Here is a 494,817-nt window from a genome sequence, read left to right on the forward strand (position 1 = left end):
CCACTGTGCCCGGCCTGCATACTTCACCCAGACACAATGCTGCCTCTCTTCTCTCTTCCAGATCTGGTTTACATAGTCTGTCTACTTTTTTCTTTTCCCCTATTTTCTATGAGATTCAGCAAATTCTCCTCTGGAGAAAGCTGCCAGGTCAGTGGGAAACTGGCATTTGTCAACAAACTGAACTCAGTGTGATCTTCCAAGGCAAAACAGCCCAGACTGGTTTCCAAAGCAACTCACCCCAATGTCCACACTCGACAGATGTAGCAGATTCCTGGGGGGCTGGAAGGGCACTGGGGCCCATGGCTGGGCATTCTGGGCCCAGGGGGAGAAGCTGAGGGTGTGAAATCTAATTTCTGCTCACTTGCTGAATATCTTTAACAGCTTCTTCATCTGTAAATAAGAATTACTAATAATTGACCAGAAAGGGTTTTTGTGAGAATTAGAATAGAACATTTATAGTCTAGCCAAATGTCTGATACATGGAGAAATGCTATTTTTAATACCAATATGTGTGTGTGTACATGTGTATATATGTATATATAATTTATATTTTTTTAAAACAACATATGCTTATCAAAGGAATCTTTTAAAAGAAGCAAGTCAAAAGATACACCAAGATTGACTCCCAGAGATAAGCCCTGTTACCACTGAGTGACATTCAGTAATTTTTTTCTCTGTATGTACAAATTACATGTATATTTAGAAACTGCGGTCTTGCTACTTTTATTTATTTACTGTTTACTTGATATTTTAAGCTACACATTTTGTGCCTTCAGTTTCCTGGGAGAGCCTGGGGTGAATTACCTGCATGATATCCCGTGTGTGGACCCATTGTGATTTACGAGAACAATCCCCTGTCATTGGACACGCAGCCGGGCTGTGAACCCAGGTCTGTCTGGGACCAAAGCCCCAGACGATTGTATTACCCACAAGGTCCTCCTATGGGGCTGAGGCTTCAATACCTGCCAGTCTCTCTGAGTTTCTCAAACTCCATCTCTGCCCGACTTGCACTCCCCACTTCTCCGCCCTGGGCCTCCCTCCAGAAATCCAGGAGCCTGGTCTCCACCCACATCTCACTAAGGAGCTACAGATACACCCTTTTTAGGACCTGCACCCACGCCCTCCCCACATGGCCTGCCTGGTGGGAGGGGAGAAGATTAAGGGATTTAGAGAGAAGTGGAGTGAGGGGAGATGCCATGTAAACATGAGTAAAAAGCGTGATATTTGCTGACAATCGTTTTTTTTTTTTTTTTTCTTATCTTTCAGGGCTTGGCCCAGAGCTTCAAAGCACGAGTTCAGAAGTTTCTCTTGTAGAGCTGTTTTTGGCTTCCTAAGTGTGAGAAACCCAGAACCATGTGTTTCTGGTTCTACTTACTCCACATGTAAGAAAACCTTGCTAGGGGCTGGGACAGATACAAGGACTAAATAGTGATAAGCCCCTTCTTCCTGCTGCGTGTGGACGTCTTCCTACAATGAGTCTCAGCATCCGACTTCTCACTTCGCAGCAAATTCTTCTCTGATCTCTCTGCAGCCCCTCTGCTTCCAATTCCTCCTCTCCCGGCTGCTGTAGTGATTGGTCTACAAGAGAAACCTGACTGTTACATTCCCTTTCTTAAAATCTATAAAAGTTTTCCTTTTGCTCTCAAGGTAAGATCAACTCCTAAACCTGGCACCCAAACCCCTCTGGGATACAGTCTCTCCTGACCCGTCGACCCCCAGCATCTTTCAGACTCTTCATTTTCTCTTCCTCTGGACCCTGCTCATTCTGTTCTCTTGGCCAGGAAGACACATCCCTGATTTTAGTTTTTTTGACAAGCCCCTTCACCCGGCCACCTCCTAAGAGTGGGGCTAGACAGGGTGAGCTCTGGGTCACGCAGTCTGGGTTTTAATCTTGGTTCTGTCACTTTAACTCTGTGTGGTATTTGGCAAGTTACTCAACCTCTCTGAGCCTCATTTCTCACAAATTAAAATGGGGCTAATGATCATACCTATCTTGGAGGGATGTGATGAAGATTAAGGGAGCTATTACATATAAAGATGAAGTGCTCAGACCAATGCTTGCCACATAGTAAGTGTTCAATAAATGTTGGATCCTTGAGCTCAGGCATCACCTCCTCTGGAAGATTACAGATGATAGGAAATTCTTTGATAATCTTCTAGCAAAAGGTAGAGTCTATTTCTACTGCCCCTGAATCTGGACTGGTCCCATCGCTATTTTGACCAACGGAATGTGGCAGAAATCACTGGGGTCTTGCCTTTAAAAGGATGGGAAGCCTCTTCGTTGGTTGTGTGTAGCGTACTGCAAAGGCCCCAAGACTATGTGGAAAGGCAGAGGTGCCCAGCCTCCCAGCCATTCCTGCCAAGGTGCCAAGGTGCCAAAGTAAAGCAGCCATCTTGGAAGTGAGGGCTCCAGCCCCAGCCATCCTAACTAATGCCACGTGCATCAAAGATGAACCACCTAGCTGAGCCCTTACCAGTGCATCACACTGTGAGCAAAACAGAATGATTGTTTTAAGACACTGAGCTGGGGGTAGTCTGTCATGCAGCAATAGATAACTGAAATGCCTCCTCCAGGAAGCTGCCTGGATTTTCCAAGTCTTGGATCTGTGGCTCTTCTGTGTGCCGAGTCTGCTTGCTTACACAAGACTCAGTCTATATCTTACAGTAGCACTTATGATAGCGATAACTAACATTTGGATGAGTGGATCTTTCAACCTGATTCTGGGGGTGGAATTATCCATGGAATCCACGTGGAGAACCTGTCCAGGCAAGACTTGGGCTTAGATGAGCAGAGAAGGATGCTTGCTCCCAGAGGGCAGCTCTCTCCCCAGAGGACAGGGCAAGAGCTGCATTAAGCTGCCCAGTTATTCTTTCCTGGGGCCGGGTGTGTGACGGGACAGAGAGCGTGGGGGATGATACACTCACGGAACTCCCTCTGCCTAGGAGAAAAATCTGGGCTTCAGATGGACTGCGGTTCTACCATAGATAGTCACCTCCAGCCATCACCTCCTTCTGCCTCCTCTGCATTTTTGTTCTCACTCTGCAACTTGTCCTGGGCTGGATGCAAACTTGGGGCTCAGCCCTCTACTTCACACACACACACACACACACACAAATGCACACACACAAACACACACACACAGGGCCTCTGTACGTAGCAAAGCTTACCATAAAGCTTTGAGGAGATGGAGGAAAATTTATTCACAGTAATACAAACGACTTAAAAAAGAATTATACCCGTCTCTCATCTTACCGGGTCACCAGCCTCTCTGCCATGTGGCTGGGCCTCTCTCTTCTCTTTTTTTTTTTAAATTTTATTTATTTATTTATTTATTTATTTTTGGCTGTGTTGGGTCTTTGTTTCTGTGCGAGGGCTTTCTCTAGTTGCGGCGAGTGGGGGCCACTCTTCATCGCGGTGCGCGGGCCTCTCACTATCACGGCCTCTCTTGTTGCGGAGCACAGGCTCCAGACGCGCAGGCTCAGTGATTGTGGCTCACGGGCCTAGTTGCTCCGTGGCATGTGGGATCTTCCCAGACCAGGGCTCGAACCCGTGTCCCCTGCATTGGCAGGCAGATTCTCAACCACTGCGCCACCAGGGAAGCCCCTCTCTCTTCTCTTTTCTCCCCATCCCTTGACCCCAAATCTATCTTTATTTCTAACACTCCTTGAGTACTTGTCTCTTACTAATTTATACCCTCAGGTTCCAATACAACCACAAGCTGCTGAACAAAGGTGCTTTCTAAACAATCATCTGTGCGAAAATGTCACCTTCTAAGAGAAGCTTCTCAGATAATCATATAAAAAATGACCACCCCCTTCCCTTTACCCCTTTACCCATCTTCATTTTATGCAAAGCACTGATTCCTACCTCACACAGTCAGCCCACCCTATCAACCACAGAGAGCTGATTGAATCTGCAGATGCAGAACCAGTGGATATAAAGAGCTGATTGTACGACACCATTTTGTACAAAGCAACTGAGACCCTTGGATACTGGTATTTGTCAAGGGTCCTGGAACAAATACCTAGCAGATACCAAGGGACGACTGTACTATACATAGTTTCCATGTTTATTATTGTTTCTCTTCCCATCAGAATGTAAACTTGAGGAGGGCAGGGACTTCGTTATCTTTACTATTAAATCCATAAAGTCCAAACGAATGTAGGCATATCACAGAGCCTCAACACATATTTTTGCAAGGATGAATAAATGAATGAATTGAAGAGACTCTGGTGCCAACTAGTAGTACCTTTAAAAAATTTATTCTGCTACATAATAAATGGTCTGGAGCCTAATTACCATTAGAAATCAGATGTCCACAAGAAAAGGGAACCCTCGTACACTGTTGGTGGGAATGTAAATTGGTACAGCCACTATGGAAACAGTATGGAGGGTCCTCAAAAAACTAAAACTACCATATGACCCAGCAGTTCCACTCCTGGGTATATATCTGAAAAAAAACAAAAACACTAATTTGAAAAGATACATGTACCCCAATGTTCATAGCAGCATTATTTATAATTGCCAAGGTATGGAAGCAACCTAAGTGCCCATCAACAGATGAATGGATAAAGAAGATGTGATATACACACACACACACACACACACACAATGGAATACAACTCAGCCATAAAAAAGAATGAAATTTTGCCATTTGCAGCAACATGGATGGACTTGGAGGGCATTATGCTAAGTGAAATAAGTCAGACAGAGAAAGACAAATACTGCATGATATCATTTATATGTGGAATCTAAAACATATAACAAACTAGTCAGTAAAACAAAACAGAAGCAGACTCACAGATATGGAGAACAAAGTAGTGATTACCAATGGGAGGAGGGAAGGGGGAGGGGCAATATAGGGGTAGGGGATAAAAGGGTTATTGTGGGATTACATGAAATCATGTGCATGAAACTTTAAAAAATTGTAAAGCATTATAGAATTTAAAGGATCTTTCATTCAATAAAAAATAAGTTAAATTAAAAAAAAGAAAAGAAATTGGGTGTCTACAGACCGTGTCTAAAAGAGCAGTTGGAATGAACAAGATCAGGTGTGGATAAGGGTAAGATGTGACAAAGTGAGAGAGTGGCATGGACATATATACACTACGAAACGTAAAATAGATAGCTAGTGGGAAGCAACCGCATAGCGCAGGGAGATCAGCTCTGTGCTTTGTGACCGCCTGGCGGGGGTGGGATGGGGAGGGTGGGAGGGAGAGAGATGCAGGAGGGAGGAGATGTGGGAACATATGTATATGTATGACTGATTCACTTTGTTATAGAGCAGAAACTAACACATCATTGTAAAGCAATTATACTCCAATAAAGATGTTTAAGAAAAAAAAAAAAAAAAGAACTCACGTAAGGAGCAGGGGAGGCTATGCCGCCCCCCGCTCACATCATCCCCTGTCCCATCACTGTTCCACCTCCATGATGAGATCCTTTCTTCCCCTTCTCTCCTGCTGTCTTCCTTGTTCTCGGTCTAACCATGGCCAGAGCTGAGGTTTGGCTAATAATGCTCCAGAGCTAACATTTTCCAGGCGTCTGCAAACGCCTGGTCTCAGGCCATTCCACACATCTGGAAGGGTGTTGTCTCTCATGGCCGGACCATGTGCTGGACCAATCTGAGCCGACCCTGTGGTCCCCCCACTGCTCGCCCACCGTGAGCTCACTCAGGAGCCGGCAAGTCGCCCTCAGCGTTGGGTAAGACAAGCCTGCCCTGGGCTGGGGGCAGATCTGTGGTAGGCGAGGGGCACCCAATGCCAGCATTTGACCTCAGAGTGAAATCCCCTAAACCTCATGGATGTGGGTTTTGTCTCTCTGCCATGAGTAACTCTGGGAGAATAACAAGACACTCCAGGAATGGAGTGAGGGCTGGCCTCAGCCCCATGAGTCCTCACAGCCCGGCTGTGGGTCACAGACGGGAGCTGAGAGGTGGGAGGGTGTGTTATCAGGACCATCTGCTTATTTCACAGACAGGAAGATGGAGGCCAAGAGCGGCTAACAGCAAACTAAGGAGGAGAGCTGGGTCGGCGCCCACAGGCCCAGTGTAAGCTCGAGGTGACGTGAAGGAGGCCTGAGCGCTGCTGTCGGTGTGGACGGCACAGGTCCTGCTCTGCCACTTTGTGTGTGTGACTTCCAGTGAATCCTTTAGCTGCTCTGAGTGTCAGTCTTCTCACCTGTCAAGTGGAACAAAAACATTCATTCCAGATTAGCCGCTGGAAGGATTAAATGGGAGAACAGACAATGTTCAAAAAACAGGTGATCTTTGCAACTCCAGTGACCTTTGCATCTTCACCTCCTTGAAGGAAGGGTTTTTTTTCTTTTTAAAAAAACCACCACAACAAACATTTATTATCTGCCCATTTACTCGGGGAGGTTAAGTAGGCTGGAGAAACCACATAGCTCCTATGAAAAAAAATCTGAAGTTTATTCATGGAACATCTTTCCCAGGAGAAGGTGAGGGGTTATTAAACGTTAGCTCTCAATCAACAAAGATTTATTAAGTGCCATGTGTGTGCTAGACACTCTTCTTCACACGGAGAATATAGAAGTGTCAGAGACAGACAGAGTCCCAACCTTCTGAGAAGAAAGTCAGATAACAAATATCTACCTAAATAAACCAGAAACTGGCAGGTACCAGTAGGTGCTGTGATGGAGACAAAAAATAAGGTAATATTGGTAGATGGAGACTCAGGCAGCCAATTCCTTAGCCAAGTTCAGGGAAGACCAGAGAGCAGGTGGCACTTGAGTTGTGACCTGAATGATTAGAAAGAGGCAGAAACAGGATGATCTGGGGCAAGGGTGGTCCAGGCAGAGGGAACAGAGAATGTGAAGTCCTGGAGCAAGATGAGGGTGATATGGTTGAGGACAAAAGGGAGGGGAGTGTGGAGAAGCACAGTAATAGGAGGAAGCACGGAGGGAGATGCAAACAGAGAATTAGCCAGGAGCTGGACCGCAGTGCTGGCCGTAGAGTTTGGGTTTAGCTCTAGGAATAAGGACCCGCGGCACAGGGGTGGCATAGTCACCTTACTCTTTAGCAAGAAGGCCCTGGCCGTTGTGTGGAGGATGGACTGTGGAAGGGGAGGGATGCTGAAATCTGCAGCCACGCCTGAGAAAGATGCTCACACCCCTTCCTCCCTCTGCGGTGACCTCTACCTGCCCAGACACCAGAGCCCTCCCTTTTATTCTGTGTCTACCGTGCTGGACCTCCCCCAGTAGCTGTTCATTCTGGAACTGAGGCATCTCCAAAACAAAATCCCACAGACTTGGCTTTCTCATTTCCTTTCTGGACATTTGTGACTAATATTAACTGAAGTTGTAGTATATGAAAAAGAAGGCAAAATCTTGTTAAATCTGTAGAACCCTTGCAGAACTCTAAGACCAAAGTCCCTTTATCTCGTGGGGCAGAGGTGCAGTGGAAGGAGGGGGAGTGGGACGAAGTGGGATTACAGGGTCTGGCACGGGGACCACTGGAGGAGACGTGGTTTTTAAGACGGTTTTGCACCGCATGGGGCAGCCAAGGACCGGGGCTGCAACATCACTCCTGCAGCCAAAGATGATTAGTGGAACCAAGCTCCTCAGAGGAGATCCTTCCAAATCCTTTATCTCAAAAATCCTCAAGAATCTGGGTATTTTGTTTGGAAATAACTGAGTTGGTTTTTGAGCCTTTTAAGGGTCTCTTCTCAGCTTCACCTGTGACCTCATACATTCCAGGGCTTTTAAATGACAACAGTATGCCAGCAACTGCCGGATGGACACTTCCGGACAAGTCTTCTCCTGGGAACCTGAGACTCATGTGTCCAATGGATCTGTCGTAGACATCCCAAGGACAACATGTTCAACTCAGCTCTTGGTAGAACTTCCAGAATGGCCCTCCCACAGTCTCTCCATGTTAACAAAGCCACAGCCATCTGCTCACTGGTTAATGCCAGAAAAATGGGGATGTTTCTGCATTTCCTTATCTACCGTCTTAACAAATCCTCTTTTTACCTCTTAAATGCGTCTTGAACCTAGTGATTCCTCTCCTTCCCCATTTTTACCATTCCGATCCCAGCTTCCTCCCTGGATGGTGCCTGCTAATTGATCCATCAGAGAGAGGGCATGGAGTTGAATCAGCACTGGAGATTTTGCTAAGACATGGGATAAGGGATACAAACATTTTCTGAAGTTTCTTTTGACTCAGGATACGCTTACACGTGTGAGATTTCTATGCCTCTTCATTTCAAAAGAGTCTGTAAATATAGACCGTTTGAGTGATGAACTTTGCAGTTCCAGAATATTTGGGAAATGGAATATTCTAGTCATCTGAAGATGCTGGTTAATTAAGAGGTATGACATGTATCATCTCTTAGAAGATCGCTCTCACTCTTCTTAATTTTTAATTACTTCTAATTCACCAGATTTGCATGGGGCCAATTCATTTTCTACTGTTTACGATGAGAACATCAGGACCCTTAAACTCCCTATGTTTTCCTCTCCTTCCTCCACCTTCTCACAACTTCTATTGGCCATTCCACTGCCAACGAAAGGAGGATAACTTCTGTGGTCTTAATTACACTCCTGCTTCCACTTCTCCTGTATCTGTTCTCCCACTACTCTGGGACGTGCCTCTCCAGGCCAGGAGGGCACTCCCCGCTTTTCAGGTCTGAGTGTTTTCACCTGTTCCTCCCTTTGCTGGGACTGTCCTTTCCCTACATCACTGAAAGTTCAAGTCCTACTCATTAGCATTTTCACTATAGTTATTAGTTTCATTTTACCCAACAACGTGCCATGTCCTTCCACTGAGTCATATGTTGTACACCTAATGGAATCTTTTGTTTTTCCTGAATTTTTAAATGGATGTAGACACACGCACCAAAATGAGATTATATTGTACGTGCTTTTGGTCTCGTTGACCTGCTTTTCTCTTCTTTTGCCTTTTTGCTTCCTTCGCCCTCTTCCTTTCACGTCATAAGCCCACCCCACCCCTGGACCCCACCCTGATAATCAGTGTTCCCAACCTGATGTGCACATTCTGCTCTGCTCTCCACGTATGTGTACATCCACGGATAGAGTTTTTTGATCATTGTTTGCTCTACCAAAATGACATAATATAATGTAAACACACCTCTTTGCATCTCACTTTTATCACTCAAAAATACGTTCCATAAATCAAACTGATGTAATGTAAATATAGTTTTTAAATAATCCCATAATGTTCCCTGCTGTAATGTAGCATTACAGCTGACCCTTGAACAATGCAGGGGTTAGGGGCACAGAACCCCCATGGAGTCAAAAATCCATAAATAACTTTTTCCTCCCCCAAAACTTAACTACTAATAAGCTATTGTTGGCTGGAAGCCTTACCAATAACATGAACACTTGTAAAACACATATTTTGTACTTTATATGTATTATATACTGTATTCTTACAATAAAGTAAGCTAAAGAAAAGAAAATGTTAATAAGAAAATCATAAGGAAGAGAAAATACAGTTAGAGTACTGTACTACATTTGTTGATACTGTAAGTTTATGATGTCTGTTTAACAAGATGAATTTTCTATCAGTATCTACATCAATTTTTTCTTATATGACACAAGACACTGTAGGTATTTACTAACACTAGACATCAAAAAAGAAAAGATAATGTGAAAAAGAAATTCACATTTATTTACAAGTATAACAATTCATGCATTGATAACAAAGAAACAACAATGTGATCGCTTTATGGTAGCCTAGGGTAATCAATATGATTGCTTCACTGTAGCTTGGCCTGTACACCAATGAATACATTGTTATAAAATTTTTATGCCATACAGTATTGGAGTCGTAGTCATTATACAGTATTGGAAACGTTGCTTTTTTTCCCAAAAAAACACTTACTTGTGATAATAGGCTGATAGGCAGTTTCTCCAGTTATTAGAGGGGCATACTGTACAGTAATGTAATTCTTTGAAAGCAAAGTTATAAAACAGTAGGAAAACTAACACATTATTAATGTTATATTAAATATCACCCACCTTCTGCCTATGTAAGAATAGACTAGGACCTACATTTAGGCATTCATGACATTCCTAACTTTTTCTTAATTTTTTCAATATTTCTAGGCCACATGGTTTGTTTGTGTTCTTTTCAAATGATCACAGATCTCCAAAGCAATTTCTAAAATATTTATTGGAAAAAAATCTGTGTGTACATGGACCTTATGCAGTTTAAACCCATGTTGTTCAAGGGTCAACTATACTTATTTAAACATTCATTGAACAGTATGTCTGCACATGTGAAAACAGAGTTAGAGAGATTAATTTACTTCTCAAGGTCATAGGAACGGCAGAGTCAAGATTTGAATCTATGTCTGCCTGGTTCTAAAACCTGTTCTTTCAAATGTTCTCCACTGGCTCCTAAGCACAGCCGAAGCTCACAGCCACCCTGAGGACTGCAAGGCAGCCCCCGTCACCCCCTTGCTTAGACTCAGAAAGGTTGAATGACTTAAATTTGTCACAACTCTAGGTGAATTGCAAACCTCTGGTTCCATCATCAAATCTAGAACTGTTTCACCCCTGGCGCCTGCTCACCCCTTTTCTCTCAGGCCGGGACACCAGGGGCGGGATGGCGGTGGGGAGCCATCGCGTGGGTCTGTGTCTCTCTGTGGATTATCTGCTATCCGGATGAGCAGAGGCACCGTCTTCTTTGCCAAGGTTACAAGAACCTGCTCTCTTCAGTAGATCTTCCCTTTGGGGGCTCAGGTGGGTGGGAGAGAGAGGTGAGACATGCATAAAGGGAGGAGCCCTGAAATCCCCAGGACAAAAATACCCTCATTTTCCACCACTTCCACTCCTACCCTCCATCCAAGGGGAAGGGCAGCAAAGTTTCAGAAACTGAAATGACTAGAAAGAAAAGAAAATTATTCAGTTGCCTAATATTTACATAAGAAGCTGCTTACATTTTCCTTTCCTATATTTAGCTTATGAGCTGGCCCATAGACGTGGATACCCACCCACATGCACACGAGGATGCGTGCCCAGATCTACGTGTCTCACACACACAGGCTCGATGTGCATGGCAACCCATCCCTCACCCCTCCCCCGGATTATGGACGCAGCAGGGCCTCTGGGACGTGTCTATTCTCCTCCCCAGGCTCTGTGTCTTTGTTCGTCATACTGTCGATTGAATAAAAATGCACAATCTAAAAGTTGAAAATTATGTTTTACTCAGCAGACTTACTGAGGACTATAGCCCAGGATACAGCCTCTTGGATTGCTCAGAGGGACTGTTCCGAAGAGGTAAGGGAGCAGCCGGGATATATAGGAGTTTTGTCCAAAAACAAAAACAAACACAGATGGTCAAACATCAGAAGATAGTAATCTAATTAAAGAAAAAACAGACATCTCAAGTTAATGAATTTAACACTTTTCTATGTATGAGAAGATGCAAGAGTCTGGGCTAAATGAAATCATTCCTTTGATGTGCACCTTAACTATCTAGGGCGAGCGTCCTGGTTTTCTCCATCTTGAATCCCCTCAAGGTGCACAGCTGAGGGAGGGGGGCGGGGGCAGCTGCAGTGACTGATGGCTTTATGACCGCAACATCCTTTGTTTACTGAAATGACAGGCGACATTCTTTGTCCACAGTGTGAACGAGTCTACATTTGAGTTTCTTCGGAGGAAGGTCCCGAGATGAGAATTCAAGTGCAAGGGAGTTATTGGGAGGTGATTTGGGGAATCCCACTAAGAGAATGGTCAAGGGACACAGGGACTGTAAGGGACATCGTCAACACACAGTGGTGACCAGGGCAACGGCGGCCCAACCCCATGGGCAGCTCTGGGAGGGAGTGCGGAACGTGGCTCAGAATTATCCCATCCATGGAGGGAGGACGCTGGAGTGTGTATAAATCAACTCCCTTTCTGTCTTGGTGGAAGGCTGGTGTAGAAATGCAGACTTTCACATGAGCCTGTCTGACGCGTGGGTGTAGGACACAGCCAGTCCAAGAAAGCTGCCCATCACATCACCCAGAAAAAGGCTTCGAACCCAGTTCCGTTACATCCTTATTTGATACCTTCGATAATTCCCTTCTTGTCTCGGAGCTTCAAGTTCCCTCATCTATAAACTGGGGAGAGGATGAAGGGTGGGGATGTGATAAACTAACGCACATCAGGCATTGACAACTCGCTTCACTCGGCTTGCTTGAGAATCAACTCAGACTCTCAAAAGAGACTCATTTTCCATCTCACAACCTCAACTTTCTTAGTTCCTCTTCAACTTCTGCTTGTTAAATGGCCCTGGGCTCAGTTCTCAGGTGTCTCTCTTCTCTAGAACACACCTCCCAGGTGATCTCATCTAACCTGAAAGCTTCGAGTATCATCTGGAGTAACTCTCAGGGCGCCCACACTCCTGTGTCCTCTCTGCCTCCTTCAAAGTAGATCTGGGATCTGACCACTTCTCACCTTGCCTTCTATCACCCAGGTCCAACCCCTCCCCCTTTATCTTTGGCTTGGATCATTGGATCCTTGCAATAGCTTCTTAATGCTTTAAACAATTTTTTTTTTAATTGAAGTAGAGTTGATTTACAATGTCGTGTTAGTTTCAGGTGTACAGCACAGAGATTCAGTTATACATATATGTATATATATCTATTAAACGTCAGATTCTTTTCCTTTATAGGTTATTACAAAATGCTAAGTATAGTTTTAACTCTGCTCTTTTTAATTCCTGTTCCCTTTACAGCCTTTTCTCCACACGAAAGCCAGAGGGATTCTTCTACAATACAAGCTGGACCATGTCACTCTATTCAGAGTCTTCTAATGCCATCTCATCTCATCTAAAGGAAAAGCCAGAGTCTTGACATTGGTTTACAAGAGTGACTGGACCCTTTGACTCAAATCTCAAGTCTTAGCTTCTCCACCCCTCTCTCCTACTCACGGTCCAAGTACCCTCGGCCTCAGGGACTTTGCATGTGCTGCTCCCTCTGGGGGACATTTTTTCCCCAGATGTCCTCCTTCACCTCCTTCAAGACTTTGCTCAAATATCACTGTCTCCTTGAGGTCTCCCTAAGCATCCTATTTCAGATTGCGATGCTATCCCATCTCACCTCCTCTTCTTTCCCTGTTAATTCTTCATAGCACTCATAACCATTTATTATACTATAAGATGTTTGTATTTATTTTATTCATTGTCTATTTTCAACCCACTGACCCCCAATAGAAAATAACCTCATGAGGGCATTTCTTTTTGCCTGTTCTGATCACTGATGTATTCCAGAGCAATGCCTGGCAATAGAAGTACTCAGTCATTTGTAGAGTGAATGAATAAATGAATGAATGGTATGGTGTGGGATCAATTCAATTTTATTTCCACAACTTACTATCTGTTACCTCGTACGCATTACTTACCCACCTAAATCTTAGTTTCCTGATCTGTAAAATGGGGGGAAAAGTAGTACCTCCCTTCTATGGCTGTTGTGAAGAGAGGTTATATATGGTATATTAAACACTCAGCGACCAGAACATAATATGCTAAAAACATAAAAAAAAAAAGAAAATTTAAGTTTCTCTTTCACCTTGTACTTTGGTGGCTTTACAGCTATCTTAGTGGAAAATTCAAAGAGCTCATGGTATAATAGTAGATATAAGAAAACGAACAAAAACACAGCAAAAAATGATGCAAAGTGTATGTAAAAAATTAGCATAATTATGTAAATCTACACATACTCACACACAGAGACAAAAGGCCGGAAGAAACTTTGTCAAAATATTTATGACAATTATTTCCGGCATTTCTGGGGGGATTATGGGTGACTAAATTTTTTTATTCATATCATTTTTACGAAATTTCCCATAACAAATTTGTGTGACTTTTACAATTAAAAAAGTAATGGACAATCTTAAAAGAAAAAAATAGAGACCTTGTAAGAAATGTGTGTCTCTTTCTGCAGGAAGACTCTTTAAGCCCAAGTCCTCATCCTGGTCCACAATGTTTTCAGAACACATTTTAATTCTTGTGTGTCAGGAGTTCACACTCTTATTACAAACCCACATCTGTCTTCTCCAAAGCCCATATTCCTACTACATACCAAGTAGTAGCTTCTATATATTGAGGCCAAGTCTTCTCCAGCAACTTCCTTTACATCACCTGTAGTACCTTTGGGGATTAAAATGTAGAGCTACTAAAAATAATATGCAGCATGTACTTCTAATCAATGGGTCAAAGATTGACCAACATGATCAATGCATCATTTCTTGAAACAAGAATAGCAGATTGGGGCCAGGGGGCCAGGCTGTGGTCCAGCTTTGCCTCTCCCACCTTGAGCTAAGCCTGCCCCACCGCTGTTTTCCTGAGACCCCAACTTGCAAAGACCAAATCCTGGCAGAGAACATTTACATCCGGTGGGCATCATTAAGGGACGTTTGGGGACATGAACCAGACATCCATTCCCTGTCAACGCCCTGAGATCCAGGATTCAGACGTCTCCTGGTGAGAGAGGAGGCAGGGGAATGTCTGTTCCTGCCTGGTCACCCCAAAGAGTCCCCACATGTACTTGCAGTGACTCAATTTGTCAAGAAATGACTACATCGTGTTTTCTGTTACCTGGCAAAAATGGGCCCTCAAAATAGACTTTAAGTTGAATTTTTGTTATCTGTTTTGGTGACAGTAAAATTCAGAATCTACTGCAATCATAATCAGAAGGTTCCTCAGGTGGTAGGTAACGAGCTTCCTCTCTGAGGGCTTTTCAAGCAACGATAACACAGCCTGTAAGCAGAGCATCTATCTTCCCTGGGCCCAGCTTTGCTTCTGCCAGGCAGTGTCCTCCTGGGCCGTGTGGAAGTCCCGCTGGTGCCCTGGTCGTTCCAGAAAGCATCCTGGAACCCAGCAGCGATTGGGGCTTTATGCAGAAATCAAGGACAGATACAGGAGGGAGGGATTAGGCAGTGAAGCAGCTAGGAGAGGGGATTTGGGAAGACAAGGCTGTGTGAAGTTTCCCTTTGGCTCTGCTCACCGTCTATTGACACCAAGGAAGAGGGGGCTAGAGGCAGAAATAGACGATGTAGTTCACTCAGAAGAAATTGCTAACCTGAGAGGCAAGGGGGCTTTTAGGGTGTCTGAATGGCAGTGAGGTTCCAAATGCATGAGTGAGTGCAGGGGGTCGTGGAAGGGCAGTGGGTGGGAGGGATTCCCTCCCCGAGCCCGAGGGGAGAATATTTAACAACAGGCAGGCAAGTGAATCAGCTTTCCAGCATGCTTGCTGCCTGTCAATCACCAGCGGGGTGGTTCCAATGCACTCCAGCCAAACAGCAGCCCTGCTTCTCTCCGTGGCAGCAGAAGGTACACCCCGTGAAATTACAGAGTGGCCTTAGCTCAGGGCAGCGCCCTGCCTATGGGATACAACCCCCAGCACAGAAGGTGGCACCACCCTGGGGCCCTTTGATGTGGCCATTTGGAAGCTGCCTTTCGATGCATCAAGATGCCCTGGTCTGACTGTATGACGGACCCCCGTCCTGCTGACTGATGTGCTTGCAAATATTCCCCCGTCTTGCCCCATGTGCCATCCCCCCCGACCCCGGGCTCTCACCACAGGGGAGGGGAGGGGATCAGGAGCAGGGGAAGGGTCTCGGACGGGGTGAGGTGTCTGGGGTGCACATTCTGGGGTATGAAAACGTGGACTTTTCTGTGGTTTCTCTGCTGGACACGGTCCCAGTGCCCCGTCTCAGCAGAGCTGATGCTGAGTCACATGTACATGGCTCTGGGGTGACAGGTCCCCACAGGGGGCGTGAGTAGGAGAGAAGGAAAGGGACAGCAGGGCAGACATGGCCACCAGGACCTGTGGGACTTCAGCGACGCTCCAGGACTTCCTGGGGCGAGTTGGGAAGGCTCTGGTTGGGGAGATTTTGAACACCGAGGGCAAAGGTGGAAGACTGAGCTGTGCTCTGGGTAGAAGAACCAGCCAGAGGGAGGGAGTCAGGTGATGGAGGTGGTGAAGGGTTTCCACGGGCCTCCGAGCTGTGGGCAAGGAACACGGGTCCTCAGACTCACCACCTGGAGGCAGAGGGGAGCAGGCCGGAGGCTCTCGGCTGTCTGTCGGCGGCGGGCCTGCGGGCTTTCGGAATGAGTCAGGGACTGGCTGCTGACACGGGTATTTTCCGTCCCCGCCATGTGGGCTGATTCTGAGCTTCAGAGGAAACCACTTGGCGAGAGGCGGCCTGGGAACTCTCAAGTCATATACAAATGTCCTCCTGCTGCACAGCCCCCTGACCTCCAGCTCGGGCGTACGTGAGTGGAGGCTTCCCTTGAGCAAGAAAACTAAAGTGGCTCGCGCCACCCCCAGGACCAGCACGAGGGAGCCCGTGCCCACGCACAATCTCCAGCCTGTCACACGTGCATGCACGTGCCCACACACATACACACACAACACGCACTCACACCACCACCAGCCCCGACCTAGGTATACACTCTCCCTGCCACCCAGAAAGGAGCAGTGTTTACTCACTCATTCCCGCTGTGCTAGTGTGAAGGGAAGAAGCCGCACACCTGTGACCAGTGGGCAACTCCACTGGAACTGGGGCCTTGCCTGGGTGCAGTAGCTGGGGAGGGGCGGGGTGGAACCCATCAAGGGGTGTGCTGAGGGACGCCTGCAAAGCCTCTGAACTGCCCTGATATAGCTAGAGATAGAATGCGATGGAAGGGATGGTGTCATTGATGATCCTGGGTGACTCTTTGGTTTAGAAAAATGCCATAGACGGCCTTCTGGATTCGGACAAGCACACGTCTCTCCGCCACCCTCCTCAGGACATGGACACAGATTGGCCGTAGATGAAGATGACTCACCTGATACCATAATAGGGATTCCAGATCTTTTCTGATGGGCAGGGAGAGAGAGGCCAGAGCCTGGAAAAAAGAGAAGAGGAAAATATAGGAAGAGTTCCATGGGTGAGCAAGTGGGAGGCTGGGCTTGGGGAGAGGATGGAAAAAGACAATTGCCCAGGGTGTGACGGCCAAGAAGTCAAAACGTCTAAGGTCATGTACCGAGTTGTCTCCTGATCTTTTGTGGGTGGTGTTCATGACCCCAGCCTTTAGTACGGGTCTATCCTGTAAGCAGGAGGGTTTGTCACATGAGGAGTGTGGGTAGACACCAAGGATAGCGGGGCATTTCAGGAAGGAGGTGCAGAGGCGGGGGCCGAGTGAGGGGCACGGGGATCGGAGGGTCACATTCGGGAGGGAGAGTGAGCGTGAACACGTGTGTGTGTGTGTGTGTGTGTGTGTGTGTGTGTGTGTGTGGACCTCCGTGTTATACTCGTTTGGCCACTGCTGCAGCGTCATGGGTGGCCAGGCATCGGGGTTGGGGATGAATGCCACACGGTCACGCACATGGGATTGGTTTTCTTGCTAAAGAGAAGCTTCCAAGGCTGGGCTGGCAAGAGGAGAAGCCACAGGAAGCCTGTCCTCCCGTCACCCCACAGACAGGCGGGGGGCAAAGGCGGCAGCGTGGCTCTGCCTTCCGGGGAGGGTGGCCACCGCTCCTGGTGAGAAGGCAGCCTCATCAGCGGGGAACTGCACATGTAAATCCACCTGCCGACGGCCAGGAGGTCTGCTTTTGGGTGCCAGCTGTTTACAGCTATCGTCTAGGCAACTAGCTGCCCAGTGCTTGGAGAGCTCGAGGACCACGGGAAGCTGGTTTCCCAGGCAACAGCTGCCGTGGCTGGAAGACCCAGTCGAGAGGGAAGCTCAGCTTGGGTGCTGCCCCTCTGACCAGGAGGGCGGGGATCCCAGGCCTAGGTGGCTTATCGTCCAGGTAACTCGGAGTGAGTCCGTAGGCCACTTTCAGACGCATCATTGTGCATGGGAGGGCAGTGGGCTTCCTGAGGTCTGAGCGGTGGGAGCCTGAGCCATTTATTCTCATTAAAGGAAAAAGTAACCCCCCAAAAGATTGGAGAGTTTGGGGACATGAGATCACTGACATAGGCTTTCAAGCTACAGAAATCAGTAAGACGCGCTTCCAGCCCTTGAACTACTCACCACCCAGAGATGAAGACGGGCACGTTACTGATTGCACATCAGCATTTTCTGTGGTGACAGGGCAGGAAGTGAAATTCTGTGGAGGGTAAAGAAGAGAGTTCCCTAGGGCCCAGAGGGGCCGAGGCAGGCTTCCCAGGAAGGTAGGCAGGAAGAAGGAAGAAGGGAGAAGTGCTGCCCAGGGAGAAGAGCAGAGAGCATTCTGGGCAGAGGCAACGGCTAAGGGGTGTGATGCTGCCTGACCCCAAGGCTTGGCTTGACCTCTGCAGGGAGCAGTTCTGAAACTCTATTCTTTCTTGACTTCCCCAGAGCTCATTGTCTACAAAGGGAAAGAGTAACATCTCAGGCAGAAACTTCCAGCTTTGGGTGTTCAGCAGCCTGTGTCATGAAGGTAGATCTACCATCTCCTCCCATTTCCCCAGCAGGCTTGAGGAGGGGGTGGCCTGGCTGGAAGAAATTCTGCATCTTTAAAAACTTGAACAAAGAATTGAGGAGGAAAAATATGACTATTACAAATAGATGTCCAGCCAGGGGGATAGAGCTCTGTAGTCAACAGCAGAGAGATTGGTTGGGCAATGCAGACACGCCCTTGTGTCTGACGGAGGAAGTCCCATTCCGCACGGCAGCGTTGGCTTAGTCCCCACCAGTGGACTAAGGGCAGCAGCTGAAATCCACCTCTAGTCTGTCACCAGGCCATGAACCTACAGGGGCCTCCCCGGAGGGGCACACCCTGTTCTGAACAACATAGATGCCAACCACGTAAATATGGAGAGCAGAGCTCCAAGAACACTGGCCTGCAGTTAGGAGCCCTGTGCTCTAATCCCGCTGTGGCTACTCGGAAGGTACTGCCCCAGCTCTGCCTCCAGAGAAGTGGCTCTACTTCCCCACCAGCTTACAAAACACAGCGTGACACAGTGGGTGAGATGAAGTGCACCGTGATGAAAAATGCCCTGGAGTGCGTCAGATGAATGACCCAAGGAGACCCAAGGGAACAGCTCTGTGATGGTGGGCAAGTCACTCACCCCTTCTGAGCCCGAGTTTCCCATCTGTAAAATGCAGATAACTGCTCTCTCTCTGGCCTACTTGCCTGAGTTGGTGTGGCGATCAGACGAGTTATAAACATCCATGCCCTGTGGACACCCCCAAGGTAGTCATGTTTATATAAAAGAGTCCAGGAGTGGGAGTTTGGTGACCCCACCTGGCCAGTCAAGGACCATGTGTCAAGCTACCTGGTGAGGCCAGGTTACATCATCCCCAGTGTCCCCGCCAGCCTCGCCTGGGGGACCTGATAACATGTGGTCCAGCTGCTGTTGACCTGTTGTGGGTCCCTTCCTCTCTCCAAGCTTCAGTTTCCATTTAGAAAATGGCAGAGGGGGACAAGATGATTCCAGATGTCCCTTCAAGCTCTGACCTTCTATGCGACTACAGTGCTATACAATGTGGTCTCTGTTGTGGGACTGTTTGGACCTTCAGATCTCCTCCTTGGTCCTCAGTGAGGAGGTAGAAATGAAGCTGAAGAAGGTCCAATAAAGCAGAACATGGTGAAACTGCATTGTGTTTGCATTACCTTGTGAATAGTCAACTCTATGCACTAAGTAAATAGTAATAATAATGGTATGATGAAAATATGGAAATTTTAAAAATCAAATGTCTATAAATACAAGCTATCTATTGCTCTTTTGTGGTGAACCAAAAAAACAGAGATCTGCTCCAACATCAGAGAAAAAGCTGACGTAGATTTAAAAGGGTGTACTCTATACCACAACTGTACCTATTGGACATTTACAGGAGATTTTCAAGGTTAATTTTGGCTGTATATGATTTTTACTCAAGATATCTGAGCCTAACCTCCCTCCAACACTGCAAGATTCAGAGTAATACTAGTACTAGTACTAAATTCAGTACTAAAGTAATATACTGTGATTAAAATTTATTTAGAAGAATAATTAATGATGCAGTAAGTGCCCACATTTGATTAAAAAAGTTTTTTTTAAAGTAGGGTACAAAATAGTATATAGCATATGTGCCTTTTTTTGTTGTGTAAGTGTGTAAATAATTATATGCTACAGTAGTATGTTCATAAATACTCAAAGAAGTAGAAAGATATAACACTCTGAACGATGTGAGCGTATCTCTCTGGGTCTTGGGGTTTGGGGTGATTTCATTTCTCTCCTTTGTCTGGTCTGCTTTTAGCAATGTTTCTTATGCCTCTGCAATCCAAGTTGTAAGTCGCCAATTGATCTAAGAAGCAGCTGGGGAAGGATCCCCAGAGGGCACCAGAGGAACGGCAGTGGCTGGCCGTAGAGGGCCCCGGTGACCCTGCTCTCTCTCAATTGCTAACATATGTCGGAGCTATTCGGGGCCTGTGATGTCACCCGGCGGGCCGGCCCACGGCTGTGGTTATGATGTCATCTGCTGTCTGCGTGTGTGGCTCTGTGGCCAGTGAAGTCACTGGGGAGGGGCAGTCCCTGGAGGCGGCCCCTTTGTTCCCTGCACGGGAAGCTGTCTCCCCTGGATTTGGTCTATAGGAATCCACCACGACAGCCCAAGAAGCTCCAGGGCTGGAAGGGAGGAGCTGGCTAGGTCTGGCGGGTTTGGCCTTAAGCCTCCGCCCTCGGGGGGTTGGCACGCCCGGGCCCTCCCCCGTCCTCCCAGCCTGCCTGGGCTTCCTGCTGTTCCATCACTGAGAGAGCTCATATCGTAACTGTGTCTACGGTACCTTGCAGGAGGTTTTCAAGGTCAGTTTTGATGATTCTTCAGCATCCCAAGCTGACCCTGAACTTCGCCTCGTGCTAGACCCTCTACCCAGCAGCAGCTCCTGCCCCTGGCCCCTGCATGGTTAACCTCAGCCCATCCTTCAAAGAGCCTGCTTCAAAGTCCCCTCCACTGTGGTCGCACAGAGGCAGCGTGGTGTGGACATTCATGGCTTGAGCCCTCGTGCCAGACTTCTAGGGCCAAATCCCTCTTACAGGGTGTGGTCTTGGGCAGGATTTCTCACTCCTCTGGATTTCGGTGAAATGGATTTTTCACCCCTCACTTCACTTGAGAACGAAACGAGGAATTTCATGTATGATCCTGGCAGAGCTCGGCCTGGGTCAGGGTTACTGTTTGCTGCTGCTCATGGCAAATAATCTTCCTTTGTGTCTCATGGTAGCTTCTCCTGGACATTTCTGGACCCTCTGGCACCTTACATAAACCCACCCAAATTACTTCCTCATCAGTAAAAGGGGGATGGAAATAATTATTAAATCAGGACAGGTGTCTAATATTAAAACTGGAAATGAACTCAGAAAGAGATGGTCAGCTGGTCTCCCTTCTCTCCCAGGCACCCTGGAGATCTTTAAAGGGAAGGTCGCTGAAACACCAGGCGACAGTTTTGGTTCTTTTTGGCCCAGCTGATCGAGTTTGCCATGTCTTGTTCTGAACCATCATGCACCCAAATCCTTGACCCAGTTTCAGCCTCTGCGAGCAAGAAAAGGGGTGAGAAGAGAGGAGAATGGTGACTTTTACCTTAATGCCATGTGAAACCACAACTAAAGGATTTTCACCCCGACGTGATATCAAAGTTCAAGGTGGAAGTGGCAACAAGCTGTCTTCCCAGTAAAGTTTCCTCCACCCCCTCCCTGTTCCCATCTCCTCCACCCCCATGAATCCCCACCTGTCTGCATGACCCATCAAATGGATGTGAGCCGCTACGCAATTGGGAGGGGTGCCATCAATGGGAAGGAATTCAGGACATTAGTTCACCATGGCACTTGTGAAATCTTCGGGGAAACTCTTGACTTTGTTTGGAACATTACTCGAATTCTGTTGTATGGGATATGTTTAGTTCCAATGAAATTCCCCCAAGATTCTCCTAGCCAAAAAGTCTTGGTCTTAATTTACCCTGCCTGATACCCTAGGGGCCCAAAGTCTAATGGTCCATGGGTCTTGGTAAGATATCTTGAAGGATGGTATATGTTTAAGGAAGAGAGGGCTATGGGAGCCACCAGCATGGGGCCTGGCTCTCAGCAGACACCACAAACAGTGGTGACGGTTATACTTCCAGTATGCTTGGTAAAAGTATACAGTAGCCAAGGAGCTTGGAGGTTCTGACTTCTTCATAACCTGGAGGTTCTGTGTATTGGTTTTTATTATTAGCATAGCAAATTGGCTTAAAACAATACAGATTTTTCCTATCACAGTTTCTGTAGGTCAGGAGTCTGCCATGGTCACCCCAGGCTAAAATCAAGGTGTCATCAGGGCTGCGTTTCTCACTGGAGACTCTGAGGAAGAATTTACTTCCAATCTCCTTCAGGTTGTTGGCAGAATCTAGTTCCTTGTGGTTGTAGGACTGAGGTCCTTGCTGGCTATCAGCTGGGGGCCACTCTTAGCTCCAGAGGCCTCTGTCTGGTCCTTGTATGCAGGCCCCTGTATCTCAGAGGCAGCAACAGCAAGTTGAATCCTTCTCATGCTTGGAATCTCCATGCCTTCCCCTTCTGCAGCATCTCTTCTGCCCCCAGCCAGAGAAAGTTCCCTGTTTTTAAGGGATCAGGTGACCAGATTGGCCCCTACCCCAACTAGATACTCCAGATATCTTCCTATATTAAGGCCCCTAAACTTAGTCACGTCTGCAAAGCCCCCTTTGGCATATAACAACCTATTTATGGGTTCTAGGTATCAGGGCATGGCCATGTTTGCAGGGCCATTATTCAGTCTACCACACCCTGCAGTGAATTCTGTCCCACCATGAGAATTCTGTCTGATCTGGGGAACTCTGAGTTTTCCTTCATCCTTCTGAAAAGCACTCACTGAGCATTCCCTGTGCCAGGAAATTTCTAAGTGTTTGGGATACAAAATGGAAATGATAATACCAGTAAGAGGAAAGAGAAGAAGAAACTGGCTCCTGTTGAACACCTATGATGTGGCAGGTGACTTCATGCATTTTCTATAATGGTCAAGAACATTCCATTGTACAGATGAGAACACTGGGGTTCAGGGGTTCAACAACGCACCCAAGATCGTCCAGCTTATATGTTGCACAGTCAGGACTCACCTGCTCGTTCCTCCTGGGCCTTCCAGGTTCTAGACCCTCCGGACATCTCCAGTCCACAGAGGGAAACACCACACCTGCTGGGACCAAGCCCTGGACCCTCCCCACCAGGGGTCATTTCCTTCTTCCCTGGAGCGTGAGGCTGTCTGCATTTGTGGCCTTCCTGAGGGACCCCGGGGGGTTTCCCAAGGAAGCTGGAGGGGGGAGCCAGCTGGCCTGCAGTCCCTGACATGGATGCCCAGAGTTGTTCTGCAGATGCCAGAGGGGAGACTATGGTGCTGGGTGGGCTCTGGGCCCTGAAATCTCCTTTGGCCAAATTTACATGTTCTTGACTGCCCAGGTGTGCTCCTTCCTCTTTCCGATGACCTGATGTATTTATAGCTCATCCTTCAAAGGGTAGTGAGTAGTTGGCTTCAGACTATAGTCTTGCAGACGACTGGGAACAAATTAGGTGTTAATGCGTGCTGTTGAACTAAGTGAGAAGGGCCGTGGCAAAAAGCCAGAAATATCCAAATAAAAAGCACTGCATCATAAGAGCAACTCACCTCCAGTTACTAATATTATTCTTAATTATGACAATCACCTCTTGAACAGTTGCTGCATGTAAGTGCTTTTAGGTGCCATTGATAGATGAGAACTTATTTACTCCTTATGGTTCCTGAGAGGCGTAGATATGGGATTTCATCACTAAGTCTGGAGGTGCTCAGAGATGTTAAGTCACCTGCTCTAGGACACAGAGCTGGCAAGGTGCAGAGTCTGGATTCAAAGGGGCAGGCATGCCCTCTGCCAACTCACAGCCAACCAGGCCACGTGGAGACCAGCAAGGCCTTTGGGTCCCTGATTTATACTGTAGCCCCACAACTCTGTGCTGTTGGTCATTTTCTTCCCCGTTTTTACAGTGAAACAAACCGAGCTTTGGAAAAGCCGGGACCCCGGAGCTAGAAGGGCCACCAGAAGGAAGAAAGAACTGTGGCTTTGGATCTGGAAGCCAAACTTTGGCATTTCTATGCTGCATTGTCCTTCTCTGGGACCGTGTTGGTCCAGACACCTGGGCTGGTGTCTGAGGTCACACTGACTTCTCCACCTAAGGGGACAGGCCCAGAACTCCTGGGTCTTCTCTCTGCTGTTGGGGTGGGGCTTTGTCCTAGTTTGCTATTTTTTCTTCCCAGAACACCCGTCCCCCCGGCTCTTCCACGACTTGTTCTAGCCCTTCAGTGAGATGCACACAAATGCCAAGTCCTCATGAGGGGGATTATGTGCCCCTCCTCTCTCATCACCCCACCGCTGGCCAGGCACACAGCTGGACTCAAGGAGGCTTGGGGACAGCTGGACGAGGGCAAGGGAGGGAGGTGGAGGGTTCATTCAGAGACGGGGAGACCCAGCGAATTCCAGTTTGAATATAAAGAAACAAAGAGGATGAGACGATCCCAGGGGTTACCTTAGAGAAGGATCAGCAAGCAAAGGCCTGGGGCACACTTTGGTCCTACCTCCCCTTTCAAGGCAGCCCACACCCCAGGCCAGGCAGCACCTCGGCAGAGCCCCAGACCTTGGTCACTGCCCCCAGGTTCGTTGGTAAAGTCCCCTCACTTGTCTGTTTGCCCGCTGTGACTCACTTTCCGACCTCGCAAAGGCCCAGAAGGCCGGCTCACACAGGCACCACTGGGACGGGGGTGCCGGCACGGCATTCTAGCAGCCTTGCTCCAGGCACGGGAAGCTGAGCCCCTGCTTGGGTGGAGGGTGGAAGCAGGACCATCGAGGGAGGGGAGGCTGGGCAACCCCAGGAGCCCTGGGAGGATGCGGAGCCGATGGGAAAGAAACTCAGGAGGGACCTGGGGCTCCCCCGGCAAGTGGCGGGTTGGGACCCGGGCTGGAGAGAGGCAGCTCCTGAACGTGTAAGCTTACTAGATGTTGTCATACCTTAGGGGCTCCTGTATGCTTGCTGGGAACCAGCTGTGCTTTTGTTCCTGCAGGGGATGGGGGGTGCCTAGAACACCATCCCCACCTGCCCAAGCTGTCTATGCCAGGCTTATTTTTATTCATCCTTTGTATTCAGCCTGGGGCCACCGAGAACATTCTCCCATGGGACTTAGGTGCCCCCTCTGGCTCCTGAAACCTGTTTTGTCTCTATCAGCACACTCGTTGCCCTGAATTGAGACCCGCTGCTTACTTGTCTGAGCCTCTTTCTAGACCCGGAGCTCCTCAAGCATTGGGACTATTTATCTTTGTATTTTCAGCACCGAGTAGAGGGCTCGGCCCAAAGTGGGGAATGAGCTGAACAGAAACATATATTGGTAATGAAAACATCTTCCAATGATTGTCCGTCAATTTCTAATTATGCAGGACATTGATTTCTCTTGCCTTATAGGAGCCTCACAGCAGGGCCAGGAGAGTGATGACTTGTCCGCATTTTCCAGGTGGAGCTAATGCCCCAATTGGTGGAGGGGTTTGGTGGGTCATTCAGTGGGAGAGCTGCTGAGTCAGAACTCAGACTCCTATCTGAATCTGAAAACCATATATCATCCTTAAGGCAGTGATACCCAAACCTGGCTGAGACTCATTAAGGGGGGATGTAAGAACATACACATTCCTGGAAGATGTGAAAAAAATACAGAGGAAAATGAGGAGGGAAGGAAGGAGGAAGGGAGGGAGGGAGGGAGGGAGGGAGGAAGGAAGGAAGGAAGGAAGGAAGGAAGGAAGGAAGGAAGGAAGGAAGGGAGGGAGGGAGGGAGGGAGGGAGGGAGGGAGGGAGGAAGGAAGGAAGGAAGGAAGGAAGGAAGGAAGGAAGGAAAGAAGGAAGGAAGGAAGGGAAGAGAGAAAGAAGAGGAAAGAAAGCAATTATAAATGTTAGATAAAACAAGAAGCTGTGCTATAATACTATGGTCTAAACAGAAATCGCCCTAAAACATAGCATGATTTTAAGGAACTGATGGTGTCTAGTAAAAGAGAAGCTATTTGATCTAGAGGCTAGGAATAGTCCTCTTGAAATGCCCAGGGGCTGCATCACAGACCAAGAGAACAGGATGTGTAATTCTAGCTCACAGCTTGGCCTGTGAACAATACATATAAAATCTTAACCTGGTAAATGAAGTTAACTGGTTTTTAACCGTAGAAATCACTGAGAGAACAAAGCATGGAAGGCTTAGGGGAGGCTGCAGGACAAAATGATTCTAAGAGCCTGGACAGCAAAAAAGAAGAAAAGAAGAAGAAGAGGTATCAGGATACAAGCACGCTCGTCACTTACCTAGCAAGACAGGGGTTGTTAGAAAATTGGTGGCATGAGAAAAAAATATCTTGTTCGGAATTACAGAAGTATCCAGAAGAAGAAATAAGAATTATACCGTTATTGAGCTTTTGGAGGTTTGTGAGGGGAGGCTGGGTGAGGTGAAGTGAGCTAAACCTTCAGCTTTCTCAGCAGGAAATCAATAGCCCTAGTATGAAGCTGATAAATCACAAATAGAAGCAAATTCACGGTCTAGACTCACAGCAGGGAGACTGAACTAAAATGAAAACTGTGAGAAGTTGGGAAAATGGATTTGGGCAGATGGGGGAACAAGGGAGGAATTCCTTAAGTAGGGGTATTGTTTATTTGAAGATGTAGATTTAGGAGCCCTACCTGAGACCTACGTGTCCTCAAAAGTTTGAGAACAGGAACCTCGGGTGATTTTCATGCGCTCAGACCTTTCTTGGGCCGATTGCCTGCCAGCCCTGGACGGTCCGGAAGGACCTGCCCTTGTCTTCCCAGCTCCACTGGGGACCTGGATTCCCCGAGTTCCCGACACCCTGGGGCCCCTGCGCCGAGGCCTGGAGCTGGGGGACTCGCAGCTGTGTCACAGCTTCCCTTTGAGAAAGTTCCTCACCTCATCCCCTTGTCTGTCTGGCTTCCGGCTCAGGAAGAAGCTGACTCAGACCGACGCTGGACTCACAGTGAATGTCGTCACTTCCTTTCCTGATTCCTGCCTTACTAATCCCCAAGGTCACCATGGGTCTCAGAGGGAGGTGCTGCCCCCTTCACCTCCTGACTCTCTGGTGACCCTCGCCTTGATGCCAGGTGTTCTGGGGTCTTCCTGCCCTTAGCAGAGGCGGGGAAAGTTTTTGACATCTTCATGGTTGCCCTGCCACACGTCAGGCTGGCCCAGACCATCTGGGAACAGACAGGGACTTGCAGAGGCATCTCTGCAGTGGAGAAAGTGCTAGAATGGGAGCTGGGCCCAAGTTCTGAGAGCAGCCCCGGCAGGGCTGGTGGTGGGACCTGGGCGAGCCCCGCTCAGCTCCTTCCTCGGGATGTGGGCTCAGGCCTCCTCCAGCTCAGACAGTCTAACTACTGTATGTGTTTCTTTGGCCAGGCTTTTCTGAGAGCTATTCCAGGGCAGAGCCAAGATGGCCTGGCCCTTGGACCCTCTGATTCCCCATCCCTGCCTTTCTCACGGACTGCCTCGTATGTAGTAGGTAGCCTGAATCGATGGTTAACTGGCCAGGCTTTGTGGACAGTACTTTCTTGTGTTCTGTTCGTGTACACAGCACATCAGCAGGGTGAATCTGCAAAGTAGGCGTGATGATGGTGACAGGATGTTCAAATGGGATGTTTTCTATCTCAGTTTTCAAAGGCTGCAAACGAGTAGCTTGTGGCATCCGGTGCTGGGCCCTACGTGCAGGGTTTACAAAGGGGGTGGCCCAGACGGGCTCTGTGAGCATCAGTCCATCACCCACCCCAACCAGGTTAAAGAATGTGAACGCCCCATTTTCCAGGCTATCGATGGTGAATTTGGGGTTTTGATATTGGACAGGAGTGAACTTTTTATTATCAGGAAAATAATGAGCTATGCCTGAACTTTGGTCCAAGCACAGGATAAAATATACCTCTGAACAAGTACAGCAATGTATTAGTTTTCTATGGCTGCTGTAACAAATTACCACACATTTATGGGCTGAAAATAACTCAAATTTATTATCTTGCAGCTCTGTAGATCAGAAACTGACATGACTCGCAGTGGATTAACATCAAGGTGTCCGCAGGCTGCATTTCTTTCTAGAGGTTCTAGGGAAGAATCCATTTCCTTGCCTTTTCCAGCTTCTTGAGGCCACTCACATTCCTGGACTCATAACCCCTTCCTCCATCTTCAAAATCAGCAATGTGAGGCCAGGTCCTTCTCACGCTGGCATCTCTCTGGTCCTCTCCCTTGCCTCCCTCCTGTTTTTCGGGACCCTTGTGATTACATTGGACCCACCCAGGTAATCCCAGCTATTTTCCCCCTATTTTAGGGTCAGGTGATTGGTAACCTTAACTCCATCTTCGACCTTAATGTCCCCTTGCCCTGTAACCCTACTTATTCACAGGTTATGGGAATTAGGCTGTGTTCATCTTTGGGGAGCCATTATTCTGCCGACCACTAATGGGAAATGGTAGGAGAAAATACAAATACTTCCAGCTTACACCTTGCTGAGTGTTGCTCATCCAGTAAACTCAGTTGAATTCATTCTACAGGTGATGAAACTAAAGATTAGAGAGCTTATGAGTGGGGCTCATTCTTGACTGTGCATTGGAATCCCCTGATGCCCCCCCCCAACCCCTCTGGGATTCTGATCTAATCCATCTGGGGTGTGGCCTGGGCGCTGGGATTTGCTACGAGCACTCAGATGATTCTACCCAACAGCCAAGGCCTGGAGCCACTGGGCTCCAGGAATTACTCCAAGTCACCGCCCTACTGTGAACACCTGAAGAAGCAGGCACTGCACTCAGGCCTATCTTATTTCAAAGTCCCCACTAGGTGCTGGTAGAGGAGAAGCCTTCATTTCTTCCAGAGGGAATTGGTACTTTAACTGGAGACAGACTGTAGTTGAAACCAAGGGAACAAAGTTTCAGGGGTAGAATTTCAAGCACCCATTTCCTGATGGCAACACAAGAACAGGATTTCATTTGGGGGAGGAACATGAGACAGTGCTTATAGGACAAAACTTGGCACAGGGTGTGAGACCTCAGAAAACGGTGATGCTGCTATTGGTTTTGTCAGGGCCGGGCTGTGGGGAGAGCAGTGCCAGCAGGGCCTTCTGGACGCGTGAAGCCTCACCCCAAAGTCCACACTGGCCACTTCCTCTCTCTCCCCCGGCGGGAATCTGAGCTCAAGGCTCTCCCAGAGCAGTCCTGGGTGGGCCACCCGGGCGTCAGCCTCCCTCCCATCCCTCCCTGACACAGTGTCAGGCCCCCCAGGTCTTGAATCCTGCAGTGAGTTGAATTGTGTCCCCCCAAAAGACAGGTCCAAGTCTTCATCCAAGTACCTGTGGATATAAATTTATTTGGAAATACGGTCTTTGCAGTTGTAATTACGGATTTCAAGATGAGATCATTTTGGATGTAGGGTGTCCTTGTAAGAGACAGGAGAGGCAGATTTGACACATACAGAGAAGTCCGTGAGAAGATGGAGGAGAGATTGGTGGGACCCCACGGGTCACCAGCAGCCACCAGAAGCTGAGGGAGGGGCGTGAAAAGGATTCTCCCTCAGAGCCTTAGAGACACGGGCTCTGCCAACATCTTCATGTTGGATTCTGGCTTCCAGAACTGAGACCATTCATTACTGTTGTCTTAAGACCACCCTCCTCACCCTTTAGGGTAACGTGTTATGGCAGCCACAGGAAACAAAGAGAGATCTCATCCACCCCGACCTCTGGATCCCCGAAAAGAGCCAAACAGGCCTGGGAAGGCAGAGCACTGCCTCTCGGCGCTGTGTCCCCTGCCGCCCGTCTGAGTCCCCAGGCCCCGGAGCCTGATCCTGTATGAAAAGTACCAGGAAGCACCAGGGCCATGGCCTCTGACACGGGGGCACTCATGCTCACCTGATTTTACAGCCCACTCTGGACTGAAGAGATAGAGGTGCTGCAGGCCAACTCCAGCTCCAGGCCAAACAAGAATGGCCCCAAGGATGGGTGGGAGGGACCAACTCTCCTGGTCTTGGGAGCAAAGATTGATTATGTGGCAGAATGACAGCTACCTACCCAACAACTGTCTCCATTCATCTCTGCTAACTTCACCCAGCTTTGTTGGGACAGCAATATCTCCTACTCTAGGGAATAAGTCATGCCTGGTCTCATCAGATCATGGTAAGCCCATTCCCCACTGTCAGTGATTGGTCTAAAAGTGGGGACACAATTCCACTCTGGCCAATGAGATGCAAAGGGAAATCGGCTAGAAATTACTGGGAAAGATTTTCCTCCAAGAAAAGAAAGAGGCACTTGAAGGCAAGGCCCTTGGTACCCTGCTCTGCTTGCTTCCAGCATGGGATGCTGTCAGGAGGGGATGTGATCTCTGGAGCTGTGGCAGCTATATTGTGTTAGTGAAGTGAGCCATCATCCATGTGCTGAAGATAGCAAAGAGGAAGGTTACAAAGTGTCTGTGTCCTTGATGGCATCACTGAGCCACTGATCAACCTTGGGACCATTTGCCTCTGGGAGTATTCTTTAGTTAGGGCATTGTAGTTGGGTTTTTGTTTACCTAAATGGAACAAAAAAAAGCCTATAATGTAGGTTAGAGGTTACCTGGGGTTTTCAGTGATATAAATAGGTTTTACAGGACACATCATGTGGCTATAGATTTATGTGAAGTCCAGGAAGAGTGAGGAAACAGAGAAGTCAGGAGACCTGAGTTGAACTCTGATCCTCCACTTCGCCCCTGTGTGAATTTAGGCATAACATAAGGCTTTCTGAGCTCCGCCTTCCATATCTGCAAAATGGGGGTGATAGTCCCAACATATGAATATTCACTGACTTTGGTCTGAGTTCAAATGCAATGACGTGTGAACACATTTTATGACATGCCATGTAAATGACAGACTGTTAAGTGGCTCCACCTGCTTTGACTTTGGGTTAATTGTGTGTATGTATAATGGGGGTAGGGGTGGGGAAGAAAGAAGTTTTAAACAGAAGATTTGCCTTTATAAATGTGTCCCTCAGGAGGTGAATGATAAAATCAGGTGCTTATCTGGGAATGCAAATCAACCAGTAGCTGGGGTGATAATTCTGCATCCTTGCACCTCCGCCCTCTCACACTCAACCAGGTCAATTCTACTTCCTGAAGAGTCCATGGATCTGGACCTCCCCTCCATCTCTGCCCTCACTGCCTCCTTCCAGACCACACGGTTTCTCACTCAGAAAATTTTCCCAGCCCGACTTGGTCTCCTACCTCCATTCTGGAACCTTCACAAGAGAACTCTTTCTAACACACAGGTGAGGCTGTGTCACTCCGGGGCCTGCCCTTGATGGATCCCCATTCCCTGGGTCACTGTTTACCTGCCTCTCTCTCCTTCTAGAGGGCAGGGTCCTTGCCTCCCCAGCACCCAGCAGGACCTGATGCACAGAGGATGCTCCATCAGCATTTATTGGAAGGAAACAGCAGCCTGGGATTCAAACCTCTGGAGGATTATTAAGACATAGTTTGGCGTCTCCCAGGGATTTTCTTGAATTAACAAATCTGAGTCACCGATGCTTCTCTGCATGTAGACACTTTATTGAAAGTTAGTGGCTAAGTTGGAGAATAAGGTGCCCCGGGTGGCAGCTGGGGTGAGGTTGGCAGGGTTGGGGGGTGGATCTCGGGGGCTGGTCACTTGCTGTAGGTCTTGGAGCCAAACTCTGGGAGACCCAGGAGGTCTTCTGTCAGCCCAGAGCCAAACGGCTGGTCCTCCTCTTCACTCCCTGCTGACGGCCCATCCTCAGCTTCATCTGAAACAGGAGAGGCAAGGCTGGTCTAACCTGGCTCAGGACTTATCCTCCCTCGTCTCTTTCCCTTTGGCCCAAAGAGACCCCAGCCTCTGATGGGAGTTCCCTACTAATGCCCTACAGAGGGACATTTCTGGGGTGGGGCACCAGACTTACCTCCTGGCTCTAGGGACATGCTAAGGGTACAATGGACTTGGGTTCATCCACTGAGAAGATAAAAGCAGAGTTGAGAGTCTAAAATGTATGCTGGGCAAGGTTGCTTTCCTGCTGAATGCTCCACTCTTCCCCTCCCCACGTGAAGAGCTCCTGTCACGCTGAAAACCTCAGCCCTGCACCACCTCCCCCAGGAAGCCTTCCGGGGAGATGTGAGTCCTCCCTCCTTTGGGGTCTCACTAGCTTGGGGGTAGACTGCCATCATGGCACCCAAAACGCTGAAGGACATTCGCTGGGTTCTGTCACTCACTCCCCCACTCTTCTGGAAGCTTCTTAGGGCACTGCATTGATCTCTATATTCCCAGTGCCCTCATTATGATTCACTTCCTCTCAGCACTTTTGCAACAGGAAGTTCTCTTCAACAGGAAGCAGTGAAATACCCATTTCTCCCCTGGCTAGGAATCCCTCTCCAAGATGTTTTGTCCAAGTTGCCAAGGGCAGCAGGCATGAGGTTCAAGACCCTGCCTTCTTTCCCCACACCAATGCTGCCATTGGTTCCCTACTGAACCCGCCCAGCCCTCCCCACCCCGGGCCCCCCAATGTCTTCTCCCTGTGCCCCTCCCATCTCCCATCAGAACAGGAGGCCCTTGACAAAGAGGAGCCCCCCCGACCCCCACAGACTGTGAGTTCCTCACAGGAAAGGGCAATGCCAATGGCATCCCAGTAACCCAGTGGCCCTGGATCCCTACCTGCTGAGGCCTTTAGAGACTGGATGTACTTGGACCAGAAGGAACAGTCGGCCTTTTTCAGGCCCTGTCGATTGGGGAGCAGGACACTGAACTCCTTGTAGCTCTCTGCACCATCACGGGGGACAAAGTCAGGCCAGGGGGATGCAAATCCAGGCGCTTTCCTGGAGAACTCATGCGGGTAGTTGGGATTTCTGGGGAAATGAGAAGAAAGAAAGAAAGTTTCCCATGAGGAAAGAAAGTTCCCCATGAGGGAAACTGCTCTCTCCTTTCATCACCTGGGACCACTTCCCACTTGCTCATGGTCTCTGAGGACCATGTCACACATCTTTAGGTGTCAGAGCAGGAGTTGAACCCGCCCTATCTGATTCCAGGGCTGTGCTCTTAACAGCTGCATTACACACAACAAAAGTTGCAGATGCCCTAACTCATCGCTCTTAGGCCATTTCTGGAAGAGGAAAGATGTGAGTTCGTGACCCAGCAGTGTTACTCAGGACCTAGTGCTGCCCTCCTGACTCTCTGAATGCTCAAGAGGTCACCGTGTCTCTCTCAGTCCTGGTGTCCTTTATCTGGACACCACAGCCAGTGTCTGGAATGCCTTTGTTTGCCCAAGGCCTGTGCAGGAAGGTGGGCCAGGAGCTGGGCAAACCTGTTGGCCACCTTCCTTCTGAAGGTCAACTTCCCTTTGAAGTTTCCAGGGGGCTGAACGCCGTGCTAGGTGAGCACTGCTCGTCTGGTGTAAAGGGAGACAGGTAAACCACAGGGTGGAAAGGAGAGCAGGAACCAGTTCTGGAAGTGGGAAGGGTGAGTATGCTAGCTGGGCTAGAATAGAGGTGTGTGGGGAGGCCAGAGGTAGACAAGGAAGGGTCTCGAGTGTCGTAACTTCATTTGATCATCTAAGACAGTGGTTCTCAACTTGGGGTGATTTTGCCTTCCAGGGGCCATTTGGCAATATCTGAAATATTTCTGTTCTCACAACTGGTACAGGGGTGAGGTGCTCCCAGCATCTCATGGGCAGAGGCCAGAGATACTGCTAAACAGCCTACAATGCACAGGACGGTCCCATGCAAAGACTTATCCAGCCCTGGGTCAACAGTGCCGAGGGTGAGAAGTCTGATCTAGGGCCATCAAATGTGGCTGAGCAAGGGAGTGTATGACTGGGATGTTTCTTTGCCGAGACTAATCTATGCAAAGGTCATTTTGGCTAGAAGGGGAGGCTGAGCCGGGGAGACCAGTGGTAGGGAGGAAAGGGTGAGTCCATCAACGCAAAGTGTGGCCTTTGAGTTCAGAATGAGGGGAGGGAATGCACAGGACAGCCTCCAGGCACACGTGGTCCACTCACCCAGATCGGATGAAGTTGGAAAAATACTGCATGATTTTCAGGGAAAGGCTTTTCTCCTCCAGAGTAAACTGCCCCTCGTAGGCAGGATAGAAGGGAAGCCCAAAGGCATATCGAACATCTGCCAGCAATTCCAAGCTGGGAAAACACATGGAAAGAAGAAGGAGCAAAAGTTAAAGGAATAATAAACTGCTGGAAGAACCAAATGAGCCAAAACCCAATATTTTTTGCCCAGTGAAGATTTTTCTCTCTTTATGTTTAGGATTACTGTTTGGTGCTTAGTTTAGTAGAGATTCTGCTTGGCCCTTAGTCCAATGGCCCCACTGGGGCAGATCCATGGCAAATCTATAGGTTAAAGTGTACCCAATGCTGAGCACTTAACTCCCTGGAAACATCTGTAAGTTTGTAAGCAATTTTCCAAGAGAATGTTCTCTTGAACACATTCCAACCATGATACTTAGAGTATCAATTGAACATTTGTTTGTTCAAAACAGGCTGCATTTTCAACCCCTTCTCTGTGCTAGTCCTTGTTCATAGATGGCTTATACTTTCCAGCTCTTCAAGGTTGCTATTCATCCATGGAACCAACTCTAACACAGTGCCTGGCACATAGCTGGTCAATAATATATATGCTGTGCTGAACTGGATATCTAATATGCAGCAGACAGGGGGGAATAAAGATTTGGAAGCCAGATGAGTGGTTTAAATGGACTGAGTTGGCACTGGGGTGACCAGTCCAGTGGTACAGGGGGCTATGGGAGTGAGCACCGGGAGAAAAGCTGGAGGGACTTTACAGCTGTGTAGTAGAGAATCTGGCTTTTCCCAAGGAGAAGTCTGGCCTTTGCCCTCTGGTGTCTGGGAGGTAATCCATGTCATACCTGATACGAGTGTCTTTGTTTAGGGCAGCGGCTGGCCACGCTGGACCTTCTGTATATGTGGCCTCACTCAGCAGTCTCAGCGCAGGGGCCGGCCATGCCAAAGATCAACCACGTGACTTAGGGTGGGGGGCTTTGGGTCACATGGTAACAGTCAACCTGGAGGCTGACACCAACCGCACAGGCAGTCAATCATGCCTATGTAACGGGGTCCCAGTCAAACCTCTGAACACCAAGTCTGGGGGAGCCTCCCTGGCCGGCACCACTGTGTGTGCATCGTCATACGTCAACGCCCAGAGGGTGACCCCTCCTGATTCCATGGGGAGAGGACAGCGGAGCTCGTGAGTGGAAACCCTCCAGGCCCGCCGCTATGTCGCTCTTCCTTTGTCTGATCTTAATCTGCATCCTTTCCCTGTGACGACCTCAACCACGAGTACAGCAGCTTTCCGTGAGGTCTGTGAGTCTTTCTAGTGAATTATCAGACCAGAGGGTGATTTGAGGAACCCCCCCGAATTGCACTTGGCATTAGAAATGAGCATGATCTTGTGTGGCGACTGTGTTCTCTGACCTTGTAATTGGCCTAATTTATCACAAGAGCCAATCTCTAATCTTACAGACGAGGAAGACAAAGTTCAGAGAGGTTTCCTGACTTACGCAGAGACACGCTGTAACTTGAGCAGCGGAGTCGGGTCAGGAACGTTGCTAGGGAGCGTGATGCTAAGCAAAGGCCTGGAGGGGCCCAGGGGCACCGTCCCCCAGTCGTGGCTCCTCCAATTTCAAGCTGTGTGACTTCTCGAAAATTACTTGACCTCCCTGATTCCCTGCTTCATCATCTACGGAATGGGTATAAAATACCTACTGCACGGGGTTGTTGTGAAGCTGGAAATAAGATGGTGTATGCAGTAGGTACTTAAAAGCCTGGCCCACTTCTTTCTCATCCATCATTCTAAATACTTCCAGATGTAATCAACCACCTGTAAGGTATCAGCAGTGTCTCTGGCCAGGCGATCAGTGATTCTCATCCACGCTGGTGTAATGGGCAGATATACCCATTGGACAGATGTCCTGGGAAAGGGCTCAGACCAGGTGGCTCCTAGGTAAAGGCAATCTGTACAGAGGCTAAACGACTCTAAATCAAGATGCAAAGTTGTGTGAATAGACAGTGTGACGCTGGCTCAGGGTGACTCACTGTGATGACCCCAGAGACGGGAAAGGGGGCCCTCAAGATTAGGGATGTGAAGGGGAACATTTCAAGCCAAGAGGGGGCCTTCTCTGCTATCCCTTGCCTGCTCATGTTGGGAACTGAGGTGACCCATCGGCGCGGGGCTGAAGCTGGAAGCCAGGCACCTGGCCCAGCCTGGGGACTTCTGAGGGGCTCAAGAGCTGGAACTCCTCCTTTCATCATAAGAATTATCAGCAGGTGTACATGTGACTAGTATCAGGGCACAGAAGAAACAACACACCACTGAGTCACTCAGCTGAGACCCCGCTCTGTCACTTGTCACCCGTGTAACTTTGGATGAGTCATTGGATGACTTTGGATGACTTCTCTGAGGCTTAGTTTCTACATTGTGAGATACAGACCAGAGCAACCATTGCACGTGGAAGCTATTAAAACAAGTGTTTCACAAATGCCAGGAACTACTGTGATTATGGTTATTATGTGTGAATATCGGGCACCTCCACTGGAAGGCATCATAGAAGGAACACGAGACAGTGTGAGCCGCACAGGACGAACAGCACTCGGTCAGGATGGAGAGAATAACAGCCCCAAAGGGTGATGTCTCTTTGCAACTGTTGTCAGGTACCCCGACCCTCTTAGAGCAGCTGTAAGCTTTATTTCATTCCTGAGCAGGAAGCAGGAAGAGGCAGTGGCATCAGAACTTATAGGTCCTGGGACCCGAAGAGCCAAGTCCTTTGTCCAGCTGTGGTCAAGCTCAGACAAGAGCCCAGAGTCTGCGGCCGCCAAGCTGGCCTGCTCAGCGGCCAGCCCTCCTGAGCGCCTGTTCAGAGCTGCTGTTTCCTGAGCGCCCGAGATGTGCCAGGGACTGTGGCTGGTGTTTTATCAGCAACTTTCAGGACCAGCCAGGAAGTAAAGTGTATCATCTACATCGTTTCCAGGCAATGACCCAAGGCTCAGAAAGGTGAAGTGACACGGGAGAGCCAGGATCGGAAGCTGTTTCCCAGCCCCTAAACCCTGTCTCTGTCTACTCTACCTCTGCGGGTGCAGCGCTGAGGACCAAATACCCATTAATTTGGGTATTAATGCCCCAAATTCTCAGTGGTGTTTTAAGATCCATAAAAGGAAAAGGAACACAGGACAAAAACATGCCAGGAAGATAGACATTGTAAGAAGGGTGATAAAAAATCTCTCACTAATACCCACGCTTGGTAGTTCAAATCACTGTTGCCTTGATTGTCTCAAGGTCCCCGTGAGTAGGTGGTATTGGAATGATTCATGGAGTTTTACACTGGAGGAAACTGAGGCTCCCAGAGGCCATTTTCCTCCCAAGGCCCTGAAACTCAGCGGTGATGCCAGGACCAGGTCTGGATTCCAAGGCCCGCTGTCCTCTTGGCCTTGTTGCATGGGGTCGTCCAGCGGCACCACTACCACCACTGGACTGGCTGAGGTCTGTGCGTCTCAGTGGCTGCGTAGGAACCAGGGGAGCCCGGAGTCGCAGGGGTCAGCCCCTCTCCCCGCTGCCCCGACCCCCGGAACCGCTCCTCCCCTACAGTGTGTGGAAGGGAAACGTCTCGGAAGGCCCTGTAGAGAATGTGACTCTATTCCTTTCCTACTGCTGCCCCCTAAGAAATGCCACAAACTGAGGGGCTTAAAACAACACAGATGTACTATCTCACAGGCTCTGGAGTTCAAAGGTCCAGCATGGGTCTCACTGGGCCAAAATCAAGCGGTCAGCGGGCTTCATTCCTTTGGGAGTGGCTACGGGAGAATCTGTTTCCTGCTCATTGGGGGTGTGACAGAATTCAGATCCCCGAGGGGAGGGACCCAGGTTCCCGTTCTGTCGCGGGCTGTAAACTGAAGGCCATTCCCAGAGGCCACAGTTCATGGTCCTCTTTCTCTATCCTCAAAGCCATCAACAGTCAGTGGAGACCTTCTCTCTTCCCATCTCTCTGACCCACTCCTCTGGCCCCTCTCCTGCTTTGGGGAACTCGTGTCGTTAGATCAGGCCCACCTGGGTAATCCTGAATCATCTCCCACGTCAAGGTCCTTAATCTTAATCCCATCTGCCAAGACCCTTTGCTACGTAAGGGGACATATTCACATGTTGGGTGGGATTCGGATGTGGACATTTGGAGGGGCCATATCCTGCCTTCCACAGTGGCCTTTTCCACTGTTTCTTCCAAAGAAAGCTGCATTCCAAATGGTGCAGTGAACAGAGTTCAAATCCTGACTAGATCACGTAAAGCTGTGAAATCCTGGAGAAGGTGTACAACCTCTCTGAGCCTCACTCTCCTCATCTGTAAAATGGTGACACAATCATGCTTCCAAACATTGAATGAGGTTTAGCAACAAAATTTTTCAAATCTCTTGCTCAGTATCTGGCTCCAATGTTCATTCCTGTTTTCTTTTCCCCATAAGAACCATCAGAAAGCTTAGGAATAAGGGTCTTTAACTTGAGGGTCCATTATAGGGTTTCAGAGGACCACAAGTTCCCTGAAATTAGGTGTAACATGCTGTGACACTGTGTATATGCATCTTTCTTGGGAGAAACTTCATAGTTTTCATCACGTTCTCAAGAAGATCTGTGCCGATGGTGTGATGGTAAACGCTTAATGATTGGCTTTTGCCAGTTTCCACAGTCTCCCACCATAGACAATGCCAAACTACCAAAGTGACGTCATAGAACATGAAGTTGGGGAAAGATGTGCACACCGGCTCCTGTGAGCACACACAAGCTGGCTCCAGCCCACCACCCAAAGTTTACAGAGCACTGCTTTGGGGAAAGGCCTGGCCTTGCAGCCCATCTGATCTGTTTAATTTGAGAGCTTGTTGTGCATGAGGACTGCTGCTTTGTTTTTTCCTTAGCAGGGTTGATCTTTATCAGGATGCTAGAGTTATTTCAAGCTGCTGAAGGCAGACATCTGGAGGAGGGGCAGGCAGTGGGAGCCTTGGAAGAGGGCATATGGGATCGGAGCACCAAGGCCTCAGTGAGTCTGGGCTGAGAGTCCCTGACCCTCTGGAGGAAGAAGAGGGATTTGGATTCAGTGTCAGCAGAGGGAGACACGGAAGGACACTCCAGGGACTGACGAGGTAAAAGGAGAAACTCGCTAGCTGAATGGCTGCAGTGCTGCAGGTTGAGGCAGACAGTTCATGCCTATTGATTTGGCTTCTTGGCTCTGTGCTGGATTTGATCACTGATACGTCATATGCCCAGACTTGTGGCACTCATGTGGGTATATGGTCACACTGCTTTTATTTAGCTTTTCGGTGTCATTTGCTGTCTTTGATAATAATCTTCCCATCATCCTTCCCTAACCTGATAGTCACTCATCCTATCTCAGACCAGCTCTGGATCTTCCCATCGTCCCATGTGGACGTGGGGTCTAGGAAAGCTCCCTGCCCAGGCTGGGTGAGCTTGGCTCAAACCCCACTTCCACCACTGACTCTCGGCTGCTCTACCTGTGAAATGGGTCTGATCATCCCTGTTCAGCCTCCCCCGTGGTATCACCAGATCCTCACAGACTGATGGTGGATGGAAATCTCTCTAAAAACTACAAATTGCCATCCAAACAAGAGCTACTGTTGCTGGTGCTGGTGACGGTACATTTAGCCAGAGTGCGGGAAGAACTGAACAGCCACAGAGCCCGAGGGATAACTGAGCGTGTGCTTCGGTTTCAGGATGTGAATACCGTTCAGTGAGGACAGTGGCAAAACACTGCCTGTCGGGGCAGGACTGTACCTGAGTCATATTTGCCAAATGCCTACTGTGCACTGTGCTCTGAATAGGTGCTGGGGGAAAAGAGGAATAAGTCTGCCCTGCATCAGGGAGCTCACAGTCTAACAGGAAATGCAAAGAAGCCAACATTAAAAAAATAAAATTCTGTGGGTTGCATGATAGATAAGTAGATATCAAATGATAGAATTGCTTACAAACTTCATAAAAAGAGAGAGAAAAGCTATACTACTTGTTTCAAGCAAGGGAATGGAGAGGAGTTTGTAGAAAGTCAGAAAGGAGAAATTATGGTTGATGTGTGCCTTGAAAGGTGAGTGGAGGTCTCTAGGAGTGGGTGAAGTGTGGACGGGTGTCCGGGCAGAGACTCGGGGTGTGTGAATCACAGACGGGGTTCTGCGCTTCGTACGGAGGATGGGGTGGGAGGTGTGGCCTGGCACAGAGGGGCGGAGGCAGAACGGGGAGCTATGGCGGTAGGTGACGGAGTCTCCAGTACTCTGGGCCTCGTGTATTGTGAGAAGTGCATCACGCTGAAAAATGAAATTGGAGTTTTTCCTGATCCAGGAAAATCAAAAGTTTGGGAACCACTCAAGTGCATGCTCGCTAAGGTCTTTAGGCTCCGGTCCTGTGAAAGGCATGAGGACTGAGGCCAGAGGAACTGAGGGCCACATCTTAAGGGATAGAGGACACTGGCGGTTTCTACACAAGCCAGTCACAAGCTGCATCTCTTTTGGAACGATTGCTGGAGTGGGCTGGGAAGGAAGCTTAGAACTGAGAAATCACAGGGTGGCTGCAATTATCCAGGAGAGATGGAAGTTTGGTTCTTTTTACAGATTGTCCCCCGACCTTACCTGTCAGGCATCCCGCTCACCTTAAGTCTGCTGGTGTGAATGCGCAGGGCAGCTCAGTCTGCATTCCAGCAAGTCAAAAGCCAAAGCCACCTTTCAGAGACTATTCACGTACAAGCTCCTGACCTGAGCTCTGCTTCCAGTATAAGAGGCATCACGCATGGACACTGGGGCTCGTTAGGGAGCACGACTGAGATGGTGTCCCCAGAGGAACGCACTTGACCCTGGGCCCTGCTGACACAGTGACCTGAGCTGGGGAGCAGGGTGAGGAGAGGGACTGGGTAGGATCTTTCTTGACAGAAACCGGCCCCATGTTCACCTTCCAGGGGTTGAAGAGGCTGTTGGCTGGGGCCCATTGCTCCACCCCACCTCACTGGATTGATTTGAGAGTCTGCTGTCCCAGAGATTTCCATCCTTGTTGTTCTGTCTGAAAGAGGAAGTTTGTTGACCTCATCCCCATAAAATATACTCCTTTTTTTTAATCTTTAGCCAGCATCTCTAGATAACTTCCTCCAAAAGAAATTAGGGAACACGGAGGAATAAAAGCCCTTCTGCTTCCCAGGATTTTTTCTTTTTTTTTTTTTTTTTTTTGAGGGATTGTTAAATAACTTACAAACAGGAGTTTACCAGCGTACTTCTCTTTGGGCAAATCTAATATTCAAAAGTTCAGATGCTGCCTAGGGATTAATCAAGAAGTAATTATATGCTTTGGCTTGCGTTTTACAAAGAGATTCGCTACGCAATACTTTAAATAATACAATCCCATCCCCGGCCCCAGATGAAATACTTGCAATATTTCCATAACTCCCTAAAGCCCAGCACAGCTGGATGATATATGGTTTGGCAAATCAGGCGAAGCTTTCAGCGGACCTGCTGGATTAACCTGGACATTTTATTCTCTATATGAGACGTAACAACTGTTGCTCAGAAAAGGCTGAACTTTCCTGGTCCAACACATCTACTCTCACCAGGAAGTTAGATGTTTACCAAGAGCCAACTGTGTTCATCACTGAGCTGTCTGTGCCAGTTAGTTCTCCTTGTAAGCACAGAGCTTAACTAAACGCATTACATATCACGTGGATGCCCCACTTTCAAGAAACCAAAAGTGGACATCATAGAGCTTGCATTATGGTTATGGGTTTGCACAAATTTCAAAGGGAGAACTCCAAACCACATTTTCCTACTCAAACTTTTGACCCTGCAAAAGAAGAATGGCAAGTAAATGCACGTTTGTACGCTTAGAGTGAAAATTAAATGTTTAAGGCATATTCATTAGTCATAAGTTCCCACTTTAATTGATTTTTTTGATTAACTAGATGACCATCATATTGGAAAACAGGGTTTCTATTCTACATTCAATTAAAAATCTGGTTTTTAGTGAGTTGTGTTATGAGTGTGAGAGAAAAGACCAAGGTGCATCCTATATAACCTGTCTTAAAAATCTCCAATGACTTTCCATCATACTCAGATAAAATACTATCTCTTTGCTTGCCACAGCTTACAAACTCTTATGTGAACTGCAAGACCCTGTCTTTTTTCCCCATATCTCCAACTACTCTCCTCCTCTTCAATAAACTCCAGCTCTCTGTCCTTCTCTATCCTCAAACATGTCAATCCCTTTCCCTTTCTCCTTCCTAGGGCAGTTATCTGAATTTACTCTACATATTTATTCGCATATTGTCTGTTCTTTGCACCCTAGCCCTAGACCCTCATCAGCCCACCCCCTGACTACAGTGTTAGTCTCAAGATGGTAGCCCTTCTCTGTCTTACCAGCTGCTCCATCTCTAGGATCTCCATCTCAGAGAATCTGGGGCATAGAAGACAGTAATTATTTGTCGAATCAGTGTTGAAGAGGATATATAGCACAAGCCCTTATACATCATGAATTTGGCTTCAGCCTCAGAAAATGATTTACTTCCATCTTTACTGGGAAATAATCTTGTTAATTACACAGGATGTAGCCAGGCCAATGGACCCAGTTCAAGAATTCAACCACTTAATAGTTGCTTTGGTTTGCAAATTCCAACTAATTCACCAAGACAGTCAACTAAAAACACAATATTTTGAATCTGGAATGTTAAAGGCCCCTGGAATGCACAGAAACATCTAGAATGCCAATGCAGTGGTGTGCAAAATATCTTGAGTCTGGAATTGATGCCTTTGTTTTTCCAGGGTTGGGACAACTTGTGAAGGAGGAACATTACTGCCTCTTTAGTCATTCTGATAATTTTTCTTCTCAGAACCTTAGTTGTCCTAAAAGGAAAATAACCCAAATATTGGCCATCTACAACATGCCAAGTATTTAATGTACATTGACTTGAATCTTCACACTGTGAAGTAGATGTAACTACACCTATTTTTCTAGGTGAGGAAACTAAGGTGAAGGAACTTGCTCAAACGCAGATAGCTAACAAATGGAAGAAATGGGATTAACACCCTAGTTGGCTTAACCTCCAAGGATGTGTTCTTTCACTACACTGAACTGCTTTTCCCAAAATTAAAGAATCGTCCAACATCCTACATGGAGCCTGGGTAGGTGTTTAATCCCAAGAGCCCTACCCCACTGCCCATTCAAAGTCAAGTCTCATCTCTCTAAAATGCCTCTGCACCGCTGAGGCATGGGAATGACATCTCAGGACTCTGGGGACGAAGGACTTTGGAATAAGGACCTGAACACAGCACATAATTCAAGCATGATGGCTCACACACAGCCCCGAGGTGAATTTCCATGGGACACGATGAACTGGTGCCACCCCCAGGAATCTTAAGATGATGGGCCCCCATCTCCCCTCTGAAGTGGCCACAGCAACTCTTTCAGGAGCTAGTACACAAAAACCACTTATTCCGTGGTTGCTTTCTTCCTGGATCTTGTTCATTCCAACGTGGGTTCTCCCAGCATAATACATTAAGCAGTATTAGTAGCACCTACTGAGTGCCAACTTTATGCCAGCCAGCTAGCTAGGCCGTTTGCATGTTTTGTCTTATTTGATCCCGACACACTCCTATAAGTGTACTATTATTAGCTCCATCTATGGATGAGGAAACCAAAGCTCAGAGACGTCGTCACTTGCCAGAGGCTCAAAGTGAGAGACAGAGCCAGGATAAGCCCCCGAAGGACCGGCAACATCAGAGAATACATCAGTGCTCGCTTCTACATTTGCGGGGGCCTGGCTCCCGGAGGTGTGCTGGAGGGGGATCCCCCAAACCTGGGCTGGCCACAGGGTCTTGGAGTCCGTGGCTCGTGAGTGGCAGAGTACACAATGGGGGTCCCTCCTAGGAAGACATTTGGGCGAGAGTGTCCTTTGGGAGGAGCTGGTTAGAGAGAAAGACATCAACTGTAATCGACAAGATGGCAATGCCGGGAGGGAGGACAGAGTCCCAGCAGAGCGTGGGAGGTGGCGCCTAGACACAGCTGGGCAGGAGAGAGGACGCCCACGGCCTCAGACCTAGGAGCGGACAGCAGGCCAGGGTCCTGCTTGGTGTGACCACGGGAGACAACCTGCCAGCCTTCCAGGTGAGCTCTGTAACAGAAGAGCCAGATGCCCCGGTTCATGGTGCGCTGTGGTCTGCCCGGGGGTCCGTGGGACCAGGGATGGTATCTGGTGGCGGGGGGATCTCGTGTTGATTCAGGGATAAGATCTGGGAAAGGGGTCACACCTTCTCTCCAGGTGGTGTTAGTGATAACTCCCGTTTTAAGGGATGCCAGCAGTGCTTACCAACAGAGGACCATTTTGGGCCCCAAGGGACAGTGGCCTTGCCTGGAGACATTTTCAGTTGTCACAACTGGGAAGGTGCTTCTGGTATTGAGTGGGTGGAGGCCAGAGATGCCGCTAAACAGCACAGAACGCACAGGACAGCCCTCCACGGCAAAGAGTTATCCAGCCTGAAAGGTCAGCAGTGTCCAAATTGAGAAACCCTGGATTACAGTCATCACTGAAAATCCCTCTTCATGAAACAGCGGGCTATAGATGGGAGCCATGGAGGAAACTGGCTCAAAATCTCCCCAGTGAGCAGAATGGAGCAAAAGAAAGCTGCTAAGCTTTGTCCTCGTGTCAATAGTCTTGGTGAGCAAAGCTGCCAGGCATTGTGCTGTGTACAAACACATACACACACCCACACACACCCCCTAGATGCAGACACTGCACCCCTGAACCCTTCCAGCAGCCCTGTGGGACATGCACTATTACTCTCCCCTTGGATAGATAAAGATGCATGGAGGCTCAGAGAGGTTAAGCAACTTGTCCAAAGTCGCACAGCTAGCAGGTGGACCTAGCCGTGGCAGGCACTCAGAGGCTTTGGGTTGAAGTGGGTGCAATTGAAAGAAAACTGGAGAAAGGGCAGGAGGCAGGCTTTGAGTCCAGACTGCCGCTTACGACTCTGTGACTGGGACATAATTCCAGTCTTCTCTGGGCGTTTGTTTCTTTATCTGTAAAATGAGTTGGATGAAATCATCTTACATAGTCTATGATTCTTTGAATCTGGATCTTAAAATTGCACCTTCTTCTCACACTGTAGATTTTCCTTTTTTTGTCTCCTCCCCCATCCATTACACTTATTCTTTCCTCACAAAAGTTGGCCCTCAATTTCAGAGATGCAAATCTCATCTACATAATCCAGGTGAGCATGCAATGCTGTGATCAATTAACAAGAGTCTGCAAGAAAGTGGTAATTTATTGTGTTTTGTTCACTAGCTATGCCAGGAAAGCTAATATATGCTCACAGACAGATGGCTGAAACCATAAGGCACGCGCATATATTTTAAGTCTGTAGATTTCAGCCAGAAATAAATGAGAGTGTGACAGCTCCAGGGCAGAGTGAGAGAGATGTCTTTTCGAGCAGAAAAGATAAACTTGCCAACAATGGGTTAGTTTCTATGATTCATTCATTGATTCAAGTATCTACTATATAGATGGCACCATATTATGGTTGTGGTGGGGAGAGATGATATATGCCCAGAAAGATATCAAGAACGTGTTCTGATGGACGAGAATAATGACACACTCTTACCACTTTGTTTGCCAGGTCCCGTTCTATACACAAATGATCACAATAACCCTCTGAAGTAGGTACGATTATTATTCTTCCCATTTTCAGTTGAAGAAACTGTCACCAAGGAGGTTAAGTGACTTGCCTTAGGTCCCTGAGCTAATAAGAGTCAAGACGGGCTTCTAACAAGGCAGTTGGCCCAGAGTCGCTGCTCTACCCAGGACACTTTCTGCCTTTGTACAGTTGGCAACATCTCTGCCTGTAAAATGTTTCAGTGGCTCTGAGTGTCTCTTTCCTCCCAAACTGATAAAATGTCAGAGTCAGAAGGTGTCTGAAAGGTGATTGAGCCCAGACATTTTTCACATCTCTGTAAACTGAATGACCTTGAAATTTTACTTGAAGCTCAGTTATGAAGTAGAGAGAAAGGGGCTGGGAAGCTCGGACCCTCCATCTCGCTCTCCTCCTCCCCCGGGTCCACAGAGCCCAGTGAAGAATCAGTACTCCTGACCTGTCCCACCTCCTTACTCCCATTTTGCAGATAGCAAAACCGAGCCCCAAGGAGCCTGTAAACTAGAGTGGAAGAGACCCTTTCCCACCTGTCAACTGAGGTAGTTGGATCAGCTTCTGTCCTTCAGCATGATTTCCTGAGCACTACTATACCTCCTCTGTGCCAGGAGGGTCTCTAGGCCCTGAGGTGACCCGGGAGGCACTTTGTGTGGTTCTGATGCACGGGCGTGGCTTCCTTTCAAGGAAGGTTCTGTGGATCAGCGCAGTGGCGGCCTGTCTGTGGGTCCCCAGAGGGGCGTGAGGATGCTTTTCAGCAACAGAGAAACCCAAACTGGCCACAAGAGACTGAGGATGTGGTTTGGATTCTGTTCAAGGGCTGCTCCTCCGGGAACCACCCCGATCCCAGGTCCAGAACAGCCTGCTTTGCACCCTTGCCCCTCGGGAGCCTCCCCAGCAGGGCTGTCACGTTAGAGAGAAGGGTGGTGCTTTGGGTTGAACTCTGTCCCCCTTAAATATATGCCGGAACCCTGACCTCTAGGACCTCAGAATATGACCTTCTTTGGGAATAGGGTATTTGCAGAGATAAGCAAGTTAAAATGAGGTCATTGCGGTGGGCCTTAATCCAGTCTGACTGGTGTCCTTATAAAAAGGAGAAATTTGCACACAGACACACAGTGGAAAGATGTTGTCTGCAAGCCAAGGAATGCCTGAGGCCTCCAGAAGCTGGGGCATGGGGTGCCTGGAGCAGATCGTCCTCTAGAGCCTCCAGAGGGAGCGCGGCCGTGCCAACACCTTGATTTCAGACTCCCGGCCTCCGTAACGGTGAGACGATACCTGTTGTTCTAAACCCGCCAGGGTATGGTACTCTGTAACAGCAGCCCTAGGAACCAAACACAGGTGGGCTCAAAGCATTACTGATGCTGGTTGGAATCATATGGATCCTTTTGCTACGTTATGTTTTGATTGCTTTTGTCCTCATATAACAGGTGCAGTTCTTATTTTTTTGCCACTTGGAACTTTTGGAGTTCCAAGGTGTATGCACATGTTGAAGGCTTTTGAGGGACTTGCTGCAGGAGTATCGCGGCTTCTGCTACAATCTCTGCCGTAAAAGAGGGGAAGGCAGAGAACCAGCTTGAAGAACTCGTGCTCTGGGCGTGAACTCCTGAGAGCCCTGGCATTTGGGAGCACTCCACGAATGGCTCCCCATGCCTGGCCTCCCTGGATGTGGTCTGGCCTCCTGGACGTGGTGGCCACGGGATTATGAGACTTCCTTTCATCTCTGTCCAAACCCTCGGTTCTTCTCACCATTCCTTCTCTCCCGAATGCCTTCTCACCAGAACCCTAGCCTGGCATTTACTTCCCTTCCCACAACCTGGAGGCAGTTGCTTGAATCTAGGAAGTAAATCAAGTTGGAATTATAAATAGTTCTAAGCAGAGAGACCGCGTGTTTTAGTGGAAAGAGAATTCTGGGGCTCGGAGAAGCTATGAGTAGGTCACTGCTGTATAACCGACTGCTGCTTGTCCTTGGGGAAATCACGTGGAACTCCTTGAACCTCAGACTCTTTATCTATAACACAGAGATGCTCTTTTCAACACCGCTGCCCTCATAAAGATGGATGTTCCATGAAGTGTTATAAATTGAATAACCCGTTGGGGGAAACCAGGTAAAGAGTGCTTGTTTAGGAAAAATGTTTGGGGGTCTGTATTAGTTTCTCATGGCTCCTGTAACAAATTACCACAAACTCTGGTGACTTTATAGCAACAGAAATTTACTGTCTCATAGTTCTGGAGACCCGGAGTCCAAAATCGGTTTCACTGAGCCAAACTCCAGGTGTGGGCAGGGCCAGGCCCTCTCTGGAGGCTCTAGGGAAGAAGCCACTCCTCTTTCCTCCAGCTCTGGTGGGTGCTGGCATTTCTTGCTTGTGGGTGCATCACTCCAATCTCTGCCTCTGTGGTCACGTTGCCTCCTCTTCTATGTGTAGCAAATCTCTCTCTGCTCTCTCTTATAAGGACACTTGTGAATGCATTTAGGACCCACTGGGATAATTCAGGATAGTTTTCCCACGTCAAGATCCCTAACTTAATCACATCTGCAGGCCCCCTTTTCCTTATAAGGTAACATTTACAGGTTTCAGGGGTTAGGACCTGGTATCTTCAGGTGACCATTATTCAACCTACTATAGGGATATTGCCAATTATAATAAGAAATCGTGTATGTTTGTAAGACGTCCCTTGATGCTGTTGCAAAGCAACACAGGTTAAAGTGGGATAATTTATAATCCAGATATTATCAACACCGACTCAGTGAGAGGAAACTATTAGCCTCATTTTGTAGATGAGGAAACTGAAGATCAGAGAGGCAAAGGAGCCTGCCTAAGGTTGCACAGCTGGCAAGTAGTGGAGCTCATCCTTCAGCTCTAAAGTTCACTTTCGGGACTTCCCTGGTGGCGCAGTGGTTAAGAATCCACCTGCCAATGCAGGAGACACGGGTTCGATCCCTGGTCGGGGAAGATCCCACATGCTGCGGAGCAACAAAGCCCGTGCGCCACAGCTACTGAGCCTGCACTCTAGAGCCCGCGTGCCACAACTACTGGGCCCATGTGCCGCAACTATTGAAGCCCGTGAGCTCTAGGGCCTGCATGCTGCAACTACTGAGCCCGCGCGCTGCTATTACTGAACCCCGCAGGCCTAGAGCCCATGCTCCGCAATAAGAGAAGCCACTGCAATGAGAAGCCTGCGCACTGCAACAAAGAGTAGCCCCCGCTCACCGCAACTAGAGAAAGTCCACACGCAGCAACGAAGACCCAACACAGCCCCCCCAAAAAAGTTGACTTTCTTACATCCAGTCTCCCTGCAGCCCAAACAGACCACGGACATGGGCGATGGATGTCCTTGCTTCATACTCTCGTATGAAATGAAGCAACACACTCTGGCATCTTGTGACACCTGACCCCCTGACATTCTGTTACCAAAGGAGCTCCAGTGTGAAGTGGCTAATCTGATGTAATTTGTGGGAATCACATCCGACTATGTGGGAAGTTACTGGCCCAGCACTGGAGGGACCTGGGGTTTTCCAGCACAGGTGAGGAGCTCAGATGAGGAGCTCAGGTGAGGAGCTCAGGTGAAGGACGGTAAGGTCACGAAGAAGTAGAACATGTGGCCTCAGTCCTCCCTCCAATGCCCTGGAAACCTTGTGCCCCAGTGGTGCACGTTGCTTTGCCCTCCCACTGGCCGAGACCAAATATGTCTTATGACACCACTCCTCTCTGTTCCTTTGTTTAGCTGATGGCGCTATGAAAACCGAACGTTTGTTCTTTTCTTCTTTACTTTTAAATCTTTTCTTTGACTTCTGGGAAACTCAGGATCACATTCTGGGCCCATTGGTTGCCCCTTCCTTTATCATTGGTTTTCTTTTACTTGTACCTCTTATTTTTCTTTTCCGTTTTGATAATTTTATTGCACTTGAGACTTTTATTATAAGATACATTGAACTTATTCTGGAAGTGAGAAGGGTATATAAATTAGGGGTAAATAAAACTCCTTTTGTTGCAAAAGAAATCTTTTTATACCTTGGAAAGTCATTTTCTTAAGTTAAGCTAAGTGTTCAGTTTTTAGAGACATAAACAGGTAGGATTAATAAAGATGGCTCCTCCCCCCAAGCCAGGTCAATCAGTGAATATCTAATGTTGCAATTCCAAACTGCTTTCTGTATCTTTTATTTTACTTGCTCTTCCTACAATGCTGTGAGATAAAGTGGTGATTACTATTTTACCCATTTTTCAGATGATAAAACTGAGACTCAGAAAAGTTAAGTGACGCGTCCCATGTCATTAAACCAGGACTTGTATGATGGTCCTGCCCTCTTTTCTCTGCTGCCCTGTGGATCACAGAAGTGACAGGGACCCTCTGCCAGATTCTCTTTGTGTGCCAACACCCGCTGTGGCCACGCAGCCACCTTACCTGCTGTGGCCGTAGCTTTCAGGAGCGTGATACATGAAGACGTTTCCTTGGGCTCTCCTTGCCCAGTGTCTGGCCATGTCGATCACGGGGCAGATGATAAAGTAGTCCCTGGTGAGAGGAGGACAGAGGATGAGGTCCAGCTATGCACAGCTCTATGGACAACAGTGCCGGGTAAAGGCTTCTTCCAGGCAAGGGCCCTGGGCCACCAGCCCCTCTGCGTAGGCCTGCAGAGAACACCCCCCACCCCGTCCTCGCACCCTCCAGCTCTCCTCTCGCCCCTGCTGGCACACGGTCCAGCCTGCTTCATGGACGGCCACGATCACACACTATGTCCATAAGATGCATCGCAGGGTCAAGAGATCCATGGGACAAACATCTTCCCAGGACATCAATTTTACTCAAAGACTTGGGAGCAAAACATTTTATAGTAAAATGAATATAATATACTATGAAGCTGAACATAAAATAATTGTGCTTTCTGAAGGAAGATGGAGACCTCAGGGACGTTTCGGGTGTATGACACCTTTAGACCAGTGGCTCTCAGCTGGGACGCCTCTACGCTCCAGAAGATGTTCGGCAATGTCTGGGGGACACTTTTGGTTGTCACAGCTGGGAGTGGAAGGTTTTTACTGGCACCTAGTGGGAAGGGGCCAGGGACGCTGCTAAACATCCTATAATGCACAGGACAGACCCCACAGCAAAGAATTATCCAGCCCCAAATGTCAACAGTGAGGAGGCTGAGAGCCTTGCTTTAGATTCCCAAAGCTCCACATCCACTCCCTCTTTGGGGGTGATGTGAATAAATCTCAGAAGCACCCGCTTTCAGCAGTGGGGTCCTGCGCGTGGTCCTGCACGAGCTGCGTGCCCAGAGGCAGGCAGGCGTGGCTAGAATCAGGCCGAATTTGGTTGGTCTGGGGCCACCAGGCTTTGAATCCCACTCAGCATCCCTGCGTCTCCTTGATGCTCCACCTCCTCAGCTGAGAAATGGGGCCCAAGGGCCTGACCCTTGGCTTCCCTGGTGGCGCAGTGGTTAAGAATCCGCCTGCCAATGCAGGGGACACAGGTTCGAGCCCTGGTCCGGGAAGATCCCACATGCCGCGGAGCAACTAAGCCCGTGCGCCACAACTACTGAGCCTGTGCTCTAGAGCCCGCGAGCCACAACTACTGAAGCCCTGCACCTACAGCAGAGATTCTGATAACCCCCATAAAAGTCCATCACTGAGGAGGGCTGCCTACCCCTCCTCTGGCGACTGAGACCAGCACCTCCAGGGTTTACAGGAAAGGCTCTCATAGAGGGTGGGGCTGGTGGGAGGGTCTGGAAGGGCAGATGAAGGCAGCCCTCTTTACCTCATGGTCCCCTGAGGAGTGGTGAGCAGGACAGGGGTGGGAGCAGACCTACAGAGAATTCCACCCTGGCAGTGCTATGGACGAGCCTTGCCGAGGAGACTGGAGGCAGGGAGGCCTGTGGAGGCTGCTGCCTCAGTCTGGCCAGGAGAGAATGAGGACCTGGGCTAAGGCAGGAATGGAGTCCACCTCCTCAATGAAGCCTTTTTTGGTTACCTGCCCTCCTTCAGACCCCTGCTCTTGCCCCTGTTCACAGATTGTCCTCAAAGACAGTTACAAGCAAAGTTGGGGCAAGAATGAACATAGGTTTATGAACTCTAGCCCTGAGCTCTTTCTACAACATTGATCTAAGCCAGTCCCGACTTGGCTGTGAGCCTCTCAGGGTCCAGGATTCGGACCTCTGTGAGTTCTTCAGGTCCAGTCTGGGGCTGGGCCCTCAGGAATAGGTGTTGGCTATTTTGTTCAAAGCTGAGCTCTCCACTAGAAGGAAAATTAGAGACTTCCTGGTCCCCAAGGTCCCAGGGGGTGGTACAAAGTTTTATTCTGATCTCGTGACCCTCTGATTGGAAGCCACAGACTCCTGGGAGGAGTGACCAAGCAGGACAGTGGGCCTCAACATCCTTCAGTCCATCTCTTCTCAACAGAGTCAAGTTCAGCAGAGGCCTCTGAGCCATGACAGTGGCTCTGTCCCCGGGGACAAAGAGCAAAGGCCAGCGTGGACCTCCCTCCCCGAGGACAGGAAAGAAGTTACAGGATGCGGAAACCACCTGACTGCACTCTCCCGGCTTGGTGGGGGGCCTGACAGGGAAACAGAACATGTCGAGCGGCCCGTGAGGAGCTCAAAGGTGACACGAGAGCTGGAGTCCCCACTGTGGTCTCATCCCAGGGGGCTCTGCAGGCAGAGAGAACTGGAATCCTGGCTATCTCTTGACGGTGCTGAGAGGGACATTCTGGGGACGGCAGAGCCTGTGATGGGTGGAGGCACCCACTGACCACTCTTGGGTTGGGGGACCTGGGCAGACTTTCCCAGGGAAGGAAGCTTGAAGCAGCGAACTTGAGCAACAGGACCCATAAGCAGTGAGTGCAGAAACAGCACCCCCCAACCCCGGGAAGGGGATGCACGGCTTCAGGAGCCCTGGGCCTTCTGTTCTGGGTGTGACATCAGGCACAAACCTTCCCCTGTCTAGGCCTCCATTTCCTGTGGAAGGTAAACTCTGGCCGCCCAGCAGAGTCACCTGCGGGAGCCTTGAAAAATACCGATGCTTACGAGGCCTGGGCTCCAGCCACCCTTGGAGCGCTCCTCGCGCTGTTCTCAAGGGCAGCAGGGGTCCAGGTACTGGGCTGGAGGCGGGGTCCTCTCTGCTGGACTGCCCCCCGCCCGCTCTCCATCCACACCAGCTGAGCGCCGCTTCTCGGCTCGGGGCATATCCAAGCAGGCACCCTCTGATGGCGCACGCGCACCACGGAGGGGAGGGGTGGGTCACCCCTCGTGTCTCCCGCTGGCGGGCAGGCAGCCTGCGCCGTGGACTGAACGACTGACACAGATGAAGCAGCAGCACCAGGCCCCGGTTCTCCGGGGGATCTGAGCATCCCCACGGCCTCGGGGAGGCGGAGGCGGAGGCAGGACGGCTCACCTCGCGGCCGCCTCCAGGGCGCGGGAGAAGGAGGCGTAGTCGTCCGCGCCGTGCTCCAGGGAGTAGTACCACGTCGCCGCAGCCTGCACGCGGTTGTCCGCTGCCTCGCCGCCCAGAGAATTCTGCAGCGCCTGGTAAAAGGCTGTTTTGCTACTGGTCCGGCCTTGACTTTCCTCAAATTGCTTAAAAAAAAAATATATGGAAATTCCCCAGTCAGATTCTGAAAGGCCCGACTGAGCATAGCTCAAGCCCTTGGTCTAGAATTTTCTCTCTCAGAGGCAGTGGAAGATGGCGAGAAGTGCGTGGGAGCTGGAGCCGGACTGCCTGGTGGGAATCCCAGCTCTGCCTCTTTCTAGCTGTGTGGCCTTAAACAAGCACCTGTACCCCTCTGTGCCTGCCTGAAGGTGGACACAGTGGAGCCCCCCCCCCACCGAGCAGGGTGGCGGTGAGGGTTAAAAGGGTTCATACACGTGAAGCCCTGAAAATGGCGCCTGGTGCCTAATAAGTGCTCACTGAACACAAGCCTTTGTTGCAGGCTGGTCACAGGTCTCACGCGTGCTCGTGCACTTGACTCTCTCAGCCAGCTTGTCACCTGGTTTTGTTAGGAGAGCTAACATCAGTCTCATTCGCTGACTCAAGCACTCAACGTAGGGACACTGTCTGTACCCTTTTCTACTGATAGACACACTCTTGGTCCAGGGCCAGCGGCTTGCTAGGCCTGGGAAACAGCCCTGAACATGCTAATCAAGCTCCCTGCTCTCAAGGGCCTTGCGTTCTAGTGGGCGGAGACGGAAAATAAGCAAAGAGTTGTGCAGTTCATCCGGAACAGGTGCTGTGAAGAGAAACGGAGCAGGGTGAAGGGAAGGGGCAGGGCTCTTTTCTATAGGATGGGCAGGGAAGGCAGGGAGCTCTCTGGGATGTGTGTCAGATGGAAATAACTCTTTCTCCCTCCCTTCCTCCCTCCCTCCCTCCTTTCCTTCCTTCCTTCTTTCCTCCTTTTTCTTTCTTCCTCACTCTCTTTTTTCTCTCTTCTTTTTAAGATTTATTTTTAAATCGAGATAACACTGGCTTATGACATTGTATAAGTTCGATGTGTCCAACATTCCGTTCCTACTCCTGTGTGCCCTACAGCACACTCACCACCAAAGGGTTAGTTTCCGTCTGGTCACGCACACTTGAGCCAGTAAATGAAACTGAAGTTAATCCCTTTTACCCATTTTGCCCTCTCCCCAACCCTCCCGCCCTGGTCACCACTACTCTGTAGCTACGAGTTTATTTTTGCTTGGTTTGGTTTGCTCATTTGTTTGTTTCCCATACGAGCGAAATCATATGGTATTTGTCTTCCTCCTCTTCCTTCCTTCCTTTCTTACCCTGTCCGCCTGGGAGAGCCTGGGGAGGCCATGTCCTCCCCTCTGGACTCAGTTTCCTCATTTCTGAAGACAAGGGGCGGAGCGACTGTCAGTGAGGCAGCTCTGGCACGGGAGATCCAGACCCCTCGGCCCTTGTACGGTCCTAGGACGTGTGTTTACATATTTCTAGGCTCTTACTTCAACACTGACATGAGCTTATCAGGATACCCTGACATGTTTAAATTGTTTTTCTAAACATTACCAAGCAGCCAGGAACTGTGATTAGAATGCAAGGCGTGGGTGTGATCGGTAAGCGACCCCTTCCGTCTGAGACACTCTTTCAGCCCATCCTGGGGTCCTGGGTTGGACTGCCTTCAGCCTGGCTCCCCAAGAGGCTGGACCAGTGGCTGGAATCACTGATCAGAGGCACGTCTGCTGGTGGCCACACACCAGCTTCTGGAGAGATGAGGAAAGGAGACAGGGAGAGGTGTGCAAAAAGGGCTTCGTTTGAACTCTATCTATCTATCTTCATTATCTATCTATAACGGGTTATTTTTTGGAAAAAGACCTGAAGCAAACGTGGCAAAATATTAATATCTGTTAAATCTGAATAGTGATGTGTTTCTTATATCCGTGTTTTTTATATCAACTATTTCTGACCATGATCTATGATAAAAAAGACATTTTATACATGCGGAATTCACACACACACACTCACACTCAATGCCTGTAGTAACGTTCACGAATAACATTCATACTCATTGCTGTTAACATACATGATGTATCTGATAGTTTCCATTCTATTCTATTCTAGTCAAATCTAGTCTATACAAAAATGCCTGCCTGAAATCTATTTAATTGACTTCACAGCCTACTAATAGTTTAGGGGGAAACTTGCATTATGTTATTCTCTGTTCTTTTCTGAGTTTTTGGAATATTTTATCACAAAAACTATGTTAGTCACCATTCGCATAACTCCAATTATTGTCAAACATTTAGCATGTGTATTTCACTGAAGCATCAAAATCACCATATGAGTTGGGCAGTTGCATAGAATCATTGCCAAATTCCAATGAAACCTGCATATAAGGGGCTTAGCACAGCTCTGGGCACACACGGTCAGTAGCTGTGAGCGATTACTATTGCCCTGTCCCAGGCGCAGGCAGGGGCCCCTGGGGTGCTTCAAGATGCTGCGCTGAATCCCCAGGTGCTGTTATTGTCAGTTTAACGTCTAATGTTCCAGAACTACCAAGCAGCGGAGGGGCACGCATGGCTCTAGCGGGTGCCCAGGAAATAAGTGTTGGACAAATGAATGGAAGAGACACTGACCTTCATAGAGATAACACAGGTGAGGCTGCAAGTCCAAAGTCAAACCTCCTAGATTCAAATCCCAGAGCTGGAAAGACCTGGGCTTGGATGCCAGCTTTGCTATGTATTAGCTATGTGACCTTGGGCAACTTACTGAATCCCTCTCTGCCTTTGTTTTCTCCTCTGTACAATGGGCACAATAATATTACCCTCTTCATAAAACTGTCCTGAGGTTAAATGAGATGACACCTACACACTGTTAGCACGATGTCGGCGGCTAGGTGTCTGCAGCTCAGCTGGCCCAGGGGAGCCCATGCTTTAGAGCCAGGCCTGATCCAGGCTGGTCCCGCTGGCTGTGGATCCAGACCCTTGGGAACTCCTCTTCCGGATCACTGCTAGAAAACGACTGACCTCACCCAAAGGACAGAGCCTCCTTCACGGGTGCTGCGGAAACTCTTTCCACAAGAGGGCACCTTTTAAGAGCAGCAGGGCACCAAGCCCTGGGCCTTGCTAGAAGTACCTCCAACAATCTGAACAATTCCATGGCTAGAATGTTAAAGGGAGGGGCCCAGGTTCTGCTTCCACAAGATTGCGATTCGTTTCCCATTCTAAGGGGATCTGAGCCCCTGAGACAAGCTGGGCCGTGGCTGCGTCCACAGTCAGTATTTTGAAGAGATGGCTGGAGTGTGGATCTGAGCCCCCCGGGGGCGCGTGGGGATGCGAAGGGGCCCGTTTTCAGGAAGACCCAGGTCTCTTCCTTCTTGGCGAGGACAGAAGCACAGGTGCTGTTGCTGGTTTAATTAGAGAGGCAGCGGGAGGGGTGTGGCTACCACGTGACTGCCAAGCCAGGGCTGACGCCACAAGCTGTAATGACAGGCAAGACGTGCCTCAGAGGCGGGTTTGCTGGGCCTGGGCTCATTAAGGGCCATCAAGAATTGGCACAGGTGCAGGGCACAGTTTTAAAGGCCCGTCCTTAACACCTCCCATAGAAAAGTTAGAGCCCTGGGAAACATTTAGCGACTGTGGAGGGGTCCACAGTCACCTTGGATGCCTGTGACCTAGGGAACTGAGTGTGGGGTTCGGACCTGGATCCACAGGCGACCTCAGAAGACTCATTGCTGGTCAGTAAGTTCGTTCACTGAATACCCCTCTCTGTGCCTGGGGCTGATGTTAGACTCAAAAGAATATTAATTATTATCAAATGGGTGACAGTAAATATGACTTCTCTCTCCCCTCTGGTTAGTAAATTATTAAAAGTAGGCGTCCTTGTGTTCACCCCAAGTTTGAGAAACAGGATGACAGCCACGTTGCTGCAGGGTCTTTATCTTCAAGTCACTGTTCAGTCAACAAATTTCTGTCAAGCGCCTGCATGTGCCAGGAGCAGCTCCAGGCATCTGGGGTACATCGGGGAACCATACAGCCCAAGTTCTTGGCCCTTCGGGGGCTTTTAGTCGAGTTCGGGGGAGGGATGGCACAGGACAAATCTTTGTAACAGAGGAGGTTCGGTGGCGATCAGCACTATGGCACAAGCAGGGTGGGGGAGGGCACAGGGTGCTGGCTGGCGAGGGCTGAAATCGTAAATGGGCTCATGAGATGGGCCTCGGGCCTCGTGCAGGACAGCGGGCTGAGACTGGAGGGAAGTGGGCGTTGGGTGTGGGCTCCGCAGGGCCCCAGGAGGGAGCCCGGGAGCTGCTGCTTCTTCCTGCCTCTCTTCTGCCATGTGGGTCCCACGAGGCTGCTCGGAACCCCAAGACCGTCCTCAGAGCTCTCCATACACCCGCACCATCCTCTACTCTCAGGGACACGGGCCAGTCCAGATGCTCTTCCCGAATCCTCTCCCTCTTCTTGGACCAAGGGACACTCCTTCCCTCTGAGGCTGGTGCCTCACTGCCCAGCGCTCTAGGGACCCTCCCCTCTGCTTGTTCAGCGACGTCACTGGGTAAATCTCCCCCCTCTTAGAACCTGCGATGTGCAACTCTCCGTGACTCCTACCCCCACCCAGAACGAAACGCCAGCCAAGGTGTCTGTCTGTCTACCTCGGCGTTCCCAGTGCAGGGAACTCACCCCTCACCCCACAGCTCCCTGGCCCCTCCACTCCCCCACCTCCATGCTTGCCAAGGTCACTGACGGTCAGCGCCCACGCCAGCGCTGCTCACCACCCCAGCCTGGGGCTCTTTCTTGCCTGGACTCGGTGACCCTCCCCATCTCCTTTTCCATAAAATTCTCCATCTGGGGCTCATTTCTGAACCTCCCCGCCACCTGGCTGTCTTGCCCACTTTAAATGCTGATGTCCCACCCCACCCAGTTGCCACCCCTGCCCTTTCTCGTCCCCTTCCGTCCACACGTGCTCATGAGGTGGTACCATTTCCTCCCTTTGTTTCGACAATGATCTGTAAGTTGACAATTCCTACATCTCTCTCCAGCCTGTGTGTGCTTCCTCACCTCCAGAACCTTCTTCCCCTCCTATTTTCCTAACCTCAGTGAAGAAGACCAGTACCCAGTGACCCGATTAGAAAAGAGATGTTTCCCGACTCCTCCCACTTCCTCATCTTCCCCAGTGCTCTGCTGTACCCCAATCCTGCTGATTCTCCTCCTGAGGACGACTTAATACACTCCTCCTATCCGCTCCTGCTGCCCCATCTGCGCTCTTTCCCTCCTCCTCTCCTTCCCATCCTGGGGCAGAAGCACTGACAATCTTCTCTGGGGAGTGGGGACTGGAGGAGGAGTGCTTTGTACACAGAAGATATTTGATTAACTTTCGTACATCGATTACTCTTGATGTTATGCAAAATGGTTATGACTTGGTAAGTTTGAGAAGAGGGAGACCTGGGGCAGCATCTCCAAAGGCAATCGGGTGAACTCTGAAAGGATGAATGAATGAACAAATGCCCCCAGGATTCTCTAGAGCTCTGAGGTAGGTGGAGACACAAATACTCTTTCATTTAATGGGCATAAATTAAAGACCTACTGTTGGCCAGCAACTGAGGATTTGAAATGAACATGACACAGATCTTGCCATGGGACAGCCTGGTAAGGTTGCAGAGGTAATGTGGCAATGAATGAAGTGGTCATGAAACCTGGCTGAGGGTTGGTGTCCAGTGGAGATGGAGGTACAGTGGAAAGACGGTGAGTTTGGGAAGCACATGACCCCTTCCTCACTCTCCCCTCAGCCTACTCTGATCAGTCAGGCCTTCTACTAACTCCACTGAAATGGCCCTTACCAAGGGCGCCCAGGACCTACATCCTGTCAGGTCCAGGGGTCAGATCTCTGCGCTCAACTCACACCACTTCCAATGACATTGTACACTTGACCTCGGCTTCCTTTCAGAAAAACTTTCTTTTCTTGGCTTTCTGTGACATCATAGTTTCCTGGTTTTCTTCCAAATCCATATCTATAGCTCTGAACTCTCTCCTGAACTTCCAACTCATCTACCCAGCTGCCGATCTAAGATATATCCCAAATCTGGGCATTTCTCACCATTACCACGTCTGTCTTTAACCTTAATTTAACATACCAGCTTGCTCCCTGGACCTCGCCATGGACCTCAGTCTGGTCTCTACTTCCTTTGTTACCCTTCCATAGTCAATTTTCCATAGAGCTGCCAGAATGCTCTTTAAAAAGATGAATCAGCATAGTTGATTTACAATGTTGTATTTGTATGGTAAAACTATTTTAAAAAATAATAATAAAGTGAATTTTCCTGATTACTAAAAAAAAAAAAACAGAAAAAAAAGATGAATCAGTACGATCATTCTCTAACTTAAAACTTCCTGATAATTGTCCCCTGCAAGTAGAATAAGTCACTTTTCTGATGACCTAAGAGGTCCCTCCAACACTTCTGCCTTCCTCTCCTACTGCTTCCTCCATCATCCACTGGGTTTCCCAGCACCTGGCCTTCTGTGTCCCCCAAACCAGCGCTGCCTCAGCCCTTTGCACTGGCCCCTCACCTCACTCGCCCCACAGCTGGCCCTTCTCATCACTCAGAACCGGAAGCCACCTCCCTGACCTCCCTGCGAAAGCGCTCTCCCCCGTTGCATCACTTCCTCTCCCATTACCGTTACACTTTTCTTCAGAGCACTCTTCAAGATCTGAAAACTCTTACTTTCTCTGCTTACGCATCCCTGTGTCCTCTCCCGAGAACATAAACTCCATGAGCCAGGAGCCTTATCGGTTCGGGTTACAACTTTCCCCCCAGCCTGGGGGAGAGCCCTCAGTGAGTATGTGTTGGCTGCATGCGTGAATCAACTCAGGACCGCTCCTGCCCCGACCACTGCGTGTGGATGTGACGGGACAAGGGGCCAACCTCTCCACCATCCAGCAGGCCCGGTGTCCAGACCCCACCATCATTGCAGGGGCACACGATAAAATGTTCCTTTTAATTTAAAATCAGAAGAAAAAATAAATATGATAATAATGGATATATAATAATGAATCCAGCCTACATTCATCTTTTACCTGCACAGTCAGAAAATACTGTTACTGTTTTGGGGGGACAAGTCAACCCCGCCGATCCCTGGTTTCCTCTGCCCTGAGAATGATAATCCCACGCATCAGGGCCGGGGGACACTTAGACGAGGTGCCGTGCGTGTGTGACGACTCTGAGGGCCGGATGGCTACAGCGCCGGCGTGGAGGGGTCCCAGCGTGGTTCCCAGGGGTTGGGCACTGTCTCCTTCACCTAGAAGTCCTCTCATAACTGCAGGGCTGGTCACCCTGTGCCCATTCAAAGCCGAATGAGAAGGCAGCTCCGACTGGTTAGGCAACCTGCCTGAATTGCACGGCTAAAGCGAGGAATTGTGACCCATTTCTCTGATTCCAGGTCCCGGGCTCTCCAGAGAGCCTCACGATGCCCAGGGCTGGGATCCTCGCACCACCCCACCCCAAAGGGCTGGGGAATTCGGTACAGCAGCCCCTCTCCGCGGGAAATCCATGTACTTCCCTGGGACTCCTGTACCATCCTCTGCTATAATCTGTCACCAGAGGCTTGATTTTCCCAGGCTGGAGCTCGTGCCAGCGCCTGGGGCTGCCAGGTGCCACTTTCCGACTCTCAGGCAGGCTGCCCTCCCCCTCTCTACTCTCTGCAGGGCCCCCATCCCACCTGCTCCTGGATGAGGCCAACTCCTGGCCAAGCTCAGGGGCACCTCAGCGGCGGCGCCGATTCTGATTTTTCTCGCCTTCCTTGGAGATGCTTGTGCTTTGGAGGGGAAGGCAGAGCATTGCCTCTTGGAACAAATCTGCTTTTGATCATGCAAATTAATGCCCGGTTAATGTAGGCAGACTGTCAATTTCACCAGTTAGGGAGAGAGAGAGAGAGAGAGAGAGAGAGAGAAGAGAGGGAAAAATCCCCACCACGGCAACTGATGAAGAATTTCAACAGAAAGCTGCTACTTCAGAAAATAAGATTGTTCTCTGCGAACAGAGCCTTTCCAGGCATCTCAGGCAGCGCTGATGTTCCACGGGTATGTGGTTAACTTTGCTGGTGTCATTAAGACTCTTTGGGTGGGCCATAGCTGGCTGGGGGTGGTAAGTGGGTGAGGGTCTTCACATGGACTCTCTGGAAGCCCTACCCAACCTCTTTGGGCTGCGGAAATTTAGTGGGTCTCCGCTGATGTGATGGACGGGTGAGTCCGGGGGCTCACTTGGGGTGGGAGGGACATCTACCCCTCCCGTGACTTCCCCCGGGGAGCTGGATGGTGTGTGTTTGTGGGTTGGGCTCTGGATGGTACTGATGCAGGGTGGCATGAGGAGAAAGCATGTGTGTGCATCTGCCATGATTTGGAAAATTGGCTCAGGTCAGGCGAGGTGATTTAGTGATTGTACGTCCTTTGTATTCCTGCTTTCTCGGGATTATTCTTCTGGACTGGGGACAATAGCTTGGGATACTGACCATAGTAGTACAGTTAAAGAATTAAGTGAAAAACTAACATTTATCAAGCACATGGTATTTGCCAGACATTGCTGCATGTATGATTTCTTTCAACATCTTTATGAGGATATGTACTAATAATCTCCCGATTTTACAGATAGGGAAACTGAGGCTCAGGCTCTGGAGAACTCAAATACTCCTGATTACAATCCATGGACACCCAGGGCACTCTCCCCGCTCCGTTGACAGACAGCTGGGGGAACAGGGTCCTGGTCAGTTCCTTCGTCACTGGGTCACTCCTGCTGGCAGTGCCACTGTGGGTCCAGTGACCCACCCCCCCTTCCCTAACTGCCCTGAGGTCCTACAGTAGGATGACCATCTCTCCAAATAGTGTGTATCAAACTGCATTTTAGTTACTTACTTTTGCCCATTTTCTATTTTGTTACTTGACTGAGCTCCCCGAGGGCAGGAATTTAATTTGTATTGATGCCCCCAGACACCTAGCACAGCATCTGGCACACAGTAAGTGACCTTGTGAAGTGTCCCCATGACTAAATGAACAGATCTCTGTGTTGGGAAAACCTACTTGAGACCCTGTTCTAGGCAGATGTGGAAATTTTCTACAGTTGGTATGTCCTGCTTCTCAGCACAGACAGGGTGGGAAGGGCTCGGCCCATATGGATGGACAGAGGATTCGGGAAAGGAATCGCTGGGATGGAAGCCCTCAGGAACGTGCCATCCTGGGATTCTCCTCGGCTAATGGCAGCTGGACTCAGGTGCTATGGAGCCTTCCAGGGGGAAGTGGAGAAACCCACAACCCAATGCTGAACGCAGGTCACGAGCAGGCTGAGGAAGGGAGGGCAACCCGGAGGGCACGAGTGAGCAGCATGTTTGGAAATAGAAAAGGAACTTCAATACTGCCTCCAGAGGGCAGCTGGTAGCTCGGTTCCCACTTGGATGTCCACGCTACTCCATGGCATTTCTGTGTTGGGCATGATTCTGAGGATTATTCCTCTGGGCTATGATCTGGCTGTAGGGTGTTGTAGGTGGTGCCAGTGCATTTCCATCACTGTCTTAGAGTTTAGCACACAAAGCACCCCCAATTGGAGCCAGAGGACCTTCAGTGGAGACTTGGCTTTGCAAATGACTAGCGAGTAGACCTTGGGACAATCATTAAACCTCTCGAAACCTATTTCTTCCTCAGTACAATGGTGTTAAATGTTGGTTCGTGGGTATGGAGCTCATAGCATTATGGCTGAGATAAAAGAAGAATGTGGGTGGAACTGCAAAGCCCTTTGCACCGAGTGGCCCTGATTCTAGCTGGGTTTGTGCTCACCTATCATGCTGTCATTGTTGGACGACAAGCTCATGGAGGGAAGGCCTGGCTTTTCCCAGAGGGCTGGGATGGAAAGAGGGTGCCTTTGGAGTTGAATTCTGGCTTCTCTCTGAACTGGTTTCCCATCTGAGCATTACTGATAATAATCCCTGATCCATAGGGTCCTTTGGGGATAAATTAACTCCTTGAAGACTCCTAGGTCAGATCCATAATTTCATTCTTTCCATTGAATAAAGATTCATTGAGCACTTACTGTGTACCAGCCACTTTTGTAGGCACCAGAGATATAGCAGAAAGCAAAATAGATAAAGTCTCAGAGCGCATGGGGCTCACATTCTAGAGGAGGAAGAAATACAGTAGACAAATATATAACACGTCAAGGGGAACAAGCGCTGAGGATGCGGAGCAGGATAAAGGGGAGAGAGGATGCTGGGGGTGTGGATGCCTTTCCCACCAGAGTGGTCCAGGATGTTCTCGCCAAAGAAGCAGACCCTGAAGGAAGTGAGGGAATGAGTTACCTGGGGAAGAACATTCTAGAAGAGGGAACAGAAAGTGCGAAGACCCTAAGGTGGGAGTGTGCTCGGCAGATTTGAGGAACACCATAGGGACCAGTTAGGCTGCAGCACGGTGAGCGGGAGGAGGCGGGCCGCAGGAGATGAGGTCAGAGAGCAAATAGTGGCCACATCAGATAGTGGGCGTTAAGGACTGTGGCTTTTCCTCTGCGTGCGCTGAGGCCACTGGACGGCTTTAAGAAGAGGAGTGACGTGATCTGACTTACACCGTAAAGGGATTACTCCAGCCCCTGTGGTTCTCATAGAGCAAAGGGGGCAAAGCCAGAAGCAGGGAGATGGTTGGGGGCCATTGTAAAACTCCCGGAGAAAGATGATGGCAAGGATCAGGGTGACGGCAGAAGAGGTGGGGAGAGGGGGTTGGAAACATTTTGAAGATAGATGTGCTGACGGAATGCTGGTAGGCAGAGAGAGAGGTCTGGAGTCTGGGTTGCTGTTTGTTGAGATGGTGAAGACAGCGGGAGCATAAGCTGGTTGGGGGTGGGGACATAAGTGGAATCAGCAGTTCATTTTGGCTGTGTTAAGAGTGAGAAGCAATGAGACATCTAAGTGAAGACGTCAAGTAGACCCTGCGCTAACCCAGTCTAGAGTTCAAGGGAAAAGCCCAGGCGGGAGGTATAGAGTGGGGCTGGAGGTACACGTTCAGCAGATGCCGGCATGTAATGGCACTGCAAGTGTGGACTTGGCCTCAAACCCGACTGTTACTGCATCCCTCCTTCTCCCAACTGTCCACAGCAGTCAGCACCTAGGTGGGCTCCCAGCGGGATGCAGGCTCACAAGAACCACCCAACGACTGCACTAGCGCCTGTTCAAAGGAGAATCAATGGAGAAGGGAAGTCAGACAGGAATAACCAGCCGGTTCCCTATTCTGGCGCCTGGACTTGAGGGCACACTCTCCTACCCATCTCCTGGTGCAGGCAGTGAGCTCTGTCAGCAGACACGATCTTTCTTTGCAAGTGGACCAAGGAAACATCTCCTTGAAAGCCTCAGAGGGAAACTCAATGCATTGTTGAGGAGGGTTTCCAGTCCTCTGGATGCAGGTTCCCTGCTGGAGGGGGTTCAGAAATTCAGGGCAGAGTTGGGAAACTCCCAAGATGCTGCTGGGAGAGGACCAGGAAACACCAAGGCAGCCGCAGACGATCCTCTTACGATGGGTTGGCATCACCCGAAAATATAAACTTGAGCTGCCCTAGGGTCAACCCCAGCACCAAGACTGCCAATAAAAGCTCCCCTCCCCCCAGCCCCGATGGATGGCTTTTCCACTGGGGGTGGGAGGAGTCTGGGAACTTGCTGCTGGGGCCTGCTTCTAGGATGATTCTCCAGGCTCCCGGGAATGTAGTTCTTCCTCTCTCTCTAAGGTCGGAGATGGCTGGGATGCGTTTCCAGCGCGTGGTCCAAAGAATCAGAGCTGTGAGGATGTAGTATCTTCTGCACAAAGATTTCCACATCCTCCCCTGATGGGCAGTGTGGAACGAGGTGTCGCATGGAAGAGGATCCAGGGCCGATGGCCATGTCTTTCCATGCTGCCCATGCTGTAGGGCATCGTCTCTCTCGGGCAGCACGCAGAGAGTGCAGCACAAATGTAAGGACATTCGTTTCTTTCTCTTGCTTTATAATTCTTGGCTTTTGTGAATCTTTTATAACACTTAGTATAAGAGTACTCATGTATATAATTTACACTCAAATGACTGTGCTTACTATTTTTTAACTGATGACGGGCTTGATCGAAGTAGTGGGAATTTGAAGACCCACTACTTTAGAGAAGAAAAGCCCAGGGCTAGTGGCGGAGAGTGGCATTGTTTCAGTGTTTCCTGAGCGTCAGTCTGGTTCAATAATCAAGTTGCAGCCCCTTGAAGTAAAGGGCTGAGTCATATATGGGTGCTCGGCAGAAAAATGTAGAGATGGATCAGGGGCAAAAGTTCCTTCTCCATGGCTGTGAGTCAACAGGATGGAAGCTGTTAGTGACCTAAGCTCTGCTCTATGCCACCCCCCAATACACACACACACAACGCAACACAATGCGCTCTATTTATACATATACATATATATGCACACATATATGCCTATGTGATGTATTCATATGTATATTAGTAATGTTAGTAATATTAAATTCATAGTATTCTTTTTCACATTGCCACACCTCCTGGGATAGCCCATGTTAATTGCTTGCTGTGTATCTTTCTACAGCACTATCCTTTCACATAGAAATAAATACAATTATACACATTTACATATTTATAGATATACACAGGTTGGCTGTTTTTTAAATATATGAATGCTACCTTAATTTCACACTCCTCTGCATTCTGATTTTTTTGTTTTCCATTTAACAACATATCACAGGCATCCTCAAGCCAGGAGAGATGTATCTGGTTCATTCTTTTCACCATCTGCATCATATTCAATAGTTCATCATATTCAATAGTGTGTATCTTCAACTAGTCAACCATTTCGCTGTTCATAGACATTTGAGTTGCTTTCAATGTTTTTGCCACAGTAATTAATGCTGTGATTAATACCCTTGTATATATCTCATGTCAAAGTGGTGCTTTTATTGCTGTAAGATAGATTCCCTTAAGTGACGTAGCTTACCCAAGGGGATAGCATAATCCAAAGGATGCAAGACCCCATTTGGTTGCATTAATGATTCTTTTTCTGTTGTTATTAATTCCAACGATACTGCCTTGTATTCAATAGAGCCCTACGCTGAGTGTGTGTGTCCTCACCTTGTGTCATGTGCTGGGACCACCATCCCAGGCTGATGACCTAGAGGGCCCATCAGGAGCAGCTGACAAGGAGGGGTGGGCGGGCCAGGGGAGAGTGTGCTCGACCTCCTCCCGGGTGGCTGCATCCTGGTGAGGAGTGATGGCCTCTCTGGTCTGAGCAGGAAGTGTCTGCTCGGGCAGATAAATGACCTCACAAGTCCCTCGCACTTTGCTGTGTCTCCAGCAAGCCACACAAAGCTGCTCTTGCCCTGTGCCTGGTCCACAATTTCCTGGGACGGCTGGGAAGCTCGGAAGCTTGGAAGGCTAGTGTTTGGGTTTCCCTGCCAGGACTCTCTCATCCCACGCCTCTCCTTCTCCCAGCCTCCGTGGGACAAGCATCTTTCATGCAGCAGCGGTACCCACGGCCAGGAACCCTGAAGCTACAGAGCTCCTGGGTCAGCCCTGCTGGCGGTTTCCCACGGTGATTCATTCACAGCTGTAATTTGTGGATGTGTCTGGGTTGCTCACAACTCGGCAGGTGTCCTATTTCTGAATCCCACCCACCACTACCACCTCCCAAACTTCTTATAGAGCCTTTACACATGTCGTTTTTCAGCGATTGTTTTGAAAATAAGCAAGTAAGTCGATGACTCCTCGACCAAGGTCAGACTAGGTCCAGAGTCACCGGGCTGCACCCCGCAGGGGCCCCTGGGGCCTCCTCCCACTACCTTCACGGCCTTGGCTCTGCTGATAAGCCCGTCATCCTGAGAACTCCGATGAGCAGATCCACCTTCACCGCGGAGCTCTCTGCAGTGCTCTGCTGGAGCTTCTTGGAGGTACTGGCCATTGACCACAGGACCCCAGTAGTGGAAAGGGCCACTCACGGCCAGGAGCTGCATCAGGTGCAAAGGGGTGTCATGATTTATATGGACTTTGTCCTTTAAAAAAATGGTACTGGAATAATGCGTTGCATTGCTTCACTTAATTGGGTCTTAACCATAACGAACACCAGTGCTGGTTATTCACCCAAAGCTCTGCTGGGAAATAAGAGTAACGTGGCCAGACAATAGCCAGGCAGGACACCAGGCGACAGTGCCGGGAAGGTGAGTCTTGCTCTGAGCACTGGTTGGTCCCTAGGGGAGCATCCCAGAGCCTCCCACCGAAGTGACAACAGATCCACAGGGAGGAACGGGTCAGCCTGAGCCTGTGGTTGAGTGAGTGAAGCAAGAGATATTGATCGAGGAGGAGGTGGTGGCCAAAGGCAGGATATGACAGGGAAATTCACCAGCTTTAGCCACCATCCGATTAGCCCACGTTTGGAGGAGCTGAGGAATGAGCCTGCGGGGAGTCTGCAAGTCAGGCTCATTGCCGGAGGGATTCAAGTGTCGGCTCAGATGACAAGCTATTCCTGCTAGAGTCCCCTTTGTTAATATCAGGGCCAGCCAGAGAGACTGGGGGCTGCGAGCAGATGTTTATAGGCTGGAGAAGGAAGCACACCGCTGTCCGACCTAAGGGGGCATGTTGGCCTCACTCACCTGCAGCCGTGGCCAGCAGTGCTCAGTACATGTCGCTTTGGCTTGACGGGTGCCACCAAGTGCCAGCAAGACCCTTTACCTACGTCACTTCATTTTCTTTCCTCCTCTATAAGGTTCCCATCATTATCCCCATCGTACAGATAAATTCTGATGAGCCCAGAGATCTGTCGACCCTCAGGACCTGTGCTTGGCCATTACATCCTGTGGCCTACGCACGGCACAGGGGTCTGGAAATATGCACTCAGTTCCAGCTGGTCACAACCTACTGCGTGGCCTTGGTGGGTCCTGTCTCCTTTCTGGCCTGGTTTCCATTTGGGAAAGATCAGAGGATGTCCCGCCCAACTTGCACACAAGTGCCCACCTTGGTCTGGGCGTCGTTGAGGACGCTGGCAGGCTCCCGGCGGAGGCAGGACACCGTTTCCTGGATGGACGAGGTAGGGCAGCCAACCTCCTTCGCCAAAGCAGCTGCCTGCTGCCGAGCCCTATCCGGCCTGATGACAGCGGCGGGGGAGAGCGCGGAGCCGCCCTGGAAGACACAGCAGACTCAGGGCCCAAAGTCTAGATCACCTCCCATCCTCCGCTCAGCCCAGAGACCTCAGGGCCTCATCAGGGCTCTGCATCCTTCTTCTAGGCATGGGAGCCCCAGGACCCTTCCCGGGAGACCCACAGGCATCTAGGAAGTCAGAGCTGATCAATATTATATCAACATGTTGTGAGCTCTTGAGTGAGTCTCCCTAGGCCTCGGTTTCTGACCTGTGAAGTGAGAGCAGTGGACCGAGTGATCTTCAGTCTTGGCTATGAACTAAAGTTGTATATTGAGGCAAAGAGTTGATGGTGGTTGAACAGGGACAAAGGTCAGAACTGTCCTCTGAGAAGAGGACTCTGCAAAAGCGGATACATCCCCCCAGCACCTCCTGGGGCTCCTTAAATAGCAACGCTTCCTGGCTCAGTTAGCTAGAGTTGGACTTTAAAATAGATGCCCACTTAAAGGTGATGGAAACACAGTCATTGTGAAAGTAAATTGTATCAGCAAAGTCATTGTAAGTCTCCGTACAAATTGCAGGTCTCTGGGAGCATTTCCTCTCTAAGAATGCAGGTGGTGGTTACTGGGTTCTGGGGGATGGCTCTCCGGGCCTGGACTGTTGGTGGAACTGGGTCTTCTGCCAGGGGTGGAAGAGGTGAGCCGAGTGGGGTCTTGACCAGGGTAGGACCCTGGGGCCCATCCTCTGTGGGTCACCCCTTCCCTCCAGCTCAGACGCGGGCTACTGCCCACCATGGAATCAGGGACGGTCTGGGACTTGCTGGCACCGCTACCATTACTCGTGATGCTGCCGCTAATAATAGTAACAGAACAGCCATTGACTGGGGACTTAGACTATCTTGAGAGCTTCCGCCTTTTTATCTCATTGGATCCTCATAAGAGATGTGTACGTTAGTGGCTGTTACTGTCTCCATTTTATAAATACGGAAAGAAAGAAATAGGGAAATGAAGTAGCTTGGCCAAGGCCCAAAATCTTATCAGAGGTGGAACCAGCCTGTGACTTCAGACAGCTGGGCTCCAGAGTCTGCTGTGTTCCAGGACCTTGGGCAGAAAGTGGAAAGCTCTAGATCTATGACCAACCTCTGTAATGAGGGGCAGCTGGGCTGGAGAGTATTGGTCATGGGGCACTTACTGCCACCTGCCAGGTGGTCCCCCTCCCAAGAACTTTTTCTGCTTCATCTCGTGTAATCGTCACAAGAAGAATACAAGGTAGGTACAACCGTCATCCCCGCCCTGTCGACAAGCAAACTAAGGCTCCAAGAGGAAAGGGAGAATCCTCACTTATCAAGTACCTAATATATACCAGGAGCTAGGAGCTTGGCAACCACAGTCTATAAGTACTTCACATGTATTAACTCAATAAATCCTCTCCACAACCCTGGGAGGTAAATATTACTTATGCCCTTATCTTAGAGAGGAGGAAAGCAAAGCACAGAGAGGTTCAGTATCTTGTCCAACGTCGTACAGCTGGTGAGCGGCAGAGCCAGGACCCCAGTCTCAGCAGCCCACCCCTGGGCTGTGCTCTCAACCCCACGTGATGCCATGTGTGTCTTCACATCCAGCACAAGATGGTGTGTCCAGGAGCTGAACTGCCCCCCTTGCTCCAGTGTAAAGAGAACACTGATCTGGCTGACTCCATGGTGTTTGTTTCCATTTTAGGCCCTACCCTGAGCTAAAAATACCAGCAACACAGAGCTCGGTTTCCTCATACGTGAAATGGGTTTACCAGCAGGTACGGCTCTCTCTGGGTCTTTGAGAGGGGCGTTGAGGTAATGCAGAGGAAGCACTCTGGAAACTGTGAAGTGCAGTGCCCACGCTCCCCTGGGTCGTTGGTGCTCGTACCCACTGTGTAAAAGAGACAACAGACAGAGGTCTAGAGGGGAGGGCACTGATCCTCCTGAAAGCCTGCTGGACAAGCTTCCTGGAACAGGGAGTACATTCCAGCGCTGCCCCCCGGAGGTCCCAGGGGTCTTTGTGCTTCAGGTCAGGACTGAGGGGCACGGGCAAAGCACGGGCGCCACAATGAGAACAGGCTGCCCTGAGGGTAGACAGAGAGCTGAGGGCAGCACTGGGCCAAGCAGATGCCCAGAGGGCAGGCAGCCCTCTGCCTGGGGCCTGGGACTGGGCCTGTCCACAAGGAGGGTGGAGGCTCCAAATCCCAGAAGCTCAATGCAGCGAATGTAGAAGCTCTGTGCTCCAGACCCGGCCCCAAGTCTACAGGCTGACTTCACATGTTCCTCAACACCTTTCCTCCTGGGCACCTTGACCCAGAAGTATCGATCCACGTGGCCCCTCTGGGGTGGTTGAGGTGCCCAAGAATAGCAAGAGCCAACCTCGATGGAGTGTCTCTGTGCATCCTCAGTATCTGACAGATATTAATTTACTCAAGCCTCACAACCATCCCACGAGGCAGGGGGAATTATCACCCTAGTTTATAGAGGAGGGGGTTTCAGGCACAGAGAGGCTCTGTGGACCTCCAGCCAAGGGCTCTTGCTCTGAGCTTCAGCGTCTATAAACCAGGGCGAGTCCTAAGCAGTAATAAAAGTAAAATGCCAGCCAATGCCAGCCAACCTGGAGCTCAGCAATGGTGTCAGCAAGTAAAGGTCATGAAGGTTGAACCCTTACGTGGAGTCCCTGTGCCCATGGGTTTATCTTTCCAACACTGAGAATGTCAGCTTTTCTGAGAACCATTGGATGTGCTCAGTCTGAAGGGAAAAGACACACACACAGACACACACACACACACACTAATACACGCTCACGATATTCCAGGTTAAAGCCCCATGTTCTAAACCGCGCTTCGAGCTGACAAAGTGCAGAAGGCTGAGGAGGACCTCTGACCCTCGTCTGCCCACAGATAGGCTGTGAGGAGACGTGGACCTCAGGATGGGCCCTCTAATGTGTTCTACGTTGTCTGCAGATATAAAAAGCCAGAGTCCCTGACACGGTGAGGAAGTGGTTAAAGGCGTGGGTTACACTGACATGGCAAGAGAGAACTCAGAGAACTTTCCTCTCTTCAAGTACTGTGTTTTAATCGATCTTTCTGAAGGAAACCACATTCTTCATGGAAAATCAGTGGTTAAACAAGCCAACGGCCGGCTCAGCCCTCACTTTGAAGCACTTGGTTGAAGACAGAGAACTGGGGGTGGCAGGAGGGTGTGGTGCGCAGAGTCGCGCAAAGAGCGGGGCCTTTGGGGGCAGAGGGACCAGGTTCACACCCCAGCCCTGACGCTCGCTGATGTAGTGACCTTGGCCAGTGAGTGACACCTGGGGCCTCGGTTTCCTCATCTGTGAATGGGGACGACGCACCTACTGCACAGGCCGTGGTGCGGATGCCCAGAGGGGCTGGCTGCGTGTTCCCCGCGGTGGGCGGTGAGGTCCCTACTGCTGTGAGCGCCCGGGGCTCAGGGGGCTGGGGACCGGCAGCAGGGTCTCTCCAGCCGCCTGTCACGCCAGCCGTCCCTCCCCAGCCCTGGGCCCGCGCTTTACCTAAATCTGACCTAGCTATCGAGTGGCAATGAATTTCCGCTTGTTGTTTTTTTTAACTTTAAAAATAGTGCAGGGCAAAACCACCATTGCTGACCACTGTTGTTTCTTTCTGGAGCCTCTGAACATGGGAAGGTGTCTTGACCTCAGCCAGCCACTGTGGTCACCCGAGAGTCAGGGCCTGCCCCTGGCCAAGCATGGGCACAGAGCACGTGGTCACAGACAGAACGGCACACTCACAGTACGGTCATGCACACATACAGTCACGCACAGACACACACACACACAAAGACACACTCACACTCAAAAACACACACTCTCACACAGAGACACACACAGACACACCAGACTTTCTTGAAATGGACACCTCAGTGAACCACTCACAGGTCTTCCCCGGAAAGCACCAAGGAGGGGGTAGTTTCTGTGACAAACACGCCGTCCCAGAAGGGCCTGGTGGCCCTCTCTTAGGGGGACAGGTGAGTCCAAGGAGGTGGCTCTGGGTGGCAGGTGAGCCCTCCAGGAGGTGCCAGCTCCTTCTCATCTCCTTCCTCGAGTCCGTCACCCTCTGCCACCCGTCCCCCCCGCAATGGGTCCCTCACCCGTGAGGGGACGGTGAAGGGAAGGAGGGGGGGGGGGGGAAGGAGGGGGTGGGTGGGAAGCTGGGCGCCCGCCGGGGGCACAGTGTGGAATCAAGGAGTTAATTCACGCCGAGCCCTTGCGCAGGTGCCCTGCACGCAGATGTAACAATGATGGCAATAATTCTCATTTAAATAACACTCAGCATGTGCCACACACTCTAGGAGGCTGTGCACATAGAGGCTGGTTTACACCCAAGAACAACCCTACGAATGGGGACAGGGTTATCTCTGCCTTACGGGGGTGAAACTCAGGGCAGAGATCAGGGTCCTTGCCCCGAGTCTCACAGCTGGGGAGCGAGGGCACCGGCAGTTGAATCCAGGCAGCTGGCTCCTTAGCAACATGTTCTAACCTTGTGAGCCGTCAGTCTTATGACTCTGGTCACCGGTCCCTTTCTGTCCCTGTGTGAATGTGAGGCCAAAGCAAAGCGGAAGGTCATGGCTCCGGGCCCGGGCAGACCAGGGTTTCGACCCCAGCTCCGCCCACTGCCATCTTGCCAACTCCCTTTGTCATTCTGAGCTTCCAGCTCCTGATCTGAGAAATGGGGATATTTTGGTGAACATTCACGGGGCTGGTACGCAGAGTGATCGAGATGATGGATGCAAACTACCTAACATGGAATTATCACTCCATGAAGTTAGTTATAATTATCGTGACGAATACTGTTACCCAGGTATTTCACTCCTACAACTTGACGTACTATCATTTGATATTATCATTATCAAAGTCACTTAATTAAACCTGTTGTTACAAACCTAGTGACAGGGAGCAAGTCCCTTGCAATCTCTGTCTCGGAGTTCTGCTTACATTCACTTCCTACTTTTTGAAAATATGGACTATATCCCTAGGACACACATATTAGTGGCCTCAAGATGAATCTGTCTATCATCAGGGTCAAGAGAGAGCCAGGAGTTCTCATGCTTTCAAAGTTCAGAGCGGGGAGAGATTTCTGAGCATGAGGGTGGTCCAGAGGAAGCTGCACGGAAGTAGGACTTGAGTGGGCTTTGATGGGAGGAAACGATTAGAGAAAAGGAAAGACGGCAGGTGGCCACTCTTGGGGGGAAAAGGCAGGGATGGCAGGTGAATTCAGGGGTCTGATTACCCAAGGGAGCTGTAGGGGGTAGCAGCTGGTTTCAGGTATCCCAGCATCCCCAGAACAGGACTTAGAACTCAGAAAAATATGTATTGAACGAGTGAGCCAGTGGCTGTGTAAGTGGATGGGTAGATGGATGGATGGATGGATGGATGGGTGGATGGATGGACCAATTAATTCTCCTGGGTGAAGAGAGGCATGGGCATAGAGAGGTAGTGAGGAACAAAAGTGAGAGGGCTTTAAATACAGCCTAAGCAAGAGGTGCAATTAGAAGGTAGTAAACCCCAAGATACAGGACAGGTATCTCACAGGCAGTGAGGAGTCAGTAAAGGCTTCTGAACAGGGTATTAGAGAAGGTATTTTAGGAATGTCCTTGAGTCATTTGCCTTTGCATCTCAGTGCTGAAAATAGTGCATAGCACTCAAAAGCCTCTCAGCAAATGAGCCTCGAAGCTTTCTGAAGATGAACTTCTGATGGCAGAGGTTGGGATGGTTATTCCTTTACCCCCGGAGCCTAGCACAAAGCTTGGCGTACAGCAGGCCTTCGCTAAACATTGGTGAGCAGGAACTCAAATGAATGGCTGGATGGTGGATTGACCACTGAGTGGGATGAATGGGAGAGGTGCTGTCTGAAGCAGGAAGCCCAGCAGAGGCTCGTGTGGCCAGAGGAGAAAGGGGTGAGGCGTGATCCAGTGCTTCACTGCCACTGCCCTGCATAGGACCCTCTCCTAGGAACGGGCCCAAGCCTGGAAGGTTGAGACCAGAATGTTGTAGACTAGCTGGACTGGGGGACACCATTGAGGCAGACAACTCAGAGAGAATTCCGCAAACTAAAGCAAGAGATAGACTCTTTAAAAAACCTTCTGTACATCCAAGTTAATATTAGTATTCTCTTTAATCTTTTCTACACCGAAATCGTCTTCTTTTCTTGATCCCTAAAAGCATGAGTTTTAGTCTAATTTGTAACACTTTGAGTTTGGCAAAAGTTCAGTCAAAGGGATGGTAATTAACACAACTTTCATCTTGAAACCCTAGTCTGAGGGCATAAGAGCACGCTTCCCCCTTCCTCTTCTTCTTAGGAATCAGCAGTTCTTGTTTTTAGTTGGTGAAAGCCCAGGGAATTTGGATGAGGAAAAAAAGCTGTATCTTAGCCCTTGTTAATATCCTTTGAACATCAGCCGAGGTGTTGCCCTTGCCTCCAAGCATCTTAACACCAAGTACAGGGATGAATCGTAACCTAGGGGAGCACATGAAAGGCAAGGCTGGAAAGAGGCTCCGTGAGTGCTTCCTCTCTTACGGAGAAGTGTGTGTGTACAAAATACATCACCTCTGTAAGCCTCAGGGCTCTCCACTATAAAGCGCCAGCCTCACAGCCTTGTTGCAAGAGGTGTGGGAAGTACACTGTGTGAGGAACTCAGCGCGGGGCCTGGTGCAGAGCAAGCGCTCACCACTGGCTTCCATTCCTTCTCTCCCTCTTAGTTCCGTGGGTCCTCCCAATAGGACAACAGCTCGCCAGCCCTTCTTCGGTGACAAATTCTACCTTGTCATTCTCTTTAAAACTTTGAAAGCAACTTCCAGTGTGGCAAAGTGGGGTAGCACTTCATAAATTGCAGCTGATGGCAGGAGTCAGAACCTGCCGGAAAGACAAACAGCCTGGTCCCTCTGAGGCGCAGGGAACTGAGCAAGAGGTATGGCTTCACGGCCAGGTCTGCTGCCTCCCGGCCGTGGGACGCCTGCTAAGCCCTCTGCAGCCTCTCTCCACCTGCGTCTCTCCATCTTTATATAACTTTTGTTAAAACATTTTCTAAAAAGCTTCTGGCCACACCACGCAGCATGTGGGATCTTAGTTCCCCAACCAGGGCCTGCGTCCCCTGCACTGGAAGCATGGAGTCTTAACCACTGGACCACCAGGGAATTCCTGCTCCATCTTTATATAACTTTTAAAGGGAAGTGGAAGGGAATTAAATGTTTACAACGTAGCTTTTAAGAGCCAGTCATTCATGCACATTTTCTCATGTGATCCCAGCAACAGCCCTATAAGGATTATCGTCCCCACTTTATAGATGGAGGCTCAGAGTGGGCAAGTACTTTGCTCAAGGTCTTGGGACTAAAAGCAGTAGAGCCAGGGTCATAAGGCTTGCACGGTCTCTCCCCTACACTGTCCTACCTATGGCTGGAAACAACGAGAACTCAGCCCATCACACTCTTATTTTCCACGCCACTCGGGGTGGCTTATGGGTGATGACCTGTAAACAAAATCTTTGCGAGGGTGGCCAGGACAGAGAGAGGAAAGGCGGGAGGGTCTGGCTTCTCCTGTGTCAGGAGTGCCGAATGGGGAAGAGTTGCACAGGATGGCTTGCAAAGGTCCGTTGTCATGCCCTCGTTATGTCTGCAGCCTGGAAAAGCCACACAGACCAGAACCCACCCTCGGTCACTTTGATGTGCATTTACAACTGTCCCACACTCTGCTTTATACAGAGCCCTCACTCAATCTCATTTCAATACCCTCACCCACCTGATGAAGTAGGAAGAACCAGTATTATTTAAAAAGAAAATACATTACTTGTTTAATCACCTCTTTTGTACATTCCCCACTTCATTCCAAAAAGAAATTGGGGTATATTCAGGAAAGGGTGTCAGAGAAGTTTAGTAAGCTGCTGGTACCAGGTGAAGGAGGTTAAGAAGCCAGATTTGCTGAACCCCAAGATGCTGTGGCTTTCCCATGATGCCATGCTGCCTCGAGGGAGGGCAGGGGTCCTGTGAAATTCATGCCATCTCCCCATTGCCTATCACTCCACCAGGCTCTCTGGATAGTCCAACTTTGTCAACTCCCAGAGTCCCCTATTAATTCCAGGAAAGGGAATGATGGGTGAGTTTTATGGGCTTTTTACACTCTTCAGAATATTCTCACTTTTCTCCAATGAATTTATATTACTTTTAATTAGAAAGAATTTTAATTACACTTAAAAGACCAATTCCATACTAAAACATAACTTGACTCTTGTCAAGAGGAAAGCAGCTATAGTCACTGATCAGTGGATGAGCGGCAAGGCCAAGGCCATGGAAGAACACTTGGCAGGGGAAATAAGAGGTGGGAAGACCCCTGAGGGCGGGAGAGGCCGTCCTGACCGAGAGGAGTGGTCCCAAGAACAAGCCTTGCCGTCATCACATCACAGGTCTACCGAAATGGCAATCTTCTTCACACCCTGGAAAAAAGCTAACGTGCATTGTCCTACAGCCATCGGTGTCACCTCAGTTTAGTTAAAGGCAGAACGGCAACTTGTGCAATTTTTAAAGCAAAAATAGCAGCACAAAAGTCTATGGTAGAAAATACAGGTGAACAAAACAAAGAAAATTAAAATTACTTACTGTCCTCTCAATCAGGGAGCATGACGGTTAAATACTGTTATCCTCCTAGCATGTATCTTCCGTGTGTGTGTATGTGTGTGTGTGTGTGTGTTATAAGTAGGAAACAAGTTAAATCATATTGATGTTGAACTTGTCTTTTTTTTATCTCACAGTGCATTGTGAATATCACTCTGTGCTGATACCTAGCCATTTATGAGATTTTCTAATGCCATCGTGCATCAGGTATTTAGGCTGTTAGGGAGAGAGTCATGGAGAGGTTAGGAGCAGCTGCAGGTCACACTTGGATGCAAAGCCCTGCTCTGATTTGTACTTTTTGATTTGGACTCTTCCTTCATCTGTAAGAAGGAGTGTAATGATGCTGATAGTTTCCCTAGAGGACTGTTGTAGTGAAAAATAAGATGATTTTCATATAACAATAGGGTGCATTACACATGTGAGTATTCAGTAAATGATAGCTTTATTGTTTCTAGTTTTATGATGTTTTAGACAACGCTGAAATGCACATCCTTGTAGCTAAATCTATTCACATAGCCATCATGATTTTCATATACAAAAGAATTACTAGGTCAAAAGGTATACATATTTTTTTTTTCTGCGAGATAACAAAAATGTATTGAATGAGCAGTTTACATAATATTTTAATCATTTCCCAATAGATATCATGTGAAAACCTTTATTAAAGGGAAATATTTTTTTATTGTATATGTATGGTAAATATTTAGATAGTATTTTAAGCCATGTTTCTTGGCCCCTATAGCTAACTTTTTAAAAATGGTTTTAATGAGCTATAACTCACATAGCAGACAGTTCACTCATTTAAAGCATACAATTCAATGGTTTTTAGTTATATTCACACAGTCGTGCAACCATCACCATAATCTAATTTTAGAATATTTTCATCATCCCACAAAGAAATCCTGTACCCACTAGGAGTCAGTCCCCATTCCCCACCCTCACTCCCAGCCCCTGGAAACCACTAACGTACTTTCTCATTCTGAACATGTCATATAAATGGAATCACACAATACCGTGGCCTTTTGTGTCTAGCTGCTTTCACTTCATCCATGTTAGAGCATGGAAGCATCAGTACTTCATTCCTTTTGGTTGCTGAATAATTCTCCACTGCCTAGATATACGATTATTTTGTGTACCTATTTATCAGCTGATGGACACTTGGGTTGTTTCTACTTTTTGGTAATTATAAGCAATGCTGCTGTGAACATTCGTGTTTAATTTTGCGTGTGTGGATATATGTCTTCGTTTCTCTTGGTTGTATTCCTAGGAGTATGTATGTGTGTATGCTGGGTCATATGGTAACTCTATATTTAACCCTTTGAGTAGGTGCCGACATGTTTTCTAAAGCAGCTGCGCCACTTTATATTCCCACAAGCAATGTACGAATGTTCCGATCTCTCCACATCCTCAACAACGCTTTGTCTTTTTTATTATTATTATAGAAATTTTAGTGGGTATGAAGTGGTGTCTCATCATGGTTTTAATTTGCATTTCCCTAATGTCTATGATGTTGAGTATCTTTTCATGTGCTTATGGGCCATTTGTATATCTTCTTTGGGGAAACATCTATTCAGATCCTTTGCCCGTTTTTAAATTGGGATAATTTGTCTTTTTGTTACTGAGTTATTAGTGTTCATTGTATATTCTGGGTACAAGTCCCTTAACAGATATATGATTTGTAAGCATTTTCTCCCATTCTGTGGGTTGTCTTTTCACTTTCTTGATGGTATTTTTTGCAACACAAAAGTTTTTAGCTTTGGTGAGATCCAATGCATTTATTTTTTTCTTTGCTGTTTTTGCTTTTGCGGTCATATATAAGAAACCACTGCTTAACCCAAGGTTCAGGAGTCCTGCCTAGCATTCTAACTATACATATTTTTAAAACATTTTTTATAACGTGCTGCCAAAATGCCTTACAAAAAGGCATTATTATCTGCAAACTTAACCCACCAACCAACCGTGTCTACACATGGAAGAAAGAGGAGGAGATGCCAGCAGGTAATGGGCGCCTGCTGCGTTCCACGCCCTTTACCTCATCTTCTAAACCTCGAAACTGGGGAGAGAAGACTGTGTCCCTTTTATGAAAGAGGGACAAAGCCTCAGACGGGATAAATGACTTGCCCCAAATCACCCACTGCTTCCGAGTTGGATTCAGTCTGTTTGTCTCCAAAGCAGCTGCACCGTCCGGCCTCCCTATGCCAAAGGGAATAGGGAAAAGGCAACTCTCTGCTCTCAGCCTCCCTTCTCCTGACATCTTTGGCAAATGGTACTCTCCACGTGACCTGGCCAGAGATTGTCCCCTTTACCTGGACGCGCTGTGTGGAGGCCTTGCCCAGGCATCCGCTGGGGGGAGCCCTCCCGGGTCGGGGAGCCTCCCGGGCACTTGCTCGGCCTTGGCTTTGCCCCTTTAGAACAGAGCTTGCTCTCCTGTCATGTTTCTCCTCCAGGCTCTTGGACACTTGACAAAATGCCTTTTTCCATCTGTCACAAACATTACATCCAACGGCCTCAGTCACCTTCTGGCTGTCAGAAACCATTTAAACTCTTGGCACTTGAAAAGTACTGCTTTCCCAGGCAAAGGTATCACCCTTTAAAAGTGACACCCTGAGTGATGGCCAAGGCGATGGCTGCCCCCTTATTTCAAAGGGAATCGAAAAGGCAGGCTCCTGAGTCTTTCTCCCTGTTCTCAACAAGCAATTCATACATACACGGTGGGCAGGTGTCGCTTTTTAAAGCTAATATCAAAATTATAACTTGCAAAAGTGCCTAGATGTTTCTTTCCAGTCATGTATTCCTGTGGCTTTGTTTCAGGGACCAGCTGACCCGGAATAATGCCTAGGGCAGCTGGGACTGTGTGGAAGAGAGGGCAAGCCTTGGCCTCGGAGGATGTCAGCCTCGGCTTTCCCACGTTCTTATTCTTTGGCTTTGAACAAATCAGTCACCCCTTTAGGCCTCAGTCCCCTCAACGATACAGCACATGCCTCACAGCCTTATTGCAAGAGGTGTGGGAAGTACGCTGTGTGAGGAACTCAGCACGGGGCCTGGGGCAGAGCAAACGTTTCACTGGCTTCCATTCCTTCTCTCCCTCTTAGCTCTGTGGGTCCTCCCAGTAGGACATGCCAGCCCTTTGCTGACTAATTCTACATTGTCGTGCGCTTAAAAATTTTGAAAAGCAAAACCAGTGTAGAGAAGTGGTGAGAACACGGGCTTAGAAATCAGACAGACTTGCGTTTGAGCCTCTGCTCTGTCCCTTAGTGGCCTCGTCGTGTTCATAGTGATGCATCAATGAACTTCACCAAATCAGTTAACTTCACCAAATCCATTTTGTAAAGTCGGGATTTTATTCATCCCTCTTAGTTTTGTTGTGTGGGCTGGTGACATCAGGATACATGAGTGAATGGTAGTGACGGCCGCTCTGGGCATTAGCCAGCCCTTGCCCAGGGCTGCACCTGCACATCTAATTTCAAGGTGGAAAGATGGAGGGGTGAGAGGCACTGCCTGGGTTCCCAGCCCAGAGGAGGCTGGCCTAGAACCGAAGCCTGGCCGCTCTGCCCCACGGGAGAGACGGAGCTGCTTGTTTTCCCTGTAAGTTTGACTCCACAGTCAGCTGTGGTACGTGAACTTCCCCACCAAATATGAGCAGCTAGAAGACGGTAGAGCCCAGCCCAGACATCTAGGAGTGCAAAAGCCATGTCTGATTACTAGTTTCCTCCCCGTCACCCCCGATTGCCTCCCTCTCTCCATCTCCCCCTCCTTTGCTTTCTTCCTTCTCCCTTCCCTCCTGGAGTAAATGGCCCCGACCAGCTCCTGACCCATAGAAAGGGCTCCCTGTGCCTGCCCTGGAGAAGCGCAGTGTGTGTGGAAGCTCTGAGATTCTGGCAGGTGTGGATGATGGTCTTGTGTGTGCAGGAGGGGAACTGGCTGGGGGACAGGGTGTCCGCTCAGGGGACAGTATCAGCAGGAGGGGTGACCCGGGCTGCGTGGACATGACTGGTGGTGACTCTGGGTGGAGTCAGCAGGAGCAGAGCAGAGAGGAGGGATGTGGCCCAGCGTGGGTCTGACATCCCTGGAGAGGTCAGCTGAGGAGGGGGCACCTCGTCAGGAGGCTGGGCTGGGAGGAAGGGCACTGGCCCAAGAGGGCCTTCCTGGGTGCCACGAGCCAAGGTGTGGGGAGGGGGCTGCCCCAGGGAGCTCAGTTACAGGGTGCTGGGGTCAGGTTCCAGGATGCGAGCCCCTGTGCTGGCCACAGAGGTGGGGAGGAGGCCTGGAGCGAGGGGGCCGCGCTGGAAGTGGACTGTCCAGGGTTCCCGTAACGTCCGGACCACAGAGGCCACCGTGGACTTGCTCTTTGAGGTTGCAAAGGGCAAACTGCCTGCACAACCAGCTGAACGGAAACCCGCCACCCGGGCCTGTCCTGGCGGCTGTGACTTCGGGCCTGAGCCTCACACCCCAACCCCCCCGCACTTGGCCTTGTGTGTTCAGATGGGCCTGGCATTTTCCACTGCCCACTTCCTTATCTTGTATTAGCTCTAGCTGGGTGTGAAGTCTGAGCCTAGCACCCGCCCTGTAAACAAGGGTAGCCCCGGGGCCCATCATTCCAGCAGACCCGCTCCCCAAACTTTCCCGTGTTGACAATCCCAGGGGACTCTGGCTAAGGTGCTGATGCATTACTATGAACTAAATAGGTACCCTCCAGAATCCCTGCCCCAGCTGAGCTCCCGGAGTCCATGTCACATCATTTGCAACTCCATCCCCTTCAAATTTGTCAGGGAAAACAAGTATAAATTATTATACAGTGTAGAAAAAAGAATGGGCAGAACATGGGCTTTGGGATTAGAGAAATCTTACTGAATCCTGAGCTGACAACTCGGTAAGTGGCTTTACTCCCTGGGTCTCAGTTTCCCCACCTGTAAAATGGGTATATAATAGTGTCTCAAGGTACAGCATCGAGAGCATGGGCCATATGTCAATTATTAGCCCAGGTTCAAGTCCAGCATCCCCCACCTACCAGCTGTGTGTCACCAGGAAAGCTATTTAAACCCCCCGTGTCTCAGTTTCCTCAAATGTAATATGGGGGTAAGAAGGATATTTACCTCACTTGCTTGTTGAGATGAGCTGGTGACATAAAAGGTAATGTGCTTACATGTGTTAGGTTTCTAATAAGCAGTAGCCGTCATTAAACTCAGAATTGATGTTTCAAAGAGTTCTTGCAAAAATTAAATGAAATAACAGGTTTGAAAAATACTTTATAACCTGTAGAGCACTGTCAGAGATCAGTTATTATTATTTATAATATTATTGCTACTCAAACTAAAATTTAAAAAAATAGTGAAATTTTCTCCAGTCTAAAGAAGGCTTTGGGGTTGAAATTCTGTTTTGGCCAAGGATATTTTAAGCAGCTGAGCTTGTCTGTCCTTTCCTATCCCTCCTTGGCGGCCCGATGATGCTGGGTGTAATTAGTTGTGGCTCAGTTGAGGCTCAGTAAAGGCTGGCTGACAATTTCACACCCATCCAGTGGCTTATAAATGGACGACACCATTCTAAATTACATCAAGGCCAGTTTTGAGCTTGCTCTTTAGAGGACAACCACAGGATCTCGTCACGCGTGAAAAGCCTATCTCACAGAAGTGTTAAGGCATCATAGAACGAGCGAGTTAGAAGTTAGCAAGGGGACTTTAATAAAAGCCACAACCATCCTGTGATAGATCGTAACCTCCTTTTGTGCTGTTAAAGCACATTTCGAGGTGTTTGGGCGAGTTTAATTGCTATTATTGTTTATGAGATGAAAATACAGGGGCAAAGCAGTTAAGAGGTCTGACTCTGGTCATGCTGGGGAGCTAATCACAGAGACCTGATCTCTAAATGTCTGTCCAGCTGTTTCTACCAGCCCAGGGACACAGCCTGCTCTGCTGCTAGAAGCTAGTCTGTTATCAGGATAATTCCAGGGGCATTTTTGAGCACCTCTTATATGCCAGATGCTGCAGGGAATCTGAAGATGATTAAAACCTTCAGAAAGTTTGTCATCTACAGGGAGGGGAGCTTTTTTGTTGTTTTACTTCCTCTGTCCCACCCTGCAATTCTCCCTCCCTGCCCTTCCTGCCTCCTAGTAAATGCTTGACGGCCACTCTGGCCATGCAAGGTGCTAGTGCCAGGTGTCAAGCACTGACAAAAACAGGTAGGCTCCTTGACTTCATGGAACTTAACGGTTCTGGAAGTCACACCAACATGGAGATGGGAAAGGGAGATGTTAGGGAGACCCTTGAAGAAATTCCCTTCACAGGGCCTGATACCACCTGATGCCACTATGCACCACCTCTTCTTTCTCTTGGGGAGACTGCCTCTTGTCTTTGTTCTAAGTGGAATTCACAAGGGTCTCTGTGCCCTTCCCAGAAGACTGACTACATATTTGCCCCAAGGGAAGATAACCCATAATGGTTCAAAATTCCTTGTTAAGAACGCTCTTCGTGTAGAAATGATGCCTTGTCTCCTCCTTTATGCTTCTACTAGAGTCTTGGTCTCCCAGATGGGGTGCACGAGACAATCCACTGTAGCACAGGAAGAAAATTCTAAAATATTTACTTATAAATATCACTTAGGTAGCCTTATCCTTTTAAAACATTTTTTTTAGGAAATTCCCTGGTGGTCCAGTGGTTAGAGCTCCGTGCTTCCACTGCAGGGGACACGGGTTGGATTCCTGGTTGGGGAACTAAGATCCTGCAGACAGATGGCACCACATCTTCCATCCCTCCTCCCCACCACTGTCACGGGGCAGGAGCCAGCCTGGGGAACATCACCTTAGGACAGAGGACATGACCTGGGCAGACAGGGCTTGATCCCACCTTTTGCAGGGAGTAAAGGGAACATGAGCCCTTCCGCCAGGCTCCGAGTCCCTAAGAGGAAAGGATCAAGCCCTGGCTGGCCTGGACTGGAGACTCATCCCTGATTCTGGCAGATCCTAAAATGAGGGGAACAATGGGAGTAAATTCAGAGGCAAAGCCAGCAGAGCCTGCCAGGCAGTAGGAGAAAGGGGAAGGTCCCTGATACGGCAGGTTGGAGCAGTGAGGACCGGGGAGGAATCCACACAGATGCCAAGCACAATGCAGGGAGGGTGGTTGGAAGGCTGGGGCAGATCTGGGCTGAGACTGAACTGATCTGAGGAGGGTCAACTCATCAGCCTGTCCCAGGTGCATTTGAGAGGGAAGAGGAGATCACAGGGGGCAGGATGACCGGTGAGTGGCAGATACTGAAGTCACTTCCAACTCCAGACAAGATGCAACTTGTCATCCCATAATGAGAAAAAACGAGACGGCACAAACGGAACGTCCGGGCCAGCACCAGCAAATGCGTAGCCCTAGTGGACTCTGCTTGTGTTCAAGGTTGAGCTGAACATCACCCGTCCATTGAGCCTTGGGCCCATTGCAACATTTTGGACCATTTCCTTTGGTTTCCTTCACCCCGGAGGCCCCACACGGCTGCCCTGTCACCGTGGTCCGCTCCCGACCTCCTGGATGACAGGGCATGTGTCCCAGGCATCCTTGTGCCCCCAGAGATTAGCCTCATGACTGGTGTGAGGCTAATATTTACGGAATACAATATTCATTTAAATAAATAAACACCTGTTAGATCCAGAAAACAAGAGTGTGCATCTTAGTGCGTCTAGAGGAAGTTAATAAGGAAAGCAAAGTTGCGACGTTGAGAAGGCTGAAACCGGGCCCCTGCTCAGAGAGCCTCCCCAGCTCTGGGAACCCATGGTCCCTGAGGGGGACAAGATGGGGTTGGGTTGGGCAACAACAGAAGAGAACAGCTCTCGTGAATCGGCAGCATTTATGCAACCCCTCAAAGCAGAGAAGCCCAGTGCACACAGAGCTTCTGCTTCTCTTTTTCCCAAGGACACTGTCAGCTCCAAGAGGGTTCCCAGAGAAGCACGAAGATTCTGACGATGCACGTTCAGGTCCCACTCTAGCTGGAGGATTCAGCTCATCCAGATGGACCACTTACCCTACTTTGGAGATGGTTCCAGAAACATGAACTCCCACTTCTAGAGAAACAGTAGGGTCTGATGTCCCCCAGATGATTTCCAAGGTTAGCTCATTTTCCTCCCCAGAGGTGAAGAGCCAATAGCCACAGTGTACATGCTTTTGTTCAGAAGGCAGATCCATCACCTTCATTTATCTGTACACTTGAGGGATGGGTCATCTGTTTGGGGACAGGCGGGGGGCAGGGCTCACGGTCCTGTGTTAGACCTGTCCCTGCCCTCCCCAGCTTATACTCTCCACTTTGAAAGGAAAGGGGGGGGGCGTGCATGTTCCGTGCCCCACCTCGTGCCTTGCCCTATGCTAGGTAATTTACACACATCCTCCTATGGACTCTCACAATCTAGGAAAGAAGTAGGATTAGTAACACCATTTCGGCTCACAGAGAGATTCAGAAACCTTGGCAAGGTCACACAGCTCCCAAATACCCTGAACCGCTCTCTTCTCTTGACTCCAATATGCGTGTGTCCTATTTTTGCAGGGGCAGGTAAAACTCCAAGGGGTGTTGCCAGGAGGGAGCAATCCCTTTTGGTTGGGGGAGGTCTGGGAACTCGTAAGGACAAGGTGAGCTCTGGGCTGGGCCTGGCAGGAGGGAGGACCTCTCACCCAGGGAAGGGAAGGGCAGGGCAGCGGCAAAGTACATGGTGAAGAGGTAGGAGCCCCGGCTGCAGCGCAGAGGGGCGCAGGAGGTCCCTGCAGGGAACGGGGTGTGGAGGCCTTGAGTGGGGACTCACGGGAGGAGTGGGGAGGACGAACTGTGATGAACGCTGAAAAGGGATGGAGTCGGTCCTGTGGGATGCAGAAGTCTTCAGCAGGTACTTGAGGAGGATGGAGACAGGCGCTAAGTCTCATTCAGGCATACAGGGCTGGGACGGAGTGACAGAAGCACTGGGACAGGAGAGGACCAGGTGGGAGCCAGCGAAACAGTGACAGCAAGCTCACCTCCCGGGGCGAGACCTCATCAGATGGGGGACCCAGAGCAAGTAAGTTAAACCTTAGGAGCCTCGGTTTCTTTGGGTGAAGTCTAGACATAGAGAGCCATTGGAAAGAAGAAAGAGGGACCATAGCAAGAGCCGAGTTCCTTTCCTGGCATCCCCCCAATATGAGATCCCTTTCCCTGCTTTCTGCTCCTTGAACGCTGCAAGAACTTCTAACCCCAAACCTCTGCACGTGCCCTTGGCTTTGCCTGATGGCTCCTCCTCTTGATCTTCATGATGGCGGCACTCTGGGATCTTTTCAGAATTCTCTTCCAAGATGAGCCTTCTTGCTGTCCCCACTCTCTCAGCCACCTTCTATGCCATTACCTGTTCATTTCTCTAACTCAGCACCGAGGGCAGCACCTAGCACATAGCAGGTGTTCAACAAATGGTTGTTGAATAAATGATTGAATGAGTGAATAAGTCAGTACTTATCCAGCCATAGGAGGTGCACGAACTTGGCTCTCAGAGAACCCAGTAGCTTGCATGGGATCTTGAAGCTCATATGGTTTAACCCCTTTGAAAAGGAGAATCCCATTGACAGTTTGATGGCACCAAGTACAAGTCTCATGTTCGATACATGCTTGTTGAACTTCCCTACTGAGTGAACTAACTTACACTTGACTCTCCCCATTGACAGGGGGTTTACTAGTACTTGAGGTTGCCTTTTTCATCTTCTATCCTTTCCAAAATTTATGTAGAAAGAAGGAAAAATACTTTTGAGTAGAACTGGGAAGCTGCTAACATGGGACCAAGCTGTAAACTGTGGGGCTTAAGCATTGCATCCCCTGCCGTGTGACGCTGAGTCACCTTTACCTCCTGGAGCCTGGAGCCCCTCTGAGACCTGACGCTGGAGAAGTGGGTTTGGTCCTGCTTGGGTTAGGAGACCTGAGGACCCCCAGGTGGGGAGGTTACACCCGGCTCCCGACAATATTAAGTGTGTAAATCTGGTTGTTTACAAAGTGGAACATTTGATTTCAATAAGGTGATGACTGCACATAAGTATGAGGAAATTAACTGAGCAAATCTCAGCTCATGGGGGCATCTTGCTAACCTGCCTGTGGCCACTAGCCTGGGTCCTAACAGCGAATTAACTTGCAAAGCCCTCCAGAAATCAGGTGCTTTTACACCTATGGACCTGGGTGTCTCCATGTGCTCTAAAGTGTGGCCGCCGGACACGACGTGGTCACCCAGCCAGGGCTGACCCCAGACTTATCCTTAAGGACCTTGGCGAGGGCATCCCCTGCTAAGGGTGGGCTCTGACCTCTGTACCGTTCCCCTGCTCGGCCCGCAGCCCAGGGTTCTTGGCAGCGCGGCTGACAGCTTCAAGAACATCTCACACACGTTCTGCTTCGGCGGGTCTGACAGGGAGGTAGTGAAACACCAGGGCCAGGGCAATAGCCCCAGGCTACCCAGTCACCCCCTGCACATGGGCAGAGTGGTTCCCGCCACCCGGGCTCCCGCGGCTCCAAATTCTGGGCTTCTCCTTCTGCAGCAGCTTCTCCTGGGTGTGGACTGCTGCCTTTGATGGAGACCCCTCTCTGGTCCCTGTCTGCCTGCTGTCGGCCTCCGCCATCAGACTGGAAGCTTCCTTAAGCCCCACTGTGCCTTTCCCCTACCCTCCAGAGTCTGCATGAGCCTCTAACCCCCTAGCTTGTGCCAAGGCCGGCTCCTTTTCCTCCCGCGGGTCTCAGCCAATGGCACAGAGAGCCCATCCCCCACCCCGGTCCCCTCTATCACACTGGCCATGTCATTTCCTTGTAGAGTCACCGGAATTGACAGTTGCTATAGTTCAGTCCTTATCCCCTGGCTCCCCCGGAGGAGGTAATAAGCTCAGTGAGGGTGGGGCTTTCATGCATGGCTGAACTCCAGCGCCTGGAAAACTTCATTGAATAAATGATTGAATGAGGGGATGAATTCAGTCTAACTCATAATAGATTCTCAGTAAATATTTTTTGAAAAGTTGCCGAAAGCTCATGACTTTTGACTATCAATCTGAACCTTTTTTACTCCTCTGTGTGAATCCTGGGGGGAAAAAAGCTCCACTTCTGCCTCTCCCTGCACACCCGCTCTTCTCCATCCAAGCGAATCACCCATTCAGTCTTTGCACCATCTCCTCTGCACCTTCCCAGGGTGCCCTGTGCAGAGCAGGGGCTTTTACGATTCCTTGTCTAAGGAATCACCTCTCTAGTACAGAGTTCCTGCTAAACCTAGAAGCAGCCCTGGTGTTTTTAATTCATCTTCGAGAACAACACTGAGAGAGGTTTCTAGATGACTGTCCCCGCTGGCCGTGTTGGCCCTGCCGGGTTGGGGCCGTGACAGCAGCCCAAGACACTGGCCTTGGCTCTGCTTGGGGACCAGCTGTGTGATTCTGGGCAAGTCCCTGGATGCTCTGTCTTCTCTGTGAAGCACGGGATGGGCCAGGGCTCTCAGAGGGAACTCATCCGGCGTTCCCAGCTCACGCAGGCAACTCCGGGCGGGCCGCCTGGAGTCGGCATCCCGGCAGCTTCCATCTCTGCCACCAACAAGCCCTTGTGCCCCATGTGCCTGGGCTTTCCTGCTTGAGATTCACATGCTATGAACAGGGAGCTGTATACTATCATTTAAAAATCATTAGACCCATCAAAAAGTTGAAATAGTACAGTGCACCTATGCCTTTCACCTAGATTGACAAAGTATGACATTTTGCCACATTTGCTTTCTCATTTCTCATTTCTCAAATACATTTCTCATTCTCTTTCTCTTTATATGTGTGTGTGTTTTCTTTTTTTTTTTAATGAACCATTTGAAAGTTAAAGACACCATGCCTCTTGACCTCTAAATACATCGGCACGTATTTCCTCAGAACTAACACTTTCTTCACATAACTGTAATGTCATTCTCACACCCAGGACAATTACCATCGACACAAGTGACCTAACGTGCCGTATATATTTGAATATCCCCCACCTCCATCCCAATGTTTTTCTAGTCCTTCCCCCTCGATCCAGGATCCAGTCAAGCATCACACATTCAGTTACCCTGTTTTCTTAGTCAACTGGAAGCAGAAACCTGGAGAAGCTGATTATTTTTCAGAACCTTTCTAGTTTCTTCTGGTGTAGCACAGCCAAGAGGTGGTGTGCCTCCCCAGGAAGGCTGGTGGGTTGCTCCTTTCTGTAAAGGGTCTTTGATGCCCACTATTTCAAGCCTCTGCCAATTAATAACTCATCTATAGGGCTTCCCTGGTGGCACAGTGGTTGAGAATCTGCCTGCCAATGCAGGGGACACGGGTTCGAGTCCTGGTCTGGGAAGATCCCACATGCCGCGGAGCGACTAGGCCCGTGAGCCACAACTACTGAGCCTGCGTGTCTGGAGCCTGTGCTCCGCAACAAGAGAGGCCGCGATAGTGAGAGGCCCGTGCACCGCGATGAAGAGTGGCCCCCACTTACCACAACTAGAGAAAGCCCTTGCACAGAAACGAAGATCCAACACAGCCATAAATAAATTAAAAAAACAAAACAAATAAACAAACAAAAAACTCATCTACAGCGGAGCCAGGGCCAGAAGCTCTGCTCCAGGGTCCACTGGGCAGTGACATCAATAAACTGAGAAAAGAGAAGCTGCAGCTCTGAACTGCAGCCTCCTTGGACCCAGTGAGCTTTGGGGACTGTGAGAGCAGCCTCTTGGCCTCCTCTGCCTTTTAATTAGAGACACAAAGTTCCAGTGTCTGAAAGCCAAGCATGGCCCAGACATTTAGAATCAAGCTGCCTATATCCCCAAGTGCTTTGTAAAAGAACAAGAACAATGCTGCTATCTGCCCCGTCCTTACAGAGAGAAGTCTGCTCGGTGCCGTTGCTGAAAACAGGAACCTGCCTTCTGCAAGCCTTTCTTGTTTCTAGCAGAGGAAGTTGCAACTGGTTTAGCAACTGCGCTTCTTGACAGCATGGGTTCCTCAGCACCCGCGCGAGGCTCACTCTGCCGCAGAAGCGGCCGCTGATGGAGAGGTGGTGACGGTGCTCCTGGCAGCCCTTCTTCAGCTACTCCCAGGGGAGACCATGCCCAGCTGTTGAAGGTATCTGGGGGCGCATGGGGGGGGGCTGGGGTGGAGGAGGCTTCAGGACCCCAGAGACACACAGCTGGTAGCAGGTGGACTTTCTGGAGACAGATGTGCTCTGGGAGGACAGGCAGGACCTGGTCTCAAGTGAGGCTCAGCACCTAACACGGTGGCTGGCGTGTCGTGGCTGCTCGGTGATGGGGAACCGTGTGGCAGGAAGGGCTGGGAGAGCTGGGACGGGCACGCTCCTGCCAGAGAAGATTTTCCAGCCACAGAACATCCTAGCACATAGCAGGCTTCTTACCGAGGACACTCCTGCTCGCTATTAGACTTTTTAGCAGTGTGACCCTGGGCGAGACATTTAAACCTCTCCAGGCCTTCATTCTCTCCTCTGTGAAGTGGGAATAATGGTACCCAACTCACACAGGTATCGAGCAGATTAAATGAGCTGACATATGCAAAGTGTCCAAGCCAGTTTCAGACACATAGTAGGTGCTCAATAAATGCTATCAGTGTGGAGTCATGACGTCTAAAGGTACATGGAGCCCAGGCAGGCGGACATCACAATAGTGCTTCTAGGAGTTTGGGAGTGTGGATCTTCTGTGGGAAGATGCCAACGAGAACGGATGATAATAAGCAACAAGAATCCAAGCAGGTGGGCTGTGTACAGGGCAGGAGTAGGAGTAAAGGAAAGGCAAACATGCGAGGCATATAAAATCTGAAAACAAAATGTGAGGATTAGAAGAGATTTGGGAGAACTAGAATCCCCTAAGGAATGTGGCACACTCCACATCTTTTTAGGTTCTTAGAGGTCCAGAGAGCCTGGCGTCAGGGAAATGACCTGGGTTTTGGCCTCATACTGTCCTGAATCGGGGTTATGCACGCAGAGTGAAGGGAAGGAGTCTGCCAAGCTGAGTGGCAGGGGAGGGGTGTTGCATGAAAGGTTCTTCTCCTGCACTCCTCAGCACAATCCTGTAAGATTACGATGATTATTTGCTTTTGACAAATGAGAAAATGAGGCTCAGAGAGGTTATGAATCTTGGTGATTCATCCAAGTCACACAGCTGGTGAGAGCCTCTGAGGGCTCCAAGGGCTGAGGTGGGGGAGGAGGAGCCTTACCTCAGTGAGAGCAGGTGTGGGAAGGACGGAAGTGTGTCTTTAAAGCAGTGCTCCTGTCTTAGGAGAAATAACACCCCATAGCTGCAAATCGTCTTTCTGTAGTGTGCTATGAGGTGCTATAAATTGGGGCTGTGGTCCTTTTAAAACTGGGGAGGTAAGGCCAAATCGAAGTTCTGGCAAAATCTGGTGCAATCTATAGTCTCCAGTTGGAAAAATGCTATTCAAGAGTGCTTAACATGCTCTGACAAATATAATAGTAATAATATTAAAAACCGATTGCAAGGCAGAAATAGAGACACAGATGTAGAGAATAAATGTATGGACACCAAGGGGGCAAAGCGGGGTGGGGGTGGTGGTGTGATGAGCTGGGAGATTGGGATTGACATGTATACACTGATGTGTATAAAATAGATAACTAAGGAGAACCTGCTGTATAAAAAATAAATTAAATTCAAGAAAAATAGTAATTAAAAAAAACAAACGATGGAACAGACAGACTGAAAGCTATTTAGACTCCTGCGTCTTAAACAGATCTAGAATCAGGGAAGTAAGACCAGGGAAACCCATTGTTTTAATCAGCTACACTGGGCCAACATTCTGGGTCAGCCGCCAGTGAACTGAGTGACTCTGGGCAAGTTACTTTGCTTCTCTGAGGGTTAGTTTTTTCCTCGTAAAAAGAAGACCAGCTTCCATGTGTGTTAGTAAGAAGTTTAAATTATATACAGTATGTAGGAGATGTTAAATACTAAATAGCAGCTATTAATATCATTCGTAATCCAGAAAATTAAAGTACCCCAAGTTACTTGTATATCCCTAGGCAGTAAACAGTAGCAGACTGTGTTAAATATGATGGGTCAAACTGCACAGCTGACGACCTGGACATTCCTTCTTGATTTTTCTGAATGCTTATTTCTAAGTGTTCCTCCATCTCATATAAGTGAAACAGACACGGGTAGGTTTGTATTGCACTGACATCATTTTCCTATTACAGAAAAAATTTCCCCACGCTGAGCTTCGATGTATTTCCAAGGGGACTGGATCTTTCTTAAAGACTTAGAAATGATTCATTTCAGTAAACCCCAATCAGCTTCCTGCATTAATAGATGCTGCTGGGTTTTAATTTTTCATTTGACATTCAGCAAGAATTTATTTCCCCCAGCTCTGAGAGAAGCTGGAGCTTAAAATTCTCATTAAAATTTTCCAGCATGTGAGGCTAGAGCATTTGGTTCTTGTCAGCCAACCTGAGGGCCCTGTAAGCACATTTATCCATCCATCTGTCCACCCGTCCATCCATCTATCCTTCCCTTAATGAATATGCATTGAGGTTGTACTGTGTGACTGACTTCCTCCCTCTCTTTCCTCCCCAAGAGTTCCAAAGGAAATAAGTACACTGGGTCCGAACCACTTCCTCCTATCTGAGAACCACGGAGGGAGGGGTCTCATTTCATTACGGTAACTTGAGCTACAGACAGAAACTGTGTGGCCTCAACGTGGCTCACTTTTGTTGTCAAACAGCTTTGCAAAGTCACACTTCCCTCCCTGGCACCATCCAGGCAGCTGGGACCATGGCCGGGGCGGGGGGTGGCTCAGGGTTGAGGAGCGGGGAGGGAAGGTGGGGAGACTCAAGGAGCTTCAGAAGAAAGTGGGAATTGTCCCCCCGATCGCGCTCAGGGGGAAAGGACCACCTTGAGAGGGTCAGGCTGCCGCTGAAAGCACAGCCCCACCTGCCTGCACTCGGCTGAGTACTTTGTAGGTGGTAATTTTATCCACTCGACTGAATTCAGTGAGCGCTCACTATGTGCCAGGCACCTGCTAGGTAATGATTTTTCATTGAGCAATATAATAGACATGGGATCGTGTTCTCAGGGAGTTTATAACCTGGGGTTGTGAAAGAAACAAATACATAATGACGAACTGTGGCGTGAGCCACGAAGGGGACAGAGCCCAGGACAGACAGCAGAGGGGAACCAGTTGTCACTGAAGTCTTTAAATTTAGTTCTCGTGTTAACCCTGGCAGGCGGCCGCGCTCCTTCTCAAAGTACAGATGTGCCATCTCCCCCTACTCTTCCAGACCTCCACACCCTCCAAGTCACATGGACAATCAGCTAAAAAATTACATCCTCTGAACAGAACTTCCAAGCACCCAGAGTGTCAGGACCCACTTCCCAATATGCTACTTTATCATGCCTATTGGTCCATCTACTGAATACCTATGATGTACTTGACCCTCTAGCACACAAGTGCCGTGATCTTGTCATAAAAAGGGGTCGATTCAGCTTTATGTAACCCTCCATCCATTTCCTTATGCCTCAGAGCAGAATACTTAAGAGCTGGGCTCTGGAGCCAGACGCCTGGGTTCAAACCCTGCCTTCTCTTTTACCAGCTTGGTGATAAACTCGGACAAGTGACGTAAACTCTCTGGCCTCGGTTTCCTCAGTCATACAAGAGGCATAATGACAGTGGTGTGTCTCTCCCAGGCACAGTGTCTCCTCAGTTTTCATCTATTCCTTTTATTTCCTTATGGAACATCTACTGTGTTCCAGCTCTGAGTGAAAACAGACTTCTGTCTTCACGGCACTTACAGTCATTCATCAAACAATCACAGAAATGAGTGTCAGAATCATAATCCACTTCAGGGGCAACGCAGGTGAACCCGAAGAGATAAGGATGGAATGGTGAGCTGAAAAAGAGTAGCTCGGGGGTCCTCACCCCGGGCACCTGTGTGTTTTGACAAGTGATTTACGTGGGGCTCAGCACATGCAAATGCCATTAGGAGGCAAGATATCAATTTCCATCTCACTCCATAAGCTTATGAGCCTCGCCGGTGGTTCGTGTGTGTGACCAAAAAGCAAAACTAAGTCTTGCTGGGAAAGGCGATGTAATACAGGAATCACTAACTTCACGATCCCTGGGCCCACGTGTCCAGATGCCCTCCTCTTTCTAAGGAGTCCTGCATTTCCCAAGCATCCAGATTTGAAATGAAAAGAAAAGCCTATTTCATATTCACTGTTGTCCTATTCTGTCCAGTTGTGTATCTGTGTGATCTAACATCAAAATAATTGTCTTTACGACTGTTTTCTCATTGCCAAGGATTATGATGTCAGCTTATAGGTTATGAGGGTATCCAGGACCTGGCCTGGGGCCTGAACCTCATTTGTAACATTTTTTGTCAGATGTGTTCTGTGTCCAACAGGCTCACAGACTGGAGGTACCATATCCCACCAGCCCTGGGTATTGGCTGCGGCGGGGAGGCTCTGAGTATGAAAAGCTGATCTAGAAAACAAAGAAATGGGGAAATTTGAAATTTTGCTTTCAATGACACATTAAAGCCATGTCAGGAATGACTGTATTGCCCACCTCTCCATGCTGGACACTGCTTCACATGCATCCCGTAGGTTTGGGGAGAAGGCACTTGCTTGTAGCTCAGTTACTGTCAGCAGAGAATTGAGCCACAGAGACCCCCGCCCCTGCCCCGCAACATGCTCGTTTTGTAACACCTACTCTCTAATCCTTACTCATGAAAAATCGAGCAAGGCAGATATGGCTACGCTTGTTTTTTAAATAAAAACAAAAAACAGTGGAAAGAAGTTTAGTGACTTCCTAAGAGGTGAAACTGAGATCTGCCCCAGCACCAAGAGGTCCCAAATCTGGCTTCTTCCTATGACATCCTAAAATGACCATAAAATGTTTTCTAGGATGCATCCACCCTGGTCTTAGGGTAAAGCCAAGCCTCCCATTTATCCTGAGGGTATATGAGATCCCCTTCCGGACACCCAAGGGGGGAAGGGGCCAGAACACGGGCTCGTGGACATGTGGGTCAGCGCTGGCAAATGGGCAATGGCTCTCTGTGGTGGACAGAGTGCTGGACAGGGGGTCATAGCACTTATCCAAACTTACTGAGAGACCCAGAGCAGATGGCTTGCCCTCTCTGAGCCTTTTCTTTGTAATGTGAGGGCACTGAACTGCTCTGTTTCAATTGGTGCTTTATGATATCCTAGGATCAGGGAGTCCTATCAGGAGAAATAAAGGGTCAAGAGTGCTGAGCCCCCAGCCCCCAACCGGCAGCTTGCTTTTATCTATTTTTCATATTGAGCTTCTGGGGCAACTTTGTTAAAACAGGTTTCAACCAGCAGACTGTATCGCAGCCTCCTTCTCCGTGGAGCGGCAGGAGAAGAAGGTGGGCCCGGGGGGCAGGGAGGACAGGCCTGTGGCTGCACCTGCCCGGAGAGGAGAGCAGGGAACGATGTGGGTCACAGGGGTGGTGCACCTGCCGAGCGAGGTCAGGATGTGGTGGGGTGCCCCCCGGAAATCCTGCGAGATCCTTGGCAGGGGAGCCAACCGATGCTAAGGCCCTGTCCCAGCTCTTATTGCCCCTGGTGCAGAGTGGCAGACCACCGGCAGCCCTGAGCAAGTCCCAGGGCAGTTGGGCGGATACCCGGTACCACTCACGGGGCACGGGGCAGGGGGTGGGGGCATGGTAGATGAGGCAAAAGGGCTGTGAGCCATTGTCTGGCCCAACTCTTTCCCCATCATATTTGAGAACCTGAGGCCCAAGGAGGGGAAGGACTGCTCAAGCTTGCATGGTGACTTAGCTGGCCACCCAGTACCCCCAAGGGATCCAGTGTGGGTGAATCTGTAGCTATCCCATCTTACCAAACTTATCTCTGCTTAAATATGACCTTAATTTAATCCTCAAAATAACCCTTCAGGACATGTATTAATACCTCAAATGTCTGCATTTGGAAATCGAGGCTCAGAGAAGTGCAGTAACTTGCCAAAGGACACACAGCCAGTAGGCCAGGGAGCTGGAATCTGAACTCAGGCTTGCCTGCTTTGAAAACCCTCTTTGCAAGGCACCCTCATTCTTCTCTAGTTCTGCTTCTGATTATAAAAGCAAATCAGGCACATGGGAGAAAAATTGGGACATTTTAGAAAGGAGTAAAGAAGAAATCGAGAAATTCACCTATAAAATCACTACTCAGAGAGAGCCCTTGGAAACACCTCGGCAATAATTGCCTTTAATATTATTCTACATATATGCATATGCATGTTAAAGTTTTATAAAATTGAGATAGTCTGAGCATGACTAGTTTTGTTTGTTTTGGGTTCTTTTTTCCCCCCATAGCATTAATAGTTCTTTAAAGCAATGCTTTGAAAGGCTGGAAAACATTCCACACGATTCACTCCTGCCCTTCTGACCATGCCAGGCCACCTAACAGTGGCCATGACAGCTGAACCTGAGCAGGCCTTAACTGGCTTCTCTCTCCGGTCCCTCCTGCCCCGCCACCCTTCCCAGCCAGATCCCCAGCCCTGGGCCACCTGACATCCAAGAGACCCCTCTGGACCTCTGCGTCCCCTGGACTAAAGTTTCACCCCAAAGTTTATGGTCCCCTAAGCTTGCTTTGGTGACCTTTCAAAATCACTTTCCACTGAGTTCTTGGACTGGACCAGAGGGCAGAGAAGCAGGACAGCATTTCATGGTGGTTGAGAGCAGGGGCTTTGGAGTCAGGCAGAGCTGGTTTAAAACCTATTTGTCCTCTTACTGATCGTACAACCTTGGACACGTTACTTAATTTATGTCGCCTATAGAGCAGGGCTGCTATGAGCCACCCAGGGGACGAAGGCTGTAAAATGCCAAGCCAGGTGCCTGGCAGAGGAAGGGCTGACCACCTAAGGTGGTGGCAGTGGCTCTGACATGACTGCTGCTGTGGGGGGGTTGGATGTGACGGGTGATGAGGGTCCCCACTCGGGCCATCTGCTCCCTTACTTTAGAAGCAGGTCACGTGGGTGGGCTTCCCACTGTCACACTCTGTGGAAGAAATACCTAGGGCCAAAGGGAGGGTTCCATCCCTAAGTAGGTGTTCACATTCCGACTGTCGCCAAGGTTTCCCAACTGTCCCAGACCTGCCTTCCCTTGGTTGGGGCTCCTCGAGCTGTCGCCCCCTTGTCATACGATGAAGGGGTTCAGGTTACTTCCTTTCCCACAGCGAGGCCTGGCTTTTAGAAGCACAAAGTGGGCAAGATGCACAGAGCTGTCCTGGGAGTGGAAGGCTCTGAGAAGTCTGAGCCCCTGTGTCCACACGATAACGCAGAGCACGCGACAAGAGGATCCCTGATCTGGTCAAACAGAAACCAGCTGGAGACGGCACAGCCCACATTCCTGTGACCTCTCCACGCCAGGTGTCCGCTCAAAGGGTGGCCAGCCATTTGCTGAACAGAGTCCCTCGGGGACCTGGCTTCCAGTGGAGACGGCAGCATGGCCCTGGGAAAAGGACGTGGGCTCTGAGGCCGGGAGGGGAAGGTAGGCCCCTGCATCCCTGGTCTCCGGGGCTCCAGCCCCAGGTGTGTGGGCAGGGGAGCTAACAGGCTGACCCCTACACAGAGAAGGTGAGCTGGGAAACTCTGCCTCCTGGGATGCTGGGAAGATAAAAGGCAGTGGCATCTGCTACTTGCCCACCAGGAGGTGGGCATACAGCACACCTGAACTGCCTTGCCTGGATCCTGAGGGATGTAAAGACAAGGCTTGGATTCTGTCTAATGGGACTTCATAAGAAAGTGACAGTGGGTCTTTTCTCTTAGTAATAATTTTCAAAAGGTCACTGAGTCTTGATTGCTAGAATTGAAAGGGATTCAGTGGCTCTCTCTTTGGAGATCACCTTTTCCACTCATCTCATTTTTAAGAAGAGTAAACTGGGGCCCAAGGTCATGCAGAGAAACAGAAGCGTTGATCCAAAGACTGGGGGAAAAAGAAGAGGCAAAGGCCAGTCTCAATCCTCTGACATCACAAAGAAAAGGGAGAAGGAAAGCAAGACTGTTCAGAGCCAATGTTAATTAACTCATTTCTCCTTGGCTCTCTCCTTATTGTTTCTAGAAGCAATTGTCTCTCATAGCCTCTCTCCCACCTCCAGCCACTGCATAAAACTGTCACAGATTAAATCAGATTGTTCAGCCATTTCATTAGGCAGACCCCAGCTCTCAGTCTCTGGAGGCACTTTTGCTCTTCTCAAATGAAAGCCTCTTTCAGATGAGTTCACTCCTACTTGGAGTCGATAGGAAGCCAGTGAGCAGACCCCTGAGGGGCAGCTGGACTGATGAGCTTTTCTGAAAAGCGCGGGCAGGATACGGTGCTTGCAGCCCAGCCCAGCCCAGCCCCTGCTCACAGCTTGCGCCCACCTGCCAGACAGAAACAGGGAGAGGACCAAGAACCCGGGCTCCCGGCCTCCACTCCACTTTCTCATCTCGAGACCGTGGGTATGTTTCTTTCCTCGGATGGACCTCAGTTTTCCCGTCTGTAAAATGCAACTTTCAAGTCTTTTGTTTTGTTTTGTTTTTCTGTATTGGATTCCCTGAACTCCTCCAAATAGCACACAAATGCCTGAGAAGAATTATAAAGTTGTTGGACAGAGAGGTGAAGTTAGAATTCACTTGGATAGATAACAAAGTCTCTCCCCACGACTTTTCTGGAGTTGCTGATGTAGAGATGAGTGCTGGACGTGATGGCTAGAGGCTGTCGCTTGGAAGTGGCTCGGGGAGAAGATGGAGTAGGAGGGCGGCTAAGACACGCTGCAGAGAAGGGGCCTGGGATGCCTGCAGGGGTGGGAGTTCACCTGCCTACTGGTGCTCTCTGGTGGGGTGGGGGTGGGGGGGGGGGGGGGGCCCAAGCCCTGGGGGCTAGCCGATCGTGGGGGCCAAGCATCAGGCTGCAGGGAGCAGAGTGGCATTGTTCGAGGAGTCAAGTGACGGGGGTGTGAGGGCCCTTGGGAGAGTGAGGGGCGAGGCCAGCACACATTTCAGAGTCATCTCCGCATGGCAGGCCTGCCAGGGCCTCTCCTCCACCTGTCCCGAGAGCTTTCTCTAGAGGCCTGAAGGCCTTGGTGATAACAGAGAGGGAGGCTGAGGGACTGGGGAGACTGTGGGCTCTAGAAAGGCACCGGGAGCGGGACGGAGGCAGCAGGTGCCTCTCGAACACCTGTGCATCCCACGTGGGGCGCGGGCTCCCCAGAGTCAGTCTGCTTGCTTCGCTCCTTCCCTGGACCAACCTCAGGTGGGGCCCCAGAGGCGGTGGCCTTCCCTGTCCTCCGGGTGGGACCCCGTGGGCCGCCTTCCTCCGGGCACTGGCTCAGGGCGTGGTTTCCCCAGCACTTTTTTGGAGCACATTTCTGGGAGTGCCTACACCAGACCAGGGACCGGCCAGGGACAAAGAAAAGTCGTCCTTGCCCCCTGGAGCCAGGGTGATGCTGTTAAAACATGCCCCGCCTGCAGGAAGGGCCCTGCCAGGGACAAAGCATGCCCTTGGCTATATTTGGGGAGGGGGGAGGCGAGGTAGAGGAAGAAGGGCCCTGGCCTTGCATCAGGAGGGGCCTTACCCTTAAACTATCCCCATTGTGTCCAGTCACAAAGACCAACAGGATCAGAAGACAGGACTCCTCATTTGAGCATGTGGCCCATTCCAGCCACATGTTCTGCAGTGCATTATGAGTTTACAGTTTTTGCAAGTCTTGCCATTATCTTGGGAACAGCACAATGATACTACAGTTTCTTAGCTTGAGTTGTAAGTGATCAACTGTCCATGTAAGTAGTTAAAATAGATTAACTTTCAAAGAACACTCATTCTGGTTTTCCTTGTTTCATAATATACCAGGTATCCCCGCCCCCCAGTTAGGAAGTGGTGCAGACCTCCCTCAGCCTCTGAAAGGCCTTGCTCTGAGAGTACCCATCTTTCCAGTATCTGAAACTGTAATGCATAAAGGAAGGATGTAAGGCCAGGCTGGGGGTTGGACTAGCTGACTTTGGGACCCTTTCAAACCCATAAGGCATTGATCTTAAACTGGAGGCAAAGAACGGGGTGGAATGCAAGTTTCCCAGTGGGCCGGACACCGGCTGGGGGAATTCTGCCCCACCAACTGTCTTTGTCCCCAGGAGACAGGAATAGTTCTGTCTAAGGATGTGGCCTTCTTCTCTGTGCCTCAAGCAGCCTGGGAGGACACGTCTATGCTGGAGTCATTTAAGTCCCTTTCCAAAATACTTGTACGAAGACCCAGAATTCAAGCTTTTCTCACTATGGACTATCAGAAAACACACAGTAAATGGCAATAAACTACGAGGATTTTATGCCAGGTCATGTTCTATGTGTTTCACAGGCTTTATCTATTAATGTTGCAGCCACAACCCAATGTTGTTTTATTATTATTCCCTGAAACAGTCAGGAAAGGGTCGAGAACTTGCCCGAGGTCACCTAGCTTGCACGTGCAGAGCCAGAATTTGAACATTATGGAACAAACCGGAGACTTAGCATCAGCCATTCAAATCCCAGCTCTCCGGTTACATGCTGTGTGACCTTGGGCAAAATCCTTACCTTCTCTGAGACTCAGTTTTCCTTTCTGCAAAATGGGGTTAGGGATGCAGAGATTCTATGATAATCAAAAGTAACAGCAGGTGTCAAAGTGCTGTAGCAGCACGGGGAGCAGGCGGCCAACAAACTGTATTGTCAGGGTTTTTCACTTGTCACCGTTGCTTAGAGCATGTTGAGAAACTCCAACAGAAGAGAGAAAGTGGAAACAGAAAGTACCCTCTTCTCACCCCCTTTTGGTTGTGGAGCCACATAACTCCTGAGTTTTAAGAGCTCCGAATGCCAGGACCCTGGGAGTTGAGGGTCAGGGCTCAGGAGAGCCGGGGCGGGGGGATCTGAAAGGCGCTCAGTCTCTCACACAAACACTGCCGGCTGCTTGCTGTCAGCCGTGCGGAGGAATAGAAGCTTTCTCCACCGACAGCACTTGCTAGCAACTTCCCTCTCTGTGGTTTTTCTCTGTCATTCCCTTGATAAAAGAAGTAGAGCTGCACAAATGTAACCAACTTTCACGAATCTCATCTTCACATAAAAACACCCGCCTTTCAAGAAGTGAGCTGCCTGAAAAAATGATGCAGGATGTACTCTAAACTGGGTCATTCTCCACCCAGAGGGCTCGTGGCTCACTCTCCGTGTGGATCCCCTGAGCCGTTGGCTTCGAGTGGCTTCGACAGCCCGGGGAGAGAGAGAAATGGGAAACAGCATGCGATCTACCCCGGCGCCTCCCGAGAGGCCTCCGCCTAGCCCAGAGGGTAAGTCTGGCTTCTTTGGCGAAGATGGGGCAATGCGGGTGCTGAGAGCTGTTAAAACAGGGCAGTGGGTACGTTGGGCTTCCTTATACTTGTCTCTCTCGCTTGGCTTGTGTTAACATGTTTGTAATTAAATGTTAAAAAAAGATCCACAATGGTGCCCTGGAAGGATGCTGAATCGCTGGCACTTTGCGATGGACCTTCGAAGCAGCTGGTTCGATCCTTTTATTTTTTATTTTTTAAAATAAATTTATTTGTTTATTTTTGGCTGCATTGGGTCCTCGTTGCTGTGCGCGGGCTTCTCATTGTTGTGGCCTCTCCTGTTGCGGAGCACGGGCCCCAGGCGCACGGGCCTCAGCAGCTGTGGCTCACAGGCTCCAGAGCACAGGCTCGGCAGCCGTGGTGCACGGGCCCAGCTGCTCCGCGGCATGTGGGATCCTCCCGGACAAGGGATCGAACCCGCGTCCCCCGTGTTGGCAGGCAGATTCTCAACCACTGTGCTACCAGGGAAGCCCCGATCCTTTTATTTTATAGGTGGTGAAACTGAGGCCCACAAAGCAAATGTAATTTGTATATTAGCTATTGGTAGAGTGAGATTTCCAACCCAGGCGGGTCTGGTTCTGAAACCTAGGCTCTTTCGTACCATAGCCTGCCAGCTGTGATATAATATTATGATGGGTATATAATACTATCATGAGTATATGATACTATCATGGTTATATAATATAATATTATCATGGGTATATAATGTTATCAGAGCTCTGCTGGAGTGTTTTCAGTGTAACTTTACGAAGCTAGCCACTAGCCCTAGGAAATCTTCCTGAAAATAAAGGAATCCTTGTGTCCATTGGTAGGATCACAGGGGACAGGCGTTCTAGGGGGAGGGCACAATGTGATGGGTTAATTGAGGATGACAAGAATCAGCTTTTCCCAGAGATGCCAGGCTGAGCCAGACCCCCGAAGCTACAGAGTCTCGTTCAGGGATGGCCCGAGGGCTGGGAGGGGACAGCCGCAATGATGATTCAGGCGTGTAACATAATGCAAGCATTTATGATATTAGAGATTATAAATTTGAAACTCAAACAATACAAATTAAAAAATAGGAATTTAATTATTAAAATGTCCTTGTAGCTCATATAAGGCTGAGAGCAAAGCCATTGAGCTCCAGGTTCAGGGGTGCTGGTGGCCACCAACACCCCCACCTTTATTTCCTAGCAGCACAGTGTGGGTGCACCTGTGGGTCCTTTAGGAGTTAGGAAGGGGATGGTCAGGAGGGTGGGTGACCCAACAGTGTCCCCAGGGTGAGTCACGGGGGATTTGGGACACTTGGGCCTCCCGCCTTACATCACAGCACTTGGGGCCTGGTCCCTCCCTCTTAACGGGGGTGACCCCACCTGGTTCCACCATATCCCCTGCAGCACTGAACTGGGTCACGTTCACACGCACAGACGCCCAGCATGGTGTGTGCCGAGCACAGCTCCACATGAGCGGAGCAGGGACGGAGCCAGGTGCCGTGACGCTACCTGCCACTCACTCCGTGACTTCTGGGGCCCCTTCAAAAAGGAGCCGCCTTCTCACTTTTTCCAAAGTGGAGACCCCCAACTTATGCACAGTCTCATGACTCCTCAGATGTCCCCAAGTGACCATGCAGAGACCTTCCTGTTCTGTCCCCGGCTCAAGTAAAATGCGGGGCAATTCTAGCAACCCTCCTTTCCAGCTCCTCAATACCCCTCCCCAAACAGAAGTGGGGGAAGACAAGAAGAATGTTCCCGGAGATGGTACCACGTGATTAGGTGGAGCTGCGCCGTGGGCCCCCGAGCGAGCGGGGGAAACTTTTCCCTCCGATGCAAAGCTCAGGGCTGTGTGCAGTTCTCCTGCCGCCATGGGAGAGGCCCTGGGCCCCTTCTCCCACCTCCTCCAAACCAGCTCAAGTCTTAGTCTCCTCCTCTGGTCACGGCCACTTCTAGAGAACCGACACTGCCAGGCCCAGGGCGCCGGCTCCATGGCAGGGGAGGCACCGCCCACGAGCCCATCTTGTGTGGTCGCCCCTCCCACGGGGCTGACAGGGGCGGCATGCTTGAGCAAACCCCATGAAAACACGGGCCTCCGAGGACTTGCCCATTTGCCTTTATTTTTTCAATGCAAATCGGCATGAAATAAGTTTCTCTTTTTCCACCGTGTGGCCGGGAGGTCACCTCTAGAGAGGAGGGAGAGGGGTCTCCCCGACCCTCCGCCCCCTGGTTCGGAGAATTCCCCAGGTCGTACCCAATTTGTGATCCAGGCAACCACATCAAGCGCTGGCGGGTGGTGGCTTTTCCATCCCCCGCCCCTGAAAAGTTTCCTTTGCGATCAGTCCTAACTTGATTTCCTCTTTTCTCTGACACCTAATCGAATAAGGGACAGGTGGTACAGTTGATGCTACATTAATTAGTCTCGATTCAAATGATGTAAAGAATGTGGGTTTTCATGGAACAACCACCTCTCAGGTAACACTCCTGCTTACTCATTTGATTGGTCTCAATTGCCTAGGAGGTCATGTGGGAGTGGATTGCTTTGGGCCAACAAACAATTAGTGCTTCCTCTGACGTTAGCCTGAGTGGTGGGCCTGAGGCCCCAGGCCCCGCATAGGGATCGGCAGGAGGTCAACCTGTGGATTTCTAGACAAACAAGTGCCCTGAGCAGGACTGTGAATGCTTTGTAATATGGGTTTGCCCCTCGGTTTTCTCCTAAACTAAGCTTTCCAGAACATTCCTGATTAGTCTAGTTCCCAGAGACGAACAAACATCACAAAACCCAGAGAGGTAGCAGGGCTTGATGGAAATAGGGCAGGTCTCAAAGTCAAATGACCTTGTTGGGCTTCTTGTATTGTCCCCTGGGAGCTACCTGACCACAGGTAAGTCACACAGCCTCCCACGAGGGAGGCTCTCAAATGGAGATCAGAGCAATCCCTCCCCAGCAGTAATGGCAGCACAAAGCAGCCACCTGATACATGTGGGTAGAAGAACTTTCTTTATTTAACTCCATTTGAGGCTATCTGATTGCACTCGGCTGTGTCTAAATGGCCTTCCCCCCAAAAAAGTTTTAAAGTGATAGAATTGGGGATTCCGTGACTTGTTTCCAAATCATCCCAAATAGCTCATTTTCTCTGCAAATTCTACACATGGTTCAGACTCCTGTTTTGGGCCCGACATAGGCGGTACAAAGTTGAATGAGACCCAGGGAACTCCCGAGGAGTAGGGAAATAGCATATTTCCACCTTAAAAACAGCATTCAGTCACATTGCTGTGACCTTTTCCTCTCCCCGTTCCTTATCTTCTTATTGCCCTGGCCTAAAGTGAGATCTCACTGGCAGAGGTGGTAACACAAACCCAGACGCTGCTCAGACCCCTTTCTATGCAAGGATGGAAATAATGCTAAACTGTGCATTTACATAGCATCAAGGGTGCTGCCAGGGTGGGTGGAAAGAGGGGCGGGTGGGGCTCTGGGGGAGGAAGAGGGGGCAGGGAGCCTCAGAGACAGCAGAATACTTCTCAGCGAGTGGTGCTCAGACCACCTGCCTCGATCCCCTGGGTAATCATCAAAACTGCAGATTCCTGAGCCCCACCCTAGACCTGCTTGTGGGAATCCAGGGGTGGCGGGAGGGAGCAGCACGCCTGATTTCGTACAAGCCCCCGGTGCATCTTAAGCCCCCTAAAACTTGCAGACCACAGAGCTACCCCTACACCAGCACACAAGGAGAGAGAGAGAAAGAGAGAGAGAGAGAGAAGCCAGCTGTCTCCCTAGTGTCTCTCTGTCCTCACTGGTAACATGAGGATAATTCGAGTTACTTGGTGCTTAGATGTGCCAGCCATGATGCCACGTGCTTTAGACACATCGACTCTGGATTCTCACACGGTGCAGGGGGTGATCCCTATTATCATTTCAACTTGGCAGTTGAGGAAACTGAGGGACGAGCAGGGTCACTTGCCCAAGGCCATACGGCTGGGATTTGAAGTCAGTGGCCTGAATCTAGTCCCCCCTCTTCACCCACGCATCACGTTCCTGGAGGGGACGGACTTGCAAGAAGCACACGTGTTTTCTGGAGTGAGAGAGAGCGTGGTCACCAGATTTAATGACACAGACACTCAAGTGCCCTTGTGAGGGACACAGACGGGAACCCGCATCAGATCTTTGACTAGATGCAGGTTTCCCCCCCGGTCTCACTTACCCCACTGCTGGTACATACGATGGCTTTAGGTGCAACATGATCATTCAACTTTTATATTGAATGTACAACGTTCGTACACTTAAAGGATACCATGCAAATTATGATTAGTCCATCAAACCCCCGATTTCACATTGCTTAGAAGGGGACTAAAGGCTTTTTTAAACTGAATTAACATGAAGAGAAACGCTATTAAGTAAGCGGTAGTGTAGGTGGTACTCAGTTGTGACCAGGAGAAGAGCAGGTCATCAAGAACAGAGTCTGCCTCCTTTGCTGATAGGTTACCTGGCTCCGAAACGAGGCCCTCAACTTACTGGTTGTGTGTTCTTGGCAAGAGTCTCCACCTGGCTGTACCATTTGAGAACCTCAGGGTCTGCTCAGTCCCACTCTGTCCCATCTGAGCAATGGAGAAGCCAAGAGATTTCTGGGCCACTGGGTCTCACGTTCCAGCCCTTAACACAGGACCCACAGGTACAAGTGGTTCGTGGTGACCAAGAGATCTCAGTAGACCTTCTATCAGGCCAGTCTGCCTAGCCCTGTCTTATTGTTTCGGTGTGTGTTTGGGGGGTGGGGGGTGTATTTCCAGTAAAAGATACTAAAAGTAAGGTCTGCTTTGACCCCTCCCGAGGCCATGAGTTTGAGCATGACTCAAGGAAATGCAAAAGCAGAAGCTGAACTCACTGGGTTGGTTACTCCTCTCCTGCCAGCGGCACTGAGCTCCTTGTGCCAGCTCTGAAGCCTCCCTTACATCAGCCTTTGTCCCAGCCTGTCAGGGGTCAAGATCAACTGGGAAGAGCCTGATAACTACGTCTCAAAAAGGCCTGAGTGGCTTAGGCACCTGACCATGAGCTTGGAAACCCTCCTGCTCTCCCCCAGACATTTTCCTAACACTCCCCCAAGCCTTGGTTTCTTCACCCTTTAAATAAGAATATATGTTCTGCAGCATTGTATTGGAGCAAAGGAAGTAAAGAATGGCTGCTTTTGCAAGATGGTTATAAATGGGATCTACTAAAAGATTTTCAGCATTTTAAAAGAAATGATTATACTACTCTAAGGAATAATAATGCAAAAAAGGGCCTGTCCTCTTTTGACCAAGTAATATTTGTGGCTAGTAAGTTCTGCCTCAGTCTCCTTCCTTTTTTGGATCCATTTCCTATTTTACACTTTTGTGCAGTGTTCAGTCTGACTCATTTCTGAGTTGAGCTATCACCAATATTTGGTCTCTTGAATTTCATCTTCTGTTCTCAGCAAATGGAGTTTGTTTTTAGAAGATAAGAATATTTTCAAATTTATGGGACTAGAGGCTTTTCAAAATTTAGAACACTACTGGCTGAGACTGGCCTTGGATTACAGCACGATAACCCCACCCGGTGCCATAAACATGACACCAGCTGCCACTGATTGAGGCAGGCTCTATACAGACAGTTCCTCATGAATCCTAACCCAATCAGATGAAGCCCATTTTGATATTTCCCAGTTTTATACATGAAGAAATCAAGCTCAGATTAGTTAAAAATAAATGTTTCTCCAACTTGCAGAACAATTAAGTTGAGGAGGTGGAATTTAAGCCAGGCCTGATTTATTTCAAAGCCGGTTCTCTCTCCTGAAAATTCTCCCTGGATTTCTCTTTTGTCTGCCCTGCACACTATTCTTCATTTAATCTGTTTCCTTATCTTGAGTCTGCAATAATCCCATCTGCTTCCTCTGAGCTCCGCTTCCCTGTATCACTCATATGTCTGACTTAATTCAAATGCTCTGCTCTCCACAAAGCCAGGGGCTCCAGAAGTCCATAATAATGTGTTTGAACTTTATGAGCAAACTTAAATTTCCTATCTTCCGTTTATTTCACCATAGGGACCAAAGCTCAGGGAAGACTTAGCTGGGATCCTGGCCCCCGACCTTGCTTAGAATGGCCGCCCTTCCCACAAAAGTACAAACTGAACTTTCTATCTTCCACTGGCTTTGCCTTCTGTTTTTCCAACGCTGGGGAAAAAGGTGATAGGGGTGGACCTGAAATCCCTGGCAAAGGACCACGCAAAGGCCATAACCTTGAAGCGGAAGCTCCAATGCAAGATTTTCTCAGCAGTGTTTAAGTGTCATAACTATAAAAAAACATCATTATTACGAAAATTCCACAGGAAACTCAACTCTTATTGTGAAATTGAAACTCTCCAGACCCTTAAGCCTATTTTCCCCGATTGAAACAATTTTTTTATAACGGGATTTTGTTTTTGTTTCTGTTTTTAGCAATATGAAAAGACGGTTGTTCTGTTTCACAGCCTTACTCTTGAATCAGAGATCAAAGGCCCAGCCCCTCTTGTAGACACACAACGTGTTTCAAGTTTCCATTATCGGCACAGATAAATGCTGTGCCTCTCATTTCCACACTCGTTTTTCAGAAGGGGCTGGTTCTATGATGCCCTCCCCACCCCATGCTGCCTGCTGCAGATCAGGTTCCCTTCTCCTGGACCCTTTAAAACCTTAGCCCAGTAGCACTTTCCAAGGGCCTAGTAGCACGGGGACCTCTTCACGTTTTCATTTGGTAAACCTGCCTTGGGCATCCTGGGTGGGACGGGACTGGTGCTGGGCTAGGGGCCCCGGCCAGCCCCTCCTGAGGTTCACAGCCATTCCCCGATAGCCACACAGATGCAAAAACACATACAGCCCTGGCTAGAGGTTCACAGCCATTCCCCAATAGCCACACAGATGCAAAAACACATACAGCCCTGGCTAGAGGTTCACAGCCATTCCCCGATAGCCACACAAATGCAAAAACACATACAACCCTGGCTAATTGCCTCTAGGGAAAAGCCCAGGGCCCAAGAGGGGGTACAAGAGGAGGGCTGGGCCTCTCCCAAGCATCAGGCTAGCCTCCCCTCTGGGGGTGACCTCTGAGTTGACAGAGGTGGGAGGGACGAGAGAGGGGACAGCAGAGTGTAGTCCAGGCAGAGGGAACAGACTGTTCACAGGCTCTGAGGATGGGGGAACCTGGCCGGCTGAGAAAAACACAATGGCCTATCTCACCGCTTCGGAGGCAGTGGAGGCCATGTTACTAAGTGGTCCTTTCATATTTGGGAGCAATTAGTCCAGGAAGGACAGATTTCCATCATGAAGGCATTTTCCAACCCCTCATTTCCCAGACTAACCCACACCCCAGAGGGGAAAATGTGTCCACACTCAGAGTGGCAAATCAGCCTCAGAACCGGGGCCGATTTACCGGGCAGCTGGACAAACCCTATGTACCAGGCCCCACTCACTGCCCAGCACCTTCCTAGGGCCCTTACCTAACACCGTATCTGCAATTTCGTGCTCTTTTTCTTAAAGGGGACCTCCAAATGTGCATAGGCTTCGTGTCCCACCAAGTCTGGATCCATCCCTTATTAAAACTCAGGACTCCGGGCTTCAAGCCCAACTGCAGTGCCACCTCTACTTATTGGACTGGGCCGGAGCTACACAAGGGAAGAACTCTTTTTATAGCAAAGCAGAGTGTGGAGAGGCCTCCCCACAGGCTCAGGGAAGGTCAGAGGCCTCACTGGTCAGCCCTTCCCCGGCGACTCCACTCCTTCTCGTGAGCCCTCCCCGCTTTCACTGACTGTGGCCACCGTGAATCACTTTTGATTTCCATCTCACTGTCTGTGACTCAGTTTCCCCAAGTGAACAATCCGTCTGAGTGCGCTCTTCCATGGAGATCACTCGTTTCTCATTTATTCTTATTCATCCTCGTACTTAAGTTCTCTTTCGACTTAGTCTGATAGGGGAGATGTGAGTTGGAGACTACAGGACATATGGGCCCTAAGGGGCAGGGGCTAGAGGTCCCAGCATGAGGGTGTCTGGATCCTAGAAAGTGGCCACCAAGCCTGAGGTGCCCAGGTGCTGGCTGGGATTTCTCCAGATTTTCTTGGGGTGAAGGGGGCGGGGAATGACCCCTCCCCCCTTTATTGGTGCATTCTCTAGAATGTGAGTTCCGTGAGAGCAGGGAGACTTGGCTTGCTTTGTTCGCCATGCTTGGCCCACAGTAGGTGCTCAATAAATAACTGGCAAATGAATGAATAAATGGTATGTTACCCAGAATTTTGAGTTCAGATGCCCAGCCAGCAGACAGACTGATCAACGCAACAGCACAGCAAACAATGACTGAATTTGCCAATTTGTAGGATATGCTATTTCCCCAAAGACATACCCCGATATTCCCCTGCAGCTAAGGGATCCGAATTACGGCAAATCACTAAGACTGTGAAACAAGGCTTTGTTTAGTGTCAAAACGTGAACTCCCATGCTATCTCTTTATCTCTAGTCTACAGTAAGCTGTAGTCACCTGAACCAGAATGAACGAGAGAGCATGCTTTCCTTTTCAAAACTTTACCAGAATTACTTTCAACATATGTATGATGAGTACTTAATTTTTCTTTCACCTCCCCTCCCCAGCAAACGTCCCTATTAAGTAGATTCCCGACACGGTACCTTACATTCTACAAGGAAGAAGGGCTTTGTTGAGCTTCAGAGTTAATACCTCCTGACCCTGGTGGGTCCTCAGAACTCACAGAGCCTAAGCCCGACACCCCGACCCTGATACGTTGCAGACATGGGGCCCACAAACCCCAAAGAGGGTACCTGAGGTGATGGTAATAAGATGGGACGTTTTCACAACATCTCATCATTCATGGATGATGCTACATACTTTCATCTTATCTCATAAAAAAAAATCCTGGAAAGAGGTATTATTAGCCCCATTTTAAAGATGGGAAAATCAAGGCTAGGAGGCATTCCAGGACTTGCCCAAGATTATATGGATCAGTAGACACAGGGGCAGACCATGGAGTCAGATCTTGTGACCTCAGCTCAAGGACCTCTGGATCCCCATTTCTCAGATGGGAACGTCAGGGCCAGGGCAGGCTTGATCATGAGAGTAGGTCACCTGACCCTCTGGGTTCCTTCAAGTATCCTGCCTCACCATCCCTGAAGAGAGGAGGACCAGCTGAAAATTGCTGTTTCAAAACAATCAAGTGTCTTTAGCTGAAAAGTCCCCAGGAAGGTCTTCCCTCTGCCTCTACATCCCCTTTGCCTTTGTCTCCCCAGGAGTGGACAGCGACTTCCTGGCCGTGCTGAGTGACTACCCGTCTCCTGACATCAGCCCCCCGATATTCCGCCGTGGGGAGAAACTGCGTGTGATTTCTGAGTGAGTGAGCTTTCCAAAACTTTGACAAAGCCCCCAAAAGAAGAACTCGATTTTGGTGGGAATCATTAGATTTTAGCTATAGCTGTCCAATTCCACATGGGCCCTGGTCCTGTTGTGAGGTGAGAAATTTGGCCCATACAGCAGGCCTTAATGCTTAACCCTCCTTAGTGCTGCCAGTACTCTAAAGCCTTCAGTGGCTCCCCATTGCCTGATGGACAAAATTTAATTCCTTAACTTGGCTTTTGAGGCCCTTGATGATCCAACGTGTGCTTCTCATGTTGGCCTCATCTCCCCGACACAGGCAGGGTTGATATTGTATATTAGTGCAGACTCAGGAAGAGGACACAGAGGTCCGAAAAAAACTTCTGATGATAAAGAGAAAGGTATTGCCTTCTAGCCTGTTGTCTCTCCATGATTTGAAATAGGCTATAAAAGGAATAGGGGCTCTGAGAGCCTTTTATTTAGATCCTCATTGATGTAGACATGTGAAACTATCTTGGTTGAATCTCAGGGTCTATTTCAGCACAGCAAACATTTATTTTTAAAAAGCCTCCAACTGTGGAAGATCAGCTGGAAACACCATCTGCTGACCCCTGAAAGGTGGCTATTGCCAACTTGTGGGAAGATTTCCTGTTATCTCAGAACTGGGGGGGGGGATACACTTAAAAACTAAATTTTCATAGGGAGAAATTCCAGTTAACATGGCCATTGACAGACCTTAAAAAAGGAACATCCCAATGTATCCCAGGTTAAATCTGATTACTCTCTTCATTCGTTCATTCACTTTGCCACTCCCCTATTCGCTCTTTTCTATTTGTTCTTGTCCTTCTAGTGAAGGGGGCTGGTGGAAAGCCATTTCCCTTAGCACTGGTCGAGAGAGCTACATTCCTGGAATATGTGTGGCCAGAGTTTACCATGGGTGAGTACATTTCCAAAATAGCATCAATAAAGCATGATCTTTATGCAAGTGACTCAGACATCTGCATAGAGAGATCCCAGCCTGGGACAGTGGAAAGGAAGGTATTGGTTCGAGAGGGTCACTTCTACGCTTAGCTCAGTCCCTAAGGAATGGTGCGACCTTGGGCTAACCTTCCCCTCTCTGAGACTCGATTTCCTCAATAGTAAGACAAATGATGGACCTTGCAGCTCTAATGCGGTGTTCCTGTAGCAATCAGGATTCAGACACTGTGATCACAGGATGCAGCAGCCAAAAGCCAGTCTAAGTTCAAACCCGCCTCTGTCACTTACGGGCTGTGTGACAGTGGGCACGTCGTTCAACATTGTAAGCATCAGTTTCCTTTCCTCACGCGTCAAATAGAGATCATAGTATAGAATGAAAGGAATAATAACATATAGTAATGGGACCAAAGTCTAGGGTTGTTAGGAAAATGAGATAGGCTAATACATGCAGATTTCTTGAAACCATGCCTGGCATCACCATCAGCACTCAATACGTATTAGCTACATTCTTACCAAATCATATCCAGAACACAGAGAACAGGCTCTGACAAAAATGCTTACGTACCCAACCTGACAAATGGAGAAGTCAAGCAGGAAAGGAGACCCTTTAAATAATCGGGCACAGCAGATGAGAAAGCAAGGACGTTGCTTTCCCCTGCAGTTGTGACATGACGGGTGGCCCTGGTGGCCAGCACACCCAGGCCAGGACAGGTGTGTCTCAGCCCTGCTTCCTTGGTGGGGCCTCGGAAAACTTCCTTAACCTCCTTGAGCCACAGTCTCCTCATCTGTCGAGCTACCAAGGCCAGACCTTGGCATATAGGAAGGGAGAAGGGAGCTCCACTTTCCATTTGAGGGATCCAGAAATAACTTCCTTACAGTCAGAGAAGGACTCTGCACGCCACCTGCTCACCTGGGGAAGCAGAGCAAACTGCCTGAATATTTGAAGCATAGAATTCAGTGCACTTCATTGCAGTGTTACTGATTTTGATGATGAACACCCAAAACTGTCTCTGTGCTTAGGATGACGAAGCTGAGTGGAGGTGGGGCAGTAGCTACGATGAGAGTTATGTTCTGAAAGAGAAGTGAGTCATGGAACTCTTCTCATCAGCTGTGTGTCATTGATCCATCCATTCACTTAGCAATCATGCATGGATACCTTCATGTTGAAGATGTGGTGCTGAACGCTGGCAGGAGCAGGGAGTGAGGAACCCCGATGAATAAGATGTAATCCTGACACTACAGCACTTCCAATCTAGCAGATGCAATAAATGTTCTTAAAATATGTAACAGGAAGAGAGGTGATGCAGCATAGTGGTTATGGAATTCGAAAAATGCATCTCAATTCTAGCTCTATCAGTTGCAACGTGGGTAACTTGGATAAATTACTTAATCACTCTGACCCTCAGTATCCTCATCAGTGAAAGAGAGATAATACTACCTGTCTTAGGGGGTTGATATGAGGATTAGATTTCAAGTGCTTAATATGGTATGTGGCCGATAATTAGTATTCAGGCGTGGCTGTTGTTACTGTCATTGTTTTATTGTCTTCATATTTATAAGTGGAATTTCATGTAAGGACTTGAAAGGATGAATGTCATGTACGCTGAAATAATTAATATGCCATATACTATGGAGACCTCAGGGAATAGTTGAAATATTTGGCCGAATATGGCGTCATCATGATCTTAGTAACAAAATCTTTCTTGGAGACCAGTTCATAAATAAACGGTACGGGACGCTATGCCTGCGCGTCTTCTCACACACGGTGCTTCAGGATCCCTCAGCCAGCCCCGTCAACGGCCCGCTTTCATGCCACAGGGAATGTTAAAGAGCGAGAAACAGCAGAGTGTTAATACTGGTCACAGCACGCACTCATCCAGACGTGTGATTGAAAGCCGGGGCACGTTCACTGAAACGGAGTCAGTTAAAAAGGGATGTACAATTGCTTCCGAGTACACACCAGCCAGCTGCTAACAGCATTTCCTTCCATGCTGAGATCTGGCCCAGCCTGGTCTGCAAAATGAGAAGGGCCCTTCCCCTTAGAACACAGATTCCTTTGTGTCCCGAGCTGCTTTCTAAAGCGTATTCAAAGTGCCCACTCTCCTCTGGAAGGTGAACATTACATTGGAAAGCTGGACTACAGTATTACAACTGCTTTTTTCAATTGTTAAGTGAAAAAAAAGCAAGAAACGTATGGAAGTGCATCATGCAATGACAACTGAGTTTAAAATATGTTGAAAAGAGAAGACAAGGAGGAAATAGAATGAGTGCAAGGTGGGGCATCAGGTGGCGAAATTAGGCACCACCATTTTTTTCTTTCTTCTTTCCTCCCTTCCTCCCTCTCTCCCTCCCCCTTCCTTCCTTCCTTCCTTCCTTCCTTCCTTCCTTCCTTCCTTCCTTCCTCCCTCCCTCCCTTCCTTCTTTCCTTCCTTTCTCATGTTCATTCATTCATTCACTCACAGATATACACCAAGCTTGATAACCTGGACACAAAGGCAAAACCTCAAACGACAGACACAGTCCCTGCCCCCATGGATGGAGGAGCCGGGCAGTCAGAGTATCAGGGACATAGACATTAAATAAACTACCAGATAGGTCCCTTATCATGTTTTAGGATGCTTTCATATAATACGGAACGGGCACAGTGCAGCTGGCATTTGAGAAACAGGGTAAGAAAGATGCTTTGTGCATCTCTGTGTCCTCACTATCCAATGTAACACCTGGCTTGCAGTGTGTACTTGGGAATTTTATTTGAAAGGTTAAATGAATGCATGAATGAATGAACCGTTGATTGCCTTGCTCTTTTATCTTTTCAATCCCAACAGAGGGTTTTATGTTAGCTGGGCCTGGCTCACTTCTACCTGCCTCCTGCCTTTCTTGGGGGGGGCGTATATTCAGGACGCTCATGGCTGTCTTTCTTCTCCCCAGCTGGCTGTTTGAAGGGCTGGGCAGAGACAAAGCTGAGGAGCTACTGCAGCTGCCAGACACGAAGATCGGCTCCTTCATGATCCGGGAGAGTGAGACCAAGAGAGGTGAGCAGCCTCCAATCCATCTTTCCGTACGTGCGTCAGACAAGCAGGCTTTGCGCCGCGCTGACGCACTCACTACCTGGTTCAGGTTCCCTCCTCCCACGAGGCACGCAAACCCATCCGGCGCGGTGAGCTCCCAGCGGTCCACACGCCATCAGTGCGGCCAGCACCCAAGCCGGGGGCAGTGACCTGGGAGGGGGGCGTCGCTGGCGCAGGCTCTGACCCACAGCAGGCCTGGCACACCTGTTGTGTTCTTACTACACAGCAGACCTTCATTCGTAGTCCTGGCTGTGCCCTACAGTGAAATCAGGCAGCTTAGAGAATCGGGACCAGCAGATTCACCATGACCTTCATTGTTTTAATTTTCATACATCCTACACAGTAAGGAATTCAGTGAAAAAGAAATAGCCGGGCTTTGTCATGGTTCGAAGCAAGGGTCCCGAACTCTAGTTTGGCCTGCGTGAATGACTAAGAAGTCACCTCTTCTCTCTAAGCCCAAGTTCCCTTCTTTATAACATGGGATTAATAATAGGAAAATACTTGGCAGGTGTCTGGAATGGCGTATACACTTAAACTCGCAGAAGCAAAACATTAATAGCCTGGGCTTAACTCAGGCTGAGAATTGATATTAACTTCTTAAATATAGAAAATATTTTCAAGTTCTTAGCCTGCTTCTTGCACGTTCACTATCAAAGAAGAGAAAAGGTGGTATCTGAGACTATTGCCCGTGCACTTATTAAGCACCAGAGCTACCTGGTGCTGGACGGAGCCCTCCACCGAAATGAGCATCAGCTTTCCTTTGGGGAAGCAGGGACCATATATATGTGATTAAAATTTTTAAAAAATCCAGGAACAACTTTTCTCTCAGAAACCTGAATATGCTGGGTAAGAGCAAGAGCGAAGCAAAGGCAAAACTTCGTGTGCAGGTCCCAGGGATCTCCCGAGGCAGGAGACCCAGACTCAGGCATGGCCGGGGGGCGGCAGGGGATGGACCCGATGTGAGTTGCCAGAGCTGATCTAAAAATAATCAGGCCGAGCTGCAGCCGAGCTGGGGCCCAGGTGGGGGGCCCAGGCCCTGCTCCCTTGGGTATGCAAAGTTCTCATAAGTTTCCACCTGCTACCCTTGACCTACTCACCATACTTCAAGTCCCTGCTGACATTACCGGAAGACACATGCTGAACTGACTCAGAGGGCGGGCCTGGGACAGAGCGAGGGATGCCCAGCAGAATGCTAGGAGGCCTGCTCTAGGAGGACAAAGGTCCCACCCCGGGGCTGCCACTTCCAAGCTGTGTGCCTCAGGCTATTGCACGCAGTGCTCGAGCCTCAGTTTCTCCATCTGTATAGTATTTGAGAACAATACCTCCCAGAGTCTTTCTGAGAATCATCACAGACGTTGCTATGAAATAGCTCAACCCCCAGCCCAGCACATGCAGCAAAAACTCAGCAAGTACAAGTGCCCCTCCATCTCACTGCTTCGCCAGCCTTTTCACTCCTCGAACCCCAGAAGACAGAGCAGGAAGGACTCTTCAACATGACCTAAGCTCAATTCTCTCACTTTCCATTTGGGGAAATCGAGGCTAAGAGAGGTAGTGGCAGGTGCTCACCCAAAGTTCTACTCTGATTAACCCATCTTGGGTCATTACTCTCATGGTGCTGAAGGAGACAAAACACATTTCATGTCGCTTAGGAATACTCAGAAAAATGTCTTAACTGCCACAGTTCCTGAATTTCTGAGAAGCATAAGTCAGAGGCAGAAGGGACCAGGAAAAGGGGGCATAACTGTAAGGGTCCCTCAACTGTGTGATGGAGGAAAATGACAGCACAAGTATCTTGGAGCGTGAACTTGGGAAAGACTCGAGAATGACCGCAGATCCGGGATGTACAGGGTGCAACCCAACTCTAGTCATTTCATTTGGTCTAAGGACCCACAAAAGGAAGTGGAAGACCCTAGAATGGTAACTCGCAAAGCAAAGACTTAGCCCTTGCATTTGAACACCTGCATTGCAATAAGGTTAATGCAACTGCGCTGCTCAAATACCACGCTCCCGGGGTCTCTAAAGAGTGAGCTACAATCAAGCAGACAGGGTTTGAGCAGCCGTTGCTTGAAACACAAAAGCATGTGTCTGGGTACCACCATCATATCACAAGGCCGAGAAGGTCTCTCTGCCTCAGCGGTGGTGGGCTCCTTAGCTGGTGGCCCTTGGGTGGGGACACATGGAATGCCACTGACTCGTCCTCCACTTCCTGCAGGTTTTTATTCGCTCTCGGTTAGGCACCGGCAGGTGAAGCATTACCGCATCTTCCGTCTGCCGAACAACTGGTATTACATTTCCCCGAGGCTCACCTTCCAGTGCCTGGAGGACCTGGTGAACCACTATTCTGGTAAGAAACACTCCATTGGGACCGATACATGACGCCCCTCTTTGCTAACTGCCCCTACCCTGGGCACTCACTCTAGGCTGCACACGGGTCACCAAGATATGCCAGGTGGTTTACTTTGCTCTCTTGCCCATCCTGGCTTCTTCATATGCTCTTTTCTTTTTAATTCAGACTGTAAGTTCCAGGCTAAAACAGACTGAATGTGAAGGCTGCCTAAGTAAGTAAGATGCAGCCAACCTCAACTTCACCCCCTCTCTACCTGTAAGTGAAACGAATTAGGATGTCCCTACATTCACAACCACAGACAGTCTGCACGTCCTTAAGTGGATTGTACGCTTGGGCCTCTGGGGCTTTGTTCTGAAATGCCACTCATTTCCCCTTTTCTGCATGTCAAAATCCTCGTCAACCTTCAAGGCCAACAGGAAGCCACCTCCTTGATGAAGCCCTAAGAGTCAGAAAACTAATGGTCTGTTTTCTCTGCTCTCCTAGCATGTCAGGTGTTTTTCTCCCTAGAACTCTGGGCGTCCTGCCCAGTGACCTAGTTAACTGTGTACTAGTCTGTGTTTCCCAACAAGCTCTTAGACACCAGGGATTATACTTTGTTCATCCATAAGTCCTCCCTGGGCCCAGGAGAGAGGTCCAAATGTTCCATGCTGACCAGGATGGGGCGTATCCTCCAGGATGGAGGAAGCAGAGTGGGGTTTGATGGAGGCGATGATATAGTGTGCAGAGTTGGAAGAGGACCTTCACGTTAGATTGGGAAAGGCCTGAATGCCAGGTCAGGAGTTAGAGTTTTACCCTATGGAAAAGGGAGAAATAGTAAAAAGGTGGCTGCATTTCTAAGAGCTGGCTCTGGAACCTTCTTGTGTTCATATCCCAGATCTGGGCAACCTTGGGCTGGTGGTTCACCTTTGTGCCCACATTTCTCCAGGTAATGCAGGTGCTAACTGTTCCTACCGCGCGGATGCTGTGAGGTTCACCAAGTTAGAGCGCGGAAAGTGCTGACGAGAGCGCTGGGCACGCAAACGTGGGCTCCTGCTACGTGAGCCACTATTCCCCGGCCAGGAGGCCTCCCTCCTCCCTGCTTCTGCCTTGTGAAAGGGAGGAAGACAGAAGCTGCTTTCACTTTGTAAGCAACTTCCCCCTTCTGGGTTCAGGATGTCTGATCCCACGCCCTGGGTTCTTTAGGATGTGGGATCTTGAAGGGCATTTCAAGGTGAAAGGAGGAGTCCACGGGGCTGGGTTATCACACCTGGCCTGGGAGAAGTGCAGGTCTGGAAGGAGGAATGGCCGCTAGGGAGACCCAGGCCCAGGCTCCTGTACGGGCTCCGTGAGACCGTGGGCGAAGACCTTCACCTCTCAGAGCCCCGGATCCCCATTCATGGAAGGTGGATGACAGCAGCACCCCCTGCAGGTGGTTGTCATGATTATTGAACACGAAGGTGAACGTAACACGTTCATCACAGCCTGGCACATGGCGGATGCAAAATAAATGATAACAAATATTTCTCCCATGATACCCAAACACCTAGGCAGCTTAGCTAAAAATGAAAGAGGAAGGGAGTCCTGGAAACAGTCAGCTTTTACTGATCATGAGTCAAATTTGGTTGTGGTATTTGGCTTTTAATAAGAATCATCTGAGAGGTGTGGCGACCATAAGTTTTGCATAGACGAAAGCAAACATGAAAAGGATGCTGGCCCAGCAAAGGTTTTTATGGACCAGGAGGTCCACACGGCTCCCAGGCCACAGACGCGCGAGGATCTCACGCCAGCACAGAAGCAGCGCCTTCCAAATATGCGCCCCTGGCCATCGCATCAGCACAGGGATCGCAGGCAGCAGTCACCTCTGCGAATGACTGAAAAGGGTCTGGAGGCCTGAAAGGCTTCCGGTGCCTTCAGGACCTCAAGGTGGGAATAATGTGGCCAATTTACGTCCCACCAGGTTCTTCCTAAAGGCGCAGAATCAGAGAAGATGTGCGCTAAGCGACGTGAACAGACAATTTTGTTTTATGAGTTACTTATATTTATTATCCTGTGCTCTTGGGCAAATTATTTAATATCTCAGGGCCTCAGTTTCTGCATCTATAAAATGGGGATTAAAATGCCTCATAGGATTATTGTTAGGACCAAAAAAAATAATGCCTGTGAACTGGCTGTGATCTTGACCCCAGGGGCCTTGGTTTCTTCATTCCCCAAACGGGTGTAACGGTACTGACGGCCCACAGTAGCTCGGGGTCCCCTGAGCTGACACATGCTACGCTCACTCAGCACCAGGCTCAGCCTACGTGCTCAGAAGTGTTAGTCCTCTTCTTCTTTGCCAAAATGTATTTCTCACCCTAAGTGTTAACCTTGCTAAGGAAGGACGTTCCCCCGCCTGTGCTATCTACTGCTGCTGGTTTCTTTTGTCTTTGTGTCTGACTCAGTCTCCTTTGCCTCCTAATCTGGGAGGGCGTTTCAATTTCCAACCCGTGACAGGTAATTATTTCAGATTCACATCCAGTTAAGCTCCCTGTAACCTCAGGGTCCAATCTCACATTTCTCAGTGTGAGCCAGTGTGGGTGGACATTTGAGTTCACGGTGAAAATCACGTGGAGATGAAGCATTATTGACTGCCACCCTCTGCAGCCTGGGCTTGCTTCTTCAGCTACTATTACCTTTTGTTCTTTGGCAAGGACACCCCAAGAGCTGCATCAATAAGCTGGGAGGTGAAGCCTGCTGTAGGGGCGATGAGCTTCCTAAACCCTGGTGACTTATGTGCTCCGGGCTGGGGTGGCGTTGTCCTGAGAGGCCAGTGGCAGCTCACATACTCGGCTACCTCATCTCCCCCAGGACATGAGACCCACTGGGCTCTTCAACCTCAGTAGGGCCACACAGAATCTCCTCCATCTGGAAGAACATCTGAGCCCAGCAGGCTTGAGTCTTTCTCATGATGTCGTGGGCTATGGGAAGGCTTCAAAGAGATGGAGGCTCTCTATCTTAAAGCTCCTGGAAAGATGGGGGACCATGGAAACTCAGCTATGTCCTACTAGCAGAGGGGTAAAAGGAAAGGATTTATTTAATTTTCATCCTCTTTGTATCTAGGGTAGAGAAGAGAGACGTTTCTTCCTTTTTTTCTTCGTCCATTTTCTCCATTTGCCTTTTATCTTTTTTCTCCTCCTATTTCTGTGTCTTTTATGCTTTTTGTTCTGTCTTTGCTTCTTCCCCTCCCTCCCTCTCTCTACCTCATTCCCTCCTTCTCTCTCCATCTTCCTCCCTTCCTTCCTTCCTTTCCTTCCTTCCTTTCTTTCCTTCCTTCCTCCCTCCCTCCCTCCTCTCTCTCTCCCTTCCTGTCTGTCTTCTTCCCTTGTTTCATCTCCCTTTCTTCCTAAAGATGCACTAGCCCCACCCATGCCGTGCTGAACCCTTTCTGCGTGCCGTGGGAGAAGCCACGTCGCGCGCATCTCCCCCACCGCCGTGCACACAAGAGGCTCACCTGAAGCTGATGGCCCTGCGCCTGGGTGTGAAACCCCTGAGTCTGGGCCCTCGTGCGAGTGCTCTGCCAGCTGTTCTCTCTCAGTAGCTCAGTCCCCTCATTCAACAATTGAGGAAACAGGTTCAGAGAGGGTCAAGGTGATTCACTATCTGGGCGGAGCTGAAACTCGAACCCAAGTTTGGTGGATTCTGGATCCTAAACTCTTCTCTTTACTTGTGTCAAGCTAAGAACAGTGTGTACCCAGGACACGTTAATATTTCTTCAACAGCTGGGCACGTGACTCCCAGCCCCTCTCAGATCTCAGCCTCCATCCCCCTTGTGAATATCCAGGGCCCCGCACCCCACACTGGCCGGGGCACCCCACAGTCACTGACTGGTTCTCTGCTTCCCTCCTCAGAGGTGGCCGACGGCCTCTGCTGTGTGCTGACCACGCCCTGCCTCACTCAGACCACGGCTGCCCCAGCAGCGAGGGCCCCCGACGCACCCGTCACCTTGCGCCAGAAGACCTTCGACTGGAAGAGGGTGTCCAGGTGTGTGTCTGCGTGTGTGTGTGTGTCCTCCAAGAACGAACGTGTAAGCCCCAAACCAGCACGTGAGCCTGGCACGTGAACACCATGGCCAGTTACCGCTGGCCCTGCTAAACCCTCGCTCTGAGCAGATGCAGACCCCAGGAATCCCACTGTCCCCAGCCTCAGGCCTCACGTCCCGGGTGGCATGGCCCTAGCATCTCCCCGCCATGGCCTCAGTCTCCGCAGTTGTGCAAACATTTATCGAGCCCTCCTTTGGTGTTAGCCGAATATTTTCTAGCTGAATGATACCATCTTGCTTTTTTCTAATTGTTAGTACCCTAGAGAATAACACACAAATCAATCTTGTACAAATTTAATATTACTGTAAACTTAATCATGAAGGTAAACATACAAGCAAAATCCTAAGGCGACTTCATTTTTTTAAGGGAAAAAAAAATAATCTTCCCTTATTTGTTCTATTTGATTGTCAGCTATTGCATTTTTAGGGGTATCTGTAGTTGGGATTATCTGTAGTTGGGGTTATCTTATTAATTAAACACCGATCCAGACATCCCATTGGCAAATTCAAAGAAAATCAGTCATCAGAATTGCCTGGGAAATAAATAAAACAGATCTTCCTTGTAAATATCATGAAGAACTATTCATTAAAATTTATAGTTGGAAGTTTTAGCCATCCAAGGAAATGGGAGTTTAGAGAGGTTGAGTGATTTCTCCAAGATTACACAGCCGCAAATGCAAGAAGCAGAATTAGAATGTTAGATATATATTAACCAGGCTCTTCATTTGTTTTTCTTCCTTTTCTCATTCTTTTGTCCTCCATCCCACTATGTCCCTCTCTTTTGCCCCTTTCTCTGTCCATGTGCTGCCCACTCGCAGACGGCAAGATGACCCGGAGGGGGCTGAGAACCCACTCAGTGTGGACGAGTCCCTTTTCAGCTACGGCCTTCGGGAAAGCATCGCCTCCTACCTGTCCCTGACCGGGGATGACAGCACCTCCTTCGATCGAAAGAAGAAAAGCGTCTCTTTGATGTACAGTGGAAGCAAAAGAAAGAGCTCTTTCTTCTCGTCGACGCCGTACTTTGAAGACTAGCCCGAGAACAGACCCCGTGGTGTTTGCCCAAAATAACAGAGGTTCAAACTGTCACCTGGGATCTTGCAGAGAGGCACGGTTTCCTGGTCCCTGGGGAACGCCACATCTTCCAGAAGCCAAGAGAAGCCACATGGAGAATTGAACTCTCATCTTCTCTATCTGCGTCATGACAAAGGGAACCCCTCCCTGGCATCTGATCAGACACATTGCAAAATGTGGACTCCTGGCATCTTCGGGCGAGGGTTCAGGAGAGCCCTGCGTGTGTGCATGTGCACGCCGCACTTGTGGGAAAGACAAAGACGCTCTCTCACAGGAACGTGCCCAACCAAGGACCGCTCTCCAACACGCCGCCCAGGTGGGCTCACTCTGAGGTCACTGAAGAAAACTTCTGAATGAGAAAAGCCTGAGAAGAAGATGAGCCAGAAACTGTGGGCTGGCAGAAAGTCTGGGTTTGCAAATTGATCTCCTGCATTGAACTTGTGTAACCGATCTGCAAAGAGACCTCTGGGATACATCTCCTCTCTTTTTAAGGGAGTTCAGTGACACTAAACGCTAACCTTCCTTACGAGCCCTGAATGGGGCGATCCTGGGCTACTCGTTCCAAAGGTACGTGTGCAGAAGTCAGATGGTCTCCCTACTTCTGCTGAGACCACGAGTGATGGGAGAGGGGTGGCTGCTGCTGGGGGAAGCACGAGGGCAGGCCTGGCTCCGCGCAAGATTTCATGAGGTCTCCAACCACGGCTTCACGGCACAGAAAGAGCTGCTCTGGGATGCTGAGATTCTTGTCTATATTAATGCGTCAGTTACTCATTCATGATAGTGACTGCCAGAAGCGGCACTGTGTTAAGTTCTGTGTAAGGTGTCAGGTCAAAAATATGTATATGTGTGTGTGTGTGTGTGTGTGTGTGTGTGTGTGCGCGCGTGTGTGTGTGTAGAGAGAGAGAGAAAGAGAGAGAGAGAGAGGCCCCAGCAGTGCAGACAGGGAGAAAAGTGTATAAACAAATATTGTGAAAGGGGGCTGTAAAGGAGAAATCAGCTCACAGCTTCGGGTGGGAGTGGGGTCAGGTAAGGGTGACCCAGGAGCTCATGTTTCAGCTGGATCTTTAAACAGTGGAAGGGTTGGTTGGACTGGATAAGTGAGAATGGTTGGATTTTTTGAAAAAAGGAAACTGATAAGTTCTAAAGGAATAACGCGTCCAATTTCTTATTCTAAAAAAAGTCCGGCAGGCACATGAATAAAAATGCTCAGCTCCAGAAAAGATGGGAATTGGAGTGGCTTGATTCTGTCAAACATAATTTTAAGAGATGAGAGAGAAAACATAGCAAAGTTCTAGAGCAGGAGGAGCCTTTATCTCCAGATCCTGTTAGGAAGGGGGCTGCAGGTGTCGCCATGACCCATTTTCCCAGTTGCAAAGGGATTCGGGGGAGGAGGGGCGCTGCCAACAGGAAAGGTTTGTCCGTCCAGTATATCTACATTCTGTCCATCTGAGATCACTGCGCTGGTGGTGTGTGCACACGCGCTTACATGATTTTCTGTATCATCAGATTCCAGTGTGTTTATCCAAGAAGACACTTGTGGTTTCCTCAGCATTCCCCAAAGGCTGTTTCTATAGAGCCAGCCAATGTATGGGAAAGGAATGTAACTCTGGGGACACCGACTTGCGCCATAAGACAGGGTGACCTGGTGAACTCCTGTGTGTACAGCGTCTTCTGTATTGTTTTCTGTTCTGACTGACGTGGTTGGAACATTTGGGGAGTAGGCGGAGGGATTTCTAAGTGGGAAGCATTACACTTTGCTAAATCATGTATGTATTCCTGATTAAAATAAACCTAATAAATATTTAATTCTTGGAAAGTGGGGAGAGCTTTCTGGGTGAGGCCGGTGGGTGGTTCGTTCAGAAGCTCTGTGGGTTTCGAATTTTCAAAAAAACTTGCAGCTGGGGCTTCCCTGGTGGCGCAGTGGTTAAGAATCTGCCTGCCAATGCAGGGGACACGCGTTCGAGCCCTGGTCTGGGAAGATCCCACATGCCGTGGAGCAACTAAGCCCGTGAGCCACAATTACTGAGCCTGCGCATCTGGAGCCTGTGCTCTGCAACGGGAGAGGCCGCAACAGTGAGAGGCCCGCGCACCGCGATGAAGAGTGGCCCCTGCTCGCCACAGCTGGAGAAAGCCCTCGCTCAGAAACGAAGACCCAACACAGTCATAATTAAATAAATTTAAAAAAAAAAAAAAAAAACAAAAAAACTTGCAGCTGGAGAGAGAGGAGACCGGGGAACACAAGACGAACCTGCACTGGTTAGTATCTTGGTTTCTCCTTGAGGTGCAGCCTTAAGAAACCAGGGTTTTATGACTTTTGAGGGTGTCTCATCCAACTTGAAGGTGGATGTCCAGGGATCGAGGGAGAGAACAATTTCTTAGCAATTGTTACGAAAACTTTGTCTCACCTAGACACCCCTGCAAATTACTTTTGATACCTCTGCTATTTGTTCTTCCAAGAATTTCTTTCTACAAATATTATTTTTGGACACCTATTAAATACCAGACACTGTCTTGGGTGCTGGGGCCATCGCAGTGAAAACCAGTGGAGGTCCCTGCGGGGCGGAGTGGGGAGATGTGCCCTTCCTTCCCCATGTCAGCAGGGCTGGCTCTCCTCTCCTTCGTCCCCTCCCCACAGTCTGCAATTCCTGGCAGCCCGGGCTCAGCCCTGCAGATGACAGCAAGGCCCTGGGATGACAGAGAAATGCCTAGAAGGAAGCCGGCCCCTGAGAGATCACGAGATACCTGTACTCCACACTTGGGGAAACATTATGGGAAAGAGGAAAAAAAAGAAACACATTTGTTATTTAAGCTACTTTTGTGATGGGTCTCCTTGTTAGAGCAGGTGAGTATTTGCTCCAAAGCACACAGAAATAAACCCGCCATGATTTGCAGATAATGAGATAACTTCATAGAAAAATCCAATGGAACCAACAGATAAAATATTAGAGGCGGTAAGAAAGCTCGCCAAATGCGGAACCAACTTTTCCCCCTACACCCGTATTTACCAACTGGAAAGTAAAATAGAAAACACGAAACCATTTACATACTGCCTCGCCTCAAAATAACTTTGCAAAACTTTTATGGAGAAAAGTTCAAAACTCTATGAGAAGACGTAAGGAGACAAAAATACTATATTCCTGGTTATGGGGTTAAACTGATCCATGGATATAAGAACTAACATCCTAAAAACACAGATATTTTTCTGAAATGATTTGAAAAATTACATGAAACTACAATCCAATTCCCATCAGGAATATTTTTTAAAATCCGTGAATTATTCTACAATATATATGGAAGCATCAAAGCCTGTGAATAGCTAGGCCAGTTTTGATTAAGGGAAGCAATGGGGCAAGTGCTCCCACTGGGAGGTCTGTATGAAAACGCGAAAAATCGGTGCTCTGGGCCCAAACCAGCATCCCCCGCTCTCCACCACTGCTGGTTTAATGGACTCAGCATGGTCTCAGGTGCCCTCTTTGAACCAGGAGCTGAGCTAAGTGTTAAGGCCGTAGTAAGAGCTACTAAGAGTATAAATCACGTACCCAATCAAGCACCGAGTCACAGTAGAAATGGAATAAGATGTGTTAGAAAAAATAACAAGCATGGACCACAAGCCGGAATTCCTAAAAATTGCTAAGTAGAAGTCTCTTCACCACCGTGAGATGCTTTCTGTTTTAGAGCTGGAGAAAGGCTTAGAGGCCCCATTCTGCTGAGCCCTGAAGGGTGGAGTGGTTTTCCAGGTGGAAAACAGGACGTGCTGACCACAGAAGAGCCTGGAAAGATCTAGAGGAAGGCATAGCATTTTCTAGGAATGGTGGCAGAGCTGGTGAGCCTGGATTGTAGGGCTCATGTGGGAAAGGAGGCCGGAAAATTTAGCTTGAGGCCAGTTTCTGAGGCCTGGAGTTCACTCGGAGGAATGCAGAATTGCGGCAATGTCAAAGGAAAGCAATGGAAAGTTCTTCTGCGTCCTGAGAATCATAGCACAGAGGACATGACCTCCTCTGCCTTCTCTTAAAACTGGCCAAGGGGTCAGCGCCACAGAATTCAGGCTTGCAATATGGCTCCCCTCTTCCTTTTTCAACCTGGCCCCCAGGGCATGTGAAACACTCAGGACCTGCTTTTGCTTGGAGTTGCCTTCGCTTGGCCTGTGACATGGGGGAGCTCGGGTTCCTTGAGTTCCCACGGTGTGCAGGGCACTTTACAAACCCTATATCGCGACTGTGTGAGCCCGTGGGAGACAGAATTAATCACACCTATTTTATCCATGAAGAAGGCACTGGTAAAGTGTCTCACCCAAGGCCAGCATCTTAATGCAGGCTTGTCTGATCCTAGGCCTGCACTCTTCCTCTGACACATTGAGACCCCGAATGAGTCACAGGCTCTTGGAGAAGGAGCCTCACACTGTAAAAGAACACAGGATTTGGCTTCAGGTTCCAACCCCTAATGCAGCTCCTTCTTTACTGGGTGTTCTTTAGCGGGTCACTAAACATCTCTGAGCCTTGGCTTTCTTTTGTCTAGATTAGAAATAAAATAAATGTCCCTGGCAAATTAATGTGAGGAATCTATGAGGTAATAATATATTGGAAGTGATCTATGGTCCCAAACATGCTAAACAAATAAATATAAGTTATTAATTATCACAGGAGTCTGTTTCATCCAAATTTCAACAGTTCTGGTCCCCAGATTTGTAGAAAGACTGAAGATTTTATCCAAGAATATAGCACCAACTCACATTCATTCCCCCAAACATCTGTTGGTAGAGAGCACATTGAAGAACTGCTAATATCTTGAAGTATTTTAATTCTCTCATTCCCAAATAATTTCACATGCATCCCCAAAACTGCAGGGAGCAGTTGTAAAAGCTGCCTCTAAATGACTAAAACAGATGGAGGGATTATTTTTAAATACACTACCATTTGTTAAAACAGATTAGTTTTTGAAATTCCCTAAACATCTAAACCCTCCAGAACTTTCAAAAGGAAAATTCTGCCTTCTGGGCCCACTGGAAGGAATTTTTGGTGTCCTCTGGGTCCCACTGAGTGTCTGGCTTCTGAGCAGGCCCGGGGGGAATCAACGCAGCCCTTCAGGATCAACTCAAAGTCAGGAAGGTCTGCTTTCAATACCAGGAACTGAAAGATGTTTGTGCTCAGGCCTCCTGCCACTCAGATGCACCAAGCATGAAGGGACAGATTGAAGAAAACCTGAAGCAAAGCACGAGAAACACAAGAAAGGGGTGGGAAGGCGAGAAGTGGACAAGCCTGTGGGTCCCTTGACACCCCCCCTCCCAGGCTCATGAGCTCCTTTACCGCCAGGATGTTAATCACAGAGCATCGACCCTAAGACAGCAGTGCTGGGTGCCCCGGGCTCTGTGGAGAGCCAGGCATCCCCGGCTGTCCTGGAGGTGACAGTCTTGTAAGAGAGACACACACGGCAGTAGGAGTAATTATGTACCGGTGGGGAAGCAGGAGAGATGCCGTACGAGATTTACAGATGGCATCAGCCATAGGAAGAGGGTCTGGTTCGAGGCTGGAAAGTCTGGAAGGAGCCCCTGAAAGACGAGTAGGGCGGGCAAAGAGGAAGATGGGAGAAAAGGAATCCACGCACAGGGAACTACCAGTAAGAGGCAGGATAGTGCAGGGACCCTTCAAGGAGTACTAGCAGGCTCCCGTGGCTGAAGGGGAGAGATGAAGTGGCAGGAGGCCCAGCTCCCTGTCAGGGACAGAGACGATGCTGATCCCGCCTCGGCTGTGCCCAAACAGTGACCCTTCTCCACCCTCCGTATGATCACAGCGTTGGATCCTGGGAAGGCTGGAGAGAGCTGGATGTGGTTTGATGGCCTCAGAATCGCCAGCAGGTCCATGGCACTGGCCTCAGTGGTTCTCCTTCGTACCTTCCTTTGTGTCACTTAGTAGTCTCCTCATTGCTTTCTCCTCCTCCAGCACTGCCCCTCTTACACGCATCCTCCGCCGAGCCCTAAGAGAACTCTTCCTGAAGGCGAGTCTAAGCAAGTTTCCCACCTGCCTAAAACCCTTTGATGGCACGAGAGTGTTCATAGCAGCACTATTTCCAGTAGCCAAAAGGGGGAAGCAACCCAAACATCAATCAATAGATGAATGGATACACAGAACGTGGTGTACACATACAATGGAATATCATTCAGCCCTAAAAAGGAATGAAATTCCGACGCGTGCTACAACGTGGATGAAGCTTGAGGACACTATGCTAAGTGAAATAAGCCAGTTACAAAAGGACAGATCTTACAGGATTCCACTAACATGAGGTAAATTCATATTAGAGTGGGCAAATTCACAGACACAGAAAGTAGAATGGCGGTTGCCAGGGGCTGGGAGGAAAGGAGAAAGGGGAGTTAGTGTTTAATAGGTACAGAGTCTCTGTTTAGGATGATGAAAAAGTGCTGGTGACAACTCATGCTGACGGTTGCACAACACTGGAACGTACTCAATGCCAGTGAATTGTACACTTAGTACTGGTTAAAACGGGAAACCGAACCAGCAAACACACAAAGGAGGGTGAAGGCGCCCGTGCGCTCAGGATGACCCGAGGCACTTAGCGCAGCCTGGCTGCTCTCTGCCTCCACACCGCTGTCCACGCACACCCGCTCCTCCAGCTGCACTGCACGACGGGCAGATCCCAGCGAAGAGCCCAACTTTCCCTTGGCGCCAGGACTCCGGTTACGTGCCTACACAGCCTTCAACATCAGCTGGCGCAGTCTCTCTCCCAGGAGGCATTCTGGGACATTCCTTCTCTCCCCTGAGTTTGGTTGGGAGCTTCTCTCTGAGCTGCTCTAAGATGCTCTTTTAAATATCTGCTTTAAGTGTTTGTCACCTCTTTCTCCAGTAAACTACAAGCTCCTGAGAACTAGGACATGTATTATTTAGCATGGCATTTCCAAAAATGAGCATAGTACCTGGCACCAGTTGGACATTCAATAAAATTAGAAGCTAATCAGTGACACAATAGCCATCAGAGCATATGCTGTGGTCAATAGGTTGTTTCCTCCATCATAATTATTCCATCACTATCAACATTATCATGTCATCATCATCATCACCATCATCACCATCATCACCATCACCACCATCACCACCATCATCATCATCACCATCATCATCATCACCATCATCATCATCATCACCACCATCATCATCATCACCATCATCATCATCACCACCATCATCATCATCATCATCATCACCATCATCATCATCATCATCACCATCATCATCATCACCACCATCATCATCATCACCATCACCATCACCATCATCATCATCATAACTCAGCAGGTACTTCAGACCGTCCAGTGGAATCCTGAGTGTTATGTTCTATGCTTTGCCTTCATTCACCAGTCAGCAACAAAGGTGGCCAAACCTTTGTTGCTCTGTGACAGATCCAGCTGCCCGCCACTCCTTTAATTGCTATTAAACCCTAATGAGGCACTCCCAGGAAATAGAAACTCTTCCCCGTCTAGAATTATTAACATTTTAGATATGAGTGGACAGCAGTCAGGGGAGCCCTGCAGCATCCTGGCTCACGTGAACACGGAAAGATGGCCATGGGCAGGACACCCACTCAGAACAAAGGATAAAGCAAGTCCAAGCAATTGAAGCCAACGGGGGCAAGGAGGGACCACCTTCAGCAAGACTGAAGGCAGAGCAGGTGACTCACCATCAGCACGGCTCTCCGGAAGAGTCTGGAGTCTGCGGCCCTGGTGGTTAGAAGGTGGATGCTGGCCACGTCGGCTCCGCCACGGTCTGCTGCCAGTGTCACGCGCCGAGGGTCCCCACCAAACGCTCCGATGTGGGTCTGCACCCAGGTCAGAGCCGCCGCCTGGTCCAACAGCCCCCAGTTGCCGCTCAACTCGCCGGACCCTTCAGAAAGAGGAAAGCCTTCAGCACTCCGCGATTCTGCAACCTGGGATGTAACCATCCTCGTGCTGTGTAAGCCAGGCACGAGGTGCCGGTGGGGGGCCTGGGCTCCCGTCCACATAGGTCTGGACTGTGGTCTCCCAGTATAGTGGGGCAGTGGGAAGCGCCTGGGCTCCGGAACGAGGCCCATCCGGCCCGGATTCTCGCTTCAGCCTTTGCCAGCTAGGAGACCGCAGACATGTCCCTCCACCTCTGTGGGCCACGGCCGCCCCATCGTAGAAGGCGGCTTCTCAGATGAGAGGCAGTTCATGTTCAGACCCCAGGCTTGGCGCATCCGACGAGAAGGAGCTGAACTTCTGGCCCCCCATCTCCCCCCACTGCCCGTGACTCTCCGTGTCTCCTCCCCACCGATGATGGCCAGGCCCGGCTGGGTCTCTCGGTCCCACCTCTTCCGGCTACCGTCCATGACCTTCGCAGCAGCGGCAGAGCTGCGATTCAAGTTTCTTACATTGTTTGTTTGTTGTTGATTGTCATTTGATCCTGTTGCTTGTTTCCAAAGCACACACCTTTTGACTACAGTCATGTATATGACCACATATGCAGCACTAAGTTGAGTCCATCTCTCTTTTTTTCATAGAATTCAGTAAATATGTATCAAAAGCTCAGCATGTTTTTTTAAATCGAATGATTCAGACACAAAAAAACACATAGCCAAAACACGCTCTCCTCCTCGGCATTTGGGACACCCCCTGCCAGGCCCCTCTGGCCACCCTCTGAACTCAACAGCTTCTTCTTATCAGTCTACACCACTTACTACCCTGAAACACCAGGCCTGTGCTGGTTTGAGCCGAGGCTCATGCCCTTCGTCTCTGGCTTCTTTCCAGGAAACCCCAGCAGAAGCCGTGGCTCCAACCCCCGCCTACGTGCCGGTGACTCTCGGGACTGTGTCCGCAGCCCAGGGCACTCTCCCAGGCCTGGGCCCCTCGAGTTCCCCCAGGAGGCCGTCTCACGGGCACCTCAAGTCCATTCAGCCCCAAAGGGAACTGATTCTGAGTCTCCTGAGTGCTCCCACCGGTGGCCTCGGCAGAGTTTCTTACCTTCTCCTTCCAGCGCAGCACCGCCCACCCTGCTCCTGCACGACCTCGTGGGGGTCTCCCCTGACTCCTCCTTCGGCCGCGTCCCCCTCCTCCCCAGCTGCTGCGGGCTCTCCCGCCACTGACCACCACCCCCTTCCCTCCACGCTTCTCCTTGGCCTCCTGTATCCACACATTCCTCCCGACAGTGAATTCTCCATGGCGCATCCAGAGTGGTCTTCTAAACCTAGAATCTTGATTATCTCTCTCTCTGACACACACACACACCCTGCCCCATCTTATGTAAAATCTCCCCTCTCATCCCATGGTCCTTAGGACACCATTTCAGTTCTTCTAGCACATTCAAAGCCCCCCGGGACCGGGTCATCCATCTCTCAGGCCACATCTCCCTTTGTCTCCCCCCTGTCCTGTGCTGTAACGACCCAGGCTTCCCATCAGATGCTCAAACACACCAGCCCCGCCCTCCCCCACGCCTGTGCTTGTACATGTGATTTCCTCCACCCAGAGCTGCCCCCTCTCCCCTTGACCTTCTCTAACTCCCTCCTCTGGCCCAGTCATCTTCCAAGTCTTAGCTACACCATCAACTCACAGGCAGCCCTCAGGGGAAGTGAGGGGCCCCTTTCAAAGTATTTGTCACCACTGGCTTCCCTGCTAGACTCTACCCTCCATGAAAACCAGAAGCACAGAGTAGGTCCTTATGAAATGTTAGGTAAATGAAATGACTACAGTTATTATGAACACAATTCAACATCAAGTGAAAAACTATCAGAAAGAACCCATATTCCCAAATAGAAAAATAGAAAGACCTTGCATCCGATTCCCCAAGCTGGTGTTCACAAAGCTGACGAGAACACCAGCTCAGTGGACATAATGGTACGAATTACTCTTCCAGCTGGGGAGACACTCAGAATTTCTTCAAATGCATTTCATGTTCTGGGTTTAGTGAAGCCATTGGCACCATCCTCTCTGCGGACTTTTCTGGATTACATGCACATTCCATTGGTTAGGATGAGTGCTTTTGTTTCCAAGGTCTGAGGGAGGGCAGGAAAGCCAGGCACCAGCTGTACAAGACCCAGTCTGGGAAGTGACGCCCACGGCCTGCATTTCTAGTGACAACAGGGAGGGACGCCACTGTCCCTGACTCTCACTCCCCATGTACCATCTTCCCACTTACAATGCTGACATTCTGGGGTCTACAGACCCCTAGGATGTCAGAGATGAGGGTGCATTCAGGAGGCAAGTCTGAACTAGGCTTCACCTCATGCCAGGCGCTGTGCTGGGTAGTGCAGAGAGCAAGATAGGCAAGATCCTGGCCCTTGAAGCAGACACCCTCCGGGACGTACACACAAAGCAGCCAGCTAGCTGCTCTGAGATGGTCTAGTTCAACCCTTTCCTTCCCTGGTGGAACCTGAGACTCGAGAGGGAAAGAGTTTGTTTAGGTGCAAGAAGCAAATTTGAAATCAAGTTGGCACTTAAATCCAATGCACACTCAGAGCTCTTTGTCCTAACATTCAATCCAATTCAACAAACATTTGTCAAAAAAATCTATGGTGTGCAAGGCACTGTGTTATTTTCATTAAAAAATTTAAGTACTCTATTTATGGAACTTTCTCTGCTCGGAAGCCTTCATAACTCCCTCATTCCTGCCGCACCAAGTCTAACTCCTTCCTGGCTTTTCAGCTCCCCTAAGATTGACTTCAGCCCATCTGAGCAGTCTGGGTCCCCTTCACTTTCTAACACCGGCCCTCGTCCAGCCATCGGGGTCTGCTCATTACCCGTGTTCATCGCCCTGCAGTCTGGCCTTGGTTGAGCCCCATTCTCTTTATCCTCCGGTACTCCGTCTCACCTGGCTCAGCCCCGCCACAAACACATAGCGCGCAGTGCTGCTGGGGGTGTGAAACTGGACAGGGCTGCTCTCTGCTGGCCAGGCGTGTACAGTCCAGGAGGGAGACGGGTGTGAGTGGAAGATGTCTGGACAGTGTGACGGCGCTCCTCTCCATCTGCCTCACGCCGCCCTGATCGGCACCCCCAGCTCCGCGCTCCCACCTCTCTGGTCAGAACACACCAGCAAACATTCGATAGTTCGCTCACTGTCTAACCGGCTCTTGCTAGCTCGTGTGATTTCTTCATCTGTCCCTCTAAAGCTCCTTAGCTGGGCTCACAGCGGGTTCTCCCCCAGCTCTTGTTGATGGCCATCAATAAAAGGCATCATGGTGTGTGGGCTTAGCAGGCAGGTTATGGAGCCAGACCAGCTGGGCACAGGCCCCACTTCAACACCTACTAGCTGTGCCGGGCCCTGGACAAGTTACTTAATGTGACTTGACTTTCCCCATCTGTAAAATGGAATAATAATAGTACCAACCTCAATAGGGTGTTATGATGATTGAATTTGTTAATATTCGTAAAAGGAACAGAACAGTGCAATGCCTAGCATAAAGCACTCTGGAATTTGTTTGGTTTTTCTTAAGTAAAATGGAACAGGTTTAGGTCCCAGCATTACCTCACAGGTGCCCTTTGCAAGGTCTGCCTTGTCTTTAGTAGCAGAAATTACACCTGTGATGGGGGCAGGACTCTGTGCCTGTTTTTCTGGTTAGGATGGGGAGCAGACCCCCTCGGAGGGGAGGCTCCAAGTGCCCCAGGGATGACGGGGTGGTGGGTGTGTTACGTGTCTGGCCTTCGGTCTGTCTCCCTGGCCAAAGCCCACTTCCTCTACTCCCACACCCTGCAAAGGGCCCGCGAGCCATGGCCGACCCACTCCTCTGACCCTGCACGCCACTGGCCCGGGTTGCCCTTGCTGCATTGCTTTGCCAGAGAGAGAAGGATAATCACTGTGCCCACGCCCCTGGGGTCTGTCCCACCGGCAGGGTCCAGGCTGGGAGAGGGCCTCCCTGGCCCGTCACCAACCCCCTCACTTCCTTCCCAATTGCTCTTCATCAGGAATCGTGCTCCTTTTAAGTACTGTTGGGTTTCTCGCAGAGAACACAAGTTTGTCTAGTCGGCCGCAGGCCTGGCATGAGCTGCTGTTTTCAGCTCTCTCCCATACTTTTCTTAATGTGCCTCTGAGTCTGGAGCTCTTGGGGGATTATCTTCACTCTGGGCTACAACAGCAGATGCTGCACACATTTATCACATGAGATAATGTACATGAAGCAGCGACTTGGCCTAACTCAGTAAATGCCAGGGGCTGCAGTTGCTGGTGGCCAGATGCAGGGCCGGGACACGGCTGCAGCAGAGCCCTGGCTTGGAGAGGCCCTGCCAGGGAAAGGAAAGGGGCATTAGCCCTCGGGAGCCCCTGCAAGGTGCCAGCAAGGTTCCCGGTGTTTGCCTTCACATGCTTGATCTCCTGAGAGACGGGCAGCCTGGGATGGGATGGGACTCTGAGGGAGGGAGGGAGGGAAGGAGGGAGGGACCCGTGGGAGGGACCCGCCCAGAGCCCCTGAGCCCCATGGAGCGAGGAGCCGCTCCTGGACCTTGCTTTTCTCGGGTGCAAATCCTGTGCACTGTGCAGGACACCAGCCTGGGGCTGGCACTTGAAGTCGCCCAGCTCTTTCCAGACCTGTCCTGAACCGCAGTTTCCAACTATTTAAAACGGAAAGGAGGAGGGATGAATATGTGGAGCACAGGGAAGTCTCAGGGCGGGCAGTGAAACTATTCTGTATGATTGGTGGACACGCGTCATGATATGTTTGTCAAAACCCACAGAATGTACAGCACAGAGAGTGAGCTGTGCTGTAGAGTATGGACTTTAGTCAATACCAACATACCGCTATGGGCTCACGGAGTGTAACAGATGTGTGGCACCCGTGCGGGATGTTAACAACAGGGGAAACTGAGGCAGAGGAGGACGCAGCGTATGGGAACTCTGTAATTTATGCTCAAATTATTCTGTAAACTTAAAATCATCTAAATAATGAAATCTATTACATATATGTATTTTTTTTCTTTTCTTTTTTTTTTTTTGGCCGTGCCACTCATCTTGTGGGATCTTAGTTCCCCAACTAGGGATTGAACCCGCGCCCTCGGCAGTGAAAGCACCGAGTCTTAACCACTGGACCGCCAAGGAATTCCCTACATTTTTTGTTTATTGGGAAAGGGATGATGTATTTGTGTTGGAAGTTTACTGGGGGCTTAGCTGCATCGCACACCTGCCCTTTTCTCCCTCTGCTGTGAGAGCTCACCTTCTCCGCCTGGAACCTTGCCGTGGGACGCTCAGTGTCTGGCAGGAGGTGGTTGCCTGCAGCCAGGAAGCCTGTGTGTGTGTCCTAGCGCTGCTGCCCCTCCGCCCACCCGCCCCTGGCTGCCACTCTCTGGGTCTCGGTTACTTGATTGACTGATGGCTCCCCTAGGGGCTGAACTGCAAGGAGCTCCAGGTAAGAGATGCTAAAGCTCTGGAATGGGGGAAATAGCAGGAGGTCTCCAGAATAAAGCAAAGAAAAGCTGCCTGAGGCTAAATGAATTAAAACACTGACCCTCTCTGTGCACAGAAGAATGAGGAATCTGTAGGGCATTTCTAAACATCAAGGGACAGCAAGCTATTTTTTAAAATGATACCTATTCTCAATCTTTAACATTAACTTCTAAGTATTGTTCTTTCTTCTTTCTTCCTCTGTATCCCCTGTCTCCTACATTTATTTTTTTTTAATTAATTTTTATTGGAGTATAGTTGCTTTACAATATCACGTTAGTTACTGCTGTACAGCAAAGTGCATCAGTTATACGTATATATATATCCCCACTTTTTAAAAAATAGCCTACCCTTACATGAATCATATATCATAGTGCTTATATAATATATATGTCATATATGTTATATAAGCACTATATATAAAGCATGAGAAAAAAGCAAACACATTAACCTACCACCCAGCTTAAGAAATAGAACAAACAGCACAAATTCTTGAGAGGACTCTTACACAGACAACACGTGTAAACAGGAAGGCAAACACCATGGAATCTCCTGGAACCCCAGTTTTAAATGTGCAACTTTAAGGGGAAGCAATTCTCTCTGAGTTTTCTTTTCTTTGGAGAGGAGAGGGAGTGGCACAGATAACTTTTCCAGACATGTCAACTTTAGATAGCTGGGGTTTTTTTCAGTTTTAAAAGAGATTATATTTGTGAAAACAACTAAGTTAACATTTTTCTCCTTTCCCTATTTCCTTGAACACTCAAATTATATGTTAAAGATATTTTAAAACTGTCCTGAATTAAAAGCGATTGTGAAAGTTGCAAAAAAAACAAAAACAACGACAACAAAAACGAAAACATCGAGGGAGCAAGCTACCATTATTTCTTCTTAGTGTTTCATCCACGGGATTTAACGCCCAGTGTGACATTAAATTTAACTCACGACTGCAGGGCATAAAGTCCCTTAACCTCTCTGAGCCTCCCCGTTTCCTCTGTGACATGACCGCACAGGGCTGACCTCGCGGAGGTGCCTGGAGACTGAAATGACGTCACCCAGGAAAGATGTCTGGTAGAGATGGGCGCTGGGTGAGGGTAACTCTCCTTCTCTCTTGCTGACAGCTTTGCTTTAAGCACAAGGAACAGGCAGTGTTGCAAGTCAGGAGTAAGAAGGTGTGGGTGTTCTGGAAGAGTTCCAACCCCGGACTCTGCCTCGCCGGCAGCAGAAATGAGTTTCCCTTCCCGGAAGCCCACAGAATTCTCCATAAGATCACAGCCCATGAAATCATAATCCCCGCCCCCTCACGGAGGGATGGCATATGGAAATTCGCTCTCTTCTGTCTGGAAACGCTCTGAGCCAGAGTCAGCTGTGTCTGTGAAAAGCTCCACCTGAGCGGGTCCCACAGGCTGGGTTCTGAGTTTCACCATCTCTTTAGAGAAAGGAGCTCCTGATTTAACAGATCGTCAGTCGTGTGTTTGAAAAGAGGAAAGAAAACCCAGGCAGGGCGTTCAGTGCTCCAGCAGCTGCCCCTGCACCCCTGAAGGAAAGTCTGGAATCTGTTCATCATCCACAGTCCCCTCATTGGCACCTGGTCGCATGTTGCCTTAACTTGTTGCCTGTTTTATGTTTGTTGTGCAGACGAAGAATCTTCTTTATGACACTCAAGGCCTCCTGCCACATGGTCCGCCCAGCCCTCATTCCCCAGCACTGCCTGGCTTCTGCTCACGCAGGACGCCTGCCCCACTCGGCCACATTCTAGAGGAGTCCGTCATTCCCGCCAGGCTACCTCCCACCCACCCAGCCATACTCAGCAGGCAAGACATTCCAGGTCTTAAATGAGATCCCAGGAGAGCAGAGATGCTGCTAGGTGCCTGTCCTTGAGGACTCGTAAAGCCCATCACAGCCTCTAAAGCCCCTTCACGTGTCGCATATCACTTGAGCCTCACAGTGACTTTGGAAGTTGGGTAAAATTATTCCCATTTTACAGAGGAGAAAACTGAGACTTGGAGAAAGGAAGCGTTTTATCCAAGGTCACACAGACAACCCTTGGCTCTTCAGATTCCCAGACCAGTGTGTCTGCCTTCTGCCATGTCTGCCTGTCAAACAACTGCCCTACCACTGGGGGTTCGGGGTGGGGGGGTGGGGAGATGGAGGAAAAGACGTGGGTAGATGACACTGGGATTGGTCCAAGCCTCAATTCTGCCTGTGGGCTGGTGGGGAAGGTGGAGGGCATAACCAGAGTGATAAAGGCATCTGTGACTGGATAGGGGACAGGCCGGATGTTCACAAGTGACGCTGGAATTCAAGGGGAATCAGAAATCACTGTCTATGCAGCCCTCACTCCAGTAAATGGCTCCCTGAGGGCCCAAGAGCTCTAATCCACGCCTTAGAGTCTCCAGGGCAGGTCGACCCTGGTGGTGAATCCTGGCTCTGCTCTTTCCTGACCACGTGAACTTGAGCAAGGGTCTAGCCCTCTGGGGTCTCGGTACACACACGTGCACGCACAGATATATCACAAGATAAAACGTGCACTTGGAACAGCTTCAGACACATGATAAGTGTAATCAGTAGGAACTGTGACGCTCATCTATGGGCACCAGCATGGCTGGAGGGTCTCGTGAATGCACTGGTCATACCACTCCCTGCTCGGGGGGCTGGAGGAGGGCCGGGGCCGGGAAGGGATGGGGCTTTGGGAAGAAAGGGCTAAACGCACACAAAGAACACCGCCGGCTCAGGAGGTCAGCGGTCCCCACCAACGCCAGCAACTCACCGGAACTCAGGAAGCCAAAGACGCCCACTCGGTAGCTGGCAGTGACCACGATGAGGTCGCCAACAGCAGCCAAGAAGGAGCCGTCCACGGCCGGCTGACCCCCGCTGGCCCTGCCCTCTGCGGCGTTGTGGAAGAACACCAGCACAGACATGCTGGGCGCCTGTAGGGATTGGAGAAATGTGGGAGCTCCAGGCGGCCACTCTCACCCCCCAGAGCTTGGTGAGGGCGCCTTCCCCATGCAGGTGCCCGACCGTGAGGCGACGCACGACTCTTCCTTCACCTCTGCCCTGTAGGCGTATTTAGTCTCAGTTAGGGGCTGAATTGTGTGCCCCCCAAATTCACATCTTGAAGCCCTAACCCTGGCTGCCTCAGAATGTGACTGTGTTTGGAGATAAGTCCTATAACGAGATGGCCCTAATCCAATAGGACTGCCGTCCTCATACAGAGAAGAAATTTAGACACAGATGCACACAGAGGAGAGGCCTGTGGAGACACAGGGAGGAGAAGATGACCATCTACAAGCCAAGGAGAGTGGCCTCAGAAGGAAACAAACCTGTAGACATTTTGATTTTGGACTCCTGGCTTTCAAAATCATGAGAAAATACACTTCTGTGGTTTCAGCCTTCCAGTCTGTGGTACTTCGATAGAGCAGACTGAGCAAAGGAGCAAAACCCATCTCCCGGATGAGGACCCTGAGCGCCATAAAAAGTGAAGACACGTTGCCCACGCTGCCAAGTGGGCCGGGGACCTGTCTCATGCAGCCATGTGGTCTCCCAGCAGCCCAGCTCCTGGCCCAAGTTTATTCTGGAAGACAGTTCTGTGTTCTCCTTGGGGAGTCCTTGAGTTTGGTCACCGTGCCTGGAACCCCATCTTGTTAACACAGAGCACCTTTGTTAAGCCCGACTGAGCGCCAGGCACCATGCTGACTATTTGCGTGTGTCATTTATTCAGTCCTCAGACAGCTCCGTGAGGTTGGCGTGTTGTCGTTACTCCCATTTTACCGATGAGGAAGCAGAGGCTTGCTGATGTTAAAGAGCCTGCCTCAGATCACATGGCTACGAGTAGCAGAGCTGGGATCTGAACCCAGGTTGATCCCTTCCTATCGGAATAGTGTGTTCCGTCTAGGGGATCTGACACCCCGCCCCAGGCCATGGTGAACGCAAGGCCCCACGTGGCTCTCGCTCACTCAGGCCCTGAATCCCTGGGCTGTGACTTCTCTACTCCATGTGCCCTGGGCTCCGACACCAACAGCAAACACTGACCAAGGGCCTGCCCGGGTGGGTGCCGTGCTAAGTGTGCTCACCTAGAACGTCTGATTAGAGCTTCCGCCTCACAAGGTAGACGACTCTAAGCACCCCCATTCTACAGGTGTGAAAACAGAGGCTCAGAGCGGTGAAGTGGCTTCTTGAAACGTCTACAGAGAGGAAGGAACTGAGCAGAATTCTGACCCCAGCCCCCTCCCTCCCTCTGGGACACTCCTTCTCGTAGGTGTCACCACTTGGTGGGCTTGTTGATTCTTCCAATAGGAGGCCTTTTAAATGCCATAGAAAAAGGCCAGCTCAGGTGGCCTTGGTTTCATTTGCTGTGGGCCACCAGAGAGGTCAGGGAGAGGCCCTGTATCCCCCTCTTCAAAGTACCCTGAGTTATTTTTATTGAGTAGCACACGAGCAAGAGAGAATACTTCCATTCATGCAGCCCAGGAGAGCCTGCACATTTAGGCGCCCTTGTTCCAAAGTTTACTCAGGTCAGCTTGCTGTGACCAAACCTCCAAAGTACATCGCCTCTCACTGATGGTAAACTAGGGGACCAGGAAGTGGTGGCACAGTCACACGTACCATGGGATCTGTCAGTACAGGGTTGGCGTCACCAGAAACTCATGTTTCCTAAGGCTCATCAGTTCTGTTTTCTCTCATGAGCTCTGACCCTTCCCCCAAAACAGGAAACTCAAACACTCAACATCAGGATCATAGCTGCTACTTAGGCAGATACAGCCTTCAAAACAGGGCCTCACCAAAGGCAGGGTCACCTCCCAAACCTCACCCTCTAGAACTGCCTCGAATGAGAGACCACATGGAAAGAAATACCCCCTAGGGGGGTCTCTCCAAGGGTCTCTCCAAGAAGAGCCGCTGGTTTCCTCATTTGCGAATTAGTTTGATCCAGCTCCACACTTCCCTAGCCCATGGCCTTCCAGGGGGCCCTGCGTCACCAGCTGGTCCTCACCCGTCCTCCTCCACACCCCTGCTCAGGCGGGCCCTCCTGATCACCACCTCACTCCTCCTGTCTCTCCGTCTCCTCCCCTGCTGTGTTTTTCTTCACAACCATATCAATACCACAGTTGTCCAATATTTATCTGCTTCTCTGTTTATTTCTGCTCCTGCCACTGAAATGTAAGCCCCCCAAGCGTGGCCGCCTGGCTTTGTTCATAGCTGCCTCCCACTGAGACAGCCCCTCCTGTGACTGGCGCTTTATGGATACTTCTTAGGGGACCAGAGCAGGATAGCCGTGCACGTGCTCCCGTGCGGGAGATCAGGTGAGGCCGTGGGGGACCCAGGCTTGCTCTCAGCCACTCAGGCCTCAGGAAGCCAAGAACCCACCAGGAGAGCGCAGCGCGGACCGTGCTGGCCGCTCTGGGGCTGGGGATTTCTAATGGGGCGGTTTTCAGGGCAAACATAGCAAGGGCTGCAGCACTCACCACGTTCTGAGGGACAAACACGTTGAGATACAGGCAGTCCTCGCTGACCCCGGGGGACGAAGGCGTCCTGATGCCTGGTTGCCAGCAACTGGCCCTGCGGGTACAGACAGAAGGCATGACTTGCAGGGAAAAAAACCAAAGGGACAAGTCCCAGCCCCCTTCCCATCAGCGGCGGCAGAGCCAACTGCCCCATTCCAAAAGCCCGGCGGCCCGCCAGCAATCAGGCAGCTTCAGGAAATGGTTAATGGGATTGGTGAGTAAACGGTGGAAACAGCAGCATGCCATCCCTCTCTCTACCACGGGCCTGAGGAACATCCTACAGGGACAAAGGGCTGGCCCAGGTTGTCACCTGCAACCTGGGCCCTTCCTGGCTCCAAGTGAGCAGACCTGCTGGGATAAGGTGTCCCAACCTGTTTTCTACATCAGTACAGAGTCCAAGTGGAACAAGCCAGTTGGAACATCTCCTGGCATAAGAGCTGAGACTGCATCTGGGACACATCTAATGGAGGCACGATGGTTACCCGCCCAGGCCTTGTTAGCACTGGGCTCTGATGAACCTAGCTCTCCAACTACTCTCCACTCAAAAGCCTCAACCACCTCATCTGTCCAATGGGTGTATCCTAACACGCTAAAGTGTTCTAATTAGTCCATATTTGTTTCTCTGGTTGCCCAAGGGTGGAGACTTATTCATGACTTTCTGTGTCTTTCTGCCACTGTCCTGGTTTAAGTCTTCATTGTTGCTTTGCCTGGAGCAGTCCAGAGCCCCCAGCTCGTCCCTCTATCTGGCCCTGGGCCTGCAGACCTGCCCGGCAGCCAGCCGTGGGAGCGATGGACCGGGAGAAGGCGGCTGCCTTGAGACAGAGCTACGGACCCCTGTGGGAAGGGGAAAGGCCGTGGGGATGGGAGAGGGAGACATGGGTGCTCTTTCCACAGACGCTCTGAACACGCTTTAATTAGAAAAATCACAAGATTGTATCCAATCTGTCAACTCTTTACAGTGGTATATGCATGGGAGGGAATGGGCAAAATTGAAAGCAGTTGATGAGGAAGGAAAATAAGATACTCCATTTTTTTCCCCTTTTTTGAAAATTCCTTTTAATATTGTTCCTGTTGGGGGAATCAAAGTCCTTTTAAATTATTTTTTCACTAGCTCATCTGTTTTTCCTTCTCTGCTTACTTCTCAGCCCCACTGAAGTCAGAAGTGGCCGGGAGGCTGAGTCTTGGTCACCGCCACACTGGGGCACGTGATCAATGCACGCCCCACCTGCAGCTGTGGCCCATGGAAACCTCCCCTGCAGACTCTTCCACAGCCTCTCTTTCCTGGATGCAAAGTCAAGGAAGGCCCCTAGAAGGAACCTTAGAAGGTTTGTGCTGAAGAAGGCACATCAGCCTGGGTGCCCGCATTACTGCACGGAGCAAAGCCCACCTGCCCCTCCATCACCAAAGGGATTGTGTGGGACCAAGACAATGTTAAGTCACCGACAGGTGGGAGTTCATGTGTTAAAGCACTCAACACCATCTTAACAAATATATCCCCTGCTCCACGCGTGGCTCAAATTCGAACGCACTGCTCTGTTATCAAGTCTCATCTTGAAGGCTTAGAACGGGAGAGGGCTTCCCTGGGCATCCCCCAAAATGTACTCCACTCCACCCTTACCGTGGCTTGGTGGCATCCCAGGACCCTGTCCAGTTCAAGGGCTCCGGGGCCCGGAAGCGGCTTCCTGCCAGGGGCGGGGTGGCATACGGAACTCCCAGGAACTGGTCCACTTGCTTCCATGAAGTGCCCACCTGGATGGCCTGGGACCTGCCCAGCAGCCGGCCGTGGGTGGTGATGGTCACAGAAGGTGCAGATGTCCCAAAGCCGAGCAGAGGGATGTCTGGGAGGGGGGAGGGAGAGAAAGCAGCTGGTGCTCTATTCACAGGTATTCCGAATGTACTTTAAGAAACGAATCTAAAAGCCCAAACACTGCTTTCTGCATTAAAAAAAAAAATGTTAGTTATTCATTCAGGCCCCAATAGCTTAAGTCTAGTCATGCTAGTGTTCAATGTGGAAAAAAAAAAAAAAAGAAAAGAAACCCAGCAAAGACACCTGATCTTCCCCGGGCACTGAGCAATCCCTCCCCCAGATGCGCCATCTCAAGTTCTTCCCAGAGATAACCCAGGCCCACAGCCCCTGACTCAGCACCCTGGGGCCAGATGTTACCACAATTCAGAATTATTTGGATTTTAAAAAGAACAGAGGGGCACAGAACGTGCAAGGTTCAGTCCTCCATGGGGGTGTGGAGTGGAGACCCATCAACAGACACACCAGTTACTTCTGGGATGAAATGTATAGGTTATTCCTACTAAGAGGGATGAACACATAATATCATTTCTTCGGTCACTTCAGGTCAGATATTGCCACCAAACGAGTTTGCCACAAACTTACAAAAAATTGTTTTTTTCTGACTTTTAGAGCGTTTGGATTTCAGAATTGCAGCTAAGGCACTGCAGAGCTGGTACTTGTATTTCACTGGTGAGGAAATAGGTTTAGAGTCTGGGGGTGGGCAGCTGTCAGGACTTCAAAGTGATGTAGGATTCAAAGCTATACTTTTCTGAACCCCAACTCTGACCACAGGGTCAGAGGTTCACAAAGGGTCAAGGCCAGGCCTCGGCCCAGGTGTGCAGTGCCCATCCCCCTTTGCTCACGTCCGGATCCCAGCTGGTCTATGAGTTCACGCCGGTGCTGCCGGCCACCCTGCGCTGTGCTCCACAGGCCTTCCGTCCCCTCCCTGCAGTGCTAATCTCCAGACACTCATCAGCCTTTCTTCAGCCCTGTCTTATCTCCTCCACTATATTTCTCACATTCATTCATTGGTTCAGTAAACTTCTGTTGGGCCCCGGCTCAGTGCCAGATGCCATTTTCAGGGACTTAAGACAGGCATGTGCCTGGTTCCCCACAGGCCTTAGGGCCTTGCACGGAGGAAACCAACACTGGTGAAGAGATTCTGTGTGTGTGTGTGTCTGTGTGTGTGTGTGTGTGTCTGTGTGTGTGTCAAGCGGGGGGTCTCTCATTATTTCCAACATGTGTGTTTGGTTTGCTCTGCTTCTCTGTGGGCCGATGGAGAGAGAAAGCTTTGCAGCTTTGTCTGCAGCTCTGTCTATTTAAAATACACATATAGGATGACCAAACGTGAGCCTGGGAGAGGAGGCAGACAGACAGACAAACAGGCGGAAGTCTATCCATTCCTCAAAGCTTGGTACCATGCAGTGGTTCAATTAGAGGTGGTTTTGACCCCAGGAAACATTTGACAATGTCTGGAGATGTTTTTCGTTGTCATAAGGGTTGGCGAGAGATACTAGCTACTGGTATCTCATACGGTAGAGGCCAGAGAAGCTGCTAAACATCCTGCAATAGAGAAGATAGGTCCCCACAATGAGCTTTCTGGTCCCAGATGTCAATGGTGCCGGGGCCGAGATTCCCTGGCGTGATGTGCATTCATGACTTCCAGGCCACTGAGGGTCAGTGTGGTGAGGAGGAAACAATGGATGGTCTGAGGAGTCCAGCAGGTCTGTGTTTTGTGTTATGGACCAGCTACTTTAGAAAACCTCTATAATTCTTCTCATCCTCAATTTTCCCATCTGCAAAATAGGAACAGTAGCAGTCCCTACAATGCAAAGATGTTAGGAATAAATAACACAATGCCTGTAATGTCCCAAGCCCAGTACCTGGCAAATGACAGGAGATCAACACATGAATGAGTGAATGGGAAAGAGGGAGGAAGGGAGGGAGTGAGGGAGGGAGGGAGGGAGGAAGGAAGGAAGGAAGGAAGGAAGGAAGGAAACTGAGTGAAAACTTCTCTGTTGCATAAACACTGGCATGTGAGTTAGAACTCAAAATGGAAACTCAGGATGGAAAGAAACAGTTGCCGATTTGTAATCTGGCCTTGATCACAAATCATGACTGCTCTCACTCCCACAGTTCTTTCCTTCTCACAAGATTTCCTGTTTCAATTGCAAATCACAGGCTCTCAGGCCAGCATTCAGGACTGTGGGCGCTAAAGTAGCAAACCATCTGAGGTCAGCTCTGCAGGAAACAGCCACATTTCACCAATGTGGCAGCATCTGAAGCAGGGAGTGAAGACAGAAAATGTAAAAGCTAAAGAATTTCGAGGGAAGGCAAGCCTGCTTTCCCACAGAGGGTGGTATTTAAGCCTCCCTCCAGAGGCTGCCCAGTGAATCCCAGACTGAAAGAGATCCAACATGGGGAAAATGTTTGATGTGCATTTCTCCCTTTGGAATCTTTTGCAGAAATGTGGATTCTTTTCAGAATACCCACATATTTAGGCCCTGTGACTCTCTGGATTAAGAAAGTTATCTGTAGCTCTACATATACATTAGGTGCAAACAAATAACATCTATGTAGATAAATGTGGGCGTGCATCTTCTGCTGGAAAGTGAGCATTTCACATTGAATTTGAGACACACAGAATTAAGAGAGAAGCAGTCGGATTTGTTTTACAGAACTCAGACCTCAAAGTGAAGGCATTTCTCAGCAGGACTACCGTGCAGATTAGCTACACTATGGGTGAAATCTATCTAACTCGACTGAATGATATAAACATCCTGAGAGAAGACAAGCCTTGAGATTAAGGGCCCAAGACCTCAGTTTATAGGAATCAAAGCACTCCCAGCCCTGGGGACCCTCTCCGGATCTAAAGGCTGAGGTGGAGGAGGGGGCAGAGGAGACATCACTGGATCCAGACAGGCCTGAAGGACCGTTAATGCTCAAGGACAGGGTGGGCCCAAATCCCACTGCTACCAGGTTTTGTAAATAAAGTTTTATTGGCACACAGCCATGCCTGTGGATTGTTATTGTCTGTGGCCGCTTTCCTGCTACAACAGCAGAGTTGAGTAGCTGTAACAGAGATTTGTGACTGTAAAGCCTAAAATATTTATTATCTGGCCCTTTACAGAGAGAGTTTGCTGACATCTGCTCTTGAAGATAAGATGGCAGACATGGCCAACATTTCTAAAAAATTATTCATTTCATCCCATAAGCATGTTTAATGGGGGAGGTGTGTCCCCCAGGCCCTCGATTCCCATGTTTCCTGTTCCACAGCTCTTATTAGGTCACTTAGGGATGCATTTATATGCTGCTCTCTCCTTGCTTGCTTCACCCCTGTATCCCCAGCACCTAACACAAGGGCTGACACATAATAGCACGTTACTGAATGTTTCTAAACTAAACCGAGCTGGAAGCAGCTGCTCTCTCCGGGCACTGTGGTGTGGTCTTCAGGCGATGCGGTTTTGTGGGAGAGGACTGCCTCTAGAGATAGGAGATCTGATTCCAAGTCCCCATTCTGTCATCGGTAGCTGTGTGAAATCAGAGAAGTAACTTAACTTCCCTGGACCAGAGTCTCCTGATCTCTAAGACGGGGATAAAACCCTTATCTTGCCACCTCACAGGATAGTGTGAGTATCAAATGGGATAAGGCATGTGAAACAACTTTCTAAATTCTAAAATAGTAGTTAAAAAGTGGCCTATTTAATTATTTTACTCAGAAATGCAAAGGCCAAAATGGCTTCTATAACTCAAAGGAAGTAATGAGTAAAGGTGGTGCAGAGAAGTTCTAGGTCAGAAGCAGGGTTTTTCACCTTCCTTCAGTCCATCCCATGTGAGTGCCACAGAGCCTAGGATGACTTTGACCGACTTTCCCTTAAGAACCTCAAAAGCCACTGCCCATGAGTCACCAGGTGCTTGGACAGTCGTTCCCAGCCACACCCAGGCCCTCAGGAATGGCTGCAAAGACACAGGCCAGCACTCACTTGGCTTCTGGTAGATGTGGGTGGCCTCTTCACGGAGCAGAAGTTGGCAGTTTGGGGCCTGCAGGCTGTGCGTGCAGCTCTGGGTATCGGCATAGAACATGCACCTCACAGCGCCAGGTTGGGCTTGCAGAGTGGTGACAACGCAGGCTTGGTGATGGGAGCATTCTGCAGAGGAAGAGATGAGTGGGGCTTGGGCATGAGAGATCACCTCAGTCAGGTATCCAATCATGCATCCACGAATCCATCCATCCATCCATCCATCCATCCATCTATCCTACCATCCAATCATGCATCCACGAATCCATCCATCCATCCATCCATCCATCTATCCTACCATCCGATCATGCATCCTCGAATCCATCCATCCATCCATCCATCCATCTATCCTACCATCCAATCATGCATCCACGAATCCATCCACCCATCCATCCATCCATCTGTCCTACCATCCAATCATGCATCCACAAATCCATCCATCCATCCATCCATCTATCCTACCATCCAATCATGCATCCACGAATCCATCCACCCATCCATCCATCCATCTATCCTACCATCCAATCATGCATCCACGAATCCATCCATCCATCCATCCATCCATCTATCCTACCATCCAATCATGCATCCACGAATCCATCCACCCATCCATCCATCCATCTATCCTACCATCCAATCATGCATCCACGAATCCATCCATCCATCCATCCATCCATCTATCCTACCATCCAATCATGCATCCACGAATCCATGCATCCATCCATCCATCCATCTATCCTACCATCCAATCATGCATCCACGAATCCATCCACCCATCCATCCATCCATCTATCCTACCATCCAATCATGCATCCACGAATCCATCCATCCATCCATCCATCCATCTATCCTACCATCCAATCATGCATCCACGAATCCATCCATCCATCCATCCATCCATCCATCTATCCTACCATCCAATCATGCATCCACGAATCCATCCATCCATCTATTCTACCATCCAATCATGCATCCACGAATCCATCCATCCATCCATCCATCCATCCATCTATCTTACCATCCAATCATGCATCCATGAATCCATCCATCCATCCATCTATCCTACCATCCAATCATGCATCCATGAATCCATCCATCCATCCATCCATCTATCCATCTATCCTACCATCCAATCATGCATCCATGAATCCATCCACCCATCCATCCATCCATCTATCCTACCATCCAATCATGCATCCATGAATCCATGCATGCATCCTTCCATCCATCCATCTATCCTACCATCCAATCATGCATCCATGAATCCATCCATCCATCCATCCATCCATCTATCCTACCATCCAATCATGCATCCATGAATCCATCCATCCATCCATCCATCCTACCATCCAATCATGCATCCACGAATCCATCCATCCATCCATCCATCCATCTATCCTACCATCCAATCATGCATCCATGAATCCATCCATCCATCCATCCATCCATCTATCCTACCAGCCAATCATTCATCCATGAATCCATGCATGCATCCATCCATCCATCTATCCTACCATCCAATCATGCATCCATGAATCCATCCATCCACCCATCTATCCTACCATCCATCATGCATCCATGAATCCATCCATCCATCCATCCATCTATCCATCTATCCTACCATCCAATCATGCATCCACGAATCCATCCATTCATCCATCCATCCATCTATCCTACCATCCAATCATGCATCCACGAATCCATCCATCCATCCATCCATCCATCTATCCTACCATCCAATCATGCATCCATGAATCCATCCATCCATCCATCCATCTATCCTACCATCCAATCATGCATCCACGAATCCATCCATCCATCCATCCATCTATCCTACCATCCAATCATGCATCCACGAATCCATCCATCCATCCATCTATCCTACCATCCAATCATGCATCCATGAATCCATCCATCCATCCATCCATCTATCCATCTATCCTACCATCCAATCATGCATCCACGAATCCATCCATCCATCCATCCATCCATCTATCCTACCATCCAATCATGCATCCACGAATCCATCCATCCATCCATCCATCTATCCTACCATCCAATCATGCATCCATGAATCCATCCATCCATCCATCCATCCATCCATCTATCCTACCATCCAATCATGCATCCACTAATCCATCCATCCATCCATCCATCTATCCTACCATCCAATCATGCATCCATGAATCCATCCATCCATCCATCCATCCATCTATCCTACCATCCAATCATGCATCCATGAATCCATCCATCCATCCATCCATCCATCCATTTATCCTACCATCCAATCATGCATCCATGAATCCATCCATCCATCCATCCATCTATCCATCTATCCTACCATCCAATCATGCATCCATGAATCCATCCATCCATCCATCCATCTATCCTACCATCCAATCATGCATCCACGAATCCATGCATCCATCCTTCCATCTATCCTACCATCCAATCCTGCATCCACGAATCCATCCATCCATCCATCCATCTATCCTACCATCCAATCATGCATCCATGAATCCATCCATCCATCTATCCATCCTACCATCCAATCATGCATCCATGAATCCATCCATCCATCCATCCATCTATCCTACCATCCAATCATGCATCCACGAATCCATCCATCCATCTATCCATCTATCCTACCATCCAATCATGCATCCATGAATCCATCCATCCATCCATCCATCCATCTATCCTACCATCCAATCATGCATCCATGAATCCATCCATCCATCCATCCATCTATCCATCTATCCTACCATCCAATCATGCATCCATGAATCCATCCATCCATCCATCCATCTATCCATCTATCCTACCATCCAATCATGCATCCATGAATCCATCCATCCATCCATCCATCTATCCTACCATCCAATCATGCATCCATGAATCCATCCATCCATCCATCCATCCATCTATCCTACCATCCAATCATGCGTCCATGAATCCATGCATGCATCCTTCCATCTATCCAAGCATCATCCATCCATCCATTCATGCAATTTTACATCCATAAATCTGTGTATCATCCACCCACCCACCCTTCCATTCATCCCAAGATAACCTGGGATGCCCAGCAGGAAATAATTAACCCAGGAGAGAGGACCCTGGGTGGGCTCTCTGCTGCAGTCTCCTCATCCTCCTTCAGGGTCAGCCCGAAGTCAAAGTTTCCAAGGGGACAAGCCAGCCAGCCATCCTTCCATCCAATCATGCCTCATGAATCTGTACATCCGCCCATGCATCATCCATTCATCCATCCAATTATGCATGCGTGCATCCATCTATAGAAACACTCACTCCTTCATTTAAACACCAGGCACAGTGCTAGGGGCTGGGAATAAAACAGTGGTGGTGGAGGACCCAACCCTCCCATCAATCTATTTTCCACACAACAGTCCGGATATTGGTTGTTTATTTATTCACAAATGTGCTCTTGTCATTCTCCGATTGAAGTCATACCAGACAAGGCTCTTCACGCTCCAGCCCGTGCCTTCCTCTTCAGCCTCATCTCCCTCTGCCTCCCCCACCCCATCACACCCACCACCTTCCGTCAGGGGTTATGACCTTTCCCATGTGTACCAGGTCATGCCCTAGACTGTTTAAAAGATTCATGGCATTAGGGTATTCGGTCCTAAGAACAGCTCTGAAAGTAGTGCTGCTTCATGTGATTGAGCAAGTCGTGCATTTGCCTAAAGGCCTTAGTCATGGCCCAGTCTCTGTGCTGTGGCACCACCCAGAATTGCATGATGTACAACCTATACAGCTGTACATGGTGGCCCTGGCCATAATATGTGCCTATTGGTTTCCAACCTTGTAGGGGAGGGGATCCATGTAATCTCAGAATTGAAGAAGTGTAAATGTTACCCACTCTTGGCCTCTTTCACAAGGTGAAGCCTTCATAGAACATTCTGATCATATGGTCACCTAGCTTTTGTTTAAATACCAGTGACTGAAACCCTGTAACGGAAGTAGGCATCTGTGGACAGCTTTGCCTATTAGGAAGTTCTTCATATTGCACTGAAAAATGTCTCTTGAAATTTGAGTTTTACCCATAGGTCTTTGCTTGTCCCATGAGCTTGGCCAGAACAATATCCTTCCTCCTGGCCATGACGGCCCACCTGTAATCTGAGGACAGCCGTCACAGCTTCCACGCATCTCCTCCATCTCAGACTAACCCCTGAGATCCTTCCTCTGATCTTCCTCTGACCTGGTTCAATGTTGCGCATTTTCTGACTGGCTTAGGCCCTTGGAGACCTTGACCATGGCCAACCCTGCAGGAGGATGAGGAGACTACAGAGCAGAGTCCCCCCACCAGGGTCTTCTCCCCGAGGTGAGTTCCTTCCAGCCAGGCACCCCAGGTGATCTCGGGGTCTCCTATGTGTTTTTGAGGTCAGAATCTTGAGGAGCACTTGTGTGAGAGGGGTCCCATCCCAATCAACCCCCTACCTGGAGGTGGAAACTCCCCTTACCCCACAAACAGCGGTCTCGGGCAGCAGAGAAGTCACCCATGGCAGCGGTGCTGATGTGGGCAACGTCAAAGTTCCGGATGGATGGATCAACAACTACTGAAGAGAGGGCCAGGGACTGCCACGAGTCCAGAGCGACTAGGAGGGAAAGCAGGGACAGTTAGTGGAGTGCCATCCAATGCCCCCAAAGGGTGCCCAGGGGCTCCCTCCTGGTGGTCTCCATTCCCATGTGACCCCATTTCTTTATCCATCTCTCCATTCTACTATGATTTTTAAGAGTTTTTTTTATATGAGCCAAGGTCCCGTGCTCAAGTCTAGGGATACAGAGGTGAAAAACAAAGCAACCAAAGCAACAAAAGCATGGGCGTTTCTATTGAGCAGCTCACAGTAGAAGGGAGAGAATGTGAAATGACAAGACAAACACTGTAGTACAGTTGTTACAATGCAAAAGTCAGAATAACGCTAATAACCATGATAATAACAGGCTTGTCAGTGTTCCTCATGTGGTGCTTTGTGATGTACTGCCTGGGCTGCCTTCAGGACCAAGGCTCTCATTTCCCAGCTGCTGGGAAGCTTATGGCCGGGGCTACCAGCTGAGTCCCTCTCTAGGAACTACCTAGGTCTAGGCTAGCTGCCTCCCCTCCACAGGGTCAGCCTTCCTCCCCAAACTAGTCCCTGTGGGTATACAAAGGCCCAGCCCCCTTGCCTCAAGATGGGACCACTCCCAAGGGCCGGCCCAGCTCCACAGCTCACTGAGGCATCAATGCGGCCATTGTTTGGTTTGCATCAACGTTCTACTTCTCCCCCTGCCCAATTCTGCCCCCTCGCTTCCTCACAGGTGTTGCTCCCAAGAGCAGTGAGCGCTAAACTTTCTGCATGCAAATCTCCATCTCAGAGTCTGTTTCCTGGAAAACCCCAGCTAAGACATCCTCTATAAAAGATGAAGACAATGAGGCACAGGGATGTGAAAACGGCTAGTCCGAGAGCGTGCTGTGCTTTCGGAGTGGAACAAGATGGAAGGCAGGTCTCTGCATCCAGAGAGCCTGTGCCTCCGACTGCTCTACTCTGCTGCTTCCCAGTCCTTGCACAGGACATGCTGTCACAGCGAGAGGGAGGGACATCTGGTTGTGGCGGCCACAGAGGTGCTTGGCAGAGGCAAAGAAATCTGCCAGAGCACCTGTGTCCCTGTGAGGACAGAGGTGACCCTGCAGGGGGGGCTCAAGCTTCCACCATGAGGAAGGACTGTGGGTCCAGGGGGATGAGTGCATTATTCTGTCCACAAATGGCATCAAACTAGGCGCGATGCCACCTCCCAGAATAGGCCTCCATGACCACTTGGGAGCGCTAATACCAGAATACTGTATGGAACCGTTCAGTGGGTACAGCATTGATAGTTAATGGAGAAAATCTATTTATCTACTTATTTTTTCTTTCTGTCTTTGACTTTTTTTTTTTTCCAGAAGACGGTAGTAGTTCACCCTTATGACAAATATCTGTGAGTGTCTACCTTGTGCTAGCAAAACACAATGGCAGTCTTAGGTGTAACATTTCACAGTTTACAAAGTGCCGTCACTTATCGCCCAGGCCCTTTGGGAGTGATTCGCCAGCATCTCAGCTTCCTTGTCTGTAAAACATCATCATGTTTGATCCTCGCAGCGCGCCAGATGGGGGTGGGGAAGGGACTCTAAGGCCTCCTTCACAGATGAGGAGTCGGAAGCTGGAAGAGGTTATGTGACTTTCCAGGAATGCGGAGCTGGACAGTGACAAAGCCGGAGACAGACCCAGGCCTCCTGGCTGTAAACCAGTGCTGCTTCCGTCCCTCCGAGCTTCCTACAGAGCCGAGCATCCTCTCCAGAAAATTATCCCCAGGTAGGAAAAGGTCGTTGTCTTTGATAGCATCATGCTCTTAGCTATATGGGGAAGACTGTCATTTTTATCTTGAACTTGTCTTTGACACCAGAGCACTGAGCATCACTAAAATTAGAATGGTAAATAAAGTAGCAAAACAATCCAGCACCACCAGCCTTCTTTTCAATGAAGGAAGGAAGGAAGGAAGGAAGGAAGGAAGGAAGGAAGGAAGGAAGGAAGGAAGGAAGGAAGAAAGAAAAAGAAAGAAAGAAAGAAAGAAAGAAAGAAAGAAAGAAAGAAAGAAAGAAAGAAAGAAAGAAAGAAAGAAAGAAAGAAAGAAAGAAAAAGAAAGAAAGAGAAAGAATGGAATTCTTTGATAAAATTCATCAGTGAAACTACCTAGATCTGAAGTTTGCTCTGTGAGGGGACTTTTGTTAATAAATTTAACATTGTTTATAGACAAAAAAAAAAAAAAAAAAGAAAGAAAGGAAGGAAGGAAGAAAGTAAAGAAAAAGAGAGCGAGAAAAAAGGTTTATCCAGAGAGGTGGCCAAATAATGCAACCAGATTTCATGTGGACTCAGCAAGAGGAAGTGAAAGACCCACACCTGTCCTAGAGCAGGGCCATCCTCAGAATCTGGAGCCGTGTATTTCTTTTTTTTTTTTTTTTAAACTAATTTCCAGACCCACTAGTGATTCTTTTTTTTAATTAATTAATTAATTAATTATTTATTTATGGCTGTGTTGGGTCTTCGTTTCTGTGCGAGGGCTTTCTCTAGTTGCGGCAAGCGGGGGCCACTCTTCACCGCGACCGTGTATTTCTGAACTTGGGACCTGGCTTCCCTGTAAGAGACCCTGGGCTTTCATTTCCTTAAGCACCCTCCACATGTTGCTATTTTCATGGTCATTACAAGTGGCATTTTTGCAACATGGCCAAACCGAGGTGCATATTTTTAGATGGTGAGCACACTGCAATTTCAGAGAAGAGTTATGATGGGATTTCAGGACGGAACTTGCCAATTATGGTCTTAAAATGGAAGCCTTGGCTGCCCTCCACCTTTAGGTTGATGTCTAGGGGAAAGCGCTCTAATTAAAGGGTGAATTTCACCTCCAAAGTGAGAGTCAGCTCATCTGTCGCCATCCCAGGGCCTGGAGTCAGCTCTCTGCCACACCCCGCAACTGTCCCCCTCCCCTGGCTGGCAGGACCCCCGGATGAGCCATTGCTGCCATGCAGAATCTAACATCCGGGGTTCCACATGCATCTCATGAAAATTCTCAGAACAAGTTCTTTGTGAATGCAAAAGCATAGTGAAGCGTGAAAGCTGGGTGATCTTGGTAGCATTTCACAAGAGTTTGCTAATTTGCCAAGAACCTCGCAATACCATTGCTATTTAATGTTCACGATAACCCGTGCCGTGGGCATCACTACTGTGCACATTTTACAGATGAGGAAACAGATCCAGTAAACACACTCAAAATGCTTAGCTGATAAGTGGCAGTGCTTGGGCTTGAGCTCCGCTCCTTCAGCTTCAGAATCCACAATTTACTCCAAGGCAGACCTCCTATCTGGGTGCATGAGATGGTGACAGCTTTCAGACTCACCCAAAGGGATAGTCTGCTCCGAAATGCAGCATCTGTGGTTTGTTAATTAGTTTTTTCTTCCTTTGTTTAAAATATATTTTACAGACTGCATTGTCAACATCACTTATTTAAAAAAGAAAATTGTTGGAGTTCCCTGGCAGTCCAGTGGTTAGGACTCAACACTTTCACTGCGTGGTCTGGGTTCAATCCCTGGTCAGGGAAGTAAGATGCCACAAGCTGCCCAGTGTGGCCAATAACTAGCTAAATAAGTAAATCAGAAAATCACTTCCCCTTGAATTTGAAATGCCATGTTTATCATATATTAAGTCCTTATATGTAAATGAGTTTTCTTTGGTGAGTACCAATTCTTTTTCATTCATCTCTGCTAATTCTGGCTCTATTCCCAAACTGCTTAAACTAGAGTCACTTTATACTATATTCTATCATCAAATGGTAAAAGTTTTCCCACATTATTTTTCCTTTAAAAATATTTTTTGGTTGTTTATTTACCAGATGAAATTGAAAATCACTTTGTCAAGTTTCAAGAAAATATTTTGTGGATGTTATTTGGAAAAATTAATTTGAGAAAAAGATTTTTAATTTTATTCTGTTTAATTTTCGGTGTCATTAAGAATGGAATGGGGGCTTCCCTGGTGGTGCAGTGGTTGAGAGTCTGCCTGCCAATACAGGGGACACGGGTTCGAGCCCTGGTCTGGGAAGATCCCACATGCCATGGAGCAACTAGGCCCGTGAGCCACAATTACTGAGCCTGCGCGTCTGGAGCCTGTGCTCCACAACAAGAGAGGCCGCGACGGTGAGAGGCCCGCGCACCGCAATGAAGAGTGGCCCCCACTTGCCGTAACTAGAGAAAGCCCTCGCACAGAAACGAAGACCCAACACAGCCATAAATAAATAAATAAATAAATAAATAAATAAATAAATAAATAAATAAATGGATCATCACGTTTAAAAAAAAAAAAAAAAAAAAGAATGGAATGGGATTCTTTCCCATTATATTTTTTAAATGGTTACAGTTGACCAAAAGGAAAGCTCTGTATTTGTGTGTATTTATTTTCTAACAGGACCTGAACCTACTCTGAACGTAACTCACAGACGTAGTTGAAGCTCAGGCTCATATCTCTGTGGCTACTTTGGAAACAGGCCCACAGTAGATTCCAGTTTTAGGGAATACATGCCATTCAGCAGCGGTAACTCATGATGGCATAAGTGACACGTACTTGCTTAAGAAGTCAGGTTCCAAGAGTTTATTCCAGCTCCTCCACTTAACAGTTATGTGACTCTGGGCAAACCACTCACCCTCTCTGAGCTTCAGTTTCCTCATCAGTAAAATGGGTATATTACCAGATGCTCTCTTCTAAGACGGCCATTGGGAATGAATGAGCTACTGTGTGTGAGCTGCACAGAGCCTGCTCGGGGCAGGATTAGTGAAATCAGCCGCTCCCATTCTCTCTGGGCCAAGTTACTGGGTTCTTGCTGTGTTTGGGTCACTGTCTTTTCGAAACTATAGAGGTAGGAGCCTGACTGAGGTGCTGGGGGAAGTTCTCTAAGGGGTAAAGGAGCACAAATCACTGTTGGTGATTTCAAAACCTTCCTCCTGAATTCGCCTCATCCCCTCACCCCAGCCTTGTCCCAGGACACCTGGCTTCCTGCCCAGGAGGGCCCCTGTTGGCACCTCCCTTCCCGCCTCTGGCCCTGGGGCTCCTGGTCAGGCCATTAGCACAGTGGAGGCAGGACGCGTGCCCGACCAGGAGGCCTGCTGCTGAATACAGCGACTTCCGGCAACAGCAGCACTTCAAGGCTTGGTGAGCCCAGCGCGCCCCAGACGAGCCCATCGCCGCCCCTCCCTCCGTCCTGCTCTTTGCTCCCACACCGTGCTCCTTCTTTCCTCAGGGACTGCTTCCACCACCCACCCTGCTACCCAGCCCAGAAATCCCTCCGCCTTCATCACCTTCTCCCTCACTCTGTCCTGGCAATTCCGCCTCCTCAGCCCCTCGGGGAACTGTCCTTTCTCTTCCACCTAGATTCTGGCCTCATCAATTTCACTCCAGTTACTCATGCTCCAGTTACTGAGACCCAAACAGGCCTCCCTGTCACCTGCCCCCTCATCCCTTCTCAGGCTGTCGACACACTGCGACCGGGGTCACCTCCAAATCTGATTATGACACCCACTGCCCAATGTCCTCGGGGTAACATGGCGAGTCTGCTGAGGTCTTCAGCTGTATCACACCCCTCTCACTTTCACATGGTGGGCCTGGGTGCTGCCATGGTCACCCATACACCAAACACGTTGTACAATCATAAGTAGAAAGAGATGTTGCTTTACTACATAATTTGAGTTACTTATGTTAACTCAGATCCATCCTAGTCATAGCAGATGAGGCAATCGGCCACCAGGAGGAATAGTCACAGGGCACTCCCCAAGGTCACAGGGCACCCCCCAAGGTCACAGAGGTACTCCCCAAGGTCACAGGGCACTCCCCAAGGTCACAGGGCACCCCCCAAGGTCACAGAGGCACTCCCCAAGGTCACAGGGCACCCCCCAAGGTCACAGGGCACCCCCCAAGGTCACAGAGGCACTCCTCAAGGTCACAGAGGCACTCCCCAAGGTCACAGGGCACCCCCCAAGGTCACAGAGGCACTCCCCAAGGTCACAGGGCACCCCCCAAGGTCACAGGGCACCCCCCAAGGTCACAGAGGCACTCCCCAAGGTCACAGAGGCACTCCCTAAGGTCACAGGGCACCCCCCAAGGTCACAGGGCACCCCCCAAGGTCACAGAGGCACTCCTCAAGGTCACAGAGGCACTCCTCAAGGTCACAGGGCACTCCCCCAGGTCACAGGGCTCCTCCCAAGGTCACAGAGGCACTCCCCAAGGTCACAGAGGCACTCCCCAAGTTCACAGTGGCACTCCCCAAGTTCACAGTGGCACTCCTCAAGGTCACAGGGCACTCCCCCAGGTCACAGGGCTCCTCCCAAGGTCACAGGGCAGAGCCTGGTCTCAGACCCTGCCAGCATGGTTTCCATCTGTCTGGCTGTAGACTGGGACCTCCTTCCCAGCAGCAAATGCACTCCCTCTCAGTCCTTGACACAAACCTGTGTTATGGTATGGAATCTTGATGACTCTTTCATACTGTAAACAACCTACCTATGAAATAGTTCGCCAACTGGTCTGAAGACCTTGGAGGAGAACACGTCTTCAGAAGAACGTGGCCCTGCCTGTCCATTAGCAGAAGGGAAAGGGTGACCCTGAAGGGAAGAGAGACTCACCCATGTCACACAGCCCTTTCCTCTGTGATGGGGACGGACTGGCAACGTGTGCTACCATCTAGTGGGCCGGCAAATTCAAGATGATCTGATTCTGTCTTACAGTACAATGCTGAGATGGACAACATTATCCCTATTTTACAGAAGAGAAAAGTGAATGAGGGCCAGAGAGGGCCAATGACTTGCCCAAGGCCACACAGCTGAAAGGTAGTGAGCCAGCATTTGAACCCGGGACAGCCTTGTGCCATTATGCTCCCCCGTACACCTAAGCATTGCTGAGGGTGGGCAGGGCCGAGGGGAGGGGCTGGGAGGGGTAGCACGGCCTGCAACCTTGGGTACGGGCAGGGCTTGGGGCGATATCAAGGTACTTCCATTCCCTTCCAGGCAGCATTATTCCCTTTTAATGTAGACTAAGCTTAAAAAAAATCACTAGACTAAAACATGTTTGAAAATTTCCACCAATATATGGAAAACTGTGTTTAATTCCCTTTCCTTCCTCCCTCCCTTCCTTCCTTTCTTCCTCTTTTCTTGCCTTCCTGTCTTCCTGCCTTCCTTTGTTCCTTTCCACACAGACATCAGTTAAAGAAGGAAATGTTTGATTTTGATTTCAAGGCTCAGATAGAGTAATTTCAGCTGTTAAAAATAGCTAAAACAAAACAAAACAAAAACCAAACACCCACGTAACTACAGACCTGTGTTAAGCCAGGAGGAGCAGGTGTCTCTCTTGCTGTCTGGGTAACCAAGGGTGAGTTCCCACTCTGGCCCTCCTCCCTCTCATTTGAAAAACGGGCGGGGGGTAGGGGGAAGAGCCTTTCAAAGTTTTTTAATCAGATCAAAGTGCAGAAATGTCAAGCCAGTCACAAATGCCTGACCTTCTCTCCGACATTCAAATAATCACAGAGCCATTTTTTAAAAGAAAAGATCAATGTGATTTTCTTAAGAATCACCAGGAATGAAGATAACAAGTAGACACTCTAAAGCACTGAAAAGAATCCAGGATTCTTATTGTTCTTCTTGCAATCAGAACCAAGAAGAATTCCTTTCTGCTCCTCAATGCTTATCGAAGTGATAGGTGCTGAACATCGAAAAAGCTTGAGGAAATACTGGAAGTGGTTTCCATGCCCAGGCTAGCCGGGGGAAAAACATCAACGCTTTGAAGCCTTTCAACAGGAAAACGATTTCAGGCACCAGCAAGCCTCCGTGACCTTGGAGTCAGCAGAGAATAACAGACTCGCTGACGCTGCTTTCGCAGCTTTACGGCCACGAAATCTTGCTGGTAGAAGACACTTGCGTGCTGTCATTATTGGATGGGACCAAGACTCACACATCCTGATTTCTCACCAGACACCGTCTTTCAAGTGAGAACCACGTCACACTGGTCTGTTTTTACCCTCATTAACACTCAAAAAAAAAAAAAAAACCCCAAAAAACCTAGATGTTCCTTTGATAACAGAAAGAAGAAAAAAGATGTCCCTTGTTATTTTGCAACTATTTGAGAGATGAAAATGTGACCAGAGCCAGACCATGTTGGTCTAGCATACCTTCAGAGAGAAATGCCTGACATAGCAGACCCTACTGGACCCGTTTTAACATTTATAACATTAGAAAAATACCCAGAGACGTATTTACCTCTGTTCAGCCTCCAAATACCTATTTTTGAGCTCCCCAGGAAGCATGCCTTCAACTTTAACTTTGCACCTCCAGAGCTTAGCAGAGGGGTGGCAGTGAGTACTGTGGGTTGAATTGTGCCCCCTCAATCCCAAGATTCACACTTCAAATTCATCCTAACCCCTAGCACCTCCGAATGTGATCTTATTTGGACATAGGGCCTTTACAGAGGTAATCGAGTTAAAATGAGGTCATTAGAATGGTCCCTGGTGTCCTCATAAAAAGGGAAAATTTAGACATAGAAACGGACATTAAAGGAAGATGACATGCAGACACAGGGAGAAAACTGCCATCTACAAGCCAAGGAGAGGGTTCCAGAACAGATCCTTCACTCACAGCCCTCAGAAGGACCCACCCTGCCAGTACCTTGATCTTGGACCACCAGCCTCCAGAATTGGGAGAGAATAAATTTCTGTTGTTTAAGCCCCCAGATTGTGGTATTTTGTTACACAGCCCGAACTAATACAGTGAGTGACTATCCAGGAAAAACATCCATTCCTTGACTCACAGAGAGCCTGCTGTACCCCTGTGTTGCATAGAAATGCTGACTGTAATGATAATTCTTATCATGTCAAATAACACATATTACCATGGCTAATGTTTACCAACCATTTCCTATTTGCCAGATGCACTGCGATGTGCTATGTGTGTCGTTTCATTTAATCCACACACAGCCATGCGGATGGCTGTTCTGGCCACCACTGTGTGCACGTTTTAAGGAGGGACCGCTCTGAGAGCACCCTGCCTGCCCAAATGCCAGCTCTGGCCCACTGCCAGCTCCGACATGGGGTAAATTGTACTCTGTAAACTGCAATAGTCGTGTCACCTGATGTCACCGGAGTCACAGAGAGGGTCTCCCATATGCTAAGGGTTACAGCTTGCTATTGATCCTTCTAGCCTCCCTGAGGGAGGGGGTGGAAGCAGCTGTGCCGGTCCTCCCATCTGGTTTTCCCACCACCATGTCATCGTCCCCAGTGTGTGTGGTGGCATAAAAAGTCAGTGGGCCTTGGACACACGGTGAGGGTGAGGGCTGAATGGATAGATACCTACAGACTGCTTGGAGCAGAACAAGCACTCAGTAACATTTATTAAAGATTTACCCCCTGTGTGTTGACCTCCAAAACCAGAGCTTCTAGCTCTGCCGTGTTGCTGAAGGCACAAGGGCGTATACACTGTTACTTGTAAAACAGGGCATTTTCAACCAAAACACATTAATAGTACTGATAGGAATGCTGCCACCCCCTCACTTTCCTGGTCAAGAGTGTTGCACAGTGGGGGTTAGGTCTGGTTATAGGGCCCAGGAGAACCAGAAGAGACCCACTCTGATGATTCAGGGACTCGGGAGGAAGGATGGAGAAGACAGCACATCTTCAGGCGAGGACAGGGGTCAGCAAGACTTTTCTGTTAGAAGCCAAATAGTAAATATCAATATTTTAAGCATTGTTGGCCACATTCATTCTCTGCTGCAGGTTATCTATATATATATATCACATTCTAAGCTTACAAGCCTTGCACAGAAACAGACTGCAGGCTGTGGTTTGCGACCCCCCGGGCCCGAAGGCAGAGACAGAAGGGACAGGGGTTCAGTCACTATGTACCATGCCGGATGGAGGGTCTACATTCTGGGAATCAAAAATCCAATAGGAAACTTGACAGGGAGTTTTTGTACTTTTTCCAGGAATGAGCAGTCATCTGGGAAATGCCATCTGGAAGGTAAAATATTGTAATTTTATGACATGTTGATAGTTCTCCTTCCTAACCTGGCATGTTAATGTGCTTTTACAAAATGATTCGTTTGTTTTGTTTTTTTAAAAAGGTTCTTATTTGGTAGAATGAAAAGTTGGCAAACATGAGGTGCCCTCCAGTCCGAGGATAGAATCCAAGCCCTGCCTGTCTCCTCTACGTGGAGGTGGTCTCACCCGACCCCTGACCCAGCCTCCTGCAGCTGCCAGCTCTCGGAAATCATCCCCTGCTGTCACAGCGAATCCCCGAACCTTTCTCATCCTTCCCTATCCACTGTGTCCTGGAAACAAGGGTTCTTACCATGATGTCCCCTACCCTCATTTTGAGTCACAATCTTCTAGCTATGAAACCTTCTAGCACTTCTCCTCATCCTCAACTAGGGATGCCTGGTCATTCTCCCACATTCTTCTGATTCTTTGCCAGCCAGCTGGTAATTTTCATCTTCACCTCAAATCCTGCTAAAATCTTGGGGGACTTTGTCATCTATGGGGAAAGTAGATGGCTCATTTCACAGTCTGGTCTCAGTTTCCTGGCCTCTTTAATCCCAGAAAACTGTATTTGCATTCACTCCAGCCAAGTACCTCCACAATCGCATCCCAAACCCTGGCACGGCACTGAGCTCCGTCACCCTGTAAATCCTACTTGTCTAAGGGACGCTTGCTGTTACATCCCACAATCCTCCTTCCTTCTAGCATTTTTATACTTTATTCCATTAAAACCAGCTCTTTAATTTCACTGTGATTTCTACTCTCTTACCCCACCCTCCCCCGCCATGTTATCCATCTTCACTGGCTCATAAACCAAGGCCTCCGATTGGTTGGTCCATCATTTCAACTTCCCTTCTGCCACTGCCCTCAGCCCCCTTTCCTCCCCGTCGGGTTAATCCGATAGGCCTGCTGCCTCTGCAACTTGTCTTGGCCTGAGCACGGCTAAAGAAATATCCACAGACAAACAGACTGGCGCCTTTACAACTTTTGGCTCTTCAGCCTCCACTGAAGTCTCAGCGCAGTCTGACAATGTAGTCCTCTCTCTCTTCCGTTCTCCCCAGGCCTAGGTGTCACCATGACCCCTGCACTCTCAGCAGGTGCCTGACTTCTTGCCGCCCAGAGAAAGAGGGACCGTTATCAGCATCAGCTTCAACTCCCCACCCCCCATCTACTCTCTATGAACCGTCCCATCTTTCCCTCTTTGTTTCTCCTGAACAGAGAAAAGGTGGCTGTTTGAGGCCAATTCCCCCATCGGTGCTTGAGAGCTTGACCTCACCCCCTCAGGGACATCCATCTACCAACTATCCCCCCATCCTGGCCCACTCCCATCCCTCCTATATGCCCAGTCTACCCCTGGACACTGACACTTCACTCTTTGCATAAAAACGTACACACATTTCTCCATTGTTAAAACAACCCTTTACTCTAGCCTAAGGTTTCTTAACTTAGGGTCTGGGTTTAAGGGGGTCCGTTTCCCTGAAAATACATGCAAAATCTGGTACGTATGGGGGAGTATGCTGTCTTCAATACAATATCATGGGTGAGCCATGACCTAAACACTGATAGCTACCAACAAGTGTTCTACAGTTCTTTTTTTTAGCTGTCAATCTCTTTTTCTTCAGAGCCAAGATTTTTTGGAAAGTTTGTAGTTTCCATTTTCTCAAATCACTACTAAGTAGTTTCTTCCCTCATCGCCTTGTGAAATTTGCGAAGGGCTCTTCATGACTAACCCAGTGAATGTTCTCAGTCCCCACCTTCCCTGAAGTTACTGACCACTTGCCCCACCCCTGGTTTCCATGACACCACCTGCTCCTTCTAGCTTTCTAGCTGCTCTTCTGGCTTCTCTTCTGCTCTTCCCTTAAAAACTGCAATTCCTCAGAGATCTGTCCCTGACCTTCACTATTTGCATCCTACACACTCTCCGTGGGTGATCTCATGAGCCCCATGACTTAAAATACTACCGACATGCCAGTGATGATCTAATGTATCTCCAGGCCAGACCTTCGCCCAAGCCTCACGCTGAGATATTCAGTGCTCGCTAGACACCTCCAAGCAGATGTCCCTGAAGCATCCCAAACTCAGCATGTTGAAAGCTGAACACTTACATCTTACTTCCATCCTCACCCACACTCTTTAACTGGTCCCCTCCTTATATTCTCTATCTTGAGAACTGGCACTCCACCCACGGGACTACCTGACCTGAAACGTTCAACGTCATCCTCAACTGGTGTTTCAGTAGACTGAACATCCTTCTAGAAAGGTCATTATAGAAGGAAAGTCAAAATGAATATTAGTTTCAACTCGAAATTTCAGATTCTACCATTGTAAGTGGATGGGCTAAATGCATTTATCCGATTTGCTAGCAAAACGCATGGCCCTCAAGCTTCCTCACGTTCTGTCTGCTGCCTCCCTCGCCTGCCTCTCCAGACACTTCTCTCGTCTGTCCACTTCCTACCACCCCAAACTAACATCTGGCAGTCTAGCAACACACTCTGTGTTGTCTGACTTTGTTCACTATTCCCCTTGTTTACACTTACAAAGTGAAGTCAGTTTATGCATATGAGGAGCTTGTATCATCCTTCAAAACCCAACTCAGACGTCACTTCCCTTGGAAACCCCTCTGAAAGACTCCTTCCTCCACCACGCCCCGGTAGTTTTTCTTCTGCTCTAAGTATCTTCTAAATATGTCTAGTGTTCCACTAATATGCTGCATCGAAACTTACTTATGTTCTTTTCTCTGTTAAAATTATGAGCATCTTGAGATCAAAGACTCTGCCTTAGTTTTCATTAATTCTCCAAGACCTATCATGATAGCATATAAAAATATTAACAATAGAAATAGTAATATAGCTGTAGCTAGCATTTATTAAGGGATCTACATGTTAAACAGGAATAACATCATCACAATTTCGCATGAGCTGCCCAATCCATAAATATGCAATGAATGAGTGAATGAACACAGCTCTTTAATTAATAAAGGAGAAATGGGATACTCATTCTTTTTACATCTCTATAAAGATAAATGCTATAATTATTCTCATACCACAAGACCTCAGTAAATAATTATTGAATAAATCAATTAGCTGATCAATTAATCACATAGGAAGCAAGGAATGGGCATTTGATTTCATAATATCTCACGTTTATGTGATGCATTCTAGTTTGTGAAACATCTTCATTTACACTGTGATATTTAATAATGACATCAACCTGTGCATTAATTGTATCACTATTACTATTTTGCAAGGGACTAAACTAGAGATCAGAGGTGGGGAATAACTTGGCTAAAGTCACAGCTCATGATTGGCAAGCCAAGAACTTGACCCATACTGCCCCCTCCCAACCCCCACCCCACCACAGCTGCCCCTTTCTCCCCATGACTCAACTCCAGACTCATAAATTGGTTCCCTTTAGTGACATGTACATCTCAGGCAGTGGTTTTCAAAGACATCTGAAATGGTCCAGCATCTGTTGAGATTATGAGCTTGTGGTTGGTGAGTAATCATCTTTTACACGGCTAACTTCAAAGACACTTCTAGATAAATGTCTAAGAAAAAAGCATACACATGAAACCAGACTTGGAGCTATACTCTGTCCATGTCCTCATGACAAATCACTAAATGCATTGCAAGCAAAATTCCTAGTGGAAATTCAAAGGCTCAGATTGAATCTGATTTCTCTCTAGGAAGTTTGACTCCTATCAAGTGGAACACCCCAAATTCCACCCACATGCAAAGGCTACCTGGGAGGTGGCATGATAAATGGGTTACTGAGAGCATCCGAATTCCTCTTTCTTGGGCTCATTGTGAGTGATCCCAGGGAGCTGGGGAAAACTGCAGAAATCTGGAGGCACAGATGCATATGAGAACCAACGTGAGCTGAGTAAAGTAATTCCAATGATGCGGAGGCTTCCCTAGAGACACTGAACAAGAGCATGGGACGGAGGCCCTCCTGACCTCTGAGTGGACTGTAGGTAACTTGCACAAGGTCTGACAGCTGGTTTGAACCCGGGCGGGCAAACTCCCAAGACTGCACTCCCGCCCTCTGCCTCTCCAGTCAGTGTGAGGGTAGGACCCCTGCTGCTGTCGCCACTCAGCATGCACCCGCTAGCACGCTAGGCACTATGCTAAGCACCTGCCCTACACAACTTCATCCAGATCTCACAGCAACTTGCGGATGTAGGTGATATTATGAAAACTCTGCCTCAAGGAACCCAAGGCTCAGAGCAGTGAAGTGACTGGCCCCCCGTTACACAGAGTAGGAATAGAACTGGAATTGAAACCCAGATTCGCCCAGCGCCAAGGTCCCTCTGCTTCATTGCTTCTGCTTCTCAAAACATCTGCCAAGAACCTTCTGCTTGCCTGTGGGTAAGTTATCACAAAAACGGAAGAAAAAAAAAAAACCACACCTTAAAGCATAACGGAGCCAGTCGTTAGAATGACCAAAATAGAAAACGCAAAGAGAAACTTAGAGGGCATGTAAACCACCCCCCACACAGTGAGGGAATCTCCAACATGCTTGAATACCCCACTGACGGGGAGCTCATCCTCTCCACCTCGCTCCATCCCAGCGGGACAAACCACGACTTCTTCCTCCATCCTCTGAACCCATCGCCTCTCACCTCATCCCCCACTGCCCCTCCCATGACGCCAGATGCTCTGTCTCTACTGAAGCCCCTCCCTCGGTCTCTCCCGTGCTAGGCTCCTCTGCCCTCCTGGACTTTACTCATGGGGGAGGGAAGGTGATTGCTTCCTTGGTAAATTGAATTCAGTTCCACCAAGGAGGCCAGAGAATTCAGCACAGACTCAACAGTGGGGGGGGGGGGGAATCAATGAAGAATGACCAAAGGATCATTAAAAAAAATTTTTTTTAATTAAAAAAAACTGTGGGGCTTCCCTGGTGGCGCAGTGGTTGAGAGTCTGCCTGCCAATGCAGGGGACACGGGTTTGAGCCCTGGTCTGGGAGGATCCCACATGCCACGGAGCGACTAAGCCCGTGAGCCACAATTACTGAGCCTGCGCGTCTGGAGCCTGTGCTCCGCAACAGGAGAGGCCGCGATAGTGAGAGGCCCGCGCACCGCGATGAAGAGTGGCCCCCGCTCTCCGCAACTGGAGAAAGCCCTCGCACGGAAACGAAGACCCAACACAGCCAAAAATAAATTAATTAATTAATTAATTTTAAAAAAAAACAAAAAACTGTGTAGCCACTGGTAACATAGTATTACCTTTTTAAATCAACAGCTAAAATTATTATAATCTATAAAACTAAAGGAAATCTACCACTGTTGATGGATTGCATTCAGGAATGGTCTAATCCACAGTCAGCTACTCAGAATGATTACAGGGCTCCTAGGAAGGGTAACTTGTCTAAAATATTTTCCCCCAAATGCTTAGCAAATGGTCTGAATTTTCACTCTTAAAAATGAAATCTTTCTGGTTTACCCACTTGTTAAAATGTGAGCACTCTTGGAGAAAATATTATATTTAAAAGAAGGTAGGTCCTAGGTTGGCATATTTTGTTCTTGGTTCTACTTCCTTCAACTCAGTCGAGCAAATAAACCCTTGATGGACCAGGTACAAAACTGGTGTTGTCTGGGGAGGGAGTTATCAAGGTAAATCCTCTGTTTTCTCCAGCCTCAAAGATCTAACAAAGGTTTAAGACACAACTATTCAGCAAACACTGATCAAATGCCTCCCAGGCCCACTATGTACATATGCACAGGTTGTATACTGTACAATTGCAGGGGCAGCATTCACAAAGATGACCCTTGAAAAGGATCCCTTAGAACTGGCAGTGCTTGACCTAATCTAGCTATTCCAACACGGTCAGCCTTCACCAGACATTGGGTGCAGCAAGTTTACATGTAATATATCTTTCCAGCTTAATAATAGCCTCTTTGAAAACATCATCGTCTCCATTTTATAGGTGCGACAACTGAGATTCACAAATATCTTTTAAATTAGTCAAGTTCCCATACCTAAGGAGTGGCAAAGATAGGATTCCTGTATCCCATGTGTGTTCCAATCCACTCATGTGGTTACCATTCATTCATTTATTCATTCTTTCAACAAGCATTAATTGAATCACTGTTGGTTTTAAATATTAACCTAGAGCAAAGTGAACATTTATATTTTTTTTTCTTTTTTAAAAAAACCAAACAATTATAAATAAAATAAGATTGAGAGTCTACTAGACACTTTGCTAAGTGTTTAGGATCAAACCATGAATTACAAAATAACTGCCCTTTGGAGCACGAAATCTAGCAAGCAAGCAACAAAAATATATTCATTCATTTGGTAACTATTTCTTGAGAACTGACTAGGTACCAGTCATTCTTCTAAGAGCTAAAATAGCAGTGAACAAGCCAGATAAAGTCCCTGGCCTCTGTGGCTTCCTTTTTAGAGGAGGGCAAACAAATGCTCAAGAAGTAAACAAGTGAGAAGATTTCACAGCAAAAAGAGAAGAAGACAATAAAGCAAGGTGAAGGGGTAGAGAGTGCTGAAGAGGCTGCTTTGATGGGGGTGGTCGGGGGTCTCCTTGAGGCAGTGATGTTAGCTCAGAGCAGAGGAGGAGCCAGCCCTGAAGATGTACTAGCTTGAAGGCTCCATGGGGCAGGGCTTTCTGCGGCTCTGTTCACTGCTGTAGCCCCAGCACCTAGTGCCCGGCACAGAGTAAGTGCTCACTAAACACCTGTTGAATGAATAAGCGAATGAACAGGGGAATGGCAGCCGAGGCAGAAGAAACTATAACTGTGTCCCAAATCCAGCACCTCACCAGCTGGCCGGAGGCTCCCTCCTGCTTCGTGGAGAGAAGTGAAGCCTTCCAAGCTGGGGCCCAGTTTCCCCACGTGTCCCACTTTCCTTCAGTCTGCCATGGCTGTGATCCCAGTTTGCCAGCTGTTCTTCCATCTCAGCCCCTGGGTCTCAGAGAAGCAGAGAAGTGGCCCAGGGGAGCTGCCACATGCAAGGCTGTGCCCAGAGCACACTCAGCCCTGCCAGTTACAGCTACCCAGTGGCTCGGGGCCATGGCAGATGTGCATCCTGGCTGCACGCGTTAGTCTGGGCACGCAGCTACTAACTAGACCCAGCACTCTCGACGGACTGAAGGTAGGAAAGAGTGCATGCCTGCCAGCCTCACCTCGATGGGCCCTGGGATACGGGATCTTCCCCTGGACAGCACTTCCCGTGAAGTAGGGACAGAGGGTACACCGTGAGGTCCAGAGAGAGAGTGTGTGTTTGTGTGTGTGTGTGTGTCTGTCTGTCTGTGTCTGTGTGCACGTGCACACATCAGCTCTGTGCATATTTGGAAAGGAGATTTAAGTTTTATACAAACATTAGGCAATTTTGGAGTCAGTGCCTGCTCACGTGGCCCTTTCAGCCCAAGGACCAAAGGGATTAAGAATTAGCTTGTGTGGGTTAATGCACCACCAGACTCGTGGCTACAGCAGGCAGGTGACAGTGCCCCAAGGTTGGTGCAGGGCAGCCTGCACAGTTTTAACAGCACCCGTTCCACCCTCAAATGTGCCCCAGATGAGATTATTAAAGTATAACACCCCTAGGCTGCAGGCTATGATGTCCTCCAGATCCCCCTTCAGGAATGAAGGGCTCTTCCCCAGCCGCTAGGAGAGCTGCTGGCAGATAGACCCCACCGACAGCCCCTGCAGGGAGAGTGACCCCCAGAAGGGCAGCTCATACCAGTGAGTGACCAACGTGAGGGCATAACAATTTTGAAGATCGTCCCAGCATCCCTAGAGGTCAGCTGAGGCCTCCTCTAAGGTTGCATTGAAGCTCAAGTTCTCCCTCTGCCCTTCTCTTTCCCTCTCCCACCCCTTTTGATTCCATTCCCTTAAAAAATGACCTGCATACTGAACTCAGAGTCTGATTCCTGAGGAACCCAACCAGCAACAGTCAGCATCTTTAGTGGGGAGACTCTGGATTTGGATTCAGATTGGGTTTGAACCCCAGCTCTACCATTCATTAGTTATGTGACCTTGGGCCTTTCTGACCCTCAGTTTCCAAATCTGTAAAATGGACATAATGGTACACACTGCCTAGGGCAGTTGTGGGGATTAAAATATGGAAAGCATTTAGCACAGTGATTGACATATTTAGTCACTCAATACCTAGGAATATACAAATTCATGATTTTATAGCTCTGCCCTTAACTGGCTGTGACTTGGGAGAGTCACTTTCTCTCTCTCTCTGCCTCAGTTTCCTCCTCTATAAAAAGATGGGTTTGGACTTGGGCACTATTACTGACATTTCTTGAACACCCACTCTTATCAGGTTCTGTGCCGAGCCTTGTACTTTATTCCACAACACAAGCCTACTAGGTTGATATTTCTTACTTTTCACCATCATCCTCATTTTACAGAGGCCAACAAAGGCATCAGGGGGCTGAGGAATTTGGCCCCAGAGTACCCATGTGTCAAGTGATGGAACAGGATTGGAAGCTGGGCAGACAGACCTCAAAGCCCATCTCCACACCAGAATGCCCTGACGTTTCCCTCAATTAGATGATGCACCCACTCCTGCCAGGGCTGGCATTTTTTAGGATCACACGACTCTGCCTCCAGCTTAGTGGAAAACATTTGCAGAAAAGATCAACTGAATTCTATCAACCCTTTGGCACAGTTGTGAAAAGCCAGAGGCAAAGCAGACAAAAGTGGTTGACTACAAATCGCATGTCCCAGAAAAGACTGCTGGTGTGGCCACTTCTATCTCCATATACCCAGTGACAGCTTTGCTGCTGTCAGTGAGCTCCAGGCTGGTGCAGCTGAGCAGGGCAAACTTTCACCAGGCATCCCTCTCAGCCATGCCTCACACCCTCTCAACTGCAGCCTCACCCACAGCCTCGATCTGCTGGTAGCAACCTGTGATCCCAGTCAAGGGTTGGGGCATTTTTTTAAGGGTATTTTGAAGTTCCTCAGGTGAAATGAACTTAGAGTACAGGTACAATTTTTTAAAGACTCACATCTGTGTTTTCCCCTCGCTTGTAATCTAAATACTCTAAATAATCTAAATTTGCTTCAATGGCACCTCTAAGATAAGAGCTTCTGAAATAGTGGATGACAAGCAAAACGTCAATTCTCCTGGGAATTAGCCCTTGGAAGACCCCCCCCCCCCAATTTGGCCTGCAGGAGGGGGCAGATAGTGGTCATCCTACAGACAGGGTCCAACATCTGAAAAGACATCTCATGCTAACCCCGAGCATTGCTCTGGACTGGTTGCCGTGGGTCTTTTAAGAAGCAATGGACATTTTCTCTTATGAAGAAATAGCATCTTTACTGTTTTGCCCGTTTAAAAAAGCACACAATATTTCCCTAAAGAGCGTAAAACGGCACTCTATACACAGATGACGCAACTGTCCTCGTTCTCTCAAAGCCTAGCTTGTCAGGCACCAGTGCATCTCCCACACAGCCCAAAGGGAGAGCGTTTGAGTCATTTTAAAGCTCATATGGAACTGCTTAAAACCCTTCAAGGATTTGTGGTACCCAAGGCACTCGAATGTTTGGCCCCAGTCCCCTGTCCAGCCTCCCTCCTGGCCCTGCAGTCCTGAGCTACCTGTATCTCCCTGCATGTGCTGTGCTAATGCAGGCCCCGGGATTCTGTCCATGCACCGCCCTCTGCCCAGGATGCCCCCTGCCCCCTGCTGGCCATCTGACAATTGCACGCTGGCCTTTAAGGCACAGACTGGCCATGATGTGCCTGGGTGCTTCCACTAACTAGGAATATAGAAATCCACGCGGTGAATTCTGGGGGAGCCTTCCCCGGCTCCCACTGCCACTGCAAGTGGCTTCACTTTGGTAAGTGGCTTATCTCCTTAAATTCCTTCTTCCTGTGCCTTTCTCCTGATTAGTAGGTGGGATCCTCTCTTTGCAATCAGGACCTCCAACCCAGCACAACACCTTTCCTGGAACGTAAGTGACAATTCAGAATCCATTTTCCAAAATAGATATTCACCGAATTGAAGTAAATTGAAGTGAAAGAGGATCTGTTTTGCCATAACACGCTTCTCTGTTCGTGCCCACCCTAGCGCTCCCAGGAGATCTTGCCAAGGTCTAGTTCCAAACCCAGTACGAAGTCCCACACCGGCTCCACGTTCAAGCTACAGCATTTCTCTACTGATCACCTTCCGCCTCTCCCGCTGACAGCCCTAGGCCCACACCCTGAACCGTTTCCAATGTCTGAATGCCTCAGGCTGTATTGTGGCCCTGGGCCTTTGCACGTGCACTCTCTTTGGAAAGACTTTCTGAAACACCCATTTGACAAACTCCTGCTGTCTTCGAACCCCCCATTAATGTGTTTGAAGTCTTCTCTGGAGCAACATAAACCAAGCGTTTAGAGTGTATGTACCCAAGACAGGCCCCTGAGACTTCACAAGTCACCTTCAGCTTCACCATCCCCATCGACCAATCAGCTCGTCAGAATCCCCTTTTCAAAGAGGCTTTGAATGGGCAGCTTATACACACAATCTCATAAAAGAAACAAGGCCAAGACTTTAGGTCTCCCGACAAGTCTGGGGCTGGGAAGTCCATCTCTGTCACCCTTTCCAGAAGCTCAAACCAAATATTTTCATCTAACTTTGAGGGGGGCCAGGCAGGCACATGTGGGTTCCAATCCCAGCTTGATCATTTAACCTAACAGAACTTCAGTCTCCTTATTTGAAAAATAGACCTTGTTACCATCTAACTTTCTTCTGAGCATTAAATGATTTATGAAATGCTTGGTTTTTAATAAATATTTCCTTTTCTCCCCGAATAAAAAGTGCATAAAGATGAGGGTTTTACGTATGCTTGGTATATACATGCAAGTGTGAGCACACACACACACGTGCACACGCACACAATCCATGTCACAATCACACAGACATACCAATACCCTGAAGGCAGAATGATGTCCTCCCTCTGACTCACATCAAAGGCACATGCTCAAACTCTTCATTCCAACTTGGAAGCTCTAAGCACACATGGAATGTCGGCCCCCCATCTCTCCTGCTTTCCAATCACACTCGTCAAAGGCACATTTGAAAATACCGTGACATCTCATTCCGCCTTCAAAACATCTACTCAGCTCCATAGACTTTGTGTGTGTGTGAAGGGAGATGTGGAATTCTACACCTTTTCTTTCTTTTGTTAGTAACTCAAGGCTCAGTAATACAAATTTTGGCAAAAACAGACTGGAAGCGTTGTAAAATCACCTGAAGAGGTTTATGTGTTGATCGATTCCTATCTAATATATGCATTTGACATTACGTATGGAAGTCTTCTTTAACCGTAAATTTAATAAATCATATTTTTAGTGATAATACTTAAGGATTCTAAGCACATGATGGAAAAAAAACCACTTTGAGGGACTTCCCTGGCGGCGCAGTGGTTAAGAATCCGCCTGCTAATACAGGGGACACGGGATCGAGCCCTGGTCTGGGAAGATCCCACATGCGGAGCAACTAAGCCCGTGTGTCACAACTACTGAGCCTGCGCTCTAAAGCCCGCGAGCCACAACTACAGAAGCCCAAGCACCTAGAGTCTGTGTTCTGCAACAAGAGAAGCCACCGCAATGAGAAGCCCACGCACCACAATGAAGAGTAGCCCCCGCTTGTTGCCACTGGAGAAAGCCCGCGTGCAGCAATGAAGACCCAACACAGCCAAAAATAAATAAATTAATTAAATAAACTTATTAAAAAAACAAAAACAAAAAAAAAACCGCTTTGATTCACTGCTAGTAAGTAAGTCTGCAACTACAAACAACTGTTTGGGACTAATTTGGCAATATAGATCTAGAGTCAAAAAATCTAGAGTTTTCAAACCCAGTAATTCTGCTTTGGAGAGTGTGCCCCCAGGAAATAATCTCAACATTGGAAAGAGCTTTATGTACCAAGGTATTCTTGTGGTATTTTCGTAATAGTGAAGAGTCAAAAACAATCAAATGCCCAGAAATAGAGGAATGACTTAGTGAACGACAGTGCGTCGACCTACTAGGATAATGTGACAACCGTGTCTGATCACTGTACTGTCTTTGTTTCTTCATCACCAGATTGGGAGCATTTTAAGGGTAAGAACATAGATGAATGAATGAATGAATGAATGAATGAATATACATATGCATACATGAATGGTTTAGACATATATAACTGTTTGGAAATATACACATGATGCAATATTAGGTAAAAACAAAACACGTAATATTGTAGCAAGATTACAACTACTTTTCCATACAGAAAAGTCTAAGATTAGGAAATAAACCGATGTATGAACTGACATGGAGTAACTTCTAAATAATTCTGTGATTTTTCCTTCTGTATTTCAGCATTGTTTGAATTTTTCTGTAATTAACAAATAGGAAAATAGGACCTGCCCCTTGAGGTTGGTGTGAAGATCAAATGCCTTAGATGTGAAATCTTTAAGTGCTTAGACATCGATATTCTGTACAGAATGCTCAGGAAAAAAAATACACACAAAGTCAGCTCTTTTAACTGAGGGAAGGAAGTGACGACATGGTTGAGGACATTTATACTCTCAGCCCAGCCTTGATGACAAATGATTCTCTCCTACACGAGCTACATGTTGTCCCTTCAGCCAGGACCATAATGACAGACATCTAGTGCCCCTCAGACATCATGTCACAGGACAGGAATGATGAGAGCCTCTCGTTTCCTGACTAAGGGGAAGCAGAAAAGGGACATGCAGCGAAGCCCACGCTGCCCTGCCCGGTCCCACGGCGACCACCGCCCCACGCTTCCTGCTGCCAGACGGGGTGTGTGCGGTGGCGACGGTGCCATGTGCAGAAGGAGACGGCAGCCTCAGCCCAGGTGGTGCTCCTGGGATCAGGGCCAGTGCCCGGCCTCAGATGTCACTGTGCTGCGCGGGGCACCGATGGCTCGGAGCCCCGACTCCTCTGCACACAGTTCCCAAACACTACTCTTCCTGACACGGCCCCGGGGTTGTGCAGGCCTAGTCGTTACACAATAGGGTGCAACAAACCTGAGAATGACAATCGGGAGGACGGGCTCCCGCCCCACTCTGCTTCCAGCCGGGGGCATTATTTGGCGGCCGTTTAAATTGCTCTGAGTCGGTATCCTCATCTGTACAAGGCATGTGGTGTTGGTACTTGCCCTCTCTATGCAAGTGTGTAACTGAGAGGAGCCTGAGTTCATGAATGTGAGAGGGTTGTGGGAGCCATAAACTACGGGACAAAAGCAAGGAGAAAGATGAGGCCGCATCACATCGGAGAAATGAAGAAGACAATGCACTTACCGTTCTCTGTGAGGGGAGGCAAAGCCACCGAAGGGCAAAAACTGGAAGCATCATTTTGAGCAACTGAAAAGAAGACAAAGGCAGCCCTTTAGCTCTTTTTTACCCTTTTGATCATTGAGTCCCGAAAGGCAGGAATAGAGGTCCCACTTGGTGACAGAAAAGTCAAACTTGCAAGGTAGACAGTGGGCCCACAGTGCCCGGCACCACTCCCGCGTGGTCCGAACGGGCTAGGCTGTGCTGAAGGGACGTCCTGACATCTCAGGGGCTTAAAGCAACCTGGCACCACAAGCTCACTGCAGCTGGGCTGCCTTCTCTCCTCTGTGTCACCCTCCCTCAAGGCCCAGGCCGGGGAGGCGTCATCAAGCCCCTGCCTCACAGACGCTGCGGCAGGGGACCTCACTCCTGCTCTCACAGCTTCGCCTACGAGTGACACACAGCACTCGTCGTCTTCACGTTGTTTTCCAAAGCCAGCGGTGAAGAAGTGCAGACCTACCATGTTCCAAAGAGTGAGCACCCAGAGACACACAGTGAACAAGTGAAACACCCACCACCATGGCTTAACTGACTCACTCAGGGAGGGCACTTAGCCTCTCTGGGCCTCAGTTTCCACATCTGTACACTGGGGATGACACAACATACGCTGAGAATGGCTGTGGGCATGACAGGACGTAGTGTAGGGCCAGGCACAGGGTGAGAGCTCACTAGAGGGCAGCTATTCACCGCAGGCCACATGGCAGGTGGACGGAGCCGGGACTAGGAGGGCAGACCGACCTGGGCTCGAACCTCCACATGCCTCTTAGAAGCAGGGCGGGTGGACAAGTTATCTGGCTTCTCCTATACCCAGTTTTGGCGCTGGCACATGAGAACGATGTCAGAATTAAATGAGAAACCAGGCAGACCCAGTAGGTGACCCTGAGTGCTCATTATCCCCTTCCCCTTCCTCTTCCCTTACTGAACAAATCAAAATCTTCAAAGCCTCAGCATCCTTGTCTTCCAGTGGCCCAAACTAGGAGTGCTGTCAGACCTTCTCCCTCTCTGAGCTATGGTGTAGCACGGTCAGGGGTCAAGGCTCATGGGTGGGGCCCACAGTCAAGAGTCAACGACCCAGGGTGAGATTGTGTGACCCTGAGCAAGTTACTTCACCTCCCTGTCCTCAGTTTCCTTGTCTGTAAAATGGGGGTAATGACAGTACCTCTCTCAGGGTTGTGAGGCTTAGATGAGTTGTTGTATGTAAAGCTTTGGGCATACAGTAAGCACTCAATAAATGCCGGCCACTATTCACTCTTAATATCGCCCTTTCACTGTGACACACCCTTGTCCTTGACTCTTGGCCTTGTCTGCCTCCATGAAAAGCCTCGAGTCAGAGTCATGCTCTACTCTGGTCCTCGAAGTCCCGGTTTGGGTTCCCTCCCATCCCATCCCCTCCGCCGCCTTCCTCACTTTGGTCAGACATGCCACGACCCAGCCTCCCTGAGTTCTACGGCCCAGAGCTGTCGTGTGTCTCTCCTGCTTGACTCCATCTGCCTAGAAGCACCTGTTCCCGGTCATCATTCTATGGTCCTGGTTCCCAGCCTTCGGCAGACACTGGAATGCCCTGGAGGGCTTGATGACACACACCACGTTGGCCCCATCCCCAGACTGTCTGTTTCAGCAGGTGTGGGCTGGGGCCTGAGATCCGGCGTTTCTAACAAGTTCCCAGGCGATGCTGACCCTGCCGGGCCAGGGACTCACTCTGAGGGTCGCTGAGCTAAGGCTCCTGTCACCCAACATTCTGTGAGCTCCGCCCACAAAACTCAGAATGACTCAGAACCACCCACCACCCTCTACAGCGCCCAGGGGGCCAGCTTGTTTATTTAAATGTCTGTCTTTGCTTTCTCAGAGCAAAGACCCTGAGAGTCAGTGCAATCTTCAGAAAACAGTCTGATGAATCTACATCGAGGGCATTCAGATGCCCACACCCTTGGACCCAGTAATTCTGCTTCTGGAAATTTATCTGGAAATTCAAAGCAAGCTCGGTTTGCAAAGGAAACATTTATACAGCACTAATGACACACTGGAAACTGTATACGTCTAATGCCGTGAGAACAGTGAGGCGAGCTGCCGCACATCCGCGGGGAGAATTGCCATGTGCGCGTCTCAGCCGGGCATTTACCACCTAACTCTGCTGCTGCTGCTGCTCTACTTACCCTTCCTCATCCTCCATCAGTGTTTCCTGACGGGGGGCTGTCGGCCCTTTGGGTGGGGCCTTCTTCACTGTACAGGAATAGCTGAGCCCTGAAAGTTCTCAGCTTCCCTGGGCCCCGGGGCACTGAGCCTCAGCCCCTGGGAGGGACTCCGTCCCTGGGGACGCCCCTACAGAGAATCATACTGTGCAACCTTGAGCAAGTTGCTCAGCTAATTCATGCTTGTTAAACAGATGGATGGTAACCCTTCTGCTTCTTCCCAGCTCCGCTTTCAGTGGCATCAAGCTGGTGGCTTGAAATGGGCCGTGGCTGGAGTATTTACACCATGGAAAGTGGCAACTGCTACAGAACTACAAATCAGGGCCTCCGCCACCCTCCCCAGTTGTAACACATTTGCCAGCACAGCAGAGAATGCGGGTAAGGATAGACCCAACCTCATCACGTTCTTTGGGGACCAAATAAGATGTTGCCTGCAAAACACTAGCCTAGCCCTGGAGCCCACTCCGTGCTAAGTAAATGGCAGACACTCTTGAGGGGATGTGAGTGATGATGTGAAGAGCAGATTGCACAATAAGTTCTCCTACGTGTGGTGGTTTCTATGTGGGCTGCAGAGAGGCATAATTAGAAGAGCTGGTCATTTCCTTTCCATTTCCCATATCTAGAACAGCTACAGGGTCCAAGTACCTTTGCTTAGCAGAAGAACAAAGGAAGTGTGAGGCTTCGGTTGTTTTTTTTTAGATGCCGCATTTGACTTTGTAAACAAACCAAAGACCCTGCCCCACTTGCAAGTCACGCACAGCTGCGGAGCGAATGGCAGCCCAGTTCTCCTCCGAGGGCAGCAGGTACCAGCGCCCCAGAGGCCGCCCCCTCCAGGCAGCCCTGAGCTCTGGGGCAGCTGGACTGCAGAGCAGCCTTCTTCCCCCGTACTCCCACCTTGGTTGCTAGGATACTTCCTCGTTGTGTCCTGCTGTCGCAAAGGGGCTGCCAACAGCCTCATCTGCATCCACAATTGCTTGGCCTGAGCCTCTCAGTTTGGTGCTCAGACCCATGGAAATTTCTGTTCTCTTTGGACAGCAGTCAGAAAGCACATGGCTGCAGGCTCTCTGGGGGCCCCTCTGGGCGCTCCCTGCTCTAGGTTTGTGCCTCTCTCCTGGATCCTAGGAGACTCAACTCTCACTTCTGTTCTGAGAACACAGCCCGGTACCAGGGTTATGTTGCCTGTGTGCAGATCTCTGTGGACCCGGGGGCCGCAGGGCAGGACCACGGCCACCCCACCCACTATCCCTACGCAGCGGCCACTGCGCCCTTCACCCAGCTTTCCTTTATCTACGCCCAGATTTTCCCCCAGAGTGGCTTTTGCCTAATCCCTTATAGAACAAAATTTCTTGCTCCCCTTTTGTGCTTCAGAAGCCCCCGTGGGTCCCCCGACCCCGCACTGTAACACAAGCCACAGGGCTGAGTAGCTTTCTGATACAGAGGGAATAATTACCTCCCGGTGAGGGGATAGGAGAGTACCAGCCCCACAGGCGTCGTAAGTGAATGCAGGGAGAGTGCTGGAGAGTTGTTTCTGACATTAGTAAGTGCTTGAGAGATGTACATGTCTCTCACTTCTGCCTCCCCAGCCAGGCTAACCGCTTTTGGGGAGGACCTTCTACCCCTGATGCTTCCATGGTGTTTGACACATAGTAGGAGCTCAACAAATAGCCCTTCCTTTCCCCTTCCTCAGTGTCGTTCTTCAGAAACAGGACCTGTGTTACCCTCTTTGTGTCTGGCTCTCAGCCTGCAGTCAGATCAGGGGTCTGTGCTCATCACTCAACAGAGATGCCAGTACACTAAATGACCAAACCATAGATTTGAAGCGAGGGCAAAGCCTATTGACGGAAATTCTTTGCAAGAATTCCTTTGTAAAAACCCCTGTCTCCTGTGCTGACGGAGAGGTCATCCTTCAAGGCTCAGGTCCCCCTCTGTGCAGGCTTCCCTGGCCCTGCAGGGGCCCTACTTCCTACTATTGTGTGTGATTGTCTAATACAAAGATAAGGATGCGGGGAAAGTAACGACGATGTCAGCTTGCCTGTTGGGACTTTCCAGCGTTACACTGGGGTAGTTTTGTCTGCTACAGAAAACAGAACACATGAGCATCTAAGGTTCAGAATCCAGAAGATGAGGGTGCTTTGGCTCAAAATATATCGCACAACACAAGGTGGTTTTGTACTAGGTCAGCGTGACCCAGTGCAGAGATGGTCTAATTTACCAAACCAGTTTCCCTGAGTGAGGTTCCTTTTCTCTGCCTGGGTCTTAGGAGGAGATAGGTCATCAAGTCTTAGGACTTAAGCCACCACCCGCTTTGGGTGGTGAAGATGACTTAAGGGAAAAAGACTGACCGGTGAGGACCTGATTCTGCTCTGATGGAGGGTCATGGGTCACACCAGGTCACCAGAACCCCTGACAGCTGGCCCTCTTCCTCCCATTCTTCTGAGATGGAAAATTCAGAGCCACTCACACCAGAATGGCCGTAAGCCATGTGCATCCCGAGGTGTTTTCCACCCAGGGGTCCTGAGAGACTGATGCCATTTTGGCATTTTTAGATTTTTCTCCCCACTCACCCGAACACTGAAAGCAGGCAGCATGCAGGGTGAAAACCTGCCTGCCTGGGCAGCTCCAGGCCAGCGGGCCAGAGCCTGCAGGAGGTGGTCCCTGAAGCATAAAGGAGGGTGTAGGAGGCTTTCAGTAATGGATTTCCACCGCTCTGAAGCAGAATTAATTTCTTGTTCCCATGTTCCCACAGCACTTCATGCACATGACAGTTCTAGTACTGAGCCTATGATGCTACAATTAATCATATGTGCCCGCATCTTCTTCACTAGGATGTGAGCACCTAAGAAAAAAATGACTACATCTTATTAACCCCACACTTCCTAGTACCCAGCACAGTGCAAGACCCAGTATGGACACTCAGTAAAGTTTGAAAACTTCCAGATTTACGACATGAGCAATCCAGAGCTAGAACGGCTTATTTATTTACAGTCTGTGACTCCTCCTGAAGTTGTGCGCGCCTGGAGGACAGGCATCATTTCTTATCCTTACTCAGCCATATAACAGAGTGACTATGTCATATGGCTGAGCATAGCCATATAATATGGTTATATGGTTGGTTATTTGGACCCAGTTCTTTCTGACTAGGGTCCAAAAATTCTGGGTCCAAATTCTGTCATTTACCTGCTATGTGGGACTTTGGGCAAGTGACTTAATCTCCCTGAACCTCAGCTAACAGTGGTTATGAGGATTAGGTGAGGTAGCACTTATAAAGTGCTTGGCATCCAGCCAGGCACACAGTAAGAGCCCAGGGATTAGAGGCTGGATTTGTAAAACCAGAGGCCCCCAGGCATGGCTGACATTCGGTCAGTGTCTGTTGAATGAATTTGTAATTCCCTGCCCTGTAGTTCCTGGCCAGAACTCCTGAGTCCCCAGCCTGACCCCACAGAATATACGTTGGAAAAAGTTAGTGGTCTGTGCAGTGAGATAAAAAGACACGGAACAGATGGAAAAAGTGGGGACAAGAAGCACCTTGGGTTCTCTTCCTCGCTAAGTCCTGCCAAGAAGTTGTAACCCTCTGATCTGATTCCCACATTTCTGAACAAATGAATTATTCCTTAGCTTCTTTTTATCCAACTCTTCCCTGAGCAACAGAAAGATGAAAAATGACATTTTCCAGCCTTTGGTGGTGTGAGGACATGGGAAGAGGTGTGGGAGGACAGATGGGCAAGGAGGCATTGCGGGCTGAGAGTTCAGTTCTGAAGGCCCTAAATACCCAGAGCTGGCATTGGATCTCCTGCGGGGCCACCATCCTACGCAGGCATTCACTCCCCCTCCTCTTTATGGCACACCCCACCCCACCCCACCCAAATAGAAACCCACTGAGGATGTTTCATCATACACTCCTGATGTTTTTCTTAAAACAATTCAAGATGTTAAAATAAAATAAAAGTAATAAATAGAGTGAACTCAGATCAAGTCACAGGATGCTCAAAGCAGACATCAGCAAGGAAGATTTTTTTCAGCCTGGTAACGATCAACCCCAAAAAAACCGGCCCTGAAGCCACAGAATGTCTCGGGGATTAGTAGGCTCATGAACAAATGTCAAGGACCAGATTCCACCAAAAAGTCCCATCCCAAGCCTCTTGGGTTGGACATAGCTCTGGAATAAGAGGCCAACCTACCGCCGGTTTCGTTTATTAGTTTATTAGTTTTATTTTTTCAATTTATTGGTCAACTACTTGTTTGGTCAGTTGAGTTTAGCTGGGGGAAAACCATTCAGGCAATGTGTCCAGACAGTTTCACATACAGTCACTCATGCCCTATGGGAGACCTGCCAGGAGGCAGCAGGTAAAGGGGAAGAGTGAAGTTTGGAGTCTTGAGAGCTGGGTTTGCGACCTGACTCTGCTTCTTGATGGCTATGTGGTTTGGGTCAAATAACTTCCACTGTCTACACCATACTCTCCTCATCTTAAAATGGAGGAAATAATGTCTACTCCATGGAGGCACTGAGTAATACATTGTACAACCCGGGTAGAAGCCGCAGCACATATGTAGACACACAGTGGGCACGTGAGGAATGTCAGTTCTCCTCTCCTTTCCGACTTTGGGCAAAGTATTGTGTTGGGTGAAATGCAGAATGTGAAATCAAAGTTACAGACCTCTAAGGTTCCTCCAGGTCAGACATCCTGTTACTCTCATTTCTAGGGCAAGGACCAGGCCAGGGCCAGACTCTCTCCCTTAAATTTAAAGCTTGAACACAACCTCCAAAACCCTCTGGAGCAGACTGATGAAGACAGTGTCACACTGAAGAGGTTGTCCATTCACTCCTGCTGAATACATCCATGGAGTTGAGACCTAGTTGGACATCTTTCCTTTGAGTCTACGAGCAGACTTCCAATACATTCCTTTTCTGCTTAAGTTAAATAGAATCTGTCTCTGTTGCTTGCACCCAATGAATCCTGACTAATCTCCTCCCAGGGCCAAGGACATCATCCTAATATACAGTTGAGAAGCAGTCAACTAAAGATGCCCATGTAGCTGTTCGGAGAAGATCACTTACCAGGCTTCTGGTACCATCCAAAGGGATAGGTGTGGACCTCAGTGTCGGGAGAGCCACAGTCCAGAATGCGCCAGGCTCCTCCATCTTCCTCACTGCACATCTGAATTCCCAAGCTGTTCAGAGTTAGGCATGTCACCTCTCCTCCTGGAGCAAAAAATAACCAGGACCAGGGAAATGATCATGATGGGAGATTCTAACGGAATGAGAGAAATTCTGCAAACTCATTCTTCAGCAGACATTTGGGGTGCAGCACACTATTCCAGGGACGATCTTAGTCACTGATGAAAAACCCGCCACCTTACTGAGCTTCTGATCAAAGAGGACATCGATGGAGACAGCACAGACCCATCGTGTGCCCAGGGCTATGCTGGGGCTGCGTTTGCGTCATACTCCTTGGTCCTCACTCAGCCCTAGGAGGAGGGTAACATTTCTATCCCTATTTACAGATAAGGAAACCAAGGCTCAGAGAGATTAAGTGGCTTGTCCAGAATCAAGATTTAAATGCAGATCATATGGATGGATCCAAAGTTCACCCTACCAAGCTGCCTGACAGGTCTTGAGAGCTGAGCAGAAGCCAGCTAAGTGAGCCATGGCAGGAAGGCTACTTGGGTCAGGTAGAAGAGTCGTGTAACGCTGACCGGGCACTGGACCAGGAGCCATGTCCCAGCTACCATGTTTATTAGCTACCTCCCCTCTCCAAGCCCCCACTTCCCATCTGTGAATGAAGGGCACTCCTCCCCACCCACCACGAGGAGATGCTGAGGATTAGGTCAGACTGTAGATGTGAACGGGTTTTCTAGACTGTAAAGTGCTGTATGCAGACCAGAGAGAGTTACCATTATTACCTTTTTTTTTTTTTTAACATCTTTATTGGAGTATAATTGCTTTACAATGGTGTGTTAGTTTCTGCTTTATAACAAAGTAAATCAGTTATACATATACATATGTTTCCATATCTCTTCCCTCTTGCATCTCCCTCCCTCCCACCCTCCCTATCCCACCCCTCTAGGTGATCACATAGCACCGAGCTGATCTCCCTGGGCTATGCGGTTGCTTCCCACTAGCTATCTATTTTACATTTGGTAGCGTATATATGTTCATGCCACTCTCTCACTTCATCCCAGCTTACCCTTCCCCATCCCCATATCCTCAAGTCCATGCTCTAGTAGGTCTGTGTCTTTATTCCCATCTTACCCCTAGGTTCTTCATGACCTTTTTTTTTTTTTTTCTTAGATTCCATATATATGTGTTAGCATACAGTATCTGTTTTTCTCTTTCTGACTTACTTCACTCTGTATGACAGACTCTAGGTCCATCCACCTCACTACAAATAACTCAATTTCGTTCCTTTTTATGGCTGAGTAATATTCCATTGTATATATTATTATTACCTTTTAACTGGGAAACGTTCAGAAAGCCAAAGCCAGTGCAGCACGGGTCCACATCACACAGTCGTTCACATTCAAAGAAGCTGGCGGAAGGGGAAAAGAGCAGGCCTGAAGGTTTGTGCTGGGCAGGACCTATGGGGTGGGCTGAATCGCTGACACTGACTTCTGGGGGCCTGCTCTCTACGACGACCCCTTCCTGAGTCCAGACACACAAGCTCTGCTCCCGCAGCCCCCACCCCAGCACCAGGGTCAGGCTGACCCCCGTTTCCCACCCTCCTTCTTGTGCCCCTTCCTGCCGGCATGGGTGGTGCCCAGCCAGAACTCAAGGCAGACTATCCTGTATCATCTTTTCATCTCCATTTTCAAAAGCAGATCTTAAATGCCAGCAGCATGGCATAGTTTCATAAACCAACCACACTTCGTAGATCAACAATTCATAGATCAATGACTCTCAAATTCTAACTTCAACAGGGGGAGCCTAGTTAAAATTCAGATTCCTGAGCCCCCTGTAAATGCTGATTCAGTAGGTCCAGGGTAGGACCCAGGAATGCAGTTTGTAAAAAGTCCTCCTGGTAATTCTCATGGGTGAGATCCACAGACTGGTGGAGAGGAACATCACCTTTATGAAAACAACTAAATTATAGCTGACTAATTAAATCAATAATAAAATACATTTTTAAAATAAAAAATTAAATAAATTAAAAGTCCTTATATGCCTATGGTCCCGTTGAAAGTTCTGCTTGCTCTCTGGATTTTGAATGCAGCACAGGAAGACTTCGCTGATCAACTTTATTACAATGCTTGGTAACTTGTATTAATTGATAAAACACAGGTCAATGTTTCCCTTTTGCATCGGCTGACCAGATATTCAGGGCTAAATGTTGTGCTGACTACTAGTAACTGACCTTAGCCATGGTTTTTAGATAGTTACCTCCTTATTACTTTTTCACCCTTTGCTTTGGGTTTTACAGTCTTTTATGCTTGTGCCTTTAACTGATATTATATCACCATCTTTATGAAAACAGAAGGGTCTTAATAATAAGTATTGCAGTGGGGCGGGAGTGAATGGAAACAGCTTACCCGTTGGAAATGGATTTGTTAAACATGGGCACTTTGTTTCTAATGGAAATCCCCATCAGCTTTTGGAACGGCAGGCGAGTGTAAAAATTCTTCACTTTATCTTGCAGTACAACTACACAGAGGAAGAAAGACATTATATTATTTAAGGAGAGATGTGCTGTAGCCATAAAGATACTTTTGTAGGGGGACAAAGGTATACAAACCATACTGAAAGCTTCCGATTAAGATGGCATATTAAACCCATGTACTTAACAGTCTGCTCCCACTGCAAATCTCACTAAAATAATAGTAAAGGCATATACCCCCAAGGCAAGAGAGAATAGGAGAGGGGAGAGAGAAACAAATTTTGGAAGCTAGAAAAAACACAGAGGAGTAAAAGTTGACCGAATAAACCTAAGAAAGCTGAATTCTCGCCTTTTCCGTGGGAAGAACTGAGAAGCAAGCCCATCCACCTTCTGGAATCCCCAAAAGCTTAAGTATCAGCGGCACTGGGATGAAAGGGAGCTAAAACAGAACGGGCTGCGAAGCTTTTGAAGAAGCAGTTAGGTCTCCAGAGGCCCTCCTCTTCTTTCCACAGCCAACAACTGCCCCTTCCTACCATGGAAGGATGCGGTCTCTCGGGGGTGCCAGGTTGAGCTGTAATGGAGGGAGTACCACACCGAAGCCGGGGGACTTTTTCCAGTCAGTCTACATGGTGAATATTGAGATCCCCTAATTTTCCAACCTTATTTGGCATCTAAACCACAAGCAGCCAGGCTCACGCCCCCAGGCCAGATATTACAAGATTCCTCTGGAGGAAGGGCCTAGATATACGGACGTGAGGGAGTCCCCAAAGGGTGGCCCAACTAGATTATCCTACAAAGAAAGCCCAAGTCAACAAGCTCCCACAACACACTCAGAGCTTCCCAGTTAGCTTCTGGGTCCCTGTCTTACATTTAAGTGGAAAAATCAAGGGTCACCAGATACCTGAGATAGGCCTCCAGCAAGGAAGATAGAACAGTAAATGAAAGATCTCAACATGATGGAAGAAATGAAGGCTGGGCAAGGTGAGCCCCCCTCCACCCAAATAGTATCATCAATGTTCTCAAAGGGGTAAAATCAACTTCTATCTTGTTGAAGCCACAGTTGTTGGGATTTTCTATAATAAATGGCCAATTGGAATTCCACCTGCTATGTGCAAAAAACATGATTTCTATGAACAGTGGGATTCCAGAGTGACATTATTCTCTCTCGAGTCAATTTGATGTATTTCTAAATGCCTTTGCATCTCTACAGGGAGCCTGGGTAACTATACTTTTAGACATTTTTTTTTTTTTTGGCCGCTCCACACAGCCTGCGGGATCTTACCTCCCCGACCAGGGATCGAACCCATACCCCCCTGCAGTGGAAGCACAGAGTCTTAACAACTAGACCGCCAGGGAAGTCTATTTTTCAAAGAAGAAGAACTGATCTGGATATTTGTAAAGCCACAGAGCCAGCAGCCCAATAAAAACGCAGTTTGGGTTGATCCAAGCAAGCACTCACCTTTCTTCTGGAAGAGGGCACTTGGCCTGTGGGGCAGGATCAGTCTGCAGCCCTTGGGACTGGACTCCATGACATCATCACACACCTGGGCCTCTGGGTACAGGGTGCAGGTGAAGTACAAGGGTGCACTGTCTGTTACCTCTGCCAGCTGACAGAAAGAGGGCTCCTGGACACAGCCTACAGGCAAGACAGTTGGGTGTTAGTCCTAGGGAGGCCAGCAGTGGAGGGTTACCTCTACAGGACCTTCTGGGAGAAATGCCCCGTGGGGACTCTTCCCAGGCAGGGAAGGTCAGTCAAAGCTGTCCAGTCTGGAAGGCCCAAGAAAAACACTAGGGTTCTCCCAGCTGGGGAGAGGGCCATGCACGAAACAGGGAGTCCAGGTGGCTCTGAAAAAAGGCAAAGTCCAAGAGGGTGAGGGGTCAGCTGGAAACTCAGCAATATGGGAGGAGAGAGGGTAAAATTCCATTGGATCTGCCCAGGACCATCTCAGAGGCAGTCAGGACCTCAGACCACAGGCCACAGGATGTAAAATTTGGTGGCGTTGTGAACAATCTCCCCTGCTCCCAGTCCCATGTCAGACTTTGCCACTGGTACATGTGAGCTCCCTAATGGGGAGGGATATGGCTGATTTTTATTTTCTCATTCCCAAGGTGAAACACAAGGCCTAGATCATAGCACCTGCGCAACACAGCATGTGCCTGTTAGGTAAAGGATGGATGGATGAATGGATGTATGGATGTATGGATGGATAGATGGATGGATGGATGGATGGATGGATGGATGGATGGATGAATGGATGGATGGATGGATGGATGGGTGGGTGGGTGGATGGATGGATGATAGGTTCTGAGAGCAGAGTAGAGACTAACTACACGATTAGCTTCTTGAAGATATGGGTTATGTCCTGTCTTCTGTATCACCCATGACACTAACACTGAAGTGACCCCTGAGTTATGCTACTGAATTTGATCATATCTGTGTCTCAAGAGTTTTTAAACTAGGCCTGAGATGCCTGACCACAGGGTGGAGAAGAAGGAGGACGAGGTCTAAGGATACTTACGAGAAAGACACCACAGGTTTGCCTGCTGCAGTGAAAATAGGTGTTTGAAAAGCCAGTGCTGCTGGCTGGGCAGGGATCGGTTTCCATTGACAATGACTTGGTTAAGGTCCACAGGGGAGAAAAGCTCTGTTGTCAAATCTGAAAAAGAAGGGGCAAGTCAACTTCCTTTGCCTTTATCTCCATGGTGAATCTCTGTCTCTCTGTCTGTCTGCCTCACACACACACACACACACACACACACACACACTTGCAGGCTGTGTGAGGCCAGAGCATGTCTGGAGTCAATAGGGTTGGGAGTCTGGTCAGGCAGGAAAGATTCAGAAGGTCCCAGAAAGCCCTAAAAATTATGGAGCTGCAAAACCTTAGAATCTTGGTTGGGGAGAAAACTTGGGAGCCATCTGGTTCAACTTTTCACCTAAGGCAGAACTCTTCCCCACGATATTTCTGGCCGAGGTCCCTGCAGCCCCGCGTGACATGTCTGTGCCCACCGTGGCCGCCCACCCCATCATTAGGAAGTTGAGGAATCAAATCCGCCTCTTTGTAAATGTGAACCACTGATGCTCCTTCTGTCTTCCGAAGCCACATGGAAGTTCTAACTTCCTCCCAATGGCAGCTTTCATCTGTGAAGACAGCTCTCAGCTCTGCTCAGCCCCAGACTTGAAAGTTCCAGCTTACACATCCCCCACCTCACCCCACCCCCATCTTTCTTTGTGTCTTCATACGCCATGATTCTGGCTGAAGGCTCTTTTGGGTACACCACTGCCCACGGGACGGAAGTCCAAGCTTTCTTCTTGGTCCGGGCTCTACCTGCCTTAGGAGCCTCATCTCTGATTGCTTCAACTCACGCTCAAGAAGCATGTACATCACACTACATTAATCGTGTAGTTAATCTCTATTCTGCTCCCAGAACACTGGTAATTCCAGCTCATCACCTCACTGCTTGCTGCCCCAGGACTACTGTCCGTGCTCACCTGCCCTTTACCCCCTTCCTCGTCACCTGCCTAGTCCTCCTGTGCTTCAAGGACCAGCACTGCTCCCTCCTGCTCTGATGTTCAGTGGCTCTATAAAGAGGGTCTCCAGCGTGAGGGACCCAGCATCCCAGCCCAGGAGTAAGGGCACATTTCTGCACCTCATGAGGGCTCTGACTTCCCAGAGGGGCTTTCCCTGGGGGCATAAAGCGGCTCATGGAATGAGCTGGGGCAGGTTTACAGCATCCCTTAGCTTGGGGCTCTGGAATGCGGGGCTCTACAGCCCACGCATACCCCACGTTGCCTTGGACTGCAGCATCTTCTCAGAAGCCCACTCTTCAGGCCACTTAAAGCAGGCTCACCAAGGCTGGGTCTCCTCACCAACAACTATCACCAAAGGGGATAGAAGTGTATGAGGTCTGGCAGGGCCAGAAGTTTAGTGCAAACAGAGACCCCAGAGACCATGTCGCCAGCCCCTCCTATGTGCAGCCACTGCCCTTTGGGTTATTGCTTCCCATGCTACTGTACCATGGCTGGTTTGCACGCCTGTCTCCCTGCTGAACCATGCCTGGCATAGGTAGGAGGGCACACACCACCCCTTAAGACGGCAGAGGAAGAAAGGAAGAACAACGCAGCCAGCCTAGAGGCTCACTTGTAGATCCTGGAGTCACACTTTGTCCTCAGAGCCTCTGCACAGGCTGTCCCCCTTGCCTGGCCCTCCTTCACCCAGGTGTTCTCTGGAAATGCCTGGCACATCTTCCAGGCTCCTCTGAGAAGCCCCTGTTACGTGCCGGAGGCTGCCAAGCATCCTTCCTCCCTGCAAGCCCTCTGCACTGACAGCCCATCGCAGCCCTCACGACCCTGGCCCGCCGCGGCTGGCACACGGGAATTCTCACCAGCCTGGGAACTTACGAGGGCACCGAGTATGTGCACAGAAAATGTCTGCTGGGTGAAAGAATGGATTCTGTAGCCTCTCAGTTTATCCCTGATGCTGCATTAGGAAGAACCCATTTTCGACTTGTTCTCTCAGAACTTTGCAATCCTCTGGAAGGCCAGGAGGCCAATAGCGGGCTGCCAGCTGGGAGGTTGTTCTCTGCTTTTCTGTGTGTGTCTGAGACACTCGGAGTAACTGCAGTAACCGGAAGCAGGAAGGGGAACATTCCTCGCTGTGCTGTGACTGGGAAAGGCCCTTCTGGGGAGCACAGAGGAGCACCGGCCAGGGAAGTGAGCCCCACCGCAGGGGAGCCCATCAGCGGGGTTTCTCCTGCAGGGGCGTTATCTCCTCAAGTCCAGGAATGTAATCAGCTGGGAAGGGGAAACCCAAGCTGGGCTTTGTCTATTCACCCTGAAGCCCTCCAAGGTCTTCCGGTGGGGGCAAGAGAGGGAGTCCTTCCCCTGGGAATCATGCGATAGCTTTGTAGATGTGGTCCCGGCACAGTGGATAATGACGGATTTCATAGAACATTCTCAAGTACCAGGAAAACATTCACACTTACATGGCCGCGAGCAGTCTGGCTACCGCTCAGAGGCGCTGCTAAGGTTGGGGACCACAAACGTAAATGTCCCCAGCGCAGGCTGGCCTGCAGGAGTGTAGGGGGCTGGGGGGGAGGGGCAAACAGGAGAGCCACACCCCATGGAGGGGGCGGCTCAGCTCAGCTCCAGGGTGGTCGCCAGGCAGAAATTTGAAGCCTGCGCTGCTAGAGCTTCTCCTCTGTTTTTCTCTACAGAAGCTGGAAATCTGAATTTCTATATAAAATCTTCCAATTTAAAAATATTGGCTCCGTTAGATAAAATCAGCAGTCTACTCTGCAAATCAAACAGAACCCGTCTGCCCTGCCCGCCAGGGGCCACCAAGACTCAGCTCTCAAGTCCACACTGTCTGCCCCTGGGAGCAGCTTGTGTTCTGGAAGGACCTGGGCCTTGGAGTCAGCTGACCAGGGTTTGAACCCCAGCGTGGCTGCTCTCTTAGTGCTGGACCGGCTGAAGCGAGGGCCAGCAGGCGCTGTGAGCCCCGCGTTGCTCACTGGTAAAACGGGAAGAACGACAGCGATGAGCAGAGCTGTCACAACGTTTGCGAGGTGATGGATTTAGAGCACCAGAGGCAGCGCCTGGCAGCCAGGAGTCTCAAGGGGGAGCAGGCCCACTGCTGCTGCCCTGCCTGGTGAGCTCACTCCCCCCGCCCCTGCGGCAGCAGAGAAACCTGAACAGCAGCCGTGGGCTTGGGAGGCTCCCAGGACACAACCAGTATGCCAATCTGCCAGTGCAGGCAAAGATGGCACAGGAGAGGGGCCAGGTCTCTGTGCAGGAGGGACCCAGCTAAATGCTTGCTCCTGAGAACAAGAAGGGGAAGGCTCCTGAGTGTGTGTCCATTCACCCACTCCCCCCACCTCGCTGGCAAGACTGAAGCTTCCACTACAAACCTCTGAAGGTGCAGAAGGGCATAGCTGCTAAGGCATTTGGACGGGAATATGCACCGTGACCCTAGCACGATCCCCAGCTGGGATCTGCTGTCCGACAGGCAATACAAGGAAGAGAGACGGACTGGGTACAGAACCTTCGGGAAGGCTTGCTACGAGCCAGGCTCGGTGCTAGGATCATAATCCCAACTACCACGTAATAACAGCTACCGATTTGTGAGCCCCTGCTCTGTGTCACGGCAACTTATAGAATTACATCCTCTAATCCCGTCTCATGGGGAGTGCTATTACTCTCATTTAAAGAAGGAGAAACTGAGGCTCAGAGAAGATGACTCGGGGTTGCACAGGCAGATGGAGACAGGGCTGGGATTCGAACCCTGCTCTCCTGATCTGAGGACCGCACTCTGAATCAGGACACAGCCCTCGAGCCCACAGCTCTATGGACGCAGAGCGAACTCGTAACTGCTGAACAGCTAGTATGGGATGAGCCCCAGTTGTAATGATTTATGTACATGATCTCATTTTTATCTGCACCAAAGCCATGGGAAAGGGAAGAAACTACCATCATGTGGGCATCTGGGGATATTATGTGCCAGGCAATGTGCCAGGTGTCTTCCCTGGTATGTTCTCTATAAGAAGATAAGTGGAAAGCAAGGTACATTCTACACAGCAGGAATCGAGGCTCATAGGAGGTGAGCAAAGTACCCATGGCCGTGCAGTTCGTAATGAGTTGCCAAAAGCCGCTCCAGCCCTAGTCTCTCTGCTGTGCAATGTGGTGTTTCTCCCATCGGGTGTGCTGTCCCCCACCACCGTGCTGCAGGCTGACCTGCCTCCCGTCTCCCTCCCCCCTCCTCCCCTCCCCTCTCTCTCTCTCTATCTGGCTCTCTTTCCCTCTCCCTCTGCCCCCCACCCCGACTTTCAGCTCCACCTAAAGAACAACAACTGTAGCCTCAGGCAATGGAGAAGCCTCAGACACCACACACACTCTGCCCCGAGGAAGGTGTGGATTTACATCTTCCACTGCATAAAATGACTCTCTCTCAAAAGACCCTCATAGACATCTCATTCATTAAACAATTGCAGAACATGTACATTTTGCTTACATTCTTCAGCGTGTACATAATCAAAGGCACTGATCACCTTCAGATGAACCTTGCTCTTTAATAGTTTTTTGCTGGATTTGTTATTATGGTTGTTTTCTTTCTCAGCAGCAGTGGTGACTTTGCAGTCATTTCACCTTACTTTTTTGTGCCAATTGCCCCTCTGAGGAGCGGTCCGTATTTACGAAATGGATAGTGGATTAGAAGCTTAGAGGGAGGCCATGGCTGCAGAATGGAGTGGCGTTCATGGGTCCACTCATCGACCAGACCCTTGGCATCACCATCTGTCTCCACAGCCAGACACCAAGTATATTAAGAGGTTTTGGGTGGGTACCTGTTTCTGTTGGAGATGCTGGCCTTGGTTCCACAGCTCTTCTGCACCCCATAGACTCAGACCGAGACCCCATGTCAGAATCTAGGAGAAAAAAAAAGGATTGCTGTTCTAATACTGGGGAGGAAAAGGGGAGATAGTCCTCTGGTCAACAAAATGGTAATGATAATGTAGGAAATCCTCATGGGCCACAGCCAGGTGCCCCAGTACAATCTGGAAAAAATCCAGTGGCATAGGTCTGCATTCTTTGGCCTTTTGTGGAACGTCAGCCAACCTCTCCATAAGAGAACTATTATTGTCCTTGATATTGAAATTGTTAGCATTGGTAAAGTCTTTTAGAGTTAACAGGATATGCTTATAAATATTGGTCTTTACGACCCCCTGTGAAGGGACGGAGTAAGACTTGCATTTTACTCTTGAGAAAACTGAGACTCACAGACTTGAAATAACTTATCCCAGAACATGCAGGTAGAAAGTAGATGAATTGGAATTTGAAAAAATTAAATGAAATTCCCAAGTCAGGAACAGGTCTTCCGTGACAGGGGAACCGGGTTTTAGGCATGTCTTTGGGTGCTTCTGTTTAGTGGGGCAAATGTCCTGGGGAGAAGCAAGTCCTTCATTTTTCACCAGCTAGCAAATCATTTACCAGAATTTTAATTTTTTTAAATTGCAGTATCACTGATGTACAATATTATATGTTACAGGTGTACAATATAGTGACTCACAATTTTTAAAGGGTATACTCCATTTATAGTCATTAAGCTACAAGGCTATATTGTACAACACAGAAATTTCTAATAAATAGAAAGCACTGGACTTGGAACCAGTGTCTGGGGCCCACCCCAGGACCACCTCCTGAGATGCTCTTGTGAACATCTCTCTTAACCTCTCCAAGTCTTTTTTTTTTTTGTCTGAAAAATGAACTAAATATCAACCCCCGTATGTACCATATAGGTATTACTAAAGGAGAAAAGAAGTGTATAGTCTCATTATATCACCTTAAAATGAAAATGATGATGGGCACCTTCCTTTTATTTTCCTCTCCTCTCCTTTTCTTCTTCTTCTTCCTTCTTCCTTCTCCTGCTCCCCATCCACCGTCATCACCACCATCACTCACATTAATTAGCACGGATGATGCACCAGCTACTGTACTAAGTACGTTACAGGGATTACTGAGCCAATGCTCACACAACTCTATGAGGCCAGGACCGTTTTTACTGCCTTGTCACCCATGTGTTCAAGCTCACACGGGTGGGAAGTAAAGGAACCAGAATTCATACCCAGTCACTCTAAGCCCACCCTTGGTGCTCTCTCACACTATTTCACAGGCATAGAATCAGGTCACCAGTCCTATCTCTTAGCGGACTGGAGATCAGTCAGGAGGGGTCATGGGAAGAGGAGGGGAGTGGTACAGTGGCCGGGGATCTTTCCTCATGCCTCCCACCCGGCACCTAGGACCATGACGTGCAACGATCCCCTGCCTGTCTGCTCCCTCCTGAGGCTGCGGCCCTTTCCAGGTCAAGGCTGTGCCTCAGTCGTCTCTCTCTCCATGTTAGTCTCACCCCACATGCCTTTCACAGTCCCTGGCTCTGAGCAGGCACTAGGTCAATGTTCATTCAATTCAAAGGAGAACAAACAAAGCAGAAAAGAGATGCCAGATATGCATTTCATCTGAGCCCAACCTGTCCCATGAACCCACGGTAGCATCAGCTCTAAGCAGGAGCCCATGGCACACCCACCTGGGGTCCTGTCCCCCACCGAGCCTTGGGGAAGGAGGGGCCTGCGGCCGAGGCCCCTGGAGAAACGCCTCCTGTAGTTTTCGGTGGCCTCAGAGCTCCCATCCTACTAACAAGGGCAGCTTGTGGTCAATGAACTTGATCTCACAGGAACCAGCGCTTACTTCCTTCATCCTTCCTTAGGTTTCCACACTTTTCATTTTTGTTTTACACTTTGGTATCTTATCTGATGAGAGCTGGGGCCCTTCTGTCCACACAGAGCACTCACTTGGAAAGTAAATCTCTACATTGTCTCTCTGGGGAGCAGAGTGCCCTGTGAGTGACAAGTGGGTCCAGACCGTCTCCTGCCATCAGTGTCCTATTCACCCCCTCCCACCACAGAGCTTACCTTTCCAGAGATAAACCTGCTGGAAACTGGTAAAGGTGCTCTGGTTTCCTTTCAGGGGTGTCAGACCTGCAAAGAAGATGTTTATTTGTATGAGCTTGAGTGTGCTTGCTCCTACTGGGGACCCACCATGATCATAACTGCCTTACCTCCCCGACACTGGCCCCTCCTGGGCCTGAAACTCTGTTTCCCACACAAGGCGCATCCCAAAATCTTCTCGCTTTCCTCCAGCTGCTGGTACAAAACCAGAGCTGGCCAGAATTATGGATGTTAGCATAACTGATGCCATCTTGGGCTACTATAATCCTTTCTGTTCTTCCACTGACCCTGCCTAGGGCTGTACTGTGCCATAAATCACTTCTCTGTCATCAAGGGCTTTGTAGTTAATAGATATTGTTTAATGATCATTAGGTCCAGGTGGCCTCTATGCTCTGGTAGCCTCCAAACAATGATGAAGACCTTGGCTGATGTATTCCCAGCACCCATGAGACTAGTTACCCATTCATAAATCTTCACTTAGGAATGCACGTCCTGTTTCCAAGCATGTACCCCCATACTCTAGGTTAATTATAAAATTGTCCTAGTGGCTCCTCAGTAGTGCAGAGTGCAGCTACTAATGCTTCCAGATCATTGATGCTCAATCCCCATCCCACCCTGTGAGTAAGTTACCCTATAATAAATAGACCCATTGATTATTTGGAGCTGCCTGCCTCATTTTACAGTGTCAAGATACCGTCTCAGTTCAGTGGGCACTTTTCGTTCCCTCCATCCTCCAAAACCAGAGCCCAGGTGTCTTTCTTAGAGCACCAAAGGGACTATTGTGGGGAGGGGTCAGGATCCTGTGACACTGAGAATCACTTAAGGAACTATGGATTGGTTTAAAGTGAACCAAACTCATAGAAGACTCAACAGCTGTGTTAATTTTCCTTGTCACTTACGTCCTCGGACACTCTTGCCCCATTGGCAAACGGGGATGGTATTTGTGAGGTTGGGAATGTCTATCTTCAATCTCATGCTTGACCATAATTTTCCAGCTCCTTGAATGTACTGTGAGCTTCCAGGGGCTGAGCATGGGCCTTATTCCTCTTTGTATCACCCACACCTAGTAAAATCCCTGCCATAGAACCAGTGTTCAGCACCGTAACGAATGCAAAGACAAATGAATAAGGAAAACAAAGCAATCAATGATTTTCAGAGCCCACCAAGTAAATGCAGAGCCTCATCTGCCCAAGCACAAGAAGGCTGGCCACCAAATTAGATTTCCTAATGCAGACTTCTGATCCTGCACTCCTTTCCCCAAAACTTCCCCAGTTCAATATTGTTGATGGTGAGAAGATATATAGAACAGAAGGAAACGTTATCCCTCCTGTTCCTGGCTAATGGTTTAGACTGTCCAGACATCGTTCCATGCCTTCCACAGTAACTGAGTTAAAATACCCATGTTACACAAACAGGCCTGCAGACTCTGGCTTATGTGATCTGCTCTCTCTGTAATCAAGGTTGCAGGAACACACACACATTTAGAACTGTGGGGCTTTGGCATGGAGCCTGACTCTCGAGGGTTGATGGGTGTTGTGTGGTCTTAACTGACTTCAGGACACTTCTGCAGAGATCACGTGCTACATCTGGGGCGGGGGGGAGGGGGGGAGGGGCACGTGGTATGGGTAGTTTGAATCTACAATGTGGGAGTGGGCACGACCCTAAACTGGAAAACCTAGGTTTCAGAGTCCATCTTTTACTGGCCATTTTCTCTTCTCTGTATCATCACTTCCACCATGTCTCTACTTATATTCCTTGCCCTTCCTACATAAACTACATTCCTGAATCCTTGTCTCAGGCTCTGCTTAGTGCTAATGACAGCTACTGTAAAGAACTATGAGAGCCATCCTGTGTGTAGGTGTCCATCATACATCTACTCCAGATGCACTTGGTGACCATGAACATTATAGATGCATGGAAGTTCCTCCACTCAGTTCCCAGCACCCCAAGATAGTGACAATCATTGATACAAAACAGACTCCCACAAAGACAATGCCAGCCATTGGGCTGAGCCTCACCATTAATCAACAACATGAAGCCTTTGGGATGTAGAAAAAACCCAGAAGTATTTCTTCCAAGGCCTGTTTTTCCTATCCAATTTTAAATCCCTATGGGCACTAGGGGACGTTCAGTCTGCCTATTTTTTAATTCATCTGCACTACAAGGTGTTGTCAGAAATGAGGCATGTGCAGCCCCAGAGCTTTCCAAGCCTTTTTTCTTAGAAATAAGAAGATGATCCAGCCAACACCAAAGAGCTGAAAACACCCGACACGTCCACTGGGAATTTGGGAGATGCAGACCCTGAGTGGACTCTTCTATTGAGACACACGTCAACCTGGCACCAGTTTAAACAGAAATCGGTGACAGGAAAGAGAAACCTCACAGCCAGTAAAACGTGCTGGTAAGACTGCTTCCGGGTGATTGGTGGGGTTGTTTGTTTTGGGGTGTATTTGTTTGTTCTGGGTAATATTAGAAGTCTACCCTACTCCCATGGAGCAGGAAAGGGTTGGTTGGCTTAACAAAAGAGGAGAGAAGTGCTAAAGGGGGTTCTGTGTCCCACAATCCTTCATCAGTCCATAAGATGAGCAAATAGGAGGCCCACTATACTTTAATAATATCCGTATCTGTCACCCCAACTAGCCTGTGAGCTCCTTGAGAGCAGAAACCACTCTACCCGTCTCTGTAGTCTACTACCTGGCCTGGCACCTCACACCCAGCTGCTTCTCAGGACGAGTGATAGCTGAGCTAGCTCAGCAACTCCCCTCCCCATGGCCGTCGTGCCCCTCCCAGCTCATCTGTGCAGTGCACAATTGACCCTCTGCCTTTCCTGCACCTTTTGTTCCCTTCTCCCCACAGCCCTTTAAAATCTTGAAATAGAATATGCTGGTAGATGACATTCATTCCCCAATATCTGGAGTAGAGCAGCCCCAGAGAGATGCCCAGGGAGCAAAATTCTCAATTACCAGACTCCTTAATTTGCTGGTATGATACAAGGATACCTCTGAAGCACTTTTCTGCTTCCAGTAAATTAGATGCAGGGCCACTGCAGCAGACAGTGAGAGATGCCCCTCACAGCTCTGGTCTCCAAAGCTTGAGTTGAAGCCCCAGCCATGGCACTTAATGCAGATAGTTTCTTGAAGTGTGACACGTCACAGCTATGAAATTCACTCCCATGAGCAAAAGTGTGATATAACCTCACACTTCTGCCTCAGATTGCCTCTGCCTCACCAGATTGTCAAAAGGATCAGTTGAGTTGATGGATGTGAAAATGCTTTGTAAAATGCGACACGGATACTGACGCGCTTACTATTTGAATTTAGTGTGTTCCGTTGGGCTGTGATTTCCTACAACTGGCAATCAATTCACTTACATTTTATAAGAAAATACTCATTCTCCATGAACCACCTGCTGAAGCAGACCCTTGCCGTACCGGTGAGCTGAACACTGAGAGCGGATGTCCAGACCCGACATCCTACAGAGCGCCTCTGCTGGATGTGCAACTGGGGGATCAGGGACTTGGGGTTCGGTAAACAATACCTTAAACTACAGCCTGTAGAGCACGTTAGCACTGCCTTATGTAATATATTTTAAAAGTGTGCCCCCATTTTACAGATGAAGACCCTGAGGCTCAGGGTCGTTAGGTGCTTTGAACAAGGTCACGGAACTGGGGGACGGGTGGGGAAGCAGGATTCAGCTGCAGTATTTTAAATGCCAACCATTGCTCCAGGGTCTCCAGTATCTACTGAGTGCCCGCCTCGCTCCAAGCACTACTCCAAGTGCTTCACATGCTTTCCTCCTATAATCCTCCCAACCTCCCCAGGCATCAGAAGTCACCATTATCCTCATTTTATAACTGGAAAGACCAAGACACAGAGAGGTCATATAACGAGTAAGCATTCACACTGGGATTTGAATCCTGGGGTCTGATTCCAGAGTCTGTATTTTAAAGGCCATCTAACCATTTGCAAAATGGAAGGAAGAGGCTGGCCCTCAACCAACCGTGGGAGGGATAGAAATCCTCTATCATCCCTATCCCCTTCCCACGTGCTACCAATCCATTCCACAGTGTCTCCTTCAGTTGTTCAGATACCTGGAATCCTCACTCCTCTTTCCCTCCATCAGTATCCCTCCATCGATATCTGCCATTAGGAAAAGGTACTTATCAGGTACTCACACTTTAGTAAGAATTTAAATCCCTATGTTTATTTTCTCAAGGGTTAACTGTACTTAAGGCTGACGTCATACTGTGGGAAGGAAGGGTTTGGCCCTATCGCTCCCAGTTGGAGGGGTGGTCTCCAGATCAGTCTGTGTGCAAGTCAACCTTCAATTTGGAACATCATGAATATGCCTCAGGCTGCCCGAAATCCCCATCAAAGGGTTCCCTTCTTAAAGCTTTGCCAGCACCCCAATATATAGATATACACACAGAGGGCACTGAAAAAAATAAAGAACTTCAAAAGTCTTCGGTAATCACTCCTTCTCAGGGAGGCCAGACAAGGGCACAGTCTTCACTTCTTGGGCACGTACCAAGCACACACTCTGTGTTAAGCATTTCACTCTGGATTTATTGCCCATGAATGGATCATATGTCTTTCTTCAAATGCTCGTTTCCACACTGGGCTACCTCTCAGAGTAATGGATACCATGTGTTTACTATCCATCATAGAAATAAGCTATTTGATTTTACTTACCCCAAAAGAAACTAAACCTCATGGAATTCCACAAATCTGCAATATTTTTTCCAGGCTTTGGTAAATAGGCATTCCACAGATACTATGTATATTCTCTGTGCCAGGTTTTATGCTCCATGGTGTGAATCCAGAAATTAATAAGACACAGTTCTTATTATATATTATATAGTAAGTCCAGTTCTTAAATATAACAAAAAATGACAGATTTTTAAATGACAATAAAATCATCTAACATTAATACTATGTGTCAGATACCACACTAAGTTCTACACGTGTATCATCTGTAAGTGCCAATATAGGGAAGCAGTTAAGAACGTCACTTTGGAGCCAGAATGCCTGGTTTCAGGTCCCAGCCCTTCTACGTGCAAGCTCTGAGACCTTGGAAAAACCCCACTTCTGTGTGCCTCAGTGTCTTCAGCTGTAAAATGGGGATAATGATAATAGTGCCTCCCTTTTTTTTTTTTTTTTTGTAATTAAACTTTATTTCCTATTTGGTTGCACCACGCGGCATGCGGGATTGTCGTTTCCCAACCAGGGATGGAACCCGTGCCCCCTGCAGTAGAAGCGTGGAGTCTTCACCACTGGACCGCCAGGGGAGTCCCAGTAGTACCTCCCTTAAAGCACTGTGTTGGGGATTCATGAGTTAGAATAGGTCAAGACCTTGGAGCAGGGCCTGGCTCCTAGTGAGCACCATGGAAGACGTTTCTATCACCATTGTTATTGTTTACCCTCGCCTTTCATCTTCACAGCCCAGTGAGAGGGAAACTGTCATTACCCCATTAGCAATTAGGCCTGAAGATATTTACTGGCTTGCTCAAGGTCACACAGCTGGTGTCTAAAGGTGGGATTCAACACCAGGGGGCAAACTCTCAGCTGGGCCAGGGAGAGAAGCAGCCAGGCAAAGGCTCAGTTTAGACGTACTGCCCACTGCACTGTCTAACAGGGCAATGCATGGAGCATGCACAAAGCTCCGCAGAGGAGGAAGCGATACGCCCTGCAGGGGTAGTCAGGGAGGGCTTTTGGAGGAGGTGACATTGAGCTCTCTGCCATTAGAACCCCAAGGGCTGCAGTACACTGAGAAGCAGGGCGTGGAAACTTCTCCGGGAGGAAGGACATGGTCTCTGCCAGCCCTTCGAGGACCACCTTCCAGGGCATCTCACGGCTCCTCTGACCTCTGCCCAGTGCCCTCCTCTCCTCTGTCGGGCTGACACCAGCTCGTGCTTTCAGCCCTCTCAACTCAGAGGGTGGACTGGAGCCATGGGGTCCAGTTCCGGGTTCCCAGGCCGGCAGGTAAGTAGAGCAGAGAGGAGGCAAGGTGGAGCCCGCCGCCCCCGACCTCACACTGCAGCCGGGAGAGGTAAGTGAGCAGCCGGGCCCCGTCCACGCCGAAAACTCAGGCTCTCCCGGTCGGTAGGAAACTTCCAGGTCACCTACTCCGTGCTTCTCAAACTTAGCGGGCATGGCATTATCCAGACAGCCCGTCAGAACAGATTCCTGGGGCCTCCCTGGGGTCTGGGGAGAGGCCTGAGAATCTGCATTTCTCACGATCATCTGGCGATGCTAAGCCTGCCGGTCCTGACCACACTGAGCGCCCTGGCGTGGTGGCCCCGGCTCGGGACAGAGCAGCCTCTACTCCTGCCTGGGAGCTCTGCTGCGAGGAGCACAGGCCGGGGCTGGGGGAGGCGGAGGGAGAGCTGACTGGCCGCCGGGGCCTCGGGTGCTGAGGCCCCTCCCTGTAAAATGAGGAGTGGGGCGGATGACCTCAGGGGTGATCTCTAGATCCCGCGCTTATACGCTTATGGAACATGGTGGAAGAGCTTCTGAAAGAAAAAAGGGCAAGGAGCAAGCTCAGCGGTTATTTCTGTCGGTGGAGCCCCTGTCGGGGGGCCGACGGTTCCCTGTGCCCCTGTATCTAGGGTGGCAGTGCGGTGGTTGCCTCCTGGAATTCCTTAACTGACAGAGGGGGAGACACACCCAGGGAGGTGGCCCTGGGGGGACAGATAGCATTTCTGGCCCCAGTTCTTCCCCCTCCTTGCAGTTTCTGCCACTGAAGGACGGAGTATGTCCCCCACTCCTGACTCCCAGCCGGGCTGGGCCAGTGCGATAGGCAGTGGTGGCAGGGGCGAGTCCAAGCCTCAACCTTCTACGGCCTGGCTTGTTTCCCTCGTTCTTTCCCGATTCTGCCCACAGGGGCAGAATGTGCTCGTCCAGAAGAAGAGGCGCGTGAAGTAGGGCCAGGCCACCCTGGCCAAGTCCAGACAAGAGCGGTCAACCACCAAGCGACCCCCGAGACACGTGAACGAGCCCGGCCAAGGTCAGTGCAGCTGCCCTGCTGAGCCAGCCTCCCCCCCAGCCAACCTGCGGCCCCAGAGCTCCGTCACGCTTCCCGTGGAGCGCTGCTGAGACGCTCTGGTCGTTTTTTCTGCAGCTTTTGGGTACAGCTTCTTTTCAGAAGGATAAACAGCTCAGGGTATGCAGAGGGCTCACAGCAAAGGAGCAGACCTTGCTGGTGAGGACAGTTCATTGTGAAGGAACGCACACGGGCAAAAGGCAGAGGCTTACTCTTGAACTCCTGGCCTCCCAGACGCACCATCGCCTGCCGGCTGTCCTGGTCATACGTCACCCCAGGACACGCAGCTTTAGCCTGGGCTTCCGAAGGGTCCCTCCAGTCTCTGACATGGCAAAGCAGGACATCGGGAGAGCTCAGCAACCCACAGATGATGGAACCTACAGAGTCATGAGAGGGGAGAGAGGTCAGTGTGGTGGGGACCAAGCAGAGCCCCTTTAGAGACACGCGGCTGTGCCCTGAGAGGCTTGTGGGCTGTGGGCAGGGAACTACTCCTCGGGAGTGGACACCGGAACTCAGGAGCCTGGTTTTAATTTGGGCTATCCTTCCCCAATCGTCCTGCAGTTGTCTTACTGGCAAATTCCTGAGAGGAGGGACACCCCTTCTTCATGGTGACAGCAGCAATGACACCTCTGATACCACCAGGGGTCTTACTGCCAGAATCCTCTGTCTCCATTTTCCATCTTTTTGAGGCTTCAAGGAAATAAACAGCTCTCTCTCTGTGTCTCTCATTCTCGTACACACACACACACACACACACACACACACACACACACAAACACAGGAGATCAATCTTGAAGGAGCTCAGGAAGCAGTATTTAGATTCAAAGTAAGGAACTAAAAAGCCAAGCGCTGTGCACCCATGGCGCAAGTCTCCCTGTTAGGAAATGAGCTCCTTGTCTCTGGATGTAACCAAGCCAAGGCTGTGTGCCCACATCCCCGGATGCATAGAGAGAAATCCATTACCAGATTTGGTAATTGGAAGGCATTGGACTATTTTGTCTTGAATATATCTTCTAACTCTGAATTTTAAAAAAGCTACCCTAATGTTATGAATGTATTTAGTAGCAGAAAATCCTACCCCCAAGCTAACTGAATTTGATAGTGATTTTAGTTGGGTAAATATAAGTAACTCAAATGTTTTGGATGCCTGTGATGTGCCAGCCACTATGATAAGTGCTTTAAGTATATTAATCTCCTTAATTCTTATTGACATTATTATCTCCATCTCATGGATGAGGAAACTGAGCTTCACATAAGTACATTGCCCAAATTTATTGAGATCTAGAAATTAAATACTTTATGTATTATTTGGATACATAACCCTGTTAGGTAGTATAGTTGTTCAGATTCTCCTGGGGAAAAAAAAGAAAAGAAAAGAAAAAGGAAATAGACCACCCTGCAGCTCCTATTCCCTTCTTTATCCTAATTTATGTCCAAATCCAGATAAGTTTCAAACTTCTTGCACCAAAATTTCCCCAATGTAGATGACTCACGGATGTCTGGCTTATGAATTTGACATTTTGTTCTCTCCTGTCCCACTTTTAACCTGAGCAGTTAAAACTAATTGTCATCATTATCATCAGCAGCATCTCTGTGGTAAAAAGTTACCTTAGAGACCCACTAACTCGGTGGTTCTCAAACCAGGGTGTTTAGACCGATTATATCAAAATCACAGAGAGAGTTTTGAAAGGGCTTGTTCCTGGGCACCAACTACAGAGGTTCCGACTTGACAGGTTGCAAGGGTGGCATTTGGGAATTAGTCCTGTGAACAGCACCACAGGTGATCCTAGCGCACAGCCGGACCCCAGAAGCCCTGAGCTGGTGAGGCCACTTCACTTCACAGATGGGGCTGTTTGAGTGACTGCACAGAACTAGAGGAAGGACCAGCGGGCAGTGAGTGCCTCGCCCGGCCTGGCCGGACCCAGGGCCGGAGCCGAGCACAGGGCAGCAGGGGTGCGTAAGCGCCTGCCGAGAAGCCCAGAGGAAGCCTGAGCTCTGCGGCTGCCCCTCTCCGAAGCCAAAGAAAGAACCATGGACTTAAACAAGAGGTGGGGCACGTTTTCCCTCCGGCTCTCAGACCTGGGAAGAGAAACGCAGGCAGCTTTCTTCTTTAACTAATGCTCAAGTGTCGATGAGAACCCCGGGTGTCTGAGAGGTGGGCGCCGGCTGGAGATTTGAAATCGCTTTGCTGATCACGTGAGCCAGCTTCAATTACGCTCCCGGGAGCCTCAGGCCACACAAGTGCCACTGAACCCCATTTCCAAGTGGCCTCAACTCCTTGTTGTGTTACAAGTAGGCTCATGAAATGTAGGTCCAGAAGCCTCATGAATTTTCACTAATAATTATCAGTGGAAACAAAGCCATCTCAGGGTTGGAGGTTGGAGGGGCTGGAGTCTTGCAGGGGAGGAGGGGACGGGGAGGAGGGGGACTCCACCAGAAATTAAATGCCTTTCCAGACTGCAGAAAAAGCATGTAGCGGGATTCCATTCCTGGTCATCAGCAGATCCAGCCAAAGCTTCACAAGTTAAAATTCCAGGGCTGCCCATCAGACTAGACTGGGAAAAACATCTGCCTGATGTTTGATGTGTGTCTCCAAGAAAAGCTTAACTTGCAGCATTGCGAGGTGGTTGTTCAGATCGACATAATTCACAGATCACGGGTTACACTGGGAGGGAAAGACAGGCAAGCTGCTAGCCAGAAACGTCATGGAAAAAAGGGTTGTGTGGGCTTCCTGCTCCACAGAACAAAGTAATTATTCCATAGATGATCCTAAGGAAAATGAAGTCAACCTTTCCAATTGGAAAAATCCTGTGGTCTGGTGAGTAATCGAACATCTGGGGAAATTGTGGTATCCTCAGAAAAGACATTAAGATTAAAGAAGGCAGAAAGCACCCTGGATTTGAATTGCAGTGTTTCTACATATAGGCACACATAAAGAGGACATATACAGACACACCTCAGAGCAGTCGCAGGTCTGGTTCCAGGACACCACAATAAAGCAAATGTTGCAAGAAAGTGAGTCACATGGAATTTTTGGTTTCCCAGTACCTATAAAAGTTACGTTCACACTATACTGTAGTCTTCTAAGGGTGCAATAGCATTACGTCTAAAAAAACAAAGTACATACCTTACTTTAAAAGTGCCTCGTTGCTAAAATATGCTAACCATCATCTGAGCCTTCAGCGAGTCGTAATCTTTTTACAACAGTAACATCAAAGATCACTGATCACAGGTCACCATGACAAATGTAATAATAATGAAAGAGTTTGACAGATTTTGAGAATTACCAAAACGTGACACAGAGACACAAAGTGAGCAAATGCCGCTGGAAAAATGGCACGACAGACTTGCTCGGTGCAGGGTTGCCACACACCTTCAATTTGTAAAAAAACACAGCATCTACGAAGCACGATAAAGTGAAGTACAATAAAATGAGGTGTGCCTGTGTGCATGTGTCTGTGTATATGTGTGTGTACAATGTCTAATTTTTTGCTTATCTAAACACCGACATGAATGCGCATCACATAACCACAAAGCATTAAACCTAGAAGGAATTTTAGGATTCAACTTACTTCAATCCACATTCCTGCCCGGGCTCCTTTGACCTCCAACAAAACATTCTCACTGTAGCCTCTGCTGACCACTGCGAGCTGACCTTAGCATTTTTCAGGAGTCACCTTGTTTGAACACCCAGCAGCATTCAAAACTGTTGACAACTTCCTTCATCTTTCAACCGTCTCCAGTCTGGCTTCTATGACCTGCTGCTCTCCTGGGTCTCCTCCTCTCTGTCTTCTGTGTAGATTCTTCATCAGTTATGTAGATATTCCCAGGGATCAGTCCCACCCTCCTCCATCTTCTCACCCAGCACCCCCTTCCTAGGAAATCCATCCATACCCACACCTCTACTACCACCTCAACGCTGTGTTCACACATTTCCATCTCCCACCCAGACTCCCTCTCTGAGCTCTGAATCTTTGAATCCAAAAGCTCAGTCCGCATTTCGTGAATGTCTTAAAGCCACTTCATACTTAGCATATACCCCATATGGACCTTCCCAAATCTCCCTTTCCCATCACCAAATCTGACACCTGATATCTTCCATCGCTCACCATACAACTGTCCCACCAGGTGACCAAGCTAGACAGCCAACAGTATCTACCTCTGAGTCTGGAGGGAATGATGTACAGATGCTGGAGTTGATCACAGCCTTGGGTCTGTAGGCTGATAAGTCCAGTGTCATGGATGATGTTCTCCAGAATACGCGGTCTCCCCGACTGAGCTCAGCTCCCAGGGATGCCCAATCTGACCAGACTCTCTCTCTTCTCTTACCATCTAAACAACACCCATCCCTCAAAGCCTGGATCAAGTCTCTCCTCTTCCAGAAAGCTCTCCCTGAACTCCAAGCCCCCTTGACATCTCCCTCCTCTGCACTCAAGCCTCCTACGGCCTCAGACACTTGTGCCGCCTTGTGTATCAAGCCTGGTGCACAGCAGAGCTCCATACGCGCCTGGATGACAGCACAGATGAGGGAGTGATGGTCATGGTCCTTCATGGTACCTTTGCTTCCCCGACCACATTCTAAGCTCCTTTTATCGATTCCCAATACCTGGAACATTGGATTGCACAGGTATGGTGATCACTTAAGGTTTATAGCTGACTGTAAGTGAGGGTCATAAAAAGATATATAAGACTACTTCACATTTTTCTTAATCTTCAGAATTCTCCATAAGCTGAAGCTGCCAATCATGCAGTTGGTTACAGGTAAGTCCCTCTGTCACTAAATTAATAGCATACCAGGAGCCAAGCTCAAGTCCAGCATTTTGCACCCAGTATCTTTATAACGAATAGTCAAATAGGAATTATCATTATCTCTCTTTCATGGATAAGGGACCTACAACTTAGTTTAAGCAATTTGTTCAAGAAAAGTGAGATAGTGACAGAGTGATGACTAGAACCCAGGTCCGTCTGACCTAAGCCCCTTCTCAACAACCACAAGGCTACGTAGCCAAGGACACGGATTTATTTTTGTAAACAGAAGTCTATTTCCACTGTTGAGAGACAACTGAAAATTCCAGCCCTATGGGTCACAGGACCTCGTATACAGTAGGCTCTCAATAAATAATCACTGAATGAATGATCATGGGTGATGGGAATGAACTAACATTTTCTAACCAAATGTGGATGGTCCAGGCTTCAGAGGGGGCAGTGAGACGCTGTTGAAGATACACCTGGGCTCAAATCTCAGCTCCGTCACTCCGTGACTGTGTCATGAGCAGAGTGATTAGGAGCAGCTGGTTGAAAGTCTCTGAGCCTCAGTTTCCTGGTTTGTGAAAATGGAGCTCGAAATACCTCCTCTGAAGGCAGCACTAAGGAAAAACGTGGTATTAAAATGCAAAGTGGCCAACATAGTATGTGACCTGTTGGAAGGGTCATGATAGTCCCTAATTTTGTGAATATCACTTTCTAAGTGAGTGTGGCCGCTTCCCCAGGCATTCGCCATGTTGTGTATCCTGTCTTCTGCAATCCCATGCCTTCCCCAAACTTTGCAGACCGCAGGTCGTGGAAGAGGGAAGCCCCAGCCCTCCCTGTCATGTTACCTCCTTGGACCTGCATGAGGATGAAGCCATCGCAACAGGAATCACGGTCACAGGCAAGGAGACAGAAGAGATGGACTTCGGTCAGACTGGCTCCTGAGGCTGAGAAGGCAATGGGGCTGTACATTCCGGAGAGCACACTCTGGAAACCAGTCTGTTCAAAGCTTTTCTGACCTGTCGTGGTGAATTCTTGGCCTGGGGAAAAGGTAGAAAAAAAAAATTTTTTAAGATCTCAAAACAATGCAGAGTTGAGCAGAGCGTGCTGGTCACATGACAGTGGACCCTCTGACCACACCAGGTACAGGGTGCGGTCCAGCGAGATGCTTCTGTGCCATGACAATCCTGGGCCTCCCGTGTGTGCAGAGCAATGGAGCCCACCAAAGCCATGGCCCCAAACCAGCACACCCGGACAAACACCCACCACACCTTTGAGGGTCTGAAGGGGAGGTGTGGAGAACTGGCATTTATTATGGTTTTTATTATTCCCAGCAAATATTTATTGAGCTCTAACTATACGCACAGACATCAGGCCACGTGCTTCACCTAGACGACCTCATTTAACGTTCACTGCCCTTGAGTTCGGTTCGGACTGCTCTGCTGTCACGTGTGTTCCTGTAACGCAAAGTGGTTTGAACACGTGGTGCACAGGCAGCTCGGCCGCTGCAATGCTGAGGTTGCACTGGTTGATCTGCAGTGTTCCCAGCTTGTCGCTGCCTTGTGTCATCAAACTACAGGTGAATGCAGCACATATCCACGCAGCTGAAGGCAGCGAGCTGCAGAAACACAGGACTACGTGACGCCCATCAGCCACGGCTTTCCTCTTGCCTCAGACTGGCCAGCGGCTCTGTCTTCAAAGTGACGACTGCGATTTTCCGTTCTCCTTGTGCATCTTCGTGCCGCAACATCTTCAGGCCTTCCCCTCCCCCATCAAGCTACCCTGCCCTTCACATTTACTGTAGCATTTCTTTGTGACGGATTCAGTATGTCTCTTTTTAAAGTTTTGCTAGCATTTTAAATAGGATTGCTATTGTTTTTGTCAGTCCTCTGGCTAGAAGTGGCCTGGTTTGGGTTGTGCCTGTCCCTAAGTCTCGTTTTCCCATAAAAGCCCAGTTATTTTTAGAGCATATTTTTGCAAATACGAGGTTTTGTCAGATATATATATTTCACTCTAGCCAACATGTCTGTTCTATTATTATATCCATTTTGCACTTGAGGAAAGAGAACCTTAACGAGTGAACAGTCTGGCCTAGGTTCACACAGCTGGTGGTGGCAGAAAGAACACCAGAGCCTGTGCTCTCGGCCACCCTGACCTCCCAGTGGCCTGGCAGGTCACCAGGTCTTAACCAACACATGCACCTAAAGGTGGTGGAGACCTTACAGCGTGGGAGCAAGAGTGCAAGCTTCAGAACCAGGCGGACCCGAGTGCGAATCCCCGCAGCACCCCTGGCAAGTGAGTTCTTAGGTCCTCCGGGCCTCAGCTTTCCCTTCTGTAACCGGCGATGACGGTATATAATCCTCACAGATGCTGAGCAGATGAAAAGATAGACTGGACATTAAAAGGCTGAACCATGAGCTTGGCCCTTATCTGACACTCAGCAGATACATTACAGGTCTCCAAAAAGGGAGCATCTTCTCCTTCCAAGCCTTCGCTCACGCAGCCCCCCTCTGCCTGACTGTCCTCTAACTGTGCCAGGCCAAGCGCCCGCCCACCCTTCGCCAAAGCCCAGCTTGACTTAAAGGGCCCATCTCCCAGCTTTATACGGTTAGAATTCATCTCCCTCCCTTGATCTCTCTTACATTCTGTCTGTGCCTCTACTAAGGCTCTGTCATCCTTCACCCTACAGTTAAGCCACTTGAGACAGCTACTGCTGCCCCACCAGCTGTGATTCCCCGGACACAGTCCCCGCTCTCACAAGCAGGAGTCACAAGCCATGTGTGACTCCTCGAAGATCAATTTCAGTTCATCAGAGTTCATGCTGCAAGAGCCACATTCCAAGTGCTCAGTGGCCACATGTGGCTACTGGCTGTCATTTTGGACAGCAGAGATTTATTGAGCATTTCCATCCCTGCGGAAAGTTCTACTGCACAGTGCCGCCCTGGATGGTAGGGCCACGTCTCAGCTCACTGGCCATCCTCCTCACAGCCTGCACAGAGGACCACCTGCCCTGAGATCTGGGCATGGTGGGCTCCTCCTCATCCTTAGTTCCAACATTTCCTTCTCTGAAGTTCCTTCCCTGAGCGCCCAGAGCAGCTCATGTTCATTTTTCTTCTCCTTTTTAAATTGTCATAAAATATACATAACAAACAATTTACCACTTTAACCGCTTTTAAGTGTATAGTTCAGTGGCATTAAGAACATTCATGATATTGTGCACCATCACCCCATCCACCTCCAGAACTTTTCATCCTCCCAACTGAAACTCTGTCCCCATCAAATACTAACTCCCCATTCCCCCCTCCCCGAGCCCTAAGTAACTACTGTTCCACTTTCTTCTCCATGAATTTGGCTCTTCTAGGTAGCCCACGTCCATCTTTACCCCAGTGTCCTGTTTCATTTTCATCAAAGCACTTATCACCCTCTGAAGTGCTTTTATTGCTGGACCAATTCCTCTATCAATCAGGGATTCTGTCTGTTTCGATCACAGCGGCATCCACAGCACCTGCGAAGTGCGTATCCTTCCACGGGCACTCAGTAAACATGTATGGGACGTGCAGTGCTGGGCTCACCCACATGGTGGTGGAGTCCTAGACAATGGAGCAGGTCTGGGAGATGTTCCCGAGTTGGGGCAGGTCGGGCCTACAGTCCTTGGTCCACCTGGATGCAGTGTGACAAGATGCTTCCTGTTTCTAGGCTTCACCTGTGACATGAGGGCTAGATAATCTCCAAGGAACCTTCAGGCCCTGACTTCCTTTGATACTGAAAAATCACATGGCTCCTCCTCCACAGTCAAGGCCACGGACCTTAAGTGGGTATGGACAGAGGATGGCCCTGGAAGATGGACCAAGCTGTCCCATCTTTCAGGTCACTTAAGCTCAGGCATGTGGAGGGACATGCTCACTACCTACTGGGTACCACGGACTGTGCAGGAGACTTTCAGAAACTGTGTCCTTTCCTGCTCAGCTGTGGCATTTTATTCCCACTTTACAGAAAGTAAAATAGAGAAGTTGTTCCTGATCAAAGATAGAACTAGTAAGTTGGGAGCTGGGGAGTCTAAAGCCAGATCCAGTTTACCTCCCTTCTCTTTTCATTACAACAGAACCCAGAATGGCTGGGTCTGTGCATTTTCTGCTTGAAAATATAAAAGGCAAAACAAAACAAAAAAAGGCAAAAAACAGTTCTGCCCTTGATTTAGCTTGGCAGCAAAGAAGCTTCACAATTTCCCTTGCAATTTTCCCCCAAAGTATAAACTTCCAGGAGATGAGGAGGAGAAAAAAATAACAAACACTTAAAAAGAAATACAATTGCGTTTTTAAAAAAATATGATAAAAGGCCAAAGTAGGGTTTTAAAGAACATTTTTGAGAGGGGTTACTTGTTTTATTTTGGTTTTCCTTTTCAGAAAATAATCTCTGTGCTCTGTCATTTTTCAAAATGGGTAGTAAAAATAAGTGGAATAAACACTGGGGCAGAAATTCTAAAACCTGGCCAGAGATCAGAGAAAAGCCAGCTCTGCTGGACTCCATTCTCCCAGGGGAGCTCTCATTTAAGACAGGATGGAGGTATCAGGCGAAAGAAGGACCAGAGACAACAGTACACAGACGCTCGTCCCTGCCGTGGGCTGAGCCTGCTGCCGAGGTCGGCCGAGGCCCTGGGCCTGGGCCGAGGCATCCTCTCCATCGCCAGCTGCTCGCAGCGCAATTCTGAAGCTGCTGGGAGCCGGGCTGCCTGCCCGGAGCTTCAGACCTAAGGAAGTGACATGCCTGCCACCTTCATTCCAACCCCTCCCCCCCGCCCCCCGTCCTCGCTCAGGTCCCCTGGCCTGTCTTCCGGTCCACAGCCATTGCCTCGGGTCATCGGGAAACTGTTAGCAGGAGTGACAAGGGTCGTAGAAGCCCTCCTCTGGCTCTTTACCACACGCCACACGCTGTTTTAAAAGCATCGCATCATTCTGAAAGCATCCTCATTCCCACCTCCCAACAACCTCAGTTGACCTGTGACTCTTATTTGACTAACGGAATCACAGCAGCCTACAATGTCAAGGAACTTGTCCACCGTCACACACAGCTCGTGGTGGCAGAGCTGGGGTCAACCCACCAGGCGGGCTCTAGCCCCCTCACCCTTAACCGCAGGAAGCGAGGCCGGGAGAGCGGTGACTAGAAAGGGCATCACAGCTCACGGGCAGAGCGCAGTCGTGGGCCAGGGCTCAGGACCCTGCACTGCTGTCCCCTCTCTTGGCCCTGATGGATAGGGCAGAGTCGTGCAGGCTGTAGGATTCCTGGAAAAGACCCACTGCTTCTTCCACATGTGTTACAGAGACCAAAAGTATCTCCCTGACCCCCTCTGTGAGGCCATGCAGGGGAATCAGACGCACTTAGGTTCAAACCCAGATCCCCAATTTACTAGCAATATGACCTTGGGCAACACTCTTAATCTCTCTGAGCCTCAGTTTCCTCATCTGTAAAACAGGGATTATGATCTCATTTTCACCTTCCTTCAAGAATCTCTGTGAGGGTGGAATGAAAGGTGTCTGGGGAAGTGAGCTGTAAACTATAAAATACGAGACGGCTTCGCTACTCAAAGTGCGGTCCAGGGACCAGCTGCTTTGGCGTCCCTGAGAGGTTACTTGATAGGCAAAATCTTGGCCTTACCCTGACTTACTGACTCGGCATCTGCTGTGTTACCAGCCCCCAGGTAACGTGCATACACACTGCAGCCGGGGAGGTCCTGAGTGCAGGACAGGGAGAGACAAGAGCTTGGAGGTCTGGCTGCTTATGAGAAGGTCTGACAGCTTCCGGGGAGGGTGGACACGGAAGGGAGAGGGGAGTGAAGGTCCGTGAGATGGAGGGTCAGGGCGGGCAGCTGCAGGGAGCCCAGGGCCTGCCGCCCTGCTGGGGACACCCCGTGTCACAGGCAGCCACAGGAGCTTGCACAGGGCACACTCGGCTGGCCTCCGCCCGCAGCCTTTGTGTCTGCTCTGCAACTGAATCGCTCACCTGCACGACGGGCCTCCCTGCCCCTCGCGCTGGGGGCAGCGTGGCTCCTCTCTAAAGGCGTCCTGCGGGAAAGCAGCTCCAGACACTGAACAAGTTAAGCCACGGGGGCCCCGGGCCATCCAGCTCATCAACCTACCCTTTTTCAGATACACAGCTGGAGAGTCTCCACCCCTGCTCCTCACTTTCACCTGGCACATAAGACTTCCAAAGCTGGTGGCCGTCGAGGTCCCCAGTGCATCTTCCTCCTAAACGTGGAAAGAGGTTGAATTATCGTCTGGTGACATTTAACAATTAAATTCAACAAACATTTATTAAATTCTAACCAAAGCTAGGCACGGGGGCTACAAAGATAAATAAGAGAAGATTCCCGCTCCTTAGTTTCTCCCCATCTATTGAAGCACACAGACATGTAAGCAGTAAATTCCAGCCCAGAGTGTTAGCTGCAAAGACATGTGTAATAAAAGAGGAGATAATTACCCCTGAAGAAGGAGTGGTTAACTCTACTGAGAAAGGGGAGCTAGAAAATTTTCCCAGAAAAGGTGAATTTGGGTGGGGTTCTGACGTATAAATAAGAGTTTGTCAGGTGGAAACAAGAGAAGGGGGATTGTAAGCAGAAGAAAGGGCGGAGATGGAGACCTGGGATCCCGTGGGTGTTTTCATTAACTAGGTCCAGTGGTTCTCAGGGACTGTCAGTTATGAGACGGGCGTGATGGGAGGAGAGAGAGAGAGAGGCAGGGCCCAGCTCAGGGAAGACGTTGTTTGGCACACAGCTTGCACACAGGGAGGATCAGGGGAAGGTTCTTTAGCTTGGAAATGGGGAGGTCAGGCTTCTGAAGATCTTGCTGTTTTCCAGTGCCTCTGACCCCTAGGTCCACAGCTCTTGCTGTGTGGCTGTGCTAGGCTAAATCTGTATCAATTTCTGTCTTGTTTCTAGTATTTTGCCCCCTCCCTGCCCCCACCCCCTGCAAAGTTTCCAACTTTGAGTTTTCCAGTTCAATTTTGGGAATTTGGGGAGGGCGGAGGCTAAAACAAAGGCTATTTGAAGACAACAGCTCTCCTTGCTTTTTAGAAAAAAAACTCGAACTCACTGAACGGATGATGGTCTGAGGAGGGAAGAAGAGCCTTTGAGGAGGCAAGATTCCTGCAGACTGAGAAGGACCTGAGTCTTGGGTCCCAGATTACAGGAGCCCTGGTCCCATCTGCAGTCAGGCTCTGCTGCGTGGCGGCGGGCACTGAGGGAGGGGGCGGAGGTAACCCAAAGCACGGGGTTCCTGCCTCAGCAAGAGTCCCTTCCCCACCCAGAGCCTGGCCCAGACCCAGTGGCGCCAAGGGGCCTGAAGTCAGCTCCTGGGACCGTGGCCTCAGCTCTGAGCTGGGTGGACCGATCCCTCATGGTCAAAGGCACTGCAGGGCCCCGGCCCTGGAGAGGAGCCTTACTAATGGTTGAGATGGAATCCCCATCGACCTGATGTGTGGATAACACACTAACAACCATGGTGACAACTAGGACAAAGGTCATTGAGCATTTCCTCTGCAGCAGAAACTGTCCTGTGAGCTTTCCCATGTATGACTTCACAACAGTCCTGTGAGGCGGGTGCTGTTATTACCCCATATTTATGGGGGCTCTGAGGAACCAAGGTGCAAAAGAGCAGCAAGCAAGTAGCAGGGCTGGGACTTGAACCCAGGCAAGCTGGCTCCAGAGCCGCCTTCTAACTACTCTCCCTGTAAGACAGTGTCTCTCATGGGCTGAGGGGCTGAAGTTAGAGTTAGTTCTTTTTTTGCCTTTTTTAATAAAATGAAATGTTGTATATCTTGTAGACTAAAAGCCACACTTACTGAGCAAGCAGCTGTCAGCAGAGGATCAGATGATCAACAATCTAAGACGTTTACTCACAGAAGTGCCAGGTGCTTAGTAAGCGCACAACAAGTGTCAGCTCTTTCTGTTATTATTAATTCTATAAGCTGGTTCTGATCCCTTAGGGAAACACAAGTAGTAGACGTTCTTTAAATCAGGGATTCCCAAGGACTTGACGGTCGCCTAGGGAACCACTGTCACTGACAGCTGTGACCCTCAGACCACAAAGGACCTGACGGAAGCCTGGACAGAGGTGTCCCATTATTAGCAGAATCACTCACTGTGGACCAGCCAAGATGCGGGAGCAGCTCCTGGACCCTGATAACAAGTAAGCCCAGCTTGTCTGCACTGTCCCAGGGCAGGAGAGGCGACACCGAGAGCACGGCTCAGTCCTGACCTTAATGGGTTAAGGTGGTGGGTTCTTGCTGAGCGTCACCAGCCTACTAGCCCATCCTCCCTCCCCCACCCCACCCCCTTTTCCCCCTGATATATCTTAAGGCAGGTCTGAATCATGATAGCGGAAACAAATAAAGGCGCGGTCATCCTCCTCAAAATGCTTTAAACTCAAAGAAGCGAATGTGTCCTCAACGATCTACTGTGTGTACGGAGTTAGTCTCTCGGATCCTCACCAGACTCCATCCTACCGATGAGGAGACAGAGGTTAAGGAACCTGCACCTGGTAAACAGCCCCAAAATGACGGGGTTGAGATTCAATCCAAGACAGCTCTCTGCTCTCCTCAAGATCCTACAGCTCCAGGCCCCAGCTTGAGTCCTGAAATTCAGGGGTCCACCTTCCATGCTGTTTCTGGGCTGTCACTTATGAATATGCACTTGCACACAAGCACTGGTACCTGGTGCTGATGCAAAACTGCTAACAGGGGACTTCCCTGGTAGTACAGTGGTTAAGAATCCACCTGCCAATGCAGGGGACACAGGTTCGAGCCCTGGTCCGGGAAGATTCCACACGCCGAGGAGCAACTAAGCCTGTGCGCCACAACTACTGAGCCTGCGCTCTAGACCCCGTCAGCCACAACTACTGAGCCCGCATGCTACAACTACTGAAACCCGCACGCCTAGAGCCCGTGCTCCGCAACAAGAGAAGCCACCGCAATGAGAAGCCCGCGCACCGCAACTAAGAGTGGCCCCCGCTCACCACAACTAGAGAAAGCCCGCACGCAGCAACGAAGACCCAACGCAGCCAAAAATAAATAAATAAAATAAATAAATGTATTTTTAAAAAAAACTGCTAACAAATCTATATGCCCTTAAATGTGAGATAAATGAGGTCCATGCAAAGAATGGATTGGTATGTTGCCATTAAAAAGAACAAGGCTCATTTTTTAGATACAGAAAGATAAATATTATGTAAGAAAATCAAGGTAGAAAAGAATATGTATTGTAAAATATTAGCATGTAAACAAAAATGTTTTTATGTAATAAACACTTATAAACACATAGAAATGTTCTGGAAGGATCCATAAGGAATGGAGGAGTAAAAATGGAGATTTGCATGTGGCTAAGAGTTAGGAAGTTAGGAGAATTGCTTTTCACTGCATACCTTTCTGTCCTAATTCATGGTAACAATGAAATTGCTGATACCCAACCAGCTTTGACTTACTGAAACAGCAATTTCGTGTGGTTCTAACTAATATTTAACTTTCTTTTCCGTTTTAAGCCATAATCATGTTTTACTTCTACAATGGGAAGGAATGCTGGGGTCTGGGGCTCAGAGAGACAGATGGTATTTTGGGCTCTGGACAATGTCCTGGCGCGTCCAGTGGCCCAAGCTACCCAATGAGATAAGCGGGTGGGGGACAGAAGGAGGGGGCTCATCACGGAAATCCTCTTCTGATGGATCTGTCCGGAAATGATGCTGCTCAGATAAACAGTCCCTAAGTTAACTTCCTCCTGAACCATCACTGGTCCTCTGCAGTTTCAGTTTCCCAAAGTCCCATCGTTTTGAAGAAATGGAGGTAACGTGGGATCAGCTATTGACAATCTCATTCCATCACCTGATCAAAGTGGTGTCAATTCAGTCAGGGCATGCCTGATGTAGGACAAGAGACAGACCCACCATGCAGCTGCCACGACTCACCCGACCAGAAGTTGTGCAGGCGATGTGGTCACTTGCCCAAGCATAGAAATCGCAGGACACGTCCGATCCCGCCGTAGACACCGTGAGGAAGCTGCAGGCTTCATCTAGCGCACAGCCTGCAAGCACCAGGGGACAGTCACCCGCCAGCCCCTCAGGAGATGCTGAGGACAGACGGACACACACCCCTACTCCCTGCCCCGCAAACACACACACACAGTAACGTGGGTCACGATGACTATTCATGGAGGATTGGAGGATTATGAGCTAATGCTCGTAAAGGTGAATACTCAGTAAGTGGTAGTTGTTATTACCCATCTCTGGCCTGACCGCTGAAATAAACAGATACAGCTCCTGATCTGGACAAAATGCTCTACAAGGAACGAATGCCCTTCAATTCTGCTCCCTAACATCTGGCAGAGCCTCGTTCTTGGCAGGTGGTGGATGCACTATAAACTCCTAACTGAAATTATGAGTTGGATGCACATTTTGAGAATCAAGTGATTTACAAAGTATTTTTTATAACGTATATTTGATGATCATTTCAAGGGTTGTACTTGATGTGTCTTGCAAGATCAGCACAGCATATTCGTACGGCACCACCCAGGTGCCCGGCCCCTCACCTGCCAAGCACTGCGTCAGTGAGGACTCAGAACCGGGAACTTCGGACTTGACCATCACAGCAACGTCGGCATCGAAGATCACCTTAGATTCTGGGAGCTTCTCAAATTTCCTCATCACTGAAAGGAAAGCAAATCTGTGAAATTTGACTCTGAGGGGTCTGGGGCCACTGCAGAGAAGCCAAAAAGAGTTTTAGGTCAAGAAATCACTTCCCACTCACAGCCCTTGGTCACACAGGTGTTCCAAAAAGAGAAATTCCCTTTTAAGGGTAGTTCCAGAATGCTGCCTCATGGCTAATACTGAGAGCTATAACTTGCCATGTCTCCTTTTTCCACCTCATTGTCAGGAAGTAAGAAGAATAATTTAATATTGTATTAGTCCTCACAACTCCCTTTTTCACATTGATATTGATTTTCTATCTAAATTTATATTTCTTTGTCCTTATCTTTGAATGCTAATGATACCTCATAATTATTTTATGTATAATTCTATAAATAAAATGTTTTATTTATAATGATATCTCATATTTATTTTAAAACAACTTGTCCTCTTTCTGGAAAGAAGTAAGTTATTTTTAAAAGACAAAACATGTGCACATGGGTTCATGTAAGTTTGAAAATGTGTCATTAGGCTCAGATATTTTTATGATAGCATTTGTTTAAATGATATGTTAGCATCTGTTTTCCCAGGTACTATCAACACACCTGAGCTCCCATCTGTAGGAATGACACAGTCACATGCTCATGGAACTAGATAAGAGAGGAGAAAGAAATAAAATTTCTCAAGGCTATGAGACTTGGAACTCACTTTTCACCAAGCAAAAAGCACTGCATGTAACTCTCAAGGAATGAGACTTATCTGACAAGCCAAAATGCCCAAGAGTGTCAATATTTTACAGGTAACTATCAAAAAGAAACCCTGAAGTGCATGAGTACTAGTTTTTTGCAGACATGATTATAAACATGTATGTAGGCCCTCATTCTCACACACATCCACTGCTTTATAAAAGAGACCATGTCTGAGTTGGTTTTCATCACGTCAATAAATTCAAAGCCATCCAAAGCAATATATTCTCAGTTTGCATAATAAGTGCAGAAAAAAAGTTTATTACCTTCGGAGTGGGAATGGGAGAGGGGAGTATTAATATAATAGAAATGGCATGCATTAAGCCTTCAAAAATCTTGATATAAAAAATTCTAATTTTGAGAGGACCTTCAAGATGGCAGAGAAGTAAGACGTGGAGATCACCTTCCTCCCCACAAATACATCAAAAATAAATCTACATGTGGAACAACTCCTACCAAACACCTATTGAACGCTGGCAGAAGACCTCAGACCTCCCAAAAGGCAAGAAACTCCCCACGTACCCGGGTAGGGCAAAAGAAAAAAGGAAAAACAGAGAAAAAAGAATAGGGATGGGACCTGCCCCTCTGGGAGGGAGCTGTGAAGGAGGAAAAGTTTCCACACAGTAGGAAGCCCCTTCACTGGCGGAGACGGGGGGTGAGCAGGGGGGAAGCTTCAGAGCCACGGAGGAGAGCGCAGCAACAAGGGTGCAGAGGGCAAAGCAGAGAGAGTCCCGCTCAGAGGATTGGTGCCGACCAGCACTCACCAACGCAAGAGGCTTGTCTGCTCACGCGCCAGGGCGGGCGGGGGCTGGGAGCTGAGGTTGGGCTTTGGAGACCAGACCCCAGGGAGAGGACTGGGGTTGGCTGCGTGAACACAGCCTGAAGGGGGCTAGTGCGTCACAGCTAGCCGGGAAGGAGTCCGGGAAAAAGTCTGGACCTGCCTAAGAGGCAAGAGACCATTCTTTCGGGGTGCGCGAGGAGAGGGGATTCAGAGCATGGCCTAAACGAGCTCCAGAGACAGACTCGAGCCGCGGCCATCAGTGCGGACACCAGAGATGGACATGAGACTCTAAGGCTGCTGCTGCCGCCACCAAGAAGCCTGTGTGCGAGCACAGGTCACTCTCCACACCGCCCCTCCCGGGAGCCTGTGCAGCCCGCCACTGCCAGGGTCCCGGGATCTGGGGACAACTTATGCAGGAGAACACACGGCGCACCTCAGGCTGGTGCAACGTCATGCCGTCCTCTGCCACCGCAGGCTCACCCCACATTCCGTACCCCTCCCTCCCCCCAGCCTGAGTGAGTCAGAGCCCCCTAATCAGCCGCTCCTTTAACCCTGTCCTGTCTGAGCGAAGAACAGACGCCCTCAGGCAACCTACATGCAGAGGCGGGGCCAAATCCAAAGCTGAACCCCAGGAGCTGTGCGAACAAAGAAGAGAAAGGGAAATTTCTCCCAGCAGCCTCAGGAGCAGCGGATTAAATCTCCACAATCAACTCGATGTACCCTGCATCTGTGGAATACCTGAATAGACAACAAATCATCCCAAAATTGAGGCAGTGGACTTTGAGAACAACTGTAGACTTGGGGTTTGCTGTATGCAACAGATTAGTTTCTGATTTTTATGTTTATCTCAGTATAGTTCTTAGTGCTTGTTATCATTGTGGATTTGTTTATTAGTTTTGTTGCTCTCTTTTTTTTATTACTTAAAAAATTTTTTTATTATATTTTTATTTCAATAACTTTATTTCCTTATATTTTTCTGTCCTTTTTTTCTCCATTTTCTTCTGAGTCGTGTGGCTGACAGGGTCTTGGTGCTCCAGCCAGGTTTCAGGCCTGAGCCTCTGAGGTGGGAGAGCCAAGTTCAGGACACTGGACCACCAGAGACCTCCCAGACCCACATAATATCAATCGGCGAGAGCTCTCCCAGAGATCTCCGTCACAATGCTAAGACCCAGCTCCACTCAACAACCAGCAAGCTACCGTGCTGGACATCCCATGCCAAACAGCTAGCAATATAGGAACACAACCCCACCTATTAGCAGAGAGGCCGCCTAAAATCATACTAAGTTCACAGACACCCCAAAACACACCACCGGAGCCAGTCCTGCCCACCAGAAAGACAAGATGCAGCCTCATCCACCAGAACACAGGCACCAGTCCCCTCCACCAGGAAGCCTACACAACCCACTGAACCAACCTCACTCACTGGGGGCAGACACCAAAAACAACGGGAACTACGAACCTGTAGCCTGCGAAAAGGAGACCCCAAACACAGTAAGTTTAGCAAAATGAGAAGACAGAGAAATACACAGCAGATGAGGGAGCAAGGTAAAAAACAACTAGACCAAACAAATGAAGAGGAAATAGGCAGTCTACCTGAAAAAGAATTCAGAGTAATGATAGTAAAGATGATCCAAAATCTTGGAAATAGAATGGAGAAAATACAAGAAATGTTTAACAAGGACCTAGAAGAACTACAGAGCAAACAAACAATGATGAACAACACAATAAATGAAATTAAAAATTCTCTAGAAGGAATCAATAGCAGAATAACTGAGGCAGAAGAATGGATAAGTGACCTGGAAGATAAAAACATGGAAATAACTACTGCAGAGCAGAATAAAGAAAAAAGAATGAAAAGAATTGAGGACAGCCTCAGAGACCTCTGGGACAACATTAAACGCACCAACATTCAAATTATACGGGTCCCAGAAGAAGAAGAGAAAAAGAAAGGGACTGAGAAATATCTGAAGAGATTATAGTTGAAAACGTCCTTAAAATGGGAAAGGAAATCGTCAATCAAGTCGAGGAAGCACACAGAGTCCCATACAGGATAAATCCAAGGAGAAACACTCCAAGACACATATTAATCAACCTATCAAAAATTAAATACAAAGAAAAAATATTAAAAGCAGCAAGGGAAAAGCAACAAATAACATACAAGGGAATTCCCATAAGGTTAACAGCTGATCTTTCATCAGAAACTCTGCAAGCCAGAAGGGAGTGGCAGGACATATTTAAACTGATGAAAGGGAAAAACCTACAACCAAGATTACTCTACCCGGCAAGGATCTCATTCAGATTCAATAGAGAAATTAAAACCTTTACAGACAAGCAAAAGCTAAGAGAATTCAGCACCACCATGCCAGCTTTACAACAAATGCTAAAGGAACTTCTCTAGGCAGGACACACAAGAGAAGGAAAAGATGTACAAAAACAAACCCAAAACAATTAAGAAAATGGTAATAGGAATATACATATCGATAATTACCTTATATGTAAATGGATAAAATGCTCCAACCAAAAGTCATAAACTGGCTGAATGGATACAAAAACAAGACCCATATATATGCTGTCTACAAGAGACCCACTTCAGACCTCAGGATGAATATGGACTTAAAGTGAGGGGATGGAAAAAGATATTCCATGCAAATGGAAATCAAAAGAAAGCTGGAGTAGCAATACTCATATCAGATAAAATAGACTTTAAAATAAAGAATGTTACAAGAGACAAAGAAGGACACTACATAATGATCAAGGGATCAATCCAAGAAGAAGATACAAGAATTGTAAATATTTATGCACCCAACATAGGAACACCTCAATACATAAGGCAAATGCCAACAGTCATAAAATGGGAAATCAACAGTAACACAATAACAGTAAAGGACTTTAACACCCCACTTTCACCAATGGACGGATCATCCAAAATGAAAATAAATAAGGAAACACAAGCTTTAAATGACACATTAAACACGATGGACTTAACTGATATTTATAGGACATTTGATCCAAAAACAACAGAATACACCTTCTTCTCAAGTGCTCAGGGAACATTCACCAGGATAGATCATATCTTGGGTCACAAATCAAGCCTTGGTAAATTTAAGAAAATTGAAATCATACCAAGTATCTTTTCTGACCACAACTCTATGAGACTAGACATCAATTCCAGGAAAAAAACGGTAAAAAATACAGACACATGGAGGCTAAACAATACACTACTAAATAACCAAGAGATCACTAAAGAAATCAAAGAGGATTTCAAAAAATACCTAGAAACAAATGACAATGAAAACACAACAACCCAAAATCTATGGGATGCAGCAAAAGCAGTTCTAAGAGGGAAGTTTATAACAATACAATCCTACCTCAAGAAACAAGAAAAATCTCAAACAGACAACCTAACTTTAAACCTAAAGCAATTACAAAAAGAAGAACAAAAAAAAAAAACCCCAAGTTAGCAGAAGGAAAGAAATCATAAAGATAAGAGCAGAAAGAAATGAAAAAGAAATGAAGGAAATGATCGCAAAGATCAATAAAACTAAAAGCTGGTTCTTTGAGAAGATAAACAAAATTGATAAACCATTAGCCAGACTCATCAAGAAAAAAAGGGAGAAGAACTCAAATCAACAGAATTAGAAATGAAAAAAGAGAAGTAACAACTGACACTGCAGAAATACAAAGAATCATGAGAGTTTACTACAAGCAACTATATGCCAATAAAATGGACAACCTGGAAGAAATGGACAAATTCTTACAAAAGCACAACCTTCCAAGACTGAACCAGGAAGAAATAGAAAATATGAACCAACCAATCACAAGCACTTAAAATGAAACTGTGATTAAAAATCTTCCAACAAAAAAAAAAAAAAAAAAATCTTCCAACAAACAAAAGCCCAGGACCAGATGGCTTCACAGGAGAATTCTATCAAACATTTAGAGAAGAGCTAACACCTATCCTTCTCAAACTCTTCCAAAATATAGCAGAGGGAGGAACAGTCCCAAACTCATTCTACGAGGCCACCATCACCCTGATACCAAAACCAGAGAAAGATGTCACAAAAAAAGAAAACTATAGGCCAATATCACTGATGAACATAGATGCAAAAATCCTCAACAAAATACTAGCAAACAGAATCCAAGAGCACATTAAAAGGATCATACACCATGATCAAGTGGGGTTAATCCCAGGAATGCAAGGATTCTTCAATATACGCAAATCAATCAATGTGATAAACCATATTAACAAATTGAAGGAGAAAAACCATATGATCATCTCAATAGATGCAGAAAAAGCTTTCGACAAAATTCAACACCCATTTATGATAAAAACCATCCAGAAAGTAGGCATAGAAGGAGCTTACCTCAACATAATAATGGCCATATATGACAAACCCACAGCCCACATCGTTCTCAACGGTGAAAAACTGAAACCGTTTCCACAAAGATCAGGAATAAGACAAGGTTGCCCACTCTCACTGCTATTATTCAACATAGTTTTGGAAGTTTTAGCCACAGCAATCAGAGAAGAAAAAGAAATAAAAGGAATACAAATTGGAAAAGAAGAAGTAAAACTATCACTGTTTGCAGATGACATGATACTATACATAGAGAATCCTAAAGATGCTACCAGAAAACTACTAGAGCTAATCAATGAATTTGGCAAAGTAGCAGGATACAAACTTAATGCACAGAAATCTCTTGCATTCCTACACACTAATGATGAAAAATCTGAAAGAGAAGTTAAGGAAACACTCCCATTTACCATTACAACAAAAAGAATAAAATACCTAGGAATAAACCTACCTAGGGAGACAAAAGACCTGTATGCAGAAAATTATAGGACACTGATGAAAGAAATTAAAGATGATACAAACAGATGGAGAGATATACCATGTTCTTGGATTGGAAGAATCAACATTGTGAAAATGACTTTACTACCCAAAGCAATCTACAGATTCAATGCAACCCCTATCAAACTACCAATGGCATTTTTCACAGAACTAGAACAAAACATTTCACAATTTGTATGGAAACACAAAAGACCCCAAACAGCCAAATCAATCTTGAGAAAGAAAAATGAAGCTGGAAGAATCAGGCTCCCTCACGTCAGACTATACTACAAAGCTACAGTAATCAAGACAGTATGATACTGGCACAAAAACAGAACTATAGATCAATGGAACAGGATAGAAAGCCCAGAGATAAACCCACGCACATATGGTCACCTTATCTTTGATAAAGGAGGTAAGAATATACAGTGGAGAAAAGACAGCCTCTTCCATAAGTGGTGCTGGGAAAACTGGACAGCTACATGTAAAAGAATGAAATTAGAACACTCCTTAACACCATACACAAAAATAAACTCAAAATGGATCAAAGACCTAAATGTAAGCCCAGACACTATAAAAGTCTTAGAGGAAAACATAGGCAGAACACTCTATGACATAAATCACAGCAAGATCCTTTTTGACCCACCTCCTAGAGAAATGGAAATAAAAACAAAAATAAACAAATGGGACCTAATGAAATGTAAAACCTTTTGCACAGCAAAAGAAACCATAAACAAGATGAAAAGATAACCCTCAGAGTGGGAGACAATATTTGCAAACAAAGCAACTGACAAAGGATTAATCTCCAAAATATACAAGCAGCTCATGCAGCTCAATATCAAAAAAACAAACAACCCAATCCAAAAATGGGCAGAAGACCTAAATAGACATTTCTCCAAAGAAGATATACAGATTGCCAACAAACACATGAAAGGATGCTCAACATCACTAATCGTTAGAGAAATGCAAATCAAAACTACAGTGAGGTATCACCTCACACCGGTCAGAATGGCCATCATCAAAAAATCTACAAACAATAAATGCTGGAGAGGTTGTGGAGAAAGGGAACCCTCTTGCACTGTTGGTGGGAATGTAAATTGGTACAGCCACTACGGAGAACAGTATGGAGGTTCCTTAAAAAACTAAAAACAGAATTACCATATGAACCAGCAATCCCAGTACTGGGCATATACCCTGAGAAAACCATAAATCAAAAAGAGTCATGTACCACAATATTCATTGCAGCACTATTTACAACAGCCAGGACATGGAAGCAACATAAGTGTCCATCAACAGATGAATGGATAAAGAAGATGTAGCACATATATACAATGGAATATTACTCAGCCATAAAAAGAAACGAAATTGAGTAATTTGTAGTGAGGTGGATGGACCTAGAGTCTGTCATACAGAGTGAAGTAAGTCAGAAAGAGAAAAACAAATACCATATGCTAACACATATATATGGAATCTAAAAAAAAAAAAAAAGGTTCTGGAGAACTTAGGGGAAGGACAGGAATAAAGACGCAGACATAGAGAATGGACTTGAGGACATGGGGAGGGGGGAAGGGTAAGCTGGGACGAAGTGAGAGAGTGGCATGGACATATATACACTACCAAATGTAAAATAGATAGCTAGTGGGAAGCAGCCGCATAGCACAGGGAGATCAGCTCGGTGCTTTGTGACCACCTAGAGGGGTGGGATAGGGAGGGTGGGAGGGAGACACAAGAGGGAGGAGATATGGGGATACATGTATACGTATAACTGATTCACTTTGTGATACAGCAGAAACTAACACAACATTGTAAAGCAATTATACTCCAATAAAGATGTTAAAAAAACAAATTCTAATTTTACAAAGTGGTCCTTCATTGATCATTGAAGTTGCCAAGTTCATGTGCTCAGCCCATACTTAGTCCCTCCGCTCTCACCTCCTCCTCTCTTTTTTATTTTTTATACTCCTTGTTGTCTTATTTATAGGGGCCAGAAGCTCCAGTCCAGCAAACACCACGTTATACGCAGCCAGTGTCCCTAAGGCTTGGTTGGTATGGACCAGCAGCTTACAGCATTGCAGGAGACTAAATAAAATTTGAAACATTTTTCAGTTTCCAATTAAAATCTTCTCAGGAGCCATAAATGCTGTAAGTTTAGCACTTCAGTTAGAGAATCTGCTGGTTTTCACATAAGGGACACCTTGGTGATGGAGGTCCTGACATTTCAGAGTTCTGTGAAAAAGCTCATTGACAAACAGAACAGAAACAATTTATGAACTGAGCTACCAATGATTCCATGGAATATTAAGTTAGCGTGCAGATTTATACATTCTGTTGGTGTAATCTGCCACATGTCTTACAGATATTTACAAATTTACATACATAACAGATATTTACAAATGTTTTGGGGGAAGTATAAAGGGTCAGCATCAGAGCACATCACCCTGTTTGATCATGATTCCGCACAGTGTACCGTGGCTATTTATGTGCCTGTCTCTTTCCAAGACAAGGATAATGTTCTGATGATATTTGAACACCCGCCAGCTAGGATAGTGACAGATATATACTAGTTTTCTACTTATTGGATGGATGGATGGGTGGATGGATGGATGGATGGATGGATGGAAGGATGGATGGATGACTGCTAAAATCATTACAACACCAGGAAACCAGGGCAGAACATTATGAAGATGGTGTAATTCCAATGGTAGGCGTATTCCTCTGTTTGAGCACTTGACATGGAGTATGAAGTCTTCGGTGTGGACCAACAAAGGGCAGAACTAGAAAACTGGATCTAGAGTTAAAGGGAAGATGAGCTTGAAATATTTCCACTGGCCAAGGTCTAAACAAAGGGTTTACCACAGGCAATGTCAAAAAGATCAAGGGGGCCACGCTGAAGTTGCAGCAGAGAGATAAAAGGTGAGGAGGCAGCTGGCAGTGGGGAAGGAGCACTAGCTCTGGAGTCAGCCAGTCCTGATGCCACCGCCCTCACCAGCTCTGTGTCCCGGGCATGTCTCAACCTCTGAGAGTCTCAGCTGCCTGGTGTGAGGAATAAACAGAGCAGCATGGAATACCCTGTACCCGGCAACAACTCAGGAAATGCTGGGTCCCTCTGCCCCCTGCAAGGACACCCCGCCTCGGTGTCGGGGCTTGTCAGACTGGCTGCAGGAATTCAGGTGGTGGGAGAATCCCTTTCCCTGATGACCTTTAGGAAATAGTTCCGAAGAAGCCCAGATAATTAGAGCCATTCATTCATTGTGTCGACAAGCGTCAGCTACTCTCGAATAGAACAAAAAGAAAGATACAGGTCTAGCCCCAAAGGAACATGTGGTCTAATGAGGCTAGAGTCCAGAGAGGGTGCTGAGGTGGTGCAATTTTACTGTATCCTGGAGCACCACAGAGCCACCGAAGAGTTTTAAGGGGAATTTTATAAGTAGAATTGCCTCTTAACTGCTCTGAAGCACCGTGGGAAAGTCATTGGATGGAGGCAAGGCTGGAGCAGAGAGATGAATTAGGAGTCTACAGCAGTGATCCACGTGTCTGAGGACCCAGGTCGGGCAAAGGGAGGTGGTGTCGGGATGCGGAAGGGGCACCGCCCTCGCTGGTGGATACCTGTTCAGGGAATTATACAGCTGACCTCTACGCGCTTCGCCTTTTCTAGGGGACAAAAACCTCTACAATGAGACTTCAATTCCACGCCCAAAGAGAAAGATCTCAAAGTCAAGTTGAAAGGATTCTGAGACAGCGTGTTGCCATCCCAGTGGGGGCCCAGCTTCTTAACAGGGAAATCCTCCTGCATATCCAGAAAGGGAAATCTAAGCTCCAAGCTTTGCATAAGAAGCCAAGATGCTGAGGACCAACCTGGAGGCTATTCATAAACCTGTACTTCAGGGAGGCGTTGGCAAAGTTGGCAAAGCAGAGCTGCTCCGCATAAACGTTTCTGGTGCCACTGATTAAACTGGCCTTTCTGCTCCAGATGCACACAGGGCAGAACAAGCCAGGAAATGCTTTACAAAGTGTGCATTACAATCCGCACAGCCAAGCCAGCGGTACGGATGCAGAGGGCCAGAGTTAAGATGCAAGCACCCAGAATGGCCAGTGATCACCGTGGTCCTTGGGCAAGTTGCTTTCCCTCTGAGGACGTCCTCTCCCTCGTTTGTAAAGGATAACAAAGATCTGCCTAACTGATCTCTTAAAGCACTTCCAGCTCTAACTCCCCAATTGCTATTTCTGCCCAAGAGGAGGGATACTGGCAAATAATAATAAAGATTTTCGTTGGATTTGCAATTTATCCATGGACAGACACACACACACACACACACACACACACACATCCTTGGCATTCATTAACGCTTTGCTAAGGCATTAACAATCCCATTTTACAGATGGGGAAACTGTTGAGTGTAAGCGACTTGCCCAGCACTGCACGACCAGTAAAGGGCACCATTGGGATTAAACTAGTTCTGGCCCCACTCCCATCACCTAGGATTATAGGACTCCTGTCAGTTCTTTCGCACCCATTATCTCATTGAAGAGCTGGGCTCAATGTTTGGCATCTTCATAGGATAATATTGACCCTCACGGTGTCTCAGGAGGCGAGCAGGAGGCTTCTGGGGTGATGAGCATCAGAGAAGTTGAGCGATTTGCTCTGGGTAACCCAGCAAGTAACATGGAAGAAGGACTGGCACTCGGGTCTTCCCCCAACATCCCACTGAGGGAGAAATGCTGACCAGCTTTTCGGAGGCAAGCTGCCCGCAAGAAAGGAAACCTCAGCAGACGAATGATTTTTAAATTCATTTCTCATGATACTGAAGTATTTAGAGGTGAGGTTTCATGATGTCTGAAATATACTTTCCAATGATTAAAAGAGAGAGAGAGAAAGAGCAAAACAATAACAATTTTTGGATCTGGGTGACGAGTATTTGTTCTTCCTACTATTCTTTCAACTCCTACATAGGTTAAAAGTTTTCGAAATGAAAGGTTGGGGAAACTGCATCTCACAGGTCTCTCCCCTTCTAGAAAGCCCTTGGGATTACACGCCCTGTCCCCAGGAGTGGCTGACTTAACGGCCTGCACGTACTCAGACACTGGGCGTCCGTCAGCGGGGCCTCCATCTCTGACCACGGCAGCCTCTGCCCCTCGCCATCCACGCAGAAGGCCTTCCCGCTGGCCCCATCCCTCTGGCTGGCTCGGTACTGGCCGTCCTGGTCACACCGCAGGCCTGCCTCATTCTTCTGACAGCCAGTGACACCTGGAACCAAAGATGGATACAGCTCTCAGTGCTCTGTCTCTGGGGTCCCCTCCCTGCCGGACTCCAGGCTCCCAGTCCTTGATCAGACGTCCAAGTCACACGTCGGAGCCAGACACCCCCCAGCTTTAGACTTGTCAGTGTCCCCACCCCAACCAAAAGACAAAGTCTGGGCTCGCCTTTGGGCCACTAAGGCCGCTGTGACCTGGCCCCGCCCATCTGACCCTGCACGTGCTCCTGTGTGTCCACAGTCGGCCTGGAACGCACCGCCTGCTCTGATACCATTTGCTGGGACTCAGGTTCTGCCCCCCCACCCCGGTTCCTCTCCTGGTGCACCCTTCTCCCCGGTCTGCAAGGAGTTAACTCTTCACCGGCCGGTCCTCATTTCCTCCGGGAAGCCGCAGACCCCTTGACGCCCGAGTGTTACACACTCTCCTCTTGACCCATGCCTCTGCTCAGAGCCGGGAGCAGTTATCATTTCCATTTGTCTGCGGGAAGGAACGGTTTGCAGCTGTCTGACTCCCTCCCAAGCAGGAAGGGACCTCATCTGGCTTTGCTCCCTATTTTATTCCAGTACCTTGCTCAGTGTCTGACATATAATACAAGCCTCCGACCCGTCCCAGGCTTTGCTACTGTGACTTATAATAAGAAATATGTACTTGGTCTTTATCCCCATTTCTGGAAGTTGACATTCAGAGAAGGAAGGTGACTTGGCCGAGGTCACAGTGCCAGTAGGAGGGAGCGTGGGGATGGAGATGGGTTTGGGGGGTGGCGAGCCTCCGCCTCCCCCTCTGCTCCCTGCCATGTAGGCAGCACCCGCTCCACAGACAAAGATCAGCGCACTGCTGGGAACTCCTTTTAAGAAAGGATTCCTCGGGCTGTGTGACAACACTTCATGTCATCCCAAACCACAGTGTCTGGAGCCAACGTGTGCAAACTGAGCGGGACGCCCGGGTGTCAAGGACACTCTGAGTTCCTGGGGAAGAGTTTCTCCTCCAGAAGGAATGTCAGACTTCTGGCCTAGGAAATTCCTCTATTTACTTTCTTGGAAATACTGCCCTATTTCCACTGCTCTCCTGACCAAGGAAACTGCCTCTATCACAGAAGGTGACTTGATCTCTTTTGAATATTTTACAATTCTAAACACTACTCCGATTTTAAGCAATGCCTCATGTTGACACCATTTCAGACTAACATGAAAAGATTTGCGACAAGGCAAGTTATGGGCCCCTGCTAGGGAAAACCCAACACTCCCCAGTTGACTGTTAAGTAAATAGGCCAAGTGAAATCACATGACATACAGGAAGGCCACCGGTACACACAGTCCTGACAGATTCATGGGGCCAGAAAGGGAATATGAGCTACACAGTGGTAATGATCGTAGGTGGAAAACATCTTCCACTTCTTAATCTGATAACACTGACTTACAAAAATCAGAACTTTCAGAATCAGACAATGCCAAGATCAAAGGCCAGCTATGTCACTTTCTAGCTGAGCGACTTTAGCTAAATTTCTTCCGTGAGCCTTAGTCTTTTTATACGTAAAAGCTGGGCTCATAATGTTTACCTAGAAGGGGAGTTGGGAGGATTGAATGAAGCGACACGGGTAAAATGTCTGGCCTAGCTCCTGACAGAGCATAGGCATTCAAAGGTGGTACCCTTTGGATTACAATCTGTATCCAATGGTTCTCAAGGGTGGGCAATTTTGCCCCCATCTAGGAGACATCTGGCATTGTCTGGAGACAGTTTGGTTGTCACAACTTGGTGTGCACGGGTGGTTCTACTGGCATCTAATAGGTAAGGAGCAGTGACGCTGGTAAATAAACATCCTATCGTGCAAGGGACAGCGCTCCAAAACGAAGAATTATCTGTCTCAAAATGTCAGTAGTGACGAGGTCGAGGTGTCCTGCAGTGTCCCCATGACACTGTAGGGTTTCTCTTTCGAAGCAGGACCCTTCAGAACTTACAGTGAGTCTGGCTGAAAGCTCCAACGGAAACGGTCGTTCTGCCCACGGGACAAGGGAGGCAGGCCAGGCTACCTGCCTGCTCTTGGTAGAATCCAGCAGGGCAGGGGATACACTGCTCGTCCTGAAAATAGCTTCCTTCAGGACACTTAACTACAAAAGATAAACAGAGCAATGAGGTTAAAGAACAAGACACTGGCTTTATAGTTACAACCTCAGAACACACAGGGTCTGTGAAATTCCAAAATCAGACAAGAGCTCGTTCATTTAACAAATTGCCCACTGAGAATCTGCTGTGCGTCAGGCTCTAGGAGTAGGGGATAAGCCGTGAAGAGGGTCGACGAAGTTCCTGCTCTCCAGGAGCTGACGGGCTGGTAGGATGAGAGGCTGTCCAACAGGAATGTCAGAGTTGAGTGAAATGAAGCAGGAGCGGAGGGCACGGCAGTGAGGAAGGCCCCTCTGAGAGGCGACACGTGAGACCCGGTGGGTGAGGAGTGCCCTAGGCAAAGATGCAGAAGAGAATTCTGTGCAGAGAGAACAGCAAGTGCGAAAATCCTGAAGCAGGAATGAGTTTGGATTATTCAAGGAATGGAAAGATAAAAGCCAACTAAAGCCAGCTACTGAGCTAGAGCTTAGTAGACAAAGGGAAGGTTGTCACAGGATGCAGTTGAGAACATCTGGAAAGATGATTGTCCATCCATAGGTTGCCGTGGGAACATGGGCGAGCACAGTGGTGGGTGCAAACTTTGGGGTCAGACAGATCGGGTAAAACCCCTCTCCCCACTCTACCTAAATGCCTCTCCCTGAGGCTCCGTTTTCTCCTCTGTAAAATAAGGATTAATAATATTATCCCGCTGGAGTGTAGTGATGATTTACAGAAAGCACATATCATAATGCCAGACTCACAGGTGCTCAACACATGGTTCTAGACTTGAGGGAGTCATTCCTGGCAGCCAACCTCACACCTACTCTGTCCAAACAGGGTGCCCTCCCTCTGTGGGGTGATTTCAACAATTCAGCACCATCTCACTTGAATGTGGCCTCTCCCTCTTGGTCAGTCAGCGATGGCATGGCTCAGACCTGGGACAACCGGGAGGTGAGTGAGATGCCCGGGGCACAGGATTGACAGAGGCCCTCACAGTTGGCTTGTTGAGTCTGATTTACTCAGAAACACCAAGTGTGACCCTGAGAGTGAGGATCTACTCACATCTTGCACCCTGGATGCCGCATTCACCTCATTCGTCTCCTCCCTGTGCTCCCCTGTCAATCAGCAGTCTCAGTGCTTTCTGTCCCTCTAACACTCCCAACCCTTCCTAATTTGCTTCCTCCAATATGATACGAGCTGAGAAACTAGAAACCCAAACTGGACAGATGCATGTCACATAAGGGTTCTAAGTTGGCGTCCAAGAGCTCTGCTCTGAGGCGAGTGCGTGAACTTGGCCACACGGATTCTGACAGCTCAGAGAAGGGGATGGCAGAAGGAGGTTCTATTTCGTCTTTTTTCTTGATTCAGGGTTGTGTTCTGGAGATTTTGCCAAATAACTTCTAGAAGAAGTGAGCTGTTACCCAGTAAGGGTGGGAGCCAAAAGCGTGCCCACTCTTGGGAGCGCTGTCTTTGTGCCTGGCACTCCTCTATGTACCGCATGTACCTCACTACAGCATACCCAGGAGTTAGTGTTCTACCCGCATTTCACAGATGAGAAAGCTGAGACTCAGGACATTCGTGCATGATGCCCCCAGCATGCTTTTCTGAAAAGGGCAGGGAGGAAGTAAAATTATAGAATGCGCCAAGCACAGTGCCAGGTATTACAATGTTACCACATTATGGGAAAGCTATCAGTGTCATTCTAGCCTGGAGAAAACTGGTGTTCAAGGGCAAGGTCAACCAGGCAGCTAGATGATAGGGGTGGGATTCAAGCCCCATTCTCGCCAAACCAAAGCCTTTTCTCCACACACCAATTCAACCACCTTCCTTTGACGAAGAAGTGAGCACAAACGTGTAGGATGTGCTCGAACGGAGCCAGCGTGGATCTGAGAGCTACTCTCTTGAGTGTGCATATGTGTGTGGTGTTTCTGAGTAAATCAGAAACTCCAGGCACATCCTGGAAACTGAATGGTGTGTTTTCCGGCCTGCCCTGTGCCATGCACATCCTCGCTCAGAGACCGGGGTTTCGTTACTTCTATGAGTCACATTGTTGATCATCTCTAGTATTTTTACCTCAGTACTGTGGCTATTTTTTCAAGTAGTCTCCAAGTTCATTGCTAAAGGAAAACAAAACCTTTTAAGCCAGCCTAAGTTGCTGCCTCTGAACCCAGGGTGCAGGTGAAGGGACAGAAAAAAGAGAGCTGGGAATTTTTGCTGCCATACGTTTCAGGCCTCTCGACCACGTGCAAGCAATCTGCGTTCTGTTTCTTTCCATGTCTGATGTCAAGAGTCTTTTGCACCCAAAGGAACCTTTGTGAACATCACGGTGAGGCTCTATTGCCTCCTTCCCCAGCAGGTGGGTCCTCCCAGAGACCCTGAGTCCACCGCAACAACTGAATGTCTATCCCTCAGTTAAATCCCTTCATGGAAATCACTGGAAAAATCCCTGGGGTCTCAGTTCCCTCTTCCGTAAAATGAGGCGATTTGGCCAATTTGAGTTTGTAAGTTTCACAAAGCTTTGGGGTTATGCCATCCCTCCAGCCAACCCATTCCCAAAGTCCCCAAACAACAGCAGCCGTGTTTCTGCTGAAGAAAAATATCTGAGGAAGCATAACTGTCCTTCACTCCTTAGCCTGCTTTGCTCAACCCCACCCCTGGCCCCGTCACTCTCCAACTTAAGATTCGCCCCTGGTGACCCCACCAAACCAAGCCCCTTGCTGTGCCCCCAGGCCTCTCCCACTCTGGTCGTCTCCTATCTCTCAGGCCCCATTCTCCAGTCACACAAACCATGTGCACTGTCCCCATAAAGCCACAGCACTTCGTAACTCCCTGCTTTTGCACTAATCTCCATTTCTGGAATGTCCTTCATCACTTTAGTGAACTCAACATGGGGGCACACACACGTACACACACACACACACACACACACACACACAAACCACTTCTTGTCTGCTCTTGCCCAAGCGACAATTCTAACTCGCCTTTAAGACTTCACGCCAGTCTTTACTACCCCAGCAAGCCGTCCCTGACCGCCCTGACTGGGAAGCAAAAGGCTTTTCACGTGATATTTTAGCCGTCTTTTCACTTAACCTCTCTTCAGCTAGACTGTGAGCTCCTTGAAAGTGGAGCTATGACTTTTGCTTCCCTGAGTATGTCACATGGTATTTGACACATAATTATATTTTGAAAGCTTGGATGGAATTGATGGATGGATGGATGGATGGATGGCAAGATGGATGGGAGGATGGATGGAAGGAAGGATGGATGCATGCATGGACAGATGCATGAATAGAAAGAAGGAAGGAAGGAAAGGAGGGAGGGAGGAAGGAAACAAGACATAACATGTTACTTCAGGAAAAAATCCGTAGAGAACTAGCTCTATTATAAGAATTTGCAGTGAAAGAGTGACAGTGAATGTTGTTCAGAATGGAAATGGAAAATCCAGACAATTTCTCTGGGATTCTCCTCAATGGACCAACCTGGTATGAAGGTTGCCAGCAGGTAATTCTGAGGGGAAGCCATCTGGCTGGCAGTGAGGCAAGAGGGTGAACGTAACTGACTGCATGGGAGGTGCAAACAAAGCCTCCACCCCTTGCAGTAGGCACTGCCTAGATGAAGGCTGCCATGCCTGCCTGAGCCATGGGAGGTGGACATTCCCACCGGTCTCCCTGAATCACTGTTCCCCCAGGGGACCATCCAGATTGGCCCCCCAAGACGACACACAGAAACCCTGCCTTATCTCCACAGGACAAGGCTCTGCTTGTAGCCTCACAGCTGTATTCCAGATGTGCTTCAGAAGGAAAAAGAGCCAGTAAGAATAGATACAAGAATCCGAGGGCGTGATTTCACCAAGAGCCCTTGTTGAGAAGGAAGACTTGTGAATCAGCAGACAGAACAAAGAATTTGGAAACAGCAGGGCTGAGTTTAAATCTCATGCGGCCAATTAACAACAAAACAATTTGCTGAAGTTTCACTTTGTGTGAAGCAATGTGCTTTGTATCGATTATATTCAGCTCTGCAAATCACAATCCCCATGAAGTAGGTACTACTGTCCCTGTTTTCCAGATTACGCCTAGTGAAGATGGGCAGTGTCCCAAGAACCCACACTAAGAAGGTGCTGGAGCCAAGACTCGAACCCAGGTCTACCTGACTCCCAAGAGCAGTTTCCTAACACTCTTAACTGTATGCCCCCCAGCTGCTTCGTCCATCCCATGACATTAAAAATACCTGACATCCTGGACCAGAGCAATGCAGAAATTCAACAGAGAATGGATGTTATCATTGACACTGGAGAAAATCCAGGGCTTTTGGTACGGCTTTTGTGAATTCCATTCTGGACCTTTCTAACCATTTGGAGTAAGCGGTGGGGCTGAATGGTGTGATCAACAATGCTCTGTAACTTGGTAAAAAGCTGCCGCAGTTGAAGAACAGAACGTAAGTTTGTGTAGAGCTAGGATGGGTAGACTACAGCCCTCAGGCCAAATTCAGCTCACCTTCCGTTTGGCAAGCGAAGTTTTATTAGAACACAGCCACGTTTTTCTCCCCACAATGGACGAGCTGAGTCCACGAGACAGAAACAGAATGGTCTGCAAAGGCTAAAAGACTTGCTTTGGCCCTTTACGGAAAAAGGTGGCCACCTCCTGATCTGCAGCAAGTGCAGCCCTGGCCAAACCTTTCATTCACAGGCCCACCCTGTGACTCCCACTCTCTCTGAAGCCCGGTCACCCCGAGGCTGGGGTCTGATTCCCTGGGTCCCCACTGCTTGACACCCGTCAGGCAAGTCTGTCTGTGCTCCTGGCTCAGCCTCCCCTCCCACTTCCCAGCTGAGCCGCACTACCCGTCCTGGCAGACAGGAAGCGGTCCTCTAACCATCAACCGAGTACCCCAGAGGGAGCCTAGGACCAGATTCCCAGTCCGCTCCCTTTATTCTACACACAGGAAATGGGGGCCCGGCGCTTGACTAGTCCCTCTCTCCCTCTCCTGCTGTCCCGCCTCTTGGCTCCACGCTCCGAGGGGGCACCCGAGGTGTCTGAGCCCCTGCAAGCGGGGCTCCCAGACCCCCGTACCAACACCGCCTGGGGTGGTTATAAAAGCAGCCTCCCCCCAATACACGCGTGCTTGTGCGCACACACACACACGCACACACACGCACACACAGTGAGCTTTTGGCAGTGGAGCCCAGGGCTCTTCACAGCACGTCTGAGAACACAGTGGCAGGTGTTGCAGTCACCTCCGTGGCTGTGACCCTGTTTCTCCCACCCTGGCAGGTGGCACCATCCACGCCTGCTTCTACTTCTTATCTTCGTTGTTTGGGCAGCTCTGTTGAGGTGGAAGGATCGTGAGCTCTGGTCCCAGAGGACCTGGGGTGACTCATCCACAGAGAACTGAGTCCCTCCTTTGAGTCAGCCCTGCTCTGGGCACTACAGACACGTGACCTCAGTTCATCTGAGCCTCAGCCTCTTCACCTGTCAAATGGGGAGATGACCTGCCACCGGGGGCGATAGTGAGAGTTAAGTATTTGTGAAGGGGCTTTGTAAACTGCAAAATCCTCTGTAAATATTAGCAAGAAGTGGTTGTGTCTCTGGTTTCTGTGTTAAGAGTTGCCTGCGTCTGAAATCCAGCGTGGAGCTTAGAATTTGGCATGGCTTTCATAAGAGGAAAGGCCTTATAGCCTTTGTGTTGCAACCAACATGAATAGTGGAAAAATAAATAACTGAGAAACATATTCTCTCTCTTCAGCTCAATAAAAATGCCTCTGTCTCATGCCATGTGGGAGGATGGCTTCTCACGATGAGGCCCTGGAAGTTTCAGTAGTGGATGGAACAATGGCCCCCAAAGAGGTCCATGTCCTAATCCCTGGAAACTGTAAATATGTTAGGTCACATGGCAAAGGGAAACTAAGGTTGCAGATGGAATTAAGGTCGTTAGTCAACTGACCTTAAAATAGGGAGTGTCCTGGATTACCCAGCTGTGTGCAATCATAAGGTCCTCAGAAGTGACAGACAGCATCCAAGGGAGCTGTGACTACAGAAGAACGGCCTGAGAGCTACAACACTGCCGGTTTTGAAGATGAAGAAAGGAAGCCACAAGCCAAGAAACGTGGGCAACATCTAGAAGCTGGAAAAATCAGGAAACTGATTCCCTCCCAGGGCCTCTGGTAGGAATGCAGCCCTCCTGACACCTTGATGTGAGCCCAGTGAGACCCTGTGTGAGAATTCAAGCCTACAGAACTATAGCATAATAAGTGGGTGTTGTTTTAAACCACTAAATTTATGGCGATTTGTTATGGCAGCAAATCACACAGCTTCTATTCAGGGAACCGGCAGCTGCAGTCTAGTGAGAATGGCTTCCAAGGCTGCTTATGTGTCAGGCCAAGAACAGTCCAGTAAACCTCCACCAGGAATCACTTCCCCTGAACCATCATGTCCTGGGATGATCGCTGGCCATTTGGGGATGGTGGTGAGTGACGTGTTGCCATAACCAGACTAGGAAAAGTCACGGAGCACACGGGGTAGACAGCGGCCTTCTCCACCAAGACAGTGCAGCCCAGGCCACAGGGTCCAAGCTCATCAAGGACTAAGAGGAAGGATAATCTCAAACATGGGGGCTCTTCCTCTGTCATGTTGCCTCTAGTTTCAGCTACTACCTGGTGGGCGATAACTATATGCCTGTGCGTATATTTGGACAATTGAAAAGCTTTCATTGAATAAATAAATGAATGAGTCTCCACTCTGTATGTCAGAATAACCTCTATCAGAGCTCTGTGGCCTTTCCCACAACCTCGCACAGCTCAGTAACAGCGGTCCAGGGAGAGAGGGGGAACCTACCACACCCCAGTGGGTCCTGACTGGCATTGCTGGTGGCCGAGACTTGATGGAATCCTTCCAAGCACCCAAACTGTGTCCTGGGAGAGGTGCCAAAGCGGTCCCCTTGGAGGAAGCGGATGGATGTGTCTGCTGGGAACGTCTTGGAATCCAGATGAAGCTGGAATTTTCCACTTTGGATCAGACCTGCAAAGCGCCCAACGAGATCCTTGCCCACCAAGGCTTCCTCTGCAAGACACAAGATGAGGCAGGAGTGTCATTGTTCCTGCAAGGGTCAGGGAGGATCCAGGGACAGAGCCACCCAGAATGTCCACAGAGAAAGGAGACATAGGCCTTTCCCAGTGTCTCATTTTACAGAGGGAGAAACTGAGACCCAGAGAAGGGGGTTGATTGACCCAAAGGTACACAGAATCAGAAGCACGTCTAGGACTCCAAACCAGACCTCCAGCTCCCGTCATTTCTGTGGCAGCGATGGGACCCCCACTGGCACAGGAGATCATGACTTCAGTCACTCATCTAAGGTACACTACCCAGATACGTGACTGTCCCAACCTTGGCCAAGCCACCATCCCTGAGCCTCAGTTTCCCCATCTGAAAAATGGGGCTAGGAATGCCCCTCTTGCAGTTGGTGAGGATTACAAGAGAGAATGTGATGGGGTCGGTCAAAGGGAAGGCAGAGCCTCCGTCTCAGGTTCAGCTAAACATTGAGAAGGCCTCCAGCTGTCGAACTCCAAGCGTTTCCTAGGAAGAAAGCAGACGGGTGAGCACTACATCGGGAGCTGGGGTGGGTCCCAGCACGCAGCGAACACTCACACCACAGCGGCTACTGTAAAGGCAGCCCCAGGCCACGGACGCCAGGAATAAACATCTCAGCCATTTGCAGCTTCAAACATATGCAGATTATGCAGGCTGTTTCCAGGGGAAAACAAAAAGTGACTCTTAATTCATAACGCTACTGGGGGGAGATGGTAATTAGGGTCACAGGCACTGCAGAATGTCCGAGATACAGTCTGCCTCCTGGGTTACACTGTGGCGTTTTCTACAAGTTCTCCCTCATAGAACAGAGGTCAAGCTCCAGCCAGCCCTGACCCTCGGCGTTTGGCCACCAGATAGTGGAAGAGGAAGTGGAGAAGCTCCCACCCTCTGGTCAGAAGCCCATGGGTCATGTCCCACCCTGGTAAGATCCACTCTGCTTCTCCTTAGATCTTTCTACTCTCGATTCATCCATATCATTACCACTCCATTTTAAATAGTGTTAATAATGGGTTTAAACAGTGTCAGTGGTCTGAGACGTTCTCTGATTGGAAGTAGGCAAGACATAAATTATAAACCAACGGAGACCCCCTCACCCCGCCCCACCCTCCCCTACTTCACACCTGTCTTCCTGCTGTGCCCAGAAAACCAAGAGGAGAATTAGAAAAGGGTCTCAAAAGCGCAGTCGGGTGATGTTATGTAGCTCTAGTCAGCTATGGACCAGAACGCTATTGCTCTTTATAAACTTCTCAGGAACCAGCTCCGCCCACGGGCCAGGCACATGGTTCCCTCCCTGAGCCCCACAGGAAGGCGCTGGGGCCGCAGTGGCTCCATCTGACGGATAGGAACACTGAGACCCAGCGAGTCTGTGCACCTTCAAGGCAGCAGTGCGGGAAAACATACCAACGTCACGCAGATCCGGGAGAGAGGCGGGCGGGACATCCTCCAGCCGCAATTTCCACGTGACATTGGCTCCTAACCGCTCCCCGCTCAGACACTCCACCCGCACCGTGAAGTCGTCGCAGACGGGGATGGAGACAGGGGTCCCAGCCGTCTTCACCTGCACGGAGACACGAGCTCAAGAACACGGAGCAGGGAGCCAGCGTTGCCGAGCCCGCGCCAGGCACCGAAACTGCCTTATGTTACTGTCGGAGGAGGTCGTGGAGAGGTCGTGACCTCCCTTTGACCCAGGAACTGGCCCCGGGCAATCGGAGTTCCTGACCCCTCCCTTGTCCTCGGAAGCCTGCAGACAGAGGTGTAAGCAGAGTAAAAGCCAACGTAAATGGGAAAAGAATTGGAAAAAGAATAGATACACGTATATGTAAAAATAAAATAAAATAAACTACAAAGAAAACAAATATACTTAGAAAAAACATAAAGATTTAAAGATTCTCAAAAAAATAAAATTAAAAGGGCACAGACACACACACACACACACACACACAAAAGAAAGCCTAAACACTCCGAATGCACAGGGCTGTACTTCATTGGAGAAACAACTTCTACCGACTCGGCCGATGTCCTCACAACACCTACGTCCAGCAGGACACGACCCTCCCTCCCGGGAAGCACCAGCTCCTGCATTGTGACCACGCGGGCTGGCTTCTCCTCCCAACCTGAGCACGGCCCTCAGTGCCCCCTGACCGTCTGCAGGGCAGGGCGGGTGGATGGACGGTGGCGGTGCCTGGTTAGCCTGGGGACAGGGCCAGGCAGGGGCCGGGGCTCAACACAAGCCTCACTGGGCCCTCTTCCCATCGTGCTCTTTCAAAAGCAACATCCCAAGAGCTTCTATATCAAGCCCCAGCGGGTGTTAGTTTAACAGAAGCTTGGGCGTCTAGAGGTGAACGAGAAGTTTCCGTGTAAAAGGAAGGGTATGTGAAGGAAAGTGACATCTGTCCAATCCATGATCCAGAGTCGATCTGGGCCTTGGTTGTCAGCCTGCTGCACGAGAGGCCTCAACCACCTCATTCAGGGTCCAGACGATGCCCTCTTAACACAGGCCCTGGGCTGCAGGAGGTCATTCAACATGAATGGCAGATCAAGCCACAGACTGGTACCAGGCACCTACTGTGTGCCGTGCACCCCGTGACACCCAGGGTGCAGGTGCGCCAGCGGACGTGGGGTTCGTGCCACTGTCACTGGAGAAGAACCGCTGTGTGCCAGGCACCTGGCATTCCCGGGAGGCAATGCGCACACTTTTTGAACATCTTCCATTATTCAGGCCCTGCGTGAAGCGCTTTAAACATATTAGCTAGTTTAGTCTCCAAAACAGGCCTGTGGAGTCAGAACTACCATTACCCCACGTTACAGATTGAATTAGCTTCGGAGAGGCTGAGGACTGCCGAGTATATTACTGATGAAAATCTGTCCTGGCCCCTGTAACTAGTGTCTGGCTTTGTTTATCTCTGACAATCCTCAGTGCCTAAAACCATGCTTGGCCTGTTAACAGGCACCCAAACACTTGCTAAATGGAAGAATGAAGGAAGGAAAAAACGAGTGAAAGAATGAACAAATTTGGTGTAATAAGAGTCTAGACTTACTCCGTGATGTGAAATCTCGGGCAACTTACTTACTCTCCATGGGCTTTAGTTAATTCACTTACCAATCAAGGGCTAATGATACCCAGTGAGCAGGGTGCTGTAATCATTAGAGATAAGGAAAGAACTTCCAGCCTGGCACCAGGAATACAACCAGTGCCCACTAACCAATAAACATTGCTGATACTGCTGTCAAGTGCCTTTCTTTAGATAAAAGGGGGCAAGACTTGTTTCTCTTTGTTTTAAAATCAATACTCTTCGTATTTGGTTTTGTGAAAATGTGTGTTCTCCGAAATTCTTAACATGAGGTGCTAGAAATGAGTTGCTCTGATGAGTCAGCAGCCTTTGAGCAGAACAAGGACTTATTTAACTGAGTGACTTTTAAAGACTCCCTCTGTGAACGCCTGGGACTTCACATCACCAAAGTCCTTGCCTATTACACAGCTAAAAACTCTTTGGTAACCATGTCTTTCCAGTTGGCATGTAACATTTTCCTTCCAAGGAGGATCCATGATGCCTCCTCACAGATTTAAGGACCGCCCCGGCACAGCAGCTCAGAGAGCGTGTCGCAGCACTGCAGCCTCTCTGCCCCATTCCCAGGCTCTTTCTTCATGGGTGGGGACAGTACCATATGGCGACCACAGCTCTGTCCTCATGTCAGCCGGCCTGGCTCTACCATTTCCCAGCTGTGTGACTCTGGCCAATTATTTTTACTCTCTAGTAATAAAACAGTAATAATAATAGGGTTCCAGTGAGGATCGCATTAACTAATCCATGCTAAGGGATGCACCGTGCCTGGCACAATCGAAGCGCTCAGCACACGTTTGGTTTGATATCTTTGTGCAGAAAGAGTGGCCAATGCTGAGACGGATACCAGCTCTGCCTCCGCCTCTATGTCATTAGCCTTGTCTGAGTTACGTTCTCATCCTGGGCCTCACTTTGCCCATTGGTAATACGACCGTGGGTTGAACTGTAAGTTCATTTGAAATCTGAGGTTCTCTGCCCAGTGACCCTCAGCTCAGTCCAAGCCCCCCTTGTGGGGAAGGCCAGGCACATACCTGGATCTGACAGAAGCCGCGGGCTGTGAGCTCGTCTAATAGGAAGAGCTGGAAAGCCGGCAGCAAGCCTGCGTAGTCGGCGTGGCACACCTTGCCCGGCGGGAGCTGGAGCTGGAGCTGCCCTTGGGTCCAGAGAGTCTGCCACAGCTGGGGCCCTGCAACCAAGCACCAGAGGTCAAATGACAGGGGCGGAAGAGCTGTGGGATTCTTTTCTTTGCTTTGTTTGGTTTTTCCTCTGCAAAAATAACCCTTCTTCATTTAGCTTGGAGCCCACGAGCACTGCCATCTTGCTTGTCACCCTCTGAGTCTAACTATTTCCTAGCATGCCGGCTCGTCTCAAATTACTTCGCACCCTCACAGCAAACTCAGTCCTGCCTCAGCCTCTAAACCACGCTGCTTTACATTTATATGGGACCTGGACATTCTTGTTGGAAAAATCTTCCATACTACCTTGCACTCAAACAGGGCCATTGCACCTGGTTCGGCCAGTTAAGAGTTTCACCACAGCCTATGTGAAAGGCTTTCTCTAAGGTTGTTCAGTGCACAACCTGCACAGTCGTACACAGCAGCCCTGCGCTCCACTTTAGGAGCTCAGGACCTGTGCCTCTCTTCTCCCAAGTCCCTTGCTCAGTCGTGACCAGTCTGGTCTTAATTTCGGCTCAGGCCACTCTCTCATCATCCAGGGAAATAGGCCACTTATTTGTCCAAATCATATTTTGAACTTTTTCTGGATAGTATTCTCTATTTCAGAATGCTTTACGACAAATACTGTCCTTTGACGCTCTACCAGCCACCCAGAGCCTTGTGACAGTCAGTCCCAGGATCTGGGTCTCTCTCCTGAATGCCCCTCCCGCTGCCCTGGGTGGACCCAGCGCCGGTCCCCAAGTCCTCCCCCGCCTGGCCTGGCTGTGAGTAACCACGGCCAGCCTTTGCCAAGGCGGATGCAGTCAGAGCCTGATGTGGCCTCACAGCCACGTGCATGTGAAAGTGGGTTTGCTATGAGAACAGGAGGAAGGAGCTCTGCCCATATTTAAATACGGCCCAGGCCCACAGTGATCAGAAAGCATGCCACACCCCGGAGCTCCAGATGCACCTGGGGGCAGGGCTGGCGTGGCAGTGTCACTGTCCCTCTCAGAGGCCGGACCAGCAGCTCTAAGCTTGCCAACACCATAGCAACCAATACGGCCACTGGAGCACCTGCATCTTGAATGCAGTCCTGTATCCAAGAGCCCAAAATGATGGCAGGCGTCTCAAGGGGCAGATTGCTCCAGAGAAGCCACAAACAGAGCTTCCCCCCCAGGGGTCTGGGAAGCACATCTGCTCCTTCCAGAAGAAAATGCTCCATTGGGCCTTCTCTCCTGCTCTGACGCCACCTGGCTTACGGTGGACACGCTACACTTGGGTGGGGAAAACGAAGGCCTCGGCCCGGAGCCCTGAGAAGAGGCGGGGCGCCGGGCAGCCCTTCCTGGGGCCACTCACGCTGGCAGGCACGGGGCTGAGGTGGCTGCGACTGCCAGCGTCTCCTCTGCAGGCTGCACAGCAGCGGTCCTGGCGGGAAGGCACTCCGGTAGCCCGGGCGGCACAGCAGCTGGCACCGCTGCACCGCAGCCCCTCCTGGGCCTGAGGCTGGCGCGCACAGCAGGGCCCCGCTGGCCACGTCTGATACGTTGAAGGGCAGTGGGCACTGCGGGCCTAGGAGGAGGAAAGGGACAGCTGAGGGCACCTGCCCAGCGCCGGGGCTGAGCGCTCCCCCCTCTCACCGCCGCTCACCCGCACGGGGCCCCCTCATCCTCCCTTCCCGCAGGCCAGCCTGCGCCTGCTCCCACCCCGCCCCGCCCTCCGCCTGGCCGAGCCCATCCTCCCTCGGTTTTATCACACGCCTGGGCAGGGATGACTCTCGTTCCTCCACCTCCAGCTCAGGCCCTCTCGAGCTTCTTCCCGTCTCTAAGTCCCATTCCCACCAGTCTCCTCCACCCCAAAGCCAACGGGTTCAGAACTCAGTGTCTGCTGCCCACGCCCGCTCTGGCTTCAGCACCCCAAGCTCAAGGCCTGGCACCTCCCGCCAGGAACACGGCAGCCAGCCAAGACGGTCCCACCTCCTCTGCCCATCAGCCGAGGCAGTGGCTCACACCTTCTCGACTTCTCTTCTTCCCCACCGCACTTCCTTCATTTAGACATTCGTCATCTTCCTGAATGGCTAGCGAAGCTTCCTCACCCGCTCCCCGCATTAGGGTCTCATCCCCTGCCCTTCTGCTCCCATGTCCAATCCTGTCCCCGCCGCCGGCGGACAGAAATGGAGCTGGACTTGGCTCTCAAGACCCCCCGAGCGCCTGCTGACCCGCCTCCCTCTCTCTGCTCTGGTCTCCTCCAGCCCCGTTTTGCCCCATAGTTGTCTTTCCCTGACCATAGGCTGGTTGCACACCCCATGCCCTTCCCTCTGCCTGCTCATCTGCCTAGAAGGTTCCTTTTCAGGTCCTCAGTTATCAGCTCAACCCCTCAAACTGTCTAACCCCTTCCATGGTTCTCCCAGGCCGACTCAGGCCTCCTTTCTCTAAGCTCTCAGGCCACTTGGAGTAGACCACCCCCCCGCCGCGTTATCAGTTATTCAAGACTCTATCTGCATTCTGGTCTCCCCAGTGGATTGAGCTCCGAGAGGAAAGAGGACCCCTTTCCTCTGTCCACCCAGGCCATGGCACAATGCTGACCCAGAACACAAGCTCCATGAGTATGTGTTAAATAAGTGGATAACTAAGTAAATTAAAGGACAGACACACTCCATAGACAATTTCACACCTGGCTAGAGATTAGTTAATCATCTGACTCTGAAGCATAGCCTTGCTGCCTGCATATGTCTGGCTTTAAAATCTGCCACCCGCATGTGACTCAGGAGTACTTGGGGGCCTCAGAGATGGAGAATGACCCATTTTGATCTCCAGGGGGCAGCCTGGGTCTTCTATCTAATAAAGATGATGGCCTCTGGCCAAAATTTTGCACTGTAATTTGAGGGCTTATTGAGTTGGCTCTTACCAAGTACCATGTGTATGCTGGGGATGGGAAGAGTCAGCCTGTGGGCTATGGGGCCAGCCTGCAAGCTTTGAATCCTGGCTCAATCATTTACTAGTTGAGCCCCCTACAGCAAGTTAATTACTGTCTCTGTGACTCAGTTTCCTCGCCCATCAAATGGTGAGGATAGCAATAGTGCCTACCACCTAGGGATGGTGTGAATCAAAATGAATTTAGGCATGTAAAGAGCTCAGAGGAGTTACTGGCAGCTAATAAATGGTCATTAATGTTAGTTATTATTATTATTATTATTAAACAATAACAACAAGCATAATACATTATTGCCTGATTGGAAATTATAGGATGTGAATTCACCCTTTCAGAACAATGAAATAGCATTTGATGCACCACGAGGGTAAACTTCTGAGAGAAATAATAGCTGATATTTACCACGAATTTTAGAGGTTGTTTAACTCTGTCATGATCAATACTTAATTGGACCTCACTCAAAATAACCCTATGAAGCAGGTATCCCCGGTTTTATCATCCCCCTTTTACAGAGGACGAAACTGAGGTTTGAGGATTTGGAGGGACAGAGCCAGGGCTTGAGTGCAGGTTCTTTGAATCGAAGCGCGACCCCAGCAGGGAAAGGCCCTTTAGTCTGGTGCTGCACAGCGATGGGAGCGTGCTGTTCCCTGGGCTCCCGGCTCCAGCATACCCTTTCCAGAGCCCTCAGCGCTCGGTGTTATAATGGCTCACGGACGTCTCCCAGGCCCCGGCCCTATTTCTGGCTTAGACAGCGGGCTCGCCAGGCTGGGGGAGGACTCCACCCCTCCGTGCTGAGTGCATGACTGTGCACAGTCCCGTACGTCTCTGAGCCTCCGTGTCCGACCTCTAGGATGGCGATAAAGGTCCCTGGCACTTCTGACCACCAAGGCGGGCCAAGTACAGGGGGGAAGGTTCTGGGCACCTGGAAAGCCAGAGCACTGCTGAGTTGTGAGCTCTCACGTGGGAGGGCGCCCGGGCCAGGGGCCGAGGACCTGCGAGGGGCTTCCCACACCAGCAGCCAGGCCCCCATTTGCAGCCAAGGCCACTGAGGCTGACGAGGCCAAGCTCCTCCTCACGCCAGGCAAAGCGGAACTGCAACCTGCAGGCCCCCGCGTCTCCAGCCCACACTCTTTCCTCTGTCCTCCGAGGCTTCCTGCAGCTACTCGGCCAGGCCCCTCTCAGAACTCATGCAGGATCCCCAGCTGGACCCATATGTGGGCCCAGAACTGACTCTCATCCTTCCCACGGGACCCCAGGAAAACTCCTCACCATCTGAGCCTCCAATACCACAGCTCTATTTAAAAACCACGGTGTGGCCCTTGGTATGTGCCAGGGATACTGTTAAGGGCATCACCAATGTCAACTCCTTCAATTCTCCCCGCAAAGCTGTGGGGTAGGTCCCGTTATCCCCATTTCCCAGATGCCAACACTGAGGCGCACTGAGGGTAAATGTCTTGCCTGTGATCCGAGAGCTGGGACACGGCCAAACCGGACCCCAGAACCTATGTTCTCCACGAGTGTGCCAGGCGTATGCGCATATGTGTGTGAAAAGCGAAGTGTCAGTGAGGGAATGTGCACGTGTGAGCCCCTGGTGCACAGAGTAACCCTCAATAAATGCAGGTTCCCCTCCAGGCCCCCAGGATGGCTCTGTACCCTGTGGCTCTTCTGCTTCCCCTCCACGGCCTATTTTGGGAGTGGGCCAGTGAGTGCTTTGACTTGGCTGGGAAGGCATCTCCTCCTGGGGTCTCCGCGTCGTCTGAGACACAGACGTTCCTCTCGCCAGTGTCTCACCCTGCCCAGCCGACCTGCTTTCCCACGGCCTTCTTCCCCAGTTTCACTGAAATGCAGACTCCCTGGCTATGGTTTGACTCACGCAGCCTCCGTGGTCGGGGAGGAGGGAAAAAGGAAGAAGTATGGAAACTGAAGTGAACTGACCACCCACAGCAGGCCAGCATGGAGAGGGCACTCTACCTCCGTAATCTCACGCAGTCCTTCCAAAGGATAACTGCGTCATTGCCATTTTAGAGGCGAAGAGAACGAAGGCTCAAAGGAGCTGAGTAGCTTGCCTGGGGCACGTGCTGGTGATTGCACTAGAAACCAGATCCTGCTTCCAGCCCCTCATACAGGAGCTCGTGCACACGGCGCGTTTACTGCGTGCCAGGGCCGCCCAAGCGTCTCCCAAGAACTGATTTCATCTTCACAGCATCTCTGTGAGGCAAGACTGTTGTCACCCTCATCCCACAGGTGAGGACCCCGAAGCAGCGAGACCTTAAATTTCTGCCCTAAGTCCTATAGCAGCAAGTGGGGAGCCAGGCCTGGCCCTGGAGGCTGCCCTCTGAGCCACCAGGCGGAGCTGTTTACAGAGACTATTTGAATTAATCTTAACGATGACTCTAAGAAATAGCTACGATTCCCCATGCCCATTTCACAGATTGGGAACCTGTGGTCCAGAGAGGTTAAGGGACTAGCCCAAGGTCACCCAGCAAGGGAGGTGGCAGAGCTGACACTCAGGTCTGTCTGTCTGGCCCCTACATCTGAGCTTTCTCCACCACGCCCTGCAGGAGGTCAGCAGGAAGGGGCTTCGTTAGTGCTGGCTGTTCCATTTGCCAGCTGTGTGGCTTTCAACATATTAACGAGCTTCTGTGAGTCCCAGTTTTGCCATCTGTATAATGGGGAGTAGGACTGTTCTATTTACCTGCATCGCTGGGAGGCAAAAATGGGATAAGTAATGTGAAAAGCACATTTTAACAGGTAAATGTCTGCACAGGTGAGTTATTATCGTGGAATCCTGCAAGGCCAAGCCGCATGCAGTCTTCCCAGACCCCGGAAGAGCTGTGCTTCCGGACCTGTTCCTGCAGGAGACACATCAGGCTGTTTCCTGGGTCCCGGACAGCGCAGACCACTCTTAGACGCCCTGCAAGTTCAATGTGCATGGCGCCCGACCCTAAGGCTGCCACGTCACTTCTCTCAGCAGCATCTGGCAGGGAGCACTACTCATAAATACCCATCGAGCACCTACTATGTTCCCTGCATGACGGAAGCTGCTGAGGCCCTTGACAGGCCCCATTCAGAGAGGCGGAGTCGGGGGCTTGGGAGAAAAGGCGTGTGGTGAGAGCCGTGGGCACATGCCACAGGTTAGGGGCAGGTGAGGAAATGGACAGAAGGGGACAGAGCCCCACAAAGAGAGCAGGTGACTCTGCCTTCCCACCCTTCCTTTGAAGAGACCCCCTGTCTCTTTACAATATAAATATAAATTTACAAATATAAAAATTCTCTTTACGCATAGAAATCACTAGACCTAATTAAATATGTCCGCAGTTCCAAAATGTTGCTTATAGACTGCAAAAGTTAAAAATAAGGCAATGAAACAGTAAGGACAGCAAAAGAAAGGCAATTGCAATAAAATTAGTATTTAGTGCAATATTCCTCAACCCTGCCAGACCCAACATCCCAATTTGTAATAAATATTTTGCAATGTCTTCATTTACTGTTCTGAAACGGAAGTCACAGATAATGTAACCTACCTGTGCCCATAAATTTTAGCATGACTGCAATGTCCTGTGACTTGAGTATATAGGAGGAATGAAAGGTAAGTAATTGATAATTAAATAATATATTTTAATAAGTAATAATGTATTTCAATAGTATAATATATATTCATAAGAGATATGTTTCAATATCTGATATCCAAATGATTTTTAAACTAGAAATAAAAATAAACAGATCAACACCTCCACGGATTCCTAAAGCTCCCTGGCTGGGATGGACCCACCCACACTGAGATCCTGCTGTCTGTACCCTCCTCCCCACTCGAGGATGGGGAGACCAAGACCCGGCACCCCTCAGCAGGCCAGCGCCTGAGCTTTGTGAGGTGCCGGCTCAGGAGATCCCCGCACGGGCTCTCCTTGGTTTGAGCCCCAGGGTTGGGCATTGGTAGGAAGTAGACGCAGTTTCAGCATCACGGGAATCAACTGCGACCACATCCCTCTTGCGGTTCCCTTGTCTCCCTTCCTGCCCCCACTGTCCTGGCACCTTTGGAGTCCCCCCAACCCCAGCCGGGACAAAGGGAGAGATGAGCAGGACCCCACCAGCCCAGGGAGCCCCTTTGCGGCATCACCACTTACTCTCACAGGCCGGCTGGCTCCCAGCCACGCGGGTCCCAGGCACCTCCTCTCCGTTGCCCAGGACACACCAGCAGCTGCCCTGGACCGGGTCGCATTGCACTGGGGAGAAGCCTCCATCCTCCGCCGTGCAGGCTGGGGCATAGCCAGGGCTGGCTCTCCTGGAGGGAACTCCACTCTGGAGCACTTCACAGAGGCTCGGGCCTTGACGCAAAGACAGGCCACATGGGCTCTTTGCCCGTGAAGCTGCCATAGTCCTTGTCACCACCCACCACCGACTGCCACCTGCCTGCAGGGCCCCAGGGTCTGGGGCTGCCTCCCCACTGGGGTGTTGAACTAGGACAGGGCAAAGCCTGGGCCTCGCTCAGGTCTGTACTCCCCTATCTGCTCCATACACACACACACACACACACACACACACACACACACACACACACACACACACACTGCCTGTCCTCAAGGAGCTTACAGTCTTAAAGGATATCTAACAAGTAAGTGAGCAACCACAGTTCAGATGATAAGGGCGACAACAGGAGATGTGCAGGGCAGTTTAGGAGTCCGTAGGAAGGTAGTGAACTCAGCCGTGGAAGGGAGAGGCCTGCAAAGGCTTCCTGGAGGGACCTATGGGTGGGCTGAGTAAGACTTAGCCAGCTGGTTGGGGAGGGGTGGGAGGTTTGCAGAGGCTGAACCAGAACATGTGAAGGCCCCGGGGGAAGGGAGTGCCTGCCTGCTTGAAAAGTCTGACTACAGTTTATTATACCTGGATCTTGATGCTGAGATGGAGAAACAAGGGAAGCAAAAGAAGATACAGGAGCCAGACACACAGGGGCCCACGAGCCACAGCAAAGAGCCTAGCCCTAAGGACCATGGGGAGTGTCGATGGGTTCCAGGCAGAGGAGGGACATAAACACATCTGCACTTTAGGGACATCGTCTTGACCTCACCGTGGAAACCAGATGGCGGAGCCAGGCTGGAGCCTGTGGTAGCATCGGTGCTGCACAGCTGGTCCCCCACGAAAACACCAGTGCCCACTTTAATAGGGACCAGCGCTGGTTTGCGCCTCTAGTTACGAAGCGCAGCCCCAATCCCTGCTGTGTGTATTTCTCCCAAGAACCCACTGAAGTGGAGGAATATCGCCCCTATTTCATAGGTGAGAAAACTGAGGCACAGTGAGGTTAGAGGCTTGCGCAGCTCTGCAAGTGGCCGAGCTGGGACGTGAAGCCCCAGCTCCTGGGGCTCCACACCCGGTGCTCATGGGTGGGGCAGGGGGTAATGGGCGAGGAGCCATACTCACACTGGGCACTGCCGTTTGTGCCAGGCAGTGTGCCCTCTCCTGAGGCTGGGTCCACGCACCAGGTGCTGGCCTCTGACACCTGCAGCCTGGCAAACTCTCCTGTCTGAGACAAAGCCAAGGTCATGTCACCAAGGGAAGGTGATTTCGTAGCTGATAGGTCGGTAGCCAGATGTCAAGAATGTTCCTTCAGAACTACTGGGGATGGCTTCTCCAAATGGAGGGGGAGCGGGGGAGGTGCTGTCCTCTTCCAGACCCTTTACATGCATTATTTGAGCTGGTGATTATAACAACCCCATGAGACAAGAACCACAGTTAACCCATTTTAGGGCGGGGGAAACTGAGGCTCACTCAGAGAGGGAAAGTGACAGAACAACATCCCATAGGTTGGGGAATGGCAGACCCAGGCTGGGCCTAAACCCGTCCAGCCCCAAAGCCCAGCCACTCTCTTGAAATAATGCCCCTTATTCCAGAAATGATTTTCAACAAGCATCCCTCGGAGAAAGGGAGTCTGTAACACCTACAACAGGGAATAAGGGAAAGGTAAAAGGCAGCCACCCAAACCCTGACCGGGGCCCCTGTCTCCTCGGCCTGTCCCAGGGCCAGCTGGGGGATGCTGGGAAAGCTCCTTCGCTTCACTGGGGAGAGTTTCCTCATCTAAAACAGAAGGAGGTGGGACTAGATGGACCCTTGAGCGTGTTCCTTCTCAGAACCCTTGATGGAAGAAAACACCATCTCTCCTGAGTGTGTGTAACAGCAGGTGTCGGGGGGAGGGCAGCTCCTCCAGGCCTCCTGGCCGTCACTGGAGGCTTCCTTGAGCTTTCCTTGGGCACTTGTTCGTTTTATACTCTGCTGTGCCATGTTCACAGACAAGAAACAACCATCATAACAACACCCGACATTTACAGAGAACATAACCAGGAGCCCCCCCCTCCCCGGGGGTGTCATTCAGTCCCTGGGAGGTAGGGAGCCCACTGTCCTCATTCTACTCAGAGAGGCCCAGAGAAATCAGGTGATGCAGCCCTGGGCGCACGGCTTTTTAGCTCCACAGGTAAGAGTCAAAGCCAAGCAAAGGTTTGAGAAAATATGGGATAAAGACTTAAAATTGAGAACACTTTAGCCATTAACATGACTTTTCTTCAGGAGTTGGGTCCAAGGCATAGCCATCCAGTTTGGGCAGTGGACGTCTTGGGTCCTGTTTCCTGGCACCTGGGTCCTCCAGGAGACAGGCTGGGAAACCACATGATCAGAGGTTCTCTGGGACCTGCTCTGAACCCCTTTTCCCTCCGTCAGAGCTGTGGTTTCTGCCTCTCCTTCTCCATGGGTGAACTCGCCACCCCGGATGATGGAGCAGACTCTCATTCCAGCGGTAGGGGGCTGTCAGCCAAAATAAAAGATTAAATTTCTCTACAAAACTCCATCATAATTGGGGTCCATGTTTACAGCACCAAACAATAATAATAATGAGGAACAATAATAAGGAAATTTTTTCTCAGTAATTTGCAGTTTCATTAACCTCTACACTGCTGATTTCATCTGATTTTCTTGGAGCCCCTTGGAGCCTAGCAGAGTGGGTGGCGGTGTTCCTATCACCCCTACTTCAGGGAAAGGGGCCTGAGGCACAGAGATTTCCATCATTTGGCACCTAAGTGGTTGATTCCAGCAAGAAGCCTTTCTCTAAGAGCTTTCACATCAGTCACTGCACTAAATCATGACAACCATCCAGGGAGCTGCGGAGGGAAATATATTACGTCCCCCATTTATGTTGAGAAGCTGAAATGTGATGAGCATGGTGACGTGGCAAATGGCCTCAGAAACTGTATATGTAGATTATTTTTCAAAGAGTTTTCATTAAAGATATTTCCTTAGGGCCTCAAAACAATCCTAGCGCTAGGAAAGATTAAAATGTGGCCTGATCTTAGGATAAAACAAAGTACAGAGAAGCACAGAGAAGGTAAGTAAATTACCCAAGTTCACACAGCTAGGGTCGGCCAGGGCTGGGACAAAAACCCAGGTCTAGAACTCCTGTGAGTTTTCAACTAAAACAAATTTATTGAAAACTAGAAAAATCACCATCCAGGAAGTTCTAGCTTCCCTCTCAAACCTTCCTGGGCCTTCAGAGGCTTACCTCTAAGCAGGTTGGGATGAACAGGTCTTTTGGAGATGGTTTTCCTTGGGAGCCAGCCTGTTTCCAACTGGAAAGCAGCGCCCTGGCTCGAGACTTCTCACAGCTGGTGGGGCCTGGCGGGGAGAGAGGGGAGCTCTTAACAGACTGGCCATGGGTGCCAAGGAAGGGTGGGGAGCCCAGGCTGGCCCGAGTGTCAGAGCCGTGCAGCTGGGTGGATGGAGGTGCCTTATACATAGAGCTGGAACCTCAGAGAAGAAGCAGGCTGAGACTCAGGGACGAAGACCCACATGGGACGTATCATCTCTGAGCTGTAATGTGAGCGCTGATTGCACGGGTCCGAACCCAGGAGAGAGGCTGGACCATAGACCAGACGTGAGGTGGCCGCTGAAACTACAGAAGTGGCAGAAACTGCGCAGGGAGCAGATGCAGCGGGAGACCTGGGGTCCCCTCTGTCCCCGCAGCTGCCTCTCTCCACCTGGGAAACGAGGAGCACCGATTAGGAAGGGCCAAGCCCAGGGAGAGTCTTCCAGGCCTGGGGACTGGGGGAGGTGTGGTCCGGCTGCCCTCAGGGGCTCGTCTGAAGGGCTGGCCCACGGAGCCTCCCCAGGCTGGGAGCGGGCACCCCCCACTAGAGCGCCCACCGCCCGGGTCGGGGGGGCTCCTCTTACACTGCGGGATCTGAGCGGAGCGGGCAACCAGCGAGGTAGGGACGTACTCTCCCTTCCCGTCCACACACCAGCAGTGCCCTGGAAAAGAGCCACAGCCAGAGTTCAGGAAGCGCCCTGAGGGACCTGCCCCGGGTGTCCCGCAATACACGCTACTATATATAAAACAGACGACTGATAAGGACCTATTGTACAGCACAGGGAGCTCTACTCAATACTCTGTAATGGCCTATAGGGGAAAAGAATCTAAACAAGAGTGGAGATATGTATATGTATAACTGATTCACTTTGCTGTTCACCTGAAACTAACACAACATTGTAAATCAGCTGTACTCCAATAAAAGTTTTTTAAAAATTTTACAAACTTTCCTTCTTTGCATGCATAGCAGTGCCAATAAGGTCCCTCACCCATCCTCCCGTCTGTCTGCCCTCCCCAACACTGTCCACAATCACAGGCCTCGACACCCAGAAACCTCAGCAAGCACCCACGTGACCTTTGGGCTGGTAGAAGGCCACTGCTCCCATTGTACAGATGGGACAACCAGAGGCCAGAGAAACTAAAGGACTTGCCCCCAGCCGCCAAACAGGGGCCTAGAGTCCAGCTCACTTGCCCCCCAGGGCCGGGCTCTTTCCTCTAAGTGGTGCCACTTGGCCTCCCCAGGGCGCCCGCCCCCCTCACCAGTCGCGGCGTGGCACTGCACGGGCTCCCAACTTCCGAATGCGTCACACTGGGGCACGTAGGGGCTGGACCGCAGAGGGGTGGATGCCCGTGGGGATTTGCCCAGGTGGACACGGAGTCTCTGGTAGAAGTCAAAGGCTGGAGTCAGGAGAGAGGAGCAGAGATGTGAGTGCCTGACTGGCAAAGCCCGGGCCGCGTGGGCTCCATCCTGAGAACAGCCACACAGACCCTGTTTCAACGTAGGCAGCCTTTTTATTCATGTGACAAACACTTCCACCCAAAATAGGCTCACTGAGCAGTGGGTAGGCACTCACCAGATTGCCCATTAAAACTAAAAATGTAAAAAGAAAAAAAAACCTAAAATGTCAGCTGATGGGAATTCCCTGGTGGTCCAGTGGTTAGGACTCTGTACTTCCACTGCAGCGCGCACAGATTTGATCCCTGGTAGGGGAACTAAGATCCTGCAAGCCGCAAGGCGTGGCCAAAAAAAAAAAGAAAAGTGCCGGCTGAAGTTTGAAGGAATGGAATCACTGTTCTTCCTTCTTCAGGAATTCTCATTTAGAGCTGATGAGGTCAACACAGTGTCTTCAGGCACATGAGACAGCAGTGATCACTGATGACATTTATCACACGTTGACTATGTGCCAGGCACAGCTGCGTAGCAGCTATCTTTCCTCCTGCGCCCACCCCTCCCCTTCACGAGGCCCTGGGACACTGCTACCAGGTTCTGATGGTCAAAGACACTTTGTGGCCCTCAATCTCTTTCTGTGCTGGGCCTTCGACCCCCATACTCTCCAGGACGTGGAGGTCTGTGCACCAAGAGCTTCCTCTCCTCTGCAACAGTAGATGTGCCTCTTCTCATCTGGAGGGATGCCAAGGAAAGTGACCAACCCTGGTCCTTCTCTACAGACACCTCCTTTTTTCCCAGTGATGCCAGACATGCAAAATCAGAGCCAGTGGCTTGGTGGAGGGGAACTTCCTTAGCCTGACTCCTGAGGAACATGCCATCATACCATTCAGCGAATAAATCCCTATGGTGCCAACCGTTCTCTTCCCTTCCTCTAAATTTCCCCCCCTAACCAATGTGGTCACAACTCAAGGGGCATCAGTCCCTCCCCCTCTCTTTGATTACATCATACCCTGCCCATGCACAAAATTTTATAAAACTGGTTTCCTGCCAAAAGCAGAATCTCCAAGTCTCTAAGGAACAGAGAAAGAAAGTACCTGGGCACGAGGGGAGGGAAGGAAGGAGAAGAGAAAAAAAGAGGAGGAAAGAATCAAGGATGGTTAAGCAACATTTTCCAGGTTCCCACTATCTGTTGAGTGCTGTGCCAGGCCCCAGGATATAAAGAATAAGACGGGTGCCTTGTCCTCCAAAAGAGATGGCTGGTGAGGGAGAGAAGCAGGAAACAAAGATGGCTCTTGGGAGACTCTCACATGTGGTTAGGGAAATAAAGACATGCGAAACCCAATGTCAAGGTAGCAGCAGACATGCCAGGAATGTGAAAGCAGGGAAGCTCCAGCCTGCGGGCGTGGGCGCTCTTCATCTCAGTACAGACGTTGTGAGGGGAGCACTGCTTTGCTGTTTTGTGACCCAAGCCCAGAGAACCCCTGACAGGGAATCGGCTAAGTTGACAAGGGGCTGGGACCTCGGGTATGCTGGGAGATAGACGAATGGGTTCTCCCTGCCAAGTTGGTGCGGGGTCAGCAAGAGGACTGCAGGGACATGGGACCCTGCTGCCAAAGCAGGCTGCAGGTGCTGGAGGACGAGACGGGGCCCTGGGATGAGACCAATCTAGGCTCCGAGCCTGGCCATACCAGGGAGCAGGGGCATGGGACAGAGGCCCGGGGGCCAAACCACCAGCATCGCATCCAGGCTCTGCTAGTTATTAACTGGGTGAACTTGGGCATGTGACCTAACCTCTGTTTCCACATTTGAAAAGAATCAAAGATGGTGATTATAGCATCATTCTCATGGAGCTGTTGGAGGATCAAATGCAAAGATCTGGTAATCTGCTTAGCACAGGAAGTGTCTGGCCAGAGGTACATGTCAACTAATGTTGAGTTGTTATTAGGCCAGAGCAGTGTCGGTCCTCTGAGCATACTCCTGTTATATGCAGGTACTAAGTTGTGCCTTTTGGAATTACTACCTGCATTAGATTCGCTCACATGAGGAAGCTGCCTCACCCCAGAAGTTCCTCAGTTAGGAGGGTTCCTCTCCTTTCCCCCTTGGAGGGGTGTTCCTGAATCCCTGGAAATGGAGGGAAGCCTCAGAACAGGCCATGAGGGGAGTAGGAGCATTTGGGGCTCACACGTTTGAACCTTTTAACCAGAACGCTTGGCTTCCAGGTGGGCGGCAGGCACCATCTGCAATACAAAATGTGAAGCCCTGCCCCCAAGGGGCTCTGCTGGAGGATTGGGGGACATCTTGGAGAGGTGGGCAAACTTCCAGCTTTGGCTGGGATCACAAAAAGCCTTTGTCTTTTCCGGAACCCATGGGCCCAGGGAAACCACAGTCCTGAAGATGACTGAAGAGAAACTAATTCAAGCTCTTGCTTCCCCCAAAGAAGGAACAAGAAACCAGAAGCACGGGGCACTCACTGGACAGAGCTGCCAATCGAATGGCATAATCACTCCCGCTCAGAAACTTCTCCAAGAAAGTCTCCCGGGGCGGGGAGAGGCGAGGAAGGGCCAGCTCCTCATCCGTCAGCCGGATTCCTTTGGCCGCTAGGAAACTCTCTCCCAGAGGGAACCGAGAACTGTTGGAAGCCATGACGATCTCTTCTGCTTCCTTAATGAACTGCAGGACACGAAGCTTCACTTCCTCACAAGAGCCAGGACCTAGGGGAGTAAAGACATCACAGGTGGATTCATCCACCTCGTGTTGCTCCCTTTGACCCCTTTGAAGTATGTGAGCATGTAGACACACACACACACACACACATATTTCTGCCTCAGCTGTTTCTTTCACCTCAGCTCTTTCCACCACCTCAGCTCTTTCCACAACCTGAAATGTTCTTTCTGTTTTGTGTCCACAATTGCATTCACTCAACATTTATGGAGTATCTATTTTGTAAGAAGATTAGTAGTAGTTAATGTTTATTTCATGCCAGGCATTGTACTATGAACATTTACACAAACAATTTAATTTAATTTATTAAACAGCCCAATATGATGTTATTATTATCTGTGTGTTACAGATGACAAACTGAGTCATGGAGAAGTCATATAACTTTAAACAAGCTCCTAGCTGGCAAATAGTTGCTTCAGAATGCCAATCTAGTCAGTATGCCTCTAGAACCAGTGATGTTCACCAGCTGCCTCAAATGGAAGGATGGACAGATGGATGGATTGACGGATAATACATGGATAAATGGGGGAATGGATGGATGGATGGATGAATGGATGGATGGGTGGATGGATGAGTGGATGGATGGATGGATGGATGGACGGACGGATGTATAGACCATAGATGGGGGAACGGATGGATAAATGGGGGAATGGATGAATGGATGGATGAGTGGATGGATGGGTGGATATCAAAAGTTGAAAGGAGGCATTGTAATTTAGTAGAGGGTTATTCTTGTGAAAAGGAAAGAGCATGACTCTCAGAGACCTCTGGGTTCAAATGTCAACATGATCACTTATCAGCTGTGTAATAATGTGCTTAACTTTTCTGAGCTTCAGTCTTGTGATCTGTGAAATGGGGATAATCAGGGAATCTACCCCATAGGGTTTTCGTAATTATTCTATGAGTGTGGCAGCTGAAGTGGTTGGCACATGTCTGGTACATGTTGTCCTTGAAATTGTGACTACTATAAAAAGCCACCCAGCCATATTTATTTCAATCAATCACACTGAATTCAACAGTGAATGTGTTCCGTAGATTCTTTTGAGAGCACAGGATTACCAGAAACTCTTGACATCTGGAATTTGAAGACATTGATTTCTGTGGATGTTCTTGATCAAAAAATCTATTCTCTCAATCCCACGGATTTGGAATCCCTGAAGCAAAAGTTCACATTCAAAAGTCTATGCTTACTGCTCATGTCTTTCAGAATAGAACGAAGATTCCATAACTGGACACTTAAGACCTTTGAAAATCTGGCCCCAATCTACCCTTAGTCTCTCCTTCTATCATACCCTCCTAAGTACCCTGTCCCCCTTCCTGCCACCTTTCTCCACCCATCCCCAACAAAGCAGACCCTTCCACAGTCTCCCTGACTCGGCACATCTATTTCCTCTGTGAGGAAGGGCTGGGCAAACATCCCTCACGATCCAGAAGCTGATGCCATGCAAACTGTCCCCAACTCCCCATTCGGTGAGTAGCCCCATTCTCTGGGCATCCTCCATCGTGTCTTCTGTGTTCACACTTCTGTTCTATCATTTCAGTTTATTACCCGATGACAAGTCAGTTTCCCACACTAGTCTCTGAGCCCCTGGAGGACAGACACCATAACTTTCTCATGATTGTTTCCCCATCACACGGCACAGTGCACACAGTAGGTGGTCCATAAATGCGCATGAAGTGAAGAAAGCAAATTGCAAACAGGCCAGAGATGGCAATATGGACAGGACCTGACACCATATCCCTAGAGGCAGGAGCCATCATCCCCGCACGTGTGTAGTAAGTTACTGGTCACCTCCTTACTTACTGTCAGTCGTATTAATCCAGTTAGTTGAGGGCTTTCTATGTACTGGACCTAGCACTTTCCATCTATTATCTGCTATAATTCTCACACCAACACTTTTGAAGTAGTTATCTGCCATAACCCAGATTTTACAGATGAAGCTAAGACTAAGAGGAACGACCTTCCTCTAGCTCACAGAGTAGGAGGTAACAGAACCCGGATTCAAGATGCCTAGAGCTCTGTCTTCTAGGTCCATCCTTCTCAAACTTTAGGGAGCATTAGATCCACCTGGGGATCTTGCAGAAGTGCAGATTTTGATTAAGCAGGTGGGGTCCCAGATTCTGAATTTCTAACAAGTTCCCAAAGTGGTGCTGGTGCTGCTCGACTCCACTTTGAGCATCAGGGCTCTGAACCAATGGCCACCAAGCCCTTCTGATAATACGCCCCCATCAACGAAAGAGTTTGAACATGCACCCCCAAAACATGTGCATTTCTTTATTTATAAAGCATATGTATGTACCAGTATAATAATGTGCTGGGTACAGTTTTCTCAGCTGTTTCAGCTGTCAACAATTAATGGCAAAAACAAAAACAGAAATTTAAAAGGAAGAGATAAAATACTAAATATAAATGGAAGTTCTAATACTTTCTTCCCAGTGGATTATTCTATACACCCGGGTGGTCTACTCGACACAACCTCTCGTTACTCAATGAAAGAGATGGTATATTCTGAGGCCAGCTCCAACGCTTTGGTGAATAAGGTCTCAAAGTGAGTAAGACTAGCTACTGAATTTACTAGGTGCTTTTGGTATCAGCAACTCAGGCCCCAAAAATTAGATCCAAAGAGGACCAAATTCAGTCTTAAATCATCTAAAATTACAGGAATGTCCCTGTGTAGGAGACCTGACCATTGGTCCAGAGAATCTCAAAAAATAAATGAGACTTCTTATATAACAGTCATGCTGACATCTGTGTGTTGACTTTGAAGGTCAGCCCTTCATGCTAGGACTTGACATGTTAAAGGAGAATCCTAGTAGTGGGTCTCCAGGCTGTTCAAGATGCCCAGGGCATTACCGTTCTCATCACATATTCCTATCACCCAAAACCCACTTCTGCTAAAGCCTAAACTTTGGCTAATGTCAAAATAGTGACACTAATTCAAAAAAATACGTGCACTCCAGTATTCATAGCAGCATTATTTACAATTGCCAAGATATGGAAGCCACCTAAGTGTCCATAAACAGATGAAGGGATAAAGAAGACACCTAAGTGTCCGTAAACAGATGAATGGATAAAGAAGATGTGGTGTATATATATATACACACACACACACGCACACACAATGGAATACTACTCAGCCATAAAAAAAAGAATAAAGTTTTGCCATTTGCAGCAACATGGAGGGACTTGGAGGGCATTATGCTAACTGAAATAAGTCAGACTGAGAAAGACAAATACTGTATGATATCACTTATATGTAGAATATAAAAAATACAATAATCTAGTGCATATAACAAAAAAAGAAGCAGATTCACAGATACAGAGAACAAACTAGTGGTTACCAGTGAGAGTGGAGGGGCAATATAGGGATGGGAGAGTGGGAGGTACAAACTACTGAGTATAAGATAGGCTCAAGGATAAATTGTACAACATGGGGAATATAGCCAATATTCTGTAGTAACTGTAAATGGACCGTAACCTTTAAAAACTGCATAAATTTTTTAAAATTTTTAAATAAAAAAATTAAAATTAAAAAAAGAGTCTGATTAATTTTAACAATAGCCAGAAAGGTCTGGACAATGTTGAACACTGCAAAGGATGAATTGAGAGAGTTTATTGGACTTAACAGCTATAATATTACCTGTAAAATTAGCAACTGCTGGTTAGTGAGATTCTGCTTTGGTAATACCAGTGTTGAATCTGTCTGGTTGCTCTTTCAAACTGATGGCATGGCTATTTGGTGGTAAGCATTTTAGTTTAAGACACAAAGTCAGCTTCCTTCTGTTTATGTCATACACCATAGCTTTGTTATAAGTCTTCTGCCACAAAGCTGAACTCACAGACCTCCTTCAGCAGCTCTTCAATTAGCCCTTGAATTAACCCCCCTCAAGTACTGATAAATAAAGGCACTTTGAAGACAGAAGCTCTTCCTGAGTTCCAGAGCACCTAGCAGTGTCCTTATAAGTAACAAAACCATCATAATACGTGCTGGTTAACCAAACGATGCACCTAACTTATGACAGATTACTAAAGCATTCGCCATACAGAGCAAGAGCCAGGTCATATTCACTTTACAGCCTTCATTGGGCTAAGATAATGCTTTGCACACAGAAGACATCCAGTTAAAATTTGAGGCATTGATTTAAATAATCGATTATATGAAAATTTAAAAATGAATTACATTAACTTTGCCGATGCCTGACTGTGTAGATGTAGGGAAATCACTTCCCTTCTATGAGCCTCGGTGTTATGGACTGAACGTTTGGGTCCTCCCCAAAGGGATGTGCTAAAGCCCTAATCCCCAGTGGGATGGTATTTGGAGGTGGGACCTCTGGGAGGTGATTAGTTTTAGGCGAGGTCGTGAGGGTGGGGCCCTCATGATGGGATTAGTGTCTTAAAGAGACCAAAGCTTTCTCTCTCTCTGCCATGTGAATACACAGCGAGAAGGTGGCCTTCTGCAAGCCAGGAAGACGGCTCTCACCAGGAACCGAGTCTGCCGGCACCTTGACCTTCCACCCTCCAGAATTGAGAGAAACAAATTTCTGTTGGTTAAGCCCCTCAGTCTGCTACTCTGTTATAGCCTCCTGAGCTGACCAATACACTCAGTTTTCTCAGCCATATGTTGAAGGGATGTACCTGGCCTTCTCTAAACTCCATTCCAGCTTTGACAATACACTCCCACCAGACACCCTTTTTAAAAAACCACAAATTCAGGTCTTCGTGGTTTAACTCACATGCTGGGACCTTGCTGGGCTCGGTCCAGGTTCCCTCCAGCTTTTGACCAGCCTCATCCACACACCAGCAGCTCCGGAGGTCGAAGTGGGCCAGTGGAGTGCTAAAGTCTGAGTAGGACCCTGGGTATCGGCTGAGCTGGCCATTTAGGATCTGCCAGAAGAGGTAGGGCTCCAGAAGGATGTTCCCTCCGGGCTGGGTCAGGTTCCCTTCCAACACTGCCAGCGGGACATCTTGGACTGAAGAGTATCTTGCCAGCCCTGGGAAGATGTCTTGTTGGCCAGCCTCATACAGACTTTGAATAAAGAGACGGAAGCTTCTGGAAGCCACTTCTCTGTAGCTCCTGATCTTCATTAGCAGCTCTGCAGGGGTCAGCTCCTGGCCACCACTGTTCTGAGCTCGCCACTGTTCATACCACTCAAAGGCCTGCTCGGGGGGCCCGTCACATTGCACACGTCTCCACTGCCCGCTGGCACCGCACTGCGGGATATAGATGCTGGAGAGGGTGGGCGGCATGCTGGGATTAGAGACCAGGGCCCGCACCGTCCCAAGGAAGGCACGCTCAGCCTGTAACTGACAGGGTGTGGGGCCTGGGGAGGAACAAAGCACAGGTAGGTCAGGCTAAGAAGTTTAATAAGCCCCGAAGACCGAGATGGAAGACCTTAACTGTCCAAACTCCATCTAACACCTTATACAACCATAGAGACGCCATCAACCTTAAATTTGTAAATATCATCCAGAAAGAGAACATCCCCATCACTGAACCAACACGGTTGAGACCAGCTGTTGTCAGCACGGCAGACGCGTATGTGGCAGTTCCTTAAGGCCAAATAAATCTCCCTATTCACTCCTTAGAATGGTAAACATTATCAAGACCTTTCTGGACAATTTTTAAATCAGCCAGCATAATATTTAAAATGGATAAACAACGAGGACCTACTGTATAGCACAGGGAGTTCTGCCCAATATGATGTAACAACCTAAATGGGAAAAGAATTTGAAAAAGAATAGATACATGTATATGTATAACTGAATCACTTTGCTGAACACCTGAAACTATCACAACATTGTTAATCAACTATACTCCAATATAAAATTAAAAGTTAAAAAAAAAAATCAGCCAGCGTATTTTGCCATAACAGAAGTTGGGGCTTTAGCTACGACTGTAATACACTGTGTCAGCACCCCAGGGGAGAATCAGAGTCTGCAGATTGAATACCCAACAGACTTACATTGCTTGGGTTCTCCAAGTTCACTTCGAGTTCCGGGAATAGGCTGACCCTCGGCATCCACACAGTAACACTCTGAGTTGAAGCACTGGACGGGGAGGAAGTGCCCCTCACTGGTACAAGAAGGGACAAACAGGCTGGACCCTGCAGGCTGGCTACCCAAGAGGCTTTGCATGCGCATCCTTTGCTTTTCACACTCTGTGGGGCACTTCGGTTGTCCACCTCTGACCCTGGAGCCAGCAAGTTCTTGGCCCCGGGCATCCACGCACCAGCACTCTCCAGCAAAGCACTGGACCTCCTTGTAGCTCCCTTCTGCAGTACATGATGGGACAAAAAGGCTGCCAGGTGTCTGCCCACAGCCCTGGGAGCTAAGCACCATTTCCATCACGTCACCTAAATCCTTTGCTTTGTCCTCTGGCACAGAAATTGCATGCTGCAAGAAGAGAAGGAATTCTGGAAGCTCCAGGAGGGAAGAAAGGAATTTCAGGGCATTTTGATTCTCTTGTAAGTTGATTTCAAAGCCAAAGCTGCCCACAACTGGCTTATTCATAGCAACGCCCATCTTCAAGGCTTCAGGGGCTTCCGTGGCAGGATTTGAATTCAGTCCCACGGAGAAGGGCTTGGCCGGATCTGCTAGTGCCCGTCCATTTTGGAAGCCTGGGAGACCAAGTTGCTGGAAAAAGCGGCTGAAATTAAACGTACCTCTTGGGCCCAGGGCTCCAGACAAGTTAAACTGGACGACATTCTCCAAAAATCTCCCTCCAAAGAGGTTTTGCTGGAGTCGCTTTGGGTTGGTGGTGAACTGCAGGGCGAGACGGGCCAGCTCTCGGGAGGGAAGAATCCCTCTGAGGGCTTCTTTGAGGAGACCTTCTAGGGCAGGAAACCGTGTATCATGCCCTTGTACCATTGGGTGGAGAATCCCAGAATCCACAAAGAGCTCCTTGGTCGAGGAGGGGCAGGATGAGGCAAACCTGGCGACTCTCTGAGAGCCCGGTCCTTCCTCGGGAGCCAAGAACAAGTTGTGCCGGCTAAAGTAGCCCGAGGGCCCAAAGCGGAGTCTGGAAAAGGCCCGCCGCCTCTCAGAGGGACAGGACTGGTCTTCAGCTGCAGGAGAAATGCAAACAGAGATGCAAACAGAGAAATGGTTTTACTATCACCAGTAACCCTGACACAAGGCCTCAGATCTTTCTGGTAATGAGATGAAAAAAGTCAGTCAAGGACCGAATTCATACCTCTTGCTTCTCTGTATCTTTTTATTAACATTTTTTCCTTTCCCCCTGAGCAGAACCCGTGGCCCCCATCTTGGGGAGTAAGGACTCCAGTTGACTTGACTTTCTCTCCTAGATTTCATTAGAGGGTGACCTCCCCCTCAGGCCGGGCTCAGAGACACCAGCTCACTTTCTGGAACCCTGACCACACATTCACCACCATGAATGATGTCTCCCCACCAGGTGTCCTACCTCGCCCAATATTCAAGTCCACCCGGAACCTCAGAATGTGGTCTCACTTGGAATGAGCATCTCTGCAGATGTCATTAGTTAAGATGAGGTCATACTGGATGAGGGTGGGCCCTAAATCCAATGACTGATGTCCTTAAAAAATGCCATGTTACAGAGGAGATACACGGGGAAGAAAAACACATGAAGATGGATGCAGAGACAAGAGTGATGCAGCTATAAGCCGATGAATGCCGATGACTGCCAGCAAACATCAGAAGCCAGGACGGGGCAAGGAAGGAGTCTACTCCGGAGCCTTCCGAGGGAGCGCGGCCCTGCTGACACCTTGATTTCAGACTTTTGGCCTGCAGGACTGTGAGAGAATAAATGTCTGTTATTTTAAGCCACCCAGTTCGTGGTCATTTCTTACAGCCCCCCTAGGAAACTACTATACCAACAAATTCCTATTTGTTTTTAAGGAAATGTTGTTTTCCAGTATTCTCCTACTGGAATTCTTAATGGCCTTTAATGCTTCATTATATGCTCTTCGTGTGGCTTCCAATTCCTCCTTGTGGGTCATTTCGTCTAGGCTAACTATTTTGTAGTCTGTTTGAGGATAAGAACCATACTTTAAGTGCTACTGGTATTTCCCATAATTAGAAATATTTTCCTGTTTCAACATATTGATACAGTATTTAGGAATTATGATATTTCCCATAACATAATACAATAATGCCCACTCAGCAAACACACTTAGCACATTCTCCCAGGCTTCTTGACCTTTCCTTGAAATTATTAATTAAATAGTATTAACTCAGTCAACTCAATACATGCATAGTCAGGTCATTCTATCCGAATATCCTAAATTGACGGTCATCCCATCTGAATATCCTAAGTTGACTGTCATCCCGTTCAGAGAAAAGATTTTAAATTCAAACTCCAATTGTCTCAGTCACATAGGTGGACGGGAGAAAGCTCCATTTTTCTCCATAAAACCGTAAACCTTAGAAGGCCTTTGCAACCCACCCACCCGCAACTTTTCCAAATAATTCTTTTCCCTCAGTTCACATGGGTGCCAAAAAGGAAGTCAGCCAATTTTCCTCTGTAACCAGGCAATAGAGAAAGAGCTGGAACTTGCGGTCAGAGAGAGTGAGAAAGACTGGCAACATCTGAACACACAACACATCCGTCCACGAGGCCGCAGCTTCCTCTAATGGATATTACAGCAAGGTACGGAAGAAATCAAGTTCACGGCTCGGCTTACTCTCTTTCCAAATTAAGAGCATATCCTGTCCATTCATTTGTTATGTAGTTACCAAGGCAAAAAAAAAAAGAAAGAAAGAAAATTCAGATATTCGTTCCATGTGGCATTTGTTTCCATGGAAACAGGACTGATACACCAGAGGGAAAAAGTAAAAAAAAATATAAGATCCATGCATTTGGAAGTACTTTTGGTTTTAACTTGGAAGAACGCAGTTCTTCATTTTCACCTGGAAATTGGAGGGCACAATATTCTCTGGGTTTTAACAGAACCAAAGTGTAATTGTAAAACTACCTTCAAGGCAGAGCTTCAGAATGTCCTTTTTCTACATCCTCACACTTAGCAGATAGAATGGTACCCAATACTGTGCCAAGAACTCAAAATGTTAAGTTGGAGAAATCAAATGGTTTACCGGGAAGTATTGAAAGAACATTTACACATGTCTATTTTGAGCCTCTAAAAAGACTGTACTCCTCCTTCACTGTTCCAAATCTTGCCCAGGCCATCCAGCTCACCTAACTTGGAAGCCTGCAAGGGCTCCTGGATTCCTCCCCCTCCACCGCTAACACCTTTCAGGGTCTCACTGCAAGGTGGAACGGAGTCTTTTTTTTTTTTAAGATTTTCTTTTTTTGATGTGGACCATTTTTAACGTCTTTATTGAATTTGTTACAATATTGCTTCTGTTTTATGTTTTGGTTTTTTGGCCACGAGGCATGTGGGATCTTAGCTCCCCGACCAGGGATCGAACCCACACCCCCTGCATTGGAAGGCGAAGTCCTAACCATTGGACCGCCAGGGAAGTCCCTGGAACGGAGTCTTACTGGGATGCCTGGTGACATGTCTCATGTCCACACCCTCTTCCCCAGCCCGCTGCTTCTACTTCAGTATTGCTTCCCATCCTGGGCTGAATAGTCTCCCCAGAACTCATGTCCTTCCTGGAACCTCAGACGTGATCTTCTTTCGAAACAGGGTCATTGTAGATGTAATGAGTTAAGATGGGGTCCTACTGGAGTAGGCTCTACCACTCCAGAGGGCTCTTAATTATAGGATTAAGTGGGCTCTTAATCCTATGCAACTAGTGTCGTTACAAGAAGAGGAGACGAGACACAGAGGCAGACACCTAGGGAGACAGCCATGTGACAACAGAGGCAGAGTGTGGAGTTATGCAGTCACGAGCCAAGGAACACCGAAGATTGTTGGCATAAAGAAGGATGAAACAATGCCATTTGCAGCAACATGGATGGACCTAGAGATTATCATGCTGACTGAAGTAAGTCAGACAGAGAAAGACAAATATCATATGATATTGCTTATATGTGGAATCTAAAACAAGGGTACAAATGAACTTACCTACAAAACGGAAATAGAGTCACAGATGTAGAAAACAAACTTATGGTTACCAGGGGTAAGGGTGGGGAGGGATAAATTGGGAGATTGGGATTGACATATACACACTACTATATATAAAATAGATAACTAATAAGGACCTACTGTATAGCACAGGGAACTCTACTCAATAGTCTGTAATGGCCTATATGGGAAAAGAATCTAAGAAAGAGTGGATATACGTATATGTATAACTGATTCACTTTGCTGTACACCTGAAACTAACACAGCATTGTAAATCAACTATACTCCAATAAAAATTTTTTTAAAAATAAAATAAAACAATTACGTTTCTGTCTAAAAACACAAAGATTGCTGGCGCCTAACACAAGCCAGGAAGAGGCAAGGAAGGATTCTCCCCTGAAGCCTTGAGAGCGAGCACGGCCCTGCTGACACCTTGATTTTAGACTTCTAGCCTTTAGAACTGTACAAGAATATATTTCTGTTGTTCTAAGCCACTCAGTTTGTGGTCATCTGTTACAGCCACCCCAGGAAAGTAACACAGGCCCCTTATCTCTCTTCAGGACACTGCAATGACCTTCAAACGCCCCACTACCTGCAGCTTGATGCTCCTGTACAATCTGCCCTCCAAAATGCCTGGGCTGTCTTCCCTATACACAAACCCCACATGGCACTCTCCAGCTTAAAAACCCTCAACAGTTCCTCTGACCCTCCAGGATGAAGCCCCCAAGCCTTTGCTTTGCTATGAAAGACCTTACTACCCCTGCCTTTGAGAGTTCCCCACCCCAAACATACTCCAACATGTTTTTTCTCTATCCTTCTCGCGGATTCACTGTTCATTAGCTCACCAACGCCTATTACAGATCTTCCTCGACGGTGGTGGGGTGACATCCTGATAAACCCATCGTAAGCTGAAAATATCATGAAGTCGAAAACGCATTGAATACCCAACATTGTAGCTTAGCCTCGCCTACCTTAAATGTGCTCAGAACACTTACATTAGCATACAGTTGGGTAAAATCATCTTAATACGAAGCCCATTTTATAATAAAGTGCTGAATATCTCATGTAAGTATTTGTTTTTTTTGGCCTCACCACGACGCTTGCAGGATCTTGGTTCCCTGACCAGGATTTGAACATGGGCCCTGGCAGTGAAAGTGCCAAGTCCTCACCACTAGATGGCCAGGGAATTCCCTCATGTAATTTATTGAATACTGTACTGAAAGGGAAAGACAGCATAGCTGTCTGGGTACCGAATGGTCATAAGTGTATGGGTTACAATCGAGTGGCTGATGGGGAGCCGCGGCTCGCTGCCGCTGCCCAGCATCACGAGAAAGTTTCATACCGCATATCTCTAGGCCGGGAAATGATCGAGATTCAAAGCACTGTTTCTACTGAATGTGTATCATTTTCGCACCATTGTAAAGTCAAAAAATTGTAAGTCAAACCATCATAAGTCGGGACCCTTTCGTATTTGTGTCCTTATAATTTTGTTTCTCCTGCTCTTTGTAGAGAGAACGCCTCTCTTTATTTTCCTCCTTCAGGAAACATCTTTATTTTAGAAGACGCTCATCAAGTGTCACCTCTTCCATGAAGCCTTCCTGGATGTTCCCTTGCCATACATGCTGCGAGATAGGATTGACCCCGTTCTGCTCTGTGCTCCTTCAGCTATCAGCACACACTTCTCTCACAGCACGTGTACACTTAATTCTTCTTCTACTATTCTCTGAGCTCCCTGAGGAAGCAACCATGCCTGACGCAGGACTAGAAATGTATTGGAAATTAATGATGATAAAAGGGTTTGCATCATGTTGAACCTGAAGGGCCCGTGGGGGCACCCTCAGGAGGCAATGGAATTAATGGGTTATGAAGAGGTCCGTCTGGAGAGACACTTAAAGTCACACGACCTGACGAGAACAAGAGAGGAGGCCTGGAGAGGACACCCACCACAGGACGGAGGCTCCCCTTGACGCCGCGTCCCCTGGATCTCCCGTCCCTGGGCGTCCACACACCAGCACGGCCCGTCCCTCTGGCACTGTACCGCCTGGTACTCCCCATCTGGGCGGCAGCTCGGAGCGCAGGGGTGACCGAAGCTGGTGGCTGTAAACCGCTCCACTTCACATTTCGTGGGGCCTATGAGAGATCCGCGTGGTAAAGGAAAGGACAGTTGGTGTGTTTACAGCACGCGTTCTGGACGCTGGTAAGATTGCTTCAATCCCCGCACCCACTTTGCTGGGACAGCCACGGAGACTGCAGCGACTTGAAACCCGAGTGGTTCTCTCCCAGCAGAAACACACACATCTGCCGTGGGCTTAGTACTCACATCGGAATCTGCCAGAGGTGACCAGCTGCACTGCTAGGAACCGTCTCTGCAGTATTCGGTACAGGGTGGTCTCAGTGAAGGTGGAAGCAAGGTCCAGGCCAGCAAAAACGGTGTCGTAAATCTCATCGAGTAGCAGCTCCAAACCTGAGCCAAGACAGCAAGCGTTTGGAGGGAGGGGTTCATTCAGACAGGAGGCCCTGACCTTGCCGTGCAAACAGATATGAAGAGGCCAGAGCCTCCACTGGCATCATTGTGCTTTGGGTCTGAACAGGGCTTTAATGGTTTTCAAAGTCAGGGCGGCTATGTACGGTTGCACAGTTTGTTCACAGCACAAGGGAGCACAGCTGAGAGAGTGAGAGATTGCAGTCCATCCCGGGCTCTACCTGCCAAGCTTGGAGCTGCATCTGCGCAGGGGCGGGGCGGGGTGGGGGCTGGGCACCTCTTTCCAGTGTGTGCAAAGGCGCCGCGTGGACCAGCAGCAGCTGTGTTTACAGGGCCGCCCTTGAAAGTCTGCGAGGGCCACGCCCGCCTCCATATCCAGGGCAGCCCAGCCACTATTTCTGGTTTACAGGGAGTGACATTTAGGCTCTCGGGTCTGGCGAACGCGCTTACCTGTCTCAGCCAGTTCCCGCCCTTGGCTGTCCACACAGTGACAATACCCAGACACCTCCGGAAACCTTCTGCGAAAGGAACTGAAGGTCACAAATGCATCTGGGAACCTAAGAGACAATGGGATTCACGATCACCATTTCATAAAAAGCAAGTCATCATGAGCTCTTCCTGTAGAAATAAATTAACGTGGCCTCATTTCATCTGGGGAAAAGAAATGTCTGCTTCTTTATTTCATGCCATTTGCTCCAGGCTTCCTGCAGTAAATGTATTTTTTTTTCCTAAATTGGTTGTCCTTGGCCAGAGCGAGGCTGGACCTGTGAAAATAAAGCTGTGCTTGGCTGTCATCTACTAATTAGCGTTTTTCTCACTCGTGGCATTTGACCAATTTATGCCCAAGCGTGTGTCTCATAGGACCAGGCAGAAAACAGTTAATGAGCATTGCATTAACAAGTTCCTTTACTAGAATATAACCCTAGAGACTAAGGGCCAAGTGTGCTTTACAGACATATGGTACACATTGTAGATGATCTCATTTGGGGAGATCAGACGACTTCAGATCCCTTTACAACTTTTCAAGAGCTTGAAAAGAAGCCAAATTCCACGATAGGAAATTCTTATGTAGGCCATTTCCCAGTCCCATAGTTGAAAAAAACACCAAATCAATGTGACATCACTAACAAGGACTATACATCCCTTGCCATAAGTTGAGGAAAAGGATGCCTAAATCCTGCCTGACCCGGCAATTGCTAAAGGGAGCTAATTGGCTGGACTCCCCATCCTGGAAGTAATATGAAGCCCAGGTGAGTGACGTAAAGCTGTATCAGGAGTTCTTCCCATGTGTAATGACATAGCAACCAGAGAGAATTTGTTCATCTTTATGCAACATTGAGAGATTTATTTTATGCCCTATATAGCAAGTCTATGAAACCAAGTATAGTATGTTTCTACCTACATCTGGAAATATATCCCCAACCAATAAGTTAGCAGAAAAGCAGCTCTCTGCACAGATAGGTCTATTGCTGTGTAATATATTCTAGCAAAATGTTGAAAACAACCTTAATGTCCAAAGATATGAAAATTAAAAGTAAATTATAGTAAACCCCCTAAACGAATGCATGCATAATATTATGTAAAAAATGGCATGTACATACACTACAATTGCTCCTATGCAAATGAACCAGTATTGGAAGGGAATATATTTGCAGGAACTGCTCAGAGCCTGAACACAGGGTGCACGAGTATTAGTTAATTTGAATGGAAATGAATGCACAAAGCAAGACCTATGAACGCACTGTAGAATTATGGATTTTTTTCCATGTTGTTGGTCTATGACTGTGTGTATGTGAGTTAAATTAAAAAGAATGTTACACTAAGTGAGTTGAATAAAAGAAACTAAAAACTCACTTGGCCCAGTTGCTCCCACTGACAGGAGGTATAGGACAGAAGTTCATTCATTGGAACCTGGGACAATTCAATTACAAAAGTGCTAATAATAGTAGCATAATCACTTCCATTTATTGAACACTAATTTGTAGAAGACAACCTGCAAAATGTTTAATATATGTTGACTCATTTAATTCATTTAACCCTCCTAAAAGGCAGGTGATATTTTTTTCATGCCCATTTTAGAGGTTAAAAAAGTGAGGTATATTGGCCATGGGTCTTGAACCAGTGGTGGGAACGGGGTTTCAAATCCAGGGCTTTACCACCACGTGATCTCTGCTAATGGTGTTATGCAGTGTGTTTGGCTGTACCCTATTCCTGCCCCATATCCTGAGAGGCAGTCCTCTGTTTTGACACTCTTCTTTCTAGCCGGACACTGAGCTTTTCTTGGCATCTAATAGACAGTGATGGGTCACTCAGCTGGCCCGGAGTTCTGAAGCCCATTCCAGCATGAGGCACAGGAAGTTTAAATCACTCCAGTCCCACATTCCACCAATTCAACCCAGAGACCCACCTCAACCTTCAACTAATGGAAAAGGATGCTTTCTTTGGATTTTATCAGGATGATAATAAAAGAGTCCTCAAGAAGGAAAACTGTAGTGGAGGGGAAAATGATGGTGTTTCTGCTTTTATGTTCAGATTGTGGCCAACATAGAGAAATCACAAATGAGGCTCCGTGCAATACAAAATGTCAGCCCCTGCCAGGCGTCCGCTCCTGCCCACCTGCAGTGTAGGATTCGTGCCCCTGGACCCAGGGAGCCAACACCCCCTACTCAGTCAGATGCTCCAACCCTCTCCCAGACAGCCCCTCCAGACATCTCGCCATTGATGAAGACTAGCAGAGCCCTCCTCAAAGTCAAGCGCTGTGACTCCCACAATGCTTGGGGCACTGCAGACACTGCAGAGGGTCCTGTGAGGGTAACAGGTGATGAGTCATGAGGATGTCTCCACACACAGTCGCTCACACGTGCAGGTAACGAGGCCCCTTTACCACATGTTATGACGCATCTGCTCCTTCTCCCTGGATCACCTGTATAGCATGGGTTGCCAAGGCATTTGAAGAAGTGTGAATGAGCTCAGTCACTAAGGACAAGAGCTGATAAAGAAACCGGCTGACTGAATTTAATTCGGGTCACTAAAGCCTTGATAATGGCATCAGCTCTTAAGCCCTTTACTACAATCTGCTTAGCCAGAATACGCTTCCCTAGTTAGTGGTTAGGTAAGGGCGATGAGAAAGATGGGGGAAGGGTCAGAAGGACTAGCAAAGCTCACTCCATCATGTCACCCCATCATGACATGTTTTTTTGGTCACCGGCCAAACAGGTGTAGTTAACAGCTGCCTTTTTCAAGAGGCAAAAGGACCTGCCTTAAATGGGCAAATGCTGTGGCCAAGTTCAAGTGTAAATCATCACCCAGCACATCAAGAACCCACAACAAACAGGTTGGCAAATGAGGCTTCCGGGCTCCCGGTGGCCCCATGGAAATAGGTCAACGCCTTACGCCACTTCTCCATGTGAATTTCCCATAGAAATCGCCTCAGATTCAATATTCCAAAAGCAAATTTGTGACTTTTCCTTTCCAGACTCTTCCTGTACCATCCATCCAGAAACCAGACCTTGGAGTCCTCCTTAACTTTTCCTCTCCCTCGCCTCCCATGTCTGTTCCTTCACCAAGTTCCGTGGAGTCCACCAAGTCAGCATTTGTCCAATCCCACTCCATCTCACCACGGTCCTCCCCATCACCTGCTCTGGTCCAAGTCGACAGCACCTCTCACCTGGACTAGTACGGCAGTCTCCGAACTTGTACAGTCACCCCCAGGCACCCGTTCTGCTCTTCCCCGACCCCAGTCCATTCTTTTCAAAATCCAAGTCTGATGGTTAATAAGATATACCCAACTCCCACTCAGGCTTAAAATTCTTGATGCAGTATTGGGGACGTACTGAAACTAAAAAATTACTCCTTGTTTATCTGAAATTCAAATATCACTGGCCATCTGGTATTTTTTCAACTGGCGACCCTAGGTGTTATTACATCTAGACTCTCCACGTAGCCTCCGTGGCTCCTGATACTTCGCCCCAGTGGAGTCACTGGGGCTGGCACTGCTCAGGTCTGCTTATAAGAAAATTCCTGAATATGGCTGGGCTTCCAGTAACCAGCCACCTGACCCTTCCCATGACCTTCTTAAATCAGAATTCGCTCAGAGACATGCTTGCTTACATGAAAGAAAGGCTCCCATTTCAAGGGTGAACTTTTTTTGTTCCGTAACAATAGACGCTTAGTCCTGAATGTTTGCCTTTAACTCGACTGCCCTCTGGTGGAAGCAGCTATGCATTGTGCCTCAAGCTGGCACCTGCAGGAAGTTCTTTTGATGACTGTAGGTCTACTGTATGTAAGGCTCTGTGCTCTATGCTGTGGGGAACAGAGATGAACTGAGGTTTTGTGGGATGGTAAAAGGAGACAGACAGCTCTGGAACCCACCAATTGTGCTTCCTAGGCTAGGGTCCTTAACTTCTGTGCTTCAGATTCCCCACTGTGTGCCAGAGACCATCAATTCCAATTATTTTTGTAAATATTGAAGTAAATGAAAGGATCTCAAATTCCCTGTATATAGTGAACATCCAGTTGAACTTGAACTGAGCACACGTAGGTTTGCATCAATGAGCATCAGTAAATCAGGCTGTTTGGAGATTCCTATGTGCACACGGGCAGGCCTTGTGGGGCGGGGAGGGGAATGTAACCTACATTTGCTGAATGTAACCTACATTTGCTGAAGCTGGTGATCTGTAAGGAATCTGTAAGGATTCCTTACAGATGCATAATAATTTACAATTTTCGCAGTGGTTTTATAGACAAGGGCTCAGCATATCTTCACCGTGACCTAACGAGCCAGTGTTGTCCTTACAGATGAGGACACTGAGGCTCAGAGAAGTAAGTGACCAGGTCACTTTGCCAGCAGTGACAGAGTCAGAATGAGGGTCACAGGGCAAATGCTATGGGGCCAGGCGGGTAATGCAAACAGATGGAGCAGGAGGTGTGTGGCAGCAGGACACGGAGAGACCCAGAGCAGCGGGGGGTGCGCGCTCAGTCCAAAGAGAACCAGCTTCTTGGTGCCATGCGACAATGCATGTAGCCCTCACCCTTGTTCTTCAGAATCAGGAATTCAGAATTTTGTGTATTATGCTGAACATATAAAATTGCTGATGTTCAACTATTTTTACCTACACAAACGGAAATTTCACAGGATTCTACTTAAAATCCCCCAGTTTTTAAAACATTATGCAGCTCAAAGGAGACTTATCTCTGGACAGTTCTTGGTCACAGGCTTTTATCTGTGACCCCTTCCGGCACATCCCTCTCTCTCATAGGGAAAGAAACTTGTTGTTTTGAAAGCCAGCCACATAAAGGCTCAGGTTCTCCAAGAGAATTCCTATCAGTATTCACAGACTAATATTCTTATTTATTTTCACTCAGAGTGTTTCAATTATATCTGAAGTCTGTGCGAGCCCTTTACAGTAATAAAGTAGACATCTTGAATAACCAGCAGCTATCCAGTTATTTGGGCCAAGATCTATGATGCATCCCCCTTTTTATATTTGCTATTTAAATCTTTAAACTCGTTGATAGGTGCAAACATACATGCAATTTATAAAAATGCATAAAAACGGTCCACGTTTTTTATGGAGCCATCTTTTCTCCTTTTCTGCTGGTTCCCTTCTCCACAGCAACCCGACCCTCAAGGCGGCTGTGATAACCACACAGTATGTGCTTGTTCATGTTTTTCTCTGCGCTCACCTAATCCTATACGGACACAAGCATGATCACATGATATGAACATAATATATAATCATATATGCGCTCACCTAATCCTATACGGACACAAGCATGATCACATGATATGAACATAATATATAATCATATATGCGCTCACCTAATCCTATACGGACACAAGCATGATCACATGATATGAACATAATATATAATCATATATGCACATGAAGGGACCTGTCTGCTTGTTGGTTTTCTAAAAATTAAATCCTCTTACATTATCTGTACCTTGTGTATCATATTATCTTAATGTGCTGCAGAATCCTCTCCGAATCAACTGGAATAGTTGATTTGCATTTTTTTTAAGGGCTGCAGAAATATTTATGGCAGGTGCACATTTATCCAGCCATCCACCTTGGGTTGTCAGTCACTTTGTTCCCAGTTTTTGGCTACAATAAAAAACGATGCAGTAGACATCCTGGTACGTACATCTTCACATTCTGGTGTCTTTATCTCCATAGGCTGGCTGGGCCAGAGGGTTCGCCTATTTTTAATCTGAATGGCTGTTGCCAGCCTGCTTTGTGGGGAATGCTGTAGCCCTTCAGATGTCCGTCACAGCAAACGAGCGTGAGGCCTCACTCCGTTCCCACGGGCTGCGTGTCTCACACACACACACACACACACGTGCGCGTGCGCCCCAGCGTACAGTCCCAAAGTGAGCAGGAGCTTTGGCAGGCGATGGGAAGGGATGGCCCGTGATGAGCACACTCAGGGGCCCGGCAGCCCTTACCTGCTGTAGCTGTGGACCAGGTCGAAGATCATCATGTCCGTGGTGTTGACGAACTTGCACTGCACAGACATGAAGGCTCCGTCTGGAGAACACTGGGGCGGGGACTTGTCCCCCACCCCGTGGAGGAGACGGCGGTTTCTTATCTCACAGCTCCCTGGACCTAAACGTTTCCAAGAAAACAGTTTTTAATTCTTCCATACAAGGAGGTGTGTACGCTTCTGCAGTCTAGGTGCATGGGTTCATACTACACTCGTGACAGCATCCCAAACAGGGACTAAGGCCTGGGACAGGAGATGCTCCTCGAAATCCTACTTACGCTTCTAATGATCAGCCGGTGAATGTTGCTGTCCACCACATGGAACTATCAGAAGGGATAAAACCTTCCTAAAATCCCTTCCTTCTCTGTGCTGAGGGCCAGGTCCTCTGCCTATTCTCGGGGAGCCTTGACCCTGTTTTGGTTCCGATATGGGAGGCCGCACACAGCCTCCGCCTCCTCATGGGGTGCTGGTGCCAGTGGGACTTACATCGTGTCGGCCTCCCCCGCTGGCGGGTCCCGTACACCTCCATCCCTTCCGGGTCCACGCACCAGCACTGCTCCCGTCGCAGGTCGCACTGCACGGGCTCGTAATCCCCCGAATCCTGACACTGAGGGAGGTAGGATGTGGCCGTGCTGTTGATGTAGCTGCTCAGCAAGATCTGCTGCTTCTGCAGCTGGCAGAACGACAGACCTGTGGCAGCAAAGAGCAGCGTCAGAGCAGGACAGCAGGGGCGACTTAGGGGTCGTAGCCCAGGAGGACCACACTCCCTCCCCAGAGGCGGGAAGGCAGGGCGGTCCTTCCCACAGCCCATGGGTGCTCAATGAGCTGGCGACAGCCTCAGGACCAGCGTTCCAACTGCCCAACTCTATATCCCAGGATTTCTTCTGACATCCTGCGGACCGAGCTTGGAAGGGCAGATTTCATCGTGTCCCATGGGTCCCCGGGACACCCCACAGCCCTGGCGCTGCAGAGGTGCAGTGTGAATGGAGTACAGGCTGGCTGTTGACAGCTTGTCTGAATTCAACTTTCCCCGCACACTTGCTGTGTGACCTTGGGGAAGTCCGTCACCTCTCTGTGCCCCACTCACGTTATCTATAGAATTAAAATACAACTGCCTTCTTCAGGTGCATGAGGACTAGTGACATTAGTGATTACTGCTCCTATTGAATACCTACTGTGGGCCGGGTGTCTTATGTGCATTTTAAATCCTCTCAACCGTCACAGTTGATCCTATAGCAGATACTATATTCGTGTTACAGACAAGGAACAAGAACTCAGTGACAGCATGGGACCCAGCAGCATGCTGGCCCCCAAAACCAGTGCCCAAAACAGAGCTTTGCTCCATTAAAGGATAAGTGGTTCCAGGCTCAGTTTCACAATTTTAAGATGACCAGTGTAAACTGACCTTTGTTTTAGGCTGAACTGTGACATGCTTTAAATGGGGACTGGGCTTTGACTACTCATCATAACAATTATTTTAACAGGAAAGTTTTCACCTCAGTCTCAAATTTTAGAAACACCCCAGGTGAAAGAACTCTTCCTGTGCACGTGGCCGCTTTCTGGTTTCAGAGACCTTTGATGTCTGTTCCCTGTTGCTTCCTTAGCACCAGGCACTGAGCCTGGCACATGGGGGAATTCAGAGGCGATTAGCTAAACAAATGACTTGATTGTCCCCTTGATTTTCACAGCAGTCCTGTAGGAGATAGGGTCTAATTCAAAGGGGAAGATCCAGCAGCCCATGGGGAGACTCACCCTTGACACACCCAAGCCTAGTGCTCTATCCAGGATGTGAGTTGTCCCCAGCGGGTCCCCCCTGCCAACTTACAGGCCGCAGGCCGCCCAGGCTGCCGGCTGCCGGGCACTTCCCTGCCGTCGGCGTCCACACACCAGCAGGAGCCGCCTTCCTTCCCGCACTGGACAGTCCTGAGGGCAGGAGACACAGTCAGGTACCTTTCCTCTTCCTTTCCATCCCTCCAAGCTTTAATTCATTTAAACTAGGAAGAGATTGGTGTGGAGCAGGGCAGGTGACTAGGGAAAGGGAAAGCGCTGACCCCTGTGACAGCCCCGCACATTCATTCTCCACCCGGCCAGTCTGCCAGCCCTGTAGCAAAGGCCACCCTGGTGTCCACGCTCCTGCCCCATGGAGGCTGCAGGGGGTAAAGGTGCTCCTTACGTGGACCAGGAGCGGGCAGACAGTGGCCTGGGTTACGGTTACTCAGGAAGCGCTCCGTGGGTCTCCAAGGGGCAGTGATGGCTAAACTGAGGTGGAGGGGCAAACAGGTGTTATACCAGGGGCCCAAGAAGGTAAAAGGTGTTCCAGGTAAAGAGAACATCGTATGCAAAAGCTTCTGAGGAGGGGCAGGGCTGGCTTGAACCTGCACGTGGCTAGGAAAGAGATACGGGAACAGCTATAGATTGATTAAGCGGCAAAGGTGAACCATCCTCCTAACTCCTCCGCTCCAGAATTCCCAGAGCTCCAAGCAGGGACCGGCCTTTGTGCTGGCCTTTGCACTCTCGAGAGTAGGTAAGAGCTTTGTCAGGCGCACAAAGCAAGCGTGTGAATAAAATGGAGGTGGGGTGGGGGGTGCCAGATGTCTCAGGGATGTTTCCCAGAACACAGTCCTAGAGATGGAGTCCCCCTTGTTCAAACGTGGCTGGAACAGCGTGGGGAAAGTGAAACACATGCAAAGCGTTCCTGTGTGTTATCACTCCACTCTGCCGGCAGAGAGTCCGGGCCCCGAGTTCATGTTAGGGCAGCCAAAAGCCCCTTTCCGAGAGGAGCCCAGTGGGGAGACGGCGTCATGTCGCCCAGAGAGCCGAACTCGGCACAGCCTGGAGGCAGCCACTGACCTGAAAGTCCAGAGGCCCCCGCTTCCCTCCACCTCTGACTCATCAAGAGGATGCAGGGAGGAGAAGAGGCGCCGAAGCGTCAATCATTTGACCTCCCCAGCCCTGCGCCCCTTGTTAATTAGGGTCGAAGCTTTGGCAGGAAAGGAGGGCGCGTCTTTGGTTCTGGTTGCAATGAAGCACGGGTTGGGGCGCTCTGGGTCAGATGCCTCAATGTTGATTAATCTGAGGATCCGAGCGGCAGGCACCCTCCAGGTGACAGTAGCCACATCTCACGTTCAAGGAGGAGAGTAGAGGGAGGGCGGGAAGGGTGGACAGGGGACAGGAATGCGATGTGCTTTAAGGCCTCCAAGGCCCCCGAGTCCACATGGCTGGAGTAGGCCTTACTGGAAGCTGCCATCCTCAGCGCACTGGGGAACGTAGTCTGCTCCCTTCAGAAAGGCCCCCTCCCTCTGCTGCTCACACGGACGGAGAGGCTGGGCATCCACCTGGTACTCTGCACAAAGGAAGTGACTCATCAGAGAGGAGTTGCTGGTCTGGATTCCAGTAAGAGAGACGGGCTCCCTAAAGGCACAGATGCTCTTCCGGGTTTTATTTCTAGCACCATCATCAAGTATGTTCTAACTTGCAATTTTGCAGCTACTCTCACTTTTCCAACTATGACATTAGCTCCCGTAATCCCCTGGGAGGCATTATCTCCACCTTACCCATGTGGCCCTAAGACTCGGGCAGGGAATGTCGTCTGTTCAAGATCATACAGCTGGCAAGAGAAGGATTCAAAATGAACCCTTGGATTGCACGTTCCCCCAGGGAGCAGCTGGGTCAGGTCAGAACACCATAAAGGAGGTGCTCTTGAATTTCTCAAGGCACTCCCTGAAGACAGAGCAACTTCCTGGTCCCGCATGGGAATACAGATTAATAACTCCCATGTGTCTTATTTTCCATGGAGAATGCGTGTAACATGCAGGAGCTTATGCAGAAATCACAGTCACAAATGCTTACTTTCCCAGCGAGGAAGCAAGCTGAGACTTATCCAAAGTCACAGGTTAAGCGGCTGAGCCGCAGCTAGAATTTAGGTCTATTTCATGCCACGGGTAGATCTGTGTTTTTCACTACCTGCTGACTATTTCTCAAATACCCCACACGGATAACCTAGTACTTGAGATCTCTAAGAGAATAAAAAAAAAAAAACAACGGCAATGCCAAAATTTGCTAACAGGGTGGGGTGGGGAGAACTAGAATCCAACTAGGAAGATCTGGTTTCCCATCTCCTCTCCACAGATCACTGACCCCGTGACCTCGGACCATCCAGTTTCCCTCTCAAGACCCTCTGTCTCTTCATCTGAAAAGGGAAGAGCAAGTAACTGACCTCGGGACACTGTGAGGATTAAATGAGATCACAGAGGGTCCAAGGCCCTGGGGCAAATCCTGGCTCACAAGGGGCTGGCCTGAGAGCTCCCTCCTGACCCCACGCTCCATGGCCTCAGGCTCACAACTCACCAAAGCTGTTGGCTGACACCAAGCAGGCTGAGCCCAGCAGACTGAAGACTGCCAGGGCCAGGGCCATTTTCCTGGGCCCTTCCAGGGACATAGAGGTAGAAGCCGCTGCCGCCTAGGGCTCTGGCCAGGGAGCCTTTATAGAGCTGATGGGGGCGCCCCCAGGGCACCCGCCAGCAGCGCTCAGTGAAGCAGCGCCGCCCTGTTTTCTCTGCTGGCCACGAGGAGCTCCTCCGCCTGCGTCTGCTCCCTCTGAGGACACTCATGTGGCCAGTGGGGCATAAGAATCTTGTGCAGCTGTCGGGGAGGAGAACTGGGGGGCATGGCTTCAAACTTCACCTTCAGGGGTAAAGGCCAAAGCTCTGCGGCTTTCTGGGCAACAAGCTCAGGCCCACCACGAAGGAAACGCAATCCCACCTCCCTTCTCCCTCTTCCCTTCCTCCTTCCTTCCTCCCTTCCCCCTCCTTCCTTCCTCCCTCCCTCCCTTCCTTCTTTCCTTCCAACAATGTTTCTTTAGAGCCCCAAAGTGTAGCAGACACTATTCTAGGCAATGAGGATATGGCAGAGGACAAAACAGGCAGAACCATTAATACAGACTGTACGAATTCTAGTGAGAAGCCACACACACACACACACACATTCATATTCATATTTATCCTCCTTTCCCTTCTGTCCCAGGACTTCGGATGTCGCCAACCAAAAAAGAGCAGGAACCGTGTCTTCCACACGAAGCCTGCACATCAGTGTGTTTTCTCCATTTGCTTCTCCACCTGAAGGGGAAGGGGATGGAGGCTCACTCCACAGGTGTTCAGAAGGAAGCATGGGCAGGTCTTGAAGAGCACTTGGCCGTGGGGTCAGGGAGATAACTAACAACGAGACTTAGATTTCAGGCAAAGGTGATTTGAGAAGATATGCTGGCATTTACTGGAAAATTAGAACTCCCCCCGTGTGGCCCCTTGCTACCCCCATTACACGGGCTAGTTCTACACATGCTATGGAGACCCTATAACAATATAATAAGCATAGCCTTCTGCAGCCCCTGCCATCTCTCCAGGTCCAGGTGTTCTAAAGCAGACAAGTTTTCTAAAACATTGAAACCACGGTTAGAGGTCTACCAGAAACCCCACTCACCATGCTTCCTACCACCCCCAACACGCATGCACGGACCTTGCACAGGTCAGCCTGTGTGCTGAGTCATTCTCGCTGGTCTGGCCTCTGGGAAGCAACAGAGTGGAGTCAACGAGGGTGAAAGCGTGCAGCCAGTGGGCCAGAGCCACATGGGCTTCCTTCAGAGTCAGCATGACGCATACCTGGAAGGAGAGGTGCTTCTCTCCACCCAAGCGATGGAGCGGTAAGCTTGGAGAGAACCACACCAAGACGCTGCCTCCTCACCATGAAAACCCCTTTCTCATGATGACTCAGCTCCTTGTCACTGCTCTCACCTGATCCCCCCTGAGCTGGGAGGACGTACAAGCTTTTGTGGCAACTCTGAGTGGCAGTGCCCTGGTCTGGCCTCCCCCAGTCTGCTCTTGGCTCAGGCCTCCATCAGTCCGGCATCACTGGCCCTGTCACCTCTCCCTCCCTCCTCGATCCTAATACAATCACATAGTCTTCTCGTTCATCTCCTTCATTCTTGAAGACTAGGGTGCTAGGTATAATAAGCACCTACTGGAGATTTGGGGGAAATGGAGAATAATTGGAATCCAGAGGAGGAAATGGCTTCAAAACAAACATCAGATGCCACTCTTTCTGGCCCACCACAGAGAACTGCTTACCAGCCATCTCTCCTAGAACTCCGCTTGCTGCCATGTTGCTGGGTCCCCTGCCACTGCCTTGGACAGCTACTCTCATCTCCCACATAACCAGTGACTCAAAGCCACATTCCTCTTTCTCCTTGGTTGCCAGAGCAATAATCAAAATTCCTGGAACTTGACTTCTGTTCTGCTTCCAGAAGATGGAATAGACACATTTTTTCCCTATTCCTCCTGCTAAGTACATCTAAAACCCCTGGATATTATATGTAACACAAACAGAAGACACTAAAAGATGGACAGAAAAAGACAGCCATCAAGCAACCTCAGGACCAGAGGAACAATATGGTAGCAAGTTCCCTGAATGTTATTTTGCCTCATGTATCTCAGACTGGGTGTTAGAGAAGACAGCAACCAGAAATGCCAATAAGCACAGACCCCCAAAAAAGCCCCGAGAAAAGCTTTTCGAGCCAAAGGTCCAGGAAAGGGGAGCCTGGCAAGACAGCAAACTTTTAGACAATAATTGCTCTATTCCAGCAAACCTCACAGAAAAACACTGTGGCTCCACCCCAACCCATGCCAGCAAAAGCCAGCTGGGGAGACTTGGGAATTCCACCCTTGCCAAGTTAAGGAGGCTCTCCAAGCCCCCACCAGGGTGGTGACTGAAAGGCCATGTGAGAAGCCAGAATTTTTACCCCAGCTGGGCTGGAATGAGCCCCTTCTCTCTGTGGGGTCAGTAGAGACCACGTGGGCAGCCTGAACTTCCACCCACTACCAGCCAGCAATAGTAAGGATGCCAATCCTCCCAGCTAGGGTTGCATCAGCATTGGCCGACCAGGGAGCCTAAACTCCCACACCCAACCAACTGATATCTGTCAGGTGGCAATGGAGATGGAGCAAGAATGTGGACATCTATCCTTACGAACAGCAGTGAGGTGGTGTGCCTTTTCTCCCACCTCAGTGATGTCGAGTTCTACTAAAACAGAAGATTTAATAAGATCTAGATTTTCTTAACGCACACCCAAACTGTCCAGGTTTTGACCAAAAATCACTCATCCTACCAAGAATCAGGAAAATATCAACTAGAATGAGAAACAACAATCAGCAAATGCCAATACCAAGATGATACAGATACTACAATTATTTTAAAAGAATTTTAAAGCAGTCATCATAAAAATGCTTCAACGAACAATTATGAACATACTCAAAACAAGGGAAACTATAGAAAGTTTCAGTAAAGGCATAGTCACAAACAAAGAAACAGAAGATGTAAAAAAGAACCATATGGAAATTTTAGAGCTAAAAAATAAAATAAAAAACTTTATATATGGGTTAAACAATAAAGTGGAAGGAACAAAGAATTCATGAACTTGAAGACAGAACAATAAAAATGACCCAACCTGAACAACTAGACAGAAATATATCAAGGATATGGAAGAACTCAACAGCACCATCAACCAGAGGATCTAATCAACATTCACAGAACACTCCACCCCACAAGAGCAGAATACACATTCTTCTCAACACCCATGGGGTATATACTAAGATCATATCCCAGGTCATAAAAGAAATCTCAATAACTATAAAAGATTTGATGTCATACTCTGACTACAATGGAAATGAACTAGAAATCAATGCCAGAAAGACAACAGGAAAATTTTCAAACAACTAAACATCAGACCTGTAAATAATCCATGGGTCAAAGAGGAAGTCTCAAGGGAAATTTAAAAATACATTGAAGTGAATGAAAATGTAAACACAATGTATCAAAATTTGTGGGACACAGTGAAAGCAGTACTGAGAGGGAAATTTATAGTACAATGTTTACATTAGAAAAAAGGGAAAGTTACCTGCCAACCTGGTAACTAACAACATCCATGGAAAAGTATGGGGTGGAATAAGAGGCCAAGAGCACTTAGGGGAGAATCCCTTCTCATGGACTGAAAACCAGGGACAAGGCAGGGCATTTACCTTCTAACAATTCTCTCACATACTCCTCCATCCATAAATCCAATAGTCTTAACCATTAAACGCAGAATGGCTAAGTCTTGGAGAGGAACAGATCATCCATCAGAGTAGTCCTACTTCCCCCTCAATGAGCTCCTACCAAGAGTACCAATGGCATGACCTTGGACAAGCTACTTAATCTCTCCATGCCCCAATTTTTCCATCTATGAAGTTGTAATGTTATTAGTGCCCAAACTCGTAGGATGATGTGATTACTAAATACATAAATATAAGATGCATAGTGCAGGGCCTGGCACACAATAAGCATTCAATGTTCTTTTTCTTGTAAAACTGAGAAATTTCCAGTGGTGGGAGCACCAGACATCAGTCTCATTTAAGGTACATTTCTTTCCCTTCAACATATTTAAAGTCTCAACTTCTATTTCCTCTTTAAGCTCAATGTGCTGCACTGAAGGCAGGTGTATCTGGCAATACCTCATCCGCTAGCTTGGGTGGGCAGTCATTCACAGCCTTGTCCCACACTGACTGCCGTCCTGGAATTTTGCCACCCTCTTAAACCTTAGCCTTGGCAATGTCTCCTCCTCATCACCATATTTTTCAGCTGAAGAATCATTCTCAGCTCATTGAAGCTTTTGAAGTCCATGGCACCATGGAACTGGTGGGACCATGTCTACTGAAAGGAAAATGCCCAATGTAAAAGTTGTGAGTTTTTTTTATTCAGGAATCTTGCTGAGGACTGTAGCCTGGGAGATGGCCTCTTAGTAGTTCTGAAGATGCAGGGGAGAAACCACCTTCTAAATGCTTTTTGGCTAGGGAATACATGTAGGCAGGCATACATCTTGGTAAAAGACTACTGCTAGTCACAAAGAACAGATTCCTTGAGTTAATAATTTAGTGCTTTTCTATGTATGGGAAGATGCAAGAATCTGGGTTCATTAAAATTCTTCCTGAGATATACAACTAACTATCTTATCTAAGGGGCCTGTTTTCCCAAAGCACACAGTGCCTCATTCTGTTCTTCATCCTGAATTCCTCGCAGGGTGCATTGTGAGTCATTGACTGCAGTGGCTGACAACTTAATCCTTGTAGAACTGGGTGGTGAGCAACGCTTTGTTCTTCTTTGTGACCAGAAGCCTGATGCTCCTGAATCACTGCTCCTCCTCACTTTCGACTCTTCAGGTCTTGAGCAGTATGTGTTTTGCTGTATTATTTTCTGCAATAGAGCAATGTGATGCTGACATTTTAATTTCCATGGTGGCTCTCCTTTTGCTTTCAGGAAGGCTCAGCCTATTTTCTAACACTTTAGACAGCTTCTTAAGTCACTCCCTTTTCTTCTCTGGTTCATTTTGACTGGTACTGTTTGCTGGATTTGAGTTTCTCTTTCCCCTTTTCCTTATGGAAAATACATACATTTAACATCTATGTCTCTAGGTTTTGTCCTTTTGGGTCTCTCAAGTTGGAAGAGATAAAAATCATGAAGCTCAGGGACTGGCAGAGCATCAGTTATTCAGCCCAATCTTGTCTGCTGCCATTTCCTCTGCGGTCACAGTCAAGGCATTCTGCCATCCAATCAAGAAACCGAACACGGATGCTGTCTTGTTCTGCCCGGCTTCCCTTCAATGGGTTTCTTATCTGTGTGCCTTAACTTTAGGGTCATCATTTGATAAACTTCTCAGGCATGTTCCTCAGGGCATAAGTACTATCTGTACTTCTACCTCTGCATGAAGGTGGCTGCCTCACCTTGAAACTCACTGAAGTTACTTGGACTATTCTGTGCTGATCTTCCTGGTCCAATCTTCTCACCTCTGTCTAGATTTTCTGTAAGCATCCCACACAATGGCCCTTTCAAGGCGTTGGAGAGAAGACATTTTCCTTTACTCTTCTAGGTTCTTCTCGCTAGTCCAAGAATTAAGTCAACATGAGACAAATTAACAGGAGAAAATCAAAAGTTTAATAACATGTACACATGGGAGAGACCCACAAGAACTGAATAATGTGCCAAAATGGCCTAAATCCTCACTTTAAATACTATCTTCAGCTACAGACAAACAAGGATATTAGGGGTAGTGATCTGGGACTTCAAACGGGAGGAAGGCAATTGGCGTGGAGATGGAAAAGCAAATGTTTGGTAAACAGATGCTTGCTGGGCCAGGCAGAGACAATGAGACCCAGAGTGGACTCTGATCTCCAGGCCCTGCTGAGTTCCCCCACCCCCCTCTGCCCATATTCTTTGCAGAGATCTCCAGTGATAGCTCTGTTCTGGAACAAGCCCAGTATCTAAATTCTCTTAGGCAGTTACGAGGAAGCTCAAAGTTTTTTGCTGAGTCTTTTGGGCCTTGATTGTTTTCAGCTCAAAATAACCCACACTGCCAAAGAGACATTTGGGGGTGGCAAATTTTGCTCCCCTATAAAGGGATGGTTCCCCCTCACTCTTACTATGAGCCCTCCATTTGTGGCTTTAAGATGGAGCTTCTCAATAGTCTCCTGATACCCTTACATTTCATCTACCTATAAGGTCTCCTTAGTTTCCTCCCTAGAAAATATTTAGAAATATGCAAAAATTCTAGGATTAATAAGTGAGTTTGACAATGTCATAGGATACAAGATATAAAAAATCAATTTTATTTATATTCTAGTAATTAAACATCTGAAAACAAAATGGAGAAAACAGTTCCATTTACAATATCATCAAGAAGAATAAAATACTTAGAAATAAATTTAACAAGTGCAAAATCTGAACACTGAAAACTACAAAATTTTGCTGAAAAAAAAATACAGAAATCCTAAACAAATGGAGAAACACAGCATGCTCTTGGATCAAAAGACTCAATAGTGTTAGAATGGTAACTGATGTGTAGATTCTGTGCAATTCCTGTCAAAAGTCCAGCAGGTTTTTAAAAGAAGGTAACAAATCTGATCCTAAAACTTTTATAGAAATGCAAAAAAACCAAAATTGGCAAAAACAAGTAAGAAAGAACATAATTAAAGGAATTACACCACCCAAATGATTCCAAACCTTACTCTTAAGCTACATTAATCAAGATAGTGTGACATTTGCATAAGGACATATAGATCAATGGGAAGAGGATAAAGAGTGTGGAAATAAACCTACATAATTATGGTCAACTGATTTTTGACAAAGGGACCTAGGTAATTCAAAGGGAAAATAATATTTTTAACAAAAGGCACTGGAGCAATTGGATATCTACTTGCAAATTAAAAGGATGTATCACTTCACACCTATTAAAATGGTTAACATCCAAAACATTGGCAAACACCAAATAAACACTGGCAAGGAAGGATGTGGAACAACAAGAACTCTCCTTCATTCAGTTGACTGTATTTTTTTAGGTCGATTTCTAGATTCCCTATTCTGTACTATCAATCTACATCTCTTATCTTTATGCTACTTCTACACTGCCTTGGCTACTATAGCTTAATAAGCCACCAAATCAGAAATTATATGTCCCTCAACTTTAGTTCTTCCTTTTCAAAATTGTTCAGGGTATTCTAGGTCCTTTACATTTCCCTATAAAATTTAGAATCAGTTCACTAATTTCTATTTCAAAAAGTCTGCTGGGATTTTACTTGGGATTGCATTATATCTATCAATCCATTTTGGGAGAACTGACAAATGTTAACAGTACTGTGTCTTCCAATCCATGTTCTTAGTGTATCTTTCTATTCATTTACCTCATCTTTATTCCAGGCATTGTTTTGTAGTTTTCTGTGTACAGGTTCTGCATGTTTTCAGATTTACTGTTAAGTATTCTTTTTTTTATGCTATTGAAAATGGCATTTAAAAAATTCTAACTTCCAATATCTCCTTGCTAATGTATAGAAACATTAGTTCTAGTGGCATTTTGATAGGCTCCTTAGACCTTTCCAGGTACACAGCACATCACCTGCAAATGTTTCTTCTTCCTTTCCAAGTGCTATGCCTTTTATTTTTCCTCCTTTATTGCCCAGTGCCATATTGCACTAGCAGGACCTCCAGATTAATGCTGGATAATAATGGCGATAGTGGATATTCTGGACTTGTTCCTTATTTTAGAGAAAAGTATTCATTTACCATTATGAGGTTTAAGTTTCTTGATAGATGCCCTATATTGTTATGCAAATTCTTTTCTATTCCTTTTCTGGTAGTTTTTAATCATGAATGGATGCTGAAATTTATGAAAACCTTTATCTTAATTTAGTGAGATTAACATAATTTCATTATTTTATTGACATTAAACCAACCTTGTATTGGTTTCCTTGTATTGGTATTCCTGTGGAATACCCAACTTGATCTTGATGTATTATCCTTACTGTATATGACTGGGTTCACATTGCTAACAGTTTGTGGGGACTGTGTCTATGTTCAAAAGGGATATGTATTAGTCTGTAATTTCCTTTCCTTGCAGTGTTTTTTTCTGGTTCTGGCATGAGGTCAAAGTTGGTCTTGAAACAAGTGTTCTTTTCTTCTCTATATTTTGTCAGTGCTTGTGTAAAATCAAGTTTTCTTCCTTAAATGTTTGATAGAAGTCACATTTAGGCCTGGAGTTCTTTTTTTTAAAGAAGGGATTGGGTCTTTTTTTTTTTTTTAATTTGTTTATTTCTGGCTGCGTTGGGTCTTCGTTGCTGTGCGCGGGCTTTCTCTAGTTGCAGCAAGCAGGGACTACTCTTCATTGCAGTGCGTGGGCTTCTCATTGCGGTGGCTTCTCTTGTTGCAGAGCACGGGCTCTAGGCGCGCGGGCTTCAGTAGTTGTGGCACGCAGGCTCAGTAGTTGTGGCTTGCGGGCTATAGAGAGCACAAGGCCTGGAGTTCTGAGGGAACATTTTCAACTTCAAATTCAATTTATTTAATTTCTTGAGTCAGTTTTGCTAACTTGTATCTTTTGAGGAATTTCTGTTTCATGTAAGCTGTTAAACTTATTGGCACTGGTTTTTCATAATACCCTTTTTTAATAAATTGTATGTTGGATGTTTTAATGTTCCCGCTTCCATTCTAATTTCCGATCAGTCTATGTAAGAGTTAACCAATTTTATTGTTCTCTGCAAAGAATCAGCTTTTTCATTTATATTGACGCTTCCCTACTATTTGTCCATTTAGTATTTCATTGATTTCAGCACATTTCTTTCCTTTTCCATTTATTTTTGTTCTAATTTGTTCGTTTTTCTAGTTTTTTTAAAAATCTTAAACCAGTGATTTTGTGCCTTTTATATTTAAAATGTCTATTTTTTTAATTGAGGTATAATTGACATTAGTTTCAGGTGTACAATAAGATTCAATATTTGTATATATTGCTAAATGACAAGTCTAGTTAAAATCTGTACCTTGCTTTTTATTATAAGCATTTAAAACTGTAAATTTCCCTCTAATATTGAGCTGCATCCCACAAATTTTAACATGATGTATTTTCATTTTCATTCAATTAAAAATATTTTCTAATTTTACTTGTAACATTTTTGAGTCATGGATTGTTTTACAAGTATGTGATAATTTCCAAACACTTTGGGTTTTTTTCAGATATCTAATACTGATTTCCAGTTTAATTTCATTATTGTTGGAGAACATGTTATGCATTTCAATTTTAAATGAGTTGAGACCTGTTTTATAGCCTAGTACGTAGTCCATCTTTTTGAGTGTTCCATGTGTATTAAAAAGGAAATTTGTATTCTCATGTTGTTGGGTGGAACATTCTATCAATGTCAATTAGGTCAAGTTGAGTGTTCATCTTTGTTCAAGTCTTCTATCCTGATTTTCTGTCTACTTGTTCTATCAATTAGTGTTAAAGGAGGGCTAAAATCTTCAACTATAATTGCAGATTTTTCTATTTTCTATTCAGTGATATTAGTGTTTGCTTCATGTATTTTGATACTCTATTAAGAAGCCTATAAATACGTTTTAAAAGTGCAATTTACTTTTTTGTGTGTATGTGGAGAAAAGTACAAGAGAATGACAAAGGCCTGTAAGTATAAAAGAAGATAACATTCTATTAGGAAGCAAACTGGAAAGGCAAAAAACAGAATATAAAATTTGTAAAATTTTCAAATGTTAAAGAGCTTGCTCATGTATTTTTAAAATAGATGTTGGTAAGTAGCAAAATTGTACTGATTCTATTGCATACATTTTAAAATGATAACAGGTTGATTTTAATAGGCCAATATTTACAAATCAGAAATCACACTCTTTGCAACTGTTTAAATTTATGATGAACAATTTCAAATGGCAGAATCAAAGCCCCACTGCCCATAGCACTGTTCTCAATTGTGCGTATTTACCTTGGCTTTTTCCTCCCCTTCCCTACTTTTCCCTCTTCCTCACTCCAACTTCCTTAGATGACCTCTTAAATAAACGAAATACACTTAAGTCTTGTCTCCAGATCTCCAGGTACCAGAAATGAATTACAATTTTTCAAAATTCCCACAGAGAGGTCACAGCCAAAAAACATTCAAAGACCACCACTTTAATTAACATATATATTCTATGTCCCCCAAACCGCTCATGCCTGTTCCACTACAGGAAATATATTATTCACTGACGTGGTTCCTGCACGTCAGTACAATGCAGGATACTATAAGAGGCCTTCAACAATGGACTGCTTCTCTTAGGAAGAGAAATTGAAACCTGAAGGATTGTCTGCATTTATAGAGACACAACAAAGGAGAATTTTCCAGAAGAGGAAAATAATATGAAGGCAAGAGATGGAAACAAGCATAGTCTATCTAGACAGTGAGGCTATATTTAAATGGATTTGAGAATTGGTTAGGTAAAATACAAAAGATCCAGATTACACAGACCTGACTTGGTTTGAAATAGGGAGTCACTAATGATATCAGAAAACAGAAATGACAAGAATAGGTGAAACACACCTGCTAGGAAAAGAACATGAGTTTGAACAGCACAGGGTTTGCGTCTTGAACCTGCCACTAACCTATGACAAGTCTCTAAATGTTTCTAAACCTCAGCTTCCCCATCTTAAAAATGATCCTGTCTTACCTCTCCACAAAAGAACTAAATTAGATGCTGCAGGTAACAGGTACAATACCTGGCACAGAGGAGTCACTCAGTGTTAATCCCCTAGCTTGACAGTGACCATTCTGATGAATCAGAATGAAGACAAAATTAAAATTTCAGAAGCCCACAGTAATACCCCCATGACATGATTTTATAAAAAACGCTGTACTACTGGTGGGATTGAGAAGGAGGAAGATGACACCATCCATTTTGAGGAACCAGCACATCTAGTGAAGAAATGGATAAGGGGGAGGGACTGCAAGTTTCAAGCCGGGGCTCTTAGGGTGGTGATATTGCAGCAGAGAGAGTGAAGCTGGCAGGAGACCCAGTTGGCTGGAGGGGAAATGGGCTCCTTCATTTTGAACATACAGAATATGAACACCTGAGAGGACATAAGTCAGTGGAAATAAGGTGAGTGTTAGGAAAAAGGATTTTACCTGAAATTATGAGAATAATCAATTTCCTTTAAGGAAAGCGTGCACTACTCTTAAGTTTGAAAATAATAAGTCAGTAGAAACACACAGGAGTATGAAGAAGTACAAATTATACTTATCAGTACCATACTAAGAAGGATCCTTCCCCACCAATGTCAGTCTATTCTGTCTGGGTAGCAATGAACAGTTATCTTTTCAAGAAACACCCTCTCTAGTTTATTGCTCATATTTAAATATATATACTCACATTTTTAAAGTAAGACTAAGTGGAAAGAAAACTCATCTGAAACCTCACACAATGGACTTACTTCTCAAAAATGAATTCACTTTCCTAAATAAGGAATGACTCGGCCTGCTAGTTGCTAAAAGGCTTCAACCAATTGTTGATATACTCTATATTAAGTGGGTATGTGCGTACAAGTAATTTGATACAGATTTACTTTAAAAATGTAAAGTAAAAATTCAGACTCCCAATTCATATGCATAAAAGCAGAGCAAAAATTCAATATTCTAATTATTAGTTGAACTTCTAGTTTGCTGGCTGCTAACAAATAAAGTGATCTAATTTTAAGATACTCCAAGAACAAATGCACATTAACTTAACTGTGGTCATCAGGGATTAAGAATATGAGTGTCACTGGGTACAAAGGGTCCTCTGTGCATGTGACAAGAATCTAGGCAACACCGCTATTCACAGCCTGTTAAGGATGCTACTTGCTCCATTCTGAAAAAAAAGATATAAATTAAATGTCTAGAATTTAACCATAATAGGGAAAAGATTAGAGCCATTATTTTAAAACACAAATGAAAGACAAAGTATCAATCTTGAAATACAGACATTAGCAAATTTACTCCACGCATGAAATATAGGCACTATTATTTTGACTTTAATATGCAAATTTAATAACTACCTCATATCCCTCTACTAAAGCTTTTCATTTCTCAGTAAGATTTTTGACAAAGTTAATGTATCATAAGTAAATACACAGGGCTGCATTTTATGTCTGTGATCTTTGGCACATTTGTCAAGTTGGAGAATGTCAAAAGGCAATAAAAATGTCTAATGACTGTTTTGCACATTCTTTTAATCATCTTTACATCAAAATATAAGGCTGCAAAAAGGCAAGCTGAAATTTTATGATATGTGGAATTGTTTTAATAAAGAGTTTTACATACAGTACCTTACATATAGAACAGTGTGTTTGCAAATTTAAATAATATCTGAATGTACAGTGGCATGTATTCTTATCAAAGATAAATTCAAGTTTACTGTCCATCAGTTCTAAAATGCATTTATACAGATTGCTAGAACTGATCAACAGAACGAGGCATAAAATATTCAAGTGTTATATGTCATCAAATAGCCTCCTAACAGTCTTTTTTCCTCTTTTTAAAAAAGTTTCAAAACCTGTACATACATTTTTAATTTTTAAAAACAGTCTGTTAAAAGGTAACATTTCATGTTAACCACCAATTCTTATAGTCTATAGTAATAAAACTAGATATGTGTAGATATAAATATGTGTAGATTATGTACATATGTACGTTGAGTGTTTGTTTCAAACAAGCACACACACTTAACGCATACCTGCACGCAGAGCACTGGGGGCAGCACACAACTCACAAGAGCACTGGCAGACGGGAGGACCTGGGCTCGAAATCCAGCAAGAGCTGACACAGCAACTGAGTTGCCTTTGGTTTCAGAAATCTGTCCATTTGTGATCAAAGCTAAGAGTTTTGAGTGCGTATGTATTTTTTAAAAATAAAATTCATCTTCAGAAATGAAGCTTTTCCAGTATTCCACTACCAGCAGTTAAAAAATCCACAGCCACAAATTATTTTGATATTTTTGTCACTCCTCATCCCAGCTGAGGTTATTTACAACTTCTTTTTTTCTGAAGGCAAATCCAAGCATACTCAGGATCAAACTGTACGTTGAAACCTGAATACTGAAATTTGACTATATATATTCTCTATATAGTATATGTGATATATGCGTTTCTCATGGGCTGATGGCATTATGTAAGACTTGGGTGAGAGAACTCCCACAGGATTTAAATTTCTCTTTCCAGCAGTATCATCATCATTTGGCACACTGACCCTTCTGCGAGCCATTCTGTTTTTTACAGTGAGCTTAATGCCAGCAATAAACTCCAATTATTTTGTTGTTTGTTTTTAAAATATATTCATAATGAAGTAAGAATTCCACAAATGTCTTCCTCAGAAGTGAGACTTCTACTGTCAGTTTTCTGATTAAGGACATTCATCACCTAAGAAACAGCTCATGATCCTATAAAAGTTTCAATACTCTAAACTTCGGTGCAGCTAGATCAACTGCAGAGAAGACAGTTCTTACAACAAGCTTATAGAACTCTCCAGAATTTAAATTTCCTCTACAATTTTGGTTTGGGCCAAATGTTGGTTTATAAACATAGATCTTTCTACTAAAAACTATGTAATACACCATATTTCTTTCTACAGGTATCTCGAGCTTCATGTTAGCAACTTTTCAAAAATCCTGCCAATCTGATTCCCTTAGCACAGATTATATTCTACCTCCACTGATGCTTGGAATATGACACGTTATCATTTGTATCTAGCTCATAAATTTTTTTAATATTAGCTTCCTTGATAAAGTTTTTCTTCATTTTCCTTTCCAAGGTGCCATCCTATTGATGTCACAAATCAGTAAATGACCAAACATCACTAAGCTTTTTAACCATCCACTTAGCAGCCGTGTGGATAATAAAAATTAGTCGACTGAACAGAGCCACATTCTTTGCATTAGGTGTTCACTGCTGTCATACAGAGCAGAGAGTTGCTATTTGTTGTACTTTGCCCATGTCAATTAGGAGCTGCTTGATGTGGCGTTTAAGTTGGGGCAGCCTCGCGAGAGGATCAGGTGGCTCCAACTCCCCTGTGAAATCAAGCCAGCTTTCCAGAACTAAAAGAGAGAAGAGAAGAACAAACACATTTAAACGGCAACTGAAAACACAGTCAAAACATGGTATAATTAGAAGGCTGAAAAAGTGATGGAGAAAGAGTTCACTTCCCTTTCACTAGAAAGCCAATCTACAGAGTCACTTCTGAGCAGTCAAGCATCCTCTACACCTCATCCCACAAGAGTTCTAGCCCCTCTTAGTAACCTTTATCTGTTGTTTTATCTGTCGTCATTTTAGGTAATTTTTCCTTTTAAAGAGATAAAGTAACTGCATTTTGAGTGTCTCCTTTTACTCTCTTCTGGAACACGAAACAATATTCCCTGTTCCTGCTCAAGCTTTCTATTAATTTAGGCTTAAATCATCTCCATTTTAAATGAAACTTAGCTACTCTAACCATTTTTGTAAATCTAGAAGTTCTTTTTAACAAAGGAAAGGAGGTAGCAATTTCTTAGTGTCCTTTCATTCCCACTGTTTTATCAGTACTTTAAAAAAAAAAAAGAAGCATATTAGAAGTTCAGGCAGAATGCAATTAATTACATTCTATACTTTTTATTAATAATAATAGGAGATAGCGTCAAGTTGCATTTTCTTCTTCGTCAAAAATCTACTTAAGGGCTTCCCTGGTGGCACAGTGGTTAAGAATCCGCCTGCCAATGCAGGAGACACAGGTTCGAGCCCTGGTCCAGGAAGGTCCCACATGCCGCGGAGCAACTAAGCCCATGCACCACAACTACTGAGCCTGCGAGCCACAACTACTGAAGCGCGCCTAGAGCCCATGCTCTGCAACAAGAGAAGCCACCTCAATGAGAAGCCTGCACACCACAACAAAGAGCAGCCCCCGCTCCCCTCAAATAGAGAAAGCCCGCGCACAGCAAGGAAGACCCAATGCAGCCAAAAATAAATAAATAAAATAAATAAATTTATATATTAAAAAAATCTACTTAAAACTAACTAAACTAACTCTACAACTGGCTTATAACCAAATGGAAGATGCTTCTGAAATGGGTTTCCATTTCTTCTTTTCACAGGGAAAAACAAAGCAGTAGGAACTCTAGCTTACTGGGGGATGAAAGTAGCACATACTTTTGCAAATAAAAAAAGGGGGGGGGCAGGAGATACAATCTATAAGGTTAAAAAAAATGGAGTCAAAAAGCATAGGAAAACACTAGATTAGGAACCGAGTAATCTAAATTACTCTATTTTCTCAACTATAAAATGGGGATAATATTTTTCCTGTCCACTCCTTAGGGCTCCAGTGCAATAAAATTTTTAAATATAAAAGAAAAACATTTGAAAATGTGTATGCAAACTTAAGGTTTATCTGCTTAACCTTGCAAGAGTTCTTTGTTGTTAATTTCACTTAACAAACACTGTCCAAAGTGAAAACAAAATGTTTTCCCCCATATTTCAAATATGCTTAAAGTCCTTATGCTGACTTCCAAAAAAAAACACAGTTCAATGAAAATATTCATTGAATAATATTATTTATTGAATAATATTATTTATTGAATAATATTATTCAATGAATAATAATAATATTATTATTCATTGAATAATAAATATTCCATATGGTATATACTGTGCCTGGCAAGTGGGCAATATTTAATAAATATCCATCTTAAAAAAAAAAATCCCTAAAATATCCAGTCATATTGTCTTGAGACTAAAAGACCCTAAACGCCAGATGTGTTAAATACAATGTAAAGGGAGCAGCAAAGCTCCATGAGCATGGACAGCATCTGTAGTTTTTGTCCCATAATTTCAAAAGCTTCAAATAACTTCAATTAAATTATTCAAAAGTGCAATAAACACACTTTACAGACTACAGCAATTGTATTTCAGTTCTTTCTTAAATTACCATCAACTTCTTTTTCTATCAGGTCCATCCTGCTGGTGACTTCATTCTGCACATTCTCTATGTGTGTAAGGAGATTGAGTTGCCACTGAAGATGTGAGTCTCCCGGGTCTTCAGTGCCCTTTTTATCATTATAAACAAATACTGTATTCCTTTCAGCTGAATTCTTCTCCAAAGAGCCAACAGAAAAAACAAAGAATTGGATGAAATGTAATGTCATAAAGGGAAAGACGCATTAAAAACCTCATTACCCACAATGATCGGTAAAATCCAACCTGACTCCCAGAATATTTTTAAAGGAAGTACTAGCACATAACTAAATTACATCTGACGGTCCTGAAAAGCAGACATGCCTGCTATGTCTCTTCACAATGTCTAGCACAGTGCTACACAGGGTAGAAGGCCTTCAATAAAACCTGCTGAAGAAATGAAGGAGCTAATTATATTCTGTAACTAGAAAGCCCAGCTAATTGACTGACCCCTTCCTCAGTTAATCTAAGCTGTGTCACAAGTGGAGTGAAGGCAAAAAACAATGATGGGAAAAAATTAAGATAGTTGGCAAAGGCTAGTATAAAGCATAATTAACTGCAGACTGGACTTTATTATTGCAGCTAAATCAATGGGGTGAGGGAAAGAGAAAAACCCCTTAAAAACTTAAAAAGTGCAGACTGCTTAACACACACACAAAATCTGACCTCAGTTTCACCACCGATAACTCACTTCATAAGAGGGATATTAATTTGACAAAATAATTTACCACAAAATTTCAGGTAATATAAGCTTTTCAAATTCAGTTAAGTATTTATTTATAGAACTTACTTGATAAAAGAGGCCAGAAAAATAAAGAACTAATTTTAAAGCAGTATTGCTAATTGAAAAATCAATAAAAAATGAAGGCACGACATCTCTAAGTTGTGAACAAGAAATAAGTTTATAAATATTCAATGTACACAGAGCTATAAGAATTCAACTTACTGCATAATGTGATTGATATGCATATACAAATATGCTGTAATTTTTAAAAAGACGATTTTTTTAGATAAAAAGTGCCACTTTTTATCTAAAACACATACAAAAGGAACACAAATTATATTAATATATACACACCCATATGCAATTTCATGTTTTCACACGCAGACATTCTCATTTGGAAAAAAATTTGGCTCATGGTTTTTAGAGGCATCTAAGTGTACTTATAAACTTGAAACTTTTGTTAAGGCAAAAGTTTAATGAATTACTACATTTCTGAATTAGGGGATAATTAAATGTTCAAATGGCCAGTGTTTTCTTGTAGCAAAAGCAAAAAATGTCTTTACCCTAACAAGGTACTTGTGAACTTGGAAATATAAGTAAAATCTGGGAACTCAGTATGTTTTATTTCACAAGATTTTCCTTTGTTCTATCGTATTTCCAAGCAAAGACAAATGAACTAGTTATACCTTTCCGGCCATTCCATCTTCTTTTACTGGGTATTGTAAACGGTTTTTATCTCTCATGTGAAATTCCTGTTCTTCTTCAAAACTACTAATATCATCATCATCTGAGCTCCCAGGGTCTGCGAGAGTTTTGCAGTCTTGACCAAAACTTTGTGGCTTTTGGTAGCTGTGTTCACTTGTTATATACGTTCCCTCCACTTTTAGGGGCAAACGAGGTGGTTCTTTATGGTTCTGTACATGATACTTCTTTTCTTCCACATTAACTGTGTCTTGCACCATTAGTTTTTTTTCTACCCCAGCAATTACTTGATCTTTCCTCTTCCCAGAACAAGCCCAGAGACGAAGGTCAGGATGATGTTTATTCCTTAAAATAAAGTTGGAGAAACAGCAGTTCAGAAAAAAAAAAGTCCAGTAACAAGTATAATGCCACAATAAATTTCAGAATGTAAAATTACACAGTTAACCCTCAGTTATCCATGCCTTTTGTATGCTCAGTGTACTGACTTAGGTGGACTGATCCCCACCTCTCTATTGAAGACCTAGACCACTGCCAAGCGAACAAGGTGAGGAGGAGGTGAGGACAAAAGTAAAGGTACTTTCTAGGTTAACCTGCCCCAGAATTTCATCCAAAATGTAAATTGTCATAATTTTATAGAAATAAAACTCAGGTAGAAAAGCAATAATGAATGTACTTTTGTGAAAATTCACATCATCATTTGATATGTGCACTTCTTTTACTGATTTTTCACTGTATTTTTAAAAATTGTACAACATGAAAAACTTTTACATGAGCATATTTTAACATCTTAAGTCAATCAAAAAGTGATACTTCCTCATGACAAAAAATTCAGATTATAAATGTGTACAAAGTAAAAACCTCCCTGCCATGGCAATCATAGATAACTGAAGTATAATCTTCCACACTTTTTCTGTACATATAAAATTATTTTTTAAGTGGGTAAGCACACACTTTTTCTTTTTACACAAATGGGGCTCTCATACGATTTGCCTTCTTCATATATAACACGTAAGGGCATCTTGCCTTGTCAGTACATAGAGATTTTCCCTTAGTTTCACTCTAGTAGCTGAACAGTATTAATGTGCTGCAGTCTAGTCTCACCAACCAATTCCCCGCCAATACACGTGTGTGTGTGTTTGCATGTGTGTACCTCTGCACACAAGTGGGAATTTAGCAGTCAGATAAATTTCTAGATATGAAATGCCTAGATAATGTATGCACATTTTAATTCTGACAGGTACTGCCAAAGTGGCCTCCAAAGAGGCTGTACTAATTACATGCTCACTAACAGTCCATGACAATATCCCTTTACCCCCATCCTCACTAAACATGTGAGCATGATATCGCATAGTTAATTCTGTAGTAATTAAAATTCTGTAGTAAGCAAAAGAGGAATCCATTCATCATATTCTGTAGTAAGTAAAAGGAGGATATTCTGGAGGCATAAACCTTTCAGAAGGCTCAATAATGTTTGTGAACTGATAATTTCCAAATTAGATAAATAGCAGGAGACAAATTAGTTTTCTTTCTAATAATAAGCCTTGTTTCTGAAATTATGAATTTTATCTTTTGAACTCCTAATAGTTTAATAGCCAGAAAATACAAAAATTCTTCAACAGTAAAAGGCATAGTAGAAGGAAAGCTAGATTTGTAATTCAATAGTCCAATGTGTTGAATACTGCTGTGCCTTAGAGGAGGAGTTTGGACAAGTTACAGAACCTCTATCTTTGACTACCCATCTAGCAAACAAAGTAAGAACTTTATTGTAAGGATTAAATGAAATAGCACATGAAACCACCAATTTCAGGTTTTGTAGTAGACTTCCAATAAATAGTAGCTAGTGATAATAACTATTATTATTAGAAATATTAACATAAAGAGAGCCTATAGGCATGAGGCAAAATTTGTCCAGTTGAAATCCTTAGTGAAATTATGAATGTACAGAAATTCATATTGATGTCAAGGACAACCGGGTTTTAAAAAAAAAAGCTTAGCTTAATAATTTAGTTTCTCCTTTGAGTTTTAGCATTTGCATGGCCTTTTTATAAAGAAATCCATATTCAGGTTTATGACATACAACCGAAGCAAATTCCATTCAACAATTACTGAGTACTTATTCCTCCACCAACCTCTAGGAATAAAATGATGAACAAGACACAAGCCCTACCTTCAAGGAACCCATGGCTTAGTAAGGGGAGGCAGACATAAACAAGGTGCACCAAAGTGCCTGAAACCAGTACGCATGGAGTCTGACAAGGATGTGATCAGCTCTAGTTGGGAAGGTAATCATGAAAAAGCATTTGCTAGAAGGACTAATGGCAGAAGGTTATTCTGGCTGTGAGTAAAGGCCTGGAGCTATGAAAAAGCATGCTTCATTCAGCGATTATGGTTTGGTATAGCTGGAACATTTGGGGGAAAAATTAGAAGAGGGAAGACATGACAACAAAATGACAGAGAGAATACGCATCGTGGAAGGATTCAGAGTGCATGCTGAATGAGCCTGCACTCTTCTCATTGGGCACCAGGAAGACACGATGGTATATTAAGCTCCAAAGAGACAAACTCCTCTTTATCTTTTACTAGATCACACTGGCAACAGTATGAAGGATGAACTGAAAGAGCACAAGGCTGGAGCCACCGGGAATTTACAAGATATGGCAACCGTTCACGTGAGAAGAACAGCCCGGCTCAGCCGGTCTTGGTGAGGAGAGAGACGGGGACGGTAAGGAACCACAGGGACAGAGTACTCAGCGGGCCTCGCCACCGCGGGAGGGGCGGGACGGGGATGGAAGGAAGGGAAGGGGCACGTTTCCAGCCCAGGCAAGTGAGTCAAAATAAAGAAAAACTTGTGAAGAACCAGTGGATCACCCTGTTTTATATAAAATATGTATACTTTTAAAGAGAAATTCTAGGGAGGTATTAGGAAGAACTAAAAACAAGGACTTCAAGAACATTCTGATATGTTACTTATGGAGGCTCAGTGTTTCTTCTGTTTTTGTTTTGTTTTGTTTTTAAGGAGGAATTGCCTGGGATGACTAAAACATATTTGGTACACAGGAGACGAATAGATTACATGACCTGCTGGCTCCCTTCAAAGCCAATCTTAAGGTAATTTAAAAATATACCTTTGCATCTATTTCATCGTGACAGCATTCCTGAAGGAGGACACACACCAAAGGGTTCACCACAGCAACTGTACTTTTGTGCGCAAGGTGAGCCCACAAAACAGTGTCACGGGACTAACATTTGCTGAAGTACTAGATGCCGTTGTTATTCACCCACGCTTCTCTATCCCAGGACAATAGGCATGAAGGAGCTATTCATCCAAAAAGTTACTAAGCTTTCCTTTTTTTTAAAGTTAAAATTTGTTCAAATATCTATTCTGTCTTCCAAGCTGCTAATCTGAACCTGCAAAAAGCCAACCGATTTAGTTTAAATTAAAATTCACACTAAAGTGTGCCCCTCCCTCCGCCGCCCGTCACTTACTTTAGGATTCCAATCTTCAGCTGTAACCCATGCAGGACTTTCGTAACACCATAGACATCAGCAAGCAGGTGGTGTGTGGAAACTATCTTTTTGGCATTGAGATGAGAGTAGTTTTCTTTTAAAAATGATAACCCGCACATTCTCCCATTATTCAACCAATCCTTATCATAACGATATTTTGCGCTCCATCTCTGACCTGTAGATAAAGTTGACATTGAAGTGACAAAGGATTCCACTTATTCAGACTTCCCTTCAACTGCTACCCGATTAACATCACTCAGTGAACAAGGCGAGCTCTAGGACTAAGAACAAATTCAAAAGACGAGTCAGACAGTGCTTCAAGGGGTTGGCACTGTGAGAGTTCCTCCCACCTTCAGATTCCCTGCCCGGTAAGCAGGACAAACTCCATGAAGGATGTGGTCAGTGGCAGGTCACACCTGCAGAGGAACCTTGAGTGTGCTGCTTTCCATTTTTTATGTCTCTGTCATCTGTTTTCTAAAAAGGCCAAAAGGGCTCGATAGAAACTAGACAGGGGTACTTGTTTCTCTCACTAACATTTGTTTTGAACTGGGCGAAACAGAGAGTTCTAGTTAACTGACTAAGGACCCCTCCCTCACATCTAAGAGCTCACAGAATCCAATATAATCCTATATCTTAACCACCGACAGTAATTATATTCTATTACAATTAGTTGCTTCTATGTCTGTGTCCCCTACTATACTGTGAGAGAGAGGAAGGCGTGGTTAGAATCAATCACCTTACCCCGCACCACCAGATTTTAGCAAATAGAAGGCATCCGATAAATGCTGCTGGGTGAATGAATGAACAAATGCCTACCGTCATGTAGGTTTGGATAACTCTCCTGCTTCTTAATGCTATTGTTATTATTATTATTTCTGATAGACAGAACAAGGCAGCAGCCTTTCATTTGAGATGTCTAGATGGGTTCTGCCTCGGAGCTGGAAGTGCACACGATATGCAGAACACTGCTGCTCGGAGAGCCTCTGCGTGGAGGAAGGCACCTAGGGGACAGGGAGCCCAAAGGCACAGGGCTTCCTCTCGGTGCGGCCAGTCTAGCACCATCCTTGTGCACGAAGCATGCGACATTCTGTGCCCCCGCTGCCTCATCAATAAACTAAAGGGGTCGGGCATGATAACTGGACATCCCATCTGCTCTGACATTAGGTTGATATGCAGCATTATCAGACACTCGTTCAAAACCGCGTCAGCAGGAGCGTGAGTTCGGACTAGGAGTCCGTTCAAACAGCCATATGTTAACCTATTTAGAAATCAATACACAGGAGTAGATTAAGGAGCTAGTTCTCTTCAGGTAAAAGCCACAACCCTCTCCTTCCAGTAAGGCAGTTAATTATGCTAAGGAATTTATGCTAATGCTTTTGCCTAAATAATTAATATGGAAAATGAAACCATAACAAACAGTGAAAACCAGTTTTAAATTTTAACATGGAAGCGGAGTCTAGCTGACACAGAGGTCATGGTGTCTCAGACAGCTGACGTACAACGGAACCTGTATGTAACAAGACATCCAGACACCTTGCGGTGAGCACAGGGACCGAAGCTTACCTGGAGGGTCCCGGCAGATGTAGCAGAGGTACTGCTCCGGGATGCTCTCCTCCAGCAGCCCCATGCACACGCTGTGCTGCCAGCACAGGCACTCTTCACACTGCCGGGAAACAACCGCACTTTACTCGCTAGAAATCAAGACAGACCCCTTCTCTTCAACTAGCTGGCTGAGTCTTGCTGCGGCAGCGGCTGCGGCAGCTGCCACCAGTTCAATTCTTAATCCGCATAACAAAAGCAAGTGATGACTTCCGAGAAATTTCACTTCTGAAACAGTCAGCTATTTCAAGCACTTCCTCTCGTTGCACCCATTAAAATGTGCTTTGATAAACTGGTTTAATCATAAAAAAGGCATAAGATTATTTCTCCCATCTATTTTCACACATCCTTAGAACTCTTAAAAATAGCTTATTAAAGTGCAGAAATTAAAAAAAAAAAAAGGCGACTTTGTAGCAGTGCGTTAGGTAATAACCTCTTAAAGTACTACCTGTGTGGTGAACCTATAAATCTGTAGTTCCCTTATTGAGAAAACCACTGAAAAGGGGGGGAAAGATGATTACTTTTTCTTCGTTTCTATAACTAACGTCTCTGAATCTTCCAAATGTAACCACAAAATATGGGTTACGCTTTCCTTTACTCTTAAAGATACCTTTTCTACAGGGAGAGGTTATTTGTAATGGTAATCCTTGCAACAAAGCTTTCCTTTAATCTTCAATATTGTGGAAACTTTTCTGCCCTTTGAAGGGTGACTATATAACGTAAATTGTTAAACAACAGGATCCAGACCAGCAGGAAAAGAATTGCTATGGTCTACCCTTCAGTGTGGACGCTTAGCCACCTTAATGGCTCTTGAAAAGAATTTCAGCTCGAAGACCTCAAAATAAACATCCCGGAGAGAGATCCTCAGATAAGAAAACAGTCTACTTCATCTGAAGAAGAGATCTGCCAATCATTACAACTGGTACTTTAAACCTGACGCTAAGCTAGAAGCCTCCATCTTCAAAAGGACGGTGAGGAAAAAGAGAACACAGATGCCCCAATGAATGTGCTGAGCACCTGAACTAACTCAGGGCTGAAGGGAAGACAGGTCACCTGAATCATGAAGCCGTTCTCCTCGTCCATCTCACAAATGCATCGCACAATTTCATTAAGCGCATCATCTTCATCTTGAGATTCCTCAAAATTGGTTGAATCAAAGTCCTGATTGTACTCATCCCCACTGAGGAGCAAACTCTCCGTTGAAGAATCATCTAGGAAATCCACATCCGATAAGTCTAGAATATACATAAAAGCATACTCAGCATTTTTTTTCATTTTTACGTCATTTTCTAGAAAGAAAGGCACTATAGGAAGTGATTATAAGCTATTAAGTGTTTAGAAAGGGAGGGCAGATGAATGGGAATACAGTATTTGTCTCTAGACAAAGAAACAAATGATTTTTGAAGCTCAGGCAACTATGATCGTTTTACATCTTAATGTTAACACCATTACAAGTAACTCAGAAAGTATCCCCTAGTCCAGGTACTTACAGAGGTGAGGGCTAAGGTTGACATTAACAATTAAAATTTGCAGTTTTCAAATGCTTTCACAAACATCATCCCTTCTGATCCTCACAACAACAATGGCTTGTAAAAAGAACAGGGTTCATTATTTGCACCGTACAGCTACACAGCGCTTCAGAGAGGTGAAGGAGCTTGCCTAGGGTCCTGACAGCAATACTGGGATTCTTAACAGTATCAGTATCATCAACTACCACTGCACTTAACATACACCAGGTACCATCCAAAGCACTTTAAATATGACATGACTTGCTCGGTAATGCAGCCAGCTAGTGGTGAAGCCAACTGCACACCAGGACTGACTCCACAGCCTGTGCTCTTCATGATTTCAGCGTTTCTTAAACTGGGATTATGAGTTCCCTAAGGAATTTTAAAATGTTTTAAATTTCATTTTGATAAAAATCTTTAAAAAAAATAAGTAAGTATACCCTAGAAGTTAGGTTATATTGATGACCACTATATACAACTCTATTCAAATCCTAGGTTTTTAAGTTGTACTTATAACAGCGTTGAGTCAAAGACTATCATTTAGCTCGGGCTATTGAGGAAAAAAATATCAAGGCAAATATAAGGAAATATTTATTCACGACAAAGGGAAAGAAATGACGACAGGACACCACAGGTCTGCCGGAGTGTGGGTGGAGACATGTTGGGGAAACCGAGTCATCACTTGGCACGTGACACAAGACCTCACCACTGCTCACAGGCTCCTGAAACGGAGGCTGCTCCTCGAACAGAGAGCAGAGCTGGCTCCTGCCTACCTCACCACCCTAACCTGCAGTCACGTTCTCAACCATTCCTTCACCTGCTGCTTATTCATCTCCCCTTTCTAGAACGTCAAGAGTCCATGAGAGCAAGCAAGAGTCCACTGCATTGTTGAATGCTCTGTAGTCAGTGCTTAGGATGAAGCCTGATACATGTGATAGCCACTCCAGAATGTTTCTGGAAGAGGGAAGGAGGGAGTCGTTATATAGAGAAAATTTTTTCAGACTTAATCAGACTAGGTGGAAGTTGCCTGAATTCAAACTAAATAATTCATGCAATTTATATTTTAAATATTTCATATGACTTAGTGTTTTCCTTATCAGCTTCTAATCGTGCTTATTTTTTCCCCGACTCAATGTTTTTGAATGTTTTGTTTCTGACTTATAAAAAGTTAATGTTTTATAGAAAAATAAATGTTTTCTTCTCTTTAGGATCTTAGGACATCTTGGAGAGAGTAAGGTCAGTAGAAATGAGACAATGGTACAGAAATACAAAAAAAAAATTCAAGGAATCAGAAGTAAATCAATTAGATATTATAAAATCTTTCTAATATTAACAATATGGGTAGTTTTGAGAACCTGAAGAATAAATTTCATTTACTCATAATCTTGCTAACTTAAATCCCAAATTTGTACTTTCTCTTGGGCTTTCTTGAATACAAGTTCATGTTGCAAAATGGCAGACTAGAACGTGGATGAACAGTTTCAAACACTGCTGCAGCACGTATGTGGTATTCAATGAATGGCAATCATAACAGGGTTAGCAATGAATTTAATTTAAAAACGACTATCATTGAAAGGAATTAGTGTATATCTCACATAGGTTTGTATGGCCGAAACAGCCAGGCTTCACGGTGCTAGAAGGCAAATTTAAAATATTGGCCAGAAAATCCAGTTCGACTAAACTCGCAAGCATCAAAGCAGTGTTTGGCTGAATTCTGGAGGCTAAGTAAACGGGCCACTGGGTTGAAAGTTAAGTAAGAAAAGCAAGTACAGGTCCCTTCGCACACTGAAATGGCCACCTGGACAAGAGCTCCAACTGCGCGGCCACAGAGCACTGCTCTCTTGTAACTGCTGCCGTGTGAACTAACACTGCTGTTTCCCCACACAGTACTCTCAACGTGTGGTTTCCACATCAGCATCACCCGGGAGCTTGTCAGAAATCAGAAATACGGTGCATAAGACCCAGAACTGTGTTTTAAGAAGCTCTCCAGGTGGTTCTGATGCACAGTAACATTTGAGAACCTCTCCATTTTTCTTCTCAGAGCTCAACGCTTGAACACGTGAAGCGCAGGGGAAAGACAGCGGGACTGAGGGTACACATTCATGACACTCTTCCCAGCCCTCTCCCAAGTGTTCTAGTTCCAGCAACACTGGTCATCCAGATATTCTCTCCCACTCTCCATCACTCTGTATAAAAAGGCAATTTTGAGACCTTGATGGCTCACAGTATGGGTGTTATGTGATTTTCAACCCCGGCTACCGGGGCTGTCTTGCCAGGACCCGCCCTCCAAGAAATCCCAGATTTGTGCTCCGCTGAAGGACCTGATATCATATATTTTAGCATCACACCAATGAATCTAATGTACACCTGAGGTTAAGAACCACTGGCCCAAAAGGGAAAAGGTGACTCGTATTTGTTAGAAAAGGGGACAGAACTTTTTCCTAATCCCTCCCCAATTTTTTTTTTTTTAGATTTGAGATTAAAAAAATCTCAAAAGTGCTATGTGCTTATTTTAGGGTAAAGGGAAGAATATGCTTTTCTCCATAGTGAGCTAGAGGGGAGTTAGGCCTGGAAGAGAATAGGCAGTAACAGTGCCAGAGAAAACACATGACCTGGCATCTGTCATGTAGGGCACTTAAGGAAAAGACAGGGCACTCCCCATAAATATCCCTGGGATTTTACATAGGATGAACCCCCATCCTTTCCACTTCATTCCTTGACTCTGGTTCCTACTGTGCTAGAGCTCTGGTCTCAAGCCATCAATATCTGCAGTTGGGAGAGTTCCTCTTCCCGTTGCTTAGAACACTGGCAGGTAAGAGTCCTCAACACCTTCCACTGTCAGGACTGGACTTACAGGAAAACCTGAGAGATTCCAGCTCCAGGGCTCGTGTCACCACCTAACATGGTCTTCTGTCTACGTGTTTAATACCTGAATGTGTTCAAATCACTGATCTGACCACATTTCCAGACTTTTGGTTACAGACATATCTGTGATCAGGAATTCAAAGTGCATTTTTAAGACTATGATAAATATCTGGCAGAAAAAGCATTACCTTAGGAGTTAAGACAGACCTTGGTTTGAGTTTTAATTCTAACGCTAACTAGCCCCGTAAGTTACTTAACCTATAAGCCTCTGCTTGTTTATGTAGTGTGGGTAACAATATCTACTTTATAAGCTGGTAGTGAAGAATATGAAAATACATGTAAAAACACCTGCAGAAGACCAGTACATAGTAGACACTAATTGTTTCCTTACTACCTGTCCTACAGTTAAGTATAAATGCCGATTTTACTTTATATAAATTAAAAAGTAGCTCAAATTTGTAATGTTGAGATTTTCATATTAGTTCATGGAATAACTTTTTAAATTGTGTGCCCTGCTCAGATAGGCCTCATTAAAGTATGTTTTATTTTCGGTTCCACATTTAAGAATCTTAAGACTTGTTTTAAGCATTACATGGTTACACATACTTTCACCACTAAGATCAACTGACAAAATTGCCCTTGGGTACTGATATGTTGTATTTTTCTCCGTAAACATGCTTCGTAGAGCCAGAGAACTCCCAGAAGATCGAGTTAGTGGAGAAGAGCACCTTTCCAAAAATTCTAGGGAACTGTCTTCATAGTCTGAATAGTCTGCAACATAAGATACATAGAGAAATATTAATAAAGTGTCAAGTAATCAAGAAGAGTCACTATAAAAATAATGAGAAAGTCATGTTTTATGATACATAAACAATCATGCCACCACTTTCTCCTCTCATCCATGAACAGCTAGATCATTATGCATCTGATGAACGAGGTTTGGCAAGAACACCTGGGAAATACACCCCAGGCAGTATATACATAGCAGGGAGCACATGTTCTAACTGGTATCCATAAACTCTTACTAAGTAGTCCAGAAGTGAAAAAGGATTATAGCTTCATTTTCTCTTCATTATAATCACAGCTATGTCTGCAGTAAGATGTGCAAGATGGAAATTAACCTTTTTTTTTTTAAAAGAGGCTCTCGTGATGTCTAGCATGTCAATTATTATAGTGATAATTTGATCAATAAATTCTTCAGCAGAAAACCTCTGAACTAAATTAAATGGTCCTGAAAGAAATTAGTTCTGTCTTCCTCAGCTTAGAATGAGTCATGAAGATGGATAAGCAGAGCGGGGTGGGGAAGCAAAGACAGGAGAGGGTGTGAGTGTAGGCACATGCGGAGGCCACGAAGCAGAATGCCTGGCGCGTCTGACAAACTACAAGACCGTGGTCAGAGCACACTGAGTGAGGGAGATGAGCAACGAGGCTAGAGTGACCGCAGCCAGATCAGGTTAAAGTTTTTTTGTTTTTTTTTTTGTTTTTTTTTTTTTAATTTTTTTTTTTAGTTTTTTTTTTGTTTTTAAGTTTCATCCTGAAAGCAACAGGAAGTCAAAGTTTGTAAGGAGAAGCAAGATGTGACACACATCCAGTTCCATTTTTCCGCTGCGGAATGCAGGAAGGAGTCCGGGGAGCACAGGTAGCGGTGGGGACGCAGTTCAGAGGCAGCTGAGGCGACATTTGAGAGGCAGGTGCAGTGACCTGTGGACTGGAGATGGAGGGCTGAGACGCTACCTTCGAGGGCGATTTCCAGGTTTCTGCTGGAACAACTAGGTGTTGAAACTGGCATGCTGAGATGGAGCTGTAGTGTAAATGGGAGGTGGAGAAATCAGAGGAGAAATGCGGATTCAGAGGAGGGCTTTTTAAAGACGGGAGATCCTACACATTGTCCACATAAATCTAAAAATCCGGGGGTGGGGAGGCAGGCAGTGAGAAATGCCAGGATTTTAAGAAGAGAAAGACAGACAGTCTCTTCATTTCAGTAGAGGCAAAGGAGAAGATTGATATATTCAGGTAAGCATGTAGATGTGGTAGATAAGAGATGAGCAAGTGCTCATCTGATGGCTTCTATTTCCTCAACTGAGTATGAGGCGAAGGATGTAAACTGATGCAGATTAGGGAATAAGTAAGAGGTAGAAAAAGCTGAAGAAAGGTAGAGAGTGGAAAAACAAGTTCACAAGAGAAGAGCAGTCCAATGCTGGTGGGTACCGAGTATCATCCATCAGAAGCTGGTAGTGTGGGAAGCAGAATAATGGTCCCCTAAAACGTCCACAGCCTAATCCCCAGACTTGTGAATAGGCTGGGTTACATGGCAAAGGGGAATTAAGGTTGCTGATGGAATCAGGCTGGAAATCAGCTGACCTTAAAATAAGAGAGTATCCTGACTTATCTGGGTTGGCCTAGCATCAACACGAGGGTCCCTAAAAGTAAAAGAGGGGGCAAAAGAGTCAGTGCCAGAGTGATGTAAAGTAAGAAAAGACTCGAGCCACCATTGCTGGCTTTGAAGATGTGAGTGGGACAAGGGCCAGGACACTTGGCAGCCTCTGGAATCTGGAAAAGGCAAAAAAATGGATTTTCCCCTAGAGCCTCTAGAAAGGAGTGCAGTCCTGACACCCTGATTTTAGCCCAGTGAGACCCATTTTGGACCTCTGACCTTCAGAACCTTAAGATACTCAATGTGTGTTTTTAAGTCACTGTTATGTAGTTGTGACAGCAGCAATGGGAAACTAATATAGTGGTCGTCGTAAATATCACAGCAGAGCTCACGTTTACCAAGAGCTCTCTATGTGCCAAACTGGACTCTAAGTGCTTTATGTGCACTAACTCGTAATCCTCACAACCATCCAATAAGGCAGCTACAACTGTTAGTGCTGTTTTACAAATGAAAAAACAGAGGCAGAAAAGGTTAAGTTGCCCAAGAATACACAGCTATCAATGGCAGATCCAACATTTGAGCCCAGACAGCCTGACTACAGAAGCCTTACTCTTCAACAAAAAGCGTCACTAGTGGATTTCAACATTTAACGTGTACACACACTGGAAAGCTTGTTCAAACCACTTCCTGGGCCTCACGCCTGCGTCACTCAGCAGTGGGGCCACTCCCAGATGACGCTGGTGCTGTCAGCCTACAGAGCCTCCTCTCACAGCCTCGCAGAAACTGCAGGGCTGCCAGCACCATGCTACTCAAGCACAGGCATGGAAATGTGAAGGGCACTGATTAAACGCTAGCCAGGCGCTGGGTTCAGTATCCATACTTCACAACGATTATCTTACGGCATCCTAACAATAAATCTACAGAGTAGAAACTATCATTACCCTTTTACAAGCGAGGAAACTGAGGTTTATAGAATTTAATAACTTGCCAAAGGTCACCCAAGCTCTAAGTGTCGCAATCAGGATTTGAACCCACACACTCAGCTCTCAAAAGCTGCCCTTTTATCCGTGACATGCTATAATGCCCTCTCAGCAAAAGTGAAAGCAGAAGTACTGGCTGAGTATAAAAATGGTAAAAATCTCAATCTGGTGTTAAAAATAAAACACGGCTGACATTTAATCTCTTTACGTTATATTAGCAACTGAACAAAATTTCTTAGCATTCTACACCCCTCCTGTATTCCCCACTCCCATGCCCTCGGGCTATTATGAATAAAAGTCTACTGCTATGTTTCAGGGTTAGAGCAATGTAATCTTCTACATAAAGCTTCTCTAAATAGAACTTTTGTACTGCTTTTACCACACACAAAACACATCATAACTTTCTTAGTAGATATTTATGCATGCTTTTTACCACTCTTAACATATATGCTTGCTTACAAGTGCCTGGAAGGGAATCTTTGTTTTTACTATACAATACTTTGGATTCTCTTTGCATTTCTCATTCTAGTTCTTTTAAACCTCTGTATGCCTTCAGTTTTCTCATATTTACAGATACATGAAAGACAAAGAGATGACGAGATTTGCTCAAAATAACAAGCTAAAGACTGGCAAAGATGTCACTCTTAAATAGAATCCAACACGGCAATTTCTCACACACACAGATTGAACACAATGTTAGTTTTATATTATGTAAACTAATTCTGGTAATCGAAACATGTCAACCCACTCTTTAATGGGATAATTATAAAGAACTACTTAATTCAATTACTCCTTTCCATAACTTCATTTAAACAGATAACTACTGACTTAGTATGCCAACAAACACAAGGAGGGAAGGATGGAGGTAAGATTAACAACACAGCATGATGGTTAAAGTTAAAATTAAGACTCAGAAGCCAGACTGCCTGGGTTCCAATCTGCTTTTCTCCACTTACTGGCCATGTGAGCTTGGACAACTCTCTTCATCTCTTCTGTTTTAGTTAACTGTTTATAAAATGGGGATAACAGGCCCCACCGTAAGAGGTTAATGCAGGGATTAAATGAACTAGTATATGTAAAATGCTTAGTGTTTGGTACATAATAAGCACCAGCAGGATATGCAAAATCACATTGAGTGATGAAAAGAAAGATTTTTTTAAACTCCTCAATGGCAGTAATTGCAGACTAAAATACATATTCTATTAGGAACCTCACGTAGTAATAATGTGAATTCTTTAAAATTAAGATGTCTTTGAAATTTCAAAGTTACTTAAAACCCCCTATTTCCAGTTTAAAGAACACTCTTCTAATTTAATCATCTGGGGAAAAGTGTCATTTCCAAGATAAATGTAAATAGCCCAGAAAATATCTCCTCAAATGTAATAACCAATTGCAAAGATGTTGGTGATTACTCAACCCAACACCTGCTGTGTACAAAGAGCAATGCTTCTGTACATCTTTAGTATTTACCAGGACTCTACTTTCAAAGTTAAGATTTTCATTTATAGATCTGATTTTAAAACATTTTTTAAAGGTTTATTTTTTTAATGGCTCTTTATAAATAGGGTTACCATAGGTAATGGTGGGTTACAATTCTGAGGTGCAAATTTTCTCTGCACTTTTTTCTCTAAGACTTATTAATCCTAATCACTCTCCTTTCTTTCAAGTTACCACTTCCTGCATTCTCATAACTACCCCTCACTTTGCTACCAGGTATGGCCCACTTCTTACTTTGCTCTTTGTCAGCCCCTCCCTGTTATCTTTTCCCCACTTTCACAGGTGTTTTGGTACACAGGATTCTGCATCTGCTGCTATAGTATTGGAAGAGACCTGTTTGCCGATGCAACGTAAGGTGACTTAAAAAGCTTGGCCCTTCCTGCCCTGACACCTCAGTGTCTCTGTTGGAATACCCAAGGCAGCCAAATCCCCTCAGCCTCTGCTCAGCTGGGAGTTCATCTGGCAGTCTGGTCTGCAGTGTGAAGCTTGTCATTTCTGCATTGTGATACATAATCACGGGAGGGTAGTCACTAAACAAGGCAATCTGTGGTTCATGGCTTCCGGTTACAGAGCTCCAGAGCCTCCTAACGTCAGGTTCTCTCTAGCATGGATCCCACAGAGCTATCTGTGAAGGGCGGGTGGAGGAGACAGGCTGAGGACCAGTGCAGACACAGAAGTGTCCAGAGATGTGCAAGACACTCTCTGGGAAGTGGTTTCAAGTTTTTCAATCCCATTTTGATCCCATATCTTCAAATTTACTTTGGTAGCTTTAGAGTTAGAAAATGTAAAAACTTCATACCCTGTGGAAAGATTAGATGTTATTTTTGGCCTATAGAGAAAGTTAAAATCTGAAGAATTTACCAAAAGTGACTACCAACTCCGAAATTACCTCGTTGGCTTTACAGTTTTTAAAACTGTTTTTTCTTTTAAAGTGTTTGATGAATACGGGGAAAAAATGGGTATGACATAAAGCACATAAATACTACAAAATACTTAGGTACTCATCATGAAATTTAAGAGGGTATCATTGTCAGTTTTGAAGCTTCCTTTGTGCCACTTTCCAATTTGAACTAATAAATTTCCTTCGTCCACCTCAGAGGTAATCACTATCCTAAATTTCTATTCATCATTCTCTTCCTTTCCTTCATGCTTTTGCTACATACATTTGAATCTCTAAAAGATATACTGTTTAGTTTTACAAATTTTTGATCTTTACATAGATGAAATCATATTACTGTACGTTTTCTTCAGTGACTTGATTTTTATTTATTTCTTTATTCTTCTTAGTTATCCATTTTATACATATTAGTGTATACATGTCAATCCCAATCTCCCAATTCATCACACCACCACCCCCTGCCCCCCCGCCGCTTTCCCCCCTGGTGTCCATACGTTTGTTCTCTACATCTGTGTCTCAATTTCTACCCTGCAAACCAGTTCATCTGTACCATTTTTCTAGGTTCCACATACATGCGTTAACATACGATATTTGTTTTTCTCTGACTTACTTCACTCTGTATGACAGTCTCTAGATCCACCCACGTCTCTACAAATGATCCAATTTCATTCCTTTTTATGGCTGAGTAACACTCCATTGTGTAAACGTACCACATCTTCTTTATCCATTTGTCTGTCGATGGGCATTTCGGTTGCTTCCATGACCTGGCTATTGTAAATAGTGCTGCAATGAACACTGGGGTGCATGTGCCTTTTTGAATTATGGTTTTCCCTGGGTATATGCCCAGTAGTGGGATTGCTGGGTCATATGGTAATTCCATTTTTAGTTTTATAAGGAACCTCCATACTGTTCTCCATAGTGGCTGTATCAACTTACATTCCCACCAACAGTGCCAGAGGGTTCCCTTTTCTCCACATCCTCTCCAGCATTTATTGTTTGTAGATTTTCTGATGATGACCATTCTGACCCGTGTGAGGTGATACCTCACTGTAGTTTTGATTTACATTTCTCTAATGATTAGTGATGTTGAGCATCCTTTCATGTGTTTGTTGGCAATCTGTATATCTTCTTTGGAGAAATGTTTGTTTAGGTCTTCTGCCCATTATTGGATTGGGTTCTTTGTTTTTTTGATATTGAGCTGCATGAGCTACTTGTGCATTTTGGAGATTAATCCTTTGTCAGTTGATTCGTTTGCAAATATTTTCTCCCATTCTGAGGATTGTCTTTTCATCTTGTTTGTAGTGTCCTTTGCTTTGCAAAAGCTTTTAAGTTTCATTAGGTCCCATTTGTTTATTTTTGATTTTATTTCCATTACTCTAGGAGGTGGATCAAAAAAGATCTTGCTATGATTTAGGTCAAAGAGTGTTCTTCCTATGTTTTCCTCTAAGAGTTTTGTAGTGCCCAGTCTTACATTTAGGTCTCTAAATCCATTTTGAGTTTATTTTTGTGCATGGTGTTAGGGAGTGTTCTAATTTCATTCTTTTACATGTAGCTGTCCAGTTTTCCCAGCACCACTTATTGAAGAGACTGTCTTTTCTCCATTGTATATTCTTGTCTCCTTTATCAAAGATAAGGTGACCATATGTACGTGGGTTTATCTCTGGGCTTTCTATCCTGTTCCATTGACCTATATTTCTGTTTTTGTGCCAGTACTATATTGTCTTGATTACTGTAGCTTTGTAGTATAGTCTAAAGTCAGGGAGTCTGATTCCTCCAGCTCCGTTTTTTTCCCTCAAGACTGCTTTGGCTATTCAGGATCTTCTGTGTCTCCATACAAATTTTAAGACTTTTTTGTTCTAGTTCTGTAAAAAATGCCATTGGTAATTTGATAGGGATTGCATTGAATCTGTAGATTGCTTTGGGTAGTATAGTCATTTTCACAATATTGATACTTCCAATCCAAGAACATGGTATATCTCTCCATGTGCTGGTATCATCTTTAATTTCTTTCATCAGTGTCTTATAGTTTTCTGCATACTGGTCTTTTGTCTCCCTAGGTAGGTTTATTCCTAGGTATTTTATTCTTTTTGTTGCAATGGGAAATGGGAGTGTGTCCTTAATTTCTCTTTCAGATTTTTCATCATTAGTGTATAGGAATGCAAGAGATTTATGTGCATTAATTTTGTATCCTGCTACTTTGCCAAATTCCTTGATTAGCTCTAGTAGTTTTCTGGTGGCATCTTTAGGATTCTCTATGTATAGTATCATGTCATCTGCAAACAGTGACAGTTTTACTTCTTCTTTTCCAGTTTGTATTGTTTTTATTTCTTTTCCTTCTCTGATTGCCGTGGCTAGGACTTCCAAAACTATGTAGAATAATGGTGAGAGTGCACATCCTTGTCTTGTTCCTGATCTTAGAGGAAATGCTTTCAGTTTTTCACCATTGAGAATGATGTTTGCTGTGGGTCTGTCATATATGGCCTTTATTATGTTGAGGTAGGTTCCCTCTATGCCCACTTTCTGGAGAGGTTTTATCATAAATGGGTGTAGAATTTTGTCAAAAGCTTTTTCTCCATCTATTGAGATCATCATATGGTTTTTAATTCTTCAATTTGTGAATATGGTGTATCACATTGATTGATTTGCATATATTGAAGAATCCTTGCATCCCTGGGATAAATCCCACTTGATCATGGTGTATGATCCTTTTAATGTGTTGCTGGATTCTGTTTGCTAGTATTCTGTTGAGGATTTTTGCATCTGTATTCATCAGTGATACTGGTCTGCAATTTTCTTTTTTTGTAGTATCTTTGTCTGGTTTTGGTATCAGGGTGATGGTGGCCTCATAGAATGAGTTTGGGAGTGCTCCTTCCTCTGCAATTTTTTGGAACAGTTTGAGAAGGATGGGTGTTAGCTCTTCTCTAAATGTTTGATAGAATTCGCCTGTGAAGCCATCTGGTCCTGGACTTTTGTATGTTGGAAGATTTTTAATCACAGTTTCAATTTCATTACTTGTGATTGGTCTGTTCATATTTTCTATTTCTTCCTGGTTCACTCTTGTAAGGTTATACCTTTCTAAGAATTTGTCCATTTCTTCCAGGTTGTCCATTTTATTGGCATAGAGCTGCTTGCAGTAGTCTCTTAGGATGCTTTGTATTTCTGCGGTGTCTGTTGTAACTTCTCCTTTTTCATTCTGACTTTATTGAGTCTTCTCCCTCTTTTTCTTGATGAGTCTGGCTAATGGTTTATCAATTCTGTTTATCTTCTCGAAGAACCAGCTTTTAATTTTATTGATCTTTGCTACTGTTTTCTTTGTTTCTATTTCATTTATTTCTCCTCTGATCTTTATGATTTCTTCCCTTCTGCTAACTTTGGGTTTTGTTTGCTCTTCTTTCTCTAGTTCCTTTAGGTATAAGGTTAGATTGTTTATTTGAGATTTTTGTTTCTTGAAGTAGGCTTGTAATGCTATAAACTTCCCTCTTAGAACGGCTTTTGCTGCATCCCATAGGTTTTGGATCGTTGTGTTTTCATTGTCATTTGTCTCTAGGTATTTTTTGATTTCCTCTTTTATTTCTTCAGTGATCTCTTGGTTATTTACTAATGTATTGTTTAGCCTCCATATGTTTGTGGTTTTTACGTTTTTTTCCCTGTAACTGATTTCTAATCTCACAGCGTTGTGGTCAGAAAAGATGCTTGATATGATTTCAATTTTCTTAAATTTACTGAAGCTTGATCTGTGACCCAAGATGTGATCTATCCTGGAGAATGTTCTGTGTGCACTGGAGAAGAAAGTGTAATCTGCTGTTTTTGGATGGAATGTCCTATAAATATCAATTAAATCTATCTGGTCTATTGTGTCATTTAAAGCTTCTGTTTCCTTATTTATTTTCATTTTGGATGATCTGTCCATTGGTGTAAGTGAGGTGTTAAAGTCCCCCACTATTATTGTGTTACTGGCAATTTCCTCTTTTATAGCTGTTAGCAGTTGCCTTATGTATTGAGGTGCTCCTGTGTTGGTTGCATATATATTTATAATTGTTATATCTTCTCCTTGGATTGATCCCTTGATCATTATGTAGTGTCCTTCCTTGTCTCTTGTAACATTCTTTATTTTAAAGTCTATTTTATCTGAGTATTGCTGCTCCAGCGTTCTTTTGATTTCCATTTGCATGGAATATCTTTTTCCATTCCCTCACTTTCAGTCTGTATGTGTCCCTAGGTCTGAAGTGGGTCTCTTGTAGACAGCATGTATATGGGTCTTGTTTTTGTATCTATTCAGCGAGCCTGTGTCTTTTGGTTGGAGCATTTAATCCATTCACATTTAAGGTAATTATTGATATGCATGTTCCTATGACCATTTTCTTAATTGTTTTGGGTTTGTGTTTGTATGTTCTTTTCTTCTCTTGTGTTTCCCACTTAGAGAAGTTCCTTTAGCATTTGTTGTAGAGCTGGTTTGGTAGTGCTGAATTCTCTTAGCTTTTGCTTGTCTGTAAAGCTTTTGATTTCTCCATCGAATCTGAATGAGATCCTTGCCAGGTAGAGTAATCTTGGTTGTAGGTTCTTCCCTTTCATCACTTTAAATATGTCATGCCACTCACTCCCTTCTGGCTTGTAGAGTTTCTGCTGAGAAATCAGCTGTTAACCTTATGGGAGTTCCCTTGTATGTTATTTGTTGTTTTTCCCTTGCTGCTTTCAATAATTTTTCTTTGTCTTTAAATTTTTGCCAATTTGATTACTATGTGTCTCCACGTGTTTCTCCTTGGGTTTACTCTGTATGGGACTCTCTGCGCTTCCTGGACATGCATGACTATTTCCTTTCCCATGTTTGGGAAGTTGTCAACTGTAATCTCTTCAAATATTTTCTCTGGTCCTTTCTCTCTCTTCTCCTTCTGGGACCCCTATAATGCAAATGTTGTTGTGTTTAATGTTGTCCCAGAGGTCTCTTAGGCTGTCTTCGTTTCTTTTCATTCTTTTCTCTTTATTCTGTTCTGCAGCAGTGAATTCCACCATTCTGTCTTCCAGGTCACTTATCCATTCTTTTGCCTCAGTTATTCTGCTATTGATTCCTTCTAGTGAATTTTTCATTTCAGTTATTTTATTGTTCATCTGTTTGTTTGTCCTTTAATTCTTCTAAGTCTTTGTTAAACATTTCTTGCATCTTCTCGATCTTTGCCTCTATTCTTTTTCCGAGGTGCTGGATCATCTTCATTATCATTATTCTGAATTCTTTTTCTGGAAGGTTGCCTATCTCCACTTCACGTAGTTGTTTTTCTGGGGTTTTATCTTGTTCCTTCATCTGGTACATAGCCCCCTGCCTTTTCCTCTTGTCTATCTTTCTGTGAATGTGGTTCTTGTTCCACAGGCTGCAGGACTGTAGTTCTTCTTGCTTCTGCTGTCTGCCCTCTGGTGGATGAGGCTATCTAAGAGGCTTGTGGGCTTCCCTGGTGGCGCAGTGGTTGAGAATCTGCCTGCCAATGCAGGGGACACGGGTTCGAGCCCTAGTCTGAGAAGATCCCACACGCCGTGGAGCAGCTAGGCCCGTGAGCCACAATTGCTGAGCCTGCGTGTCTGGAGCCCGTGCTCCGCAACAAGAGAGGCCGCGATAGTGAGAGGCCCACGCACCGTGATGAACAGTGGCCCCCACTTGCCACAACTAGAGAAAGCCCTCGCACAGAAATGAAGACCCAACACAGCCATAAATAAATAAATAAAAATTAGCTTAAAAAAAAAAAAATAGGCTTGTGCAAGTTTCCTGATGGGAGGGACTGGTGGTGGGTAGAGCTGGCTGTTGCTCTGGTGGGCAGAGCTCAGTAAAACTTTAATCCACTTGTCTGCTGATGGGTGGGGCTGGGTTCCCTCCCTGCTGGTTGTTTGGCCTGAGGCGACCCAACACTGGAACCTACCCAGGCTCTTTGATGGGGCTAATGGCGTACTCTGGGAGGAGTCACGCCAAGGAGTACTTCCCAGAACTTCTGCTTCCAGTGTCCTTGTCCTCACGGTGAGACACAGCCACCCCCCGCCTCTGCAGGAGAACCTCCAACACTAGCAGGTAGGTCTGGTTCAGTCTCCCCTGGGGTCACTGCTCCCGATGCACACACTACTTTGTGTGTGCCCTCCAAGAGTAGAGTCTCTGTTTTCCCCAGTCCTGTCAAAGTCCTGCAATCAAATCCCGCTAGCTTTCAAAGTCTGATTCTCTAGGAATTCCTCCTCCCGTTGCCGGACCCCCAGGTTGGGAAGCCTGATGTGGGGCTCAGAACCTTCACTCCGGTGGGTGGACTTCTGTGGTATAAGTGTCCTCCAGTTTGTGAGTCACCAACCCAGCAGTTATGGGATTTGATTTTATTGTGATTGCACCCCTCCTACCGTCTCATTTTGGCTTCTCCTTTGTCTTTGCATGTGGCGTATCTTTTCTGGTGAGTTCCAGTGTCTTCCTGCCGATGGCTGTTCAGCAGTTAGTTGTGACTCCGGTGCTCTCGCACGAGGGAGTGAGAGCACGTCCTTCTACTCTGCCATCTTGAACCAATTCAGTGACTTGATTTTTAGCTTAACCATTTTGTTGATGAGATTCCAGTGGGTATAATCCATTTATTTACATAGTGATACGGAGTCCACTGAATGGACAGGTGGACACCTGGGCCGATGCCAGTGCTGCTGTAAACATTCTTGTATATGTCTCCCGATGTACCTACCGTGTGAGTTTAGTTAGGAATCTGAGGTCACGTGGTAAGCACATCGTCAACTCTACTCTCATCAGAAAAGCATCACTGCTTTTCCATAGCAGTTGTACAGCTGTCTCCATCTCCTCAGCAACATCTGACATCATCCACCTTGTAATTTCTGCCCACGTGGCAGATAGGAAATAGATTTCACCAGGTTCTGAAAACTGCATTATGCAGCTTCTCATAAGAGTGAGCACTGTATTATATAATCATTTTATCATTTTCAGGTTTCCACTTCTGTGAAATACCTATTGAAATCTTTTGTCCATTTTCATACTGGGTTTTCTTTTCCTTTTTGAACTGTAAGGGTATGAAATATATTTTGAATACTAATGCTTTGTCAGGTACTTGCATTGCCAGTATCTTCTTATGGTTTGTGCTATGTTTTCACTCTCTTTATAATGCTTGTGATGAACCAAAGTTCATTTCAGTCTAATCACATTTTCAACCTTTTCGTTTCAGGTTAGCATTTTTTGTTTAGAAATCTCTGCCCAAAGATCATAAAGATGTTTTCCTATACTTTCGAAGTTCTATAGTTTTGTCTTTCACATACTAAGTATTTAACCAACCTGGAATTGATTTTTGTGTACGGTGTAAGGTGGAGTCCAGTTTCATTCTTCTTCACCATATGGATTATAAATTGTTATAATACCAATTACTGAAAAGTTCATCCCTTACCTGTTAAGCTAAAATGCCAGCTTTGAATAAACCAAGTTTTGAAATATGTATGAGTCTGCTTTGGATTATCCTGTTCTTAATAAATCTATTCTTTCGAACTACCTCACTGTTGTAATAACTATAACTGAACAGTAATTCTTCTCCTTATTCTTCTTCAAGAGTGACTGTGTTATTTTTGGCTCTTTACTCTTCCATATTAAGTTTCAGAATCAGCAATGAACCTATAGATTTATTTGAAGTGACATCTATAGCGAATCTACAACCCCATGAACATGAATTATTTCCCATTTGTTTAGGCCTTCTTTACGTTTCTAAATAAAGTTTTATAATCTGCTATTCATAGTATTTTGTTTTTCAAACATAAGTACACATGGATGTATCAAATGGTTTTTCTACATTTATCAAAACTGTAATGTTACTGTGGTGAATTTCATTAATTGATTTTCTAATGTCAAACCAACTCTGCATTCCAAACCTATGCGGTCATACTTTTAAATATACTGCTAGATTTAATTCCATAACATTTATTTATGTGTTTTGCATCTTTGTCCATAAATAAGAACAGCCCGTGATTGTCCTTTCCCATACCATTCTCTTCTGACTTAGAAAGCAAAGTTATTTAAATCATCTAAAGTGAATTTGGAGTTGTATTAGTTTCCTAGGGCTGCCCCAACAAATTACCACAAATTTGGTGGATTGAAACAATAGAAATTTATTCTCTCTCAGTTCTGGGGGCCAGAAGTCCAAAATTAGGTCTCAGCAGGGCCATCTCCCTCTGAAGTCTCTAGGGGCAAATTCTTCCTTGCCTCTTGCAGCTTTTGGTGGCTCAAGCTCCTTGGCTTGGAACTGCATCACTCCAATCACTTCCTATGTGTTTGCACAGGCTTCTCCCCTGTGTCTCAAATCCCCCTCTCCTTTCTCTTATAAGACACCAGTCATTGGCTTTAGGGTCCACTCCAAAACCCAGATGACCTCAATCTTAATCATATCAGCAAAGATCCTATTCCCGAACGCAGTCACGTTCACAGGTATGGGGGTCAGGAGTTGCACATCTACTTGCGGCGTTCACAATTCATCCCACTACAGGAGTGCACCCTCTTTTTCTAAATTCTAAAATGATTTATGTAAGTTTGGAATAATCTGCTCCTTTAATGTTTGGTAGAACTTGACAGCAAAACTTGTTGGACCAGGACATCTTTCTTCGTGAAAAGATTTTAAAATGCTGATTAAATTTCTTTCAAGGTTTGAAGACCATTCAGGTTTCTACCTTCTTGAATAAGTTTGGTTTCTGGCAATTGCCCATACCTTCAAATAACCTCTCAAGTTCACTGGCATAAAGTTGTGTACATTATCTTATTTTTATGTCTGGAGCATCTGTAGTTATGTTCTCTTTATTCTTAATATCGTTTATCTGTACGTTTTACGTTCTCTTTATTCTTAATATCATTTATTTGTACATTTTGTCTTTTTTTTCTTAACAGCCTTCCCAGAGGTTTGTTGATCTTATTCGTTTTTTACAAAAAAATTAATTTTGGCATTTTTCATTTCTTCCTACCATTTCTTTTTAGTTTATTAATTCCTGCTCATATGTTTATTATTCATATTCACTTCTACTTTTTTTGGACTTTTTCTTTTCTAACTTCTTAAGCTCGAGACTTAGCTGATTTTCAGCCTTCTTTTCTAATATAAGCATGTATACCAATTGATATTCTTCTTCTAAGTGCCATTTTAACCACATTCTGAAGTTTTGACACATATATAACATTTTCATCACCTGTCACTTTCTTAACATCTTACTTTCCCTTTGGTACTGTGCTTTCATCCATGAATTCTATAAAAATATTTTGCTTGATTTCTGAACATATGGGACTTTCTGTCTTTTCAATACTGATTTTAGTTAACTATAATACCTTTAAAATGTGTTGAGGTTTGCTTGAAGCTGCATCCCACGGTCAATTTTAATAAATGTTCGTGTCTGTTTGATAAAACTGTCTACTCTGCAGCTGCTGAGTTCAGTGTCCTGGACAGGTCTATTAGATCAACTGTGCAGCTGCCATCTTTCTTAGTATCCTTACAGATACTTTTGAGTTTTGTTAATTTATTAATTACTAAGAAAGATATGAGGATGCTACTCAGTGATGAAATTTAGAAATTGTATATCTAGAAAGATATAAAGTGAACTGAACCTTTATCATTATATGGTAACCTCCTATCTCCAGGAATGATTTTTGCTTTAATGACTATCTAAAAGGACATCCTTTACAGACAGGCTATTGATAGAAAAATAATTTGGTTTTTTCCAGGTTTTTCTAAAAATGTTTTCCCTCATTTTTGAAAGCTAATTCAAGGGACTATAAGATTCTAGATTGAGAATAATTCCTTCAGTACACAGAAGGGTACTTGGTCAGGGTATCCAGTCCACCACAACACTGGCAATGAAAGACTCTTATCAGTTGCAGTGATTAATTTACAAACCACTTAACTTACAGACTGTAGTAAAACAGAGCTGCATATTTTCAAAATTAGCAAGACAAGGGAAAGCTACTACAGGAACTTCTCAGCTGTCAAGAACATGGGAATACTGTCCTACCATCATTTTGGTAGAAAAGGACAGTTGAAAGCATCTTAGAATTTTTAAAAATGGGAATCACCATTTTAGCATACAGTCAGTCCTCTGTATCCACAAGTTCTGTGACTGGGGATTTAACCAACTGCAGATCAATTTTCAATTTCCAAGGATATGGAACCACAGGTATGAAGGGCCGAATATACCATGCCATTTGATATAAGAAACTTGGGCATCAGTGGATTTTGGTACCCGCTGGGGGTCCTGGAACCAATTCCCCCCCCCCACCAACCGGATACTGAGGGAGGACTGTACTTACCATGCTGCTTAGATTTCTTTTTCTTTTTCTTCTTCTTCTTCTGCTTTGGTTTGTAGTGATCTTTGTCCCTCTTCTCTTTTCTTTCTTTATCCTTTTCTTTTCTCTTACCTAAATGACCAAAGTGAGTAAGTTAGTAATCATGACTGATCCTGAGTTGTTCCTCTGTGGTTAACCTAAAAGCAGCATTTATGTTTTAATCAGCTATTCCAGTCACCTGCCCAGAGTGGATGGATTCAATTAAACTGTTCCTGTCATGAGTCTGGAACTCCTGATTAGCTTATTGGGCTATAAGAGGGGATCTTCATTAGCAGTGTTGAGAAATCCCAACTCCTGACACCTTAAAGTTAACACAGACAGTAGTTAAAATCTTTAAATGAGTAATATAACTCAGTTTCCTGATGTGGCAAGAAATAAACTCCATAACTTAAGAAAGACCTGACTGAGGAGACTCAGCATTTCCACACAAAATTTAATGAGAAAATATACTAGAAGCTTAAAAAATAAAAAACAAAAAAACTTGAACTTTTTTTTTCTTTGGAAAAACAAAAAAACTAAATCATTTCCACAAATAATTCCTTCAGTCTTTCAATACTTTCCCAGTGTATACAAGAATGAAAATAAAAAGCAAAGAAAAAAACTTATTTCATTAAACTAAATTTTGTCCCCAAATTTTAAAATATTCCTTTTTCCCAATCATATGCACTTTAAAGAAAATGAACAGATGTTAAAACAGTTTCCTAGAGTATTTTATTTAAAATTAATTCATCACATATATTCAACTATTGTTCCAACTCAGAAAGGTTTAGCCCATAACTTATCAACCATATTAAACCAACTTTCAGTAACTCAAGCTCCAGGTAGCTAATCTGTAGAATACTTAAGACTATTATCCATCATTCCAAAACTTTTAGTCATTATAGCACAGAAGACAGAAAAGATAGCAGAAAAACTTTTAGTCATTATAGCACAGAAGACAGAAAAGACAGCAGAAAACTTAGTAACTTTTTATAAAGTAAGTAAAAAAATAAAAAAGGCTGAAAAAAAAGGCTATTTTAATTTACCATCCATTCTCTAAGTTTCAACAATATTAAATGGCAGCTTATTTTTAAACAGTCATAGTTTTAAAGATGTTCAAAAACATCAAGTTCTCAGAGAAAGCCTTAGGCTCCCTTGACAAAAAATACACATACTACTGCAAGATATGTATTTAAGAAATCACATATTTGGAGCCGAATAACACTAATAAACACTAAAACAGATGATCACTTACACCTAAAGGAGCACTAACAGGTAAAAAGTAAGGGACAGACTATGTCCTCCCACTGCCAAGCCATCTATAGCCTTTTGCTTAAAGATTACTTTCTGTTCATACCAAATGTAGTTGAGCTTTTTTCTTCCAATTTCACTTTTTTTTCTGTTTTCGATATTCCTGCAGGTTTAGGGGAAAAATATGTAAGTTTAGTCAGAAAGGGTTAAAAGTACGGGACAATGTTTTAAATTACAATTGCTCACAAAACTCTACCTAAGACTCTTTTCCCCTAAAGGTCTACATTATTTTATTGCCTGAACTAGTAACAAAGAAGTGGGATTTCTTACTTCAAAGGGATAATAAATTAAGAATGATTTTTGTTCCCTCAGACTACTCAGATTAGATTCCTAGTTCCACCATTTATTAGCTCACAGCCTCAAGTAAATCATTTTAACTCTCAGTGCTTCAGTTTCCTTATCTGCTAAATAGGACTAAGAGCATCTACCTCCTATTGTTATCAGTATAAGATGAGTCAAAATGTGTATTGATGAAATGCTTAGTGTCTGATAACTAGTAAGTGTTTTTTTTCACTTTCTCCTTTATGGTGGGGTAATAATTTGAGACTACATCAGTTCTGGAAATAGCATAAATATGGGTCTGAACATAAAAAATGTTAGGATAAATGCACTAGGCAATCAGTTAAGATCAACTCTGGCATCACAGCCTTTGGCAATCCATGTTGAAATGCACTCCAGTGGTAGGTCCATGTAACATTTCTGCTCCTGTGACAATTATGACAAAATGCTATTCCAGTCATCCAAATGAAATATTAAATTTCATTTTAAATTATACTGGTTTTCAACAATCTGCATAAAATTTTTAAACTATTATTTAACCTCTGTTGCCTAGAACAAACTTGTACCTTTGAACTCCATCATGAATGTGTTATTAGGTTATGATAAAAGCCAAAACAGAATTATTCTAAAAATCATTTTGGTCTTTATCCAAATGTAAGATATAAAGGCTTATTATCACATACAAAATATTCAACCTTAGTGGCACTTAGGTCTTATTATCTAATAGTCCAAAATACATTTTAAAACCAATAGTGCACCTCATGAACTGTGCTGCTGACACAGACACACTTACCTAAGCTTCTCAACTCATATTCAACCACTGCCAGTGCTAATATCTTATGTGTGTCTAGGGTTAATCTAAGAAAAACACTCTAGTGCATTTAAAATACAATTTCAATCTATTAAATTATGCTTTAATATCACCAGTTACGAGTTCTTTGATTTTTAAATCACTGCAGTACAGTATCAAAAAAGCTAGCACTTTATTCATCTTACTGCAACTAATTTACATAATTTAAATAAAACACAATAAAAATGTAAAAATACCACTCAACTTGAATTACATGCTAATACGGCTCTAATAATTAAGTAAAAATACTGATAATCTCCATGACAAAAAGATTTATGACAAAATGAAAAGGACATCAGAGCAAAGAGAAATACAATTAAACTTCCTTATTATCAAAACTGTTGAACAAATGCCTCACTTCCTTTTACTAATTACTGTTTACTAACAATTAATGCCATGAAAATTCCACAAATTTGATGCAATTTTCTTGAAAATGACAAGGCATTTACAACAGAAACAGTAAGAGATTTGCTTTCTAAATCCTCTGTGACAGTAGAGCTATACCAGAAGCAGCCCTCGATCATGATTATTGCCTTGAAGGTCCCTCCCTAATCCCCAGGGGCACTGAATCTCCAGAGTGAAAGGTGGAGCAAGGCCAGAATCACCTGGGGCGATTCAAATGGAAGGAACTGCCTTACAGGGCTGCCTTTCCTGACTGGAATGTGTGGGATCCCTCAGGTACTTGGAAGACAAATAAAATGGTCCTGAACCTCAGCTCCAGAACACAGGTCAGCACAGCAGCAGAACAGATTCAGTAACTAACAGATTGCTTTCAGGAGGACCTGTTCTAGATTGTTTTCACATGTTCTGGTGGGTCCCAAACCTTTATATTTCTTAACTGATAAAATTTTGAAAGTAAAATTGGGGAACTGAGAAAGGCTTGTCAACATTTTACACAATTAAGGATATTAAAATAAATATTTCTATATGCAATAATGGCAAAACACCCATGCCCAAATAGAAAAAAAAATAGATCTATTCAAGAATTCTACAAAAGAATCAATTTCATTTTATGAGAAGTTCTCTACCTTGTCCTTATTTCACCATGCACTAGAATTTGGGAACCAAAGTACGTGGATATTAGTTTACAGAATAGTGATTTTTACACTAAATTTTATCAACAGAACATTTTCGTCAAACAAAATATTACATAATATTCCAACACATAATACAAACCCCCCCATCAAATTAAAAACACAATAAAAAAACGAATGGAGCTGTTTAGATTAAAGCAAGAGCGACAGATCTCTGAGCCATGCCTGCTTTTACATCCTGCAAGGCGCAGTAATGTGGAGAGGTTTCGGCAGTGTGCTAAATATCTGATTCTCCTGGCAAAAAAGGAGGCTATCCCTGAGACTCTCCGTGGAAACCCCAGGCTCTGCACAAGCCATGAACATCTGCTGTGGGGTGGGGGGAGATTACGGAGTCTCTGGTTGTAGTTTTGTTTTGTACAATTCTGGAAAAAAACTGAAAAACACTTTAAAACAAAAAGGCTTTTTAGAAAGTAAATGTGAAATTGGTGTCCCCACAAGTCAGAATGTGACTGTTATTGTCTCACCCATCCATACACTGAGCTTCCATATTTTAACTCCTTGAAGGGGACAGAGTAACTCAGTATTTGTTATATCAGTACATATATCCAGTAGATAAATAAGAAAACTAGTTAACATCCCAGTTAGCGACAGAACTAACAGTAACAGAACTAACACTCTATCCTTACCTAAAACTGGTTCGCTCTGTTAGAGAAAGCATTCTGATAATAAAATAAAAACAAAGGCATCGATTTTTACAAGGGCACCAATGACTGTTTTTGGTAATGGGGGCAGCAATAGTATTCTTAACCTTGGTTAGTCATATTGTATGCATGCTTCCCAGTGGAAGAATGCAGAGGATTAGGGCAAGTTCATTATCTATACTGGAAAAACAACTGTTAACCTATTAAGAACACATGTGTATAATAATAGGATAATTCGCATAATCTCATTAATGCTTTACCATGACTGTGATATGAGCATGCACATATCACTCACACGAAAAAGTAAAACTGTTAAAGTCTGTTAAACTATTTCACAGTTAATGACTAACATCCTCATCATTCTTAATACCCCAAAAATTCCAATTTGAAAAAAATACCCCAGAAAATGTCTTTGATACAAGTTCTGGTAAATAATGCTTTCTGCAGAAGTTTTAAAATTCAACAGTAACAAAATTTACTTTTATAATTAACATGAAACAAACCAAGCAAACAAATTAAAATATTAAAAATAAAGAAGAAACAAAAACAAAACACCTGGTACTTTGACTGCAGATAGAAGACAACTTGGGAAGCGGACAGAAGGCCAACAAATACTACGAAACAGTTTCGAGAGGGTAGCTAACAAAAATGTTGACAGAACAAAGCACGCAGACCACTGAGAATTTCAGTGCAAGTCAGACAGGTTCACAAGGTTTTAATAAAAAGATGTCCAATTAGAACATGACCTGAATTCCATTACTTCCCTCAAAAAATAAAAAATTAAAAGGGGTAATAGAAATAAATCAGAATCCCCCCAAACCCTGCATTCAAATGCTGTGACTGTGTTCAACCCTCTAACAAATGGACTTCCAGTAATTAACATTTAAATCCATGCATTTCCTTGATTTAAGCAATTAAAGCTGCCGGTCATCACCATACTTAAGATGATCCTCACTCTTCAACAAACTTACAAATACATCACTTTACAAATCCAAACTCCTCTCTACCTTTCACTTTTCCAGAAAACTATCTTACACCTTTGACTTTCTCAAACAGTTTTTCGAATACTTAAAAAGGAAAAAAATATTGTGCCTTCCCTCTACCTCAGTACATTTTTTAACCATTATGAGAAACAAGAACCACGCCCCAATGATAATTAGCTACATCTCCACAAATATACCAGAAATTCTGGGGGAAAAAAAATCAAACCACTAGGCTAGTACTCTGATTAGACACAAAGTCACTGGAATTAAAGATTTCCATGTACAAGCACTACTTTGACATTTTAGGATACATCACTCAACTAACATAACTTAGTTATTATACAGTTATTTAGATTCGTCTACCTTTCAGTCTTGTTACTATTGCTATATAAAAGAAAATACAAACGTTTTCAAATGCACATCTAAAAATAAATGCCCGGGGCTTCCCTGGTGGTGCAGTGGTTAAGTATCCACCAGCCAATGCAGGGGACACAGGTTCGAGCCCTGGTCTGGGAAGATCCCACATGCTGCAGAGCAACTAAGCCCGTGTGCCACAACTACTGAGCCTGCGCTCTAGAGCCCGTGAGCCACAACTACTGAAGCCCACGCGCCTAGAGCCCGTGCCCCGCAACAAAAGAAGCCACCGCGATGAGAAGCCCGCGCGCAGCAATGAAGACCCGAAGCAGCCAAAAATAAATAAATTAAATACATAAAGTAAAAATATACACATTTAAAAAACTAATGACTTTATCATTTAAAAAATAAATAAATAAATAAAAATAAATTCCCCAATGAATATATATCATTTTAACTTGAACATATTTTTCATATATTCAGTACAGCAACAAATTCCAGATTGCTAAAGGACTCATAAGAACTTCACCAGGAAAAGTATCTCAAAGGGTTAAAGGTGATTCAGAAATCTTGTGAAAACAGGGAAAAGAAAAATTAATTACCCTACAGATAGAAGGGGCTTAGAAATTGTCCAAAGACAATGCATCAGTTCTGGGAAATGACAAGAAATGTTTCAAAGCCTACAAATCTTCAAATCTGGGCACTGATTTTTTTAAAACAAGATATGGAAACACTATCACATACAAAATAACTTCAGTCTTTTATTGATTAATGGAATTGTAGAACACTGTATGTTTAATATTAGTTACACTTTCACTTTGAAAGAAGGAACAAGAAGGTAACAGCAGTAATATAAAAAGTATGCTTCTTAAGTTACTTCAATCATTTTATTTTAATATACACCACCACCAGAAAAGAGCAAGCTCTATTTTATACTTCACCCAAGGATTTGATAAAGTGGTTTCAGAGAAGATGCTACTAAAATCGATTATCCCCAGTGCTCTCTGGCTGCTAATCAAAAAACAGTTTTATGTTTTTCCCTACTTCTGAACTGACTCAATTCACCTCATTCATCCATCTACTGATAATTCCAAATTAGTAATTTACTGGAAAAGCATTTGAAATTAGTATTTGCCTTTTTTTTCCTTTTACTGTAGGGACTCTTTGGTTGAGGTTAAAATTCTATAAAACTTCCAAGTAAAACAATGTAACCATATAAGGGAAATATAAATAAATATAAATCTAATATTCTGTTAGATTAAAATATCAACTTGATAAAATACCTCCGAAAGATTTCAGATTACAGTAAGTGTCATAAAAGCATCAAAAAATGTCTTATTGAGTATGGCTGATTTTACACATTAGACTCCCAAAATAACATTACAACAAATTACATTTAAATTTTGGAGATTCTGCTCCAAAATATGGGATTATATGTAAGATACAGGTATATAAATTAATTTAAGCTAAGAGTTTCTTAAATATTAAATTCTATTAAATCCTTAAGCCTAAGTATTGAGCCCATTAAGTTACTTTCTGGCTTCAAAACCAAGAAACTTCTGCAATTATATTTAGCTCTAATAATTCCTACTTAGTAGAAACAGGATATAAGAAGTAGGGAGAAGGAAGTAGATTAAAGTGACAAAATAAGAAGTATATCCAGAGAATATGATAGTAAACGGTCACACAAAAGGACTTTAAACAGACTGAGAAACCCTATCTTCCACAGATGTTATGGAGAAGTATTTAAGAAGAGGAACTACATATTAAAATAATGTAATTATACATCAAACTGTTTTTACTGTATAAATGCAAGCCTAGCTAACTGGTAAAATGAATCTTTTTTACCTGATGCTGTTGGAGCTCCTCTTCCATCAGTTACTGCTTTGGAAGAAAGATTTGTAAGCATCTGTGTATCTTCCTTTTCTGCCCTGGGGCATTCATTATGGTAAGAGGGATCTGGGACTAGCGGTGCTGTAACTTCCGAACCACGACTTAAGTCAAGAGGGAGACAGGGTCCCAGTTTCTCAAGTGACAAATGTGCAACATCAGGCACTACACAAAATAAAGAATGTAATATGTTAATATAAATACACTGCCTCAGTTAATATCCATGTGGATTAAAATGTTATATAAATTAAACAGTGCCTGGAAATAAAGACGGCACTAAATAAATACTTGTAGAATTAAATGATGTGCTTATAAGTCCAAAAGATGTTAAGGAAAAAGCAGAAATTTCTTAATATTTTAATAAGCTTTATCTCAGTGTTTTGTCTTCTTTTATGTTTGGTTCTATAGAAAATCAATATACATTACCCTCTGGTACTGAAGACTCTTGCTGATTTTGAGAACTGATGGAGAAAACTTTCCCATCAGTGGCTGGAGAGGGAGGAGAAACCTTTTCTACAGAATCATCAGGCATGGGCAAGGTGGCTAAACGCTGAGATCTTCTTCTCCGCTCACTATGCTTGAAAGGTCTAGGGGGGTTCACAGGCTGTGGAGGACCTAGAAAAAGATCTTCAATGTTCACGAAGCAGATACATGCCAGGATCATCTTATAATACTTAAGGAGAAAAATGGGAAAAATGATTCAAATTCTGCCCTCTGATGTTGTAAGGTATCCACAAGGAATGGTATGTTCCAAAAGTAATCAAAGGCAAAAACTGCCCTCATTCACAAGGGTTAATCAAAACTTCTAAAATCTAAAGCCTACTAGAACCAAAAGAAAGTAACATGGAACATTAATTTCAGGTAGTTTCCCAAGTAACAGACTACAGTTAATTCTCTAATTGCAGATCGTTGTTAGCTGCCATTTTTCCTTTGGGAAAATAATCTCTGTATAGCCAAAGATTTAAAAAAAAAAAAAATATATATATATATATATATATATATATATATATATATATCTCCCTTTTGCTACATTACAAATCTAGAAACTCTAAGAAAAAAAAAAGGCAGGGGCATAGGTGACAAAAATCTGACATGCATTGTAGAGTTAGTGCTTTACTTGCCAAAGTAAAACTAATGTAAGTAATTTTATCCCACCCTCGTTCCCGCAAATGGATTTTTATAAACATATATTTGGGCCTGATTCATTAAAAAAAATTGAACACAAACAACTTTAAGTACTCATTATGGGCAAAAACCAAGGATTTTTAAAGAATATGACACTTCTTGTACTCACGTGTTTTTTGTTTTGTTTTAAAAAACTAACTTGGTGAGCCATTTAAGCATCTTCTAGCTATGTATTAACAGAAGTTTGGAAATTTTTTTTTTTAACCTTTCATTTTCTTCTTTCTACATGGCATGTAAACATGTTTGATGATTTAGAACAGGCAGGACTACATAAGCCAATATACGCATGTTAATTTAGAAGGAGGAAATAAGAGTGGTCTAAAAAGGTTGATGCTTTGGGTATTTAAAAATAATTTTACAAAAGTCAAAATGCAAGAGACATGGTGATAATGGAAAAACAAAAGAGTAAAATTCAGTTGCTGTAACACTGGCCATAATACCAAAATACAAAACAATTGCAAAATAAAATACGTATCAATGTCATGTGACATTGTAGTGACTACTAATGATATTATTTCATGATAAATGCCATAACGAAATGAAGCTTATGAAGAAACAATTGAGTTTTTCTGTTTCCATCCTTTCTACTCATTTATTAAAAAGAACCAAAACAAAACAAAGAAGTACCAAAACCTGATCAAAAATTGAAAAACACGGTTTGGCAAAAAAAATACAGCAATGGAATGCAAGAGAAAGTTAATATATTTGACTGATAGAAGTCTTCTCAATGTCACCATTTTTAATTGTTGTGGAAGATATGATATGGAGAAGTTCATAAGGAAATGTGTCATATTCATTTAATAATCAGGTTACTAATTCATTCACTGTATAAACAGCAAAATTATCTTTTACCCAGTGACTTTTCAGGTAATTATTTTTCATATGTCTCTAACTTAGAATACTAAAACATGAGAAACACACAGTCAACACAAATCTTGTCTTATATATATCCAAACCCATGTCAAAAGGCTATTTAAAAAAAGACCAAGTTAACTCTTGAAAGATTAGTGGTATTGAAACAGTAAAATCTTTAAAAATAAGACCAAGGAAGCAATCTTCTTCTTTCACTAGTAAGATTAAACTGAAGTTTGCACTCTAAATCCTACAGTAAGAACTGAATAAAATGTATTGCCGAAGGGGGTACAGACAACTGGAGACAATAACTAAATCTATCCATAAGAACAGTCTTAGGAGTTCAGGAAAACATCCACCATGGGCCTTTTTGTATCTCATAATGGTTTTGTTCTGTTTTTTTGTAATGAATCAGGCCTCTCATTGTGCTTGGATTATTAGTTGAGGAGAGTCAAACTACAGTGGAATTTTGGTTATTAAATGCTAAGGTTTCTTAACCAGCAGTACAGTCACTGTACCTCTGTACAATACATCAGTCAGAAATGTAAATGGTTTTTGCCCCTAAAATAGTTTCAAGTCTTCCCTATCATATCCACTTAAGTTTGAATTTTTAAAATGCAACTTCATAAAAATACAATATAACTACAACCAAACTGTTTTTAATGTATCTTATAGGATAAGTAACTATTTTTTAAAAATCTGTGCTCACTAGTTTTATTTATCATTGAAGAAGAAAGCTGAGATACAAGCGTCAAATCCTCGACTTGTATTAATTCTGGGGAAAGTGGTGATTTAGGGGGTTTTATACACCCAGAAGAATCTCCAGATTCATGTTTGCATTTCTTGCTGCGAGCCTTCCCTGAAGACAAAGTTGAGGATAACAGTGCAGGTTTCTGAGTGTTGGCAGAACTGCTAATGTCAGCTTCATTTTTTTTCTGACTTTGAGGTTTAGGTGAAATCGCCTGAATAAATAATAAAAAATTGATATTTTTATTTTGGTTTCTTCATTTTTGTTCTTGTTTTCTATTTTGATTGTTAAGCAACTTTAGTATCCAAAAACATTGTTAAGCAACATATAACATTTCTATTACAAATGAAAAACCAAAAAGAACCCCACAAATTATTAACTAAAAGTTGAATAGGCTGTCTTTAAAGGGATGCTGTCAACTTGTAGTCTAAATTTGGGTTTTTTAAAATGTATTATTTATAATATTCTCAGAAAATAAAATGTTATCTTACTGGACAAATATGTTCTGTATTGAGTTAAAATATACCTCTTCTGACACCATAATTACCAATGACATTGACAATAATTAGGTAAATAAACAGCATTTTCAAGTTTTAGAGCATTAGAGGAATACATTTAAGCTTCTGCCTTTCAGATTTTTTTTATAAAATAATTTCCTTTATCAAGTTCAATGCAGAGGTTTAAGTAGACAATTTCCCTTTAAAGAAAGATCTCAACAGGAAAACAATGATCAAATTAACGAAACATTATCTTTAACTCATTTTAGTGCTGAAAGCTAGAGTTTCATAAGCATAATGCATCATGAAATCAAAGCCACCAGCAATACAGAGTTAAAAGACTAAAAAACAATACAAAACAAGCAACAACAACAACAACAAAAAAAAAAACAAGGAGTAAAACCAAGTGTAAGTTAAAAACATCGGATTTAAAAACAAAATACGTCGCATTCTTAGATGAGAGTTTTTACCTTCTTCCTGCCAACTGATACTTTTAAAAAAAAATTAGAACTTTGTCAGTTCTTTCATAAAGAATATCTTCATTCATTTGGCAGTAAAATGTCCTACATATGTAAAACTGTATGTGAATGTGTCCTAAGACAACAGAGAACAGCCACATTCGATGGATTTGCAATCTATGGTGTTGGAATGCCTACCCTGTATCTCTTTTTGATATATGTATCTGAGAGCAAAGTATGAGATACACTTTTTTAAAAAAAAACCTATGCTAAAATAGGCTTTTATAAAGAACCAAACTACTAGCTCTATGAACAACATGCTTGTCCCCAAGATACCTTTTTACTTCCATATCTTTTGTGAGGGATGACCATCAGGTCTGCAGTCTGCAGTTCTCTGGAATATGGAAGATCATTGTCTGGGACCAAACAGCTTTCTGTTCCCACTAAAAATATTTATAAAGTGCTCAAATTTTGGTGGGAAAAAAGTGAATATGTGGTATTAAGTATGGCACCTCTGTGCTACAGGTGGCACGCTGGGCATGCCACACAGAAGGGCTGGCGTCAAGTGTCTCATTCATTGCGTTGTCATCATTTCTATTCTTGAATTTACTCATTACACAGGTGTGTAAGTGCAGACTAATCATTTGAAAAAAACCCTCCATATACAGAAAGGATTCCTAAGCTTATCATAAAAGGTGTTGCCAGAAAAGTAATTAGAGCCATTACTTGTAAATAAACAATTTTATTGTTCATCTTCACATATGTGAGAGACATCACTACAGCATCCATTACTCTCAAGTTACAAAGTTATAAAACAAGATTTTAATACTTAAATTAATATCTTGATAAGGTGCTTAACCTCTAAACAAGGACAAATTAACATTTTTTAAAACTTACTGAATTATGCATCTAATGCAGGTTTTATCCAAAAGTAAATATAACATGACAATTCCCTAATACAATTAAATAATCTATAATTAATAATCTGAGAACTGGGGCTCAAGACCACAGAGTTTGAGTTTTTTTTAAATGTAAATAAATAAATCCCTTAGGACAGTAAGTTTTGGCCTTAGGCCTGTTATAAATCTACGTCATGAGTGGCATTATTTTACTCATTAGGGCAACAGAGGTTAGTGACAATCTCTCTCCTTCAAGTCTATTGTTGATACCGAGATGTAATTAAGAATTTTATAACTCGGCTTTTTAACTTTGAAGAAGGGCAAACACTTAGCACAAAAATTAAGAGTATGGTTACAAAACATTTCACACTGAAATCAACCTGAATGACAAAAAAGGGGGGGAACAGCATTCTGTTCCTTAAAAATATAAAATAATTTACAAAGTTTTCATTAATGATCATTGGTCTCTTCGTTACAAAAAACTTGGAAGGACTCTCAAAATTTTTTTGATTATGTAAATAAAAACAGCCGAGTTACTCAATTTTTTTTCTTTTTTTTTAAGCTCAGTTTCAAAATGTTGTACTTCTCTCTGAAATGGGCACTGCCCTCTACACTAACTTTCACATATAATAAATAATTTTCACAATCACATTCATCTCAGCAGGATTGTGCATAATGAAAGATTGACATTGTAATGAATTTTCCAGAAACATTTTATTACCCAAGTCCCTGATTTATTGCATTCTGAGAATACCATAAACAGTGGTGAAGATACAAAATATTGTTATATCTGGGACGTTGAATATAGTAATACACAGTAAAAAAGTCACTTAAAATTTGGTTGATATACTGACAATAACGGCAAAGACTTAACCGTTTGATGACCACAGAAAATCAGAAGGTATGATTCGCTGACATATTAATCAATTTAAAAGATCATTGATTCAATACAACATTAATGGAGGCACCAAAACAATGCACTGTTATCAAATCAGGCCTAAAATAACCCTGAAAAACTCAATACAATATCAATTAAATTTGGACTGGTTTTTAAAACGCATATAGAGAAGAGCAACAGGTACTCATTGTAAAGTCTTCTTTATTAGGCTACTAATAAAGAAAATTGAAATAATACAAAAAGGGTATATTAAACCTACATTAAGGCTCAGATTTTAAAACAGGAGAACCAAGGAAATCCAGTTATGGCTATTACTGTGTTCTTATAGTCTTACAGTGCCCAAGAAGGTAAGCCCTTAGGAAATGGAAAAGCATGCACAGTCCACTATATACAGGTATTGTGGGAATCTGAAGGTAGCCAAGGCAAAATCTAGCAACTGCAACCTTCACTTTTAAATTCCTCTATTAGGTGGTTTAAAGACAGACCCTTAATAGTTTTTAAAAATTTTTTTTTGTAGTTATTAAAATATACATCCTAGCAAAAATGTATGGCTCATTGATCAATTCATAAAACACGTAGTCAGTCTAACAACACCAATTGTTACAATATAAAAGAAACTTCTTACAAAAGAAGCTTTATTAGATGTCAAAAAACCCTGTTTTAACTCACAAATGAAAGGTATTTGTGTAAGGGTCTTTTTGTAAGCTAGTTAAATGTGATCCAGCTGGAAGCCTATACCCTGGGATGCCTGTCTCCAGGCCTTCAACTGTTGGGGGACAAAGGCTTTAATGCCAGCCTACTGAAAATAAACACTAATGAAGTCTGTAGTTTATCTGTATACCTTGGAGAAGGCAGAGTTAAAAATATAGCATCAATTAATTACCTTCCTATTCCCATATCTGATCAAAAGGGCAATTTCAATTATGTGGATACTATAGCTCCGTGATCATTCCAGTTGGGAACCTTGAAAAAAATCAAATGCTACCATTTCATACCTGCTCCAGCATTGGAGCCGTTTCACTGTAGTCTTCCTTTTTTTCAGCACCATCCACCCCAACAGCTTTGGATGCCAACAAACCTTGAGAAAAATTGTACAGAAATTGCTTATTAGAAAAAATATTGACTTTCACACTAAAACTTCTCAAAAATTTTAGCAGTTGAAATCCCCTATACTTTTTTATAGAAAGTAAATACAACACTCTCAGAAGTTTACTTGTCAAAAATACAAACACCCTTAATAATGGCTCAAGGGGCTGAGTTAGAACTTGAGAGTGGCTTACACAATTAGTTTTTAAAAAAAAAAAATTAACTAAAAATACCCTTTTAAAAAAAATCACACATATACACATTTATTCTGTACAAATTTAAATTTCTATGGTTTAATGTCCCAAAACCTAAGATGGCTTAGATTGTTAATACTTAGGCTTTGTCTATACAACTGAAATAAAATATGGACTTAATATTAAGATATAAGGAATCCTTCCAAACATCCAGAATATAAAATAAGATTGTTGTTGTTGTTGGATTATTAGTTAAAAAAATACTCCCAATTTTTTATTTCACCTGGATCCTTTAACCTAAGCTTGACAGGTTTGTTTCTATACCCAGTTGTAGCTTACCTTCTTACAAAAGTGGTAAAAACATGGATACATCCATTTTATGTTAATGGAAAAGAGTACAGATCCTTCCTACAACATTTGAACTTACTTAATATTACAGCCTCATTCTACAATTAATGAAATAAACTGGGAGTTCCAGTTTTCTCCAATATATATACCATTAATTCTGAATTTTAGAAGACAGAATATTTTATCTGGAGTATATATAATTAACTTTACAAGACATTAAAACTCTACTTTAATTTAGAAATTACAGGCATTTACTTAGTCAAGATTCTTTGCTAAGCACCAGATAGGTACCCTCAATGGAATCAAATTTATTTGCTGCTTCTTATGGCCACCAAGCACATAAAAAGTCACCAAAAATCATTTTTGTGTCATTTCAAAGTCAGGCACACAAAACTGTGGCCTCAAAGGAAGCATGTTTAATAATCGACAAAATAATAGTAAACTTACTTCAGCAATTGTACCACTATATTATTAAAGCTGTCTTCAGCATATTTAATAGGAGAAAAAAGGTGCCCCAAAATGCCACCTAACTTCGAGCTACCCTGTGGCAACATCGCTTGACTTTTTCAGGTAACAATCTCAAAGATGTTAAGTAATCTAAGTGGAAATTCAAATATTAAAATTGTATTCTCAAAAAAAGTAGTACTAGAGCCAAGTGTTAAATCAGGCAAAAGGCACCTTTCCATTATTAGATAATAAAGTTGAATACCTATCACTCAGAATTGTAATTCAAAACAGCAAAGGCTGAGAATAAAACAATGATTTTGATACAGCAATGATTGGTATTAAAACTGCTATTTGGTGCAGTTTGAGATAATCCATACTGCTCAAGTCCCACACAGTATTAAGTGTAGGTTTAAATGGAGGAAAAAAGGGGGCTTCCCTGGTGGCGCAGTGGTTGAGAATCTGCCTGCCAATGCAGGGGACACGGGTTCAAGCCCTGGTCTGGGAAGATCCCACATGCCACGGAGCAAATGGGCCCGTGAGCCACAATTACTTAGCCTGCGCGTCTGGAGCCTGTGCTCCGCAACAAGAGAGGCCGCGATAGTGAGAGGCCCGCGCACCGCGATGAAGAGTGGCCCCCGCTTGCCGCAACTAGAGAAAGTCCTCGCACAGAAACGAAGACCCAACACAGCCAAAAATAAATAAATAAATAAATAAATAAATAAATAATTTTTAAAAATAAATAAATAAATAAATGGAGGAAAAAAGACCCAAAGTATAAGTAATTTTACAAAAATAGTTTATAAATCATAAATTCAATCCTAACTATATTAATATAACTTTTGAACACATTTTTAGATGACTAAACAAGATGTAGCACAGAATATTTCTTTAACATTTAAAGCTGCATTCACTAGGTTCTTCTTCTCTAGCTAATATTTTTGAGGTTAAATACTACTAAAAATAAAAAGAAAAATAATTAGGAAATTAGGTTCTTCCTTTGCAGGGAACTGAGTAGAGGCCCTACTTCGAAGGGGTACTCAAAGAGGACAAATATTTGCTATTCTATCTACTAAATACACTTTACGTTTTTCGTTTCCTTTCATATAGGTGGTGGAAATACTTTTAAATCACATCAATAGATGAAATAGATCACAACCTTCAAGAATTAATTGGAGGGAAATAAACGCAAATGAAATTAATTTGTTATTTGCAAATATGTATTATCAATATATTACTTACCAATATATTACTAACAAGTTCTCATCCAAATAAGATATCTATAAACATTTTAACAGAATGTGTTATGCAGTTTCAAGAAATTATTTAAATACCAGGTAGAAGTAGAATATAAATTTTTGTAAGTCCCACCCACAAAGTGATAATTTCTCAATACTCTACTTCAGTTATAAAATAGAGTTAGTCTCTCACTGCCGATAGGAATAAACAGAACAGAGGCCAGAGCATCCAGTAATGGGGAAGATAGAAAGAGCAAAGTGGTTAAATTCATGGTCTACTTTTCATCCAGCGATTCCAAAACACAATATTCTTGCTTAGATTAAGAACCAAATATCCTGGATATTATAATCAATAACTTATTACTGGCCAATTCAAATCTCTGGGGTTTTTAAATTATTTTTTAAATTCCTTAAGCTGTACAAACATATCTAAACTGGTTGAACGTCTAGGAACTCCTAGAACTATTACAAACAGACCATGCACCAACTGCTGTTTCTTCTTTTACTCTCTGACAACCCGTACTTTAAAATCTACTCAAATTTGCTTACAGTTTGCTTGCAACTTTGTCCCAAAGTATAAACTTTATTATCTTTGTAAAATTGTTTGTTCTAAATCAGTATGCATAAAGTATATAATTATCAATAAGGTACATGACAATGAAAAATAAGATTCTGGAAGAACATATATATACTACGCAACAATAATTTCAGTGTCTACTTATTAGAAAATTTTGAAGAAAGCCATCCTATTCCATTCTCTGTAGAGAAATCATGTTTGGAATCTCTGTAGGGTGTATATATGAGGAAGAAACAGAAAGAGAGTGAATAAATACATGAATTAAGTTTATCCAGCGGCTGGTCCACTTATTTCCTGTTAGAACTATTTAAAAAATAAATAAAATGGTGTGCGTGGGGGGGTAATACATCAGAGCAGGCTGAGATGCTGCCACGTTGCCAGCCTATTCCTCTCAGTAGTAAAGGGACAAAAAGACAGATATAAGTGAGCTTGAGAAATTTAAAATATACCATAATTCCATAACAAAATTGCTATTTCATATTAGTTCTCATCTCTTTTTATGGTCCACAGATGAAATTTACTGTACAGAGGCAAGCCTGAGTTTCAATCATAAAAGACAATCTTAAAATATCTGGTATCTTTTTGCATGATACAGTTGTAACATGAAATCAGAAATAGATGCAGAGATGAACTATTAAAAAAACTAACATACATCTTCTGAGTAAATAAAGGGAAAAGATCATAACAGTTTCACATTTGTAAAATCTTATGCCTTTCCACTGTTGCCCAAACTATTACTTGTTGATTTGAGATTCCCAAGAGGAAGTGAAGACAAAGTCCCTCCACAGAAGGCACAGGGTGTTACTAAAGCAACCAGTATTAGAACTTCCTTGAGGTACATGGTAAAATGGTTTTCCCCCCACTACTGTCTTTTCAAGGCCAAGCGGAAATACTGCATCATTGTGGACTGAGCTGTTTTCTTACTTCTTTAAATGGTGAGCTTGAACTTCTCAGTAAGACACATGTAAGAGTATACTGACTGAAACTAAAATCAGATTATCCAGATTGTAGGAAAAACCATGATGCTGGGAAACTGGCAGTTGTAGCGTCAGTGTCACTTCCATCTTCCTTGATCTTGGCTCCCCCAATAAGGCTGTTTCAATCTTGGTATCACGGCAGTTAGAAGTACTATTCCACAGTACAGAGCTCGGAGTTCCATTATTCTAAGTCAAAACGGAAGTCTCAAAGTTGCCATCATAATAATCACTAGGATAACATTTTGGCTTTCTCAAAAGCTAATAGTTTCTAAGGAAAAGGTGGAATGGGAATGGGTAAATTGATCTGAAATATTTCCTGTCCTGGGGCCAAATATATCCTTTATCAGAGAAAGGCACAAAAATAGTATTAACAATGGAAAGACTAAATATTCTCACTTGTTGAAACCAATTATAATTACTTAGATGAATACTGTAATAAAACAGTGGCTCTAAAGAACCCTCAGCTGCAAAGTCATCTTTCAGTGGGTTTACACTCTTTAGAAAATGGTCAAAATGTTTAATTTATATTTATTCTTGGGTCTGACAATGAAACCAAGCTTTTTCAAGTTATTTAGAAGAATGTCAACAAAGATTTACATAGCTTTATTAGGCCAAAGGCACAAAAAATCATTTGTCCTTAAAATAAGAGCATATGACTGAATATTAATTAAAATATTTTACCTCCCCTTTTATAACATATACTCAGAAAAATTAAATATATTCACAATTTCTTTTAAAGATTAGAATCATTAGGCTGAATGGAACTGTGGGTCTTAGCATGACTGGCCCCTTCTTCTGTAAACACTAACCAGGCTAGAATTTCCAGTGCTTTTCATCATTCTAGTATTCTACTTCCTAATTACAACAAGGCATAGAGAAATAAGCCCAAATTCTAGAGACCAACCTGAAGGTAAGAACAGAAATTTTAAAAACGTATAGAAGTACTTTTACATTGGGCATAACAAATTTGGGAGCTGAATTTAATTCAGTATTCATCTTTCCAACCATATATGGTACCATCCTTAATGAGACCAGTCAAGAGTAAGAATGTGTAATATTTAGAACCTCAGACATTATGTCACCACAAGTTGACAAAAGCGTATAATTCAATTCTTAGAGAAACTACTCCTGCCACCCAGGTGATTTTAAAACTATGGAATTTTGTAACATTTGATCCTATGGATCCTCACAACATCCCTGTGAGGTAGGTAGAAAATATGTGATACTTTTCACATTTCCAACAGAAAAAGCCCGTGGTGTTGAAAGGGATGACCTTGAAGAAACAAAGCAACTGTCTTTCTTATTAACCAGTTAGCTACACTAAACCAATAGATACATTTTCCTTTATTTAAAACAAACTACTATAAAATCAAACCCTCCGTTCCCCCCCAAAAAGAATCATTGTAGTTTACCAGTAATCTTGTTAAGTCGAGCTCTCTTTGCCTGAAATGAGTTGCCTTGATTATTTTTCCTCTTGTTTGATAATGTGCTCTCTGGCTGTGGAAAGACCATCTTTGGAACGTTCTCTACATGAAGTCCTACTTTTAATAGAATATATATATGAGAGTTTATCTAGAATCCAAAGTTAAAACACATGAATATTTTTTAAATAGCAAAATAATACAAAAGCTTTGCACCTAATTTTTTTAATCTAGTGCTTGACAAAGAACTTTAAAAAACACAAATCTCTCTAGACCAATATATTAGAAATACAAAAACTACTAAGCAGTTATGCTTTAGGAAAGGAATGACTTACTGCTTTTACTGTATTATATATTGAAATGCATGCAGAAGCATTTTAAAGGCTAAAGAAAAGAAAACAAACAAACAAAAAAACCCACACAAAAGAAATCCCAAAACCTACTTAGTAGAAGTTACAAATCAAATTCTCAATGCATTTCTATTCAAGAATACTGAGGGTAACCATTATCAAGCACCCATATTAGGCCATTAATCTTCAGATCTGTAAGATGCTAAAAAACTTAACCATCATATTATGCTAGGAAAAAAATCCTAATAATTTCACTACATGTTCAAATTACAGGCAGCCAAAGGATTTGACTTATTCACTATGTGAGTTTACCACTGCCATAGGGAATGAATGTAAGAACATATTTTGTACCAAATGTTTCACTAGATGTGGGCAGATCTTCCTTCTTCTCAACTTCTGGTGTGGCTATAGAAGCTGAAGTTTCTTCCTTTTTTGAAGGTACTTTAAACCATTTTCTCTCATCTTTCTCTTTATCTTTATTGCTGTTAGCGCTAGTCCGAGGTTTGTTCCCTGTTTTATTCTTGGCTGCAGCTGCAGCAGCTGCTTTGACTAAAGCTATCCAATCCTCCAAAGGAAAAACACAAAACATGTGAAGCATTAAAAATTAATTAAAATTTAATTATACTAATGAATAAAAACATGTATCACATTTTCAAAGCTACTTTCACTCACATGCACACAAACATAAAAATCAAATTAACTACATTTACAAGGTAGATCATCAACACGGTAGATTATCAAATTTAATAATCTAATCGGTTATATGATCTTACATAAAATGGGAAAATATTCAATATCAAATACTCTTTTGATGGAATTAAATCTAAAATATAAGAAAACCTATGACAAATGTGGAATATTACATGACATTCTACCTTGGTAACTTTAGGGTTTAAACGTTGAACTATGTTTCTTCTCTATAATGCAACAGATCATAAAAGTAATAAGAAAAAAAGCTTATGTTGTAATTCTGCAAAGATTAAAAGAAACGTACAGTCAGCCCGCCCTATCCTTGGGTTCTGCAGGCGTGTATTCAACCAACTGTGGATCAAAAATAGTTGGGAAAATAAATTCCAGAAAGTTCCAAAAAGCAAAACGTGAATTTGCCATGCTCTGGCAACTATTTACATAGCATTTACACTGTATTTACAACTATTTACATAGCTTTTACCTTGTATTAGGTATTGTAAGGAATCTAGAGATGATTTGGGAGCATGTGAATAGGTTATATGCAATATTGTGCCATTTTATAAAAGGGACTTGAGCATCTACAGACTTTGGTATCCATGAGGGTCCTGGAACCAATCTCCTGCAGATAATGAGGGACGACTGTATTACCATTGAGCAAATTACTATTCCTTATTAGGAAGAATGTATCACTCAAGGTAAGGTCAATTTCATAGAAATCAAAGTATGATTTTATTATTTTTTAAAGCTTTTAAAGTTTGGATACCTATTTATCACAATAGCTTAATATTACTAGCAAAAAAAGCTACTTGACTTGACCAAGGTAAAGTACACACTGTCAGACTCCAGTTTAATTTCCCTCCCTCTACAATTTCCTGAATCTGTATTAGTTACCATTCTTCTGAGATGCAAATATTTATATTTCCTGTGTTAATTTTTTTAGTTTGTGGCTAAACAATTTTTACTGTTTTACTTTTAACTAAAAACACTTATTGTAATAATTATGGAAAGATGTAAAGAAGTGGTACTAACATTTAAATTTTCACAATCAAAAAGACTTTTTTAAAACAAATATTTATAATATCTCTACAGAGTTAACCTTCAACTGATGACTGATGCCACTAAGCCATCAGACCACTGACTCAGACTCAACCAAAATGCGTGATACATTAAATTCTTAGTCCAAGCAACTAAAGACAATTTTACAGCATCAACTGCATTTAATTCATGGGTTACATTAACAAACACAGGCCACTAAGCAATTCAAGTTGATGGCTCCTCAGTCTTGAAAATATATGGTAAAGACAATACGCCATTAAAAGCAAACATACAAAATCTGTCTCTCTCTCCCCCGTGACTGAAATGAACTGAAAACATCATGCGATTGCACCTAACACATTCATTCACCAATTTTCTATTGGATACCCTATTATATATGCCAGGAAACATGCTAAGCTAATAAAAGATGCTAGATGAAAACCCCAGGAACCCACTGGCCTGGAGTGACCACATCTTTGCTCCTGCCTGGAAGACACCCAATATCCAGATTTCCCCGTATTTTAAACTACATCCCCCATGCATGTCTTATTAGAATATGAATTATGACAAAGTTGTGAAATAAAATTTTATATCTCTAGTTTGTAAAAACTAAGAACACCAGATGCACCAGTACTGTCCAATCCAAGTTTTACTTAGAACCACCTCCTTTTTTAGTCCTGCCCATAAGGAACTGACAAGCAAATAAAATTAACTATAAGACAATGTGACAGGAGAGACAGTAGAGAATAAACAAAATATTACAGGAGAACAACAAAATTTTGCCTGAAGAGAAAGACTAGTGAAAGGCTTCAGGGAAAATGATAAATGATTTGAACTCTAAAGTAGGAATTTGCTAGGGAAAAAGGCAAAGAAAAAGAAATGGACACTCCAAGCAAAAGGAAAACCATTAAACAAAGGGGTGGCAAAGTGTACACTAATAGGAAAGAGGGGTTTAAGGTCAAGGAGCAATCTGGGTGACTTAAGTATCATGGCTAAGTTGAGCCTTGAGACTAACATTTAAGTAGAAGGAAAAAAGCAACACCAATGAAAACAACCTATAGAGTGTCATCAACAAAGCAGAAAGAAAAACAAGAGTAAGTACAACAGGCAAGCAAAGGAAAGTGATAATTCAGCAGAGATCATATGTTTGCAGTCTTATTAAGAACAGGGCATTTAATTCTGGGTTCCACATTGCAAGGAAAATTTTAAGTTGTTAAGAGAAATGCTAAAAGATGCCGGGGATAAATTCCATGCCCAGTTGTTTCCTCTCTCCAATAAAGAGAAAACTAGAAGAAAGAGATTCATGCTGTACTCTTTAAAAGTGAAATTAGATAAAACAGTTCTTGATCACATGATTTGTTAATCATGGGAATCACTGCAGTTGCATGATTAAATAATTCTCCCATTATTTTGTTCTTCTATTTTTTAATTGGAAAGATTCACTATCAAAAATAACTCGTGTAGGAACCCTGGCAGTCCAGTGGTTAAGCCTTCGCCTTCCAATGCAGGGGGTGTGGGTTCGATCCCTGGTCGGGAGCTAAGATCCCACATGCCTCGGGGCCAAAAAACCAAAACATGAAACAAAGGCAATATTGTAACAAATTCAATAAAGACTTTAAAAATGGTCCACATCGGGGCTTCCCTGGTGGTGCAGTGGTTGAGAATCTGCCTGCCAATGCAGGGGACACGGGTTCGAGCCCTGGTCTGGGAAGATCCCACATGCCGCAGAGCAACTAGGCCCATGAGCCACAATTACTGAGCCTGCGCGTCTGGAGCCTGTGCTCTGCAACAAGAGAGGCCACGATAGTGAGAGGCCCGCGCACCGCGATGAAGAGTGGCCCCCACTTGCCACAACTGGAGAAAGCCCTCACACAGAAACGAAGACCCAACACAGCCATAAATAAATAAATAAATAAAATTTAAAAAAAAAAATGGTCCACATCAAAAAAAAATCTTTTAAATAAATAAATAACTGGTGTGATCCTTCCATGAATGAGAACTAAAGATATGTTTCAAAGTTTCCTGTAGATAACACAGAGCACTGCACTATAATGAACACTATAATGAAATCAGATGAGTTCAGTCACTCTGCACACTATGGTTGAATGAAATTTTAGGTAAGTCATTCTCTAAATTCTGAATTCCTCAACTGTGAAATAGAAATATCAGCTATACCTATGTCAAAGGATTTGCTGTAAGAATCCAATAAAACAATGTATACAAAAAATGTTCTAAAAATGGTAAAGGATCTTATGAGCCAATCTTTAACACTAGTGAGTTACAGTGTAAATTTTATATCAGCACACTCTCAAGAAGAAAAATAGGTGAGAAAAAGCCACAGAAAGTTTAAAGAAGAACATTTCCACAGTGCATTTATTTGATTCCTTATCCTTTGCTGGTTTAATAAAAGAAATTTTACTGTATAGTTTTATAAAGGAATTCTCAAAGGACTCAAAATTTAGATGATAATATGCAAAGTGGATTCTCTTAGCATGGCCCAAACAACACCTGATCTATTAAGACATTCAAAAAAGAAGAACATTTTATAAAAAACAATTCTACAAATGTTTTGAATGTGCTCATAATTAAAAATTATGAAGAAAATGTAAAATTAAAGGAAATATACTACTAATATTTTCTTCTAGGAGTTTGTATTTGACATTGATTTTAATGTTAAATACATCATGGTGTGACTAGAATACTTATTAAAAATAAACATCCAATACATCCAAAAAATTAATTTTTACAACTTATTATTTTACCACAAACCAAACTGGCTCAATGTCTCTTTGGAAAAAATAAGGTTTCAATGTTAGTGCCATCTCATAAACATTCGAATGACTAGAATGACAAAATAATAGTTTTAAAGCAAAAAAAAAAAAATTGAGAATTTTAATTAAACAGGTACTAACTTCCCAATGTTTAAATCAATCTTTCCATGCAGTAACCAAGGAATCACACCACTGAATGCTTAAGAGAACATTTTATTTATACATACAAGTAGGAAGACACAAAGCAATTTCATGACCAAAAGCATTTCCATTTTAAACGGCATTCCACATTAATTGGGGGAAAAAAAAACTCTGCTAGCTGATGATTTCAAAATTAAATTTTTGAAAACCACGTCACTTAAAACACTCACACACTTCTCAGAAAACATCAAAAATAATTTTTTTAACTGTGATAGTCTACGTTCTAGACTACTAAATATATACACTTGACTGAAACTGACCATGTGACTTCAACACAGTTCAGGATGACATTTTTTACTGCATGGTATGCAACAAATATGTAACATAATTCCATATTAGACATTTTTATAGATCACTTTCAATTTCTTAAAATTAATTGTAGGTCCAGGTGCTGAAAATCCCAAATAACAGCAGAACATAAAAGAAAATATTTTAAATTTCTACCGCACCTTTTCTTTCCAGTATTTCAGGAAACATATTCAACCATAATGGAATTATGGTTTTAACTTCATCCCAGATTCTCCTTCAAATGCTTACCGTTCATTCTTGCTTTGAGCAGTGACAAAGCATGTAATACACTGCTTACATCATATAACTCAGAAAGCCCTACCTGAAACAGCCTACAGAGTGTCAGGTAAGCGCCTTTTGAAAGAAGATTAACGACTATGATTTATAGAAGAAAAGAAGAAGATAAGAAACTCAATATAAAATTTTATATTAAAAATTAACTTTCTAAATGATACTATATACCAGGAAAAACAAAACAAAATTAAAAAAAGGCACTTACCTCACTTCCCATAGACTGGTTACACGATCCAGCTGGGTCGATAGGACAACACCAGCTTAGTGGATGCTGGGATTTCACCTGGAACAGAAACTAGTGACCTATAACTTTAGCAGGTCTAAAACCAAAGAAGCAAAAATCAAGTGTATAATTTTACATTCTAAGCTTCTCTTTCTTGCTGCTATTTGGGGCTATCAGCACATAATCCTACAATTAGTTCACTTTAAAATATATATATGTCTGTATATATATATATTTTGACCAGTCACCATTCAAGAAAACATCCCTGTGAGTAGCTAGGAATGCTGAACACTCTTACCTGCCCCTTAGCATCCTCGGGCATGGCTTTAATGTGCATTCTCTTTAAACAACGAATAACTCCATCATAAAACTGAACTGTGAAAGTTCCTGAAATAGGAGCGAGTCAGCATCATTAGAAAATATAATTCAACCTTACAGCAACACGTGATATAGAACAAGCAATGCCCTGACAGAAATAAACACCCTATGATTGCAGTAACTGCAAACACACACCCCTGCTAAGGACCCCACCAAGTTTACTGAGTTTATTGTCTCTTTCCCTGTAAAAATAACTTTGATTTCCCTTATAAAGTACACAAATTAAATCTTGATAAGTTAGTTGCATGTAATTTTGATTTTTACTGGAGGATTTTAAAATTTATAACAATTTAAATATATGTTAAATAACATATCAGGTATGTTATACCTGAAGAAAATAAAATCATTACTTACAAAAATGTATAATATTTCTAAGAATCATCATTTGCTCTCTTTGAAAGCTTCTAAATAATGGAGAGAAAGATCTGCTATAGGGAAAAAATCATTTTCTCAGGAAAGGATTATTCCTTTGCAATATTAATTAACTGGCAAACAAGAACTATAGATTCACAGGCTTTTCAGCTAGAAAATATACGTATCGTCTGCACAGCAGTCTTCCTGTGCAGATAAGAACACTGACTTCCAGGGAGGCGAAATGCTGCATCCAATGACAGCTAAGCAGCAGCACAGCCATTAGCTTAAAAACCTGATTCCCCTCTCTTTCCCACTGAACCATTCTGCTTTTAGGACTCAATATGCTGTTTATATGGCTATTTCAAAGCATATTCACTTTTTGTTACAGACTCCATGCTTTCAAGTCTTTTACTGTACTATCAGTACTATCAGAAAACATATCAGTTATGTAGATTTTATACTTATGGAAATTCCAATGTTTTTCTATCATTTCCTATACAAATGAGGGCAGAGTGCCACTTCAAGTAAACAGATACTTGGACCTTTACTAAAGAGGTATAAACAATTGGCGCCAAAGCCAATAAATCTACGTACAAAGATTTTTCTTTTCTTTGTAATTTGAATAACACCATTGATTTCATATCTTTCTATAATTAGCATAATGTACAAATCACAGATATAAAGATCTAAACCCAAGTTATGAAAACAACTGATGAGCTGAATAGCAAGAAAGTAAAGAATCTGGGAAGACTGTGAGAATGCCAAACGGCATGAACCCCTTACACCCCAACATTCTTGCCCCTGTCCTCCTCCTTCTTCACGGGGCGCTGCAGACAACAGCAGGCTCTTCACTACGCAGACCGTGTGTTCATCCCTCCCTGCCGCTGCTCACGCTGCTTCGGCTGCTGTGATGCCATCCTCCTTCCTAACTCCAGCCCACTCTTCAAGGATCAGCTCTTCAAATCCCACCCATACTATGAAAACTTCCCTGACCACTCCAATCTACACTGATCTGTCCATTCTCTTCAACTTCTCTAAGACATATTACATATACCTAAATGTTCACATTTGTTAGTTTTGTTTAGCTTTTGTAGTGAACAGAAAACTCTTTGAGGGCTTCCTTTTTCTTTCTTTTTTTTGGCGGGGGGCAGGGGGATAGTGGCAGGCGGCGGGGGAGGCTCATCCACCATGTGGGACCTACAGAAAAATGACCAAATTAATACTTCCCATGGAAATTTTTAAAAAACAAGTTATATCTGCCAATATTTCACTAAGGGCTTACTCAAAACTACTCCTGAAATGGCAGAGGCTGCAATCAGTAACATCACTCTTCCACTGACGTAAGCTTAAATTTCTAGATAACATGCCCATGGACAAACAGGATAGGATAAAAAATGAGGGTGGTTTGTTTTTGTGTATGTTGTATGTGTGTATGCATATACTTGTAAAAGAAGCTTTAAGCATGGAAGAAAGGTCCCAAAGCTCACACATTTAAAGAAATCTCTCCTAATGAAAAGAGAGAGCATTGTTTAATTTTGCTTTGCTTTGTTCCATTTTGGGTAGATCCTATTATCCTACGAAACTGATTCATTACTTCTTTTCCTTCCAAAAACTGTTACTGACTGCCTACTCTGTGCTGGGCTCTGGACTAGACACTTGGGGAGCCAGTGTGAGTTAAGACATGGGAATAAGAGCTCCATAACACAGCTCTCCAGAAGTTTAAGTGAACAGTGATTTAAAGGCCCCACTAGAAAAGAAGTAACCTGCAAACTTAATAACTGAGATGTCCCTCAGGTGACCAGTAATAAACTCATAGCCATATTTGTTACTTCAATTAGGTAAACCAATAAATTGGACCTTGGCTTTTGTAAAGTTGCATTATCATTTCTAGCTAGACAACTATGATTTACTTTTTTACACCTAACATTTCTTAATATATGTCTTTTTAAATGTTTTCCTCTTCTATCTTCTCTTACCTCAATTTTTCTCAAGTTTTTTGTTAGTTTAAATTCTCAGCTTAAATCCCTTCCATGGTTCCCATCACCTCCAAGTAAAATTCAAATTCTTTAGGAAGACTACAAGATACTTCATATGCCAATCCTTGCTTCTCTCTCCCACCTCTTCTGCTATTCTACAACCTTTAAAGGAATCCTTCATTCCAGTCACATCAAAGATTTGCAGTTCCTTAAAAATGGCATGCCTCTCTACTATTCTTTTGCATACACCGTTTCTTCTGACAGAAAAACCTTTTCATCCGTCCTTTTCTAGATAACTTGTCTGGCTTTCAAGATACAGTTTAAAGTAAGTATCCCCTTACTTAGGTTAAATGCCCTTCTTGCAAAGAAGTTGTCACTCAATGTGTTTTTTCTCTTTTTTTTTTTTTTCGGCCATGCCATGTGGCTTGTGGGATCTTAGTTCCCCAACCAGGGATTGAACCCAGGCCCTCAGCAGTGAAAGCGTTGAGTCCTAACCACTGGACCACCTGGGAATTCCCTCAATGTGTTTCTTTAGTAAAAAGAATGAATGAGTGGTCGAGTTTAAGAAATAACTAATAGAAAACCAATGTATTTTGGAAAATATACTTACAAGTATTTCACGACTGTTTTAAATGAGATTTTAAACAAGAAATTTAAAAAATAAAATATTTAAGTATATTTCCAATAATAATTTAATGCCTTTCTAAATTAATGCCTTTCTAAATTAATCGGTCTACAATTTTTAAAATTCATTATCTGTCCAACAGACTCTCTCGTTTTATGCCACACTAACACACCTGATTTCTGTGGTACTTTCAACATTTCTGATAAGTTCAGTAACTTTTGATCAGTAGTATTAGATACCACAAAAGGCTGTTAGAAAAACTAATTCTCAATTATCTACAGAAATCAAGAAAAAAAGAGCAGGGAGAAAAACGCAATAAAGGAAATCCTCAAATTGAAAAGTTCCATACTCTTTCCTCACAAAATTGTACTGTGTTTCACTTCCAAGTTGAACTGATTTGAATTTTCCTATATCTTTAGCACTCAGGTTGAGATCTTCATAAAATAACTTAGTCAACAAACTGGAAACAGAGAAGTAGAAATAAAATGCATATAATATAAGCCTGTCAACCGAAAGCTGAAACATTTTAAGCAACTATTCACCTCTACTAATTTAAACAGTCTATTTAGGCAGTATATTATGTATCATCTTATTCTACACACTATATAACATATTGAATGCTCCTAAAAAAGAGTATTATTAGAAGATTCATTAGGTTAAGTGTAAAACAAAGAGAAGCAACAGCTATATGTAACAGTTTCATACATTAATTAAAATTAGAAATATAGTTAAATTTTACTATAAATCCCATTTTAATTCTCAGATCATTCCAAACACATACCTTCTTTGTTAATCGCCTCAATCTTGGCAGGGTAATAGCGACAGTCTGTCCAACGAGCCAGAACTTCTTCTCCGGCTTTAAAATCCTATTTTAAACAACTTTTAAGATCAATACCATGTATAATAAATAAGCATTTCCTTAATAAAAAACAAGCTTTTGTAAAATTTAACAGAATTCCTTTTAAAAATACATCATTACATATCTGGCAAACAGAAAAGCTTGCTACTTACAAAGAAGTCTTCCTCGTCTTTTAGCCCTTCTTTTCTTAATGCAGGTCTCTCAAGGGGTCTCAATCTATTGCTATCCCAGTAAATCCACTCATCATAACGATGACTCCAGCGCTCAAAATGGACCAACATCTTGCCCTCCTCGTAGTCAATTTTTTCAATTCGTGATGGATACCTCAAAAATAAAAAGAGCCTTCATATCAAAAGAAAATTCTTACATTTGTTTATACAAAGTATTAACTGAAATACTGCTTACTATTACAACCATAAATAAATATGGATCCATATTTTTAAACTACTGACCAACAAAGTTTGCTTTATTCTTTGTCTTTTCTTTTTAATGATTGTTCTCAAGACCTAATGAAATAGTTTGATACACTCCCAGTGGAAATATAAATTATATAATTTAGAATATAAATTGTGCTGTCTTGGGAAATAATTTGGTAACATGTATCAAGTGCCTTAAACATATCCCTCCTTTTTGACCAAATAATTCCAATTCTAGAACTATATACACAAAACATTTATAATAACAAAAGGTAGAAACCATATGATTAAGAAAACTGAAGACTGTCTATAACTATACTAACAATGGTATATCCACTGAATGGAATATTATATAGACTTTAAATGTAATGCTTACAAACGATTTATAATGTAGGAAAATGTAAAAAAGTAGTACTATGTTCACTAGAATTATAAGTATAGAAAATAAATTTGTCTAGCAAAAAATATCAACATGTACATTTATCTCTGTATGGCAAAAAAAGTACTATCTCTTTTCTGTTCTTCTACACTTTCCAATATTTTATAATGAGCATCAATGATGGTAGGGAAAGCTCAAACCTTCAGTTTAAAAATATAAAAATAACATCACATTGTCCTGTCTTCATGTGTGCTGATTCTCTTATGATGAATTCCAAAATAAAAATTAGTTAACTTGAAACTTTTAGCACAAAAAAGGCCTCTTCATTCCTAATGTACTGTATTAAATGTTCACAGTGACTCAAAGGTTCTTCTAAAAGTAACATTAAATAACATTCAGAATTCAACAGCAGCATACGGTAGATGATTCAGCCATAGAGTTTATCTCATACTTTTGCTGGTTTTTGATAAATCTCAATTTTTTATTTTCCCTGTGGAATAAATGTAAATTTATATTGTTAACATAAATTTAAATATAAAGCACAATAGACCTCACATAACTTTGAAATCTAGGCACCGATTACTACCTGCTTCACAGATCCCTCATGCTGTTCAAGGCTTTTTATGCGTCTCCAGGGCCCTGAACTGTTCTCTGGTATAGCTTCTTTCCTTCCTTCAGTCTAAGGAACTGAACTGTTTGGAGTTTCCTCAAACACAACAATGCGCTGTCAAACGTCTGTGCTTTTGTACCTTCTGTTCTTTCTGCCTGGACCTAAGCTGCCCTTCCCTTCCTCTGTATGCTCATCATTCAAGACTTGGTTTAACATGTAGTCACTTGTGTGAAGACTTCCCCGACTCTCCTCCCCCTGGTGCTCTCACTGCACCCGTCTCATCATAATCATCTCTGGGCACGTTCCTAAACTGTGTGCTGTGGAGCATTTACAGCCCTTGAGACATTAATACATGTGACACAAAAAAAGGGTCCCGTGGTCAAATAAGCTAGGGAAATGGATTAAATAAACCGTTTTCTTTACTGAAAGACTTCTTGGTCCTGTCAATAAGACAGAAATAAAGCATGCACTATTACCAAACCATGTCACCCTTTCATCACAAAGTATTTATGAACATTTCCTGAGAGAGTAGAGGTCTAAGGAACATGATGTTAGCAACTACTCTGGCCTGTGAGTTTCGGGGACTGAGTCATGGCCATCTTTGTACCCCCAGCATCTTCACAGTGACAGACACACACTGGTTACTCAGGGAATGCTCGGCATGAATAAGAAGTGACGTTAAAGAAAGAAAATCTGCACATTTCTTCAGAACTAAGAAGGCTGTCGACCCAATTATAACTTTATGTTAGATCTTATTCTTAAGTCTTTTTGAGGGAATAGGTGTGGGTAAGGAAACGTTTTGTCCAAGAAAAGCATGAAAACAAGAAAACCTAGGGGATTAATATACTCCCTGAGGTGGATATGCCGATTCCACTCACTTAGAATCAGTGCTATAATGCTTGTCTTTTGCAATGTTGCTTTGATGTGTTTTTGCTGCTTTGGTTTTTAAAACATAAAAAATGTCAATAGCATTAAGGGAAGCCTAGAGATATGGTTGTCCTTTAGTTTATTTTTCAACATTCACTAGCCACTTAACTACTATAAACAGATGTTCTATCAGTTCTAAGTTTCTAATTTATGTGTTTATTATCATATCTTTCTGATTTTGAAAAAAAAATTAGAGGTTTATTCCATAGGTTCCTTCAAATTCTAAATGTACACAATTAAATGGTAGGTTAAAAGGAAACATAATTAACTCTTATCTTCAAGGAGCTTAGCTTAGTGTTAGATGAAGAGAGAGAAGCAGCAGAATATTGACAGAGTCATAAATCCATCAGGCCCTATGTTCTTTCTTTACTGAGCATCAGCTGATTTTTATATACCTTATCTCATTAGATCCTGGTAACCATGGAAGGTACAGATAACACAGTCACCATTTAACAGATGAAGACTGTCCAAGGATACACATGGTAAGAGTATTCAAAGTCAAAGCTAACTGGCACAAAAAGCCTATAGGAGAAATGGGATAAGGCCTGTATCAAAGTAATTATACCATACATGGTAAACTGGTAAGTATATATAACATTTTTTTTCTCCTTTGTATCAAGCTTTTATTTCTGAAAAACCATGAATATTGAGGTGGACATATAATAACAATTATTTGGTAAGGGCCCAGATATTATGCTTTTGACATAGCATGAGATTAATGACAACATTATAGCAAAGGTATCTAAAAAGAAAACAAAAATTTTTGTCAGAGTTGATACTCTCATTAACAGATTTCCTAACAAATTTAGTTAGTTCTTCCTGAAGACAGTGAGCAGTGGGATACTAACTTCATGCTAATTTTGACTATGATTTCTCTCTGCCACTATATAATGTTTTTATATATGTATTTTTTGTAATTTGAATATACTTTTTTTCATTGACGTATAGTTGACTTCTCAAAAATTCGACATAAGATGCTGTAATTAATTGTTCAGAGAAAATTGGAGCATTCACTGAAGGTTCTTGGGAGACATTATCTATGTTGGTCTTGGTAGGGAACTTTAAGGATTTAGACCTAATGAACATGGTACGAAGGTAAAGTGTATACATAAAGCATTGCTCATTTATTCAATCAATGTTCATTTACTTAAAACCATCATGTGACTCAGAGTTAAGCAATCTACCAGACAAGGAGGATTCAGACAAGTACACTGTCGTTTCTGTCCTCATGGACCTCAGGATCAGAGATTGGAGGGGCACTTCAAGGAAACAGTTCCCTTTGGCTAGGCTACACGGTAAGTAGTAAGGTGAGTAAAGGAGAATAGTGGGACATCAGACTGGACTGGTTAGCTAGGTTCAAACTAAAGGGCTCTGAAACAATGCACTAATGAAATGACCCTTCATTCATTACATTCAAACAGGGAATCCCGTAAAGTCTGTACTTAATTTGGTTATCAGTTACACCTTAGAAAAAAATCCTAACATCAAGATCTTTGCTATACATGTAAAATGCACAAAATGGCAATTTAACATATAGTTCTATACAGTGAAATGATTTCCTTGTTCAAGATGGCCCATAGTAATAATGCCTTGATACACATAGTGAATAAAAAATACTTCCAAACAAATGCATTCACAAATGCCTCTGGATCTTGAACGACAGCAATACTATTTTGATGCACAATTTATGTTTTATCATAACTGAGTGTGAATGGAATGTAAGATTTTTCTTACTGAATTTGGAAGATGTCGTGATCATGTTTTCTTTTTTTTTAAAGAATGAATCATGAAAGCTGTTAAGAGTAAAGAATAGTGACTACGCTGGGTCCCAAACATTTATAAATGATGCGGGAAAAGATTTGAAAAGTAGGAGACTGGGGTTTCAGAGTTAAAACAATTAGGGATAAGAAGAAAGAAAAAAAACAAACAAACATAGTTGGCATCTCTCCAGGGCACAAAGAAAGAGATGGAGAGAAGGCAACCTCACTAGGACTATGATCCCTCAACGCCAAAATTCTACATAGAACTCTACTACTCCTTATCGTGTCACTGCAAAATACCATAAAATTGCCACTGTCTTCCCTATTATAATCCCACTTTGAAATGCTTGCACTGTTTAAATGATATTTACTTGTATAGAAATTAAGGGACTGCCTCCATTGCTCTGGGCCTACCTTGCCCTCATATGTCTTTTGCACTTGAATCTTAGAGAGCACAGTTTACTCTGAGCAAACTTAGCAAGAAAAATAATCAACCCTAAATTGTTTATTAGGTTTAATGGAAACAAATAGCATTCAGAAACACTGAGAAGTCTTTACAATGATTCTTGCTGAATTTAACAGAATTCTCATACATGCAATTCTACTACTGTAATCTCTCAATTGATTTCTTAGGACTCTTTCTGAATCAGTGTGGTCAAAATCCTCTAATGGTCAAGTTCAACTGTAACAACAGAGTAGAGCAAGAGCATTACCAAAAACGAAAATAATTTTCACCTTCTCTGAACTCTTGTAACTCTTTATTGCCTCATCTAATACCAGCATTTTAACACCGTCACTGGTGCCTCCCACTTACACAAGATAGTTCAGAGAATCAAGATTTATGGATTCTGAACTAAACCTGTAACCCAATAAGAACCAGATACTGACCAAAGAGATTAGCTACACACTGAATATACTGTATTGGTTCCCTGTAACATCAACTCTTTTGTGTTGTCAAAACACAAAGAGAAGTGAGAAACCTAAAATGGGAATTACCATTACAGATGAATTACTTACTATACTGGCTCACCGGTGTTAACTGTTTTACATGGGCAGATCCTGACTGACAGCTAGATCAGGAAACATGATCCCCTGAGGCTATATGAAAAAAACACTTTGGTGTAGATGTGTATGAGTATTCTCTTGAGAGAGGGGTTCCCAACTTTAATCAGATTTCAAAGGGTTCCATGATCAAAAAAAAAAAAATTCTCTGGAAGGCAAGATCATCTATTAACACTGAAAACTATAGGTGTCCCACTCTCCTTGGAAGGAAGAAAGAAATGATGGGCATGCAGCTATGTCAGAACTACAATATGATAGATTTAAAAAAAAAAACTTTTATATTCAATGCAGTAACAGTAAAACAATTAAACATGATTTGAATTTAGAGAACTCAATCTGATTTACCTAGTTTGATACATCTAGATTTTTACCTGTACTGATAGAGAACATCAACCATGAGGAAATGATAAGGGAAATTCCTTGATACACTGATGGCCTACAATCTCCTACACTTAAGCCAAAGGACATGGTTGTTAACTACTCGTTGATAGGTTACAACCCCCTGAGCAAGGCCAGACTTTATCAAACGTCCCAAAAACCATCAGAATTCACTCTGAGATTTAACTAATCATTTGAATAAGTGCTGTATAAATCAAAAAGGCAATTAACCCAATAAATTATTCAAATTATGTATTTTAAATAACAGTCCTGTTCTTGTTTATATTGGTAAGACAATAAAATTTCTAATTTATATAAATTTAAAAACTGACAGTTCCTCATCCATTTCATTTAACTCAACACTGAGTCTCTAATTCACTGTATGTCAAGACACTAAACTAGGAATAAAGCTACAAATACAAATAACAATCAACAAACTCAGATTCAGCAGGGAGGGGAGAGAAAAATGGAATCAATAAGCTAATACAATTACAATATAGCACATAGAAAGAGTACCTAAATTAGATGTTCTCTTGGATAAAGCAGTTCTTCGATTTTTAAAGGATGAAATACACTTAAAATACGACTTAAACATAATGTAAGTGTTAGCAGAATCTTTGGGAGTTAGAATTCACAATTCACAACAGTCTTGTTGGTAAGAATTACATAAACAAGAAACTCTAACATGGTATCATGAAAAATGACTAAGACATATTGCAAGAGATAGAAATAGAGACCTTTCTTACATACAATTGTCAGGAAGAGGATTATTTGCCAAATAATAAAAATGGAGAATGAAGTCCAAAGCAAACATAATATTCCTATAACCTACTAACCTTTTAAAATTTTTAGCTTCCTGGAAATACTTTAAATTTACATTATGCTTTGTAATTTTCAAGTGTTTTCTCACCATTCACTCTCTACAACAATGTCACCTACTATTACAGTATTTTTAGATGATGTGCTTGTAGGTATTGCATGTTAATTTGTTTCACACTTGAGGAACAGACTGAAAACAGAACCTTTTTGATTAATTCAAACCTGATATTCCAAAATAAAGTATAAATCCAAAGAATCTATTAATAGAATTTCAAGAACATTCAGAGGATGGTTATATATGTCAAAATCACATCTTTTACAACACTGAATTCTAAGGATCTCAGTGCATTATCCCTCAGGTCCTCTTTTCAGACCCATTCATCCCCAGGACCCATGTTCAACACAAGCAGCCAGACCACCCTGCTTCCTACCTGTCCATAATCTTTGCAGCAAAGAATGGGTAAGATCAGAGTTAGCTACGTATTCTGCTTCAGTAACTCGGAGCAGCCACCTTTCAAATTAGGGTTTCATTTCAAATCACTGGATTTATTTAAACTCCTGTTCCTCTCTACCTCCTTGCCACGCCTACATTCGTTATACCATCAGTGCTGACCAAATCAAAATGCCCACCCCACAGCCTTTATGCTCATTACCATCTCCTGCCGCAAGAATCAATTAGACTATCAAAAATTCCTTTCCCACTCCACCAAAACCGCCACCAGTATTCTACTCAAAGTTTATGTACTTCATACAATTTGTTCAGGCCAACATAACCATTCTTCGTTATTTAATTCTGTTACAAAACTCCAAACTCTAGCAAGTTGCAGCCCACCCAGTTTCTATTTCTTAATATTTAGCATTTAAAAATTATTTTAATACTACAGATAGTCATATATGCTTATACACCTATGATTAAAGTTTTAAGAATTTACACTGACTGACTCCTCTCCCATTAGATTCTACTTTCTTAGAATAACTAATAGTCATGCTATTATTATTACTAAAGCTAACGTTTATTAAGTGCCTACCATGTGGCAGAAAACATGAAAAGCTCTAAATGTGCACTGTCTTGCTCATTCTCAAAGAACCCTTTGAGTTAGGTACTACTACTGTTCCCAGTTATTTAAGGAGGTCATAGAGGCTCTGAAAGTCAAGTAATTTTCTCAAGTCGAAACAGTGGTGGATCCCTGAATGGAGGTTTGTCTATCTCTTAAAAAATGTGCTTTTGATCATTATATATTCTGCATCTTACAACTGATCATTTTCAGCTCTTGTAAAACTTACGGCAGTATTTCAAATATAGGGGGCTCTTTATCAAGAGGTACTGAAAACAAAAACAATATAAAATCAAGTTATCTGTTTATTTTTTCTTGCAACTTTACTCTTCTGCTTCTGATACAAAATAAAATGTGTAAAGCTTTTCGTTAGCCCAGAGAGTATGGAAAACAGCTTTTATTATACTGTACAAAATAAACATCCCCCCTCCCTTGTGTAATTCATAATAGTTTGACAAATATCATTTTATGCTTAGTTTTCAACCAGTAAGTCACAATTCATTTGCAGTAGTGTTCTGCAATGGTAACCAGATTTCAGAATATCCCCAAAACTTTTGGGTTCATTCTTTACCAACCCATCAAAATTCAATGAACTTTGCTGGGCACCTTTTATGAGTAAAAGGGGCTAGGCCTTGTATATAATTCATTTCACATCAGTAGCTTATTCTTCAGTACTTTACCTACCCATGATGTACTAGAAACGTATTCATTTTTAATTGAGGAGGGTTGGTTTTTTGGCACTGAGAAAACAGACTTTTAAGACACACTGAATATTAAATATCCACATTCTTTCTTCAATTTTATTGCAACAATTCTCTCCAAGTTGTGTTAACTTTAATGACTAAAATAACATAATACTTACATACCATTTTCTAATTTAATAAGAAGAAAAATTTTATCTACTGATTAATGATCTGCAGGAGGTGGTAGGAGGAACGGTCAATAGTTCTTCAATACAAAGTCATATAAAAATACTAAAACACTGAAACCCTTATGAAGAATAGCAAAACTAAGCTATTTCAATACCATGTTAATTTCTTTTAAGAAATTATACTACCAATTTTTAAAACTTAAAGCTAGTATTCTCTCCCTCAGTTAAAAAAATCATTTAAAAATAAAATTAAAAACCCTTAAGCATCTGCAGATACAGTTCTGTCTACAGCGAAACTAGAATTGCAAAACATTCTTTTTAGTAAAATTGATTACCACCACAGATAAATTATTTCCTAATTATTGGCTTTAATCAATTACTCATCACAAAACAAAGCACTACGTAATGTGATAAGACAAGTGTAAAATCTCGCAACACATAATAATATTCAGCAGGAAAAATGTAACAAATAGGGAACTGATTGTGTGTGACAGATGATGATCGAACTTCAACCAAATATCAGATAAGCAAATAAAACTGTCTTCTCTCTTGATCCAACCCTTGTCATTACATGAATGCACACAAAGCACAGAACAATAAAAGTCAATCCATGATTAACCGTAACCACAGGTAGCCTTTTTTTTTTTTTTAATAAAGCAACAAGGGCCTAAACCTTAACAACTATCCAGCCAGATAGCGCTTGGGACTACAGAAAGAGGAGAAGCAAGAAAACGGACACACATCAAAGTACGCGCAGCTCAATATATTCTGTTCTACTGAAAAATAACAAAAAAGGATTTTTGGATCATGCATCACTTTGTCCATACTTACATTTTACTTCCTCCAACTAACATAAACAGTTAAAACAGACTATAATATCAAAAAATAATCCTGGATATTTCCACTGCTGTCCACCTCAAAAACTGTATCTTCAGGTTAACAATTCTGTATGGTCTAGACAGGTGGTTCTCGTATGTGGTCCCTAGACCAGCAGCATCGGCCTCATGTGGAGACCTGTTAGAATGCACATTATCGCCCCCACCTCAGACCTACTAAATTAGAAGCTTGTAGCTGTTGGGCCCACCAATCTGTGCCTGACAAACCCTTCAGGTGATTCTCATACAGGCTCATGTTTAAGAACTACTCTTTCAGACTTCACCTGAATCACTTTCAAAACTGTAGGATCAATGAACTTTGTAAGAGAACCAATTTGTTAGTGAATGGGTACTACACAGAAAGTTAGTGAGTTAAAGTACTAAAGCCAATAGTTATGATTCTAAGTAATTTCAAAATTAAACAGTTAATGAGAAAGCATTTAAATGATGGGAGAGCAGGATGTAGAAAGAGTAACTACCTGCCCAATACCACTATACTACAAATAACTTCAAACCTCTATATTTTTGTTCCCAATTATATTCACCTTTCTCCACCTTTTTCAATACATTTTCTCTTCTTCTAGAGACCAGCAGTTTTGGGCAAACTACATTGGACTTCTAGTCCTTGCCTACTTTACTTCTGCCTCAAGCCATTATTTACCTATCTAAAAGTGAGATTAAAAAACCTGTCACCCGGGCTTCCCTGGTGGCGCAGTGGTTGAGGGTCTGCCTGCTAATGCAGGGGACACGGGTTCGAGCCCTGGTCTGGGAAGATCCCACATGCCGCGGAGCAACTAGGCCCGTGAGCCACAACTACTGAGCCTGCGCGTCTGGAGCCTGTGCTCCGCAACAAGAGAGGCCGCGACAGTGAGAGGCCCGTGCACCGTGATGAAGAGTGGCCCCCACTTGCCTCAACTAGAGAAAGCCCATACATAGCAACGAAGACCCAACACAGCCAAAAATAAATAAATTAATTAATTATTAAAAAAAAAAAAAAAAACCTGTCACCCCTGAATAGGTGAAAAGTAGATAAAAGAGCTTGGGTTTCTAGTTCAAGGGATCTGAGAGATCACTGAATATGTCACACCTTTACTTTAAGGACATTAAAGCAGAGAAGTAAGTCTCCAAAGTCCCACAGTCCATGGCAGAGCAGCACCTAGAACCCACATTTTCTGACTTTAGTTAAATTTACTTTTTTCAATATTCCTTTTCTCTTGCCTTTCAAGAAAACTAGGATAAGCAAAAAATTTGAGCAGAAAAGAAAAAGCTCAATTAAAAAAAAACATGAATCAACATAATGAAAGGAAGACTATTAGAGAAAGAACAATAAGAACAAAGCAGGTGTGTTTCAAAATAAATATGTCTACTCCTATTTCTAATCTTGCTTTCAACATTTTTTTGTGGGGGGGAGAAGGGGAGGAGAAGGGAGAACTTTATCTTTAAAAGTTCATGGGGTTTTCTTTTGTGGAAATTTTAAAAATTAAAGTACTAAAATGTTTGTACACTGGTGCAGACCTGTTTGATGATTATTAAACTGAGGGTTCACTTAGATCTTAGGATTCAAAACTTGTGACTTTCTGAATGTAAAGAATCTCAGAATTTAAAAACAAGTCCTATGAATTTCAATTTGAAATTCTCTACAGGCAGGGTCCTTAATCTGGAGTCCACGGGTAAGTTTTCTACCACCACCCATAATATATATTACTCAGTTATTTTGGTATATAAACACGATTGTACATTTTTCTGAGTCTACAGATGAAATTAGGTTTTCAAAGGTGGTAACTCAAAATTAGAATCAATACTTTCCAAGTACAAAGAGATTTAGGAAAGGTCAACATACAAAAGGACAAATTTTATTTATATTAGCAAAATAATATTTTTAAAGTATTCGCCTATCATTTCTACAAATTCCAAACTCACCTAATGTAATTTAAATGTGTTTTCAGTTTTTAAATTTGATCTACATACTACTTTTCAGGAGCACACTTCTGTTCCAAATACAGATCACACAACTTATCTCTACTAGTGTTTTCCTTTGAATAGCAAATCCAATCAGTAAAAGACAATCCCTTTTAATTCAGACAATACGTAATTTTATTTAAATTAGAAAGTATTTGTACTTCCTACAATCTAAATTTCTTCGATTTTCCGACTCTACTAAAATTCTGTTCATGAACATTTTAAAAACTCACATTTGCAAATGTTCCATACAGTTCAAAAAACTCCAAATGTGTGGAAACAGCATTTGTCAATTCAAATTTATACTGTTCTATCAAACTCTGTACTTGCAGACATCTCCACATTTTTTTTATCTTTCATTTTCCTTTCCTTTAGATCTAGAAGAGAATTACATAGAAATATTCCAATAAAGGTCGGACGAGCGTAACTCATCTGAATATTTTAAAATGACTTTATAATTTCAAGTTGAAGAGTAACACCAGAGCATATTACTTTATTTGTTTTGTTTTCACAACTAAAATTTGCTATAGAGTATTTTAATTTCAGTCAAAAAGTTAAATCCGTAGTCAAAACTGGTTTATCACATTTTTTTACTGAATAATGTTCAGAATGATTAGATACTTTACCATTTTTAAGGGTGCTTTCTAAATTATAAAACTCTGCAAAAACAAAGATTTTATTATCACCTCAAAAAGAAGGTTTTATAGCATGTTGCAATGACATGATATTCCTTCTGTATTCCAGGCCATTCTCATGTCAACACTAAGGCTACATTTAAAAACTTATACACTTGAGTCTTCAGATCCCCAAAGATATATTTTTGAACTCTCCCTCTTCCCTTGCATTTACCTCAGTGCTTTATAATTATGTATTATTTTATATAATTTGAAGCAAGTTTAAATACATTATTTTATTTGATCCTTAAAATAATTCTGTAAGTAAAAATCAGTAACACTGCTTGCATTTTACTGCTAAGCCAACCAAGTTCAAGGACTTAACTCATATTTACAGGATCAGAAAGTGGCAGTCTGAATTTGAACCTGCCTCTTTCCTCTTTAGAATCCACTGATATTGTCTCAAATATAACTTCAACTCTGAACTTTCTCTTTCCCCAAACACATTCCTGTATCAACGACCTGTATTTATTTTCATTCTTATGATGTTACTGCATTCAAGAAATTATAAAGCTAATATGTTCAGGTTTGGATATACAGAGGCTGCGGTGGCATATATGAGGGAGATAAGACAGAAAATGGTTGATTGTGTTAGCTGTGAACATTAACACATTAAAAGTCTTTTCAAAGACTTTTAAATTAAAAGACTGTTGAGAAAGACATTAAAATGTTTTGAGTAAAACTACAAATTTTTTAAAAATTAAAGCAACCCACATTTCTCAGTAGGAGTTAGGTTTAGTCCATACAGAAGAGATCCAGGTATCAAAAACCACACACTGGAACAGAAGGCGACTGGCCTCTCACTGGCTTCTCAGGGCCTGCATTCATTAGTATTGGTAAATAATCAAACCACCAGGGTTTTCCAATGTAGCTGGAAAATTACTTTGAAAGCAAAAAGTAATAAATTGCTACTTAAAAATGTGGAGTGTATTTTCGAGGATGAAGTATCTTTCTGAACTTTAAAGAATGTGTGATATGGTTTGCTCAAGGAATAATAATATACTTTCCCCTAAAAAAGTAGGTTGAGTCTTCCTCTTAAATCAAATCTACCCCAAACCTAAATGTGGGAGCTTAACTTTAATTTCTGCCCACTAAATTTAGAGTTTATCCTTTTATTTCTAGAGCACATACTAAAAAATATTTTCCCTTTTTTTAATATAGGACAAACCTTCTACATATAAGACAAATTGGCATTCAGGTGCCCTACTATCACAACTTTCCCTCCGTACTTCTCTTTAAAAGCTAATGTATCAACGTATAAGTCATTTTCTTAGTAATAGCTATACTGCTTATTATAAATGTCTTACGTACAAGGAGAGTAAGTAATATTTGCATTTCTGCCTGTCCCTCCCCGTCCAATGCCTATAATTCAAAAGACATTTATGGAATAGTATTGAGTAGGGCCTCAATACTATTCCAACTGAATGAATAAACGTGGAAGACTAAGCACTCAATATGGATGCAACCCAAAGAGAATATGAAAGAAAGTAGAGAGGGAGGGATGAAAGATGGAAGGAAATTAGTTCAGTATATTTTCAGTGATTAACTGTTTTGCTCTCATAAGAATATCAAAGTTTCTCAACACTTAAATAATCCTTCTATATTTTTACATGCTATTAAAGCAAAAATTTGTGGAATTTATAGGGGATACAGAATGGCCCTTAACAAAAGAAACAATATAAAGAATAAAGTTTATCTCATTTAAAAATAACATCTGTTAAGAGCACCATGTCTCAAAGAACTTCTTTTGTGCCCCATATAAAATTCAATACATCTTAGCAGTTAATTAGCTGTCCTACAGTAAAGTACTTTACTTTCACTAGTGTGTCCCTTCAGAGCAAAAAGCTTCTTTTGGTCAAAATCAGAACCAAAGAGAGCCAATTACTGACTAAAATAGCATCTTTCATTGTATGGTCTAATGCAGTGGCTCTCAATCAGGAGCATGTAAGCCCTCCACCCCCCAAAAAGAACATTCGGCAACATCTGGAGACACTGTTTACCATCATAACTCGGAGGGACGCTACTGCCTGGCTCCCAGGTTCTTTCCAAGCCCCTCCTGAGAACACTGTGTACGTTCTCCAGCTGAGGAGAGTAATTAAGCCCCTTAAAAAGGAGCACTCACTGAGATGCAGCTTGGAGGCATGAGGCCAAATAACTGTGCTTTCCCACCTCAAACTACAGATTCAAACTGTCCCAAGCAGACCCCATTAAGCTGGGGGTCACGGACGTTTGCAGAGTTCCAACACCTTTGTTTTTGCTAATAGACAAAAACCCCAGGCTGGTCTAAAGTCAAATATCATGACTAATCAAGATTTCTCTGCCTGCCATTGCCAACTCAGGAAGTTGACTTAATACAAATCAATCAAAGACAAATCTACAAAATGCCCACTACATTTGAAAGGGAGTTGTAGTGAAAAGAAAATGTCAAAAAGGCTGGTAAAGTTGTTGAACTGCTAGACTCCTCATCAAATAAATGGGCTTCAAGAGGAACTGAGGCTGAACCAGGAGACAGCCACCCAGAGAGCAGAACTAGAGGCCAGCTAACCGGAATGAGGAAGGCATTCCCTAGGAGAAAGGGGGAATTCTTATTCCTACTGCAGTCCAGTGATCCTGGTGTGTGCTATTTCCCCTTCTCTCCTTTCCAGGTGGTGATTTTATCCTAGGTAACCAATTCCTCCTATACCATTGTATGTAGGGGTATGTTGGAGGTGTCTGAATTCACCCCTTATCATAGATGGCCGGTATAGGAGAAGAAATAAGAGAAGGCCTGAAAGGATTACTCATTTAAAACTGGAAACAGTAACAACCTGCCTTTAGGTCAGTGCACTCTGGGGAAGGAGGAGGTAAACTGGGTTTTGGTTTTAGGTGGAATAGTGAATGACGGCTATGCTAACCATCAACATATTCTGTAGTTTGAAAGACCACCTCTGACACAGGCCAAAAAAAGTAGATTTGCATCAAGTTTTATCCAAAACTTGGGAATCTGGTTATCTGGATTAATCTTCTCCCTCCTACCACCCACAGAGCTCATATTAAGTACAAAAGAGTACTGATAACTGCAAAATCTGAAGAGTAGGAAAACTAAAAAAACAATGTATATGTTTATTCAAAATGTGAACAAGTTAATGTTTCTGCCACTGTCAGAAGAAGAGCAATTAACCAGCCCATGTAAAACTACAGATATCATGCTTTAGGTCAAGGGCTCCGTATTTTCCATACCATTTTTGTAAGTAGTCCAGTGCCTCCAAACGAGCACCAATCTCAAAAGTGATTCCAGGACGATTTGGGGGCTTTTTACTCATCTTGAGATCCTGTTCTTCGGGATTCTCTTTTCACTACCTCAAGAGAAGAAAAAAAAAAAGTTAGATTCTGATGCATAAAAGGCACAAGGGATTAAACAGAATTTTTTAAACATTACATGAGAAGTTAAAGTAACTGCCAAATTTTTAAGAAATTTGAATGATGATTACCAATATCTCTAGGTAAAGTACTGTACAACTTGCAGGCAATCTTAACAATGAATTAAGAAAAGGGACATTAGAAAGCTAACTACTTTAAAAGAATGAATAGATGGGGATTAAAACTAACTAATGGCTAAAATGCTTTAAATTTTAACTCGAAAATACCCAAGAAAATTCTTCAGGATAACAGCTGAAAATGTTTTTCTGTCTTTGAAAACTCAGTACAATTGAGTGTCCTGGCATATGGCTACTGAAATTCTTAAGAGAACAAATTAACCAAGTTTTTCAACAAATATTTATTGAGTGCCTTGTAACATAAAACACTTGATAACACACTAAAGAACACAATGATGGAAGAAACAGTAGACACACTCTTCCAGTGCAGATTTAGTAATTCCTCTTGTGATTAGGATTTTTCATTACCTATGATCTCCCACCTTGGTAGCACATGATTCAATAATTTTAATTTAACATATAAACCTGCAGAGGAAATGTCTTTCTTTTTCTTCACATTCAACAAGCAACAATGATACATACATTTCTTAACTCTGAGAACTTATTTCTACTATATTTCAACACAGACAGTGCCCACACTGACAATAAAAACGACTGTACGTTCAAACAAACAAAACACTACAAAGGAATACCTATTCCTCTCTAGACCACGGACATGTGGAATATTCACAATCCTCTTGGCCAGTGGCGACCCAGCACACTTGAGGTAGCCTCTTTTTCACTAACTAGCACCTGAGGAATATGAATGCATTTTGCAACAGCCCAACCAAAATATAATATTTAATCAGGAATGGAAACCTACTGGGGGAGAGGAGAAATCTCTAAAACCGTTTTGAAATTTAGAATTACTAATATGACTATGCTCCCTCCCAACTTAAAAAAGAAAACACACAACTGTGTCATGTTTTTTCAATGGTTTTGCCACAATTCAAAAGGGACAAAACAGCAAGCATAAAAACCAACTGCCCTTTCCTCTTAGAAAGAATCTGCTAAGTAAGGGAAAATACATGCCATATATGCCAAATACAACAATACATGTCATAAAAATACGTAAAATCAAACTTAAATACTCATGGGGGGTGGAGATATCCTCCTGCCGGCCCTGGCAGCAGCAAAGATTAATGCATTAAAGTTAACAGTAGGCTCAGCCAGAGGGCGTTTGGTGCATAAGAAACAGTAATATGAATATTTTTAAGAGCGGTCTGGTCAGTGTGCAACATACAAGGCAGTTATTGTAGAAATGTAATCCACCTTTTCTGCTGCTCTTCACAGGGAGAACTTAGTAAGGGGTAATTGACAAGTTACACTAACATTTTCTAGGATCAAACTTAGAACCCACAAGAAGTGACAAAGTTAATACATATAATTCCCCCCCAGTGACACCGCGGGATGAGGTGCCAGAAAAGGAAAGATTTCCTTCTTCTTGGGTGGAGAGGGGCAGATGGGGAGGGATCTGAATTAAGGAAAAGTAAGACCAAGTAAACAGTCTATTGGGGGAGGGGGGTAAAACCTGAAGCAGAAAGAGAAAGGGGGACGGAGAGAACGGAGAGGAATAAAAACCGGGAAGGAAAACGAACAAGAAAGCAAAAATATATAAGGGTGGTGAAACCTGAGGACCGGACAAACGGGAAGGAAGAGTAAATCAGCAAGAAGATACAACCCTGGGAAAGTGAAGCAATGGTCAGAGAATGGCCGCGGGGCCAAAAAAACGGTGGGGGGAGGTGATGCGGGGCGGGAGGGGGCTGACCAGACACAGACAGGAAAGGCTCAGACCGGGCGGCCAGGGTGCAGGAGACGCCTCCAGGTTTGACAGCCGTCCGGCCCTCGGCGGGGGGGGGGGGGGGGGGGGGGGTAGGAAGGGAGGGGGAGAGGGAGCGGCGGCGCCCAGACAATAGGGGCGGCAAGTTACGGAGAGGGACGCGGGAGGGGAGCGGGCCAGAGACAGACACCAGCGCTGGGGTGTCCCGGGCGGCCAGGCGGGGGCCAGGCGGCCTCCAGGCCCTGGGCGCCGCCGCCTCTTACCGACTCGGCCTCCTCTTTGCACAGTTGCCGGGCTGTCCGGGGCCGAGCCGGGGCGCGAACAGGACGGCCAGCCCGGGACTCCGCCTCCGCCTCCTCCCAGGCAGCGGTCGGGGAGGGAGCAGGAGCGGAGCGGAGCGGAGCGAGCTGGGGCCGCAGCGCGGGGTCGGGCTCGAGGTCGCGCGGGAGGGAGCAGGTCCGAGCCCTCAAGCCCGCTCCGTGTCCGCTGCCATCGCCTCCTCCGCCACCGGCCAGCCCTGACGCGACGCCGGCCCAGACGACGTCAGCCGCCCGCGACGAACCGGAAGCGGGCCTGGTCGCGTCACGTGACGCGAGAGGGTTGGGCCCGGGCCGTGCGGCCGATTGGAGGGCCGCCCTGGGAGGCGGGGCTTTGCGGCAGTTGGCTGACAGCTGGCGGGAGGGGCCCCGGTTAGCGAAGGAAGGAACGCGGGCCTCGGGACCCCACTGGCAATTGAGAAGTGTTTGACCTTTGGGAGATGAGAACGAAGCCCACTGAATGTCATTGTTGTTGATTTGTTAGGAACCAGGTTCTCAAAATTCCTCAATCCCAGCACCCTGGGCAAACTTTTGTAAAGGCACACTACACGCTTTCTTAGATACCCACCCCATTCCACATTAAGAATAGAGCAAATGGTTACTGTTATAAGGTAAATAAACGTCTATTGAATGAATGCTTAGTGGCAGGCACTGTGCTGTAAGTACATCACATGACAACCACAATCTCACAATTGTATTCCTTTATAGTCTAGGAGATCCTTACAACACAAAAGGCAAATATTACTAAGACATTCTGTGTGTGTTGCGTGTGTGTGTGTGTGTGTGTGTGTGTGTGTGTGCAGCTCAAGAACCTATGGCTAAATCGACATGACTTTCCTAAGAATACACAACTAATGACAGCAGAACTACTTTTCTTGAATACTTACCATATCCCAAACTCTGTACTACGCACAGAAGAAAGTGTCCCCACTTTGGGGAAACCAACAAGTGAACACATTCAAAGCAATATTGAGATAAACATCTTTTTTCTCTTTCCAGTGTGCCACTCTGATTCTCAAGCTTTCTAAATGCAACACTGCATGCAAATAATACATTTATCATGCTTTACAGAGTGCAGTTAAAATAGCAAAGTAGCGCTCTTTAAGCTTCAATTATAGTGAGATTCAGTAATTTAAACAACCATATCCATATCCTCTTATTCAACAGATGTTCAATCAGCACTTACTATGTTACTAATAACTACTGAATTACACTGAGGATGGCAATATACAGAAAAGATATAAATACGACAGTCTCTAGTGGACATTTGTCTTCTTGGTTTTCGGTTGACCAGCATCTGAAATCCCTTTCCATGTTTGGGAAATTTCCCATCATGGTTGTCATGAGTACAGTACACCATATATTTCCAGATTCCACATGACAGGATTATACTTTGCACCCTCCTTAGACTTCTATGTGACCTTTTGATTTGCTTTGGCTAATAAAATGAAATTGGAAGTGAGTTTTGTCACAGCCAGTTGGTAATTTAAAAAATCCAGTTCACCAAGTTTTTTGTCTCTGGCACAGCAAAATGCAATTTTTGAGATGGTGGCTGCTCTAACAACCCATATTCTAAAGAGATTATGATGATGCTAATCCACAACTGATATGTCGTACAAGGAAAAAAATATTTGTTGGTTTAAGCTATTGAAATTTTGAGAGTTGTTTGTTACGCAGCGTAACCTAATGCAAACTGACATGTACACCCACCTTATGAGCCTTAGGGCAAAGTCAACCTCACACTAAATAAGATGAAAGTATAAGAAACTCATGTTCCCTGTTTCCCTTGCGGCTAAAGTTCTATTCTTGGCTATACCAATTAGACTCTCTCACTGAGAACTATGTATCAGAAGCTGCTGGTGATGTTCAAAATAAGGAAAATTTTCTCCAGCAGCAGTGGCAATACCAGTAATCAAATTTCTAACGTTCAGCCCAGAGCTAACTAACTGAACCCTGGCAAAATCCCTGCTGACCCGCAAACCAATAGGTGAGAAAAAAATAAATATTTGTTGTTTTACATCACTGAAAATTTGAGGTTATTTGTGATTTAAATAAAATACATAATGTAAAGGATAGCACAGATTCTATCCAATTTCCACAGTTTGCTGACAATCTACCAGTCTTCCCTGAGCAGATGATTCTTCCATTTTAATTGGGACTTAACAAGAGATCCCTCCAATAACGTAACTTGAAAGACAATAAATGGAAATTGGGTCTAATGTATCAATAAATGATTCCTGGCTTGAATGGATTGTATAGGTGATTGTCCTCAATGGAGTCAATACCGTCCTTTAGAAGGCACCTTGGGAATGGGCAGAGGAGGCATATTTTTAGTTGTCACATGATTGGGGGAAGACATTGCTGCAACTTAATGAGGAGGGACCAGGGCTACTAGACATCCTGAAATGCACGATGCAGTCCCATACCTTGAAGAATTGTCCCAGGTCGTACATGACTTTTGAATGGCCCTCCGAACTTTCATGTAGGTTAAAAAAAAAACCTGTTGATCATTTTCGGAGCCTAGAACTCAGTTTTACACATAAGCACAAAGTATTTTTGCAAGGTTTTAATATGCACTCAGTTTTCGAGGAATGAGGCCACTATATAACATGAGGGAAGGCTGTCCTCTTTGTATGAATATTACCAAGAGTTTATTGCATTTTTAAAAATCATACCACCAATGGCAAAGCTACTCATAGTATTTGAGGCACTGATAGAACACACCTATATCACTCTGCATTTTATAGCTGTTACATTCAGGATAAATCTAAATTTCCATACTAGCACTTGACTGCTTCATTGTGGCTCTTCATGAGTCATGGCTGACCACTTAAGTACTGAGATAGATATTATTTTTATTGTGAATTACTTTCATAAATGTATTCTCACATTATTGTTATGGCATTGTATTGATTTTTTTTAAATATGTGGAGCTTGATTATTTCATTTATGGATTTAATTTCAGAGGAGTGCAGAAGATGTGACATAGTGTTAACTCTAAAAAGGGGACATTAAGTCTGATAAGACTGATAGAAAACTCATATAGGCTATCATCGCTGCTTTTGACCCTACAAAGTCAAAGGTCAGAACCAGGGAAGGGATACAAGATACTGTAGAGAAAAGTCTGGAGATGACTCCCCAGCCATACAGTGAAGCTATGCATGACTATGTCCCCTCTCCTCTCGTACCCAACACACCCCTCGTCCAGATGGTACATGTTAGCCATCAGTCGCTTCATCTCCAAATTTAGAAAGAAAGAACTTACAGCTGTGTTTGAGTGGAACCAAACAAGCAGTGGGCAAATTATCTTGAAACAAGGGTCCTTAGGCAGAAATCACTGAACTAAATTTCTCCAACATTAAAAATATGAATATGGAACCATAATATCTCCTGGAATACTTAACAACTGTATATACCTATTTTAAGGGGAGAAGTCGTTACTAAATACCAGATATTCCTTCATTACATGCAGAACACAGAAAGCTATTTTGTGTGTTTGCTTTAATATATATAATCAGTGAAGAAAATCAAAGCAATTTAAAGATATTTTTTAATAGACTAGTTTAGTAGAAACCTAACCTACTGCAACAGACACCCTTGGCATATCTACCTATTCCATTTTAAAATCTTTGAGAATGGCATTAATACACATCCTTCACCTGCCAAAGAACTTAGTTGTCTTGTCTCTCTAGCACCATATCCTTTTATCAACTGACCAGAAGTGATAGTTGTTCCAGAATTAATCTCTGGCAGTTAAGCTCCTAGGCCAGGTATGAACGTGACAAGGAGATATTATTTCTCTCATATGTTCACACACAACATTCTGTTCACATTCCTAAAGTATTATATTTCCCATTGAATATGAAATCAACTCCTAATTCCCCAATGGATTTTCCCGTTTGTGATACTGGAACAAAGGATGGGCTCTTTACTTTCAGCTAGTATGTTGATACTTCGAAACTCCTCTGATTCTGGTTATTGTTGTTTACTGTGATCACTTCCATGAACTCTCTCAGTGTTTCTCAAGCATTGGTCCATCAATCATCTGCATTAGATGCACCCAGGCTGTTTGTTAAAATGCAAGTTCATGGGCCCTAACCTGTATCTTGGTCTTAGAGACCAGAAACCTGTATTTTAAAAGCCATCCTAAATCATTCCTATGTACACGGAAGTTTCAGACCTGCAGTGTGTTAGGAGTCTTGTGGTTGTACGGGACTAAAATTCAATGCAAACAGGCTTAAGCATAAATGGAATTTATGTTTGTGGAATTAAAAACGGATGAGGTATATTTCGCCTTCTGATTCAGGGATCAAATGATAACATCTTTCACTCTGCTTCCTATGGGTTGGCTGGATTCTTGGGATCCACATCCAAGTCCCCAACAACTTCAGACTCGTCACTGCAACATCCTGATGAACGTAGAAACAAGTCCTAGAAGTCATTCTCTCATTGGCCTAAATTGTCAGGTGCCCAATTCTGAACCAAGCATGGTGGCTGTGGGAATGACTTATACTGATTTGTCTTGAACCTGGGTCCAATCCCCAATCGGGCAGGTGGAAGTGGAGACCGGCCCCAACCTCAGGGACTGAGAGATGGGAATAAGTGGGTCTTTTAAAGAAAATTGAGGTGCTGTTACTTGAAAGAAAATGGGAGCCAGACAACAAAAACAACTAATATTCATTGCAACTGGCTTATACTGACTGTAACTCCAAATGACAATTTATAGCCATTCAACGAAATTGAGATTACTCTTCTTGGTTTGCAAAGATAGAAAACCAAGCCAAATGAGAGACAAATCTAGTAAGAGTTTGACCTAACATTCATATTCCTAATTACTTAGGTATTTGCTTTTACAGGCAAATCTCTGTAATGTAGAACGCTCTGCTGGGGATTGTTAAAACTGGGGGAAGAGAAGGTAGGCAACAGAACATAGCAAGTATACAAATTGACAGTTAACCAAATAGTGAACACTTTTAACCTCTTAGTGACCATTATTTTCCTTGTGAATGGAGCTAGCCGCAATTCAGTGGCATTCTCAAACATGGCAGACAGCATGCCTGCGTGCACTCATTCTTTTATCTTGCAGGTACTTGCTTAATCACTCAACAAACTTTTGTTGATGTTCTGCTTAATACTAGAAGCTGGGTGATGCAGAGTGAGAGAACAGGAAGAAAAACAAAATGAGGCAACCAAAGCTAAGGGAACTTGCTGTGATGAGGAGGTGGATACAGAAACAACCAAGTACAGTATGAAGCTAAATATGAATCATTTTGAAATAGAGATACTATAGGACTGTGCTCATTCTGACTCAGCAAATCAAGGAAGACTGCATAGAGGAAGTGGCATTTGAAATACACTTTGAAGAATGAGTAAGCTTCAAATAAGATTCTATACAGACTCCAAAATTATTTCCCTATGGTTCTTTACAGGTTTTTTTAATTGACGTATAGTTGATGTACAATATTAAATAAGTTACAGGGGTACAATATAGTGATTCACAATTTTTAAAGGTTATACTCCATTTATAGTTATCATAAAATATTGACTATATTCCCCATGTTGCACATTATAGTCTTGCAACTTATTTTACACCTGTTTATAACTCTTAATCTTTACCCTTATATTGTCCCTCCCCGTTCTCTCTCCCCACTGGTAACCACTGGTTTGTTCTCTATATCTCTGAGTCTGCTTCTTTTTTGTTATATTCACTAGTTCTTGTATTTTTTGGATTCCACATATAAGTGATATCATACGGTATTTGTCTATCTCTGTCTGACTTATTTCACTTAGCATAATACCAAGTCCACCCATGTTGCTGCAAATGGCAAAATTTCATTATTTTTTACGGCTGAGTGGTAGTCCATTATATTCCATTCCATATGTACCACATCTTCTTTATCCACTCATCTGTTGATGCATACTCTTTATAGTTTTGATTCAAGCTCTGACAAATAAAAAACAGCATTCTACTTCCAATTCTTTCCCACAGCATTTATTGAACATCTGCAATGTGCCAAGTTCAGTGCTAGGCCCAAGGAGCATAAGGATGAAAAATCTTATTTCCTGATCATAAGGCACTTAACAGTGTAGTCGAGCAGACCAACACACTAATAGGTCATCCTTATACAGTGCAAGCGTCAGCATGCAGGAATATGCAGGGTTAGGATATGTGCTCTAACTGGTCACTTGCAATTTAACTAAGTGTCTGTCCTTTTGGTCAGGACCAGAAAACAATACCAACATCTCCAAGGTAACTGCCAGACACTCAGATGAAAGAGAGTTCTCCCCGTGGGGGAGGGGAGAGGGCTGGACTGGGGCAGAGAACTTGTTAGCACATGCATTGCCACAGTCCGCGGTTCTGCCTTAGTAAAAAAAAATACTGAGACAATCCAACTTCGTGGTCAGGTATTGGATTACTTCCTCATTTGTAGTTTGCAAAACATTCAACAGAGTCAGTTTCCCCAAGACAAGGGTAAACATCCTTTGATTTTCTTTATTTTCTTTCCTTTTTATTTATTTATTTATTTTCAGAACTATGGGTATCATGCAGATCATAGGAGACTATAAATTTGAAGGAAATCAAATCCATTACCTTATTTCTTGCTGTTGTTTTTTAATGGCAACTTAAAATAGAAAGCGTATGAGAGCCAGGGATTTGGAAAAAGACCAGGAATTGGATGTTAGACCTGACACCATCACCAGAGTGGTTGAGGTCTAGACACTTCTCTGATTTTCATTTCCTCACACGTAAGTGAGAATCTTAAATCTACTTCACAGAGCTGTAATCAGGATTAAATTAGAAAGAACCAGCTGTATGTGTTTTGCAAATGATAATTGAGGTACAAATGCCAGGTGTTTCCAAATGTTCCTTTTTCACCTTTCCCAGGGACCCTTATACCTAGTTGCTGTAATCTCTGAGGGTACTCCCAGTTTCACTCGCTGTGATTCCATGAAAGCACACATTTTTCTGAAGACTTACTTTGCTTCAAGTCCTGTGTTTGCTGCTGGGGCTTACGGAGATGAGTAAGACGCTGCTCTTGCTGCCAAGAATGTAAGCTTTTATTAAGACTTTATTACCAGGTTTTCACTAACTAATCAGTCTCTCTTGATCCTCCTCCTCTAAAAACTGTCCCCCCCGCCCCCCAGTTTCTCAGTCTGTCCCTTGTCTCTCTCCATCTCTCTCTCTCTCTCTTTAAAAAAGGTATTCCCACTACAATTAGAATATGAACTCTGAGCACACAGTAAGGACATACCTAGAGCATTTTTAAGAGACTACTTGCAAGAATTATTGTACAAATCCTAAAAAGACACATTAGCAACAAAGGAAGTTTGAGAACATCAGTTAAAGACAAATATCATATGATGTCGCTTATATGTGAAACCAAAAAAAGGGTACAAGTGAACTTATCTACAAAACAGAAATAGAGTCACAGATTCAGAATACAAACTTATGGTTACCAGGGGTTAAGGGGGGGAGGGATAAATTGGGAGACTGGGATTGACATATACACACTACTATATATAAAAAATAAATAACTAATAAGGACCTACTGTACAGCACAGGGAACCCTACTTAATACTCTGTAATGACCTATATGGAGAATGAATCGAAAAAAAAGAGTTGATATATGTATATGTATAACTGATTCACTTTGCTGTATAGCTGAAACTAACACAGTATCGTAAACCAACTATACTTCAATGAAAACTTTTTAAAAAATGAATGAATGTAAAGGCAAATAATAAAAGTATTGTGATGAATCTGTGTTGAATTGTAAGCTCTGAAAATCAGAAGAAATCATTAGAGATTTCATTCTTCTATCACCATCTGAACATGTGATACTCTAGTATTATTACAAGGGAATTAAAGTGAACCAGTTTAATTAAATCCAGATCTATCCTGGCTGGCCATTTTTCTGATTTCTTTGTCTTTTCTTAGTGTATCACTCACAACTGAATTATCATGCTCTCCAAATATTTATATGTAAATCCCCATCCCTACCCCCATAGTACCTACAGGCAAAATAACCCCCTATTGGCATTCTGGTCTTATAATCTTATCACAATTCATATTGCCGACAGCATCTATTACTCACAAAACCAAACAATTTGAAAGATCTTCCAAGACAGTGTCCATAAATTATGCATATGACACAGGACAAATACCCAAGAAACGGGTAGTCTGACAAATTCAAGGTGCCAGCAATTAAAAAGAGAGATGTATATGTCTCAAAAGAATTATAGGTAAGGACATTGGCACAGGGAGTTGACAGGAATCAAATAAATAAAAAACAGTTGACTACGTTTTTGATAGACTGTCCAACCAAAGAGGTACTAGCTTGGTATCAAAGAGATGATGACAATTTAAAGCTTCAGAGGACCTCTTCCACTTTCCAACTTCCAGGAACGAAAGTAGGCTGAGAAAGTTGCTCGGCTGCCAAGGAAAGCATATTCTCTTATCTCCAGAGGTAGCCAAGGAGAGTAAGGAAAAGGAGTGAATTTTACTTTCCAGAGGGTGAAGCAGGAGCCACAAAACAATTGCCTGGGTTGCCCCACCCGGGGAGCAGAATCAGGGCCTTATCAGGAGCATTTTCCATCCACAGGGTGTAGGACTCTTGCAATGTCTGACGATTCAGTTACAGAATTTCCATGGAACAGCCACTGCTGTGTGTCTGCCATTATGCCCCTTTCTAAACAGGAAAGTTTGGGTGGAAATTATTCTGTCCCTCTTCCAGTATCGAATGTTGGGTGTAGGGAGCAAGGTGGTTCAAAAGTCTCCGTGTCAAAAGGAATCAATATAGAAATATTAGAAGACTCTAGATTTGAAATCTGTTGCCATGACTGAATGGCACTGGGGGGTATCCTCTGTGGAAATACATCCTCTCAGCATTTTTGAAAGTGAGAGAAAGAGGTACATATTTATGACGGAGATGGAGGACTGCAAATTACATAATTATTTCAAGTTATTCCCTTGCCTCTCTGCATACGTCTGCTCCCGTCTCCACTCATGGCCCTGTGACTTGCAGTGCCTCCCCATGGAGATGTGTCCTTACCCTACTGACTTTGAGCTTGGCCACACGATCCTCTTTGACCAATAAAGTATGAGTGGAAATTTCAGATGCCAGCCCTGAAAAGAAGTTTTGAGAGGCTTTACGTACTTCTGCCGGCTCTTTTGTTCTCTCTCTGCGTTGAGAAAGACATGTCCCTCATAGGGGCTGATCCTCCAGCCTGGCTTCTGGAATAAAGGCATGAGGGACAGAGCTATAGCCAACTTGCAGCCAACATAGGGCAAGACGTGTTGGTCAGATTCAAGCAAAGAAGCAGAACCACCAGGAATGATGTAGAATACGTAATTTTTTAAAGTAAGCATTGAATCTTAGATGACTTTATTTTACTTTTGCAGATATAATTATTATTGCTATTTAAGAGAACTGCTTTTAGAAGGGAAAGAATCTTCTTTTGCTGACAATACAAAGTCTGTGAAAATGCAGTGTGATTAAATATATGTTGAAAAAAAAAAAACCCTATTGCCCTTGTTTACCACTGATCAGGCAGTTGGCTAGCAGAATGATGTGAGTTACTGAAATGAACAGTGTAAACATAGGCAACTGATCATCCTCACAATAGGAAGAAAAATTATGCTACTTACTGTTTGCTTATAAAGTTGCTACAGGGAATGTGCGGTTGCTGGAGGAGGTCATGGAGAGGACGTGACCAAAGGGTGACCTGTGGGCTGGACCTGGCTAATGGGAGGCTCCTCATCCTCTCCCCTGTCTTGGGAATGTTTGTTCTGCCTGCTGTTCCAGCAGTGGGAGCCATTTTCAAGGTTGCAGCCCTGAGAGAGTAAGATGTTGTTGGGACCATCTGGACTGAATACGTGACTGAACCCCGTTAAAACCTCTATATAAACTTTGGAGATTCAGGCAGGTGCGTGCAGAGATCTACTCGTCTTGCAGCGCCCAAGACAAGCCTCACAGGTAAGTTCCCTTGTTTATTCAACCTACCACATACCAACCTGGAGTTCTCTGCCTCTTTCTTTGGTGTCTACTTGCCCTCTGTGTATGGGGGCCAGGCTGTGAACCAAGAGTGTTCCAGACACTCTGGAATTATGTTAGATATACATATTCTATTTTTATAGTTTCTCCGTGTTAGGTTTTTGAGGGAGAGGAGAATCTTAGACAATTTTAGACACTGGTGAGAGAGTTTCAGTCTATTTGGCTGTTCCAGGGGTGCTGAACCTGACATTGTAGGACAGTTGCTCAGGATCAAAGGAAGTGGGGTGAGTGGGGACCACTGGAATCCCTGAAGAACCAGCTGAAACATGACTCTGTCTATCACTGAAACCCACGTTGGCCTCTTCCCATCTCTAAACCTCCAACTTCATGGCTGCGGATGCCCTGCTGTGGAGACACACTCACTTCTGGACCAGGATTTGGGAAGCTGAACGAAGCAATCCCCCAGGGACTGGAGCTTTGGGCCCACTCCATGCAGTGAGCCAGCAGATCTGTGAACATTTGTAGGAGTGGCAACGAAGCCTGAGCCACATGGACCTTCCAAGGACCACCATGGCTCCTGATGCATTCTCACCTTCCAACTCTTGCACTAACTGCACTTGTGGCCCATCCTAACCAGGGACATACAAAGAAAGGAATTCTGGGACATATGGTCAGCTTACCCACATTGACACATAAAGCCACCACGTGGGACAGCACCTGATTATTGCTACAAGCCACTAAGATTTGGGCTTTGACTTTTACTATAGCATAATTGTGATACAATGGCTGGCCTCCATCTCCTTCTAAGACTAAGATCATTAGTCTTTCCAGGCATTGGCCCATATATCTCCTTCTGGCCCCCATAAAGTTCTGTGCTATGTGGCAAAGAGCCCAGCCAGACTTAGAAGGTGTCAAATCCTACTCATTCATTATTAAGTGCCTACTGTGCACCAGACACGATGCCAAACATAGAAACCACAATACCAAACTAGAAAATCATGGTTCCTATTCTCCCAAAGCTCACAATATAGCATGAGAGATAAATATCAATAAAAACCTGGTCCATTTACCGCAATTGTGATACATGTTCCAAAGGAAAAGTACAGTCAGCTGTGAGACCTAGAACCTGATCTGGGAGGTCAGAGAGGCTGCTCAGGGAAAGAACTATTTGCACCTAAAAGATGAACAGGAGAGACAGAGGCTGGGGAAGGAGATGGCCAGGGGCAATGGAAATAGCGTGTTCAAAAAGCTTGAGGTAGGACCAAGCTGGAGAACCTGAAAAAATAGCCACAGTGGTTGAATTCTACAAAGATGGGGTGTGGTGAGGAAAGGGAAAAGGCTGGAAAATAGGTAGGACTGGACCCCACAGGACCTTGTAGGTATTACAAGAGATTTTGATCTGAGAGAGGAGCAAAGGCAAGCCACTGAAGGATTTAATCAGAGAAGCAACATAATCAGATATTTACACAGCAGAGATCATTCTGGCTGTGGCTTGGAGAATATATTGGAGAGAGGCCGGTGACAGAAAGTTGGTACCGAAGTCCAGACAAGAGAAGGTGGCCTCTGGAGCTCCAGAGCTGACAGCGGAGATGGAGAGTGTGTCTCATTCAAGGGCTACAGAGGGGATAGTGTTGATTCCTCCTAGTTTCCTGACCCGAGCAGTAGAATGGAAGTCGATGCCAGTTGATGGAACACAGAATACCAGAGGTGGGTGAGGCTTAGGTAGGAAGGGAGATCAAGAGTACTTGAAGGATTTAAGTAAGGATGCAGGTGTGTTTATTTATTGCTTATAGTATTTTTAAATTAATTCATCACACGCACCAAGTTATATTAGCATTGTCCAAAATGCATTCATTAGCATCCTGCCCATCAAAAAACAGTCCCTGGACCAGCAGCGTTTTCACCTGGAGCTGGTTAAAAATGCAGAGTCTCTATTGCTACCTCAGGTATTATGCTGTTCAGTAGATCTCTAGGACTTATTCATCTTTCATAACTGAAACTTTGTATCCTTTGACCTGTACACTCCCCTGTTTCCCCCTCCTCCCAGCCCCTGACAACCACCATCCTACTTTCAAGCTCACAGTGGTTGTTGGCTGCATTCTTGGCTTATAGACTCAGGACCACAGTTCCTCACTGGCTTTTGAGACAACTTTCAGATCCTTGCCACATGTGCTTCTCCAACATGACAGCTTGCTCCATCCAAGTGTGTAAGCCCAGAAGGTTACAGAGAGCCCAGCAAGACAGATGCCGCCATCTTTTGTGACCTAATCATAGTGGTGGCAACCCATCACCTGTTGTCTTATTCTATTTAGGAGAAGCAAATTATTAGCTTCAGCCCACACTCAAGGGGAGGGAATTCCGTGAGGATCCTTGAGGGCCATCTTTAAAAACTGCCTACCACAGACTAGACGGGTTCGCCTCCTAACAGCTTCCCTTGCCTGGGGGTGTTCTACAGAGGACCCTCCCTGCCTTTGGCCATAACCTCAGGGGGAAAGGAAACCCCAAGAAAGAATGAGATTAACTTTTCTGCCAGCCTGACCACTGGTGCCTCAGAAGGGAAGTTGATTTACAGAAAACAAATAAGGAATCCATCTTGCACATCTGAGCTAAGGACTCAATTCTCATTATTTTTGTCTCATTTAATGCGCCAAGCCATTAAATTTATAACTGAGAAAGTTACAACTCAAAGAGGTTAAGTCATAAATCTGAGGTCACAGCTAGTATGGCAGACAGGGTTGGAATCTCAGTCTGTGTGACTCTCCATTACCCAATGCATCTCGGTGTTGCTGGAATATCTATTTCTTTTATCACTGACAATAGCAGAGATTTGTAGGGACCCAACAATAGCATCCAGCTCTTTAGCTCTACAAACATATAAATATAAAATTTTGAATGCCACTCACAGAGTTCCTTGGAAAGTCCAACCTTTGGTGGATCAACCTACTGGCGCTGCAGACATTTTCAGAAGATCAAGCTCTGGTATTTGATAGTATTCTCAATTTAATAGCATCAGTGCATGATCACCAGTAATGATTTGGACAAAGCACTACTATGTACTACACTCATACTGAAAATAGCCAGAAGATGATAAGCAAGAGGTGTTGCTTCTCTGAAAGTTTTCCTTATGTTCTCACAGCTGGGGTGACGAGTTAGCTCAGAAGAGCAACCCTCCAGTGACTGTGACGTATCCAGCTGGTCTGATTCACCCCCCACTGCTGGTCCAGGAGACAGCTTTCATCTTCACCATGTTCCTCAGCGTGAATGCCGCTGACATGAGCCCCACAGGAAGTGTGACCTCATTCTGCCTCTCAGCAGAATGGTTACGCAGGCTGTTTTTAAAAGAAAACAAGAGCAGTTGTAGGCTGCCTTTCCCAAGAACTACAAGCTCTTCTATTCTAGGAAACAGCCAAAAGAACAAGAGGCTGCTGAAGACAAAATTTCTCTGCAACGGCCTGCACAGGGCAACGTGTGCAGCCATCTTTTAGGAAGAGGACAAGGTGGGATTTTCCTTTCTTAACGGACTTCTGCACCTGTTGATATGCTGACGCTATTTTCAGCTGAAGAACTGCTAAGTCCTGGATTTCTCCGCTCTCAACCACAGGAAACTTCATATTTCAGTAATTTTTTTTGGTTATTTATCCATTGGAAGAAGGGACTGGGAACTTTCTTTGGAAGGAGTATGTATGGGCAGATTATTTTTCAGGACAGATGAGTTGCTTTGATGGAAATGGTAGATGCGATCTGTTTCTTGAAAAGTCTTAGAGCTGCAACTGAAGTCTCTTTCAGTGTTACTAATACTTGATTAACTATGAGTTAACTGTAGCCTGTTATAACTATTTGTAAGATGTAGCAGTAAGACCTTGCTTTCTGCTGTGCAACTTGTTGGCTTAAAATTAAACTTGATGATTGGGAGTAACTAACATAGGGTAATTTGGGCTGGACAAAAAGTGAAAGGACAAGTGACCTACTAGTATGTTATAGAGCAAACAATATTATTTTATATTCCAAACCATTAAAATCTATGAATGTCTGCTTTGACTTAGAGATCTTCCAAGGAATGCCAGAAAGTTCTCCTGATTTCTCTTAAGGTCTCTGTAAGGTAGGATCTATATTGTCTAACAGGTTTTGTGTATAGTTTATTGAAAGAATCAATTTGAAGCTATAGAATTATTTGGGTTTGTTTTAATGTGTGACAGCTACGAAAACAATCCATTACTAGTTATCACATTTGAAAAACGTGGATAGAGGTGATGAATCAGAAAAGAATTTAGTCTTACCTTACTATGCTACTAGGATAGTGATATACACAAAGTTTAATAGTCATTGGAAAGTAGATCTATGTCATGAATGGTAAGTGATCAAAGTTTACCTAATCTACACACTTGGATATGTGTTTGTTTAATTTGTAACTGAGAAAGTAAATTATATGTTCAGGAGCACTGAGTTTTGAAATCTGCCCAGTGACATACTATTTTTAGTGCCATGCTACTTATGCTACTTAGAAATGTCCAGGGTGGTAGCAACTGGAAAAGACCACCAGCCCTCTCTGTAGCTACCTGTCAATGATTTGAAGTGTTGGGTGTTGGACACCAATCCCCTAGCATTGTTTGAACTTGATAATGAAGTTGATGTGTGTTGGATGATGAAAATACAAATACATCTATTTAGAGGGTTCTAGAACCAATCTTTTTTTTCTGATTTCTTAATCAAATAATTAATTTTTATTATTTTATTTTGATTACAAGTCAACCTTTGTAAGTCTAGTTTTCCTGAATAAAATGTTGTGCTTATTTAGAGAAAAAGATTATTTAGATGCACTGAGCAAGACAATGGAAAATGTAATCTAAAATCGTAGAGGCAGACACAACCTCAGTGGTCCTTCAACCCTGCCTTCAATCCCATTTATCTCTGTACTCTTTCAGTAAACAAATCTGACTAGTGTAATTAGTAGATGCCATCTGTTTTGGCATCATCTTTCTATTTTTAATACGTAATCCACCTTTTTTTAATGTCTTCTGCAGAAAATCTGTGAAGTTTGAACAAGCAGCCTTCCCAAGATGAACCGAATATCTCAACTGATGTCAACACCAGTAGCAAGTAAATGTAGGAGAACTGCTCTGTGCAATTATCTTTTGAACGATTAGACTTCTTTTAGAAATTTCCTTGCTTTGATTTTGCTGATACTCATACCATTAACCATCTGTCAGTAGCTTGTGCTTCTTAAATGCCAGTGTTCACTTTGGCAATGATTTTGACTTCATTTCTTTCCTTGAGAGAAATGTGGTATTTTTCCTTTTAGTAGGAAAAAAAAATCACCATTTTTTGATGCCTGTGCATAAATGTGAAAGGGGATTGTTTATCAGTTACTATTAAGATGCAAAACGGTTGGTCTGTAAAAAAATACCGAATGATTTTGATAGCTACTTGCAGAAAATGTGGGCGTTGTTCAAACGGTAGTGGTTTCAAATTTCTTCCTTCCTCTTGTTATTTTCTCCCCAAACCCTGCTTCTGCCCTCCCTCACACTCCTACAATTTTCTCCTTCAAATCCACCAACCCAATCTGAAAGTCTAAACTCCTTTCTTTGTCTTAGATATTTATTGACAGTAATGGAACCAAGTTTCACTGAACCTGTCTATTAGAAGTATTCACACCATTACTATGTAATATAAAATGCTGCTTTAGAGTTTAGAATGTTAATCAACTACAACTCTCCCCAGTTGAAATCTGTTGCCATGCCTTTGGTTAAACTGGAACATGAATGAATGCATGATCTATTTTTTAATTAAGAATACTCACAGGCGTCATATATTGGAAAATCATTTATATAAAACAAAACTTTATTTTTTTCCACCACTCATCTTCTGCTCATTATTTTGTAATAGAATTGCCTTCAAATGCACTAATGAGAGAGAATCTAGGCAGATGATTGAATTCCTCAAATGACTGAGTAAGCTAAAATAACCAGAACATTGGGTAATTGATTCGGGTTTAGGACAGCTTCACGTAAGATGTTTTCTTCCTCCTTTTCATGAGTCAGTTTGATGCTAATGGCATATTATTGCCTCATCCGAACTAAGGAACCTCTCAAGGAGTGTTGAGTGAGAGAAGAGACAGAAGATAGAAGCCCCTAGATTATGTCTTGCTGCCCGTAGAGGCCTGGTGACAAGTTGTGCTCGTCCTGATTCATTGGATGGCTGCACCAGTTGGAATCTCAGCTAAGGCTGGAACGTCAGCTATTCACACCCTCCACTGTTCGCAATTATGCATGTTGATGCAGTGTGATAAATTTGTACTTCTCTCTCATTTACTTACGCAGATTCTTCCCGGTCTGAGAAAGAATACACTGCAGAGCTGTCTCCCCCATGCATTTTCCCAAGGTATTCCATGGGGCTTTTCGCAAGAAAAATCAATCATATTCTTTCTGTGTGCATTATTTTGTTGTATTCTTGGCTTAAAAATATTGGAAAATCCCTGGCAGTCCAGTGGTTAGTAATCGGCTCTTTCACTGCTGTGGCCTGGGATTCAATCCCTGGTCAGGGAACTAAGATCCCGCAAGCCACGTAGTGCGGGATATATATATTAGTTTTAGGTTTCATCCAGTTTCGGTATGGAGGTGTATTTCCAGTCCCATGCACATACAAATTGCAAACTTGCCTAACCTAATAATGGAGTTTGGGAGGGAGGGAGGTGAGTGTGTGGGCAAACGTGAATGGTTTGTTTGTTTGGTGAGTGGAGAAACTACCAAATACCGATGCATGGTTACTTTTTCTCAAATTGATGTTCTCTTAAATATGCTTTTACTGTCTCACTTTACAAGGGCCACAAGGGTCTAGACCAGTGCACAAGCCAGCCAAATGTCACGCTCCACTAAAACTTGTAGAATCTACCATTTTGTTCAAGTTCTGCAGTGAAGTCTCTTTTCTTTTCATTCCTTACTTTTTTTTTTCTTTTCTTTTTTTCTGCTTCTCTGTCTGTCTTTTATTCATCACACAGGCATCAGCCAATGTTTCCTCTAGCATTTTGTGAAACGTGCCAGTGGTATAAAGGGATCATGCTTTGATATTAGAATCTGTCCCTTTTTGTAAATTCTAGGCCTCCTACTACTATCAAATGCATCAGCCAAAGATGAACAAGCAGGTCACGTGGAAAGAGCACATGCTTTAGAGTCAGAAAGACCAGGGTTCAAATCTTAACTCTGCCACTTAGTAGCTGTATAAAATACCCAATTTATTTGCCCTTCTGCATCTCATTTTTTTTCTTCCTGCTGTACTATAAAGATAATAATACTTATCTTATAATAATGCTTTTAGGGAGGTTTGTGAAAAGCAGATTAAGTATGAAGTATGGGCCAGGCTCATAGTAAGTTTTCCATAAATATTATCCATTTAAAATAGTATTTTGCTAACTTTAGTGCATGTAATAATTGTGAATAGGTTTTTTTCTTTGATGGCACCAGTTTATTTTTTTAATTTTTTAAATTTTTTATTGAAGTATAGTTGATTTACAATGTTGTGTTAGTTTCAGGTGTACAGCAAAGTGATTCAGTTATATATATTCAGAATATATATATATATTCTTTTGCAGATTCTTTTCCCTTATAGGTTATCACAAAATATTGATATTGTTCCCTGTGTTATACAGTAGGTCCTTGTTGGTTATCTATTTTACATACAGTATGAATAAGCTTTAAACTTAAAAAATTTTTCAGAATTTCAGTAAAGCATGAGGCATGAGGTTGCCTTTCAACCATATAGACATGTGATTGTTTTTCAAACCTAAGACAGATACAGATTCACCCAACTAAGTAGAAGACTTCCCTGGATAGCAAATCAGGGACGGTAGCTATGCAATCATTTGTGTGGTTGACCTGAGGGAAATTGGCAAAAGCCAAAAAGATCTCTCTGACTGCATGTTCTCCTATAATTCAGATATGTCTGGTGGTTGTGTAGTTATGATTTATCTATTAGAGTGACAAGAGTAAGGATATAGCATTCAGAGGGTTATTTGAAGTAAGGGTCGGGTGGAGGAGGCTCTGAGCTTCCAACATCCCAGGTAGGCTGTTTTGCAATTTTTTCCATCCAAGGATGAGGGGTATCATATGGTGAAGAAACTGATTAGCCCTAAGTTTTCATCAAAATGTTCAAAACAGAAAGAAACACTAAATGTGCCGTAGCTCAGTTGTCTCGCAGGTAAAGAGATGAAAGTCAGAAGTTTAAGAGAGACAGTCTCAGGGGTGCAGAAGTAATTGGTAGCCAGGAATGCAAAGAGGTGGTTTTCCTTCACAGTGACTGGAAATGTGGTTTTTGTGTGACTGGCTGAACCGGATGGAGATTGAAAGGTCTTCTCTCATTCCCTCTTCAGTTTTGCCTGTGATTTCCTGGATGGTGACAGTTCCTTTGAGTGCTGCACCATAGATCCCCTGACAGGCTCCCACTTTGCCTGTCGCCGAAGTCCCAGACTCCTCACCAATGGCTACTACATCTGGACCGAAGACAGTTTTCTCTGCGACAAAGATGGCAACATAACTCTGAGCCCCTCCCAGACCAGTGTCCTGTACAAGGAGAACTTAGTCAAGTAAGTAGAGGAGGTTAGGTAAAAGGATCTGAAGTCCAACCCAAACGTTAATTATTCATTCATTCATTTGTTCATTCAACATCGTTTATAAGGAGCCCATTACTGCTCCAGATAGTGGAAACACACAGGCTCCTAAGGGGCAGGGGTGGCCGACATGAAAACAAAAGAAAGTAATGAAGCGATACAGGTGCCGGGAGAGAAGCCTGGATAGAGGGTAGCAGAGGGGAGAAGGAAAGGAGGCCCATTTTATTTGGAGCGACAGGTTAATACAAGCTTCCTAGAGATGAGGATGATTGATTTGAGTCTTGAGAGGTGCAGGCTGTTAGTTAAGATAGATGTAGGAAAGAGGACTTCCAGAAAGAGGGAACAGGCATGGAGTTCTAAGATACCCTGATACAAAGTGAGAGGAATGGCACATAGTTTGGGAGGGCTACCACTTAGGGTGGAAAGGGCTGCTCTCCCAAGAGAGGAGACTAAGCCCAGAAGCAGGGCTGGATTGAGGAGGTTACATTCCAGCCTAAGAAGGTTGGGCTTTATTCTGTAGATAAAAGAGGAGCTATTGACAAATTATCAGATTCATCCTTAGCAAGATAACACTGATTACAAGGTAGAAGATGGATTGTTGGGAGTGTGGATGTGTGGGGAATCAAAATCTTTTGGAAATGCAATTACCAAATCACGTCACCACCACCCCCTTCCCCTTGACATACTTCAGTGATCTCCCTGTGCTCTTATGTTAAATTCCAACTCCTTCACATAACAGTCAAGGTTATTCATTATCTGCCTTCTTTTTACCTTTCCTGACTCATTTCCTAGCATGACTCAATATGAGACTTCTTGTTCATATATCCCAGAAAGGCTCCCTTGACTCCAGATTAGCAATACCCCTCCTGGTGCTCTCAAAGCAGCCTCGGTTAATGCGGTCAGAACACACATCCGCAGAGCACGGTAATCAAGGGCAGAGAGGATGGAGCCAGACTGCCTGGGTTTGCACCCCTGTTATGTCACTTACTAGCTGTATGACCTCAGACAAGTTCTTTAACTCTTTGTGCCTCAGTTTCCTGATCTGAGAAATGAGGTAACAGTAGTTCCTACCTCACAGGGCTGTTCTGAGGATAATGTGAGTTACTATATGTAAATCACTAAGAAAGACACCAGGCACATGATGAGGTCAGTGAAAGCATTAGCCGTATCTGCATTATTTTTGCCTTTCTCCCATACTAGATTATGAACTTTTTTGACCCAAGGTTTTGTCTTTTATCTCAATATACTTGACATTGATCCAAGCACCTGGCACACACAGAAATTTAAGAAACTTCTCTGGAATTAATAGAGGAAACAAATGAAATGAGCTTCACGGACCTGCGTGGTAGAGATGTGCCCTGTGCATCCATTTTCACTAAATTCTCCGCGTTGACCCTGAGTTGACTCCTACTCATTATTCACTTGCTACTTTCATTTCTCTCCAGAATATTTAGAAAGAAAAAGAGAATCCGCAGTTCTTTTTCTTCTCTCTTCAACCTCAGTGCCTCTGAATCTTGGCTGCATGGAAACATCTTTGGTAATGCTGACTCTTCCCCCAATGAGGACGTCTGGTTGGAGGGGGTCAGGAGGCTGGAAGCAAACCATTGCAATGAAAATGGTGAGTTTGAACCTCTTTTTCCATGGTGAAATTTCCAAATGGGCAGTAGCAACCATGTGGTCCTGGACCAATGTAAAATTCAGAGACAACAGTCATTTTGATATAGAGGATGAACCACGTTTTAAATATTCACCTAAAGTCCTCTCCATGCTACTTATATAATCCAAATGCATTTATCTCCATGTCATGCAAAATAGCCTAATTTCAATGTGTAAATTATTAAGTTGATAATACCTGGAACATATTTGCACATCTCCAATGGATCTTTTCCGTACAGGATTTGGGTGGAGAAAGAATACTGGAATCAAGGTTAATGTCCTAGTTTGGGTACATTGTGATAGTTACTTAACTTTGCTGAGTCTCAATTTCCTCATTTTTAAGACAAGATATGTATACATAGTTATAATAATGTAATACATATATATAATATATTCCTGTTGAAATATATGTTATATGTATAATTAGATATATCATTATACATATTATGTAATACACATTGTGTAATACACATTATGTAATATTAATATATCTAAATATGTATGTATAGATCCATATATACACATATGTATGTAAACAGTGATGGGAATTCAAAGCCTATCTTGAAGATTAAGTGGAACAATGAATGTCAGGCATAGTTCAATGCCTGGTACTCAATAATTTGCAGTTATAATTATTTTTATTACTAGAATGGAAACCAAGGGTATTTTTGGGGCACCTACCATCTGCTAGGCACTGTGCTAACACTGAGAATAAAAAGGCGAATACAAATATAACCCCTGTCTCTAGTTTACTGGGGCAGGGGTGTGGTGAGGCCCGGACCTTTGTTAAATAACTGCACAAATATAAAATAATAATTATGGCAAGTGCTATGAAGAAAAGGTATCTGATGTCCTGGGAGATTTGACCCATTCAGAAACTCAGGGAAGGCATCTCTGTGGAAGTGGCGTTTGAGCTGAGTTCTGGACAACGAGGGGGGCGTTTGGGGCAAAGGGGGAAAATAGGAGCATTCTGGGCTCAAGAGACAGAAAAGGCTAGGGTCTGGGGAGTCTACTGAATAGGTTTGCTGGGTGAGGAAAGACCACATGCATGGTTTAGGAAGATATTCCGTTTAAGTTCCTTTAGGACATCCCGGGGTGAGTCAGAGGGGCGGTCTGAGTTCAAGCTATATGTCTGTGAGCCATTTCAGTCTAGGTGGTCACTGAAGCTGTGGAGTGGATGAGATAGATCAGGAGAGAGTAGAGTTGGCTAACAGAGAGCCTAGAACGGAATTTTACAAATCCAAACGTTGAATGGGTGAATAGGACAGGATTAGCCTGCAAAAGAGATAGAGAAGAGGCACCCAGAGAGGCGAGAAGAAAACCAGGAGAGTGTCATGTGATGAAAAGCAAGGGGAAACAGTGATACCGGAGGAAGGGAGTAGTCAACCGTGGCAAGTCATGCCCCAAAGTTAAATAGGATGCGACTGGTATCATCGACCTGGAGGTTGTTGGTGGCCGACTGGAAGAGGCAGAAGAGAAGCAGAAACAGGGTGAGGAGGGTATGGGGGAAACGCAGTGGAGGCCTGGGGTATTGAGGGCTCTTCAGGATGTCTTCCGGGAAGGGAAGGAGGGAGACCAGGTCCCTTACATACACGCATTGGACCTGATCACACTGATCTGCGCTGTTTCCTGAACACCACGCTCTTCCTCAGTTCTGCCGCTTCACTCCTGTTGCTCATATGCTGGGATTCGTTCATTCATTCATTCATTCATTTGTTCACTTGGAAGATTTTATTGAGGGCCAACTAGGTACCAGGCATCGTTCTACACACTGGGACGTATCGGTGAACAAAACAGACAAAACTATTTGTTCACACGCAACTTGCATTCCTTGGCAGGAATGCAGTGACGTAAATTACGTAGCATGCGGGAAAGTGGTAAGCAGTGTGGAGCAGCAAAGGAGGAAGTGATGAGCATTTCAAGTTTAGGTAGGGTGACTGGCATGGCCTTCCTGAAAGTGACTTTTGAGCACTGACTTAAACGTGGGAGTGAAGCATCTGGGGAGAAACAATCCGGGCAGAGGAAATGCAAGTGCAAAGGTTCTGGCCTAGGAGGCTGCGAGGGGCTGAGTGAGTGAGGGGAGAAGAGAGGTCAGGATCTCAGAGGTCTGTGGGTGGCAGCCACTGTGGAAGGACGGTGAGAGCTGTGCGACCATTTCAAAGGCTTTGCTCTCCGCTCCGAGTGAGAGGAGAAACCACTGGAGGATTTTGAGCAGAAGAGTAATGTGATTCAGCTTACATTTTGACAACATAGGTCTGGCTGCTGTGTTCAGGTTAGATGTAAGGTAGGTATAGAGGGCAGAAGCAAGGAAACCAGTGCAGAGGTGTCAGAGTGACTCAGGTGGGAGAGAATGGCAGCTTGAACTAAGATGTTAGCAGGGTGGCGGTGAGAATGGGAAGGATTCTGGATACATTTCGAGGGTAGAGCCAACAGGATTTTGCTGACGTGCGCTGAGAGAAAGAAAGAGAGCAGTCAAGGGTGCTTATTATATGCTAAGCACTTTATGTTCTGTCTTGTTTATGTTATTTATGTATTATATTATTATTTATATATTACCTTGTTTATATACATTATCATGTTTAAACACCTCAAAGTCCCCTAGGAATTAGGTCATATTATCGTATTTATTATCATTATGATAAAATTGAAGTTCAGGGTTAAGTAACTTGCCCATGTTCATTTAGTTTATAAACAGCAGAGTTGGAATTCAACCTAGGTCTGTCTAGTTTGAAAACCCAGCCTTTGCTCTATTGCCAGTAAGGATTTTCCTCTCCTTTCCAGCATATACCTCATAGTCCAGGCCCAAAGAGCAAGCAAGAGGAGTCACATAACGCAACCATATAATAATTTAAAGATATGGTCCTTACATGTCCACTATTTTTCTCAACCTGCTTCCTGGGCAGACAGCTCAAATACTACATTATTTTTGTGAAAACTCTTTGATTTGTAGTAATTATAGATTCATAAGAAGTTGAAAAATAAATAATACAGAAAGAACCTGTGTACCCTTCACCCAACTTCCCCTGCTGGTAAAACTTACTCAGTAGTACATTATCAAAACCAGGAAGTTGACATTGATGCCAGACCATTAAGATTTCACCAGTTTGTGTGTGTGAATGTGTGTGTGTGTGTTACACTAGATTCATTTTAAAAAATAGAGTGCTTGTTAAATGAAGAAACAATTCCTTATGTTAACAAACTAGTAATTAAACTGAGTGTATCCTAGTTCCCCACAATAACAAGGATGTATAAACAGGACAAAGATAAGGGAAAGAGGCAGGGTTGTGGTGAGTGGGCCTGGAATGATAGACTGAAGATACCTGAAGAAACTTCTGTGCCGTGTTGAGGACTTTGGATTTTATCTAATTGATCAAGGATATTTTAGAAGCCTATTTTATTTTATTATTTTTTATTGAAGTAGAGTTGCTTTACAACGTAGTGTTAGTTTCTGCTGTACAGCAAAGTGAATCATTTATATGTATACATATATCCCCTCTTTTTTAGATTTCCTTCCCATTTAGGTCACCACAGATCACTGAGTAGAGTTCACTGTAGGTTCTCCTTAGTTACCTATTTTATACATAGTAGTGTATATATGTCAATCCCAATCTCCCAGTTCATCCCACCCCCTCCCCCCCTTGATGTCCATAAGTTTGTTCTCTACACCTGTGTCTCTATTTCTGCTTTGCACATACACTCTTTTTGATATTCTTTTCCATTGTGGTTTATCATAGGATACTGAATATAGTTCTCTGTGCTACACAGTAGGACCTTGTTGTTTATCCATTCCATATCTAATAGCTTACATCTGCTAGTAGAAGGCTCTTAAGCAAGGCAATGACACAATCAGATTTAGATGTTTAAAGATTTCCTTTACAGCACCATGAAGTGAAGATTGGATGGAGGTACCTAGTGGGAACTCAGAGGCAATTAAAACCAACTGGCACACCAGGCACAGTGGCTCTGGAAATAGAGAGAAGAGACTGAAGGAATCTTTTTCGAGGTAGAATTGACACGCTGGTGACAGATCGAATGTAGTGATGAGAAAGTGGGAGGAATCAAAGAAAACGGATGTGTTTAATTCGGGGAACTGCATGAAAAGTTCTGCCTGTCACCAAGGCCTGGAAGACAGTCTGGCCGAGTGATGAGGACGATGAGCTTTTGAGCTGAACGGACCTAAATTCAAGTCCTTGAATCGCCTTCTCCAACCTGAGTGTTCTTGGGGAAGTAGGTTAACAATTCTGATCTTCTATTTCTACGTATATAAAATAAGAAAAATAGTAACATGTGGAATTGTTGTGAGGATGAGATGCAATAATTCATGGAAAGGACATATTAGCACAGGGTCTGGTGTCCTGCACAATATGAATTAGCTCTAAAAAGGCAAAAAGGAACAGATTGGGGTCAGGAAAAGAGACCATGAATTCTGTTTCTTATGAGTTAAATTTGTAGTACTTATGGGAAGTGGACAGATAGCCAGTAGGGGTTTGGAAGTGTAAGAAAAGAAGTCAGGAGTAAGGAAGGATCTGGATATTGATTTGGAAGCCAGTATGAGAAGTAGTAGATGTCTTTGGAATAAAGGAGGAAAACAAGTGGATGAGCAGAAAGGAGAGTTAAGAAAGGGATTTAGGAGGTTAAACAGAAGCTCCAGTAATAATTATCCCTAATAGTAATGAGTGCTATGGACCAGCACCATTGCAACAAATCCATTATGTTATGTCATCACTTCTCTCCAAAGTCTATGAGGGAGTATTAGTTGTGTGTGTGTGTGTGTGTTAGGAACACAATGTAAGATTTACCCTCTTAGCAAATTTCTAAGTATACAACACAGAATTGTTACCTATAGCCACTGTGCTGTACAGACCTCTAGGATACATTCATCTTGTGGAACTGAAATTTGGACTACTGAAATCATGCAGCATTTCTCCTGCTGTGTGTGGCTTATTTCACGTAACACAATGTGCTTCAGGTTCATCCATGTTGGTGAGGATGTGGAAAAAAGGGAACCCTTGTGCACTGCTGGAGGGAATGTAAATTAGTACAGGCGCTATGGAAAACAGTAGGGAGTCTCCTAAAAAAATTAAAAATAGGACTACCATGTGATCCAGCAATCCCACTTCTGGATATATACTCAAAGGAATTGAAATCAGGATCTCAAAGAGTTATCAGCAGTCCATATTCATTGCAGCATTACTCACAATAGCAAAGATAATGGAAACAATCTAAATGTCCATCAGCAGATAAATGGGCAAAGAAAATGTGGCATATACATACAGTGGAATGTTATTCAGCCTTATAAAAGAGGGAAATCCTGCCATTTGCAACAACATGGAGAGAGTATTATGATTATCCCCATTTTACCGAGGGAAAATCTAAGGCAGATTAGATACTTTTCATGGGGCCATGCAACTAGTAAGTAGCATAGGCTGGCCTCAAACCGAGGCATCTTGAGTATGTGCTCACTGTGCTACACCCAGGACAGGCACTGTGGGGAAAGTTTCTCAGGCAGAGGACCAGAACAGCATGATGCCATGAAAGAAGAGCATATAAAGAAAGGACTAAGGGTGTGCCGCTTGGTAAAGAGGTCAAGTGTCCTGGAGCCTTAAAGAAGTCTCTGGTAAAAAAGTTATGCACGGCATCTTCAATCAGAAGGCAACTAGAATACAGCAGAAACTAACACAACAATGTAAAGCAATTATACTCCAATAAAGATGTTTTAAAAAAAAAAAGGCAACTAGAGGTGATCCTGCCAACTCTTGCCATCCCTGACAGATTGGCATGGATACCTACAGTGAGAAGGAGCCCTCTTTACTTTTTAATTGAGATATAATTCATATCATAAAGTTTACCATATTAACATGTACAATTCAGTGATTGTTTTAGTATATTCACAAAGTAGGTTATGAAACCATGACCACTTTCTAATTCCAGAACATTTGCATCACACCAAAGAGAAACACCATACTCATTATCAGTCGTGCCCCATTTCCTGTCCCCCTACCCATTAGTAGACCATTAGCCTACTTCCTGTCTGTATGGATTTGCCTATTTTGGACTCCTATGACTTTTTCTTTTTCTGGAGGAAAAATTAAACCTTATTTATTTTTAAAAACCAAAAACACTAGGAAAATATATCACAGCCTTGAAACAGCAAAGAGACAGGCTATATTAGCATTTCAAGTAATTAAGTTGGTAAAAAGACAACAAGGTCCTAATCAAAACGATAAGGTGCCAGAGCAGGGGCAAGAACACTGCATGTTGCGATGGTCCTGTCAAAAGTGGTGTTTGGTAATGGTTGGGGGCCTGCCCTTCTTTTGCCCTAAAGGAATCACAGCTCAACCCTGAGTTGCTTACTTTTACTCCCGTGACCTTCGTGTTGCCAAAGGATTGTCTCAATAGAGTTCTGTTATTTCAGGGGGCAAAGTCAGCAATATTGGGCTTAGGCTTTCATTCCATTCTGTTTTATAAAAACCAGGTTTTTCCAAATCCAGTACTTCATAACTCTCTTAATTTCACTGTTCTTTCCTGGATACTAGTATATGACACAATCAAAACCCCCTTGCCTTTTAAGGGTGGGCTGCGTCTTCCTCTCATTGGTAACGCTGCTGCGGTAGTGGTTTGCTTCTGCTGACCTATCTTATGCACTTGGAACATCCATCTCTTGGTCCTAGGCTGACTTTCCAGAACACATGGGGCAAGTCTCTTCTTGGTTCTAAAGCAACGTTTCCCCAAAGTGTGGGTGAGGCGGCAGACGCCTCTAGGACACAACAGTAGTGAATGTTGAATCTCTCAGTGAGACAGAAGCTCTGACTCCTCTTCCAGATCTCACCATCTTTCTGATAAAACCAAGGAGAAGGGCTCAGATTAGAGCCTCAGTTGCTTTAAGACTCTTGAACACTCACTACTCTCTTTTAACAAAGAACAGGCTCAGAGCTTTCCCCTACAAAGGTATTTAGTGCAAATTAAATAAGGTCTCATTTTCACTGTACTTGTTTTTATATTTACTTTTTCTTTAGGGCATTTAAATGATTGATATACAGGTTCCTTTAAAGTAAAAGACTAAAGTGAAACAATTTAAGAAACTATGAAATGGCTAGGAGTTAAGAAGGCTCCGGGATGTGGCAAAAATCAGGAAAATGATGCTTGGATGCCTAAAGTTTGGGAATCATTGTTCTAAAGGCAGAGTTTCACATATTTGTAAATTAACATCTTGTTTTCCCATAGTTGCCTCTTCAAAATATGTCCAAACAACCTTAAAGCAATTGGACCACAGCAGCACCGCATGTGCATGAGGTGTCTTGTTAAAATTCTCATGGTTTCCAAATATCTTCTAAATATAACAAATCAAACCACCCCCCTCCAAATCAGTAATTAGTCAACCCGAGTGCGCACACACAGGACTTTGAAAGCTCTCATTTCTGCTGTCAACTGTAATCAAATCTTCCCCAGACTTCTTATTTTCCGGATTTACCCAAAACCCCGTGACTTTCATCAGCAATTTATTTTTCTCTGGAAATGTCGCCGAGTTAGAAGACTAGAGAAGAATTCAAAATTAAATTGTTTTGCTGTTTTCTCTCTGGGCAATGGATGCAATCAAAACTTACTTCCTCTGATTTTCTTTTGCTTCATTTTTCAGGCTAAAAATGTTTTTTTGTTGTTGTTGCCTATTTAGTTTATCCTTAGCTCACCCCTTCCACAGCTGTGTCGAGATACCTCTCCTCATTAGCTGCAATTCATTCTTTAGCCATGGCATTCTGTGGCTCCCCAGGCCCAATAGTGCAATTTGGGATGCATCCCCAGAGCCGTGAGTCATATTGATAGAGGATCTAGGATTCATGCAGGGAGGACGAATCAGGACTTCCCGCTCTATTTCTGCCAGTCCCAAGAAAGAAAGAGAAGATGACCTCAGACAAGGCACCCTCGCCTGAGGTCTGCGAGTTTCTCTTGATCTAGTGCCTCTTCCGTAAATATCTTTAATGGCAACATCTGTATGTCACTTTGTGTTTCCCTCTAGAGCAAACACATGCCCATTCTACATTGCAAGGATAGGGAATGTACTCTGGAGAAATGGGTTCATCCTTTTAAAACAGGAGTCAACTACCCTGACTTTAACTAAATCAGGAGGAACAGAATGAAATTAATATCTTCAAATATAATACCAAGGAACTATTTACTGAAATGTTTTCTGCATTATGATTCTTTCATTTATTATTAAGGTTAGAGGGAAAAAAATGTCAGTGAGGGGAAGCGTGAATTGGGGGCAAACCGTGTCTTTTCAGAGATGAAAATTCCTTGATCATTTTTTGTTAAGATTCTTTTGTGGTTTCTCTTTTTAATGTCACCTCTTCTTGTAGAAAATTCTGTGTAATATTTCCAGTATTCTACATGAGATACATTTTTCTTTCATCTCACTCTCAGTGGCAAAGCATAAGTTCAACAGAGCAGCCTTGGATGACAGCACAGGAATATTTTTACTGTTGTCACATCCTCAACCATATCTCCCCAGATCTTACTTCAGTGCCATTCATGAATATATAATCAGCCATGAAAGTTACCAGTTCCTTCTCACTTCCATGTTAATTTGACCATGTAGCTTCCTCTCTTTTTTTAAAACAGCTTTATTGAGGTATAATTGATATATGCAGATGTATGTATTTAGTGTGTACAATTTGATGAGTTTGGACATTTGCAAACCTCCCTGATACCATCACCAGAGTCAAGGCAACAGACATCCAACACCTCCCAGAGTTTCCTTATGTCCCTTTGTGGAGTTTTTTGTTTCTGTGGGGGGTTTGGGGGAAGTCTGTTTTTTGTACTAGGAACAAAAAGCGAGATCTCCCTTCTCAACACATATTGAAGTGCATAAAATACCTCACTGACACCTATAGACACTATGTTCAGCAGACCTCTAGAACTTATTCATCTAGCATCACTGAAACCTTATACCTGTTGAACAACTCCCCATAGCCCCCTCCCCCAGTTCCTGGCAGCCACCATTTTATTCTCTGCTTCTCTGATTTTGACTATTTTAGATACCACGTGTGTAAGTGGAATCATGCAGTATTTGTCTCTCTATGACTGGCTTATTTAACTTAGCATAATGTCCTCCTGGTTCATCCACGATGTTACAAATGGCAGGATTTTCTTTACTCATTTGCCTATTGGTGAATACTTGGGTTGTTTCCATAACTTGGCTGTTGTGAATAGTGCTGCAACGAACAAGGTCCAGGACCTCCTCTGCAACCTTATCATTACTGGATGCTCTGCTTGTTTCACTTTCTACTGTTTCCTTTTTCTATGGCAACCAGCAGGGATGCTTCTACAGATTGCTTTGTCAAGAGGCAGCAAGTTGTGGGTGGGAGGGTGGGAGGGAAACTGCAGGGTTGGCAGGAATTCCCGTGTCCAGAAGCATCAGTTCATTAGCTCAGTATCCAGGCCTGTCCTGTGCCTTATAGGATGCTTCACAACATCCTTGGGTTTTATTTCCTTAGATACCAGTGACACCCCATCCCTTCTCCCCTGCTCAAGTTGTGACAACCCAAAATGACTCCAGACATTGTCAAATGTCCCCTGGGGAGAGAAATTACTTCTGGTTAAGAAGCACTGTTATTTGAGGACCCCAAGTGTCTCTTGGAGTTCCACAGTCATTCCCAGCTTCCAAAACGGGGAGGGGCCTCTCTCCCATCTCTCACTGCTGAGTGAGCACTTCAACACACCAGGTACCTCCTGTTACACTCATGCTCCAAGTTGCCCTGAGGATAAATCTTAGCTCCTGAGTGAGTGCGACCCATGAGGCCCTTCGTGATTTGACCCCCTCTTAGCAGTCCAGCCAGAACCATCTTCCAGGACTTCCTGTCTGACCACATAGGAGGCCTCCCTCTTCTGGGAACCCGCCACGTTCTCTCCCAGGCTGATGTCTTGCCTTCTCCCCCTCTCCCCTCCCCCCTCCCCCCTTCCCCTCCTCCTCCCCCTCTCCCTCCTTCTCCTCTCTGCCTGGCCTGCCCTCTTCCTGCTGTCTCTCTGGAAGCACTCCTACCCATCCTTCAAGTTTCCACTTCAGCACTCACACACTCCCTCCTGGGCTCCATCTGGACACCTTCTGCCAGGCTTCCACATAGCGATGACCTCGTTGCCTCTTAGCTGTGGGCTTGCGTGCCTGTCCCTCTCCAACTGTGAGTGGGGCACAGCAGTATCTACTTTGACTTCCGACTCCCAGCCTCTTGAACTGTGTCCTGTGTGCAGTTATACAATAATTCTGCATTGAATGAATCAACGGATCCGCCCGCCCCAGAGCTCATGAAGCTTTTGCCTTCCCCTCTACCCTGACTCTCCTTCCTGAACTCTGGCTTGGCATCTTCTCTGGGGCTGTCACCTGTGGGCTGCCTTAGTCACTTTATGATCCAGACATGCCATGAAAATGGAGGTTAGGAAAAAAATATCTCTGCTCGTTCAATTCCAATTCTCTGTCCTTCTTGAGACTATTGGTATGATCATTAGTCACCGAAAACACACACACACACAAACACACACAAGCACTGATCCCTTCTGCTTTTCCAGGAGATGGTTTTGACTGTTCTCTGACGGATAACTGGGAGTCGGAGAAGCTAGATGCAGAGTCTGTGAAAACCTCCTTTTCCAGCCATGTCACCTCTCGGAGTCCCGGAGAAAACTCCCACAACCTGCCTCCTCAGTCCCAGTTCACAGCTTCTGAACATTTCCAGGAAAACATTTTGGATCATCCAAGTGAGTTTTTTTTTTTTTAAATCTTTGCCACACCCAAATAATTCTTCCTTTCAGGGCCCAGAGATGCCTAATGTCCCCTTAGGTGCTGGTATCAGCCTGTGCCCATGTGATGCATTCGCAGTGAAGGTGATTGATTTGGAGGTGTCACCTTTGAGGCACCAGAAGGACTGGGTTTGCAGTGTTATTTATTTTTTAAAAACCCTGAAGACATTTGGCAAAATGTTAAGCTTGGCTAAAGCAGAGTCGTGCGTACACAGGTGTACATTATTATCATCTTTCTACTTAGCTGTGCATTTGACATACTCTATAAGAAGAAAATGAAGGGAAGAAAGAAAAGAACGTCCTTTCATGCTATGCCCCCAGCAAGGAAAGTCAAAAGATATCAAGGCATTGGTATTTCCTGTCAGTAGTAAATCTGAAATAAATTCAGCAAGCATCTCCCTTAATTTCTAGCTTGCTAATATCAGATTAATCATGTTTGCACACAGTGTCGCCTCAAGGCTCTATCTTCAGCTTGCCAAGGTTCAAAGTCCAGTGCCCATTTGTTGGCTGGAACTCAGAAGCAGTTTATCCAACCCTCCAAAATTTCATCTGTAAATGGAGATAACCATAGTGCTTACCTTGTAAACGACTAAAATAATCTGTGTCAAGCACTTAGCATCGTGTATACTAAGCACTCCAAAAATGTGACGTTATGATTACATAAGATTGAGGTTAAACGGAAAAATAATATCTTCTCTTTGTTTGCCTTCCCCAAATCATGAATATTTATTTCACTGACCACTTCTACTCCCAAAGACCAATATGCTATGCTTTATTTTGTTCCCAGTGCAGCTATTAGATAAGTGTGGAGGGTTTTTTAGTTCCCTTTCAAGGTGTTGGGATGACAGAGAAAGCAGTGTTTATTTTTTAGCCGGTTTCCCAGTGATCAATACCTACTAAGTCTTCACAGCCACCTCCTCCAGGGAGTCCACCCTGTTTTCTGAGGAAGAGGTGATAAGTGACCCCTTTTTGTGTTCCTCCATGCCCATTTCCTGCACTGAGCTTGCATGTTTACTTTTGTATCTCACCCATCATGCTGTGAGCTCCTTCAGGATGGGCACCATGTCTTAGGCATCTGTAGATTTTAAACTTACCCAGGTAGTGCTTGGCACAGAGCAGGGGCTCCATGACTGTGGTGGACCAGTTAAGTGTGCTATCTCCATTTTACAGATAAGAATACTCAAGTTCTGACAGGTCAAGTAAGCCTCTGTACATGTTCTTTGTTGTATCTAGAATGTCTCCCACGGGCTATACCTGGAAGACCCCTACTCTTTCTTCAAGGTACAGTTCAGAGGAGACCGCTTCTGTGGGGCCTTCTCTGCCCCCTGCTGGGGGGTTGAGGTAGCACTTGGCTTCCCTGAGATGCCATAGCACCCAGCACCGTGTATCTCTCTCTCTGTTGACGCCATCTTCCTTTGCCTCACCTGGTTATGAAGCCCTGAGTGGACAAGGTCTCCATTTGATTCTATTTTATCTCCTTCACATGTAGGTTTTGAGTGTGCAGGCTGTTTCAGGTGATGGTTCATATGCTAGGGATATAGGCGTACATGGCATCATCTTTATCACTCAGGGCTTTTTGAGTTCCAGCGGATCGCAATCCAACTCAAAATGGATTAATCAATCATTGAATGTATTGCTTCATATTATTAAAAATTCCAGGCAAACATTTCAGGTTTCTGTCAGTCTCTACAAGTCTCTTTTCTTCTGTGCCAGCTTCACTCTTTAAAATGCTACTTACTACTCCATGGTAGTTTCTGCTGATTCTGTACCTACAACTTCCCATGTTCAAGGCCAGCAGAAGGAGATTATTGGCTCCTCAAGTTAGGACAAAAGGGCAGGTTTCCTTGGTTCTGGAAGGGTCCCATTTACATGGCAAAACCAATCCCTTTGTCAATAAATATGTAAAGCTCCAAATGGCTTGGAGTGGATCAAAGACTGGGAGGGAAATCAGTCTGTCCATGGGGACCATGTACTAGGAGAAGGGGAGAGGGGGCTTCCCAAGGAAAATATGGGCACTGCCACCAAAGAACAGCAAATACGTGCCGGCTATTCTCAATAGTCTGGTGGGGAATTATAGAGAAAGAAAACAGTAATTTTAATTCAGTGTGAAAAGGTTGTTGATGGAGACAGGCCTGAGGTATAATGGGATTATAAAGAGGGAGAAGCCAAGGGCCAAGGGGGAGTTGAAGGCATCCAGGAAGGCTTCTTGAAGGAGGTTACACTTGAACTAAGCCAAAATCAATGCTAAGTGAACGGCTACTGATGGAATGAATCAATGAATACCTTGTCCACAATCACACAATGCATATCTTTATAGAACTTGAATTTAAACCCAATTTTCCTTCAGTATTCAAGTCTAGTGATCTTTGCAGTCAAGCTAGACTTATTTCTGTGAGAAAATGGGTTTCAAATTCTACATGAAATCAGAGGAAGCTAAGAATAGAAACACACTTTAGAATGATGGTTGAGTGTTCAGCTGAACCCACAATAACTTATTTAAATCACAGTATACATGAAATACTGTACATGTGCAGTGACATCATTCACAACTGCTATATTTTGCATTGCCAGTCTCCAGTGTTCTGCCCGCATTATGGACTAAGTAGGTTTTTGTTAGCTGACTCGATCTCCATTCAGAGCACAAATGGCAAAAATAAACGCGTTCATAGCTCAAAGTCATTCCAAGTTTTAAACAACTATTTAAACAAAAATTGAGCTTTTGAAGCATTTGGCAAAGATTAAGCTGAGGTTTGTTCTATTTTCCTTTAGATCTTTATGTGGCAATCCTTAAACTAGCTCTGATTTCTTTTAGGTGATTAGAATAATACTCAGGGTCACAACTTGTTTAACTCTTCCATTTATAACTTCTGGAGGATTTGCAGTCATTTCCACTGTGGCTTAGTAGCACTGAAATATTTTACAATAGCAAAGAGTTTCGTAAGGACGGATAGTTCAGAATATTTATTCTCTTTTTTTGCCCTTTAGAGACTCCCAGTATGCCAAGTTGCCGTTCTCTTTCCCTGCCCCATTTTAGGCAAAACATGGTGTTCTGGCTAGATGTGGTTTTTCAGTCTTGGCTCTGGCACCTTACATAGCTGTGTGACCTTGGACAAATTTCATCATTTGAAATTTGGTCTTCTCATTTGCAGAGCTATGATCATGGTTCCCGCCTCACGCTTTTGTTGTGTTGATGAAATGAACTGATGTAGGAAAGCTCTTTGTGAATCATAAGTCACTCCACAAATTTGAGGCATTAATATTATTATCAATATCATCCCAGTTAGATTTCTGACATTAGCATAAATTCTAAAAAGCCTTTTCCCAGCATTAAAGTAAAAGGCAAGCCCCAAACTGTTTATGTAATGTAATCATTTATTTATTTTTTTAGTGATAGGACAAAACTGATCATTTTCAGGAAATTTGTAATGAATGGCCCTGTACAACATTTGATAATTTTATCTTATTACTTATGACAAATTACTTGAGCTGACATACCTCTGAAAACCATGTTTTTGAGTTCTAATTCATTTCTTTTTATTTTTCCTATTAGAAACCAGTTTGTTACGAGAGGTTTCCTTTCAAGCAAATCTGTTTGCTGCATGCTTAATTATTTCTGCCTGTGCAAGGTAATTCAGATTTTATGTTCATGCAGTTGTGTTTCATAATTAATGAAGCTGTAATTGATTGATGATTTCCTTGCCTTGTTCCGCAAAGCATTTTAGGTAGCTCTGTGGTTAAGATTTGTTCATTTATCTGTCCATTGCCTTTTTATCTATCACCTCCCTCCTCCCATTATCTCACAAAACATACCAAAGGCAGTGGATCTTGCTAGAAATTGGATTTTTACCATGCATTATCCTTTGTTTAAATCCTCAGTGACACCCTGTTACAGATACAGTCTAAGTAACCCTACTTGGAGTTCAAGGGCACGTGAAGTCCCCATTGGGACTCCATCTTTCCCATTATATTTTTATATCCTCACATAAAATGTCTCCTCAGCATCTCAGAGGACATAACGTTCTTGCCTGGTTATAGGCACGTTTCTGTTCTACCCTCTGTCCAGCATGTCCTTCCTATTCTTTTCTTGCCCAAGTCTCCAGGGCGGTGATCAAGTCTCATCTGTGCTAAACCCATTTGTGCCACAGGGCCTTTGCGCTTGCTATTTATTCTGCCTACTACAGTCTTTTTTGTCTGGAGAAACAATAAGTTGTGCCCTTAATTCTTTCTGGAATCTGTCCAAATGTCACATTTTCAGAAAGCCCTTCCCTGACAACCCTGTATAAATAGAATACCATTCTCTATCACACACATCTCACTTGGCTTTTCTTAGGAGCATTTATCACCACCTGACCTATTACGTGTTCACTTGTTGATCCGTCTTTCCCTACAAGATTGTAAGCTCCTTGAGAACAGAGACATTGTGCTAGGGCCTCATCGATACTTGTTGAAACAATGAAACAGGGATGAATGGTACCTCCTGGGGTCTTTGTGGTCCTTGAACTCCAGTCAGTAAGTGCTGCTTCCTCTCAAGTCCCTCCTGTTGATGATCAAGTATCTCACATCACATGGATCACTTGGGGGAGTTGTATTTTTAAATACAAAGTCCTGGATCCCATCCCTTGAGATACCAATTTAGATCGAGTGAGAATCCGTACTTTAAAACAGCTTCCCAGATAATTATGAGGTTTGAGAAGTATTTTTAGATCATAATGGAGCCAGAAGAACACAAAGGGGTTGGGGGGAGTCCTGTAGTTAAAAATACATTTGCAAAATTCTGCATTATATATCCCAATTTGGAGGATCACAATGTGTATTAACATAATAAAGTCTCAGTGAAATAATGTGGTGAAGAAACCTGTTTAGCTTTATTTAACTTAGCTTTTCCCAAACTTAGCTGATCATGGACACTTTTCTTTATTTCACAGGACTATTAATAAAGTGTTCCTCTTAGGTTAATTTCTGTAGAAACTCCTCCCTTAAGAGGAGAAATTGACTCCCCATCACTTGAGTTTGAGCTACGTTTGGAAACTTGCTTCCAAGCAGTAGTGTTTGGAAAGAGGGGGAAAAGGAAACTTTTCAGTTGAGAAAACTGACAAATGGTACCTCAGATGATGAAGGTCAGCATCAAAAGGGATGAGTTATGTTGATGGCATGTACCCTTGATATGATGAGAATGGCACTTCACCTCTAGGGTCTTCTGAACCCCAGTCTAACCATGAGAAAAACCCAACATGGGGAACACTCTCCACATTATCTGACCAGTACTCCTCAAAACCGTCAAGGTCATCAAAACCAAGGAGCGTCTGAGAAATCGTCACAGCCCAAAGGAGCCTAAGGAGACATAATGACTAAATGTCATGTGATATCCTATGTGAGATGCTGGAAAATGGATCAATTAGGGAAATACTGTGAAGTTCAAATGAAGTGTGGAGTTGAGTTATTAGTGATGCACCGATGTTGGTTCCTTATAATTATGGCAAAGGTACCATGTACTGTAAGATGCTAATAACAGAGGAAGATGGATGTGGTGTATGTGAGAATACTTTGTATTCTTTTTTGCAATTTCTCTGTATATCTAAAGTTATTCTAAAGTAAAAAAGTGTAGTTAAGTAAATAATTGGTTTTTTAAAAAAGAACTATTCCTATGGGCAACAGCACGGATGAACCTCATGGATATTATATAAGTGAAAGATGACAACAGAGTCTATATGATTGTCAAGAAAAGGCAAAACCAATCAGTTACTATAGATGTAAGAATAGTGGTTAATTTGGGGGGATAAAGTTGGAAAGATCAACAAAGGAAACCTTATGGGGTGCTGGAAATATTTTATTTCTTGCTTTGGGTGATTACAAGAGTTTATATTTTTAAAAAACCCAAAATGTGCACTTTATATGCTTTAGTGTACATTTGCTAAAGCTCAGTTTTTAAAAGTTTTTAAAATGCCTATGAAGACATGTCTGAGAAGATATTTGTCAGAATTTAATAATGAATGCTTCAGGGTGGTGGGAATTTTTTGATGACATTTTTCTTTTGCCTTTGTATTTATTTGTAATCTCTTTCAATATTCATATTTTGAGCACAAAAACTATAAAAATATTATTCTTCAAAAAGAAGAAAATCCACTCTGTGATACAATCATCCATCAGATTGACAAAAACCCAAAAGTTTAACACCCTCTTTTGTCAAGGTTATGAAGCAGTAGGCATACAAATTTTCTCCTTTTTTTTTTCTAGAAGTTTTATACTTTTGTGGTTTACATTTCAGTCTATGACTCATTTTGAGTTAAATTTTGTGTTAAGGTGTGATGTCTTTGTATAGGTTCGTTTTTCTGCACGTGTCTATACAATTATTTTGGCACCATTTGTTGAAAAGACTCTCCTTTTTCCATTGTATTGCTTTTGCACTTCTGTTAAAAAATCACTTAACTTGTATCTGTATGGGTCTATTTCTGGAATTTCTATTCTTTCCCATTGATCTATATCTCTATCCTTTTGCCAATACTGCAGTATCTCTATTACTGTAGTTTTATAGTAAATCCTAAAATCATCCATCTATGGTAAGTCTAAAAGAACATCTCATGTGTTGGAAATATACAATTAGTTTGCTAAGCCTGAACAATCCTGCTGTTTCAGATGGTTTCTGGGAGGAATCAGAGCCAGTGTCTTCACATGCTCCTTGGTGATAACCATTGCTTGTAAGTAACCATTTCCCAAATTACTGCTCTGATTCCTGTATTCCATTCCAGTTTTGGGCATTTAAAAATACTTTTTCTTTCTCCTCCAAGATGTTATCAAGTCATTCCTTCTCAGCCTTGCCAACTGTTTCAAAGTCACCACCCGCACTTGGTAAGTGTCGCCTGTGTTAGCATCATTTGTACAAAGACGACCACAATCTGATATCTGAGAATGCTTTCTGCTGAGTAATGGATGGCAGTGACTATGTACAAGAAAGGTCCTGATTATTTGTCCTGAAGAATACTTTCTATTACTGCTAAGATCTGATAGTAGTATTAACCTATCTCCTAAATTCCTACACCAAAATAGATAGAATTAGTTTTTAAGGCAGCAAGACTTAGGAAATAATATAAATTTTCAATTTTTAAATAGTTTTTAAAGAGCTTTTATAGATTCATAGCACTGTACCTCATAAATAGCTCATATTAAAAGGCTTTTCTCTTAGAGTTTCCCAAAGAGCTGGCAAACTGCCCGTGAAATGATCTCAGTTACAAACAGTGATTTCTCCACCATCTCTCACCCACTTAACGATCCCCCTATATGCTGACTGCCATAGTTCAGCATATTTCGAAGGGTGACTGGGGTCTGGGTGAGGTGCTCACAGAATCTCGAACAGCCTGCAAAGCGCCATCCCCTTGCAAAATGGATTGTGTTAATTACCCTCACTTTAATATGGCTGCCAGAGGTCGACTTCCAGAGCTTGGAGGCTGAGGTCTGCAATTCAAATTAGTTTACTGGCCTTCTCTCTTGACACTCTGTTGCCCTATTTATGAAATTTTTCTGTTAATTCTGAAATCACAGTGGGGCTTAGTGAAGATTTATTTTGTTTTGGACTCCAGCCAACATTGATTTACTGTCACGCTGAACAATGTTTCCCTTCCTTTCCCGGCCTTCCAGGTTTCTAGGGGCGAGCATCTGGTATAGCTAAGTTTTATTTAACCTGATAGTTAGAAAATTGGGTCCTGAGGTCACCCGAGAAATCCTTATTCTTTAGTTCTTATAAATTAATGACATTTGTTTAAAACTTTTCTAAGATACCCACTTCTTTCCCTCTAGCTACGGGGCTGTGCACAGGCGTATCTCACACGATGTTAACCACAGATTTGCACGTGTGCTCAGCTTTTTGGGCTGAGATGTTGCACCGGTCAGGACTGGACTAACCTATAATGTCTGAACAAAAGACTTTCATCCAAAGAGTCAGTTTGTAACCCAACTTTCAGAAGTGTCAGATGGTGAGAATCTGATAGTAATCGGATAGAAAACAGATAGAAATCCGTTTTCTTTGGGTTTTAAGATGAATATGTACAATTAATCAGAACGACAAGTGTCATGTTTTTAGGAAGCTTAATGAGGGTGGAGTTTCTCAAAGCACGGCATGGGGGCATTTGCTCTAGAATCAACTGGGGAGCTTGTTTGAAAAGCAGAGGAATGGATCCTGATTCCAGACCTTCTGAATCCAAATTTCTGAGGAGGTCTTTATTATTAATAACCTTCCCAGGAAATTCTTTGCACACTAACTATGAAAGTCTTGGAAAGATGGTTTGTAAAGCCTTTACCCCTTGATTTCTAAAGTGGCATCGCTTAACCTACTAAATCTTTATTGAGAGTTTACGATGTGTTCTGTGCTGCACTGGGTGTCCAGAAATGCTCAGCAGACATTTATGGAGTCTCTACTAAGGGTCAGACACTGCCATTAAGTGCCAGGGTTACAATGCCAAGGCCTTGAGATTTCAGAGTCTAATTAGAAGGACATGTAAAGGGCAAGGTGAAGTTACATTTTGAATGCAATAAGTGCAAGTACAGAGTTAGCACAGAGGCTATGGGATCACCAGGAATGATGTTTGGCTAGACCAGGAGAGGTAAGGAGGGTGGGCAGGGAAGGCAGGCTGGATAAGCCAGTATCTGACCTGCAGGTGTTATGTCACCTGTTGCTTTGAGGGCATCTCCCACTGTTCTGTGCTCCTCTTAAAAGAAATTAGATCAAGACCAGGATGATATTTCCATCTTAAACACTCTCAGCTACAGCCTCATTTATGGAACAAGATCACTTCTTTGATTACTTGTGTACGTACTTCAACTTGTTTTTCTCTCATTTCCTCTCCATTTTTTCCCTTTTCCTGCCCACCGACCTCATATACACACACTCTTGCATTCAAGATCTGTGAAAACAAGGACTATTGACTTCATTTCTGTATCCAATGCCTTGAAAATTGTAGGTACTCCATAAATATTCATTGAATTGAATGTATTTGCTATCTCTTTTCTTAAAGTACTTCCTTTAGAGCCAAGAGCTCTGCTCCTGTACATTAAAGATTTTTCAACCCTCTTCCTCATATATAAACATATCCAGAAACCAATAGGCCAAAGACATGGTTATTAACATCAAGAGTCAAGAACGACTCATAGGTCTCCTCCAATAATCAAGGAGGAGAAACTACGGGAATGGCGGACAAGCCCTGAATTCAGTTCAACAAACATTACGGAGCAGCCCCCCACACCTGTCCGGCGCTGCACATAGTTAGATTAGATAAGATACCTGCTCTTCGGCACTTTATAATTCTCAAATCACATCCCTTTTCATACCATAATGCAATTCTTACTCAACCACCTTCTTGGTTAAATATAAAGTCTTCAAGTTTGGGGACTGTCTATACTGCTCACCATTGGTTTGAAGGTCCCTTTCAAATGAAGGTCATCAGAGGTACCCCATGTCGCCAATAACGTGTTAGCATCAGAAGTGTCCATTTTACATTTATGACATCATAGTAGCAAAGTGGGCAACATCTCTTTTCTCTACTTCTCCATGAAGAAATATATGTTTGTACAGTTGGTGAATGAACGAATCAACTTTAGAGAGTAGAAATATGGGGAAAACTCACTTGTTTTTTGGGGAGAGAAAAAAGACAACATAAAATAGTAGTTAACTAAGTACCAAGCTGGGATTAGGGACAAAAACCTCTGTAGCCTGTCCCAGGAAAGGGGGAGAACTGAGAACTAGTAGGAGGAAAAAGAGCTGGGCGCCACTGTCCTAGTTTTGATTATTCAAGGTAGTTGTGTTTGTGTGTGGTCATGCAGTAATTCAAGTAGATACTGCATTTTCTCATGTATGTGGATGGATTATGCATTTCTTTCCTCCTTTCTCTGACCTAGGTTTGCCAAAATTTGACAGCCATTCAGGAGAGCCTCTGATGAATGTCTTCAGTCTGAATATCTGGAAATTGTCCCATTTGTAGTCTGCTTGGAATCAACTGTTTTATTGGAAAGAGTGAACAAGTGGATAATTGAGAAAAAAAAGCATTTTAATTTGGTTATGTGGTTTAAAAAAAAATCTCAGTTTTGGCCTCACAATGATAATATGCTCATGAAAATAATATTAATTTGTCTTCCCTCTGCAAACACAAGCAGTTGAAAAGGAAAGGACTGGGAAATGTGACAGAGAACAAACCACCTGGATGAGTGTTCTCTTATTATACCTTAAGGCAGTGGTTCTCAAACATTAATTTTCTTTAGAGAACTCTATGAGGAGCTTATAACAATGCAGATTCCTGGGCCTGCCTGCCTGTACCTATCCCTTGCTAAACCGCTGCAGTTGAACAAAGAAAGGGAATTTATATAATCAGCACCAACTTGAAATAAATAAATGTGGTTTGTGCATAAAATATAATGTAGAAAAAGCTTTCAGATCTTCCCAAGGGATGGCCTAATAGAAGGTGGTGACAGTAGATGATGGTTGATGGAAAACGGGCAGGAGAGAGCCATTTTTCAGAAAGTTCTTCTTTCTAACCAGTTTCTTTACCAAGTTTTCAATCATCTTGGCACTCATGATTACCTTTCACTCAAACTTCAATTCAAATAAAGATAGAACACACAAAAAAATACCTCAGGGGCAAAATAAAGGCAAAACACCGCAGTGCTTTGAAACACACAAAAATTGTACAGTTGCACTGAGGGATTACAGGAGATGCTCCCTCTCTATCCCTCTTGCTTGGTATATGTTCCCAAATGTGGCCTGCGATTGAAATTTGTTTTATATGATATTCTCTGGCTGGAGAATTGTGTGGAGAAAATTGTCTCTGCTTAAAATGGTAATGTCAAAATATCACTTTTTATATCAATTGTACTTAGTGCCTTTTTGGTTGGAAAAGTTTTATAGTAATAAATAAATGGAGTCATCAATGACTTGGTTTGGTCAAATACTAGTCGACATGTTGCTGTGAAGGTATTTTTTGGATGTAATTAACATCTACAATCAATGGACTTTAAGTAAAGCAGATGACCCTCCATGATGTGGGTGGTCCTCATCCAATCAGTTGAAGGCTTTAAGAGAAAAGACTGAGGTCTCCTGAGGAAAAAGGAATTCTGCCTACAGATCACAACAGCCAAATGCTGCCTGAGTTTCCAGGCTGCAGACTCAGGACCACAATATCAACTCTTACCTGAATCTCCGGTTTGCTGGCTTGCCCCATAAATTTTGGACATGTCAGTCCCCACAATTGCATAAGACAGTTCCTTAACATCTCTCTAGATAGGTAGATAGATATAGATACCTATAAATATATCTATAGATATCATAAGTATATCATATATGTCTTACGTTCTTGGAATATACTATTGGTTCTGTTTCCCTGGAAAATCTTGCCTAATACAGCAGGTGTTATAATCACCTTTTGATAGATAACCTTGGAAAAGTTTGATAACTTTCCCAAGGACACAAAGGGCACGTAGGGGATCTAGGTTTCAAACCCAAGTCTGTGTGACCCAACAGCCCTTACTCTTCCCACTGCTGATTGCTGCTGAGAAGGGGTAGAGGGGAGGAGCGTGGCACCTTGAAGATCAAATATTGCCTGAGTCACTCTCTCCGGAAATACTAACCCAGGAAAAAGTTTTCCATGAAGCAGAAGATTAAATGAAAAGAGTCATTTTTCAGGGACAGCTGTGACTTTTACCTTTGATCTTGTATCTCAAGATTCTCGAATCGAGTTCCTCAAAGATTTGGCATGAATAAGATGCTGTAGGAGAGAAAAATCATCTAATGCTGTCTGATTTGCTTTAGGACCTCTGCTTGTAGAGGCTCCTATAGCTGTAGCCAGCTCGTGATGGAGCATTTACTATGTGCTAGATGCTTTATCTACCTTACCTATAATCCCTACCGTAGTCCATAGTTTGGTTTTTGCTGTAACAACAGACAAACCCATGTAATGCCTGATGTTGTCCAGGCAGATCTTGTAATGATGCCATTGGCCATCTATGGCCTCCAAGCTTGTCTGCTTACCTGCCTCAGGCAAGAGAGTGACACATGCCTTCCCTTACGTGCCAGGAGTGAGGGGTAGTCACATGACCCCACCAATGGGGTGGGGGGTGGCTGGGAAATGTAGGGAAGCATGTGAATCTTTGGTGAGCTCTAGTGGACACTACCAGACCCTCATTTTAACGACGAGGAAGGTGAATCTCAGAGAGAATATGTGACTTGTTCACCCCGGGTCTTAAGGCTCCTGTGTCATTTCCCACAAGTAAAATCTACTGTAGTTACTTCACAATGACTCAAAATGGTCTGCCTGTGCTACACTGGATGCCAACCATTCCCCCTCCCCACCAAAAGGAATCCCACTATTGCTCATACAATACAGCAGAGCAGACACCTGCTAAGTTGGCATACTTTGCATCAATGCCACATTTCCCTACCGAGCCTTGATGAAGGTCTGATCATGTATTAAAAAAATGATCTATCCCGCTGTGATGGCTGTATCCCCTCCATCTGTCCCATGCTGGGTGAAATCTGCTACAGCTGCAAGTGACACCTGCTAGAGAGCCAGACGAGGTACCTTGGGGGTGTGGGGCAATTTAGCAGGTGGATGCTAAAAGCTGGCAACCACTTTGCCAAAATTTTCTTATCCTTTTATAGCCTTAAAGGAAATAAAAACAAAGAAAATGAGAGGCAAGGTGGGGGACGAAGGCTGGTGCTGTATATCAGGACTTTTATTTTCAACGCAAATATATCATTTCATATTTGCCTGGTAGAGAGGCAGGGCGACCCACCCTCCACCCTAACCCAGATTGCAACAGCATACTCTTGTGTGGGTGAAACTTGTGTTCAGGCTGCAACTGACCTGCTGTTGGGGAGGTAGTGGAAGCTCAGTGCCAGGAGCTCCATTTTTCTTCTTTTTTTTTTCCAGTGAAAGGAAGAATCAAGGACCACATTCCAGATCTCTCCACCTTCCCCATTTACTTGGTTCTTCCTCTGCTGAATCACATCCTTTGAACACTAGCACTGTAGTTAACAACTCGATGTTCCTGCTCTGGAGTGAGACTGGACCCGGGGCTAAGTTCTGACCTGGCTACTTATCTGCTCTGTCACTTTGGACAAGGTATTTCATCTTTCTTTCTTTCTTTTTTTTTTTTTTCTTGTTGTTGTTGTTAGTTCCCTGACCAGGGATTGAACTCGTGCCCTTGGCAGTGAAACCTCGGAGTTCTAACCACTGGACAGCCAGGGAATTCCCCTGGCCTTGAGCCTTTTTTTTTTCTTTTAATTTATTTGTTTATTTTATTTATTTATTTTTGGCTGCGTTGGGTCTTTGCTGCTGCATGCGGGCTTTCTCTAGTCGCAGCGACCTGGATCTACTCTTCGTTGCGGTACACGGGCTTCTCATTGCGGTGACTTCTCTTGCTGCAGAGCACGGGCTCTAGGCGTGTGGGCTTCAGTAGTTGTGGTTCGCGGGCTCTAGAGCGCAGGCTCAGTAGTTATGGCGCATGGGCTTAGTTGCTCCGCGGCATGTGGGATCTTCCTGGACCAGTGCTCGAACCTGTGTCCCCTGCGTTGGCAGGTGGATTCTTAACCACTGAGCCACCAAGGGAGCCCGGTATTTCATCTTTCTAAGCCTTAATTTCCTCATCTATAAAATGGGATAAAATATCACCTAATTCATAGCATTTTTACGAGAATTAAATGAGTCCACGCAGGCAAAGTACTTAAGGCTTACCACAGTGTTAGATACACACTAAGCTCTTCCAAAGTGGGAGCTGCTATTACCAACAGAAGCAGTAACATTAGTAGTAGGGGTAGGAGTTTTCCTGACTTCCGGGACCATGTGAATTTTTCAGTTAGTAGGTGAGATGGTAGAAGAAAGGGGAGAGAAGTGGGCTTGGCCAAGGGCATGTCAATCTAGCTGAATAAATACTTCTTCCCGTGTTTAACACAAGGTGGAGCGATATAAAGACAATATGGGTTTTGAAGTCAGACAGACATAGGTTGGACTTGGCCGCTCTGTCATTTATGACCTTGTGATATTGGGACTGCCACTCAGCTTCTCTGAACTCCATCTGTAAAACAGATACGTTCATGCCTTGTGGTTCTACAGTCTGGGGGTGGGTGGGGGTGGTATCACTTTTCTGACATTTAGGAGATCAAAGAAGAGAAGATGAGCTTATATGCAGGAATGAGAAAGGATTCACTTTGAAAATAACCAGTTAAATTTTCTTCATTCTGTAAGTGCTTCACCCTCATTTCATTTAAATAAGAAAAGAGAAAATTCAAATAAGCAAAAGAGAAAAAGCTACCCAGGATCCCTTAACCCAAAGACAGCCACTGCCAACATCTTGGTTTTGAGCCAAGAAAAATGTCTTGGTGGCCAGGGTGATAAGATATGAAAACAGGTCTCCCAGAGAGAGGGACTTTGGACAGGGAAACAGCCACCCTCTGGGGTCAATCGTGCGGCCATTGCCCTGTTGGAAGCAGAAGGCTCCAGCAGATGACAGGCCCAGCCCCCCGCTATGATTTAGTATAAGGGCAGTGTCATCAGCTGTCACCCTGTAAGAAAGTTATCTTACTGCCCACCCCAACGTGGGGGCCAAGATGGCCACAATAAAAGTTAGCTTAAAGACCCTTTATCAAAAGGGAAGCAGGACGTAAATTAAAATCGAGTGTATCCAGTACATCATTGTGTCCTCTCTCTCTCCTTCCCTCCTTTTTTTTCAAGTCTTAGCCCCAGTGTCAGTTCTGAGCTCCACGCAGCTCAGGGCTCACAGTTCAATGATCGAGGTAGACAAAGAGGCGGTGACATCAACGTGATGGGCAGTAAGACAGAGGGGACTCCAGGTGGCCATGGAGCCCTAACGAGGGTGGGATGCTCCCATCTCTGCCTGGATGGTAGAGCCTCCCAGGCGCCCTCTGTGCTCCCCCGCACAGCTCTCAGCCCCCTGGCACAAGTCCAGTGTCTATCTTGCCTCATGAGTATAAGCTCCAGGGGGGCATTTCTATCCCCAGTGCCTAGCCAGTGCCAGCTGGGGAGGTGCTCAGTGAGTACTGACCAGATAGATGCTGTTGAAAGAAAGCGTGAGTTGAGAGGTGTTTGTAGTGGATACCAGCTTCCTTGTTCTGTCCAGTATCCCTTCTTCCCTTTGTCTGGTTCCCATAGCATCTTTCTCAATCACCCCTTCCCCAATCCATAGGCTTTAGTGGGGTTGCCGATCCCAAACCCTGGAAGACATAGAGGCACAGGACACAGCTTGGCCGATCAGATTCTCTTTCTCCCAGGGACAGACGTGGTTAGAGGAAGGATGTGATTGAGCCCGGAATGAGGACTGAATTCATTCTGCTGCTGGCTCTCCCCAGCTTGGCTGCCCAGTTCTTTCCTAGAATCTCAGAGGAACCTTGGTGTCTCTCCAATAGAGCTTTCCTTTGAATTGAAGTTGAATACATTTATCTTGCTTGATAGAAAAAAGAAACTCATATACTCTTTTTTTTTCTTTAAAAGTTTTAATTGAGATGAAATTCACAAACATAAAATCAACCACGTTAACGTGCACAATTCAAGGGCGTTCAGTGCCGTCACAGTGCTGTGCAACCGTCGCCTCTATCAAGTTCAAAAGCATTTTCATTTCCCCCAAAACAAAACTCTGCACCCATTAAGCAGTCACTCCCCATGACCCCTCCCTCAGCCCCTGGCAACCACTAATCTGCTTTCTGTCTCTAGGGATTTACCTATTCTGGATGTTCTGTATAAATGGAATCATACAATATGTGACCTTTTGTGTCTGGCCGCTTTCACTTAGCCTAGTGTTTTTGAGGTTCATCCACATGGTAGCACGTATCAGTACTTCATTCCTTTTAATGGCTGAATAATATTCCATTGAATATCATTGGACGGACCACATTTGTTTATCCCTTCATTCACTAATGAGCATTTGGCTTGTTTCCATCTTTTGGTTATTGTGAATAATTCTGAAATATTCTTGAAGAATGACCATGAGTTTGGCAGGTGAAGAAAACGGGAGAGGATATTTAAAGAAAAGGGAACAACTCATTCCAGAGCAGAGAAATGTTCCTACACGGCCTCTCCTCTTTGTACTTTTTCAGGCTACAGTTGAGTCTCCACACAGCAGCTACAGGGATCTTTCCAACATGTACATCAGATGGCCTCACTTTCCTGTTGAAAACACTCCATTCCACATTACATTTCCTCCTGCTCACTCTGCCGTGGCCACAGCACTGCTGTCATGTCTGTTCCTACAACACACCAGCTCAGTTCCACCTCAGGGCCTTTGCACCTGCAGGACACCGGCAGAAACACCCTTCTCCCCGAACTTCTTAAGGCCAGCTTCTCCTCATCGTGCAAATATCACCTCTGCAGTGAGAACTTCCCAGCCACCCCGGCATGTTCTCCCCATCCACACCCACCGCTCCAGGTCACTCGACTCTCTCATTTTCTGAAGAATGACAAACGACTTTTTTGTTCATTTGTGGTGTGTGGTTTTTGTTTGTTTGGTTTGGTTTTGGTTTTTGTCTTTGGTCTCCCCCTGTTCTGTCCTCTTTTTCTTCACCAGAACAGAATCTCCAAGAGGGCCAGGGATTCATTGAATCCCCAGTGTGTAGAAGAGTGCCTGGCATATAGAAAGTGCTCAATAAATAATTGTTTAATGAGCAGTTGGCTGGGCGTGACCCACTGGAGAACTGGCAAGGAATATGGTGGGGCTGGTGCAAAGAAAGAAAGCCAGAGGTCCATGCATTGTGGCAAAAACATTGACTGTGTCTAGATTTCCCAAGATGCCTCTTTATGCCAGCCTTATTCTAATTTAGCTTTAGAACTTCTCTGATTTGATTATTTCACACTACTGAGGGAATGGAATTCTTATCTATTACTTCTGTTTCAGAGTCAGCATAAAAACCCTAGAAGAGAGTTGATCCTGAGAAGTGATTTTGCAAAGGGGAGGCAGAATGAACGAACAATGGGAGAAGGCAGAGCACTTATGTTCTCTTTCAGCGCTGTGTGGCTTCCGACAAATCACCTAACCTCTCTGAAGTTCAGGTTTCTCATCAGCAAAAATGACATCTTTGAGAATAATATTCTATTATATGGATATACTGCAATTTGTTTATTATTCACCAACTGATGGACATTTGGGTTATTTCCACTCTAACTATTATGAATAAGGTTGCATGAAATTCACATAGAAGTCTTTGTGGGGAGACGTGTTTTGATTTCTCCTCAGTAGATACCCAGGAATGAAATTGCTAGGGGATATGGTAAATTTCTGTTTAACATTTTAAGAAACTACAAATCGTTTCCAAAGTAGCTTCGTCATTTTCTGTCCCCACCAGCAACGTGTGAGGGTTCTGGTTTCTCCACAGCCTCACTGACACTTGGTGATATCTGTCTTTCTGATTATAGCCATGCCCTAGTGGGCATGAAGTGGATTTGCATTCCGTGGTAGCCAATGATGTTGAGCATCTGTCATGTGCTTCTTGTCTTACCACTCATTTTCTTTACTGCCTCTGTGCTCACAGTCTCATCTTTCACCTTAAATCAGTCACACCCTCCACAGTCAAACCCTGGACCTTGTCATTACCTCCCTCATAGTCTCAAATTTGAACATTCCACTCTTAACTATCAACATCTTTCCAGCTCACTATCTTTCCGCCTCCAACAATTTTTGCGGTGCTATCAGGATCAAATTATATTGATACTGACAGTGTTTCACTGTCTCTCATCCTCTGCCATGTCTTCATTTTTGTTCTTCTCCACTTGAGATTCCATGAGCTATCATTAAAGTCATTCCTTTGCACCTCCCTCTGTTTATTGTGTTTTCCTGGTAAAACTACAGCGCTGGTTGCACCCAGTGAGACATCTGTTATGCATGTGTGCCCACAAACGGAACATGGCTCAAGAAAAACCACACAACCAGGCCTTTCTTTAAATTCATGATCACAACCCTCGAAGCGTGTTTGCTGGTGTCTGGCAATCATCCTATCCCACCCTGTGTACTGACTATCCTATTCCCCAGGTGACTATTTCATACCTTGTCCTTTTTTTCTCAAACCTTCAAGAAATCCTCTCTGAGTCTCATTCTTAGCTGATGTCGTTGCTTCCTATTTTGCTGAGAAAATAGAAACAAGTATGAAGACACAGCTAACCATATCTATCCACCTACCAGCATCTGTTCCTACTCTCTTCCTTCCTGTTCTATGGATGGAAAGTCCTTGTTGCTATTTAAGGCCATATCACTGCTCATGCACTGAAACCCACCCCCTCTTATGTATTCATAGAAATTGCTCCAGGAATCGTTCTCTCTTCTACAGCAGCAGCCTCTGTTATACTGTCATAACTCCTGTCTTAATTAAACCTTCTTTTGATTCCACACCCTTTACAACTACTCTCTTCCTCCATTTCTCTCCTCCTAATAGTAGAAAATTCCTTGGTGGATCTGTCTTCTGTACTTATGTATCTCCAGTTCATCTCCTCCAAGTCTTTCTTGAACTCACCCCAATCAGGATTTCACTCTGCCCATTCATCACAGCAGCCACTGTCAAAGCTACAATGACCTTCAATGTTGCTAAATCCAATGGTCCATTCTTGGGTCTCATTTGATTTGACCTATAGCAGCATTTCACATGGTCACTTCCGCCTTCTTGAAGCACTTTTCTTACTTGGCTTCACCTCCTACCTCACTGGTTTTGTGTCTCATTTGCGAATTCTTCCACATAGGCCAACTTTCAAATTTTAGAGTATTCTTGGCTTTGTCTTTGGACCTCTTCTCTGTCAAAATTCACTCCAAGAGTGGTCTCATCCATGCACATGAGTGTAAACACCTCTGCAAACCATGACCTCTCCAATTCTATCTCTAGCCTGGACCTCTGCTCCACATTCACATACCCAGTTGCCCTCTCACAATTTCCACCTGGATGTCTAAAACACATCTCAAGTCTAACGTGTGTAAAACAGACCTCTTAATTCCTACCTCCTCCAAATCTGCCCCTCCACTTCTTCACCATGTTAGTTCATGGAAATGCCATTTTTTCAGTTTTCCTAATAAAAAATTCAGGGGTCCTCCTTGATTCCTACATTAGTTTGCTGGGACCGCTATAACAAAGTGCCACAAACTGGGTGACTTAAATGACAGAAATGTATCTTCTCACTGTTCTGGAAGCTAGAAGTCCAAAATCAAGATGTCAGTAGGTTTGGTTCCTTCTGAGGGCCATGAAGGAAGGATCTGATCCAGGCTTGTAAACGGCTGTCTCTTCCCTGTGTCTTCACATGGTCTTCCCTCTGTATGCGTCTGTGTCCATCATGTTTGGAATAACACTCTGTCTCCTTACAAGGTCTTACTGATTATTAGCCTCCCACCTACCCCTTAACATTTGTTCTTTGATCATCTGCCCCATCATATTAGCCACCTTTCTCCATTCCTTTAGCAGGGCAGGTTTTCCTCCATCTGAGAGCTTTTACTCTTCTCTCTCTCTGGGAAACATCTTCCCTTAGTTCTTCACGTAACTGGCTCCTTCTCATGATCAGGGCTCATCCCAAATGTGACCTATTTGACTACCCAGGTAGCCTTCCTCTGAATTTATTCCATCTCCCATTTTTCTTTCATAACCTGTATCATCACCTGCAATTGTCTTATGTAGCCTTTATTAGTTTACTTGTTTATTGTCTATCTCCCCCTATGTGTATATAAGTTCCTGGATGGTCAAAACCTTTCAGTCTCGGTCATCACTCTATGCCCAGCCCTAGGGGCTCAATACATGTTTGTTAACAACAACAACAAAAAATGAGCAAATAAGTTAATGGGACCCTCTAATGCCCACCCAGATGAGGAATCTTTACACCAACTACATCATGCCCTTGAAACAATTATTTGGGTACACATGCACGTGCACGTGCGTGCACACACATGAACACACAACACATACACACATTCAGGTTGGTAAGAGGAGACAGGGCAAGTAAAAGATTACATTAAAATCAGAGTTTGGAAAAGACAGCGTCAGTCCTCTGTTCATGTAAGCAAAACCTTGAAAACATTACTTTTCTCTAAGCTGAAATGGGAAGCTATGAATTCTAGAAGATTTTGTGGGTAAGGCCACTCTCTGCCTTTGGACAAATGGTGCCCAGCAGAGCTGTGTGACAAGGAAGGTGAGATCATTTTCGGCAGCTGCCACCCAACTTGGAAAGGGTTGATCGATATGACAAAGTCTTTTCACAAAGAACATAAACCAAAGAAGATGACTGACAGTGAAGTAAACATTTTAGAACTAGAGTAATTAGGAATATATTAGCAATTAAAATAAACTTATTATCATTAGCAAAATTGGCAGTTACTTGCAATTTCCCCAGGGGCCTCATTTCAAGTTTATCCTTGTAGATTATATTAAGGCAGGATTAATGTTTCTGGAGATACAGCTTTAATTTCTGTGGATTTCATTTTTTCATATCCCTGTAGAGCTCAGTGGTTCTCAAATAATAGTCTTGTGGATCTCAGGTTTTCTATGAGCTGGACCCAGGTGTTATAACACCAAAACTGAACAAAGCTGTTGTTTACTCAATTCTCAGAGAAAACTAAATGAATGGATATGATTTTTTAGTTTCCTCTTTTATGCAATTTTTTTAGGCCTCCACCACCTGCTAGCACATGTCTTCCAGGAAGTACTAGAAAATGACAGAACTCCTGAGCTTGAAGCAAATAAATAAACTAATCAAGGGAAAAGCTTGATCACCAGCCTTCTAAGATCAATGCATCTTCCTTCTGTGGACATGTGTGTTGATGGATTGGACTTTTTGGATGGTAACAGAGGCAGGATTGAACTCTCTATCTTTTTTACCTTTTGATTTCTACTCATTGCCCCAACTAATGGGAAAGGTATCTTTTAGCATCATAAGGCATCAAAGTCGTATCAGTTAGGGTTCTTTGTTGCTAGTAATGAAAACGGACCCTGGCAATAGAACCAAAAGGGTAGTAGGGGTAACTTTGGCTTCTATATCAGGAAACTCGTACCTGGAATCGCCCTCCAACAAGACCCAGAGGAGTAAGTACTGGGACAAAACAAATGTCCACTTCAAACATAAGGTTATGAGAGACAGTCAGCGTGAGCAAGATTCTACTCTGTGTTAGAGATGCTTTACTCAGAAGAATCTGGAAGACTTAGTCTCTTCCCACTGAAGCTGGGGAAGGTCCAGAAACAACAGATGTCCAAGGGACATGGCAGGATGGAGCTGGGAGGCAGTGGGGAAGGGTGGGCTGAGATGCAAATAAGGAAACAGTTCAGGAAACCAGAAAGGGAGAGGGCATGCCGGTGCCCATCTGAGAGGGGCTGACCTCATGGGAAATGAAGGAAATATTTTATTCTATATTTTAGACTCTGAGAGCAATTGTGACCTGTCACTGGTAAGACTGTGTTCTTCACGAAAATGACTAACTGGGTCTGAACACTTTCCCATGGATGTCGTAGGGATGTAATAGAAGGGTTACCCAAACAGATGTATATTCATTTGCTCTGGCAGTAAAGGGCTTAAGTTTAATTAATGGGTTTTAATACACACACCAGTAGTTTATACTGTTTCCCTTTGCAGATGAGAATTATTGGTCTAGTTAAGCAGGAAGAGAATCCATAGGTATGAAATTTTAGACCGAGGAAGGACACTGGAGAACACCAAGTGGGGCTGGTGGGTTGATCTGGGCACATGGAAGTTGGGTTTCAGTAGCCTTGGAGGATTCAGGGGGAGACTTTAGCTCAGTGTTTTTCAAACCCTACTTCTAGGAATTTCCCATGAGCTGGGCCTCTAAAAGCAAACAAAATCAAACACTGTTCTTTTCCTAGGTCTACACAGACAAATAACCGATTGAACTGTCTCAGTTCATATCAGATTAGTGCTCAGGGACACTGACATCTGCTTCAAACCAGAGAAGAGCCTCTTTTATGTGTCTTATGTTTTAGGATTTGAACAGAGGACTGAGACTGCTCACACAATGCTTAGAAACAACTGAGTCCAGATTCCTACCTAAATGAGGCATCTCCTTCTACAAAATCCTGCACAGATCAATCAAACACATTTTAATTAAGTAAATGCAACTAACAAACTGTATTTAATTGAACACAATTAAACCATCCCATAAACATGCAGTGGAAGGGACTTGTCCACCCTTTGAATCCTGGTGTGCTTCCAGCCACTTCAACCAATAGACTACGAGGGAAAAGACTTGTCCACTTCCCATAGCAGTCAAGTCCACCGTTTCAGTTCTCTCCTGCTGTATTAAACTACTCCCAAACTTATCTCATGATTTTGTGGGTCAGGAATTCCGGCAGGGATCAGCTGGGTGATTCTCCTGTACTATGTGGCATTGACACACTGACATTCACAGATGGATGGGCTGGTTTACGGGGTCCGAGACAGCATCACTCAATATCTGCCATGTGGACTGGGAGAGCTGAAAGGCTGGGGCTTGGCTGGAGGGGACACCTACACTTGGCTTCTCCAGCATGGTGGCTTTAAGGTAGACAGACTTCTTATAAGGCAGCTCAGGACTCCAAAAGTCAGTGTTTAGCAAAGCGGATTTTTATGAACTAACTCTGCAAATCACAGAGCATCTCTTTCTTTGTACCCTATTGGTCCAAGTGGTCAGAAGCATGCCCAGATTCAAGGTAAGGGGCATTGACACTGCCTTTCAATGGAAGGAATGTAAAATTATTTGTATCCAGGCAGGTTTAAAATCTTTCCATCCACCACTGGAAGTTCTGGATGAAAGAAGGAGGGAAGGAAGAACTTGAAACTGTAGAAGTGCTGGTAAGCTTGGGAGCTTGGTTTACTTGTTATAGAGTTGCAATGAGGAAATTCTTCTGAAGGAAAATTAATTCAAAGTACAATGGAATTGTAACCACAGTATTAGTTACACATCATAAAAATACTGAATTATATAATAATAGTAAAAATAATAAGAACCCAATAGCTTTCTAGGTCAATGTCCCTGGAATCTATCCAGCACAAAAGAAGGAGGCCTATTTTGCTGTTCCTGGAATTTTTAAAAACCCTCTTTAAAATTTATTTCTACTTATATATAGAATATGTTGCAGCAGTTTTCTCAGGAAGCCCCACTCATCTTGTTACATTTCCAAGAGCCAAAGAAATAAGTCTATTTTGAATAATGATTTGCATAAGCAGACACACACCATGGCTCTTTAAACTACCACATTCAGTTTGAATGAAATGAACTTGACTTTACCCGGAGCTGTCACATTGTGATTTATTTCCCAGTTTCCCTTCCCGTCAGTGGGCTGTAATGATCATAGCACACTGTACACCTGTCCTCTGTGGCCCATGGGTCCTCTGATTCTAAGAAACGGTGTCTGTGATGTTGAGTTGAGGAAGGACACAGCATAACCAGCCCAGCCTGGCCCATGACAAATTACGAAGTAAATATTCCTGGTTTCCCTGTTTTAGCACCCACATCTCTTCTCTATTCCACCAGAGTGTCAAACAATCTGTCAAGACCCTACTCCCAGAAGGAGCTCTTATCCTAGATTTTAGTGAAAAGATCCCAAGGTGAAGAAGTGCCCAATGTCCAAAAGAATGGGGCACCTTTCCTGGGTAGCCTGCTCCATCCCCTAAATACTGAGTCTGCTGTTTTAAGAAAGTGTCTTTCATTCACTCAAATTATCTCATTAAAGCTTCACAATGATCCTTGGAGGTTATTATTAGCACTCATCTAACAGGTGGAAACTAAGGTTAAGGAAGTTTAAGGTCACACCTCTGGGAAATGGAGTGTGGGCCGATTCCAGATTTCCTGGCTCCGGAAGGCGTTAAATAAAATACAAAGAGAAAAAAAAAAAGTAAAGGGCGGGCTAAGAGGCACGCCTAGGAAGCAGCTCCCCTCAGGAAACAGAGCGTCCCTGGGTTCTTTGTTTAGTCTGGCCAGTTGATATGGGGAAAGGGAAGCAGTCTGCGAAGGTGGAAGGTGGGGACGTGGAGGAGCACTAGGTCTGGGTTGCGGGTCGCCCCTGTCTCCTTGCGGGGAGCCCCTCCTCTGCCCATTCTCGCCTCCTTGCTCCTCCTGAGTCGGGAAACGCGGCCCCGCGTGGCCCCGCGCGGCCGCCGTAGAGTTCCCGTTGCCATGGCTCCCAGGTGCGGACGCGCCGAGGCGAGACTAGGAGGCGTCCAGGGAGTCCTTGGGGGTCCTGGTCGAGGTTCCCGGGCCCGCGAACCCGAGAGGCGCCATGGGACGGAGTAAGCGCCCTCTCCCACCTTCCGCCCTCATTTGTCCCCGTTCTGGGCATCGTCCCGGGCCTCTTGGGACCCTCGGGGCCCCTTCCCGCCAGCGGACCCCAGCCCGGCCCAGCCCTTCGCCCTCTGCAGACCCGGCAGTGCCATGTCCCCCGCTGACTGGCGGGGCAGCTTGGCCCCGGCGAGACTCAGGTTCCCGTTCTGTAAAATGGGGTGGGCGTCGCGGGGGGCGGGTGGGGGGAGAAAAGCATTGGATTTGACGGAAAGGCTGGCTAGTGGAAGGTCTAGGGTTTTGGCGTCAGACACGCCGGGTTCGAGCCCGCGCATCTCCTTGCCTGCAGCGTGGGCTAGTCGCTGTCTCTGAACCACAGCCCTCGGACTCTTTGGGAAGGCAGTGTAGCCTAGCGGTTGAGGGAACCGACTCCGGCACCTATCAGCTGTGAGACTTCCTCACCTCCAAAACGTAGGCAGTAATAGTACCGTTTACAGACAGCCGGTGTTGTAAATGTGATTATAAATGTACCAAGAGACTGAGTTGGCAGGATTAACAGTTATTTATGTTAGAGTGAACCAATTATATACCAGGTTGAACCTTTCCAATATCGACACCGTCTTTGACCTTTACACGTGGCAATTTTATACAGTTCCACCGAATTTATCACTTACTGTAAAAGTGTCATAGTGAATACTTTTAAATCACGAGACCGTGTTGGATGACGGGGTTTCTGCCCTGGAAGAGCTGACAGCCTGGTGGTGGAAGGGGTCTGGTGATTTTATGTTAACACTTCGTTCGGAAACCAGTTATTTCCTTTCACGCTTTTCCTCCCCTTATCCCCCTACTGTGGTCCCAGATTTTTCTTTTTCTTTTTGCTCATCAACATTTTTTACTTTTCTGTGGATTATCCTTTGCCCTCTGTCTCTGAATCCTGTCCACCTTCATTTGTTAAATCATTAACTTATCAGAATTGTATTGGAGTTCCTACCCTGTGTCAGGCGTTGAGGATACAGTGGTGAACAAACAGGTGGGCCGGCCCTCCTGTAGCTTCTCCCTTTGAGGAAGAAGGCAAACACTTACTTAAAAATATCAGTCACTATAGAGTCAAAACTAAGGGACAAGATTCTTTTTACTGCTCTTTCCACAGTTCTGAACTGTCTACATCAGGAGAAAAAACTTGGGCTTCTGAGAGAAGATGGTAATAATGGCAGCAAGTACGTCGTGTACTTGCTGCCTTCTAGGCGATGTTCTAAGTGGTTTCTCTGTGTTAACTCCTGGAGTCCTCACAAAAATCTTATGAAATAGACACTACTGTCACCTCCATTTTGCAGATGAGGAATCTGAAGCACAGAGAGGTTAGGCAACTTGCCAGTTGTCACACAGTAAGTGATGTATCTGGGATGTGAACCTGAAAGGGCTGGCTTTCTTTAATACTACACTGTCTCTTGAATGTAAGGGAAGGTCTGGTGAGGAGAAGAGAGGTCATGGTGCAAGTTCTCATGTTGAAAGTCAAAGAGACTACTTTTAGTGTTAGAATCTGCGCAGGGAGAGCAGTGTCAAGCCCAGGGGCAGTGGCTAGGGGAAAATGAAAGAATTAGTTCTTCTCTGCACATTTAATCTGGTGTAGATTATGATTTACAGAAGAATGAGCTTCTTTTTTAAAACAAAAATTTAATATAGAATTCATTTTGTATTACTGTGACTATCAAATTAGGGTGATTAGTCTCATGGAGATGTGATCTGTGTATGCATTTGCTGGGGGAAGTCAAGTACCCACAGGGCCATAGGATGTTATCCCCGAAAGGGCGCTCAGTGGTCTCTAATCCATGCCATGTGTAAAACCATACAGATGGAATCCGTTATGCAGAAAGTTTAAGCATCTGGTCCCAAACCTTGCACTTGTTATGTGATAGGTTAGAATTAAATTTGGGGCTCCAGCTCAGTGACCTTTCATAATGTCTTCATTTTCTTAAAGGCACATAGTGGAAAAAATCGGTTTTATATTAACTCTTCTCAGGTCACCTTGACTAGGAAACTCCCATTAGAATCATCCTTCTTATTCATTGCCATTATATCGTAGACTTCATCAACTGCTTATAACAAATCCTTTAAATCTTTTGTTTCATAGTTCTAAGTCTTAATTCATGTGTTGTTCACCATTAATTTCAAGCTCTTTGAAATTGAGGTGAGATACGTTGCTGGATACCACGTGGATTGTTCATCACACACCTATGAACAATCGCTAAATGCTTTTCACAAACATTTTAGCTATATAAGGAAAAGCTTTTTGATGAAAGATGGGCTTCCAAGAAAAACATCCTTTAAAGAAAGTGCATATATTTACATACCAAGCACATAGACAAAGTTTAAGAAATAAGCAAAACACTTAATTATGGATAAATAGAGTGTTTTTAATTTGTTTTATTTCTTTATGGAGGGCCTAATTTAATTTTCAAACTGAACTGGTTACTAAAGACTGTACTAATTTGTTTAACTTTGTTTTTAACTTAATGACTTTATTTGACAATAGCTGTAAGGCTGGAACAGCTATTTCCTTTCTGTAATTATTCATCGATGTAACTGAAAGAGGAATGCTTAGACAAATATTCTGTACCTTAAGAAAATTAAAATACTTTGACTGTTATATTCATTTAAGTTTATATGAGTGGTCATAGTGAAATTGCTCAGACAGTGCACTTGAAAATTTAACAATTTAAACATGTGCATAATTCTTCTTAACCAGTCCTTCTTTGAGAGCGTACCACCCCCCTGCTGAATGCTTTACATGCATAGGGCACTTAATCCTCCTAATAACTGTCTGAAATAAGTACCATAGAAACTCCCTTGAGACAGGTCATTGGAAAAACTTGGTTAAAGTGCTAAGTCGTAAAAATGATACATTTTAGGGCTTCTTTCTACAGCTATAATAGAGTAACTGGTATTGGACTTAACGTTCCACTGTAGACAACTATGATATTGGGCAGGAGCAACAAGTAGGACATAACCATGCTCCTTGAGAGAAGGGAAATGCAAAAGTCATACCCCACTGTCACCCCAGCTTTCTTTGTAGAGGCACTTTCCTACTTGCAGTAAAGAAGATAGAATTCAAGCAAAGTAGTGGTCTTGCAGAGCTAAGGCAGAAATTAGCCTTCTGAGCTGCTGAAGTTGCTGTAATTTATGGGGTAGGATACAGAGAAGGAGGTACAGTATGGAATGGAGGAGGGAAGAAGACTTCACGGGGACGTTTACTATAGGGTTTAGGCAAGGGCTGGCTGAGCATGTGTAGCAAAGACTTGGAGAGACCTGAAAGAGATCACCTACTGTGGGGCAGAGTGTTGAATGGAGATGCCAGAGGTCAGGCAGTCCTGGAAGATATAGGAGTCCTGGCCCATCCGGAGTTAAAAGACCTTGCTGAGCCCTTTAAGTATTCATTTGAGACCCCCAAGAAAACCATACCTTAGCAGTAAGTACTGGGCCCTGGAGTAATGGCCATGCTCTAGGGCTAAGTTCAAAACTAAAATAGATCCACTCTAACAAAAAATACAGTCAAGCCTAACAGGGAAAAAAGGTTCTGTCAGTGCTTTAACTGCCTGCGAGAATAAAGTTCCACTCCTTTTAAAGGACAGTGATATAATCTAGACTTTCTACAGTGCTTCAATAGAAGAATACAACGACCAGCCTACAATTAAAAATTGCTAGACACAAGGAGCAGAAACATGTGGCCATGATCAAGAACAGAAGCAGTTAATAAAAACAGATCCCAAGATGATAGAGGTGCTGAAATTAGCACACAAAGACTTTAAAGCAGTGTGTTAGTTTCCTACAGCTGCCATAACAAATTACTACAAATTTAGCAGCTACAGTTCTGCAGGTCACAAGTCTGATATAGAGTCCCTGTATCAGACTCTTATAGATGTTCTTGTAGATTTTCACCCTACCTGAAATCAGGGTGTCAGTGAGACTATGTTCCTTTCTGGAGGCTCTAGGGGAGGAGCATTTTCTTGCTTATTTGTTGTTGGCAGAATTTGGTTCCTTACAGTAATAGGACTGAGATCCTCATTTCATTGTTGGTTCTCAGCTTAAGGCCATTTCTAGATTCTAGAGGCCACCCGTGTTCCTTGGCTTGTGGCTCCCTTTCTTCATCTTTAGAGCCAGCAGTGGTGGGTTGAATCCTTCTCATTCTATGCATCTCTTTTTCTTCTTCTTCCATCTCAATCTCTGACGTGGCCAGGAAAGTCTCTCTGATTTTAAGGCTGTGTGTGATTAGAGTGGGTCTACCTGTAGAATCTAGGGTACTCTCCCCATCTTAAGGTCCTTACCCTTAATCACATTTGCAAAGTCCCTTTGCCCTTTTGCCAGGCAAGGTAACATATTCCCAGGTTCTGAAATTAGGGCATAGGCAATAAATAACCTGAGGTTCCACCTTAAGATACTAGAAAAAGATTACAAATTAAACCAAAAATAAATAGAAACCTGGAATAGTACAAGAGCTAAAATCAATGTAGTAGAAAACATAAGGTAAGACAATAGGAAACAAAATAGACAAACAGTAGTAAACAAAATTAATGAAAATTTTATTCTTATCCTATGACCCAGCTATTTTACTCCTAGATATTACCAAAGAAAAATGAAAACCTTTGTCCACTCAAACTTATGTATGATTTGTTTTCTTATGATTGTTTTAAGAGTTCTATATATATTCTACATATAAGTCCTTTATAGAATGTATGATTTGCAAATATTTTCTCTCCATCTATGGCTTATATTTTCATTCTCTTAACAGTGTTTTTCAAAGAGCAGAAGTTTAAAATTTTGAAGTCCGGCTTACCAACTTGTTCTTTTATAGATTTTGCTTTTCGTGCCATCCAAGAAATCTTTACCTAACCCAAGTTCACATAGATTTTCCTCTTATGTTTTTGTTTCCCTAATTTTAAGTTTTACATTATTCTATCATCCATTTAACTCAGTTTTTTAATAAGACACCATTGTACATGATATTGGTATGTAGAAATATAATTGACTTTTCCATTATAGATCTTATATCCTGCAAACTTGCTAAACTCTGCTATGAGTTCTACCAGCTTTTGATGTAGATTTTGTTGGATATTCTCCATAGACAATCATGCTGTCTGCAAAGAGAGATAATTCTACTTCTTCCTTTCCTATCTGGATGCCTTTTATTTCTCTTTCTTGCCTTATTGCTAGAATCTGGCTAGAACCTTTAGTACAATGTTGAAATGGTGAGAACAGCTATCCTTGCCTTTTCCCTGATCTCGGGAAAAGCATTCAGTCTTTGTGCATTAAGTAAGATGATAGCTGTAGGTCTCTTGTAGATGCCCTTTATCAAGTTGGGTCAGTTCCCTTCTCTTCCTAGCTTGCTGCAAGCGTTTTTGTTTGTTTGTTTGCTTATAATCAGGTATTTGTGTCTTCTTCATTTTACTGATCAGTCTGGCAAGAAATTCACCAATTTTATTTTCTTAAAGTATTTTTATTGATTTTTCTCTGTTGTTTTTCTGTTTTCCATTTCATTGATTTCTGCTATAGCCTTTATTATTTACTTTCTTATGCTTACTTTGGGTTTAATTTGTTTTGTTTTGTTTCGTTTTTTTAGTTTCTCAAAGAAGAAGCTGATATTTGGGACCTTTCTTCTTTCTTGCTATAGGCATTTAGTGCTATAAATTTCTTCCAAGTTATGTTTTAGCTGCACCCCACAGATTTTGATACGCTGGTTTTTTTCATGTTATATTCTGTTCAAAATACTTTCTCCTTTTGAGTTCCCAATGACAAATTTTTTTAAAAAAAGCATTACTTTCTTATATTTTGTCTTGATTTTTAGTTATCTTAGGCTGGAGGGTAAATCCTGTGCCTGTGACTCCATCGTGTCTGGAACCTGAAGGCTCTGCTACTCTAATGATTTACTCCTTGTCCTGGTTCTCTGCCCTCTGCTTTCAGGGAGAAAACCTCTTTATGTGCTATCAGTGTAGTACTGTGGTTTTCACAGCTAGCTTTTAATGTTCAGTTGTCACTCTCAGCCTCACCTTGTCAATTGTGTTTAATGGCAGCCGCCCAATACAGCTGTCCTTAAAGTTACAGTTTCCCCCCTATTTCCCTAATGCCTCCATTAATATCCCATTTGCTATAGATTGAATGTTTGTTTCCCACCAAAATTCATATGGTGAGATCTTAACACTCGAGGTGATGGTATTAGGAGGCGGGGCCTTTGGGAGATGATTAGGTCATGAGCACAGAACCCTGATATTGGGATTATTGCCCTTATGAAAGAGGCCCCAGAGATCTAGCTCATGCCCTCCACCATGTGAGGTTACTATCAACGGGGAACAAATATTCAACGTTCCATGTTAGCTAGCGTCTGCTTTTGTGTGCCACTTCCGGTATCCACCCTTCCAGGTTGGGTTCCCCAGGAGGCAGACTTTTAGATGGAGGCTGGTGTGCTGGAGGTTTATTAGGGAGTGTCATTGGAGTGGGTAGGGAAGAAAGCAAGATCGGGCAGAGAGGGGAGTAGGGCTGGGATGCATCTTAACAAAGGCCTTAGCCAACCAACCTGGAAATCGGAAGGAGCTCTGAACTTGGAACGGACCTCTGGTTTTCCCAAGTTGGGGTGAGAGGGTTGGGCCCTTTTAGCCCCACACCAATCGATCACTGGATATGGACTTTCCTGGGAAGGGGCATGACCTTGGTTGAGATGTTTCTTCAGCTGAGGTGACTTCACGGTGGGCAGGTGAGGGCTGCCTTCTGGCAGAACTCCCAGCAGCAGGAAGTAATCCTTCAGGCCTGAAGGGGGGAACTGGGCACTGTAGCATCTACCATAGCCTGTGGCGTCCTCTCCTCATTTGTTTATCTGGCAAATATCTACTCACATGTCACGATCCAGCCCGGACTCCTTCTCCATGATGCTTCGCTTGACCTTCTTCTTGTCACTCAGTAGCCTGGATCGCTCCCTCCTTTGCACTCACCGTACTTTCTGTCTTCTTCCGTCCTTGCCCCGTACACCCTGTCCGTGTTTGTAACAGCACACTCTGCGTGAGTGCCTCTGACAGTGTCGTGGGATCAGGGTGTAGAGTATGGCAACCAACGCTCATGAGGACCGTGAGGCAGTAAGGAAAGGCAGGGCAAATGAGTAATCCTGTTTCTAAAAATGCCCATGGAAGACAATAAAAGAAAAAAAGTTCAGATGCTGCAAGATGAAATCTTCACCTATTTGTAACCCCTTCATTTATGTTAAATCTCTGTTTCATGTATGTATCCACTAGGTCTTTCAAGATGTTTACAGATTCTGCAGAATCTGCCCAAAACATATGTTACTAATTTTATTCTAATCCAGCAAGAAAGAGAGGGTTGTTTACAAAACACGATATAAAACCTGAAGGAGGATGAACACTAAATTGTTGGCTTTGGGAGTTTCTAGGACCTCGTTCAATACACTGAAATCGCTTTCATAGTAAACACAACATGACAACCTCTAGTATTCCAGAAAACTTCTCCTCTTGCCCTTTGCCCCCCCTACCCTGCAAAGTCATTTTATTGAAACTCCCTCAGGTTATTGAGAACCCAGTCGTATTAAGGAATTGAAAAGAAGCCTAGGGTAGCTCATCAGTTTTGCTTAAAACTTTGGAATCCACGGCAGAATTCTTTTAGGGCGATAAGTATGAATCTGTGGTTATAATTGTTAGTATCCTTCATCAGCCACTCATTCAGACATTGGTTATGACCTTCTGTAGGTGAGACACTTCTCAGAGTCCATCTGAATCCTGTATTTTGCTGTTTGAATTTTTTCAAAATAAGGAAGTGAAAGTATATTTCATATAGTAAGTACCTTGGCATGTTCTTCTATACCATGTGATAGGCACTGTAATACCATCTGTCTTGAAATAGTCTTATGATGACATATTAATGCTTCCAAAGCCTTTTTAAGTCCCTAGAGTGATTTCTTGTAAATGCAGTGCTGTATTATTTAGAGTAGGACTTTCTAAAGGCGAACAGTGCTCCTTGGAGTTAAAGAATGTTTGGTCTCAATTGCACAGTGCATAAAACCACAAAATGTTTTCGCATTTCAAAGTCTGAAACACTATAACCTCCATACACCATGTAGATATTCTGACACATTTCTTCTTGGGGACCCTGGCTTTTGCACTGATGTTTGCCATCACAGGTGAGGCAGTATTGTGTAACAGCAGTTTCCTGAGTTACACAATATGTAACTATGAAATCAGTGTGCCACACAGCAGTTTGCTTAACATAGAAGAGTTCAGAAAGGGGCTGCTGGGAAATTCCAGACCTTCACAGTTCTACCTTCCTCTGTGATTCTCCTCTTGATTTTCTTTTAATCTATCCTCATTGTGTGTAACTGTTGCTGTTGGGCAGACTTCCCTGTTGTGCTGAGTGAAACTGAGCCCCTCCTCTCCCACGTGTGTGCGTGTGTGTGTAAATTTGTTACTTATGCCAACTCCCCCACCTTTCCCCACCCCTTTCCACTAATAGTGATTTTTATCATCTTAATTCTCATGATTAGGAGATACGGATCAACATAATTCCTTCCTAATATCTACATGCCTCTGAAAGGGAGGATTTGACAATTGCACGCAACTGATCAAATTCATGCACATAATAGCATAATGAAAATAATTTCTGGGCTTCCCTGGTGGCGCAGTGGTTGAGAGTCTGCCTGCCAATGCAGGGGACACGGGTTCGAGCCCTGGTCTGGGAAGATCCCACATGCCGCAGAGCAACTGGGCCCCTGAGCCATAGTTGCTGAGCCTGCGCGTCTGGAGCCTGTGCTCCGCAGCAGGAGAGGCCGCGATAGTGAAAGGCCCGCGCACTGCGATGAAGAGTGGCCCCCGCTTGCCGCAACTAGAGAAAGCCCTCGCACAGAAACGAAGACCCAACACAACCATAAATAAGTAAATTTAAAAAAATTAAAAATAAAAAAAATAATAATTTCTTAAATTTTAAGAAAGGTGTAGCCAGAGAACATAGGAAGGACGTTTGGCACCATTGGGAACTTAGTCAACAGTTGGAGGGACTAGCAAGTCTTCAGGGTTAGGTAAATCAGAAAAGTTTTCAAGTCTGTAGACCTGGAGGAACCTGTGATACCTTTTGTGTCCCCGAGAGCCAGGAGGCCCCACATGGCCTGTGCAGATGCTTCACAAGATGCCATCAGAACTCCCCTGCCCGCATTCGACTTCACTGTATCTGTGAGGCTGACAGCTCTATGGGGTTCAAGTTAGGCTGTGTCTTCAAGCTGGGTACCCAACTAAGCCTTCAGCTGGGGCAGCTGGGGATTGGGGGCAAGAATATGAGTGGAGGCCCATGTATCAAGTTATACATCAAACTGCAGAATAAAATGCATCTTCCTTCCTTGACAAGTACACCTTCATAACAACCCAGAAGGCTACATTCAATATAAGTTTCTCAGACTCCTTGGGTTCTGTGCCAGCACATGGTGGCTTGTGGAAAGCCAGCTCCTTCGTCCGTACCTCCCTCCTCTTCCCATCCCTGGCTCTATCCTGGTCCCTCATGCCCACGTATGAGGGTAGACACTGCAGCCTACACATCCAAGCCCCCCACATCCCCAGAAAACAGCCGCTCCTTGGACAGCCCTGGGTGTAGGAATGTGTGCCTGACGGTGCAGCCTGCCTTCAGGAATGGACCTGGAGAAGCATCCGGCGTAGGACTTGCAGGCAGGCCTGGGGCCCCTTCGGCAGAGACTCCCATTGTTCTCCACCTGCGCCACGGTCTGGAGGAGAGGGCGTGGGCTCTGGAAGGGCACGTCCTCCTGGCCCATCGACCCCACCTCTAATGGCAGCGAGGCCTCCGAAGTCCAATCCCTGCTCCATGGATTTGTGTCATTTAAGTCACGTACACACTGTTAGTCATTGAGGGTCTGTCTTCATCACAGCGGTGCATCACTTCCACATTTCATTAAGTCAGCTGAAATAACATTGGTTGTGCCATTCCAACCCCTTAAGCCGTGTTGCATCCTTGCTAAGAGAATTCTTGTAGATAAACTTCAGAGGCAGGTAATGGTATTGACTCTACACAGCAGCTTTGATGTATCCTCAACTTGGCTGTACCCATTTATTCATTGTCAGTTGATTTAAGCTGTTAGAACCAACTTTGGTGGTGGGAGTTCTGGAGAGTAGTTTTAATTCGCTTCTCTTGCAAGTTTGGTTTTCAGAAAGTTTATTGTTTTTCGTTTCCTTGAATAGAGCAGTCTGTTCAAGCCAGCTTGCCTAATAGCAGCAACATCCAGAGACGGCAGAGTGCAGCAGGCAGTAGGGATCCCAGCGAGCCAGGGCTGGTGGGACTGCCCTATTAGCCTTCTAACACCTCTTTGGCCTGCCCCCTCCCCAGGACCTAGTTTACAGCCATCTTTGCTGTTAGTGGAGCCAAAAAAGCTTAGAGCGGCAGGAACATTCCCCATGTGTGGTATTTTAATCTCTTAACCTCTGCGTTTCCCTTGCCTTTCTTCCAAAGAGCTGTCACCGCAAGCAGCCCCATCTCCTACCACCGGAAGTAGCAGAGGGTTCAGCTAACTGCACACAAATGATGGAGTTCGTACATGTTTTCACATTGTTCAGAAAGGGCAAACTTCACTTTTAAGGATGTGGCACAGAAGTGGGGCAGCTGAAGGTGCTGTGAAGAACTTTGTCTCCGCTAGAGAAGCTTGCGCATTTAGGAAGCTTGAGAAATTTTGAGAGGCTCTTATTTGCTCGCTTTGGGGGCAGTGGAGCATAGTGGTTCAGAGCACGCGGTCAGGTGCCGGATTCCTACACTTAAAACCTTGCTCTAGCGCTTACTAGCGAGACCTTGGGCAAGTTATTTCAACTATCTGTGCCTCAATTCCTCATCTGAAAAAGATAAATAATCATTGTACATCCTCACATGTTAATAAATGCATAGCATTTAGACAGTGCTTGGCACCTTGTAAATGGCAATAAATGAATCTTTATGATCTTGTAGGATGGACATGTGATATTTCCACATTCCACCTAAAATGTGAGGGTTCACACGGATTAATAATTTTTAATAGCACTGGAAAATACAAGTTTTCTCCATTGTCATTACCTCCTTGATTTTAGTACATATTACAAAGAGGGTGCGTGTCCTGTTCTTGGCCCTCACTGTGGACCCAGGTGTTGTCTCCAGTACCTTGGTGCTACCGTCATCCTATGGTCCTGGCCTGTGGCATCAGGCCAGCCCCGTGCTACTCATCACTCTTGTCAGGGGGGTGGGGACTCTCGCAACCCCTCCTCCTGCGAGCAGCTTCTTTCATTCCTCCTGGAAACGGACCAAGTGCTTTATAAGATTCCAGTGCAAAATCTGGGGTGTTCCTCTCCTGTCTCTTCCACTCTGGTTAAATAAATACCAGTTGAATGAATGAATGAGTGAGTGAACCTTTCCTTATTGAATGGTTGTGGCTGTTGAATGGAGATGCTTTCATATTTCTGCCCTCTGTCAGCCCAACCGTACCTCTCTGGAGCAGACCAGGTACGGTTGCTCTGTCTTGGATTACTTAGTGGATCTCATCCAGTTCGACATGATACCACCTCAAGATTCCACGTTCTCAGGGTCATTACCTGTCAACTTGGTCTCCATCCATACAGCGAAATGTGTGTAGATCCCAGTGTAAGAAAGACAAAATGTATCACCACATCTTTCTTCTGAGTCACCCTGGAGTCACAAAAACTCCCAGCAGGAGGAAGCACTTCTCTGATCTCTGTCCTTTTGAAAATGACTTGGGCCTGGAGAATTCACATCTAACTGCAAGGAAAAACCAATGCATTAATAACTTAATGGAGATGGAGATATAACATGTAACAAATTTTTCTTTCAGTCACGGAAGATCTTATTAGACGGAATGCCGAGCACAATGACTGCATAATTTTTTCCCTGGAGGAACTCTCCTTGCATCAGCAAGAAATAGAAAGACTAGAACATATTGACAAGTGGTGCCGGGATTTAAAAATCCTCTATCTTCAAAATAATCTCATTGGAAAAATTGGTGAGTCTTCAGGACTTTGTTCTTATGGTTTCTTTAACATTTTGAATGGGAGAATGTTGGCAAATGCAGTGTTATTCTTAGAGGAAGAAAAAGAATTACATGGAGGAATAGACACAGCCATCTCTCAGTAGCTGTGTATGGAACACTTCCCTGAACCTTTTCGTGCTTGTTCCATCTCCTTGCCCTGGGCATCTTCATCAAGGAATTGGGAGGACCAGTTGATGGCTGGGAGCACATTAGTTGATGTAGTCATTTAAAACCTGATTTTTAAAAAGTTTAAAAGAGAGGGGGATATAATCCAGGCATTTGTCATGGTTTTACAGCATCACTCTGTGAACCTGAAAGGATTATGGGAGACCTGAGTAAATCCTTGTCAGATCCCAGCCTGTGGTAACTAGGTCTGCCGTACGTATTGAGAATGTACATGTGCAAGGCATTGTGCTCAGTATTGGATATCGAGGGGGCTCCACAATTACACCCCTGCTTATTGCTCCAGTTTGGAATGAAATGAGAGGTAAAAACAGGAGTCAGGAGGATGGAGATCCAAAAATCAGCATTATAACTGATAAAAGCTCTTCGGAGAATGTGGCTTAGACTTGCAGCCAAGTGGGATTCCTAATATGCCCCCAGAATTAAGCCTACCCACCACCCACTTACATGCAGAACTGGACAATGCAGGCTTCCCCTACCCACGCAGGCCCCCTGCTTTATGGCGGGAGCGGGTCGAGACTGTGTGCCCTCTGCCGGAGGGGAGATCCCAGACCCAGGAGAGAGGGTGGGACTGGGCATGCCCATTTCCTTCTCCCAGTTCACCCATCAGGTAAGTGGGTCCTCCCCATCCAATTGCCACCCCCTCCCCCGGGAAGAATGAGTTAAGAGGACAGAGAGAAGAGAGGCCTGTGGAGACACTCTAACAGGGGATCCTGCCACATGGAAACAGGAAGAGTGACCCCCAACCCTCAGAAAAGCTACAGTGTAGTTTAGTGGTAAGAGCAGGTGCAGGCCCTAATGTCAGGTGGACCCAGGTTTGAACACTGCCTCTGCAAAAAACTAAGTCAGTCAACTTAGTCCCTCTGTGTCTTAGTCTTGCCATCTGTAAAATGGGAACAACAACATCTAACACACAGACATGGTATTAGAGCTACATGGAACGACGTGCTTAGCTTTATGCCTGCTCATGAGAAAATAGCTGCTCTGCTATTAATATCGTCACTTACCCAGGGGCCCCAGGCCAGCCCCGCGGAGGTAGAAGCAGAGGGGAGAACCACACAGAGTTGGTGGAAAAGAGATGGAGTCAGGGGTGATGAGGCAGAGTGAGTGCCAGCCCCTGTGGGTTCTGACACTAGAGCCCAGAGGTCGGCTCGTAAGATTATACTTTAACTCTCCACGGTCACAGGTGGCGGTTCTCAGCAGGGCCACTTGGCAATGTCTGGAGACATATCTGGTTGTTGCTGTGTGTGTGTGTGTGTGTGTAAGGGATCAGCTACTGGCAGTTAGTGTGCAGAGGCCAGGGACATGCTAACCGTCCCAGGACCTCTCCCCCGCCCCCCAAAAGAAAGAATTACCTGGCCCCAGATGACAGTATTGCTGAGACTGAGAAACTCTGCTGATGTAGTTGCCTCCAGCTTAGCGGGTAATTGAAAATTGGCTCTAGGGATACAAAAAGTCTAGAATTTGCATCATTTTTGAAGGTTTATTAAAATTCTTTCTATTCCTTCAGATAATTATTTTTGGCATCTTGTACTTTACCAGAAATTAGAAACTCTGGCGCATTGTTCAATTAAAAAGGCTGTTATAGAAAACCACTAGCTTTTATGCACGAGAGCATTAAAGAGTTGTCCTAATTGTGCAGCTCTAAAAGATTGCCCGAAATTTTCATCTCCGCAGCTGGGTCCATCACAATTACTAATTAGTAGCATAGTATTTCAGTCCTTTTCAGAGCTGTGAGAAAGCTTAAATTTTTGCTTCCAAAGTATTCTTAAATTAAACACGCTTTTAAATCCTAATAATGGGATCTTTTCAGTGCTACTCCACCCATAGGCATTTAGGCACTTTTTTAGCAAGTAAAACTGTTTCTCTAGGATTCAGACTCACTCTTGGGCCATGGAGGTAGAAGTTTGCAAAACACCTGCCTTTCCTGAAGCTCTGTTCCTCACTGGGAGAGCCAGGTGGGCTGTGGAGCCAGGCTTTGCTTAGTGGGGCTCCAGGTGTCAGCTGAGGACTGTCCGGGGTCTGTGAAAGTGGGGCTCGGGCCTCACCCCCGACTTACTGGCTCAGAGCCTCTGGGGGTGGGCTCCCGGAATCTGCATTGGTAACAGCTTCCCGATGAGCTCCAAGCTGAACGCCTCAGAGCGGCTTGAACTGGGGGATGGGTTTGGTCCAGTACAAGTTTGTAGGTCTGGTTATGGAGGTTGGTGAGAACTCCTCCCAGGCTGGTTTGGCCGAGAACGCAGACTCCCTTCCTGCTGCCCAAGAAGCTCTGCATATTTTTACTTATAGAGCTTTGTTTTTTCCTGACCAGTTTGACCCATTGTTCTCGATTTAATTTAATTTAATTTAGGAAATCCTTACAAAACAAATCTTAACTTTTTTTCTACCAGATGACTCTTTTCGCATTTACAGCGTTATACATAAAACGAAAGTGGAGAAGTGGGCTGGCAATTTTAACAATAATAGCTTTATGTATTTTTGTTCAGGATAGGTACTAGACACTGTATTATAATCTTGGGCACATAGAGCTCTACAAGTCTGTGACTGTCAAATGCTCAGATATTGCCTAGAGGAACTCTTGTAAACATCAGTATTACTTAGAATAATATAATTACTGAGAGAAACTTTAGTAATTTATTCCCAAATCTTCATTTAAAAAATGAGTAAACTGAGGCTCGGAGAGGTAAACTGTTATTCTCAGGAATTCTATGGAAACAAATACATGATATTTTATAAATTTCAGGTGAAATATTAGTAGTGATAAGGGTGACGGTTCTAAATCATCATGTTTGACCGTCATAATATCCCTGAAAAATGGTCCAGAGGAAGCATTATTTAAGTGAGCCTGCCCCAAATGCACATTTCTTAGCAGGGTTTTCTACATTCATGTCATCTTAAAAAGGACTCTTCTTTTAAAGTGTAGTGTAATGGTTTAGTGCCAAGCTCTGGAGTCAGATTTCCTGGCTGTACCACTTAACCTTGAACAAGTGGATTTATTCTCTGCACCTTGGTATTCTCATTTGCATAAGGGAGACGACAATAGTTTTAACTTCATAGGATTGTTATGAAGATTAAATGAGATAATACGCAAAATGCTTAGAAAATTGTATGGCGTGTAATAAGCACTCAGTAATGTAAGCTATGGTATTATTAACTGTTTTTAAAGGGCCCCACCCTTCAGCGATTCCTTGACTTATTTATGCTTTTGCCTTGCCTATATGGGCTTTCATATTTATTAAAAACAATAATCCTGTATCAGGATGATTTTGGCTTCACGTAAAGGAAAACAGAACTCAAGATGGCTTAGCAGTGAGGAACTCTAGCATCTAACCCAGCTATAAGTCTAGAGATAGGCCAGTCTCCAGGGTTGGTTGATTCCTTCTCTCTGCTCCGCCGGTCACAGTGGGCTTCATCCTACAGCTGGTTCCCTCAGGTTTGCAAGATGACTATGAGTACCAGTAAAGATAGTATTTCCTTCCTTTTTAACATCCAGCAGGAAAAAGAGACAGGAAATCCGCAAGCATGAAATACAGACCATTCCTTCTCATCTGATTGGGAGTACTTGGTGTGCATGCCCTCTCCTGCATCACGCAATCGCCAGGAGACTGCCACGGGCTGGTTGACTTAAGCCTGGGCTCCTGAGCTGTCACTAGCCAGGGACATGGGATTGCCAAGTGCTGGGCCAGCTTGGTTAAGCCTAACCCCCCTGGAGTTGGAGCTGGGTAGAGACATGAGCAGAAATGGGTTGGTTCCATTAGGAAGGACAGAGGGAGAAATGGATGCTGCGTGGGCAACCAACAGTGTCTGAAGTACAGGTACAGATCTGAAAAAGCAACATGGTTTTGACAGCCATAATGATCCTTAGATTCTCGTTACCATTTTCATAATAGATTACATAAAAATGTCTTTTATCTTGAAGGTTAATTAATTCCATTCTTTGTATATTTCAGAAAATGTTAGCAAACTCAAGAAACTTGAATATTTGAATTTAGCTTTAAACAACATTGAAAAAATTGAAAATTTGGAAGGTAAGAATTTTCTTCTTATAATTTATTGTTAATTAAAATTAGACTTCAACGGTATTGCTTAAACAATAGGTAGACTTTTCAAATTAACATTTTACTTAAGTCTTATGTTTGTCAATTCTTGTAAAAAGTCAAACGATAACAATATACACAAATTCAAAAATGTAAGTCTACTTCACCCCTTCGTAACCCAGTTTCCTTCCCAGAGGCAGTGGTATTAACGCTTTGGTGTATAGAAGGTAGTTTTGTTACATTTTGCTTTGTATCAATGGGATCATACTATGAATATTGTTTTCAAAATGAATTTCTTCCATAAAATTACCTTGTTCTTCTGACATCCAGGAAGGATGGGGAAGGCTGTCTAATGGAATGATTGTAGACTGAGTTATCCAACTGTTGTTCTGCAGATGGACAATGGGGTGGTTTCTACATTTTGCTGTAATAAGCATGGCTGCAATGAGCACCCTAATACGTTTCACTCTGTGTACATGTGTAAATATTTTTCTAGGATAGATACTTAGAAATGGAATTCCTGGGTTTAAATATGCATATTTTGGAAAATATTGTCAATTTGTTCTCCAAAAAGGTTGTATTGATATACACTTGTACCTATGGTCCACGTGAATACCCATTTTCCCCCAACTTCACTAGTGCTTTTTATAAGCAATCGTTTTCTAAAGATTAGAAGACATTGTTCTCTAGTAATTTTTAAAATTTGCACCTCACTTATTATTATTGATCTTCCATATAACCTTTCAGATGTTTATTGAATATTTATATTTTTTCTTATGTGAATAACTACTTCATATCTTTTGGCCATTTTTCTACTGATTTTTCTTCATGTGCTCTTATGCATTCCAGATATTAATACCTTGTTATATATGTTATAAATCTTTTCTCTTGAGTGTACTACTTTTATTTCAGTCATGATGCTGGTATTGTTCAGAAGTCTTACTTCTGAAATGAATATACTCCAATTTATCAGTCTTTTTCTTTATGGATTCTTTATGGTTTCTGGATACAAATATAGTCCATATAAGTTCTAATTTTAATAATTTTATTCTTTACATTTAGTCTCTCTAATGTGCTTCAAATTTAACATGTAAATGTTTCTGAATGGAAATATTTGGACAATTTAGTATTTTGAAAATTGAAATATAATTTACGTATTTTAAATTTACATACACGATTTTAAAATACACGATTCACAGGTTTTTAGTATATTTGCAAGGTTGTGCATCCATCATCACTATTTAACTCCAGAACATTTTCGTCACCTCAAAAGAAACCCCCATATCCATTAGCATTCATTCCCCGTTCACCTCCTACCCTAGCCCCTAACAACCCCTAATCTACTTTCTGTCTCCATAGATTTTCCCATTCTGAACATGTAACATAGGTGGAATCAAACAGTACATGGTCTTCTGTTCTGACTTCTTAGTCTAATGTGTTCAGGGTTCATCCATGTTGTAGGATGTGTCAGTACTTAATCCTTTTTAGGGTTGAATAATATTCCATCGTATGGATACACCTCATTTTGTTTATTCATTCATTAGTTGATGGGTATTTGAGTTACGTCCACTTTTTGGTTATTATGAATAAAGCTGCTATGAACATTAATGTACAAGTTTTTGCATAAACATCTGTTTTCAGTTAATTTAGTGTACCTAGGGATGGAATTGCTGGGTCATATGATAACTGTACGTTTCACTGTTTTCAGGAACTGCCAAACTGTTTTCCAAAGCAGCTGCACCATTTTACATTCCCACCAGCAGTTTATGAGGGCTCCCGTTTCTCCACATCCTTGCCAACACTTGTCATTTTCAGTTTTCATTTATTTATTTATTTTTTATAGTAGCCATTCTGTAGTGAGTGTGAAGTGGTATATCATTGTGGTCCTGATTTGCATTCACCTAATGACTAATAAGTTTGGGCATTTTTTTATGTGCTTATTGGCCATTTGTATATCTTCTTTGGAGAAATCTTCTTTATTCAAAATCTTTGCCCATTTTCTAACTAGGTTATTTGTTGTTTGACTGCTGAACTGTGAGACTTATTTCTTTATTTTGAACGCTAGAATCCGATGAGATAAATGATTTGTAGATGTATTCTCCCATTTTGTGGGTTTTCTTGTCAACTTCCTTGTTGGTGTCCTTTAGAGCACAATTGTTCTTTTTTCTTAAACAGCTTTATTGAGGTATAATTGATGTACAAAAACCTGCACATATTGAATATATATAATTTGTTGAGTTTGGACATATGCACACATGTGTGAAACCATCACCACGATTAAGATAACAGGCATATCCATCACCTGTTTTCTCCGATCTCCCCTAGAACTTCTTTTAAGCGGTTGTACTAGATTGATCTTCCATGTCTCTTGACCTGTATTCCTTATTTAAACCTCTTTGTCTTGTTATTCTGGGAGGTTTCCTGTTTTACTTTGCAGGCTTCTATTTTGTGCTGTTATTTTTTTTCGAAATGTCTAATAATACTTGGTGTCTGTTGATAACCACAAAGAATTTGGTTGATTAGGTGGCTGTGTGGGCTTATTCTGCAGTTGTGAGGTGGTGTTTCCACATCCAGCCTCTGGCCTGGCTGGCAGGGCCACTGTGGGCTCTGTGTGGGTGGGTAGGGGCTTGGGACAGAGGCAGGCAAGCTCCTCTCCCCACCCCACTCCCATCTTCCAAGAGCTAAAATTAGGAGGACATTATTTAAGTCCTGTTGGATTTTAGCCTATTTGTCTTCTAGTGTAGACATCAGTATTTCAGGGGTCATCAAGGTCATATATCAATAAAGACATAAATATTCATCATACATTTTTAATGTTCATCCTCAAAACCTGAAATGTCATCACTGTCAAAGCCCCCAAACCATCATCAGTGCTGGAACTGAGACGGTTCTTTCCATCATTGGCATTTTTCTGCATTAGAAATGGAGCCTTTGCTCTTTCCCAGCTGCCCCTCTCCAGCCCTGTTACCATATCCATGTGTGAACAAATGAAATAACAAAATTTGCGCTAGCGCTTCCCTGGTGGCACAGTGGTTAAGAATCCGCCCGCCAATGCAGGGGACACGGGTTCGAGCCTTGGTCCGGGAAGATCCCACATGCCGCGGAGCAACTAAGCCCGTGAGCCACAACTACTGAGCCTGTGCTCTAGAGCCCGCGAGCCACAACTACTGAGCCTGTGCTTTAGAGCCCGCGAGCCACAACTGCTGAGCCCACATGCCACAACTACTGAAGCCCAAGCGCCTAGAGCCTGTGCTCGGCAACAAGAGAAGGCACTGCAAAGAGAAGCCTGCGCACCGCAGGGAAGACCCAACACAGCCAAAAATAAATAAATTTTTTTAAAAAACCTTAAAAAAATTGCTCTATATCTATGTTTTGTAGTAGTGAAATGTCTATCTATAATGTCAGAGAAATAAAACTCTCATTCTCAGTTGGCTTGTTATTTTCATTAAGAAAGTAGTATCTGAAAGGATGTGGAGAGTTCTGTTTTTGCTGTATGTGTCGGCCACCAACCACTAGAGGGCAGTATTGTCACTATTGTCTTTTTGAGCTTTGAGAACTTGGTCCACAGTGGACACTTCTTCCTTTTGGTCCTCTGCCTTCCAGCTCTAATACGGATGCACCAGGCTCAGGGTCGTTTGAGGATATGTTTGGGGAGATGGGCAGTAGGGAGGGATGGGTGTCTTATCTTTTGGCAAATATGCACTTGTTGTTTAATTTTAAATGTTTGAGGAAGAGAGGAGGAAGTTGGATATATATATACTCAGCTCACCTACTTGAGTAAATCTCAGTATAATTTTAAACGTAAGTTGGATTTTTCTTTGTTTGTTTTGCTGCATGGCAAAACATAACTGTATCCTTTTTTTTTCTTTTTTCCTTGTTGTGGATTCACCAAGATAGAATAAATGAAGTGCCTGTTTTTTTCCATCCCGCCCCTCCTCTCCCACCCTTAAAACCTGGAAGGAGAGATGGGGTTTCTATTAGTGTCAACTCTCCCTCTTGGGAAATCAGCATGTTGGTTTTAGTGACCTTTAGACCCCTGTGGGCCACTGAGCTGGATCTTCACAGAACAGGGGCTGGAGGGTGGGACTCAGTTGAAGGAGGGAGGTTTTCTCAAGCCTGTCTAGTTCAGCAAGAATTGTTCTTTCAAATGGCAGATGTGGTTTAATTTCTTATGTGTAGGCCTAGTAGAAGAAAACTTAAGATTCATCTCTTTGAAAAATGTAATGAACATTTGGAGGGTTCTGCATCTACAAAATTACAGCAAAATCCAAAAATTCTATGAATTTTTGAGCTTGTTGGAGTCTTTCAAATGTCAGTCTTTTCTCATATGGAAGAAAAACATAATTAAAATACCTCTCAGAGTCTCCCAAAGTCAACTTAAGAAATACCAGGTAACCTGTATCTTAAGTCAGACTACCCCAAATATATCTTTACACTTCATAAAATCCATCCAACATCTTTTTTTTGCCAATGTAAAACAGACATACAGGCACAGAGATATAAACTTAATTATATTTATATGTCTAGTTTCATATTCATTCTTCATATACTGGCTGAGTTCACATCACTATGATTTAATGACTGAATTATCAAATATATTGATGTGCTTTAAATAACTCCTTATTGTTTGGTGCTTGAAGTGTTTTTAATTATGTTTGCTCTTGTGAATAGAACTGTTCTGAACAGCTTTGTACAAATTACCTGCTTCCAGTTGAGGTATTTGATTGGGACCTTTTCCTCCCCAGTGAAATTCTGGATCAAGAGAAAAAAAAAAACCACTTAAGAGCCTATTTTGTGTATTGACAAGTTGAATGCTGAAAAAAATATATATATATATTTAATCTCATAACCTTTCCAACATATTTAAAATTTATTTTTGAAGATATGAAGTTACTGAATTTCCTTCACCTATGTAGCTGAGTTTGGAATATTATAAAAGTATTTATTTGTTCTTATGCATTTTGGTTATTCGTCTTTTTAATAATTCATATTTTACCATAGTAACGCAATAGACAGTTTCAAAAGTCAAAGTGATATCTATACTCGAGCTGAAAAACAGACCTGTTGTCAATGCCCCCAGACCCCCCAAGCCCTGCTCCCTAGAGGCGACCGCTATCCACTCCCCTTCGTTCTTCTGCTGCATGTTTCCAAGTAACCTGCTTACACCAGGCGTCCTCTACTCTTTCTCATTTTAGGCATCGTCTATTGACCTCCTACGTGGCAGGTGCAGATTTTGTTCTCACTCGCTGCCCCCGAGGTTCTTTATCCCTGTCTATCCGCCTTGCTTATGTTTTCGTATCACATAACGGGATATCGTAACAAGACACGGGATATCGGCCCATCTATGGTGACTGGTGTTTTGAATGAACACTTTGCTGGGCGGAGTGGTCACGCGCATGTGCCTACTGACCCACATCTAACCTCTGGCCTTTCTTGCTCCCCCTTTCTCCTCCCACCAGAGGATGGCTGGTCTGGCTCTCTCCATCCATGTAGGAATTGCAGGCCTCAGCCCACCCACCCCTCACACAAGTATGACTACAACAGCTTGTGCTTAGAGACCCAACATTGTGTCCCACAGAGCTTTAGCTTGAGGGTTTTGCGGTGATGGTGATGGTCATGGTCATGATGATACGTTAGTAATAAACAGCTGACATCGGCAAAGAGAACTTCTAGTGGACAGGTTCAGAGACGCTTTTCAGCTGGGCACACCTGGGATTCGGTTCCCGTCCCCACTTTGTAGCTTTGTTGAACTTTGTTCATTTCTTAGCTTATTTGCCTTACAGTTGCAGTTATCTATTGCAGCGGAAAAAAAACCATGCCAGGACTTAGTGCCCTGAAACAGCTTTCTTTCGCCACCCAGTTTTGTGGGTGAGGAATTCAGCAAGAGTTTGGCTGGGACATTCCTCTCTGACCCAGGGCATTAGGCTTCCTTACTGCCTTCTCAGCCAGCTTGAGCTCTGACACCCCCTCTGCGCGGCCCGTCCATGGCTCAAGCTCCTTGCCCTGCTTGGTCTGCATGCCCAACCCTAGGTTGTCCCCTCCGTGGATGCCTTGTTCCCCTGGCTTACGCTCCCAATGCCCACGCTAGCCCTCGTTAGGATACCCTCCTCGCCCTCCTCAAGCTCTGACACCTTGCTTCTGGTGCTCCTCCCCTGCGGACCCCTCTTCACTCTACTTGGTCTCTGATGCCTCTTGCTGGGTGTCATGTGAGGACACCCTCTCTACCTTCCCTGGGCTCTGATTCCTCAAGTCAGGCTGCCCTTCCTTGTTGATACCATCCTGTCTGCGCTGACACCCCATGGTTGGCTGTCTTTGGTGTGGATGCTCTTTTCATCCTGCCCAGGTTCCTACCCACCATCCCGCTCTGCAGGGATGCCTTCCTCGCTGGGCTTGGGCTCCTGCACTCGTGCCAGAACACCTGCACCCGGGATGACCCTCACTGCTGGGGCTGCGGCTTCCAACACAGCGCAGCTCTCTGCACACCGTCCTCATCCTGTTTGGGCTCCACCACTCCGCTCTGGACCAACGTAGCTATCGCTCGCCTCTCTACTCCTTCTTTACTCTGCCTCCCCTGATGGCTTTAGGAATTAGTTGTTCTGAAAGGAAGGGAAGAGAAGGAAAGGGAAGGGAAAGGAAAGAGCGGGGAAGAGGAGGAGCCACCTTGACAGACCTTTTCTTCCTCTCTCCCTTCCTTGTGTCCATCTTTCTTTCCTTCCTTCCTTCCTTCCTATGTTCTCAAAATAGGGAGACGAGTTAGGAGATACACCATACTGCATGCAAAGGGTGACAAGAACCTGAACTGGAATATTGGTAGTAGGATTATAGTGGACAAGAAGTACGTAAAAAGAATTCAGGACTTAAGATCTGCGTGGCTTGATGACTGGTGACGTGAAGGGGCTAAGAGGATAGTTGAGGTTAACTTCCTAGTTAACCCTGATTGACTCTTGGTGTCGAATCACATCTGATACCAAAATGGTGAAGACATCGGTAGAGTTTAGACATAAAGAAGGCAGAAAAGCTGTCTTGAGGAGTAGAGAGTGAGAGTAGGAGTAGAGAGTGAGAGTGAGTGAGGAGTAGAGAGTGGAGACTTCAGTTTGGACATGTGGAATGTGATATGTCTTGCAGGCATGTAGAAACAGGAGTGTGATATTGAGTTGGATGGTCAGACATGGGGTTATTGTTTGGGAGTCATCAGAATCTGGGGTTAGTGAAACCAGTGAACATGACTACTGTCATCAAGACCATAAGGAGAGGGAATATTGGGTCAAGGATGGAAATCTCCATCACCACTGATGGAGTGGAAAAGTCTGTAAAAGAGATCAAGAGGAATAGACTACATTATAAAGGAGAACAAGGAAAGAGTAGCATCACTGTTTCAAGACAGTTGAGAGATTTAAGAGACAATCCATGGTCGATTGTGCCACATGCAGCAGACTCTTCTAGTGACATAGTGCATTGAAGAGGCTCCGTTAGATTTGTCAACATGATGCAGTCACGCCAGATAGTGGCCAAATCTAAATGTGAACAGCCCAGAGCTTATGGATATGGGCAGGAAGATGATTTCCTTTGGCTGGAGGGACTAAGGGGTTGAAAGTAAGGGGAAACACAGATAGAAAAGTGAGTCAAGACTAAGCCTTTTTGAGGTTTCTGAAAAACCACTTCTTGGTAAGCAGTGCAATTAATCAACAGACTTAAAATATTGGAACTGTTATTTCTATGATGTGTTATTGTACACATTTTACTGCCTGTGTGATTTTTCTGGCTTTGTTTTCTTTTCATTTCTCTCAGCAGGATGTGAAGGGCTGACAAAGCTTGACCTGACGGTAAATTTCATTGGAGAGCTGAGCAGCGTGAAAACCCTTCAACACAACATCCACCTGAAGGAGCTCTTCCTCATGGGAAACCCCTGCGCTGACTTTGACGGCTACAGACAGTTCGTGGTGGCCACTCTTCAACAACTAAAGGTATGCTTTTTTTTCAGTAATACAAAATTCTCAGAAAAATGAAAACAAGCAACTACAATGATTCCTGATTTATTCACAGCATTTTCAGAGAATGTGTTGTTTTAGAGGATGGAATATTCCAGAAAATCAAAACCAAGTCTTTGGCTCACTGATCCTTTAAAGTTGTTTTAATATTATAGCTTTAATAAACCTTTGAAAAATAAATTGCATGCTCTTCTCCTTTCTCATTCAGAACACACACAGTTTAATTGAACTTTCTTGGTGAGTTCAAGTCATTGTTACAAAGAGCGTTCCTTATTACTAGTAGCAAACCAAAAGTTTAGGGCTTTTGAGGTGGCTACAGCTATATACCTTTGTATTTCATAGTCTTAAACTACTGTGCTTTTTAAAGTATTATTTCTCACTATTGCTTTCTATTAACTCATTCGCTATGTTAGTAATTCTCAAACTCTGGTATGCTTTGGAGTACTTAGATGGGGTTCGCTGGGCCCCTCCCCCACAGTTTCTGATTCAGTAGGTCTGATGGGCACCCAAGAATTTGTATTTCTAACAGGCTTGCAGGTGCTGCTGATGCTACCATCCAGGGACCTCGTTTGAGAGCCACTGCTCTGTGTGTTAATTTCTTATGCCAAATCTCCCCATATTCGATACTTTTGGTACTGGGAAACAACACATGGTTTCTAGAGAAATCATACACCTGAGAATATTTAAGTAGTAATATTAATGTCCATGTAATTCCAAGAGTTCCTGACCTGCATGTGTTGGTTTGAAACCTTGGGGGCTTCCCAGGTGAAATCTGAAACTGGCCCCCATGCACGGAGGGCAAGGAGAGACCAAAGAAAAAGGCAGGACTCCAGATGGGTAGGTGGCAGGTTTAATAAGCAAGGAAACCTACTTACCAAGCTTGTTCTGGGCAACAGGATGAGTAGATCTCTGCGCCTGCCCGCCATAATCTTACAAGTTTATAGAGAGGCCTTAACTGGGTTCAGTCACATACACCGTCCAGAGGGTCTCAACAAAGCCTTACTGTCTCAAGGCTGCACCCTTGGAACAGCTCCTAGTGTGGGAGCAGCGGGCAGAAGGTACCTTCCAAGGACAGGGGAGGGGCTGAGCAGCCTGTGGCTGCCCAGGTCCAGCGCGCAGGCCATCCAGCGGTCACGTCCTCTTGGTGTCCCTCCAGCAGCAGGGACAGCATTTTGCTTCTGCAGAGAGAATGCGTGGAGGCCCTGGCTTTCTAGCAGTCCTTTTCCTCTATCCTCAGAGGACATTTGTTTTTAGGCTACTGTGTTCTGTGTAGTCAAAATTGCTGGATTGTTAGAACACATTTCTTCTAATGTAAAATTTCTTTGATTAAGAGAATGAGTGCTTCAGGTAATTGAATCTAGAATATATATGTAGAATGAGTGATGAAGTAGATCAAACATAACCCAGGCTGATCATCATTGTACAATGACTTCCTAAAAAAATGAACTGATGAGAGCCAGAATTTCAGAGAAAATGGGTGCTGTGAACCATCTCCCTGGAAGGGTGCAGAGATTGTCATCACAGCTGGGCCCCCTGTCAACTCTGCAGTGCTTGGGCTAGGGGTGTGTGAGAGCCATCAGACAGGTGCCCGAAGCACGGGCCAGGGTTGTTCCAGGTGCTTTGGACACAGCATCTCTGATACTCCCGGACTCTCGCAGGGAGATGATTAAGTGCATTCTGAGATGAGGGAGCCAGGCCTTGGAGAGCTGATGCTCCTTGTTTAAGGTGACACACCTGGCAAGTGACCCTGGTGGGATTTGAACCTAATAGCCCACCATTCACACCATAACCACACTCACTGCTTCTGTCTGGGTTAATGTACAGGCTTCAGGTCCAGTCTTTCCTTTCAGAAAGACTGTTCTGAATAAGCTGTTACAACAGGCAACAGCCTCCCTTTGAAATATAGTATTCATAAATGTGTTTACTAGTATTTAAAAACAGCTTGATAAATTTTAGAGTCTTAGTTACCATTCCATTGAAAGTTTGTGATCTACTTGAAAGGAGTTGCATTAACGGATGTATTATTTTCCTAGGGCTGACATAACTAAGTTCTGCAAACGGGGTGGCTTGAACATCAGGAATTTATCTCATTGTTCTGGACACTAGAAGTTCTAGATCAAGGTGTGGGTTGGTTGCTTCTGAGTCTGTGAGGCAGCATCTGTTCCATGCCTTTCTCCCAGCTTCTGGTGGGTACTGGCAAGCTTTGACTTTCCTTGGCTTGTGGAAGCGTCACTCCCATCTTTTTTTAAGGACACCAGTCATTTGAATTAGGGGCCCACCCTACTGCAGAATAATCTCATCTTAACTGATTACATCTGCAGGGACCCTATTTCCAAATAAGGTCACATTCTGAGGTACTGGGGGTTAGGACTTCAACATAACTTTTTTTGGGGGGAAACACAATTTAACTCATAACAACAGAGTAGTTATTTAGACAGACACGCACAAGAGGTGTGAGGAGATTCAGCCCTTTTCAAGTATCCTCTTCCTAGTGTCTGAGCCACTCCAGGTGGTAAGTAGGCACTGTAGCCTAGTGGGAAAAGTTTTGTAGCAGACAAACGAGGATAGGACTCATGTCTCTGCTACCCGTGAGTTGCATGCCTCATTTTTCTCATTTATAATGGATTAATAATTCCTACTTTAAAGAAGTTCTCTGAGGCCCTCAATAAATCTTAGTTTCTCTCTCTCTTCTTTGCTGAAGCACACGCGCAATTATTATCAAGAGACGTAGACACTCTGCCTCTGTGTTGCAAGAACTCTAAGTGAATAAAGATCAAGGAATACTGCAATGCACAGCCTAAAACTTAATCTCTCAGTTCATCAGGACTTCTGAATTCAGCTGTGATTTTGGACTGAAGAAAACTTAGGCCAATTTTGAAAACTACCTAACAAAAGTCTTCAAAAACCTGAGATCCAATAAGAAGGCCCCGAGAACAGGTGCTGGCATACATGTGACACCATCTCAAATTTGTCATCAGTTCCCAGTATGAGGTCTTCTGCTTCCTGCCTGTATTGGTGACAAGGGGTTTATTGGTCACAATCTTTTAGAAACAGTAGGTCTAAATTATATCAATGTTTATTTAACCCAAGTATAAGGAAATATATATATATTATATATAATAATATATATGTATATATATATAAAGTTAATACTTAAATCCTTACATCCCAGATACAGGTAAGAGAATATATCACCTTCTTCACAATGTTCATCAAAATTCCAGTGAAAGAAATTATATTTATCCAGAATTTTCCAAATTGTTTAGACCTTTTTTTTTTTTTTTGGCCGCTCTGTGCAGCATGTGGGATCTTAGTTCCTTGACCAGGGATCGAACCTGCGCCCCCTGCAGTGGAAGTTCAGAGTCTTAACCACAGTCCCAGAATTGCTTAGATCTTAACCCTAGCTTAAAGTAGGTTAATTACCAAAAAAAAAAAAAAAAGCTAAGTACTTAGACCACAATTACTTATCACCTTAAATAATAGGTTTTATTGAATTGGATTTTATCATTATGGCCTCACCTTTCACTGAAGGATGTTAGAAGAGACAGCTTTGTGAAGACTGTTATGTATGGACATGTTGCTACAGAAACAATGCGTGACATCTCTCAAGATCTCCACTAAGAAACTCTACTTTAGAAATGTGTTTTAGAACTAAGTATTAGAGAGAAGCTAGAAACGAGTATATTTTCTCAGTAAAGAAAGCAAAAATCGCTTCATCGATGATGTTTTTCTGTGTTGCTTTGGCTGCCAGCAAGCTCAGAGCCAATTCTGCCGCCCATCTACAGCAGCCATATGAGTTCTTATGACCAAAACCTACTTTAAATTATGTTTTTTCCAAATAGCGACATTATAATTTTGATTTTTAATTAACTGCTCCTGATAATTTTTATTTTTTTATTATTTTTTAATTTATTTATTTTATTATTTTATTTTATTTATTTTTTTGGCTGCGTTGGGTCTTTGTTGCTGCACGCAGGCTTTTCTCTAGCTGCGGCGAGTGGAGGCTACTCTTCGTTGCGGTGTGCAGGCTTCTCATTGCAGTGGCTTCTCTTGTTGCGGGGCACGGGCTGTAGGTGCATGGGCTTCAGTAGTTGTGGCGCGTGGGCTTCAGTAGTTGTGGCTCGTGGGCTCTAGAGCGCAGGCTCAGTAGTTGTGGCACACGGGCTTAGTTGCTCTGCGGCATGTGGGATCTTCCCAGACCAGGGCTTGAACCCGTGTCCCCTGCATTGGCAGGTGGATTCTTAACCACTGCACCACCAGGGAAGCCCATAACTGCTCCTGATAATTTTTTAAAATTCATATTTAGCTCCATCTTTGTGTGTTTTGTATTTGTTTGTGTTAGTTTCCTTTTGCTGTGGTAATGAATGACCACAAACTCAGTAGTTTAAAACAACACAAATATATACTCTTTGTTTTGGAGGTCAGAATCTAAGATTGTGGTGTTGGCAAGACTCTGCTCCTTTTGCAGGCTTCAGAGGAAATTTTGTTTCCCTGCATTTCTCAGCTTCTAGAGGGTGCCTGCATTTTTGAGTCCCTGCCCCTTCCTCCATCATTAAGGCCAGCCGTGTAGCATCTTCAGACCTCTCCCTAACTCTGACCCTGACACTTCTGCTGCCTTCTTTCCTTTATAAAGACCCATGTGATTACATCCGGCCCACCCAGATAATCCAGGATAATCTCCCCATTTTAACATCCTTAACTTAATCACACCTGCAAAGTCATTTTTACCATGGAAGGTAACACTCACGGGGATTAGAAAGTGGACATTCTTGGGGGACCGTTATTCTGCCTTTTCTAAATACCTCACCTCTCTTTGTAGACAAAGGCTCAGTAAATAAGTAGGCGTCTCTAAATTGGTAGCTTTGAACCTTCAGATTTTGGGTTGGTGTTTTTAATATTTCAATTTGGAACAATCCCTATAGAGGTACCAGATGAAAACAGTGACCATAAGAATTAATAATACACTCTACGTGTCCTGTCAAGGGTAGAACACGGGCTCACTTGCAATAGAGATCAATTTTGTGCGATGTACAAGGCCCTTTTTCGCAGAGAGCATTTGGGACTTGACTTGAGGCACTGAAATTCTTTACATAGTGAGCAGTTATAAAATTACTATATTTTGGGAGCTTGTCATTAATAATCGGTTTCAACAGGAGACCTACTTATTATTATTACCAGTAAAGATACTTTGTAAACTGTGTTAATTGTATGAAGTAAACATTGATTTAGATCAAAGTTTCTGACGTTTCGCATTAATTACTTTGCTTTTAATTCCATATCACTAAGGCGCATAATTTATTATTTCTCATCTTGCAAGCAAAGTCTGCTTGGGGCTGATTCAAATTGCGACTTTTGAATAAATGCACTGTGTTGGCTGTTTTTTATTCCAGTGGTTGGATGGTAGAGAAATTGAGCGTTCAGAAAGGATTCAGGCATTACAGGACTTTCCAGTAGTTGAACAACAAATCAGAGAGCAGGAGAAAGCTTACTGCCTCAAACGAGCCAAGGACAAGGAAGAGACTCAGAGGAAACTGCAGGAGGAGGAAAACAAAGGCGAGAAGGAGGGAAGGCACACAGGCTTTGATGGACGTTGGTACACAGACATTGGTGCTACTCTGTATGTAACTTTTTTTTTTTTTTCTTTTTAAAAATTGTCAATGTCCTCCTGTTTTATTTACTTCTTACTTGTACAGTATGAGTAAAAACAACAAGGCAAAACCAAAAAGCAGAAATGAAAACCTTTCATTTCCTATTGTGAAGGGCTGTATGTTACCACAATGCAGGAAAGAACATTGAATAACCACTAAATACTACTCTGTATGTCACTTAATAGAGTGTACTTTCTAGTTAACTTGTGTTAAAAGCAAAACTTTTGTTAAAAAGTTCTCTTCCCAAGGTGTTCACAGTTTCACTTATATTCCGGACAACTGATTTGAAGAATAAATTATGATGTGAATTTTGGGTGAAGACGATGTATGATCATCCCATTGTTTGTGATAATTCTGTGAGGCTTTCCTCCCTTAAAGCCTTTTCAAACTAGCAACTTTAATTTGCATCTAGACTCATCTTCAGACAAATCTCTCTAAAAGATGCACAGGAAAGATAAATTAACAGGTGTACTTTGATTTATAAAGTAGGAATATTTTAGAAAAGTTAAATGCAAATCACATTATTATAAATTGAGTAATTTTGATTATATCATAAGATGTTCTGTTATGTGAATTATGTAATGAATACATCTTTAATGCGATTAATAAGCCCCTAATTGGTCATTTTTACAAGCATGAATTTTTCATGCTTGCTTATTTTAAGGGAATTGCACCTATAGTCAGTTGATTTGATTCCATACAACGAAAGCTTTAAATATTTTGTAACAGAATCTCTTAAGCTTGAGAAAATAATAATAATAAAATATTTCAGATGTACATAAATGTTAAAAGAATAAATAGGCAGCTTAATAATAAATGTCAATAGTTTGCCTGTTTGCTTTGGATCTTATTTTATTTTATTTCATTTCATTTCACTTCACTTCATTTCATTATTTTTTTTTTTCGGGCGTGCCACACAGCACGCAAAATCTTAGTTCCCTGACCAGGTTTCAGAGCTACAACCCCTGCAGCAGAAGCGAAGAATCTTAACCACTGGACTGCCAGGGATGTCCCTGGATCTTTTATTTTTAAGTGAGAAATAAAATATCAATAGAGGAGAAGGTCCTTAAGTATTTCTCCCCCATCCCACTCCTCCTTTCATCCTCCATGGTGTCCACCATCCTAAAGTTAGTATGTGTTTGGTATAATGTTGATCCCATCCATATTGTAATGTATTTACCACGTAATTATGCCTCCTTAAACAAGAATAGTTTCATGTTGTTTTTTTTTTTTTAGCATGAATATCTTTCTACAGCTTTGCTTTTCATTCAGCATTATGTTTTTGAGATTTATGCATATGAAGACACGTAGAACTAGTTCATTCATTCTAACTGTGGAATAAAATTCTATCGAATGAATAAATCACAGTTTATCCCAGAGGTGATATTCAAAATATTTAGCAGCAATTCTTTATTCTTCCTGACCAATCAGAATATGAACCAGCTCCAAAAATCTGTGGTTTCCCCTTTCTTGTTTTTTTCAGACAATGGTGCACACATCTCCTTGTGCAAGTATGGAAGTTTCTGTAGCGTATTCAGCAATTGCTACATATTAATTATAAACATCTTTTTGACTTTATATGCATTGCCCAATTGTTTTTTAAATTGTACTAATTTTAACTCATAAATCAGCAGTATAGGAGAGTTCCTAATCTTTGCCAGTAGTAGATAATGTGATCTCTTAAAACACTGGCTAATCAAGTTGGTTGTTAAATAGCATCTAATGTTTTAATTTGAATTTCTAGAATTACGAGTGAGTTTCAGTATCTTAAATGTCTTCTTATATGTTTATTGGCTATTCAGATTTCTTCTATTCAAGACCTCCGCCTATTTAAATAAGTTGTACTTTTTTTCTTATTAATTTATAGTTCTTTTATATTCTAGATGCAAATTCTTAAGTCCTTATGAGCTTTGCAAGTATCTTCTCTCTGTCTGTGACTTGTGTTTGATTTTGATAAGTGCTTGTTTTATAGAATTTAGAAGTATTAATGTAGTTAAACTTATGTTTATACTTTCTGATCTTGTTTATGAAATTTTTCAATACCCCAGTGTCATATCTGTCTATCTGGAATAACTTGACAGCAGTGTGGGGTAGGGTGCTAATCACTTCCCACACAGGTTTGTTTGTTTGTGCCCCATTGATTAAAGTGCTATTCTTCTCCCGTATTATATACCCTCTTCTCGTGATTCATGGGCCCATTTCTGGGCTCTCTGGACTCCTCCATGGGAGTACCTCCACATGGTTTCAATTTCTATAAATCTTGATCTTTGGTAGGAGATATTTTCGTGTTTCAAAATTATCTTGGCTCTTCTTGACTCTTTTTTACTCTTCTGTGAGAATTTTAGAATCTGCCATTCAAATTCCCCCCAGATCCCTAGTGTAATTTTGATTGAAATTGCATTTAGTTTACACGTTAATAAGGGGAAGGTTGACATCTTCAGGACATTGATTCTTTCCTTGCTGAACTTTGTAATAGCTCTATTTATTTAGACCTTCTTCTGAGTCCTTCAATAAGTTTTTATAATTTTTCTCTATAAAGGTTTTACACCATTTCTTATTAGATGTATTTCTAAGTATCTTGTAGAATGGGATTTTAAAAATAGGCTTTTAATTGGGTCTTTCTGATGTATATAGAGACAAATGGTTTCTGTGTACTGATACTGTATTATGCAATCTTGCTGAACTTTTTAAAAAGATGCAACAGTTAGTCTGTAGATTATCCTGTGTTTTCTATGTAGAAAAACCCATTTTTTTAATAAACAGCAACTTAAAATTTTTTTCCAATCCTTCTACCTCTGCTTTTTATTTTTTATGGTGCCTGCTGAGCCTCCAGTACAGGGTAGAATAATAGCAGTAAGAATGGGTATCTGTTATCTTGTTCCTGACTTTTAAAAGAATGTTTCCAATTCCTCATCTTTAAGTATAATGATTCCTGTGAGGCTTTGGTAGAATTAAGTTAGTTTTCTTTTATTCCAAGTTGATGAACAGCTTTTATCATCATGGATACTGGATTTTTATTGAATGCTTTTTCTGCATCTAGTGAGAAAATCATTTTTTTCTGTTGTTGTGTTGAATTAACATTAATAGATTTTTCAATATTAAACCATCCTTGAATTTCTAGAACAAACTCACTTTGTCCATATTTTTTTTTTCAATTTCTTATTGAAGTATAGCTGATTTACAATGCTGTGTTAGTTTTAGGTGTACAGCAAAGTGATTCAGTTATATATATATTCTTTTTCAGATTCTTTTCCATTATAGCTTATTACAAGATGTTGAATATAGTTCCCTGTGCTACATAGTAGATCCTTGTTGTTTATCTATTTTATATATAGTAGTGTATATCTGTCTCACAAACTCTTAATTTATCCTTCCCCCCACCTTTCCCCTTTGGTAACCATAAGTTTGTTTTCTATGTCTGTGAGTTTGTTTCTGTTTGCCAAACAAAATTTTTTTAATGAGAATGAAACCAATTATTTCAGTGACCATTAGCTAAAATATTGTAGAATATTACAGATTCCCTTAATAGATTGTTTTTTTTTTTCCAGTACCGTAAAGAACCATAGCTATGTGGCAAAGCATTTATTTTCAGTAATTTGCTCTATTTTGCTTATTGAACTGTCTAGTTGCATTTTATAATATGTAAGGTATCTAAGCAGATTTTACTGTGTTCCGTTTATACTATTTAAATTTCATATTCTGGTAGTTTTTGTCCCTTCTTTCAAAAAACATCTTATTTGAAGGTCAACAAAATGAGCATTTTGTGTCATCTCATTTCAGTAACAACAATAACAAAATCTAACATTTAATGAGAACTTACTATTTGCCATACTTGGTACTAAAGGCTTCCTGTAGATTTTTTCATTTAATGTCATTTTGTAACAGAGCATGTTCTAGGGAGAGGTGAGGGGAGAGAGCCTATCCTAATTGTGTACTGTTTGAATGATGTCCTTTTCTCTCTGCTAGAATAGAGTCTCCTGTAAGTAGTGTTGCTGTCTGTCTTGACTAGGGCTGTCTCTCTGGTGCCTGGCACACAGAAAGACACTCAATAAATATTACTTGAATCCATGTTGAATGAATGTTGAATATCATATAATACTTATTTGATGCCATATAGAGGCATCATGTAATTCTCTGACAGTCCGCAAAACATGAATAAAAAAGAGGGCAGAGCACCGTTGCCATATAAAGCTACAAAATCCAAAGTTATCCATGAAAAATGGAGTAGTTAGAGGCCATACCATGGGCGATCTCATATATCCCACTGGAGAATTTTAGAGGTAGAGAATCATTAAAGAGCCTGGAAATAATATGATTAAATTTTTTAGAGAGATTCCTCTGGGAGCAGGGTGGAGGATGGAATTGAAGGGTGTAAGACTGGAGGTGGGGTGATTGCTAAGGCCCAGTGGTCCCTGAGTTTGTCTGATCATCAGAACCTCCTGCAAAATATTGTAAAGCAAGGGTCCTGGACCCCACTTCAAATCAACTGGAGAGACTCTGGTGGGAGCCCAGGAATCTGTACTGTGTACAAAGCTCCCCAGGTGACTCACATCGGCCAGGTCTAAGAACCCTTGAACCTGATTACTGCAATATTCCTGGTGATAGATGAGGTGGGCCTGCCCCAATGCTGTGGCACTAATTTCCTCCAACTTGGCTCAGATAGGCTCTCTTTCAGACACATTTTGTCATTCAAAGGTAAGAAGATAACACACACACAAAACATAGATATTTAAGGGGCAGCATTCAGGATGAAACTCAGACGTCCATTATTATTGGTTTTAACTTGCCCCGTGTTCTTTTCTAGCCCATCTTCTGAAGAGAGCAAAGACGACGTCCAGGCACCAGAAATACAAGAAGGGGAATGTAAGAAAAAGAAATTAGACAACGGTGAAGACGATCTGGAATTCTGGAATAAGCCCTCTTTGTATACTCCTGAATCTAGATTGGAAACTCTGAGACATGTGGAAAAACAACGGAAAGACCAAGAAAAATTAAGGTATTCCATTTTATCCTATCATTGAGAGTGATGGAGTATATTTTCATGATTGTACCTTGTTTCACCCATTATCTGTGTTAAATCTGTGTTAGCTATCACACACAGACTTTGCTTTTTCTAATTTCAGCCTTTTGTTGAAGTGTTATCTACTAACCCTTCTTTAGAATGTCATGAATCGTGGCATTTTAGGTAGGGCTTTGTTTCTATGTCCTTAGCTTTTTAACAACTTCAAATGTGTCAAATAAGAGCATGGCCTGGTTTACAGATACTAGTTATCCAAGTCATTCTTGAGTTCAGTGTGCTATAGTCTACACGATCTAATGGGTTCCTGAGATATTTTCCTCTTCTGAATGCCCTCTAATTGTCCTGTGTCATGGAGAATAATGTAGTTCATGGAAACATGAACTTATTAATTGGACCTGAGAACCCAGTTTAAGATCCAGAAAAATGTGAATAAATTTACATTATAAAATAAAGTTAAATGCCATACAATCTGTATTAAAAGAACAGCAGAAATCCAAGACAAAGAATTGCCTGCAGTTCTGTCATTTAAACGGATTTGTCCATCTGATCTTCTAGAGCTTGTCCATATATGCCTTTTTAAAGTTTTTATGTATTTTCAGTAAGTGTTTAAATAAACAGAATTTATGTTCCACATTTTCTTTCTTGTTATTCCATGAATCTTTCCTCTTTGCTCCATTTATTTCCCTCCTATCGCTGCCCCTTCATGGTAAGAAGAGTTAGCAGGCTTGGGTCCATCCTACCAGAACTTCCTCCACCTGCTACAATCATATAAATGATTTCTGCAAACGTAGGATTGAGGGTCTTTTCTTAAAAACAAAAGTGGACTTATATTTTATGTATTTGTTCTCACTAAATCATCATCAACACTTTTCTATAACTTTCTAGATGAGTAGGTAAAGAGTGAACACATTTTTCAATAGCTGCAAAATATTTCATAGCGTGAATGTACCACAGTCAATCCAATCATTCCTCCATTGATGGACATTCTTGATGGTTCCAAGGTTTTGCCACTGCAGATGATGCTGTGATAGACATCCTTTTATGTAGATCCTATGTACTGGTATTTTTATTTCTATAAAATAGATTCTATTTGGCATTTTAAAAACTGTAATTTTCACTAAAGTAGAAGATGTATACACAAATGGAGAATTAACAGTTAGCTGAGTAAATCATGCATAAAATAGACTCATTTAAATATTCATGGCTATTTCATGAAAAGGAGTTTTCTCCCCCATTCGAATTATCTGGCAAATTGTCTTGGTCACATTTTTCCTTTACAGATATAGATATAATCACACAGAAATTTGGCTCGATTGTCAGTTCCCAGCAATGGACTTCATCACAGTGAATTGCTGATGTATTCACAAATACCTGATTAATTTTTCTTAAACTGTTTCACACATTAATTGTTTTTATATTATCTTTGTTTATTTTTTTCTCTCTCCCGCCCCATGTTCCCACCTACCCCTAATATTAAGTGAAAAAAAGAAGAAAGTGAAACCACCCAGGGTGCTGATCTCTGAGAATGGGAGAGCCCTGAATGTAAATGAGCCCAAGTAAGTGAGGCCGAGTGGAGACTTGAAGAAGTAGAATGTGTGGTGTTGGTCATACGATGATTTCAATGACACGTTTGCTCTGCAGAGAATATATCTGACCACTCTTAACAAACTTGATGAGCCTAATAAGAATGTCATTTTGTGTGTATTTGAAAGCAGAACATCATTATGCTTTCAAGTGTGTAATGTTATATTTCATCTTCTTGGCATCCAAAACATGACCTTGACATATGGAAATCTTAGTTATTTCTGTGTCTCCTGAAACTTTGAACCATGTACAGTTTTATGCCTGAAAATTCCAAGTGCATCATTGTTGTGTTTCTTAATTTTTAAAACTCTGCCATGAGCAAGCTGGCTGAGGATACTGATAAATCTCCTATACACCTACTTTATAGCCTGGAACACATCTGCAAAGCATTCGAGAGCTAAGGAAAGAAATTGATATAAATACCTCAGTGGAGCTGATGAGAGAGGAAAAATATTCCAACTGGAAATCCTCACGTATGGTAGTATCTAGCTGTTTTAACATGTAAAACTAGAAAGCAGGCAGAAAAGGCCTTTTGTAGTCAAAATACAGATGAAAAAGCCTACGAACTCAAGCTTGCTGGCTTCGTTACTCAAAACCTGTTTACTTTGATCATTTCGTTTGCTGTGCTGTTACCACAATAGAAGGGGCGCTGTCCTGAATCACTCCTAGGCGTCATTCACGCCACCTTCACAGCAGTCTTGTGTGATAGGCAGTATTTCTTCTTCACAGGTCAAAAACTTGAACTGAGGGGTGAATGACTTGCCCAAGGCCACGTAGGTAATAGGTGGTGTGTCTGACTTGCCCATGCTAGCCCATTTCTAGTGGTTTCCATGATCAAGTTCATAATCTCACCCCCACCTCACCCCACCCCACCACACACACACACACACACACACACACACACACACCCCTTCTTTATCCAGAAGTCATGAATGCAGCACAACACATGATGCTAACCCCTGGGGATACGGAAGTGAATATGACAGATTTCTGCCTTCAAGGAACTTAAAAATCTAGTCGGGAGACTGTCTCTCTTCAGGCTACAGCAGGGCTGGAGGGAGACCCTCTGGGCTCTGCGTGCCCCTAGTGAGACCACAGAAGCTTCGGCAGTCCCATCGTTTCTATATTCCATGTTCACATCATTTCTATATTCAGTCACATCTTTTCAAATCTCAGCCATCTACTTAACCTAACAGATTTGCCCAGATTGCTCATACTTTCCTTCTCCAAACAGGTTCTTCCCTTTGCTTCTGATTCTTTGACCCTACTACCTTCTCATCTTCTTCTGCTTTGCTGGATCCTTTCCGTCTTGTCTCCTAAGTGCTCTGGGGCAAACTCCTCAACTATCTTCTCTTTCCACATTCACTCTTTTGAGATCTCAGCAAATACCATGATTTCAACACTATCCCTCCGTTACTTACAACCAGACCCAACCTCTTCCCTGAGCTCAAGACTTGTATATGCAGCTAGCTATGTGCTCTCCTATGTGGATATAAACTATGTGTCGTAGGCTTATCGTGGCTAAAGCAGACATCCTCACTTCCATCCCCACAACCACTTACCGTCAGGTCCTGCTCGTCCCTCAGTGTCCTCCAGCTCAGGAGTGAGCGCCCACTGGGTATCAAGACCGAAACCTCGGATTCATCCTCAGTTCTTCTCTCCCTCGTGTTATCAGTGAGCTCTTCCTTCAGAATTACCAGAATCCCGCCCCTTCTCATTCACTCCATTGCCACCACCTTAGAGGAAGTCAGCCTCCTCTTGCCTGGACGGTTGCAATAGCCTGTTAAGTGGCACACACCCCCTCTCTTAAGGAAAATACCTGGAAAGCACCAAACCACATTTTCTTTACAGAATTAAATCACATGATCTCATCTAGCTGCCAGGGAGGCTGGGGAATGTGGTCTTTACCCTGCAGAGCCGTATTCCTCATTAAAATCAGGGACCCTGTTACTATGGATAAAGGGGGAGCAGACAGTGGGCAATATCAGTGTCTGCCATAGAAAACCTCCCTGAAATTACCTTTCAAGGGATATATGAAGGGAGAGTTTAAGTTGGTGGCTGGAAAATGGGGGAATAAGCAATCAAGGCAGAGGGGAAAGCACATAGAAAAGCCCCAGAGATGAGATCAAGAATACATGGGTCATTTGAGCACATGAAGAGGTCCCGCCCGGCAGGAGTGTTGAAAGCAGTGAGAGTGACCGCCACAAGCAGACATCCCGCTGGCAGCCAAACCTAGGGCTAGTGTTACATTTCTCCAAACAATTTAGCCTACATTCTTTAATATTGTTGGGGTATTGCACTTTGCAGAATAATACGGTAAGTGAAATATTCAAAATAAAATTGACCAAGTAATTCTGAACAGTACATCGATAGTATGGAAGTTATACCTAGGACTCAATCTCAGGGTACAGGTGAAAGACTTAGAGATATGAAATCCTGCCTCCAAGGCTCACATGGCCTCTTTCCCAGCTACGTCAGCCTCTCTGAGCCTGTTTCTTCTTCTATAAAATGGAAGTGATAGATCATGGGCAGCATCTCAGCATTTCCGGGGGCTAGGGAAAGGTCACCAATGAAAGGAGAAGAAAAAAGACAAGACTGCTTAAAACTTAAGGAATGGAATGCTGGATAAGGGCAAGCAAACGCAACATGTAATTCCCCATCAATAATTCCGTGTTTTAGTTTGCTTCTAGCAAACCCGAATGAAATGGGAAAGAAAACTTTAACCACCAGGTGTCTCTGTCTCTGCACCACTGCTAATTTTTTTTTTTTTTTATGTAGTTCAGGATTCTCATATTGAAACAATGTAAACAGGAATAATTTATGAATATGCTGTAGGTTTCTGTTGAAATTTTTAAACTAACAGATTTTATTGACCAGCTACCAAAATAAGTTTGTCGTTGAAGATTATGACATAGTTTTTATCACATTTTCTTTTGATACTGGGATGGGGTTATCTATAAAGTATCGCTAAATACATCCTCTTTTTTTCCCCTCCAAATGGATTATTCCTTAGGCTTGACTTCTCTTTGAGAGATGATGAAAAGCGTAACCAGATTGTCCTGGACCTGGCTGTGTATAGGTAAAGACATTTTATTATGCGTTCATTTCATGGCATTTCTTGCTATTTTCATTCTCAGTCACAGCCCTTGCGTTCTTAAACATAAACAGCTGCCTCTTTATCACCGGCTGCCACCTCTTCCCAGACCACGTCCTACATCCTGACTGGTTTCACCCCCGCACTCCCTGCTTGCTTACCCCTCATCCCCGCACCCTGACAGCTGCTCTCCCCCAACCCACAACTGTCCACAGCTGTGACATTCACACCATCAGCCTGTGTCACCTTCCATGCTTCCTTGTTGAAGTCATTTAAAGACACCCAGGCCATCTGCCTCCCTCCTTGAAGATTCCAGGTCCTGGCTCACTTCCTGTATCCAGCTGATGATTTCAGGATCCACGTTCAGGACCTTTCTGCTTCTCCAGCCCTTTCAGACCCACTGATGCCCCAGTACTTTTGTCCTTGTACCTCCCTCTGCCTGTATCATTCTCACCCTAGGTGTCCTCGTGCCCTTCAGGCCTCCGTTCAGATGTCACTTTATTATAGAGGCCTCTCTGCCTCACCATCCAGTATAGACCAGTACCACCCCTGCCTCAGCACGTCCTTCCACCTCTCCCTGCTTTTTTATTTCTACCTGGCAAACTCTCAATTTACCTGTATTTTGAAAAATGTGTAGTTGAGGCAGAAACTTTGTTTTGTTTGTTCCTACCTCTTTATGTCTCTAACGCCTAAAACAGTGTCTGACACCCGTTAGGAGCTCAATAAGTACAGGAGTAAATGGATGAATGAATGAATGATTACTGATGATGGAATCAATGAACATTTACATTCATGAGTTGTAATAAAGGCATTTCTATTTTTGAGGGATTTTATTACATGCTCTATCTCATTTAATTTCTCAGTAACCCAGTGGCGTGGGAGAGATTGTTATCCTGGAATTACCCAAGGGGGGTGAGTCTTGTGAAAGTAAACATGGTCATTGGAGAAGCCAGAATGTGAACCCTCAGTCTTAGGTCCAACTTTGTTTCTTTAATTGTGATAAAATACACATAACTTAAAATTCACCATTTCAACCCTTTCAATCGTACAACTCAGTGGCATTCAGTAAATTCACAATGTTGTAACTCCATTACCATTATCTACTTCCAGGCAATTTTCTCACACATAAGGAAACCCCATACCCCTTAAGCAGTCACTCTTCATTTCCCCCCTTCCCCTGGCAACCACTCATCTGCTTTCTGTCTCCATAGGTTTGCCCATTCTGGATATTTCATACAAATGGAATCATATCTGGCCTTTGTGTCTGGCTTCTTTCACTTAGTATAAAGTCTTCAGGGTTCATCCATGTTGTAGCATATTCGTGGCTGACTAATATTCCATTGAATGGAGAGACCACCCTTTTGTTCATCCGTTCACCCATTGACGGGCACTTGGGTTGTGTCCATCTTTGGCCGGTGTGAACGGGGGCCGGCTGTTGGTGCAGCTCTTCTCATCACACTCAGCTGCGTCTCCCACGCCTCCAACAGTCCTCTGCCCTCTTGCTGCCAGGTCGCCTGCCTTTAAGAAGGGCTGCCTTCCATCCCAGCCCTCCTCCAGCTGACTGCATGTTCTCTGTTCCTCCAACTCCCTGAGCTTCCCTTTCTGCTGTTTTTCAGTTAAACATTCCCTTTTTCGTCCTTTCCATTTTTAGGCCTTATTCCTGGAGTTCAGTGAACGTGTACCTCTTTCTCCTTTTAGCTCGATTAGCTACTTAACATTAATCCTCAAATGAAAACTTTCCTCATTTCCCCATGCATGTACCTTTTCAAGGACTGGTGCTATTTCTCCTGTCTAAGTAGAAAAATCCTTCCCTTCCCATGATTCTGTCCAAACTATTACACTAAAGTTCCTCGTTATCTTCATTGGCACATGGATGTATGCATGAAAGTTCATTCATTCATGTCTGCTTCCTGCTTCTATTCCTGCAATAGCTGTAGAATGCCTACTACGTGCCAGGCGCTGGGAGACTGTAACCGGCCTGTTCTAAATACAGTCCCTGCTCTCCTGGGTTTACGGCCCAGTGGGGATGGCAGGCAGTACATAGGCAGGCATCTAACAGGCAACTACAAAGGGAGAAGAGTGCCGCGCGGGAAAAGGACAGAGTTCAGGGATGGAGAGCAGTGGTGTGTGTAGTGTGGCGGTTGGCGGTGTAGGGGATGGCTGGGCAAAAAGGGAAAGCCAGGGACGTGAGCACTGAAAACTGAAGGGTAAGATGTAGCGAGCTCTACAAAGGACTGGTGGAAGATTATTTTAGGCAGAGGGAAACAGCACATGCAAAACCCTTGTAGGTCGGGGCAGAGGAACTTTAGGTGGCCCTAAGCACAAAAAAGACTCTGTAATCCATAGTTAAAGTGGTAGATAATAAACATGAAGTTGTAGGAAAACTTGACTCTACTTTTTATTATTTTAATTTTTCATTAATTGTACCGATGCTTTATTACCACTAACTATGTACTAGGCATGGTGCGTGTGTCTTCTTAGCAATCTTAGGGGATAGGCACTATTTGTATCCTCATTTTACAGGTGAGGAGACAGAGGCTTAGAAAGATTAAGGAATGTGGTCCAGGGTAATATAGCAGGAAGGGGAAGGTGGAGTCAGTCCTCACAAGCCTGTGTGGCCAAAACCTGAGCCTGTCACCCCTGTATTGTCCTACCTGCCATAATGTTTGTGATTTTTGAATCATCACTGCATTTTCAAATATTTTAACATGCATAAAAATAATCATTTGGCCAAACTTCTTATTTTAACGAGTGATGTGGAATCTAAACCTTTCCTCTGCTCATGAAGTAAAGGAGAACAATTGCCCCCAATCCTGAGGTCACTGCCATAGAGGGAGAGGGCTGGGCTTGTTGGGCAGGATGTGCATTCGGAGCCAGTCTTCCAGGAGAGGTAGGATGGGGCAGCTGCAGAACAGCTGCAGGGAATCGAGAGCCCTAAGGACGAAGGAGCTTAGTGGATTCAGCATTCCTGGCTATTCAAGTCAGCCTTAGGGGTTTAAAATAAAATATTCATGAAAGAGCATGGCAAGCCGTTTTCTGCAACCCTCTGGTGTTTCAGGCCGCAGATATTTTGGGGTAAGGGGCAATCAATGCCAAGTGTACTTGTGGGTCTAAAAATGAAATTGCTGATATATTGAATTTCCGGCGGTCTGGGCATTAATTTAAGATGAATATTCTAAGACCTGTTTAGCATGGAAATTGTAAACTTTCTTCACTTAAAATGGTCCCTTAAGTGGGACTTTGTATTTGCACTTCTTTAAATGGTTTTGAAGATTATAAGACTTGGTTGTTGAATTTTGAAGGTATATGGACACCTCTTTAATCGATGTTGATGTACAGCCAACTTACGTGCGAGTGATGGTCAAAGGCAAGGTAAGTGTAACCCTATAGGCTGTTCCCGTTTCAGAAGCTCAGCCTTGACTCAAACTAGCTTGCCTCAAAACAGATTTAAGTGATTTTAAAATAGAAAAAGAGAAACTCAGTCAGAGTGCTGTTTTTTTAGACACACGATTTTAAACGACGGGAGTGGTATGCAGCGGGAATGGTTGCTGACCGTTATGTACCTTGATAAAATTTGTATTTTTAACCTGTGTCTGTTTTGTTAGTACTTTTTCTCAGAGCTGATAAGATAGTCATGTATGGGTAGCCTAGGCTTGAAATTATATTTAAATAATGTACCCATTTAAAATAATATACCCATTTAAATAATATACCCATTTAAAATTGTCAATGATTTCATTCACAGCAACTGTAACTTTATCACTTTTGAAATAGTATTTTTTGCTGATTCTGAGCATTCATATCAGTTCGCTTGAAGACTTTAAAATGGAAACATGTTGATGTTTTATGACAAGAAGTTTTATCTATAAATCCTTTATCAGCCATGTTCCCATAAATGGACCAGTCACGATTTGTGACTAACTGTTCCTCAGACAATTCATTAAAATTGGTAAAATAGTTCATGCATATCAAGCATTGCCCATATTTTACTTTTTTTCCTAATAAGCCTAAGCAGATTTTTTAAATAAATGGTGAATCTTAAATTTGTACTGAAAACACCTCTTAAAGTAACCCCCTTGTGTAATATGCACTCACTCTCCACACTTCCTGTTTGCTTTCAGCCATTTCAGCTGGTCCTTCCTGCAGAAGTCAAACCTGACAGCAGCTCTGCTAGAAGAGCTCAGACAACAGGACATCTGGTGGTCTACATGCCCAAGGTAGGTAGCCTTATTTGGATCAAGCTCAAGTCTCAATTCCTAGAGGAACGTGGCCTAGCAGGGCTCCTGATGACTTGTGATCAAGGTCTTTTTGGCTGAGAGAGCCAGAAAATCTACTTGGACCGGCTCAGGTAGGAGAACAAAGGCCTGTGAGAAGGGAGAGCTGGGACCAGGACGCTGTGACTGTGGTAACTCCTCCTACCTGCAGTTCTAGCCTCCCAGCCTTCCTACCTGGCAGACCAGAGAGTGGAGGAGGGGTGCATAAATCACAGGCGCCGTGAGCATGCCCGGCACATGGTAATCAGTACTTGCCTTACCAATAACTTTGAAAGGAGATGTAGTAGGCCTTGGGTCTCTTAAAAAAGTGTGATTGAATTCCAAATATTGAGCTTACTAGATTCGTGACTTTGGGCAAGTTATTAACCTGGTTCTGGGCCTCTTTTTCCTAATATCGCTTTTAAGAAAGATAATACACATAAAATTCATAGCATAGTGAGCACGCAATGAATATTGATGCCATCATTGTCGCTCTTTGTATTATTTGTATGACATGGGCTAGATAGTATTTTAAACTAAAACGCTTTTTTGTCTTTTATTTGGGAGGAGAAGTGTTGTATATGTATTTTTTTCAGTTTTTTTTAATTGAAGTATAGTTGATTTACAATATTGCGCTAGTTTCAAGTATACAGCAAAGTGATTCGTTTTTTGTTTTTTGGGTTTTTTTTGCAGATTACATTCCAGTATAGGTTATTAAAAGATAACGAATATAATTCTCTGTGTTTTGTAGTAAATCCCTGCTGCTTATCTATTTTATGGATAGTAATTTTTATCTGTTAATCACATCCTCCTAATTTGTCCCTCCCCCTCCCTCTCATGCTTAGTAAGTCAGACAGAGAAAGACAATACTATAAGATATCACTTACATGTAGAATCTAAAAAATAATGCAAGTGAATCTGTATACAGCACGGGAACAGACTCACAGACATAGAGAACAAAACTATATGTGTACTTTTGATATGGCTGACTTCTAATGGCTGGTAGGGTTCCCTCCGCTGACTGTCAGGCTCTATAACTTTGATCTCAGAGCTGAATGTCTGAGACAGAAGCTGTTTAGAAGCCTGAACAGACTTAACATGGATAGATGACAACCCTGAAAGAACTTAAGGAAATAAAACTTTAAAAATATTCATCTGTCTATATGGAATATTCCGATTCCTCAATACAGGCTCTATGAATGAGTTAGGATGTTTTGTGCTGCAAGCTGCAGAAACCCCAAACAGAATTGGCTTTAACCGTAAAGAAGTGTTTCAACTCTTGTAACAAGATACGGAAGGTTGGGAGGGCCCAGTCAGGGGAGGGTCAGGCCCTCTCTGATGTGTTAGCTCTGTACTCAGACCTGCTTCCTTCTTGACGTGAGCACTAGCTGTAACTGGGGTGACTTGCTTTCTTGTTCTTACCTTGCACAAAAATGGAAAGACAGAGAATCAGAGAAAGACCAGAGAGAGGACCTCTCCCATCACCATGGAATAAAAGCTCCTCTGGACTGATCTGGCTAATTTAGCTGAAGAGGCTAAAAATCTTGATGAGCTTAACCCTGGACAATGAAACCAACCTCTGGCCAAAAAGATGGTAGTCCTTTCTTCATTCCTATTATTTTATGTTTGGTTACTGTTATCTCATCCCATGAGCTACGGGTAGGGTCAGCTTTGCCCCAGTCACTCAGGTTTCAAAGGGGAAGCGTAGATAAACCAGTCAACATGGAGTTCTCCTTGTGAGAAAGAAAAGGGACCTGGGGGACACAAAGATTATAAACTTGATTAACCAATAAGGTTTCTATAATGGTTTAATAATCCTTCATGTTCCCAAAGCCAGTTTTGTAACAGATTGTGAGTAATCAGTTATGTATTTTTACTCAGAGGCAGTAAGACAGCAAATACAATTTGTTGTCAAGGAATAAAACAACAAACACAACTGTAAGAATCGCATTGTCCTTGTTGACTACAACAAATTAAGGAAATGCTTCTATGCCAGTTAGAATATCCTATAGGGAAATCTAAGCGATAACCCAATTACCTCAGTGTTTCAACAGAGACATTTGAATGACACTGCGATTAGCATTCTTCTTTCTTTCTTTTTTTGAAATTTCCATTCTAACTGAAAAACCAAAGATTAAGTGGTAACTGCCATTTTCCTAAAAGGAAATCAAGACGTATGATTTGTGTACCTTTTACAGGGTGCCAGGCAGTTGATCAGAAGACCTCTACTATCTCTGCTTATGGATCTTTTAAATGAATACAACATTCTATTTCCGTTATCCTTTTTGTCTTTATATCTGTTTAAATCTTCATGTTAAATACACATAAAAAGTATAGAAAATGGCTTATTAAAGAAAAGGCATTTTAGAAGTGTTTGGTTGAAGATGAGATAATTTACATAGAAAGAATCAGAATGGTTCTTTTTTTTTCTCAGTAAGAAACTATGAGTAACATTTTTTCCTTTGAGGTATATAGTTTTTAAGATTTTAGACTACTGTCTAAAAGTAACATGGATGTGAAGCTATCTCTATCATTATTCCTTTTAATTATTAAATTATTAATTATTAATTTATTTACTTTTATCATTTCTTTTATATACCTCTGTCATTATTCCTCCTAAAAGGTAGCTATTTCTTGCCCTGAATTAGTTGTTTTTCACTCATGAGTTAGGTATTTGTAAGGACTGTAAAGCTCAAAGAACAAAAGCTTTTTCTTAAAAATTAAATTTAAAAAGTCATCAAAAGTTAAAAAATAAAATTCTAACTTCACTTATGCTTATTATTAAAAATATGTGTTACTAAAAGTTAACATCTTCATAATTCCTATTGATTGAAACAATTGAAGTACCGAAGTTTCAGCCACTGAGCCATTTTGTGTGTCTAGGCTTCTACCTTACTGTGGAATTGTCCATGTCTGACTTGCGTTATAACGACAGAGGCATCTTCTTGGAATTTTAAAGCATTTTGTAAAGATCAGGTAGACACTTAGGTATGCTTTTGATTCATTCACAGAACAGTGTGGTCAATATGTTAAGTGATAACTTAGTACTTCAGGAAGTATCTAATATAGTCCTTAGTAGTTTATAATACTTGGATACTCTAAATTAATGAAAAGAAGATCAAATTTGCTGTTTAGTTGTTCCTTCTTGGTGATGGCATTTGTAAAGAATACTTGTGAAAAGCTAATCTATTTGATGATGTCTGTGCTGTGATGATTATATTGTGTTTATCTGGGGAAATTCAGTGATTAACTTTGTATACATTTTTTCAAGGACACAATTTGTAATGGAATCCACAAAATGCTCAAATATTTCTTATTAGACACTTCATTCAGTATTTTGTCACAGATGTCAAATGGATCTTTTTCCCTTCCCTACCCCTAAATGAAGCTTGATCTATACAGACTGGGTACCGATAAATAGGCAAGTTTCGTTAAGTCTGTTCCCTGTCACAGGGGTCATGGCTGGATATTCTGTTGCTGACCTGCTGGCGGGTTCTCCCAGCTCAGCTCCACATCCCAGGGACTTTCATCTCATGCTAGCTCTACAATACCAGATGCTTTCCAACATCTGCCACCAAGTCTGTAATCTGTGGGTTGATAGACTACACAGATATCACAATCCCTGCCATTCCCTACAGAATTCCTGTCTCTATCTGCCATCTTTATAACGTAACTCGTGGGTACCACATCTCCCAGAAGGCCATCTCCTCCACCATGATTTCAAGGGTTGATGTCTTGGCTAGAAGTGGCAGGTGGGGTAGTGGATGCAAAGGTACTCTGGCTTTCTCAGAAAGTGGCATTAGGGAATAGAAGGTCAACTGCCCAGGTAATAGAGGAGTAGGAAACATTCTGTGTTTCATGAGGCTTTTCTCAATCCTGCTCCACTTGTCAGTGGCATTTCTCTCTAACTTCCGGCACTGTTGTATTCATTAGTCTTAGCTTTTGGGATTGGTGTAGAGTCTCAGTCTCCAGTGCCTTTTATTACATTAGATATATCCAGTCAAGAAACATGGACCTATGGGTGTCATCTGTCTACCAGAAATTCACTATTCTTCTTTGTTCAGCACAGCAGCCAAATGATCATTTTATAGTATATGTAAATCAGACCAAGTCTTGTTTTCTAGTCATTCAGAGTTAAAAGCAAAATCCCCTGATAACCTCCACCTGCCATTATCTCTCTGATGTTACCTTCTACCACTTTACCCTCTAATCATTCCAGCCACCTTGGCCTCCTTACTATTTCACAAATATGACAGGCATCCTCCTACCCCAGGGCCTTTGCGCATACTGTTCACTCTGCTGGAATGCCCTTCTCCCAGATATCCTCATGATTTGTTCTCTCCCTTCCTTCAGTTTTTTTTTTTTTTTCTTAAGTGTTATTTTACCATGGGGTCTTTCCTGATCCCGATATTTTAAAAGTTTCCCCTTCCCCATCCCAGTACTCTCTATCCCCTGTTCCTGCTGTATTTTTCTTCATAGAATATATCACCACTGGACAGTGCATGTATTTAATTGTTTATTTCTTTGTCTATCTCCCTCAACAAAAATTTAAGCTTCATGAAAGTAGGGACTTTTGTCTGTTCTTGTTACTACTGTGTCACTGGCACCTAGAACAGAGACTGGCAAAGAGTAGGTATTCAGTAAATTTTTGTTGAACAAGTGAATGCATTCAATGCATCTTTAAAATACATTTTAATATTTAGAACACGAATCTCCCCTAATTACTCTCCTCCCTCCTCAACCATTTCCTCATTGTTTGTCCATGTGTATTATTCCAGATTAACTTTCAAATAATTTTATCAAATTCTGCCTCCAGAAATGCCATTTGAATTTTTATTGCTATTACCCTTTAGAGAGAGTGAAAAGAGATGATTAAAGGAATGGGCTCTGGAGCCAGAGAACCTGGGTTAAATCCTGATACTTCTGCTCAGCAGCTGTGTGACCTTGAGCAAATTATTAACCCCTCTGTGCTGTGCCTCAGACTCCTTGTCCATAAAATGATATGAATGATCATTCATACCGCAAAAGGTTGTTTTGAGGACTATATAAATTAATATGTAAAGCACCTAGGTGAGCACTTGGGACATAATACACACTGCATTCATGTTACTGTTAATTAATATTATCCATTACTAATAATCAATATTGTCAAGTTAATCAATATGAATTCCTATTAGTAAATATTTTTATTATTGAGATTGCATTGAATTTATAGATTGTTCTGGGAATGAATTGATATATCTACATAATCGAATCCTCACTACAATAATGTATTTTCCATTTATTACTCATATTTTATGTCCCTCAGAAGTTTTGCTTTGCAGTTTGCTCTCTATAGATGCTACATATTTTCTAAAGTTTATTTATAGGTACTGTATGTATGATTTTAGTTCCTATTCTGAGTAGGATTATTCCCCATGGCATTTTCCAAGAGTTTACGCTTGGCCTTCGGTATGTTTTCTGAAATGTGTGGTCAGACTAAGTGATATGTCCATACACAGTCTTATCATCATCAGCCTGGAAGGGTCTGACACATGATCTCACCACAGTCCAACTTAACAAGATTTAACTGAAATGTTGCCTTCATGGAGAACCTTGCATCATCATTCAATTAAACTCCCATCTAGGTTCTCAATTGACAAGTTCCAGGAACACTCCAAGAATATGCTTCATGATTTCCTTTGGGTGTTCTTTCAGAATAATTAACTGAGATTAAAGAAGGTGCCATCTGAACTGAACAGCAAAATATATTTACAACTTCAGTTGGTGAACATCTTGCTTGATTCTGCTATATTGAGCACAGGAGACGAAGGTCACGTATTAAGATCAATATCACACACCGTGATTCTAAAAAACACAGTCTCAGACTCCCTTTTCCCTTATTATTTGGACACGTGTTTCTCAGTACTTTCTCTCTACTCAAATATGCTTGCAACGTACCCAACATAAGCTCACTTTTATTCTCTGAATGTTAATTTCAAGAGGGTCTATAGTGAGGGCCTCCTGGTCATCTTGCTAGGTTTTCCTGTTCCATTCATACTTCTACTCTTTTAGAACATTACTTCTCATCCTCAGCTCATTCCTAAAACTTCCAGCACTGAAAAAATAGACCCAATTTAAAAAAAAAAAGACTCAAGGAAAACCCACTTATCTTGACTGATGACATAAACACCAAGTCTGAATAGGTCTTATCATTCTTTAAAAAGAAGAAGAAAAAATTTTTAATTTCAATTTTAAGTGAAAATTTTAATATAAATCTTTTAATTATACCTTTTAATGTTTTTAATTTTTTAATTTAAAATTTTTAATTTAATTTTCAATTTTTTTAAAAAACAGAAGAAGAAAAATGTAAATAGGCCCTACAAAAAAAAGTAATGTATCACAAGAAAAAGATAATATCATTCTGATAATCTAAAAAAGACCTACCTATCTTTGAAAATGATATTTGGGAGAGGACCTTCAAGATGGTGGAGGAGTAAGACATGAAGATCACCTTCCTCCCCACAAATACATCTACATGTGGAACAACTCCTACAGAACACCTACTGAACGCTGGCAGAAGACCTCAGACTTCCCAAAAGGCAAGAAACTCCCCACGTACCTGGGTAGGGCAAAAGAAAAAAGGAAAAACGGAGACAAAAGAATAGGGGTGGGACCTGCACCTCTGGGAGGGAGCTGTGAAGGAGGAAAAGTTTCCACACATTAGGAAGCCCCTTCACTGGTGGAGACTGGGGGTGGCAGGGGGGAAGCTTCAGAGCCACAGAGGAGAGCACAGCAACAGGGGTGCAGAGGGCAAAGCAGAGAGATTCCCGCACAGAGGATCGGTGCCGACCAGCACTCACCAGCCCGAGAGGCTTGTCTGCTCACCCGCCAGGGCGGGCGGGGCTGGGAGCTGAGGCTCGGGCTTCGGAGGTCAGACCCCAGGGAGAGGACTGGGGTTGGCGGCGTGAACACAGCCTGAAGGGGCTAGTGCACCACAGCCAGGCGGGAGGGAGTCCGGGAAAATGTCTGGACCTGCCTAAGAGGCAAGAGACCATTGGTTTGGGGTGTGCGAGGAGAGGGGATTCAGAGCGCTGCCTAAATGAGCTCCAGAGACAGACTCAAGCCGCAGCTATCAGCGCGGACCCCAGAGACGGGCATGAGACACTAAGGCTGCTGCAGCCACCAAGAAGCCTGTGTGCGAGCACAGGTCACTCTCCACACCGCCCCTCCCGGAGCCTGTGCAGCCCGCCACGGCCAGGGTCCCGTGATCCGGGGACAACTTCCCCGGGAGAACGCATGGCGCACCTCAAGCTGGTGCAATGTCACGCTGGCCTCTGCCGCCGCAGGCTCGCCCCGCCTCCTCTGTACCCCTCCCTCCCCCCGGCCTGAGTGAGCCAGAGCCCCCGAATCAGCTGATCCTTTAACCCCATCCTCTCTGGGTGAAAACAGACACCCTCAGGTGACCTACAGGCAGAGGCGGGGCCAAATCCAAAGCTGAACCCCGGGAGCTGTGCGAACAAAGAAGAGAAAGGGAAATCTCTCCCAGCAGCCTCAGGAGCAGCGGATTAAAGCTCCACAATCAACTCGATGTACCCTGCATCTGTGCAATACCTGAATAGACAATGAATCATCCTAAAATTGAGGCGGTGGACTTTGGGAGCAACTGTAGACTTGGGGTTTTCTTTCTGCATCTAATTTGTTTCTAGTTTTATGTTTACCTTAGTTTAGTATTTAGAGCTTATTATCATTGGTAGATTTGTTTATTGATTTGGTCGCTCTCTTCCTTTATTTTAATATATATACATATATATATATTTCCTTTTTCTCTTTTTGTGAGTGTCTATGTTTATGCTTCTTTGTGTGATTTTGTCTGTATAGGTTTGCTTTTACCATTTGTCCTAGGGTTCTGTCTGTCCATTTTATTTTTTTAAATAGTTTTTAGCACTTGTTATCATTGGTGAATTTGTTTATTGGTTTGGATGCTCTCTTCTTTTTTGTTTAATTACTTTTTAATTTTTTTTATTTAAATAATTATTTTCTAATTTTTAATTTTAATTATTTTATTTTATTTTATTTTATTTTATTTTATTTTATTTTATTTTATTTTATTTATTTATTTATTTATTCTTTTCTCCCTTTTCTTCTGAGCCATGTGGCTGACACGGTCTTGGTGCTCCAGCCAGGTTTCAGGCCTGAGCCTCTGAGGTGGGAGAGCTAAGTTCAGGACATTGGTCCAACAGAGACTTCCCAGCCCCTTGTAATACCAATCAGCGAGAGCTCTCCCAGAGATCTCCGTCTCAACACTAAGACCCAGCTCCACTCAATGACCAGCAAGCTCCAGTGCTGGACACCCCATGCCAAACAACTAGCAATACAGGAACACAACCCCACCCATTAACAGAGAGGCTGCCTAAAAATACTAAGTTCACAGACACCCCAAAACACACCACCAGATGCAGTCCTTCCCACCAGAAAGACAAGATCCAGCCTCATCCATCAGAACACAGGCACCAGTCCCCTCCACCAGGAAGCCTACACAACCCAAATAAACAACGTAACATTGCACCTAAAGCAATTAGTGAAAGAAGAACAAAAAAACCCCAAAGTTAGCAGAAGGAAAGAAATCATAAAGATCCGATCGAAATAAATGAAAAAGAAATGAAGGAAATGATAGCAAAGATCAATAAAACTGAAAGCTGGTTCTTTGAGAAGATAAACAAAACTGATAAACCATTAGCCAGAGTCATCAAGAAAAAAAAGGCAAAAGACTCAAATCAATAGAATTTGAAATGAAAAAGGAGAAGTAACAACTGACACTGCAGAAATACAAAGGATCATGAGAGATGACTACAAGCAACTGTATGCCAATAAAATGGACAACCTGGAGGAAATGGACAAATTCTTAGAAAAGCACAACCTTCCAAGACTGAACCAGGAAGAAATAGAAAATATAAACAAACCAATCACAAGCACTGAAATTGAAACTGTGATTAAAAATCTTCCAACAAACAAAAGCCCAGGACCAGATGGCTTCACAGGAGAATTCTATCAAACATTTAGGGAAGAGCTGACACCTATCCTTCTCAAACTCTTCCAAAATATAGCAGAGGGAGGAACACTCCCAAACTCATTCTACGAGGCCACCATCACCCTGATACCAAAACCAGACAAAGGTGTCACAAAGAAAGAAAACTACAGGCCAGTATCACTGATGAACATAGATGCAAAAATCCTCAAGAAAATACTAGCAAACAGAGTCCAACAGCACATTAAAAGGATCATACACCATGATCAAGTAGGGTTTATCCCAGGAATGCAAGGATTCTTCAGTATACGCAAATCAATCAATGTGATAAACCATATTAACAAATTGAAGGATAAAAACCATATGATCATCTCAATACATGAAGAAAAAGCTTTTGACAAAATTCAATTCAAAATTCCCATTTATGATAAAAACCCTCCAGAAAGTAGGAACCTCAATATAATAAAGACCATGTATGTCAAACCCACAGCCAACATCATTCTCAATGGTAAAAAACTGAAACCCTTTCCTCTAAGATCAGGAACAAGACAAGGTTGCCCACTCTCGCCACTATTATTCAACATAGTTTTGGAAGTTTTAGCCACAGCAATCAGAGAAGAAAAAGAAATAAAAGGAATACAAATTGGAAAAGAAGAAGTAAAACTGTCACTGTTTGCAGATGACATGATACTATACATAGAGAATCCTAAAGATGCCACCAGAAAACTACTAGAGCTAATCAATGAATTTGGTAAAGTAGCAGGATACAAAATTAATGCACAGAAATCTCTTGCATTCCTATACACTAATGATGAAAAATCTGAAAGTGAAATTAAGGAAACACTCCCATTTACCATTGCAACAAAAAGAATAAAATACCTAGGAATAAACCTACCTAAGGAGACAAAAGACCTGTATGCAGAAAACTTTAAGACACTGATGAAAGAAATTAAAGATGATACAAACAGATGGAGAGATATACCGTGTTCTTGGATTGGAAGAATCAACATTGTGAAAATGACTATACTACCCAAAGCAATCTACAGATTCAGTGCAATCCCTATCAAACTACCACTGGCATTTTTCACAGAACTAGAACCAAAAATTTCACAATTTGTATGGAAACAGAAAAGACCCCGAATAGCCAAAGCAATCTTGAGAAAGGAAAACGGAGCTGGAGGAATCAGGCTCCTGGACATCAGATTATACTACAAAGATACAGTAATCAAGACAATATAGTACTGGCACAAAAACAGAAATATAGATCAATGGGACAGGATAGAAAGCCCAGAGATAAACCCACGCACATATGGTCACCTTATCTTTGATAAAGGAGGCAAGAATATACAATGGAAAAAAGACAGCCTCTTCAATAAGTGGTGCTGGGAAAACTGGACAGCTACTTGTAAAAGAATGAAATTAGAACACTCCCTAACACCATACACAAAAATAAACTCAAAATGGATTAAAGACCTAAATGTAAGGCCAAACACTATCAAACTCTTAGAGGAAAACATGGGCAGAACACTCTATGACATAAATCACAGCAAGATCCCTTTGACCCATCTCCTAGAGAAAGGGAAATAGAACCAAAAATAAACAAATGGGACCTAATGAAACTTAAAAGCTTTTGCACAGCAAAGGAAACCATAAACAAGAGGAAAAGACAACTCTTAGAATGGGAGAAAATATTTGCAAATGAAGCAACTGACAAAGGATTAATCTCCAAAATTTACAAGCAGCTCATGCAGCTCAATATCAAAAAAACAAACAACCCAATCCAAAAATGGGCAGAAGACCTAAATAGACATTTCTCCAATGAAGATATACAGATTGCCAACAAACACATGAAAGGATGCTCAACCTCACTAATCATTAGAGAAATGCAAATCAAAACTACAGTGAGGTATCACCTCACAGCAGTCAGAATGGCCATCATCAAAAAATCTAGAAACAATAAATGCTGGAGAGGGTGTGGAGAAAAGGGAACCCTCTGGCACTGTTGGTGGGAATGTAAGTTGATACAGCCACTATGGAGAACAGTATGAAGGTTCCTTAAAAAACTAAAAATAGAACTACCATACGACCCAACAATCCCACTACTGGGCATATACCCTGAGAAAACCATAACTCGAAAAGAGTCATGTACCACAATGTTCATTGCAGCACTATTTACAATAGCCAGGACATGGAAGCAACCTAAGTGTCCACTGACAGATGAAGGGATAAAGAAGATGTGGCACATATATACAATGGAATATTACTCAGCCATAAAAAGAAACCAAACTGAGTTATTTGTAGTGAGGTGGATGGACCTAGAGTCTGTCATGCAGAGTGAAGTAAGTTAGAAAGAGAAAAACAAATACCGTATGCTAACACATATATATGGAATCTAAAAAAAAAAAAAAAAGGTTCTGAAGAACCTAGGGGCAGGACAGGAATAAAGACGCAGATGTAGGGAATGGACTTGAGGACATGGCGAGGGGGAACGTTAAGCTGGGATGAAGTGAGAGAGTGGCGTGGACATATATATACTACCAAATGTAAAATAGATAGCTAGTGGGAAGCAGTCGCATAGCACAGGGAGATCAGCTCGTGTTTTGTGACCCCCTAGAGGGGTGGTATAGGGAGAGTGGGATAGATAGGTAGGTAGGTAGATAGGTAGGTAGGTAGAGAGAGAGTGGGATAGATAGGTAGGTAGGTAGATAGGTAGGTAGGTAGAGAGAGAGAGAGAGGGAGATAGAGAATCTTTTTTCAAATAAGTACCCAGCCCACCGTGAAAATTAAACGAGATGCTCAGAGAGACTTGAGCGGGATTCCAGTAGAAACCTAGTCGGTATTTTGGAATCTGGTTATACCATGTTCCTACTCTTCCTCCTGGAGGGAAACGTGAGAGTCCCACGGTTGTTGCAGAGACTAAATGGTGAGACGCAGACTCACATTTGAACTGTAAAACACTTCCTAAATTTGCAGCCTTCCAGAAGCAGAAGCCTCCCTAGGGAGATGAGTACAGTGGTTTATTTGGGAAGTATGGGGGTGCTGGTCATGCAGTAGGGAAGGAAAGGCAGTCAAGACAAAGTGTCAGCAGCCCCAGTGGGAAAGCTCTAGGAGACAGTGCAAAACATGTGCTTCAGAATAACTCTACCTCAGCGGTGTTGGAACTGGGATAGTGGTAACCAACCGCTGAGAATATTTGGTCAATGGCTGTTCCCTGCTGCAGGGTGTGGGGAATGGGCTGATGTGAACTCGCCAATGAATTATTTTATTTCTATTTGGATTGTTGCTTCCTATTTCATGTCCATGAAATCTTTAGCTTCATAGATATTCTCTTTTGTTTTATTCTAGGGGCTTTATCATTTTAGCTTTTTTACCTTTAGGTCTATGATCCATTTCAAATTAATTTTTATATAAGATTGGGAGATATTGGTTAATTAGGAAAATATCAGGTTGTCATCTTATTTCACACCTTATACAAAAATAAATTTCATATGGATTAAAGAATTAAATATTATTTTTTAGTATTTTAAAAAAGAAATAAAAGTATGCTGTATACCTGAAACTAATATGATATTCTAAATCAACTATACTTCAATAAAAATAAATATATAAGTGGAGATAAAGGTGAATATTTACTTTTATTCTCTGCAGAGATTGGCTAACAATGGCAGAAATCACCAAGGAAAAGCAATAGTTTTGGTTACTTTAAACCAAAGTTGTATGTCAAAAACCACCATTCATAAACATGTATTGTTCATTTATATTTCATCCATTTATTCACTCATTGAACAAATAATTGTTGAGGGCCTGTCATGTACCCAGCACAGAAATTCCTCCTGGGGTCTACATTTTAGTGGCAGGAAAACAGGCAGTAAACTAATAAACAAGACAATATACAGTTTTTCAAATGCTGACATGTCCCATTGCCGAGGAAAAACACCACAAAAGACCAAAGAAGATATAATATCAATATTACATATAAATTCATGAAAGTGTTTCAGAAAAATACCAAACCCCAATAGAAAAGAGGTAAATCACAGTTACAAAAGAAGCACAAAAAAGTCTATGGTATTAGAGTTCCCTCAGTCTCATGGCCTCCTTGTTTAAATAATTTAACAATACGTAGATAATGTGTTTACAGGACAAAATTCCAAAGTATTAAGTTTACAAGTAAAGCAAACATCCTTTCCATCCCTCTTCCCCAACTATTTGGTTCCCCTTTCCAGAACCGCTACCAGCTTTCTAGCAAAACAATCAATAAAATTCCATGCCTGTGAAGGTTCAACAGTACTCTCATAAAGTGCTAGAGGAAATAGAGGATGATTTAATCTTTTCAAAAATAAAATTGTCAACATATACCAAGCTTAAAAAGTACTTTATGACTTAATAATTCTAATATGCATATATCTGGAGTCTGTAGGTGAATGAAAGCCCCCCAAAACAGCTAAATTAGCCAACAGTTTACGAGTGTTCTTACAATCAGTTTGCCGGCCATTACACACATTTAGACAGTTTCCTAACAGGATTGTATGTCATTAGTATTTTCAGAGTAGAGTTGGGATGGGGGGGAACTTGACTATAATAGTTGAAAAAGAAATAATATAATAACATATTTTTATATATTTTATTTATCTAGTGAGGAAAGAGGCATTTTCAAAAGCCGTCACTCCACTGGACTTAGTATTCTTTTGTTAACATCTCGCACTTCGGCTAATGAAAATAGGAAGTGCGTTTAGAATGTTGCTCTTTCAGCTGAGATGAATACCTATGTCACTGGAAAAAAAATACTGCAAAAGTCCCCATCACCTCTTGTGCAAAGTCCAAACACCTTAAAGTCTCCCAAGATCTGACCTCTGCCTAGTTCTTCAGCCTTATTTCTAGCTATTATCTGCCTAATATTCGGTGCTTGTTTATGTGGTCATTTACCTTCCAGTCTTTGTTTATGCTTTTTTCTCTCTCTGGAATGTTCTTAATTCCTTATGCAATCTTCATCTCATAATCTCCATCTTCTGGCAAATTCCCACTTATTCTTTAAAATTCACATCAAATCTCACATCATTAGTGAGTCTTCTTTGATCACTGCTCCCCAGGCCGCCCAGTCTGACTCCGTCCCTTGGGCTTCTGTAGAGTCTGTGCATATTTCTATCAATTGCACTTTCTTAGTGTATTTTAATTGCTTTTGTGTCTTTATTCCTCATGAGATGATCAGGGATAATTTTTAAATCTATCATTCCATATCTATTGCTCAGTCCTATGCTTGGTGCATAATAGATACTCAGTAAATATTTCTTTGAGAAGATTTAATGAAGGTAATTGTTGAAACTGTGATACAAAATGAAAATCCAAGAGAAAGAGAAATTTACTTCACATTCTCCTGAATACTATTATTTAAGAAACCAGGGGAAATTCACAAGAGAAGGTTAAAAGGTCAATTGTTTACATTTTCTTTTGTAACAAATATCTTCCATTATATTCCATTTTCTTTGTCCATTCACTCTTGTAACTTCCCACTAGCAAGTCTTCATCTGAAATGGAGGGATTGTTTACATATTCTTATTTAACTTCATGTAAATAACTATTAAGCTAAACCGTGGAAAATCACTGTTTTCTAGGTCAAAAATAGTCAGGGGGCTTCCCTGCTGGTCCAGTGGTTAAGAATCCTCCTGCCAATGCAGGGGACACAGGTTCGAGCCCTGGTCCGGGAAGATCCCACATAACACGGAGCAACTAAGCCCGTGCGCCACAGCTACTGAGCCTGTGCTCTAGAGCCCGCGAGCCACAACTACTGAGCCCGCGAGCCACAGCTACTGAGCCCGGGCACCTAGAGCCCGTGCTCCACAACAAGAGAAGCCACCGCAATGAGAAGCCCGCGCACCGCAACTAAGAGTAGCCCCCGCTCGCCGCAACTAGAGAAAGCTCGTGCACAGCAACAAAGACCCAACGCAGCCAAAAATAAAAAAATAAATAATAAAAATAAATTAATTATAAAAAAAAAGGTTTTTTTAAACCTATAAAAAATAGTCAGATGTTGGTAATTTCTATGGTTCAACCTAAATATAAGGATTAGGAGGTAGGTCTCTCTCCCTCACGTCTGTTTACTGTATTTTTACACAGCTCACGTAGGTAGTCTTGATTTCTTGGCATTAGTAACTTTTATGGTTGGTAAAGCAGCCACGTACATGTTAAGGTAAATGTAGATGGTCTCAGTGTAGACTGCTACCCCAGGGAGGTAAAGGGACTCCATCCCACGGTGCTATTTAAACCAAGGCTGGAAAACCAGCTGTCACGAAAGCCTTTGAAGGGGCATTTGCTTTCTGAACTAAAGGGGACTCAATTCCTACCTCCATGTTCACTCCCAACTTTCAATTGCATAATCTATGCGTTAAAATAACCTAATATTATTAAAATGTTAATTTGTACCTTTGTGCCTATCCCGCAATTGAATTTTCAAGTAGTTGGTTACATTTCCCTCTATGGATTCAGGAAACCATTTGCTCCACTTTGTCTTATTTATTAAACATATTTTGGCCCTCACACCTTTTCCATTAGTCATCCCTAAACACACTTCGTACAAATGAATAGGAAGTTTGATGTTAATGAGCATCGTTTTCTAGAGGAAGAGTAGCACTAAGCTGCAGGTTTAGAGGGAAACCACATGTTACTATTTCAGTACCTTGGAATTCTGAACTTTGATCCTCTACTTGGGAAAATTAGATCTCTTATCAGAAGAGTTTTTCCTGCTATTCATGTAAATATTGTTGTTAAGATGAATTTTGGTGTCAATATGAATGCTGGTGTTAATACTTTTCTTACTGCTGATTTCTTAATTCCCCCTAACTTTTAAACTTAAAAGAACCTTTGAAACTAAATGAGCTGAAAATATCTTTTAAAAATAAGCAACACATTGAGATTCTGGTACATAGCAAATTCCTGGTGAAGAAAAGTTCCAAATTTGCGATTCTATTTGCATTTCCATAAACACAGAGAATCTTTGTCTGAGCTTATTATGGGACAAATAACAGTGTTAGAGATGGGGTGTTGTAAGACTCTAATTATGCATGTGCTCCCATTCTGATTAGCGCATTTATAGCATCAAGCAATACAAAACTTGTGCTTTTGGCGCAAAAGCTTTTTTTCTTAAAGTTGACATTTTCATGAATTTTAAGTAACATTGGTCTCATTTAATGTAATTATTAAAAAATAGAAAAGCTCTCAGATGCCACTGCTCCCCAGGAAGCAGACCCTGAGATGGAGATGCGCTTGCAGAACATTTGCTGGGGAGCAGCCTAGAGATCCACACCTGTGGGAGGGAAGGAAGCAGGACTGGGACAGGGGAGAAGCTGAGCTGCGATGCTGGCCTGACAGAGGCCCCAGCCACTGCCTGCCCAAGCTCTGTGGCTCACGTGGTCCTTTAGATAAGTCGTCCCGAGTTGGGCTAAGGGAGCAGCCTACAGCCCACGTTGATCAGAGAGATTGAAACACAGGCTCCGCGTTCTCACGCTCAGTTCCAGGTCCCAGGCATGTCAAGGAAGGAGCAGAGAGTTCCAGAACTGAAAAGGCCATGTGGTCAGGGACCTCGGATAAATTAGGGCTAACTGGCATGGATGGATGACCTTCACTCCCGAAGAAGAGTTGGGCAGCCCACGCATAGGTTTGGGGCTCACCCTGGTCACGTTCCCATCTCTCTGGCTTGATCAGTAGAAATTAAAATTACTTAAAAATGAAATAAAATGAAAACTTTAGGGTCTCGGTTACACTAACAGCATTGCGAGTGCTCTGGCGCCCCGTGTTGGACAGCCCGAAACGTTTCCATCATTGCAGAAAATTCTCCCGGACAGCACTCCTCCCCGACAGCCTGCCGCCATGCCTCTCGGAGGGAGGTCCTGCTGACCCCACTCACACCCGAGACACCCCAGAAGGAAGGTGCCAGCTTTCATTACCCCAACGCCTACAACCACTCTCTGCTGCCTCAACTGCAAGGCATCTCTGTTTAGTCTCCTCAACTCTGTCTTTCCTTGCCCTCATATTTGACATTAATGTGACTTAATAAACCAGAACTGGCATCGATAGAAACTGAAAAGCATTTCCACTTCTTTATGGATAGGCCAGGAACATGGGGGAAATATTTGTATCCATCACACTAGTTCAATTAGAGAAAAGAAAAAAAAAGAACAACATTTAAGTTTTCACTTTAAAATAGCGTAAACATTCCTACCCTGGCACGTGAACATCCAAAAATGTAACATCATGGGCCAGCAAGAAATGAATGGAAAACAGTAAAATTGGCATGAAATAGACTTTAAAACATAGCAAATACATCATTTTGGAATTAGCTGCCTCCAAAGCAAACCTCGTTTGATGATGATAAAAACATGCTTCACTGAGCGATCCTTTCCGTGAGTCACCTCCTCTAATTACCCAGTGAACACTGCATTGGCGGCCTCCATGGCTCGCTCTTCCATGGTTTCCTTCTACATGTTTTTGTTATGCAGAATATACCTTTTCAAAAATGTTTCTGAACAAACTCTTCCAGCCTTGAAACTTCCCGTGTTTGGTACATGCGGCATTTGTTGTTGTTTTCTCTTCTGGAGTCTCAGTGAAAGTCTGGCCATCACACAAACCATTGGTGATGCTTAAAGGTATTTTCCCTAGTCGGGTGTTCAATACATAATCGAAAGGGTGGTGTTTAAGCAGATCTTTCCTTGCTGCATTGCACATGAGGCCCTCCCATGAGGTCTGTGGGAAGGGACTGAACTAAATCACACATACACACACAGATTGAATTTTTATAAAATATGAGGGAAAAATATACAACTGCACTATGTAAAAACACGGATGCTTGTACCACCTCATAGGAGACAGATTGCCATCAAGGGCAATAAGAGCGCTCACCTCCCCAGATTTGATGCTGTAGTCCCCCAGACAAGGATGCCTTGCCTCGTTTGCTCAGTCACCGTCCATGTATTGAAGCATACATGCGATAAACAATGGGCTAGGCTTTCTGGGGTTCTGACCAATGGCATCACTGCTCTTGCGCTTTGAGGCCATTATGTAAACTAAGGGTTACCTGAACCCGAGCACAGTTGATCCGATAACCAAGGCAGCTACTAAGTGACTAAGGAACTGGGGGGTGGATACCCTGGACAAAGGGATGATTCACATCACATTCTGGGCAGGGCGGAGCAGGATGGTGCAGGATTTCATCACGCTGCTCAGAACGGCCCACAGTTTTAAACATATGAATTGTTTATTTCTGGAACTTCCATTTGATATTTTCAGACTGTTGACCATGGGTAACTGAAACCGAGGAAAGAGAAGGCTTAAAGTGCTTCCTTTAATCGAAAAGGTGAAGGTTCCTGACTTAATAAGGAAAGAAAATAAAATCATATGCTGAGGTTACTAAGATCTGCAGTATGAACGAATCTTCTACCCGTGAAATTGTGAGGAAGGAAAAAGAAATTCATGCTGGTTTTGCTGCCGTACCTCAGATTGCAAAAATTATGGCCACAGTGAGTGATAGGTGCTTAGTTAAGATGGAAAAGGTATTAAATCTGAACAATTTTGTAACATGTATTACAGTATATTGCTATAATTGTTCCGTTTTATTACTAGTTATTGTTTTTAGTATTTTACTGTGCCTAATTTATAAATTAAACTTCATCACAGGTATGTATGTAAAGGAAAAAACATACTATATACAGGGTTTGGTACTATCCGTGGTTTCAGGCATGCACTAGGGGTCTTAGAATGCATCCCCATGGATACAGGGGGACTATTGGAGCTTTCTCATGCCCCATATAGGGGCTTAAAGTCAGACTCTTTCATGGAATATGTAGTGGAAATTAAAATGTTTTAGCATTTAGAAAATATATAGTGTATATTTTTGAAGATGTATCAGAGAGAACGTATCACTAACTGTGAACTGTGTTTTTGCTTTAGGTGGGGGAAGTAATCACAGGTTGTCAAGGAACATCAAAACCAGTGAAAAGCACGCCAGACGGCAGCAGGGAGCAGACACACAAAAGGTGCCGTCCCCTCAGCCCGCCTTAACTTTGTTTAGAGTTCTCTTCATTGTCACTTGGTGGCTAGAATGCACCTTCCAAATAGGTACAGTGACTGGAAGTTTAAAAAGGATTCATACCATGAACATTAATGTTTATTCCCCAAACTTAGACTCTTGATTTGTAGGGCTCAAAAACAGATCTGTGTATATTTAGGTTCCAACTTCCGGCGACAATAATAAAAGTGGCAATATCCACACCAACGACAGCTACATCTACCGGGCACTTGCTTTGTATCGGGCACCATTCCGTGCGCTTTACCCATAGTAACGCATTTAATCCTCACAATTTTTACCCTCAGTTTACAGACGAGGAAAATGAGGGAGGGAGGAGGTTGGAATGTCCGGAGGTCACATAGCTGTGACCTGTTGGGACGACTCTGCTGAGCCCTGCCCATAACGCTGCTCACACCGCCTCCCTTTTATGACCCATGTGTCATGTCATAGATTCCAAAACTCTCAGGGCTGCAAGGACCAAGAGGCCCCGTGTGTGCCCTCTTGTCAATCATAGGTCACCTTCCAGCCTTGGCTTAAGCTTCCTTCTCAACAGGACCCTCACCCTCTCAAGAGAATATTCATGGCATTCTCAATATTCCCCCAGGGTCTGAAAGCTTCTCTTTGATTCTTAACTGAAGGTTCTAGCTCTGCCCCCAGAGACGCCCCAGAACAAAGCCCACCTCCCACAAGCAGTGATAATCCTTAGAGTATTTCAGACAAAGCTCTCATTATTTCTCAATTCTTCCTTAGAATGAACATCCCAGCTCTTTCAACCTTCCTTCTCCTTGCCATGATTTCCAGACTCGTACCATCCAGATGGCAGAATCTATTTTGGACCAAGGCAAACTATCTTTGAGATACAAATGTATATGCTAGAATTATCACTATAAAAATACCTGAACAAGAACTATATTTATGTCTTGCATAATACAAGCAGTCAGGTGTTCGTATATATTCAAAGACAACTGTCAAATTTTGTAGAGATTTTCAAACACGGGGTTTGTTTAAACAACAGGTATGGAGTTGAATTCCTTCTGAAAAGTGGGCTGCTGTTTTTAACCTTGGAAAGCCACTCTCATGTTTCCCAGCTTAGTGATTTCCATTTCAGATACACGTGTAATTTACAGAGAATCAAGGGTATTAGGACTACTGTGAATCTTCACGGTCATAATTAACCCCCAGTGGCATCAACACATGTAAAGAGTTTGAATCTAATTTATGAGGAATCACAGGGATTGGAAACCAAGTCATTGCCAAAGTTTGGAGCTGGTTTTCAAGACTCCAGGAAAACCGTCATTACTGTGATGACACTTGATGATTAGAGATGTCCTAGCACAATTCGTCATAATAGGACCTCCTGCAGTATTTTCACACGGCCTTTCTTTTTCATTTTCGTTACTGAGAAAGAATCACCTCACGACCGTTCATAATCCATCGATGGGAAGGTTGTTTGTGGTGCTCCTTAATCATTGACAAACTTCCTTACACACATCATCTCAGCCTCTGGCTGGGCAGCCCATTAACCAAACAGCCGCCTATAAATGCTGCACATGGGAACGAGGTCAGGCAGGTTGTTGGCTTGGGGGAAAGGACTACAGAGGCAGCGGTACACTAGGGGCAGGGAGGTCGGAATAGGCCCCTCAACCCTCTCATAGCCTGAGTGGTCCTTTCCTCATGCTGTGAAGACAGAGTGAATAGAGGGAGAAGATAAAGGGAAGGAGAGTTATGTTCATTGGGACCAGATGGAGTCATGTTTTGGGGGAAGGTAACTGACCCAGTGAACTCTTGTGGTCCTGTGACACTGTACGATGAAGGAAAACACACAGCTTCCTCAAAAATGGACTTATTGAGTGCTGAGTGCCTACCCTGTGCTATATGATGTTATGCGTTATCTTTACTCTTCAAAATCACTGCAGGATAAATCCTCGTATCCTAATGTACTGAGGTTCAAAGAGATTGAGCAATTAGTCTAAGATCGCAAAGTTGTTAAGTGAGTGGTGGAACCAGGCAGGACTATAAAACGTAGCCCATTCTTGGGCTTGCCTTCTTACTCTCATCATGGTGTCTTTTTTAAAAATTAGACTTTCTTCTTTAGAGCAGTCATATTAGGTTCACAGCAAAATCAAGTGGAAGGCACAGAGATTTCCCATATACTCCCTGCCCCAGCTCAGGCACAGCCTCCCTCATGATCCACATCCCCCATCAGAGTGGAACATTTGTTACAACTGGTGAACCTGCATCCATGCATCATTAGCACCCAAATCCATAATCTGCATTAGGGCTCAGTCTTGGTGTTGTGCATTCTGTGGGTTTGGACAAATGTATAATGACATGTATGCACTACTGTAGCGTCATACAGAGTAGTTTCACTGCCCTGAAAATCCTCTGTGCTCCACCTATTCCTCCCGCTCTCCCCACTCGCAGCCCCTGGCAGCTATTAGTCTTTTTACTGTCACCATAATTTTGTCTTTTCCAAAGTGTTATGTAATTGGAATTATACAGTACGTAGCCTTTTCAGATTGGCTTCTCTTCCTTAGTAATATGCATTTAAGGTTCCTCCATATCTTTTCATGGCTTGCTAACTCATTTCTTTTTAATGCTGAATAACATTCCATTGTCTGGATGGACCACAGTTTAATTTATCCATTCACCTACTGAAGGGCATCTTAGCTGCTCCAGTTGTTTGGCAATTATGAATAATGCTGCTATAAACACCCTGTGCAGGTTTTTATGTGGACATAAAGTTTCAACTCCTTTGGGTAAATGCCAAGAAGCACAATTGCTGGATCATATGGTAAGAGTATGTTTAGTTGTGTGAGAAGCTGCCGAACTGTCCTCTGGAGTGGTTGTACCATTTTGCATCCCCACCAGCCACGTATGAGGGTTCCTGTTGCTCCACATCCTCGCCAGCATTTGGTGCTGTCAGTGCTCTGGATTTGGACCATTCTAAATAGGTGTGCGGTGGTATCTCATTGTTGTTTTAACTCCCATTTCCCTGATGATGTATGGCAAAGAATGATGGCTTTCTTTCTTCCCAAACCTGTATCTTTTCTTTTTCGCGCATGACTGCATAGGGAAAAAATCCAGTACAATGTTGAAAAGAGGGTGATAGCAGGCATCTTTGTCTTATTGCCAATTCCAGACCGAAAGTTTTCAGCATTTTACTGTCAAGTCTGAAATATTTTATTTAAACGTAAGTGTAGTGGTTTTATAATTCATGCTTTCCTAGTCACTATCTGAATTTTTTATGTCTCTATTTCTGCTCTTGTTGCTTCTGCTGATTCTTCTGCAGAGTGCCCGTTTACTTGAGTGCTTGTTTACTTTTTCCTGTGATCTGCTGCCTTGTTGGGGGCTTCTCAGAGGTCCAGGAGGTGCTCTGCCAGGGAGCATTGATGTGTGCTTTGGGGCAGACCCTAAAGACACTGCTAATTTAGAACCACTTCAGTCTAAGTTCAAGATGGAGGGTTTGTTTTTTTTTTAGCTGCTATAAACCCATGGAAGTGCCAGCCTGTGGTGACAACTCAGTCCTCTTCTGTCCCACTGGGGCACCTCCCCTCACAGCCCCCTGGGGAGGCGGGCAGAGCAGGTTTACCTCTCATTCACTCGTACAGGAGGGGGAAGCCCTTTGGGACTGCACCCTTACTGGGCAGAGGGCATCCTGTTAGACTGCCCACCTGGCATGCTCAGGGCCTGGCCCTCTGTCCCCAGACTCTGCACATCCAGCAAGACCAAAGCCTGACTTTAGGGGCTCACCGAATGCCCTCAGGGCAAAGGTGGTCTCAGGATTCCATTCCCCCTTCTGAGTTCCTCCTTTCACTGAATTCTGACCTTGTGGATCCTAATTATCTTACCACATCTTTCACGATCTCAGTAAAGTTTTTAGTGGGCAGTGGGAGTCTTTGGTCCAAATAAGCTAGCCCAACCGATTATCATTTCTTTATGATGTTCTTTAATAGAAGGAGTCAATCGTTGATGTATTTTACGCCTACTGCCTACTGATTTTAAACATTTTCTTTTTTCTTGCTTTCTTCCATGGTAATAAATTTATTCATTCCATCTTCCAGCTATTCTTACTAGGTGCCAGAGGTTCTGGTCTGACAGCCAGGTGGCGGGTAAAACCAGCAATGGGCATCTGTCACTTTAGGCCTGTGACATGGGGACATGAAGTAACCAGGGAGAAAAGCCCGTCTCCTCTTTATTTTGGGGATGAGCGTGGTCCTCAGGTGCCTCAGGCCCAGAGATTCATGAGTCATTAAAGCCCTGCATGCAAACTATTCCTCACAACATCTGAAGCAGGGGCTCTGCAGATAACTATATACATACTAGCTAAGCTCACAGTTTATCACTGAGATCCAGAAATTACGGCCCAAGAGATATGCCTACAGTTGAGATGGGCTGCTTTTCCTCAAAGTCAAGGACAACATAATTATAATAGATGAATTTAGATATTTACTTAATTAAGCCATAGATATCATAGTCTTTTAATAAGAACAGACTAATTAAAAAGTACGCTATAGTTAATAGTGACTGTAATGCGAGTCTTTGAAAACTGTAACTTCCTACACTGTTTATAGTGTACAATCTGGGACTTCAGAAAATGCCCTTTTATAGTCTTTGTATACTTTGTATTTTTCTTCAGCAGGTCCAGGAGTATTAGTCAAAATACTAAGGAATCAAAAAGTCAAATCTTTCAAGGGCTGCGCAGATTACAGGAATGAGGGGGAGGGCTGTAAGAACAGCAGAGTTTACACTTTCCAAAGAAAATCGGACCTCCTTCCCCCACCAGATTGTGTCTGCTGCGCGAGTTTGGTCTGAGGACATGGGTTTGGAGCTCCTGGATTAGGCTGACTGTGATATTCCTTAGGTCAGAGATAATTTCATATTTAATTTCGTTAATCCACAGTAATAACTTTTTTTTCATTTATTCAACAACTATTTATTCAGTAAAGCTATACGCCAAAGATACAAGATGAAAAAGACAACACCATTGCTTCAAAGATGTCAGTCTTATAGGGAGAACAGGTCGGTAATGAGACAATTACATGACGATATGATAACTTTTCTATTGAGCACAACACTGCACTCCTGGATGTTACCAGGAACCTTGTCTGTTTGCACAGACCATGCTATTTCTGGTGTCTAGCACAGCAACTAGAATACAGTAGGCGCTTAAGGTATATCTGTTGAATAACTGAATGAATGAATGGTGCGGTGATTCCAAAATAATTTCTAAATCATCAATATCCCTGGGGGAACTTCATATAAATACAGATTACTGGGTCCAACTCCAGGCCTATGGAATGGAAATTGCCAGAAAAGCAGCCCTGTGACTGTATCATCTAGAGTTTTCTCTATGACGGTGATAAGGGGACTCAGTGGCCAGCAGAGCTGCTTCCTGGGTCTGTTTCACTCCAGCTATGGCTGGAAGGACGGAGTGCCGGCGGAGGAGTGGGTTCCTGTGGGAGGGGAAACTGTGGGCTAAGCTTGGTGTGCACCTGAACTTGTAGTGCAGGCTGGGTGGTCTGAAGCAGCAGGGTCCAGGAGCCTGATTAGCTCCATTCAGGAGTGAGACCTGCCTGGTGTGATTCTATTATTGATCTTGGCTCTGGGGCCTGGCCTGCTGTATCATTTCAATTATCAAAAAAATCTTAGGTAAGCAGAGTCTCCCAGCCGCCCTCTCCTCCACCTGCCTGCACGTCAGCACGGCCCTGCGGCGCTCTTTAGCACTTTATTTCTCCAAGGGTCGACTCTTGCTTCTACTAGGCTCTAAGCTACTTGAAACCAGGGATGGGGTCCTATTTTTGCCTCCATGCTCCAGGGATAGTACCTGCCGATATTTGCTGAACAAATGAATGAATGAGTTGAACCTACTTGAAATTTACTTTAAAATGATATCTCAATTTCCTTTGCCCTTTTTGTTGTAGAAGCCAGCAAATGGAGAGACTAGAAGTAGATCCCAGCAAGCGTGCCTTCCCTGATGTGGCTAACATAGTTCAAGAGAAAAAACACACGCCCAGAAGAGTTCAAGCTGAACCCATAATTATACCAAGCGAGGAAGATCCAGACTTTGAAGATAATCCCGAAGTGCCTCCGTTGATTTGAAAACTTCAGGCTACACTGACTGTGACCCGCCAGACCCAGATTTGCTCAGTGCAGAGAGTGCGTGTATGTTATTTCTGGGGTAAACACAGTAATTTTCAACGTTACTCCTCCAATGTTTTAGGTCCTACTTTGTACATTAATATTCTCAAACCAGTTTACAATTAAAATGTGTACCTTCAAAATGCTATAACATCATTTGTCTATAGTAAAGTGTTGGCTAGGGAAAATGTTCAGTAAATCATAGAACTATTATAGAAACACGCTGATTATAAATCCCAGAATTGCCTGCTTGTGCAGATAGATGAAGTCGTGGATCAAAGCACTGATTATTAAACCTGTGCTTCAGCAAACAGGTCAAGCTCAGAAGTTAAAATCGTTATTTCAGATCAAATTGGAATGCTTTCAGATGATTTTAAGCAGTGCTTCCGTTTTCTTCTCATGACATGTCTGCTTTCTCCAATGGCGAGGTATAATGGCAAGAAGATGAGGTTGGAAATTAGACACCTTGAAGTCGGATTCCCTTTCAGTCGCTTTGGATGAAACTTCAGCAAGTGCATGAACTTCCCTGCGCCTTAGTGGCTCCATCTGTGACTGGGGAGGAAGAATACTTGCCGTGTATGTAGGTTTGTCTCCAGAAGAACCGTCTAAAGTGCCCGACACTGTACATTGTGCATTTCCCCTCCCTCCCTCCCCCCGGAGCCTCCTTTCCCTGTTTCCTCCACTACTCCTCTCCCTCCTCCTCTTTCTTCACCTTCCTCCTCATCCTACTCCCCCTCCTCTACTTCCTTCTTCACATTTTAAATACTTGCACCTCCTCTTTATCTAGAACGTTATGAACTCAGTATTCCACATACAATATAGGAAAACTATCTTCACTCTGATCATGATTTACTAGCATTTACATCAGGCTCTGATCAGCAAATACTTTACTCAGCAGCTCCTGAGCCCTGGGACCTGCTCTGTTCATCAAGGGGTCGGTGGTGACAAAGCAGCGAAATATACAAACACGGACCCCGTCAGGCAGTGGTAAGAGCTTGCAGTCAGAAGACAGTTCTGTTTGTTCTCCAATGGAAATGCTCTTGCCTCTGGAACCAATACCTCTAAAGCAGCAGGACCCAAAGTTGCAGGAACAGGAATAAAACTGGCCAGTTCATCATTATGGGTGTTAGTGAGAGGAGCCTCTCCCATTTCGATCCCTTGATCCCAGATCCATGCTTCTTGGCTCTGGGAGAAATAGCACCACATATTGGCTAGGGATTCAGAGCCTATACTTTATGCTTGGGAACATGATCTCACCCATGCGAAGTATTATCACCCAACTGGCCCTGTAGCTGCGTCTTCAAAAGGCCACTTCATTGTTCTACCAGGTCAGCTGCTCCAGAGTGATGATGAACATGGTAAATCCAGCGAATTCCATAGATATAACTCCACGGGCATACTTCATTTGCTGTGAAAATGAGTTCCCTGGTCAGAGGCGGTGCTCCATGAAGTACGGTGGCAGTGAATATTGCACCCACTGCGTAAACCCACAGATGGTGGCTTTGGCAGAAGCACTGTAGGGGAGGAAGGCAGATTCATATTCAGAACAAGTGTATATTCCAGCGAGAACAAGGCACCGCTTCTTCCATGATGGATGGAAGTGTTCCAGTGTAATCGACTTTCCAGCAGGTGACGGATGGTCCCCTGGGGTATAGTGCCATATAAGGAGTTCACTGTTGGTTTCTGCTATTGTCAAATTGGTCATTGTGGATGTCTGCAAATTATGT

General features: G+C 44.8%; 5 protein-coding genes across 13 annotated transcripts; 3 read left to right on the forward strand and 2 right to left on the reverse strand.

The window, feature by feature from the left end:
* Window positions 1–31,554: 31,554 nt before the first annotated feature.
* TG (thyroglobulin) lies at window positions 31,555–279,350 on the reverse strand. Its single transcript, XM_036831001.1, has 48 exons — window positions 279,247–279,350; window positions 278,134–278,242; window positions 276,725–276,822; window positions 275,386–275,589; window positions 274,862–275,021; window positions 268,864–268,970; window positions 268,252–268,395; window positions 267,876–268,061; window positions 261,888–262,988; window positions 260,658–261,245; window positions 255,674–255,913; window positions 253,073–253,210; window positions 252,397–252,474; window positions 251,729–251,841; window positions 249,604–249,706; window positions 248,313–248,513; window positions 242,617–242,829; window positions 241,138–241,292; window positions 238,446–238,602; window positions 236,793–237,017; window positions 229,824–229,973; window positions 227,690–227,860; window positions 216,160–216,276; window positions 215,540–215,655; window positions 211,726–211,834; window positions 206,441–206,632; window positions 201,056–201,220; window positions 193,767–193,832; window positions 191,646–191,726; window positions 186,827–186,964; window positions 185,767–185,943; window positions 184,243–184,354; window positions 183,166–183,245; window positions 181,775–181,918; window positions 174,497–174,559; window positions 151,137–151,271; window positions 146,623–146,787; window positions 142,472–142,691; window positions 140,815–140,908; window positions 138,123–138,282; window positions 129,657–129,859; window positions 68,056–68,220; window positions 66,888–67,052; window positions 53,028–53,209; window positions 50,050–50,157; window positions 33,964–34,098; window positions 32,625–32,815; window positions 31,555–31,725 (listed from the first exon to the last, which is right to left on the reverse strand). The coding sequence occupies exons 1-48, from the start codon at window positions 279,335–279,337 to the stop codon at window positions 31,607–31,609; spliced, it is 8,334 nt and encodes a 2,777-aa protein (XP_036686896.1). The 5' UTR covers window positions 279,338–279,350; the 3' UTR covers window positions 31,555–31,606.
* On the forward strand, window positions 38,965–123,755 carry SLA (Src like adaptor). 5 transcript variants are annotated; one of them, XR_005017100.1, is made up of 10 exons: window positions 60,846–61,142; window positions 89,654–89,894; window positions 100,953–101,093; window positions 110,371–110,470; window positions 111,303–111,389; window positions 114,359–114,462; window positions 116,711–116,842; window positions 120,709–120,841; window positions 121,718–122,842; window positions 122,877–123,755. XR_005017100.1 is itself a non-coding variant. In XM_036831004.1 (9 exons), the coding sequence occupies exons 3-9, from the start codon at window positions 101,033–101,035 to the stop codon at window positions 121,929–121,931; spliced, it is 831 nt and encodes a 276-aa protein (XP_036686899.1). In that variant the 5' UTR covers window positions 38,965–39,108; window positions 89,654–89,894; window positions 100,953–101,032; the 3' UTR covers window positions 121,932–123,755. The 5 variants fall into 5 exon arrangements, 3 of the variants coding, with proteins under 3 accessions (XP_036686899.1, XP_036686898.1, XP_036686900.1); XR_005017101.1 differs by having other exon boundaries at window positions 121,718–122,836; window positions 122,871–123,755; XM_036831004.1 differs by lacking the exon at window positions 60,846–61,142 and adding an exon at window positions 38,965–39,108 and having other exon boundaries at window positions 121,718–123,755.
* Window positions 279,351–288,218: 8,868 nt separating the features above from the next.
* PHF20L1 (PHD finger protein 20 like 1) lies at window positions 288,219–369,026 on the reverse strand. Its single transcript, XM_036829824.1, has 21 exons — window positions 368,728–369,026; window positions 366,449–366,568; window positions 351,597–351,768; window positions 351,367–351,451; window positions 347,551–347,639; window positions 347,235–347,312; window positions 342,102–342,315; window positions 341,392–341,517; window positions 336,111–336,193; window positions 332,325–332,577; window positions 330,005–330,193; window positions 329,537–329,743; window positions 323,534–323,590; window positions 322,162–322,269; window positions 306,737–306,901; window positions 302,811–302,992; window positions 301,722–301,821; window positions 300,138–300,333; window positions 296,636–296,996; window positions 295,200–295,362; window positions 288,219–293,343 (listed from the first exon to the last, which is right to left on the reverse strand). Exons 2-21 carry the CDS (start codon window positions 366,529–366,531, stop codon window positions 293,201–293,203), a joined length of 3,054 nt encoding a protein of 1,017 aa, XP_036685719.1. The 5' UTR covers window positions 366,532–366,568; window positions 368,728–369,026; the 3' UTR covers window positions 288,219–293,200.
* Window positions 369,027–382,156: 13,130 nt separating this feature from the next.
* Window positions 382,157–412,901, forward strand: TMEM71 (transmembrane protein 71). 2 transcript variants are annotated; one of them, XM_036830884.1, is made up of 10 exons: window positions 382,157–382,393; window positions 383,798–383,873; window positions 385,094–385,154; window positions 387,139–387,351; window positions 388,878–388,993; window positions 399,589–399,774; window positions 403,367–403,442; window positions 406,450–406,511; window positions 406,602–406,662; window positions 412,725–412,901. In XM_036830884.1, exons 2-10 carry the CDS (start codon window positions 383,834–383,836, stop codon window positions 412,879–412,881), a joined length of 972 nt encoding a protein of 323 aa, XP_036686779.1. In that variant the 5' UTR covers window positions 382,157–382,393; window positions 383,798–383,833; the 3' UTR covers window positions 412,882–412,901. The 2 variants fall into 2 exon arrangements, with proteins under 2 accessions (XP_036686779.1, XP_036686780.1); XM_036830885.1 differs by lacking the exon at window positions 412,725–412,901 and adding an exon at window positions 409,702–410,775 and having other exon boundaries at window positions 383,798–383,879; window positions 388,821–388,993.
* Window positions 412,847–493,505, forward strand: LRRC6 (leucine rich repeat containing 6). Of its 4 annotated transcripts, none has more exons than XM_036830883.1 (12): window positions 412,847–412,916; window positions 435,887–436,054; window positions 440,215–440,292; window positions 448,090–448,265; window positions 453,680–453,906; window positions 458,742–458,933; window positions 460,436–460,513; window positions 463,555–463,620; window positions 466,938–467,007; window positions 467,757–467,852; window positions 486,832–486,917; window positions 492,874–493,503. In XM_036830883.1, exons 4-12 carry the CDS (start codon window positions 448,197–448,199, stop codon window positions 493,049–493,051), a joined length of 1,062 nt encoding a protein of 353 aa, XP_036686778.1. In that variant the 5' UTR covers window positions 412,847–412,916; window positions 435,887–436,054; window positions 440,215–440,292; window positions 448,090–448,196; the 3' UTR covers window positions 493,052–493,503. The 4 variants fall into 4 exon arrangements, with proteins under 4 accessions (XP_036686778.1, XP_036686776.1, XP_036686775.1 ...); XM_036830881.1 differs by lacking the exon at window positions 412,847–412,916 and adding an exon at window positions 423,907–424,040 and having other exon boundaries at window positions 448,093–448,265; window positions 492,874–493,505; XM_036830880.1 differs by lacking the exon at window positions 412,847–412,916 and adding an exon at window positions 423,909–424,040.
* Window positions 493,506–494,817: the final 1,312 nt, after the last annotated feature.

This window comes from Balaenoptera musculus, chromosome 17, assembly GCF_009873245.2.
Source record: "Balaenoptera musculus isolate JJ_BM4_2016_0621 chromosome 17, mBalMus1.pri.v3, whole genome shotgun sequence".
Taxonomy (NCBI): domain Eukaryota; kingdom Metazoa; phylum Chordata; class Mammalia; order Artiodactyla; family Balaenopteridae; genus Balaenoptera; species Balaenoptera musculus.

Excerpts from the sequence above, each read along its gene's own strand:
- SLA (XM_036831004.1), top strand. The coding sequence starts at position 101,033 with ATGGGAAACAGCATGCGATCTACCCCGGCGCCTCCCGAGAGGCCTCCG. Across the intron at positions 101,094-110,370 it reads GCCTCCGCCTAGCCCAGAGG|GAGTGGACAGCGACTTCCTG; the intron begins GTAAGTCTGGCT and ends TTGTCTCCCCAG. Across the intron at positions 111,390-114,358 it reads GTGGCCAGAGTTTACCATGG|CTGGCTGTTTGAAGGGCTGG; the intron begins GTGAGTACATTT and ends TCTTCTCCCCAG.
- TG (XM_036831001.1), bottom strand. The coding sequence starts at position 279,337 with ATGTCCCTGGAAGGGCCCAGGAAAATGGCCCTGGCCCTGGCAGTCTTC. Across the intron at positions 262,989-267,875 it reads AGGGGAGCCTCCGTCCTGTG|CTGAAGACCAGTCCTGTCCC; the intron begins GTGGGTGTCCTC and ends TTTCTCCTGCAG. Across the intron at positions 241,293-242,616 it reads TCAGCCCCGTGCCTGCCAGC|GGCCCCAGCTGTGGCAGACT; the intron begins GTGAGTGGCCCC and ends GCTTGGTTGCAG.
- PHF20L1 (XM_036829824.1), bottom strand. The coding sequence starts at position 366,531 with ATGAGTAAAAAGCCCCCAAATCGTCCTGGAATCACTTTTGAGATTGGT. Across the intron at positions 347,313-347,550 it reads CCGAGGATGCTAAGGGGCAG|GTGAAATCCCAGCATCCACT; the intron begins GTAAGAGTGTTC and ends TTTCTGTTCCAG. Across the intron at positions 296,997-300,137 it reads CTGAAGATTGGAATCCTAAA|GAATAAACATCATCCTGACC; the intron begins GTAAGTGACGGG and ends CTTTATTTTAAG.
- TMEM71 (XM_036830884.1), top strand. The coding sequence starts at position 383,834 with ATGAACCGAATATCTCAACTGATGTCAACACCAGTAGCAA. Across the intron at positions 383,874-385,093 it reads GATGTCAACACCAGTAGCAA|ATTCTTCCCGGTCTGAGAAA; the intron begins GTAAATGTAGGA and ends TTACTTACGCAG. Across the intron at positions 403,443-406,449 it reads ATTATTTCTGCCTGTGCAAG|ATGGTTTCTGGGAGGAATCA; the intron begins GTAATTCAGATT and ends CTGCTGTTTCAG.
- LRRC6 (XM_036830880.1), top strand. Across the intron at positions 458,934-460,435 it reads AAAGACCAAGAAAAATTAAG|TGAAAAAAAGAAGAAAGTGA; the intron begins GTATTCCATTTT and ends CCTAATATTAAG. Across the intron at positions 460,514-463,554 it reads CTGAATGTAAATGAGCCCAA|GCTTGACTTCTCTTTGAGAG; the intron begins GTAAGTGAGGCC and ends ATTATTCCTTAG.